At 43.3% G+C, this 488973-nt stretch overlaps 1 protein-coding gene across 1 annotated transcript; it reads right to left on the bottom strand.

Annotated features, from left to right (window-relative positions):
- Nucleotides 1-11767: 11767 nt before the first annotated feature.
- LOC126092489 (ATP-binding cassette subfamily G member 4-like) lies at nt 11768-345828 on the bottom strand. Its single transcript, XM_049908106.1, has 12 exons — nt 344925-345828; nt 129371-129488; nt 88685-88874; nt 55758-55903; nt 44097-44335; nt 39962-40081; nt 34817-34965; nt 32155-32323; nt 31836-31936; nt 22485-22640; nt 20588-20794; nt 11768-13930 (listed from the first exon to the last, which is right to left on the bottom strand). Exons 1-12 carry the CDS (start codon nt 345064-345066, stop codon nt 13745-13747), a joined length of 1923 nt encoding a protein of 640 aa, XP_049764063.1. The 5' UTR covers nt 345067-345828; the 3' UTR covers nt 11768-13744.
- Nucleotides 345829-488973: the final 143145 nt, after the last annotated feature.

The raw sequence follows: 488973 nt of genomic DNA, 5'->3' as shown, positions 1-488973 counted from the left end.
AAAGGAACTTTTATTCATTCATATAGTGCTTGAATTTTACAGTTGCCAGTGATACAAGATGGAGGACAAATAGAATATTTGTTGGAACAAGATATAATAATAAAAATAAATATGTTCATAGCTGACCACTGTGTATGTAGTGTTTTCACAACATATTTCTCTCAAGATTTTAGTTATTTGGGGGAAAGGATGAAGTTATGTGATTAATGCAGATTTTGCTTCAGATGCAGATCAACAGAATAAAAAGTATGTTTCCTTTTAATATTATTAAACACATTTATTTGAAACAGATACTGGTTGTTTGTTGAATAATAGACTGCCTATATTTCTCTCATCCCATCATGACTTCTGTTCGATTTTTGGCCCACCCATTGAATGTTTGCCTTGGTTAGTGTGCCATGTTTTGAATATAAGTGTAGTGGTTGATCACATTGATATTCTCTCATTATTTGTGTTATTCTTTGTACCATAAGGAAAATTTTCTCTTGGAAGGGGTACAGTATATTATTGTACAGGCTGTACCATACGAGGGACATTTCATAAATAATGCATGCTAATTTTTTTCACTTACACATTTATTTATTCATTATTTTTTCAGTGTCTCTTTACAGTTCTTCAATATAGAGCCCTAGCTTCTCTATGACTGATCCCAACATTTCAGAAACTATATTATTCCATCCAGGACTCCACTTCCATTCATCTGTCAAGTGGCTTGAGTAACAGTGATAGAAAGCTCTTCCAGAGAACGATAATGACATCCACATATAAGGTTTTTCATCTTTGAGAAGAAGCTGAAGTCTGGGGGACTCACGTCAGGGCTGTGGAGAGGATATGGCAACACTTCCCATCTATATTCGTGCAGTTTTTGGGCTACAACGTTGTCAATATGTGGGTCAGCATTATCGTGGAGAATGGGTGGCAACTGAGGTCGGGTATTGTGCATTTTTCGGCACTGGTTTAGCATGAAGTTACAATAATACGCTGCTGTGACACTTGTTCCGCATGGGACTCTGTCTGAATTGAAAATTTCTTGGTGATCATAAGCAAAAATTATCATTTGATTGAGCATGTAGAAATTTTTTTGGATGTGGAGAATCTGAAGGTCTCCACTCTCTGGACTGTGATTTCAATTCTGGTTAAAAGTCTGTAATCAACATTTCATCAATTGTGACAATTCGACAGAAGAATCCTTGACATTCACAGTCAAATAGCTGTTTGACCAAGGTTGCAGTGTCCAGAGATTTCTGCGTCTCTTCAAAAGTCAAACAGTGTGGGACCCATCTCACAGAAATTTTTCTCTTCTTCAAATTGGGTGTCAGAATATGGAATACTGATGCTGAGGGAACTCTTGTGGTTTCAGAGTTCCTCACAAGTAACACTGTGATCTTCTTCAACAGCTCCTGCCATAAGTGTCGCACATCATTTATCTGTTGATGTTTTTGGCCTTCTGGGTCTTAGATTATCATAGGTGCTCGTATGAGCCCACATCCCCCTCCCCCTAAAAACGCCAACATGAAATTGTACTATAGCCTTCTCTAATCTCACTACAAACTTCATTTCCACACTGTGGATTTCTGTTGTGTTTTTGCCGCATAAAGGTTCAATCTTGATGTACAACCTCTACAACCTCTGGTCTTCAACAGTCACAGTAACCAAGTTTCCTGCTGTCTCCATTTCTACCTCTAGCCAATTTTATGTTAGAGTGAACAGTGAAAAAACAAAAACATTTGCTTCTTCCTCAAGTTCCCAACTACATCTGGTGGTAATTATTGTTATAGCGTTAAACAAGCCACAGTAATATCAAATGGTTCAAACGGCTCTGAGCACTATGGGACTTAAAATCTGAGGTCATCAGTCCCCTAGAACTTAGAACTGCTTAAACCTAACTAACCTAAGGACATCACACACATCCATGCCTGAGGCAGGATTCGAACCTGCGACCGTAGCGGTCGCGCGGTTCCAGACTGAAGCACCTAGAACCGCTCGGCCACACCGGCCAGCCAGTAATATCAACCTGTGCATTATTTGTGAAATGTCCCTTGTAATTAGTTGTGAAAACTGAGAAAGAATGAAAGTATACAATAATAGAAGAAAAAACATCCCAGTAAACACAGGTCTGCAAACAAACTGTTTGCAAGATAATGGTAAATGTGTAGTTCTGCAACGCCACTGAGTGTAGTATGAAATATTCTTGTAATTAGTACAGATGTATTTTTGATCCCCATCTAACTGAGCTCAAATTTCACCTTTGGTGTTCCTTTGTAAGTAATACTGTACCACTTCAGTAATTTACATGTTACAATTTACTGTACACTCACACCTGTTAGTTGAGATGTTCCAGTATTCAGATGCAATACTGCAGTTGTCTCTGCAGTGACTTATGAATTCTTTCAACCAGTGGTAGATTATATTGTAAATCTTAATAAAACAGCTCCATTCACTACTCTACTTCTCCATCTGTATTAGAGGGAGTGCTGTACACTACACTACACTCTTGGTATCCAACAAATAAACAAACCCACTAAAGATAACACAAAAACTACTGGAACATATCTGTTTGGACATCACAAAGGTGCCTTGCGTAATGTGAAATTCCTGTCCAATTATTACATTTACAGATCAATATCACAAGTGGTTCTCAGGTACTAGGTATCGACCCATGCTGAAACAAGTATATTAGTACAGGGCGTAACCACCGTGGGCTGCAATGCAGATACTGACGGTGGCATCAAGTCTATAGTGCAGATGGTGAGTACTGTTCTGGGATACGGTGTTCCTCTCCTGCTCGACCTCTTCACGTAGTTGTGTAAGAATTGTTGGTTGATGACTCACATGAGTCACTTATCGTCCGATTGTATCCCACACGTACTCAATTTGCGACAGGTTCAGAGGTTGTACTGGCCAGAGAAGTTGGTGCACTTATTGCAGAGCACATTGAGTCTTACGGGTAGTGTGTGGGTGAGCATTATCCTTTTGGAACAATACATCACTTTCCTGCTGCAAGAATGGCAAAAGAACAGGTCTAACAATGTTGTGCATATACCAAGCACTAGTTAGTGTCCCCTGTAGGAACAGCAAAGGGGAACAAGAATTGTAGCTTATTGCTCACAGACCAATGTTGGGCCAGTATGGACTCTATGGGACAGCACTCAACAGGTCTACATTTTAGGCACAGTCAACCATCACTTGCATGTGGACAGAATGTATTTTAATCACTGTAGAATACAGTGTGCCATTCCATCTTCCAAGTGATCCTCTGCCTGCATCAGTTGGGCTGTGCACATTAATACTGTGCTGTGAGTTTAAATCAGGCTAGAGGTGTGTGTACACTTAGTCCCACTGTGTAACAATTCCTGTTGACATGTATGGGCTCACAAACATTCTGATCTGTGCTGTGGTAGCTGTATGGTCTGCTACTGCTGACAATATGATAATGCCAGCAGACAATATGACAATACCAGAGGGCATCTATGCTGTATGGATATCCAGAACCTCATCTGTGGGTGTGAGAATATGCACATGATGACTGATACCAGCATAGTTGCACAACTGATGTGGCACATCCAGCTTCTATGGCAGTTCTCCAAAAGGATCATCCTGCCACTTGTAAGGCCACAATTTGACCCCTTTCAAACTCTGCTATGAGCATTCTCTATTTAAGAGTAGACACAGATAGTGTTCTGGTAGCTATGCCATTATGCTATCTGTTCATGGACAACATTGAAACCATTATCAGTATATCTACTATCCTCCAGGGGGCATACACCATCATCAATCAAAACTGACGTCATCTTTACAGGTGTACTAAATTTTTTCTCTCCGGTAGTGTATTTACTTATGTGTGTAAACACTGAGTCCAGTTTACAGTAAATTGCTACTTGTCATGCAGCTTTATAATAAACATTGCTACTCACCATGCAGCTAACAATTTTTCATTCCTTGAATCTAGATATTAAAGTAGTTTGTAGAAAGAGTGGCTAATGAGGTATGATTTTAATTTTCATTTTAGTTTGTAGGGATATCAAATTTCTGACCTTATGTTGACTGGGAGTTTGTTGAATATCTTTCCACAGAATATGAGACCATTCTGAACCCTAGAGAAGGCAGGAAACTTTGCAAGAAAACTGTTTTTGTGCCTTTTTGTGTGACTGTGCAAATTGCATTCAGGTGAAACTTATTTTTTATGGAGTGCATTGAAGTTACAACTCCTCAGTTCTTTCTCTCATGAACTATTCATATGAAAACAGTGAAACATTTGTCGTCTCTTGACATAATCACCCTGCAACCATACACATTTTTCACAGTGTTCATACCATGATTCCATTGCCTCTGCAAATGCTTCCTTAGCTGTCTGGTTTGATCACTGGAAAGTTGCTGCTCCAATAGCAATATGGCTAGTGAATGCGCAACCACAGAGAGTGTCCGAGATTGTTGGAAACAGCCAAAAGTCAGTTTGAACCATGTCAGGTGAGTAGGGAACAGGAGAAATTACTTCAGAGTTGTTGTCACAATGAAACTGCAGTGGTACTTCGTTCGAGGATTGAAAAACGGCATCCAAGTCTCATCCATTGTCATGGTGGAAAGGAAGTCCCATGCATGCAATCATCACACGTCAACATTCCCCGGCAACATACTACACGCACAACCTTGCAGTCATCTGTCACCATTCGTGGCACCCACCTGGAGGACACTTTTAACATTTTCAGATCTTCATGCAGGATTGTGTATGTGGATCCCATGGGAATACCAACTTTGGAAGCAGTGTAATTCACACTCATAAGCCAATCCTCCAAAACCACTTTCTCCACTTGCTAGATCATATTTTCAGACTATCTGGTGCAATGCACTGTCTCAGTTTGTTATCACATGACGTTCTGCCTTCTTTGAACTGTCACACCCATGAACACATATTAGACACATCCATGACATTATCACCACATTTCTTGCTTAACTGGTGATAAATTTCAATCAGTGACATACCACACAATTGAAGAAAATGAATGATTACAGACTTTTCTTGCAGTGAAAACAACATCTTTTTAAGTATGAAAAATGGTTCTCACTCTTACCACTACCACTAGAGTTATGTGTGCCACACAGTGGTGACATCTCTGTCACACATTTATTTTGTTTTATTGCGAGTTCCGTTGATCCTGATAGCAATTCAATTACAAGAATATGGAACAAGTCAGTATTTTTACAATATAACAATACAGCGGCACACAATATGGTTAATTCATGACAAAACTCTTTGTAACAACATGGGACACTAGAAGAAATAAAAACATATTACATACATCAGAATTAACACTTATGTGTACACCTTCAGATTAACAATATGAAAGTATTTGAGCAACAATAAAACATTACAGCAACAAATAGTTTCATTTATGCTTACATTGTGTTGCTAACTCGGTTATATAACAAAAACTTGCTCCTGTGTGCTAAAACATTCACTAATTGAATAGAATTACTTTTGTATTAGGTATTCCTTCAGTTTACTCTTGAACTTTAGTGTTTCAGGAACAAGACTTTTGATGACACTGGATAGAGCATTGTAAATTTTGATGGCTGTATAATTTATCCCTTTCTGTACAAGGGTATAGTTTGACTGGTTACTATGAAAGTCCTCTTTTGACCTTGTGTTGTGACCATGATATTCATTGTCTCATTGAGCACGGAATTATTTTTTGGGGAAACCAGCCATTAGCAAGGAAAGTGTTCATTGCACAGAAGCGAGCTTTAAGAATTATATGTGGATTGCGCCCAGGAGACACTTGTAGAAATAGTTTAAAATATACACAACTACATGCCAATATATTTTTTCTCTCATGTGTTTTGTTTGTAAAAATATAGATATATTTCAACCAAACAGTAATTATCATGAGCATAACACACGGAGGAAGAATGACATACACAGTGAACTCAGAAATTTGAGCTTGGCACAAAAGGGTGTCCACTACACTGGAGCAAAACTCTTCAAAGCTCTTCCTCCCGAAATAAAGACAAAGATTCATAACAATAGTGAGTTTAAGAAAGCTCTAAAAATATTTTTGCTAGAAAAAGCTTTTTACAGTCTAGATGAATTTTTAACTAAATAAATTGTAATATTTTAATACTATATAATACAAGTTGACATAATGCCACTATGAATTTTATTTAACCTGAGCTCTGTAACTGTGTGTGCTCCATATCTGTTTTCTGTAGTGTTTTAATGATTCTAAGAAAATATGTATTTTCTTTTTCTGTATTGCTGCCCAAAGAATTTACTGTATAAATTTTTATATAATTATGTACTCAAATTTCTGTATATGCTATAAGATTATCTGATTGTACTTGTAAAAAACTGACTCGTTCCACGTCCTTGTGTATCCAACACAGTTGGACCTATGGAACACGAAATAAATCAAATCAAATCAAATCAATCACCATTGGTTTTGAAGAGAGAGTGGTTTTTATTAAAGAAACATACAAGGGAGTGTATGTACTGAGATATCATTGTAAATACCTGTAGTTTCCTAAACAGATTCCTGCATGGGTGCCTTGGTTGCACACCACTCATGATACGTATAGCTCTCTTCTGAGCAATAAAAACTTTTTTTTGCCAAGGGCTGGTTTCCCCAAAAGATGATTCTGTAAGCCAAAAGTGCATGGGAATATCCAAAATAAGCAGCTCTTATGGCTCCACATGTGTGGTTGATTAAATTATGCATAAGGCCAATGTTGCAGAATGTAGCCTTTTTTCTAGATCTAGGACAGGGGTTCCCAACAAAATTTACTCGAGGACCCCCTCATCGGTCATGATTGGTACCTTGTCATATCACAGTATCAGATACCTAAAAAGGCAAATTAAGAGTCTTTTTATATGTTTTCTATTTTTGGACTTAAAAAAAACATTACATATCCATTATTGAAAAAATATTGAGCTTAAGAGGCAGCACTTGCAGTCTAAGGGCATACAGCAAAACTGTTTTCCTCTATCTAATTCTATTTTTGCGCTCGAGTGTGCTAGTGTCAGTTGGCACTGGGAAGACACTAGACGCAGAAGTTAGCATTCACTAAATCTCTACTTATGCAGGAAGCAGCCAAAACAAAAAATCTGTTATCATTCGAAATATATTTAATATATTTTTTATTCTAATAGCATCTTGCGGGCCCCTCTGGCGTAGCTTGCAGACCACCGGTTGGGAGCCACTGATCTAGGATATGGTTGGTCCAATTTAGCTTGCAGTCTATGTGCACACCCAGGAACTTAGCTGAGCCAACTTGCTTTATTTGTTGTCCATTACATTCTATATTTATATCCCCCAGTTCTTTATGTGCCACTGACGTGGTGCTGTGTGGGATTTCATTTATAAATATGAGAAACAGTAAGGGTCCCAGTACCGAGCCTTGAGGCACTCCAGTTTTGATTGTACCCCACTTGGATAAAGCTGGGATTCCACTACTGTCAGTAATTATTACCCTTTGTTTCCTATCTGAAAGGTACGATTTAATCCATGTTCCCATTATTCCATTTAACCCATAGTAGTTTGCTTTATTTAGCAGAATTTTGTGGTTGACACAGTCAAAAACTTTGGATAGGTCACATAGGATTCCAATTTGTGCCAATTTTCTGTTAAGAGATTCGAGAATAGAAAATAGCATCATCGATTGATAGGCCTTGCCGGAAACCAAACTGACATTGACTGAGAATGTTATGGCTGTTCAGGTGATTAACAATTCTCCTGCATCAAACCAGTCTCAGGACTGAAGGCCACAACAACAACAACTAGTTTCTTGAGGACCTTTGGAAAACTTGTTTGCAGGGACATTCGCAACGAGTGCACACATATTTTAAAACAAACTGCATGTTTCAGTTTCCAGTCATAAAAAAAATCAGAGGTATTATACCTTGAATGCACATTGTATTATCAGCAAAGAAAACCATTAAGGAGTACATGTATTGTAAAGTAAGGGTAAGAATTTCAAGGTAATTAAAGCAGCTTCTGCAAGATGTACTTCACAGAAAATTCTTGGTGCTCATTTTTGCTGAGTAAACACCTTACTAATTTTAGGTGCACTGCTGTAGAAAATAATTCCATAAGACAACAGGGTGGGAAGGTATGCATCATAAGCCAACACTCTTGTCTTTGTTGATGTTAAGTCCCATAGTGCTTAGAGCCAGACATCTTGTCTTTGTTGAACACAGTGAGAGATGCTTCAAAGGATGATGAGAAGCAGTAGTGATATTAAAAGAAATTTAAAAAAGGAATTGGTGTTATTAATGGTAATCTTACAAAATACATAGAGAAAAAGAAAGATGTAACAGAAAATTCTGATTTGAAATTAGTATCTTTTGGTCATCACAGGATGTAAAATTAAACTGTAGGCTATTTGAAAACAAATGTAATAAGGGAGTGGAAGTTGTTGATTTTTGTCAGAATTATTTAACTATAGTAGTGTCAATATGTTCTTTTGAGATAGTAATGAAGTGATTTCCAATACAAAGTAGGTAAATACTGTTGATGTTGAGAATGGAGAGAGGGCTAAATAAAGAGGATGTGTGCTGGTTTTAAGTGAAAAAGTTAACGAAGTTGTTACTGATGTTGATCTGGTGATAATGCACACAGATGTAGACATAAATATTGATGCAGTTGATGATGATGATAATAATAATAATAATGAATTAATTATGGATGTAGTGCAAGTAAGCAATGTTAATATTCAGGATCTGGGGGTTGAACAGAAAATTGTTGATGTAGGCCTACATATTGATGTTCTTTATGTGGAGACAGAATGTGTACAGGTAGTAAATGAAAGTATTGAAGTTAATGATCTTGTTGTAAAAGAATGTAAAGCATCAGAAATCAGTAATGTGGTAAGTGTAGAGAAAGGTCGAGTTAAGTAATATTGTGCTGCAGTGTGAAGCAACTGAGAGGAGGAAAGTCATTAAAGTTGAGAACCCTGTTTTCAAGTTATCAATGATGGATATGTACAGAGCACTGGAGACAGATAAAGAAGTGAACAGTTTACAAAGAGTAGTATTTGATGAGAAAGTGCAAAAAGTTGCTATCCGTGTGAATTTGAAAAAGTACCAAGATTCAAAAAGTAAATTTCCATACTTATACTTTGTCTACAGTTTTCAGTGCAGGTGTACAGGAAATAATGTTTGGTAATAATAAATAGGAGAAAATTTTCAGTGCATATGCAATGAGAACCATTCTGAATGCAAATGTCAAAAAAATGAATTTCAGTGTAAATATAATGGGCTTGGGGTCAAATGTTCAAAGAATTGGCTGTGGTTTTCAGTGGCCTGGTAGATGTTATGCAAGATAGATGTTGGTCCGAAATCAGGAATGCAGAATTAGATTGAAGAGCAGGGAGTCAAATTCATTGTGAACCTCCAAGCAAGTAGGTGGATCAGTGCTCTATATGGATTAATTATGTGATGGTAATGCTTTAACTTGAATTATTTTAAATGGGGATGCAGGGTGTTGGTGAAGCAAGTGTTTCCAGGGACAGTAATGGTACAGAGGAAGCATCTTTTGTAACAAATGTTTATCCTCAGTGTGGTCAGTTCACTTTCCTTTCTGAGGAAGAGTTGTAGACAGCAATCGCAATGCACTGAGAATTGTTTCATCATTCTATAAAAGAGGCTGCTACAAGTAAACAGGATTAATTGCCTGGCTCAGTCTGCAGTTTAATAAAACACCTATAAAAACTAATTATAATTCATCATCCATCATTATAAAAGTAAGAGAGTTCATGAAAATTTGTTTTGATTCTAAAGTTCAGTTAGGTCATAATGTCAATGGTGGTGGGAGGAAGGTGTGTGGGGTGGGGGGAAGGGTGTACTAACTAATATCTGATTGCACTCATGGATAATGATTTCAAAAAGATTGGGAACCACTGTGTTGGAAGGTACAGATGAGAAGAGAGTAGAAACTTTTGAAATGTAGTGTTTCAGAAGAATATTGAAAGTTGAATGGGTAAATCAGATATCTAATGAGGGGATACTGAATTGAATTTGAAAGAAAATAGATTCGTGACACAACTTGACTAAAAGAAAATATCAGTTGACAGGGCACATCCTGAAGTGTTGAGGAATTTTCAGTTTGGCAGTGGAGGGAAGTGTGGGGGTGAACATCAAACAGGGAGATCAAAGTTTGACTACAGTAAGCAGGTTCAGATAGATTTAGTTTAGTTAATTAGTGTCATGTTCCATGGAGCATCTGCATGATAAATTCTAGTGATGTGGATCAAGTGATTTTACATACACATAGCAAATTAATTTGTAAATATGGCTACAGGCTGAAAATTTATAATATTTTTTTACAGATATGAGTAGTAATTCCTACCCACAACCTTTTACACATTACAGTAAAAGAAATTATTCTACAGAATAGAAGGATTTTTTAAGAAGAAACCTTTTTAGTTTGTTTCCAAATTTGACTTTGCTATCTGACAGATATTTTATATCACTGGGTAAGTTTTCAAAAATTCTTGTTGTAGCATTGTGCATCCCTTTTTGTGGTAAGGACAGCCATAATGTGGAGTAATGAATGTCATTTTTCATTTTGATGTTGTAATTATATATGTCATTGTTCCTTTTGAACTGCAGTGGATCATACCATGAAACAGTAGTCCTTAAACAGATGTCTACAAGAAGATCATGGGTGTGCACCTACTCTTACAGTATGTTTTTTGAAGAATGAAGATTTTATTTCTTAAAGATGAGTTACCCAGAACATTATTCCATATGAAATTATTGAATGAAAATATGCAAAATACGTCAACTTATTAATTTGTCTCTCCCAAAGATTTGCAATGATTTTAAGTGCAAATATAGCTGAACCAAGTATTTTAGAGTTCCAGAGTGTGCCTCTTCCAGTTCAAAATCTCGCTGATATGGACACCTAAGAATTCTGAAGTTTTCACCCTATTTATTACTTCCTCACCAATTGTTACACTTATCATTGGTGTAGTACCTCTAGATATACAGAACGGAACATGTTGTGCATTTTCAAGTTGAGGGTGTCATCATTCACAGAATGTAGGTATGCTTGGATTGATAACAATTCTAGTGTCATCTGCAAAAAGACCTAATTCTGGTTGTTGAATATTACACAGAAGATTGTTTACATATATGAGGAACAATAGTGGGCCTAAGGTTGCAGTAGTCATGCAAAAATAAAGAGGTTTTCACATGCTAGACTAGCATGGAGAGCTGTATCAAACCTGACTGAAAAGCACAAGAACAAAACAAGTCATAAGTTTATCATGTTTGCTTAACACTGCCCCAAAAGTTCCACAGCTATGCTTTTCTACTGCTACACAGGCACAATCCATATATTACGTTTCATGCATAATGTGACCATTTGCTAAAGTAAGTGTTTCATAAATAACTTTTTCTCCAGCATGAGCAAAATATCCTCCTCCTTACCCTCCTTCCATATCATATGTACATATTCGCAAGTACCAACATGCTTGCCTGTCCTGAAGTGTTTATTATTTTCTTTAGCTTTTCATTGATCAATAAATGATACATAATATTGTTTTGTGGTCACCTGTGTTGTAAATTAATTATGATTAAGACCTGCTAATAAGATCTGAATAACAGTGCTTTTGCTCTTCTCAATGAATTTCTTTTCCTCTGCAGTGTCTTCAGTGCTATGGGCTGAAAGGAAGGTGGAATCCTTGTTATATCTATCTATTGATTAAAAATATTTCTTCTTTCAAACTCAATGTGTTTGAGCTTCTTTATACATTGACACATAACTACCATCAAGTATGTATAATACAATCATATCACAACTGCTTGAATTACAAATCTCTTGTCTCATTAGACTGCACAACAAGAATACATTTTGACAGAAAGCAAGACATCTGAGGACAAAAGGCAGAGCAGCAGTTTTAAAACTGTTTCTCCTTCTACATAATCACTGTTGTTATTGCGAGGCCATTCTCCATGGCCACAACATACCATCAAGCCACGATGTCTAAGAATAAATGGCCCACAACAAGTGGAGATGCTAAACTTGTTATCCCATATTGCAGATGTACGGTGCCCATATAATTCATATTACCTGCACATGATAATAGACAATTTCTCCAACAATATGCTGCCCAAAACATAATTATTAATAAAAAAATTTATAACTGTAATGATCATCTTTCATATCTAAAAGGACAGAGACTGTAACACATCATTTTCCCTAAAATGATTTGTTACACCTCAGTTGTAACTTATAAATTGTATGTACATCATTGGGTTTGTAAGGAAAACAGACACACATCTTTTCAAATATTTTTTTAAATATATTAAATCATCTTATGAGAAACAATATATATTTCTATGCAACTGTTCTGATATGATACAAAAATATCTTCAGTTTCTGTCACCAAAGTGACTTCACTATGAGGTAAATTTGCTTAACAATGAGAAAGGCTACCATTATGTAGTACACTGTACACAAAAAGACTAATTGATTAGATGTTATATGAAGTAACAATTCTATGCAATTCAATAACTTACAGTTGAACTTTACATGATAAGTACATAAATCACAGATTTAAAGGAATTTAAACCATGTCACACTGTGACACACCCTTACTATTAAGTAATAAAAATCACAGATATTTGGCCTGCTATCATTATCACTATTGGAATATTAAGGTATTCACTGGAGCCAAGAAACAATGATATATTGCTATTGTACTATTGCTGACTAAACTCACACAAGATATAACATGTTCCTATAGCCGACTTCCAGTTTTCATAAAAATGATATTAAAAAAGAAAATTATTTCAAAGATTGTTAGCTACTGCTAACTGAGATACAACTTTGCGCTGCATTACATCACTTACTCCATTATTTTGTTTGACAAATGAACTGTAATTTCATTTGTACATCAGATAAAAACAACAAGTTACTTTATTTTTAAACTGTAAATTAATAGAGTGAGCTACCACACAAATAAATGAATACCACAAAAGCAAAGAAAACTATTTAGGTGCTCATAACAAAACTTTGTCAAATGTATCTTTTTTGGAATTTACTAAGATTGATAGACTAGGAGATTAATATCAAGCAGATTGGATAACTCTATGGTACAGCACACAGTATATAGACTTCCATTCACGAAATGTAACACCATTAGAATGGCACTGGGAACAAACTGGAACTGGAGTTTTACAATTTATCCAACACAATCAAAATCATTTCAACAATCATCATTTTCATATTTATGTGCAAAAAGATTATTTTCTATTTTGTTTCCAGAGCATTCACATTTAAACACTATGATTCTGTCCAACAATAGTGATAAATGAAACAGATTTTAGTCCATGTCTGTGAACTGATATATGATGAAAACATTTATCATCTTGGATGATCTGTTTTGTCCTTCCTATCTATTTGATGCATTAAGGACACAGCATTTATTGGTCTTAGTCCTTTACAGGCACCAAACACACTTGTGGTCTGTCACTAACTGCTGTTTACATGTGCACTGTGCATTTCACAAATCTTGTACAATTCCATTGGAGCAGGTGCTGTAGTGTTCTTATTTCTTGTACGTTTTTGAAATTGGGTATTTCACAGATCTTCAGGTCACTTGTAAATATCTCCTCTTTATAATACTGACAAAATGTAATGTTTGAAACATGTGCCATATTTGCCACAGTACAAATTTTAGTCACTGTTGTTGTGAAACCATACTGGACACTTGAATACTTTTTTGCCCCAAATAAAAAAAGGATTCACTTCCTCCTCAAAATCTTTGCAATATAACTGAGTAGCTTGTTTGAAAATTCTATGGTGAGCCTGTACCGGAGAGCAAAGTAAGCAATAGTACGATAAAGAAACATGAATCCCACAAGAGCAACAACTTGAAGCAGTGTTGATGCTCCATCCATTCCTACATCTCGAAGTAACCGTTTTGGGTCCTGAAAACAAAGCAATTCAAATTAACAATGCAAATGTAGTTATAATAGTGGTACAAGTGACTGCCACGTGAGATATTCTTGGCAAAATATATAAAATATTTGGTTAAAATTTTGTTAAATAGGTACTAGTTATCTAAATGCTTATTTTTGGTTATGGAATCTAGGAATGTATGTCATGATACAATAAGCTGAAGCTGTAGAGTTTGTGGAAGTTGTAGGTTAATGATGAATGAAATGTTTTGATAGTGACAGCCGAATTCTATATTGTAGATAAGGGCACAGAGCAATGCATACTAAATGGTACAGTAAATAATAGTGAAGACAATAATAATAATAATGATAATAATAAAAGCAATAATAATAATTTCAGTATGGAGGTAATACATAACATGTGTCATTATCTGTGGAATCAGTAGCAGAACATTAAAATACATTGTTTTTGAAATATTACAGTGTTAAAGATTACTAATAAATTAACTCTGTAAATAATATTCTGTGTAACAATTATACTTAAAAAAATTCAATCAGAATTGTTGCTCTTTGAAAAATATGTGATGCTTAATGTTTTATATTTTTGATGTGTCATACATTATACATACACTTCCTATATTCAGTGTAATTGTACAGGATCAATTAAAAATCAGTTATTCAATCAGTGTGCATTTTCTGTTGCAGATCACCTTTTTTTAAATCTCTTCATTGAACATCAGCATTAAAAGTTCAAGTACTATCTCTACGTTTAAGAAAGGTAAAGGTGATATGTTTTAGTACTGTTGGCTTGAATTTGATGTAAATGTCTAGTGAATATTATGTGAGAAAGTAAAATAAGCTGGTGAGCAAAAAGATACGTTAGAGAAACATATCGGCAACCATTCTTCATCTTTCAGCTTCTGTTTTTGTCACTCAGAGAAATACAGAAATGTAAATTAAATGCAGACTTGTCATAGTTATGGATTTGACATATCAAATGTTAAAGGACATATAAAACTGTATTTAGGTAGTAAAACTGCTTAGGTGTGGACTGAGAATGCTGCTGTAGTAGATTGACAGTATAAAGCATACTGTTTTAAGACATTATTCACTTCTCTACTAAAACAGTTAAGTGACAATGTTGACTTTAGCGAAGCTTACAATGAGCCTAATGGTAATTCCAAAATTGACATATACCTTGATAAATTTATTTTCCTTTTTGACTGCAGTTTAAAAATCATCAAGAAGAGTGTGGCTAACTACAGGCAATCAGAGTGTTTTTGGAAACAAATAGGGAAATCTACAAAACCTACAGAAAGAGTAATTATTAAGAAGTATTTTTTTAATCATAAGTTGTATCATTTATATTAGAGTAAGAAATGGAAAGTAAGGAAAATATGTAGTAACTTCATATATGAAACTGTTGCTTCAAAGAATGTAAATTAAATCACTAATGCATAATATCAAAAACAAGACAAAAAAGATTGGACAATATGACATTATTTATGTAAAATGGAATGGGAACATTATAAAACAGAGTACATATGTAGTAATGATATTTAATATCTACTTTTTTATTGCAGGTGAAAAAATTGATTATGATAGTTCAGTGGAAAATATGATGCTTTGTGCTGATGTTACAGTGCAGTCACTTCCTGAAGGAAAGGAATTAGCAGCTTTTTAACATAGCAGATTAAAAGATAATCAACAGGCTTAATTTAAAGTTATTTGTTCTTCTTGAACACAGAATGAGTTGGTTTGCATTCGTAGGCAGCTGGAAGTCACCCCGACTACTGTTAAATGATAGGCAGCTGCTGTGAGTCATTATGTTAGAAGAGCTCCCAAGAGTTGTGTACGTACAGTACTGATACTAAAGGTAACTAAAGTACTATCCACTCCTGTGGATCCTGTCTCTTCTGCAGAAAGTGCAGCACCTTTCATTACCTGTCCACTTGACTGCGAGTGGCATTTCAGTGGTAGAGCTAGGCATCCTGTGCAGGATGGACGGGGACCAGGGAGGATTAGATTAGATTAGTATTTGTTCCATAGATCATGAATACGACACTTTGTAATGATATGGAATGTGTCAGACATGAGTGTTGTACTATACTAATCCTACCAAACAACAATTTTCAGGTGCAGTCTTTCACTGAAACTGAAACTGAGCCAATGGCACTCACTTCACCTGCTTTGTGGAAACCTTTTTTATCCAGTGTCAAGAGGAGGAAAACGCAAAAGAGTAGGGGTCTGTTAATCAGCAGTCCAGATGTACGCCAAATGATGATACCCTTTAGGGAAATGGCAGCAATGGACGTGAAAGGGCACCAGGTGCACTCAGTGTGTATGCCTGGGAGACTCCTTCAACATGCTGAAGAGCCATTGAGGGAACAGGGTGCAACCAACTGCAGATTGTGGCATACACTGGAACAAATGAAGCCTGTCATCACAGCTCCAATATCATACTTAGGTCATTCCATCGATTGGCAGAGAAAATAGGGAAGACCAGCCGTACACATGGAGTTTCAAGGAAGCTCATAATTTGCAGCATTGTCTCTAGAACTGATTGTGGCCCCTTGGTTCTGAGTCGACTGGAAAGTCTGAAGCAGAGACTTTGAAGGTTTTGTGACAAGCTAGGCTTCAACTTCCTGGACTTGTGCCCAATACGGTTGAGAACTATAGAGTCCCCCTTAATGGGTCAGGTGTGCACTACCCATCAAATGCTGCTACTCAGTAGCTGACTGTGTGTGTATTGCACAAAGGACTTTTTAGATTAAGTGACTCAATTCAATCTAGATAGCTGCAGGAAATGCAGAAGACTCAGTGTAAGATCGACAGAAATGCCTCCTTCAGGTGAGAGTATTAAAATCCTAATGATTAACTGCAAAACCAGAGTTTGAAGCACTCCTGGAAAACAGTGAAGCTGACGTAATACACAGTACGTAAAGTCTCAAACCTGAGACTGATAGCAGTGAGATTTTTGGGGAAAATTTAAGTATATATCAAAAGGATACACAAATGGGAATTGGCTGTGATGTATTTGTCACAGTAGACAAGAAACTCACATCCACCAAGACAGAAATTGAAGCTGCATGTGAGACTGTTTGGGCAAGGCTTAGTATTGGGGTAGGCATAAAATGATAACTACCCACCAGACTCATCTCCTGATATAACTGAAAACTTTAAAGAAAACCTCAGTTAACTCATACATAAATTCCCCAATACCGTAATCATCAGTGGGGCCATTAATCATCCAACAGTTTCAATTGGGAAAATCACAGTTTTGTTAGTCTTGGGTGTGATAAGACATCCTGTGGAATATTACTGAATGCTTTCTCTGTAAACCACATAGAACAGATAGTTCAGAACCCCACTCATGATGGAAATATATTGGATCTAATGGCAAAAACTAGATGTGACCTCTCAGAGGATGTCCACATTGAAATCAGCATCAATGACAATGACATGGTTGTGACAACAATGATTAATAACATACAAAGGTCTACTAAAACAAGCAGGAAGATATTCATGTTCAGTGAACTAGATAAAAAATCAGTTATGTCATATCTCAGTGAGTAACTTGAAACTTTCAGCACAGGACAAGAGCATGTAGAAGAACTATGACTCAAGTTTAAAAGGATAGTTGACCATACACTGGACAGATATGTAGCTAGTAGAATAGTTCATAATGTGAGGGATCCCCATAGTATACAGTCACTATGAAGAAACTCCCAAAGAAACAGAGATTATTGCATAACAAGTGTAAAACAAAGCATAGGGTTATAGATAGAGAGACACTTAGTGAAAAACATTTGGCTGTCAAGAGAGCAATGCAGGAAGCCTTCAATGACTACTACAACAGATTATTGTCAAGTGATCTTTCACAATACCCAAAGAAATTCTAGTTGTATGCAAAGGCTGTTAGTGGCATCAAGCTTAGTGTCCAGCAAGCAAAAACTGAATTGCTTAACACCATTTTCAAACATTCCTTTAAAGGAAAACCCAGAAGAATTGCTCCGAATTAGTCCTTGTACTACAGAAAAGATGAATGAAATAACTATTAGTGTCAATGGTGTTGAAAATCACCTGAAATTGCTAAAACTGGACAAAGCTCCAAGGCCCAATGGAATCCCTGCCAAATTCTGTACAGAATTTTTGGCTGAGTCAGCCCCTCTTCTAACTATAATCTATTGTGGATCCCTCAAACAAAAGACCATCCCAATTATTGGAATAAAGCTCAGGTCTCACTCATCTACAAGAAGGGTAGTAGAAGCGATCCGCAAAACTACTATCCAATATCCTTGACATCAAACATAATGAAGTTTCTCAAACAGAATGACCTCCTCAACAGAGGATTCCAAAAAATCGATCATGTGTTACCAGAAACACACTCGTCCCTCATGACATATTGAAAGCCTTGGGTCAAGGCAGTCAGGTAAACACAGTAGTTCTAGATTTCCAAAAAGCATTTGACTCAGTTCCACACTAATGCTTATTGTTTAAAGTATGATCATGTGGGATAGCAAGTGAAATTTGTGACTGGACTGAGGACTTTTTGGTAGGGAGGACACAGCATGTTAGATGGAGAGTTGTGATCAGGTGTAGAAATAACTTTGGATGTGTCCAGGGAAGTGTACTGGGGCACATGCTGTTCATGTTGTATGTTAATTACTTGCAGATAATATTAACAGTTACCTCAGACTCATTGCAGAAGATGCAGTTATATATAATGAAATACTGTCTGAAAGACATGTCTAAATATTCAGTCAGATCTTGATAAGATTTCAAAGTGGTGCAAAGATTGGAAACTTACTTTAAATGTTCAGAAATGTAAAATTGTGTACTTCACAAAGAAAGAAAATGTAGAATCCTATGAGTATAATATCAGTGAGCCACTACTGGAATCAGTCAACTTGTACAAGTACCTGTGTGTAACAATTTGTAAGGGTGCGAAATGGAATGATCACATAGGTTCAGTCATGGATAAAGTAGGTGATGGACTTTTGTTTATTGGTAGAATACTGGGGAAGTGCAACCAGTCTACAAAGAAGATTTCTTACATATAACTCATGTGACCAGTTCTAAAATATTGCTCAAGTCTGTGGGATCCACACCAAACAGGACCAACAGGGGATATTGAATGTATACAGAAGGGCAGGATGAATGGTCACAAGTTTGCTTGACATGTGGGAGTGTGTCACAGAGATACTGAAGGAACTGAACTGGGAGACTCTTGAAGATAGATGTAAACTATCCCAATAAAGTCTACTAACAAAGTTTCGAGAACCGGCTTTAAATGATGATTCTAAGAATATACTGTAACCCCTTGCATATCAGTGATGACGAGGATAAGATTAGAATAATTACTGCATGCACAGAGGCATTCAAACAATCATTCTTCCCATGCTCCATATGTGAATGGAAATGGAAGAAATCTTAATAGCTTGTACAGTGGAATGTATCCTCTATCATGCACTTCATAGTGAGTCAATGTAGAAGGGAAGAAGAAGTGTCATTAGAATATAGTTTTGTGTGAGATTTATATTTTGAATGAGACTATGGAGACTGCAAGTCTGTGGTATGTAATTTTGTTAGCCACATGTGTAATAAATAAGGAATTATCACAGCAGATTAAAACTTGCACATTTAATTTTCTATTACAAAAATGATTGAATATATGTCAGTAGCTGTTAAATAGGTGTTTCAGCCTATGACGTACTTCGTATACAAGAAGAGAGATGTGTGTAGTTTTGCTAGACAGTTAAAGTAATGCTCGGAGGGGTGCCATATCAATTGGATAAGAAAACATCTCAGAGGACTCACTGTCCAAAATGTTTGAGAGTGGAATTCACATATACACACCATGTAGGTATGTTTTAAGCATCTAGGGAATGCTAAAAATAGCTTCATACTACAATCATTTTCTGACAAAATTTGCTGTCAACAATCCATTCTGACTTGAATTTAGTAGTGATGAGTAATAATGAAATATTACAATGATTTTTAAAGTTTGACCAGTGAAACAATTATATAATAAAAGAACGTCATACTGTTACTGATATGCTGGAAAGATGAACAACCTTTATTCAATGCCACAGGAATTTGAAGATGACAGAATGCACACAAATCTGTAGGTGCATATGCACTCCCCCCCTCCCCTTTCCCCAACCCACCACCACACATACAAGACAAACAGTAAATTGGGCCCATGTAAAACAAAAGCACAACAAAAGAGTCATCTGTCACATTTTAGGAAAACCACTGAAAATGTAAATTATTCCAGATGCTGAAAATAATTTAAGAAGGGACATGATACATAGATGAAAATAAAAATTCCATTGTGGACAAAATCACACACATTATAATTATGAACAAGGGAAGTCTCAATTTTCTCATCCTACTTCAGCTGCCACAATGTTTACAATTGTTATTAAATGGAGAAAATGCTAATATGAAAAAAGTTTAGTGGTACCAGTAATATGTTTTTATGTACAATATGTGCCATACTCTTATGAGGACAACAGACATCGTGTAGAATTAGTTCAAAACACTACAAATATATCCTTAAAATAAAACTACTGAAGTCATGTCTTAAAGAGTTCAACAAATAACAGCCTACTCTGAACTGACAAATGTATTTTGTGTTTATGCGACAGTATTTTTAAAGAGAAGGCTTAACCAAAATCCTACCTTATAAAGACAAAAAACGTCATCACAGTACAGTGGGGCTCTTCCATGACTGTACAATGCCGATGTGAGCCCTACTAAACCATAGCGCAGGTAACTGAAGCCACTGAGGACAGTCATGACAGGCTCCATTGCTGTTCCGTGGCCAAATCCATATGCTGACAATACTAACATTGGTGCGACTGTTGCAGGAGCCATTATTGAACCATTCTGCAATGAAATATATTTGAAACATCAGTTCTCATTCATCTGCCTTAACTAACTTGCTTAAAATTTTCAGCTACCTATGGTGTGTGGAAGAAGTACATGAAGTCCAGAAAACTTAAGTTATCATCTCTATATCTAAACCAGGAAAGAAGTACCAGTATCAAAAACCAACAGTTATTCCCTTACTGCACTCACACACACACATGACTACAGTCTCAGGCATCAGAGGCCACAGACACCTGAGTGTGAGTTGCATTTGCGTGAGTGTTTATGTGTGTGTTTGTCGTCTAATGTTGGTGAAGGCCTTACTGGCCAAAAGCTATATTTGTGACAGTCTTATTGTTGTGCCTATCTGCGACTCAGCAACTTTCCTTTTCACAATATTGTTAATTCAGTTACAAATATATTATGCCTTAATAAGTCTGTTTCTTACATTCTTGAAAAGGTCTTTCAGAAAACACAACAATGAATTCTCCACTATTATTTTAAAATATTTTCAGGCATTCTCCAATGTAATGTCAATGTTAATTTTAATTTTTTGTCTATAAACATTTTTATAGGGTCACAAAACAGGAGACACAAAGGTGCACAGCAATAATTCCACTTGCTTTTGAAACACCTCTATTCCTATATTCAGACAACATAAAATCTTTTGTTTATGGTGGCAACCATCAGTTGTCACCTGTAAATGGCCTGAGCAGTTGAAAACTGATTCATAATGAAATGAAGCTTTGCAGAACATTAAGAACATAATCATCTTAAGGTTGAAGCTCATCTATCTGTGTTTGCTTACAAATAAATTTGTTTATGGAGGGGGTCCGCCTGGAGAAAAACATAAATTTCATCTTTTCCTTTATTTACTAGACATTTTTCACTGAAGTTTTGGTATCATCAGTGGGCTTTTATTATCTTTCTGTTTTACTTTTACAGGCAAATAGTGTAAAGATCATTTCAAATATTATCTGTAGGAAAGGAATTATAAAAGGTTTGTTTAAATCACCATTTGAGTGAAAATAATAATAATAATAATAATAATAATAATAGTAGTAGTAGTAGTAGTAGTAGTAATATACACTTATTTACATGTTTGAATTCTCTTGCAATATTCCACAGACAGTGCATTATTATTACACCTCATATTTATATGTTTGAATCCTCTTGCAATATTTCCACAGACAGTGCATTCATGCATTATTATTGCACCTTATATTTATATGTTTGAATTCTCTTGCAATATTTCCACAGACAGTGGATTCATGCATTATTATTGCACCTCAGTTGTTCAATACATGTTAAACTACTGCAACAAACAACAGCACATGCACCTTTCTGTTTTATAGACAGATAATAAAAGCCCATTGATGATGGCTGAAACTTCAGCACAACATATCTGTGAAATGAAAGAAAAGATAAAAACTGTGTTTTTCTCAAGGTGGACCGTCTCCAAAAACAAATCTATTTTAAGGATGTAATGTGCAGTTATTAATGAAACCATCATTCTTCTGCCTCTGACCTGCCAACTTGTGATTTTTACTTTTACAGATAGTTCTCATCACATTCAAATGCAAATAAATTTTAATCATTTAGACTTCATGCTTTATGAGACAGAACTAATGTTTTCAGATATTTTTATTTGTTCTGCATGTCTTATGTAACTTAAAGAGCTGAGTTATATGTAGAGTATTATACTTACCACAACATTGAATATGGATCCCATAATCAGACCAAGACCTTCAGAAACCATTCCAACTAGGATGCCAAACAATGAGAAAAGTAGAAATCTGCTAATTTCAACAGGGTGTCCACACAGCAGATAGGCAAACAGAGTAAAGATCATTCCAAATATTATCTGCAGCAAAGGAATTATATAAGTGTTGTTTAAATGATAAATTAAACATAAAAAATAGAATAATATACACTCCACATGGGAAAAATATATCTAAAAACAAAGATGATGAGACTTACCAAACAAAAGCGCTGGCAGGTCGATAGACACACAAACAAACACAAACATACACACAAAATTCAAGCTTTCGCAACAAACCGTTGCTTCATCAGGAAAGAGGGAAGGAGAGGGAAAGACGAAAGGATGTGGGTTTTAAGGGAGAGGGTAAGGAGTCATTCCAATCCCGGGAGCGGAAAGACTTACCTTAGGGGAAAAAAACGACAAGTATACACTCGCACACGCACACATATCCATCTGGGATGGATAAGTGTGTGCGTGCGAGTGTTCACTTTTACAATCAGCCCTCCTGCATGCTGATTTCCACAAGTTCCAGCCATCCTCGTATATTAGACATTCCTGCATCACATCCTAGACCAGACCTCAGCTAGTTAATGGCATTCCTTATGCTACCCTTGCACCAACCAGGAAGACAATACTAACCTACTACATTCGTTATGCTGATGGCAATGACCTTCGGATATTCTGATTGCTAATAATTTAATAAGGTGAATCTACACAGCTGTCAGAAATTTGAAGAAATGCATGTCAGCCATCAGCTGTAATCAGCTGTAAAAATTATTTTCTATGGGTTTTGGTCTTACAAATGATCTTAGATGGGTATGCAGTTAAACTTTCCCTTGGAAAAACAGACCACCACCAGAGTTATGAAATGTTTACAGAACCACATATAACAGATCGTGATTTTGATATCAGCACAAATTTACTTCAGTATGATTAAACAGAATGATCATTAGGGTAATAACACAAAGATCAAAACTGCTAGAAAATAAAGAATAAATTTGTACAGCTAATGGCAAACATGTGTGGCGTCTCTGGTGCAGAGTGCCCTATCTTTGACTCTGACCTCTTTGAACTGCTTTGTTCTATGTCTCTCAGCACGCAACTTATGTACTGCCATGTTTGTTCTTCTCGCCTCGGCAACAATTAATGCATTTACAATATTTAAAGAGTGTTATTACCGACCAGCCTTATGTGGCTACTCGCAGTGGTGGACCCGACATCATCGTATGTGATTGTGAGTGATTTTGTGCTTCTCTTCATCATTAACAGACTTCGTGTGCAAGCCCACATCGTTTTTGGAACAATGGATCTACCAGTGTCTTTCGGTGCTATTGCCATGCATGCTATTAACTGTGCTTGCGACCACGAGTGGTCAGGTGTACCTAATGCACATTTGGTTAAAAGTGAGCAATTATCTACGCCCGACCACACCGACGGCCACTTAACCTTAACTGGCTCAACATGTCACTGTCAAGTGCAACAGCTCAACAACACCCACTACATGGACAGTGCACTCCACCTAAGAACATTGTGGATGTTCATCCAGTTAAGGATGTTGTGGTTTATCCCTCAGCTACGCAGTCTCCTTTGGTTTGGTTTGACATGCTGATGAAGTTCCAGAACTGTGATTCGGACATTTCTATGCATGGGGTTGCACATTCTTATATGCCTTGTGTTGCAGCACCCCTCGGCACATCATCCCGGTGATACTGGTTGCCTCGATGATGCCAGTTTCCGTGACTGTCGCTCCATGGTTACACCATGACCGCCTTCCACCTGTTTTCATAATGGCACCAGCCGTTCTGCCCACGCCAATTAGCAGGTCAGCCCCCCTTGGCTGCACCGTGACTGACTTCTGCCCACTGTTGCAATGGCACTGGCCATTACACCCGCGCCAAGTTCGGTGTCAGGCCTGCAGTTCGTATACACCATGCCGACTTTTGCACCCACACATTCCACAGCATGTGCTACATGTGGCCACCCCCCCTACCCCAACCCCTCCCCATGCAGACCTTGGGTGACGCACCATCCTCGGCGTCAGTGGCATCCTGCTCTGCTCACATGGATCTCCGCCTGCCGGTGCCATGTCAACATGTGTTACCCAGTATATTTCCTAAGCTGCCTGCTTAGCAAAACGATAACCCAAAGACTTGGTTCTCTTAAGTGGATCACCTACTGGATATCCACAGTATTTCTGATGATGGCGCACATTTTGTCTCCAAGCTCATCCAGACCTCATCGGACTTCATCAACGATCTGCTTCTCTCACTGCCCACCTCGCACAAGTATTCAAAGGCACAAGCACTGCTCATTGAGCGGCTTTCTCACCGCCTGGCAGAGGCTACCCACCACATTATTCACGTCAAGCATCTCGATGACCGCACCCCTTTGTAGCTTTGGTGGCGCCTCCATGCATCAATTGATGATCAAGCATTACCTCATGCCACGCTTTGGACATTGTGTATGGTCAAAATGCTTTCAGATCTATAACTTCATCTGCTGTCTCACATTGCCAACCCACTCGAGGTTCATTTATGCATGGCTGATTGAGCTTATGCTATCATTCGTCACCGACACCACCTGTCACGGATGACTTCTCCATCACCATCTGTTGGCACGCATGCACCTTTGGTTCCGTGCCCTGCCGGCAGAGGCCAGCATGCTCACCTTGGCACCTCAGCTGCCAGCCAGGAGCTGCCACCTAGCGGCCTACAGGAGCTACTGCCTGCGACCTCCTGACAGCTGCTGACCTCGTCTGAGCAGCAGCCCGAGTGGCTACCAGCCCTGATGCAGCCAGCTGGGGCCCCCTCCCTCTCCACACCAGCTTGCCTCCCAACCCACCCGCTGAGATGGTACCATGCTACTTATGGGGATGCTGCGGGCACTTTTAGGCACCACCTCCTGCCACATTCCTTCGTGACGCTTACCGTCTGACGCCACACCACTCACTTCAGTGGCTCGATGCCTCTACACCATTGACTTGTCATTCGGCACTCGCTTTCTTGTCAATACTGGTGCCGACATCAGTGTTATGCTGGCCAAGCATGCCGGTAACATACTTTCACCTGCTAACCTCACTTTTATTGCCACCATTCATTGTCCTATTGCGGTCCTCGGCTCCATGAAGATGTGGCTTCACCTATCACCAGTCCACTACTTCCCTTGGACTTTCCACATTGTTGACATGGATGAACCTGTGATCGGGTTGGACTTTCTACACCATCACAAACTTTCACCAGACCTGCAGGCCTCCGTGGGTTGGACTTTCTACACCATTACGAACTTTCACCAGACCTGCAGGCTGCCGCACTCCGCCACGCATCTGGTTCTACTGTTCCGTGCTCAAACGATTTCAGCCTCCTCGGCTAAGACATGTGCTTCTCTGCTTGAGCATATTACCTACACGGCTCTCTGTTTGTTGGACGTGCGTACACAAATTGACGAACTCTGCACCCAGAATGATGTGTCATGCACCTCCATTGCCTCTGCCTCTGCTGAATTGTCACATGCGTGGCTTACAATATGTCGCCTACCTGCAGAACCACAATGAGGCGAACTAACACACTCATCTACTGTGTCTTCTCACCAATTTGCTCCTGTGTTCAGCATTCCACCGCCTGCTGCCGTTATCGCATCACCACAGATGAATCTCCAGGATGCACCTGCTTGCACTATTCCGGATTCCTTGCACCATGTGGTTACTGCATGATGCTTTCCATCTTTGACTACAACCGATGCCCCACCTACGCTGCCCCGATCCAGCAAGGTCAGTGAACCGACGTTGCCTCTGGACCCCCTCTTGACCCCTCTTGCCACCCTCCCTTCGCGAGTATTGGCCATCAGTGATGGCACTTGTAATAGGATTTGCACCACTGGTGGCCCACCCGTATGTTATAAGGCCAGGCGCCTTAATGCTACCAAACTTCTGCGTGCAAAAGAAATTGTTCAGGATTTGTTGGCTTTGGGTGTGCTCCGCCCCTCTGATAGCAATTGGTCTTCACCTATCCACCTTGTTCCTAAAAAGGACGTCTCCTTACACATGTGCGGGGACTACAGGTCTCTTAATGCTCTCACAATTATCGATAACTACCCCATCCCTCATATCCAGGATTTCAGGCAGTCATTTAATGGTTGTAGGTTTTTTCTCTGTGTTAGATTGTTCCTATGCATCCACCGAATATTACGAAGATAGCCATAATCACGCCCTTTGGCCTATTTGAATATTTTTACATGCCTTACAGATTGAAAAATGCTGTGCAGATGTGGCTGCAGTTCATTGATTCCATTTTGCTACCTCTGCCATTTGCTTATGCTTACTTAGATGATATACTGATTTTTCCTCCTCTGCTGAGGAGCATCAAGTTAACCTCATTGTTGTCCATTTGGCCCTTGATGCCCACAGTGTAGTGATCAACTGTGATAAATCTCAACTCTGTTCCACATCTGTTACCTTGGCCATTCTGTCTCTGTCGACGGCCTCCATCCAATAAGTTCTCGTGTCGAAACCATACTCGATCTTCCTCTCCCTGAGGAATATGCTCAGCTCCATCGTTCTCTGGGTATGGCAAACTTTTACCACCACCATAGTCCTCAACCTGCCTCCATCCAAATGGCCCTCACTGACGCCATCTCTGGCAAAAACACTGCTGGGAAACTGAAGTTGGAGTGGACCAAACCTATGCTCAATGCATTTGGTAACCTTAAAACTGGCCTTGCAAAAGCCATTACAGTCGCCCACCCTGATACTGAGGCCCATTTCAATCATGACTGACGCCAGTGACTCTGCTGTGGGTGCTGTTTTACAACAGCATACCATGAACTCAACCCAACTGTTCCGCTTCTTTCTAAAGAAACTGACTAAGGGTGTAAGTGGCTGGCTTTCGGCCGTGAGCTCCTCACTGTGTATGAGGTGATTAAACACTTCCATAGTGACCTGGAGGGGTGAGCCTTCATGATCTTCTCAGATCACAAGCCTCTTGTGGATGCTATTCGTAACCCGGCTAAGGACTTTCTGGCGAGGCGTTTCCGCCATATGGAATATAGTTGTCAGTACTCTTCTGATGCATGCTATATCCATGGTGCGGAGAATGTTGTGGCAGACTACCTATCCCACACTGTTGAATCTGGAAGAGCTCGCCTGACTTCAGGCTGAAGATGATGATATACAGCAATTAATTTCAGAAAAAGTGTCATCGCTCTCTGACCAACCACATATCCTACACGGGTCGACGACTCCGGTCCTTTGCAACATCTCTAAGGGCACTCCATGCCCCTTGGTCTCTACCACCCTTCATCACAAGGTCTTTACTGCTTTGCACAGCTTCGCTCACCCTGGAATGCAAGCCACGACAAGGCTGATTCCTGAGCGCTTTGTCTGGCCTGGTGCAAAGCATGACTGCCATACTAGGACCCATGCGTGCGTACCATGCCAGCATAGCAAGGTCGGCAGGTACACTCAACCTCCATTAGGAAAGTTTGACGTTCCAAGAGGGCGCCTTCGGCACATCCACATCAATGTCACTGGTCCCCTCCCACCCTTCCGAGGGGTACAGTTACACGTTATCATCGACCACATAACCCACTGGGTCAAGGCAGTCCCTCTCATTGACATCACGGCGGAGACCATCGCTCGTTCTTTCGTGTCAGTGTGGGTTGCTCGTTTTGGCTGTCCCCCGTCTCTCATGACTCACCAGGGATGCCAGTTTGAGTCTGTCCTCTTTGCATGACTGTGCAAACTCTGTGGTGTTGTTAAATTCCACACGACAGCTTACCATCCACAGGCGAAAAGCCTGGTTGAACGGTGGCATCACACTCTCAAGGCCGTGCTTATGTGCCATGGTGGCTTATGGTACAAGGCGATCCCTTGGGTCCTGCTGGGCATTTGCTCAGCCCATAAAGAAGACTTGAATGCATGACTCACTGAGATTCTATACAGAAAACGCCTCCTCCTTGCAGCAGAGTTTGTGGAGGATTCACCGTCGGCCGATACTATGGATCTTCTGGCTTCGTTGAACGGGTTCATGCGTATGTCACATGCCTCCGCACCTCCCCTGCTATGCCCTCACTCCACCCCACCTGTGTTCATCTACAAGGACCTTGCATCATGTGAATTTGTGATGTTGCGTGATGACCCCATGCAAGCAGCCTTCAGCCACCTTATTCAGGCCCTCACCGTGTGTTATGTTGGGGTGTGAACACATTCATATTTCATCTACATGGACGACAACAGACTGTGTCTGTTAATCACTTGAAACCGGTGTGGTCACTCTCCGACCAGCCTACCGACGCTCCCAACCTGCCTCCCATCGCTGCCATTCTGCCTCCCAATGCCACCGACCTGCCTTTGACCGAAATCTCTCTGCCTACACAGCAGTTGGCCACACGGGGCCCTTGCAGTGCAATTTCTGAGGTGCCTATTTCTTGCACCGCTGCCATCTACAACCGCCGTGCTGGCACGACGATTACAAATTCGAGTGATGAAGCTTCCCTCCGCTGTGCTCTGCACTACCAGGGGGTGGGGGTGGGGGTGGGGGGGGGGGGTGGGGGCTCTGTGGCATCTCTAGTACCCTATCTTTGGCTCTGACCTCTTTGAACTGATTTTTTTCTATGTCTCTTGATGTGCAACTTGTGTACTGCCATGTCTGTTCTTCTTGCCTGTGCATCTAGTTAATGCATTTACGATATTTAAAGTATATTATTACCAACCAGTCTTAACGTGATAACCCATACATGTAATTCTTCATAGTCTACTTCTGCCTTCTGTTGTATGGGGGCACCGCACCACGGAATCCTGTTACGATTTTCCATGAACTTTTGTTACCCAGTGAAGATCTGCTTTATTTGTGTTTTTGTAGATGCCAACAGGGACCAGAGTTCTTCTTAGCCCATTTGTAATTTTTTGTTTGAATAATTCTGAGGGATATAAATGACTGAACAACAATCTTGTAATCACCATTAGTAAGTGGATATATGCAGAATAAAATAGTTCCTTTTTCATTACTTTTATCAAAGCTTATAAATACAGTAAAAGTAGTTAAAAGAAGACACACAATTAAATCTAGAGAGAACAGTTTCCATGTCAGGTTTGCAGTCCACAAAGGTGAATGATTTTTGTTTACAGTTCACAAAGGTGAATTATTTTTGAACTTTTGATGTAATTGTTTGTGTAGATTAAAGTGATGGCTTCTGTGAAAAATACTGTTTTATAGTTCTTAATTCTTTTAAAAATTTAATGCTATAATATTTGCTTAGCACCATCTTTTGATGTTTCCATATTTTTCATTTGCTGTCCTGTTTAAAGAATGCTAATATTATGTTTTATATTTATAATTTTATAATGTGCAACATTGGGAGAATTTACATTCTGTGACATTATATGTGGAAGATTATTAATGAATATTAGAAACAACAAAGCAACCCTTCCACTGAAAAAATTCAAACTTAATGTAGCTTGTGGAACAATCACGAAAATGATCTCTGTCTTTTCACACACCCTTGAAGGTCTATCATCATCTGGAGATATGTATAATGTGCATGAATGTGCAAATAAATTATGTTTAGCGACATCTTCACACCTACCACAGTCTATAAAGCCAGCCAATAAGAAGAATCTCCGGAGATAGGGAATAAGTGAAGAAAATAAACACAGATTGAAATTTATATTTTTCCACCATGTTTTGTATCACATTTCTTAATAACATTCAGTCGTATGATTGGCTATTCTTTTCCCCACAGCTTTGGTGATGTTTGTCCACCTTATTACCCCACTTCTATCTGTCTATCTCCTCCTCTACACTCTCTGATTCTGTTTACATCCTCCTCCCTCTGTCTTTGTCCATTTCCTTCACCCCTCTCTCTCTGGCCATATGTTCCCCTCCCTTGAACCATATCTTCCTTGTCTCTCTTTCCATATGTGCCTCCCCTCTTCCTTTCTACCTGTCCACTACTACTCTACACCTGTCGCCTGCCTCAAGCATCTGCCCCTCATCCCCTCTCCTTCTCCATTTCCTCCTCTTCCTCACTCTGTCCATCATCCTCTGTCTATCTTAACCTGTCTCCAGTCATGCTCACCATGCTCATTGACACATGTAGCCCCTGCAATAAGTTTTAATAAAGCAAGTCGATATTACTACACCAAGGGCTGATACTACTACAATATGCCTGTCATGCAAAGCTGCTAAACATCAGGAGCACTCCGTCTTCAGGCCACGAGTGGCCTACCGGGACCATCCAACTGCCATGTCATCCTCGGTGGAGGATACGGATAGGAGGGGCGTGGGGTCAGCAGACCGCTCTCCCGGTTGTAAGATGGAGATGGTATTCTTGACCGAAGCCGCTACTATTCGGTCGAGTAGCTCCTCAATTGGCATTACGAGGCTGAGTGCACCCCGAAAAATGGCAACAGTGCATGTTGGTTCGGATGGTCACCCATCCAAGTGCCGACCACGCCCGACAGCACCTAACTTCGGTGATCTCACGGGAACCAATGTATCCACTGCGGCAAGGCCATTGCCGCTAAACATCAGGGGCTTGAAAGTAATTTCTTTGCTCCTGATGTACAGGCTGCATGCAAAGCAGATTGGTAAACCACGCTACTACTCCAACACAATACACCTGTCATGAAGGACAGCTTACATGTTGGGGTACAGAAAACTGTTTCTTGTCCCTGACATTCAGGCTGCGCTGCAAAGCAAATTGATTTAGCAGGCTGATAGTGTACCCACACAACATGCTTGTCATACAGGGCAGCCTATATGCCAGGTGCTCGAAAAACATGTTTTTGCCTGTATGTCCACTCCTATTGGAGCTAGGAGGTTAGAAGCCTACAGTACCGATAATCGCGAGGACTGCTGTTTCTGTGCAAAGTTAGGAGGTTATAAAGCCTAAAGTGCTGATACTTGTGAGGACTGCTGTTTCTGTGCCGAATTTGGTAGAAACCAATGGGTTGTGGATAATGAAAAGGAAAGTTGCTACTCATCGTATAGTGGAGATACTGAGTCACAGATAGACAGCGACTCGGCGAGCAGCAACTTTCCTTAAGCAGAAGATATATGTATTGTTCCAAAGAAAAAGGTGCTGCTACAATAGCTAAGGTCATGTTGCTGTTTAACTATTATGTGTACAAGTACATGGGCAGAATGTTCTGATTATGCTACACTGTACACTAGAAACACCAACATAGACTAAATTTACAAAACCAGTTTGCTTTGAATGTCATTACAAACCATGTTTCTCACAAGTTTCAGACAACTCGTACAGTTAGCAACGAAACAATATATATTAAGTATGAGTTCTTACCATAAATGGTGCTGTTGAACAGGTAAGTGCCATGAAGTATGATTTCAGACCATACCATCTGTTAAAATATTCTCGTTTGAGAATCTTAACCTCTGTTGGAACTGAAAACAGTGATGAAAGAATATAATGCAGATTTAAACATTTAGTAATATTTTTAAGTGTCTATTAAAGTCCTCATGCTACTAAGAAGAAAAAGAATTAATATAAAAGTATTGGTTTACTAATAGAAATGTTATAATGATAATTGGTGTGTATTAGTTTACAGGAAATTCTTTATGGTTTTTGGATCTATAAACTGAATAAATTAACATATACTCACAGAGAAGTGCAGGTGTCATTACATGAGTGTACATGAAGAAAACTAGGCAGCAGAGTGGAAATTTAAAGTTGACAAATGGCTTTGTTGCATCATTTCCAACACCAAAGTACAATGACCCTAGAATAATGCCTAGTCCTAAGTGATGAAGAAACTGTAGCCATAGTGCCACCTGTAAGAGAGATAGCTGGAAATCATTATGTTCTAATATTCAGGTTGTGTTCAGTAAAATATATTGAATGTATTAAATTACTGGTTACAAAGGAAATGTAAATGAGAAATTCAGGTGCTTGATTAATTTCCATGAAACAAGGAATAAAGATAGTTACTGTGAAATGAAAAAAACAAGAGACAAAAGCTGTAGACTGTATCAGATGTAGGAAGATGCAAAGCTCACAATTTTGATTTATTTTGCAGTGATGCAGAAATATTATTGGTTTTCAATATTTGTGCATTTTCTGTGTGCATCATGTTTTGCAGTGAAAATAAGCTTGGCATTTAACTACTAATTTTTTCTGCCCCACACATAAAAGTGAAGCATTATCTGCCATGTATTCATACACAGTAATTATTAATAACTATATGTACTACAGGAACAGAATATAGCAGCTGCAGAAGTTTTCAATGATAATTAGCCTTTCTTTACAGGTTATAAGCTTACTTGTCCTTCTCAGCTTACTTTCATTATTTTCTATAATACAACAATGGAACAGAATAAAATGCAGTACATACACTCAAACAGGGAACTTACTTGCATGAGCAAAATTTAGGAGAGATTTGCATACTTGCTTGAGGAAGTGATGTCTTCATGGCCATATGTAATGACTGAAGACAGCCAATTAGACTGTGAATAGTTTCCCTAGCTTGTTTAATTTTTTGACAAAATGCTTTATTATACCTAGTCACTATTTTTAAAGTGGCTCTTGCCAGTTGCAACTGCTCCATCATGTAACCAAAGTCTATTACATGTGTCAGCTTGAAATGTATGGGGGGAACAAGTGACAAATTGAAACTCACTGTTTGAGGTGTGGATGTTTAGTGCAACTGGTAGGGCATTTACCGAGAAAGGTAGAGTTCCAGGTTTGAATACGAACTGGGAACACAATTTTAATTTGTCACAAACATTCAAGGACTGTTATAATTTGTTTTATACTGAAGAAATGCTTTAGAGATCCCTGTTATATACACATCCTGTTTGACTTACATGAATATGTACTGTATATTTATCAGACTGTAAGTGGTTGTTCAGTCATCTTCTCCATCTACATCTACATCTACATACATACTGCGCAAGCACCTCTACGGGGTGTGCAGTGGGATAGCTTCTACCACTATTAGTCCATTCCCTTTCCTATTCCACTTACAAATGCAGCGAGGGAAAACAAATGTCTATAAGCCTCTGTATGAGCTATAACTTCTTTTATCTTGTCCTTGTGGTCCTTACGTGAAATGTATATTGGCAGCAATAGAGTCAGTGTGCACTGAACCACAAATGTCAGTTCTCTACATTTTCTCAGTAGTGTTTCATGAAATGAATGTCATCATTCCTCCAGGGATGAGCAATACTTTCTTTAAATTCTCACAATAAATTAGCCTTCTCTACTACCAACCTTTCTTGCTCATTCCATTTCATATCGCTTTGCTACATTACCCCTAAATATTTAATCGACAAGACTGTGTCAAGTGGCACACTACTAATACTGTATTTGAAAATTACAAGATTGCTTTTCCTATTGATTTGCATTAACTTAATTTTTTCTACATTTAGAGCAAGCTATCATACACTGCACCAAGCAGAAATTCTGTCTAAGTCGTCCTGTATCCTCCTACAGTGACTCAGTCATTATTTTTTCCCCTACACTAAAGCGTTATTAGCAAACAGTTGCAGTTTGCTACTCATCTGTTAGAGCAGTTATGTATAAATAAAACAATAGTGGTCCTATAATTCTTCCCTGGGACACTCCTGGTGTCTCTAATGAACACTTGCCAACCAGTGCAATATACTGAACACTATTACTTAAGAAGTTTTTGAGCCACTCGCATTCCTGGGAACCTAATCCATATGCTCATTCAGTGGGATGTTAGACTCTAATCTTGATTCCTTCCATATTCTTGGACCTTTGTTAACAACCTGCAGAGGGGAACTGTGTCAGACAGTTTTTAGAAATCTATGAATGTGGAATCTGCATGTTGCCCTCCGTCCATGGCTCACAGGATATTGTGTGAGAAAAGGGCAAGCTGAGTTTTGCATGAGCAATGCTTTCTAATCTGCAGTAGTTTGTGGACAGAAGCTTTTCTGTCTCAAGGGAATTTATTATATTCAGACTTTGAATATGCTCAAGAATACTACAGCAAAACAATGTTAAGGATATCTTCTTGTGACAGTGGTTCATTATATTAATTGTGTCACAACTTAGCAATCTGTGACAGTTATTTAAGCATGCTATGGTGGATGAAATACAGCCAGATGTTGTAACCAGCAAACTAACAGAATTTTCTTCTTAAAGTAGTGAATTTCCTATTTATACAAGGAACTATTTTGCAAGCCTTATATGTGGAGTAGCATATGATTAGCTGTTATCAAGTAACATAAAACACCTGTATTTAATTGTTAATCTTTAATTTTAATCACTTCTGTGTTGTGAATTGCTACTTTTTAACATACCGTATTTCTGCTTTTCTGTAGAAGCATTCTCCTTAGTATTATAACGAACTGCATAAAGAATGATGTAGGAAAATCGCTGCTCCAGTGGCTATCTTTCTTAAACATCAGAGCATAATCATACTGAGGCATTTGGGTGTCATCTGTGAACACTGAAAAAAGTATACCCACATTAAAATACCAAAATATAAAGAGGGAGGCAATATAGCAACATTTCCACCATAATACGAGGGTGGTCTGATAAGTTCTCGGAATCACCATGAGAGGTCAGCTCTAGTGCAATGAGTTGTTCACTTGATATACATTGGACTGTTGCCTGTAAATGCGTGCCACATCATTGCTCTTGGAAGAGAGCTGTGGTGGTGATGTGGCTCTGTTGCTGTTCCAGTGTAGTGATGTGCAAAGATGGAAAAAAAAATCAAGATTTGAGCAGTGATTAAGTTCTTCATAAAGAAAGGTATGAAAGCAAAGGACATTCATACCAATTTCCAGAATACACTGGGGCACTGTGCTCCTTTGTATTCAACTGTTGCCAAATGGAAAAATAATTTAAATTTGGTTGCAGAGCTTAGATGATGATCCATGCAGTGGTTGGCCAAGATGTGTCACTATTCCAGAAATCATTGCAAAAGTGCACAAAATGGTCATGGAGGATCACCAATTGAAAGTGCATGAAATTGCTCATGCTTGCCAGATGTCACCTGAACAGGTATTTCACATATTAACTGAAGAATTAAAAATGAAAAAATTATTAGCAAGATGGGTGCTGCGACTCTTGACGCTGGATCAAAAACACATGAGAATGGACATATCAAAATTACATGAACTAAGGCATCAGTTGTTGCCAGACCCACTTTAGTCACCTGATATGGCTCTGTCAGACTTCCATCTCTTCTCAAAACTGATAATTTTTCCTGGTGGATGATGATACACTTCAAATGAAGAATTGATAGCTGGAGTTGACAACTATTTTGCAGGACTGGAGGAAACTCTTTTTTGATATGGGATCAAGGCACGGGAACATCACTGGACCAAGTGCATTAATCTACAAGGAGACTACATTGAAAAATAAAAACAGTTTCAATGATGTAAGTACTTTCTTCTATTCTGTTTGGAGAACATTTCAAACCACCCTCGTATTTGCAGCATTACTGCTATCGGTGTCTGATGCTGTTGCATGGTAGTCTTAATATTTTTCTGTTGTTACTTTAATACTATACATATTTTTTAAGAGTATGCTGTGTCCTATAGAATAATTGGGAACATTGCATTGTGTTTCAACACTGGATACAGATTTCTGCACCCATTCATTCTGACACACAGATTTATAGTATTCATGACAATAATAAATGCTGGAGCTAGATGCCAGGTCAATTGAAAGATGTTTAACAGACGAAGAACCTGTAAATGCTTGACGCATACTGTATAACAGTTTACTGCAATGTATAAAGATTGTTAGCAGTCTTCTTTATAGACTGACTACATTTTTCCAATATCCTGCCAATGGAAAAAAAAAGTTGACCGTAGGGCATTTTTTCCCAGGATATCCCATCTGGGATATTTAGTTGCCTGGTGCTTAGATGACTTGCTTGCGCAACAACAAAGCACCCAGTCCTCAAGGACATTAAACCTCCAACCTGCCCAGGAATCGAACCCGGGTTCCATGCACAGCAGTCAGCTGTACTGACCACACAGCTGCCAGTGAACTGATGCATTCCAACTGCCTTACTTATGAAGAACCTATGTGATCCTCCCTTTTTACGCCCTTACAAATTGTTACACACAAATAGCTGATTGGTTTCATTTATAATTCACTGACTGACTGTAGTTACAGGATACTAATTCTCTGCATTTTGCAAAATATATAGTTTTGTATTTCTGAACATTTAAGAAATTTACCAAACTGTGCAATGCTTTGAAATCTTATTGATATCTAACTGGCTATTTGTGCTGCTTTTTTCAGATAGTACTTCAGTATAGATAACTGTATCACCTGCAAAAAATCTGAAACTACTATTAATAATGTCTGATTGACCATAGCATACAACATGAACAACAACAGTCCCATCAGACTTCCCTGGGGCATGCCTGATGTTACTTTCACTTCAACCAATGACTATCCATTCAGGGCAGTAAGTTGCATTTTCCCTACAAATTGTACCCACATAATCATACTATTGTTGATAAATGCTGGTGAAGTACTGAGTCACTTGCTTCTCAGAAATAAAAAAAATACTACTGCATTCACTTGATTCCCTTGGTCATTTTGATGTAAGAAAAGTGAAATTTTTAACTGGATTGAAGACTTTTTGACAGGGAGGATGCAGCATTTTATCTTGGGTGGAGAGTCATTGTCAGATGTGGAACTAACTTCAGGTGTGCCCCAGGGAAGTGTATTGGGATCCTTGATGTTCATGTTATATATTAATGATCATGCAGGCAATATTAATAGCAACCTCAGACTTTTTGCAGATGGTGCAGTTATCTATAATGAAAGAAGTTGCATAAATATTCAGATTATGCAAGGATCGACAGCCTGCTTTAAATTTTCAGCAATGTAAAATTATGTACTTCACAAAATGAAAAAGAAAATAGTATCCTCTTTCTATAAAGTCAATGAGTCACTCTTGGAATTGGTAACTCATACAAATGCCTGTATGTAAATCTACGAAGGGATGTGGAATGGAGTGATCACATAGGCTCAGTTTTAAGTAAAGCAGGTGGTCGAGTTTGCTTTATTGGTAGAATATTGGAGGAGTGCAGTCAGTATACAAAGGAGATTGCTCACAAATCGCTCATGTGACCAGTTCTAGAATATTACCTCAGTGTGTGGGACTCATATCAAATAGGACTACAGCAGATACTGAACATGTACAGAGAAGGGCAGTATAAATGGTCACAGGTTTGTTTGATCCAGGGCAGAGTGTTACAGAGACACTGAAGGAACTGAACTGGGAGACTCTTGAAGACAGATGTAAACTATTCTGAGAAAGTATACTGACAAAGTTTCAGAAACCGGCTTTAAATGATGACTCAAGAAATATATAACAATCTCCTAAATGCCACTCACATAGGGATCATGAGGATCAGTTTAGAATAATTACTGCACGCATAGAGGCATTCAAACACTCATTCCTACCACACTTCATAGTGGCCTCGTTACCAAGCAACCATCTCTAGCTTCTTGCTCACCCACTCGCACATTGTTGACTGCACTGCAGTCTTTGCTTTAGTTTATGATCGCTGCATAGAGAGTATGATCGATACTATTTAAGGGTACTGTACCCTTACATGCGGTTGATAATTTCTTTAGATTGGGCATGCACTAAGGACAGAATATAAAATATGGACAAAGTAGAAAATTATTTGAGGCATAGAAAGAGTTAATTTTGTGCAAAGCAAGGGCCACAAACCATTATCCTTCTCAACATATTGCCAATTTACAGTTGCCAGTAACTACCAGATATGTATGACAAATTTTGTGCCTTGACAAACATCTCAAATTCAAGAAAATATTGTAGAAACCCACACTCAGTGCTGTTTTTCTGGGGGAACGCTGGGGGATGTGTACCCCTAAACTTTTTCGTCGACAAACTAATTTTTTTATGATGTTGAGAACTTGGAAGAGTGCCAAAGATTTATTTTGCGGATGTAAATTTTTTATTTCATTTTTCCGTGTTGGTAATTGCAATACGAACGATCCCAGTGCAGTTTTTGGTGGGAAAAGTGGTGTCATTGACTGTTTAAAGCATTTCGAAGCTGCAACAATTTTTCTCGACAACTGAATTGCTGGCAGCCAGTTCGACAAGCATGTAGTGCCTTCGCCCACTAATAGTGGGCGACGGTAGTGCTAAACGGATATGCTTATGCTCAAATGCTGAGCTACCGATAGATGTCTCTACAGTCCCACTACCATGATGATGTTGATGACGCCATGGCTAAAAGCAGACGGGTGGTACCCATGCTTCAGTTATAAGTAATTTTTGCTGCATTATATCCAGTGTCAGAGTACACTAAAAGTTTTTTTTAGAAAAAAAGCACTGCCCACACTAATACCCAAACATAAACAGGCTAGATTGGAGTTTGGTAGAACACATGTCATGGATTTCAGAATGGTATAAAGTGATCTTCAGTGATGAGAGGAAGTTTAATGTAGATGGGCAAGATGGATTTCAGTACTATGATCTGAGAATAGAACAGCAGGTTAGAATGAACAGAAATTTTGATGGTGGAAGTGTTATGACATGGACAGCCTTCTGCACTAAAGATAAGCCAGGGATTGCTTGGCTGAACACTAGAATTAACTCTAACATGTATGCTGAGAAGCTAGAAACAGAACTGATTAGCATTACTTGATGTAGAAATACTTCCATGGTAGAGGCAGTCTGATGATGAAATTTTGAAACACGTATTTTAATAAAGAACTGTATGATCAAGATCTGTCTATATTACAAAGTTGTGCCAGAAACGATTAGAATGTATGAGGACTTAGGGTAAAAAAGTCTTGTTTCAACAAAATAATGCATCTGTGTATGTTTTTGCTACAAACAAAAAGGGTTTGTGGATAAAGATTTTGATGTCTTGCCCTGACCTGCACATAACATGGATTTGAACTTCATGGAAAACCTTAGGGGAATACTTGAAATACATGTTTATTGCAATGGAAGGCAATTTGAGGCTATATGTAAGCTGAAAAGAGCAACACAAGAGGAATGGGTGACAGTTCCACTGCAAGAACAACTAACACTAACGAAATCAATATTGAATAGAATTTTTGAGGTAATTAGGAAGAACAGAGGTTGGACAAAGCCCTAACAATGCAAAAACACAACAGAACAGTGAATGCCTTTATACCAGTTTCCATTCACAAAATGCAAACGCCTTATTTTGTTACTCATCTGATGAAAGAAACTATGTTATTCAGTCCTGATTATTTATATCTTATATTGCTTTGATTGTAAATTTGATTCATGTATGATTCAGACATTGTACAATTACTTTCCTGGATCACTGCCTTTATGTTAGTTTCCACTACTGTGTATGTATCTTGATAACAACTTTCTTATTTTAACATACAAGTGTAAACTATATGAGATGGCAGTGACTGTTAATGATTTTAAGGTAATCTGTGTCGTTTAGAACACTTACCACTTGCAAGATTTACAGTATTTGTTTCTGTGTCCAGTTTTGCTGTCACCCTTCCATTCATCATTTCGGCTGACAACATTGTAACATTGCCAGCATTTTCTCCTTGGACCATTTCAAGAACTGTAAAAAATTACAGATAGCAATGAAACAAAACATGGTATACTTAAAAAAAATAAAATATGAATTTTCAAGTCTCTATGCTGAGTATTTTGAGAAAAGGACCCAGTAGTTGCAAATGAATATTTCAGGTGATGAAAAAATACTGCATGGGCATTGTATGTTGGGGAACAGAAAGAGCTTTTTTTCTTTTCCAGTCCAAATCTTTTTTGGCATGTGCTGCTTTTACATCTAAACTACAAGATAATTGACAAGAAGAACTCCTTTGCATCCAAGGAAACACTAGCCATATTTTTCCAGAAGATGAAATTGAGTTCTCATTTTTTGGTTCAGGAACATTGGCATTCATCCTCTGCTCTGATGTTTTTTTTTTTTTCCATTTCTAGCATGAATCAGTGAATGCGAGTTTCATACACAGTATCAAATCAGTACACAAGATCAGTTGGTTAGTTTAAACTTGTTCAAACATTTTGGTCTTGAATTGGTTTTGGACATCATACTACATACACAAATCTTATCTTGCACAAGCTGTTCTCACTAGTAATTCTTTGTATGAAATGTACGATATTCTATCCTCTTATATGCCTATGAAAACTATGTCTTTCTACCAGACCCTGAACACCTTGCAACACTGACCACCTGCCATGTTGTTTTCTGCTAACAGTGGCACTGGATGCCCTATGGAGGGTCATACACTTAGCAAACAACTCTCACAGGTGTTGTCAGCTTTCCGAAACTTATAGCTGCAGCTACTGATTCACATACTTCATAAATTGGTTTCACTAGGCTGAGTGCACTCTGTTTCAGTTCATTCCACCAAATAATCCCTGACAATACTGGGAATCAAACCCAGGTACTTCAAATGGCAGTCAGATATGATGAGTGTTCAGCTATGGAAGTGGACCTAAATATCTATGAGCTTATTTATTGTATGCACCTTGCACAAACTACAAATAACATACTGTGCACTTTTTGGGTGTTCTTGTCTGTGGTTGCAGTTTTGGGACATAAGTTGTGAGGGTCAGTACTGTGAGCTGTACACCATATTTGAATTTAGTCACATAATTATTAACTGTTGAAAGAGACAAAGTAATGCCTTACAAAATCCTCACCAACTTTTGATGAATTTTCTTCCTGATTGAAGCATTTTATGGTGATATATCCCAGTTCATCCATTTGAATGAAACACGCACCAAAAAACTACTTTTAAATGCTTTATAGCGAGAACGATTCCACTGATATACTTGATAGGTGACTAATTTTATTGAGTGACATCTACCATGAAAAATCTTGTTGACAACATAGTTGCCCAAGCTCCTTATTGGTTTAGAGTAAATAAACGTAACTTATGACAACAAAACACAGCAGATAGTTCCCTCTGAGGAGACCAGTCCCACTAACTTCTTCGGTGCATATACTCATGATAAATAATATAATTTGTTCATATCTCATACAGACATACTCTCACAGTTAAGTACTTTATAGGTTCCTGTTATAAAGTGGTAGCATTGGTATGTTTGATCATTAACATATATATTTTTGTGTTTATTTAGGAATAAGCTGCACTTAGTTTATGTCATTCCTCCCACTTCCATGCTAATATGAGATATGAGCTAGCTCCACTCTCCTCCCCAGTTAGATGACAGGTACACTCTTGCTCAAATGGTCCACAGGTGTACTGCCTGTCCATAGTGTCCAACGGGCACTATGGACACTATGGACTGGCAGTACACCCGTGGCCTGTTTGAGCAAGAAATATGCCAGGAGAAACTGAAGAATCACAGGTACACTCTTGTTCTACTAGTTGTAGAAGGTATTTCTGAACATACATTTAGAAAAAAGTGACTAGTTGGTTTTACAGCCATTGTACAACATAAAGGAATTCATTTCTGATAACATAGGAGGAGTGATCATCAAGTTTTTACTATCTCATAGAAAAAACAGGCTTTAACAGTGAAACTTGATGATAATGATAGTCTGTCTTTACATAAGTGGTGTATTTTTTCCAAAGATGGGTCATTTAGTGGAGAACTTGGTTGTAGAAACCTGCATTTCAGCTTTTCAGAAAACATTCCATCTCAAAAATTACTTTTTTATCATTCTGTAAATGTCTGCTACTAATGGTTTCTTCATCTGTAGAAGGAGGAAGAAGCCTCTGTATGCCACACGAGGGAAATATGGGGATGAGGCAAAAATTAGTAGCTCAAAGAAGCAACATTGTGTTCCTATATCTTCTGCAGAATGAGCTGGGGTGTTGTGGACCAACAATAACACCTTTAACAGCTTCTCACAACATTTTGTCTTGACAGCCTTCTGCAGTCTCATCAGGAGATTTGTAGTATGCTCCTGTAACAGTTTGTCCCTGTAGAGAATTCTCTATTAGCACCATACCACACAATGGGAGCCCGAGAGAACACACAGCATCACCTTGCTAAATGATGGTCGGATCTTTGCCTTTTTGTGCAGCAATGACTTTTTGTGTTTCCATTTCAGACTTTCGTCCTTTTATTCAGGATCAAACTGATACACTCAGCACTCACTCACGGTAATCAAGCAATGAAAGCAGTCATTTGGACTGGCTCGACACAGTGTCTCCATTTCCACTGCTGCCTTAGTTTGGCAGCCATTTTTGAATGGTCACACAACCCAGCAGATGGTGACGAAGTTCAGAATCTTCTTAACACTGAGCTCTCTTGAACAACCATTCTGTTGTTAGTGATTCTCTATAATAATAATAATAATAATAATAATAATAATAATTTTATCATCATTTGGCCATTACAGCAATAGACAATGTCATATACATACTAAAATACAATTAATAGTTTGAAAGAAACAACAGGTTTGTTGTTAACATTATAGTATTATATTACAGTTGATAAATTCTCTTATATCATAGAATGGGTGGAGGCTAGCCGGTCATGAATTGTTTATTTGAATAACTGTTCAGGTAATTCTTGAACAGATTGAGGAAGATTATTAAATAATTTGTACCCCATGATTTCATAGCTGTTGAGTGACTTTGACAATCTATGGTAAGGAATATAGAGGCACCTATTCCTTCTTGTATTGTGGCTGTGTACATTTTCTCTGGTTTTTGTTTCTGGTAATTTCTTCTTCATATAAATTAGAACATAGTATATGTACAAGTTCATAACAGTCATAATTTTTTGTTCACAGAACAATGATTTACAGTGTGCCTTATACGCAGAACCAGTAATTATCCTAATAGCTTTTTTTTGCAGTATTAATATGTCATGTACACAGCTAGAGTTCCCCCACAAAATAATTACATATGTTATTATACTTTGAGAGAATGAAAAATAGGATGTTCTAACATATTTCTCAGGAACACAATCCATAAGTTGCCTTAACAGGAAAATAACTCTTGACATCTTACCACTAATATATTGTACATGTTGACCCCAAGAGAATTTATCATCTATCTATACCCCCAAAAATTTGACATAACTTGGATCATCTGACAGAAGCTTATCTCTAAGACTACAAACCATCTGCTGTGTTTTGTTTTCATTCAGCAGGAATCCATTTGCCTTGAACCAATAGGATGCTTGGTGAATTGTCTTTGCTGCACAAGTTTTAAGGCTATTGAAATCATCACTAGCACGAAGAAATGTTGTACTACACAGTGGTGGACTTGATAAATGATGGCAGATCATTTATCATTATTAGAAACAAAAAGGGGCCCAGTACAGATCCCTGCGGAACACCTACCTTGACTTGTTCTTACCCAACATTTCTTTCCCTACACAAACAACTTGCTTACAATTCTGAAGATATAGTTTTTTTAATTTAAGGCTGCTATGTCTAATGCCACAGAAGTCTAGTTTTTCTAGGAGTGGCTTATGCTTTGCACGGACAACACAATGCTCCCCGCCTCCGCTTTATACAGGTAGGTCTGCCTCCTGTGACACCTGGTGGTCTATTCTGTACTACATAGGGATGCCCGGATACTTTTGACAGATTGTATGCAATAACTTTTAGGTTAGGCACTCACTGAAGTCCGCAGGGTTGTGGTTGATGGGGCACTCGAGCCCCTGCTCGGCCAGGAAGGGCACGAGCGCCCGCGGCTGCCCCTGGAAGACGCACTGGCCCCGAGACAGCAGGTATACGTGGTCAAAGGCGTTGAAGAGCATGGCGCTGGGCTGGTGGACAGTGCACACCACCGTGTGGCCCTGGCTGGCCAGCAGCTTGAGCAGCTGCACGCAGTGCTGGATCGCCACCACGTCCAGGCCCCTGCCGGAAAGTTCACGTCACTCACTGCCGAATATTCGAGAAGAATTGATACTCTTTGCAGATAATACTAGGGTCAGAATAAATGCCATAAGAGAGAAAGCACAAAAATTGTCAAGTGTGAAGCCTGACATTATCAGTAAGGAGACAGCAGTCTTGTTGTTGTTGTTGTGGTCTTCAGTCCTGAGACTGGTTTGATGCAGCTCTCCGTGCTACTCTATCCTGTGCAAGCTTCTTCATCTCCCAGTACCTACTGCAACCTACATCCTTCTGAATCTGTTTAGTGTATTCATTTCTTGGTCTCCCTCTACAATTTTTAGCCTCCACGCTGCCCTCCAATACTAAATTGGTGATCCCTTGATGCCTCAGAACATGTCCTACCAACCGATCCCTTCTTATAGTCAATTTGTGCCACAAACTCCTTTTCTCCCCGATTGTTTACAATACCTCCTCATTAGTTATATGATCTACCCATCTAATCTTCAGCATTCTTCTGTAACACCACATTTGGAAAGCTTCTATTCTCTACTTGTCCAAACTATTTATCATCCATGTTTCACTTCCATATATGGCTACACTCCATACAAATACTTTCAGAAACGACTTCCTGACACTTAAATCTATACTCGAAGTTAACAAATTTCTCTTCTTCAGAAACGCTTTCCTTGCCATTGCCAGTCTACATTTTACATCCTCTCTACTTCGACCATCATCAGTTATTTTGCTCCCCAAATAGCAAAACTCCTTTACTATTTTGTGTGTCTCATTTCTTAATCTAATTTCCTCAGCATCACCCGACTTAATTCGACTACATTCCATTATCCTCGTTTTGTTTTTGTTGATGTTCATCTTATACCCTCCTTTCAAGACACTGTCCATTCTGTTCAACTGCTCTTCCAAGTCCTTCGCTGTCTCTGACAGAATTAAAACTGTCACGTGTGAAGCCCGACATTATCAGTAAGGAGACAGCAGTCTGAACGTAATTTATTAAAAAAAAATTTTTTTTAATGTAAAAAACTTTTAATGCTTAGATCGTAATTTTGATAATACAATTAAATCAGAATGACTGGTTTCGGTTGATTCCTACACGCATCTTCAGACTGATCGAGTGTAAAAAAGAGTTGAACATGCATTGGAAAACATACTTAGTAAAGCGGCCGTCACAAAATTAGACCACTCAAGGTCACACTTGCTCACCGCAGTCTTCCGGCACTAACAAGGGAAACTCCCCATCGCCCCCCCCCCTCCCCCACCCTTCAGATTTAGAAGTAAGTCATCCCATTGGATAGCCCGTCAAAAACTGAAAACAGATCAAACTTGAAAATAGGAAGAAGGTGTACTAAACGTCGGAAAAAGAAGCAGGAGAGGGTTTGATGTCCTGGAGGACCACTTCGGGGAACAGTATTCTGGCTCTGGGGTAACCAGAGGCCACTGGCATGCGTGTCGATTGACCGCCATATTCTCCGGGTCTGGACAGATGTGATTCCTTTCCGTGGAGCTGTATTAAAGACAATGTGTACAACAATAACCCCAAAACCATTGTTGAGCTGAAAACAGCCAATCAGGAGGTCATCGACAGCCAGATCAAACTTGAAAATAGGAAGAAGGTGTACTAAACGTCGGAAAAAGAATCAGGAGAGGGTTTGATGTCCTGGAGGACCACTTTGGGGAACAGTATTCTGGCTCTGGGGTAACCAGAGGCCACTGGCATGCGCGTCGATTGACCGCCATATTCTCCGGGTCTGGACAGATGTGATTCCTTTCCGTGGAGCTGTATTAAAGACAATGTGTACAACAATAACCCCAAAACCATTGTTGAGCTGAAAACAGCCAATCAGGAGGTCATCGACAGCCAGATCAAACTTGAAAATAGGAAGAAGGTGTACTAAACGTCGGAAAAAGAATCAGGAGAGGGTTTGATGTCCTGGAGGACCACTTTGGGGAACAGTATTCTGGCTCTGGGGTAACCAGAGGCCACTGGCATGCGCGTCGATTGACCGCCATATTCTCCGGGTCTGGACAGATGTGATTCCTTTCCGTGGAGCTGTATTAAAGACAATGTGTACAACAATAACCCCAAAACCATTGTTGAGCTGAAAACAGCCAATCAGGAGGTCATCGACAGTCATTAACAGTCAGACATTAACAGTCAGAAACAGTAGTCCAAACTTAATGTACGCAATATCGAGCAACGTTAATGACTGTTGTGTCGAGGGTGTGTGGGGCGCTGATAACCACGCAGTTGAGCGCCCCACAAACCAAACATCAACATCAGAGGGTGTGTGGTCATGGTGTTTGATTGGGAAGGGGGAAATCTGGGTTCTAATTTCACTCGGTCCCATTTTTTCCCCACAAATTACGACTTCCCGTCCGGTCATTGATGTGTCTGTTCATTGTATTCAAATTTGTGTATGTGTCGTGGCATAACGTCTATTTGCAACAGCAACGTGTAACGAAGGGACTTTCAGACGTACTGGTACGTACCTCCTATGTGTTCTACACAGGTACCACATGTCATGCCTCTTGATTCCGTTTTGGAAGTTTTGACTCTTGAATTCCTTCATTGTACCATAGTTCATACCCGTTTATTTGTCGTTTTCGTTTCTGTGAGGGGTCTATGCCGCACCTCGCATGCTCTCACTATTCATCACAGAATATGAGTCATGTGATAAGAATATGTTAACGTCGCAAGTAAACAACGCAGAGATTCAAGAGTCAAAACTGTTGGTACCTGTGTAGAACAAATAGGAGATGCGTACGTCTGGAGAACCTTTCGTTAAACGTCGCTGCTGCAAACGAACATTACGACATGACACATACACAAATTTGAATACAGTGAACAGACACGTCAATGACCGGACGAGAAGTTCGTAATTTTGTGGAAAAAAAGAAAAAGTGACCGAGTGAGATCTGAATCCGGATATCCCCCTTCGCAATCAAACACCATGAGCACACAACCCCGACACGACAGTCGTTAACGTCGCTCGATGTGGACACGTTAAATGTGAACCATTCCTGTTTGTATTTTTACACAGTTCAGTACATCTTCTTCCTGTTTTCATGCTTGCTCTGTGTTCAGTTTTTAACGGTCTATCCAACGGGCCGCCGGCCGCTGTGGTCGAGCGGTTCTAGGCGCTTCAGTCCGGAACCGCGCAGCTGCTACGGTCGCAGGTTCGAATCTTGCCTCGGGTATGGATGTGTGTGATGTCCTTAGGTTAGTTAGGTTTAAGTAGTTCTAGGTCTAGGGGACTGATGACCTCAGATGTTAAGTCCCTTAGTGCTTGGAGCCATTTGAACCATTTTTCCAACGGGCCAACTTACCATTAAATGTGAGAGGGGTGCGATGGGGACTTTACTTTGTAACCGCTGTGGTTCGCCCGCCTCATGACTTTGTTGCCGCATGTACATTGCTAAAAGTGCAGTAGGTCAGCGCCAGTTGAATGTTCTGTTGTGGCATGAAACAACAAGTTTACTGTTACCAGTCACTATTTATTTATTTCCACGACGCGTTTCGAAGATTTAAACCTCCATCAAAACAAAATATGACAACTGACATTTGATGTGTTACGACAGTGAAAGAAACCTGCGACCACTGGAGACAGTATCAGAAGTTACCCCAAAATCGTAACACAACATACACGTATGCCATACTAACAAATGTAGATCCGCCGGATGATGAACGTTTAAACCTTCGAAACGCGTCGTGGAGATAAATAAACAGTGACTGGTAACAGTAAACTTGCTGTTTCATTCGATGTCAATAACAGTCACGGTAAAGCCTAACCTAAATGTCCCCTTTTAAAGTGAATGTTCTGTGTTTCCATGCGATATTGTGTGTTCACTTGTGGTTTGTCTTCCGTGGGACGGTGCATTGACGTGTGTTTGGTAGTGAGCAAAATGCAGGAGCGAGGGCCCACATATACTGCCACTCCGGCCGGTGTGCGTTAAGGCCGAAAAGACATTCGCAAACGTTCTAAAATTGCCTTATCGACCGTACTGGAGATTTATTTTACTAGTCTGGCCAACAGTGAAGAAGCCAGGAACAATACAAATTTCGCCCAAGTTCATAAAATGGCAACAAAACGTTGTGGAATTTCCGAATCCACGGTATTCCGTATTAGCCGTGCGGTAAATGTGAGCACCTGCTTTGATTCACGAGGAACGGCATATAAACAGAAACAGAAATTACAGAATTTGACGCTTCTGACAAAAAAATAATGCGTAGAACTGTACTTCGATACTACGAAAGAGGAGATATCCGACTGCTAGAAAAATACACAGTGATCTCCGCGAAAAAATTAATCATTGTGCGTCAGATACCTACATTCTTTGTCTTCTGCGCTCACCTGGATTTTGATTCAGAAAGTATATGGATGGACAAAGAATTTTAATGGAATGCATAGACATTGCAGCAAGAACGAAGTTTTGAGTAAAATGCACGTACTGCATCTGTTGGTAGGGAATGATCTAGGTCGTATTAAGGCGAGCCTTCGGACTAAGTATCTGCGGCTGCTTACAAGTATTCGCGCATGAGGTCGCTCGTAAATAAAATGCGAACATACGTGACAATATACAATAATGGTATGTCAGATGTTACCAAAAGTAATGTAATGATTTTGTTAACAACTTTTTCGATGGATACAACAGATCGCAAATTCATCAGCGACGACGTTTTTCGTTACACAAGCGGTACATTTTCACATCTCTAACCGTATTTTTTTTTTTATCTCAGAATATTGATACGTTTTCACGATAAAACATACAGCACGCTCATCAGTGAACTTTGAGAATGTTCGTATATTATTTTCAGTCCAAACATAACATTAGTTCAGTTTCTTACACGGGTTAAAGTAAAAAAAAATTCAAAACATAAGTTTTTATTTATTTAGTTATTTTCGTAGCAGTTGGCAAGAATTTTCTTTTGGGAAGTACTGCCTCCAGTTCTAGAATAAAAATGGAGATCTCTAATATTTTTACTAACAACTGAAATTATCACTAAAAAAATAACTGGCAATGCTGTAGGACTGCGAGAAGATCCGTGCTTGTTTCCTTGACGGGCGCTATTGTTAGTCATGCAATGGAATAAATTCTTATTATGGGCCAACAAGACTGCGGCACTATGTAGGTAAAAGCTTCTCTGTAAGTGAGCCAGGTTGTAAACCATAGTCTCGCAAGATGCAAATAATACAGAGGCATTAGTAAAAATGGAATCTAATGCCCGTTACTTGAAACTGTACAGTAGATATTATAGTGAGAAAACTACAGAGGGGTCCAAAAATACATCCACTGTTTAAAAGTCCATAACCTGCAAACTAATTGACGGAGTTGTTTCATTTTTTTGTGAAAGTGTAGCTTAAAGTCCAACTTAAAGATATCACTGTTGTTGTTGTTGTTGTGGTCTTCAGTCCTGAGACTGGTTTGATGCAGCTCTCCATGCTACTCTATCCTGTGCAAGCTTCTTCATCTCCCAGTACCTACTGCAACCTACATCCTTCTGAATCTGCTTAGTGTATTCATCTCTTGGTCTCCCTCTACGACTTTTACCCTCCACGCTGCCCTCCAATACTAAATTGGTGATCCCTTAATGCCTCAGAACATGTTCTACCAACCGATCCCTTCTTCTGGTCAAGTTGTGCCACAAACTTCTTTTCTCCCCAATCCTATTCAATACTTCCTCATTAGTTATGTGATCTACTCATTTCCTAACCTAATTCCCTCAGCATCACCCGATTTAATTCGACTACATTCCATTATCCCCGTTTTGCTTTTGTTGATGTTCACCTTATATCCTCCTTTCAAGACACTGTCCATGCCGTTCAACTGCTCCTCCAAGTCCTTTGCTGTCTCTGACAGAATTACAATGTCATCGGCGAACCTCAAAGTTTTTATTTCTTCTCCATGGATTTTAATACCTACTCCGAATTTTTCTTTTGTATCCTTTACTGCTTGCTCAATATACAGATTGAATAACATCGGGGAGAGGCTACAACCCTGTCTTACTCCCTTCCCAACAACTGCTTCCCTTTCATGTCCCTCGACTCTTATAACTGCCATCTGGTTTCTGTACAAACTGTAAATAGCCTTTCGCTCCCTGTATTTTACCCCTGCCACCTTTAGAATTTGAAAGAGAGTATTCCAATCAACATTGTCAAAAGCTTTCTCTAAGTCTACAAATGCTAGAAATGTAGGTTTGCCTTTCCTTAATCTTTCTTCTAAGATAAGTCGTAGGTTCAGTATTGCCTCACGTGTTCCAACATTTCTACGGAATCCAAACTGATCTTCCCCGAGGTCGGCTTCTACTAGTTTTTCCATTCGTCTGTAAAGAATTCGTGTTAGTATTTTGCAGCTGTGGCTTATTAAACTGACTGTTCGGTAATTTTCTCATCTGCCAACACCTAATTTCTTTGGGATTGGAATTATTATATTCTTCTTGAAGTCTGAGGGTATTTCGCCTGTTTCATACATCTTGCTCACCAGATGGTAGAGTTTTGTCAGGACTGGCTCTCCCAAGGCCGTCAGTAGTTCCAATGGAATGTTGTCTACTCCGGGGGCCTTGTTTCGACTCAGGTCTTTCAGTGCTCTGTCAAACTCTTCACGCAGTACCGTATCTCCCATTTCATCTTCATCATCCTCTTCCATTTCCATAATATTGTCCTCAAGTACATCGCCCTTGTATAGACCCTCTATATACTCCTTCCACCTTTCTGCTTTCCCTTCTTTGCTTAGAACTGGGTTTCCATCTGAGCTCTTGATGTTCATACAAGTGGTTCTCTTATCTCCAAAGGTCTCGTTAATTTTCCTGTAGGCAGTATCTATCTTACCCCTAGTGAGATAAGCCTCTACATCCTTACATTTGTCCTCTAGCCATCCCTGCTAAGCCATTTTGCACTTCCTGTCGATCTCAATTTTGAGACGTTTGTATTCCTTTTTGCCTGCTTCATTTACTGCATTTTTATATTTTCTCCTTTCATCAATTAAAGTCAATATTTCTTCTGTTACCCAAGGGTTTCTACTTGCCCTCGTCTTTTTACCTACTTGATCCTCTGCTGCCTTCACTACTTCATCCCTCAAAGCTACCCATTCTTCTTCTACTGTATTTCTTTCCCCCATTCCTGTCAATTGTTCCCTTATGCTCTCCCTGAAACTCTGTACAACCTCTGGTTCTTTCAGTTTATCCAGGTCCTATCTCCTTAAGTTCCCACCTTTTTGCAGTTTCTTCAGTTTTAATCTACAAGTCATAACCAATAGATTGTGGTCAGAGTTCACATGTGCCCCTGGAAATGTCTTATAATTTAAAACCTGGTTCCTAAATCTCTGTCTTACCATTATATAAACTATCTGATACCTTTTAGTATCTCCAGGGTTCTTCCATGTACACAGCCTTCTTTCATGATTCTTAAACCAAGTGTTAGCTATGTTTAAGTTATGCTCTGTGCAAAATTCTACCAGACGGCTTCCTCTTTCATTTCTCTCCCCCAATCCATATTCACCTACTATGTTTCCTTCTTTCCCTTTTCGTACTCTCGAATTCCAGTCACCCATGACTATTAAATTTTCGTCACCATTCACTATCTGAATAATTTCTTTTATCTCATCATACATTTCTTCAATTTCTTCGTCATCTGCAGAGCTAGTTGGCATATAAACTTGTACTACTGTAGTGGGTGTGGGCTTCGTATCTATCTTGGCCATAATAATGCATTCACTATGCTGTTTGTAGTAGCTTACCCGCATTCCTATTTTCCTATTCATTATTAAACCTACTCCTGCATTACCCCTACTTGATTTTGTGTTTATAACCCTGTAGTCACCTGACCAGAAGTCTTGTTCCTCCTGCCACCGAACTTCACTAATTCCCACTATATCTAACTTTAACCTACCCATTTCCCTTTTTAAATTTTCTAACCTACCTGCCAGATTAAGTGATCTGACATTCCACGCTCCGATCCGTAGAACGCCAGTTTTCTTTCTCCTGATAACATCCTCTTGAGTAGTCCCCGCCCGGAGATCCGAATGGGGGACTATTTTACCTCCGGAATATTTTACCCAGGAGGACGCCATCATCATTTAATTGTACAGTAAAGCTGCATGCCCTCGGGAAAAATTACGGCCGTAGTTTCCCCTTGCTTTCAGCCGTTCGCAGTACCAGCACAGCAAGGCCGATTTGATTATTGTTACAAGGCCAGATCAGTCAATCATCCAGACTGTTGCCCTTGCAACTACTGAAAAGGCTGCTGCCCCTCTTCAGGAACCACACGTTTGTCTGGCCTCTCAACAGATACCCCTCTGTTGTGGTTGCACCTACGGTACGGCATCTGTATCGCTGAGGCACGCAAGCCTCCCCATCAACGGCAAGGTTCATGGTTCATGGGGGGGAGGGATATCACTGTAGGTGTTATCAGATATCACTGTAGGTGTTCGAAATGGTCACCATTAATATCCACACACAAACAATGCCGCCGACCTGCAGCAGTTGGATATTTTCACATGAAAGTACGATGGCCTCTCGAAGTTCATCTAATGTGCTTGGCTTTTGTCGATAAACGACGTCCTTTAGTGTTCTCCGCAGGTAAAAGTCTCCTCTGGTTCGGTCTGGGGAACGTGGTGGATACTCCACAGCACCTCTACGACCTGTCCATCTTCCTGGTAGATTTTCGTCGAGATACGCCCTAACACGATTTTGGTAGTGGGTTGGGGCACCACCTTGTTGAAAGTAAACTCTTCCGTCTCCATACAAATCTCGGATGGCACGTAAAATGGATGTCTGAAGCTTCTGAAGGTACACCTCACCGGTAACTGTGCTGTCAAAGAAGAATGGCCCAGTCAAGCCCCGGTAAGACAATCCACACCACACATTTACTCCTGGCAAATTCACGGCTTTGTCTACATGGACGTTCGAATTTTCGGCGGACCAGTAGATGCAATTTTGGCGATTTACTGTACCATTAAGTTTGAACTGTGCCTCTTCAGACCACACAATCATCTCTGCAAACTCTTCATCGTTGCGCACCATGTTAGTAAACCACTCGCAGTACTCCATTCTACGATCTGGGTCGTCCTCGTTCATTGTGTGTAGCAATCGTGGGATGTAGCACTTCCACTTTGCTGTCTTCAAAATTCGCCGAACACTTGAGCGACTCACTCCAGTTTCACGGACACACTGTCTCACAGACTTCTGTGGTGAGCGAGTGAATTGTTGTAACAAACGACGGAAGTTAGCTGGACTTGTTACTGTTACAGGTCGTCCAGATAGTTGTTTGTGTACATCTTTAACACAGCCTTCGGCTTCAAATTTGTCTCGAATGCTACGAATCGTTAAACATGTTGGTGGAGCTGTTTGATACTCATTTCACCATTGCCGTTGAACCTCATTAATGTTTTCGTACTTAAGATACCACTTCAAAACTAACTTCCTTTCATCGAATGTAAGCCTTGCGCCAGCCATGTTTACTTGAGTAATTAGGTACAACTAAGAACAAAACACTGACTATCTGGCGACTTTCATCTGACGAAACAAAACAACGCAATAAAACGTTACTGTGGCGATTTCCGGAACTGCAATCTATTACACTACCAAAGATGAGACAACTCCGTCAATTAGTTTGCCAGTTATGGACTTTTAAACAGTGGATAAATTTTTTTGTACCCCTCTGTATATGCAACGCTAACAAGAATTGTCAGGTGTTACACAGCCTGGCTTACAGAGGAGTGTTCCATCAAAGCGTATAAAATAGCTAACCTTCTAAAACGCGCACAAGTTGAAGATTAAAAGTAAAATGACACAAGATCAACTAGCCTGCCAAGACACGTCAAAACTAACCACCTCTCACTTACATCGAACCACTACTTACACTATATACTTACACTATATGATCAAAAATGTCTGGGCATCTTTTACTGATCTTTAATATGGGTGTTCCCACAGTTCGCCTTTGTCATGAGTTATGTATGCTCTGCTAAGGACTCTTTCAGTAAGGTGTCTGAATGTCTGTGGAGGAATGACAGCTCATTCTTCATCAAGAGGCGAAACCAGAGAAGATAGTAATGTTTTACTCTGGGGTCTAGAGTGAATTCGACGTTCTAACCCATGCCAGAGATGTTCGATTTGGTTCACGTCGAGACTCTGGGCTGGCCAGTCCATTTCAGGAATGCTGTTGTGCAAACAACCATTTCCTCACAGATACTGCTTTATGATAGGGTGCATCATCATGCTGATATAACCGTCTCTGAACTGTTCCTCCACTACACACAGTACACAGTACTCTAAAATGTGTTCATATCCTTCAACATGTAGCGTTTTCTTAAGCACAATGAAGTCACGATGTATTAACCACAATAAACACACCCATACCCTAACACCACCTCCTCTGTACTTCACTGTTGGCACACTACACATGAAGGCAGGTAACATTCTCTATGCATTAGTCACACCCAAACCCTTCCAAAGCATTGCGTCAGCGTATATCATGATCCCTCACTGCAAATCATTCGTTTCCAGTCACCCACTGTCCAGTGCCTGCCCCGATAGCTGAATGGTCAGTGTGAAGGATTGCTGTCCTACAGGCCCAGGTTCGATTCCCGGCTGGGTCGGGGATTTCTCCGCTCAGGGACTGGGTGTTTTGCTGTCTACATAATCATTTCATCCCCATCCGGCGCGCAGGTCGCCCAATGTGGCGTCAAATGTAATAAGACCTGCACCAAGGCGGCCGGACCTGCCCCGCAAGGGGCCTCCAGGCCAATGTCGGCAAATGCTCATTTCCATTTTCCGTCTACTGTCCAGTAGCCTAATTCTTTAGATCACCTCAAATGTCGCTTAGCATTGACTGCAGAAATGTGTAGCTTATGACAAGTTACTCAAACACTAAAGCCCATTCTTTTTAACTCCCTTTGCACAGCCATTGTGCTAGCTTCTGGGAGCCCTTTGGCACTAACAAGTGATTTCTCCCGCTGATTTCATGGGAGTTTTTACAACCACACTCCGCAATGCTCGACGATTCCTATCCGTCAGTTCATGATATCTGCCCTGTCTTGGTTCAGCTATGGTCGTTCCTTCGTGTTTCCATTGTACAATAAAATCACCAACAGTCAACTTGGGCAGCGTTGGGGTAGAAATGCCCCTGATTCATTTGTTACTCAGTTTCCCTCTAATGACTAGCCCACGTTCCAAGTCACTGAGCTTGACCCATTCTACTGTTCCTACTCCTTGACTTACAACTCAATACTTCCTACCTTCTATTATACTGACGGGCCCACCTGTCATGACATATAGAGGTCAATGCCGCATTACGGAGGGGTTTCCAGGTACTTCTGATCACATAGTGTACAACAGATCTACAGGTGTAGCCCTGCCTCTGACGTACTTGAGACTTGGCTTCTCTGGTGCAGCGTAAATGGTGCCACGAGATGAAGCGGAGCGAGTACTCACGTGGTGGGTTCGTCGAGGAAGATGACGGGCGGGTTGTTGACGAGTTCCAGAGCCACAGAGAGTCGCTTGCGCTGCCCTCCAGATAAGCCGTCTGTCAGCGTGGTCCGGCACTCCAACAGGCCCAGCGTCTCCAGGATCTCCTCCACCTGCGCCAGAACATGTACCGGGCGGTGTGGTCACCCCACTCTAAACGAGAATCGAGAAAACGCAACTCCTAGCCTTAAGCCTAGTTTACACGACGACATTGGGTTGCGCCACTCATTGCATGGATTTGAGTTGCACGTAAGTGGTTTCATATACACTCCTGGAAATGGAAAAAAGAACACATTGACACCGGTGTGTCAGACCCACCATACTTGCTCCGGACACTGCGAGAGGGCTGTACAAGCAATGATCACACGCACGGCACAGCGGACACACCAGGAACCGCGGTGTTGGCCGTCGAATGGCGCTAGCTGCGCAGCATTTGTGCACCGCCGCCGTCAGTGTCAGCCAGTTTGCCGTGGCATACGGAGCTCCATCGCAGTCTTTAACATTGGTAGCATGCCGCGACAGCGTGGACGTGAACCGTATGTGCAGTTGATGGACTTTGAGCGAGGGCGTATAGTGGGCATGCGGGAGGCCGGGTGGACGTACCGCCGAATTGCTCAACACGTGGGGCGTGAAGTCTCCACAGTACATCGATGTTGTCGCCAGTGGTCGGCGGAAGGTGCACGTGCCCGTTGACCTGGGACCGGACCGCAGCGACGCACGGATGCACGCCAAGACCGTAGGATCCTACGCAGTGCCGTAGGGGACCGCACCGCCACTTCCCAGCAAATTAGGGACACTGTTGCTCCTGGGGTATCGGCGAGGACCATTCGCAACCGTCTCCATGAAGCTGGGCTACGGTCCCGCACACCGTTAGGCCGTCTTCCGCTCACGCCCCAACATCGTGCAGCCCGCCTCCAGTGGTGTCGCGACAGGCGTGAATGGAGGGACGAATGGAGACGTGTCGTCTTCAGCGATGAGAGTCGCTTCTGCCTTGGTGCCAATGATGGTCGTATGCGTGTTTGGCGCCGTGCAGGTGAGCGCCACAATCAGGACTGCATACGACCGAGGCACACAGGGCCAACACCCGGTATCATGGTGTGGGGAGCGATCTCCTACACTGGCCGTACACCACTGGTGATCGTCAAGGGGACACTGAATAGTGCACGGTACATCCAAACCGTCATCGAACCCATCGTTCTACCATTCCTAGACCGGCAAGGGAACTTGCTGTTCCAACAGGACAATGCACGTCCGCATGTATCCCGTGCCACCCAACGTGCTCTAGAAGGTGTAAGTCAACTACCCTGGCCAGCAAGATCTCCGGATCTGTCCCCCATTGAGCATGTTTGGGACTGGATGAAGCGTCGTCTCACGCGGTCTGCACGTCCAGCACGAACGCTGGTCCAACTGAGGCGCCAGGTGGAAATGGCATGGCAAGCCGTTCCACAGGACTACATCCAGCATCTCTACGATCGTCTCCATGGGAGAATAGCAGCCTGCATTGCTGCGAAAGGTGGATATACACTGTACTAGTGCCGACATTGTGCATGCTCTGTTGCCTGTGTCTATGTGCCTGTGGTTCTGTCAGTGTGATCATGTGATGTATATGACCCCAGGAATGTGTCAATAAAGTTTCCCCTTCCTGGGACAATGAATTCACGGTGTTCTTATTTCAATTTCCAGGAGTGTATGACACGGCGACACCAGTATACACTTCAGTTTCGTCATTTTGTGGGTCCCTGAGTCGTGTCTGAAATGAAACTTTTGGCAGCTGCACGTCGCATGAGTTGTGACGGAGTTAAAGCTTGTTGCGTGGAATCGCTGCATAAGAAAAAATTAGAAACGTATTTTGATTCGCGACTGGATGAAGAAAAGACGTCAGTCGTTTTCTCAGCATCCTTGCTGAAATAATTTGTAATGGAAGATCCAATAAGTTCTTTTAATTATCTTAGAATGTCACCAGAACTGTTCATGTTTTTTTCTAAATGGAGTTAGTTATGTGTTAAGGAATAAAGGTACTGTAATGCATGAACCACTGTTGCCAGAACTGAAATTACATATCATATTGCGTGCATTACAATCGAGAACACTCGGCATGCTATAAGATACGGTTTTAGTTGGTGATGACGCTTTTTTATTACCACCAATAATTATCAACATTAACAGTTGTAAATATTAATGTTGGCAACAATAATTATTCTAAGCAGGCCGCATTAAGAAGAGAATGGTTCTGCAAACTACTCTCTTGAAGATAGATCTGTACAGTGGCAATATTTCAAAATTCTAACATATGTAAATGGGGAGCACTGCAACGACGTTTTAAATAGATGAATATTGAATAAATAATGCAGCTTCTTGAATTTGTATAGTCTTCTCTCCTGTCAACAATATTCCTTAACAAAGAGTTGCCCGCATCTCGTGGTCGTGCGGTAGCGTTCTCGCTTCCCACGCCCGGGTTCCCGGGTTCGATTCCTGGCGGGGTCAGGGATTTTCTCTGCCTCGTGATGGCTGGGTGTTGTGTGCTGTCCTTAGGTTAGTTAGGTTTAAGTAGTTCTAAGTTCTAGGGGACTTATGACCACAGCATTTGAATCCCATAGTGCTCAGAGCCATTTGAACCATTTTTGAACAAAGAGTTGGCCAACTCGAATGATGGGATTTTAGTCTTGTAGACGAGGGCATTGCCACAGCTAGAATTACACTTGCTTGTATCTCTATTAATTCAGTTGTATATGTGCTCCTAACTCAATAAATTTTGCCCTGCAGCTGAGATACTGTCAAACCATCTATGTTATGATCGCACACGATGGTCCCAGTGGCAGCAATATGTTGCTTATTTTTATAATCATCATTACTGAAATCCCACAAACACATATGCAAAGCATATATATCCGAAAAGTGAACATTATTCTCCATTCCCCACTTCATATTTCAGTTTGTCTACACTCTACGAACACACATAACCTCAAAACTCACGCAACTAGTGACGCCAAAGTTAGAACACGTCGAAAGTGTTTAGTTTCGTCAAAGAGTTGCGCAAACGCGTGGCGCGCATGCGCAGTGGCTGGTAACGCAGTTGCTTGCAACCCAGTGTCGTCGTGTAAACTAGGCTTTACATCTCATACTGTGTGTGCTTGTGTGTGTGTGTGTGTGTGTGTGTGTGTGTGTGTGTGTGTTTGGAGCTTACGGTCGCTCAATGGAGATGTTATCAGCGCCCTTACGAACATTAAAAGAAACAAATGTGGATAAAGAAACAAATGTGGATAAACTTACGAAAGTAATTGTCCTACAGTGAGAACCTATAAAATGACACTCATGCACTCACTCCCACCTCACTCGCTTTGACCTCACTCTGCCTCAGACGCCTGAAGACAACAGAGAAAGGGTGAAAGCTGCTACACCTTCTATTAAAACAGAAGTAAAACGACAGTGGAACTAAAAGAAAGACACAGGGAAATGTGACAGGCTGACCACTTACAAAACAACATAGAGGAGCCGCTTACCCTGTTACATATTAAAATCTTCTCTCCGAATGAAAACTTTCACCACATTCCTTTGAACGTTAGTTAAAATAGATTTCAGATATGCCAGTAAAACTGCTGCTACCTGATGTATGGAAAATAAAACACAGTCTGCTTTCAACTGCTTTCATTAAATCCACCATTCACACAGTAGCTAGTTACTGGGCTATTACAACCAAGTATTGTCAAAAATTAAAGTAAATTATTCATTTCAATGATCCTCAGTTAAGATGTAAAATTAAACTTCCGCTATTTACAGACTTAAGACTTACATCTGCTTTCCATACATCCATCATTCGCACAGTAGGTAGTTACTTGGCTGTTACAACCAAGTATTGTCACAAATTAAAGTATAATAAATTGTCATTAAAATGGTCTATTGCACTTGTTGAGAAATTCGTGAATGGAATAGAAGGAGTCGGCCATCAAAAATTCTTTTAAATTATGTTTAAATTGTGCCTTGTCCGAAATTAAACTCTTAATGGTTGCTGGTAACTTACTGAAAATATGTGTTGCTGAATACTGGACTTCTATATGGGAAAGAGTAAGTGATTTTAAATGTTTATTTATATTGTTCTTCTTCCCATTATTGATAGTGTGTACTAAGCAGTTAGTTGGAAAAAGAGATGTATTATTTACAACAAACTTCATTAAGGAATAAATATACTGAGAAGCTGTGGTTAGCATGCCCAATTCTTTGAATAGGTTTCGACATGGTGTTTTTGGATTTACACTACACGTCACTCTTATTTACGCTTCTGTACTCTAAAAATTTTTTCTCGGTTTGTGGAGTTACCCCAAAATATGAAACCATATGACATAATGGGGTGAAAATAAGCAAAACATGCCAGTTTTTTAAATTTATAACTCCTATGTCTGACATCATTCGCATTACAAACACAGACTTGTTCAGGCGCTTTAGCAGTTCGTTAGTACGTCGCTCCCAACTGAATTTATTATCAAGTTCTAATCCCAAGGATATTACACTTTCAACTTCTCCTATTTCCATGTCATCATATTTTATACACACACTAGAAGGAAATCTCTTGAAGTTCTGAACTGCATGTAGTGGGTCTTTTCAAAGTATAATGACAGTGAATTGGATATGAACCACTTATTAATGTCATTAAAAATTCGATTAGCTGCCCTTTCTACATTTATATTTGATTTACTATTTATTGCAATGTTTGTATCATCTGCAAATAAGACAGACTCGGCATCTGGTAATGTAACAGATGACAGGTCATTAATATACACAAGAAAAAGTAGAGGACCTAGTATGGAACCTTGGGGAACACCACACGTAATTTCTTACCAGTCAGATGATGTGTGATTACCTACTGCTGAAGTATTACGTAATGGCACCATTTGTTTTCTATTAGTAGGAGACACTATTGTTTTAGGAATTTCGACATGATCACTTCGCGCTCTGAGCTGAAAAGAGCGACGTGAAGCGATCGACAGGCACAACCATAGACACTGCCCAACACATCTGTGCCAACTTCCATCGGATTTACACAGTGGTTTCCATTTCGCGCCAAATCGGAGCTTACTTTCCGAATACGCCTCATACGTGACGGAAGGTAACGTTCTGCAGGCAGTCTTCAAACCCAAACTCTCCCATCGCATTGCCACAGGCAAAGCGTAAATAATCACTCTAAATCACACGTTTCCAATCACTCTCCAGTAGCGTTGCTCTTAACACCAACTCAAGTGCCGCTTCGCACTGACTACAGAAATGTGTCGTTTATGAGGAGCTGCTCGACAGTAGTATCTCGTTCTTTTTAACTACACAGTAATTGTGACAGCTGAGCTGCTGCTATGACTGTGGAAGTCAGGAGTGATTCATTACGGTGGTTTCGTGCGATTTTTTAAAACCACCCCTACAATACTCGACGGTCCCATTCCGTCACGGTTTCTGTGCCTCAGTAGAGAGGCTACCCGATCTTGACTTAGCTGTGGTAGTTTCTTCGCGTTTCCACTTCACAATCAGACTGCCAACAATCGATCTTCAAAGCTTCAGAAGCTTTGAAAAGTCCGTGATATATCTGCTACACAGGTGACGTCCAATCGCTAATCCATTCGACTCACCGACCCGTTCTGCTGTTAGTGACAACACAGTAGTCTCCGTCTCCTTTTATAATGGCGAATCCACCTTTCGTCACATTTTAGTGATCAACTTCGTATTTTATAGCGGTGTCCGGATTCTTTTGACCACATAATTCACACTCACGCTCATAAATTAAGCATAATGCTGATTCATGGTGAAACAACGCTCTGGTGGGCGGTTTGCGGGTTTAAATCACCTCGGGGTATGATCATGCGGTGCATTTGACCTGCGGTCGCCGCACGGTGGAGCTAGCAGCAGTCCACATACGCAGAGGTGTGTTGGTGCATGTCAAAGTACGGTGCAGCGAGTAAGTGTGCAGACGTTTTCAGACGTGCTAATCGTGACTGTGTGTTGAAAATGGCTCAAAGAACACATATTGATGACGTTATGAGGGGTAGAATACTAGGGCGACTGGAGTCTCAAACACAGCAGGTCGTAGCACGGGCCCTCCGTGTGCCACGAAATGTGATCTCAAGATTATGGCAGCTATTCCAGCAGACAGGAAACGTGTCCAGGCACTACAGTACGGGACGTCCACAGTGTACAACACCACAAGAAGACCGATATCTCACCATCAGTGCCCGCAGACGGCCACGGAGTACTGCAGGCAGCCTTGCTCGGGACCTTACCACAGCCACTGGAACAGTTGTCTCCAGACATACAGTCTACAGACGACCCAACAGACATGGTTTATTCGCCAGGAGACCTACAAAGTGCTTTCCACTGACCCCTGGTCACAGGAGAGCTCGTAAAGCTTGGTGTCAAGAACACAGTACATGCTCATTGGAACAGTGGTCCCAGGTTATGTTCACGGACGCGTCCAGGTATGGTCTGAACAGTGATTCTCGCCGGGTTTTCATCTGGCGTGAACCAGGAACCAGATACCCACCCATTAATGTCCTTGGAGGGACCTGTATGGAGGTCGTGGTTTGATGGTTTGGGGTGGGATTATGATTGGTGCACGTACACCCCTGCATGTCTTTGACAGAGGAACTGTAACAGGTCAGGTGTATCGGGACGTCATTTTGCACCAGTATGTCCGCCTTTTCAGGGGTGCAGTGGGTCCAACCTTCCTCCTGATGGATGATAACGCACGGCCCCACCGAGCTGCCATCGTGGAGGAGTACCTTGAAACAGAAGATATCAGGCGATGGAGTGGCCTGGCTGTTCTCCAGAGCTAAACCCCATCGAGCACGTCTTGGATGCTCTTGGTCGACGTATCGCTGCACGTCTTCAAACCCCTTGGACACTTCAGAAGCTCCGACAGGCAATGGTGTAAGAATGGGTGGCTATACCCCAGCAGCCGCTCGACCATCTGATGCAGAGTATACCAACCCGTTGTGCGGCCTGTGTATGTGTGCGAGGTGATCATATCCCATACGGATGTCGGTGTACATGCGCAGGAAACAGTGGAGTTTTGTAGCACATGTGTTTCGAGACGGTTTTCTCAACTTACACCAATACTGTGGACTTACAGATCTGTGTCATGTGTGTTTCCTATGTGCCTATGCTATTAGCGCCAGTTTTATGTAGTGCTACATTGTGTGGCACCACATTCTGCAATTATCCTTAACTTATGAGTATGAGCGTAGTAGTCGCTCAGCACGTTGCTTTCCTACTGAAATACTCAGTATTATCCTCGGGATGGGCAACTGAATGTGGACGCGCCTTGTCATATACACCTTGCACAGGCAAACAGTGGTGCGTTCAGTATGAGCAAATTCATCAGCACCAATCTTTGACCAGATCGCACAGTTTTTTTCCACTTCTCTCACGATAGCATCGATAATAGAACTTCACCTGCAATTCCCATATCTGTATGGGTGCTTCTAAGGACTCGGCACCATTGCCAACCTTTTCGTCGCTAATTACTGCACGCCCCTAAGCTGGGCATAACTCCTGATGAATTTGAACAGCTGCAGATCCTTTTGTAGGAAAAAATCCAATTACAGAACCCACTTCGCAACTGGCGGGAACAACGCTTTTTGAAGTCTTTGTTGTTTGATTTCACCAACATTCAAACGACTATTTGAATCAAAACAATGATTTTTGTTCCGTTGGTATATTTTTGCACTGTACCGCCAACATTTAAATATAAGCACATGGGCCGTACTTTCAGAATCCTGTCGCACAAGTACGGTTATCTGTCTACGAGAACGGCGAAGACAGTGGGTAAACTGCACACAGGACTCGTTAATCCTTTCTCTACCACTGGGACATGCATTGAAATGCCAAAGAAACTGGTATAGGTATGCAGTCCAAATACAGAGATATGCAAACAAGCAGAATACGGCACTGCGGTCAGAAACGCATATGTAAGACAACAAGCGTCTGGCGCAGTTGTTATTTCGGTTACAGCTGTTACAATGGCACTCTATCAAGTAAGTTTGAACGTGGTGTTATAGTTGGAGCATGAGCGATGGGACACAGCATCTCCGAGGTAGCGATGAAGTGGGGATTTTCCCTGCGACCATTTCACGAGTGTACCGTGAATATCAGGAATCCGGTAAAACGTCAAATGTGCGACATCGCTGCAACCGGAAAATGATCCTGCAAGAACGGGACCATCGACGACTGCAGAGAGTCGTTCAACGTTCCAGAAGTGTAACCCTTCCGCAAATTGCTGCAGATTTCAATGCTGGGCCATCAGCAAGTCACAGCGTACGAACCATTCAACGAAACATCATCGATATGGGCTTTCGAAGGCGAAGGCCCACTCCTGTATCCGTGATAACTGCACGAAACAAAGCTTTACGCCTCGCGTGGGCCCGTAAACACCGATACTGGACTGCTGATGACTAGAGACATGTTGTCTGGTCGGACGAATCTCATTTCAAATTGAATCGACCGGATGGACGTGTACAAATATGGAGACCACCACATGAATCCATGGAGCCTGTATGTCAGCAGGGGACTGTTCAAGCTGGTAGGGGCTCTGTAATGGTGTGGGGCGTGTGTAGTTGGAGTGATATGGATACCCTGATACGTCTAGATACGACTCTGACAAGTGACGCGTACGTAAGCATCCTGTCTGATCAGCTGCATCCGTTCATGTCCAATGTGCATTCAGACGGACTTGGGCAATTCCAGCAGGACAATACGACACCCCACACGTCCATAATTGCTACGGAGTGGCTACAGGAAAACTCTTCTGAGTTTAAATACTTCCGCTGGCCACCAAACTCCCCAGACATGAACATTATTGAGCATATCTGGGATGCCTTGGAACGTGCTGTTCAGAAAAGTTCTCCACCGCCTCCTACTCTTACGGATTTATGGACAGCCCTGCAGGAGTCATCGTTTCAGTTCCCTCCAGTACTACTTCAGACATGGGTCGAGCTGTTGCCACGTCGTGTTGCGGCACTTCTTCGTGCTCACGGGGGCCCTATAAGATATTAGTCAAGTTTACCAGTTTCTTCGGCTCTTTACTGTATAATGGCAGGTCCATCTTTCGTCACATCTAGTGGTCAATTTCGTATTATATAGCGGTGTCCGGCTGCTTTTGGCCAGATAGTGTAGCAGTCGCTGAGCAGATTGCGTTCCTGTGAAAATTCTGTGTCTTATCCTCGGGATGGGCAACTGTGTGTAGACGCACCTTGTCATATCCACCTTGCACACAATTAAGATATGTGAGATTTTCCGTGACAACAGGCAAGTAGTGGTGCATTCAGAAAGAGGAAATTCGTCAGAGCCAATGCTTGACTAGATTGCACAGTTTTTGTTCCACTTTTCGCACGATAGCATCGATCATAGAACTGGACCTGCAATTCCACTCTTCACGATACATGTCTGAACGGATGCTTCTAAGGTCTCGTCACCATTGTCAACCTTTTTGTCACTCTTTAATGTACGCCCTTAAGCTGGGCATAACTCCTGATGAATTTTAATAGCTGCAGATCCTTTTGTAGAAAAAAAAAACACTTACAGCATGCACTTCGCAACCGCCGGGAACAACGCTTTTCGAAGCCTTTGTTATTTGATTTCACCAACATTCAAACGACTATTTGAATCAAAACAAAGTCTTTTGCTCCGTTCGTATACTTTTGCACTGTACCGCCACCATTTAAATGTAAGCACATGAGCCGTACTTTACGGATACGTGTCGCACAAGTACGGCTATCTGTCTACAAAAACAACGAAGACAGTGGGAAAACTGCACTCAGAACTGGTTAATCTTTTCACTATCATCCGGACGTATGTGTCCCACGATATATTATCGTGGCCTGCTACTAGTTTTCAGATTTTTTAAAATTATAGCTCGCACCTGTAAGTTCTTCTTGTGCGGTCTTCATGTTCTGTTGATACCCCTTTCGTCCGCTCCGCTCCGTACTGTGTCATTGAACTAATAGGCACCTTTAAGTAGGCAACCGGATGAACAGATGTGCAGAGTGGGTTGCTGTAGCGCCTTCCCGGGCTGTTCGTGTCAGTGAACACCACGCACCTACCGATTTTTGCCGAATCACAAACGGCGCCCATACTGAGCACCTGTAATGTGCGTTAAGGACTTAGGAGAGATGCACTGTCCACAGACATGCGTCTGTTTTCCGTACGTCTTGTAGTTTTTGCGCAGTCCTCTTGGAAACCGTAGAGTTTCCTAGGAATAAAGCTGCACGTTTCATTCCTCCCCACACTGCAATACGAAAGTCGGGAAATCTCTTTTTTTTTGTATTGTTACTTCCGACTATGACACCGCCAGTGAAAAGGTTAAGGAAGACGTAAGTTTAATTAGCCATTGTTTCAATAACATTATCCTCCACTCACGTTAGATAGTCAAGCATACAAGAATGATAGAAAGAGAATAGATGGATGCCTGGGACGAAGGCAGCCCACATTACTTTCATACGTGTGTTAAGCGATATCCTGTTATTTGCTCCATTAACAAGAGAAGTACCTCAGCTCGAACGGTTAAAAACGAATAAAATTTTTTGAAAAGTATGGAGAGATATCTATTTTAACACTCATCAAGCTCATTTATCTTTGAAAATCAACATTTGTGTACAGTCGATGTTCGAATGTTAACGAATCTAAAGACAACGGAAGCTCCGGAGAAACAATGACGTCTAACAGGCAATGAAGATCTTCAGGGTCACAAGAGGCATATTATTTCTCAAAAAGATAAATATTTGCTTGAAACAATATCTGTTGACACAAGCAGTACTAACAGAGCTACGTTGTTGTGGTCTTTAGTCCGAAGACTGTTTCAGTGCATCTCTCGAAACTGGTTTCTCCTGTGCAGACATCTTCATTTCGAATAAATGCAACAACCTACATCCAATTGAAGCTGGTTATCGTATTCACCTCATGGTCTTTCTCTACCATTTTTACCACACACACTTCGAAATTAAACTGGTGGTCCCTTGATGCCTCAGAATGTGTCCTATGAATCAATTCCTTCCTTTAGACAAGTTGTGCAACAAATTTGTTTTCTCCCTAATCCTAATCAGTATCTCCGCGTTAGTTACTCTGTTTACGTAATATTTGCCATTTTTCTGTAGCTTCACATTTCAAAAACTTCTGTTCTCTTCTTGTCTGAACTGTTTATCGTCCATGTTAAACATCCATATAAGCCTACACTCCACACAAATACTCTCATAAAAGACTCCCCAAAATTTAAATTTATTTTAGGCGCTAACAAATTACTCTTCTTCAGAAAAGGTTTCTTGGCTATAGACATGTATTTTGTAAGGTGTCAGTTTCGACCATCATCAGTTATTTTGCTGCTCAAATAGCAAACCACGTCTACTACTTTTAGTGTCTCATTTTCTAATCTAATTCCCTCTGCATCGCCCGATTTATAGAATGAACTTTCACTCTGCAGCAGGGTGTGCGCTGATATGAAACTTCCTCCTACATTAAAACTATGTGCCGGACTGTGACTCGAAACTGGGACCGTGTCATCTGGCGAGCAATTGTTCTACCGACTAAACTATCCAAAGGTTACTTACGATCCACCCTCACAGCTTTACTTCCATCAGTGCGTCACCTCATATCATCCAAACTTCACAGAAGTTCGCCTGCGTACCTTGTGGGACTAGCACCCTGGAAGAAAGGATACTGCGGAGGTAAGACTTAGCCACAGCCTGGAGGATTGTTTCCACCGGTTGAATTTTCACTCTGCAGCGGAATGTGCGCTGATTTGAAATTATCTCGCAGATTAAAACTGCGTGCCGGACCGGGGTTTGAACGCGGCACGTTTGCACTTTTCATCTTCTGATTTAATTCGGCTACATCCCATTACCCTTGTTTTCTTCTTGTTGATATTCGCCTTATATCCTCTTTTGAAGACACTGTCCATTACGTTCAACTGTTCTTCCAAGTGCTTGGCTGTCTGTAACAGAATTACAATTTCATCTGCAAGCCTAAAAATTTTTATTCCTTCTCCCTGAACTTTGAATCCTTCTCCAAATTTTCTTCTTGCTCAGTGTACAGATTGTATTACGTCGGGGATAAGCTACTGCCCTGTCTTACCCTCTTCCCAACCACTGCTTCCCTTTCACGCACATCGACTCTTGCAGCTGCCGTCTGATTCCTATACAGTTTGTGAATAACGTTTCGCTCAATAAATTTTCTCCCCGCTACCTCCAGAATTTTAAAGAATGTATTCAAAAAGCTTTCTCTAAGTCTATAAATGCTACAGACGTAAGTTTGCCATCTTGTAAGATAAGTTGTGGGGTTAGTATAGCCTTGCGTGTTCCTGTATTTCGGTGAAACCAAACTAATCTTCTGCGAAGTCGACTTGTGCCATTTCTCTATTTTTCTGTAAATAATTTGTGCCAGTATTTCGTAGCCATGACTCATTAAACTGATAGTTTGGTAATATCCACACCCGTCAGCACCTGATTTCTTCGGAATTGAAATTATTACTTTTCTCTTGTAGTCTCAGGGTATTTCGCCTGCCTCATACATCTTGCACACGAGGCACAATAGTTTTCACACAAATGGCTCACCCAAAGATATCAATATTTCTGACGGAATGCCGTCTATTCCAAGGGTAAAATTTTTCGAAACAGTAGTTTCTGCATTGTTGTAACATCAGTTTCAGTGAGGTGGTTAGAAGAAAGCGGAACGGAAAAGTATGTACACCTGACAAGGACAGTCTGTGGACATGCTACACTATTTTCTGTGTATCAACGCTGCAGGAGTCAAATACAAAAAGGCACAGTGATCTCTGTCATGAAGTGTTCCATTCCGCTGTGTTTTAATCACTTTATTGAAACTCCTCCAAATTTACACTCCGATGCGAATGAGAGTACAGATATGACAACATAGCAACTTCGGTTTCGGAATTAAGACTCTTTAAGTAGTACGTGCATGTGTACATATGTTGTTTCACGCAAATACATAGCTTTTTGCAAAATAATACCTCTGTTTGGTGGTCTTAATTGCCTGTTACACACTATTGTTTCTTCAGTGCCATGTGCTCTGGTATTTAACCTTCAAACTTCGATTGTTCACAAACGCAGTTTCACAGATAAATAACTTTGGTGGGTAGAACGTCAGCCACATTTCCGTACTTTTAAAGTCATTATTATTCTGTTCAGGCGTCTGGCCTCGTTTACTACCTTAGTGAGTGTACTAAAGACGCAATTTCCGTGCAACTATTTACTCGCTATCCACCTAACTAATTATGAGTCCTATGCTCACTGGGTGGGTTATTACTTACTACAAAGGAGACTTTTTTATTGATTTTTGCACGCTGCTCCCTACCACGCAGAGAAAATTTTATTAAACTCCAAGGTTACAAGGTTCTATTCAGTTTCAAGGTGCAAACGCCTGCTTAATACATAAAGATCTCTGTAGTCCCTGTAGCGGTGCACTGTGTGGTACCGTGATGTGCGAACGTCTGCCTGTACATGAATTTCGTGATTTACCACAAGCTGTTTACAATTTACCGTTGAAAAATATACACTGAAGTGCCAAAGAAACTGGTATAGTCACGCGTATTCAGATACAGAGATATGTAAACCAGCAGAATAAGGCGCTGCAGTCGGCAAAGCCTAATAAGACAAGTGTCTGGCGCAGTTGTTAGACCGGTTACTGCTGCTACGATGGCAGGTTATCAAGATTTAAGTGAGTTTAAGCGTGATGTTATAGTCGGCGTTCGGGCGGTAGGATACAGCATCTCCGAGGTACAGATGAAATGGGGATTTTCCCGTAAAACCATTTCACGAGTGTACCGTGAATCTCAGGAATCCGATAAAACATCAAATCTTCGACATCGCTGCTGCCAGAAAAACAGCCTGCAAGAATGGGAGTAACGACGACTAAAGAGAACCGTTCAACGCGACAGAACTGCAACCCTTCCGCAAATTGCTGCAGATTTTAATGCTGGGCCATCAAAAGGTGTCAGGGTGCGAACAATTCAATGAAACATCATCGATATGGGCTTTCAGAACCGAAGGCCCACTCGTGTGTCCTTGATGACTGTATTACACGAAGCTTTACGTCTCGGCTAGACCCGTCGACACCGATATTGGATTGTTGATGACTGGAAACGTGTTGCCTGGTCGGACGAGTCTCGTTTCAGATTGTATCGAGTGAATGGACGTGTACGGGTATGGAGACAACCTCATGAATCCATGGACCCTGCGTATCAGCAGGGGACTGTTCAAGCTGGTGGAGCCTCTGTAATGGAGTGGGGCGTGTGCAGTTGGAGTGATATGGGATCCCTGATACGTCTAGATACGACCGTCACAAGTGACACGTACGTAAGAACCGGTCTGATCAGCTGCATTCGTTCATGCACATTGTGCATTCCGATGGACTAGGGCAATTCCAGCAGGACAATGCGACACCCCACACGTCCAGAATTGCTACAGAGTGGCTCCAGGAACACTCTTCTGAGTTTAAACACTTCCGCTGCCCACCAAACTCCTCAGATATGAAAATTATTGAGCATAACTGGGATGCTTTGCAACGTGCTGTACAGATGAGATCTCCACTTCCTCGTACTTTAATGGATTTATGGGCAGCACTGCAGAATTCACGGTGTCAGTTCCCTCCAGCACTGCTTCAGACATTAGTGGAATCCATACCAGGTCGTGTTGCGGCACTTGTGCGTGCTCGCGGATGCCCTACACGATTGTAGACAGCAGTACCAGTTTCTGTGACACTTCAGTGTATAATGTAAGCTCATTTCTGAGAGCTTAATTCAGCCAAAAATGACTTTGTACTGTATATTATATTAATGTTTCCCGTCTTTATTGGTACCAATGAATCTCCCCGCGGCGGGTTTGTTAGGCCACCATCGTTGCATCTACTCGTGTATCGATACGAGAACAAACACAACATTTGGGAGGTGCAACAACGCGCGTTTAACTATCTCTGATCTCACTATTGAGCTTTACGGTCTTAGTTTTGAGCGCGCGTCAGCGCTGCAATTGTTAATGTGGAGTCTTCAGATGTGGTCGGTCGCGAACTACCGGTCGGAGAAAGCCATGCAGTGTACTGAAGTTTACGGTCGCACGTCAGAAGAATATTGTACACCAATTCACACGTAGGAAATGTCGTCCATGACTGAAGTTTTATTTGGACGTCATGGTATGATTTTATTACTATGATTAAATAATAAATTTCGACAAAAGGATATAACAAACCGATAGAAGGATAATCCATTGTGCTTAATAATATTCACCGAGCCGGTCATTAAATAATACTAGAGATGAAACAAAACATCATCAACAAACAGATGGGTAATTATCCACGAAGTGAGGCAACTCAGCAGGAGTTCTACAGATTTTAAAAATGTAGTGAAACTCCCTGTATAAAGATTACCATTCCAAACTACTTCCTTTACGTCAACAGCGGCCAAAAGTTGCTCAGAGCAGTAGACTTCCGCTTTTCTGTCGAATAAACAGAGACATTTTCATTCTTGACAACAGTGGAAACATGTAGTTACTAGGCATGGAAAAATTCGTTCATCTTTGGCATCTAGTTCACTTGCGACCGGTCCTTTTAGGGACTCGTTCGTTTTTAATAGTTCGTTGTTCATTCTTGTATTCTTGACTGTGCAAACCTGTATGAAATTAAAAAAAGTGTCAACGGAGACGAGAAGTACTGTATCCAATAAGAAGAGCGTACCAAAGAGCTGGACTAGGGGGGGGGGGGGAGGCAGGTCATATTATTTTCGCAGTGATTAGTGAAACTGCGTGCCTACGGAGTATAGCCTCAGTTGTGTGACTGGATTCGTGACTTCCTGTCAGGAAGGTCACAGTTCGTAGTAATAGACGGAAAGTCATCGAGTAAAACAGAAATAATATCCCGCGTTCCCCAAGGAAGTGTTATAGGCCCTCTATTGTTCCTGATCTATATTAACGACATAGGAGACAATCTGAGTAGCCGTCTTAGATTGTTTGCAGATGATGCTGTCATTTACCGTTTTGTAAAGTCATCACATGAACAAAACGACTTGCAAAATGATTTAGATAAGATATCTGTGTGGTGCGAAAAGTGGCAATTGACCCTGAATAAGGAAAAGTGTGAAGTTATTCACATGAGTACCAAAATAAATTAGCTAAATTTCGATTACGCGATAAGTCACACAAATCTGAAGGCTGTAAATTCAACTAAATACTTAGGCATTACAATTACAAATAACCGAAATTGGAACGATCACATAGATAATATTGTGGGTAGAGCAAATCAAAGACTGCGATTCATTGCCAGAACACTTAGAAAGTGCAACAGGTCTACTAAAGAAACTGCTTACACCACGCTTGTCCGCCCTGTTCTGGAGTATTGCTGTGCGGTGTGCGATCCGCATCAGGTGGGACTGACGGATGACATCGAAAAAGTGCAAAGAAGGGCAGCTCGTTTTGTATTATCGCGAAATAGGGGAGATAGTGTCACAGACATGATACGTGAGTTGGAGTGGCAATCATTAAAACAAGGGCGTTTTTCGTTGCGACGGGATCTTCTAATGAAATTTCAGTCACCTGTTTTATCCTCCGATTGCGATAAACATTCTGTTGGCACCCATCTACATAGGGAGAAATGATCATCACGATAAAATAAGAGAAATCAGGGCTCGCACAGAAAAATTTAAGTGCTCGTTTTTCCCGCGTGCCGTTCGAGAGCGGAACAGTAGAGAGACAGCTTGAAGGTGGTTCATTGAACCCTCTACCAGGCACTTTATTGTGAATAGCAGAGTAATCACGTAGATGTAGATGTAGAAGCTGTTTTGAGACTTCACGACAATTGCTGTGAGTATCCATTACATGTTCTGTCTTACTACAAATTAATTCATGCACCGGTATGCCTGTCGTTATACAACATTCCAATTACGGCGGCGCGCGCACACACACACACAGACACACACACAAACACACACACACACACACACACACACACACACACAAATATACACTCCTGGAAATTGAAATAAGAACACCGTGAATTCATTGTCCCAGGAAGGGGAAACTTTATTGACACATTCCTGGGGTCAGATACATCACATGATCACACTGACAGAACCACAGGCACATAGACACAGGCAACAGAGCATGCACAATGTCGGCACTAGTACAGTGTATATCCACCTTTCGCAGCAATGCAGGCTGCTATTCTCCCATGGAGACGATCGTAGAGATGCTGGATGTAGTCCTGTGGAACGGCTTGCCATGCCATTTCCACCTGGCGCCTCAGTTGGACCAGCGTTCGTGCTGGACGTGCAGACCGCGTGAGACGACGCTTCATCCAGTCCCAAACATGCTCAATGGGGGACAGATCCGGAGATCTTGCTGGCCAGGGTAGTTGACTTACACCTTCTAGAGCACGTTGGGTGGCACGGGATACATGCGGACGTGCATTGTCCTGTTGGAACAGCAAGTTCCCTTGCCGGTCTAGGAATGGTAGAACGATGGGTTCGATGACGGTTTGGATGTACCGTGCACTATTCAGTGTCCCCTCGACGATCACCAGTGGTGTACGGCCAGTGTAGGAGATCGCTCCCCACACCATGATGCCGGGTGTCGGCCCTGTGTGCCTCGGTCGTATGCAGTCCTGATTGTGGCGCTCACCTGCACGGCGCCAAACACGCATACGACCATCATTGGCACCAAGGCAGAAGCGACTCTCATCGCTGAAGACGACACGTCTCCATTCGTCCCTCCATTCACGCCTGTCGCGACACCACTGGAGGCGGGCTGCACGATGTTGGGGCGTGAGCGGAAGACGGCCTAACGGTGTGCGGGACCGTAGCCCAGCTTCATGGAGACGGTTGCGAATGGTCCTCGCCGATACCCCAGGAGCAACAGTGTCCCTAATTTGCTGGGAAGTGGCGGTGCGGTCCCCTACGGCACTGCGTAGGATCCTACGGTCTTGGCGTGCATCCGTGCGTCGCTGTGGTCCGGTCCCAGGTCGACGGGCACGTGCACCTTCCGCCGACCACTGGCGACAACATCGATGTACTGCGGAGACCTCACGCCCCACGTGTTGAGCAATTCGGCGGTACGTCCACCCGGCCTCCCGCATGCCGACTATACGCCCTCGCTCAAAGTCCGTCAACTGCACATACGGTTCACGTCCACGCTGTCGCGGCATGCTACCAGTGTTAAAGACTGCGATGGAGCTCCGTATGCCACGGCAAACTGGCTGACACTGACGGCGGCGGTGCACAAATGCTGGGCAGCTAGCGCCATTCGACGGCCAACACCGCGGTTCCTGGTGTGTCCGCTGTGCCGTGCGTGTGATCATTGCTTGTACAGCCCTCTCGCAGTGTGGCTTGGCTCTGAGCACTATGGGACTCAACTGCTGTGGTCATAAGTCCCCTAGAACTTAGAACTACTTAAACCTAACTAACCTAAGGACATCACGCACATCCATGCCCGAGGCAGGATTCGAACCTGCGACCGTAGCGGTCGTGCTGTTCCAGACTGTAGCGCCTTTAACCGCTCGGCCACTCCGGCCGGCCTCTCGCAGTGTCCGGAGCAAGTATGGTGGGTCTGACACACCGGTGTCAATGTGTTCTTTTTTCCATTTCCAGGAGTATATATATATATATATATATATATATATATATATATATATATATATATATATATATATATAGACAGAGACACACCATTTACACAAGGACACGGCATTAGCGTGTTAAACCAAGTCTCAGTGAGACAAACAACTCGGTGACGCCTGCTCTCCTTAGAGAAGACCTAGTTCGCTCGTGGCGTTCTGCAAACGCTCCTAAGCGGTTTACTGTCACGCTAGCCCTCGATCAGGGCCTTGTAGCCCGCAGCTATGGGACGAGACTAGAGAAAGCAGGGCACACTACAATCTCCGGTCAAGTCGCTAGGAAATAGGATGCTAACTGCTTCGGGAGACAACGCGGCTGTTCTAAACCTAGATTACACCAGGAATATAGTCAACGCAGTTTCACATCGCGCAATCAGGAAGGAGAGTCATCGTTTCGCGGCTTCACCGTCATTGTGAGCTGGAGGGATATTCATTCCGACTGCGAGCCTGAGACGCTACATATTGATACACTACTGGCCATTAAAATTGCTAAAACACGAAGATGACGTGCTACAGACGCGAAATTTAACCGACAGGAAGAAGATGCTGAGATATGCAAATGATTAGCTTTCCAGAGCACTCACACAAGGTTGGCGCCGGTGGCGACACCTACAACGTGCTGACATGAGGAAATTTTCCAACCGATTTCTCATACACAAACAGCAGTTGACCGGCGTTGCCTGGTGAAACGTTGTTGTGATGCTTCTTGTAAGGAGGAGAAATGCGTACCATCACGTTTCGACTTTGATAAAGGTCGGATTGTAGCCTATCGCGATTGCGGTTTATCGTATCGCGACATTGCTGCTCGCGTTGGTCGAGATCTAATGACTGTTAGCAGAATATGGAATCGGTGGGTTCAGGAGGGTAATACGGAACGCCGTGCTGGATTCCAACGGCCTCGTATCACTAGCAGTCGAGATAACAGACATCTTATCCGCATGGCTGTAACGGATCTTGCAACCACATCTCGATCCCTGCGTCAACAGATGGGGACGTTTGCAAGACAACAACCATCTGCACGAACAGGTTGACGACATTTGCAGTAGCATGAATTATCAGCTCGGAGACCCTTGACGCTGCATCACAGACAGGAGCGTCTGCGATGGTGTATTCAACGACGAACCTGGGTGCACGAATGGCAAAAAGTCATCTTTTCGGATGGATCCAAGTTCTGTTTACAGCATCATGATGTTCGCATCCGCGTTTGGCGACATCGCAGTGAACGCACATTGGAAGCGTGTATTCGTCATCACCATACTGGCGTATCACCCAGCGTGATGGTATGGGGTGCCATTGGTTACACGTCTCGGCCACCTCTTGTTCGCACTGTCGGCACTTTGAACAGTGGACGTTATATTTCAGATGTGTTACGACCCGTGGCTCTACCCTTCATTCGATCCCTGCGAAACTCTACATTTCAGCAGGATAATGCATGACCGCATGTTGCAGGTCCCGTACGGGCCTTTCTGGATACAGAAAATGTTCGACTGCTGCCCTGGCCAGCACATTCTCCAGATCTCAGACCAATTGAAACGTCTGGTCAATGGTGGCCGAGCAACTGGCTCGTCACAATACGCCAGTCACTACTCTTGATCAACTGTGGTATCGTGTTGAAGCTGCATGGGGAGCTGTACCTGTGCACGCCATCCAAGCTCTATTTGGCTCAATGCCCAGGCATATCAAGGCCGTTATTACGGCTAGAGGTGATTGTTCTGGGTACTGATTTCTCAGGATCTATGCACCCAAACTGCGTGAAAATGTAATCACATGTCAGTTCTAGTATAATATATTTGTCCAATGAATACCCGTTTATCATCTGCATTTCTTCTTGGTGTAGCAATTTTAATGACCAGTAGTGTATTTTCATTCATTCAACCACCAACGGGTTGTTAGCAATATAAATTCCCGCTCTTGGAAGAAAGCACACGGCACACACGTCTGAAAAAAGGGTAGCAGGAATGGGCGAAAAAACTACCATCCAGTATCCTTGACAACCATTTGTTGTAGAATCTTAGATCATATTCTGAGCTCAAACATAAGGAAGTATCTAGAACATAATGGCCACATCTATGCTAACCATTATGTATTCGGAAAACATCGATCATCTGAAACCACCTCGTACTTTCTCACATGACATCTTGAAAGCCGTGGTTCAAGGCAGCATCTCCAGATTTCCGAAAAACATTTCACTTAGAACAACTTGTATGTTTACTGTCAAAAGTACGGTCGTATGTGATATCTAGCTACATTTGAGGTTAGGTTGAGAATTCTTTAGTAGGGAGGACACTAACTTGTTATCTTGGATGGAGAGTCATCGACAGATGTAGTTGTAAATTCAGGTGTGCTCCAGAGAAGTGTGTTGGGACACTTACTGTTCATGGTGTGCTTTAGTGACCTTGGTAACAATATCAATTGTAGCCTGAGATTTTTTGCAAATGATTCCCTTATCTGTAATGAAATAAGGTATGAAAAAAGCTGGACAAATATTCAGTAAGCTCTTGGTAAGATTTCAAAGTGGCGAAAGGATTAGCAGTTCGCTTTAAATGTTCAAATATACAAAATTGTGGACTTCACAAGATGAAAACCATAGTACCTCATGACTACACTATCAACGAGTCACAGTTGGAATGGATCAACTCATACAAATACTTTTTAGGGGTATGAAATGGAACTGTCACACAGGCTCAATCTTAGGTAAAGCAAGCGGCAGACTTCGATTTGTTGGTAGAAAAGTGCGGAAATGCAATCGGTCTACGATGGTGATCACTGCTTGCAAATTACTCATCCGAAACCTCCTAGAATATTGCTCAAGTGTGTAGAACATTACCGAATAGAACCGGCAGAGAATGTTGAAAGTACAGGGGCATCACGAATGATCACAAGTTGGTTTGATATGTGGGAGAGTGTCACAGAGATGCCGAATAAACAGACTATTTTTAAACTACCTCTTGATGTTGCAGAGGAGGCTAGGAGGGAGGCATGCCGTGGGCTGAGTGGGCCTGAGACGCCTACTTTACGATCACTTAGAGTTATTATTTTACCTCCTGACGAGAGCATGGTACCGTTGTTTTGGACAGGCAGGACTGCGTTCAAAAGATACAGTGTCTACTGTCTGATTCAGCATATCGCAGGATCGGTGCTTCAGCACAAAAAGTGTTGAGAGAAATCCTATCAGCCTCTTGAAGAAAAGTTTCTTATCGCAGGAGACTGTCAAGAGCATTAATTCTTGATGTGCTGTTCCCCCTACGTAATATGGCCTCTCTACGGTCCACTAGGAAGGTCTTCCTCTTCGTCGGAGTTACTGGTGCTCCTACATATCGTGTAGCAAAACATCTTGCTACTATGCTGATCCCTGCGGTAGGTCGCTGTGAACACCACATTAATAATTCGGCGGATTTCTGTGTCGATTAGAGGGAATGCGTTTGTCTTGTGACAGCCAGAGCGAGAGCACCAGCAGCAGCGAGTAGTGTTTGTATAAAGCGTTTATTTTGCATTTTGTTTACGACCTTCCACTAAGGAAGGGATTCTATTTGTGTTTATCTGCTCTGCATAGTAACTAACAGTTCTTGATAAAACTTTACGTAGTTTTCGTGTTAGATTTCTTAGTGTTTTCTTGATCGTTTAGAACAGAAAGCGCCCTAAAACCGTCTTTTGTTTGTTTCGCGGCCGTTAGCCACTAGTCACTTGAATCAGCAGTTGTCTTGTGACAGCCAGAGCGAGAGCACCAGCAGCAGCGAGTAGTGTTTGTATAAAGCGTTTATTTTGCATTTTGTTTACGACCTTCCACTAAGGAAGGGATTCTGTTTGTGTGTATCTGCTCTGCATAGTAACTAACAGTTCTTGATAAAACTTTACGTAGTTTTCGTGTTAGATTTCTTAGTGTTTTCTTGATCGTTTAGAACAGAAAGCGCCCTAAAACCGTCATTTGTTTGTTTCGCGGCCGTTAGCCACTAGTCACTTGAATCAGCAGTTGTCTTGTGACAGCCAGAGCGAGAGCACCAGCAGCAGCGAGTAGTGTTTGTATAAAGCGTTTATTTTGCATTTTGTTTACGACCTTCCACTAAGGAAGGGATTCTATTTGTGTTTATCTGCTCTGCATAGTAACTAACAGTTCTTGATAAAACTTTACGTAGTTTTTGTGTTAGATTTCTTAGTGTTTTCTTGATCGTTTAGAACAGAAAGCGCCCTAAAACCGTCTTTTGTTTGTTTCGCGGCCGTTAGCCACTAGTCACTTGAATCAGCAGTTGTCTTGTGACAGCCAGAGCGAGAGCACCAGCAGCAGCGAGTAGTGTTTGTATAAAGCGTTTTTGTACTTATTTGCTGCGCTTAGCTTTTAAATAGTTTTTCTGGGAAAACCTAGCGTAGTTTTCGCGTCTCGTATTTCAGAGAGTGTTTCTTGATTATCAGAGTAGCTCATCAGAAGATTATCTTGGGAATTTGTCACCATATAGGGTAGGGTAAACATAGTCATGTGTAGGGACTGTGGTTGTTGTGAGCGGACGCAAGGAGAATTGGCCACTCTTCGGGGGCAGGTGGAGGCTTTGTCTGTTAGGCTCATCGAGCTCGAGGCGCAGGCGTCGGCTCGTAGTGGCGTTGGGGCAACTGTGGTGAGACCTATGCCTACTTCGGTGGCCTTGGAATCACATGGAACCCCTGATGTCGCTGCGTCTTCCGGCAGTGAGCATCTTACCGGTCAGCCATCACTCCAGGGTGAATGGCGGACAGTGGTGGGCTCGCGCGTGCCTGGCCGAAAGGCGAAGGTGGGATCTGGCCGCGTGGCAGCTGCCTTACCCCTTTCCAACAGGTACGGGGTGCTTCCTAGTGGTGATGACATCGTTTCCGAGCCACCACAGGATGCCTCGCCTGTTGGGCCAGTGGCCGATTCTCCGGCAAGGTCCCGACAGTCACAGAGGGCGGGCCTATTAGTTATAGGGAGCTCCAACGTTAGGCGGGTTATGGAGCCCCTCAGGAAAATAGCGGGTAGGTCGGGGAAGAATGCACGTGCACTCGGTGTGCTTGCCGGGGGGTCTCGTCCGTAATGTGGAGGAGGCCCTTCCGGCAGCTATTGAACGCACTGGGTGTGACCGGCTGCAGATAGTAGCACATGTCGGAACGAATGACGCCTGCCGCTTGGGTTCTGAGGCCATCCTTGGTTCCTTCCGGCGGCTGGCTGATTTGGTGAAGACAACCAGCATCGCACGCGGAGTGCAAGCTGAGCTTAATATCTGCAGCATAGTGCCCAGAGTCGATCGCGGTCCTCTGGTTTGGAGCCGTGTGGAGGGTCTAAACCAGAGGCTCAGACGACTCTGCGACTATAATGGTTGCAAATTCATCGACCTCCGTTATTGGGTGGAGAACTGTAGGGCCCCTCTAGACAGGTCAGGCGTGCACTACACACCGGAAGCAGCTACTAGGGTAGCAGAGTACGTGTGGCGTGCACACGGGGGTTTTTTAGGTTAGAGGGACCCCCCCTTGGGCGAAACGATAAAATACCTGACGGCTTACCAGAGAGGACATTATCATCGTTGATAAAGAACGTCCGTCCTCAGAGACCAAAAACAGGAAAAGTTAACGTAATATTGGTAAACTGCAGGAGTATCCAGGGCAAGGTTCCTGAATTAGTATCTCTTATTGAAGGAAATAGTGCGCATATAGTATTAGGAACGGAAAGTTGGTTAAAACCGGAAGTGAACAGTAACGAAATCCTAGACACAGAATGGAATATATACCGCAAGGATAGGATAAACGCCAATGGTGGAGGAGTATTTATAGCAGTAAAGAATTCAATAATATCCAGTGAAGTTATTAGCGAATGCGAATGTGAAATAATCTGGGTTAAGCTAAGTATCAAAGGTGGGTCAGATATGATAGTCGGATGCTTCTATAGACCACCTGCATCAGCAACCGTAGTAGTTGAGCGCCTCAGAGAGAACCTGCAGAACGTCTTGAAGAAGTTTCGTGATCATACTATTGTAATAGGGGGAGACTTCAATCTACCAGGTATAGAATGGGATAGTCACACAATCAGAACTGGAGCCAGGGACAGAGACTCTTGTGACATTATCCTGACTGCCTTGTCCGAGAATTACTTCGAGCAGATAGTTAGAGAACCAACTCGTGAAGCTAACGTTTCAGACCTCATAGCAACAAATAGACCGGAACTTTTCGACTCCGTGAATGTAGAAGAGGGTATCAGTGATCATAAGTCAGTGGTTGCATCAATGACTACAAGTGTAATAAGAAATGCCAAGAAAGGAAGGAAAATATATTTGCTTAACAAGAGTGATAGGGCACAAATCGCAGAATATCTGAGTGACCACCATCAAACGTTCATTTCTGAGGAAGAGGATGTGGAACAAAAATGGAAAAAATTCAGAAACATCGTCCAGTACGCCTTAGATAAGTTCGTACCGACTAAGGTCCAAAGCGAGGGGAAAGATCCACCGTGGTATAACAATCATGTACGAAAGGTACTACGGAAACAAAGAAAGCTTCATCATAGGTTTAAGAGTAGTCGAATCATAGCTGATAAGGAAAAGCTGAACGAAGCGAAAAAGAGCGTAAAGAGAGCAATGAGAGAAGCATTCAACGAATTCGAACATAAAACATTGGCAAACAATCTAAACAAGAACCCTAAAAAGTTTTGGTCATATGTAAAATCGGTAAGCGGATCTAAATCCCCTATTCAGTCACTCGTTGACCACGATGGCACCGAAACAGAGGACGACCGAAGAAAGGCAGAAATACTGAATTCAGTGTTCCGAAACTGTTTCACTGCGGAAAATCGTAACACGGTCCCTGACTTCAGCCGTCGCACGGACGCCAAAATGGAAAATATTGAAATAAACGATATCGGAATTGAAAAACAACTGCTATCACTTAGTAGCGGAAAAGCATCCGGACCAGACGAGATACCCTTAAGATTCTACAGTGATTATGCTAAAGAACTTGCCCCCTTTCTATCAGCAATTTATCGTAGATCGCTGGAAGAACGTAAAGTACCTAGCGACTGGAAGAAAACGCAGGTCGTTCCCATTTTCAAGAAGGGTCATAAATCAGATGCGAATAATTATAGGCCTATTTCGCTTACGTCAATCTGTTGTAGAATAATGGAACATGTTTTGTGTTCTCGTATTATGACGTTCTTAGATAATACAAATCTCCTTCATCATAACCAACATGGATTCCGCAAACAGAGATCATGTGAAACTCAGCTCGCCCTATTTGCCCAAGAAATTCACAGTGCCGTAGACACTGGCGAGCAGATTGATGCCGTATTCCTGGACTTCAGGAAGGCATTTGATACGGTTCCGCACTTACGTTTAGTGAAAAAAATACGAGCTTACGGAATATCGGACCAGGTTTGTGATTGGATTCAGGATTTCCTAGAAGAAAGAACACAACATGTCATTCTTAACGGTTCAAAATCTGCAGATGTAGAGGTAATTTCGGGAGTACGGCAAGGAAGCGTGATAGGACCTTTATTGTTTACAATATACATAAATGACTTAGTTGACAACATCGGTAGCTCCGTGAGGCTATTTGCAGATGACACGGTTGTCTACAAGAAAGTAGCAACATCAGAAGACTCGTACGTACTCCAGGAAGACCTGCAGAGGATTAATGCATGGTGCGACAGCTGGCAGCTTTCCATAAACGTAGATAAATGTAATATAATGCGCATACATAGGGGCAGAAATCCATTCCAGTACGATTATGCCATAGGTGGTAAATCATTGGAAGCGGTAACGACCGTAAAATACTTAGGAGTTACTATCCGGAGCGATCTGAAGTGGAATGATCACATAAAACAAATAGTGGGAAAAGCAGGCGCCAGGTTGAGATTCATAGGAAGAATTCTAAGAAAATGTGACTCATCGACGAAAGAAGTAGCTTACAAAACGCTTGTTCGTCCGATTCTTGAGTATTGCTCATCAGTATGGGACCCTTACCAGGTTGGATTAATAGAAGAGATAGACATGATCCAGCGAAAAGCAGCGCGATTCGTCATGGGGACATTTAGTCAGCGCGAGAGCGTTACGGAGATGCTGAACAAGCTCCAGTGGCGGACACTTCAAGAAAGGCGTTACGCAATACGGAGAGGTTTATTATCGAAATTACGAGAGAGCACATTCCGGGAAGAGATGGGCAACATATTACTACCGCCCACATATATCTCGCGTAATGATCACAACGAAAAGATCCGAGAAATTAGAGCAAATACGGAGACTTACAAGCAGTCGTTCTTCCCACGCACAATTCGTGAATGGAACAGGGAAGGGGGGATCAGATAGTGATACAATAAGTACCCTCCGCCACACACCGTAAGGTGGCTCGCGGAGTATAGATGTAGATGTAGATGTAGATGATATTGTAATAGGTATGTTATTCTAGTACGTCAGGATCAGTAATGGGACTGAACAGCGTCAGATCCTGACTGTGAAGGACGTGTAGATGCCACGTACTCGTGTGAGACAGCGTAATCCTCATCTGATAGAGCCTGAAAGCCGGCCGCTGTGGCAGAGCGGTTCTAGGCGCTTCAGTTCGGAACCACGCGGCTGCTACGGTCGCAGGTTGGAATTCTGCCTCTGGCTTGGATGTGTGTGATGTCATTAGGTTAGTTAGGTTTACGTAGTTCTAAGTCTAGGGCACTGATGACCTCAGATGTTAAGTTCCAAAGTGCTTAGAGCCATTTGAGAATTTGATAGTCTGAAAGGGGCCTCATTGTTGGTTTCCATTTGTCCGGATGGTCGAATCGTGCAAATCGAGACTTGGAGGGGTATTCGGACGTGACAGTGGTCCGATGTGGTACCGCATAGGAACGTGAGGGCAGGTATACTCGTCTTCGAGGTTCCAGTCGACCACGCAGAACCACCAGGAGGGAGGATCTCCGTACTGTGCACCAAAGACTTCTCATCTGTGCCTGCCATCGGAGAACAAGTACTGGACCTCTTCAATATTCATTTTCACCCCGCTCCAGAAGGAGCCGGGCTAGGGAATTACCATCCCATGTGTACGTCAGTTTTAACATCATAACACAAATGTCTGCGTTTGGAGTGCTGCCGCGATCAGAAAGCGTGGAGTTCTGATGAATGGCGTGGTACCGTGTTCAGTGACGGAACATGGCTCTGAGCTACCCCGGATGACCATCGTCGGCAAGCATGGTGTCGACCTGATGAGAGGTCCTATTCATCCAATATGTTGGACAGGCACGGCAGTGTTACTCCTGGCATCATGGTGTGGGGACTAATAGGGTAGGATACGGGATCACTGCTGATGCTGATAGAGAGAACTATGATGGCACAACGGTACGTCCAAAGACATCGTGCGTCCTCATGTGTTACCTCTCGTGCAACTGTAACGTGGTACCACTTTTCAATTGGACAACACTCGCCCACACTCGGCACGTATCTCTGTGTGATGCTGAGTTATTCGTGTGTCCAGCAAGCGCTTCAGACCTGTCCACGATAGAAGTTGTGTGAGGCCGGTTCGGACGTTCTCTTCGTGCCAGTGTTAGTACCCAGTATATCAAGTATCACTTACAACAGTTGTGGGGGCCGAGCTGTTCTGGGCGCTTCAGTCCGGAACCGAGCGACCGCTACGGTCGGAGGTTCGAATTCTGCCTCGGGCATGGATGTGTGTGATGTTCTTAGGTTAGTTAGTGTAACACCCCAAGAAACCCGAAAACCCAAATAAGAATGTCATGATAATTTAAAGAAGGGAACAGTGTTATCCTGACAGGTACGACAACTTTGACAATAATGTAACACCTTAAAGTTTTGATGAACATCAATTTAAATAATTACTATGTCATGATATAAAGCCAGAAAGAAAGGCTATTTTAAGTAGCTATCAAACATCTTAGTAATAACAGCCAATCAGTACGACGAAAGTTGAGTCAAAGTAAAATATCGGTCAGAGATAACTTTTGTTGTGAAAGAGAGTTGTAAACACGGCGAAAAGGAAATTCAATGCGTCTACAATGCTCGATCATGGAAAAGTCAGTCGCTTGCTAGCTTGCTTGCTATCAAGTCGAGAGAGAGCACCGTTTGTTATAGTACTACATACGGAACGCTTCGAGATTGTTTCTTTTTTTTTAAAAAAAGTAATATTGTGTGATAGAGATGCGCGGACTTTGTTCTCAGTTATTCTGACTTAAGAACTTGAACTGAAGTGATATTCCGATAGTGTACGACGAGTTAATGAACTTTAATTATTGGAGATATTATTGTTGTATTCAACCTTCATCAAAGTGGACAGTTACAACGGAGAATGGACATAGTATCGAAGACTGCAATACCTGATTAGCCTGGAGTAGGAAACATTAATACGACCACACGAAGATAATACAAATACGCCGATTGTAAAAGTTGTCGTAATTGTCACGATCACCGAATTGAAAAGAATTGTAATTGATCTGATCCATCGGTGTGCGTGTGGTGTGATGATTATAAACTAATTACTAAGAAGGAACAATAAAATTGTTCGTCAATGATGGAAATCTGCCTGCCGGAGTGGCCGTGCGGTTCTAGGCGCTACAGTCTGGAGCCGAGAGACTGCTACGGTCGCAGGTTCAAATCCTGCCTCGGGCATGGATGTGTCTGATGTCCTTAGGTTAGTTAGGTTTAATTAGTTCTAAGTTCTAGGCGAGTGATGACCTCAGAAGTTAAGTCGCATAGTGCTCAGAGCCATTTTTTTATGGAAATCTCACGTGTTGGCTCCATCATTAATAGAACTGTGTGACATTTGACAATCAAAATTAATTAACTGTGAACATTTTAATTGAAAGAGTGACTTGATGAACATTGAGCATTGAAAGGAGTGTTTTGACGGAATAATATCACGAGGCACGAAAGCAAGATAGCATTATAGATTATCTCTGGATTTGCTACGTGCTGTAGTGAACAATTCTGCCTAGCAACGTAACAACAACTACTGATACTGAACAGCAAATGAATTTTTCCTCGCTTCAGTGGTGTGACGCCGGTGATGAATGATTCACTCAATACTGCAATAACTAACTAACCGGACATAGCAAATCATCATAAAACCATAACAGTAATTCGCATCGCTGGGAAGACTGTGCGGACTCGCAAACGGACTTTCATACATTACGCGAGGAACAATTTTCTTTAGAGATTTTCAGGTGCTGTTCCACGTTTTCCGCCGGGGACAACCGTCAGTGCGCGTCGCTTCTCCATTCCACCGACCGAGCTGCAGCAGTAGCGGCTCAACATCAACAGCGACAACAAAAAGGGGAGAGGGGACGTCACATTAGGTTTAAGTAGTTCTAAGTCCTAGGGGACTGATGACCTCAGATTTAAGTCCCATAGTGCTCAGAGCCATTTGCACCGTTTGAACATTTGTGGGCAAGCTTGCCTCATAAGAGGACGCAACAGCTTTTTGAGACCATTCCCAACCGAATCAATGCATGCGTTCAGGCCAGAGCGCGTGCAACGTTATACTAATTTCTTTGTAATTTCAATTCCATTTTTTAATCACTACAACAACATCACGTAACCTCTCAACCCTTGAAATTTCATCTCGTTTCATCCTCCCCTACTGGCTACCTCACTTTTTTTTATCAAGTTGTGTGTTTATCATAAAATCACTCCTTTCATTCAGCTGAACCCGCAAATCCAAATAAACCAAATTTTCAGTTTTTTTTTTATTTTGTGATCAATGAGGGCTAGATTTCCTTGCGATATCAAACTGAAGTCAGGTTCGGTAGTTAGCTACAACTTAACTAAATTCCAGCTCTATCTGTTTATTACTTTCAGAGAAACTTATAATTTGGCTACAAAAAAAAATTGCAGGGTTTTACTCCACAAAATGGAGTAAGTCCCGCCGTGCGGGTCTCTGTGCCAATTGAGATAAACTTGGATAAAAACTGATGACTGAGTGATAAAAACATTAGCGACATTCTTGTATTGTAGCCAAGTTACCCAGCACAATATTGAAGTGAAATATCTCGCAAATTGGAACATAATGTTTAAAAATACTTGTTACACAATAATACTTTCTTCTCTTCGAAAGGGGGATTAATACGGTAACTTCGGAGAGTTCAGGTGCTGAAGCTGAGCTATCTAGCTACCTAATAAATAGCGTGCTTTGTTAGGTCCTCTGATTCTTCCTTGAAGTCCCAGGCTTTTGTTCTTCTTCTTCTTCAGATACTTCTTCTCAAAATAGTAAGTCCACATCTATATCTGTGCAACTGTCATGATGTGAGAAGTCTGAATCCGACGCTGAAGAATAACCGACTGGCTGTTTGATTTGTTTTTTCCCTTTTTTGGCACTGATGTAATGAAGTCTAGCGTATGTCGTTGTGTTTGTATAGCACGCTCCTTTCCTTCTTTGACACGTCTTTCCTTCTCAGTAGCAAGCTTTTCTTTTCCAGTATATTCTTCTTCCACTCTTTCTTTTTTTTAAGTGATGACGTTAGAAGCACAGACTTCAATGTTCAGTCAAAGTTTTCCCTAAATATTTATTTTAGACAGCAGAATTATATCTTACGCAATGTGTGCTGAATGTCATATTTTGTGGGGCTTATCACTGAAGAATTGTGTCACATTGTTGGAGCTGCAGGGATTTACCGCAAAACACCTACGGGTATTTACTCTATTTCGGCGTTTTCTGACAGATGCGTCATTGTTGGTTTTGGGGTCCGCTGGAACAATTATTTCCACTCGAAAGTGAAGCTTTTTGCAGTACCGTCAAAGAGTAATTCGTTGATTCTTCTTTTCGAACCCTACATTATACAGAGAGGTGACGAAAGTCATTGGTTAGCGATATGCACAAATACAGATGGTGCTAGTATCGCGTACACCGTGTATAAAAGGGCAGTGCATTGGTGGAGCTGCCATTTGCACTCAGGTGATTCATGTGAAAAGCTGTCCGACGTGATGGGAATTAACAGACTTTGAACGTGGAATGGTAGATGGAACTAAACTACGGGACATTCCATTTCGGAAATCGTTAGGGAATTCAATATGCCGACATTCACAGTGTTAAGGGCGTGCTGAGAATACCAAATTTCAGGCGTTACCTCTCGCCACGGACAACACGGTGTCTGACTGCTGTCACTCAACGACCGAGAGCAGCGGCGTTTACGTAAAGTTTTCACTGCTAACCCCTAAGCAAAACTGCGTGAAATAACCTCCTGAATCAATTTGGGACGAACGTCGAACATATCCGTAAAGACAGTGTGGCGAAATTTGGCGTTAATGGGCTACGGCAGCAGGCGCCGACTCCGGTACCTTTGCTACAGCACAACATCGCCTGCAGAACCTCTCGTGGGCTCGTGACCTTAACCGTTGCATCATACACGACTGGAAGGCCATGGACCGCCAGATGAATTGCGGTTTCGATTGGTAAGAGCTGGTGGTACGGTTCGAGTGTGGCGCAGACGCCGAGAAGCCACAAATACAAGTTGTCAACAAGGCACAGCGCAAGCCGCTGGTTGCTTCCTAGTGGTATGGGCTGTGTTTATACGGAATGTACTGGGTCCTCTAGGTGGTCAGCTGCTAGGAGACCAATTGCAGCCATTCATGTATGTCATGTTCCCAAACAACGATGGGATTTTTATGGATGACAATGCGCCATGTCACGGGGCCGCAAATGTACGCAATTGGTTTGAAGAACATTCTGCACGTTTCGCGGTTTTCCATCTGCCTCGGCGAATGCGGGCTGCTTCCCCTTATTCCGCCTCAGCTACACTATGTCGGCGATTGCTGCGCAAACAAGTTCTCCACGTACGCGTACACCACCATTACTCTACCACGCAAACATAGGGGTTACACTCGTCTGGTGTGAGACGGTCCCCCCCGGTGGGGGGCACCGGGGGACGAATTGCACAGTAACCCTGAAAGTGGCTCGGTGTGGGGCGGCGGAGGGGTGAAATGGACTGTAGTCGTCGTGGAGTTGTGGACCATTGCGGCTGCAGCGAGGACGGAGCCTCTCCGTCGTTTCTAGGCCCCCGGTTAACATACAACACAATACAATCAATTTCACGTGCAAAAGATGACTAATTTTTTAGCAAAAATCCACACCAAAATAAGGGAGATCATGGTTTACAATACAGTACAAGACAAACCTGCCATCTGGTGGTCAACCCCCGAATCGATGGCAGTCAGTTAAGAAGCTGGTTCGGGGTTTACCCCCACTTACCCTGGAGTTGTTGTTAATTTTTATAACAGCGGTGTTCCCAGCGTGAGACAGTAGTACCTGACTCTGGAGGAATGGAATGGTGAGGTACTTACGGCGGCGAGCTGCTCGTCGTGCGACATCTCGCGGCCCACTTTGAGCGAGGCGGCCATCTCCATGTTCTCCTGGACGGTCATGTGCGGCTGCAGCAGGTCCTCCTGCATGATGTACGTGCTCAGCTTGTGGAACAGCTTCAACTGCCTAGGCTGGCCGTTCGTGTTGATCGTGCCCGTCACGCCCGCCGTCCTGAAAAGCGACACATTGTGCTGATACCGAGCCTCGTCACTTTAAACACTAAAATGTTATAAGGATGTGCCTACATACTCCTAAATCTACACTCCTGGAAATGGAAAAAAGAACACATTGACACCGGTGTGTCAGACCCACCATACTTGGTCCGGACACTGCGAGAGGGCTGTACAAGCAATGATCACACGCACGGCACAGCGGACACACCAGGAACCGCGGTGTTGGCCGTCGAATGGCGCTAGCTGCGCAGCATTTGTGCACCGCCGCCGTCAGTGTCAGCCAGTTTGCCGTGGCATACGGAGCTCCATCGCAGTCTTTAACACTGGTAGCATGCCGCGACAGCGTGGACGTGAACCGTATGTGCAGTTGACGGACTTTGAGCGAGGGCGTATAGTGGGCATGCGGGAGGCCGGGTGGACGTACCGCCGAATTGCTCAACACGTGGGGCGTGAGGTCTCCACAGTACATCGATGTTGTCGCCAGTGGTCGGCAGAAGGTGCACGTGCCCGTCGACCTGGGACCGGACCGCAGCGACGCACGGATGCACGCCAAGACCGTAGGATCCTACGCAGTGCCGTAGGGGACCGCACCGCCACTTCCCAGCAAATTAGGGACACTGTTGCTCCTGGGGTATCGGCGAGGACCATTCGCAACCGTCTCCATGAAGCTGGGCTACGGTCCCGCACACCGTTAGGCCGTCTTCCGCTCACGCCCCAACATCGTGCAGCCCGCCTCCAGTGGTGTCGCGACAGGCGTGAATGGAGGGACGAATGGAGACGTGTCGTCTTCAGCGATGAGAGTCCCTTCTGCCTTGGTGCCAATGATGGTCGTATGCGTGTTTAGCGCCGTGCAGGTGAGCGCCACAATCAGGACTGCATACGACCGAGGCACACAGGGCCAACACCCGGCATCATGGTGTGGGGAGCGATCTCCTACACTGGCCGTACACCACTAGTGATCGTCGAGGGGACACTGAATAGTGCACGGTACATCCAAACCGTCATCGAACCCATCGTTCTACCATTCCTAGACCGGCAAGGGGACTTGCTGTTCCAACAGGACAATGCACGTCCGCATGTATCCCGTGCCACCCAACGTGCTCTAGAAGGTGTAAGTCAACTACCCTGGCCAGCAAGATCTCCGGATCTGTCCCCCATTGAGCATGTTTGGGACTGGATGAAGCGTCGTCTCACGCGGTCTGCCCGTCCAGCACGAACGCTGGTCCAACTGAGGCGCCAGGTGGAAATGGCATGGCAAGCCGTTCCACAGGACTACATCCAGCATCTCTACGATCGTCTCCATGGGAGAATAGCAGCCTGCATTGCTGCGAAAGGTGGATATACACTGTACTAGTGCCGACATTGTGCATGCTCTGTTGCCTGTGTCTATGTGCCTGTGGTTCTGTCAGTGTGATCATGTGATGTATTTGACCCCAGGAATGTGTCAATAAAGTTTCCCCTTCCTGGCACAATGAATTCACGGTGTTCTTATTTCAATTTCCAGGAGTGTATGTAGTCTTCTGCCGTCCTACCGGGTGGTTATAACTAAACTTCCCTACTTAACACGTTACAACACGGAAACAAATTACCGTACGGGTACCAAACTTGGTAGCATTAATGTCTAGAGTGTGGGGTGCATGATTTCCACGCATCACAGCCAACGTCCAATTATAACTACGGCCACCAGGTGCTGTGATCAGTCATCGTGATTCGTAGTCTCACACACCTGAACGGTCGTAGTGCACTTGACGTGTTGACTTGAGCTTGGACAAATGGAGCAGGGCGTCATTGGTGAATCCCTTTTACGGAAACAACAGTAATGCTGCAGCCGCACTTCGAGAATATCGCCGACTGAAAGTATTACGGAAAGGTCCTCTTTCTCCACCTGCTGTGCGGAGCATGATGAAGAAGTTCGAATCAACTGGACAACTGGGCGACGCTCCGGGAAGAGGCCGACGACCGGTTGCACCACAGGTGGTTCATGAAATCACCATTGATATGGCAGACAACGCTGCGCGCAATTCCCAATAGTCACGCAGTGCGCGTGCTGTGTCACGACAGTTGAATATCCGTGGTCTACTGTACGGAAGGTGTTTCGAATCATTCTCAGATGGATCCATATCATACACCAGCTTGCACCACAGAACACACAACGACATGTCGACTTCGCTCTCCACTTTCTCGCAAGGATTGAAGTTGTCGAGGGCTCGCGCGGGACCATCCTATGGACAGACGGAGTTCATTTTTGTCTGACGGGTAAGGTGAACACACAGAATTGCTGAGTGTGGGGATCTTCATCTCCAGATAGTGTGCTTGAAATTCCTCTGTATGGTGAATGTGTCACCGTATGGTGTGGCTTCACGGCTACGTTCATCATTGGCCCATTATTTTTTGAACAGGCTGGCGCTCAAGGACCAGAGACGTACAGTGTGACTGGCCAACGCTACTGCGATATGCTTTGCTAGCATATCATACCCGCCTCACAGGAGAGAGACGCATTGAACTGAACAGTTTTCATGCAGAATGGGGCCCCCACGCACATCGCTCGTGAAGTTCACCTGCTTCTCCGAAACACATTTGGAAGCGATCGAATTATCAGTCGATCGTTTCCAAATGCTTGGCCGGCACGGTCACCTGATCTCACTCCCTGTCATTTATGGCTGTGGGGCTACCTGAAGGACAGGGATTACCAGAGGAACATTCACACATGTAATGATCTGAAGCGCAGTATATCAAGAGGGGTAGCCAGTATACCTACGGACATGCCTCGTTCTGCTGCGCAAAATGCAATCCTGCGGTTTCAGACTCTTCTCCACACTGATGGGCGCCATATTGAGCCCCTTCTGTAGTAGTAATGGTACCAGTAATGGTATGATATACATTAGCAGCACATTAAAAGTGTTGCAATTGAATTGATTCCGCATTATTTCTCTTCCCCATGTCCTTGACATTAATGCTACTAAGTTTGGTACCCGTAAGGTAATTAATTTCCAGGTTATAGCGTGTTAAATCGGGAAAGTTTGATTATATCCACCCGGTATTTGGATCCACATCCCACTACACGAGAAATGGGCAGAAGCACTTCCCAGGGAATCTTCACAAATGTTGGGCACTAGATCTACATCAACATCCATACTCCGCAAGCTACATTGCTGTATGCGGTGGAGGTTACTCTACGATTCCAGTCCACGTCTCGATAGACAGTCGTGGGTGATTTTGTGTGATGAACATAACGAACGCAGCAGCTGATACCTCCAAAGGGGTTGAAAGAGGCCTCATCCGTGAACAATACAAACAATAAGAATTTCTTAAAAAGTGTGATGTTTCAAGCTCTCATGGGCTATTAACAAAATATTTTTTGTTTACTACTTGTTTCGATCTTCAGATCATCATCGCCCATCATAAAATTATTCCAAGGGGGTATCGAGAAGTTTTCGTTTCAGTGCAGCATATATACAATCCGGCGCGACCCCGTTACGGGTATATAAACACCGACATGCAGACAAGGGGTTAGTGTGGCCATCGAACAGAAACTTTTTGATCACCCCATATACAACATTCCACATAGCAGCGCTCTTACTATATGAACGCTGTTCTCGGAATTCTGGAAAAACCAAATCTCCAACAGAGCCATGTACATAATTCATGTAATAGTATTTTCGCAAAAAAGAGTAAACCTCCCCTAAATCTTCTCTTGATAACTGTGCAATAGACATAAGCTTTGAGCAGTAACCGTCGTGGTCACCTACGGAACGTGGCTCTTGTGTTTCCCATATTCTTACGTTGTATCGGTTCATTTTCTCACTTAAAGGGAACGTAACCTCATCATTAAGCACTAAACCAGTAAGGAAATTATCTTCCATTCCGATGCCCAAAATGAATTCAGAAAGCTCTACATGTCATTGGCCGGCCGTTGTGGCCGAGCGGTTCTAGGCGCTTCAGTCTGGAACCGCGCGACCGCTACGGTGGCAGGTTCGAATCCTGCCTCGGGCATGGATGTGTGTGATGTCCTTAGGTTAGTTAGGTTTAAATAGTTCTAAGTTCTAGGGGACTGATGATCTCAGAAGTTAAGTCCCATGTAGGATCGCGTACAACGGGTATAAAAGAGCAGTGTGTCGGCGGAGTTATTATTTGTACTCAGGAGATTCGTGTGAAAATGTGTCCGACGTGATTATGGGCGCACAACTGGAATTAATATATTCTGAAAGTGGAATAGTAGTTGGAGCTAGACGATTTGAACATTCCACTTCATAAATCGCTAGAGAAGTCGACATTGCGAGACACACGTTATAAAGAGTGTGCGGAGAACAACAAATTTCAGGCATTACCTCTCACTAGAAACAATACAGGGGCCGAAGGCCTTCTCTTAACGACAGACAGCAACTCCGTTGGCGTAGAGTTCTCAGTACTAACAGACGAGAAGCTTTGAGTGAGATAAACTCGTAAGTCAATCTGGGATGTACGACAAACGTACCCGTTAGGACAATGCGGTGAAATTTGGCAGCAGGCGACCGATGCGAGGTCCTTTGCTAACAGCACGACATCGCGCTTGGACCTTAGACGACTGGAAAACCGTGGACTGGTCAGATGAGTCCCGATTTCAATTGGGAAAAGCTGATGGTAGGGTTCGAGTGTGCGGCAGACCCCACGAAGCCATGGACCCCAGTTATCAACAAGGCACTTCGCAAGTAGTTGGTGGATCCATAACGATGCGGGATGTGTTTAGTTGGAACTGCAATGATCATTGACTCCAAATGGTGATGTACTTCGATACCATTCGCAGACTTCGTATTCTCAAACAACGATGGAATTTTTATGGAAGACAATGCGCCATGTCGCCGGACCACAATTGTTTGCGATTGGATTCAAGGATATTCTGGACAATTCGAGCGAATGATTAGACTTCCCAAATCGCCCTACATGAATCCCATCGAAAACGTATGGAAGATAATCGAGAGGTCAGTTCGTGCGAAAAATACCGGTAGCACTTTCACAATTATAGACGACTATAGAGGCAACATGGCTCAATATTTATGCAAGAGACTTCCAACGACTTGATGAGACGATGCCACGTCGTGTTGCCGCGTTACGCCGGACAAAAGGAGGTCCGACACGATGTTAGGAGGTATACCATGACTTTTGTCACCTCAGTGTATCTTTTAAGACCAGTATCCATGCCGTTCAACTACTCTTCCGAGTTCTTTGCCATCCCTGACTGAATTACTATGTTACTGGAAAAACAGTAAAGTTTGTATTACCTCTACTTGAATTTTAATTTCCTTTCCAAATATCTCTTTAATTTCCCCTACTGCTTGTTCTATGTGGAGGAATAGACTACAATCCTGTCTCATTCCCTTCTCAACTACCGTATCCCTTCCATACCCTTCGACTCGTATAGTTACAATCTTGTCACTGCAGCGTACAAATTGTAGAAAATTCTTCGCTCCCTTATTTTGCCTCTGTTACCTCCAGAATTTCAGTGTAATCCAGTCAATGTTGTCGAACTTTTTGTCTAAATATACAAATGCTATAACCGTACGCTTGCCTTTCTTCAATCTACACTCCTGGAAATGGAAAAAAGAACACATTGACACCGGTGTGTCAGACCCACCATACTTGCTCCGGACACTGCGAGAGGGCTGTACAAGCAATGATCACACGCACGGTACAGCGGACACACCAGGAACCGCGGTGTTGGCCGTCGAATGGCGCTAGCTGCGCAGCATTTGTGCACCGCCGCCGTCAGTGTCAGCCAGTTTGCCGTGGCATACGGAGCTCCATCGCAGTCTTTAACACTGGTAGCATGCCGCGACAGCGTGGACGTGAACCGTATGTGCGGTTGACGGACTTTGAGCGAGGGCGTATAGTGGGCATGCGGGAGGCCGGGTGGACGTACCGCCGAATTGCTCAACACGTGGGGCGTGAGGTCTCCACAGTACATCGATGTTGTCGCCAGTGGTCGGTGGAAGGTGCACGTGCCCGTCGACCTGGGACCGGACCGCAGCGACGCACGGATGCACGCCAAGACCGTAGGATCCTACGCAGTGCCGTAGGGGACCGCACCGCCACTTCCCAGCAAATTAGGGACACTGTTGCTCCTGGGGTATCGGCGAGGACCATTCGCAACCGTCTCCATGAAGCTGGGCTACGGTCCCGCACACCGTTAGGCCGTCTTCCGCTCACGCCCCAACGTCGTGCAGCCCGCCTCCAGTGGTGTCGCGACAGGTGTGAATGGAGGGACGAATGGAGACGTGTCGTCTTCAGCGATGAGAGTCGCTTCTGCCTTGGTGCCAATGATGGTCGTATGCGTGTTTGGCGCCGTGCAGGTGAGCGCCACAATCAGGACTGCATACGACCGAGGCACACAGGCCCAACACCCGGCATCATGGTGTGGGGAGCGATCTCCTACACTGGCCGTACACCACTGGTGATCGTGGAGGGGCCACTGAATAGTGCACGGTACATCCAAACCGTCATCGAACCCATCGTTCTACCATTCTTAGACCGGCAAGGGAACTTGCTGTTCCAACAAGACAATGCACGTCCGCATGTATCCCGTGCCACCCAACGTGCTCTAGAAGGTGTAAGTCAACTACCCTGGCCAGCAAGATCTCCGGATCTGTCCCCCATTGAGCATGTTTGGGACTGGATGAAGCGTCGTCTCACGCGGTCTGCACGTCCAGCACGAACGCTGGTCCAACTGAGGCGCCAGGTGGAAATGGCATGGCAAGCCGTTCCACAGGACTACATCCAGCATCTCTACGATCGTCTCCATGGGAGAATAGCAGCCTGCATTGCTGCGAAAGGTGGATATACACTGTACTAGTGCCGACATTGTGCATGCTCTGTTGCCTGTGTCTATGTGCCTGTGGTTCTGTCAGTGTGATCATGTGATGTATCTGACCCAGGAATGTGTCAATAATGTTTCCCCTTCCTGGGACAATGAATTCACGGTGTTCTTATTTCAATTTCCAGGAGTGTATTTTCTAAGATAGGTCGTGGAGTCAGTATAGCCTCAAGTTTACCAACATTTTTTTCGGAACCCAAACTGATCTTCCCATAAAGTCGATTTCTATCACTATCCACTCTTCCGTAAAAACAGAAGGGATTTCTGGCGTTCCCCAAGATAGTGTTATAGGCCCTATGCTGTTCCTTATCTATATAAACGATTTGGGAGACGATCTGAGCAGCCGTCTTCGGATGTTTGCAGATGACGCTGTCGTTTATCGACTAATAAAATCATCAGAAGATCAAAACAAACTCCAAAACGATTTAGAAAAGATATCTGAATGGTGCGAAAAGTGGCAGTTGACCCTAAATAACGAAACGTTTGAGGTCATCCACATGAGTGCTAAAAGGAACTCGTTAAACTTCGGTTACACGATAAATCAGTCTAATCTAAAAGCCGTAAATTCCACTAAATACCTAGGAATTACAATTACGAACAACTTAAATTGGAAGGAATACATAGAAAATGTTGTGGGGGAAGGCTAACCAAAGACTGCGTTTTATTGGCAGGATACTCAGAAAATGTAACAGATCTACTAAGGAGACTGCTTACACTACGCTTGTCCGTCCTCTTTTAGAATACTGATGCGTGGTGTGGGATTCTTAACAGATAGGACTGACGGAGTACGTCGAAAAATTCAAAGAAGGGCAGCACGTTTTGTATTATCGTGAAATATGGGAGAGAGTGTCACTGAAATGATACAGGATTTGGGATGGACATCATTTAAAGAAAGGCGTGTATCGTTAGGACGGAATCTTCTCACGAAATTCCAATCACCAACTTTCTCCTCCGAATGCAAAAATATTTTGTTGACACCGACCTACATAGGGAGGAACGAACACCACGATAAAATAAGGGAAATCAGAGCTCGTACGGAAAGATATAGGAGTTCGTTCTTTCCGCGCGCTATACGAGATTGGAATAACAGAGAATTGATTAGATGGTTCGATGAACCCTCTGCCAGGCACTTAAATGTGATTTGCAGACTATCCATGTAGATGTAGGTGTAGATGTAAATAATTCGTCAGTATCTTTCAACCACGACTTATTAAACTGATGGTTCTAATCACATCTGCTAGCACCTGCTTTCGTTGAAATACCAATTATTAAATTATTATTGAAGTATGAGGGTATTTCATGTACCTGATATATTTTGCATACAAGCTGGAAGAGATTTTTTAGGCCGACTCTCCTAAGAATCGTAATAATTCTGCGACAATGTCATTTGCTCCAGGGGACTTGTTTCGGCTTAGGTCTTTCCGAGAACTGTCAGATTCTTCTCACAGGCGTTCTCTATCTACTGTATAATTTCGAACCTGACATGCTGTCCATTGTTCTGAAAAGTACGGATGAAGACGTAGACCTAGCCGAGGGAGTCCGTTCGAAGCTAATAGCCGCGTCTGCAGACGGCGGTGGGGAGAGAAACATGCGGCGCTCAATGGGCTCCACGTCCTTGGCGAGAGGTTCTGCGAGGTCGGTGCATGCATCCATTGCCAAGGACACGCTGCGCCGCGTTACACCCCCCAGAGCCTGTTGCCGAAGAGCACACGAGTAGATCTAATCCGCAGTCACCAGATTAGATTCAGTTTTCGTTCCATAAACCCAAAAAACGAGATGATTCTCGTGGGTGTGGAACATGTCAGAAAGTATAACATAAAACATTTCAATATAATACTTACTACCCTGATCGTTTGTCAGGTGACTGTCAAGATAGGCGAGTACAATACAGTAAACTGGAACAGCTATTATTTACAGAATTAATATATTGTCAGAATGAAACATTCTTATGCACTATTAATAAATTTATCATACACAAAGTTCATAATATTGATTGTTGTGACAAAGTGCTGTCAAATCTGAAATCTAACAGACATTTAGCTTAAGCCGGCCTAACAGTCTCTGCTAAGATATTCATCTGTAGAGCAGAAGGAGTTGCCTATCAAAAAGTTTTTCAAACTCAGTTTAAACCGTGCTTTATTTGAAACCAAGTTTTTAATGGTTGCTGGCAATTTATTGAAAATGTGTCTGCCTGAATATTGGACCCCTTTTTGGAGCAAGGTAAGTGGCTTTAGGTCTTTACGTAGGTTGTTCTTATTCCTAGTATTGATACTATATATTGAACTATTGGCTGGAAATAGAAATATATTACATGCAACAAATTTCTTTAAGGAATAAATATACTAAGAAGCAGTGGTTAGAATACAAAGTTACTTGAAAAGATTTTTACACGATGTTTTAGAATTTACACCAAAAATGATTCTTATTACATGCTTTTGCACAATAAAAACTTTTGCTCGGTTTGATGAGTTATCGCAGAATACGATCCCGTATGAAATAATAGAATGAAAATAAGTAAAGTACGCAAGTTTTTTTATATTTATATCTTCTACATCTGACATCATTCTCACTGCAAATACAGACTTGTTTAACCGCTTAAGCCGTTCTGTGGTATGCTCTCCCCAACTGAATTTATTATCGAGTTGTAATCCCAGAAATTTAACAATCTCAACCTCTTCGATCTGCACATGCTGGAAGGAAACCTCTTACGGGTTCTGGACTGCAAATAGTGGATCTTTTCAAAGTTTGATGACAGTGAATTAGCTTTAAACCATTTATTAATGTCAGTGAAAATTTGATTAGCAGCTATTTCTAAACCTGTACTTGACTTGCTACTTATTGCAATGTTTGTATCATCTGGAAACAAAACAAACTTAACATCTGACAATGAAACAGACGAGAGGTCAATAATTTACACAAGAAAAAGCAATGGACCCAAGATGGAACCTTGAGGAATACCAAATGTAATTAATTCCCAGTCCGATGAAGACTGACCAGTTCAGGTGGAACGAGTTTCTTCACTCGTAACTTCTGGAGAATGTCACTGATCGCAATGAAAATCAAACTTACAAAAAAAGAAAGAAAACAAAGTAGAGGCAGCACTTTATTTCTGTAAATTAAATACACTGCCTGACGAAAAAAGTTAAATATCCAGAAGACGTGGTCGAATGCTAGTGTAACTTGTACATGTAGTACCATAGGCGTATGTAAATGACAAGCGTTGCAATTTTCTGTTACTGGTGGAACGGTCACCAGAATGCACAAGCGATGTTCGTGTTGTTACCAGGCGCGGTAGGATAGGTGAGGGTCTTGAACATAGAAGTTGAGTGATCACTGTGAAGGAGACGGAGATGCCGAATACTCACGTGAGACACCGTTATGAGTACCTGACCGTTTGGAAGAGGCATCATTATGGGTTTCCATTCTGCTGACTAGTCGAAGAGTGCAACATACGTATTTGTGGAGCATGTGAGAGTGGCCCGATGTAAGACTGCATGGAAAGTGAATGCAGGAATACTGATCGCAAAGGTTTCGATCGATCAAGTCTGGACAGTACAACGGAGGATCGCTGCATTCTGCACCGAGCACATCGTAACCCCGACATATCTGAGCGTGCCATCCGGTAACAAGCAGTGAAGTCTATGGAAAATTTTGCAGCAACCTGCACCATTGGTTGGAGACTAACAGTAGACGGACTAGGGAATTACCGTCCCTTGCACAGGAAGCCTCAACGCAAACGGCTGAGTTTGGAGCGGTGCCGTGATCGGGAAACATGGAAAGCTGATGAGTGGCATCACACTGTGTTCAACGATGAGTCACTGTTCTGCGCTCTCCCGGATAACAACCGTCGGTGAGTATGGCGGCGACCTTAGGAGAAGTCCCATTCTTACAATGTTTTGCAGAGACACAGAGGCGTCACTCCTGGCATCTTGGCGTGGGAAGATTTTGGTTACGACTTCAGAGCATGGCTGGTGGCGACTGAAGGAACTCTGATGACTTCTTCCCGACAGAGCACTCGTTGTGGCTACTCGGACGTCAACCTCGTCTCAGTGCCAGAATCCAGACTATCAAGGACCAATCACGACAGTTGTGGGGAAGGGGGGGGGGGGAGATTGTCGTTTTTGACATGATTCACATCATTGAGCGATAAAGGCTAGGTTAAAAGCAGACTGAAATATTGCATGAGTCGACCAGGATTCGATCTCGTGACCTTTCGTTGTCCAGGCATGCTTTTCGTCACTAGACTCCAGGCCCCAAAATTACTAATTAAATTGATATACACTGTCCACTCACATTATTCATTCTTCATTACTAGATGTGCATTCTGTTAGTAAAAGGTTGAATGGCCTTTCAGACCATGATGCACAAATTTCAATACTAAAAGGCTTTTGTACTCAAACAAATGTCACATATAATTGCAAACCATGTAGGAAAGTTAATCCAACGGCAACGGAGTGTTTTTTAAAACTTGTCAAGGAAGAAGAGAGGCAGGATGTTTATAATGCCGATAAGATAGATGACAAATATAATGCTTTGATCTTAGAATGAAGGCTTTCACGGCAGGAGTTGTCATCACTTAACATTTCCGGGCTGAGATGCCGTGGTCCATACATAAGACTCTCCCCTGACGTTTCGCCTTCGACTGCGGAAGGCATCCTCTGAGGACAATCGGCGAGATAGACCACGGCATCTCAGCCCGGAAATGTTAAGTGATGAATATAATGCTTTGCTTAATACATTTCTCATGCTCTTTGAGAGCTGCTTTCCATTAGAACGTCCTAAGCGGGGTGCTAGCATTAAAAGTCAGCCTGGGTGGATGACTAGTGGGATAAGGATATCATGTAGAACAGAGCGGGAATTACATCAAAATGTTAGAAGTAGTCACAATCAAGCTGTAGTTTCCCGTTACAAACAGTACTGTAAAGGGCTTGGAAATGTTATTAGGTAGGCAGAGAGTATGTGGTGCGCAGATAGAATAACTAATTCACAGAATAAAATTAAAACCATACGGTCAGTTGTGAAGGAAGTGTCTGGTCAGCAGCACAAGGTCGACGATATAAAGGCAGTTCGTAGGAAAAATATTTCGTTACTGATAAATCAGATGTATGTACAGTATTTGAGAATCATTTTCTGACCATTGCTGGTGAATTAAATAAAAATTTAGTTTCTACAGGGAAACGTATAACTCCCTTGGCAAATGCCTTTCCGAGACTGATGTCTGAAATACTCCTCTGTGATACAGACGAGGGGGAGATTGAGTCAATAATTAAATCACTGAAGACTAAGGACTCTGATGGATATGATGGAGTGCATAGCAGAATATTAAAGTACTGTGCTGCACATGTTAGCCCCGTACTTGGCCATATTTGTAATTTTTCCTTTAGGAATGGTCAGTTTCCTGAACGGTTTAAGTACTCAGTAGTAAAGCTGCTTTATAAAAAGGGAGAAAGGGACAATGTAGACAATTTTAGATCTATTTCCATGCCATCAGTGTTTGCTGAAGTTATTGAAAAGGCTGTGCATGTAAGGATAATTTATAATTTTGTATCAGATAATTTGCTATTAAATGTACAGTTCGGCTTTAGAAGTCGTTCAACAACTGGAAATACTATATTCTCTTTTGTCTGTGAGGTACTGGATGGGTTAAACAAAAGGTTTTGAACGCTAGGTATATTTTTTCATCTAAGGCGTTTGATTTTGTTGATCACGAAATATTGCTCCGGAAGTTGGACCATTATGGAATACAGGAAGTAGCTCGCAATTGGTTCACCTCTTACTTTAACAACAGACAGCAAAAGGTCATTATTCACAATGCTGAGAATGGCTGTGATGTGGGGTCTGCGTGGGGTATGATCACGTGTCATGTGAGGGGGGGGGGGTACCCCAAGGATCAGTGTTGGGGCCACTACTGTTTCTTATTTATGTAAATTAGATGCCCTCTAGTATTACGCGTTACTCTAAAATATTTCTATTTGCTGATGACACTAGCTTGGTAGTAAAGGATGTTGTGTGCAACAGTGGCTCGGTTTGAAATAGTGTAGCTCATTACATAAGATCATGGCTTGTAGAAAATAAACTAACGGTAAATCACAGCAAGACTCAATTTTTACAGTTTCTAACACACAATTCAACGAAACCCGACGTTTTAATTTCACAGAATGGACACATGATTAGTGAAACTGAACAGTTCAAATTTCTAGGTGTTCAGATAGATAGTAAACTGTCGTGGAATGCCCACGTTCAGGAACTTGTTCCAAGGCTTAATGCTGCCATGTTTACTATTCTAACGGTATCTGAAGTAAGTGATCGTTCGACACGAAAATTAGTCTACTTCGTTTATTTTCATTCGCTTATGTCGTATGGTATTATATTTCGGGGTAAGTCTTTCCATTCTAAAAGGATATTTTTGGCTCAGAAACGGGCGGTTCGAGCAATAAGTGGTGTAAGTTCGCGAACCACTTATCGACCCCAGTTCACTGGCCTGGGTATTTTGACATCGGCATCTCAATATATATGTTCTTTACTGTCATTTATTGTTAACAATATCTCAGCTTATTCCCAAGAATAAGCAGCTTTCATTCAGTTAATATTCGGCAGAAATCCAACCTGCACTTGGATCGGACTTTCTTAACTCTTGTGCAGGAAGGAGTGCAGTATTCTGCTGCATCCATTTTCAATTAGCTACCACAAGAATTCAAAAATCTTAGCAGTAATCCACGCGCTTTCAAATCGAAACTGAAGAGTTTCCTCATAGTTCACGCCTTTTATTCTGTTGAGGAATACCTTGAAAAATTAAGATGATTCTTATGTTACATTGTTGACTGCGTTTACTTAAACATATGGCTAGACTTTTTTTGATTCATAAATATTTTATTTTTATCTGTTATTACTTTTATGTTGTAATTTCATATACTGACTCTTTGCATGACCTTGGAGGTTTTCTCCTCAATTTGGTCCTACGGAACTTGACGTGTAAACAAATAAATAAAAATTAAAGTGACGACCTATCAAAAGCCTGAATAACCATTTTTTGCAGTGTGTGTGTTGCGAGACGTGCAGCAAGAGATTAAGTGAGGTGGTGGAAGACAGGTGGTTCGGAATTCATGTAAACTGAAAGCCTCCTTTCCCCAAAAGGATTATTGGGGTACGGTTGTTGTTGTTGTTGTTGTTGTTATCTTCAGTCCAGAGACAGGTTTGATGCAGCTCTCCATGCTACTCTATCCTGTGCAAGCTTCTTCATCCCCCAGTACCTACTGCAACCTACATCCTTCTGAATCTGTTTAGTGTATTCATCTCTTGATCTCCCTCTGCGATTTTTACCCTCCACGCTGTCCTCCAATACTAAATTGGTGATCCCTTGACGCCTCAGAATATGCCCTACCAACCGATCGCTTCTTCTAGTGAAGTTGTACCACAAATTTCTCTTCTCTCCAGTTCTATTCAGTACCTCCTCATTAGTTATGTGATCTACCCATCTAATCTTCAGAATTCTCCTGAAGCACCACATTTCGAAAGCTTCTATTCTTTTCTTGTCTAAACTATTTATCGTCCACGTTTCAATTCCATACATGGCTACACTCCATACCAATACTTTCAGAAACTAAAATTAAAATATGGCATTTCAGTCTTTTTATCGCTATTTTTTATTTTCAGTGACCGGTTTGAGGCTAGCTGCCCATCTTCATATGACAGAGAACCGATAGTTCTGTAGTGAGAAGTTACTCTGTAACTGCAATATATGATCTGAAGATGGGCAGCTAGCCTGAAACCGGTCATTGAAAATAAAAAATAGCGATCAAAAGACTGAAGTGCCATATTTTTATTTAGTGAACGATCGCGGAAATCCCATTAAGACAATCATGTCTAGTTTTGATAAACTTTCAGAAACGGCTTCCTGACATTTAAATCTATTCTCTTCTTCAGAAATGCTTTCCTTGCCATTGCCAATCTACATTTTATGTCCTCTCAACTTCGAGCATCAGCAGTTGTTTTGCTCCCCAAATAGCAAAACACATTTACTACTTTAACCGTTCATTTCCTAATCTAATTCCCTCAGCATCACCCGACTTAATTCGACTACATTCCGTTATGCTCGTAGGGTAGAGACACACAAGTCGTGAAAGTGGTGGCCAACTGAAAGACTAGCACCAAGAGGTTTGAGCCACACGAAATTATTACTGTTTTTAACTAACTGTGTTTCTAGTCCGATTCTGTAGCCGGGTGATCATGGCGACAGGCCCTCATGCGGGGGACCCGCGTTCGATTGCAATGCTGCCAGGGATTTTTCCGTGGTGGAGGGGCTGGACTGAGGTGCACTCAGCCACGTGATGCTAACTGAGGAACTACCTGACTGAGAGGTAGCGACTCTCCAGGGTCTAATCGTCGACAGCGGCAGGGAGTACCGTGTGCTGAGCTCATGGCCCTCCATACCGCATACGCTGATAAATGGCTAAGGCTGACTCGACTGTAGGTCTTACGTGCCTGATCGTGGGGTTTCGTTTCGTTTTTTGTGTCCCATACTCCAACCGGAAAGATGGAACACTTATAGGATCACCTTGTTGTCCTACTGTTAAAAACCCTGTTTCTCGGAAATAGGTAGGCATATCAGGTTGACATTTATGCCACGTTATAAGGTCTACAGCCCTTTGTCGATGCAAAAAAATTATCTTTTACGTCAAAGATACAGTCATTTATGCTGCATATTTTTACACTCGCAAACTCACTGATCAAAACTTATAGGGTGCTTCCCTTTGGCGCAGAACAATGAAATTTGGTGGAAAGCAAGGTTATACGATACAACTATAGAAGATAAATCCGAAAATAATTAATCAAACTAAGTAAAGTTTTGTTGTCATTTGTAATGCAACTGTCTGTCTGTCGTCCGACTCTTAAGTTTACTTTTTCTCAGGAACGGATGGACGTATTAAGCTGAAATTTATGTCATATACTAAGACCTATAGTCCCTTGGCAATGTAGTAAATGCCGGCCGGTGTGGCCGAGGGGTTCTAGGCGCTACAGTTTGGAGCCGCGCGACCGCTATGGGCGCAGGTTCGAATCCTGCCTCGGGCAAGGATGTGTGTGATGTCCTTAGGTTAGTTAGGTTTAAGTCGTTCTAAGTTCTAGGGGACTGATGATCTCAGAAGTTAAGTCCCATAGTGCGCAGAGCCATTTGAACCATTTTCGAATGTAGTAAATGTAAGCTGTTATGTCGTGTGTGTGTGTGTGTGTGTGTGTGTGTGTGTGTGTGTGTGTGTGCGTGGGACCAAACTGCTGAGGTCATCGGTCCCTAGAGTTACACACTACTTAAACTAACTTATGCTAAGAACAATACACTCAACCATGCCCGAGGGAAGCGGTTCAGGCGCTAAGTCCGGAACCGCGCGACTGCTACGGTCGCAGGTTCGAATCCTGCCTCGGGCATGGATGTGTGTGATGTCCTTAGGTTAGTTAGGTTTAAGTAGTTCTAAGTTATAGGGGACTGATGACCACAGATGTTAAGTCCCGTAGTGCTCAGAACCATTTGAACCATTTGAACCATGCCCGAGGGAGGACTTGAACCTCCTGCGGGAGCGGCCACGCAATCTCTGACATGGCGCCTCAAACTGCGCAGCCACTCCGCGTGGCTTTATGTCAGTGCAATCAAAAGATACGACTATGTGTGTGACATATTTTGATACTCGTAAACTTATTCATCAAAACCTGTAGGGTACTTACCGTTGCAGAGGATCATGAAACCTGGCAAGGAGCAAGGTTTCACAGTTAACGTAAAGGAATAAACTCTAACATTGTTACTTTGCTATTGTCGGCCCGCGGTAGCTGAATGGAGCCGGTACGGTAGCTCTGCGTGTTCGGTCAGAGGGTTAGCCGTCCTCTGTAATAAAAAAAACTGAGTTAATGGATCAGCGATGAACTTGAACTAGCGTCATGGGACGTCCACCCCGAAGAAATACAACGAACATTAACGAACAAAATGAGATCAACCAAAATAAATAAATGGTCAGCGTGACGGATTGTCAATCCTCTGGGCCCGGGTTCGATTACCGGCTGGGTTGGGGTATTTTCTCCGCCCAGAGACTGGGTGTTGTGCTGTCCTCATCATCCTCCTATCATCGTCATCGACTGCAGGTCGCCGAGGCGGCGTCAAATTGAAAGACCGGCACCCGGCGAACAGCCTGGTCGACGGGGGGCCCTAGCCTTACAATCAAATAAATAAATTTTCCTATTATATCACACAAAAAATATTTATTTTATCATTTCTTACGCGGCTTCAAAATCTGAAACATTCTCGAAAGGCTTAGAATTTCCAGGACAGGCGTTTTGCCAGTATCAATATCGATAACAGGCAAAAGTTGTCTAAATTCTCGACTACCTGGATGGTCGAACTGTCTACACGCATAATTAAGTTTGTACGTAACCTTCAGAGCGCGAGTCCCATTTGCACGTGGACAGTGTATTCGTTTTGTCTGTCCATCGTCGGCCGCCTGTTGGTCCCCCACTGCTTGGTGCTGCTCAGCTGACTCAGCCACGAGAGCGGCCGCAGCTCCCCAGCCGGCTGTCGCGCCTGCCGCAACGCTTTCCCCTCGCAGTCTCGTGACCGGTCACGAGTCGACTGCACCCACCTGTTTGCTTCACCGGACAGGTTCTTACAGCTAGCCGTCCGTGCAGCTCTGTTATACACAGAAAAAAAGAAAAGAGCGAGAGCGGAGCAACAAGTCTCACACTTCGCGTGTCGCTAATCAGACACTGCTGAAACTCTGGAAATTTGTTTGAAACACAGGGTCGAAGAAGGTCACGCTGTCGTAACTTTCGACACAGAAACGTCTTATGTCATGAGTTGCCTTTGGTAATATTAAAGATACCACCCTATGCGTCTACAAATTTATAGTTATTTTGGACATGTTATAACTAATTTATTGTCTGTATTACTCATAGTTCACTAAACCCTCAGTATGTTCACTACTGGTCATTAAAATTGCTACACCAACAAGAAAAGCAGATGATAAACGGGTATTCATTGGACAAATACATTATAATAGAACTGAGACGTGATTACATTTCCACGCAATTTGGGTGCATAGATCCTGAGAAATCAGTACCCAGAACAATCACCTCTGGCCTGTGACTGGCGTATTGTGACGAGGCAGTTGCTCGGCCACCATTGACCAGACGTTTTCAATTGATGAGAGCTCTGGAGAATGTGCTAGCCAGGGCAGCAGTCGTACATTTTATATATCCAGAAAGGCCCGTACAGGAACTGCAATATGCGCTTGTGCATTATTCTGCTGAAATGTACGGTTTCGCAGGGATCGAATGAAGGGTAGAGCCACGGGTCGTAACACATCTGAATGTAACTTCCACTGTTCAAAGTACCGTCAATGCGAACAAGAGGTGACCGAGACGTGTAACCAATGGCACCCCATACCATCATGCCGGCTGATGACGAATACACGCTTCCAATGTGCGTTCACCGCGATGTCGTCAAACACAGATGCGACCATCATGATGCTGTAAACAGAACTTGGATCCATCCGAAAAAATGACATTTTGCCATTCGTGCACCCAGGTTCGTCGTCGAGTACACCATCGCAGGCGCTCCTGTCTGTGATGAAGCGTCAAGGGTAACCGCAGCCATGGTCTCCGAGCTGATAGTCCATGCTGCTGCAAACATCGTCGAAATGTTCGTGCAGATGGTTTTTGTCGAGCAAACGTCCCCATCTGTTGACTCAGGGATCGAGACGTGGCTGCACGATCTGTTACAGCCATACGGATAACGTGCCTGTCATCTCGACTGCTAGTGATGCAAGGCCGTTGGGATCCAGCACGGCATTCCGTATTACCCTCCTGAACCCACCGGTAACAGTCATTGGATCTCGACCAACGCAAGCAGCAATGTCGCGATACGATAAACCGCAATCGCAACAGGCTACAATCCGACCTTTATCAAAGTCGAAACGTGATGGTACGCATTTCTCCTCCTTACACGAGGCATCACAACAACGTTTCACCAGGCAACGCCGGTCAATTGCTGTTTGTGTATGAGAAATCGGTTGGAAACTTTCTTCATGTCAGCACGTTGTAGGTGTCACCAGCGGCGCCAACCTTGTGTGAATGCTCTGAAAAGCTAATCATTTGCATATTACAGCATCTTCTTCCTGTCGGTTAAATTTCGCGTCTGTAGCACGTCATCTTCGTGGTGTAGCAATTTTATTGGCCAGTAGTCTATGTTGATACATTCGCAAAGATATACCATGTCCGCAGCTCGTTGTCGTGCGGTAGCATTCTCGCTTCCAGCGCCGGGGTTCGATTCCCGGCGGTGTCAGGGATTTTCTCTGCCTCGTGATGACTGGTGTTGTGTGATGTCCTTAGGTTGGTTAGGTTTAAGTAGTTATAAGTTCTAGGGGGCTGATGACCATAGATGTTAAGTCCCATAGTGCTCAGAGCCATTTTGAACCAGAAATGCCATGTGTGGACAAAGAAAATACTTCTGTATGTACCCAAGATTTCAGTCAACAGTGTTTTTCAATCTACCTAAACGTAAAGGGTGTCCTGGACAGAGGTAAACGCAGACAAATCCCAACAATGAAAGAACTCGACATTTTACTTTGTTGGGTAAATACGCGTTAGATGGAGTCAGTCTCTAAGATGTTATCTTCACAATATCATGAACTGCGCTGGGTCACATGGTGCATGCACACCAGTAACAGGGCACACTTGTCTCGACATGTTGGCGAACTATGCAGTTCCATAGATGCATACCGACGTCATTTTTCACAACGATAAGACCGCCCCCTGTCCTCTAGTATCATGGGGACGTTACCACATTTCTCCATGACACTTTCCCTGAGCTTTGGATCGGAAATGGGAGGTGGGGTTCCATTGCCTGGCCTTATAGGTCTCCTCATCTGACTCCGCTGGATTTCAGAGCATCGGTGTTTATAAAAAAAAATGGTTCAAATGGCTCTGAGCACTATGGGACTCAACATCTTAGGTCATAAGTCCCCTATAACTTAGAACTACTTAAACCTAACTAACCTAAGGACATCACACACACCCAAGCCCGAGGCAGGATTCGAACCTGCGACCGTAGCAGTCCCGCGGTTCCGGACTGCAGCGCCAGAACCGCTAGACCACCGCGGCCGGCTGTTTATCACAGAAATAGGGTTTGAGATATGGTAGATATCAGAAAATGGGTCTGCGCGGCAGTAGATACCATAACACGTGTCACGCTTATGAACATGTTGCGAGAAGTGCAGTACTGTTTCGATATCTGTCGAGCTACTAACGGTGCCCACACTGATCTGTACCAACATGCATAAAAATGTTTGTTCTCCTCTGTATAATTTTGGCAAGCCTTAATAGGTACTGAAATATAAACAAATCTTCTATTATACGTCTAGCTCGGACACCCTGTATTATAAATATAAGTCCCCCGTCACGGGTCTCGTCTGTATGTGAAAGCTAATCTTAGCAACTGCTGTATGGGTTTCGATACGGTTTTCATTAATAGATAGACTGATTCACTAGGATGAATTGTGTATTTCATTTGTATATATCACTATAAACGGTGTCCCAGGAGAAATGCTCAATCTTCAGAGATACGAAAAGACCGATGATTCAAAGCAAAACCATCTAATAAACGAGAGCTCTAAAATGCATTCCTGTCGTCAAGTATAACCTCTATCCAGACTAACTAACGGGGACTAACTACTTCAGTTACTCTACAAGATAGACTACTCCTAACAGTAAAAAACATGCCATCACCAACTGTATTTAATCTATCCTTTATGAACACTGTCAGGTCTTCGTAAAAACTTCGGCTCAACTTATTTCCGACTGTAATCAGCTTTACGTACCTTTAACGTTTCGTGGTTCAGTGCTTGCTATTGGCACCTGGTACTCTGGTTCTGTCCCAACACAGCTGCATTAATCTACTAAAGTAATACACCGATGGTTTCCTAAGTCAGTGTTTCTCCTGTACTTGATCTGTAGCCTTTGAGACTCACATCATTTTTGTTCTTTCCCGAGACACTCTAACCTACACACACACACAAACACACACACACACACACACACAACAAAACTAAAAACAAAAAACACGCGGTACATTCTTCACAGCCACTGTTAGCCGTGTGTAGCGCTCCCCTGACCTTCTAAGCGGGACCTACTAGTTATGGCCATACACTCCTGAAAATTGAAATAAGAACACCGTGAATTCATTGTCCCAGGAAGGGGAAACTTTATTGACACATTCCTGGGGTCAGATATATCACATGATCACACTGACAGAACCACAGGCACATAGACACAGGCAACAGAGCATGCACAATGTCGGCACTAGTACACTGTATATCCACCTTTCGCAGCAATGCAGGCTGCTATTCTCCCATGGAGACGATCGTAGAGATGCTGGATGTAGTCCTGTGGAACGGCTTGCCATGCCATTTCCACCTGGCGCCTCAGTTGGACCAGCGTTCGTGCTGGACGTGCAGACCGCGTGAGACGACGCTTCATCCAGTCCCAAACATGCTCAATTGGGGACAGATCCGGAGATCTTGCTGGCCAGGGTAGTTGACTTACATCTTCTAGAGCACGTTGGGTGGCACGGGATACATGCGGACGTGCATTGTCCTGTTGGAACAGCAAGTTCCCTTGCCGGTCTAGGAATGGTAGAACGATGGGTTCGATGACGGTTTGGATGTACTGTGCACTATTCAGTGTCCCCTCGACGATCACCAGTGGTGTACGGCCAGTGTAGGAGATCGCTCCCCACACCATGATGCCGGATGTTGGCCCTGTGTGCCTCGGTCGTATGCAGTCCTGATTGTGGCGCTCACCTGCACGGCGCCAAACACGCATACGACCATCATTGGCACCAAGGCAGAAGCGACTCTCATCGCTGAAGACGACACGTCTCCATTCGTCCCTCCATTCACGCCTGTCGCGACACCACTGGAGGCGGGCTGCACGATGTTGGGGCGTGAGCGGAAGACGGCCTAACGGTGTGCGGGACCGTAGCCCAGCTTCATGGAGACGGTTGCGAATGGTCCTCGCCGATACCCCAGGAGCAACAGTGTCCCTAATTTGCTGGGAAGTGGCGGTGCGGTCCCCTACGGCACTTCGTAGGATCCTACGGTCTTGGCGTGCATCCGTGCGTCGCTGCGGTCCGGTCCCAGGTCGACGGGCACGTGCACCTTCCGCCGACCACTGGCGACAACATCGATGTACTGTGGAGACCTCACGCCCCACGTGTTGAGCAATTCGGCGGTACGTCCACCCGGCCTCCCGCATGCCCACTATACGCCCTCGCTCAAAGTCCGTCAACTGCACATACGGTTCACGTCCACGCTGTCGCGGCGTGCTACCAGTGTTAAAGACTGCGATGGAGCTCCGTATGCCACGGCAAACTGGCTGACACTGACGGCGGCGGTGCACAAATGCTGCGCAGCTAGCGCCATTCGACGGCCAACACCGCGGTTCCTGGTGTGTCCGCTGTGCCGTGCGTGTGATCATTGCTTGTACAGCCCTCTCGCAGTGTCCGGAGCAAGTATGGTGGGTCTGACACACCGGTGTCAATGTGTTCTTTTTTCCATTTCCAGGAGTGTAGATATTCATTTAGAGGGTATGATGAGTGAGTTTGCGAGAATCAAAATAAGTGACATAAATGACCGCTTCTTCTGACTGCATTGCCTTAGAAGCTTAAATTTTTACACCACAAAGAGACTGCAGATCTTAGTATTTGACATAAATTTCAACAGGATACCTGTATCCGTCTTAACAGACGGACAACAGATTGGTCTAATAAGGGTTCCGTTTTTACGTATTCAGATAAGGAACCCTAAAAACGAGCAAGAAAACTGCTTCAGTTGCTGCCTCTGCTCTCGAATGATTTCATACAGCCATCGTATTGATCAAACGAATAGGCCAATGAGTTTCACTCGCATTTCTGTAAACAGGAATTGTAGTTAAAACCTAGTTACCAATGAAATTCAAATGCAATGACTGCAAACTGAACACTATAAAATTGAGAGCAATAGGTATTAATTTGGCGTCCAATCTGTCCAGTATCTATCGTACTTATTTTTAATATATTTTTTATAAATGGCAGCTTCGGTAGTAAAGACTGAAATTTTTTATTTTACAGATAGAAACTTGTAGCTCCCGATCATAATAGTTTGTTCTGAAGATTGTTACACAGTGACCGAAATCGATCTGTAAAATAAAGCATTTCAAGCTTTTCGACCGATGCTGCCATTTGTCCAAAATATATTGACAATAATACGGTCGTGGTGCACAGGGTTCCCAATGAAATTAGACATCAAGTAGTTATTTTTGTTTTTCTGTCTTAAGCGTATTGCAGACTGAAAAGTTCATTGGGGGGGGGGGGGGGGAATTCAACAGCGGCCGTTGACCCCAGTACATTTCGCAACGCTTGAAACATCGCGTCTGGAATGATGAACCAGCCCGCTACGCACTGGAGCAGAGGTCAACAAGCAACACGTGTCGAAGAGCGGAGACACCGAATATCGTGAGCTCGGCATAGGATGAGAATCTTCTCTCACTCGTCCTGTCGTCTCAAGTTTCAAATTTCTGTAAGCTAATTCTGTTATCACTAATGCGTTGAAGTACACTACTGGCCATTAAAATTGTTACACCACGAAGATGACGTGCTACAGACGCGAAATTTAACTGGCGGGAAGAAGATGCTGTGATATGCAAATGATGAGCTTTGTAGAGCATTCACACAAGGCTGGCGCCGGTGGCGACACCTACAACGTGTTGACATAAGGAAAGTTTCCAACCGATTCCTCATACACAAACAGCAGTTGACCGGCGTTGCCTGGTGACACGTTGTTGTGATGCTTCCTGTAAGGAGGAGAAATGCGTACCATCACGTTTCCTACTTTGATAAAGGTCGGATTGTAGCCTATCGCGATTGAGGTTTATCGTATCGCGACACTGCTGCCCCCCCCCTTGGTCGAGATCCAATGACTGTTAGTAGAATATGGAATCAGTGGGTTCAGGAGGGTAATACGGAACGCCATGCTGGATCCCAACGGCTTCGTATCATTAGCAGTCGAGATAACAGGCATCTTATCCGTATGGCTGTAACGGATCGTGCTGCCGCGTCTCGATACCTGAGCCAACCGATGGGGACGTTTGCAAGACAACAACCTTCTGCACGAACAGTTCGACAACGTTTACAGCAGCATGGACTATCAGCTCGGAGACCGTGGCTGCGGTTACCCTTGACGCTCCATCACACATAGGAGCGCTGCGATGGTGTACTCAACAACGAACTGAGTGCACGAATGGCAAAACGTCAGTTTTTCGGATGAATCCAGCCCCTGTTTACAGCATCATGATGGTCGCATCCGTGTTTGGCGACATCGCGGTGAACGTACATTGGAAGCGTGTATTCGTCATCGCCATACTGGCGTATCACCCGGCGTGATGGTATGGGGTGCCATTGGTTACACGTCTCGGTCACCTGTTGTTCGCATTGACCACTTTGAACAGTGGACGTTACATTTCAGATGTGTTACGACCTGTGGCTCTACCCTTCATTCGATCCCTGCGAAACCCTACATTTCAGCAGGATAATGCACGACCGTATGTTGCTGTCCTGTACGGGCGTTTCTGGATACAGAAAATGTTCGACTGCCACCCTGGCCAGCACATTCTCCAAAGCTCTCACCTATTGAAGACGTCTGGTCAATGGTGGCCGAGCAACTGGCTCGTCACAATACGCCAGTCACTACTCTTGATGAACTGTGGTATCGTGTTGAAGCTGCATGGGCAGCTGTACCTGTACATGCCATCCAAGCTCTGTTTGACTCAATGCCCAGGCGTATCAAGGCCGTTATTAGGGCCAATGGTGGTTGTTCTGGGTACTGATTTCTCAGGATCAATGCACCCACATTGCGTGAAAACATAATCACATGTCAGTTCTAGTAAAATATATTTGTCCGTTTATCATCTGCATTTCTTCTTGGTGTAGCAATTTTAATGGCCAGTAGTGTTGGTTCTGCGGGAAAGGTTATAATGTCTTTCGTCTTATACTAAGGGTCATTAACATCTAGGTGACAGAAGTCCTGGTGTACCTCCTAATATCGTGTCAGAGCTCTTTTGCCCGGAGTATTGCAGCAGCTCGACGTGCCATGGACTCATCAAGCCGTTGGAAGTCCCTTATTGTCTCTAAAGCCTTCCATTATTGCGTAAGTGTAGCCAGTGAAGGATTTTGTGAACGAACTGACCTCTCGATTATGTCTCACAATTGTGCGATGAGATTCATGTTGGGTGATAAAGCATTTGTTCGAAATTTTCAAAATGTTCTTCGAATCAATCGCGAACAATTGTGGGCCAGTGACATGGCGCATTGTCAGACATAAAAATTCCATCGTTGTTCAAGAAAATGAAGCCCATGAATGGCTCCAAATGGCTCCACGTAGCCGAAAGTAATCATTTCCAGTCAATGATCCATGTAAACACAGCCCACACCATTTTGGAGCCACCACCAGTTTTCACAGTGCCTTGTTGACAACTTGGGTCCACGGCTTCGTAAGATTAGCACCACACTTGACCTCTACTGTCAGCTCTTACAAACTGGAATCGGGACTCATCTGACCACGCTACGATTTTTCACTCGTCTAGGGTCCAACCGATACGGTCATGAGCCCAGGAGCTGCGCAGCAGCCGGCCGCGGTGGTCTCGCGGTTAAGGTGCTCAGTCCGGAACCGTGCAACTGCTACGGTCGCAGGTTCGAATCCTGCCTCGGGCATGAATATGTGTGATGTCCTTAGGTTAGTTAGGTTTAAGTAGTTCTAAGTTCTAGGGGACTGATGACCACAGATGTTAAGTCCCATAGTGCTCAGAGCCTTTTGAACAATTTGGAGCTGCGCAGCAGACGATGGCGTGCTGTTAACAAAGGTATTCGCGCTGTTCGTTTACTGTCATAGGGCATAGCCAGTTCACGCCAAATTTCGCCGCACTGTACTGACGAACACGTTCTTCTTAAGTTCCACATTGATTTCTGCGGTTATATCACGCAGTATTGCTTGTCTGTTAGCACTGACAACTCTACGCAAACGCCGCTCTGTCGGTCGTTAAGTGAAGGCCGTCGACCACTGCGTTGACAGTGGTGGGAGGTAATGCCCGAAATTTGGTATTCTCTGCAGACTCTTGACACTGTGGATCTCGGATCCCAAACGATTTCCGAAATGGAATGTCCAATGCGTCTAGCCAACTACCATTCCGCTTTCAAAGTCTGTTAATTCCCGTCGTGCGCCCACGATCAAGTCGGAAACCATATCACATCAATCACCTGAGTACAAATGACAGCTCCGCCAATGCACTGCCCTTTTGCACCCTGTGTAGGCGATACTAACCTCGTGTATGTGCATATCTGTATCACATGACTTTTGTCATCTCAGTGTTGGTCACTGAAATACGACCATCGTCCATGAACTACTCTACCTGATCAAATGTATCCGTACGTCTTTACGCGGTATTTACTACTAGCTACGGCGAGAGGCCCAGGCGCCAGTAGAAAAAGAGGTGGTGAGAATTGTGTTGTCAGTAGGGAAGCAGTATCTGTGTTGTCAACAGAGAACCAGTAACAGTTAGTTAGTTAGTTGTTTGCGTGTTCCATTGATCAATCGCACGGTACGGTAGCCGTTATTATGTGGAACTTGTCAAGTGCACCAGAAATTCACACATGAAACAAAATTTTTTAATATAAATATATATATTACAATACAGAGTTAAAGGTTAATATTTCTATTATTTACCCCATTCCCTTAAATGGCACAAAATGCATATACTATATTTATAGATTTATTTATTCCTATTCAAGAATTCATCTATGCCCTATGGTATAGAAGGAGTTGTCAAGGAGATATGATTTCAATTTATTTTTGAAGCTATAACTGCTGTCTGTCAGACACCTTATTTCATCTGGTAATTTGTCGAAAATTTTTGTAGCAGCCAAAGATAGGTTGAGCAAAGGATAGTAAGCCTTTCTTTTTTCTGATATTATAATCAAGAATATCACTGTTGTTTTTAAACTGGTCCATGTTGTTGAGAACAAATTTCATTAGCGAGTAGATGTATCGTGAGGCTGTTGTAAGAATTACCTATCTTTTAAAAAGATGCCTACAAGATGTGAGACTATGAACCCCACACATTATTCTAACCACTTTCTTTTGAGCAGTGAATACTTTTTTAATAGAAAATGTTGAGTTACCCCAAAATATTATTCCGTATGACATCAGAGAGTGAAAGTATGCAAAGTATGTTAGTTTACTAATTTCTATATCCTCAAAATTGGCAATTATTCAGATCGCAAAAGTTGCTGAACCTATTCGCTTTAGGAGACCCAAAATATGAATTTTCCAATTAAGATTCTCATCTATATGTGCACCAAAAAATGGGTCGACCAGGAGAGCTGACTTTGAACGTGAACTAGTCATTGGATGTAAACTGAGTAATAAGTTCGTCTTGAAGATTTCAACCATTCTAAAGCTGCCCACGTCGAGTGTAGGTGATGTGATAGTGAAGTGGAAACCCGAAGAACAGCCGCAGCTAAACCGCTAGGAGGCAGACCGCATCTACTAACGCACAGGGACCGTCGAGCACTGAGGAGCGTGCACGCGAAAAAAGGAGCAAGTCAGCAGCAACTATCATTCGTTCGTTCTAAGGTGCTATCAGCAGTCCAGCTATCTCAATGGCTCTGCGTAATGAACTGAAAACAATGGAATACAATGGTCGAGCGGTTGTCCATGAGACAAATATTTCTGTAGTCACTTGTAAGTGAGACTTGATGTCATGTAAAGGGCGACGCCACAGGAAAGTTCAGACAACAAGTAATTCAGCCTTCAGTTGCAAGGTAAATTTTTGTTTAGTTTACCTAGGTTTCGATGTCAATAATTGTATCTTCTTCAGAACCCATAAATTAACCCATGCAAACATATATTAAATATTGAAATAAATCATCAATCTGATGATGGCCCGGCTTAGCTCCGACTACGGTTTTCTTATTGTTTTTAGTATTGAAAGACATAATCTTATGATTATGCATCTTTATTCTGTATTAGTTATATCCTGTGACATGGCCAACGTTTGGCCCTCAAAATAATTTAATTTTTGTAACTATCACGATTTTCCTTATTATGAAATCATTAGATGATGACGTATTTCAATGTTTAATATATGTTCGTATGGGTTAATTTATAGGTTCTGAAGAAGATACCATTATTGGTATCTAAACCTAGGTAAACTAAAAAAAAATTACCTTGCAACTGTTTGCTGAATTTCTTATTGTCTGAACAATTCACGGTTGCTGAAGCGCTGCATTACGTTAAAGATTTCCCACTGGAAAGTGGATGATCGGAAACGAATGATTTTGGTGATGAATGAGGCTATACGTTGTGACAATCCGATGGAATAGTCTGTGTTTGACGAATGGTCTGAGAATGTTACCTGCCATCTTGTGTAGTGCCAACAGTGAAGTCGGGAATAGGTGGATTTGCGGTTGGGGGTGCTTCTAGTGGTTAGTGTGGTTCCGATACTGTGATTGAGAAAACATTTTACAGCATTGTGTATTGTGTACACCAGAGGAACAGTTCGGCGACGATTACTGTATCAGCATGACAATACTCCCTGTCATAAAGCAGCAACTGTCGGCCAATGGTTTGTGAACAACAACATTCCTGAAATGAACTGGCCTGCCCAGAGCCCCAACCTGAACGCAATGGAACACCTTTGTTGTGAGTTAGAACGTCGACCCCAGCGTCGTACATCACTACCGTCTCTGGTTTCGGCTCTTGGGGAGAATGGACTGCCATTCTTCCACAGACATTCAGTCTCATTGAAGGTGTCCCCATCAGAGTTCAAGTCATCATAAAGGCGAAGGGTGGGCACTCGTCATATTAATGTTCGCTAACAGATGTCTGGATACGGAAGAAAGGAAGGAAGACTGGGTTTAACGTCCCGCCGACATCGAGGTCGTTAGAGACGGAGCAGAAGCTCGGATTACGTCAGCGGTGGGGAAGGAAATTAGCTGTCCCCTTTCAAAGTAACCAGCTCGGCATTTGCCTGCTGGCGGAAATCCTAAATCTGGTTAACTGGACGTTGGTTTGAACCGTCGTCCTCCCGAATCCGGAAGCGTTTGATCAGATAGTGTAATTTCTTATCGTGTACGCCTAAAGAACACGAGAGATCGTCTGGTCATTGACGACTGTTTCCAGGAAACTGTCATACTTTAAGGTGACCAGCTGGGTGGGGATGATGCAAACTGCGTTGCATGACGGCGGTGAGGGGCAGGTCAGCGGCTACCCGCGCCTGCGAGGCAGCCTAGCGGGGCCCGTGACGTAGCAGTCCGCGTTTCGACAGCGCTGTGACGTAACAGGCATCCACCCGCCGGGCCAACAGCCGCACAGAGCGCTGTTATCTCCCAGCCGTTAGGTAACTACCGGTTACTCAGGAAAGACCAGGGGCCTCGCCACTCGCTCGGTGCGAAAAAATCGCAGCTGCAATACTGCAAGCACTTCTTCTCGCACCACAAAATGCGCCAGCTTTTGTAGCATTTAGGGGCCCTGCGCGTAAATACGACTGCCAAGGACGAGCAGAACGTATAACACGAACACGTTAATGTCGTATTGTGGAATATGGTGACACCATTTTCAGTTGGAACAACTCATTTAGGTTTCACTGTGTTGCTCTATAACTCTCAAGGCGAATGACGGGAGAACTATAAGACAAGCTGCAGCGAAGCCCATTCGACACCAAGTCCGTACTTATGTCGTTCCTTGATAGCGCACTTATTCACTTCGCTAGTGAACACTTACAACTTATTCTTACCAGTGATGTACGAAGTTTTTAGATAATTAAACCGGGAAAATAAAGAAATACGCGTTAATGCTACATATCAGAACCAACTGTGTTTTGCTGATGACATCGCACCGTTTGCATCTACCATAATTTCACAGAGCAAATTTGAAAGAAGGCTTGAAAATAAGGCTAAAATAGAATGCAACCAAACGCCACGGAGAACATAATATGATCTAATTCTATTGAACTCGCCGCCCTTCTCATAAATACGAGATCCATTGCTACCTCTCGATCTACTGCAATCGATTTCTTAAGATAAAAACTTCGTTTTAAATTAACAGTTAAAATGCTACGTAATTAAAGTTTACTGTGATGTAACAACCTTAACGGCCACTACGTAAAAGTACTTGCAATTACCTGTTCCTTTCCATATCGATCTTTTTACTTTTACACTACTGGCCATTAAAATTGCTAAACCAATAAGCAACGCAGATGATAAACGGATATCCATTGGCCAAATATATTATACTAGAACTGACATGCGATTACATTTTCACGCAAATTGGGTGCATAGATCCTGAGAAATCAGTACCCAGAACTACCACCTTTGGCCGTAATAACGGCCTTGATACGCCTGGGCATTGAGTCAAACAGAGCTTGGATGGCGTGTACAGGTACAGCTGCCCATGCAGCTTCAACACGATACCACAATCCATCAAGAGTAGTGACTGCCGTTTTGTGACTAGCCACTTGCTCGGCCACCATTGACCAGACGTTTTCAATTGGTGAGAGATCTGGAGAATGTGCTGGCCAGGGCAGCTGTCGAACATTTTCTGTATCCAGAAAGGCCCGTACAGGACCTCCAACATGCGGTTGTGTATTAACCTGCTGAAATGTAGGGTTTCGCAGGGATCGAATGAAGGGTAGAGCCACGGGTCGTAACACATCTGAAATGTAACGTCCACTGTTCAAAGTGGTCAATGCGAACAAGAGGTGACCGAGACGTGTAACCAATGGCACCCTATACCATCACGCCGGGTTGATACGCCAGTATGGCGATGAGAATACACGCTTTCAATGTCGTTCACCGCGATGTCGCCAAACACGGATGCGACCATCATGATGCTATAAACAGAACGTGGATTCATCCGAAAAACTGACGTTTTGCCATTCGTGCACTCAATTCGTCGTTGAGTACACCATCGCAGGCGCTCCTGTCTGTGATGCAGCGTCAACGGTAACAGCAGCCATGGTCTCCGAGCTGATAGTCCATGCTGCTGGAAACGTCGTCGAACTGTTCGTGCAGATGGTTATTGTCTTGCAAACGTCCCCATCGGTTGACTCAGGGATCGAGACGTGGCTGCACGATCTGTTACAGCCATGCGGATAAGATGCCTGTCATCTCCACTGCTAGTGATACGAGGCCGTTGGGATCCAGCACGGCGTTCCATATTACCCTCCTGAACCCACCGATTCCATATTCTGCTAACAGTCATTGGATCTCGACCAACGCGAGCAGCAATGTCGCGATACGATAAACCGCAATCGCGTTAGGCTACAGTCCGACCTTTACCAAAGTCGGAAACGTGATGGTACGTATTTCTTCTCCTTACACGAGGCATCACATCAACGTTTCACTAGGCAACGCCGGTCAACTGCTGTTTGTGTATGAGAAATCGGTTGGAATATTTTCTCATGTCAGCACGTTGTAGGTGTCGCCACCGGCGCCAACCTTGTGTGAATGCTCTGGAAAGCCAATCATTTGCATATAACAGCATCTTCTTCCTGCCGGTTAAATTTCGCTTCTGTAGCACGTCATCTTCGTGGTGTAGGAATTTTAATTGCCAGTAGTGTAATTCTATTGAACTCGCCGCCATTCTCATAAATACCAGATCTATTGCTTCCTCTCGATCTACTGCAAATCGATTTCTTAAGATAAAAACTAATTTTTTAAATTAATAGTTAAAATGCTACGTAATTAAAGTTTACTGTGATGTAACAGCCTTAAGGGCCACTACGGAAAAGCACTTGCAATTACTCGTCCCTTTCCATATCGATCTTTTTACTTTTACATGAGGTACCTGATTTCCAGCTACGGTTTATGTTTTAGCATTTGGTTTCTCTTCTACAATTTACCCCCAGCTTTAGAACCACTTCTTGTGTAGCTCCTGTAAACTAATTATGCGAAGCTTGATTTGTGAACATTCCTCATCATACTTTTCTTTGAAGAGACTTGTGAAACAAAGCTCAAAATATCTCGATCTGATAATGAGTTTTAATTAATTAAGATACATAAAGATATATCGGTAACTCACTTAATACTTTGCCCAGACAGAATTTAATTATATTTTCGGATTGCTCTGATCAAACCGAATCGTTTGGTGTGTCTCAAAGTAACACTAAATTTTATTTTATTTTGGCATTTCGCTAGTGATTTTTGTATTTGTATGTTTCTAACTCTTCCACCCCTTTCAGTGCGGCTCAATTTATCCACACTAAAATATAATTGCGAAAGGAAATCTGTCTGTTACGCTTTCTACGCTTTGACTAATAAAGTTCTGAACCGATTTTTGGGCTACTTTATAAAGTGTGTAGTACATGATATGTATTGATTTTAAGAAAATAATATGAAATATGGACAAATAGTATTACTTTTTGTAAAAGCTGTTCACCCTTTGCATTTGGATCTTTATCACATTTATGAAATGCTTTTCTTGTTTATAGGTTCTACATAATAAGATTCAACGTAATGAAACCAATGCTTACAAAATTGTCAACGGGTTTAATCCATACTTCCATACTATTATCAGTCACAAGCCCGTCGCATTTTAGCTGCTAATCGTCACACATCTCGTATAGCATCAATGCTTGATGACTCACAAAGATGGCGTCATTTAAATGCTGTGCAACATACAGAGAGACGTCGTGCCTTTGCACGTAGAACGTGGGAGGTTTTTAGTGAGGCTGCATTTGATTATGATATGCGAGCACGCCCACGAGAAAGAGGCAGACACGTGAGGGCTGCTGGCGTTATTCCACCTACAAATGTCATAAAATTTCCGATGCACTGAACTAGAAATAATTTATTTTCTTTCTTGTCAGTTTAACGCTATATAATTATTTTAGAAAGTCTATATTTTATTTTAGTACTGCCGCCATCACTCATTATAAGAAAACTACTACAATGCAAATGGTTCAAATGGCTCTGAGCACTATGGGACTTAACATCTGAGGTCATCAGTTCCCTAGACTCAGAACTACTGAAACCTAACTAACCTAAGGACATCACACATATCCATGCCCGAGGCAGGATTCGAACCTGCGACCGTAGCAGCAGCGCGGTTCCCGACTGAAGAGCCTAGAACCGCTGGGCCACAGCATAATCGCATAACACAGACCCAGTACCCAATTTACCACTCAATAATAACCAACCCAGGTACTCTGCTGGGCCACTAAATCCAAATTCTACATTCCATGAAATTTCACTCTTTATCCATCGTCTCCCGCCGGAATTTTAACCAGCTCGCACTCTCCAACAATGTAATCCGTCCCGAGATATACCCTTCTTTCCAACCGTAATCACAACGCTCGCTCTCACACCATCCTCCCATTCTCTCCTTCCTCATCCACCTTGCTGACTTCTAGTCGCTACCTGCGGTTCTACAGGACCCATTAGTCGTACTAATTACCGCACCTTTATCATGACAGTTTTTTCGTGTATCGTCTACCATCATCGTTAAACCATGGCATCATTCGCAGTCATCAGAGACCATATTGTAACTATAATATGAAATCGACAAATGAGTTTTAAAAACCATCGGTATTTTCCATCTATGTAATTTACAAAACGCTCGTTTGTTGTCATTCGTTTTTATGCAAAAATCGTAAATGTCGTCCACCAACGTGTTTTTTATGAAATTGTCTGTTACTGCCATCTTTTTATACACTCCTGGAAATGGAAAAAAGAACACAATGACACCGGTGTGTCAGACCCACCATACTTGCTCCGGACACTGCGAGAGGGCTGTACAAGCCATGATCACACGCACGGCACAGCGGACACGCCAGGAACCGCGGTGTTGGCCGTCGAATGGTGCTAGCTGCGCAGCATTTGTGCACCGCCGCCGTCAGTGTCAGCCAGTTTGCCGTGGCATACGGAGCTCCATCGCAGTCTTTAACACTGGTAGCATGCCGCGACAGAGTGGACGTGAACCGTATGTGCAGTTGACGGACTTTGAGCTAGGGCGTATAGTGGGCATGCGGGAGGCCGGGTGGACGTACCGCCGAATTGCTCAACACGTGGGGCGTGAGGTCTCCACAGTACATCGATGTTGTCGCCAGTGGTCGGCGGAAGGTGCACGTGCCCGTCGACCTGGGACCGGACCGCAGCGACGCACGGATGCACGCCAAGACCGTAGGATCCTACGCAGTGCCATAGGGGACCGCACCGCCACTTCCCAGCAAATTAGGGACACTGTTGCTCCTGGGGTATCGGCGAGGACCATTCGCAACCGTCTCCATGAAGCTGGGCTACGGTCCCGCACACCGTTAGGCCGTCTTCCGCTCACGCCCCAACATCGTGCAGCCCGCCTCCAGTGGTGTCGCGACAGGCGTGAATGGAGGGACGAATGGAGACGTGTCGTCTTCAGCGATGAGAGTCGCTTCTGCCTTGGTGCCAATGATGGTCGTATGCGTGTTTGGCGCCGTGCAGGTGAGCGCCACAATCAGGACTGCATACGACCGAGGCACACAGGGCCAACACCCGGCATCATGGTGTGGGGAGCGATCTCCTACACTGGCCGTACACCACTGGTGATCGTCGAGGGGACACTGAATAGTGCACGGTACATCCAAACCGTCATCGAACCCATCGTTCTACCATTCTTAGACCGGCAAGGGAACTTGCTGTTCCAACAGGACAATGCACGTCCGCATGTATCCCGTGCCACCCAACGTGCTCTAGAAGGTGTAAAAGTCAACTACCCTGGCCAGCAAGATCTCCGGATCTGTCCCCCATTGAGCATGTTTGGGACTGGATGAAGCGTCGTCTCACGCGGTCTGCACGTCCAGCACGAACGCTGGTCCAACTGAGGCGCCAGGTGGAAATGGCATGGCAAGCCGTTCCACAGGACTACATCCAGCATCTCTACGATCGTCTCCATGGGAGAATAGCAGCCTGCATTGCTGCGAAAGGTGGATATACACTGTACTAGTGCCGACATTGTGCATGCTCTGTTGCCTGTGTCTATGTGCCTGTGGTTCTGTCAGTGTGATCATGTGATGTATCTGACCCCCGGAATGTGTCAATAAAGTTTCCCCTTCCAGGGACAATGAATTCACGGTGTTCTTATTTCAATTTCCAGGAGTGTATTTTAACCATGTGTTAAATGCAGTTTATCCGCTGACAGCTCGCCCCCTTTGTGGGGAATTGTTTCTCTGCCTCGTGATGACTAGGTGTTGTGTGATGTCCTTAGGTTAGTTAGGTTTAAGTAGTTCTAAGTTCTAGGGGACTGATGACCATAGATGTTAAGTCCCATAGTGCTCAGAGCCATTTTGCGGGGAATTGAAATAACAATAAAGAATAAAACAGCGACGGCAGTCAGCGAGTTTTCTCCTGACAACGATGGCGGAGATAGCCATCGAAAGATCGAGTATTTTACTCGAACTGACGAAGCGAGCAAGGTGGCGCAATAGTAGCACACTGGCCTCGCATTCGGGAGGACGACGGTTCAAACCCGCGTCCGGCCATCCAGATTTAGGTTTTCCGTGATTTCCCTAAATCGCTTCAGGCAAATTCCGGGATGGTTCCTTTCTAAGGGCACGGCCGACTTCCTTCTCCATCCTTCCCAAGCCCGAGCTTGTGCTCCGTCTCTAATAACCTAGTTGTCGACGGGACGTTAAGCACTAATCGCCTCCTCGAACTGACGCAGCTTGAAAACCAAGATGACTTTATTCTGTTGCAAGTGCTTAGATCATTTATTTGCATTAATTAAATGTATGTTTTAAACATTGAGCAAGTTAATACGAAGACTCATTGGTTTAGAGATCTTTTTGTTATAGCCAAGTTTACAAGAATGAATGTTTCACTCGGCAGCACGAGAGTCGCTAATTTTAAAATTTCTGGTAGATTAGTACTGTTTGCTGGCTCAGGACTCCATTCCGGAAATTTGCCTTTGGAGGGTAAGGTTCTTACTGGCTTGGATTTCGAGTCGCGACAGCTTCAAGCTTAAGTTCAGGGTTTGAGCAGTTTAGCAGCTGACCTTAAACTAGAAGGAAGGTATGATTGCCCAAGAGAACATTCGTACTTCTTATTCGAAGGTCCATTAGTAGCTTAAAAATACTTCATTATTGCGGTTGCGAATATTGCGGAGAAGTCGCTATTTGAAGGCGAATGTGCTATTGCTTACATGAGTTCGAGGGTAAACGTGAAAGGGGAATATACGACAAAACGGAAATTGAGATAAATCGTACGGTAGTGTTCATATCGTCATGTTGTCCACGGACAGCCCGAGAGTGAAAGTCGCCCTCGTCGATGCGCTGCTGTTAGTTTACTTAGAGAAGCACCACGGAATTTGCTCCGATCGTACACTGCAGCGAAATTGTGTATTTATCTTCGTCGGACGATGTTATGTAACTGGCGACGCTATTGGAGCTTTCCCCGTCTTATTTCCCAATAAGGCTACGAGAGGTCACACCACGGTGGGCGGGACCGGGAAGTCTTCAAACAGCCACAAGAGGAACGTCGTATGTTACGCAACTGCAGCTGGGCTCTCACGTGCAAAAATCTTGCGCTGCGTTCCGTCTTCATCTTTGTGGTCAGTGTTCCAAGTACGGAGACAGAGGCGTTTTCCCTAAGAGTATGAGTTACACATCGAGTCAGTAACGAGTCTCGTTTGCAACGGCCACTTTTTCTCAGCGGCCCTCGTACGTCACGCCGCAAAGACGTAAAAATTCAAAAACGGGTGTTGCGTCTTCTAATCAAATTACCTGCCTGAGGAGTATCGCCTCAGTTTTGTGACTGGATTAGTGATTTCCCGTCACAAAGGTCACAATTCGTATGAAGTGACGAAAAGTCATCGAGTAAAACATATGTAATATCTGATGTTCCACAAGGAAGTATTATAGGCCCTCTGCTGTTCCTGGTCTACATAGACAATGTAGGAGACAACGTGAGCAACCGTCTCTAAGATTGTTTGCAGATGATGCAGTCATTTAACGTATTCTAAGGCTTCAGATTATCAAAACCAACTGAAAACTGATTTAGACAGATTTTTTAGGGTGTGAAAAATGGCAATTGACTCCAATGTAAAGTGCGAAGTCGTCGCCATGAGTACTAAAAAGTCCGCGAAATTTCGGTTAGACAAATCTAAAGGCTGTCAGTTCAGCTAAATATTTCGGGATTGCAACTATGAGTAACTTAATTTGGAACGATTACTTGGGTATGTTTTGGGTAAAGCAAAGCAAAGACTGAAATCTACTGGTGGAACAGTTAGAAAGTGCAACTGGTCTACTAAAAAGATCGTTTACACCACGTTTGTTCGCCCTCTTCTGGAGTACTGCTGTGCGGTGTGGGATCTGCATCAGGTAGGACTGATGGAGTACATCGGAAAAGTTCAGAGAAGGGCAGCTCGTTTTGTAGTATCCTGAAATATGAGAGAGAGGTCACTGACATGATACGTGAATTGGGTTGGAAATCATTAAAACAAAAGCGTTTTTCGTTGCTGCAGGATTTTTTCGTAAAATTTTAATCATCAACTTTCTCAACAGACTGTGAATATATTCTGTTGGAACTCACCTAAACAGGGAGAAATGATCATCACGATAAAATAAGAAAAATCAGAGCTCAAAGTGCTCGTTTTTCCCACGCGCCTTTCAAGAGTGCAACGGTGGAGAAATAACTTGAAGGTGGTTCGAGGAACCCCCTGCCAGGCACCTAATTGTGAACTGCAGAGTAATCATATACATGTAGATGTAGCTGAAATGCGAGGTGTAATTACAACTTCCTCCCAATAACAAATGATAGTAATGAGGCATCTGAGTCCCTAAAGATGATTGAAATTTGGAGGATACAAACTTCCGAATGTACCTGTCGAGGAACAGGCATGTCCGCTTCTAAGCATAATGCAATATCGGCGCCCGCCCCGCCACAATATTGATAGCTGTGTCTCTCGAGAGCACGGAGCATGACGTAATCGTTAGCTAGAGGGTGTCGTGCGTGAGCTTTATCATACGTGTAGTGCAGCACATGTGGCCTGCAAAGACGCAAACTGCCGAATTTTTATGAAAAATCGGTTAAAGCATTCACCGTGAAAGTTTTGTCGTTTACAGCAGTTTCAACAATGTCAGTATCAGTGATTTAATCATCTTGCTGGAATTAGAAGCCTGCTAATGTTTTTATCCTGTGTTGCGATTTTATTCTGGACTGGATTTTCTCGTGTTGAGAAATGAGAAGGAGCGATCAGTTGTACTGGGTACAAAGTCTTTCTAAAGCCAAGAACGCACAAATATTTCTTTATTTTCAACAACCGTGTTCGACAGGTCTTGCTGTCAGGAAGAAGACCTGAGGACGACAGCGAAGTCTGACGAAACCGGTTGTTGAAAATAAGGAAATACTTGTGCGATCCTGGCTTTAGAAAGTTTTTTTTACTAAAATTGGGTTTTTAAAATCCATCTTCTCAAAACAATGCATTCCTTTGTCTGTTTACACAAACATTTTTGACACCAATTTATCTTCTTCTGTGGGTATCGATTTATTTCTGAAAGCACATCACTTTTGAAATTGGATTTCTACATGTTCGTTGCTTTTAATGCCTCTTACTGTTTGACAGAATTTCATGTTTTACGCCGAGCTGTCCATCTTTGATGTCTGTTCTTTTTTCATTCTAATTATACACACTATTTTCCAAACCTTTTTAAATTTCACGTTCACCTGTTTTCACACGATTTTTACACAAAAACTAGATTTGGGAAAACGTGTCACCATACTCATATGGAGACGCTATTTTATTGTCAATATAATGTTACTGGCAATGACATAGTGTCACATCCCATTTCGTTCACCATTCGACATAATTCCTGTTCACTTTCGGTGAGCACTGCTATGCTGGCGGCGAACCGATCACGCCGGTTTTATCTCCGCGATAAACAACTCCCGCGTCGAAGTAGTCATTTACTTCTCTCATTTCCTCTTCAGTACGCAAATAAAATATCAGTGTTGACAATGAGAAACCGCCCATTACGAATTTCCTGATTCTGGATTCTCGTGTCATTACATCAGTGCTAACTGCCTCAGCCTGCTTCACATAAGGCGAATGGATTTAAAATACATGAAGACACGTTACTCCATTCCATTCCACATATTCAAAAGCCTTCTGCGAGTGTACTAAAGGATAAAAGTCTAAAGCAGGGCCATCGGCTTACTTAGGTGTTTCGTGCAGCAAGGCGTTAACGCTCACTGTGAGGTCGACTTCCGGTTCTTACTAGCCAATGAGAGAGCAGCGGTCAAACGACCAGCTTCAAAAGAGTAATATCACATTGTCACGTCAAGTGATTGAAGCAATTTCACAGATTTGGTGTACTTATATTATTTGATATATTGTCTCATGACTTTGCACACATATAGAAAAACTCAAAGTTTTTTTGACATATCACAAATACTCCATATGTTCCCTAACCCTGCTGATTTTGCAGATATAAAGTCGATAATCAACATGTTCCCACGTTCGGCGCAGCATGTCCTTATTAATCTGTTGAAAAGCACTGTTGATGAGAGTCCACAGTTCTGGTAGCTTTGTTGGTAGAGAGAGAAAAAACAAAGAAAAAGGACGCTTGGCCTTAGGTTGGGAGAGCGTGGAGGCCATGTCGTGAATTGCTGATCATCAACCCCATCACGACCGATTCATCGGTTTCTCAATTTTCTGTTTAAGAATTCACGAACATCATGATGGGAATGGGTTAGAGCGCTGTTGTGTTGGTAGATGAAGTCCGCAATGTTGTTCTCTAGTTATGGCATGAGCCAGTTTTCCCGAATGTCCAGATACACGTATCCTGTAACGGTCTTCTCGCAGAAGAAGGACCGTAAACTTTAAACCGTGGGACTGCACAAAACACATTAACTTTGGTGGATCTCGAATGTGCTGCACGATAGCGTGGGGATTCTCTGTCCCCCAGATTCGCACATCGTGGCTGTTCACCGTGCCATTCACAAACAGTGATGCTTCATCACTAAAAATGAGTTTCTCACAAAACCTATCCTCTTCCATAAGCTGTTGGAACTGCGCTGAAAATTTAAAGCGTCTGACTTTGTCTTAAGTTTCTATGGGACCAAACTACTGAGGTCATCAGTCCCTAGGCTTACACACTACTTAATCTAACTTAAACTAACTCACGCTTTGGACAACACACACACACACACACACACACACACACACACACACACACACACACACACACACACACACACACACACACACAAACACACACACATGCCCGAGGGAGGACTAGAACCTTCGACGGGGGCAGCCGCGCGAACCGTGGCAAGGCGCCTGGGACCATGCGGCTACCCCGCGCAGCTCAGGGCTTATTTCAATTGCAGGCCGTAAGTACTAAGATGTAACTATCCGTATTATGAAACATTTAAGACATTAAAGCATTTCTAAAGAAAAGAGACTTGTCTATTTTATACATGGGAGATGGATTCTTTAAAGAATCAGGAAAGGATGTTACTGGTTCTCACGTATTCAGGGAGGCGCCGATACCAGTCTCTACAGTCAGTTTCACCTTTTTAACACAATACTACAAAATAGAGGCAGGTCACTTACACGAGTCCCGCCAGCACGTTCATGAGGCTGCTCTTGCCGGCGCCGGACGGCCCCATGATCACGGAGAGCAGTCCCGGCCGGAACTTGCCGCACACGCCCTTCAGAATGCTGCGCCGGCCTGTAACACGCGTGACACACACCTTAGAAGCGAATTTAACGCTCACTTTCATTTACACAGGAATATACGAGGGCTGCTCGAGTAGCAAGGGCCGATCGGTAGCGAAATGGAAACTACAGTGAAAATAAAAAATGTTTTATTTGCAACAGTTTGCTACACTTTCAGCTGCTTATCACCATAGTCGCCGCTCCGACTTGAACATTTGTCCTAGCGTTGTATCAACTTTCCAGTATCCTCGTCGTAGAAGGCCGCCACCTGTGCTTGCCGCTACTTCTCTTCGCTGGTCTGCCGTTCGTTGTCTGCGACAGCATATTGTCTTTATGGCCAGTGGATCATGTATGCAAGTTCAACAACCAAGGGACCTAAGTCCGGGCTGTATAGTGGGTCATCAGACACTTCCCATCGGAAGTGCTGCAGAGGCGTCCTCATTGTCCCTGCAGATGAAGGAAAGGCATGACAGGTTCTTTCAAATGGTTCAAATGGCTCTGAGCACTATGGGACTTAACATCTATGGTCTTCAGTCCCCTAGAACTTAGAACTACTTAAACCTAACTAACCTAAGGACATCACACAACTCCCAGTCATCACGAGGCAGAGAAAATCCCTGACCCCGCCGGGAATCGAACCTGGGAACCCGGGCGTGGGAAGCGATAACGCTACCGCACGACCACGAGCTGCGGACGACACGTTCTTTGTGCGGGGTTGCATGAAATCAGGCGAAACCTCCCAGCGGGCACATGTATTTTGCGGGAGGCACTGTTATTCTAAGCATCCTAACGTGCTCACTTTGTGCTGAGAACTGAAAAGAGCGACGTGACGCGATCGACAGGCATACTAGAGACACTGCCCAACACATCTGAGCAAAGCTTCGTCGGGTTTTCATTCTCATTTCTATTTCGCAACCAGCCGGATCTTACTTTTAGCATAGCCCTCATAGATTATCGTATTAAATGAAGAAACTTTGCTTTCATCTGCAAAACTGCGGACATATGCCATTGCTGAAACTGTGTTGTCTCCTCCGCCCACGTGACGACTCGTTTAGTCTTGCTGCTTTTAAAACTAAATTCCGCAGACAGAACAGTTACTCTAACAGTTTTTTTTTTGTTGCTAGCCTCGAAGTCCAGGTCTTTGAGACAAAAGCGGCCAAGTTTTCGTAAAAAATTGGTGTTTCTTCGTAGTTTAGCGTTGCTGGCCCCGGCTTATACGTTGGCTTAAACCTCGACTGTTACTCTGAGTTTGGTTTCCCACGTTTATTGCGGTTATGCCGTGCTTCTTCCTTTTTCTATGTGTGGCAGCAGAGGTGTTTATCGATATTCGCACCTTGTACTATCTTTGGTATGGTTCGCTTAGGGGAGACAGGTAGTCGGCCTAACTATATCCGATCCGCCCGCAACCCAACCAAGAGACAGTCAACGGACCCACCGATAAGACGACTCGCATTCCACCCGACCAGTACACAAGGAACTCCAATGCCCAAACGTAAAAGGCATAGCCGCCCGCAACCAAGTATGCATAAGCTGTCAAAACTACGCACACGTGTTGGACAGTGACAACACGGTGAGGAAAGGACACTACCTGAATTTTACGTCACCAGCCAGGGTAGGTAACCGGAACCCTACGGCCACAAGGCAAAAAATTCCGCTGGTGCACTTGGACTTCAAATAACCAAAATACAGTTCAACTCCACTGGATGGTGGCCAAACTTTCGCCAACTCGAACACTCGCTGTTGCTCACGGGAATACCCCCAACAGTCAACCATGAAACCAGTGGTACAATGTGAACGGACTGGCTTCGGTAATTAAATCACCATTCAACTTTGATGTCCTGGGTCGGTGAGCCACGAACCTCGTAGCAACAGCTCCCACACACACTCTGACACTGCGTAGAGACCGCCAGCGGGCCCGGCCCACTGCTCCGCGCCGAGATTTCCTGACTGATCCACACCGACCGACCGACTGCCGCACACCGGCTAGCCGGAAACTATAAGCACCAGACCAAAGATAGTACAAGGTGCGAATATCGATACACACTGCTGCTGCCACACTTAGAAAGAGAAAGAACCACGGCATAACCGCAATAACCGCGGGAAACGAAACGCAGGGTAACAGTCAAGGCTTAAACCAACGCATAAGCCGGGGCCAGCACAACTCAGTAGTGCCCAGAACTTCTGACTAAAAACACGTGTAACAATATCGCGAAAGGGGTACATATCCTGTGCAAGTTGCTTCTTCTCCACTCAGCATTCTGTTCCACCTGCCATGATGCCACGGCTCCTACAGCATCGACTTTAACACTACGCTTGAACTGTCCCTCCCGTCTTTTTCACGGTTAACAAACTTAATGACGTTGACAGCAAACCGCTGTGAGTACCCGCGAAGGTAGTTTCCACCATCGCTTTTTATGCTCGCACTGCGAAGTTACACCGCACACTACATTTAAGCTGAAATGTGGGTGCACCTCCATTGTATTCAAACTCACGAGGGCGTCCTGAAACGTAATGCTTCCGAATTTTTTATTCTGTTCCCAATATCGGTTGAGGTATTACACGTCACGCATATTACTCATTCGACTTTCCCGCTTTGCTGACGCAGGCTGCAGTTCCCTGTCGCTAGGGGGCTTCGAACTGTTGCGTGTAACATGGCGGTGTGCATGGTAACTTCGTCGGTGAATGAGATACAGCCTGCTGTAATGGAATTTCGAATTCCTTGAGCATGACGATGCCAGACCACACGTAAGCGCTGCCACATGTTCAACAATTCGACGCCTTGTGTTCACTATCATAGATCGTTCTCCATACTGTCTCGCCTTCACCGAATCTGGTTTTCATGTTTCAGAACTTAAAGAAAACCTTCGAGGACTTCGCTTAGACAGTGATGAAGCGGTCCAAGCAAAGGTGAAGTTGTCGCACCTTCAAAAAAGTAAAACACTCTACAGTGACGATATCGACAAAATGGCCTCTCGTTGGGAGCAATGTGTTCGACGCCAGGCTGACAATGTTTAGAAAGAAATATGTACACACGAAGAAAATTTTTTGGAGACAATACTCTTCAGCAAGCGCTCGTACACCAGGACTGACCCTACGACAAGGAGCAAATTTAAGCACAGAACGTAACCGGCAGCTTACATTTCATCCAACTCGCTAAAATTCGCGAACTATTCAAATGTACAGAGCTGGAACTGGCATCAGAGTATTCTATAGGAGCCATTTTTTTCATTTTAGTTTTAGTTTACATCATCACTTTTTTTTAGGAAGACGGGCGAGAAGTTTACAAAATGCATATCCTGATGACGGTAGCAAATTTTGTACAAGCGGGTACCATTTTTGCTATTGAAACTGGTTGTGCATATTATGAGAACGAAATCTTAAGAATAAATTATATTTCCATCTGCTCCGAGTAGGAACTCTGTCACAGGCACCCTACATGAGATGCACTCTAAGGTAAAAAGAAACAACGACGCATCAAGAAAAAATTATTCGAGTGGGTCGGAAATCGGTAGATATGGTGTACATCTACAGACAAACAAATGATTAAAATTTCATAAAAAAATGAATGATTTATTCAAGTAGCGTGTCCAGACACGTTTTCGGCCTGCAGTCTCACTGACAGCTATACAACTGTCTTCAGTGACAAGTGCTGCCTCGAACTGAGCTCTGATGACAAGCAAAGACATGTCTAGAGACACTCAGGAGAGCGTTAGGAAACTAACCTGGCTGTTCCCGTCATACGGCCCGACAACCAGGAGTCATGGTTTGGAGTGCCATTCCCCTTCACACTTGGACCCTTTTGGTTGCCATATGCGGCACCCTTACAGTAAAACGGTGGATCGACGATTTTCTACGCCCCGTTTTGTTGCAGTCCATGGCAAGCCATCCTGGGCTTACATTTCAACAAAATAACGCTCGCCCGTACACGGCGAGGGTTTCTATTGCTTGCCTTTGTACTAACTAAACCCTACCATGGCTAGACCAGCATTATGGGCAAGATCCTCCAACCAGCTAGGGATTTTGATGATTCAATTGGACAACATTTAGCACAGCATTCCTCACGAGGACTTGCAAAAACTCTGTCAATCAGTGCCACGTCGAATACCTGCTTGCATAAGGACCAGAGTTGGACCAACACGTTATTTAGTTGCTCAGTTTGTGAATCTCTTTCTCTTGAATAAATCATCCGATTTTTTCTGAAATTGTAACCATCTGTTTTTCTGCACAGATACATCACAACTATACATTTCCGTCCCATTCGGATAATTCCTTCGTGGTGCGTCCTTTTTTGTCTTGGAGCATATTTAGAATTAAAAGCGACGCATGTTGTCCTCTCACGAGTCAGGAGCTAAGCGGTCGTACGTTGGATTTAATTACGAGAGCTGCGCGGGGTAGCCACGTGGTTGCCCCCGTCGGAAGCCGAGTCCTCCCTCGCGCATGGGTGTGTGTGTGTTGTCCATAGCGTTAAGTTACATTAAATAGTGTGTAAGCTTAGGGACCGATGACCCAAGCAGTTTGGTCCCATAAGATCTTGCCACAAATTTACAATTTAATTACGAGAAACAGATCGCTATGTTTCTAATTAACATGTTATTACGTTTCCTGATCAACCAGGGTTATGTGATCTCTCTCAGTTAGCAGTGACATTAACCATGGACATGATGACGTATCGAATTCTCGGCAGATGTACATAATTTGGTAATCCGGTTATCCACGTAATGTTTTTCCTAAGAATTTCGCCGGCCGCGGTGGTCTAGCGGTTCTGGCGCTGCAGTCCGGAACCGCGGGACTGCTACGGTCGCAGGTTCGAATCCTGCCTCGGGCATGGGTGTGTGTGATGTCCTTAGGTTAGTTAGGTTTAAGTAGTTCTAAGTTCTAGGGGACTTATGACCTAAGATGTTGAGTCCCATAGTGCTCAGAGCCATTTGAACCATTTTGAACTAAGAATTTCCAGCTTTGATGATTTTCCAGCTTCCTCTTGTTTCTCAAATCCCACCCTACCAAGTTTCACCACTATGTTCTAGTTTATATTCACAGATGCAGCATTTCTTTCAATGACCTTATTAACAGAGAGCAGCGGGCCACCAGGAAGTTTTTCTTTCGTGAAGTGCGCACTTGACGCGCAAACCAATTTATCTCGATTGACCTTGTCGATGCACGGCAGTTCCCTGACCGAGAGAGCGACTTCGATCTTTTTCATTCATAAGATATGTATCGCACAACAAACAACAACTACTACTACTCTATGTTACTAAGTGGCTACGGTCACTCGATCGCAGTCGCTTGTTGCCTAACTAACGGTTTTCAGGGACAACAAAAATTTGATTTTCACTATTTCATAATTACTGACGGAGATTAATCTACTCATTAGGAGATACAATCTTACGAGGGTTGACTGAAAAGTAATGCCTCCACCTTTGTAATCTTTGTTGGCAGCATTGGTATGCGGCAGGTACTGGCTTGATCTGTAGCCTCTTTTTTACAGCTCCAGTTGGCATTGAACGGTTGTGTTGCTACAGTGTAAAGTATGGAACCCTGTGTAGACGGTCGGTCAATACGGTTTAAGCAACGTGCAGTCATTGAATTCTTGACAGCAGAAGGTGTCACCGCAAAGGAGACTCATCAGAGAATGAAAGCAGATTATGGTGACTGTGTTGATGTGAGTACTGTGCGTCGTTCGACGAGTAAGTTTAAAGATGTCGAGGCAACATCTGACATGCGTGACAAAGAATTTGACGTCCTGTGACAGCAACCACCGAGTTTCACAAGCAAAATGTTGACAGATTGATTCAGGATGATCGTCGTATCACTCAGAGAGAAATTGCAAGCACAATCGGCATTTTTACAGCTGAGGGCTGCGTGTTGGATTTATTTTTCTGGGGCGAGTCTTTGTGTCGATGTTCCATAGACTGACGTTTCGTCTCCGGGTCGTAATGGTGTACCCACGTTTCATCTCCTGTCACAATTGAATCGAGAAAGGCGTCACCTTCATTCTCGTAACGCGAGAGGAGTTCCTGGCAAATTTCAAGTCTGTGCGCTTTCATTTCAGGAGTCAGCAACCGGGGCACCCACCGTTCTTGACGATTGTGCATGCAATGAAAGAGCAGTGGAGCAGTGGAGTGGCAGCGTTGTCGTTTGTACTCAGGTAATTAACATGAAAAGGTGTTCGACGCGATAATTATGGCTGCACGAAGGAGATTAACAGACTTGGAACGCGGAATGGTTGTTGGAGCTAGACGCGTTCTGACATTCCATGAGGGAAATCAATATTCCGAGATCAACAGTGTCAAGGGCCAGTCGAGAATACCAAATTTTTGGCATTACCTCTCACCGTGGCCAACGCAGCGGCCGATGGCCTTCACTTAACGACCGAGAGAAGCGGCGTTGGCATGGAGTTGTCGTTCTAACAGACAAGCAACACTGCATGAAATAATCACAGGAATCAATATGGGACGTACGACGAACATATCCGTTAGGACAGTGCGGCTCGATTTGGCGTTAATGTGCTATGCCAACAGACTCCGATGCGAGGGCCGCTGCTAAGGGTACGACATCGCCTACAGCGCCTCTTCTGGACTCGTGAACATATCGATTGGATCCTAGACTGGAAAACCGTGGCGTGGTCAGAGGTGTCCCGATGTCATGTGGTAAGACTTGATAGTAGGATTCTAGTGCAGCGCAGACCCCACGAAGTCATGGACCAAAGTCATCAAAACGACACTGTGCAAGCTGGTGCTGGCTCCATAATGGTGTATGCCGTGTTTACATGGAATGGCCTGGGTCTTCTGGTCCAACTGAACGGATCATTCACGGAAAATAGTCATGTTCGGTTACTTGGAGACCATTTTCAGTCATTTTATTTATTTATTTATTTATCGTTCCGTGGGACCAAATTAAGGAGAAGTCTCCATGGTCATGGAACGAGTCAATACATGAAATTATAACAAGATATTAGAAACAGATAAAATGAAATATAAAAAAACATATTCAGGTGACAAGTCGTAAGTTTAAATGAAGAAAATCAACAATGTAACACTGGAATTTGCTTAATTTTTTAGCTCTTCCAGGAGCTCCTCGACAGAATAGGAGTGAGCCATGAGGAAACTCTTCAGTGTAGACTTAAAAGAGTTTGGGCTACTGCTAAGATTTTTGAGTTCTTGTGGTAGCTTATTGAAAATGGATGCAGCAGAATACTGCACTCCTTTCTGCACAAGAGTCAAGGAAGTGCATTCTACATGCAGATTTGATTTCTGCCTAGTATTAACTGAGTGAAAGCTGCTAACTCTTGGGAATAGGCTAATATTGCTAACAACAAACGACATTTAAGAAAATATATACTGTGAGGGCAATGTCAGAATTCCCAGATTTTTGAATAGGGGTCGACAAGAGGTTCTCGAACTTACACCACATATAGCTCGAACAGCCCGTTTTTGAGCCAAAAATACCCTTTTTGAATCCGAAGAATTACCGCAAAAAATAATACCATACGACATAAGCTTAAGGAAATATGTGAAGTAGACTACTTTTCGTGTTGAAGTGTCACTTATTTCAGATACTGTTCTAATGGTAAATAAAGCAGCATTTAGCTTCTGAACAAGATCCTGGACATGGGCTTTCCACAACAGCTTACTATCTATCCGAACGCCTAGGAACTTGAACTGTTCCGTCTCGCTTATAATATGCCTATTGTGTCTGATCAAAATATCGGTTCTTGTTGAATTGTGAGTTAGAAACTGTAAAAACTGAGTCTTACTGTGATTTAGCACCAAATTATTTTCCACAAGCCACGAACTTATTTCATGAACTACATTATTAGTTACTGTTTCAATATTACACACAAGATCCTTCACTATCAAGCTGGTGTCATCAGCAAACAGAAATATTTTTGAATCACCTGTAATACTAGAAGGCATATCATTTATATAAATAAGAAACAGCAGTGGCCCCAGCACCGACCCTTAACAGTGCCCCATTGGGATTGAACATCACTACCACTCTCAATATTGCGGAGAATTACCCTTTGCTTTCTGTTCTTAAAGTAAGAGGCGAACCAATTGTAAGCTAATCCCCTTACTCCATAATGGTCCAACTTCTGCAGTAATATTTTGTGGTCAACACAGTCAAAAGCCTTCGTTAAATCAAAGAAAACACCTAGCGTTCGGAACCTTCTATTTAATCCGTCCAAAACCTCACAGAGAAAAGAGAATATAGCATTTTCAGTTGTTAAACCATTTCTAAAACCAAACTGGACATTTGACAGCAAATTATGTGAATTTAAATGCTCCAGTAACCTTGTATATACAACCTTCTCGATAACTTTAGCAAACACCGATGGCATAGAAATAGGTCTAAAATTGTCAACATTATCAATGTCTCCATTTTTATAAAGTGGCTTCACTATCGAGTGCTTTAATCGGTCAGGAAACCGACCATCCTAAAGGAAAAGTTACAGATATGGCTGAGAACTGGGCTAACATACATAGAACAATACTTCAGTATTCTGCTAGATACCCCGTCATATCCATGAGAGTTCTTGGTCTTTAGTGATCTAATTATTAACTCAATCTCCCTCTTGTGAGTATCATGGAGGAGCATTTCAGGTAACAGTCTCGGAAAACTTTTTTCTAAGAGCGCTATATGATTCCCTGTTGGGACTAGGTTTCTATTTAGTTCACCTGCTATATTCAGAAAGTGATTATTAAATACTGTACATATATGCGACTTATCAGTAACACGGACATTCCCACTACGCACTGATTCTATATCCTCGACCTGTCTCTGCAGACCAGCAACTTCCTTTACGACTGACCATATGGTTTTAATTTTATCCTGAGACTTAGCTATTCTATCTGCATACCACATACTTTTTGCCTTCATTTATAGACTTCATGTTCCCAAACAACGAAGGAATTTTATGGATGACGATGCACCATGTCACCAGGCCACAATTGTTCGCGATTGGTTTGAAGAACATTTTTGACATTTCGAGCGAATGATTTGGCCACCCAGATCACCCGACATGAATCCCATTGTACATTTATGAGACATGAGCGAGAGGTCAGTCCGTGCACAAAATCTTTCATTCCCAACACTTTTGCAATTATGGACAGCTATAGAGGCAGCGTGGCTAAATATTTCTGTAGGGTACTTCCAACAACTTGTTCAGTCCTTGCCACGTCGAGTTGCTGCACAACGCCGAAAAAAAAGTAGGTCCGGCACGATATTAGGAGATATCTCATGACTTTTGTCACTTCCGTGTCTGTCATTGTACCACACACAATTCAGGGGATTTGACGTCGTAAATATTGATATGCGTAAAAAACTAGCTTATGTTAAAACAGAACTGCTGAAACTGTTTTACACAAGGGAGTTCGGTTCTCTGACGAATCGGGGGTGTGGGGGAGGGTTACTGGTAAATTAATAAGTCCCCTAATCTGGAGAAACAGAAACAAATAAATTTACAGAGCGCAACGAACGGCCAAAGAGGACTGCAAATTGATTGAATGTGAAGGTAGGAATTGCACTTGTGGGGTGAAGTTTTGGTAACTGCGGATAGGTATTGCAGCTACAGGTCTCGTGAAATCGGTTGAATCCATGACGCGTCTTCACGCGTGAGCTTCACCCTACTACATCCTTTACAGCTGAGTCAGGTGACCTAGTTAGTTCCCCCTAGGGCCGGATATGCAGTTGGCTTTACCGAGGAATGCAAACGCAGGTGCATCTACCACAGAGTTAGCGGGAGAGGCGGAAATCTGGTACTCATTGCGTAATGCCACAGCCTGCAGGGTGATTTCAGCAACGCGTGCCGGCTCGGAGCGGCTCAGTCGGCCCCAGGTGGAATGACTGTCGGGTCGCAGGGTCGGTGACTGGCGGAACCACGCAAGTGTGCCGCGTCCTACTGCGGTGGACCGCTCCTGTTACGTCACCGCACCCGGGAGCAGCGCAAAAAGGAAGAAAAACCCACGCGCTCGTCGGCGAGTGGCTTTCTCCTTCGCGGCCTCAAGTGCTCCGGCCACACGATGGATGAACACTGTCGGGACGCACATACTGGGAGGGGGAATGAGTACCCCGGAAGTGTCCTGTTTGGTATTACGAGGCGGTATTCCGAGGATGGCTTTTGGACGCAGATGGTTACACCGAAATACTGCTAAGTATCTCACCACTAGAGTTGTAAAACTACCGCAGCCTACGGTAGTTTTCCTACTAGACTTGGGCAGTTACGATCGAAACTGCGTTACGTGTGCATTAGGTGTGTTGCATGCCTATCGGGCGTTACTTCATTTCGATTGCTTTGCTTGTGTATGCGATCAGTGTCTTACTAGATTGCCCTAGAAACTGGAAGCGGTGAACTGTATAGAAGCTGAGGGTTCATGAGGCACTACCCGAAATTTATATGACCCACACTTGTTGGAAGGATGGTGTGAGGTGGAAGGTTGTGACTAGGGCTGGAAAGAGGGATATTTCTCAGGATGGATTTCTTAGTTGGAAAGTTGGAGTTGGGTACAACTGAGTCGAGAGAGAGTGGATAAGACGTGAGGGTGTTTTGAAGGTGAAACATGGATGTAGTTGTGTACCAGGGTACCTGGTTTGGTGATTGGTGGGTGGGATATTGGGTGCTGGGACTGGGTTGGATCCAAAGGTGCTCTAGGAAGAGAAGTAGGTGTGGGAAATAGAAGAGATGGTACTGGATGCAACTTGGGGAAGGTAGATAGATGACCCTTCAATTTAAAATCACCATAAATGTTTATACACTGAAGCGCCAAGGAAACTGGTATAGGCATGCGTATTCAAATACAGAGATATGTAAACAGGCATAATACGGCGCTGCGGTCGGAAACGCCTATACAGGGCTATTACAAATGATTGAAGCGATTTCATAAATTCACTGTAGCTCCATTCATTGACGTATGGTCACGACACACTACAGATACGTAGAAAAACTCATCAAGTTTTGTTCGGCTGAAGCCGCACTTTAGGTTTCTGCCGCCAGAGCGCTCGAGAGCGCAGTGAGACAAAATGGCGACAGGAGCCGAGAAAGCGTATGTCGTGCTTGAAATGCATTCACATCAGTCAGTCATAACAGTGCAACGATACTTCAGGACGAAGTTCAACAAAGATCCACCAACTGCTAACTCCATTCGGCGATGGTATGCGCAGTTTAAAGCTTCTGGATGCCTCTGTAAGGGGAAATCAACGGGTCGGCCTGCAGTGAGCAAAGAAACGGTTGAACGCGTGCGGGCAAGTTTCACGCGTAGCCCGCGGAAGTCGACGAATAAAGCAAGCAGGGAGCTAAACGTACCACAGCCGACGGTTTGGAAAATCTTATTGAAAAGGCTAAAGCAGAAGGCTTATCGTTTACAATTGCTACAAGCCCTGACACCCGATGACAAAGTCAAACGCTTTGAATTTTCGGCGCGATTGCAACAGCTCATGGAAGAGGACGCGTTCAGTGCGAAACTTGTTTTCAGTGATGAAGCAACATTTTTTCTTAATGGTGAAGTGAACAGACGCAGTGTGCGAATCTGGGCGGTAGAGAATCCTCACGCATTCGTGCAGCAAATTCGCAATTCACCAAAAGTTAACGTGTTTTGTGCAATCTCACGGTTTAAAGTTTACGGCCCTTTTTTCTTCTGCGAAAAAAACGTTATGGGACACGTGTATCTGGACATGCTGGAAAATTGGCTCATGCCACAACTGGAGACCGACAGTGCCGACTTCATCTTTCAACAGGATGGTGCTCCACCGCACTTCCATCATGATGTTCGGCATTTCTTAAACAGGAGATTGGAAAACCGATGGATCGGTCATGGTGGAGATCATGATCAGCAATTCATGTCATGGCCTTCACGCTCTCCCGACTTAACCCCATGCGGTTTCTTTCTGTGGGGTTATGTGAAAGATTCAGTGTTTAAACCTCCTCTACCAAGAAACGTGCCAGAACTGCGAGCTCGCATCAACGATGCTTCCGAACTCATTGATGGGGACATGCTGCGCCGAGTGTGGGAGGAACTTGATTATCGGCTTGATGTCTGCCGAATCACTAAAGGGGCACATTTGTGAATGCCTAAAAAAACTTTTTGAGTTTTTGTATGTGTGTGCAAAGCATTGTGAAAATATCTCAAATAATAAAGTTATTGTAGAGCTGTGAAATCGCTTCAATCATTTGTAATAACCCTGTATAAGACAACAAGCGTCTGGTGCAGTTGTTACATTGGTTACTCCTGATAAAGTGGCAGGTATGACCATTTCACTAGTTTACCGTGACTATCAGGAAACCGGTAAAACATCAAAACTTCGACATCGCTAGGACCGGAAAAAGATCCTACAAGAACGGGACCAATGACGACGACTGAAGTGAATCGTTCAATGTGACAGAAGTGCAACCCTTCCGCACACTGCTGCAGATTTCACTTCTAGGCCATCAACAAGTGTCAGCGTGCGAACCATTCAACGAAATATTATCGATATGGGCTTTCGGAGGCGAAGGCCTACACGTGAGCCCTTGATGACTGCACGACACAAAGCTTTACGCCTCGTCTGCGCCCGCCAACACAACACATTGGACTGTTGATGACTGGAAACTTGTTGCCTGGTCAGATGAGTCTCGTTTCAAATTCTATGACGTGTACGTACGGGTATGGAGACAACCTCATGAATCCATGGAACCTGCATGTCAGCAGGGGACTGTTCAAACTGGTGGAGGCTCTGTAATGGTGTGGGTGGTGTACAGTTGGACTGATATGGGACCCCTGATAGTCTAGATACGACCGTCACAAGTGACACTTACGTAAGCATCCTGTCTGATCACCTGCACCCATTCATGTCCCTTGTGCATTTCGACGGACTCGGGCAATTCTAGCAGGACAATGCGACACTCCACACGTCCAGAAATGCTACAGAGTGGCTGCAGGAACACTCGTCTGAGTTTAAACACTTATGCTGTCCACCAAACTCCCCAGACATGAACATTATTAAGCATATTTGAAACGCCTTGCAACATGTTCTTTGGAAGAGATCTCCACCTCCTCGTACTTTTAGCGATTTATGGACAGCCTTGCAGGATTCATGGTGTCAGTTCCCTCCAGCATTACTTCAGACATTAGTCGAGTCCATGCCACGTCGTGTTGCGGCACTTCTGCGTGCTCGTTGGGGCCGCACGTGATATTAGCCAGGTGTACCAGTTTCTCTGACTCTTCAGTGTAGATTCTCTAGAAACCAGAAGCGTTGGACCATCTAGAAACTGAGTGAAGATATACGAGGTGCTGCTTACAAGTCCCAGAAATTTGTATGACCCGCATTTAGTAGGAGGATGGTGTGAGATGGATGGTTGCGACTAGGGACTAAAAGAGGGATACATCTGAGGACGAATTTCAATAGTTGGATAGCCGGTGTTGGTTGAAACTGCGTCGGGAGAAGATGGATGAGACATGAAGGAACACGGAAGGTGAAATGTGAATGTATTGGCGCAGCAGTGTACCTGGGTTGATGATTGCTTAGTGGAATACTAAGTGCTGCGAATGGGTTTTGCGATTAACGTATTGGATCCTAAGGTGCTCTAGGAAGAAGAGTAGGTGTGTGAAACGGCTGAGACGGTATTAGATGCGACTTAGGGAAGGTAGGCAGATGAGCCTTTAATTTAAAATCACCTTAAATGTTTATATATCCATAGGTTCTGTATGAGAACTCCTATCGTAATTTTGTTCAAAAATAACAGTTTTTCAATGATATTTCTTCATGTGTCTCAATGAATTGCCAAATATTAAGCAGAGTTACAACTTCTTGTTTCGGATCATAATTTCTCATACATAGCTGTCAATCTTGTGGCCCGATCTCTGCGATGTTTGCAGAAATCGGCAACCTATTAGAGCGAGCCTGTAGTGCGAGCTAAGAGGTTTGCTTAGTTGTTGGTGAGCATACCTCCACTGTCGTTTGCAGTTTTGCGATGGCTGACTTGAAAGAGCTGTGTGTCTGTGTAACATTATGTTTAAAACTTGACAAAACCGCTGCAGAAACGCAACCAGGTGTTGAAGCAAGCTTTTGGAAACAACGCACTAGGTCAGACCAAGACTGACTTATATCAGGGTTAAAAAAGGGGGTTAACTTAGACTGATGATGGCGACTGTTCGGCCTTCGATTGGTATCACAACAGAGAATATTCAGAAAGTGGGGATCGAATTTCACAGGATCGTAGACTACTCATCGGAGACTTCTGCGTACCTTGGGAATAATGTATTATACGTATCAACGTTTTCAGTCGAAACAAATCAGGGAAGGATTCCGGCGCAATTTCTGCAGCCAATCTTTCAACACAATCAGAAGCTGTTTCACATGGAAGTCTGTAGGGACATTGAACATCTCCAAGACGTTCGAGACTTGGTTTCAAGGTTAATTCTGGCGGTGAATGGGGGGTTGATGCTTACGACCCTCAAACTAAACTGTAATCGTCGCAGTAGAGCAGTGCTTGATCAACTCGGTCGGTAAAAGCTCGGTAAGTCAAGAGTAACAGTAAGTCCTTGCTTATTTACTTTTTTTGTACTGACGGGATTGTTCATAAAGAGTTCATCCTTGTTGGTCTGACGATCAGTAAACAACTTTATCGCGATGTTACAAGGCCTTTGAGAGAGAAGTTGAGGAGAAAAGTCCACGGAAGTGGCTTACGGACGACTAGCTATTAATCACATGTAAATGCCATGTACTCGTGTGAGACTGCGTGATCAGCACCTCACAGAGTTTGAAAGGGCTCTCACTGTAGGTCTCCAATTAGCCGCTGGTCGAATCGTGGAATATTCAGATTTAACGTGACAGTTGTCAGACGTAAGACTGCACTTTAAAGTGACGGCAAACATACATGTCGTCAAGGTTGCGGTCGCACATACCTGACGACTGCTATGTTGTGCACGAAGCACGTCGTAGCGACTTCACAAATGCGCCTACCCCTCCAATAACCAGTAATGGATCCCCTGCAAGGTTCTGTGTCATCCCGCACTGTTGGTCGGAGATTAACAGCAGCTGGACTAGGGATTACCGCCCCAGGCTTAGGCTGCAGTTAACACCTCATCAGAAATGGATGCGTTTGGATCGGTGCCGTAGCATGGGCTGGTAGCATGGGCTGCTGATAAATGGTGTACATTACATTCAGCGACAAATCGCGATTCTGCACTACACTCACGGGATGACCATCGTCGGTGTCTATGGCGGCCACAGGGGAGAGGTTCTATTCTTACAGTGTGTTGGAGAAGAACAACAGTGTTACTCCTGGCTGCTGTGGGGAGTTACAGGGTACGACTTCAGGTCAATGCTCGTTGTGACTGTGGGAACAATGACGGCACACTGGTACTTCACATGCATAATCTGTGCTCATGCGATAGTATCGTAGCGTCATTTTTGAGCAGAACAATACTCATCTACAGATGGGACGTGTATCTATGAACTGTCCGTGTGATATCTACGTGCTCCTGAGGCCTATCCATGATAGAACATGTTATGGAACCATTTCGGCCGTCACTTCGTCTCAGTGGCAGTACAGCCGTTCTGGGCCATCTTGCCTCAGGAGAAGATACAATGGCCTTCGACATCCTTCCCAACCGAATCAGTGCATGTATCTAGACCAAAGTAGGAGCATCGTCATTATGACGAATGGTCTGATACTGCAGAGTTATCGCCCGCATCTCGTGGTCGTGCGGTAGCGTTCTCCCTTCCCACGCCCGGGTTTCCGGGTTCGATTCCCGGCGGGGTCAGGGATTTTCTCTGCCTCGTGGTGGCTGGGTGTTGTGTGCTGTCCTTAGGTTAGTTAGGTTTACGTAGTTCTAAGTTCTAGGGGACTGATGACCATAGATGTTAAGTCCCATAGTGCTCAGAGCCATTTGAACCATTTTTTGCAGAGTTATCCATAAAATTCATTCTATTTTGTAATCACTGAACAGGAGTCGATTTAGAAGAGATAGGGGATCAAGTATTAGTATTAGAATTTAAGAGAGTTTTGCAGAACTTAAGATCAAATAAGGCACAAGGTATCGATAACATTTAAAAATTATTAAAAATCATTGAGAGAAGTGGCAACAAAACGGCTATTCACGTTGGTGTGTAGAATGTATGAGTCTGGCGACATACCATCTGACTTTCGGAAAAATATCATTCACACAATTGCGAAGACTACAAGAGTTGACAAGTACGAGAATTATCGCACAATCAGCTTAACATCTCATGCATCCAAGTTGCTGACAAGAATAAGATACAGAAGTGTGGAAAGGAGAACTGAGGATGTGTTACATGACGATCAGTTGGGCTTCAGGAAAGTTAAAGGCACCAGAGAGGCAATTCTAACGTTGGGGTTGATAATGGAAGCAAGACTAAAGAAAAATAGAGATACGTTCATAGCATTTTTCGACCTGGTAAAAGCGTTCGACAATGTAAAATGGTGCAAGATATTTGAATTTCTGAGAAAAATAGGGATAAGCTATAGGGAGAACGGGGTAATATACAATATGTACAAGAGCCAAGAGGGAATAATTAGAGTGGACGACAAAGAACGAAGTGCTCGGATTAAAAGGCGTGTAAGACAGGAATGTAAAATTTCGCCCCTACTGTTCAGTCTGTATATCGAAGAAGCAATGATGGATATAAAAGAAAGGTTTAGGAGTGGAATTAAAATTCAAGGTAAAAGGATACCAATGATTCGATTCTCTGATGACGTTGCTATCCTCAGTGAAAGTGAAGAAGAATTACATGATCTGCTGAATGCAATGAACAGTCTACTCAGTACAGAATGCGGGTTGCCACCTAGACAGAAAATAACGAGTGACGGACGGAGCAAGGAGGACATCAGAAGCAGACTAGCACTGGCAGAAAGGGCGTTCCTGGCCAAGAGAAGTCTACTAGTCTCAAACATAGGCCTTAATTTGAGGAGGAGCGCAGCATTGTATGGTAGTGAAACGTGGACTGTGGGAAAATCGGAACAGAAGAGAATCTAAGCATTCGAGATGTGATGCTACAGACGAATGTTGGAAATTAGGTGGGCTGATAAGTTAAGGAATTAGGATGTTCCGCGCAGAATCGGAGAGGAAAGGAACCTGTGGAAAACACTGACAAGGAGAAGGGACAGGATGACAGGACATGTGTTAACCCTCTATTGCATGACTTTGTTTTAGGAAACCAATTTCAATGTAAACATATCGGGGGGGGGGGGGGGGGTCTGACACACAAAATACTGTATAATAGGTTAAACATAGAAATTTTTATTTATTCAATATGTTAGGTTTGTTGCCATATGGAAACACCATGCTTATGTCACCACACTTCTCAGAAGACTCACAAAACTTTTATTTACATACACGTATAAAATTACATAGGAAAGATACACAAATGTGCTTCTACATACATTTATGAATAGTTTTAGTTGAAAAACTGTTACTTTTCTGTTATCAAAAAATATTTTGTCATATTATTCAACAATTCGATACCCCATTTCATCATTCAGTGTGAAATTTCAAAAAACACTTTTTATTTGCAGTGAAATATAAATTCACCTTACATTTCAAACATTTCACTCTCACAATTCCATTGCATGATGGAACTTTGCAACTTCCTTTGATATCCATAATAGGCAAATGTCCTGTGCCATCTAGCCGCATATCTTTTTCAGGCAGTGCAGCTATTGGTCCTTTATTCTTCTTCGCCGTGTAGGCTCTCTCAATGGAATTAATTCTAGGTCTTCCTTGCTTTCTTGCTTCACTTTTCCCCTGGGACAACAAACCTCTACCTATGGCCCTCTTGAACTCTGCTAAAGCGAACGTGTTTTTCCAATGCATTCCACTTGATAGTGCATCTTTTCTGGAAAGGAACCAAGCGTTCACTACCATCAGGTCTAGAATATGAGAAAATATTCTGTGATACCATTTCTTGAACGTATCTGGATCGTATACAATGCTAGAACTGAATCCACAAGATATACACCTTCCATGAACTGATTACACTCTACTACTGCGCTGAGGCAAGACACCTTGACTGACTTCTTCAAATTCTTGTCAAATCTTTCTACTTCAGTCATTGTATTTGCTACCACAAAATTGCTGAGTAATGTCACGAATCTGTTGTCATGCCACTTTACAGCAGAATATTGCATAATTCCCATGGAACACTGTCTTTCATCTGTTGTACCTCAGTTGGTCAGTCTAATTTGTTTTGACGAAACTTATACAAAAGTCGGTTTTCTTGCATTACCCTAACAGGCACGTTTAAATTATTAATGGTAACGAAGTAGCCGACTATGCTGGTGGCGTAATAGCTCAATCAATAGAAACCAAAAGACTTCGAATATCAGTAATAGTTCGTGTACTTGAAAATGTTTGTGCAATCGTAGGAGGGAGCGCCAGAACAACACACTAGAAATTCTGACCTGTGAGGGATGAGTGTGGGGTGGACGGGCGTTTGAAGGTCGCTTTTGTACTTTTTTTTTTAATAACTCGAAAACCGTGACCACCACTGAACACGCATTCCAGTTCAGAATTTAACCACACTATATTTCCTGCAAGAAAGTACTGGTCATTTTTTCTGTTAGAGTGATAGTTTGTGCGCAGCGAGCGTGACAATATCAAAATCTCGCGCGTGGATTATTAAGGTCAGCGACATCGGTAGGGACTATTGAATCACCTTGTACTTGAACGTAAGTATTTGGGTACATATGTAGACGCAATGTGATAAAATAAATAAAATGTAAGGACAGCTGACGTCAGTAAGACATAATCCTAAGGTGAACATACTGCGCATCGATTCACTGCATATGTAGCATCTACATCTGACGATCATAGTACAGTAAAATGAACAGCACTTAATTGCGATCTTAGGCAATTTCTTTTTTCTATAGATCATAAGACGGTGCTTTCCTGAGGGCCAAAGGTTCCTAACCCGGGGGTAATTACCTACTGAGGGATAAAATGAGATTTTCTGAGGGATAAAATAGAAAAGGGTTCCACTGTGTTTCGGTCATGCAAATAATTTATTTTTAAAAGATTATCACTATTTCGTATTAGTAAGACTGTAATACCGATAGCGTAAGTCACCAATTATTACATGCTTTTCTCAAATAGCCCGCAGCTCGTGGTCTCGCGACAGCGTTCTCACTTCCCGAGCACAGGGTCCCGGGTTCGATTTCCGGCGGGGTCAGGGATTTTCACCTGCTTCGAGTTGACTGGGTGTTGTTGTGTCGTCTTCATCATCATAATTCATCCTCATAACGGTCGGAGGAAAGCAATGGCAAACCACCTCCGCTAGGACCTTCCCTAGTACAGCGGTGCTGGTCTCACGCATCGTCCCCTTCCCTCTGTTTAGGAGTATGGGACTTCATCATCATCATTTTTCAAATACTAGCAGTAACGCTTTACAGAATGAGGTTAGGGTTACAGCTTGTGCAACGAAGATATGAACATCACAGTCCTCCCACAGTCTACACACTACACACATACGTTTTATTCTGTTCCACACTCCTGTAACATTAAAAGTGAGACATACGTTTTATCACATATGTTTAAATATTTCAGAGGTGCCTTCTTCTAGCTAGAGGTTCATCCCGCGGTGAAGCAGAAATTACTTCATTATTCACTTAGCAACAGGTAATCGAACTAATTGACAGGACAACGCAACAATAACTGTATAATGGCTACTACACTGCTGTATGGCCTACATAGTATTATTGTTACTGTTATTATTATTATTCAAATGGTTCAAATGGCTCTGAGCACTATGGGACTTATCATCTGAAGTCATCAGTCCTCTAGAACTTAGAACTACTTAAACCTAACTAACCTAAGGACATCACACACATCCATGCCCGAGGCAGGATTCGAACCTGCGACCGTAGCGGTCGCGCGGTTCCAGACTGAAACGCCTAGAATCGCTCGGCCACAACGGCCGGCTATTATTATTGTTATTATTATTATTATTTCTTTACTTTCTCAGACGTTAAGTCTGGTTAAAAATGGAAAGTGACGCGGACCTTGATCAAGCGTCACTTCCTTTTAACTGTACGGTATATGTTATGTTGCATTTAGGAACTTTCGGGTAATTGAACATGTATCAATAATTACGGATTTCTGTAGTTGTATATATAAGTTTGAATGTAGCTGTATTGCATTGATGTACTGGTGGATATTGTGTGGTATGACTCCTGCAGTTGATAGTATAATTGGTATAATGTCAACTTTATCCTGATGCCACATGTCCTTGACTTCCTCAGCCAGTTGGATGTATTTTTCAATTTTTTCTCCTGTTTTATTTTGTATATTTGTTGTATTGGGTATGGATATTTCGATTAGTTGTGTTAATTTCTTCTTTTTATTGGTGAGTATGATGTCAGGTTTGTTATGTGGTGTTGTTTTATCTGTTATAATGGTTCTGTTCCAGTATAATTTGTATTCATCATTCTCCAGTACATTTTGTGGTGCATACTTGTAGGTGGGAACGTGTTGTTTTATAAGTTTATGTTGTAAGGCAAGCTGTTGATGTATTATTTTTGCTACATTGTCATGTCTTCTGGGGTATTCTGTATTTGCTTGTGATGTGATCTACTGTTTCTTTTGTTGTTTGCAAAGTCTGCATTTATCTGTTGTGGTGATGGGATCTTTAATAATATGCTTGCTGTAATATCTGGTGTTTATTGTTTGATCCTGTATTGCAATCATGAATCCTTCCATCTCACTGTATATATTGCCTTTTCTTAGCCATGTGTTGGATGCATCTTGATCGATGTGTGGCTGTGTTAGATGATGCTTGCCATGTAGTGTTTTCTTTTTCCAATTTACTTTCTTCGTATCTGTTGATGTTATGTGATCTAAAGGGTTGTAGAAGTGGTTATAAAATTGCAGTGGTGTAGCCGACGTATTTATATAAGTGATTGCTTTGTGTATTTTGCTAGATTCTGCTCGTTCTAGAAAGAATTTTCTTAAATTGTCTACCTGTCCATAATGTAGGTTTTTTATGTCGATGAATCCCCTTCCTCCATCCTTTCTGCTTAATGTGAATCTTTCTGTTGCTGAATGTATGTGATGTATTCTATATTTGTGGCATTGTGATCGTGTAAGTGTATTGAGTGCTTCTAGGTCTGTGTTACTCCATTTCACTACTCCAAATGCGTAGGTCAATATTGGTATAGCAGTATTTATAACTTTTGTCTTGTTTCTTGCTGTCAATTCTGTTTTCAGTATTTTTGTTAGTCTTTGTCTATATTTTTCTTTTAGTTCTTCTTTAATATTTGTATTATCTATTCCTATTTTTTGTCTGTATCCTAGATATTTATAGGCATCTGTTTTTTCCATCGCTTCTATGCAGTCGCTGTGGTTATCCAATATGTAATCTTCTTGTTTAGTGTGTTTTCCTTTGACTATGCTATTTTTCTTACATTTGTCTGTTCCAAAAGCCATATTTATAACATTGCTGAATACTTCTGTTATCTTTAGTAATTGGTTGAGTTGTTGATTTGTTGCTGCCAGTAGTTTTAGATCATCTATGTATAGGAAATGTGTGATTTTGTGTGGGTATGTTCCAGTAATATTGTACCCATAATTTGTATTATTTAGCATGTTGGATAGTGGGTTCAGAGCAAGGCAGAACCAGAAAGGACTTAATGAGTCTCCTTGGTATATTCCACGCTTAATCTGTATTGGCTGTGATGTGATATTATTTGAAGTTGTTTGGATATTAAGTGTGGTTTTCCAATTTTTCATTACTATGTTTAGGAACTGTATCAATTTAGGATCTACTTTGTATATTTCCAATATTTGTAGTAACCATGAGTGGGGTACACTATCAAAAGCTTTTTGGTAATCAATGTATGCGTAGTGTAGCGACCTTTGTTTAGTTTTAGCTTGATATGTCACCTCTGCATCTATTATCAGTTGCTCTTTACATCCTCGTGCTCCTTTGCAGCAGCCATTTTGTTCTTCATTTATAATTTTGTTCTGTGTTGTATTTGTCATTAATTTCTGTGTAATGACTGAAGTTAATATTTTGTATATTGTTGGTAGGCATGTTATGAGGCGATATTTAGCTGGGTTTGCTGTGTCTGCTTGATCTTTAGGTTTCAGTTAAGTTATTCCATGTGTATCAGGGAATGTGTACGGGTCTGCAATGTAACTGTTAAATAATTTAGTTAGATCTGAATGTGTTGAGGTGAACTTCTTTAGCCGGAAATTTGCTATTTTATCTTTTCCAGGGGCTTTCCAATTGTGAGTAGAATTAATTGCTTGGGTCACTTCATGTTGCAAAATTATCACTTCAGGCATTTGTGGTATCATCTTGTATGCGTCTGTTTCTGCTTGTATCCACCATGCATGTCTGTAATGTTGTACCGGGTTTGACCATATGTTGCTCCAGAAGTGTTCCATGTCTGTTATGTTTGGTGGATTGTCTATTTTAATGTGTGTGTCATCTATTGTCTGATAAAATTTCTTTTGGTTTGTGTTGAATGTTTGGTTTTGTTTCCTTCTATTTTCACTTTTTTTGTATCTTCTAAGTCGTTTGGCCAATGCTTGTAATTTCTGCTTCTTTTCATCTAATTGCTCTATCGCTTATTGTTGTGAGATTTTACCTAACCTTTTTCGTTTTTTTTCTGACATTTCGTTTCTTATAAATTGTGTTAGCTGTCCGATGTCTTTTCTCAGTTTTTCTATTCTGATCTGTAGCCTGTGTTGCAATGCTAGTTTTGTGGGTTTCTTCTGTGTGTTGGTTGGTTCTGATCTCTGCCTAGTGTGTATATTTAGTGTAGTGAGTGCTTCTATATAAACCAGTAGTTGTAACTCTTCCATAGTTGTGTTTTCATTTATTTTGTTGTGTATGATTGTGTTGATAGTTTTTATTGTTGTTTCGACTTGTGGGTTATTTGGCGGTCTATGCAAGAATGGTCTAATGTCTGTACTTGTATCTTTGTATTCTATATATGTCAGCTGAAATTTTTCTTCTATATCTAACATGTGTGTCACTTCGTGTTATATTTGTGCTTGTTCTGGTGACTGTCTTAAGATTTCGTTTTCCTCTGATTGTTTAATTGATGCGTGTTGTTCTTTGTTTGTTTGCTCTGGGATGTTTGAGTCCATTAATGTATTTTCTTCTTCTGATTGCACATTATTTTGTTCCAGTATTTGTTGTACTTGTTGTTTAATGTTTTCTAATTCTGACTGGGGCATCCTGTTATTTTTTATTATTACACGGAACTGATCAGCTAGTCGTTGTTCTGTTAAAAATTTTAATTCTGGGTATCTGGTAATACATGTTGTGTATACTTGTGATCTGTATCCAGTTGTGTTGGTTCCTAGGTTTGTTGCTTGGTAATAACAGAACATGAGGTGTTGATTAACTTCATATGACCATCTCATCCTCTGTCTTTGTTTTCCTTCTAGGGTGGTTGCAGGAAGCATATCCTGCAAAACACCTCTATTTGGATTTAAATCATTTTCCAGTTGGCTAGCAGTGTCGTTACCATTGTGGGCGGGCATAGGGTTCAAGCGTCGTCCCCGACCATGACGGCGCTTGTCCGAGGCTTCTTTAGTTCTGTCCTGAACCAACTAATCACACTAAAAGGGGGGTTAGCCCTATTAGTGGTTTGTTCTTTTCGTCGTATTTTACGACTGGCAGAACATACATATTATTATTATTATTATTATTATTATTATTATTATTTTCGATTATTCCCATTTAAAGAGATCGTTTGAACTTGAATTCCTTTATGATGATTGTTTATGTTTTTTCTGAGCCCAAATTTTCTTCATGTGCTCACTGTGTTGTTTCTTTTGCTCCGCTGTCCATTTGCATCCTGGTCTCTTCTGTGTTTTGGTGCCAAATTTATGTTTTTTGATGATGTTCCTGAATTCAGTTCTATTTTCTGCATCGTTTACTGTCTGAGGTCCTCTTCAACTTCTTTTATTTATTTTGTTTTTCCCCTGCCTGAGTTGATGACTTTAAGAATTCGCTCAGAAATTCTGTTTTCATTCATCCTGTGGATATGTCCGTAGAACTGCATTCTTCTTTTCCTTATTGTATCCGTAATCATGTCTGTGTATTTATATAATTTTGATGTTCCGTTTTCCTTGCTCTCGTATCGGGTCAAAAATTTTACTGAGAATTTTCCTTTCTTGTTTCTCTATTTCTTTGATTTTAGTTTGCCCACCTATTTGTGTTGTTTCAAATGCATACAGTGCCTCCGGAAGTACGACAGTGTTGTAGTGCCTCAATTTTGCGTAATGGATATGGACTTTTTGTTATAATACTTCCACGTAAGTTTATATGCTTTCTGTAATTTTTTTATTCTTTCCTCATTGGCCTTTAGGTTGATCCCTGATGGCTGGATGATTTCTCCCAGGTACTTAAAATGTGGTACTTGTACGATTTTCCCATGGGTTGTCACAATAGGCAATTTGTCTTGTTGCACTATTTCTATGTACTGGGTCTATTATTATTATTATTAAGCGTTAAAAAGGAAAGACAAGGCGTGGGAAGAAATACATGAATAAGACTATACTCGAAGGTAATGAAATATCTGGTAAAGGAAGAAACTTCGCAAGCAGCAAGAAGAGCAAACAGGATTATGAGCTGGAAGATCGGCAATGGACAACATCTTCACAATGAAACTAATATGTGAAAAACGCACAAATCTTGGACTGGGGACATTTGTTACATTGATTGACCTAGATAAAGCGTACGATAACGTGCCCGCAACAAATTGTGGGAAAAGTTGAAAGAAATAGAATTAGTTAAATGATTGCTTAAAGATTATGGAGTTACATGAATAAGGACTGGGAATAGATGGACAGAAAAATTCGATGTTAAGAAGCGTCTGGATCAGGGATGTGAACTGTCATGGACCCTCTTTAAGCTGTATCTAGCAGTAATTCTGCAGATCTGACATAGGAAAGGCCAGGTTATAGGAGTCACAGCAAAGGACAGCAAGATATTTAGCCTGTATTTTTCAGGTGATCAGACTGTACTGTAGAAGATGCAGCTGATCTGAGCTATGTGATAACAATGCTTAATGAGGAATACAGTAAAACTAGTCTGAAGATGAAGAAGTGCGAGTACTTGGCTGTTGGAACGGTAAAAAGTAAATAATTTGGCGCCAGAGGGAGAAGTGATTGTAGGTGTGGAAAAGGGAAACTTTCTTGCGGTACTGTTTAATAAACATTTCAGAAGTAACGATGAAATCACCAGTAGGATTAATACAGTACGATCTGTAGGAATGGCAATGAACTCTGTTCTGTAGAACAAAAAGATAAGAAGAACAACGAAGAAGAGAATGTCTAAGACTACAGTTCAGAGCGTATATTTGTACAGAACTGAAAAATGGTTCAAATGGTTCATATGGCTCTGAGCACTATGGGACTTAATATCTGATGCCAGCAGTCCCCTAGAACTTAGAACTACTTAAACCTAACTAACCTAAGGACATCACACACATCCATGCCCGAGGCAGGATTCGAACCTGCGACCGTAGCGGTCACGCGGTTCCAGACCGAAGCGCCTAGAACCGCACGGCCACACAGGCCGGCCCAGAACTGAATCCTGGGACGTTAGCAAAAGAATAAAAATACAGAAAAATAATAGTGTGGGTATCTGTGACGATATCCAACAAAAACAGCTGATGTGGTCTAGCCATGTGAATAGGATGACTGAAGATAAGATACCAAATAGGATACTACAATGGATACCATCCCAGCGGAAGAAACGGGGTCGCCCACGACGCAACTGGTAAAAAGATGTGGAGAAGGCAATGCAAGCAAGGAATATGAATGCTGAGGAAAGTCAAAACAGAAGATGGCGATTGAGGGAGGAGAAGCGGCGTCAGCCGTAGATAATTCGTTAGAAGAAGAAGATGATGATTATTATTATTATAGTTAGTGGCAATGGCCAGCACAGAGCATTATCAGCCTGAATTCTTCCTGTTCCCGCCAGTTCAGAAGTGAAGAAGCCCAGCAGTCAAGTGATTTACAAACAGCCGACCTAAGAAAAGTGCTCACTTTTTAACTAGGTTGATTTTTAATGGGGGTGCGGAGTATTGGTGAATCAAGTGTTGCTAGGGAGAGGAGTGGTGGAGAGTTCAAATGGTTCAAATGGCTCTGAGCACTATGGGACTTAACTTCTCAGGTCATCAGTCCCCTAGAACTTAGAACTACTTAAACCTAACTAACCTAAGGACAACACACACATCCATGCCCGAGGCAGGATTCGAACCTGCGACCGTAGCGGTCGCGCGGTTCCAGACTGCAGCGCCTAGAATCGCACGGCCACTCCGGCCGGCTGTGGTGGAGAGAGCATGTTTTTTAGCAAGTGTCTGTCCTTAGTGTGGGTAGTTAGCTTCTTTCCCTGAGAAAAGGTTGTAGGTAGCACTCACGATGCGTAGAGAAGTCCATCATTTCATAAACAAAACGCTGTTATAAATAAGCAGAATCAGCTGCCTCATTACCTCATTAGTTTGTGGTTTAGTAATAAACCTGCAAACACTAAATCAAATTTATCTTTAAACATTTTAAAAATAAAAGTTTCGAGAAAAATTGTTTTTCTTTCTAAAGTTTAGTTAGGCTTTAAGAATTTTCATGATTTTGGGGGCTGGGGAGGAGGGGGTTAGTAGCTACTCATCTTATTACACTAAGGGGGCAATGGTCTCAGAAAGATTGGGAACCATTGCCTTAGTCCCAACGACCTTAGAAGGTGCAGGTAGTAAAATGTGCGATGACCTAGAGGAGTTTTCTTGAGTAGACGCAAGGGGTGGTTGTGTGGCTGAGGTATTGTAGTACGGCAGCTGTGACTGGCAGACGTGCCGGTCAAGAGAGGCCGAGCACGACCTAGGACACGCGAAGGCGCGCTGCGTCGGGCGCGGCCTTCATTTGGAGGGCTCTGGCTGGCGCAGCTTCGTCCCGAGGTCGAACGCCGGCTGGTCTCACCGGTGGTTAGACGCGGCGCGGTCGTTGGCCGTGCGAATCCTCCGACTCGCTTTCACCCGGGCTAGCTCGTCTTCCGCTGCACCTGAACCGCTACACCCGCTTTCACCTCGCGAATCTCAGAGTTCCATCAGTGCCATTTTGTTTTGGGCAGACGCCATGGAAATCTTATTTTTTGTGTATTAGAATTCTCTGCCGAAACCTGTTACCACGTAAGCTGTTAAAGGATAGTTCTCTGGTCTTCAAAACACTGTAGATACGTTGATAGAATAAGGCGTGCCAAACTTAAAAAGAAAGCAAAATCTCCAGTATGGCTGTGTTTCGTAAACCGGTGTATTTTGACCGAGGTCGTTACTTTGAGCCCTCATGCTCCAAAAGTTTTACAATTCTATGTTGGATATCAGTTGAGTGTTTGATCGAACCTTACTACCGCACAGTATATGCCAATCTACGCTAGACGGCAGATGAAACTTCCTGTCAGATTAAAACTATGTGCCAGACCGAGAGTCGAATTCGGAATCTTTGCCTTTCGGGGGGAAAGCGCTCTACCATCTTTTTTCCCCCTTTTTTTCTTCTTGCATTTTATTCGATATCGTTTGTTGTATTTGGTCGTAGCGGACGTCACATGACATCCGCTGAAGTTCGTTGTTCACCGCTTCACTCATTTTTTTTATAACAGAGAGCAGACAGATCTCTGATCGAACACGCTGAGCTACCGTGCGGGCGTCTGAGCTATCCCCCCCCCCCCCCCCCCAGACTTACGACCCTCCTCACAGCTTTACTTCCGACAGTACCTCGTCTCCTACCCTCCAAACTTCACAGAAGCTCTCCTGCGAAACTTGCAGAATTAGCACTCCTGGAGGAAAGAATATTGCGAAGACATGGCTTTGTCACAGCCTAGGGGACATTTCCAGAAGGAAATTTTCACTCTGCAGTGCAGTGTGCGCTGATATGAGACTTCCAGGCAGATTAAAACTGTGTGCCGGACCGTGACTGTAGCTCGGGACCTTTGCCTTTGGCGGGAAAGTGCTCTACCATCTGAGCATGTCTCCGCAATATCCTTTCTTCTACGAGTGCTAGTTCTGTATGTTTCGAAGGAAAGCCTCTGGAAGGTAGGAGACGAGGTACTGGCCGAAGTAAAGCTGTGAGGACTGGTCCTGACTTGAGCTTGGGTGGCTCAGATGGTAGAACAATAGTCCGCGAAAGGCAAGGTTCCAGAGTTCGAGTCTCGGTCTGGCACACAGTTTTAATCTGCCAGAAAGATTCCTATCAGTGCGCACACTCCGCTGCAGAGTGAAAATATCATTCTGTAGACGCCAGCATGTGGTGCTGATTTTCTTGCGCAACAGTCGGCGAAGCTGTTGCGACTTACAGTTATATACGAAAAAGTATGTTAAAATCTGGTTGTGAAAATTTATGTATGTTACTCAATTAATTCTAGAAACAGATCAGGCCGGCCGCGGTGGTCTAGCGGTTCTGGCGCTGCAGTCCTGATCCGCGGGACTGCTACGGTCGCAGGTTCGAATCCTGCCTCGGGCATGGGTGTGTGTGATGTCCTTAGGTTAGTTAGGTTTAAGTAGTTCTAAGTTCTAGGGGACTTATGATCTAAGATGTTGAGTCCCATAGTGCTCAGAGCCATTTGAACCATTTGAAACAGATCACTGATTAGATTTTTGTTCACATGTATATATACGGTGACAATTATTGAACTACATGAAAAAAAACGTAAATTAGTTACAAACTACGGCTGCACACACTTTATTCAAGATGCAAACGTCACTACAGATATTCGGATATGTGTTATGAAATATTCGATATGCCTGCCATCATTGGCGATGATGTGGCGCAGGCGAATAGCGAAATTCTGCATGACCCGCTGAAGTGTCGCTACATCGATGCTATCGATGACCTTCTGAATGGTTGTTTTCAGCTTAGCAATGGTTTAGGGGTTATTGCTCTACACCTTGCCATTAACATAGCCCCACAAAAAGGAGTTGCATTTTTTGATATCCGGAGAATATGGCCTCCAAGAGAGGCCCATTCCAGTGGCCTCTGGGTAATCCAGATCCAGAATCCGGTTCCCAAAGTGCTCCTGCAGGATATCAAACACTCTCCTGCTTCGATGGGGTCGAGCTCCATCTTGCATGAACCACATCTTGTCGGAATCAGGGTCACTTTGGATAATGGGGAAGAAATCATCTTCCAAAACCTTCACGTACCGTTCGGTAGTTACCGTGCCATCAAGGAATATCGCACCGATTATTCCGTGACTGGACATTGCACACCACACAGACCCGTTGAATGTGAAGAGACATCTCGTTCGCGAAATATGGATTCTCACTCCCCCAATTGTGCCAATTTTGCTTATCGACGAACCCATCCAAATGAAAGTGGGTTTCGCAGCTAAGCCAACTCAACAGTCGCATACTAATTCTCATCATGTCCCGCGGCCAACCATGCAGTTTGAACGTCCTAACCCAAACCGTTCAGAAGTTATGACGATTTTCTTTCATAAAGTTCAATAATTGTCTGCTTGTATGTGCCAGTATATTAAGATTTATGACGTCACGTGCATATTTTTTTTGTTTCGAGGTTACTTTGACCACTATTCATTGTTACCCTAGGATTACAGATACATTTATTAAATAGTATTGATGCCAACTATCGGTAACTAGGCAAAGGATCATTTGTAATTGTTAATTCGCCTACAACTAAGAAAAATAAATGTCAGTCATGTATTGCTCAAATTTTCAGCTGTTGTGGTTCAGGCAGTGATTCAGATATAACATATAAGGTCAAATATTTTCGGAAAAAAGGAAGGAAGTCTGTTTGGTCACGAGTGCCAAATATTGTTCGATAAATGAAGAACAGGTAACCTTAGTTCGAACTGCACTGGATTTTTTGAAGCGAGGATTCAGGTTTACGACGGACGAAATTGAAGGTGTTATGCTCAACTAAATTTGGAGCTATGTGTGTGGTACTTCATCCTAGGCGCATTCATTATAATTTTGATGACTTTTGACACCGTTTCTCAGAAGCGACTTCTAATCAAATTTCTTGCGTACGAAGTATCGCCTCGGCTGAGCGACTGGATTCGTTATTTCGTGTAAGAAAGATCACACTATCTCGGCATTCCCAGAGGAAGCGTCATAGGCCTCTGCTGTTCCTAATCTATTTAAACAATTTAAGGAGACAATCTGACAAGTGCTGTTAGATTGTTTGCAGATGATGCTGTCATTTACTGCCTCATAAAGTCGCCACAAGATCAAAACCAATTGCAAAAGTAATTTGGATAAGATACCAGCGTCACCTGATTTAATTCGCCTACATTCCATTACCCTTATTTTGCCTTTGTTGTTGTTCATCTTATATCCTCCTTTTAAGAGACTGTCCCTTACGTTTAACTGCTCTACGAAGTCCTTTGCTGCCTTTGACAGAATTACAACGTCATCGGCAAACCTCAAAGCTTATATTTCTTCTCCAAGAAATTTAATTCCTACTCCCAATTTTTCTGTGGGTTCCTTAACTGCTTGCTCAGTATAGAGATTCAATAACATCGGGAATAAATTACAACATTGTCTCAGCCCCTCCACAACCAGTGCTTCCCTATTATGCCAGTCGACTCTTATAACTGCCATCTGGTTTCTGCACAAGTTGAAAGTAGCCATTTTCTCACTGGATTTCACCCTTGATACTTCCAGAATTTCAAAGAGAGCTGACGTAAGTAACAAATTTAATAATAATGTTTTGTAATTAATATTTACCTATAATATTAAGAATATTTTACCAAATTATGTGCCATTTACTTACGGATGACCTGACGATGTCTATTTTACCGTAACAGGCCTATTGTAGCCAATTAAACCATCTGACTCAGCAGTGTTTTTGGAATTGTAATTACATAATGTCCTTAAAAGACATACTATGCAGCGGACTCAAAAGACTACTAAAATGTATTTATTGTTACGATATACGTTATGCAAAATACGGAAACGAAGCCATTCATGACGATACTTATGGGCCCTGACAGGCTAATGGGGACCGACCGACCGCCGCGTCATCTTCTGGCAATACCTTCACTGGGTGCGATATGGTGTCAGCAGACTGTGCTCCCGGTCGTTTCCGGCTGTCTTGACATTGGAGCCGCTACTTCTCAATCGGTTAGCTCCACAATTAGCTCCACAAGGCAGAGTGGACCCTGTCTTGATCCTCTGACCAAGGAAAAATCCCTGTAAGCACCAGCAATCGAACCCTGATCCTTTGTACAGCAGCCACACCCTCTGACCACTGATCTACGGAGGCGGACATGGCGGTTCTTGACATCTGGTACGATTCCAAAACCAATCAGAAAAGTTCAACTTATATTTAATCTCGTCTCGGATTTTATATTTGCTGATAAAAGATGTCATCTGCTTACGAACTACCTCAAGGTGAAGTATTGCTTCCTGCGTGATTCCTGCTGAAGTTAAGCCGCCAATGTGTTTCTATTCTCCAAAGCCTACGTACGGATTTCTTTCTCATATTAGCTCCTCAACAGGAACCGTGTTTTTCTGGCTGGCTCAAATGGCTCTGAGCACTATGGGACTTAACTTCTGAGGTCACCAGTCCCCTAGAACTTAGAACTACTTAAACCTAACTAACCTAAGGACATCAGACACATCCATGCCCGAAGCAGGATTCGAACCAGTGACCGTAGCGGTCGCGCGGTTCCAGACTGTAGCACCTAGAACCGCTCGGCCACCCCGGCCGGCGTTTTTCTGGTGTTGACTTTGTTTTTCGCCATAAGTCGACTACATGGTGTGGTACGTATTGAAGGACCACATTAGTTGTACCGTGACGCGAACACTAAAGATCATACGACCAATGACGATGAACTTCACTAGCAAAAAATTTTTAAACGATAACCACCAACAAATAAGTGGAGTACTTTGTACAGATCTTAGGATTACAGCACTATTTTGCTGACAATGAGGTGGCAAAAGCCATGGGATATCTCCTAATATCACGTCGGACCTTCTTTTTCTTGCCGTAGAGAAGCAGCCCGACGGTGGTATGGATTCAACAAATTGTTAGAAATTCCCTGCATAAATACTGAACCATGATGCCTCCATAGCCGTCCTTAATTGTGAATGTGTTTCCGGTGTACGATTTTCTTCTCGATTATGTACCATGGGATTCATGTCGGGTGATCTGGGTTGCGAGATCATTCGCTCCATCTGTCCAGAATATTCTTCAAACCATTCGCGAATAATTGTGGCCCGATGACATGGCGGCTTGTCATCCTTAAAAATTCCATCGTTGTTTGGGAACATGAAGTCTTTGAATGGCTGAAATGGTCTCCAAGCAGCTGAACATAATCAGGACTCAGTTCATTCCAAGTAAACAAAGCCCACATCGTTATGGAGCCACCACCAGCTTGCACAGTGCCTTGTTGACAACTTGGCTAGTTTCGTGAGTCTGAGTCGCATCAGAACTCTATCGTTATCTCTTATCAACTGAAATTGGGACTCAACTGACCAGGCCACGACTTTCCAGTCGTCTAGGATCCAACCAATATGATCATAAGCCCAGGAGAAGCGCTGCAGGCGATGTCGTGGTGTTAGCAAAGGCACTCGCAACGATCATCTGCTGCCATAGCCCATTGAAGCCAAATTACGCGGCACTGTCCTAACGGGTACGTTCGACGTACGTCCCACACTGATTTCTGACGTTATATCACGCAGTGTTGGTTGTTTATTAGCACTGACAAAAAATGGTTCAAATGGTTCTGAGCACTGTGGGACTTACCTTCTGAGGTCATCAGTCCCCTAGAACTTAAAACTACTTAAACCCAACTAACCTAAAGACATCCCACACATCCATGCCCGAGGCAGGATTCGAACCTGCGACCGTAGCGGTCGCGCGGTTCCAGACTGTAGCGCCTAGAACCGCTCGGCCATACGTCCGGCTAGCACTGACAACTATGTGCAAGCGCCACTGCTCTTGGTTGTTAAGTGACGGCGGTCGACCACTGCATTGTCTATGGTGAGAGGCAATGATTGAAATTTGGTATTCTCAGCACATTCTTAACACTGTGAAACTCGGAATGTTGACCTCCGTAACGATTTCCGAAATGGAATGTCCCATGCATCTGGCTCCAACTACCATTCCGCGTTCAAAGCCTGTTAATTTCCGTAAGAAGGCCATAATACGTCAGAAACCTTTTCACACGAACCACTGAGTACAAACGATAGCACTGCCAATGCACTGCCCTTTTATACCTTGGGTATTCGATACTGCCGCCATCTCTATACGTGCACATCGTTATCCCATGACTTTAGTCACGTCAGTGTATAATTTAAGGGAACAGAATGAGATTTCGACTCTGCAGCGGAGTGTGCGCTGATATGAAACTTCCTGGCAGTTTAAAACTGTGTGCCGGGCCGAGACTCGAACTCGGGACCTTACCTTTCGCGGGCAAGTGTTCTACCAACTGAGCACTTGCCCCGAAAGGCAGGTCCCGAGTTCGAGTCTCGGCCCGGCGCACAGTTTTAATCTGCCAGGAAGTTTCAATTTAAGGGAAGATGGTAAGAAAGCGTGGACTTTGTCAGAGAAGAGTTTCACAGTCATAGAATCCCAGAGAGCACCTCTAATACCAAACAGATGACAACAGCTGAGAATAATATGAATCTTCCATGTTAGTCGTCAACCATCTGTAAGGAGATTGCACTCGAAGAGAAACAAGTTGCATGATACGTTCTAACCAAGACTATTTACAAATGTTAATTTTCAGCTTACTTCATCTGTTTGGTACATTTTAGCTTTAAAAAGTCTTTGCCGTTCTTTAAAAGGAGTAATGTCAACACTCTGTCTTTGGTTTCTATGTTACGTTGTTCTATAACAATCATGCGACGTCAGGAGTTAAATCTTATAGGAAAGAGCAGTAATGCTGATTGGGTATATCGAATGTTTTCACAGTTTATTTTGGCTTTTATAAATTTTTTTCCAGATAAATTACTAACATTATGTGCTTCAAATAAGCCCAGTACGAGCGTTGCCCATGGACGATTAGTACGTGGCCACTAAACCCTCCACTCCCCATTGTTTAAAGAATCGAACTCCCATGTACAAAAAAGCTTCAGACGTCTGATTACTTTAAAAGTGAGTTAATGTATTAAATATTTGGCGTTAAGAATGCAAGGGAGAAAAAGTTTAGAGACGGCCGCGATGGCCGAGCGGTTCTAGGCGCTTCAGTCCGGAACCACGTGGCTGCTACGGTCGCAGGTTCGAATCCTGCCTCCATCATGGATGTGTGTGATGTCTTTAGGTTAGTTAGGTTTAAGTAGTTCTAAGTCTAGGGGACTGATGACTTCAGATGTGAAGTCCCATAGGGCTTAGAGACATTTGAACCAGTTTTTGAAAAGGTTTGAACTACGTTCATAGTTTTTTGGAAGTCTCTGAGTGCCGTCATTATCAAACACTGGATGGGTGTAGTCTGCGTAATTTGAAGCGAAAGCTAGTTTTACCCTCATGTCAATGTTTATGACGTCATATATCCTAGCTATGTGTCATACAATGACATAATTTTACCGGTAGATTCAGCAGTATAATTCTACAGATACTATCTGCAAAACGTGTTACGTATAGAATTATTAGTAAAGAAGTAACAAAATTAAAATGAGATGCCCAAGCTGACGTTTTACTGCGTAAACAGCGAAAATGTGGTAAGCGGTGAACTTTTTTTTCATCATTTTGTGGAGCGTGTCAGCAACAAAAAGTTTCGTTAAGATTTGAAATTGTGTGCATAGTATGTTGCAAGTCACTAAGTGCTTTCATTCTCAAATATTTGATGAGTATAGCACGGTAAATTGCACTCCTTGAGTAATGCTGCTTCACGATATATATACAGTTTCTAACCGTAATATCTGTCTTACTATGTTAAAACGTTAACTTGAGATGATATCTCTTAAGGAGTAGATTACGACAGCATTATAAATATTTAAATTCGGTCAATAACTGAATCGATTATTGCAGCAAATTCATGACTTAATTTTTTTTTTACGAAAATGAGTTCTATGTTGTAACTAGGAGATGAAGGGTAGCCAGATTATTACATTCAAGAAGTGAAGTAGTCAGTCTTCAAACGGTGTCACTATAGGAGCTCGAAATCTTCACTCCTGTCCCAAGCGACTGTAAAACAGTGCAGGTGACTCCTGTATATAAGAAGGGCAAGAAAACGGACCCACATAATTACAGGTCAATATTCCTAACTTCGGTTTTCTGCAGAATCCTTGACCATATTGTCAGCCGGAATACAAACTTTCTTGAGACTGTGAAACTTATGTCGTCGAATCAGCTTCGCTTTAGAAAGCATCGCTCGGGTGAAACTCAGCTTGCCCTTTACTCACGTGATATACAGCGAACTGTAGATGAAGGGCAACGGGCTGATTAAATTTTTCCAGATTTCCGTAAATCATTTGATACGGTGCCTCGCTGCAGGATCTTAACGTAGGTACGACCATATGGAATAAGTTCACAAATACGTGAGTGGCTCGAAGACTTCTTGAGTAATAGAATCCAGTATACTGTCCTCGACGGCAAGTGTTCGAGACAAGGGTAGGAGTGCCCCATGGAAGTGTGATAGGACCGCTATGATTCTCTATATACATAAATGATACGGCAGGAAGGGTGGGCAGCTGATGATGCTATTGTGTCCGGTAAGGCGTCGAAGGTGAGTGATTGTAGGAGGATACAAGATGACTTAGATAAAATTTCTAGTTGGTGTGAGCAATGGCAGCTAGCTCTAAATGTCGAGAAATGTAAGTTAATGCCGACGGTAAGAAAAACAAACTCGAAATGTGGGATACAGCATTAGTAGAATCCTGCTTGACACAGTCACGTCTTTTAAATATCTGGGCGTAACGCTGCAAAAAGATATGGAAGGGAACGAACATGCGAGGAGTATGGTAGAGAAAATTTTAGGAAACAGTGGTTCACCCGTAAAAGAGACCGCATATAGGGCGCTGGTGCGACCTATTCTTGAATACTGCTGGAGTGTTTGGGATCCGTACCAGGTCGGATTGAAGGAGGACATCGAAGCAATTCAAAGGCAGGCTGCTAGATTTGTTACCGGTAGGTTCGAACAAGACCCAAGTGTTATGGAGATGTTTCGGGAACTCAAATGGGAATCCCTGGAGCAGAGGTGGCGTTATTTTCGAAGAATACTATTGACAAAATTTAGGGAACCGGCATTTGAAGCTGACTGCCGAATGATTCTGCTGTCACCAACATACATTCCGCGTAAGGACCACCAAGATAAGACACGATAAATTAGGGCTCATAAGGAGGCATATAGACAGTCGTTTTCCCTCGCTCTATTTGCAAGTGGAAAAGGATGATGATTATTAGTGTTTTAGGGCGCACAAGTGGAAAAGGAAAGGAAATGGCTAGAAGCGGTTCAGGGTACCCTCCGCCACGCACCATATGATGGCTTGCGGAGTATCTATGAAGATGTAGGTGTAGAAAGTTCATGAGTCATGGACTTGTGCCCTTTTGACATCGACTGCATGGAGATGTGTTTAAATTAAAGCAAAAGACATTGGTAGCCTGTTGTTACCTTCACGCATACTTCTTGTTAAATGCGACAACTGTAACTATCCGGGTAGGGACTCACTGCAGAAGTTTCAAAACAATTTAAATTAAATATGAAATGGAAAATGATGTATGTGGGCTGATGTTTGAGTACACGTGAAATTTACCGTTACCAAATATTCCTGTACAGGATATCTTTCATTTGAAACAGCTACAGGTCAATGTTTTTGCCATACATAATATGAAAAATAAGCACTCTCACTTTTACAGGTTTCATGCAGGCTAAGCGAAGAACAAGGAAATGAAGTTTGTTTATTTGTATACCCAGCGAGCGAGGTGGCGCAGTGTTTAGCACACTGGACTCTCATTGGAGCGGACGATGCTTCAAACCCACATCTGGTCATCCAGATTTAGATTTTACATGAGTTCCTTAAATCACTTCAGGTAAATGTCGGGATGGTTGCTTTGAAAGGGCACGGCCGATTTCATTCCCCATCCTTGAAACAATCTGAGCTTGTACTCCGTCTCTAATGACCTCGATGTCGACAGGACGATAAACACAATCTTCCTTCCTTCAAATCTACACCCTTATGTTCAGAAACATATCACAGAAGACGCGAGTAGTCTTCGTCTGTTCTCCAATGGGTGTGCCGGTCAGAATAAGACTAACACAATGATACATTTTGTTTAATACTCTTGTCAACTGAGAGATTTGGGAAGATGAAACATTACTTCCTGTGTGCAAGGGCATAGTTTTCTCCCAACCGATAGAGATGGAACTATAAAGAAGTTGATAAGACATCATGACAGCGCCTATATACTTGAAGAGTATGTCATAATCATCACTAAGACATAAAGTAAGCCGGCCGGGGTGGCCGAGCGGTTCTAGGCGCTACAGTCTGGAACCGCGCGACCACTACGGCCGCAGGTTCGAATCCTGCCTCGGGCATGGCTGTGTGTGATGTCCTTAGGTTAGTTAGGTTTAAGTAGTTCTAAGTTCTAGGGGACTGATGACCTCAGAAGTTAAGTCCCATAGTGCTCAGAGCCATTTGAACATCAAGTAAATTCTCAGTGGAAACTGTTGACGCTATTGCTATATTAGTATTTAAAAACTGGTGGCCTGTCTATTTTAATTTCCTAACGAACATAAAATTTCTTTTTCCCCTTCTAAACGGATGAGTTTTAAGTATGATTCGCACTACCCTGGTGAAATGGAAACAGAGCAGTTCATTGATGGTGGAGTAACAAAGATATTTCAGCTCCTTTACAGGTTCACTAAGGATCCTGTGATCCCCACAGATTTATCATATTCTGAAAAACGAGTGCTCATCAATGTCAAGAAAATACAAGACATGCTGAAGGTGAAAAGGCATATTCTACCTGAGTATTTGGAAATTTATGAGCAATTGCAAGAATGGCCAATAGCAGGGTTAACAAAGAATGACGATGATAATCAAGAAGATTAACTTGTTTAATTGTGTTTTGTTTCATCATTGTTATAAGAAGTGCAGCTGCAGCTCAATACGTGAATAAAATAGTAATAGTCTCATTTGAGTTTGCTATTCACAATATTCACTTATTTTGTAATAGCATTAACTATAGCTTTCGTTTATTGTAACGAAATAGATGTTCAATGCAGAAAAGTCAAGAGTCAGTAATTTTTAAATTTACTTTTATGTTGAACTATAAATTACGAAACAAATATACGTAATGCTACATAGTCCTTTGAAGAGGTCAATAATCACTAACATCGAAATGACAACAAATACGCAAATGGTTTATGCTGTAGGAAGTTTTTGCTTTCTTCTGTAAAATTTTATTTTTGTAACTCGTGACTTTTTTGAAACGACCGATTCAATTATATGAAATATTGTAAATCTATTTTTTGTTCTTCCAGGATGACTGTAGATAGGCATCCTTCAGCTGAAAGTGGATGACCGTCAATAGTTCAGTAATGTATAAAATAACCTTCACGAAAGCGGTTTTTGTTTGAATATACCTTTCCATACGAAACCTGCTGTTCTTATTGGGGATCTATGTCTTTGAACGGATTAGTAGACTGACCTTCAATTCTGAAATATATCATTCCACATTAGAAACGCATTAACTAGTAATAGAATGCGGTAGTTTCTTGACTTGTTTCATATGTTATTGGCCAGCAGCCAATGTGATTGCTGAATTTATCACACGTAATTATTTGATGAATTTTGCAGCCACTAAATTTCTGTGTAAGAGAGGTTTTGATCGCCATTGTTACTTGTCTGTTATATAAGCTCTCATAGTGTGTGCGTAAAAAACGTTTGTTTCACTGTGGTTTTCACATCTACATACTTGCTCTGCAAGCCACGGTACGGCGAATGGGGAAGGGGTACTACGTATCACTACTAATCATTTTCTTTGCTGTTCCACTAGCAAACAGAGCGAGGGAAAAACGAGCGTCAATAAACCACCGTGCGAGCTCTAATTTCTCTCATATTATCTTCATGGTCCTTACGCGAAATGTTCGTTGGCGGCAGTAGAATCGTTCTGAAGTCAGCATTAAATGTCGGTTCTCTAAATTGTCTCAATATTGCTCCCCTCTAGGGGTCTCAATTTGGGTTCACGAGGCATCTCCGTAATACTTGCGTGCTGAGCGAACCTACCGGTTAAAAATCTAGCAAGATGCCTCTGAACTGCTTCGATATCTTCCTTTAATCAGAGCTGGTGGGAATAAAAAACACTCCATCAGGACTGAAGAATTGGTCGCACTATTATGGTTATCTGTACGCCGTCTCATTTAAAGATGAGCTACACTTTCCCAAAATTCTTCCAATAAAACGAAGTTGACCATTCGCCTTCCCTGCTACCAACCTGCTGCGCTTGTTTCAATTTGCATCGCTTTTGCAACGTTACGCCTGGATATTTAATCGCTGTGACTGTGTCAAGCAGCACACTGCTAATGCTGTATTCGAACGTTGCAGAATTGTTTTTTCTAATCATCCGCACTAATTTCCATTTTTGTACATTTAGCGTAAGCTGCCACACATCACACCAACTAAAAATTCTATCCAAGTCGTCCTGTATCCTCCCACAGTACGTAATAAATAAAAAATAATAATTTTGCAAATTAATTGTTCTTTTCAGTTAGTACAGTAAGAGACGCAGCTAAGGAAAAATGTTCATACATATTAAGGTAGTGCGTAGAGTTGATACCTGTGATATGTACGATTATTATTTTTTATGATCTTTAGCCTAACGTATGAAAATGTATTAAAAATGACTTCGAATCATTTGGGCATCAAAGAGTTCCAACCATCTGTAGGAACAGCTAAATTTTGTAAAGTGCTATATTTTTATTTTAAAAATTACCTTGCATATATAATTTTCTGCTCCAGACAAAAAAGCAGAACAAAACAAAAAAATACTAGAGGCATCGACTAGCGCCTCCGATTACGTAGTGGACGATGTCGGCCAAGGCGAACTCGATTACATGTTAGAAACGTGTGCCATTTTCCTTCTTCCGCTCTTACATAATCAGACTAAAAGTAGTTCTGTGTTTATTATTTGGAGACTTCTTAACTATAGCAGATGTACCGGTCTGTCCACCTTGGCTTCGTGCGTGTATTGCATCACTTCTGCCTCAGAAGTGGACCACACACCAAACAGATTTTTTAACTTTTTTATGGTTACGGTGCGTAAAAGTCGGAACACAAATGTACCTCTCCCAAAGCAGTTCGATTCTCGAGAAAATCGACTTTGATGTTTCCCGAATACGTTGAAAAAGCCTAAATCTTCTGTACATTTTTCCGGTTCGCTCGGTTCACCATCCGTCGGAGGTTCGAGTCCTCCCTCAAGGATGTTTGTGTGTGTGTGTGTGTGTGTGTGTGTGTGTGTGTGTGTGTGTGTTGTGATTAGGATAAGTTAGTTTAAATTAGATTAAGTAGTGCGCAAGCCTAGGAACCGATGACCTTAGCTGTTTGGTCCCATAGTCCTTACCACAAAAGTAAAAGTAAGTAAGAAAGTATACATTTTTCGATAAGCAGTGCTCATTCTCTCCGAGGGGGGCTTTGGTTCGACTCCTGGAGAAATCAAACTTTAAAACAAAGTTGCGTGTTCTCAGTGCATTTACGTGAAGCGCAAAATACAGAAAGAAAAAAAAATTAATTTGTATTTTTTTAACATTTTGCGATCTTGGTTAACAATCTATACAGAAATGATAATTACGAATTTTTGTTTGTAATGAAACCTGGATGATTTTGTGCAATATGTAATTAGAAATAAGAAGATATATAATTTTCTACTACGAGATCTGTTAATTAGGATATAGTTGATTAATTTTATGTTTAAATGATGTAGGTATTCGAACTGAATGGAAAAAGCGGAAAAAATAAAGACCGAAACGAGAGTCGACCTAGAAATTATCACTCTCGTGCGCCTTATCTATTCTACGCTTCATGGAAATCAACGTCAAATATGCACCTTTCTTTAAAAATTTGATTCCACTTGGAATTGAATCCATATTCCCACGCAGCACTCTATCACAGAATCACACATTTTGTCGAAAAGTATCTACCTTATTTAAGCACACTAAACTTGGTTGGAAAACTTCGAAGTCAGTTTTCTCGAGAAGTTTTTTGAGAGTTGCGTCAAACTGCTTTGGGAGAGGTATATTTGAGATATGAAATTCATGCAACGTAAATACTAAATATTACAATAACCCGATTGCCACATGAGCCCTTTGTCAGTCGTATCCATGAACAGCACGCACACAGCTGTACCATACGTAGAGCGCGAAGCTCAACTGGAAGTATAAACGGTGTATTGTAAACAACATAATTAAACCTCGAATTGCACACATGTTTCACATTACAGGTTATGTACGAATGACAGACTAGTGTGAAAAAAACCTTTGATTTTCGTCATATAGTACAAATTGTTGTCATCGCATGAAAGAGTTAAGTCTTGTCACAATGTATTGAAACAAGCGCTGACCTAATAAGTATCATTTTAGAATAAAGTAGTTATCTGACCACTCTGCTGCAGTGAATACTGGAAAGTATATTTTAATAATAACGAATTATGAAATTTGCTTTGAAATATTACTCATAACAGTCGGCAGAAAAAAGCAGATGTGTGTCTCTATAAAAATAAATTAGGCTTTTGAATAATCTATATATAAATCATACACTTGGTTTAGTTGATAAGAGTTAGTAAAAAGTTGGAATAAAATTAACGGAATTGTAAAGCAAAACGAGGACAGGACAGAAAGACTGTCGACAATAAAAATTAGATGGTCTATTCTAGGAGGAAAATAACGTTTTTAATTTAGTGGAACGATCAATCTTCACAAAGCAGATTATGTATCAAAAATAGTTCTACGAACTTTGTAGACGGTTTCCTCACATTAACACCAGGAATTTGGGCGATTTAACCATACACGGTGATAACGTAAAACTTCCAACCATCAACTTTCGTGAGCCGCTCAAGATATCGAAATGAAGCTTTCGGCAGTTAACAAAACAAGAAAGGCACGTAATTTTTCCTTAGGGTAAATACTCTTCAACTGAAGAAAGTGCGGTTTTTTAAAGGAGGCGATATTTTTAAAATAGAATTCGAAGGTTTCTGAAAAGACGATTGATATAACACTAGTTGATGTCGAGGTTGAAGCTTTCCCAAAATTTCCCGAGAGATGTTGAAAGACGTGTTGTCAAGTGCCAACACAGGTCCTACCACCAGCTTGGGAGAAGGTCTACGCCTTCTAAGCGCAATCAGGACGTTGACGACAGTAATTTTGATCTTGGATTGAGATCTACTAAGTCGCCTTTAAAGGAGTGAGAGGGAGACAGTCTCCTATATTGCTTAGCACAGGTGATTCTGAAACGGAGAGGAGAAGATAAGATTCGCAGAAAGGGAATAAGTGTGCAAACATTCAAGGATTCCATAAAAAAATTATTTTTCAAAAAGTTCAACCTCATTGACAGAGGTGTTTTATAGAGGTCGTATATCTTTGGAAAAGACTACGCACCGCCCTCTATATATGTGGCCTTTCCAGGAACTTCTGCTTTCTGAGTTGCACATTGCTGTATCAGAAATGTAAGCTCTGCTTCCAATTCGTTCCAACAACACACAATCAGATTGCTCAACCACAGTTGGGGACAAGTGCAGGACAGCTCTTGGTCATTTTAATATGCTGACACACAGAAAATAACAAATATTACTCTTTGCGACTATACATAACAACATACCTTGTTCATAATGAGAGATGAGTACGTGACTGTGCTTGTTCCTCCTTATATGCTGATACACAGAAAATGACAACTATGACTCGTTGCGACTACACACAATAATTCACAACTGGAGACAAGTGTGAGGCAGCACTGTTTCCTCCTTATATTGACAGACAGAAAATGTCAAATACGACTCGTTGCCACTGGGGTCACCTCCAAATTTATGGTGGACTTAGAAATACACAATAAATTCCACAGTTTTGTTGATTACTATTCCCAAAGTGCACATACTTACAAGCATTTCATTGTTATATTGGATAGCCCATTTGGACACTAGGGTCAGGTACATGTCACGAAGTTTCGACAAATGTGTATATACACCGGGTGTCTCTCCTAAGAGTCGTTAGTATTTCAGCAGTTATTTGTAATAGATTATTGCGATTTCTGTATGTTTCTGCATAAGTTTTGGGAACAGGATTTTAGGAACACTGTGTTTCACTTATCGCTCCAAAAAGATTGTAAGATTACTAGCTTGTTTTGGTATTCAATGAAAGTCATGTGAGCTCTTATTTTATTCGATGTACGTACACTGGAGATTTTTGAAAACAGAAGTAATCTATAATCGATATGTTACTCCATAGAGGTTCTAAGTACAAGCGATGTGATCTTTGGTTGTCAGTAGCATTGTCGTTGCCAGTGTAGCGTTCTGTGAGAAGAAAGTGAGTGAGTGAGTTGGATGCTGGTCACACTGCTGAGTGGTTTGGAAGTAACTAGCAGAACATAGACATGCAAACGTAGAGGACGTTGATTTTTTGGAAATATGATTTTGTAAAGACTTATTTGAGAAGTGTGAAGATATTCAGGTAATGCCGCTGCATTGTTTGCTCGTACGTAGTTTATCATGAGTTTGTGAAAGGAAAATATTTAGCACGAATTTTTCTTTGGTGATTCGGGTCAGTTAGTTTGATTGACAAGAAGTTATTTAAACAAAGTTATCTGCTCACGTAGCTTGGTTCCAGAGTTACAGATTCACTACTCCTTTACCGTTTCAGTAACGTATTATATAGTAGAGTAATATTTTTGTTTTACAGGAGGTGAATTTTATGAAGATTGTTGTACGTATGAAGGAGTCAGAGTTTAACAACGCAGTTTTTGAATGATAATGTCTTTCCAGTCATTTAATAAGTTTAGATTCTTTCACCATCTTCTCACGAAAATTTTGTGTTGTAATTACGTGTCGCCACATTGCACTAAGCGGAAGACAGTCACTTAAGGTAAAGCATGATGTTAGCATAACTATCTTTCCTTGCGCTGCACGTGGCAAAGGCTTTTCTTTAGCTGGTTTGCTGCGGCACTGTATTTTAATATCCTTTACTTTCGAGCGGTACCGAGTTTCCGTTGCCGCAAAATAATTCATGAAAATTTGTGATGACATGGTTACTTTAGTCAGGAGAAAATGTCATTTACAGTTAAGCTTTGCGTTTCAAAATTATCAATTGAGCCAGTTATGGTTAAGTTCAGATTTCATTACTTTGTCGGACAGTCGTATTTGTACAGTACAGTTTTACACGTTCGCATGTGCATCATTTAATGGTTGAAATTTTATTTAGTCAGTTTGCATACGTAAAATTACCAGGCACTTAAATAAAAGTATTTTGGACATTTAATCTTTGAAAATTAGATTTATAATTTTCTGTAGAATATTTATTCTGTTAGTTTTGTTTGTTAGAACTGTAAGACAAGTACTGTGACGTCATGCATTGTAGTCTTGTTCACTGTACTACACAATTCAGAATTTCACGGGGTAACTTATTTAGTATACTTTTAACTTTTTGTAATTATTTTTTTGTAAAAGTTAAATGCAATACAATTATACAGTTTCAGATGGATCTGATGACTCATTGCTTTATCAGATAGCATTTACGTAAACAGTGCAGTGTTCAGGTGAACGTTACAATATAGACACGCGCGAAAGTTCAAGAAAAGGAAACCAGTTTAGATACACAGCAACAAACTCAAAAATAATAAAACAAAACTTACCGCCTTTCGTCATTTTGCCGGCCGCTGTGGCCGAGCGGTTCTAGGCACTTCAGTCCGGTACCGCGCTGCTGCTACGGTCGCAGGTTCAAATCTTGCCTTGGGCATAGATGTGTGTGATGTCCTTAGATTAATTAGGTTTAAGTAGTTCTAAGTCTAGGGGACTGATGACCTCAAATGTTACGTCCCATAGTGCTTAGAGCCATTTGAATTATTTTTTTCGTAATTTTGCATATTAGTGATTATTCGGACGCTCTCAATAGTTTCGTAAAACAGGGCGTTAAACTCTACATGCCTTCTTTGTGTTCCTATTGCAACGAAATATCCTAGCCTGTGTATTTCACCAACTGTTGCTATTTTTTGACAGCGTGCAGTAGTTATTATAATTCATTAGGTTGCCAATCCTGTGAATTCTGGAAGAATTTCTTCATCCTTCTGACTGGGGGAGATATCGGATGGGGCTACCAAACGCTAGTCGTTGAATGTAATTTTACCGTTCAGTAGAGTTCATTGTTAGGTGAACCTATAGCCACGTTCACACGGGGCGTGGCATTTAACTTGCGACTAGCGACGCTGGTCCATCACGCTGCTAAACGCTCAGAAACGATCCGGCTTATACAAACGGTACATGTATAATTGCAGCTACGCGTGACGTGCGCCTACTACAGACAACATGCAAGTTGTCAGAGACACGAGATAGTCTCCGCATATCAATGTTTCTTCCTATTCTTCTTCCATCTGTTCCTACAAATATTGTACCTCAAAGTACGAAACTGAAGGCTTGTTCTGATAGCCTCAAAACTGGTATTCTTTGTAGATGTGCTAGCCAGCTTTGTCGATTACATTTGATCTTCTCATTTATAGCGTACATTCCAAGTTCTGGGCTTTATTTCTTCGTTTCTTAATCTGTCCAATCTCGTGCAGCCCTGCTTGGATTTTACTATCTTGCTTTGTAGTAGCTGTCCAAATTTCACTCAAAAATAGCAATGTAGGGGGGGGGGGCATTCTCACATAAAACTCGATATTCATGTCTCTCCTAACTTTATTTATCCATGTTCCGCATCGCATTTGACATTTTTTCAGTTCGTTGTCAATGTCGAGTTCATTTTGGCAGCTTATCATATTTCCCAGGTAACTGAACTAACTTGTTCAGTTATTTTGTTTCCTATTAAGATCTTAGCCCTCAACGGCTTTGCCTCTTTGAAAGCCATCACATTTGTTTCTGAAATGTCCGCCTGCTTAGCTGACTGGCTACGTGCTTGCCTACCATGCAGCGGGTCTGGGTTCGATTCCAGCTGCGTTGGAGATTTTCTCCGCTCGTGGACTGGGTGTTGTGTTGTCCTCATCATCATTTCATCCTCATCCCCAGCACGCGAGTCGCCCAGTGTGGTGTCGACTGTAATAAGACACGCAATCGGCAGCCGAACTTCCCCTGATGGCGCCTCCCTGCCGACAATGCCACATGATTATTTCATGTTTTTGAAGTGAATATTCACGTATTATTTTCTTTAGAAATTTAGATACGTCTAACGGTAGTTTTTTGTACTTACGTTTCGCTATGCTGTCAGATTGCAAGGTTGCCTGCACATGATAATCTCCAGGCTAGATCAATTTGTTTTTTCTAAGTCTCCATTATATTGACAATGTATGTATAAAAATGTTTATTACGGTATTTTGTAATATTGAACTTATACAGGCACTGCTGTTCTTTAAATGCATTTATCAAAATAATAATCCTTCTCGTGCCCAGTCAACCATAATGCTCTTCCGTATTCAAACAAGCGACCTGCATCTAACGCATGTGGCGTTCTTCCATGTCACTCGCCCACGTTGGAATGCGCATTTAGAATATCTGATCGTGACATGTTCGATAACCACCCTGCACGTTCGGAAAGACAACGCATCGTGCATTTTCCATGTTACGACGCCAGAAACTCACGACGTAGCACGTTGACATTCGAATTCATGGCCTGTGTGAGGACATAACACTGCAGATTGCAACTGTAGGAATACTTTGGGCTTCGGAAGAGTAGAAGAAGGAAAGCGGAAAACAGAGGCAGAACCGGGTGATGGAAGGTTCTTGTATATGTGTCTGCAACAAAACGGTAATTAGAGACAGTATTGATCAATGTTTGCCACTTCGTCCAGCGCTCTCTTTTTATTTTTCGGCTTAAGTAAACTATAGAATAATTGACAATCGATTTGGAAAATACACTACTGGCCATTAAAATTGCTACACCAAGAAGAAATGCAGATGATAAATGGGTATTCATTGGATAAATATATTATACTAGAACTGACATGTGATTACATTTTCACGCAATTTGGGTGCATAGATCCTGAGAAATCAGTACCCAGAACAACCGCCTCTCACCTTAATAACGGTCTTGATACGCCTAGGCATTGAGTCAAACAGAGCTTGGATGGCGTGTACAGGTACAGCTGCCCATGCAGCTTCAACACGATACCACAGTTCATCAAGAGTAGTGACTGGCGTATTGTGACGAGGCAGTTGCTCGGCCACCATTGACCAGACGTTCTCACTTGGTGATAGATCTGGAGAATGTGCTGGCCAGGGCAGCAGTCGAACATTTTCTGTATCCAGAAAGGTCCGTACAGGACCTGCAACATGCGGTCGTGCATTACCCTGCTGAAACTTTGGGTTTCGCAGGGGTCGAATGAAGGGTAGAGCCACGGGTCGTAACACATCTGAAATGTAACGTCCACTGTTCAAAGTGACGTCAATGCGAACAAGAGGTGACCAAGACGTGTAACCAATGGCACCCCGTACCATCACGCCGGGTGATACGCCAGTATGGCGATGACGAATACACGCTTCCAATGTGCGTTCACAGCGATGTCGCCAAACACGGATGCGATCATCATGATGTTGTAAACAGAACCTGGATTCATCCGAAAAAATAACGTTTTGCCATTCGTGCACCCAGGTTCGTCGTTGAGTACACCATCGCAGGCGCTCCTGTCTGTGATGGAGCGTCAAGGGTAACCGCAGCCATGGTCTCCGAGCTCATAGTCCATGCTGCTGCAAACGTCGTCTAACTATTCGTGCAGGTGGTTGTTGTCTTGCAAACGTCCCCATCTATTGACTCAGGGATCGAGAGGTGGCTGCACGATCCGTTACATCAATGCGGATAAGATGCCTGTCATCTCGACTGCTAATGATACGAGGCCGTTGGGATCGAGCACGGCGTTCCGTATTACCCTCCTGAACCCACCGATTCAATATTCTGCTAACAGCCATTGGATCGCGACCATCGCTAGCAGCAATGTCGCGATACGATAAACCGCAATCGCGATAGGCAATAATCCGACCTTTATCAAAGTCGGAAACGTGATGATACGCATTTCTCCTCCTTACACGAGGCATCACAACAACGTTTCACCAGGCAACGCCGGTCAACTACTGTTTGTGTATGAGAAATCGGTTGGAAACTTTCCTCATGTCAGCACGCTGTAAGTGTCGCTACCGGCGCCAACCTTGTGTGAATGCTCTGAAGAGGTAATCATTTGCATATCACAGCGTCTTCTTCCTGTCGGTTAAATTTCACGTCTGTAGCACGTCATCTTCGTCGTGTAGCAATTTTAATGGCCAATAGTGTAAACTCTGTCCTACAGACTCTTTCCCTAAAGTGTTTCACTTAAACTAAATCGCCACACTCTAGAATTCACTATAAAAAACGACGCACCACGGAGGAATTATCCGATGAGACAGAAATCGGTAGATGTGATGTCCATGTACAGCCAAACAAGTGATTACAATTTCAGAAAAAATTGGATTGTTTATCCAAAAGAAAGAGTTCAAAAATTGAGCAAATGAATAATACGTTGGTTCAGCTCTGACCCACATTCGACCAGTTATTCGAATAAGCATGATTGATAAAGTTGTTTGATGTCTTCCTGAAGGATATCGTGCCAAATTCTGTCTAATTGGCGCATTAGGTCGTCATAACCCATAGCTGATTGGAGAGCCCTGCCCATAATGCTCCAAACGTTCTCAGTTGGGGACAGATCCGGCGACCTTGCTGGCCAATGTAGGGTTTAGTAAGCACAAAGACAAGTAGCAGAATCTCTCGCCGTGTATAGATGACCACTACATTGCTGAAATGAAAGCCCAGGAAGACTTTCCATGAAGGGTAACTAAACGAGACGTAGAATAACGTCGACGCACCGCTGTTCTGTAAAGGTGTTGTGGATGACGACAAAAAGGCTCCTGCTATGAAAAGAAATGACACCCTAGACCATCACTCCCGTTTGTTGGGCCTTATTGAGGGCGATAGTCAGGCTGGTATACCACTGCTGTTCGAGTTATCTCCAGGAACGTCGTCGGCCTGGAAACTCATTGTCTCGGGTAGAATTGTCTTCAGTGATGAGTCCCGCCTCAAACTAAGCCCCAATGACCAGTTTGTCTTCTTGCTTGCCAAACTCTACCTTGGACAGCAAGGTCGCCGTATCTCTTCCCAGTTGAGAACGCATGGAGGATTATGGGCAGGGCCCTCCAACTACTTCGCGATTTTGACGATCTAACGCTCACGATATCTCTGTTGGCATCAGTGCCAAGCCGAATAAATACTTGCATAAGGGCCAGAGATGGACTGACGCGTTATTTACTTGTTCAATCTGTCAAGCTCTTTCTCATGAATGAATCGTACAACTTCTCTGAATTTGTAATAATTTGTTTGTCTGCTCCTGTACTGCAAATCTACCGATTCCCGTCCCATTGGGCTAATTCCTCGGTGCTGCGCCTTTGTTTTCGACCCCATTTTTGATCTCCACCTGAAAGTCACTTAGAAAACTAAAATACCGATTGCCCTGTCGCTATCACTACGGTTCTCACAGCAGAAAATAGAACAACATATCTGCATACTTGAACCAAACGACATCCTGGTCAGCTTTGACATTGTTTCTTTGTTTACGAAACTGCCACTCAGTGACGCTCTGGAGCACATCGGTTCCATTTTCCCGCAAGACATCACAAAGCTCTTCCATGCATGTTTCACCACGAGCTATTTCACGTGGAATGGCAATTTCTACGAAAAGTTGGAAGGCGTTGCCATGGGTAGTCCTCTTAGTCCAGTGGTGGCCAACTTCTTCATGGAACATTTCGAAGCACAGGCACTGGACTCGGCGACTTGTAAACCTAAGGTGTGATACAGGTGCGTCGATGATACTTTCGTGGTGTGGAGCCATGGTGAAGAACAGCTCGCTGACTTCCTAAGACACTTAAACAGCCTCCACACCAACATAAAATTTACAATGGAAGTATAAAAGGACAAAAAACTACCATTTCTAGACGTGCTGCTCACAAGGGACGGCGAAAACCTAGGACATAGCGTGTACCGAAAACCGACATACACGGACCGATACCTGCACAAACTTTCAAACTACCACCCGGGCCAGAAAAGAGGCATGATTCATACGCTCGTAACGCGAGCAGGACGAATATGTGAGCCGCAGCACCTCGAACGCGAAATGCAACATCTGGAAAGTGTTCTGAGGAGCAACTCCACAAATTATATTAGAAACTTAACAGAGACAAATACTCGGCGAAGTAAGAGATCAGGAAAAGAAATGTCGGGTACGACCTTTCTGCCATACATTCCCAGAGTGACTGATAGAATCGGACGTATATTGCACAAACACGGCGTAAAGACAATTTTCAAACAGACAAGGAAGATCAAAGAATGTCTTAGATCGGCAAAGGATAAAAGGGACCCACTTGCAATGTCGAGAATATACCACTTACCATGCACATGAGGAAAAGTTTGTCGGAATGACTGGACGATCAATCAACACCAGGATCAATGAACATAAGAGACATTGCAGGTTGGGGCAGGTGGAGAAATCGGCCGTGGCAGAGCACGCGCTGAGTGAGACCGACCATGTAATAAAATTCACCGACACGGAAGTTCTGGCTGTAGAGTGGCACTACTACACCCGCTTGTTTAGAAAAGCTGTAGAAATACACAAACACGGGAACAGCTTCAATAAGAAAGAGGAAAGCCTTAAGGTAAACGGATCCTGGCTTCCCGTATTGCAGCGAACGACCGACGCTGGTAAAAGAGGAGAACCGCACCGGAAATGACCGCGGAGAAGCCCTCGGACGTTGACGCGCCAGGTACATATAGTCTGCGGCCGCGAGCTCGGCTCCAGTTCACCACCGGCGATGGAGGGTGAAGCTTTGACAATGCTAGCCACACGTGCTGGCGAAACGTCAGTAAAATCATCAGACGGACGTCGGCCCAAGAACCCGAGACATAAGCAAATAGGCAGTTTGTCAGTTTTATGTCTGTTTTCACATTGCTGGCTTCACGTGATGCACATTAAACCCAATTAAAAACACGTGTAAGGATTGTATGTCGCCCTGTGACAACTCCAGAAGGAAGAACTTAGAAGAATGGCTGCCAGTCTTTGGACCCGTTTCCTGAGAGTAAGAGGCTCTGTTTCCAGAAAACAGAGATGAATGAGTCGCATTGAAAAGGACCACCGACCTTTACCTTCTGCGTGACGCCACGATACCGCTACGGTCAGAATCACGTTTCTCCCTCCACTCCCAAACCACTTTTCACGTCATAGCGAGAACTAGTTTCAAGGTTGTGTGATCACGTGAAACCAGCTATAGCTATTATGTCACCTCGTTCAGATTCTTAGGCGGGAGGTCGAAGATTTAGGGCATATCCGCGACGATAGTAGCCTGACATTTTGTTTGTGTGTGGAGGTTGTGACGAAGCAAGCTGGGATATTTTTACTTCCCCCTCTTGTTTTTCCATCTGCCTCATTAAAATTAATTTTTTAACTTTTAACTGATTACCATTAACATACGTGAGTATAATCTGCATTAGAGAAAGGTTGGTCCTCATTTTTAAAAGACTATACCACCAGAACTAATTTTGTGCTTAGTTTCATGTATGTAATTGATTTTGTGATTCATTTCTACTACGAGGTGCATTGAAGTTCTAAGGCCTCCGATTTTTTTTTCTAATTAACTACTCACCCGAAATCGATGAAACTGGCGTTACTTCTCGACGTAATCGCCCTGCAGACGTACACATTTTTCACAACGCTGACGCCATGATTCCATGGCAGCGGCGAAGGCTTCTTTAGGAGTCTGATTTGACCACTGGAAAATCGCTGAGGCAATAGCAGCACGGCTGGTGAATGTGCGGCCACGTAGTGTGTCTTTCATTGTTGGAAAAAGCCAAAAGTCACTAGGAGCCAGGTCAGGTGAGTAGGGAGAATGAGGAATCACTTCAAAGTTGTTATCATGAAGAAACTGTTGCGTAACGTTAGCTCGATGTGCGGGTGCGTTGTCTTGGTGAAACAGCACACGCGCAGCCCTTCCCGGACGTTTTTGTTGCAGTGGAGGAAGGAATTTGTTCTTAAAAACATTTTCGTAGGATGCACCTGTTACCGTAGTGCCCTTTGGAACGCAATGGGTAAGGATTACGCCCTCGCTGTCCCAGAACATGGACACCATCATTTTTTCAGCACTGGCGGTTACCCGAAATTTTTTTGGTGGCGGTGAATCTGTGTGCTTCTATTGAGCTTACTGGCGCTTTGTTTCTGGATTGAAAAATGGCATCCACGTCTCATCCACTGTCACAACCGACGAAAAGAAAGTCCCATTCATGCTGTCGTTGCGCGTCAACATTGCTTGGCAACATGCCACACGGGCAGCCGTGTGGTCGTCCGTCAGCATTCGTGGCACCCACCTGGATGACACTTTTTGCATTTTCAGGTCGTCATGCAGGATTGTGTGCACAGAACCCACAGAAATGCCAACTCTGGAGGCGATCTGTTCAACAGTCATTCGGCGATCCCCCAAAACAATTCTCTCCACTTTCTCGATCATGTCGTCAGACCGGCTTGTGCAAGCCCGAGGTTGTTTCGGTTTGTTGTCACACGATGTTCTGCCTTCATTAAACTGTCGCACCCACGAACGCACTTTCGACACATCCATAACTCCATCACCACAGGTCTTCTTCAACTGTCGATGAATTTCAATTGGTTTCACACCACGCTGTTCAAGTAAGGAAAACGTCGCCATTTTAAGTATTTAAAACAGTTCTCATTCTCGCCGCTGGCGGTAAAATTCCATCTGTCGTACAGTGCTGCCATCTCTGGGACGTATTGACAATGAACGAGGCCTCATTTTAAAACAATGCGCATGTTTCTATCTCTTTCCAGTCCGGAGAAAAAAAAATCGGAGGCCTTAGAACTTGAATGCACCTCGTATTCCGAATTAGCATCGTTTATTATCGGGTCAAATCAGTAAATGTTTCGTAACTTAAATTCTATTGTTGACTTATAAACAAATATAAATTCTGTACTAATTACAAACATATGGAGGACCAACTAGTAGTATTCTTAAAGGATCTTTTCCTCTATTTGAAAACAAAAGCAGCCCTTAATTCCAAAGTAATTAAGTTTTGTCAAAAGTATTGTTTGCATAACGATATCTGTTAATTTCATCACTTAAACAAATAATTCGGCCTAACTCTTGTAGTAGGCTGGTGGTAGGTTGTGTTCCAAAAATGAACAGCTTAGAGACAGAAGTAATGACACTATCTGCAGGACCTGACCATCATTTTGGAGGACAATGCTCAAGCATGTACAGTGAAAGCTGTTACTGATTTGTTTGACTGATGCGAGTGCTAAGTGCTATACCACCTATTGCACTCCCCTGGCTTAAGCCCTCGTGAGTTCAACTCGATTTCTAAACTGAAGGAAATACTTCACGGCATTCGCTTCAGAACTGCTACAAATTCGTCGGGCAATAGACCGCGTCGCTCGAACTGTCAACACAACTGGCGCTGCTAAGAGTATCCTATGATTTCCACATCGCTGGCAACCGGTTATACACAATGCTGGTGACTACTTTGAAGGTCAGTAATACTTTGAAATGCGTATCTATTTTGTACGAGCTGTAAATAAATAGTTGCCACTATTGAAGTTCCAACCCTCGTAATTTGTTTGCATGTACATGTACATAATATGTTCCGATTTCAGACCCATTCGATAATTCTTTATTGGTCCGTCGTTTTTCTTCTTCTTCTCTTGTTAGAGTGTGTATCATCGAAGGCTTAAGGTTGAACGTCGATAGTGACTAGACCAGATTCTAGATACAGTGCCAAAAATTATTTCTTATACTGACATAATGATAATCAGGAATGCAGAATTAAGTAAATAAATAATTTCAAGCAAGAACAATTATTACCTTTGTTAGCCCAGTATTCGTCTGCTTGTTTTTGTCTATTTTGGTTTATTCAATTCTTCAAATAGCGTAAACGCGTTACTTTACTGTAGTACAGTAATGCGTTGCACCGTTGAAGAAATCGGTTCCCGTTGGATGCGGCCTACGCTAACATGGGCAACCGCCTGGCTGCACTGCGTCGCGTCGGCAGTATCCATTTGCCTTTCCGGCAAAGCGGAGGAGGGGTTGTGGCGTAAGGTCCCCGATCACCAGGTTTTGCGCCAGTGTCCTGGATTAAATTCAGACCTCTCCGCAATGTCTCAAAGAGTGAGGGTGTGTGATACTGTATACTGTTAATGGCGAGCCGTCCGCAGGATGTGGGGACGTTAACCTTGGCGGACGACATCACTTACACCATACTCCACAAGCCACCTAATGGTGTATGGCGGAGGGCACTTCGGTACCACTATCTGTTCCACTCGCGAATAGTGCATGAGAAGAATGAGTGTCGGTAAGCATCTGTATTGGCTCTAATTTCTCGAATTTTCTCCTCGTGATCAATACACGAGATGTATGTGGGGGGAAGTAATATGTTATCTGACTCCTCCTGAAAAGTGCTGTCCCGAAATTTCAATAGCAAATCTCGCCGTGATGCACAACGCCTCTCTTGTAACGTCTGCCAGTGGAGTTTGTTTAGCAATGGTGTTACTAGGGAGGAGGCGGCTACGTGCTGACACTGAATTTGACTCTCTCCCTCCTCTCATCATTATAAAAACACGAACATGACACCACACACACACACACACACACACACACACACACAAACACACAAGGATCAGATACAACAAAACACATGTGCGCGAAGGCCTGCTGACCTTGACCTTTGGAGTCTCCAAGGCAACCACGCCATGCGGCTTTACTTTTTAGTGCACTTATTCGAAACTATTTTTTAATCGTTCCACAACCTGGTGTTTCCATTGACGTCTGTGAAAATACTCATGAATCTTTTTCTGAGTGAAAGCAAACTTGCGGGGATAGCCTCGAGATTACAAACACTGGAAAACATTCCTGCGTTACGAAAGAATTTGCGGGATAGTTTCCCGTCTGTAGCAAACCTGGACTTCGAACAATAACATTGAAGCTAAAAAAATCGAAAAAGGCGACTTGCCGCTACTATCCGGACACATACTACGAGCAGTTCCTACCCGTCACATGTGACTTCTCCATAGGTGAGCACAGTGTTGCAGATCATCGGTGTTGTCACACAAAAGTGCCTTGGCGACTCCAGACAACGAAGTGCCCAGTCTTTGGTGAGACCGTAGTACTCTGTAAGAATAGTACCCATTTTTTGCTTTAAGTTTGTTTGTAAATAACTCATCTGCTACCAGTCACGATTTTCTTTATTTTATTTTTCGCACGACGCGTTTCGGGAAATGAATCCCATTTTCAAATGCGTAGAATCTCACACACACACACTAAACATCACACACAACTTATTCTACACTTTTAAACATCGAAAACATTTTATGTAAAATGTTTTCGATGTTTAAAAGTGTACAGAAAGTTATGTGTGATGGAAATTGGAAATTTGTGGTAAGGTCTTATGGGACCAAACTACTTAGGTCATCGGTCCCTAAGCCTACACACTACTTAAGCTAGCTTAAACTAACTTACGCTATGGACAGCACACACGCCCATGCCCGAGGGAGGACTCGAACCTCCGACAGGGGGAGCCGCACGTATGTGTGATGTTTAGTGCGCGTGAGACTCTACACAAATGGACCATAATGAAACTTAAAATCAACGAAATGAAGCAGACTCTCACACATCGACAACATCACATAGAAATGGCATAACAAACACAAAAAAAACCACTTGAAAATTGGAATCATTTCCCGAAACGCGTCGTGCGAAAAATAAGATAAAGAAAATCGTGACTGGTAGCAGATGAGTTATTTATAAACAAACCTACTGTTTTCACAGTGACAGGCTTTAAGAACCATTTATAATGGATCAAATCAGTTTTTTTACTACTAAAAGTAAAGCAATCATCAGTACGAAGATTGTTTTGTACACCTCAGTGCTTTACTTTGCATGGTCCTCTTGAAGGTGGCCGCATGCCGTTGCCTTTTTCTGCCTTTAACTAACTTACCTAGACATTTGTTGGGGGACCCAAAGCGTCTATTCCGAACGGTACTACCCAAGCAGTTTTCACGTCAACAGATATTGCCGGAGGTGAAACAAGTGATAAATGACAGACAAAAATCCTAGGATTCACTGGGGACAGAACCAAGACCTTTAAATTTGTAGACTCGCATTTTACCATTTTTTTGGACATCTCAAAACAAACATATTTTAATAAGTCGCTGAAACAATGTTTTCGAGTTTTAATAATGGGTATTAAATATTTTTTGAATGGGGACTCCATCAGGATTTTGCGTGCACCACGACCGCCACGCCAGGAGGATCAGCATTGGTTGTTGAAGGAGAAATCTTTATTTCTGTTACAAATCGATTTCAGTCACTGCGTGACCATCAGTGCTAGTATGAAATACCTATGGACTTTTGAATACAAGAATTGTTGCATCTGTACCTTCGGTCTGACAAGCCCCATTCATCGATATGAACAGAAATTGCAATTTTACTGGGTGTATTCAAAAGTCCATAGGTCTTCAATACTACCACTGATGGTCACGCAGTAACTGAAATCGATTTGCAATAAAAATAAAGATTTCTACTTCAACGACCAATGCTTTTCTTATGGTTATCAAATATTTAACTTTTACCAGAAACTGCAAATTGTTTATTTACATTGCGCGTATTATACATCGATAAACCAAAACATTATGACCACTTCCCACAGCGACATTGGCTGCCGCCTGCTGACGTTGCGGTCTCGTGACGCGGTAACAAAACTATATAAACGGTGCAGACAAGAACGGGGGATCAACCTAGCGAAGATATGGATTGCAAATGGGGAAATCCATTGAGATAAGCGACTCTGACGAAGGGCGGATTATTATTACGCAGGGTCTGTGAAAGAGTATTTCGGAAACGGCGAAGTTGGTCGAATGTTCACGTGCTACTGTCTTTCGAAAGAGGTAAGACAGTGAAGCTACCACTAGGCGCTAAATGAATGGAAGTCCACGACTCTCCACAAAATGTGGGGTTCGGACAGCTCCGTAAAGTAGGATAGATGGTGATCTAAGGCGTCTCTGCATAAAGAGCACATTGCTGCTGCACGCACAAGTGTTCCGGAGCAGACCGTTCATCGCACGTTGTTGAACATGGAGCTCCGCAGCAGACTACCTCCACGTGTCCAGATGTTAACCTAACGAGATCGTCAGTTACGACTGCAGTGGGCACGGGACCGTCGATCAATGGAAACATGTCGGCTCATTGAGTGAATCACATCTTTGCTATACTAGATCGATAGCCGTCTCCTCAAACCCTGTCAACGAGGGGATCGGGGCCTCGAAAAGTGCAGCGGCCAAGGACGCTGGCTGATGGGAGCCTCTGAAAAAATGCTATCAAAACTACCGTATTGTTTTCTGTGTCACTATTGCCAAGAGTTCGCAAAATGAGCACTGAAACATATAAAATAGCTGTAGTTAACCAGTTTTATTGTATTAGGTTAGCGAGTTACAAGCTCCGTCGTGAGGTGGGCGGTTTTCGTAATCATCGATAGTGAATTGCGTAAGTTGTTTTGCGCACGATTCTAGGGGCAACTTCGTATTAGCCGGCGGGAACTGGAAACAATGGATCCATTAGAATAAGTATCTATTGAAAAGTTCTAAAATACGGTGGGAAAATACATCTTGCGCACGTTCACGATTTTTTGTACATATTGTGATAGCCAAATGTATGTAAAAAGATATAAATAAGAGCGCTGAACAGAGGCGTAAGATCTGTCACCACCGAGAAAAAGAAATGTGGTTGAAGGTGGTTTTAGGATAGATGCAAAAGGAATATTTTGTTATGTAATGGGTTTCGCATAAATTACTCCGAGAGTCACTGCGGAGTACAAGACACGAAGTATCTCGTGAGATGCTGTCGACGGAGGCTACTATAGACGACAAATCTCTGTATTAACAGCTCCTTTTTGTTCTGTACGATTATTACTGATTCTTATTTATCAGTGTAAATGTGTGTTACCGTTCGAGGAACAGACGTTTAGTACCTGTTACGAACTTTTTTTTTTTTTTGAGTCATCAATCCTCCGATGGTTTGATGCGACCCGACACGTATTCCTCTCCTCTGCCAACCTCTCCATCTCAGAGTAGCACTTGCAATCTGCGTCCTCAGTTATTTGTGGGATGTATTCAAATCTGTCTTACTCTATAGTTTTTACCTTCTATAGCTCGCTCTAGTTCAAATGGCTCAAATGGCTCTGAGCACTATGTGGCTTAACGAGGTCATCAGTCGCCTAGAACGTAGAACTAATTAAACCTAACTAACCTAAGGACATCACACACATCCATGCCCGAGGCGGGATTCGAACCTGCGACCGTAACCGTCACGCGGTCCCAGACTGAAGCGCCTAGAACCGCACGGCCACACCGGCCGGCTCGCTCTAGTAACACGGATGTTATTCCCTGATGTTTTTAAAGATGTTCTACCATCCTGCCCTTTCCTCTTGTCAATATTTTCCGTATATTACTTTCTTCGCCGATTCCGCGGTGAACCTCCTTATTCCTTACATTATCAATCCACCTAACTTTCAATGTACTTCTGTAGCACATCATCTAAAATTCTTCGATTGTTTTCTTTTCCGGTTTTCCCACAGTCCATGTTTCACTACCAGACATTCTCATAAATTTATTCCTCAAATTAAGGTCTGTGTTTGATATTAGAAGACTTTTCTTGACCAGGAATTCCCTTTTTGCCTGTGCTACTCTACTTTAGATGTCCTCCTTGGTCCGTCCGTCATGGGTTATTTTGCTGCCTAAGCAGCAGAAACCTTAACTTCATCTACTTCGTGACCAGCAATCCTGATGTAAAATTTCTTACTTTTCTCATTTATGCTACTTGTCATTACTTTCGTCTTTCTTTGATTTATTCTCAGTCCATACTCTGTACCCATTACCCTGCTCATTTCATTCAACAGATCCGGTAATACTTCTCCACTTTCACTGAGGATAGCAATGTCAGCATCGAATCTTGTCTTTGATATCCTTTCACCCTGAATTTTAATTCCACTCTTGAACCTTTCTTTTATTTCGACCTTGCTTCTTCTGCGTACAGATTGAACAATAGGGGCGAAAGACTACATTCTTGTCCTACACCATTTTTTCAAAAATGTGTTTGAAATCTTATGGGACTTAACTGCTAAGGTCATCAGTCCCTAAGCTTACACACAACTTAACCTAAATTATCCTAAGGACAAACACACACACCCATGCCCGAGGGAGGACTCGAACCTCCGCCGGGACCAGCCGCCCAGTCCATGAATGCAGCGCCCTGACCGCTCGGCTAATCCCGCGCTACACCATTTTTAATCCGAGAGCTTTGTTCTTGGAGTTTCACTCCTGATGTTCCCTCTTGATTCGTATACATATTGTGTATTACCCGCCTTTGAGTACAGCTTACCCCTATTCTTCCTAGAATTTCGAATATCTTGCACTATTTGGTTTTTGGTAGGTTCGTTGATTTGGGGGAGGGGAGCAAACAGCGATGTTATATATGTCCCTTCGGATTAGGGAACGAAGTCGGCCGTGCACTTTTAAAGGAACCATCGTGGAATTTGCGCGAAGCGATTTAGAGAATCCTCGAAAAACCAAATTCAGTATGGGCGGACGCGGGTTTGAACCGTCGTCCTCCCGAATGCAAGTCCAGTGTACTAACCACTGCGCCACCGCGCTCGGTATTTGACATTGCCGAGCGATTTTTCCAGGTCGACAAATCCTATGAACGTTCTTGCTTTTGTGTTAGGAACTGTGAACTCTTGTGTATAATACGCTGTAAAATGAAATCCACAATGAATTATGACGCTCTGAAAACACACACATGTAAAACTGGCTATTGTAAATGGCAGTTGGATTGCGAATGATAGCAAGCATAAATAAATAAATAGATACAACGAAGCTCCATGCACATTTTGCTTGAAGTGCAGTTATTTGAAATTATCTACATTACGTTGCCACTACAGCTGCTCCAAAATGTCTTAAAGTTTTTTTTTCGTCCGTATCAGCGAAACCGCCACAAAGACTCTGCTTCCTCGAACACTGGGCACATAAGGGGATATCCGTACAAGGTAGTAGACCTGTGTGATTAAATCGCCACGGGGACTAACTGCTAACGTAGCGACTCTCTTCTCTATTTACGACTGTGGAGGCCATAAAAAAGTTACCTCGGCTGGTGTGGGACCTCGTTCTCTTACAGGCCATCAACCTGCCAACGCAGCACCGTTAAGAACATACTAGACGACTCAGTCAGAGCTAGGCACCACTCCGTTCTGAAAGCACGTACTTTCATGAATTATACCATTCGTGTTTCCAACGAGAACTGCAGCTCTGACCTTCAGCTTAGGCTTAGTTCAAACTCCCCATTAAAAAAAAAGAATTAAGATTCCATTAATTCTTCATACTTCCGTATCACCATGTGAGCCGTACAGAGGCGAACGCAGGACGGTAACAGTTCATTAAAGCAATAAAAATCTGAAGAGAAATAATAAGGAGAAAACTGAATAAAAAAACGTAGAAATGATAACATGCACGTTTATCAATCATACACCTCTATTAGAAAGTAAAGTTCGAGTACATAGTTTATAAATGCCTGGTTTTCATCATGATTTGAGACAGGATGCAGAAAGATACGCTAGGCTCTTACAGTAACTCAGAGGCGATGGTCATGTTATCCGCCAGGAGTTATTGCAATAGGCATCCACAAGGGTCTAGCATGGATTAACTAATGCTTTTGTTCTATTTTTTTTGTTTCATTTATGCCAGGGCACAAGAAACTCAGATCAACTGAGATAGAAATTGAAACTGCATGTGATATAGTCTGGGCAAGGCTCAGTACCCAGGATAGGCATAAACTTACAATTGCATCCACCTATCTACCGCCAGACTCACCTCCAGACGTAGCCGAAAACTTAGAGAACCCAAGTTCACTTGTATGGTAAGTACTGCCATCATCCAACAATCAACTGGGAGCATTACATTTTTGTGAGTTGTAGGCGTGACAAAACGAGCGGCAAGACATTACTAAATGTCTTCTCTGATAATTATCTAAAGGAGTTGCCGACTCACGATCAAAATATATTGGATATAATGGTAACGAACAGACGTGATATCTTAGGATATCCACACTAAAATTGGTATCAGTGACCATGAGGCAGTGGTAGTAGCGATGATTACCAAAATACAAAGAGCAACAAAACACTGCAATTTAAATGCTTCAGTTACTGCGTTCATTTGATAACTCAATGCGTAGGGGGCTAGAATAATGATTAAAGTACAGATTAATTGTTAGTGAATAACTGCGTTCAAATGTTCTTTTGCTTATTATAGTTCAGATTTAAGACGGTTTCGTTATTATTTCAGGCGAACGAAGAAGCGATTGGCCCAGGACCCCTTCTTTCCTGCACGTATAATACTTACTCTCTCTAACAAACAATATGACGATGAGACGTTGAAACCTCCAAGTGCAATTTTGAAGACGTGGTGGCTTACATCGAACCACCAGCGATGAATACAAATAAACATGTTCTAAACCTTTGAAGCCTAAAGACGAGAAGCAACCTGCACCCACATATGAAATAAACCTTTTGGCAGGAAATGGCGCCGGCCGTGGTGGCCAAGCGGTTAAAGGCGCTACAGTCTGGAACCGCGCGGCCGCTACGGTCGCAGGTTCGAATCCTGCCTCGGGCATGGATGTGTGTGATGTCCTTAGGTTAGTTAGGTTTAAGTAGTTCTAAGTTCTAGGGGACTGATGACCTTAGAAGTTAAGTACCATAGTGCTCAGAGCCATTTGAACCAGGAAATGGCAGGAAGGAAATGAAGGAAATCTTAACAGGGAAGTACCGTAGCATACAGTTCTTCAAACCATCACTTACACGTAATTATCATGCAGAAATACACAGAGATGACTATTTCTAATGACAATTCAGATCTTCATTTAATGTCTTTAACGTCACGTCTTAGTAAATAGCAGTAAGCCGCCGATCTTGTAAAGAATCGAACTCCCATGTATAAAACAGTTCAAAAACAGGTGAGTTAATATGTTCGGCATTAACATATAAGCGAGAAAAATTTAGAAGAGGTTTGAAATTATGTTTAAAATTATTTGGAAGGCGCTAACTGCTCTCACTATCAAACACTGGGTGAGTGTAGTCTGGGTAATTTGCACTTTATTTTAAGCAAAAGCTAGTTTTTCATGCATCTCAGTGTTTATGACATCATATCTCCTGTCCTACATTGGCGGAAAAAAATCGCAACACCGAGAAGGAGTTGTGTGACATAAACGAAAGCTGGTAAGTGTGTTTCCACGCCTGAAAGATGTCTATTCAAATTTCGCGCCAGTCCTATAAGAGTGGCGCTAGTGGCGCCATTATGAGCGTGCAAGTCAGGCTTGCTTTAAATACACGATGTAACGATCGTGAGCGTTTGTTTCCTTTGAAATTGGACGTGTTTAGTTGATATTAGTCACAATTTCCTTAAGGCGACAGACGCTATTATCAACCTCCAACTGAATTTGAACGAGGTCGTGTAATAGGGCTACGACAAGCTGGATGTTCAAATGTGTGTGAATTCCTAAGAGACCAACCTGTTGAGGTCATCGGTCCCTAGGTTTACACCCTACTTAAACTAACTTATGCTAATAACAACACACACACCCATGCCCGAGGGAGGACTCGAAGCTCCGGCGGAAGGGGCAGCGCAATTCGTGACATGGCGCCTCAAACCACTCGGCGCTGGATGTTCCTTCTGCAATATTGCAGAAAGGCTTGGCAGGAATGTAGCCACTGTTCATTACTGCTGGCAGCAATGGTCACGAGAACGTACTGTCTCAAGAAGACTGCGCTCCAAACGGCCACCTGGCACTGCCGAGACGGAAGACCATTGTGTTCGGCGTATGGCACTGGCGCGTCGTACTGCATCCGCGTCAGAAATATGAGCAGCTGTTGGCACCACAGTGACACAACGAACTGCTACAAATTGGTTGCTTTAAGGACAGCTCCGAGGAAGGCACATTGCAGCATGCATTCCACTGGCCCGTGAATTCAGTGGTGTCAAGCGAGAGCTCATGGGAAGGCAGGGTCGAGGTCTGTTGTGGTTTCTGATGAAAGCTGGCTCTGCCTCGGTGCCAGTGATGGCTGTGTGTTGATAGGAGATGGCCAGTTGAGGGCGTGCAACTAACATGTCTGTGTGCTACGCACATTGGACCTGCACTGGAATTATGGTCTGGGTGTGATTTTGCATGACAGAAGTGGTTATCCTACGCTTCCTGACTGCAAACTTGAACGTCAGTTAGGTGATACAAGCTGTTGCGCTGCCACTCACGAACGCCATCCCGGGGCGTGTTTTCCAACAGAATAACGCTCGTCCACATACCACTTTTGTAACCAGACATGCTCCACAGAGTGTCGACATGTTGCCTTGGCCTGCTTGACCACCACATTTGTCTCCAGTCAAGCATATATATCATTGGAAGACAGCCCGCATCTCGTGGTCGTGCGGTAGCGTTCTCGCTTCCCACGCCCGGGTTCCCGGGTTCGATTCCCGGCGGGGTCAGGGATTTTCTCTGCCTCGTGATGGCTGGGTGTTGTGTGCTGTCCTTCGGTTAGCTAGGTTTAAGTAGTTCTAAGTTCTAGGGGACTGATGACCATAGATGTTAAGTCCCGTAGTGCTCAGAGCCATTTGAACCATTGGAAGACAACACCAGCATTATCCACAAACAGCATTAACAGCCCCTGTACAGTGTGTTAACTGTAAGATGGCAGAGTTGTGTTGGGAGTGCGGGGAGAGGAGGAAGCAGCATTGGCTGGCGAGGGGTGAGGAGCCGCTGGTGGGAGGCTGGAGGGGCGGGGGGGACAAGGCACGCCTACCAGTTGCAACGCTGGCACTACAAATTGCGCGTCATGCTTACACGAAAGCAGACGAATGGCTTGGAAGTAAACCTCGCTTTAAATGTTGTTCGCAAACGAAACTGAAATCGTCATGTACCTTAATATATATGTTCGTCTACTATGCGCTCACAAACCATTCATCCGATTGCAAAGTACTGTAAAATGAATGTGTTTCGAAATAATACAGTAACCAGTGGTGTTTCCATACAAAGCAATACAGTAGCAAGGAAAAATGAAATATAAGGTAATTCGGACGAAATAGGGAGCTCCTTCAAAGTGATCGCGAACAAAATGTCTGAAATGGAAACTCACCTTTTCTTGCCAGGCGTTTGTGGTGATACGCCAGGATGATTCTTGGAAAACTGTTTGAATCTTCCAATGCTACGCATGCTTGGTCCTGTGTATGTAGCAGCTCTTACTGAAGATTTGTAAATGGGGTGAAGCAATTTTTTCTGCTGCCTTTCCCTTTCGCAACATTCAATCACACGCAATGTAATTTTGCGAGCATCGCTACGTAATACTGGTTTCCTTCTAACCGTAAGCCTACCGGTAGGGGTTGTTGGCGACTCCCGAGATGGGCCAGCAACTGCCTCTTCACTCATTTTGATAATGTTTAGCACAACTGCACAATAAAAACACGCAGAAGAGTACAGCGTAAAACAATAACGAAGCAGACGACAATGGCTACCTTGTACAACACATTCAGCTACGTAATGTTGGCAGCAGTCGAAACTGCGTGCCTACCGAAGCCCCCGACGTTTACCGACTTCTACCGATTCAGGACTAGGGAGAGGTCTGCCATCTAAAAGTTTACACACTGTACTGACGGACCAAGTGCAACAGAAGTGGAACTCCAGCCAACAATCTGACACCCGGCTCCCGTACAACACAAGGCTTGCACGTTTGCATGCTTGCATTCAACATTCTGGCGGTTACGCCTGTTATTAATGTGGCAGCGTTTCTAATTTGCAATGACTTACCTCGTGCTTACAGTAACCTGTGATCTTACAGTGTTAATCAGTTAAATATGTTACTTAGACAACTGAATTCCTGCAATTTCTGTACCATACGTTAGTTAATTTTTGGTGTTGCATTTTTTTTTTCGTCAGTGTATGCATGTTACAATGATATAATTCTGCAGATACATTCAGTGGTATACGTGGATAGTGTCTGCAAAATCTGTTGCGAATAGATTTAGTAGTAAAGAAGTAACAAAATTAAAATGTAGTGACTTATGCTGAACTTTTACTGCATTAACAACGAGAATGTAATAAGAGATAAACCTTTTTACTTTCCTCATTTTTTGTGGTTTGGCAGCGATAAAAGATTTCGTTAAGATTTGAAATTAGGTGTAAAGTCTTTTGCGTCACTAAATGCTGTCATTATCAAATACTGGATAAATACGGCCGATGAAATCTATACACTGTAAGCTATACTGCCTCAGGACATTTACATCACTTCTAAATACTGGGCTTATCGTGTTAAACCTTTAACATAAGGTTATATCTCTTAGTGAGTAGATTACAACAGCATTTAAAATTTTTAAATTTGGTCAAAATGAAATCAGTTTTTGTTCGTCGCCGGAAATCGTTAGACAGGCAACCTACTTGTGGGACTAGGTGCCATTCACCATGAACAGAGTTAGCCATTTAGTAATATAGATGTTAATTAACTAAATTGGTAATCGCATTAGTCTAGGAACTATACTACGAAATGGAAATGTACCTGTGCAACGTGGAACGCAGAAGCTGATTTTAAAGCTGTAGTGAGGAGAATACCAGAGGAACAGGGTCAGTTTTCTGGTACCTAACACTGATATTATTTTGCCGGGATATTGAACTGAACTTGGTATTTACGGTGTTTAGCAACAAATTGTTTTTCTGTGTTTTCGTGAAGAACAACGGCCATTGAAATAGGGTATATGAATGACACAAGCCTTCGCATCCAACACCGTCAGGAAACAGTAGAAGGAAGGACAATTTTATAACAGCGTTATAACAGCGTACAGCGATAATATTTTTGTTAAATCGCGCGGCCTTACGCCCGTACTGTGAATGAGATGTCCAAGTGTTGTTCGAGTCCGGTATTTTAGTAACTGTTAGCCCTCACCACCGTTTGGAAACAGCCGCCTGGGCCAACAATTACAGAATGTCTCAGCCCGAGGCAGCTAATAAAGACTACCTCATCTAGCAGGCGCAGCTGAGGGATCGCTCCGAACAGATGGTGGTAAATTCCGACACTGCACTTTTCACTCACAGCCCTGTCCCTTTTCACTATACAGAAAGAACCGTCATTATACATAATGATTGTGGATAACAGTGTTACCAGTACAGAAGGTCGTAAACGAGAAGTAAATTGATAAAATTAGTTCTCGAAAAATAATACACATACACACACAAATTTAGCTGATCGTTAAAGTGTCTATTTGTTCCTATGTTGTAGTTCTTGCTGAGATTAACCAAACTTTTATAAAGTTATGATAATGATGTACAACAAGAGTTCCTGTTGCGATAAATATGGATTTAGATAATGGTGCAGCGTGAGAAGAACAACATTCAGAAATTGTGTGGATAGACCATCTCTGTTAATGGACAAGAGAGAAATTATTTACTTTACAATCCGTGACATTTTATACACGTCAGTAACTGCTGGGGATGCATGTTAATGCTAGCGTTCACACCAGAGAGCATTAAACACTGTTACTGTGTGAAGCTTAGGCCATAGATAGCATCGACTGTGCACAATACTATTTTACTGAAATCAACATCTAAGTCACGTGACTCGGGGTACGAAGCCGAGCATGTCATTACGCATTCGTAGTGCACAGGCATTTTTGTTACAGATCAAATGTTGTGCTTTTAACTAGATGCAGAAGTAAAGATAATTCCATACGTTGAAATTTAGGACGGATGTTGGTCCTCGGATGTAAAACTTGGTGAATGACTAATATTTTGAGACGACATATCGTTCATATCTAGCTCACTACACCAGCATAATCAACGTTTTGTAATATATTGCGCTTCCTATCTCGATATCGTATCTGTATCTGTAGTGGATTAAGAATTCACAGTGCAAAAAAAGCAAGTATTCACTAAAGAACAGTCTGTCGCTTGTTAAAAGAACTGTTAATACATTTCAACGTGACCACAAGTAAAAACGATAACCACTGTTTTATTATCAGGAATTTCGGAGAAACTAGTATAACTGCACTACTACATATATAAGAGCCGTACTACAGTTCGTTGAATTGTCGAAATCAATGCTTGATTTCAGCTATAAATGAGAGAAACTGTAACTGTCAGCTCCGTTTCACACAGCGCTTAATGAAAGGAACTCTTCTTTCTGCCCAGAGTCGCGTGACTTAGATGTTGGTTTCAAGCGAAACACGGCAGAGATAGGGACACGCGTGGTCTGTGTTATATATGGTCTATGGTGTCAAGTCTATTTGAAGTACCCCGGCGGATAAAACAGACGAAGACAGACGGAGAAAGGTTCCGTTTATTGGAAGGGAGAGACACGGTGTATTAGTTCTTACTTTATCACGCTCTTTTTTACGCTATTCGCTTATTTCTAAAAATGTTGCTCGTGTTAAGAAAATGAGAGTAATATGCGATCTAGATTTCGTTGGCTGGGGCAACGATGCATACTACAAGAGAGTTGAATTTGTAATACGATGGTAAGAAATACATCCTACATTTGAGTTATGGATACGGTATGAATCTGCTGGCTGTTGGCTACTCCATAAAGCTTTAATTGACATCGAAACTATTAATGAAGAGTTATACTATCCCGAATATTCTCATTATGTGCCACTTGTGAATTAAAAGAACTGCGTCACTTGAAACTCACAGTATGTCAGCGTTTAAATATACTACACTTAACGCAGTGGCGGATACAGAAAACCCTTAAGGATGGGGCTCTAAATATATAGATACCTTAATTTTTACCGTAATAAAAAACTGACTAACCTTCTCACTTGCACTTGCTACAACTACGACATTTTACTTATTCATTCTTTAGTCTTAATATTTCTGCTTCTGAATGTAAACAAGCTTCCTATTCGGCGAATAGTTCGTATTTGTAACGCTACGAATCGAAGGTTCTCTGTATAAGAAAACAGTAGAATATTCGTAACTTTTCTCGAACAAATGCCAGACGGAATAACGTACCGAGATCAGTAGAATGGCCGCGACTTTTCTCATAGGCATGTCAGCTATCTCTGTGCCAGACAGAAACGTATAAAATACGATGACGCGGACGCGCGTGCTACATAGAAAAGTACAACTGCTCGATAACTCGATTCAGTCGAGTCGACCGACGAAAGAAACAAACGAATAGCGTGCGGGCTGACTGGCGTAGGCGGCGCGGGTGGCAATGCTGGCGACCCTGCAAGGTAGGGGGGGGGGGGGGGGGAGCGCTTGCACATGTATCCGCCACTGCACTTAAGCAAATAGTTCTTCACTATTTAATGGACAGCTTGCCTGTTATCATAACCAGCTCACAGACAAATAATGTGGAATTGCTAGTGTGGAAAACTTGCGAATGATATTCAGAAGGAAACAATTTAATTGATTTATGAGTAGAGTAAATGAAACGACCGAGAAAATTACTGTAAAGTTACAAAAAAAGCATTGAAGAGTCACAGAGAATGACTTGTTCAGCAGTTAACAACGATCTCTGTGTCAGGTAGTCAACACTTCTTCTTTTGCTGCTGCTTATCCATTAATGGATGTTGGCGACCACATGTTGCATCTTTCTTCTGTGAACGGCAGTATGTAATAGTTGGTCTACACTTCGTAGTCCTGTCCACTGCTTTATATAGTCCAACCAGGATGTCCTTCTTCCGCCGTGTCTTCTTTTTCCTTCAATATTCCCTTCTATTATTAACTACAGATGCATATATTTGATGTTCCGTACTATATGTCCTAAGTATGCAGTTCCTCTTCTTTCAAGCACTGTCAACATTTGTCGCTGCTTGTTCATTCGTTCCAGTACTTCGGGTTGATTATTCTTGCAGTCCATGGTATTTTAAGCGTTCTGCGATAAATACACATTTCAAGTGTCGCCATATTTAGTGTCCATCCTTCAGAGCCATATAGAAGCACGAACCAGATGTAGCATTTTACAAATCGGACTCTTAAGGTTTAGGTCTAGGTCTGTGCTTGTAAGAATTTTCTTAAATTTTATGAAGGCGTTTCGGGCGTTCTCTAAGCGACATTTTATTTCCAAGTATGTTCGCCAGTCATCACAAAGCCAGGTTCCGAGGTATTTAAACTTGTTGATTCTTTGTATTACAGACCGTTCAAATCGTAGATTTGAGTCTTTGCCGGCCGGGGTGGCCGAGCGGTTCTAGGCGCTACAGTCTGGAACCGCTTCGGGCATGGATGTGTGTGTGATGTCCTTAGGTTAGATAGGTTTAAGTAGTTCTAAGTTCCAGGGGACCGATGACCTCAGAAGTTAAGTCCCATAGTCCTCAGAGCCATTTGCGTCTTTAAATGAGACGGACTCTCGTGTGCCAATCATAAAATTAGTCTTTTTGATGTTAATATTCAGACCTAGAGTATTTCTGTATTCTCCTACTATGTTGACGAGTTGTTGAAGGTCATCTAACTTATCAGCTATCAATACCGTGTCATCAGCATAGGAATGTTGTTGATATACACTCCGTTAACCTTTATACCTTTTTCTACAGCAAGTGCCTCCTGAAAAATACTCTGAGTCAAAACAAAACAAAAGAAATACGTACACTTTAGGCAGTTGTGAATAGACTGCTTGAAGCTAGGAAGCTCTCTAATATGGCGTCGTGAGAATAGGTAGAATGCGATTCGAAATGCTTTTTCTGGTAGCTGTTGAAATATACACTCCTGGAAATTGAAATAAGAACACCGTGAATTCATTGTCCCAGGAAGGGGAAACTTTATTGACACATTCCTGGGGTCAGATACATCACATGATCACACTGACAGAACCACAGGCACATAGACACAGGCAACAGAGCATGCACAATGTCGGCACTAGTACAGTGTATATCCACCTTTCGCAGCAATGCAGGCTGCTATTCTCCCATGGAGACGATCGTAGAGATGCTGGATGTAGTCCTGTGGAACGGCTTGCCATGCCATTTCCACCTGGCGCCTCAGTTGGACCAGCGTTCGTGCTGGACGTGCAGACCGCGTGAGACGACGCTTCATCCAGTCCCAAACATGCTCAATGGGGGACAGATCCGGAGATCTTGCTGGCCAGGGTAGTTGACTTACACCTTCTAGAGCACGTTGGGTGGCACGGGATACATACGGACGTGCATTGTCCTGTTGGAACAGCAAGTTCCCTTGTCGGTGTAGGAATGGTAGAACGATGGGTTCGATGACGGTTTGGATGTACCGTGCACTATTCAGTGTCCCCTCGACGATCACCAGTGGTGTACGGCCAGTGTAGGAGATCGCTCCCCACACCATGATGCCGGGTGTTGGCCCTGTGTGCCTCGGTCGTATGCAGTCCTGATTGTGGCGCTCACCTGCACGGCGCCAAACACGCATACGACCATCATTGGCACCAAGGCAGAAGCGACTCTCATCGCTGAAGACGACACGTCTCCATTCGTCCCTCCATTCACGCCTGTCGCGACACCACTGGAGGCGGGCTGCACGATGCTGGGGCGTGAGCGGAAGACGGCCTAACGGCGTGCGGGACCGTAGCCCAGCTTCATGGAGACGGTTGCGAATGGTCCTCGCCGATACCCCAGGAGCAACAGTGTCCCTAATTTGCTGGGAAGTGGCGGTGCGGTCCCCTACGGCACTGCGTAGGATCCTACGGTCTTGGCGTGCATCCGTGCGTCGCTGCGGTCCGGTCCCAGGTCGACGGGCACGTGCACCTTCCGCCGACCACTGGCGACAACATCGATGTACTGTGGAGACCTCACGCCCCACGTGTTGAGCAATTCGGCGGTACGTCCACCCGGCCTCCCGCATGCCCACTATACGCCCTCGCTCAAAGTCCGTCAACTGCACATACGGTTCACGTCCACGCTGTCGCGGCATGCTACCAGTGTTAAAGACTGCGATGGAGCTCCGTATGCCACGGCAAACTGGCTGACACTGACGGCGGCGGTGCACAAATGCTGCGCAGCTAGCGCCATTCGACGGCCAACACCGCGGTTCCTGGTGTGTCCGCTGTGCCGTGCGTGTGATCATTGCTTGTACAGCCCTCTCGCAGTGTCCGGAGCAAGTATGGTGGGTCTGACACACCGGTGTCAATGTGTTCTTTTTTCCATTTCCAGGAGTGTATTCCTTCACCTACAGTAGGCTACTTACTAGTGTAACGAACTGTTCATTATAGGTCAATGGAAGGACATACACTTTCATTTTGGAAAATCGTATCATTTCACACTGCAGTAAAAGAAGGATAAAAACCAAGACCTTGTTTGTGAGGGATACGAGGCGACCACAGGTATTTGAGATGCCCTACTGACGCCAAATTCCCTATATAAGTAGTAAAACGAATGTAGAGATATTGCGAAATGTAATGAAACTAATATTGAAGAGGGACGCAATAGTTGCAGCGGATATTAACTGCACCACTTATCTTGTTGCAATGACGTAATAGTTGGGAAAGTAAAAGGAAGGACAATAAGCGGAAGGCCAAGGGCAGAATTTTTAAGGCCACTGTGAATGGTTAAACTTGTCAAATTTGGTATGTGCTTTCCAATAGTTTGTCAAATAAGACGCAAAAACCGAGGTTGTAGAACATAGCTTGTGGAGTAGCTCTAGCATTGTGTACTTATCGCGTCGCGAAGTATTTTCACACGTATTGGAAAAGCTGCCAGCGGAGGCAAAGAAGTTTTTACATTGAGCTAAACACTGTATGCAAAAGAAACTGAAACCAAGACAAAGGCTGAGGGAATTATTGAAACTGAAACAGAAATATAGCCATGAAAGTCTACTAAAGTAAATATTAAACACGGAAATGATTGCATCAACCTCCTCCGAACTGATAGTCAGAATTCTAATAACTTGTAAGAATTACTTCGCCCTCCTATTGAAAAAGCCACAGTTATGCGAAAATCCAGTTGCTCAACGATTATCTATGTATGAATATCTAGTACCAAAGATTTAAAATTTGTGTCTAGAATTGTACCTCGTACACTGAATGACATTATTATGGAAACAGGCGAAACAGTAAATAACGTATTAAAAGATTTCAGCTTATGTACGTCGTGCGTAGGATTATTTTCTTTATGTCTGTTTATGTAATGGGAACGTCGTAACACCTTCACCATTTTTGTAATGGACTGTGGTCTGTTCATTCTTGTCCATATAGACCTCCGATCTTAGTTTCCACTATAATGGGAACTCAAGACATAACGAGAAGAGCTGCAACGTTTATTCTTTTTCTCTCAAAGTGCGCAGCAAAACACTTGTGTACGGTTTGCCGTTTAGGAAGTCTGGAAAGAAACCGGTTTTTTCTTTCACAAACATAAGCGTAAACAGACACGTTCGCCAAATCCGTCAATATACGAAGAATTTTTGTATGTATAATTTCAAAATACATCTTGCAAGTTGGCTGACTGAACTACGATGAATTAAAGTTCCCCGCCGCGTTTTCCTGACTGTACTTGAAAGCTAGTCTCAGGAACTGCTGCAGGGATTCTGATGCGGTTTTCATTAATAGACAGACTTATTCGCGGGGAAAATTCGCGTGTATAGCTTACTATCACTATTTCAGACAATTCGTTCAGAGATAGTGAAGCCGTGGTAGTCGCCATTTCGTAATAATTACTCCCTTTTATAATTTCTTCTGCGCCTTGCAAATGGTCTATTGTGCTGAATTTACTCGTTCACGCATCAGATCAACTAAGCTGAGAACTGACTAAAGGGGAACATTTGTGACAAATGAGACTGAAAAATGCTCCTACCATAGCACAAAAAAGGCGACTATGTTCTGGGCAGACATAAGATTTTAAAAGACTTATCTGGCATCTTCAAAGACATTCAAATCAAAACATCTTGACATACCGGTATTCTCACTTTCCTATGAAATGTAATTCATCGTGTCAAGTAAAGTAACGTGATACATGATGACATCTGCAGAAATTTTCTTCCCAGAAAACCTTTTTAGCTGTTACTTGTAGATCTTCAACCATATGATATTATACATTGTTTACTATGCTTGGCGGATCATCTGGCATTAAAGAACATGGTCAGGGACATTAGCCTATAAATTGCAAGATGGAGCTAAGAGGTCACTGTGGCTAAGAAGAAGGGTTAACTCCTTCTGGTTCCCAACTTTTACTCTACCATAATTTTTATATTGGACGGCCATAGTTTGGCCAACCGATGTAGATTTTTGTTGAATCGGCGACAATTCATCCGGAATGGGTTCTTTTATTGTCTTTCGAACCATGTTTCTTATATCGTGCCAACGGATAAAGCTTTCACAAAACAGAACGATAATTAATTACATACATTTGTCTAACCAATTCGCACAAGTTTAAAACATAGAAGTGGAGCGCATAAAAAACCTCACAAAAACATGCTTTTTGCACTAAAATCCGCATGAAGCTAGATGTTTGAAAGCGAGTTTTCAATTTTATCATGAGAATGCATTACGTTATTTATTTGATCCACTTAAAACCTTTTCCGCGCATTCATTTCACGTAAGAATGAACTTTACATGCTATATTTAGCTCGACTTCAAACCATGGTGTCTCGACATGATTATTGGATAAAACTATCCATTTATCTACCTTCGTGCAAAGTCCAAAACAATTCGTACAGTTTTGAAGTATAGAAGTGAAACGATTCAAAAACCTCCCAGAAAAAAGCGTTCCTTGCAAGTACAATGTCAACAAGCAAATTTTTTTCAACAGATTAAAATGTATCTTAGACCAAGTTTCGAAATAACCGTGCACCAAACTTTAACCGCCAGTCTTGTTCCAGTCCAAAAGTTATTTAATGGCGAGAGTATTTGCATGTAAAATCCGAACGGTGCACAGACAAATGGTGCCATTAGATGAGCAATAATTTCAGACGAATTAAAATCTTTTGAGAAAGGAATTAATAGATTCACGCAATTTGCCTGCCCACCAGCTCCGTTTCGTCGTTCAAGCCTTGCTTAAAGTACAGCAACATAGCTACTCTGAGACAGATGTTGGAAAGGGTGTACAAATGGCCACTAGTTTGGACTGAATGACAAACTTCTTACCCCATGTTCCTAGCTCAACTAGGAACCGAGCGCCAAGATTCCATCCCGCCACCCTGCCCCCCCCCCACCCCCCTCACAATCCGCGATTCTGCATGCGGCGTTTCCATATGTATCTGTTGCAGTTATTGAGCTGGAAAGCACAACTAATTTATGATGTGGATGGTGGAACTCCTCTTTCAAAACGATTATGACAAATATAGCTGTAAATGCGACTGAGAGGTCCAGAGTGCGACTGCTGGGTGGGGCGGACAGCTACCCCTGGAGGCAGCTTGACGTCAGTTGTTTGCTGTGTGGCCTTCCCCTGTGCCAGCCCTAACGACCGGCGCATTACCGCGACGCGAAAACAACTGAATAACATAATGCCTGCTGTTGACGTTGCTTCCCACATGGCTGAAGGGTGCGCCCGAGGTGGTCTCACGGCTATTGTTCCACTGACACGTCAGGCAGCGTGGCCTGCACTTCAGCCTCGTGTCCCTGCTACGTACGAGGACTTTGACAGCCTATCATTGTAATGCGCGGATCAGAGTAGATATGTTTCCACCACTAGCGGCAGTTCTTGGTAGTAGTCTTGACAAATGAGAGATGCGTGACGGGAAGCACAGGCACGGAACTAAGGATCGCTTTTGGGGGGGATACAACTTGTTACTGGTCTCACCCCGCCGTACCAAATATAACTTGCAGCAGCCCTCATCTTTAACGAGGTACAAATGCCTAAGATTCTTTAAAATAACAGTATACACTGCCTGACAAAAATAGTGGATTACCCAAAAAGGGAGAAGGAAACCAAATGAAACTTCAGGGGTTGGTGCTCTTTCAGTGATTACAATATCGCGTCAAATTTAGAAAGAACTTGGCCGTGAGAGTCCACCATTTAGTATGTCGTTGCACCACCCTCCTTGCCCGGATGCATGCACTAATTAGATTGGGAAAGGTATGATGAAGGCGAGTATCCTGGGACAGACTGGCCCAGTACTGATTTCCTGGATACTGGAGTGGGGACCTGGTCCCACACATACTCTATTGGCTTCAAATCTGGGGATCTTGGTGGCCATCGAAGAACTTCAGTATCACATGTACCATTCATAGAGACACAGGTCATGCTTGAACGAGCACTGTCCTGTTGATTAGTGGCACCACGGTACTATCACATGAGGTGAACTCATGAGGACGCAAGATGTCCACGATGTACTGCTGTGAACTCGGAATTCCCTCAGTCACTACTAGCCGTGACATGAAGTCATACCAGATGGATCCCCACACCATTACACCAGGAGTAAAATCCGCTGAGGGATCTCCAGAACATTGGAAGGATGGGACCTTTCCCCAGGTCGCAGCCATACTCGCCTCGTCGGTCATACGGGTTAGTACAGAACTAGAACCACGATTCATTGCTGAACAGTGTGACGTCATTGATCAGCTGTCCATACTTCCCTATTACGACAAACTCCAAACTTAGCATTCTGTTTTGAGGTGTTAACTGCAACCTATGCACAGGATGGTAATTACTCTGTCTGGCTGCTCAGATCAACGGTGCGAGGTGACTCGGAGTCGCGCAGGGAGTCCATTATCTGTTTTTGGATACCAGGTGCAGATGTGCAATGTGCTCGGTGCACATTGGAGACCCTCCATTGTGGTGGTCAGGGGTCGGCGACCGGAACTTGATGACGAGTATACCTACCAACATATTCCTATACAGTCCAACGTCGGGCTACTATAACATCCGATATTGCACGATTCTATCAGCCGTCGAAATTTAGAGCTACGATGACGCACCTTTCAGTCCCTGTCAGGTGATGATTATGCTGCCGCACTCGCACGCAGCGTCTCCGTGTTGTTCACAGTGGTCGCTCAACATCTGACTTTGTTCGTGCCCCTTATACACACCCTACCAGGTCTGGTAACAACACTAAACACGAACAACACTAATGCACTCTCGTGGCCGCTCTTCCAATGACACAGAATTGCAACTCCAATTATTTAGATACCCGCTGATGGCGAGTACGTGTACGAAGTTACATAGACATCCGACCAATGTTTTCGGGGTGCTTAACTTTTTTGTCAGGCAATGTATTGTCATGATTGTGTTAAAACATTTTATTTAATTTGTTTGCATCAGTGCTTAGTACTTCCCTTCAGCATGACTTCAATGAATTGCTGCTGAGATACATACATCATGTCAAAAGCTTTTGTCCAAAATTTGAGAAGTATCTGTGTCATGCAGTTTGTGTAAGAACTATAGCAGCAACAAAATTTCACAAATTTGACAACTCCATAATTTCTACGGTCTAAGGTCGAAGTGGCCACTCATCATTACCTACAAGACTGTGGACACAGGTCTGCACGCTGCGGCTCTGTCGGCCTATAAATGAGGGAGCGCTGAATCTTTCTGTCGTTTCGTCCTACGCTCGGCCTTTCAGTTACTTATTCTGTTCTTTTTCCTTACTGGAGCATCTTTTCCCTTCTGTCTTGGTTTCCCTCATCCTCCTGTGGTTCTCCGCTTCCTTACGTAGACTCAGGAACTGCGAGCAGGGGTATTGTTGCCAGCAGGTACGCTTGCCCTGTGAATGAACGCCTTTTTCCGAAATGGAATGTTTTCTACAGCCAGGGAGGGCGCAAAGCATTCAAGACAGGAAGGCCAGTGAAAAGTATCCTGTATTAAACGAAGCTTGTAATTTTTTTTAATTCTTGTCATTGTCGAGGCTCTTAGTTCTCACGATAATGCATTCTTCGAAAGTTAGCTGAAAGTTTGGGAATTAACGTATGTACGTTTTAGAGGCGGATCTTGACCCCTATGACCCTCACTCTAACTCCCCCCTGGATAAGCGCCTCGGGGAGTACTCCGTACAAAAACTGCCAACATTGGTAAGAAGTACTCTCTGCTATCCGCTGTATACTGGCTTTCGGAGCGCAAATGCCGATGTAGATCAGCCTCCTCTGAAATATTTCCTTCCACATTTATATTTGCCATAGGAAACGTAAACCACAGAGATTTGAGGTTTTTGTATAGAAACTTTATTACCTATCAGAGTCGTGTTTGATTTTTACAACCTTAACTGGTTTTGACATCTGAATTGTCACTAAACAGTCTTTATATGTTTTTAGGCATCAGTCTCCTGTCTGGTTTGATTTAGTCTGCCACGAATTCATCTCCTGTGCCAATCTTTTCCTCTCAGAGTAGCACTTGCTACCTACGTTCTCAGTTATTTGCCGGATGTACCCTATCTGTCTTCCTCTACAGTTTTATCCTTTATAGCTCCCTCTACTACCATTGAAGTTTTTCCCTGATGTCTTGACAGATGTCCTATCATGTCGTCCCTTCTTCTTGTCAGTGTTTTCCATATATTCCTTTCCTCTCCGATTCTGCGCAGAACCTCCTCACTCCTATCTTATCAGTACATCTAATTTTCAACGTTCGTCTGTAGCACCACATCTGAAATGCTTAGATTCTCTTCTGTTTCGGTTTTCCCATAGTTCATGTCTCACTATCATACAAAGCTGTGCTCCAAACGTACATTCTGAGAAATTTCTTCTTCAAACTAAGGCCTGTGTTTGATACTAGTAGCCTTGTCTTAGCAAGGAATGTCATTTTTCCAATGCTAGTATGCTTTTGATGTCCTCCTTTCTCTGTCCGTCATGGGTTATTTTTCTGCCTAGGTGACAGAATTCCTTAACTTCATCTACTTGTTGATCAACGATTATGATGTTTCTCGCTGTTCTCGTTCCTGCTACTTCTCATTGCTTTTGTGTTTCTTCGTTTTATTCTCAATCCATATTCTGTATTCATTACACTGTTAATTCCATTAAGCCGATCCTGTAGTTCTTCTTGACTTTCACTGAGTATAGCAATGTCGACAGCTGATCTTAACAATGATATCCTTTTACTTTGAATTTTAATCCCACTTTTGAACCTTTGTGTTATTTTTGTCATTGCTTCTTCGACGTATACATTGAAGAATATTGGCGAAAGACTGCATCCCTGTTTTTCATCCTTTTTAATCCGAGCACTTCGTTCTTGGTCTTCCACTGTTATTGTTCCCTCTTGCATCTTGTTTATATTGTATAGTACCCATCTTTCCCTATAGCTTACTCCTATTGTTCCAGGAATTTCGAACATCTTGCTCCATTTTGCATTGTCGAATTCTCTTTCTAGGTCGACAAATCCTATGAACGTGTCATGATTTTTCTTTAGTCTTGCTTCCATTATCAACAGCAATGTCAGAATTGCTTCATTGGTGCTTTTACCTTTACCAAAGCCAAACTGATCGTCAGCTAACACATCCTCAGTTCTCTTCTCCACTCTTCTGTACATTAATCTTGTCAGCAACTTGGATGCATGAGTTATTAAGCTGATTGTGCGACAATTATTCACTTCTCGGCTGTTGGTATCTTCGGAATTGTGTAGACGATGTTTTTCCGAAAGTCTGATGGTATGTCGCCAGACTCATACATTCTACGCCGAAACGTAAATAATCGTTTTGTTGCCACTTCCGCCCCCCCCCCTCAGCCATTTTACTATTTCCGATGCAATGTTAACTATCCCCTCAGCCTTATTTGATTGTATATCTTCCAAAGCTCTTCGAAATTCTGATTCTGGTACTGCATCCCTTATGTCTTCCCTATCTACTCCTGTTTCTTCTTCTATCACGCCATTAGTTAAGTCCTATTCCTCATAAAGCGACAGAATTTTCCAGTTATCCGCTCTCTCCTCTACATTTAATATTCCCATTGCACTCGTAATGTTACAGCCTTTGCTTTTAATATCACCGTAGGTTGTTTTGACTTTTCTGTATGATGATGCAGTCCTTCTGACAATCATTCCTTTTTCGACTTCTTCATTTTTCATGTGGCCATTTCGCCTTAGTTTCTTTGCATTTCCTGTTTATTCCGATCGTATGTGAATTGTATTTCTGTATTCCTAAATTTCCCTGAACATTTTGTACTTCCCTCTTTCATCGATCAACTGAAGTATTTCTTCTGTTACCCATGGTTTCTTCGCAGTTGACTTCCTTGACCTACGTTTTTCTTTCTTGCTTTTGTAGCTGCAATCTGGCACTGTAACTGGTGATTGAATTTTCTTGCTGGAAAAGCAGTTAGACAAGCTGGAAATGACGATGTTGAGTGTTGCTAGATATCCGGACGTAGTTGATGTTCCATGCATTTAGGGCCGAAAGTTTAGTGATGATAGAGGAACCAAAACTGAGTACTTCGTCACGAGAAACTCTTGGACAGATATCGATACCTCGTTTCCGGTGATGTAAACAACATTCATATTGTGGCGACAACTGAAAGTCGTGGAAAAATTTCATAGTGACACGTGCAGTTCGTAACTGCAGTATTTCGTTGGATAAACCATTGCCAGGACTGAAGTCTCATTTCAGAATCATTTGACCCACTGCTTGCATTTGTATACTCTAGGCATTGTCGTAATCTGTGACAACAGCCACCAATGTTAAACTGGGAGAAACTGAGAGGTGAAACCAAAAACATGTATGGATAAGCAGTAGAAACACAAATGCTCTTTCTGTAGATCCCAGCGAATACAATTTCATCTCGGGAGCTGCCGGTGCGAGCTTCTGAAGGTAGCTGTTACCTGAAACGATAGATCTCTTTGGTCACGTTGAGGTCTCCAGTGACACAAGTACCATCAGAACCGCTGTAAGAAAGTGAATGCTAGCTTCTAATCGAGCGAACTTTTAACCCAGCAGTCTTCTGTGCTTGGGAACACCGAGAAAAGGCATTTAGAAAGAAGGTCCCCTCTTCGGCAAAGAGAAAGTGACAATAGTCAGTCCCATCCCCACCAAATCCGTACAGGTCACAAGTGTTAATAGTATTTATACTGGCGACAACACACGAAGGGAGGCAGCACACTTCGGATAGTTCCGCTAGGCTGTCGGAAATATGTCACGCGGGGTTGATCGCCTGTCACCACCTCAGGAGAAGGTGGAGAAGAGAGTTCGTAGCCTATAAAACTCTACGGTTATTTGAGGAGACAGTTCCCTTACCATCAATCACAGGTGCGTGACGATCATTGACGTAAAAATTTGCATTTTGTGTGTCTCCCCTCTCCGCAGTTAGCACTGCAAAAGATATGAATCATTTGTGCAGTCCGTCTGCACCAGATGCCTTAAACTTGTATAGTCGCTTATGCTTAAAGCAAAAAATACGTAACTACTGTTTTTCGGTGTTCGTTCCTTGTGATATTCCCATTTACAAAGACTTTCTCAATTAGCCGAGTCCAGTATGGGTGTTCCAACCACAGGATACATGGCAATCTCTGTTTTCAACGTTAATCTTACGTCTGATAGGTTTGACAATGAACTCAATACTAAAGTTTAGAGGCTAATCAAGCCGCGACGCAATATATCACAGTGGCCAGTGTAGGTCGGGACAAGCTGACAAATCGTTCTGCTGAACAGGAGAAATGAAATTATTGTTTAACTGATACTTAGTGATTCAGTCTAGGCTTAGTTTGTAGCTCAAAGGAGGTAAGTAACAAGCACAAATAGTATTAACAGTCCCGCATGCCGCTTGCCAATCAGGCGTATCCTCCAAACATAGTCACAGTTTGCTACGCAAAGACGACTTTGAATAGTCACTCTAGTTTAGTACTGAATCCGCTAGGTGTTCAGCGCTGGCATCAACAGAATTTAACTACCTTTCCAGCAGTATTTCGACACTGTCTTCTTCGAAGTGAGTATTTCTTTGCCGGCCGAGCGGTTCTAGGCGCTACAGTCTGGAACCGCGCGACCGCTACGGTCGCAGGTTCGAATCCTGCCTGGGGCATGGATGTGTGTGATGTCTTTAGGTTAGTTAGGTTCTAGGAGACTGATGACCTCAGAAGTTAAGTCCCATAGTGCTCAGAGCCATTTTTGAGTATTTCATTGACTATGTTGGCGCGTGCTTATTAAGTTGTTCCCACTCGATTCCAAACCATCATCTCAAGTTTACTGTGTAAATAGTTCTTTGTCTAGAACATTACACAGCTCTATGTGACTTGAACAGCGTTTATTGTTAAGTTCCTACATTTTTCCATATATCTGCTCGTTACTGCAAGGAGTAATTTTCCCTCTTCGACACTAATTAGTAATAAGCTGCAAACAGTGGTAAACTCCACAGTGGACGTAGGAACGAAGATTGCGTGTTGTTTTTCAAGAAAGTGTCAGCAACATCGACGTTTCCTGCAGTTGCTTGTTTACAAATATCTACCTTTCATTCCTCGCTAGAGTCCTCGTCGATCCTGGAATACCCGTTCCCGACCGTTAGCCCCTAATCTCACAGTAGTTAGTTTAGGATTCTCTACAGTTTACTGTATCTATGGTTTTGATCCTGAAGGTTTAACAGAGCTTATTATGTCACGCTGAGTGCAGTGCTTCTGTTTCGCGCATGCTCGTTGTGGACGATTAGTACAGCGACACGACGATCGAGATATACTACAGACGTTGTGCTGGGGAATTAGGGAGCCAAAGAAATTCTTTGAGGATTTGATAGATAAACAATATTAATAAAGAAGTTTATAATGGTCTTGCAGCTATTCGCGGTCACTTCTTGCTGTGCGCCAAGGACTAACAGTCCCACAGATCGTTGCGAAAGTTTTTTCTACATCACACTTGTACACTGCTACCCGCTTCTCATTTTTTGTTTCTGGTTGCCGCCTATAGGTTTTATCCTGACAAGGGAAATTCCCTATCGCACCACCCTCAGATTTAGTGGTAAAATGGCATTGTGGATAGCCCGCCAAAAACTAAACGCAGATAAAGAGTGAAAGCAAGAATAAGGTGTACTGAACTGTGAAAAAAGAAGCAAAATAGAAGCAGTGAACGGTCGAAGCTTAAGATGTGCAACATCGAGCGAATTACAAGAATTACAGCGTCGTGCTTGGGCGGTCACGATGTTGAACTACTAAGCGGGAGATCTGTGATCAAACCTCCCTCGTGTCTCTTTTTTTTCACATATTTATGAACTGGCCGTCCGGTCACTGACGTGTCTGTTCTCATTCTGTAGTGTTGGAAATTGTCATAATATACACTGGTTATGGGACATGAGTCATGTGGTAAGAATATATTACCGTCCCAAGAAAATATGATGAATAGTGAGAGCAGGCGGGATGCCGTGTAGACCTGTCACAGAAATGGAAACAACAAATAAACGGGTGTGAAATGTTACAACAAAGGAATTCAAGAGTCAAAAATTCCAAAACGGAACGCAAGAGTCATAACACGTGGTACTTCAGTAGAACAAATAGGAGGTACGTATATCTAGAGGTCCCTTCGTTACACCTCGCTGTTGCAAACGACATTACACTACGACACAGACACAAATTTGAATACAGCGAACAGTTCCCCGTCAGTGACTGAATGGACAGTTCATAGTTCTGTGTAAAAGAAAAAAAGGCACGAGGGAGGTTTTAACATGGATCTCCCCTTTCACAATCCAACACCGTAACAACACACCCACGACGCCGTGGCTAATCAGATTTCGCTCGATCTTGCACATGTTAAGCTTGGTCCGTTCACAGATTCTATTTTGCCTCTTTTTTCGTAGTTCAGTATATCTTCTTCCTGTTTTAGTGCTTGATCTGTGTTCAGTTTTTCTCGGGTTTTCCTCTGGGTCATCTTACCACTAAATGTGAAGGGGGTGCTTTGGGAACTATCCCTTGTAAGTAGGAGGCTTTATCCACGAGGCCATTTTCTAGGTTGGCCTGTCTGAGGATGACGTTTGAGGTTTCGTTTTGCAGAGGTCCTAATACACATCCCACATACTTCTCTCCCATAATTAACCTCCATCTACATGTCTTCCCACGCCTAACTGTAGTAACGCGTGGACGCCTACGGAAACTCCATTTCCTCCTCATGAGATGAGTCTTCACCCTCCTCATCCGAGGAAACCTCGCATACCGTGATCTCTTCTTTGGGACTCTCCTCCTAAACATGCAAACAATGTACTATGTGACTATCAGCATGTAGTTTATTGACACGCGACAATAATGCTTCGTACCCAATATCCATTTCATTGGTTACAAAATAACCATTTTCCATGCACGATTGTAAGGCGAGATTTGTTTTTGAGATTTACAGTAACTGGATTTCCTTCAACAATGCGCTTAAGAATGTACGAATATTGCCTCTAACGAGCCCATTACAACTCTTCAAAAACAATAACATAATGAATAAGACTATTGTACCCACGAAAGCCAAACTGGGAACAAAAGGGCATTGATCCATCCTGTCGTTTTCAATCTACATACTCTTTTCAACATTAGTATCCTAAAAAGATACAATTGCTGTTTACGTATTTTCCTACACTGAAAGGATGCATTGTATCAATCATAGACTTTCTTCGCCCAATAGGTATATAATAGATCACACTTCTCCTTCTTCTTCAGTAGCGCTACAGCCCTTGGTCAGCCTTGGCTTCTTCAACAATCTTCCTCCACACTTATCGGTTATTTGCTGCTCTTTTCAACCCCGGGACTCCCATATTAGTGATATCCATTATTACCTCGTCGATCCATCTTCTTCTTGGTCTCCCTTTTCACCTAACTGAATGGATCATACCTTTCATAATTTTCTTTGGAATTCTATCCTCTGCCATTCTCTCAAAGTGTCCTAGCCATCGTATTCGCTGTGATTTCACAAATTTTACTGTGTCCCTGCCTTGTATTAAGTATTGTAGCGTATTCTCCAGCCTTCTTCCTCCCTTCTTGGCCCATAGATTTTGCGTAGTACTTCTTAGTGCATTTTTATCGTGTTCTGTCAGCGTCCATACCTCTGAGCCGTATGTGATAACTGGGCGGACTAGGGAATTATATATTAGCAGTTTAGTTTTTCTTGTAACAAGGCTATTTTTGAAAAGCTGCATATTTGCAAAGTAAGCTCTGTTTCCTGCTTGTATTCTTTCCCTTAGAGCCTTTCAAATACTGTTATCATTTGTTATTAGGGCTCCCAAGTAGTTAAAAGAGGACACTCCATTGAAGCATTTCCCATTGATGTTTAGGTTTTTAGGGGTTCTTCTGGCCTAAGATTGTGAAATTGCCATATATTTTGTTTTCATTTACTACGAGGCCACCTCCGCTTTGGCGGAGTTTATATATATATATATATATATATATATATATATATATATATAAACTCCGCCAAAGCCCGGTTAAAAAGGGGGAGGAGTAACGCCTCGTTAAAAAACCTTGGTTCACCTTGCCCGGATTATAGTACCTCGTGAGGGTCCCTTGCCAGGGAAACGGTGAAGACCTCAACGGCAGTGAAGGCGGCGATGGAGATCATCAGAACGGCGGAACTGGCGGAAGAGGCAGGCTTTTGTATAAAAGCACCAGACTGTAGCGTCTGTTCCCACAGTGGGCGGCTACAAAAGGCGTCTATCCCACATGTTAGTGGCGGCCTCACTTATAATTCTAAGCTAAATGCTTGAATTTTTGTCATGTAAAGGTTCAACTACTTTTCAAAAGGAAAACTACTCCAGCAAGTAACCAATCTTCCATCGCTATTTGGCCGGCCGCGGTGGTTTAGCGGTTCTGGCGCTGCAGTCCGGAACCGCGGGACTGCTACGGTCGCAGGTTCGAATCCTGCCTCGGGCATGGGTGTGTGTGATGTCCTTAGGTTAGTTAGGTTTAAGTAGTTCTAAGTTCTAGGGGACTTATGACCTAAGATGTTGAGTCCCATAGTGCTCAGAGCCATTTGAACCATTTGAACCATCGCTATTCATGGCGGTGCAACTAGGCCTTTGGATTCTGGAGAGCCTAGAACATCATGTAAGGAAGAGTCGGAGCTTCCTAGTACTTTTTCAAAGATAAGACCCAAGAGAAAACACCTACTGGGGACTCTGAGCATCAACACACTTATGAAAATTGGAAAACTGATACACCTAACACACTCTCAATCAACGCAACATAATTATATTAGCACCTCAAGAAACAAGGTATCTGGATGAAAATGCATTTGGGTCAGGTGGATACAGGATCTACAAAGGAAAACCAGCCATTAAAAATTCGAATAATACGACTGTATTAGGGACAGCATTTATGGTCAAACAGCAACTTACGGAATCAATAACTAATTTTAGCTCTCCATCAGAACGAATTTCATTTCTGACGTTCAAGTCAGGCAATAAACGTTACACTATTATAAATGCACATGCACCTATCAACCAACATAACAGAACAAATGTTGACAAAGTGGAAGATTTCTGGGAAATGCTAGAACACGAAACATTCATATTACCAAAAGAATATATAAAAATTTTAGTGGGCGACTTTAATGCACAATTTGGCAAAGAAATAAAATTTAAATCAGTAGTTGGAGATTATCCAGCAAATGCAAGAATCAACAGAAATGGGGAAAGACTCATAGATTTTTGTAAACAATTTAATCTAAAACTAATGTCGACCTTTTTCAGGAAACTTGCAAGAAAGAAAAAAAAAACCGTGGGTATCACCTAATCCAAATCAAGGTGAATATCAATTGGACCATGTGGCAATAACGACTCGCAACTACAAGGAAATCTTGGATGTCAGAGTTAGGAAGGGCCTAAACATAGACTCTGTCATTTTCTGACTGAAATAAAGACCATGTTCCAACCGAACAAACCTAAACCAAAACGAAGAAGATTTCCAACAGTAAACACTAAATTTCTCATTCAAAATCAGGACAAATTCTGAGACATACTAAACGCAAGAAAAATGGATGATTGGGAAGAAGTTAAAGAAACAATGCTAGTGTCAGTTAAAGAAATGGGACAAACACAAAAAATTCCAAGACACATATGGTGGAACGAGCTGTGTGATGAAGCAGCTGACAATCGACTAAAGGCATGGAAAAAATGGAACAGTAATAAGAAACATGAATACTGGGAAGAGTTTAAAGAAGAAAGGAAAAAGACGGCAAAAATCATCAGATCAGTGAAAAGAAAATATGAAAAATACAGATTAGAAGAAATGGATTCAGACTTTAAAAGGAACAAGACTATAGACTTCTATAAGACTTTCAGAGAAGTTTTAACAAGATTCCAGTCACCAAGTTTACATTTTAAAGATAAAAATGAAAAAATGGTTTTAAGCAATAAAGAGAACTGCCAAATTTTAGCTGAATACGTTGAAAATCTATTAAACTGTGAAGAGCCTAATGACAGAATACAATTTCAAAAACCACAACATGAAAATCCACCATCGGAACCACCTACGGTAGAAGAAATAGAGAAGATTATCAAAGCATTGAAGAATAACAAAGCACCAGGAGAGGATGGGACAGTAGCAGATATGTGGGAACTAGGGGGCTTATGCGCATGGCAGAAAATTCACAAAGTAATTAAAGACATTTGGACAAAAGGAATCATACCCAGTAACTGGAAACAAGCATTGATCCATCCTCTCCACAAAAAAGGAGATAAAACAGACACCAACTACTACAGGGGCGTATTCTTGTTACCAGTGATGTACAAAATACTTTCTAAAGCACTTTTAAATAGAATAGAGGAACAAGCAGGAACTAATATAGATTATTAAGCAGGATTTAGAAAAGGTAGATCATATGCAGAACACATTCTTAATTTAAAAACAATTTTGAGAGTGAGAGCTATACAAAATAAAAATACAGTAGTTACTTTCGTAGACTTCAAGAAGGCCTACGACTCAGTTGACAGACTCACTATTCCAGACTTGTTAGGCAAACGCTCACAGACACAACATCTAGAATTAAGTTTCAGGCGAAATTCCTGAACCATTCAAAATCAAAACAGGAGTTCGACAAGGAGATGGACTGTCCCCAATTTTCTTTAACTTGGTTTTAGACAAAATAGTAAGACATGGGAAAGCACATTAAACAACAGAGGCACAAAGGGTATAAGCATGGGTCAAGGAAAGAACAAATTTTATGTGAAATGTTTAGCCTTTGCGGATATATGGCATTGATAACTGAAAACCGAACAGACGCAACAGTTATGCTTGATCTGTTACACGAGATTGCTGAAAAGACTGGGATAAAAATATCTTGTGAAAAAACAGAGTATATAGAACACATAATACAGAAAAATTTATGAAAACAAAGCATGGAAAAATTAAGAGTTGATCGATTCAAATACCTGGGGGAGTGGATCCAAGCCATTGGACTGGATAACACAACAAATAAAGAAAGAATAAAAAAGTTAGAATTTGCATATAAATTAACACAAAACTACTACAATAAGAAATCAATATCCATACAAGCGAAGATTAGACCTTATAATTCAGTTATTAGGACACAAGCAACGTTTGGACCAGAGTGCCTAACCCTGAATAAGAAAGGCGAATTAAGAGAACTGGAAAAAAGAGAGAAAAATACTAAGAAAAATTCTAGGTCCCGAGAAAACAAGGAAAATAGGTGGATTAAAGGAGAACTGAAGAAAAATACAGAAAAGATCACAGATACAATGAGGAAGAGACGGCTAAAATTTTATGGACATTTAAAAAGAATGGAAGAAACGCGGATTACAAAGAAAATTTTTTATTACAATAGTAAGTTGAAAAAAACTCTAGGATCGATAGAAACAGTAAAGAAAGATGCCAACAAAGTAGGTGTTACAGAAGAAATAATACGTGACAGGAATCACTTCAGGCTACTGACAGAAAACGCAAACTATGAAGAGGATGAGCCAAAACCTCGACCCAAGAGACTGTGGACAGATGAGCTGAGACGAGCAGTTGGCAAGAAAATGAAGTACTGGGAAGAACGGAAGAAAAAGAAACACCATAAGTATGCGGTCCATAGCCGGGCAGAGAGAGAGAGAGAGAGAGAGAGAGAGAGAGAGAGAGAGAGAGAGAGAGAGAGGGAGAGAGAAGCGAAAGAAACTGGTACAACTGCCTAGGGTGAGTCAGGAGGAAAGATACGTACTTTGAGGGGTGATAGTGATTCTGAACAAAAAACTTCGTATGGACGTATGCCCTATTCCGAATGGTTTCCGAGATAGAGCACATTTAATATCACGGTTGTACGTTTTTCTTGAATAACTCGAAAACCGCACCCTCCAGCGAAAACGTGTCGCAGTACAAAATGAAACTATATTAAATTTCCTACAAAAAAGGTTCTATTCATTTTTTCCTCTAGAACTAATTGTTTGTGCGAAGAAAGCGCGAGAATGTTGAAAAACTCGCTCGACGTGCATGGGCTGTAGCTTTCGTAGTTTTTGTAGGCCAATTAAAGGTAATTTCCTGACTTGATAGACCACAAGTGTCCCGTATCAAACTGTACGTCTCAACAAGCTACCTCAATATGCTACCTCTAATTCGCCTACAAAAACCACGTAAGCTACAGCGCATGCGGGTCGAGCGAGTTTTTAAACATTCTCACGCTTTCTTCGCACAAACAATTTGTTCTATAGGATTTGTGGCTTACAATATTCCATCTCGCTCGACAACCCTGTGTCCACTAACCCATATATCCGTTTTGATGCTCGTTATTAACTCAGGATTATTTGCTGCTAAGAGGTCAAGTGTATTTTCACAACCGTTTACTACTCGCGTGGGCTCATGAAATAACTGCTCGAACAGCATGTGCAAGGCATCCTAGATATGCTTAATACTGTTCATGTCTGAGAACTTTGTTGGTCAGCGGAAGTGTTTTAAACTCAGAAGAGTGTTCTTGGAGCCACTCTGTACAATTCTGGACGTGTGGTGTGTCGCGTTGTCCTGCTGGAATTGTCCAAGTGCGTCGGAATGCACAATGGACATGACTGGATGGCAGGTGATCAGACAGGATGCTTACGTATGTCTCACGTGTCAGAGTCGTATTTAGACGTATCAGGGGGCCCGTATCACTCCAACTGCACACGCCCCACACCATTACAGAGCCTCCACCAGCTTGAACAGACCCCTGCTGAGGGATTCATAAGGCTGCCGCCATACCCGTACACGTCCAGCCGCTCGATACAATTTGAAACGAGTCGTCCGACCAGACATCATGTTTCCAGTCATCACTATTACAATGAACCCTGTCATAAAGTAGCATCTATAAGGCAAAGGTTCGTGGACAACAACATTCCTGAAATGGACTGACCTGCCCAGAGTCCCGATCTGAGCCCAATGAAACACCTCTGGGATGAGTTAGAACGGCGACTTTTCTCCAGATCCCACTGCCCATCACTACATATTCTGCTTTCGGCCCTTGAGGAAGAATGAGCTGCCACTCCTCCTCAGACGTTGAGACACCTCATTGAAAGTGTCCCCAGTGGAGTAGAAGCCGTCGTGAAGATGGTTAGAGACACCCCTTATTAATGTCCATTGACAGGTGTACGGACACTTTTGATCAGATGCTGTATATGGAATGATTAGTGTTCATTTGAGAGATTCGTGGGAGCAGCTTCTCTGCTGGTCCATCGATGGTTGTCGAAGGAGGCTGGTCTGCTACGAGATTCGCTGTTGCCAGAGAAGCCAAACTCGCTATTTTCCAGAGAGGCTGTGCTGCAGCCCAGCTGAAACTCAGACAGCTGATCCGCTGCGGATTATCGCATCGCGCGACCATGCTAGAAAGCTGGCGGCGTGGAGCGCTGTTTGGTGAAACTGCGTTCGGAGGCTTTCGGCCGACTGCAGGGTCGTGGGTCGCAGCGAGATGTGCTTTCTCCGCTGGACCACCGCCGGCTTTCTCCAGCCTGTCGCGGAAATGGCCCGTCTCTTTGCATACCGTAGCTGACGAGCATCAACAACGCCACCTGCTGCATTCCTACCTCTGCGACTGACCGAACTGAAAACTTAATACTGAACGGTGAAGCGAGTCTGGCACAAAAATAAGTTATGGTGCTTATGCCAGTTTGCTGGATATTATTTATTATACAGTGTAGAACTGCATACTCTACCGTACCGATAGAAGCCAATAGAAAAGACATCTTACTCACTCCACAAGTGACAGATGGTCATGCCATATGAATCAGAATTTTGGAAAAGCAACGAAAGGGGCTAAGTTGTCATTGAGCGAATAGACAACTTAGGAAATCCCGTATCAGATTTGGAGCCAAGATGCATAACGTCCAGTATTAACAAAAAATGGTTCAAATGGCTCTGAGCACTATAGGAGTTAACAGCTGAGGTCATCAGTCCCCTAGAACTTAGAACTACTTAAACCTAACTAACCTAAGGACATCACATACATCCATGCCCGAGGCAGGATTCGAACCTGCGGCCGTAGCGGTCGCGTGGTTTCAGACTGAAGCGCCTAGAAACGCTCGGCTGCACTAGCCGGCCAGTATTAACATTTAATGCTTAATTGATTAAGAAAACAATCTGATGGCACTGAATCCTTTACCCATATATATATATATATATATATATATATATATATATATATATATATATGGTGGGCGTATGCAGTTGAAGTGATACGGGATCCCTGATACATCTGGATACAACTCCGACAGGTGATACGTTCGTAAGCATCCTGTCTGGTCACCTGCATCCATTCATGTCCACTGCGCATTCCAACGGACTTAGGCAATTCCAGCAGGACAATGCGAACCCCACATGTTCAGAATTGCTATAGAGTAGCTCCAGGAACGCTGTTCTGAGTTTAAACACTTCCGCTGGCCACCAAACTCCCCAGGAATGAATATTATTGAGCATCTCTGGGATGCCTTGGCAACGTGCTTTTCTGAACAGATCTCCACACCCTCGTACTCTTAGGAATTTATGGACAGCCCTATAGGATTCATGGCCTCAGTTCCCTCCAGCATTACTTCAGACATTAGTCGTGTCATGCCACGTCGTGTTGTGGCACTTGTGCATGCTCGCCGGGGCTCTACACGATATTAGGAAGGTGTACCAGTTTCTTTTGCTCGTTAGTGTATGTACCTACATACTTACAATTCATTTATTAAAAACTGACCTGCAGCAGTGAACGAAATAATTAATATAATATGTTTGTTTGCCTGGCTATCTTCCGTTGCAGCTGATAAAATCAGTTACTACTGTTTTCTGCAGAAAGCTGAAGACGGAGAAACCATTAATAATTGAATTAATTTAATGCTACGAACGCTGACTGACATTGCCATCCTATCAAGCTGGAAGCTGCACGACACTGTTCAAGCTAGTCTAGCTATGCCGCCCATGATGTGAACGTCTTAATCACAAGCGCTTTCTTAAGAAAATGATTTAAAGTATAGTGTGACTATAGACGCGGTAGCCCATATTGAATAAACAGGGGAACAGATACTGCGTATTATATTGTGAGCATTGTGGTGCTCTAAGTGGTATAATCAGATTCCGCGAACATTACTGTTATTAATCGTTTTAGACTGCCTCTCATATATGATTGACTGTGATAAAGAAGTTTTTTCCTCATTTTGGTTTGGATTAATAAATGAGGTGGCACTTACTCAGACATTATCGTAGCGTAGTAGCATCAGGGGCGGTCAAAAAGTTTCCGTTTGAGAACGTTGCTGCAGCGTATATGTAACTCAGCGCGACTTCGATGCGGGTTTATAAGTACCGACATACAGCAAGGGATTAGTGGGGCATTCATATCTTTCTTATGTGCGCGCGGTAAACTCGGAAAGGTGAACGATGGCAGTGTTTATTACCACTTGCGTCCAAACAGGACCAATGTCCTGTAACGCTTTTCTTACCAAATAGTCCAAACAGGATCAATCTGCTGTTATTCTTTTCTTGGATGCCCATGATCAAGCGTCGGTAGTTGTCCATTACAGAATGAAGATTGTGTATGGGGCAGCATCTCTGTCCGAAAACCGACATTGCGGAATGGTAGGCCATGGGGTACTGCTGTTGCTTCATGATAACACACGTCCCCATATCGCAAATTCGCACCGCGGAAGTCACGCCAACTCAAATTGGAGAAACTCTAGCAACCGCTCTATAGTCCTGATCTCTCCCACGCGATCACGGTACGGTTTCTTAAAGAAGGCCGTGAAGTGTCAGAGATTGCTGTCGGATGAGGATGTACAGCAGGCAGTTACGGACCTCTTCATGTAGCAAGAAACGGTGTTTTACCAAACGGGTGCGATGTCCGAGTACACACCGTCAGCTTCGCTATAGGTTACTGTTGTTGGTAAAGTAAATGTATCATTCCTACTCACCATAGACTCTCGCATTTAGTATTTTTCTGGCGATTGATATTAGCTTTGGTGGTAGGTTATCTTTCGAACCTAGTGAACCCTGATGCATTGCTACTAATATCCAGATATCGGTAATTTCCAAGAATGAATGCCTCTCGAAGTCGCGGGGTCCAGACGATACATATCGAACGTGCGATCCTAAATCGATCATGCGACTCTGGTGGCGGGCGTTATGAGTATGTTTACGGTGGTCACTAAAACAACGACAAAAGTAGAGCGTTACATAAATATTTGTAATTAATTACAAAGGAGACGACTTTCCTTACTCGTTGTCGGTGTTGCCGTCATGTGAAAAGTCCATGTGTTGTGTGCGCTACGGGAACAATTCCCTTTTCGCCATTAATTCGCGGAGGAGTGTAACTTATAGCAACTAAGGGAACGACGGAAAACAGATAAAAATGACGATGACAAATAAGTGGTCATAAAGCCCGCCACCAGTCACGTGATCGATTTAGGATCGCACGTTAGATATTTATCGATTGGACCCCTTGTCTTCGAGAGGCAATCATTCTTGGAAATTACCCAGATAGCTACTACTGACACCATTGTACCACGAAAAGTGTTACTGTGCCCTCCCTTTTGTATAAGTACATAGTGACGTAGCGAGCTGTGGTGTGATTCATAGCATGAGGAACTGAATGTCAGAGCTTAGGTGACGTCTTTGTGTTAGTACAGACGATTATTTCAAGCCACAAAGATTACGTAGTTGAGTGTAGGAAAGGTGTGTCACCGCTAGACACCACACTTGCTAGGTGGTAGCCTTTAAATCGACCGCGGTCCGTTAGTATACGTCGGACCCGCGTGTCGCCACTATCAGTGATTCCAGACCGAGCGCCGCCACACGACAGGTCTAGTCTAGAGAGACTCCCTAGCACTCGCCCCAGTTGTACAGCCGACTTTGCTAGCGATGGTTCACTGTATACATACGCTCTCATTTGCAGAGAGGACAGTTTAGCATAGCCTTCAGCTACGTCATTTGCTACGACCTAGCAAGGCGCCATTTTCAGTTACTATTGATATTGTGAATCATGTAACTTCAAGAGCGACGTTCATCATTAATGGATTAAAGTTAAGTATCAAACTAATTACGTCCGCTTTCTGAATTCTAATTCCTTGTCATGTTCCAGACCTCACGTCAGTATAGTCCTTCCCTCTTCACGCCAGCCTGCGTGAGCTAAAACGCGTGCATTTCGGCCTCCTCTAGTAACACGGTGTTGGCTCTTCAGCCAACACAACACAAGGTCTTGTCAGTACAGCTTATGGTAGTATTGCGAGAGTGAGCTGCATTGTCCGATGTTGCTTTTCACCTACGTGTTGCAGTGCTGCTGTTAGAGCCTGTTCACACAGTATATCTTCTATGAGTCAGTGGTATCTAAAGGGTGGCACAGTACACAGTTCAACGTAGTCTTCCACAAGCAGCCATTCTGACACAACAACTTGCGTGATTAGTGTGTCAGACACAGTAAGACATCACAGCAGTAACGTCTTCTGTCCTTTAACACAACCATTTTAAAGACGAAAAATGCTACAAGGTGAGGTGATTCGAACGTGTCTTCTACGAAGGCAAGTGTCAATTCCGGATCTGTGCAACGTGTCTTAGTAGAACATTAACGCGGTCGACTGTTTACCATTGTTCCTGATGTCTGCTATTTCTGATTATGCAGATGTCTTCTCGTCTACGGAACAGAAACCAACCATCACTAGCAGTCTCCACGTGGGCCACGTCGATAATTCCTCCGCACTAATCATTTGATTTCTGGCGTCATTACACAGGAAGTCAGTTTCTAGTGCAGCAGACGTCTTTATACAATGTGTCAAACATTGGGCCAAAGTAATATTAAACTGATTGCTTTGAGAAAAGGAACCAATAAAATTTCGTTTTTTATTAGGTATGAAAGTCCACCTTTGTTCAATACCTTAATTATCACAGAACATTGATCTTAAATTAAACCGTAAGAAATTACAGATCATTCTCATATCACAATGAATTTTGAACGGCGATATTTTCGTGCCATACTTCCTCCAGTACTCCTTGACGGTATCCAATTACCTAATCAAAATACAGTATAAGTTCTAAGCAAAATCTTGGATGGACATAGAAACTGGAAAGAACAACCGTCACAGCATGCACGAAATTTCTCTCCTTCCTACTTGCAATCTGAAAATTTAGAGAAATATTTCGACTCCAAATAAAATAAAAATTAGTCGCCGGCCGCTGTGACCGAGCGGTTCTAGGCGCTTCAGTCCGGAACCGCGCTGCTGCTGCGGTGGCAGGTTCGAATCCTGTCTCCGGCATGGATGTGTGTGACGTCCTTAGGTTAGTTAGGTTTTAGTAGTTCTAAGTCTAGGGCACTGATGACCTCAGATGTTAAGTACCATAGTGCTTAGAGCAATTTGAACCATTTCTTAAAAAAATTAGTCCAGAGCTATATAGAATAAATCGAAACAAATCCTCTGACATTTCCTCAGAACTGCCGAGATCGTTGAGAGGGCCAGTAATGACAGAAGTTTTCCACCTTGTATCCAAGATATATTAAAGAGGCGCAATGCCTCCAGAGTTGTATACACTGAGGTGGCTAAAGTGATAGGATACCTTGTGATATCATGTCGGGCATCATTTTGCCCGGTGCAATGCAGCAACTCGATGGGCAAGGACTCAACAAGTCTTTGGAAGTTCCCTGCTGAAATATTGGCCCATGCTGCGTTGTAGCCGTCATAATAGCGAAACTGTTGCCGGTGCAGTATTTTGTGCACGAACTGACCGCTCGATTATGTCACATAAATAATCGATGGTATTCATATCGGGCGATCTGGGTGGCCAAATCATTCGCTCGAACTGTCTAGAATGTTCTTCAAACTAGTCGCGAACAATCGTGGCTCGGTGACATGGCTCAGCGCCAGCTATAAAAATTCCATCGTTATTTGGGAACATGGAGTCCATGAGTGGCAGCAAATGGTCTCCAAGTAGCTGAATATAACCATTTCCAGTTGACGATTGGTTTAGCTGGACCAGAGGACCCAGTCCATTCTCTGTAAACACAGCCCACGCCACTATGGAGCCACCACCAGCTTGCACAGTGCCTTGTTGACAACTTGGGCCCGTGGGTTTGTGGGGCCTGCGCCACACTCGAATCATACCATCAAATCCTACCAACTGAAATAGACTCATCCGACAGGTTTTCCGGTCGTTCTAGAGTCCAACCGACATGGCCACGAGTGCAGGGGAGCCGCTGCAGGCGATAGGCGATGTCGTGGTGTTAGCAAAGACACTCGCGTCGATCATATGCTACCACAGCCGATTAACGTCAAATTTTGCGGCACTGCCCTAGCGGATACGTTCGTCGTACGTCCCACACTGATTTCTGCGGTTATTTCACATAGTGTTGATTGTCTGTTGGCACTGATAATTCTACACAAACGGCGCTTTTGTCGGTCGTTCAGTGAAGGCTCTCTCAATATTGGATTTCCTAATACTTTCAGAAATGGAATGTCCCATGCTGCTGGCAGCTGCGGCCGAGCGGTTCTAGGCGCTTCAGTCTGGAACCGCGCCACTGCTACGGTCGCAGGTTCGAATCCTGCCTCGGGCATGGATTTGTGTCATGTTCTTAGGTAAGTTAGGGGACTGATGACCTCAGATGTTAAGTCCCATAGTGTTCAGAGCCATTTGAACCATTTTTTTGTCCCATGCTTCTTGCCACAACTACCAACCATTCTGCGTTCAAAGTCTGTTATTTCCCGTAGTGCGGCCATAATCACATCTAAACCTTTTTACATGAATCACCTGATTACAAATAACAGCTCCACCAATGCACTGAATTTTTATACCTCGTGTACCCGATACTTTGGCCATGTGTATATTTGCATATCACTATTCCGTCACTTCTGCCACCTCCGTATGAAATAGTTCCTATTCTAAAGAAACCAAATGCTAACAGGTGTGAATATTGCCGCTCCATCAGTTCATAAGTCATGGTTGCTAAATATGACGCGAGTATTTACAAATGAATGGAAAAACCGTTAGAAGCCGACCTCGGGGAGTATCAGTTTCTGTTCCGTAGAAATGTGGACACACGCAAGACCTTGTTGATCTTAAGTCTGATCTTAGAAGATAGGTTAAAGAAATACAAACCTACGTTTATAACACTTGTAGATTTAGATAAATCTTTTGAGAAGTTTCTCTGGAATACACTCTTTGAAAATCTGAAACTAGCAGGGATATAATACAGGAAGTGGAAGGTTATTTACAGCTTGTACAGAAACCAGTCTGAATTTCTAAGAGTCGAAGGGCATGAAAGGGGAGCAGCGGCTGACAAGGAAGTGAGACAAAGCTGTAACCTATCCTCAAATTGGATTAACACGAAAACTTGATACTGTGTTGTTTATCAAACGTGTAGTTGACATGGAAATGGTTACAAAATGCTGGAAAGCCATTTCAGTAACATTAGGCGAAGCGTCTATGGAATTTGTTATCAAAAACTAACCTTGAAACTGCCAGGAATCCTTTTTATTTTTCCCGTGAGCAGTTGCGGTATAAAGTTTCAGATCAAAATATCCAAGGCGATGTGGCAATGTTGGCAAAATTGATAAAATAGTACCTACTGAGCTGTGTAAAGTAAACATTGTGTAATATAAATAACTTATTTACTTTACACAGCACACTGGCACCTGGTATAATGCATTAATACATCCATATAACCAACGCTGTCACCTCCCCACGGACATTTTGGTCTGAAAATGCTTTAACCGAAATCGGTGAGCAAGTGTAAATAAAAAGCTACTCGACCATCTCAAGAATGAGCCATTTTCATATATAGCTCGATGTTGCTGTTTTTTTGTTCGAAGATTGGTTTGCTGCAGCTCTCCAATCTACTCTATCCTGTGCGAGTCCCTTCATCTCCGAATAACTACTGCAACGTACATGCATTTGAAACAGTTTACAGTATTCATCTCTTGATCTCCCTCTACACTTTTTACCTTCCGCACCTCCCTCAAATACAAAAATGATGATTCCTTGATGTCCGAGAATGTGTCCTTTCAACCGGTCCGTTCTTTTAGTGAAATTGTGTCACAGACTTCTTTTCTCTAAAACTCTATTTAGTACCTCCTCATTAGTTAGGTGATCTATCTAATCTTCAGCATTCTTCTGTAGCATCACATTTCAAAAGCTTTAGTCTCTTCTTGTCTGAAACGCTTATCAGCCACCTATCACTTCTGCACAAGGCTACAATCAAAACAAATACCTTCACAAAAGACTTCCCAACACTTAAATTTATGTTAGATGTTTACAAAATTTTCAGGAATATTTTCTTTGCTATAGGTATATAGCTACTGCAGATTTATCACAAGAATTCATATACACTCCTGGAAATTGAAATAAGAACACCGTGAATTCATTGTCCCAGGAAGGGGAAACTTTATTGACACATTCCTGGGGTCAGATACATCACATGATCACACTGACAGAACCACAGGCACATAGACACAGGCAACAGAGCATGCACAATGTCGGCACTAGTACAGTGTATATCCACCTTTCGCAGCAATGCAGGCTGCTATTCGCCCATGGAGACGATCGTAGAGATGCTGGATGTAGTCCTGTGGAACGGCTTGCCATGCCATTTCCACCTGGCGCCTCAGTTGGACCAGCGTTCGTGCTGCACGTGCAGACCGCGTGAGACGACGCTTCATCCAGTCCCAAACATGCTCAATGGGGGACAGATCCGGAGATCTTGCTGGCCAGGGTAGTTGACTTACACCTTCTAGAGCACGTTGGGTGGCACGGGATACATGCGGACGTGCATTGTCCTGTTGGAACAGCAAGTTCCCTTGCCGGTCTAGGAATGGTAGAACGATGGGTTCGATGACGGTTTGGATGTACCGTGCACTATTCAGTGTCCCCTCCACGATCACCAGTGGTGTACGGCCAGAGTAGGAGATCGCTCCCCACACCATGATGCCGGGTGTTGGCCCTGTGCGCCTCGGTCGTATGCAGTCCTGATTGTGGCGCTCACCTGCACGGCGCCAAACACGCATACGACCATCATTGGCACCAAGGCAGAAGCGACTCTCATCGCTGAAGACGACACGTCTCCATTCGTCCCTCCATTCACGCCTGTCGCGACACCACTGGAGGCGGGCTGCACGATGTTGGGGCGTGAGCGGAAGACGGCCTAACGGTGTGCGGGACCGTAGCCCAGCTTCATGGAGACGGTTGCTAATGGTCCTCGCCGATACCCCAGGAGCAACAGTGTCCCTAATTTTCTGGGAAGTGGCGGTGCGGTCCCCTACGGCACTGCGTAGGATCCTACGGTCTTGGAGTGCATCCGTGTACTGTGGAGACCTCACGCCCCACGTGTTGAGCAATTCGGCGGTACGTCCACCCGGCCTCCCGCATGCCCACTATACGCCCTCGCTCAAAGTCCGTCAACTGCACATACGGTTCACGTCCACGCTGTCGCGGCATGCTACCAGTGTTAAAGACTGCGATGGAGCTCCGTATGCCACGGCAAACTGGCTGACACTGACGGCGGCGGTGCACAAATGCTGCGCAGCTAGCGCCATTCGACGGCCAACACCGCGGTTCCTGGTGTGTCCGCTGTGCCGTGCGTGTGATCATTGCTTGTACAGCCCTCTCGCAGTGTCCGGAGCAAGTATGGTGGGTCTGACACACCGGTGTCAATGTGTTCTTTTTTCCATTTCCAGGAGTGTATTTGAATAGCCTGTTCTTTTAATTTGAAACAAACACCGCATTTCTTTATTAGCAATTAGCTAATTTTGCCCCAGTTGGATTACACCAACCAACGTCACAACAAACACAAACTATGCGCACAGCATGTTATAATTCACACAGAATTGTGGGAAATACCAACGTGTGGTAACTTCCCTAATAAGAGTTCCGCACAATGATAGTAGCTATGGGTACATCTATCACTGATGTGAAGTCGATATGTAAAACGAGAAACTGCAACCCTTATGCGGATTTTGTCATCGTACCAGCATACATAATACAATAAAATACTTAAGCGTAGCTACTGAACCGGAAACAAACGATCTGTGGTAGCTGTGACGATACCTACTACCTTTGTTGCTTTTTTGTATACTGCCTAGTCGAGCATAAAATAATGTTAAGTGTAACCTTTTTTGCTGTGATGTGCTTTTGTAATGTTCAAGGGGACGAAATAAACTAATTGCTAATAATTAAATAAAATGTTTGTTTCAGAATAAAATAACAGCCTAGGCAAGAAAACGAATTCTTTTAATATTTCTAAACATTAATTAAATGCATTTCTATAGTGCAGCGTTGTTACTTATACTCAAAGCAGGAAAAAAAATACTACCTTTACAGCAATGTCTCGGTTGTTAGTTACGCTCAAAACAGTAATGTCTAGGTGGTACTTCAGGTGAGAAACATACGTCGTGCAAAGTCTGCTCTCTATAGATACGCCAGAGTGGCAAGACTTGCTTTACTCGTGACTGTGCGTTCTCAACAAGCGCGCAAGAACTAAACAAGCAACCATTTCGAGCACCTGCGACACCTCCAATCAATTCAGTCACCATGCTGTTGAAACAGGACTTTCCACTTCAATTTTAACCTAATTTCCCTTGATTGATGTGCTGTTTGCTCGCATATGGTATCGAAAGATAGTTCTATTTTTCAAACAAGTCCAAAATATTACGCAGGTGTGCAGTTTTGTGCACACTGAATTCAAATATGAAAGTACAGCTTCAAAACAAACCATAATACTATATCGTACGGGGACTCTTCTGTTGGTGCAAAGAACACCCCCACACACAGTCCACAGCCGCTTCCTCCTTGCACCTTAAGAACAAGAATGAGCGTATCGCTCCCTGGAATCAAACACACGAACGGCACAACTAAAAATAACTTTAAAAAACCGTGCAACGGCTATACGTACACAACAAGCAGAAAAAATTGTTTCTAGCATGCTACATTATTCTTTTTCCAATATTTACACTTCTCTTAAACGTTTTTGAAGTATTATTTTCATGTATTTTTACGTGGCACTTATTAAACGGATGTAAAGGATGGAAAAATTTACAGGGTCGATGTAGTAAGAAAATACTTTGCATAAGTGGGACCTATCTGACCGCGTATTTATCTGATCGAGGGTGATACCAGCTCCTTACTTCAAGCTTATATAAGAACTACGCCTGTATAAAGTACAAAAAGAACACGAAATTCCGAACTACGCACGAAGCAGATTATATCAGGCGAAAATATGGCGAGCGAGCAGGTTTTACTCTTGTGGAGCTCCTAATTACATGCAGCTCTGACGCACGTTTCCCATCGTCGTTAATTCACGCACGGCTCGGTATCCCACTTCTTTCAGTCACTTTGACCCTTTTGTCGTGTCGATAATAAGGTTATTGCTTTAATTTGCAGCCCTGTGTGTGCCTGCTCGCACTCTTTAAGTGTGAAGATTCAGAAATCAAATGGCTCTAAGCAATATGGGACTTAATATCTGAGGTCATCAGTCCCCTAGACTTAGAACTACTTAAACCAAACTAACCTAAGGACAACACACACATCCATTCCCGAGGCAGGATTCGAACCTGCGACCGTAGCAGCAGCAGCAGCAGCAGCGGACTGAAGCGCCTAGGACTGCTCGGCCACAGCGGCCAGCCAAGTGTGAAGACAAGAAGAGGTGTAAGCTCTGATATTACGCTGGTAACAGCCCGCTTCACACGAGTTAATGGAATATTTTAACTCTGTTTGTGCCACTCCGGAACATTGACATAATTTATTACCGTTATGTGACTGTGAATGTCTTGATAATGGAGCCCAGTCAGCCGGCCGCGGTGGTCAAGCGGTTCTAGGCGCTTCAGTCAGGAACCGCGCGGCTGCTACGGTCGCAGGTTCGAATCCTGCCTAGGGCATGGATGTGTGTTAGTTAGGTTTAAGTAGTTCTAAGTTCTAGGGGACTGATGACCTCAGATGTTAAGTCCCATAGTGATCAGAGCCATGGAGCCCAGTCGGAGAGCAGTTTGTTACTCTGTTAGGGGGAATCATTCAGGCCATAATCTCAAAAACTGCCCAAAGTTTTGGGGCTGTTACTGGTCGAACGTAAACTCGGTCAGTCAAGCAGAAGCCTTACAACAGCTCAAGAAAAGGTGTGGGCAAATACAACGACAATCTCAGTAAGTGAGCACCATCAAAAGAAAAGATTAAATGTGTCCGTGGAGCAAAAAAAAAAAAAAAAAAAAAAAAAACGAGGATGAAGCATTTGTGCCAGTGTTCTTCTTCCGTGCGGGGACGGGGGAAACGAACCTCGGTTCAGCATGTACTCTTTCAGCATGTACTCTCTGGTGGTTTGCGGAGTACAGTTCATATTCCATATAGTTGACTCAGTAGTTTCTAGAGGTTTACTGTGGCTAGTTAAAAGCTAGGGGGAACTGCCGGCTCTGCAAATATATGTAAAATGTGTAAGAACTCGTGGGAGAGGTGCCCCGGACGTTGTTTAGTAATTACCTCACAGTGGAAGGTTTTCAGGATACCTGGGGCCGTTTTTTTTTGCCAGCGACCGTGACCGCCACGTCTCCCCTCCAGTGTGGCGTCATTTGTGGGGAGGAGGTCTCTTTCCATTTCCGTTTAGACCTTCGGAAGAATCATCGAGAATAAATTTAGAGTAATCGTGTCAACACCGCGCAAATCCGACGCCTTATTATGGATCAACGAAGCAACTGTAGAGTTTGTTTCTAAGTACAGAATATCCGTTCAATGGTGATACTGAGAAAAACTCATACAAGAAATGAATTTCATCTAGTATAAGTTACATACAGATTAAAGGAATGCAGGTAAGTTAATTCCCATTTCGGCGACTCCATGGTTATGATCAGCCCTAGGATTTCTGTCAGTCATCACTCTTACACCTCTTCCATTGTCTGAGAACGTAAAAATTAGATGCGCTGTGGTCTCGAACCGACGCTAAAGTATAGCTCTCGCTTTCACTGGCATAATAAGTCATTACGAAGGACGAGGGCCAATAGCGCCACAGCTAGTTAAGCACTGTGGTGTTCAAACCTTCGGGTTGATGACATTTTTATTCTTTTTCAAATTAATGTCATACGATGCCTCCAAACACCAGCTGTATCACAAAGATTTTATTGAGGTATAGCAGATGGGCATACTTTTGACAGAAAGTGTAAACACAACGTATCTGGTGTTTGTAGTGGATTGGGACTCCTAGACAATTGTTCGGGAACACTAGGAGAATAACACAGAACATTTAGTGGTTATATCATCTGACTGGAAAGTACGTATACGAGTCACATTTCTCAAACAGTATGAGAAACACTGTGAAAACATCCTCAATTCCATGCTATGTACACTACTGGCCATTAAAATTGCTACACCAAGAAGAAATGCAGATGATAAACGAGTATTCATTGGACAAGTATATTATACTAGAAACGCAATTTGGGTGCATAGATCCTGAGAAATCAGTACCCAGATACCACCTCTGGCCGTAATAACGGCCTTGATACGCCTGGGCATTGAGTCAAACAGAGCTTGGATGGCGTGAACAGGTGCAGCTGCCCATGCAGCTTCAACACGATACCACACTTCATCAAGAATAGTGACTGGCGTATTGTGACGAGCCAGTTGCTCGGCCACTATTGACCAGACGTTTTCATTTGGTGAGAGATCTGGAGAATGTGCTGGCCAGGGCAGCAGTCCAACGTGTTCTGTATCCAGAAAAGCCCGTACAGGACCTGCAACATGCGGTCGTGCATTATCCTGCTGAAATGTAGGGTTTCGCAGAGATCGAATGAAGGGTAGTGCCACGGGTGGTAACACATCTGAAATGTAATGTCCACTGTTCAATGTGCCGTCAATGCGAACAAGAGGTGACCGAGACGTGTAACCAATGGCACCCCATACCATCACGCCAGGTGATACGCCAGTAAAGCTATGACGAATACAGGCTTCCAATGTGCGTTCACCGCGATGTCGCCAAACACGGATGCGACCATCATGATGCTGTAAACAGAACCTGGATTCATCCGAAAAAATGACGTTTTGCCATTCGTGCAGACACCATCGCAGGCGCTCCTGTCTGTGATGCAGCGTCAAGGGTAACCGCAACCATGGTCTCCGAGCTGATAGTCCATGCTGCTGAAAACGTCGTCGAACTGTTCGTGCAGATAGTTGTTGTCTTGCAAACGCCCCCATCTGTTGACTCAGGGATCGAGACGTGGCTGCACGATCCGTTACAGCCATGCGGATAAGATGCCTCTCATCTCGACTGCTAGTGATAAGTGGCCGTTGGGATCCAGCACGGCGTTCCGTATTACCATCCTGAACCCAACAATTCCATATTCTGCTAACATTCATTGGATGTCGACCAACGCGAGCAGCAATGCCGCGATACTATAAACCGGAATCGCGATAGGCTACAATCCGACCTTTATCAAAGTCGTAAACGTGATGGTACGCATTTCTCCTCCTTACACGAGGCATCACAACAACGTTTCACCAGGCAACGCCGGTCAACTGCTGTTTGTGTATGAGAAATCGGTTGGAAACTTTCCTCATGTCAGCACGTTGTAGGTGTCGCCACCATCGCCAACCTTGTGTGAATGCTCTGAAAAGCTAATCATTTGCATATCACAGCATCTTCTTCCTGTCGGTTAAATTTCGCGTCTGTAGCACGTAATCATCGTGGTGTAGCAATTTTAATGGCCAGTAGTATAGTTTTAAAAAATATAGAGAATAATAAATCCATCATGTAGCACTACCATGTTCTACATTTCGCTTACAACGAAACACTCACCAACTATTGGCACGGACTAGAAAGGTGTACATATGGTGGACAAAAATATGGAACACAGCGAGATATGCATCCTTGAACATAAGTGGAAATGCTTGCCAAGTCTGCAGGGACGCTGTTATACTGGACCACGAACGGCACTTGCGCAATGTCCTAAATATGCTGCAAGGGTCAGTCGTGATCGGATCGGTGTTCTGTGCAGTTATGAATACATTATGTCGGAGCTAGTGAAGTCGAACGTGGGTAAATTTTTGATGCTCGTATAGTGGATACTTCCACAACCATACTGGCCGAAGTGTTCGGTGTTTCAAGAGTCACCGTATCTGATTTATACGGAATACAGGGAAAGCGGGAAAACACCATCCACTAAGTCACATCGCGGACGAAAGTGTGTTTTGAGTGACAGCGACGTACGGTAATTGAAGAGGTTTGTGACGAAAAATGAGAACATTTGCAGAACTGAAAGTCGTATCGCGAACCCTGTCAGCACCAAACCAATCGAAGGGACTTCCATACGTAGGGAACTGCAGGGGGCGCTAATATTCCAAAACTACTCATCATTCATGCAAATGCCCGTAACAGGAAAATGTGATGCCGAGGCCGTAAAACCTTCATTAGGGAGCAATGGCTGTAAACCATTTCGTCGAATGAGTCTTGTTGCACCCTGTTCCCAGCTTCTGGCCTAGTGTACGACCCAAGAGTGAAATATGGCGGGGGTTCGGTGATTACTTGAGCACCCGTATGGTGATATTCCGTGGATTTCATTGTCACTCGACAAGGTGGCCAGGGATTATGTGGCCATTTTGGCTGATCAGGTCCATCACATGGTACGCGTTTGTTCCCCAATGGTTATGTTGAGTTCAAAGACGACAGTAGCTGGCGTTGTCCAGGACTGCTCTTGTGAATACGAAGATGAACTGACGCATCTACCCTGGCCAACACAATCACCAGATCTCAATATTATCGAGACTTTATGGCCTACTTTGGAGAGAAGGGCGCATGATCACTATCGACCTCCATCATTGTTATCTAAACTTGCCAGTATTTTGTAGCAAGAATGGTATAAGATTCCCTTGCAAACAATATAGGAACTCTATTTGTGCATTCAGAGACGTCTGGAGGTCAATGGTTCTTCTACACTGTATTAGGCATGGCCGTGGTTTGTCTTTGGTAGCCGGCCTCCGTGACCGAGCGGTTATAGGCACTACAATCTGGAACCGCGCGACCGCTACGGTCGCAGGTTCGAATCCTGCCTCGGGCATGGATGTGTGTAATGTCCTTAGGTTAGTTAGGTTTTAGTACTTCTAAGTTCTAGGGGACTGATGACCTTAGAAATTAGGTCCCATAGTGCTCAGAGCCATTTGAACCATTTTTTGTGTCTTTGGTGTTTCCATATTTTTTGTACCCCTAATCCATCATTGGGACGAGTTGTTACACCCCAGATATTCGTATAAACTATACCTTAGCGGCGACATTGCTTTAATAAAGTTTTAATTGACGATTTCCTATTGCTTGAAAGAAGCAGAAAAAAACACATTGGCGTAAATGGTAAGTTTTACTGCAGAGACAGCATGACAAAGCGCTACCAAACTGGAACTCCAGAATTTTCAATCCCCTGGGGTACATAAGTTGAAATTTTATCCTCGTGCGAGCTTATTTTCAGTGCACAAAGCGGCCAATCCTACAAATGGCACATGACGGATATTGAGTATGTCTCACGTTACCGGAACATTTCACGGGGGGATTGTAACACAACATTCAAGAGGACGTGTACGTGCACGTGTAGCTTGTTACCATCTTTCGGACTTTAAGAAAGGTCGAATCATTGGCTTATGGGACATGGGAACATCGTACCGACAATTCGCATAGCTAGTTGGCTGGACTACAAAACGCGTGGGAATGAAGGTTAGAGTTTAACGTCTTGTCGACACTGAGATCCTTAAAGACTGAGCACAAACTCGGACTGTGTCAACGAGGGGGAAGGAACTCGGTCGTGTCCTTCCAAAGAAATCATCCGGCCATTTGCCTGGAGCAATTTTGGGAAATCATAGAAAACCTACATCTGAATTGTCGGACGCAGATGTGAAGCGTCGTCCTCCCGAATACTAGTCCAGTGTGTTAACCACTGCGCCACCTCGCTCGGTGAGTGGTGACGAGCTAGCCTCAGGATAAGAGTGTGACAAGAATAGTACGCACGAGTCTTCCCAAAACGTCTGCAACACCAGAATATCGTAGGATTGTCGCACAGACTCTGACGAATAGCTGGGCAGGAACAGCTGAATTTCGGATAGGAGTTCCAGGTAGAGTAGTACCGTCAAAGGTCGGAACAGATTAAGAGGAAGCTGGGTTGAATCTCGAGATGCCATGAGTCGTTTACCGCTGACACTACGACTCAGGCTACACACACTAACGTGATGTACAGCAAGGGTCACGCTGAGTTGCATTCTGTGGTGTTCAGCGCTCAGTCTCCCTTCTGTTTATGACGACCATGTCTACGCCGAACCATCCATAGACAACCCAATGAAAGGTCATAGGAAGCAGCGATTTCGAGACTCATGCATCTCCATCTCCTTCAGTCGGGGAGCTACTAGATGCGACAACGAGAGTGATTTGTTAATTGTTGAAGCGAAACTGAATGATCACCAATATGGGGCAATGATGGTAAACCCTGTTGTCATATCCTTCATAATATGCCGTCTTACAGCCGAATAATGCGAGACCCTACATTATGATTCACACCACAATAGCGTGAGACAGGTACAGATGCTTGACTATCCTACCAGATTCCCTCATTTTGCACCCTTACAGCATATCTGGGACCCAATGGAAAGTCGTGTACTTTCTTGCCAGCCTCCAACCAGAATTCTTCAGGAACTGACGCAGCACGTATTTCAGCCACGTCAAAGAATTTCTGAAGATGACATTGGGGGCTGTGTTTTTCCATGCCAGAAGGAATTACCTTATTTCTAGATTTCCATAAAGCATTTGACGCGGTGGCCGACTGGTGATTGTTAATAAATGTCCAAACATACGGAATAGGTTTCCGGACATGTGAGTGACCCGAAGACTTCTTAAGGAATATAACCCACTAGGTTGTCCTCGACAGCGAGTGTTCATCAGAGACAATAGTATCTTCAGGAGTGTCCCAAAGATGTGTGACAGAACGATTCTTTTGCGTGTATACAGAAATGATCTGACGGATAGTATGAAAAGCAGTCTACGGGTGTTTGTTGATGATGCTATGGTACACGCTAAAGTACCGACTATGATTTCATGTAAGAGAATAGACTTTCAATTTGATGTAATGAATGGCAGCTTACTATAAATGTAGAAGAATGTACATTAATGCAGATGATGAGAAGAAGCAATCCTGTAATATAATGCTTGAAAAAGTCACGTCGATACATATCTGTGTTTAACATAACGTTGCAAAGCGATATGAAATGGAACGAGCGGGTGAAGACGGTGACAGAGAAGGTGAATGGCAGAGTTCGGAGTACTGGGAGAGTTTTAGGAAAATGTACCTCATCTTTAGAGGAAACCGCGTATAGAAAAATTGTGCAACCTATTCCTGAGTACTGCTCGATTCTTTGGGATCCACACCATGTCTGTTTAAGTAACGACATTGAAGCAACTCAGAAGCGTGCTGCAAGATTTGTTACCAGTAGAGTGGAACAACACGCAAGTACTGCGGAGATGCTTCGCGAATTCAAATGGAAATCCATGAAGGAAAGACGACGTTCTTTTCGTGAAATACAGTTGAGGAGGTTTAGGGAACAGGCATTTGCAGCTGCCTGCAGAACGATTCTACTGCCCGCAGCGTACATTTCGCATAAGAACCGGGAGCAGAAGATAAGAGATTAGGGCTCAGACGGAGGGGTGTAAATAGCTGTTTTACCCTCGACGCATTTGCGACTGGAATAGGAAAGGAAATGACTTGTGGTGGTGCAGGGTACTCTCCAGTAGACAGCACACTGTGACATGCGAAGTATGTACACCGAGGTGACAAGAGTCACGTGATACCTTCTAATATCGTTTGAGACCTCCTTTTTCCCGGCGTCGTACAGGAACTCGAAGTGGCATGGACTCAAGAAATAGTTGGAAGTCCTCTGCAGAGATATCGAGCCTTCCTGCCTCTTTAGGCGTCCATAATTGCGAAAGTATTGCCGGTGCAGGATTTTGTGCACCAACTGATCTCTCGTTTATGCCCCATACATGTTAGATGGGATTCATGTCGGGCGATCTGAGTGGCGAAATAATTCGCTCGAATGACCCACAATATTCTTCAAACCACTCGTGAACAGTTGTGCCCCGCTGACATGGCACATTATCGTCCATAAAAATTCCATCGTTATTTAGGTATATGAAGTCCATGAATGACTGTAAATGGTCTCCAAGTAGACGAACATAACCATTTCCAGTCAATGATAGATGTAAACATAGCCCACACAATTATGGAACCACCAGCAACATGTACACTACCTTGTTGACAACATCGATCCTGGCTTCGTGGGGTCGACGCCACACTCCAACCTTCTAATCATCTCTTAACAACTGAAATCTGGACTCATCTGACCAGGCCACGGTTTTTAGTCGTATAGGGTGCAACTAATATGGTCATGAGCGCGGCAGAGCCACTGCAGACGATGTCGTGCTCTTCGCTAAGACACTCAATTCTGTCGTCTTCTGCCTTAGCGCATTAACGTCAAATTTTGCCGGGCTGACCTAACTGGTACGTTCGTCGTAGTCCCATATTGATTTCTGCGGTCATTTACCGCAGTGTTGCTCGTCTGTGAGCACTGACAACTCTACGCAAATGCCGCTGCTCTGATAATTAAGTGAAGACAGCCAGCTACTTTGAATGAGTCTGTTTGTGCTTGTCACACCTCATACTGACACTGATGATGGTCATCAGTTGCTGATGAAAAGGAAGTCTAACTACTTAACAGCCTTTGGTGATCCATGGTGTAACATCCCCATTTCAATAAGTGCACTTCAAAAACATTTAAGTTCATCCAACGACCTGTCTAAAAATCACGGCAATTTGCCTTAGGCGAATCAAGACGGATGATCAACGCTCATAAACGAGGGATTATTGACGCACGTTCGTATGGCGTTTCTAAGCAAACAATGCTCAGGGCGCGAAGCAGGTCGAGGGCGAACGAATTTAAGGAGCACTCCCGCCATTCCCAGACATAGGTGCCAGTGATATCGAAGGAAGAGCCCCACGATGGATGCGAGTTGCTAGTGGCGGTGGACCGATTTGGGTCATGCGTCGAAGGCGCCAGTTGCGCCAGCTACCCTGCCAGCCGGGTTTCCAGGCGGCCCACCCAAAGCGAGCAGAGCTGTTTTACATAAAGCGCTTTGCTGCAGGAGATGCTGGCCCACATTTTGCGCCGTAAGGACGCCCGGTTGCTGGAACGCCGACGAACTGTGTGCGATGCTGTTTTCTTGCTACTGCAGCCAATATTCAAGACCCACGGCAATCGCACTTGTTATCCCAGGCGTTGCAGGGCTTTTTGAGCAAAAAATTCGAACGGAGCATAATGCAGCGCTGCTCTGGGTAGAATGCTGTGGTCGTAAGTGGAAGAACCAATTCGTGGGCGGTTCGTATTAGACTTCCGTTAAAAGGACTGCATTTTTTAAATTTGACAGACAGCGCTGTAATCGACAGATATCGAGTGTGCCTGTTTTTGCAGTTAAGAACCGACGCATTTGATTCTACATTTCCTATTTCAAAATACGATGATGACCCCGTCCAAACAGGAGGGGTGTTTAGGAGATAGCCAGCTGTAGTACAGACAGATGTCCCCTTTACTAATATTAATTTTCATGTAGCTCATTTTTTTCGTACGATGTGTCGTTTTCGAGATATTTAGTTGTCTCAAGTTAAAACGAACACGTCGTTTATTATTCGATAAGTAGAACGTACACTTTATCCCAAATTAGTTAATTTTTGTTTCCAAATGATAATTTTCAAGTTATCATAAAACCGTATGTGATACTAGGTACTCTTTTGGCGTAGTGAAATGTGCATTGACATAAACATGCTTACCAATGAAGTTTTCTTGCTGGTCACAATACTGAAATTGTATGTGATATTTGTTTAGACCTACATGTTCGACATAATTATTGCGTTTGCAGTTGCTACACTTAGATTATATCCATTGTTTTTATGTATACAATTAAGAAATTTATGTCTGTTTACCACGCAGTTTTTGCTATTTTATGCTGATACTTAGACGAGATGATAGTTCAGTACACATACGTCAATTTTACTGTGCGTACACAGTGCCGTGTGTGTGTGTGTGTGTGTGTGTGTGTGTGTGTGTGTGTGTGTGTGTGTGTAAAGATTCTTTTGGAAACAATTTAACCATCCATTCATGCCGTTACTCAGTTAACACTATCTGTAATTACTACTACAGTGCCTACGAAACCGAGAACACAAACACTGGCGTCTATAACCATACAGCGCTCATCATGCTGCAGCAACACAGCCAACAAGGAAAACTCGAATGAAATGGAAGTATGTAAATATAAATTCAAAGAAGTATCCATTCGATGAATCCCCCTCAGGTCTAAAAGCTTAGGTAAATGCAACTGATATATGTATATGTTCCTTTAGACTTTTTGTAAATACAGTAATTGCTGGAAAGATGCGGAAATGAAGTAGGAAACATTACATTTGAAATTCAGTTAGAGAAACTTTCGAAATCTTTCACGCTCAGGAAAAGGAAGCAGGTGGCTGGAAATCTCCGGACTGGCCTACGGACTTGAAGCCCACATCAGTGGGAAAAGTATAATACCTGCCTAGTCTGTGAGAATTTGGTGTTCACAAACCAAGCAGTGTTGTAAAGAATGCAGTGTAACTCCTTGTGCTTTACGTTGCTTTAAAATTATTGCAAACGACTTTAGCGGTAAATAATCTTGCTCGGACTTATTTTGAGAGAATGTACGAATATGTCACACTTGTAGACCTATTTTTGTGTGTATGCAATAAAAATACTCCAGAAGTGAATGTAAATGGGGTAATTATCATAAATAAATAGTCCTAATTCTACCAGTGCCTGTCGAAAGCCCAGAGCAAAAAAAATAAAAAAAATTAAAATAAATAAATAAATAAATTGCATGTGCGTCGGGAAGTATTCAGCCGAGGCACGACTGCTGATCCTCGCACGGATAGAGAGACGGTAAGGAACGAAAAATATCTATACTTTACACTTGAGCAGAAAAATATAGTACTCAAAGTATTGATACCTTGAAGTATCGGTTCGTATCTTTGATAAAAAGATTAGAGCAGATACTCTCTATCTGCTCAACCTCTTTTTAAAATCCATTTATAGCTGAGAGATATAACAGATTTTAGTATGTTTTAAATACAATAACACAACAAAAAAAACGAAGTAATGTTTTTATTTTCATAACAGATTACAGTTCGGAATTTGAAATTACGGGACAGATTATTTGAAAACAGCTCAATAATGGCCAAAAATAAATTTACCAAGCCTTTTCTACGAGTAAACTTCCCATTGTTTCTCCGTACAGTCACTCAAAAATATTTCATCCGAAGTAAACAGCAGTACACCTTCAGCCGCAAAATTTGAACATTTTATTAAACTACCGGTTTCGATGTTACGTTACATTGTCTTCAAGCCCCTTGACAAAATGGAACATGCAAACCGGCTGCTTAATAAAGAGTTGAAAATTTACAGCTGAAGGTTACTGCTGTATACGTAAAATTGAGTAGCCAACGTCCCAGCCACCATCTTCTACAAAGATGGACGCACAAAGTATATTTCATCTAGTCGTTTCGCTGACGGACAGTTTAGTTACTTTGACAGTGAGTTGCTTGCCTTTGGGGGAAAAAAGAAGAAACTCTCAGTCGGCACTGATGTCGCTGGCATTTCCAGGTGTTCGGCGGCTAGCTTACGCAACTGAAGGAACTTTGCATCGTAATCAGAATAACACAGGCACTGCAATGTCGTATATATCTGCCGATACCGGGCAAGCTACTTTTAAGTACTACTTCTGACCTGTACGGGAATATACATAATGGATGTACGAGTACAGGTCGTAGACGCGTGGTTGATGACATACGGAAATATGGGTCTGGCCGTGAGTCGCGCACGGATAGCAAATGATAAGGTGACCGCTCGCAATAAGCTAAAATCTGGTTTCGAGTCGCGGTCCAGCACAAATTTTCATTGTCGTCATTCCATTCTACAGCTGATTGCACCCCTTATTCGCATTTACGAATACATTTTATATGTAAAAATTTCATGTGTTCCCATTGCTCTAAAGCGGTGGTTGTCAAACTGTGACCCGCGGGCCGAATGTATAATGACATGCATCGAGCGACCAATAGCCGAATCCAAAAACGTCAACTGACGTTAAGAGCTTCTTAAGAGTGTGATTGTCCTGCTTAGTAACAAACAAAAATACTTAAGAGACAGTAATATTGTAAGATTTCCAGAATTTTTATTGAGTTTGATGAATTTGGCTGCGAGCTAATATAAGTTGCCCGCTTATCTAAGGGGCAGAGCGGTAAATAACGCTACAGCGCCGAGAGCGATGTGTGACACTAGTCCTCGGCTTTGGCCAGTGACGTAGTATTAATGGCTGTTGTCACATCACCTTTTGATGCATGTATTCACAGTTTTCAGTTTTGTTGTTAGTTGGAAAAGCCGACGAATGCGAAAGCAAAAAAGAACTGGTTGTGGTGACAGACTGATCTCAACCTTAGCCCGAGGTATAAGTTACATTGATTGAGTTGGCGAAGCCAACGAATGTGAAACTAATAAAAAACCTGCCTGTGGTGGTAAACTGATTTGTAGCTTAGGCCGTTAGAAAAATCGCCATATTAATTACGCCGTTTGAAGCATATTTTCTATGTCACTTTGTAAAGCACTTTCAGTAGCTAAGATTTTGGCTATTGAAAGTTTTTTTACCAAGTAAAACAGATCGTCACTTCTAATTTCTCAACCTGAGAAATTGAATACTGTGTCACTGGTCAACAACTCGTATCGAACATTCCCCTTTATCCGCGGGACCACCGCAGAGTTTCAGGATGTGCGAGGGAAAACGTTTTATTGTTTGTCTCCCAGTACTGACATCTGACGAGCGTGGGCGACTCGTACTGACCAGCTACTGTGATATAAATTCTAGACGCGGGAGTACCGGGTATCAGTGAACAGGATTTACAGAGATTATCATCTTCAAACGCGGTACTTGTTTGTAGCAACGAACATTACATTAATTGAGGCAAACACAATGAGTAGAAGAAAACTGTAAGAATCTTTTGTGATAGTGTATCATACCCAATAGTGAATTTAAATATCAGATACTATTAGTAATCCGTCATTCGCACACATAGAACAGCTGAAAACACTTCTCCATGCTACACTCATGCTCATAAATTACTCTCTAGGAATCAGCATGGGTTTCGAAAAAGACGATCGTGTGAAACCCAGCTCGCGCTATTCGTCCAAGAGACTCAGAGGGACATAGACACGGGTTCACAGGTAGATGCCGTGTTTCTTGACTTCCGCAAGGCGTTCGATACAGTTCCCCACAGTCGTTTAATGAACAAAGTAAGAGCATATGGACTATCAGACCAATTGTGTGATTGGATTGGAGAGTTCCTAGATAACAGAACGCAGCATGTCATTCTCAATGGAGAGAAGTCTTCCGAAGTAAGAGTGATTTCAGGTGTGCCGCAGGGAAATGTCGTAGGACCGTTGCTATTCACAATATACGTAAATGACCTTGTGGATAACATCTGTAGTTTACTGAGGCTTTTTGCGGGTGATGCTGTAGTATATCGAGAGGTTGTAAGAATGGAAAATTGTACTGAAATGCAGGAGGATCTGCAGCGAATTGACGCTTGGTGAAGGGAATGGCAATTGAATCTCAATGTAGACAAGTGTAATGTGCTGCGAATACATAGAAAGAAAGATCCCTTATCATTTAGCTACAATATAGCAGGTCAGCAACTGGGAGCAGTTAATTCCTTAAATTATCTGGGAGTAGGCATTAGGAGTGATTTAAAATGGAATGACCATATAAAATTAATCGTCGGTGAAGCAATTGCCAGACTGAGATTCATTGGAAGAATCCTAAGGAAATGCAATCCGAAAACAAAGGAAGTAGGTTACAGTACACTTGTTCGCCCACTGCTTGAATACTGCTCACCGGTGGGGGATCCGTACCGGGTAGGGTTGATAGGAGAGATAGAGAAGATCCAACGGAGAGCAGTGCGCTTCGTTACAGGATCATTTAGTAATCGCGAAAGCGTTACGGAGATGATAGATAGACTCCAGTGGAAGACTCTGCAAGAGAGACGCTCAGTAGCTCGGTATGGGCTTTAGTTGAAGTTTCCAGAACATACCTTGACCGAGGAGTCAAGCAGTATATTGCTCCCTCCTACGTATATCTCGCGGAGAGGCCATGAGGATAAAACCAGAGAGATTAGAGCCCAAACAGAGGCATACCGACAATCTTTATTTCCACGAATAATACGAGACTGGAATAGAAGGGAGAACCGATAGAGGTATTCAAGGTACCCTCCGCCACATCCCGTCAGGTGGTTTGCGGAGTATGGATGTAGATGTAGTGCATCACGTGCCCGCAACATCCGGAGACTGCATCCAACCTCGCGGTGGGTAGTGGTCGTAATACTTTGGGCTTACTAATGTATACAGCGCGAGGTGTCGCACCACAATTTCAGTATTGGCTCTCGAGCAAAAATGTTTGACGACCACTGCTCTAAAGGATTAATTCACAGTGGTAACCCAGATGTTGCCAAATAGAGGCTCATTCTATCTTTTCGATCATCCATGACATCTATAGTTTTGGATAAATAAAAATGTAATAAATAGTAAACTAGGATCATTCGACACGGTACCTGCTATGAAGTACTGATATGAGTAAAAGTTGCGAGTAAAAGATTACCATAACGAGATAAATGTATTCGGTGTCAAAAATTATCAGTACATTTTCTGTGTCTGTATGCACCTAACAGTCAAATGGTTCATCTTGGGTTTGCGGACCGCTTTCCTCACTTTCTTAGGTATTGTACCAGTTGGACACAGCTATTAACTGTTGGCGGGCGTCGTTTTCTTCCGGCGGCGGCGCCGTTAGTGCTGGGGAGTTCCTGCCGTCAGGAGCAGCGGTATCTACGGAGAGCTTCGTGACTGGATAATTCGGGACGCGACCTGGATGCTGAGTCAGCCGCTGCGGCCCAGAAAGGCGCATTGTTTGCTGCAGCAGTGGTTAGCTATAGCGGGCGGCTTTTTACGTTCGCGTGTAGCGGAGCGCACCTCTTCCAGCGCCGTCCGCTCGCTGCTGGCCTTCCACCAGGCCGCCTCTGACGACTTCAGGGTTTGCAGTCACATCTCCCGGCCTTTTCCTTCTGCTGCAGGGGGTATAGAATCTGCGAGGCGAGGCTTCAGGTGACAACAGGTTCTGCAGGTCTCCGGCTGTGGTTCTCCACATACCGAGCTCATGCGCAGATGCTCTTCCACTTGTGTATTCTAATTGAATGTACGGCGGGAGTAATCTGTTGTACAACCCCAGTTGTTTTTTTCGTTTCACCTTAAGATATGAAGCTCAGGTCTCAGCTATTGTAGCCAGCTATACGTGCCGTTACACTGATCGCTGAATTGTTGCACGGAAGTCCAACAATAGTACAGAACCAGTACTAAGACGTACCATAGCTCGATATCTACATCTACATTTATACTCCGCAAGCCACCCAACGGTGTGTGGCGGAGGCCACTTTACGTGCCACTGTCATTACCCCCATTTTCTGTTCCAGTCGCGTATGGTTCGCAGGAAGAACCACTGCTGGAAGGCCTCCGTGCGCGCTCGAATCTCTCTAATTTTACATTGCGCGCACACGCACACACACACACACACACACACACACACACACACACACACACACACACACTTTTCAAGGATGCTTTCTTGTGTTTCAGCTCCATTCCAAGGCAGACGGCTTAAGCTAAAAGTACGATCGTAAGGGGTATACGAAATTTGTGACTTAGTTTAGATTTTTTTTTATTTGGAGGACGCAGCATCTTACTTGTATGGAGTATAATCGACAGAGTGCTCCAGCTAAGTATGCTGGGGCTCTTGTAGTTCACGTTCTACGGGGTGTTCAAAAAGTCTCTCCTCAGTGCCGCATGACTGTTAGCCGCGCGTGCCGTATGCCGCAGTGAATATACCGAAGTGAAACTCAGTGAAATAAAAGTTATTTATTGATTATTCATTTTTACTTACAAATTTTCACATTGAATGTTCTTAGTGTCCCCCCTGTTGTTTAATACACAATTCAATTCGTCTAATCAAGTTTCCAAACACAAGCTGTGACATTTCTTCTGTAACAGAGGCAGCGAAAGTGGATATTGCAGTTTTCAATTCATCGATGGATTTTGGACGGTTTTTACAGACAGGTGCTTTCGCTGCATCCCAGAAGAAAAAGTCATGCGGTGTTAGGTCAGGTGATCGTGGAGGCCAAAGTCCCTGTGAAATTATGCGATCACCAAAAACGTCAGCAAGCAGTGACATTGAAACGCAAGCTGTATGCCCGGTTGCACTATCTTGTTGAAAACAACCGTTCAGTATTTCACTTAATAAAAGTTCTCCTATGAATGGGTACAGAATATCACTGCAGTATCGTTGTGCGTTTATTGTTTCGTTGAAAAATATGGGACCCACAATCCGACGTCTAGAAATTGCAATCCATACTCTATTTTCACAGAATGATGTGGTTCCTCATGAATACACAGTTGATTTGCAGTACTCCACATACGACAATTTTGCGAATTCATGTACCCGGATAAATTAAACCACGCCTCATCAGCGAAAAACGTTTCATTAAGAATATCCCTTCCATTTTGTTGAACGAAATTTTTGAACCATTGACAATAAAGCAGTCTCTTGCCATGATCAGTATTTTTCAGTTCTTGCACGACTGTCACTTTGTATGGGAAAAGGTTTAATTTTTTCCTTATAGCTGTGTGGGCCGTTCCGACACTGACATCGATTTCCTAGGCGAGTTTTCTTACTGACATGTTCGGACTCATGGACATTTTATCCGAAATATCGAGTAGTTTATCCTCAGACAAAACGCTAGGACGACCACTTCTCGGTGCATCTCTCACTGAACCCGTAGGTACTTCGAAATTTTTTAATCAAATCTTGCACAGTATCGCGTGTTGTCTCCGGGAAAACCGAATTAAATGTTTGATGAACTGAAACAGTGTATATACTGCCAGCTTCGAACATTTGTTCGACTAAAAACACGCGTTCTTCAATGGTAGGCATTTTAATAGTGACAAAAACGAAACAAACGAACAAAGGAATTAAACTTAAACGTTCACGTCAACACGTAACGACACACACCAACGATACTACTGACGCTGGCTGAGATAAACGAAACAGTGGAATGTTGGGAGAGTCCACTTGAAGGTAAGTAACCCAGGCAGGCGAACAATCATACGGCACGCGCGGCTATCATATGGCACTGATGAGAGACTTTTTGAACTCCCCGTATATTAACGGTAACCTCTGACTTTTTCGCAGATGACGCAGTTATCTATAATTCATTACTTTCATGTAAACTTTGCCTTCTTACCTAGGGCATAGAGCGGAGTTTTAAGTATTCTTGTTCCAAGATATTCACAAGCTCCTATCGAAAGCAAGAAATTAGGACTCTCTACAAGTTCAAAATACAAACATGTCTCATACGTCACGCATTGTACAATTTATCTGATTATTTAAATTCAAAAACAGAAAATTGATTTTACCTACCTTTGGGGTATCAGTTTCATTGTAACACGTCGTGGTACAACCCGTAGTGGTGGTATGTGAACAGCGATCTGTTTCTGCAGAGGTATTTGAAAATGCCGAAGTTATAAAGTAAATATTAATTGAAAATAGCTAAGGAAATTATAGTTTTTACCAAAGTGACGTCTTCCCTACTAATTTTGCGAGTAACAGGTAGATGGAGTAACCATAAAACGTACTGAGCAACAAGGTAGATTATTGTTGATACGATGAGTAGCGAAAGTTTATCATCTAGAAAAAAATGAAGTTACGTAAATGAATTTTTGTTTGTTTTCTGGGAAATATCTTAATTCCTGGTACACTTCGAAATCCTCACGTTACAGTAGTGAATCACACCAACCCGAGGAGCCAAAACAAAAGGACTCAGTCCGTTGGTACAATGAAGTATCGAGCGGCTATTCGCATTCGAAGAGGGTCAATGTCGCAGAAAACCATGTTGTGTAGGTGAAGTGTACGCAAACAATGCACCGTCATGTAACACAGTGCTGCCATTGTGGTCAAAGACGTCTGAATGACGAAGAACGAAGTAAGGGGCGAACAGTCACAAGAAAATACAGTCGCAATCTTGTGAGGCATTTAGGGGAGACGTTTTTGTTCCACGAGAATGCCCCAACTCATTCTGCACGGGACACAGTCAAACATACCGTTTCTTTTAGCTATCAGATTTTACCGCAACCTGTTGCCTCTCACCCCCCCCCCCCCCCTCTCGTGTTCTGATATAACAGCAGTGATTTCTTACACTTTCGTCAGGTGAAGAAGCCGTTGTGTGAGAAGCATTTCCAGAACGGCGACGAAGTGACTTCCGAGGAGGAACGAATCCTGAACGGCGAAAGAGACTTCCACAACTAAGCCCAACAAGTCATCCATTATTAGGAAAAAAATGTATCGCATTGAGGGGTGAATATCTAAAGAAGGACGAACAACAAGAACTTCCGTGGTCGCAGCTTCATTTTTTCTGAATGATAATTAAAAATTTATGATTGCACCCTGCACAGTTTGTATGAGTTGCTTATCTTTTGTCATCGGTATCTTCACACGTTCCACATCCTTCTTGATGGCATCTGTAGAACTTGACGAAGTGATGGGTCAATGAATAAATTTTAGTACGCTAAAATGTCGCCTGCCACGTTACATACACTGTGAAGAGTAAGTGCAGAAGTGGGGTAGGATTTGCTATCGGGTTCTCTCATTTAAGGAACTACACTTAACGTACGCCGCTACAGTCATCCCGATCTTGCGATGTCACACACGCTTCGTCTGTCTCCTCCGCTGAGTCACGCCCAGCTAGAGTGCCATTACCGTATTTATTTTATCGTCGTCAGGAGCACGCACGCTCCTGCCTGTAAAATGTTACACGCAACAATTCAGAGCCCTCTAGCGTCAGAGGTTTGTAACTTGCGTCAGCGAAACGGGGAAGTCGATCGAGTAAAATTCCATGACATGTAATATCTCAACCAACATTGAGAACAGAATAAAAAATTCGGATGCATTACTTTTCAGCAACCCTGGTAAACAGCCCCTCATGCCTTACACCAAGCAGTAAGAGTGCGTGGGCGTAGTACCCCAACAACCGAGGTTAATGTTGTGACATCTAAAGAAATTGATCCTACCAGGTGTAAAATAGTCATTGACAATAATTCAAAAGAAAAGGATATTTAATTTAGTTTTCAGAAATGTCGCCTTTGTCTCGAAGACGATATACACATTAGTAATGAAATAGATTTAAGTAGGGTCAACGGTACATCAAGCAGAAACTTCAAACAATTCAACAGGAAGAGTTGCTATAATGAAGTTCTATAAGCCATTATAATTCGTAAATTGCTGTATGGCAGTGAAGTAGGACACTAACAAAGGAAAGAGAACGCAGGTTGAAGACGTTAGAGAATTTTCTTTTTTTTTCTTTTGAAGAAAGGCAGAAAAGATAGAAATAAAGATGGAGCTCTATATACAAACGCCTGCAGGACAATGGAACAAAATTGATAGATCGCTTAGATAGGCTGAACCATACCCGCATTCCGTAAATTATATATTTGTGCACCGGTCAAAGGGTCGAAGGGTCGAAGGCCACTAGCATGGTCGAAGGAAACAGGAGGAAGACCAGTATTGTCAATTGAACAGAAATACTCCTCAGTCTACGCAGCCAAATGCTTGAAGGAAGGAGACTTATGACTGACCGGTTAGGCCACATAGTTGTGCCACTGTGTTCTGTTTCTCAGGCCAAACTCCAGGTGGCATTGCGAGGTGATGGGGCGATAAGAGGGCACACCATGCCGTGAACGAGGCGCCGGTCACGTCCACGTGGGGAGACCATTAGGCATACAGCGAAGGACGGCCGTAAGTTCAAAAACACTTTGTTTCTTGTGTGAGTCTGCCGCCTCAGCTGCAACTACAGGCTGGAATGTGTGGGAACATTATACACACCTTTCAAGGAAGTACTAGAACGGCAGTTACGAAACAACATAAATCACATCCAGCAGAGGGATCGTTTGAAGTGAAAGCAATGTCGTTTACAAGAAGTGAAAATAATTATTTGTGACAAACCCATACGGAATATCATACCAGCTGTGTGGCTGGATTGAAGAGTTTTTAGCAAACAGAACACAGCATGTTGTTCTCAATGGAGAGACGTCTACAGACGTTAAAGTAACCTCTGGCGTGCCACAGGGGAGTGTTATGGGACCATTGCTTTTCACAATATATATAAATGACCTAGTAGATAGTGTCGGAAGTTCCATGCGGCTTTTCGCGGATGATGCTGTAGTATACAGAGAAGTTGCAGCATTAGAAAGCTGCAGCGAAATTATCTGCAGCGGATAGGCACTTGGTGCAGGGAGTGGCAACTGACCCTTAACATAGACAAATGTAACGTATTGCGAATACATAGAAAGAAGGATCCTTTATTGTATGATTATATGATAGCGGAACAAACACTGGTAGCAGTTACTTCTGTAAAATATCTGGGAGTATGCGTGGGGAACGATTTGAAGTGGAATGATCATATGAAATTAATTGTTGGTAAAGCGGGTACCGGGTTGAGATTCATTGGGGGAGTCCTTAGAAAATGTAGTCCATCAACAAAGGAGGTGGCTTACAAAACACTCGTTCGACCTATACGTGAGTATTGCTCATCAGTGTGGGATCAGTACCAGATCGGGTTGACGGAGGAGATAGAGAAGATCCAAAGAAGAGCGGCGCGTTTCGTCAAAGGGTTATTTGGTAAGCGTGATAGCGTTACGGAGATATTTAGCAAACTCAAGTGGCAGACTCTGCAAGAGAGGCGCTCTGCATCGCGGTGTAGCTTGCTGTCGAGGTTTCGAGAGGGTGCGTTTCTGGATGAGGTATCGAATATATTGCTTCCCCCTACTTATACCTCCCGAGGAGATCACGAATGTAAAATTAGGGAGATTAGAGCACACACGGAGGCTTTCCGGCAGTCGTTCTTCCCGCGAACCATACGCGACTGGAAGAGGAAAGGGAGGTAATGACAGTGGCACGTAAAGTGCCCTCCGCCACACACCGTTGGGTGTCTCGCGGAGTATAAATGTAGATGTAGATGTTTTACATGGTGGTATTGTTACCACTTTAATATGACATAAAGATGAAGTATTCGCTGTCTATCACAGTAGTGATGCTAATAGACATAACGTTTTTACATTGGCACATTTTGCACAGTAAAATAAGTACCAACTTGATACGGGCAATAGTGTTCGTTATAATGGATAACACGTAACACGGTAAAATTCTTTTTATAGGACGATTAATTCCGAAAGAAAATTTATCCACACTCGGATTAGTTAAGGCTTATAAGAAATTTGATTTATTTTCGACAGCTGAACAGTTGACGCCTGAATTCAAATGCGCTGTATTTTTCTTAAAGGAGATGCTCAGTGAGGCCGTACGAAACTTGAAAAGGACAGATGTGAACAATGTGAAAGTGAGTATTAAGACTGGCGAGTTAATGGTACGAAATTGGTGAAGCTGTAAACGTACCAGAAGAAAGATTTTAAACATTTTACCTCAAGAATGAACCACGAGAATGAGATAAATCTTTCTCGAAGATGGGACAGGAACTGTTTGCATTCTGACCAAGAAGAAATTCGAAACAATTTTTTTTGGGAAACTCTGTGTCGTTATAAATAGGAAGTGGAATAATTTGTACGCCAATTTGTTTTTGCCGAGGTGTTTGTTCGCCACTGCGAAACAGAAACGAAAAAGCAGTAAAAAGCAGAGGGTGGAATCCGATTTCACTACTCCAGTAAAAGCCAAGGTGACTTCATCTGCCAGAAAGATTATGGTTGGCGGTTTCCGGGGTATAAAAGGGATTATTGCTACTGATTGACTGCTGACCAAGAAGAAATTCGAAACAATTTTTTTTTGGGGGGCCTCTGTGTCGTTATAAATAGAAAGTGGAATAATTTGTACGCCAATTTGTTTTTGCTGAGATGTTTGTTCGCCACTGCGAAACAGAAACGAAAAAGCAGTAAAAAGCAGAGGGTGGAATCCGATTTCACTACTCCAGTAAAAGCCAAGGTGATTTCATCTGCCAGAAAGATTATGGTTGGCGGTTTCCGAGATATAAAAGGGATTATTGCTACTGATTAACTGGTGAAGAATATAGCAACATCGAAAAAAAAAACAGGAAAATGACCACCTATATGAAGAAAACCCCAAGAGGGCCTGATTGGAAAAAAAGTCTTCAATCGGAATTATATTCCTCCTCAGAAATTTGTTGTATAAATGGAAGTAACAGAGATTTAAAGTACGAACTGCTGGAAAATCTACTCTATTACCAGGTGTGGCACCCTCTGCCTTTCAACTATTCCCATATCTAAAGTAATTAGTGGTCGGAAAACTACTCGAATTGAATGAGAAGGTTAGGACAGCCGTTAAAGGACAATTTTCAGAAGTTCCTTAATTATAATCAGAGCTGGATCTGTTCACTTCAAAAAATGAAACTACGTCGGAAAATAAGAGCATTTGTGATATATGAGCAGTCTTCGTTGCGGGGTCAAGAGATTTTCATCTTGCCCTTGTATTATTTGTAGGCGATATAATCGTTCTTAGGAATGTGTCACTCAGAGGAAATCTTGCCTAATCTGTAAGGAAACAGAGACCAAGAACATATGGGCACACGTAAGCTACGCAGACCGCTTCGGTAGACAACAACAGTCAAAATTCACTTTACAAATGACACAAAGTCCCAAAGGGCAGACATATGCTATGAGGAAGATGCTGGATTAATCAATTTCGTGCTAAATATGAACCCAGTCTGTAGAAAAAAAATGGTTCAAATGGCTCTGAGCACTATGGGACTTAACATCTGAGGTCATCAGTCCCTTAGACTTAGAACTACTTAAACCTAACTAACCTAAGGACATCACACACATCCATGCCCGAGGCAGGAGTTGAACCTGCGACCGCAGCAGCAGCGCGGTTGCGGACTAAAGCGCCTAGAACCACTCGGCCACAGCGGCCAGCTGTCTGTAGGAAGAAAACTTGCCATGGCTATATTTGGATCTCGTCACGTGTTTTTCAATTTTATAGGAACTAACTACAGATTTCTAGAGGTTCAGAGAACAGAAACATAAAGCTGTAGTTACTTTATTCATCTAACTCGAGAGAGCTTTGAGAGTTGCAGTAGTCAGAAAGGGCGAATGTTTCACTGAGTATTTGTTCATTTATTTACTTATTACTCATCAATTTCATCAAATTATTGATATAGAATATGGCTTATTTTATACATAGTGTTGGCATTGTCAAAAGCCTTGCTGCACTTAGTTACTATAATGAAGAATAAAAGAAATTAAAAGCGTTGTAACTGAACTGTGTATTTACGCAATTCAAATGTCCCTTTCAGTTTTGTATGTGACTGACATCGGACATTGTTAATTAGAACGGGAAGAACCGAATATAATCAGATGTCGACCGGACGTTAAGCCCTAATCTTCGTTCGTTAATTCAGAATATAATGTGTGTTCGTATACGGTCAGACAGCATTCGACATATGTCTCTTACATAAAATAAATTGTAATGGAAGGCGATGTATGGGGAAAAATTTACAGAATTCAATGTTTTTTTTATTTCAAGTACAAATATTTATTGGCAAATCTGAGCTCGAAAGTTATTAGAAATTCGTCAAAGTGAAAACTTCCTAAAATACCAATTGCAGTAATCCAGCGATAATAATTCAAATTTTTTATCGATTGATACTAATGTGTTGCTCACAGGTCAGTAATTACAAACTTCCATATGGTGAAACTAATTAATCTTGAAATAATTTCCAGTTTCCTATAATGAATAGCTTCAAGAACCTGTACAAACCTAAAAAAATAATTCGAAACGGAAACCAATATTACTTCGACCTATGAATATTGTTGCTAGGGAAGGCAACAATGTATTGAGAATTTTGGCGTTTTCTGGTATTATTTGGAAGTTCTGTACAATTAATGATGTACATTTATTTAAAGAAACACTCTCAGTTGGAAACTTATTTTTATTAATAAAGTGTGTCTCCTGGTTAGGGCTTTATCAGATTTTACCTAAAAAGAAAAGAAAAGCAAGGGCATAGTCGTACAAAAGTGTAATCCTAGGGCATGGTTCTAAGCTATGTGTCACTATGCCCTTGTTCTTCTTTTCTTTTTAAATAAAATCGGATGAAGCCTTAACCAGGCGAAACGCTTTATTTGTAATAAAAATAACTTTGCAACTGAAACTGTTTCTTTATATAATCACGGGAAGCGGTAACTGTAATAATCAGCCCATCATGCAGTGGAATAACCTTTATAACGATTTACAGTCTGAATTAATCAGCATACACTAAAACTACGAAGAGCAGCGCAAGTTACAAAAGACCTCTTCGGCAATGAGCGTTAGAGGGACTATTTATTCAGCGGGCACACCGCACGGTGATTAAGTACAGAATTGCGGTCACGTAGAGAGGTGTGAGGCAACGGTTTGCGGCGTGCGCAGATAATGAACACAACTGAGGGGTCTTCGGTACTTAGCACTCGATTCCTTGCGTTGTCCAGTATCTCGTTAAGTGCGTGTGCTGTTTTGGAAAGTATATAAAGAACTCTAAGAGAGTGGAATATTATTTTCAGTGTGCGGGAGCATTATTATTACGGAATTACAGTACAAGATCTCATACATGTAGTAACAGATGCCTTGGTGTAATTGTAGGAGATATCTCCACATACAAGGTATCAATGTAACTACATGAGGGCTACAATTCGTCTTGTTGCCATACTGAAACTCTTTAGAACTTCTGACGCGATCTCGTTCTTACGTGAATGATCCTTAATCGTCTTCCACCTTCCATCGAGACTGTTTCAATTCCAACCAGGTCGGCCTTAAACCAGGCGTGACTACTTGTTACTGACACTAAATCTCACTCAGCACACTGATGATGGTGCCCAGTTCTGCACCGCAGGAGTGTCATTCGTGGACCTGTCCTGTTCCTGAGATACTGACAATATCAAATTCTGCTTTGTGATCTTTGAAGTTTAACTAGGAGCTTTAAACTGATGCCGCCCTTTTACGGAACAGGGGATTCTACGGCGACTACCAGGATCACGACGGCGCACAGCAAGGCAGTCTTTTTATCTTCCTCCTCTTCAACAGGCGTTTATACACCAATGTCCAGCCACTGTCATTCGCTGTAAAATATGCCTGTACTGCGACGTCGTAGCACTTACAACTCGGAGTAGTCTTGTTGCAAAAACGTTACGAAAACGACAAAGAAACCGGCAGCTGACGAATACAGCAATAGACATACACTTCTCGATGATTCTGCGAGCACTAAATTATATATAAGAATTTTTTTTTTTTGTATGCCCATCCTGCCCGCCCGGTTACCGTGCGGTCTAACGCACGGCTTTCCGGGTTGGGAAGGAGCGCCTAGTCCCCGGCACGAATCCGCCCGGCGGACTTGTGTCGAAGTCCGGTGAGCCCGCCAGTCTGTGGATGGTTTTTAGGCGGTTTTCCATCCACTTCGGCGAATGCGGGCTGGTTCCCTTTATTCCGCCTCAGCTACACTATGTCGGCGATTGCAGCGCGCCGGCCGCGGTGGTCTCGCGGTTCTGGCGCTGCAGTCCACGTACGCGTACACCACCATTACTGTACCACGCAAACCTAGGGGTTATAATCGTCTGGTGTGAGACATTCCCTGGGAGGGGTCCACCGGGGGCCGAACCGCGCAATAACCCTGAAAGAGTGCTTCGGTGTGGGGCGGCGGAAGGTTGAAGTGGACTGCAGTAGTCGTGCGGTTGTGGACCACTGCGGCTGCGGCGCGGACGGAGCCTCTCCGCCCCCGGTTAACATGCAATACGATATCATACAATGCCCATCCTTGTGATTGGAGCCGGCCGAAGTGGCCGTGCGGTTCTAGGCGCTGCAGTCTGGAACCGCGAGACCGCTACGGTCGCAGGTTCGAATCCTGCCTCGGGCATGGATGTGTGTGATGTCCTTAGGTTAGTTAGGTTTAACTAGTTCGAAGTTCTAGGGGACTAATGACCTCAGCAGTTGAGTCCCATAGTGCTCAGAGCCATTTGAACCATTTGTGATTGGAGATCTGGTGGTCTTCGACCGTCCACTTATGTAAAAAAAATGAAACACGTGCAGCCGTTCTTATGATGTCATGTATTGTATGGCTATCAGTTTCGGTGCTTCAGAGAACCATCTTCAGGCCTTAGCTGATGCCGAGAGGGTTAACACCACCCATATACACGATGTATCAGAGGCCAACACCTGTAACTGGTTTTCGCAGATCACCTATAACCATAAAGTTGTCTACAACCATCAACTATCAATTCAGAGATTGGAGCGAGAACATTAGGGTAAAATGGAAATGCCGTGTGGCTAGGGCCTCCCATCGGGTAGACCATTCTGCTGGTGCAAGTCTTTCGAGTTGGCGCCACTTTGGCGACTTCATGTCGATGGGGATGAAATGATGATGGTAAGGACAACACAACACCCAGTCCCTGAGCGGAAAAAATCTCCGACCTAGCCGCGAATCGAACCCGGGCCTTTAGGTATGTTATTCCGTTGCGCTGTCGACTCAGCTATCAGAGGCGGATAATATTGAGGTTACAGGTAATATGCGAAAACCAGATATAGGAGTTGGCTATTGATACATCGTTATAAGGATGTTGTGAAACCCTCTCGGCATCAGCTAAAGCTTGAAGATGATGCACTCAAACACCGAAACTGTTAGCCATACAATAAATGACTTCATAAGGACGGACGACTGTAGGTGCTTCTTTTTCTTACATTATAAGAATTGGCGAGTGTGCAAAAAATCCGATCTTGGTTTGCTGTACTACAAATAAGTAAGTTGGCAAACCCGGAAAGTACACTACAGCCAACACATCAAAAACTATGATGTATATATGCAGACTGAAGTACCCTAGCACGCCCACTTCCTCCTGGCCTTGGTAAAAATTTTCGTTCGTTGCTTCAGTTCGCATAGATGTTTGAGACTTGGAAAGATATTTGGAACCAAATATTTTATTTTGCACCAAGGACTACCACGAAAACCTGAACTAGTTCATACGATGTCGAGGTAGTTTACTCTTGTATATTCGATTAGCCATTATTGAAATACTGTTTGTAAATGTGATACGTGAGTGCTAGGGGACATCAAGAAGGATATACAACTGTTTGTTAGTTTGTTCACTCAGTTTATTCAGTTACCTTGTTTTTCTATCGTCCGACTATTGCACTGTCTCTCACGGTTTATTCGATTTGGTATGCACCTATAATTCTGACAAATACTGTGCACACATGGCATAGGATACGTCAGATGTGTTGCAGCCTCGGTAGTATTTTATCCCTGAAATCATGCCTACCACTTCACTTCCGTATTACTGCTCCTAAAGCAGCATTACCTCACGCCCCGACTGTAAGCGAGTGGCCTGCATCGCTATCAGTCAGAGTGGGTGTGTTAATTACCGCAGTTTGGCTGCAAATTAATAGTCGTTAAAGGGTGGCCCTCTGATGGGAGATGGGCTCGCTCTGTACCAAACAGAGTTACGTCATTTCGAGAAAATTTCGCGCACCTGGGACGAAGCAATTCGTTTTCGCCGGCGGAGAAAGTTCAGACACGTAGCTAGCAGCTGCGGGACTGGTACGCAAAAACTGGTTTTGCCAAGTGGTGAGAGTAGCGTGAACACTCCGTGTTTCGCGTCGCCCGCCGCGAAAGTACGGGCCAACAGCGTCGATACGACTCTGCATCCCTGAACAAAAGCCGGCTGCGTAATCAGATCAGTAGCGGTGGCGGCTGCTCGCCCAGAGGTCACTTGTTCCGTTCCCAGAGGCCAGCTGTGATTTTATCCGTGTAGGTCTCGAACGGGTACGCTCACCCTCGGGAGGCCAGTCGAGAAGGTGGCTTATGTGTAGTGCAGCTGGAGTTACAGCCCCCATGACGTAGCTCCATATCGAGTGGCTCGATCAGGCCGGAATCGACAGGCGATTCATTTATCTCTGGATGGATGGTATTCCTCATCTCAAAGCCACCACCACTGTAAAGGTGACTTCGGATTGCAAGCGGCGCCTGGACAACAAACGTAATCAAAGATATATTACAGCCCTCGACCGAGCGTGATGACTGAGGTAGTGGAATCAACTTCGGGAAGAATGGAGTTCTTATAGCAAACGCGGTTCAGGTGACTCTGATTTCTTATAATTTCCTCGCAGGAAATAAATCTATAATGTCTTCATCAAGGGCACAGTAGAACATTTACCATTTCTTATAGAGCAAGCTCCGTCTCTATATATATTGATTCCGTCGGGGATTTCACCTAAGGCTTTGAGGATCACTGTGGTCTGAGGGAGCGTAGCTGCATCTAAAAGTGTGTTTCACTCAGGTTCGAGTCTGTACAGGAAATAAGGGTGGATTTTAAAAATGCAGTTTATAATGTGTGAGTGTGTGTGTGAGTGAGTGAGTGAGTGAGTGAGTGAGAGAGCGAGAGAGAGAGAGAGAGAGAGAGAGAGAGAGAAAAGTAGACACAAACTGACGGAAAGATACAGAGAAAGTGAGGAAAATGTAGAGAGAAAGTGAGGAAAAGGTAGAGGCCAAGTGGGGAAAAGGTAGAGGCCAAGTGGGGAAAAGGTAGAGGCCAAGTGGGGAAAAGGTAGAGGCCAAGTGGGGAAAAGGTAGAGGCCAAGTGGGGAAAAGGTAGAGGCCAAGTGGGGAAAAGGTAGAGGCCAAGTGGGGAAAAGGTAGAGGCCAAGTGGGGAGAAGGTAGAGGCCAAGTGGGGAGAAGGTAGAGGCCAAGTGGGGAGAAGGTAGAGGCCAAGTGGGGAGAAGGTAGAGGCCAAGTGGGGAGAAGGTAGAGGCCAAGTGGGGAGAAGGTAGAGGCCAAGTGGGGAAAAGGTAGAGGCCAAGTGGGGAAAAGGTAGAGGCCAAGTGGGGAAAAGGTAGAGGCCAAGTGGGGAAAATGTAGAGGCCAAGTGGGGAAAATGTAGAGGCCAAGTGGGGAAAAGGTAGAGGCCAAGTGGGGAAAAGGTAGAGGCCAAGTGGGGAAAAGGTAGAGGCCAAGTGGGGAAAAGGTAGAGGCCAAGTGGGGAAAAGGTAGAGGCCAAGTGGGGAAAAGGTAGAGGCCAAGTGGGGAAAAGGTAGAGGCCAAGTGGGGAAAAAGGAGACAGGAAGTGAAGAAATGGAGGAAAAGTAAAAGTGAGGAAGGGGTACAGAAATATAAAGAGAAAAAGAGAGCAAGGAAGAAAGAGAGATCAGGAATACAAACAGTGAAAGAGAAGAAGTGACAGACTGATACCAAACTCCCCTAACACCTGGCACTATACACTTCACACAAAATATGTTTGAAATTTCCTGGCAGATTAAAAGTGTGTGCCAGACCGAGACTCAAATCAGGACCTTTGCCATTCGCAGGATAGTGCTCAACACAGTTTTAATGTGCCAGGAAATTTCGTATCAGCGCACAGTCACTGGAGAGTGAAAATTTCACTCTGTAAACATCCCCCAGGATATGGTTAAGCCTTGGCTCCACAGTATCCTTTCTTTCAGGAGTGCTAGTTTTGCAAGGTTCACAGGAGAGCTTCTGTGAAGTTTGGAAGGAAGGAGATGAGGTACTGTCGGAAGTAAATCTGTGAGGACGGGGTCGTGAGTCGTGATTGGATAGTTCAGTCGCGCTGGCACGGTAGCTCAGCGTGTTCGGTCAGAGGGTTAGCTGCCCTCTGAAACAAAATGACTGCGTGAATCGATCAACGATGAACTTGTACGGCTGTCATGGAACGTCCTCCCCGAACAAATGCAACTAACAATAACGAACAAAATGAAAAAAGATTTTAAAAAAGTTATTAGAGCACTTGTTCACGAGCGGCAAAGGTCCCGAGGTCGAGTCTCGGTCTGGCATACAGCTTTCATCTGCCACTAAGTTTCATATCAGAGCACACTCCGCTGCAGAACGAAAATTTCATTCTCAAAATGTGTTTGACATTGCATCAGCTTGGGGGATATCTGAGACTTATATTACTCTTGAAGAATCAAGTTTCCAAGATCGTTAGCAATTCTTTTTATTACTGACATCGGTTTCGACAGATCTACACTATCCTCATCGAATCTTGTAACATTATTACACTACTGGCTATTAAAATTGCTACACCACGAAGATGACGTGCTACACACGCGAAATTAAACCGACAGGAACAAGATACTGTGATATGCAAATGATTAGCTTTTCAGAGCATTCACACAAGGCTGGCGCCGATGGCGACACCTACAACGTGCTGACATGAGGAATGTTTCCAACCGATTTCCCATACACAAACAGCAGTTGACCAGCGTTGCCTGGTGAAACGTTGTTGTGATGCCTCGTGTAAGGAGGAGGAATGCGTACCATCACGTCTCCGACTTTGATAAAGGTCGGACTGCAGCCTATCGCGATTGCGGTTTATCGTATAGCGACATTGCTGCTCGCGTTGGTCGAGATCCAATGACTGTTAGCAGAATATGGAATCGGTGGGTTCAGGAGGGTAATACGGAACGCCGTGCTGGATCCAAACGGCCTCGTTTCACTAGCAGTCGAGATGACTCTACGAGCAGTTCGACGACGTTTGCAGCAGCATGGACTATCAGCTCGGAGACCATTGCTGCGGTTACCCTTGACGCTGCATCACAGACAGGAGCGCCTGCGATGGTGTACTCAACGACGAACCTGGATGCATGAATGGCAAAACGTCATTTTTTTCGGATGAATCCAGGTTCTGTTTACAGCATCGTGATGGTCGCATCAGTGTTTGGCGACACCGCAGTGAACGCACATTGGAAGCGTGTATTCGTCATCGTCATACTGGCGTATCACTCGGCGTGATGGTATGGGGTGCCACTGGTTACACGTCTGTCACCTCTTGTTCGCATTGACGGCACTTTGAACAGTGGGCGTTACATTTCAGATGTGTTACGACCCGTGTCTCTACCCTTCAAAAATGGTTCAAATGGCTCTGAGCACTATGGGACTTAACTTCTGTGGTCATCAGTCCCCTAGAACTTAGAACTACTTAAACCTAACCAGCCTAAGGACATCATACACATCCATGCCCGAAGCAGGATTCGAACCTGCGACCGTAGCGGTCACGCGGTTCCAGACTGAAGCGCCTTTAACCAAACGGCCGGCCGGCCGGCCTATACCCTTCATTCCATCCCTGCGAAACCCTACATTTCAGCAGGATAATGCACGATCGCATGTTGCAGGTTCTGTACGGCCTTTCTGGATACAGAAAATGTTCGACTGCTACCCTGGCCAGCACATTCTCCTGATCTCTCACCAACTGAAAACGTCTGGTCAATGGTGGCCGAGCAACTGGCTCGTCGCAACACGCCTGTCGCTACTCTTTATGAACTGTGGAGTCGTGTTGAAGCTGCATGGGCAGCTGTACCTGTACACGCCATCCAAGCTCTGTTCGACTCAATGCCCAGGCGTATCAAGGCCGTTATTACGGCCAGAGGTGATTGTTCTGGGTACTGATTTCTCAGGATCTATGCACCCAAATTGCGTGAAAATGTAATCACAAGTCAGTTCTAGTATAACATATTTGTCCAATGAATACCCGTTCATCATCTGCATTTCTTCTTGGTGTAGCAATTTTAATGGCCAGTAGTGTAGTTGCACATGCTTGTTACAATACCGAAAGTCACCCAGCGATGTTGCGTCAAATGAAACGTGGCAGGGAACATCATCATGTCAAAAATAAAATAACACATAAAACATACAACATGTTGTGCTGATGTCCCAGCATACACTACTTGCTTTACACGACAGCATCACTATTTTTCTTTCAGTATTGTAACAAGCATGTAGAACTAATAATGCTACAAGATCCGATGACGACAGCGTAGATCCGTCGCAACCGGTCATAGTAATGAAAAGAATTGCTAGCGATCTTGGCAAATTTGATTCTTCAAAAATAATCAAACAAAATACTATAAAATTTAGTGGTAGTGATAGTAATATAATGTAAATAAATAATGACCGGTTTCGGCTGGCTAGCAACTACCCACAAATCATGCTTACACTGTAACTGATATCTATGTACGGGTTACCACAAACATAATTTCTCGAACAAAACGTTGAGTCACCAAAGTGACTGCTTAACTAAAAGCGACATTAACATAAATAAAAAATCTTGTTTCTCTTATCGCTATGATCACTATCCACTAAAGAACTGTATAGGTCCCTATCCTGTGAATACAGATGTGTTTTGGTCTATCGACGTGGTATAGTTATTTTTTGGAACGTTAAGAACATGATAGCGCCGTTGAGACTGGTACTTTCGTAGCTTATATGCGGTAACATAGCTTTTATCTACCATATGCTTTCTTATAAGCTCACTGTTCACTCCATTCCTTGACTTATTCAACTCTAGATAATAAACAATTCATTTCTGAGATATTTACTTCTTACACATTAATTTGGTCAAGAGTCAAAAATATTTCAAATGGCTCTAAGCACTAAGGGACTTAACATCTGAGGTCGTCAGTCCCCTAGACTTAGAACTATTTAAACCTAACTAACCTAAGGACATCACACACATCCATGCCTGAGACAGGACTCGAACCTGCGACCGTAGCAGCAGCGCGGTTCCAGACTGAAGCGCCTAGAACCGCTCGGCCACAGCGGCCGGCGCCAAGAGTCAAATTTCGCTGCCCCACGGAGGAGTATTTCTCTTCTGCTTGTATCATTTTAAGTCTCCATCTGTTTTATTGTATTATTATGATACAATACGCAAATTTAGAAATGTGGTACTCCTTGTAAACAAATGTGTTGGTTCTTTAGTTTCTTTATTATTTGTTGATGTATTACTCTGAAAGTATTTCTTTCAAACTTATTTTACGCCACACATTCAGAACACTCACAAAGAGGGTTATTATCGCAAATTTCCACAAACATCACAGCTTCTTCACCCGCTCCGCTTCCTACTAAATTGACTAGAAGAAGCTGTGAAATACGCCACAGATATCATAGCTGGCATACGGACGTTCTCCTTCACATTGCTCCCCATTGTTGGTCTGTAAGCATTAACGTGTTCGAACTGATTTAGGAATGTATCGTACTGCTTCAGCAAATCAACTGTTTTCCAGTTTTAAGCCAAAGAGGAATAAATATATGTAGACAACATACAGGTGAAATTAAAATAATTATTCGCTACGGCATATGAGCAATTTTTCTGTGTTTGATACGTTTACTGAACGGTTATGAGGTTTAACAGGCTACACAACTTCAATTAAAAAATAAATTAACATTTTAATTCGGTTTTCAGATTGTGGTTCTTGTCGTTTTGAAAGTTAGTTCAGTAATGAAGTAAGTCGGCCGACACCTTATTGACAGAATATATCCGGAATTTGACTGAGTTCAGAGAATCTACGAGACATCTAGTGGTCGATTCCACACGTCATAGGGGTGACCAGATACTGTCGATCAGTGCCTTATCATTTTTTTCCTTCACTCAATAGGGAAATGGAACAGGACAGCAGATTAATGTTGCTGGTAAGACATACCCCCCACCAGGCGCAGAACAGTATATATGTAGATGTGGAAGCAAAAGTAATATCGTGACAAAGGATGACAGAGACCAGTATTGCATAGGGCAGTGAAATCACCACGAGCAGCGAAAGCAGATTTGAAAGACGTGAGCAGCACAGCTGATCACAACGTCTACACAGCTATTATCAAGTTAGACACACTTGTTTACAGTCGTCCGTCATATTTAATGAGAACTTTCTTTCCGGAGTGTTGCTGACACAGCGCAGAGTTGTGGCGCCTCGTCTGCTGCTGTGTCTGACGTTTGAGGAACACGTGGTGAGGACCACGCCCTGCAGCCATTAACCCCGCCCCACCACACCGCATTCCCTCTGCTTGTTGAGCTCGAGCGTAAAGTGACTCAACTCGCCGCTTCAAGCTGAAGAACTCCTTCGTTGTGGCCGGCAGAGGGGCGCAGTAAATATGGCAAATGGGCAGGATTGGTGTTGAGGTAGGACACTAGTCCCGGATCTACGATATTTCCGAACCGGTGCAAAAACTTGATAGTGGCCCATCACCCGATTTAATTCGACTACATTTCATTATCTTCGTTTTGCTTTTGTTGATGTTCATCTTATATCTTCCTTTCAACACACTTTCCATTACGTTCCGCTGCTCTTCCAGGTCCTTTGCTGTCTCTGATAGAATTACAATGTCATCGGCGAACCTCAAAGTTTTTTATTTCTTCTCCATGGATTTTAATTCCAACTCCGAATTTTTCTTTTGTTTCCTTTACTGCTTGCTCAGTATACAGATTGAGTAACATCGGGGATGGGCTACAACCTTGTCTCACTCCCTTCCCAACCACTGCTTCTCTTACATGCCCCTGGACTCTTATAACTGCCATCTGATTTCTGTACAATTTGTAAATAACCTTTCGCTCCCTATATTTTACTCCTGCCACCTTCAGAATTTGAAAGAGAGTATTCCAGTCAACATTGTCAAAAACTTTCTCTAGGTCTACAAATGCTAGAAATGTAGGTTTGCCTTTCCTTAATCTATTTTCTAAGATAAGTCGTAAGGTCAGTATTGCCTCACGTGTTCCAACATTTCTACGAAATCCAAAGCGATCTTCCCCGATGTTGGCTTCTACCAGTTTTCCATTCGTCTGTAAAGAATCTGTGTTAGTATTTTGCGGCTGTGACTTATTCAACTGACACCTCGATAAATTTCACATCTGTCAAACCTGCTTTCTTTGGGATTGGAATTATTATATTCTTCTTGAAGTCTGAGGATATTTCGCCTGTCTCATACATCTTGCTCACCAGATGGCAGAGTTTTGGTAGGCCTAGCTCTCCCAAGCCTGTCAGTAGTTCTAATGGAATGTTGTCTACTCCCGAGGCCTTGTTTCGACTTAGGTCTTTCAGTGTTCTGTCAAACTCTTCACGCAGTATCATATCTCCTATTTCAGCTTCATCTACATTCTCTTCCATTTCTATAATATTGTCCTCAAGAACATCGCTCTTGTACAGACCCTCTATATACACCTTCCGCCTTTCTGCTTTCCCTTCTTTGCTGAGAACTGGGTTTCCATCTGAGCTCTTGATATTCATGCAAGTGGTTCTCTTTTCTCCAAAGGTCTCTTTAATTTTCCTGTAGGCAGTATCTATCTTACCTCTAGTGATATGTGCCTCTACATCCTTACATTTGTCCTCTAGCCCTCCCTGCTTAGCCATTTTGTACTTCCTGTCGATCTCATTTTTAAGACGATTGTATTCCTTTTTGCCTGCTTGATTTACTGCATTTTTATATTTTCTCCTTTCATAAATTAAATTCAATATCTCTTCTGTTACCCAAGGATTTCTATTAGCCCTTGTCTTTTTACCTACTTGATCCTCTGCTACCTTCACTATTTCTTCTCTCAAAGCTACCCATTCTTCTTCTAGTGTATTTCTTTCCCTCATTCTTGTCATTCGTTCCCTAATGCTCTCCCCGAAGCTCTCTACAACCTATGGTTCTTTCATTTTATCCAGGTCCCATCTCCTTAAATTCCCACCTTTTTGCAGTGTCTTCAGTTTTAAACTACAGTTCTGTTTGAGATAGGACTTCAAAAACTAAAAAAATTGAAAAATGTTCATTTTATAGCGCACATCTTTCTGAAGACTTTGATATATAAAGCACCGGGAAATGAAAGGCATGTTATTTGGTCTTAGGTTTCACACAGCATTCTTCTATCGTACGTCATTGTATTTCGCTCTGTGAAGTTCAAGCATGTATGCTTTGTAATGGAAGCCAACGGGTCTATTTTCAGGGCAGTGGGAAGTGACTTTTTTGTGGTGCCTCCCCTGCTCCCAGTGGCCGGTTTGACATCCTACGCCCCTTAAAGAAACTCACAATTAATACTGGGTGGGATTATTTGTGACTGGGAGAATAAGAACTCTTCAGAAAAATGCACACTTTATTGCCTATTAGCTAATAATTTTCTCTTCCGTGTGCCATAAAATTAAATATAGGAAACATAAGACCAGAAAGACAAGAGTCTAACAAGATAGTACATATTTCTCCAATCCTTAGGTCCTTGCATTTCTTTCCTCTCTAATATTGCTACAGCTTTACATGGCGTCTTTCCTTTCTGCGAAAGACTCTTATCTCATCAAAGTTTGACAAACGTTTTGCTACATGGAGAACCAAAATGTTGTTCCCTAATACCGAAAAACCTGTTAATACGAATAGTACTCAAGACTGGCGTCGTTTCTTGATTTCATTGCGTCTATTTTCCTCTGTCTGCTTGATAAACAGAAATAGACCTTTCTAATACTGCAGCAATTGTAACACAAGCCATATAAGCGAGGCTTTTTTTGCACAAGTGGTCATTTTTATCTACTACATTTAAATATATCACACTTCAGAACATAAATCACAAAGTACCAATACCAAATGCCTATTAGGCCTACTACAAGCAAAAACAATTGCAATTTAAAAAGTTTTATGTTAGGAAATAGTTTCGAATTTCATTCATACGCTCCAGTTTCTCAATCACAGATTTTTATAAAATTTGGAATCGTCATATTTTTCCATATAATTTGTGTGATGTCCCCATTTCTTCTCCTTCCTCATTCTAACAAGCAATCTTGTCCTCAGTAATTCTGTAACATTCCTACCATTGTCAAAACTTATTTTGCGGTTAACTTCACTAACCCTGCCAGTATCACCAGTTTAGTTATCCCGCCTTTATTCTCCGGTTACACGTTATTATGTGTTCGTACAACGCGTTTTCCGCGCTATTCCGAGAGTAGACCTTAAGCGGCTGCTAACCGGGAATTGTACAATTGGCCTTCAGTAGTGCAGACATCTGGCAAAAATTTTCTGTCAAAATTTCATTTTCTTGTATACACCGAGAAGATACGTAATCTTTATAGCTTGTTATTCCTGTTAGTCATTTATTTCCACTCTGCTAGTGTGAATCTATGGATTTCGCTAATCATTATAACAACGCTGATCATATCGCACACCCAATCAACAACATAAACAAACAGCAATTGGGGTCACCTGTTCGGGTTTATTCGGCTCAGCTCGTGTAACCCCTTCCCCTTTTGTCTGCGGTAAAGGTTTTATCTCTAGATGCATGGGGATTCTTCTGGCAGAGACATCAAGTGGACTATGCACGCATTCAAAAATCTGCTTATGATTCGTTCAGAAATCGACTTAGAATGTGTTCAGAAATTTTCAAAAACTAACATAGATACGTTTCAAAGTCATATGAATAATCGATAGACAAAAGTGCGCTGGATACTAGGTGCTTTGTGAAACAAGGTTTTTTTTCTTCTTCTTCAAGAATATGAATTTGGTGCTTCCTGAAATTGCTGCCCAAGACAGATACCCCGGTTTGCCCTCCCCTAGATCCTGGCCTGTGGGACACCGGGCTATTAGTCGGAAAAATAGCGGTTCCAATCTCATCCGCAAGTCCAGCTTTGGTTTTTCCGTGGCTTCCCCTAAATCGCTTATGCAGGCTTCGTTTCAAAGAAATGTGGCTCATTTCTTTTCCCAATCTGACTTTGTGCACCATCTACAATGACCTACTTTCGACGGGACGTCACACCCAGATATTCCGTCAGTTGGAAGAGAGGGGTCATTTTTCGAAAATCATAGCTTTGTAAGAGAGGAAACAATAAACGTGTATGATAAACGTGTATGATATTTCATTGGAAACCACAAAACCTGGTTTATCTCATCTTAAAAATCTTATGAAATCTTGAAATTACCAAACAATTCAAATATTTCACTGAATCGTGTTTTTATTTCGAAGAAGAATTTTTACACACCGTTCTTACACATAATTTGCCTGACTGTGGTAAGTTTTGAAGCATTGCGGCGTAAAAAAGATACATCAAACTTCGGACGCCACCAGGATGTTCCTTTTCTGCAGTTTTCTCCCTTCTGGCTCTGACAACGGAACACGCTTTGCATGTGTTGGGTGCGGTTATTTATTATTCTTTTAAGTATCAAATTTGTTTTACGAATGTTCATTTAGACGATACAATGGTTCAAATGGCTCTGAGCACTATGGGACTCAACATCTGTGGTCATCAGTCCCCTAGAACTTAGAACTACTTAAACCTAACTAACCTAAGGACATCACACACATCCATGCCCGAGGCAGGATTCGAACCTGCGACCGTAGCGGCCGCGCGGTTCCAGACTGTAGCGCCTTTAACCGCTTGGCCACCACGGCCGGCGGATAGATAATCATTTCCCTGTATATTGATAGTGATAAATCACGGCTTGTCTTCTGGCAGAACTTGCAATCCGTCCACAATGAAATCGAGCACCGAGCGCGCAAATGTACCTTCTTTGCCGATTACCTTCGCCCGATCTTTGTCACACCCGCTCAGCTGGATGGAGTCACTGGCGGTCGTTAAGAGCTCGCGGAACATTCATAGGATCAAAATGAGACAATGAAAATATTCAACGGAATATCTGGTAGTAAATTGAAAATTATGAAATAAAGAAAGATGTCTTACATAATTCGTAAATACACTCAAAATCATAGAAAACGCAAGACAAGGGAAATATCGCGTGGAAAGGAGTCCCAATGGCTTAAAAAGTGCAGCTCCGAGCACATGCTATAGGTATGGCAACGTCGACAGGAAAATGAAAATTCGGCGCAAATCGACTACGTAGTTGGCCTGTCGAGCATACAGCGCCCAGCGACGGTCCGAACGTCTACGGATTATGTGCAGGCGTCATTAAAAGGCAATACTCCGTATAAACCATTGTATAAAAGAGATTGATAATTAAATTACATATTGATTCGAAACAGTTTTTATGATTTTATCTTGACGTCATTACGAAAAGTCTGCGGCAACGACCCAAGCTGCGTAAATAGAAATGTTTTCTTTGACTTTTCTGTATCTTTCCCGTCAATACAACTCATTGACAGTACCAGTCCATGGAAAAATACTCAATATTTGGTATGAAGTGTGTTTTTGTGATAATATATTTTTTGAGTGAATTGACATGATTGACTGGTCTTACGTAAACGCGAGAGCCTATTCCCTGGTCCCATTCTTGTCCAAGAAGATTTGTGCTCCATCTCTAGAGACATCTTCGTCAAATTCTGCTCTAGTGTATGAAATCCGTATCAGGTCGCGCTACCGGAGGGCACCGAATTAATATGAAGCTTGGCGGTGCGAATGGTCACAGGTGTATTTTACTGAGGATTGCATTAGTATCGAAGTAAACAGATACTTCGTCCTTCAACTCGCTTGTCCGCCACCCTAGTTGTAGTTTCTGTCCAGGTAATGTACACGAACACTTATGGCCACATAGTCGATGCGACATTAAATCTAGTACGTACCGGGTGGTCATAACTAAAAGTCAAACTACTCAAAGAGGTCCAGTGTGCTCTGTAAATATCGCACGGCAGCGAAACTTGTTAGACATTCTAATCCGTTAATACGGAACCGATTTACGCTGGAAAAAAATTAATTCCAAATTTTGCCGCCAGGTGCAAAGCTATCGCTCTGAATGCGAAAAAGACGTATGCAAATGTTTCGATATGTAATGGGTAAGGAGCGGGACATGGGCAGAAAATATCAAACAAGTGAGAAAGGAATAATATTGATTTCATTACTGATCGCCTCTTCCATAACTTGTACAACATGAACACCTGAGACCTCGACGACATGTTGTACAGCGCCAGATTTGCACCAGATGGCCAAAATTGCAACTAATTTTTTTCAGCGTAAACCGGTTCCGGAGTAACGCATTAGCAAATCTACCGAGTTTCGCTGTCATACGATAATTACACCCCACACTGGGCCTCCGTGAGCTGCTGCACTGTAATTGTGACCACCCGGTACAAGAAACTATCGCTCGTATGGCTGAAGTAGTCAACTTCGGCCTTATGAAAAAATATAATGTTGTAATAACTTGTTCTATGCGACATGCGTACTAGTACTTCTCTGAAACAGAAAGTTACGTAGTCTCGGTGAATGAGCTGATTTACAAGGCAAATAATTATTTACCGTGAATTATTCATGAATGCGTCCGATTTTTTCCTAGAAATTTTATTACTGATAGAAACGAAAAGCAATGAGCGACAAGAATGAGACATGTACACTGCAAGACACTTTTGGAGGGAACAGTGACAAAAGTAAGATGTAAGATGTAGTGGGGAAAGGTTCGAAGAAGAGATTACTTTTAAAAGAAAGAAAGCAACTCGAAAACAGGTCAGGCAATCAGGTGGTCGAATATAATGCAACCAAACGAGTATTTCCAGTGCCGCAAACTGAATGAGCCCAGACTGGAAGCACAAATGCTTTGAATAGAAATGCAGCAAATTTGAAAGTACTTCAACCGCACCTTATCGGGAGTCCTGAAAGGCCTTGGCTGATACATTTCTCATTTTCCTTGTTTCATAACGAAGTCTGTGACTAATCTTTACAGTCTAAGCACATGTAGCCGTTTAGTATTTTAATGCGTTTGTTCAGCATACTGTCGCTAGTTAATGACATTTTATTTTACTTTAATAATTTACTCATTAGCGTTGTTTCCTACTGCGGAGATTTTAAACCACTGTTTGAAATGCTTTACAACAACGTTACCAATTCTTCTCTAAGGATTCTATTCACGTTACTTTTTTGTCCTGTCATGCTGTTAAATGTGTGTTACCCTATTACATATATTTTAGGAGATATAATTTTTGTGATTAATAGGGCCCACCTTGTATAAAATGCAATCACCCTGAAATGGCAGAAGTCACGGAATAGCAGTACGCACATATACATATGATGGTACTTCACGTACACAACATGTAAAAGGACCGTTCATTGGCGGCGCTGTCATTTGTAATCGGGTGATTCATGTGAAAAGGATCCTGATGTGATTGTGGCCGCACGAAGGGAATCAACAGATTTTAAAGACGGAATGGTAGTTGGAGCTAGACGCATGGGATATTCCATTTCGGAAATCGTTAGGGAATTCAATATTCCGCAACCCACAGTGTCATGAAAGTGCCGAGAGCACCAAATCTGAGGCATTACTACTCACCACGGACAACGCAATGACCGCGAGACTTCACTTAGCGATCGAGAGCAGCGGCATTTCTGTAGAGTTATCAGCGCTAACAGACAAGCAGCACTGCATGAAATAACCACAGAAATCAAAGCAGGATGTACCATGAACGTACCCGTTAGGAAAGTGTGCTGAAATTTGGCGTTAATGGGCTATGGCAGCAGACGACCAACACGGGTGTCTTGCTAACCGCAAGACGCTGCCTGCAGTGCCTCTCCTGGGCTTGTGACGATATGTGTTGGGCCCTAGACTTGATCAGATGAATCCCGATTTCAGTTGGTAAGAGCTGATGGTAGGAATCAATTGCGGCGCAGACCTCTCGAAGCCACGCACCCAAGTTGTTCAAATGATTCAAATGGCTCCGAGCACTATGGGACGTAACATCTGAGGTCATCAGTCCCCTAGAATTTAGAACTACTTAAACCTAACTAACCTAAGGACATCACATACATCCATGCCCGAGGCAGGATTCGAACCTGCGACCGTAGCGGTCGCGGGGTTCCAACCTGAAGCGCCTAGAACCGTTCGGCCACTGCGGCCGGCACCCAAGTTGTCAACCAGGCGCTATGCAAGCTGCTGGTGGCTCCATAATGGTATGGACCGTGTTTACGTGGAATGGGCTGGGTCCTCAGGTCCAACTGAAACAATAATTGACTGGAAATTGTTATGTTCGGCTACTTGGGGACTGTCTGCAGGCATTCATGGACTTCATGTTCCCAAACAACAATGTCCTGCCACAGGGCCACAGTTGTTCGCGATTGGTATGAAGAACATTCTGGACAATTCGGGTGAGTAATTTGGTCACCAAGATCGCCCGACATGACTCCCATTGTACGAGGGCTGTTCAGAAAGTAAGCTCCGATTGATCGCGAAATGGAAACGACTATGATAATCCGATAAAGTTTTGCACAGATGTGTTGGGCAGTGTCTCTAGTATGACCCTAGATAGCATCACGACACTCCTCTCATTTCTGAGCTCACAGTGATCGCGTAAAGTTGTCTAGAGAATAGTGTCTCCCGCCAAGTACGAGGACCTGGTGAGAAATTTCGCCTGAAGCTATACAGCCAACATTACATAACTGTCGTGCAGTTTCTTCTACAAGGCAATATTCTCAGCCGCATTCTGAAGGGGCAATGAAGATGCTCCTGCATCGTTTTCAATTGGAAATGTTTGATTATCCACAATACAGCCCGTAATTAACTCCCCCTGCGTTTCATTTCTGCTCACGTGAACCGCTGGCTATGAATACAACATTTTGGCACAGAAAACGAGCTGTAGGCCAGCGTAGAGAATTGGCGGAAAGCACTGGCGGCTATCTTTTATGATGAGGGTATTGGAAAGTTGGTACAACGCTACGACAAATGTCTTAGTCAGAACGGCAACTACGTAGAGAAGTAGCTGGATGGTGTAGCTAACTGTTAAAAATAAAACATTTCTAATTTTCACTGTGGTTCCCATTTCGCGATCAATCGGAGCTTACTTTCTGAACAGCCCTCGTATATTTATGGGACATAATCGAGAGGTCAGCTCGTGCACAAAATCCCTCACCGGCAACACTTTTGAAATTATGGATAGCTACAGAAGCAGCATTGCTCAACATTCTGCAGGGGACTTCCAACGACTTGTTGAATCCATGCCACGTCGACTTGTTGTAGTACGCCGGGCAAAATGAGTTCCGGCACGATATTAGGACGTATCCCATGACTTTTGTCTCTGTATTTAAACAAAAAAGAAAAGTTTAGGGTTGAAGGTCCCGTCGACAACGAGGTAATTAGAGACGGAACACGAGCTCTGATTGCGGGAGGGTGAGGAAGGAAACCAGCCGCGCGCTTTCAAAGGAACTATTCCGTATTCACCTTAAGCGATTTAGGAAAATCACGGAAAAACAAAATTTAGACGGCCCAACGAGTATCTAAACCCCTATCCTTCCGAATAGTATTGGTTCAAATGGCTCTCAGCACTATGGGACTTAACTTCTGAGGTCATCAGTCCCCTAGAACTTAGAACTACTTAAACCTAACTAACCTAAGGACATCGCACACATCCGTGCCAGAGGCAGGATTCCACCTGCAACCGTAGCAGTCGCGCGTTTCCAGACTCTAGCGCCTAGAACTCCTCTGCCACTCCGGCCGGCCCCGAATAGTATTCTTGTGACTTACCACTGATACATCATGCGCTGTTTTTATGCAGACATGTTTACCTGCAGTTGAGGCATCCTCAGTGGGGGTTTATTTGCTTTATCTTTAGATTGCATTTCTTTTTTCTTTGATGGTTTAACAATTTCAGCCACTGGTCTATGTCGAATGCAGCATGTAACTTCTTTAGTGGGCCCGTTTTGAGCCTTGTGAGGTAATTATTACTGCACCCTTTTTATTTTGGAGTTATGTAAGTGTCGGCCATTTGCTTTTTTAGCTCAATTCGAAAAACAGTTTAGTGTAATATGTAATTTGTTTGTCTTCTGTAGCTGTAAAAGAGTTCTTTTACGTATCCTCGTGTTCGTCCAGTTTTTCGCTGCTATTCGTCTCAACGAGCATAAAGCAAGTTTTATGTCCAGTTTATATCGTAAAAAAACTGTGGAACATACACACTATCCCTCTCGCCCTTTCGCGCAATCATTTGTTTCTGTGCGAGCATTGTTTGTGATGGTTGCTCTGAGTGCTTAATCGGCGCTTCTGCTTATATTCACAAAGCTAGTTGTTAGTGGTCCAAAGAGAATTTCTTTCTATTTACTGATTCCTGAGTACCACAGTGAGTCCGATTAATATAAATTTAATTAATTAATAAGAAGCTTTTTGTACTACTCATGTTAGTAGTCAAATATACTTCAAACTAAAGGCGAAAGTGAGCATTTTTGTCGTCTATGCTGTAATTTTTTAATTAAAAGTACGTAAAACGAATTGCACTTCCGATGCAGCCCACACATACTTTTAAGTCACTCCGCTGTAGTTATGACTATAGACAACACAGGGGGCAACCAAAGGGGTATGAGTAGAAACAATTATGTGCTTCTATCTGAATTAGCCGTAATAATAATGTGTTTTTGCTTACATTAGTTTACTTGTTAAGTGTTTGTAGCAAGAAGTGCTCTTCACCAGGCATCAGAGGCATTCAGGACTCTTAAATGTTACTAAAATGAAGAAAATGTTATCTACTAAGTACCTCTCTAGGTGATTCCTCAGTTGCGAGGAATGCAGGAACAGCTTCGCTTGTATGTTTTTAAAAGGGAGTGGTTAGCACTACTTATGGTCTACTGTGGCAAAGAATAACTTAAACTGAACAGGTAGCAAGTGACAGTGATAGCAGGGAGTCTGCAGCTCGAGACATGAAAGCAAATCAGCCGTCTATTGCAGAAAACTGAGATGGATGCATTCGGACTGATGTTCTAGGTATTGTTTATCTGGAGGAGACCGAGACATGTTCAAAGCTTACGCCACCATTCATTGAATAACTACGAATTCTTTCAGTAAAAATGCATCACAAGTTTTTCTCAGGACATATTTATTCTTAAGAGTTAGATTTTTGTGACAATAAAAAAATCAAAATTTCTTTCATGTGTAATATTTTTCAATACACGTCTTCATCACGTTCTATGGCCTTACGCCGGTGTTGTGCAAGAGCACACATTCCTGCTGATAAAAGGTCGTTTTAGCCTTGTTTTCACAGCGTGATTTATGCTCTCTCATCTTAGAAGTATGTCCCAAGTAGTGAATTCTTAAGTGGCGCAAACTGATGGAAGTGCGAAGGCGCCAAGTCTGTGCTATACGGTGGATCAGCCAGTAATGTCCAGTCCAGTTTGGCAATGTGTTCCCAAGTTCTGATACTTGCGTGTGGGCATGTAGATTATTGTGCTGGAGCAAAATTTCATTCGGATAGTTTTCAGACGAAACACATCGGAAACAGTTCTTGAGGTGGTTCAGCGTCTTCACATACGCCTCTGAATTAATGGTTGACCCTTTTCGCCTCAAATCTACGTGAATGGCACCATCTCAGTCCCAACAGACTATCATCATGACGTTATCAGCAGAAGTGGCTGTTTTGAATTTCTTCTTTTTGGGTGACTGCTGTTGGTGCCTTTTAGTATCCCGCTCAAAGTGCTGCACCTAGGTTTCGTCGCCTGTAATGATCCCTAATAGAAAGACTTCTCGATTGACTTTCAAACTGCTCCAACAGTTTAGATCAAATGCCTTTTCTTTGAATCTTGTGGTTTGTTGTGAGCATTCGTGGAACACCTCTTGTCACAATCAGTGCAAACGCACTTCCAATGCCCAACAATGGATCTAGAAGCAATTGTCAAGTTGTGAAGCGGTGGTCTGCATGAATTATGGCATCCACACGATTCACCATGCCCGAAGGAGTTTCTGTGGCACAACAGTCCAAACGTGGACGATCATAGAGCTTAGGTTCCTGGACTTCCTGAAGCCTTAACTCTCTTTATCTATCGCCCGCCAATACTGTTGTCAATGTCACACGTTATCATACGTTACACACAAACATTTGTGCGTGTCACCGAGCCGGCCGTTGTGGCCGAGAGGTTCTAGGCGCTTCAGTCTGGAACCGCATGACCGCTACGGTCGCAGGTTCGAATCCTGCCTCAGGCGTGGATGTGTGTGATGTCCTTAGGTTAGTTAGGTTTAAGTAGTTCTAAGTTCTAGGGGACTGATGAAGTTCTAGGGGACTGATGACATTAGAAGTTAAGTCCCATAGTGCTCAGAGCCATATGAATCATTTGATGTCACCGATGTTTCTTTTTCCACAACCAAGAATTGTGCTACAGCACGTTACTTGCAACGAGAGTCATGCTTATAAGCCATTTCCATTGTTCACTACAGCTCTGCGCCCGGTCCCCGTCACACACACACACACACACACACACACACACACACACACACACAGAGACACACACACACACATACACATACACATACACATACACATACACATACACACACACACACACACACACACACACACACAGCGCGCGCTCGCTTGTCATTGCCCTACGGCCTCGACGGCTGCAGAAAGCGCTTCGGGCTCGGCCTTTCCCTGACCCAGAACTTCTGGCAGTGGGCGGAACTGCACCATTCACTCCCACTCACCCTGCAGCCTCCGGCAGCGACATTTATGGAGGGATATTCAGCAGAAGGAGCACTGCACTCCTATCAAATGATACGAAGTAAAATACCGGTTACCCTGACCACTGCTTTCCATGGGCAGCGGGATACCAATTTCACTATCCTTCCACGCCTGTTGCACTGCCTAAAAGCTTTAATTTTGTACGGGTTTCTCTCCATATCTCCCAACTCCATGGACTGCCTAACAGTATACTGTTATGCCAGTAACTCAGATTTGTTTTCTGAATATTGATCTCTACTGCCTCGAGTTTAGCACTCTTGCTGGTAAAATACTCTACTGTGCCAACCAGTGAAGTGGGTTAAGAATTTCTGTTTCGAATAGTCGTAGAGTATCATTACTTCAATTCAAAAGTTTTATAAATCATTTCAGTCTGTTTCTGGTATGGTCCACATTCCGTCTGGCTCTGTTCAGTTAAAATAAAGCAGACCTCTCAAGTGACACCTCTACCGAAGGGGAGTTAGCACACAACCATTAAACATTCGTGACACAGGGTGGCCATACTCACGCTAGAGGTATTTGAATCTTGGTGAGAAACCACGTGGAAACAATGTCAGAGCGACGATCACCAGTACTACTAGACTACGATATTACTGTAATTGGCCTCACGTGGCCGTTATCAGAAACACACGCTGTCTTTACAGTAAACAAGTACAATGGTGACTAAGGGAAGCGCAATGCACTGTGAAGGATTTCGAGACGGTTGTGCTTATACAGGATAACAATTATTGAACTAAATGAAACAAAATCGTCATAACCTCTCAACGGTTTGCGTTAGGACGTTCAAACGGCACGGCTGGCCGCGGGGCATGATGGAATTAGTATGTTAGTGCATGGTTTAGTTTAGCGACGAAGCCCACTTTCGTTTGGATGAGTTCGTCAATAAGCAAAATTGACGCATTTGCGATACTGAGAATCTACATTTCGCGATCGAGAAGTCTTTTCACACTCAACGGGTCACTGCGTGGTGTGCAGTGTCCAGTCACGGAATAATCGGTGCGATATTCCTTGATGGCACGGTGACTACCGAACGATACGTAAAAGTTTTGGAAGATGATCTTATCCCCGTTATCCACTGTGACCCTGAATTCGACAATATGTGGTTCATGCAAGATGGAGCTCGACCCCATAGAAGCAGGAGAGTGTTTGGTGTCCTGGATGAGCACTTGGGACTCGCATTCTGGCTTTGACGTACGCAGAGGCCACTGGCATGGGCCTCGATTGGCCGCCATATTTTCCGGATCTGAGCACATGCGACTCCTTTCTGTGGGACTTTATTAAAGATAAGATGTCCAGCAGTAACCCCAAAACCATTTCTGAGCTGAAAACAACCATTCAGGAGGTCACCGACAGCATCGATGTTCCGACACTTCTGCGGGCCATTCAGAATTTCTCTATTCGTCTACGCCACATCATTGCCAATGATGGCAGGCACATCGAACATGTCACAACCTAAATCCGAATACCTGTAGTGACGTTTACATGTTGAATAAAGTGTGTGAACGCCATAGTTTGTAACTAATTTACGTTTTTTTTTCATATAGTTCGATAATTGACACTCTGTACTGTCAAGTGTCCTCGTGAAATATCACGATAAAGACTCATTATAAGCCAGCCGAAGAGCCGCCAGTGTTAGGTGCGTTAATATTTTGGTCGGCTAATACAAGCCGTGAACTACATTGTTGCTGTGGTTGTGGTCTTCAGTCCGCAGACTGGTTTAAAGCAGCTCTCCACGAAAGTCTGCGCTGTGCATACCTGTTCACCTCGGCATAACTACCGCAACCTACATCCATTTGAATCTGCTTGCTGCATTTATGCCTATGTGTCCCTCTACAAATCCCCACATTTGTTACAAATTCACCAAAATGACGATTCCATCATGGCTCAGGATGTGCTCTATCAATCGATCTCTTCTTGTAGTCAAGTTGTGGCACAAAATTTCTTTTTTCCCTGTCCGATTCAGTGCGTGCCTCATTAGTTATTTATCTACTGAATTTATTTTCAACATTCTGCTGTAGCAACATATTTCACAAGCTTCACTTCCTGTCTTGAGCGCTTTTCTTCCACTGTACAAGTGTACATTCCACACAAATACCTCCAGAAAAGAAATTTGTAATAGATATTAACAAATTCTTCATCTGTAGAAGCGCTTCCCGTGCTATTCCCAGGCTACATATTATATCCTCTCTACTTCGTCCGTCGAATGTTATTTTGCTTCCATAATAGCAAAACTCATCGACTTTGCGCCCTGTCACACAACATCTGTGAGACAGTGGTTTATGGACAGAACAGTCCAGCCCTGAAATGAACTGACCTGACCAGAGTTCCGACCCGAACGCAATGAAACACCTCGAATGCGCCCCAGACCCAGCGTCCGACATAACCACCTTTCGGCTCTTGAGAAAAATAGGCTGCCATTTCTGCACAGTATTCAGACACCTCAGTAAAAGTGTCCCAGCAGACTTCAGGTATCATTAAACCGAAGGTTGGACACACACACAATAATCCTGTCCTCCAATAGGTATCTTTGTTTTGCTTTTGTTGATATTCATCTTATATCCTTCTTTCAATACACTTTCCACTCCTTTCGAATGCTCTTCCAAGTCCTTAGCTGTCTCTGACAGAATTCCAGTGTCATAGGCCTGAATTTTAATCCTTCTCCAAATTTTTCTTAGGTTTCCTTTACTGCTTGCTCAATGTACAGATTGAATAACATCGGGGATAGGCTACAACCCTATCACACGCCCTTCTCAATCACTGCTTTCTTTTTGATGCTCCTCGACACTTTTAACTGCCGTCTGATTTCTATACAAGTTGAAAATAGCCTTCAGCTCCCTATATTGTACAACTGATATCTCCATAACTTCAAGAAGAGTGCTCCAATCTACATAGTCAAAAGCTTTCTCTAAGTCTACAAATGCTATAAACCTAGGTTTGCCTTTCCTTAACCTGTCTTTTAAGATAAGTCGTAGGGGCAGTACTGCCTCAGGTGTTCCTACATTTCTCCAGAATCCAAATTAATCTTTCTCGAGGTCGGCTTCTATAACTTTTTCCATTATTCTGTAAAGAATTCGTATTAATATTTTGCAGCACGACTTACTAAACAGATAGTTCGGTAATATTCACGCCTGTCAGTACCTGCTCTCTTTGAAATCGGACTTGTAGTCTGAGGGTATTTCGCCTGTCTCATACATCTTTCACACCAGATAGAAGAGCTTTGTCATGACTGACTCTCTCAAGGCTGTCAGTCATTCTGACGGGATACCATCTATGGTATGCGCAGGGCCTTGTTTCGACTTAGGTCTTTCATTGTTCTATCAAATTCTTCTCGCAGTACTTTTCTTAAAGTATTTGTATGGAGTGTAGCCGCGTATGGAAGTGAAACGCGTTCGATAAACAGTTTAGACAAGGAGAGGAAAGATACTTTTGAAATGTGGTGCTACAGAAGATTGTTGGGGATTAAATGGGTAGAACACGGAACTAATGAGGAGCTACTGAGTATAATTAGGGAGGAAAGAAATTTGCTGCGCAACCTAACGAGGTGAAAGGATCGGTCGGTATGACACATTCTGAGACATCAGAGGACCACATATTCAGTACTGGAAGGAAAATAGGGAGGGAGCGAGGGCGAGGGTGTAAAAATCGTAGAGGAGGATCAAGAGATAAAATACAGTAAGAAGATTGAGAAGGATGTACGTTGCAGTAGTTATTCGGAGATTAAGAGGCTTGTACAGGATAGAGTAGCATGAAGAGCTGTATCAAACCAGCCTTGGGACTGAAGACCACAATGGCAACAATAGGTGTCTAGATACTGGATATTTCTGATCATATAGGGTAGATTGAATGGGCATCACACCTGACCTTTGGAAGTGATGATGATGATGATGATGATGATGATACCGGATACTTCTGATGAGATACTGCAGATGAAACAGCGTCGCACCTAACCTCTGGAAGTGAAGATGATGGTGGTGATGGCCGTGGTGGTGGTGGTGGTGATGAGGGATGTGCCTGCCAGCTGTTAGGCGCACACTTTGGTGACTTTCTGGGTAGGAAAGCGGGTGGCGGCTGCCAGGCGCTGGTCCGTGTGTTTTGGTCGTCCGCGGCTGTTGTGTTCCAGAGCCGCCGTCCTTCGCTAAGTGGGTCGACGGCCGACACCGGCAGACGCTCGGCTGGCGCGGGCCGCTTTTCCCGGCGCCTCCGCTCACCTCCGGGTTCCTCTCCGCCTCTCCCGCCTTCTCCCTCACCCGCCCCCGCCCCCTCCCCCGCTGCTTTCTAAATATCTCTTTCGTGGCTGTCTTCCATCATCCTCAAGACCTCGAACTGCCTGTCGCGTGCTGCCGTTCCAGTTGCGTCCGAGATCGTCTTGCACGGTTATCTAAGCAACTTTGTAACACCGCACCCATCACATCTGGTTTTGGCGTGTGTTCACCCCAGCTAATTGACTAACAGATCAACAGAGAGTGCAAAACTGCCGCAATATCGGATAATGCAAAGAAAGTAATAAGGCCCTGTGACTCCTGATGGAACTGCGGTGGCAGTGTTGACATTAATTGATTCAGAATTGATCGCTTTTAATTGAAAAGGGGTGCACATTGATGTTATATTCAGCTGTTGAACACCAGATGCAAATGTTGAACATAAAATTAATTAAGAAAATGACTTGGGATTTCAACTACTTGATTGAAAACAGATGCAGTCGATTAGCACAAATTTATTTTAACTCCCGACCTTCCATCATCACATTACATGAATCTCCTAACAGGCAGTGGTAATAAATTGCGTTTGCGTGGAGTAAAGCGCGATAAATCAAAATTAATTCCTATCGACTGACCCAGGCGTAATGCGAAGTGCGAGAAGAATTCCCCAATACACGGCCCATGAAATCTTCGTGGAAACTTTGCCGACGTGATTCAACAAATTAATGTGGCCTAATTCAAACCGGAGCGGGTGCAATATCACCGAATTCAGCGTGGCGGGGAGGCGTCGTTGTGAGGACGTCGGCCGGCCTCGTTAGCTATCTTGCTCAGTACATAGCTGAACCAAAACTTTCTATCTCCAAGCTCAATCGTTCCATCTGCTAAGTCCTAAACTGCAGAGATGCTCACTCTCTCTCAGGCAAGCTGAGTAAAGAACGCACGTCCGCACTCTAGGCAAGCTGGGAACAGAATACCTATACGGTGTTTTCTCCCAGTCTGCTCTTCACCTCGGTTTCCCCTCCAGCAAAATCACTTACGCCAATTGCAGCGCAAGTCGCGTTAATTATGCGTCGCTTCCCAGTACTGACCAATACCTGCTCTGGGAAGTGTACAAATTTCCACAAAATTTCCCTTCCTCTCAACTTCTGCTATTTAGCTCCTCCCAGGCCACCCATCAAGGTTAGCGTCTGCACAAAACACCAATTTTTCCGGAATTCTGACTCCCAGGAGAGTACTTCAAATTCCTCGGTCCTATGTTCCCATCGGAGGCCGGCGTATTTAATTCTGTCACTCTTCACCTGATTTACTTCAGACTCTGCGCACCATGAATTCAGCGTGAAGTTGCTATAGTCACGAACACGCATATTTTGGTCTGTGTTGACCACTCCACTGTAGCTTTCTGCGGCTTACTCGCATGTTTCACTGAAAACGGGACGACGGACATTTATCAACAGTCGTACAAGTTCTCCGTCTGCTTCCCGTTACACCAGCATGGGGTCAACCACCCACTCACTGTCACTCATCTTAAGGCAGCTGGAGGCCGCTCCCCATTACCGCTTTCTCAGAGCTTGAGCCGCCCTAAGCTGCCTATTGTCACTTCCCTTCGCCGCTACCCAGCCGACCAGTCAACTCGAATACTTCCTTGGGATGAACTAGCCTCCAGTAAATCGACGCGTTTGCACAAAGTTTTCATGTCATGTGAATTACTTTAAAACCATCACCCGACATTAATTATTCCAATACGTCCATACTATACCCTCTACAAGATGCATTGTGCCTTGTCAGTCATTTTTGTTCAGCCCTACAGTTCGAACAACGTGAGTTAGGTGATCTTTAATGACTTCATGTAAGTGGTATAGTTCTTGCCATCTTACAACTTTATCCCAAGATGCTAAAACTATCTAGGTTCCTGTGCACATATGGGGTGCAACCGAGCACTGTTATGTAGAACCTACCTACAGTTCCGAGAAAACGGACTGAGCCGTGGAAAAAATTGCTGTTTTGAATAGCGCGCCGCACTGCTTTGTGTGAAGCAGTCGCCCTCCGTTTCTGGCGGTGGAGCCGCTGTGGCAGTCGCAGCTTTGGTGTCTCCTTCTGGTGGAAAAGTGGAAAGGTTGCCTGCTCACGTGCATTTAAGGGGCGCGATGAGCTCGCCAGTAGCGATTAGAGACTTCAGAACCGGATTCTGCGTCTGGCATTGCACTTCCCTCGGGACTTCCCGTCGGACGACCTTCACCGAGTCTCCAACATCCCAACTGTTCGAGACAGGTTTCGTCAGGCTGCACGGCTCTTTTACGAGAAGAACGCGCGGTCCGAAAACACCGCTCCTTCGAGCACTGGGCTACCGGGTACAGCGTCTTAACGCCACCAGATGGCCCCACCTGCTTCGCGACCAATAAGTTGCCAGCACGTCCAGACCACCGTCCCAGCGGACTGACAGGACATAAAACAAGAAGTAAGGCCACCTCATACGCACCGTCAGTTTGGAGGAATAGCCTTCCGGCTTAGACTCCAGGGACCCACAGGGGTTCATCTGTCCCTGACAGGCAGCAGCAGCAGCAGCCAGTGGCGAGTCTGGTCAGTTGGTCAGCCGGGTCAGTGTGGGGCAGTCAGTCTGTCTGTCGTCCGGAGTGCTAGTATGTGTTAGGCCGCCAGTCTGCTCGAGTTTCTTCAGGCAATGGTCATTGGCGGTAGGATCGAGCGGTTGGTCGGTCGCGCACTGGGACACAAGATGACTTGTCCGTCTTGAGCGTCGGCGCATTTGAGGTCGCCACGTCAGTCCAGTGGGCCGCGCCGTATAGCGAGGGGTAGTGGCTTCGCGGCCGACACGAGAGCAACAGGAGTGAACCCACGACATCGGTCTGGCCGGCGTGAGCTGCGACGCCGTGAGACGGGAGATGGCGCGCCTTCCTGTGTCCGTTGAAGCGGCTGGCAGCGGACGGTTCGGGAGAGCGTTTTAGGGGTGCTGCGCCAGGTCTTCGCCAGACATCGCAGTTTATTACAGGTTAAGTGATTCGTGATGTTGTTTCATTTACTTGTTAAATTCTACTTGCTTTCTTGGTCAGTCTCTCATCCGCATTTGTTAGGCAGTTAGTGTCTGCCTGCCTGTCTGTCTGCCGTACGTTAATAGCTGCCTCTGTCATGTTTGTCTGATTCGGTGTTAACGAATTTATTGCTTGCAGGCCGAATTCCTGAAATATGTTTTTATCTTGCCTATCATCTTGAGAGGCGGTATATGTGTAATGTAGAGCATGTTTGTATATTTTATGTAAGACTGCATTTCATGGGTTATATTTAAATGGTCATTTTAGTATATAAAGTTGCCAGCCTTCCAGCGTAAGAGTTTTTTTAAATCAAGTTGCACTTTCGGTGGCAAGTTAATTTTTTAAATGTTAGTGTTTCGTACCATTTCTATCCCTCCTACGGGGTGCATAGTTTATGTGCTTGTGTGAGTTGTTAAAATTTTTGGTTTAAAGAATCTGGTGTGTTGCAGATTTGCACCAGTGTAGTCTTTCAGAGGTTGTTGTGAGCGGTCGTGACTACGGCCGTGTCAAAAGGGTTTTCAGCCCGAAAGCTCATACTGTCAAAATTTGTTCCTTCTGCCTCTGAAAAAATTGTAATTTGATATTTAGAGGGTGCTTTCTGATTATAATTTCAAATCTGTTTAAAAAAGGGGGCTTTTAGGAATAAAATTTCCATTTGTTGAAAGAAATTTGTTTTCATCAGTTACCCACTGGCAACTACTTCCACGCGCACATAGTGTGATTAAATGTGTTAATGTTCTTGATGAATCGCTAGTAAATAAAGTAAATTCTTAAGAAAAGGTTTTGACAGTAAATTCACGGTTCGCGGACCAACATCACATTATGTGTACCAAGCATTATATTACAGTTTATTGCAGTTTGACATCCGTCGACAGCATGAAAGACATGTCACAAGGGAAGGGTATCGGCCATGTCATTTTCAAAGGAACTCCTGTACCTCGGTCCAACGGGGACTCTGGCTTCGATTCAGATACTGATATCAACACACCTAATGGCTGACATTCACTACCCAATGAAACGTATCTGGGCACCTATTAGTCGACACTGCTTTGAGGTACGTCCACCGTTCGCCTTCATAACGGCTTAAATTCTGCTGGGAACACTTTCAGTGAGATGTCTGAATGAACAGAGCAATGGTAGCCCATTCTTTCTCAAGAGAGGAAACCAGAGAAGGTACTGATATTGGGTACTGGAGTCTGTAACGAGGTCGACCTAACTCGTCCAGTTGTTACATTGGGTTCAGGTCAGGACTCTGGGCACGCCAGTCCATTTTAGGGTTGTTCTGCCCAAACCACTGCGTCAGAGATGTTTTTTTTAGGGCAGGATGCATTGTCAGACTGATACAAATAATCATCGTGTCCAGAGTTTGCTCTACAGTACGCAGGACACTATGGTATACAATGTATTCATACACTTTCGGGGGTGTTCGACAAGGTTGTGGCGTATCACTCACTTCATTAAACTTATACAGGGTGACAGTTATTGAAATATAAGAAATAAAATCGTCATAACTTCCGAACGGTTTGCGTTAGGACGTTCAAACTGCACGGTTGCCCGCGGAGCATGATGGGAATTAGTAGGCGCTATATGGTTCGGTTTGACGACGACGGTCACTTTAATTTGGATGGGTTCGTCAATAACCAAAACTGGTGCATTTCGGGGACTAAGAATACGCATTTAGCGATCGAGAAGTCACTTCATTCTAAACGGGTGACTGTGTAGTGTGCAATGTCCACTCACGGAGTAATTGTTGCGATATTCCTTGATGGCACGGTGACTACCGAACGGTACGTGAAGGTTTAGGAAGATGATTTCATCCTCATTACCCAAAGTGATCCTGATTTCGACAAAATGTGGTTCATGCAAGACGGAGCTCGACTCCATCGAAGCAGGAGACGTAGGGACTGCTTTCTAGTTTTAGTTCTAGCATAGGCCTCGATTGGCCGCCATATTTTCGCGATCTGAACACATGCGACTCCTTTTTATGGGCTATATTAAAGACATGGTGTTCAGCAATAACCACAAAACCATTGCTGAGATGAAAACAGCCATTCAGGAGGTCATCGACAGCATCGATGTTCCGACACTTTAGCCGGTCATGCAGAATTCTGCTATTCGTCAGCGCCACGTCATCGCCAATGATGGCAGGTATATCGAACATCTCACAACCTAAATCTGAATATCTGTAGTGACGTTTACTTGTTGAATAACATGTATACACGCCGTAGTTTGTAACTAATTTACGTTTTTTTCTCATGTAGTTCAATAATTGTCACCTTGTCTATTGACGAACTAGTTGGGAACTGGAAAGATGAAATACAGTTAGGAATTAAATTAGGATCTCGCATACCATTAAATACTCTATTGTATGGTGATGACCAGATAATTATACCCAACAGGAAAAAGAAGACAGTTTACAAAGATAAGTTTATACAGGGTGTGTCTCTTAAGAGCCCTCAGGCGCATTTTCTCTGGTGTTTCAGCAGATGTGAGCAACATCGTTTTTGCAATGTGTAGCTGGAGACAGTCCAAAGAAATACTGGTCATCACATATTTATGCGACGTCCAATGTCAATGGAAAGCATCGATTTCTTTTCCATTACGAACAAAAGGATTTTTAAAGCGGAATTTTACAGACTGGTAAGAGCTACTGAATTGCTGCTAGATTTGTTTATTCTTCGTGTTTTACTGTCCCTGTTAATTTATATATCGATAAAACGAATATAGCTCTAGAAGAATTTTGCAAGCGCTCTCTCGAATGTGCATGTAAAATTCCCATTTAAAAATCGTTTTGTGTGGAATGGAAAAGTAATGGATGCTTTCCATCGACGCTGGGCGTCGCATGAAAGATGTAATGAGCCGTATTTGCCTGGGCTCAGTCCAGCTACACATTGCAAAAACTTCATTGTAAATATCTGTTGCAACCAACGCATTCTGCTGACACTAGGCATCCGATGAAAGACGTGACCAGTAGAAATTGTCTGGGCTGACGCAGCAAATATCTGCCGAAACAGCAGAGAAAATGCGGCTGATGACTCCGAGGAGAGACACCCTGTAGATAGAGCCAGAAAGTAATGTGTTACAATTTAACTGTATTTGAAAATAAGACAAAGGTTATGGATTTCAAAGAGAAGAATCCAGTCAGATGTAAATTAACAGTAAACGAAAAACTTTTAGAACAAGTATCCCACTTAAATTATCTAGAAGATTTTAACTACGGCACTGCGAAGAAGGTTAATAAATTTTCAAGCTATCTGCGGAAAAATTGGAAGAACTCTTCGAATAAAAACAAGAAATGAAACACAAATGCAATTCTATGAACTTCTGTCGGTATCTACTTTCGTATATGGCACAGAATCATTGAAAATATGTGAGAGGCTGTAATGAAATTGTTAAAGTAAGGAATGAGGCAATAAGATCAGAGTTAAAAAATTTTCAGCTACAAGATAGGAGAGATGAAAATGAAATGGAAGGATCATGTTGATAGAATGACAGGAAAATGATTGAAAAAAAAGAAAAAGATGGGTTATCGGCCGAATGGAAAGAGAAAACTAGGCAGACCTCGTTAAAGGGGAATGGGTTATAGAGACCGTAGCTGGTGACTGTAATACCAAATCCTTGGAAGGAGATGATGGTGAAGATCAGGCGTTTTCTTTTCTTGGGCAGTGAGGAGCCCACACCCTAACCTGTGAAAACACTCCCATACTGATACACCACCTCCCCCATACATCATTATTGGCACTACACATGATGGTGGGTAACGTACTTCAGGCATTTGCCAAATCCACATCCTTTTATTGGATTAGCACAGGGTGTATCGTGATAAGGCACTCGGAATTACTCATTTTCCAGCCAACCACAGTCCAGTCACATAGATCTTTACACCATCTCGATTGTCGCTTAACACTGACTACGGATATGTGTGGATTATGATGAACTGCTCGATCATTGCCCGCGAGCGATGGGACACAGCAAATGGTTCAAATGGGTCTGAGCACTATGGGACTTAACATCTGTGGTCATCAGTCCCCAAGAACTTAAAACTACTTAAACCTAACTAACCTAACGCCATCACACACATCCATGCCCGAGGCAGGATTCGAACCTGCGACCGTAGCGGTCACGCAGATCCAGACTGAAGCGCCTCGAACCGCTCGGCCACAGCGGCCGGTGGGGACCCAGCATCTCCGAGGTAGCGATGAAGTGGGAATTTTCCCGTACAACAATTTAACGAATGTACCGTGAATATCAGGATTCCGGAAAACATCAAATCTACGACATCGCTGCGGCCGGAAAAAGATCCTGCAAGAACGGGACCGATAACGACTGAAGAGAATCGTTCAACATGACAAGTGCAACCCTTCCGCAAATTACTGCAGATTTCAGTGCTGGGCGATCAACAAGTGTCAGCGTGCGAACCATTCAAAGGAACATCATTGGTATGGCATTTCGGAGCCGAAGGCCCACTCGTATACCCTTGACGACTGCACGACACAAAGCTCTACGTCTCGCCTGGGCCCGTAACACCGACAATGCACCGTTCATTACTGCAAACACGATGCCTGGTCGGACGAGTCTCGTTTAAAATTTTGTCGAGTGGATGGACATATACCGGTATGGAGACAACCTCATGGCTACATGGAGCTTGCATGTCAGCAGGGGCGGCTCTGTAATGGTGTGGGACGTGTGCAGTTGGAGTGATATGAGACCCCTGAGACTCTGACACGTGACACGTACGTAAGCATCCTGTCTGATCACTTGCATCCATTCATGTCCGTTGTGCATTCCGACAAAATTGGTAAATTCCAACAGAACAATGCGATACCCCACACGTCCTGAATTGCTACAGAGTGGCTCTAGGAACACTCCGAGTTTAAACACTTCCGCCGGCCACCAAACTCCTCAGACATGAACGTTAATGAGCCCATCTGGGATGCCTTGCATCGTGCTGTTCCGATAAGATCTCCAACCCCTCGTACTCTTACGGATTTATGGACTGCCTTATAGGATTCATGGTATTAATTTCCTCAAGTACCACTTCATACATTAGTCGAGTCCATGCCACGTCGCGTTTGCGGCACTTCTGCGTGCTCGCGGGGGCCCTACACGATATTAGGCAGGTGTACCAGTTTCTTTGGCTCTTCAGTGTAGCCTGACTGCTAGTAGCACTTTGGAACTCACGAGTATTTCCTTCCTGTTGATTTCATACGATTTTTTACCGCCACCGTCCACAATGCTTGATGGCCTCTATCCGTCAGTACATGAGTCCGATTGGTCTTAGTTTAACTATGGTTGTTACTTCGCATTTCCACTTTACAATCACACCACCAACACCCGGCGGGGTCAAGGATTTTCACCTGCCTCGAGATGACTGGGTGTTTGTGTTGTCCTCATCATTTCATCATCATCCAGGAAAGTGGCGAAATTGGACTGAGCAAAGATTGGATAATTGTACGGGCGCTGATAACCACGCAGTTGAGCGCCCCACAAACCAAACATCATCATCATCACCACACCACCAACAGTCGACTTGAGCAGATCTGGACGCGTTTATTACTCAGATGACATCCAGCGACCACGATGAAAGTCATCGACGTCTCTTGAGCGAACCATTCTCCTGTTACTCTTTCCCTACTGACAATCCAATACTTCTTCTACGCCGGCGCGTCCGCCCCTTGTGACATCTAGTCGTCAATTCCGCATTATATGAGAGTGCGCGGACACTTTTGATCACATGTTACACACCGCTACCCACGCTAGGAGGCGCTCGCAAGTCATCAAGAACTGCCCTCAAATACGACGCGTAGCTTGTGACCTGAATTGGTCGTGCAAGACGACTTCCGATCATCAGGCAGCTGATGTCACCACCTGAACTGATTGAGAAAACCTGACGTTGCCTGTGTACTTGCCTACGCACCGGAGTACCACACTGGAGAACTTTGCTACTGCGTACCATGGCTTAGCTTTGGATCCGTGGACTCCAGTAGGCTTTGATTAAGCATGGTCATGTTACAAGCTAATTTACCTATGGTACTGTGACTCTTATTTCAACATCGATATCGAAAATCTTAGGAACCATTCAGGTATACGTTTTAAGCGATTCAGGGCAACTACGGAAAGTGAACACTGGCGTTCTGAATGTGTATCAGTTGTCTATACCACTACGCTATCTCGCTGGAGCCGGTAAATACCTTCACGATCTCGCGCGACAAATGTCTCACTATGTGTTTTCAGGGTACAGTTTATAGTCAGTATCTTGCTTTGTCTGAAAATTTTTAACTGACATGCTGTAAAACATGTTTGTTTCTATTTCTGTCTTATTGCTACCTTATAAGGACACATTAAGAACAGCGAAGTTATAATATTGTACATCATCTTCCTCGTGTCAGACTTTCTACAGGAAGTAGGCTTGGCTGTGAAAAAATACGCTCATCGTGTGTCCGGAAAGGGTTGGCAGGCGACTGAGCACAATTTAGGGAGAGAGGCGTGTACATGTGAGTATGTGTGTGTTTGTGTGCATGTGTTCCCTACAAGCTTGATAAAGGAATTGCATTCTGAGAGTTAGCAAAGCTCTGTACCTTTTATTTGTGTCCCTATTGACGACGCAGCCCTTCTACCTTTCGGTGAGTCGTGTCTTTTATTCCTAAATAATTCATAATTCTCAACTAGAACTTTCCGTGCATTATTAAAAGATTATATTTACACCGTAAATGAAATGTAGAATCAAATGCGTCGGTTCTTAATTGCAAAAACAGGCACAGTTAATGTCTTTGGATTACAGAGCCATCTACCACGAACGGAAAACAGTGGTTTACAAAAGATATCGGAATGGTGCGAAACGTGGCAATTGACCCTAAATAACGAAAAGTGTGATGTCATCCACATGAGTGCTAAAAGGAATTCGTTAAGCTTCGGTTACACGATAAATGAGTCTAATCCAAAAGCCGTAAATTCAACTAAATACCTAGATATTACAATTACGAACAACTTAAATTGGAAGGAACACATAGAAAATGTTATGGGGAAGGCTAACCAAAGACTGCGTTTTATTGGCAGGACACTTAGAAAATGTAACAAACCTACTAAGGAGACTGCCTACACTGCGCTTGTCCGTCCTCTTTTAGAATACTGCTGCACGGTGTGGGATCCTTACCAGATAGGACTGACGGAGTACATCGAAAAAGTTCAAAGAAAGACAGCACGTTTTGTATTATCGCGAACTATTGGAGAAAGTGTCACAGGATTTGGGCTGGAAATCATTAAAAGAAAAGCGTTTTTTGTTGCTACGGAACCTTCTCACGAAATTCCAATGACCAACTTTCTCCTCCGAATGCGAAAATATTTTGTTGACACCGACCTACATAGGGAGGAACGACCACCACGATAAAATAAGGGAAATCAGAGCTCCGTACGTAAAGATATAGATGTTCACTTTTTCCGCGCGCTATGCGAGATTGGAACAATAGAGAATTGTGAAGGTAGTTCGATGAACCCTCTGCCAGCCACTTGAATGTGATTTGCAGAGTATCGATGTAGATGTATGTAATCGGAAAGTGCAATAAAAAAAATAGAGGTTCCCGTTTGAAAATTCAATGTTGACTCCGACTACGCAGGGGTGTGTGTGTGTGGGGAGGGGGGGGGGGGTAGTTGGGAGGTATCCAGTTCTAGCAAAGACAGATTTTCCCTTTGCTAACATTAACTTTTCACCTAGAAATTTTTCGTACGATGCATGCGTCGTTTTCGAGACGTTGTCTCAAGTTAAAACAGACACCCTGTATATTAACCGCCACAGCGAATCTGTAAAGTGTTACCATGAGGGCAATGAAGCTCTGAAGATCTTCGTATCTGATGAGTCAAACTAACCAATAACTCAATTGACATATGTCCTGTGGCAGCTTGTCTGTACATTAATTTCCTGCTGGCGATGAGTGCGTTTGCTAAATTTGGTATTAGTATATATTCATTCTAATCTCATAGTGCAGTTGGAGGGGATGAAAGGGCCCTCTTTCTCACAGAAACACTACGGTTCGCGAGTATACGCAAACAGGTAAGGAGGGATGGGTAACTATTACGTTTTTGCCTATGTGACCCCTGACGGGTTCACAGCGTGCGAGTGTGCGACGGACGTCTCTGATGCCTGTTAGTGTTTCCTGCGAACTCTTACGTCACAGAGTACACCAAAATAAATCTCTATCAGCTCCTAGCTGGTGTAACGGATGCAAGCAAATATTCTCCGTCTCACACCAGCTGAAATACTACGTCGTGCCTCGGGTATTTTCGTCTACACTCTGGGATCAACGAGGACGACAGCTGCTTGGCTTCTAGAGATGAACTACACGTGGCCTTAGCAGTTCTTACATCCGTAGTGGAGGCCACTAAGGCACGCTTATATGGTGGGCTATGACTCTGACTTAGCCAGATTGAATAATGATGGTGTCAAATACTTCCTCCAGTAGTATTCGACCGACATCGGGAGGAGAAGCCGCGGTGTAAATTCCTTGTCACCAGACTTGATCCAAATGTGCTGTATTCGATGTGTGATCTCTCTTACGACGTGAATCACTGTTTACAGTGAGTCGTTTGTCGGACAGAGATGGTAAGCTCTCCTCCTTGATCCTATTGTACAGGTAGTTCTTACACGGTAGTATTCCGTCCCTATCATCATCATCATCATCATCATCATCATCATCACCATCATCGTCAACAACACACACACAACACTGTACTATACACTGAGGTGACAAGTCATACATACATATATAGATGGCGTTAGCATCGTGTGCTTTAACGGAGCTTTCATTTGTATTCAGGTGGTTCACGTTTTAAGGTTTCCAACGTGATTATGACCGCACTATGAGAATTAAGACCTTGAACGGGGAATGACAGTTGGAGCTAGATGCATGGGACATTCCATTTCGGAATCGTTAGGAAATGCAATATTCCGACATCCACAGTCTCAAGAGAATACCAGGTATCAGGCATTACCTCTTACCACCGGCAACGCAGTGGCCGACGTCCTTCACTTAGAGACCGAGAACAGTGGTATTTGCGTAGAGTCGTCATTGCTAACAGACAAGCAACACTGACTGAAAAGACTGCAGAAATCAATATGGGACGTACGACGAACGTATCTGTTAGGACAGTGAGGCTAAATGTGGCGTTAGTGGAATATGGCAGCAGACGACCGACGCGAGTGCCTTTGTCAACGACACGACATCGCCTGTAGCGCCTCTCCTGGGCTCGTGACATTATCCGTTGGATCCTAGACGACTGGAAAACCTTGGCCTGGTCAGATGAGTTGCGATTTCAGTTGCTAAGAGCTGATGGTAGGGATCGAGTGTGGCGCAGACCTCATGAAGCCATGGTCCCGAGTTGTGAACAAGGCACTGTGCAAACTAGCGGTGGCTCCTTAATGGTGTGGGCTGTGTTTACATGGAATGGAAGAGCTCCTCTGGATGTTCGGCTACTTGAAGACCGTTTGCAGCCATTCATGTTCACGAACAACGACGGAATTTTTTATGAATGACAATGCACCGTGTCTCCAGGCCACAGTTGTTTGCGACTGCTTTGAAGAACATTCTGGACAATTCGAGCGTATGATTTGGCCACTATGATCGCCCGACAGGAACCCCATCGAAAATTTATAGAATATAATGAAGATGTTAGTTCGTGTTCAAAATCCTGCATCGGTAACACTTCCGCAATTATGGACGGCTATAGAGGCAGGATGCGTCAGTATTTCTGCAGGGGACTTTTTACGGCTTTTTGAGTCAACTTCACGTCGAGCTGTTTCACTACACCAGGAAAAGGAGGTTCGACATGATACTAGGAGGTAGCCCGTGCCTTTTGCACCTCATTGTACACGTTTTCATCACAATCACCTACAGCACTACAAGAAGCAGTTATAGGTAAGACACCTGAGAAGCAAGTAGCACGTACGTGGAAGACATTATCTGTATGTACTGCTAACAATGAAAAAGCAATCACAGTTTTGGAGAAATCAGTAATACAATTTCTTAATTCGTTTACAGTGTATCAGGCAGTTTCGTTAATTATTGTGGCTGACATTCAGGTGTGACTTTTGTTACAGTGATTATAGATTGCTTAGACAGGTATAGTGACTGACTACTAATTGTTTTCCCATTACCCATATTAGTCCGATCGGAAATCAGCTTGCTAACGGGGACCACTACCAAGACGCTAAGGGCTGTCAATTCGACTAAATACCTAGGAATTACAATTACGAGCAACTTAAACTGGATGGATCACATAAATAATATTGTGGGGAAGGCGAAACAAAGACTGCGCTTTATTGGCAGAACACTTATAAGATACGACAAACCCACTAAAGAGACAGCCTACATTACACTTGTCCGTCCTCTGCTGGAATATTGCTGCGCGGTGTGGGATACTTACCCGGTAAGATTGACCTAGGACATCGGTAAAGTGCAAAGAAGGGCAGCTCGTTTCGTGTTGTCGCCCAATAGGGGACGGCGGAGAGTGTTTCTGGTATGATACGCGAATTGGGGTGGCAGTCACTGAAAGAAAGGCAGTTTTTTTTCCGGGGAGATCTATTTACGAAATTTCAATCACCAACTTTCTCTTCCGAATGCGAAAATATTTTGTTGACACCCACCTACGTTGGGAGAAATGATCATCATAATAAAATAAGAGAAATCAGAGGTCGAACGGAAAGGTTTAGGTGTTCCTTTTCCCCACGCGCCATTCGAGAGTGGAATGGTAGAGAAGTAGTATGAAAATGGTTCGATGAATCCTCTGCCCGGCGCTTAAGTGTGAATTGCAGAGTAACCATGTAGATGTAGAGTAGATGTAGACACGATCCACTATCGCATTTCTCTGCACATTACGGAGTCCATCTAGTACAAATAAATCGGTTCATAGCACGCCAAAAAAATTACGATGCATTTACAAAATGCGTGTTTACTATTGACGACAGTGAGGGAGGACGCCACAATAAGAACGTTGCCATACAGTTTGTTGTAAATAATTTTATGATAGTTACTGATGATGATGATGATGATGATGATGATGATGATGACAGGATGCTCTAAAACAGTAGTTAATACATATTAATTTCGTCAGCAGCTCTGGCGTTTCTGAAATGACATTTTTCAAGGATCAGTCCGTGATGGTATCAGAGAATGGTAGCGGGGTACCTCCGATGCTGCCACACATGCTGACCGATACAAGAGCCGCAATTTGAAGGATTTTGAAGTCATGAGGGTACCGTCTGGCATCTTATACACCGAAATAGAACAGCTAAAATTACTGTCTGGCCACCCTGTTTAAAATTTATTGTTTTTAAAATTTCTCTTAAATAATCTTAGGCGAATGATTCCTTTAGCAAGATCACAGTGGAAGTCTGTCCGCTCCGTACCTCCCTCCCCCCTCCCCCCCCCCCCATTCCCTCCTCCCCTCTACCATAAAATTTTCAAGATTTGAGCTAATATTGTGCCTCTATTGCCTTCGACATTAAAATGTAACTTCGCCGTTTTGTCTTCTCTAATGTGAAGAATAAGAAACGTTAATTGATTTCATTAATTTAAAATGTTCGTATCTTACAAGCAGTCTACGCCGCGTCCATGTCAGAATAGCGGCTCTACACCAACCTGTCTTTTAACTTTTGCCCGCTCACGCCGAAGGGCGTAACTTTACGCTTGGCGTAGAAACAGTGTCCACTTCTAGTATTTTTGAATTTCATTAATTGTAAACTACCACCTTTAGCTTTTCACTGGAAAAGCATGCAATTTAACCTTTCCACCATGCCAAAATGTAATTCCTTTTAATATCAAGTTGTGTCAATACTTTTAATGCTGAAAGCTGTTGTCATACTTGTAGCTCATCATCAATCCGAAATTCGGTTTTTCAAAGAGTACTCTGCAGCATTGGCCCCTTACCTAGCTTGCATTTATTGCGAATCTCTTGCCCAGCGCAAAGTCCCAAGCGACTGGAAAAAAGCGGAGGCGACTCCTGTATATAAGAAGGCAAAAGAACGGACCTGCAGAATTACCGACAACTACGCTAACATCGGGTTGCTGCAGAACCCTTGAACACATTCTCATTGCGAATATACACTCCTGGAAATGGAAAAAAGAACACATTGACACCGGTGTGTCAGACCCACCATACTTGCTCCGGACACTGCGAGAGGGCTGTACAAGCAATGATCACACGCACGGCACAGCGGACACACCAGGAACCGCGGTGTTGGCCGTCGAATGGCGCTAGCTGCGCAGCATTTGTGCACCGCCGCCGTCAGTGTCAGCCAGTTTGCCGTGGCATACGGAGCTCCATCGCAGTCTTTAACACTGGTAGCATGCCGCGACAGCGTGGACGTGAACCGTATGTGCAGTTCACGAACTTTGAGCGAGGGCGTATAGTGGGCATGCGGGAGGCCGGGTGGACGTACCGCCGAATTGCTCAACACGTGGGGCGTGAGGTCTCCACAGTACATCGATGTTGTCGCCAGTGGTCCGCGGAAGGTCCACGTGCCCGTCGACCTGGGACCGGACCGCAGCGACGCACGGATGCACGCCAAGACCGTAGGATCCTACGCAGTGCCGTAGGGGACCGCACCGCCACTTCCCAGCAAATTAGGGACACTGTTGCTCCTGGGGTATCGGCGAGGACCATTCGCAACCGTCTCCATGAAGCTGGGCTACGGTCCCGCACACCGTTAGGCCGTCTTCCGCTCACGCCCCAACATCGTGCAGCCCGCCTCCAGTGGTGTCGCGACAGGCGTGAATGGAGGGACGAATGGAGACGTGTCGTCTTCAGCGATGAGAGTCGCTTCTGCCTTGGTGCCAATGATGGTCGTATGCGTGTTTGGCGCCGTGCAGGTGAGCGCCACAATCAGGACTGCATACGACCGAGGCACACAGGGCCAACACCCGGCATCATGGTGTGGGGAGCGATCTCCTACACTGGCCGTACACCACTGGTGATCGTCGAGGGGACACTGAATAGTGCACGGTACATCCAAACCGTCATCGAACCCATCGTTCTACCATTCCTAGACCGGCAAGGGAACTTGCTGTTCCAACAGGACAATGCACGTCCGCATGTATCCCGTGCCACCCAACGTGCTCTAGAAGGTGTAAGTCAACTACCCTGGCCAGCAAGATCTCCGGATCTGTCCCCCATTGAGCATGTTTGGGACTGGATGAAGCGTCGTCTCACGCGGTCTGCACGTCCAGCACGAACGCTGGTCCAACTGAGGCGCCAGGTGGAAATGGCATGGCAAGCCGTTCCACAGGACTACATCCAGCATCTCTACGATCGTCTCCATGGGAGAATAGCAGCCTGCATTGCTGCGAAAGGTGGATATACACTGTACTAGTGCCGACATTGTGCATGCTCTGTTGCCTGTGTCTATGTGCCTGTGGTTCTGTCAGTGTGATCATGTGATGTATCTGACCCCAGGAATGTGTCAATAAAGTTTCCCCTTCCTGGGACAATGAATTCACGGTGTTCTTATTTCAATTTCCAGGAGTGTATTTTCTTGAGACCGAGAATCCTGTGTCCACGAATCAGCATGATTTTAGAAAGAATTGTACTTACGAAACTCTGCTTGTGCTTTTCTCACATGATATACTGCGAATTAAGGATGAACAACAACAGGCAGATTTCATATTTCTAAATTTTCGGAAATCGTTTGACATGGTGCTCCATTGCAGGCTGTTAAAGGAAGGTACGCCCATATGGAATAGCTTCATATATATGTGAGTGGCTCTAAGTTTTCTTATGTTATAGAACCTAGTATGCTGTCCGCGATGGTAAGTGTTCACCATAGACAAGGGTACCTCAGGGCTCCATGGAAGTATGATAGGGCCACTGTTATTCCCCACATACATAAATGATTTGGCGGTCGGAGTGGCAGCAATCTGCAGATGATACTGTGGTGTAAGATAAGGTGTTGAAGCTGAGTAACTGTAGGGGGATACAAGATGACTTAGACAAAATTTCTAGTTGGTGTAATCAATATCAGCAAGTACTAAATGTAGAAAAATGTAAACTAATGCGAATGAGTAGGAAAAACAAACCCGTAATGTTCGGATACGGCATTAGTAGTACTTGACACAGTCACGTCGTTCAAACATCTGGGCGTAACGTTGCAAATCGATATGAAATGGAACGAACATGAGAGGATTGTGGCAGGGGCTGTGAATGGTCAACTTTGGTCTAATGGCAGAATTCTAGGAAAGTGTGGCCTATCTGTAAAGGAGATAGCGTATAGGACGCTAGTGCGACCGTCTCTTGAGTGCTGCTAGAGTGTTTGGGATTCGTACGAGGATAGATTTAAGGACGACATCGAAGCAATTCAGAGGCGAGCTGCTAGCTTTGTTACTGGTAGTTTAGAATAACACACAGGTGTTACGGAGATAGTTCTGGCACTCCAATGGGAATCCCTGGATAGGAGACATTCTTTTTCGAGGAATCTACTGAGAAAATTTAGAGAAACGGCATTTGAAACTGACTGAAGAACGATTTTGTTGCCTCCAGCATACATTGCGCTTAAGGACCAGGAAGATAAGCCTAGAAATTAGGGCTCATACGGAGGCATTTACGCTCGTTCTATTCGCGAGTGGTACAGGAAAGGAAAGGAAAGGACTAGTGGAGGTACGAAGTACCCTCCGTCATGTGCCGTAAGGTGGATTGCGGTGTATCGATGTGGATGTAGATGTATAATGTGAAGCAACAGCGCTCTCTAAACACTGAGGAGCAGAGAAATGAAGCGTAGCTATTTTCACCTGTTATTTTGGAAACAGTACTTGCCCATCAGGAATTCTATTGATTAGAGTAACCAAATCGTAAAAAAAATGTCGTTAATGTTTGCTGTCCTGAATTTTTGCACTCGGCCTTGACGGCACCGACTGAAGCGCCAGTGCGTTGATCATGCGAGACGGTGCGTGGCTTTTATTGTGATGCTGGTGGCGGCGCCTCGCGCCAAGGCTCGGCACGAGAAGGCCGGGATCCGATTTTGGAAGGGGGGCGCCGGGCGGTCACCGGCTCGCAGCCCGGAGTCCGCAGGAAGCGAGGCTGCTGGACGCTGTCTGTGCTGGACAACGTCGAATGTTGCGCGAGGCCGTTCGCAGATGATGCTTTTATGTGTATGAAACTCATAGCGCCATAAAAGTGTAGCAAAATACACAGAAACTTTCAGAGGGTATAAACCCGGCGCTGAGTCTGTAGTAATTAGATGTAATTTACACTGAAGCGCCAAAGAAACTGGTATAGGCATGGGTATTCAAGTACAGAGATATGTAAACCGGCAGAATACGGTGCTGAGGTCGGCATCGCCTATGTAAGACAACAAGTGTTTTTTATTCTAGTCTATGATCACAATATCAATTCTTTTGACGATGACCGTTTCAGTCCGTAATGACCATCCTCAGATCTACAATACACAAATATATACACATAGTGAGCAGTGTGTCTTTCAACACAATACAGCGTTACGTATCACAATATACTATCATACAACCAGGGAAATGTACAGATAAAATACGGTAAAACGTACATCATGTCCTAAAGTGATAAGGCCAGAATGGCATCGTCAAAAGATATAAATATAATCAGCACAGCATCGTCACATAGATCTAAAAGTGTAGAATAGGGCACATCGTCCACGCAGTCATTATTGCAACTGACTACTGAAGTACAGTAGCCACCAGAAATCTGCTTGCCTACATCCTACCTAGACGTCGCCACTGTGGGCTTAGATGTAGTCATCCTTTACGCAAAAAACATAATCTTATAAAAACACATTAGGTAAAATACATGTAGCAGACTTTTAAATATTGATAACTACCATAGAAACCAATTGCGATACATTAAAAGACGATTTTTTTTCCTTTATTGAGTTTCGATTCCCCCTAAAGGGGGCGGGCTGGCAGCAGCTTATTACGCCGCTCTTCAGCCTACAGAATTTGTTTTAAAAAGATGAAGATAATAAAAAATAATAACAGTTGGCGATAAAATCGGTGACTTAGAGGTAAAATGGCAGAAAATACTGGAGCTTAAAACATAAAACACAGGGTGGATGATGCTAATAAAATACACAGGAAGCAGAAAAATAATAGACCGACAATTAAAAAACACGGCGACAGTCTGGTTTCTGTTCGCAAGAGATATAAAAAGCACACCCAGCGACAGCATGATTTCTGTTCGCAATACTGTGGAAAGACGCACAACACTGAACACTCACTTAAACACTGCACTAAAAAATTGGCACGAATATGACATACCACACCCGAGAGCAAAACAGGATGGAAGGGGGGGAGGAAGAGGGAGCCCAGGGAAAGGACGGAGGAAAGGAGGGGGGTGAGGATCATAGTTGATAGGAAGGATAAATGGAGGGAGAGAGGGCATCATCCGGGAGGGGGAGTTGATGGAAGCCACCTTGGGAACGGAGATGTAGGGTGTAGAGATGGAGAGTAGGGGGGACACAACGGTGAAGACGCGGCAGGGGGCGGGGATGGGAGAGGAGAGGAGCAACCAGGGGGTGAGGGGGTTCAAGACGGCGGGAGGTGTAGAGGATGCGGATATGTTCGAGGAATAGGAGCAAATGGGGCAAAGGAATGAGATCATAGAGGATCCGCGTGGGGGACGGGAGGCGTATACGTAAGGCGAGGCGGAGTGCATAACGCTCAAGGATCTGGAGGGACTTATAGAATTTGGGGGGGGGGGGGGCGGGGGCAGATATCCAGGCAGGACTGGCATAACAGAGGATGGGACGGATTAAGGATCTGTAGGTGTGGAGGATGGTAGAGGGGTGCAACTCCCATGTCCAGCCAGAGAGGAGTTTGACGAGTCGGAGGCAGTTGTGGGCTTTGGATTGGATGGAGTGGAGATGAGGGATCCAAGTGAGGTGATGGTCAATGGTGAGGCCAAGGTAGGTGAGGGTGGGGTGAGGCGGATAGGACGGGCGCAGACAGTAAGGGAGAAAGCCAGGAGCCGGAAGGAGACCTACGATGATGGCCTGGGTCTTGGAAGGGTTGAGTTTCAGGAGCCACTGGTTACACCATGCAGCAAAAAGGTCAAGGTGATTCTGGAGAAGGCGTTGGGACCGGTGGAGGGTAGGAGCGAGGGCGAGGAATGCGGTGTCATTAAAAGACGAATACAGCTACCCATATAAAATTATTAAATGGAAATATATGAAGAGAATAGGTCCGACCCTTTCATCGTGAATTTACGGTCAAAAATTAATATACGTGATACATTGCCTGTAGCAACCTATAAATTGCCTATGAAAGATAAAATGTCTACATGACAGCTGAAAAAAAAGACAGATCAATGATCAGAGCCCTCTGTTGGGTCGGCCGCCAGGATGTTATTAGGCGCGCACCGATCGTAAGCACTTAACCACTAGAGGGCTTTACATACATCGTGATATGTCTCCCACAGAAAACGTTTAAACAACATATTAACGGTCAATAAATAAAATTATATAGTCTGGCTATACATTCCATGAATAGGTAGGACATAATCAGTTACAGGATTAGAGCGACTAATGTATGGAAGGAGTGCGAATGCCTACTGTACTCGATATAAATCATCAAGCAAGGGTAGTTATAAATACACAAGGCATTATTTGTTTATCGTAGTAGGTTACCAAACAAAGCAAAGTAGGTGTTGGGCACCCTAGTGGGCTCATGCTTTTTGACTTTGCAGATTTCCGCTTGTTGGAGGATTATAAAGCCCAAAAAGCATGATCACACTAGGGAACTCCTTGGACAAAGCGATTTTGTGCCCAACGCCTACTTTGCTTGGATGACTGTTCGTATACGCTACTATGTCGCAGATGGTGAAGACAACAAGTGTCTAGCACAGTTGTTAGATCGGTTACGCCTGCTACAATGGCAGGTTACCAAGATTTAAGTAAGTTAGAACGTGGTAGTATAGTGGACATACGAGTGATGGGACACAGCATCTCCGATGTAGCGACGAAGCGGGATTGTACCGTGAATATCAGGAATCCGGTAAAACATCGAAACTCCTACATCGCTGAGGACGGAAAAAGATCCTGCAAGAACGGGACCAACAATGACTGAAGAGAATCGTTCAACGTGACAGAAGTGCAACCCTTCCGGAAATTGCTGCAGATTTCAATGCTGGGCCATCAAGTGTCAGCGTGCGAATCATTCAACGAAACATCATCGATATGGGCTTTAAGAGCCGAAAGCCCACTCATGTACCCTTCCTGACTGTACGACACAAAGCTTTACGCCTCGCCTGGGCACGTCAACACCAACATTGGACTGTTGATGATTGGAAACATGTTGCCTGGTCGGACGAGTCTCGTTTCAAATTGTGCAGAGTGGCCCCAGGAACACTCTTCCGAGTTTAAATACTTCCGCTCGCCCCAAAACTCCCAGACCTGAACATTATTGAGGATATCTGGGATGTCTTGCAACGTGCTGTTCCCAAGAGATCTCCTCCCCTCCTACTCTTACGGATTTGTGGACAGGCCTGCATGATTCATGGTGTAAATGCCCTCGAGCATTACTTCAGACATTAGTGGAGTCCATGCCACGTCGTATTGAGGAACTTCTGTGTGCTCGCAGGGGCCCTACACGATATTAGGCAGGTGTACCAGTTTCTTTGGCCCTTCAGTACATTACACAAAAATTGGTGGAAGGGCTAATACGCTACTAGTGTTAAATGAATCAAAACAGTGTTCACTCTTTGTGAACGAACCTGTCACGAAACCTGCAGCTCTTCTCTGGGCGTTTCTCTCTTTTCTATTAATTCCAACTAGTAAAAAAGAAGAAAGGAAGGAAGATTAGAGACGGAGCACAAGCTCGGATTGCTAAAAGATGGGGAAAGATATCGACCGGGCCTTTTCAAGCGAACCATCCCAGTATTTGCCTTAAACAATTTAGGGAGATCATGGAATACCTAAATCTGGACCGGCGGAGGGATTTGAACCGTCGTCCCCCCGAATGCGAGTCCAGCGTGCTAACTGCTGAGCCACCTTCTTTGATTTTTACCTAATAAGTGCCGCAAGCAAACAATATCAAAGAATCGAACAAATTTTTTGTAAGCCAGTTGCTTTGTGGATGAAGCACATTATCCTGGCATCTGCGATTTCTGCAACCATGTGTGTGGCCGTTCCATTTGAGGTCGCTCCGAACTGATGCCCCTAGATATTTAAAGGTTGTTACAGTCTTGTATAACGGGGGAGATGTTGAATTTATTGAAAAAATGATCAAAATGCAGCAAATGAAACAGGCGAAGGAGAACGTAGACGTCTGAAAATGAGATTGGCAGAAGTGTGAAATGGCTAATCAGGAATTCTAGATGACAAAAGCAAGACTGTACAATCGTGTATAACTAGAGGTAAGATAGATATCGCTATACGAAGATTAGACACATTTGGAGAAAGGAGATGTGAATGAAATAGTCTAAAGACTGATACCTTCTCGATGCAACTACTCTCTTCTGTCATTTGCTGTCCGTTTCAGACCGAAAAGTGCTTTCATGCAGCTCTCAACGCACTATCTTGCGCAAACCTCTTCGTCTTCAAATAACTACTGAAATCTACTACCATTTGAATCTGCTTACTGAGTTTATCTCTTGATCTCCTTCTACAATTTTTACGCCTCAACACTTCACTTCAGTACCGTATTGACAGTTCCTTGATGCCTCAGAAACTGTCCAGTCAACCGATCCTTTCATTTAATAAAGTTGTACAATACATTACTTTTCTCCCCAATTCGATTCAGTACCTCATGAGTTATTCATTTTCACAAGCTGCGACATCGTCGCGAAAAAACAGTGACCCGTATATGTAATAAGTTTCCTTTAATTTACGTCTATGGTCACAAACTTTTTGTTAACAGTTTACCGGTTTCGGTCTTTAATGACCGTCATCAGATCTGTTGCATAAAAACAATGTCCTAATGTACTGCAGCCATAGTGCCATCGTCAAATGTTAAACGCTGGTGCTGATTCCGCATTTAACATTTGACGATGCCAACACATCCCAAACATCCTATTCTTTTCTTGTCTGCACTGTTTGTCGCCAAACTTTCACTTCCGTGCAAGGCCACAGGCCTGACAAATACCCTCATAAAAGACTTACTAACACTTAAATTAATTTAATAAATTACTTTTTCTGAAATACTTTTCTCCCTGTCGCCAGTCGGCATTTTGTACCCTCTCCATTTCGGCCATCGTCACTTATTTTTCTGCCCAAATAACGAAACTCGTCTACTACTTTTAGGGTCTCATTTCCCAATGGAATTTCTTCATCAGCATCTGATTTATTCTGATTATATTCCATTAGTGTTGCTTTACTTTTGTTGATGCTCACCTTATGAGCCCTTTTCAAGGCACCACCTATTCCGTTCAAATACTCTTCGTAATCCTTTGCCGTCTCTGACAGAATTACAATATAATCGAAAAAACCTCAAAGATTTTATTTCATTTCTCTGAACTTTAATTTCCTTTCCAAATTTCTCTTTCATTGCTTTTACCGCTGGTTAATTGCGCAGATTGAATTCCATCAGACATATGCTGCAAGCCTGTCCCCACTCTCTTCTCGACCACTACTTCCATTATATGTCCCCGACTCTTATAACTACCATCTAGTTTCTGTACAAGTTATAAATAGCTTTAAGATCTCTGACTTTTAAGCTCAGAATTTCAAAGAGTGTATTCCAGTTATCACTGTCAAAAGCAGTTATTCCAGCGTCGAGAGTCGGCGCAACTTACTCAACGGAGTCCTCCAAAAAAAAAAAAAAAAAAATGGTTCAAATGGCTCTGAGCACTATGGGACTTAACATCTGTGGTCATCAGTCCCCTAGAACTTAGAACTATTTAAACCTAACTAACCTAAGGACATCACACACATCCATGCCCGAGGCAGGATTCGAACCTGCGAGCGTAGCAGTCGCTCGGGTCCAGACTGCAGTGCCTAGAACCGCTCGGCCACACCAGCTGGCCCGCAGTTCTGGTGTTAAGTTTAATTACCGTTTATGCATCTTCTATTGGACAACAGCACACTGCACGAACTAAATCGGAGTTTTGGTTCATACGCTATTGACACACAACGTTTGGTAACGATCTGAATGACTGTCAGGCATCACAAACAGGTAACACACTGTTTAATGAGTTCGTTATAAAGAGTAGCCTCATGTAAGCTAGGCTCTACGTCACAGCTGCAGAAAGAAATGTCAGTATTAGTACTGGTTACCGTGTCACTCGATTAGCGACCCGGTTCCGTGAGGGAACGGATTTTTTTGTAGGAAGACTGGTTTACCGGTCCTGTTGTGTAGTGGTTACGCGAGCAGCCGGTCGTCAGCTGCTCTTTCTCGGACCTACTCGAGGCCGTTGCCCAGCAAAAAGCTTCCGGCCGGCGACTTGTAGGTGATCGCTACGATACGTCCTCATTCTAGTCGGCTACTGTTGCTGCGGGGACAGCTGGTGCCGGAGCGATGCACTACGGCAAAAGACAGTGTATTACATTACGCTCAAGCCAATGGCTGCATTCTGTTGCCTGTGACTGTAGCGTGCATTTCGGAGAAGCTGAATAGGACCCAATGTAGCGTTTATCCGGGGCCCTCGGGAAATACGCGCCCCACAACGAACGTGTGACGTCACACTAGTCGCCTTCAGAGCCATACCTTGCGGACGCTTTGCTCCGTGCAGGGTCCACGGGAAATCAAAATGCCAATGAAAAGGTACTCACCAAAGGTCTTAATATTGCCGTGTGCTATCGAGAGTTTGCATGCATTCGCACACGCAGTTAAGAATTATTAAACTCGTCTGAAATACTTACTGGTAGGGATGGCGGTTATTGCTGAAACAAGCGGTTTTTGATTAAATCGACTTTTTCAGCATAACCTGACAGTTATTACCGCTCAAAACAACTGGCTTCTCAAATAACCGCCCCAGTGATACACGTAGAAACAAAACAAAGATTGAAACATTTTGACTCCCTGAGTTTCACGATACATAAAATCAGAATACCAAATTGAATAGACAAATAAAAGGAAACTTAGTCCGTCCACTGTTCGGTGGTTTTCACAAAAACCCATTAAGTAGTTGAATACTACTGAAAAATAACCAGAATTCTTCTATTGATTGTAATTTTTTGAAACTCTTCTCAAAAACCGTCTTGTAATCAATGACCATCCCACCATTTGGGCATTAGGTATAGAGAATGGTAATGGCTGAAAACTGAGGCTGAAGTACTCTATTATTCTTGTTAATTTGTCCTTTTTCAACAGCTACATGCTGATAAAGGCATATTAAGTAGACAAAAGCACTAAATCGGCTACTTTCAATTTTTATTGTAAACCATGAATGAATTGTTAAGTTATATGTTGCCTCCTTATATGATGTCTCAAGTTGGTTTGGTCTCCTCTCGTTCTTGTTTTAATAGAAATGAAGCATTGTACTTCATTGGTATGCATATCATAAAATACTTCCATACTTGGGATGGTACCATACTGTAATACATAAGCTCCAGTGGCGGACACTTCAAGAAAGGCGTTACGCAATACGGAGACGTTTATTATCGAAATTACGAGAGAGCACATTCCGGGAAGAGATGGGCAACATATTACTACCGCCCACATATATCTCGCGTAATGATCACAACGAAAAGATCCGAGAAATTAGAGCAAATACGGAGACTTACAAGCAGTCGTTCTTCCCACGCACAATTCGTGAATGGAACAGGGAAGGGGGGATCAGATAATGGTACAATAAGTACCCTCCGCCACACACCGTAAGGTGGCTCGCGGAGTATAGATGTAGATAGATGTAGATGACTAATGTCAAACGTCGACAGCATGAAATTACCATATAGACTAGATGAGCAAGTCTCACACACATACTGTCCAACGGTCCATGCTAAGTATGACAGGTTCGCTATTGTCTCAGCAATGCTGTACCAATTATTGTGATATGTGTTTGTTGTTCGTTTCTGTCGGCTTTTCCGTCTTCTATAATAAAGCAATATTTCAAAGGAATGGAAATTTTACGAATAAAAATTACTCATTTTTTTAAAAAAAAGTTTATTTAAAATCAAAAAGTTTTAGCTCTGCTGCTATGGCTATCTGAAATTTCGTTTTTTTTTACCCGGTTATTGGTAAAAAATAAAGAACCCCTGTTATAACCGAAGCCAAAGAAATGCCGAAAAATAACGATTATTGAGAACTAAAATACCGGTATCGGTTTTGTCCAGTCGGTTTTTCCCATCCCAACTTACTCGTTGTCCGCAGCTCGTGGTCTTGCGGTAGCGTTCTCGCTTCCCGCTCACAGGGTCCCGGGTTCGATTCCCTGCGGGGTCAGGGATTTTTCCTGCCTCGAGATGACTCGGTGTTGTGTCGTCTTCATCATCATCAATCATCCCCATTACGGTCGGAGGAAGGCAATGGCAAACCACCTCCGCTAGGACCTTGCCTAGTACGGCGGTGCGGGTCTCCCACATCGTCCCTTATGCTCCTCGGAGTGTGGGACATCATCGTCACTTACTCGTTGCCTGGAAGAGACGGCGGCTGGCGTACACACCGCGGACTGTGTTTCTCACGGGCCTCGGCGCATACCCTACCGCTGCTAACGTAGGTAAACTGCATAGATCACACTGGCGACTTGCAAAATATTCTGCCCCTCTCTCTCTCTGTGCAGAACGCATCGCGCACGTTTCTTCTTACTAACGCGCCACTTGCAGAAATCGTTTAAAAAATTGTTTCAAAACACATTAAATTCCCTAGTTACCTCCAGAGGATATGAATCCAACATACTGTCCGTGCCACACGGCAGAAGGTGATTTAAATCGTCGCCATTCTTGTGTGAAGGTATTTCTTGCAGAAAGTCAGTTTGCGCAGCAGGCTAAGAAAATTGTAAAACCATTTGCAATTTCACAGTTCCTTTATTTGGGTAATGTCACGTACACTACCCGGGTTTCAGGATACTAATCCCATGTTAATAGGGATTAGTGTCCTGAGTCTCGAGTAATATACACGTCTTTCTCCAATTAAAAGACATTTTAAATTATAACTGCAGAGGATTTTATTCAATCAAAATCTGGGTGCACGAATGGCAAAACGTCTGTTTACAGCATCACGATGGTCGCATCCGTGAACGCACATTGGAAGCGTGTATTCGTCATCGCTATACTGGCGTATCACCCGGCGTGATGGTATGGGGTGTCACCGGTTACACGTCTCGGTCGCCTCTTGTTCGCATTGACGGCACTTTGAACAGTGGACGTTACATTTCAGATGTGTTACGACCCGTGGCTCTACCCTTCATTCGATCCCTGCGAAACCCTACATTTCAGCAGGATAATGCACGACCGCATGATGCAGGTCCTGTACGGGCCTTTCTGGATACAGAAAATGTTTGACTGCTGCCGTGGCCAGCACATTCTCCAGATCTCTCACTAATTGAAAACGTCTGGTCAATGGTCGCCGAGCAACTGGCTCGTCACAATACGCCAGTCACTTCTCTTGATCAACTGTGGTATCGTGTTGAATCTGCATGGGGAGATGTACCAGTACACGCCATTCAAGCTCTGTTTGACTCAATGCCCAGGCGTATCAAGGTCGTTATTACGGCGAGAGGTGGTTGTTCTGGGTACTGATTTCTCAGGATCTATGCACCCAAATTGCGTGAAAATGTAATCACATGTCAGTTCTAGTATAATATATTTGTCCAATGAATACCCGTTTATCATCTGCATTTCTTCTTGGTGTAGAAATTTTAATGGCCAGTGGTGTATCTCTTCACTCCCTAACTATATCATGTTAACCTATTCTGCTCGTAGCGGTCAACAAATCGTGCCTAATTGGCGAGCAGTCTGTACTCGTGGTCGGTTTTTCGTGTGCCACCTATTATTATTTCACTGCGAACAGCCACATAACTCTACAGTTGGCTGAGCGAGATGTTTTGCACAATCACGAAAATTAAGTGTGTGAGAATTCTGTTATGAATAAAAACTCTATACTCCAGAGGGGAGGCAAGTGCCCCCTCTTGGCGCCTTCCACCTTCAGTCACCTATGCTACTAATTTTCAATTTTTCGTAAGAACCATATATCAAGCACAATGAACGGTGAACGAGTAAAAATGAACGGTTCCCAAAAAAGAGGGATCACCACTAAACCAGTTCCGGATAAACGACTTTTCCCATCTCTACTTCCTACATTGCACTGGGTTAATTTAGAAAAGCCAAGAACCGAAATAAGTACTGGTGTACCCGCCAGCGCCTCCGACAGATGATTCGATGACAACATGCGCCATTCGACCGGCTGCACTTCGCTACGCATGCTTGCACTGGAAGCGGATGCACCGTTGGCTCCATCTAGGTCACGTGACCCCAACCGGCATCCGGGTCGCCATAACTAGCCGAAGCTCTAGCCGCCTACCTAGATACTCATCACACCTTCCGACTCTCCCACACGCCTGCCTCCAAGGCCACTCGAATCTGCTGGTCTAGTGGTGTAACACGTAGAAACTTCTAGTGATGTGATGTGCTATCACTCGCTGACGAGTATGATTGTATTTTTCGAAACTCAGTTTCTACCACATCTTAAGTGACTGTAGAGGCCAATCCTGGAGCTGCAGATTTTTCCAGACTGCTGTCACACGTTTGTTCGGGTGTGGTCTGGCTGCGTAGCGTTGTTTATCTTCAGGAGTTGCTATTGTTTCCTAATATTGCGCTTGTCAGTTTCAGTTTTCCGCCTCCGTTGTTCGAAGCGCTAAATACCTTCCCAAATATTTTAATCTTTCCTTGTTGTCCTTTAGTAAATCATTGTATCGTTTCTATGGTTCAAAATGGTTCGAATGGCTCTGAGCACTATGGGACTTAACTTCTGAGGTCATCAGTCCCCTAGACCTTAGAACTACTTAAACCTAACTAACCTAAGGACATCAAACACATCCATGCCCGAGGCAGGATTCGAACCTGCGACCGTAGCGATCGCGCGGATCCAGACTGTAGCGCCTAGAACCGCTTGGCCACAACGGCCGCTTATCGTTTCTGTGGTCTTCTTAGTTTTCTTTGACCATCCTTTAGCTGGGAATGCATAATTTTTTTTCGTAGACGGGACTCGGGCATACGAACAATGTGGGCGGTCCAGCGGAGTTGATGTTTGATGATCGTGGCTTCAATGCTAGTGGACTTTGCTTCTTCCGGAACATTGATGCTATTGCATTGCCATTTCACCTTTAGGATCCTTCCCAGGCAGCGCTGATGGTACTTCTCCAGATGTCTTATGTGTCTTCTGTAAGTAGACTATGCTTCACATCAACGAACTGGTCTCTCGGTGGGAGAAATGTGTTCGTTGCCATAGTGACTGTACTGAGAAATGAACGTGTAGACATGAAGAGTAAAGATGCAGAATGTTAATAATGCTTGTTTTATTTAAAGAGCTTTAAGAGTTTTCACATAACATATTCTTTGGCATTACTTTTCAGCACGATTTCGTATTTATGTTCTTTCCTTTGTATTTATCCAAACATACATAGTGTGGGGCTTAAATCCGAAAAAAATTTCGGTTTTAATTTCCCGCCTTATCGTAGTTCCGTGGGAGGTCCCAATTGGCTTTCTTGAAAGCCATAGGCGTCTAGTAAACAGAACCACAAAATGGCAGAGATGTTACGGACAAGTGCGGAGTACAACCGAAGAGCTCTCGACGTTCGGCTACTGAAATAGTTCGGTTCTTCGGGTACCCGAGATCAACCGTTTGCGATATTGTGGCCAAGTATAACGCTTCAGAGAAGTCGGGGAAAGGTTCCGCTAACCCGGCGAGGAAACCTCATTCGAGGGAACGCTTGCCACTAACTGCGGCAGTCATCGAAAAGGCTCAGGCGCTGATTTCAGAGGACCCGGGGCAGTCGCAGAGGAAACTGGCGTCAGTGTTGAATATCAATGAGCGAACAATGCTACGGATGCAGAGGAGAGCCTCATACGAGCTATTTAGTCCAAAACTGGCTCTCGGATGACGTTGACATGTTCTGGTCAAAGGAGTTCTGGCCCACGAACAGCCCGGATTTGAAACTAGACTACCACATTGAAGAGCCAGTGAAACTGGTACAACTGCCTATTATCGCGTAGGGCGCCCGCGATCACGCAGAAGTTCCGCAGCACAACGTGACATGCCCGACTAATGTCTGAAGTAGTGCTGGAGGGAATTAACGCCATGAATCCTGCAGAGCTGTCCATAAATCCGAAAGAGTAACCAGCGGAAGTGCTTAAACTCAGAAGAGTGTTCCTGGAGCCACTCTGTAGCAATTCAGGACGTGTGGGGTGTCGCATTGTCCTGCTGGAATTGTCCAAGTCCGTCGGAATGCACAATGGACATGAATGGATTCAGGTGATCAGACTGGATGCTTACGTACATGTCAGAATCATATCTAGACGTATCAGGGGTCCAATATCACTCCAACTGCACACGCCCCACACCATTACAGAGCCTCCATCAGCTTCAACAGTCCCCTGCTGTCGAGAAGCGGCCATGGTTCCATGAGGTTGTCTCCGTACCTATACATGTCCACCGGTCGATACAATTTGAAACGAGACTCGTCCGACCAGGCAACATATTTCCAGTCATCAACAGTACAATGCCGGTTTCGATGCGCCCAGGCGAGGCGTGAAGCTTTGTGTCTTGCAATGTACACGAGTGGACCTTCGTCTCCGAAAGCCCATATCGATGATGTGACGTTGAATGGTTCAGAAGCTGACACTTGTTGATGACCCAGCATTGAAATCTGCAACGATTTGCGGAATGGTTGCACTTCTGTCATCTTGAACGATTCTCTTCAGTCGTCGTTGGTCCCATTCTTACAGAATATTTTTCGGCCGCGGTGATGTCGGAAATCTGATGTTTTAGCAGATTCCTGATATTCACGGTACACTCGTGAAATGGTCGTACGGGAAAATCCGCACTTCATCGCTACCTCGGAGATGTTTGCCATCGCTCGTGCGCCGATTATAACACCACGGTTCTAGACGCTTCAGTCTGGAACCGCGCGAACGCTACGGTCGCAGGTTCGAATCCTGCCTCGGGCATGGATGTGAGTGATGTCCTTAGGTTAGTTAGGTTTAAGTAGTTCTAAGTTCTAGGGGACTGATGACCCCAGATGTTAAGTACCATAGTGCTCAGAGCCATTTGAACCATTTTATAACACCACGTTAAAACTCTTTTAAATGTTGATAACCTGCCATTGAAGCAGCAGTAATCGATCTAACAACTGCGCCAGACACTTGTTGCATTATATAGGCGTTGCTGACACAGCGCCGTATTCTGTCTGTTTACATATCCCTGTATTTAAATACACAGATCCTATACCAGTTTCTTTACGCTTCAGTGTATGTTTGGACCGTAGTCGAAAGTGTTACCAATGAGACGAAACACCCTAATGTCGCATCTCTGCGCACCGCTATCGAAGGAGCGTTCGCGAATTTGGACAGCGCTGCTTTAAAGATTGCGTGCGATGGCTTCAGGACAAGGCTGGAAGCGGTCACTGCGGATGAAGAGGATTACATTGAGTAATGTTACTCTTGAAAGATACCATTACTTATATTTATTTCTGTTGTTATAATAAATTTTCTTTTTAAAAAAGTTTCATTTGTCTGGATTTAAGCTCCGCACGCTGCATAAGGCCCCGGGAGTAGACAACATTCCATTGGAACTACTGACGGCCTTGGGAGAGCCAGTTCTGACAAAACTCTACCATATGGTGAGCAAGATGTATGAGACAGGCGAAATACCTTCAGACTTCAAGAAGAATATAATAATTCCAATCCCAAAGAAAGCAGGTGTTGACAGATGTGAAAATTACCGAACTATCAGTTTAATAAGCCACAGCTGCAAAATACTAACACGAATTATTTACAGACGAATGGAAAAACTGGTAGAAGCAGACCTAGGGGAAGATCAGTTTGGATTCCGTAGAAATGTTGGAACACGTGAGGCAATACTGACCTTACGACTTATCTTAGAAGAAAGAATAATGAAAGGCAAACCTACGTTTCTAGCATTTGTAGACTTAGAGAAAGCTTTTGACAATGTTGACTGGTATACTCTCTTTCACATTCTACAGGTGGCAGGGGTAAAATACAGGGAGCGAAAGGCTATTTACAATTTGTACAGAAACCGGATGGCAGTTATAAGAGTCGAGGGACATGAAAGGGAAGCAGTGCTTGGGAAGGGAGTGAGACAGGGTTGTAGCCTCTCTCCGATGTTATTCAATCTGTATACTGAGCAAGCAGTAAAGGAAACAAAAGAAAAATTTGGAGTAGGTATTAAAATCCAGGGAGAAGAAATAAAAACTTTGAGGTTCGCCGATGACATTGTAATTCTGTCAGAGACAGCAAAGGACTTGGAATAGCAGTTGAACGGAATGGACAGTGTCTTGAAAGGAGGATATAAGATGAACATCAACAAAAGTAAAATGAGGATAATGGAATGTAGTCGAATTAAGTTGGGTGATGCTAAGGGAATTAGATTAGGAAATGAGACACTCAAAGTAGTAAAGGAGTTTTGCTATTTGGGAAGCAAAATAACTGACGATGGTCGAAGCAGAGAGGATATAAAATGTAGACTGGCAATGGCAAGGAAAGCGTTTCTGAGAAGAAAAATTTGTTAACATCGAGTATAGATTTAAGTGTCAGGAAGTCGTTTCTGAAAGCATTTGTATGGAGTGTAGCCATGTATGGAAGTGAAACATGGACAATAAATAGTTTGGACAAGAAGAGAATAGAAGCTTTCGAAATGGGGTGCTACAGAAGAATGTTGAAGATTAGATGGGTAGATCACGTAACTAATGAGGAGGTGTTGTATAGGATTGGGGAGAAGAGAAGTTTGTGGCACAACTTGACTAGAAGAAGGGATCGGTTGGTAGGACATGTCCTGAGGCATCAAGGGATCACAAATTTAGCATTGGAGGGCAGCGTGGAGGGTAAAAGTCGTAGAGGGAGACCAAGAGATGAATACACTAAACAGATTCAGAAGGATGTAGGTTGCAGTAGGTACTGGGAGATGAAGAAGCTTGCACAGGATAGAGTAGCATGGACAGCTGCAGCAAACCAGTCTCACGACTGAAGACCACAACAACAACAACAACAACAACGCTGCATAACACCCCACAATTCAAAATCAGCTCTTGTGGGTTAGCACACCGACCCCTTGAATTTTTAGTTGGTAGCTCTACTTGTGAGTTCATTAAATGGGACGGTACCACGCCTCATGATGTATCACTGCAGTGGCACGGATGAGTAGAAAAAAATGGTCCAAATGGCTCTGAGCACTATGGGACTCAACTGCTGTGGTCATAAGTCTCCTAGAACTTAGAACTACTTAAACCTAACTAACCTAAGGACATCACACACATCCATGCCCGAGGCAGGATTGGATGAGTAGAGAAGAGTCACGGTTCCTAGCAGGTGACTAAACAAAATGGCCAGCGTCGTCAAAGGAAACAGCTCTGCATAATGCGGGCGTGTAGCGCTTGACAAACTCGGCTGTGGCTTCCTGAGGTCGCCGGCGAGACAATAGCCGTGCACGAGGGCGCGGTCGCAGGCGGCAGCCGCTGCTGTTTGGTTCCCGAGAGCGCCACGTCACCGTTAAACGCACGTCTGCGGACCAGCGCAGCATGCGTAATGCCGGCGAGCTATATAGCCGACCACTGTCTGGTGCGGACACATCGGAGGCACCGGCATAAGGCACTGCTGGATGCACCCGACAGTCCACCTCTTGGGGCCACTGGGAACAGGGGCAAGATCCTCGGTGTCTCAGGACCCTACCAATACCCACTTACCGGATTTTTAATGTTCCGTATCTCAATTGGTAAGAACGGAACCCCTATAGGATCACTTTGTTCGTTACTGTCTGTCTGTCATTCCGTCCGCCCGCTGTCCTCATTTTCCCAGGAACGTGTGGGAGATATAGAGTTGAAATTAGTGTCGCATATTAAGGTACACGGTTGTTTGGCGGCGTGGAAAACTTTAAGCTTCCCATTAATATGACCACCATCTATGATCGACGCCAACGTGCAATAACCACTCAGCGACAGCAGGTGAGAGCACTAGCAGCGGGGATATACAGGGTAGTCCGCCCCCGGTAGCTGAGTGATCTGCGCGACACTGTTAGTCCTAAGGGCCCGGGTTCGGTTCCCGGCTGGGTCGGAGATTTTCTCCGCTCGCGGGCTGGGTGTTGGGTTGTCCTAATCATCATCATCATTTTATCTCCATCGACGCGCAAGTCGCCGAAGTGGCGTCAAATCGAAAGACTTGCACCAGGCGAGCGGTCTACCCGACGGGAGGCCCTCGTCACACGCCATTATAATATTATATACAGGGTGTAAATTTTAAGTTGACAAACCAGAATAACTCGAAAAATAAGCTTCAAACGAAAAAATGTGTATAATCCAAAGATGATTATTTTCGAGGGGGACATCTGGGGGTGGGGCGTGAGGCAATTTTAAAATTTCAAATGGGTATCCACATTTTTTATTGCAGATTCAGATTCGACATAAAAAACTACATACATTGTGTCTTAAACACTTGTATTGATTCTTGGTGGTCGGCGCTGTAATTCAAGAAAATCCATGTTCTCATTTTTGCTTGGAAAATGGTTACGGATAAATAAAAAATACTTATTTACTTCGTAAATTTTGATTCGCTAAAATTAAAACTCTTCCTCTCTCCACATAGCGTGGGGTCTGAGAGAGAGTAATTGGAGTTTTACAAATGTTGACCACGAAACAAACAAAACTTATCCGAAACTGCGAAAAAAATTAATATTTTGTCAACATTTGTAAAACTCTAATTCCTCTCTCTCAAACCCCACCCTGTGTGTGTTGTTAACTGTTGAGGGCTACTCCACACGTGCAAATTTCTTTAATAGTTGGAATAATCGCGCCACAATCCACATGCGATCTTTATTTACAACTCACCAACAAAAGTTTACACGGAAATTGGGCCTACAGCGGTTTTTTTACCGTATATTGGACCTTTACTTCTGCCAACACCCTTAATAGAAGCAGTTTCTCCAAACCACACTCATGGAAGTGCTGGATAGAGTACCGGCGGCTTTCTGCGGAAACCTCTGGCTTGTAACATGATGGAGCCTACCGACATTTGAGTGCTGATGTTCGAGCAAAGTCGAATCGCGTTACGAGAACACTGGACAGGCCGAGTAGTACCTGATTGCAGGCTCGTTATTTCTTTCGGGACACATCAAGAATGTTGTGTATATTAACTCCAAATACAACGAAAGCTCATGTCAGTTATGCATTTGAATACAAATGCTATGCTCAACAGACTTGTAAAGTCATTGGTGCAAAAGACCTGGTTACCCGGTATCATTGAATATGGGAAAGAGACGAAGTATAATATACTTGCACATAATACACCGGACTTTCACACGTCCCATAGAAAACGACCTTTGACTGCACTTATAGTGAGAAAGGCGCGGATACATAGAAGGGGCCAATAGGATAATTACGTTATTTTAGAGCGTGAAACGTATTTCAGACGTATTGCTTTCAGCAGGATGACTGCAAGACTACGTAGGAACTTCAGAGTTAAATGACAGATTTCAGTCATATCAGTTTTACTCATTTTTTAATGTGTCGCAATTAAAATTTCAGATTCGTGAACACTATATTCTTTTTCCAGCAATCCCGACGAGCCTGTTCTTTATTTCCATTGTTTAAAGATTGAACTTATTATCAGATTCCAACTAACACAAATAATTAAGATACATAAAAAATAATTGAATTTACTACCTTAGTAATTAACTTACGAATCCGACTATTTGCAGCCAATTCGTTTGTATTTTCAGCATTTTTTTTTTACTAAATAGACAGGAGCTCCATCGCCGGCATGACTTATTACCTGCACTCGATATATTTTTCAAATAACGGCTATAAATTAGTGAACCACTTAGTGCATGGAAGTGTTATAGATGAACGTTCTTATTTAAAAATGATACGAAAAGGGAGTGACTTGACCAAAACCGTTAACAGTTATGACGCTAGCAGTTGGTAGCTTGGTCGATTTGCAGGAAATCACTTGACTTTTCAACCTTAAGTTCGAGGCTCGATCCTAGAAGGACTAATTTTTTTTAAATCTCTGCGAATACTTCGCGTGTGGAACATGCCAAACAACATAGAGATTCAAGCTACAAGCTAAAGTGTATTAGGTCTCTATAATTGGTAGAGTGAGCAGGTTTCAGTTTCGCAAGAACATGAGATCACACCAGCTCTCTAGTATAGCATTCAATTGTTCAAGTCAGTCTTCATTTTGCTGAGTGCTTTAGGTAGACAATTCCTGTTGGATTTGATAGCTTTCCCGGAATTGGATAATTAATTTCAGGACAGTTTTATTCAACGAGACATTATGCACAACTCGAAAACACACCACTGGAAACGAATATGAGTGTATTAACTATCGTAGAAGTACACAGATTTAAATGATGAAATGCTGCATGTACTGTACAGATTTCCTATATGGTCACTGAGGAGAGAAGTTTGAAGAGTATTTCGAACATTGGGTATTGCTTCGAGAAGAATATAAAGAAAAAACGAACCTTCAAGATTGTGGTAATGTGTGAGGACAGTTGAAACAAGAAAAATGTTGGAATCAACATACATTAAGACAAAGAGAAAAAAGTGCTATAACGCACAGGAAAGAGAGACAAATGATAATGGAAAATTGAAAGTTCTCTGTAAAAATATGAAATAAAAAAGATATATGCATGTAACAGCCATATACACTCCTGGAAATTGAAATAAGAACACCGTGAATTCATTGTCCCAGGAAGGGGAAACTTTATTGACACATTCCTGGGGTCAGATACATCACATGATCACACTGACAGAACCACAGGCACATAGACACAGGCAACAGAGCATGCACAATGTCGGCACTAGTACAGTGTATATCCACCTTTCGCAGCAATGCAGGCTGCTATTCTCCCATGGAGACGATCGTAGAGATGCTGGATGTAGTCCTGTGGAACGGCTTGCCATGCCATTTCCACCTGGCGCCTCAGTTGGACCAGCGTTCGTGCTGGACGTGCAGACCGCGTGAGACGACGCTTCATCCAGTCCCAAACATGCTCAATGGGGGACAGATCCGATCTTGCTGGCCAGGGTAGTTGACTTACACCTTCTAGAGCACGTTGGGTGGCACGGGATACATGCGGACGTGCATTGTCCTGTTGGAACAGCAAGTTCCCTTGCCGGTCTAGGAATGGTAGAACGATGGGTTCGATGACGGTTTGGATGTACCGTGCACTATTCAGTGTCCCCTCGACGATCACCAGTGGTGTACGGCCAGTGTAGGAGATCGCTCCCCACACCATGATGCCGGGTGTTGGCCCTGTGTGCCTCGGTCGTATGCAGTCCTGATTGTGGCGCTCACCTGCACGGCGCCAAACACGCATACGACCATCATTGGCACCAAGGCAGAAGCGACTCTCATCGCTGAAGACGACACGTCTCCATTCGTCCCTCCATTCACGCCTGTCGCGACACCACTGGAGGCGGGCTGCATGATGTTGGGGCGTGAGCGGAAGACGGCCTAACGTTGTGCGGGACCGTAGCCCAGCTTCATGGAGACGGTTGCGAATGGTCCTCGCCGATACCCCAGGAGCAACAGTGTCCCTAATTTGCTGGGAAGTGGCGGTGCGGTCCCCTGCGGCACTGCGTAGGATCCTACGGTCTTGGCGTGCATCCGTGCGTCGCTGCGGTCCGGTCCCAGGTCGACGGGCACGTGCACCTTCCGCCGACCACTGGCGACAACATCGATGTACTGTGGAGACCTCACGCCCCACGTGTTGAGCAATTCGGCGGTACGTCCACCCGGCCTCCCGCATGCCCACTATACGCCCTCGCTCAAAGTCCGTCAACTGCACATACGGTTCACGTCCACGCTGTCGCGGCATGCTACCAGTGTTAAAGACTGCGATGGAGCTCCGTATGCCACGGCAAACTGGCTGACACTGACGGCGGCGGTGCACAAATGCTGCGCAGCTAGCGCCATTCGACGGCCAACACCGCGGTTCCTGGTGTGTCCGCTGTGCCGTGCGTGTGATCATTGCTTGTACAGCCCTCTCGCAGTGTCCGGAGCAAGTATGGTGGGTCTGACACACCGGTGTCAATGTGTTCTTTTTTCCATTTCCAGGAGTGTATAATTAGCAGGTAGCAAATACGGGGAAAAAAAGCGAACAGTTTGAGTGAGTGTGGTGTCGCAATAGCTTTTACGAAACTTAACAGTCAGTAGGAATGTGCCCTGCAGCATCAGTTGACGCGTTACGTAGTACTCGTGTACCTGGAATGAACAGTACGGAGCGCTTTGACGTAATGCCTGCTTCAGAAACGCCTTGAGTTTTCAGGTTCGTAGCCTACTTCCACACTGGTATTAGCTGAAATCGAAAGCTTTATGCAGATGAAGCAGTTCTCTATGAAGCAGCTCTATCCGACTGAAAATGTCCGTTAGGCAAAATATCAGCGTGGTGGGTTGCCTGGCTACTAGCTGTTTACGTAGAGAACGCAAAATTTTACAGCTGACGAATAGTAAAATTGTGGTATCCTATGACTATAGGTTAAATGAAACACTGCGAGAATCAATCGTGTCATCTATGTATTTAGAAGGAACAATATGTAGAGATATAATGTGGAACGAGGACATGGGTACTTGTATGCGAAGCAAACGGTAGGCTACACTTCATTAGTAGAATACTGAGGAAACTGCAGACTGCCTACAAAAGAAATTGCATAGAAAACATTTGTACGACCCATGCTTGAATACTGCTCCAGTGTACGGGTTCGGTATCTGGTCGTCTAACAGGGGACATGGCGCGTAGAGCGGTGCGAATATTCACAAGCTTATTTAACTGGCGAGAGAGTGTAACAAAAGTGTTGAATAATCTTAAGTGACGAATGGAAATGCCATGTGGCTAGGGCCTTCCGTCGGGTAGACCGTTCGCCTGGTGCAAGGCTTTCGAGTTGACACCACTTCGGCGACTTGCATGTCGATGAGGATGAAATGATGATGATAAGGACAACACAACACCCAGTTCCTGACTGGAATCGAACCCGGGCAGTTAGGCATGACATACCGTCGCGCTGACCACTCAGCTACCAGGGGCGGATGTCCGAAATGACAGACACTCCAGAAAAGATGCCGACCATTTCGTAAGAATCTCTTTAGAAAACAGCGGGAATTGTCTTCAAACGCAAGAAATGGGAATATTATCAAGCACCGATGTCGTTGAGATCGTGCAGAAAACATTAGGTAATTTTAGACCTTACATTGTCACTCATAGGCGCTCCATCAGTGAATGTGCGGGTAAGAACCAACATATGGCAATGAGAATCACCCTCTGTCACGTACATCAGCGATTCGCAGAATACAGATTTGCTGCTGCAGCCCTTCCAATATCTTGTTCAGGGAACATGATATCACCTCTCCTCGAATATCCACAGTAATAAACACTCTGCTGATGGAAAGCTGCGCCAATAGAATATCCGAAATTATATGTGTGTATATTCGCAATAACAATGAAAGTTAGAGGACAATACAAGTAGTACGATGATTGCCTATTTGCGTTACATGCGATGGATAATAATAATAATAATTATTATTATTATTGTTTTAAATCGCTGTTGTTACCTAAAGTGTCCAGGAAAATATGATACAAATATACTCGGTATAAAATCGGTGAATCTGTAAAAGTGCCTCTGAAATATGCATATAAACACACAGTGCGACACATATTATGCTGAGAGATGTAGTAAGGCAATATGATTCACTATCTGGAGAATTGGCGTACACTTGATAAATTGTTAACGTTACTGCAGAAGCTTTCGCAGAATCCGTTACGACAGACAACTACAACAATCGGAACACACAAAGAATATGACTGAATGTGGTGGAGTAAAATGTGGAGACGATTGACCTCCACATTCTTAGTCAATGAAATTTAAATTTTGGGGCCTGACTTCATCAGGGGAAAATTTAGAGCAGGAGCAATATAATTGCCAGAGTCCCGGCCTACAGAACGGGCAAATCTTGGTAACATACCCTTGAGGTGCGATCTGCACTTGTCGCCTGATTTAGCCCCAACTGTTTTTATGGGGCTATCTAAAATCACTTCTCTACAACGATCGTCCTTGGACCCTGACTCAACCTGGAAAATAACATTCATCAAGGTGTCGTCAGCATACCTACAGATATGCTGGAAAGTGTTAACGAAACTTCCGAGTTCAGATAAGGAATTTCGAGGAAAAATATATGCCGAAGCGGTAAACGTAATTACGAATGCGGACCTTACTTCTCTTACCCGCGCAGACCTCTTAGCTGTTACAGAGCAGCTGAAGAGGAACCGCTTAACATGTTTTCTTTTATTTTTCCGAACTGGAAGAAAAGTGCAATTAACCATCTCCTTTGTATAACATCTGTCTTATTGGAAATGTGTTCTTATCAACTGTAATTGGTGTTTTGTTTTTCTATGCAAAAACCTAAAAATTTTTTGGTTATCCAAAATGCAAACACACTACGTATAGTTGTCAATACGAGTAACTCAGTTCGCCGGCCGGGGTGGCCGAGCGGTTCTAGGCGCTACAGTCTGGAACCGCGCGACCGCTCCGGTCGCAGGTTCGAATCCTGCCTCGGCCATGGATGTCTGTGATGTCCTTAGGTTAGGTAGGTTTAATTAGTTCTAAGTTCTAGGCGACTGATGACCTCAGAAGTTAAGTCCCATAGTGCTCAGAGCCATATGAACCATTTTTTAACTCAGTTCTTTTACATTCAGTCCGCAACACTGGAATGTTTGACCCGGTGTTTTGTTAATAGTGATGCTGTACCCTTATCTTACCGGAAATTGGAGTACTTCAGAGGTGAATGGTAAGTTAATTGAAACGAATGGAATTCACGGTATGAATACTATCTTCCCTTTTTCGTCTCCAGTTAATATTTCAGCTCCTATAATGTTGCTTAGAAGCTTTTTTTTGTGAGGATATACAACGAACACGATTTAGTTTACGAATTTTCTTGGAAAGATAATGATTACGTCTTGCTTTATTATTGTATCAATGGATTTCCATATTTTCCCCCTCTGGTATTATATTCTGTATTCGCTGCTTTTTTTGCTTATTTTACGCTATTTTTTGTCGCTAAAATTCTCCTCTCGACTTTTTTTTTGTTTACGTAGTTTCTCTCTATAAGCGGACACTTTTTCGATGAGTCGTTCGTGCCATTACTATATTGCACAACTCATCAATTAAGACGATTTTACCTGAGTGGGGATGATCCATGTTGCCCTCTAGAGCAGGGGTACCCAACAAAATTTTCTCGAGGACCCCCTCATCATATCACAGTATCAAGTACCTAAAAAAGCAAAATTAAGAGTCGTGTGTGTGTGTGGGGGGGGGGGGGGGTTTGAGGTTTTTGGGCGCTAAACAGCGCGGTCATCAGGGCCCAAACGCATAGAAACAGGAACACATGCGGTGAAGGGACGAAGACGGACAGCGAACAAGGAGAACGGCTAAAAGACACAGACCTGACACAGTTCCAATTAAGAGTCTCTTTATACGTTGTCTATTTTTGGCACTTAGAAAAAACATTGACATATTCATTATTGAAAAATCAGGTGCAAAGGGGCAGCGCGCGTAGTCTAACGGCATACAGCAGAACTATTTGCCTAATCTAATTCTGGTTTTGCGCTAGTGTGCTAGTGTCAGTTGGCTCTAGGAAGACGCCAGACGCAGAAGTTACCGTTCGCTAAAGCTCTGCTCATGCAGGAAGCGGCCAAAAAAATCTGTTATCATACGAAATATATTTAAAATATTTTTTATTCTAATAGCATTTTGCGGACCCCTCTGGCATAGCTCGCGGGCCCCCGGGGGTTCGCGGACCACCTGTTGGGAACCACTGCTCTAGAGCATTCAAGAATATTCTTGAACAGTCGAGAATAAAAGTACGAAAATACGGGGTTGGTCTCAGCAAGTTGCTTATTTGAATTTGGCTCCCTGAAGCGATGGTTGCTCCGAGGAGGCTGGGGCAGGCACCCTCGAGGGGGCGGGCATAGAGTTGTAGCTCCGGTTAGTTTAGTTAGCATCGTGGAGTGGACAACGAGGGAGCGACCTTTCGCTGTCGAGGCATATTTTTCTAACGGTCGCTCAATCATCGGCGCACATCGTACATTCCGTCCCATTGCAACACTGCGTCCCGTGATGTGTTCCTAGCCGGCAGTCGATTGTTTCACTGGTAAACGACTTCAGGGAAACTGATGTGAAGAAAAGAACCTGGGCTTCCACGAACAGCAAGGTCACCCCACAACACTGACACGGCAAGGCTTTCTGTTTTGCGATCGCCCCTCCCCCCCCCCCCCCCCCCCCCAGCTCTCTACCCGCAAACATGTAGCTGCTGTTCTGATGTTTGCTCATTCTGTGACGTGAGTCCTTCATGAAACACTAAAATTTCATCCCTACAAATTGGGGATGGTGCAAGAACATCCACACGATTTTGTTGCTCGAGGAAAAGCATGTGAGGCACTTCTTGGAATGCCTGAAGACACACTTGTTTCCTTCAGTCATGAGGCTCATTTCTATATTTAAGGATCTGCAAATAAGTATAACACGCGCTATTGGTGCCTTGACAATCCCAGACAACTTCAAAGATGTATGTAAGTGTACGCTTCAGCGGCCTTTGTTACCGTCGATAAAATTCTTGTGCGCTGTGTACAACATTGTTAATAGATAAAATTGCCCGACATTTCGGCCAGTGATGCAAATGGCCTTCCTCAAGGGTTTGTGCTAAGCTGACTATCGACTCACAATGCCCTGAGGGAAGAATTAAACTGACAGTGACAACTTCAACAACGTCCCCTGCATTCACAACGTGTACCTGTTTCATGAGCACTATCACGATTTGGAATAATCGGGATTTTTTTTTTTCGACATTCAACGAGATGGATGTGGGAGATGTATGGTTCCTGTAAGACTGTGCCATGATTACTGTATTGGAGCAAAACTTCCCAGGACACCTCATACCCTTGAGGTGCGATGTGCACTTGCCATTATGGTCGCTTGATTTAGCAATGACTGTTTTTTAGTGTTGTATCTAAAATCACTTGTCTACAACGATCGTCCTAGGATTCTGAATCAATTGAGAAACAACATTCATCAAGATGTCAACATACCCATCGATATGCTGGAAAGAGGTTAACGAAACTTCAGAGTTCTATTAACGCAGTTTATCGAGGAAATGGACGTCATCTGCCTGTGTAACCATAAAATTTAAACGTTGTACCTGATTCTTTCAAAGAATCAAATATATATCTGCTTTACTTTATTTCGACTGAATGTCTACATAAGCCAACAGTGAGTGGGTACTTTGAGCGCGCTTGGCATATTTTTAATGCACAACCTTTTTACGAATTAATTATATCACGTTATATTCACATTAACAAAGATTTTCGCTTGAAGATTTTCTATAAGAGAAAAAAATGGAAGGTTTTTTTACTTTATAAAAAATCTTTGTACCGAATATCTTCATAAATATAATTACTTTAAGTAATTCATAAAAATCGGTTGTATACTAAAGCATGCCAAGTGCGCTCTGTTCTGTTCCATATTGCATTATAAAACAATCTCTAATTTTTTTCTTCGAAAAATAATTTAATGGCGAAGAGACAGAAGATGTCCTGGTGGCTGCAACGTTGGCGTGGTGGCGATTTCTCTCATATCTCTACAACCATAACAGCTTCTATCGCGCAGACACTACAGTACGCAGCGGGGAAACCAAGAGTAGTACCAGACACAAAAACCAGTGACTGGCAGTGTGTGGTTTTGGCGTCAATTTCACCCACAACCAATTTAATTTTTACACGAGCACATAGTTATATTGATTGATTAGCTTGCAGAGGAGGACACAGGAGATTGTAATCTCAGAATACGCACGAGACCCAAATGAAGCGCCTGTGGAGGGACAACACGTCTGCAGCGAGAAGGGTCGTGGTCAAGGTTTGCTCGCTGCGGGACGCGACAATTTCCAGATGGCCACGGCGGTAGGTTACGTGCTCGGTGTATGTGTATGTGTGTGACGCAGTCTCGGTGTGTGGACTTCCTGCAGGCGGGCAGAGAAAGCCGTCGCGGCGGTTCCCAGCTCGAACCGGTCCTCGCGACGGAAGCCACACCGGCCAATGGAAACATTCGCAGGGCGACGCGGGAACTCGCCAAGGGTGAGCTCGAATGTCGGAGGCACGGCGTATGTAAATGCCGGATTCGTGCTCTCGGGCAGCACCGCTTATCCTCTTTAAAGACAGAAGGATACTCTGTGCATCAAGTTACTTGCATAGATTGTGTGTTTGTCTGACCTTGTTGTGAGGTGACTCGGTAGTTAGGGGATCAGATTAGCATTCTGCAGGACGGACTTTCTGAACCCCACTAGGCCAAACTGATTTTGGTTCTCGTGGTTATCCCAAATCATTTACAAACAGATTTTTGAGACCAATACTGTTCACAGTTCTTTGTCACCTTGCTTAAATTATTTAATATTGCAACTTGTTTAAAGATATGATCTCTTCATATGATAGTATAAAAACATACAGTATAGCCACTTAGATCTCAATGAAATACTCGTAGTTTTCTGTCTTGGCAAGTCCTGTGGCCCACATAAGCAGAACTGTGTCGTATCTGAGGAACGTTTACACCATTTGTTGCTCTGTTGCTAGCACAAAAAAGATACAGGCAATTTATCTCACACTTTTTTCATCACAAATGACTGTCTTCTTCTGGAGTATTCTCCTTTTTCCATCACTGTAGTTATCTGGATTTTTGTTGTCCACTGTATAAAAGCCCACGAGCATTATAGTCAGTACGCCGTTTTCGTCAATTTTTGGTTGCTAATAGCAACAGCCCACTTGTTGTTATATCAGATAAGAGAATTAATACAGAGTATCGTGTCACGTGATTTAAATCTTAACATGAGTGCTTTGGCTCGCAATTTACACACGAAAAATAATTACAATACGTTGTTTGTTACTAACAATACCAATGTGCACTAGTCAAGACGGAGGTCAAAACAAAGCTTGTTTCGATTACGCTGTCGATATATCAGTCCCCACAAAACTAGGTTCCGTTTTGCTGTCGATGTGTCGATCATTGCAGCCAGAAAAGTTCGAAATTGTTCTTTAAATCACTTAAGAAAAAAGTTGGGGTGGTTCCTGTGGGAACGACATGGACAATTTCCTCATTCCTAATCCGATCTTCGGTCTTAAATGGTTTCGTCATCAAAGCGAACTTAAACCACGACCTCCCTTATTTTGGTGTGGATTTTTGCTAGCCATCGTTTGCACATAAAATTGATTGTATTGTATGTTAACCGGGAGCCTAGAAACGACGAAGAGGCTCCCCCACCCCCCCACAGCCTCAGTGGTCCACAACCCTACGATGCCTACCCCGCAGCCCACTTCACCCCTCCTCCGCCATCCCACACCGAGCCGCTCTTTCAGGGTTATTGTGTGGTTTCCCCCCCCCCCTCCCCCCCAGGGAACTTCTCCCACCAGACGAGTGTAACCCCTATGTTTGCGTGGTAGAGTAATGGTGGTGTACGCATACGTGTAGAACTTGTTTGCGCAGCAATCGCCGACATATTGTAGCTGAGACGGAATGAGGGGAACCAGCCCGCATTCGCCGAGGCAGATGGAAGACCGCCTAAACACCATCCACGACTGGCCGGCTCACTGGACCTCGACACCAATCCACCGGGCGGATTCGTGCCGGGGACCAGGCGCTCCTTCCCAGTGCGGAAAGCCGTGCGTTAGACCGCTCGGCTAACCGGGCGGGCTTAGAATTGATTACTGCTGTTATCATTATTTCCCAAACGTGTTTGTCCTGAATAGGTCAGATATACTGTATTTTTTTTTTAGTCAATTGACAGCTGTTTTCATTCGCGGGCCTTTCCGTAGTGCATTCCAGCAAATATAGAAACGGATGACTCGTCTCACGATCATACTGCGGTGGAATGCAGCTCTTTCACTCACAGATCTGACCGGGGACGAAAAGATTACACTCCGGGCAAATACCTTCAGAAAAAACTTCCTAACACTTAAATTTATGTTATATGTTAACAAATTTCTTTTTTCCCTATGTACTTACCTTGATATTGCCAATCCTAGTGTTATATCCAATCTGCTTCAGTCGTTGTCAGCTATTTTCTTGTCAAAACAGAAAAACTTATCTTCTACTTTTTGTATCACATTTTATATTCGAATTGCCTCAGAAACTCTCTATTTAATTCCGCTATATTCCATTATCCTTGTCATATATTTGTTAATATTCGCCGGCCGTTGTGGCCGAGCGGTTCTAGGCACTTCAGTCTGGAACCGCGCGACCGCTACAGTCGCATGTACGAATCTTGCCTCGGGCATGGATGTGTGTGATGTCCTTATGTTACTTAGGTTTAAGTAGTTCTAACTTCTAGCGGACTCATGACCTCAGATGTTAAGTCCCATAGTGCTCAGAGCCATTTGAACCATTTGTTAATATTCATCTTACAAAACACTCTCCATTCCGTTCAACTGTTCAAGTCCTTTGCTATCCCAGAAGAATTATAAGGGGCGATCAAAAATTTTCCGTTCGAGGGCCGTACAGTCCAGAATGTCAGTGATGCAATCGTCCCACCGACGCCGAGGCAGCAGGTTGAAGATACCCGTCTGGTAAACCATCGTGGCCTGCTGCGTGAAGAAGTCCTTAACTGCCGCGTGCACATCCTCGTCCGACAGGAATTATCGATCTTTCAAAGCCTTCCTTACGTAACTGAGGGAGTGATAATCGCATGGGGAGGTATGAGGAGTGTACCCCAGTAGAGGCTGGTCTCCCAGACGGACCGGAGTCTTGTGTCCGATCGCTACCAGCGCGGAACTTGGCGCAGCGTTCCACAACGATGGTTTTGGACAGACACGCTGCCCCATACACAGTCTCCATTCTCCGGTGAACGTCTGTCCTTCGACAGCCAAGAAAAGATTAATAGCACGTTCGTTCTGTTTGGAGGCATTTGGTGTTGAGGGGAGACGGAAGGCAAGTGAGCTTCAAAACTTCGATTTTTTAGATTTTAGCATATTTGAAATGCCTTGTCTTCCCTGTGTGAAACAGGTTTTGTTTCATATAAATACGACAATTTTTCGTGAGATATGATGGTTTTCCTGACACTCTGTGCAATCTGGCATTCAAATGCCACGCCTTACTTTTTGCGCCATGCAGAGATAATGCACAACATTTAATTAAATGAAATTAAGTTAAACCCATATTTAGAGACATCTGGAAAGATACCTTGTTGAACAAATCTCTTCATGGGAAAACCCAAAATTTAAATGAATATGTGAATTCTGTCATTTGGAACGGATTACCGAAACTGTATTTGTTTAGCTTACAACCCTAAAATTTGGTGTTTAAGGTGCTATTTTATGCTTCAGTGATGGTGTAATTAGAAAATTGGATGTTTTGGAATTATTGAACATAAAATCTAGTGGAAATACTGCAAAATCGTTGGTGCAAATAGGTAAAGAGAGAATCCGCAAAGCAGATATTGCTAATTTAAAATGCACAAAAGTGCCAGACAGAAAAGAAGAGGGACCAAGAGAAGAAAAGATCAGTATGATTCAGATGATGCTCACCATGGTGCAGGAAAATATTAGTGGTAAGTAATTCTCATCATTTACTATGCTAGAATTGCAATATTAAACTTTAAATGGATTTTTCTCAAAACTAAATTTTTTTTACTTTCAGGTGCCATTATTTGATAAACTAACGTGGTTAGAAACATGAAATTTGCTCAATTTGTGCTGCAGATGGTAATAGGTTATTACAAGTAAATTGAGAACCAACAAAGAATCAGAAACTGTTTTATAATAATTAATGTACAAAAAAGTTAAATTTTACTAGTGAAAGAATAATTTTTTTTCTTCAAAACCATTAGAGGTATTATGTTCATTTTACTTGTAAGTTGAGGTATATATGTCATATATATGCAGTAAAAATTTCATTGTTTTATCACTTATAGTTCTTTTGAAAAGTGTACCTATTCAAAGTGTAAAATAGCATTGGCAGAATAGGGATAAAAGTTGCCTTCCGTCTCGCCTTAACGTCGCCGTAGACCACGTTTCCGCATTTATCGCACGGACGTCGGAAAGAGACGAATGCCACACTTCTACCTTGCCTATATGTCGATGCTTGTATACCTGCATCATAGTCCCGCTACGTTCTACATACATTGCATCAACGCCCTCCAACGAAAATATTTTTTTATCGCCCTTTATACAATGTGATCGACAAACCTCAAAGGCTTTTTTCCTATCACTGGTCATTCCTTTCCGAATTTCACCTTCGCTTCCTTTACTGCTTGTCAGTCGTACAGACTGAAAACATCGGATACATACTACAAACATGGCTCACTCCCTTCGGAATCACTGCTTCCCTGTCCTGTCCTTCGACTCTTACGAATGCAGGTCGGAAAACTGGAAATTTGTGGTAAGGTCTTATGGGACCAAACTGCTGAGGTCATCGGTCCCTAAGCTTACGCGGTACTTAACCTAACTTAAACTAACTTACACTAACGAAAACACACACACCCATACCCGAGGGAGGACTCGAACCTCCGACGGAGGGAGCCGCGCGGACCGTGGCAATGCGCCTCAGACCACGTGGCGAATGCAGTTTGGTTTCTGTAGAAGTTGCAAATAATTTTTCGCTCTCTGTCTCTTACCTCTGATAACCTGCCAGTGCGATAGAAAATAATGCGAAAACGAGCAAACAAAACTGTTTTGACACTTTGTCGTGAAAGCTCATATATAACATTTTGAGGTAAAGATTCTAGGTACAAACCGATGATACAGACATGGGCAACTAGTACAATCTGCGATTAATAGAATGAAACATCGTTATCGCAGTCAATTGACGGAAAAAGTAGGAGACAGAGAAGAACCAGCAAGACGAAACTTTTAGACGATGATCAATCGTGGAACTGTAATCATGTGTTAAGGTTGAAGAAAGTGGCTGCAGCGCGGGGCGTGTGCAGAGAGAGGCGGAACGCCGTTAGGTTCCGGTGGTGACCTTAGGAAGGGAAGGTCGAAAACATGCTTACTGTATTCCCGGCGGGCGACGCGGAACTCTTTGCCAGTCATATCGTCCGTTCGTGCGGGGAGGTCAAAACACTGGCCGCTCATAACGTCCATGCTGTTTGCGCGCATCGCAGTTTCCTGGTTTACTTAATGAACAACTGGTAGTCGTCTTGCAGCCGTTTAGAATTAATAACAACGGAAAACTACCCCTAAAGACTGAACAAAAACAACTCGCGGATAAAGAATTCGGTATCGTTCTAATGTGGGAGGTGTTACCGCACAGTATATTTGCGCATTCCATCTCAGCAGTCTGCTCGCGTTTTTTGGATAGCAGTTTTATTCCACATTTCCCTGCCTTCCTCATCTAAAAAGTGAAATAAAACAAAAATTAAAATAGAAAAGGTCGAAGAAAGGGGTGTCCAATAGACGCGGAAAACTGTAGCTTTCTGCAGGAATCCATGTCAGTTCCGAAAACAATGATTGTGTGAAACCCAGCTCGCTCTGTTCGTCCACGAGACACAGAAGGCAGTAGGTACAGGCACCCAGGTATATACCTCGTCCCCTGACTTGCCAAAGGCATTCGGCACAGTTTCGCACTATCGCCTAATGAATAAAATACCAGCGTATGGAATATCATAATAACTGTATGACAGAATTGAAGAGTTTCTAACAAACAGAACACAGCACGTCTTTCTGGACGGGGAGGTGTCTTCAGACGAAAAAGTAACTTCGGGCGTAGCCCAAGGGGTGTGTTATAGGACCGTTATTCTTCAGTGGATAATCTCGAAAACTTAATGAGACTTTTCGCGAATGTTGTATACAGAGAAGTCGCAAAGCTAGGACATTGCAGCGAAATGCAGGAAGATCTGCGCAGCTCTGAGGTTTGGTACAGGGAGTTGTAATTGCTATTCAATATAAACAAATGTAACGTATTGTAAATACATAGACGAAAGGCGCTTTATTGTACGGTTACAAAGTTGCAGAACAGTCACTGGAAACAATTACTTCCATAAAATACGTGTACGGAGAGATTTGCAGTGGAACGATCACATAAAATTATTCGCGAGTGAGGCAGATGCTACACTGAGATTCATCAGAAGAATCTTCAGGAAATATAGTCCATCAACAAAGAATGTGTCTTACAAAACACTCGTTCGACCAATACTTGAATACTGCTCTTCATTATGGGAATCGCACCAGATAGGACTGACAGAGGAAATAGAGAAGATACAAAAAAGAGCAGAGCGTTTCGTTACAGGTTGATTTAGTAAGCGCGAAAGCATCACGGAGATGCTCGGCCAATTCCATCGGGAGATGGTGCAAGAGAGGCGTTCTGCGTCACGTTAAATTTCAGAAGAGTCAACCAATATATTGCTTCCTCCTATGTGTAGCTCGCAAAAAGACCATGAAGATAAAATTCTAGTGCACACGGAGGCTTACCGGCAATTATTCTTCCCGCGACTCACACGCGACTGGAACATGAAAAGTGAGAAGTGATATTGGTACACAAACTACCCTCCACTACACATCGTAAGGTGGCCTGCGGACTATAGACGTTGCGTAGATGTAGAAGTTAAATAAACTGCAGAATTCACGGTCCTGGTCACAATTTATTGCAACCGGTTCCGTTGTACAGCCGTCATAAAATCTTAGAAAGGCAAACACACCGAGTGCGCGTAGCCGTTACAATCCTCAATTTCTAGGTATCTGCCCGACAGTACCTCTAAGTTTACATTTGTTACGTCCTCTGTGTCTGCAGTTACGTGCTACTCATAGAGAACAGTCTTCATTTGATTTCCTAAAAATAACTGGAGGACACATTTCCCTTTCTACGTGAAGTAACGCCTTTTACATATGTGTTCAGTGATTAGAAAGTCCAACGAAGCACCAAGAATGGATTAATTTCCCTCGAACAGCAAACCGAGTGAGATGGCGTATTGGTTAGTACACTGGACTCGTGTACGGGTGGTCGGAGGTTCAAATCACTGACTGGCCATACAGTTTAAGTTTTACATGAATCTTCTCACTCGCTTAAACGAGAATGCCGGGATGGTTCCTTTAAAAGGCACGGCCGGTTTCCTGTCAGAGTCCGGCACCAATGAGTTCGTCGTCGAAGAGACGTTAAACGCTAATCTTCCCTCCTTCCTTCGTTTGAATAACAATTAACCACATAAGTCAATAAAGTGTATGTATCCAGTTTGACGCACCGCGCTGTGTTATCGCGGTAATTCAGTTATGGTTGCTCTGTGGATGCTGGTTGAAATCCTGCACGCGTAGAGGAAATTTATTGTAGAAATTTTAAAACCGTAGGATACTGTACCAAAATGAGACGCTATTGTGTGTTGAATCTGTGCTAAGGAATGGGAGAACAGATGTTGAGTTAAGCGCAGCCGTAACAGTATTAAAAGCTAAATGATGCAACAGAGGTGTGAACAATTTCCTCAAGTGTTCTCCATAAATAATACAGACGTTGCACCAAACTACAGGCACATTCGTCTGCTCTAAATCGCTGCAATAAAGCATGCTGCTGCCACAAAAATTTTCCAGTGTAGTACAAAATCTTTCCTGTGGGAGTTCCAGTCATTATTACTGTAACAGCTATGCTTTCAGTGAAATTCGGAGAATTCCTAACTTTGTAATGACGAAACCATGTTTACTTTTGGGAATTCCGAACAAAAAGAAGGTATTTATCTGAAGACCACAAAAATATTCTGAGAGACAGTATCTACTGTACTGAAAGAGCCATTTGGAGTGTTTCCCGTGGGCTAAAGACAACTCGTATTTACATCTATATGGATACTCTGCAAATCACACTTAAGTACCTGGCAGAGGGTTCGTCGAAGCACCTTCAAAATAATTCTCGATTATTTCACTCTCGAACAGCACGCGGAAAATCTAACACCCATATCTTTCCGTGCGAGCTCTGATTTCCCTTATTTTATTATGATGATCTTTTCTCCTATGTAGGTTGGCGTCAACAAAATAATTTCGCATTCGGAAGAGGAAGTTGGTGACTGAAATTTCGTGAGAAGATTCCGCCGTAACGAAAAACGCCTTCGTTTTAATGGTGTCCACCCCAAACTCTGTATAAAGTCCGTGACACTCTCTTCCCTATTTCGCGATAATACAAAACGTGCTGCTCTTCTTTGGACTTTCTCGATGTACTCTGTTAATCCTATCTGATAAGCATCGCAGATTGCGCAGCATTACTCCATAAGAGGACGGCCAAGCGTAATGTAGGCAGTCTCTTTAGTAGATCTGTTACATTTTCTAAGTGTTCTGCCAATAAAACGCAGTCTTTGGTTTGTCTTCCCCACAACATTTCTGTGTGTTCTTTCCAATTTAAATTGTTCCTAATTGTAATTCCTAGATATTTAGTTGAATTTACGGCCTTTAGATTACACTGATTTACCGTGCAGCCGACGTTTAACGGATTCCTTTTCCCACTCATGTGGATGACCTCACACTTTTCATTATTTAGTGTCAATTGTCAGGTATTATACTCAATGAGCAATAAGGTAAACGTATTTCTCGGTCAAGTTTTTCTTTTATTCTTTATAAATGACAGCAATTTTATATACTGGAATTCATTCTCAGATTGGAAGACGAAATAATTTATAGCATAACGAGATATGTATTTTGTTTCCCCTCTTTCCCTGGAAGTTTTGCAGCTGTGCAAACGTGTTACGCAGTTTATCTGAAATAGTCAAAGATAAAGTTAGCATGTTAAGAGCATCGACTGTTCAGTGTTGTCTGGAACAGAATGCAGAGACAGTCGTAGTTTTGTCATATTCATGTCAGGCACTAATTTGGTTTGCTGGCATTGTCGGAAAGAGACCACGCTACCTGCTTTAAAAAAATATTGAGTACCAACTGTTACCTGCGACTGCGCTCCCATATCAGTACTTTTGTTATGATGAGGGATGGTGAGTAAGTAAGCTAGTTATTTATAAATAGATGTGTGTATAGTGATGTGGATGTGAATGTTTGTACTATAAACGCATGTAATGCCTTTATATAGGTACGTAATGAATGTGTCTCTTTTTGGCGTACGTCGAATCTTAGTTTAAAAAATATTAAAAACTACACGTTTTCTTTCTTAAAGACCATTGCATAATCTTGCCACAATTCTGTACACAACATTTTTGGTGTTGCTTTCTTTTGCAAGTACCCAAAGATTTTGTGAATTCGATACACAGGAGCACACAACATAGGATTATCCATGAGAAACACATCGTTTTTCTAATTGCACACTCGCAACTTTGAGTGTTTGCCATTGAGTTTTATACCAAAAGCAATTTTTAGGGGGTACTGCAATCTTTTTAAATTGAAAGTCAAACCCTTCGGTATAATTTGAACCAAAAATCTTTTCCCTTTACCTATGCCACAATTATAAAAGCCCTAATAATATATCAGCCAAAGCATGTAATTTGGAGGTGCGAACAGTTACACAATCTGGTAGCGTCAAGATTTCGCATGAAGAGGACCGGAACACCAACCTTCAACCTGTTTATGAGATGGCACTCATGAGAATTTCAAAGTGTTAAGAAAGTCTATAGGGTATGAAGTGACTTGTTCAGCGTCATTAATTCTATCTACAGGCAATATTCTACAATATAGACTTTTCAAAATTATTAAATATCTTTTAAACTGACGAAGAAAGAAAATAAATAATTTCTGGTTCGGTACAGCGCAAATTTTATAATATTTGTACATTAAATAACGTCAGCTGCCTACATGTGTCCGTCTGTTACTTCTATGCTCTGTACGCACAAGCAGCGTCACTGATAATCATAATACAAATAATTTAATAATTTTGTGATTCTGTGTCTCGTTTGGTAAAAACGGAGCCCTTAAAGGATCAATTTGTTGTCTTAAAATTGTTAATTTGTAATTATATCACACGAGAAAAATGTTTTGTCATTTGTTACAGATTGTCTGTCCGTCTCTTAAGACTTCTTTTTCTCAGGATCAGGTAAACATATCAAGTTCGTATTTATATCATACACTAAGGTCAACAACTCATTAGCGGTGTAATTAACAATTTTCGGATTTTTCGTTCACTTATACAGTGGAACATTGCGTCTTGCCAAATTTCATGATTCCAGGTGGATAGCAAGTACCCTGTGGGTTGTAATGTGTGAATTTGCGAGCATCAAAATATGCGACTTAATTGCAGTTGCTAGTTATCACATCATATTAATATAACCCCATAATTAATCAAATAAATGAAAAATTACAATAGCAAATGCGAAATTATACAAAATGCACACTTAGAACTTAAAATTAAAGCATTTTCGAAAGTCTTGGAATTCCCAGGTCCTTTAACTAGCCAGTATCGATATAAATAACCGGCAAAAGTCGTCGACATTCTTGATTTCCGGGATGGATGACCTGTCTGTATACAAAATGAAGACCGAGCGAGGTTGCGCAGTGGTTAGCACACTGGACCCGCATTCAGGAGGACGACTGTTCAATCTCGCGTCCGGCCATCCTGATTTAGGTTTTTCGTGATTTCCGTAAATTGCTTCAGGCAAATGCCGGATGGTTCCTCTGACAAGGTACGGCCGACTTCCTTCTCGATCCTTCCCTAATCCGATGAGACCGATGTTCTCGTTGTTTGGTTTCTTCCCCCAAATCAACCCAACCCCATAACGAAGATTGTACGAAACCCAAAGTGCGCAAGTCCTATTAGTACTTATCCGAATTTTTTAAACATGGTTTACGTCCACTGATGTAAAAATAATGGTTCCATTCTCTACTTCGCCGTCTTACGGGCCTATTTATTTATTTATTTAGTTTCTAAAGTAGTCCATGTTCTTCGTCAGATTTCAATCTATTCCCGTATCAAATTTCGTCAAATCACTTCATACGTTTGGTCACGAAAACGTATCAGATAGGGTTACTTTCGCGTTTATAATATTAGCATGGATTGCTCATAAGTCTGTGATCCTAAGCAGGATGGGTTAGTAGCACAGAAAGAGATCAAGCGAAGAACGGCGAGTTTCCTCACGGAATCGTTTAGGCGGCGCGAGTAGAACAAAGTCCAGTGGCAGAGCCTTCAACAGAGGCGATGTACATCCCGCAAAGGTTCCCTGTTCGCATTCAGAGAGCTTGCGCTCCGGGAACAGACGGGCGACACATTACGTCCTTCTGTGTAAGTCTCGTAAAGCGACCACGTGGAGGAAATCAGAGACATTGAAGGTCATACGAAAATTTATCGAGAATCGGTCTTTCCACGAACATTCGCGTATGGAGAGGGAAAGGACGTACCGATGGTAGTAAAAGTACCTTCTGCCACTCACCGTTAGGTGGTTTGCAGAGTACAAAAAGGAGAGGGGCTGAATACCGGATCACGTACGCATTACGCATAAAAGGCAATGAACGCGCTGGCCAGGTTGCCAAGCAGGTGCAACAACTCGCACCTACCGTAATACCTGTCTCACTACCAACGGCTTGCTTTTAAGGTACAAGAAGAATGATCATCATGTAACAAAGACACTAAAATCGAATGAATATGGGACTGTGCTAGCCAACAGCGCTTACCTCATACCCAACTGTTTCTTAATTCTGGTGTTAAACGGCAAGAAATTGTCCCCATCAGAAGCTTAATGGAAGTCCACACGGTTGCCAACAAAGTGAAACATCTGTTGGTGATAATTATCTCTTCAAATTACTTTACTGTTGAAGATGACATCCAGCATTATTTTTTGGAGCATGTGAAACATAAGAAACGTAATGAGAGAGCACTATATGAAGGATTCAAAATTGTGGATTCAAATGGTTCAAATGGCTCTGAGCACTATGGGACTCAACTGCTGAGGTCATTAGTCCCCTAGAACTTAGAACTAGTTAAACCTAACTAACCTAAGGACATCACAAACAGCCATGCCCGAGGCAGGATTCGAACCTGCGACCGTAGCGGTCTTGCGGTTCCAGACTGCAGCGCCTTTAACCGCACGGCCACTTCGGCCGGCAATTGTGGATTGTACCTCGCTCCGATTCCTTGAACTAACAAGCAAAATGACGCAAGTAAATACAGTCGTAATTCATTAGACTTTGTTCAAAGGATCTTGAATGATAATTTATTAATTTTAAAGAATTCAGTCTGGGATCACACGAATATTATAACTGCAAGTTTCGACTTATTACATAGTCACCACGAGATGATGTGTTTAAAAAGAAGGAAAAGGGAGACAGTAATCCAGTAGAAAACTAAATAACAAATCAAACTAACTTCTACACACAACTATACGTTCGTAGTGCGGCTTGGGGGTCTAGTGGTGAAGAGTGAGTCTTGAGACCGCGAGGTCGGGGGATCGAATTTATAAGTCTGTCTTTACGCTGGCCATCATCTTCCAATGATGTGAAGATATGCCGGGAACACTACGTGGCTCGTATTGCGCGTTAAACTATTTCCCTGGTACTGTAGATTAGATTATGGGCACGTAATTCGTCGAAGAGGCGTCCAGTTGAAAGAATTCGCAAATGGGCGGCTCAATAACTCTCTTGAAGGGCGCAGTCATGCCATATGAATCTGCTTTCCTATAATCTTGAATACATTACATAGCACCTCGTCGTTTGAACAGGCTCAGAGAGCCAACCGCAGTGCAAGCATAATTACGCTCTGATCGTTTGAACTGAGCCGTAGTAGCATCAAGTTGCTGATTCATAGATCGCAGATGTAACATTAAAATATTGACAGTATAAAACTAATTGTGACAGAAAGTTTTCTAGAATCGAAAACCAGTGAAAAGGCTTAGTTACCGCTGTAGATACGCCAGACGTGCCATAGAAGATTTAGGGCCCGATGAGAGCCCTATCAGATTCTAAACAGAATTTGAAAAAGGAAAAAAAGAAAACGTGTAGACACAGGAGAAGGCCGCTGCAACGGTGGCCGAAACGTTGGTTTTCCTCCAGCAGCAGTAGTTTTGTACATTATGATGCGGTACCATACCCAGAAAACTTTTATGTCGACTGACTCTGGCCGCGGAAGCAAAACAATGGTTCAAATGGCTCTGAGCGCTATGGGACTTAACTTCTGAGGCCATCAGTTCCCTAGAACTTAGAACTACTTAAACCTAACTAACCTAAGGACATCACACACATCCATGCCCGATGCAGGATTCGAACCTGCGATCGTAGCGGACGGGCGGTTGCAGACTGTAGCGCCTAGAACCGCTCGGCCACCCCGGCCGGTTCTGGCCGCGGAAGCCTACGCAGTTATAAAAGTCCGGGTTGTCTTCATCCAGGACAAATGATGCGAATAAAACTATATGTAGAAAGAGAATTTTGCGACAATAAATCACTGCGTTTTGAAGACTTAGTATTATACAGTGAGTCAAAAAATTTTCTCAAATATTTCATCGTGTTTAAATAATTTGTCTTTTCTTAAGCGCCAATCGTTTGTTATATTAACTACGCTGTCTTATTCTTTCTGTTGGTGCCCGACTGTTCACATGTAAGTTAATAGTAATGGCATCTGATTCTCAGTTTGAAAACGTCTATTAAAAAAAAAGAATTTCGTTTATCGACCGTTTTAAAAATTGGGACCGGGTTGCTTAGTGGCTATATACTTTTGTGTACCAGTCGTGCGCTATCGTTAAACTTTTTCTTATTTATCACAAAGAACGTGCATTCTTACGAAACGAACTGCGATTGTGCCGTATTTTAATTAGGCGTATCACTTTATCATATGAGAATTTCAGTAATTTAAGCGGCCAGTTGCCACTATACAATGACGGGAGTCAACATTGCACATTGCTCTGATTGAAGTAACAGCTCGAAAAGGAACCTTTATTCTTTAAAATCATTTTGAAGTAACTTTTGTTCATAGTTTCCTTTTTTTAAATTCTCAGTTGCATCGTTTTTGAAGTGTGACTTCTCTAGGCTTCGACTTGTAAATACACAACTTCACATAACTTTTTTTCATTCTTAACAGTCGTAAATATGAGAGATCAATTTTCAAGTCAAAATAAAATATAGAGGAGAAAGTACTCTTCAGCAACAACGCTAATTATCGATATTTGCTCAATATCAGCGGTCTCAGCTGTTGCACAACACCACTGACAGTAATGTCTATCTCATTCATCCTTGCACAAGATAAACCACAATAAGCCTCACCTTCCCGGTCCAAGTCGTGAAGGGCACTGCACGAAGCCACTCAAAACGGAATAAATGACATAGAATGCAGCTATCGTTTCTACAACGGCATATTTTCATTATCGCTAGTTATAAGGCTCTTCTGTTTGGCGTTATCTCTTCCAGTCCTACTCGTCACGGAACCACACCTCAAAATAGCTAGCGATGTTATTAGTACTTATTGTGTAAAATATGAGAATTAATGCGACTTTAATTAGCCTAACATTGTTGAAGAATAGATTTACGTCTTTATTCTCTATCTTATTTAATATAATTACGTACGAATTTAGTTTCTACATCTACATGCATACTCCGCAATCCACCATACGGTGCGTGGCGGAGGCTACCTCGTACCGCAACTAGCATCTTCTCTCCCTGTTCCATTCCCGAACAGAACGAGGGAAAAATGACTGCCCGTATGCCTCTGTACGAGCCCTAACCTCTCTTATCTTTGTAGTCTTTCCGTGAAATATAAGTTGGCGGCAGTAAAATTGTACTGCAGTCAGCCACAAATGCTGGTTCTCTAAATTTCCTCAGTAGCGATTCACGAAAAGAACGCCTCCTTTCCTCCGGAGACTCCCACCCGAGTTCCTGAAGCATTTCCGTAATACTCGCGTGATGATCAAACCTACCAGTAACAAATCTAGCAGCCCGCCTCTGAATTGCTTCTATGTCCTCCCTCAATCCGACCTGATAGGGATCCCAAACGCTCGAGCAGTACTCAAGAATAGGTCGTATTAGTGTTTTATAAGCGATCTCCTTTACAGATGAACCACATCTTCCAAAAATTCTACCAATGAACCGAAGACTACTATCTGCCCTCCCCACAACTGCCATTACATGCTTGTCCCACTTCATATCGCTCTGCAATGTTACACCCAATCGACGTGACTGTGTCAAGCGCTACACTACTAACGGAGTATTCAAACATTACAGGATTCTTTTTCCTATTCATCTGCATTATTTACATTTATCTATATTTAGAGTTAGCTGCCATTCTTTACACCAATCACAAATCCTGTCCAAGTCACCTTGTATCCTCCTACAGTGACTCAATGACGACACCTTCCCGCACACCACAACATCGTCAGCAAACAGCCGCACATTGCTATCCACCCTATCCAAAAGATCATTTATGTAGATAGAAAACAACAGCGGACCTACCACACTTCCCTGGGGCACTCCAGATGATATCCTCACCTCCGATGAACACTCACCATCGAGGACAACGTACTGGGTTCTATTACTTAAGAAGACTTCGATCCACTCACATACTTGGGAACCAATCCCATATGCTCGTACCTTAGTTAGGAGTCTGCAGTGGGGCACCGAGTCAAACGCTTTCCGGAAGTCAAGGAATAAGGCATCATTCGGATTCCCTTCATCCATGGTTCGTAAGATATCATGTGAAAAAAGGGCGTTTCATACATTAATCTACCTTACGATCCTGCGTCCTGCAGTGATCTGATGATAGCTTCGTTAAAACGTGAGTGCGAGTCGCGGGGTGCGCTGTGTTCGGTGCGCGGGGCGTGAGGTGACCCGAGTGTGGCGACCCGAACGGGCAACCGCCTGAGGCAGGGCGTCGTTGATGGTTGCGTCTGCATTGCGAATTTTTCGTAGCAAATTAATTATGACTTAGACTCAACGATTTGATATTGTTGTTGCGATATTCACCCACGTTACCTGTGTATCTTACTTGTGTTTAAATTTCATACTTTATCATTTTGAGATACATTATGTTTTTATTTCATTTACTTAGCGGTCCCTTGACGCGACGACGCTTGAATCAAAATATCACTAATTATATTAAACTGAAAGGGGCAATACATATCCTTTTTTAAATTTTTAGATGTTTCTTGTGTCGGGGTTTTCTTCAATTTTTAATTTAAGTTTTATTTCATGCTTTTTAAACTTTATATTTTACTTGTAGACACGGTACGATCGACACACTGTGCTCATACACAAATACTTTCGGGGGCGAAACACGACATTGTGACGTCCGTTCTTTCTCACTTACGCGATTTACGTGTTTCTTTCTTTAATTCACACACATATTAATTGACTATGTTTCGGTATATATTTAGATAATTTAGGTAACAAAATGGTTCAAATGGCTCTGAGCACTATGGGACTTAACATCTGAGGTCATCAGTCCCCTAGAACTTAGAACTACTTAAACCTAAGTAACCTAAGAACAGCACACACATCCATTCCCGAGGCAGGATTAGAACCTGCGACCGTAGCAGTCGCATGGTTCCCGACTGAAGCGCCTAGAATCGCTCGGCCGCCGCGGCCGGCAAGTTAGGTAACAAGCAATAAGCAGTGGCGATAATTCTAAATAAAGTCGGAAGAAAGTAGGCTGCCATTGCGTTCTCCTGTAATAGGTTACCTAAACATCAGGGCAAAATAAGTACTGAATTGTAGACCTCAAAAAGAACTACAAAGAAGTCTGCCAGAGCATATGTTGATCTTGGAGTCACAACGTCCTTTTTTCTCTTTTGTACGAGCTGAAACGGGCGACTTCAAAAAATATATATCAATGTTGCTCAAGCGTAAAAAATAAACATATGTTCTCGCGGACTTACATTTGGATTTTAGATGTTTTTAAGCTCTACTACGTCACTTGATGTAGGTCTTCCATATTACGTAGGGTATAACAAGAGAGAACGCTGGCGGAAAACTTTTTTACTTAATTTCGCTGATGAAATTTAAAAGGTGGAACAGACATTTTTGGAGCATAGCTAAGAACCATCCCGATTAAACCAGTTTTCAAACTTAAAAAAAATAAACCTGGATTAACAAAGAACCTTTCGTTTGGGGCTGCGATGCCGCAGACAGATACGCAGATACACATGTTTACGAGGGACATATCATAAATAATACACAGGTTGGTACTACTGTGAATTGTTTGACGCAACAACAATGAAAATTACGTCAGATGCAGTTGCGAGATTGAGGAAGAAGCGCGTGTTTCTTTGTTTTTTCGTTTTGTTCTATAACATAAAGTTGAAGAGTAGGTCTCGGGTACTGTGACTGTTGAAGATCAGAGGTCGTACAAGATCAAAATCTTACGCATCAAAAACCCGACAGAAATTCACAATGCATTAAGCGAAGTTTGTGGTGAGTTTACAGTGGACCATAGTGCAGTTTCACGTTGGGTTAATTGTTTTCGTGGTGGTCAAACGAGCATAGCCGATAAGCCAATTCCTGCAAGGCCAAAAACATCAACAGATGATGTGTGATGGCTGATGCTCTTGGAGATGTACGCTGTGCGACTTATCACGGGAATTCCTCCAACGTCAGTATTCCGTATTCTGACAAATGATTTAAGGAAGAGATGGTTCCAACATTCTTTGAGTGCCGAAGGAAAGCGGAAACGTCTGCACACTGCAACGTTACTCAACGATTCGACACTGCAGGTCAAGGTTTGTAGTGTCGAATTGTCACTACTGATGAAACGTGGATTAGAGACTTTCATTCGGCTTTGAGATCACAGTCCAATGAGTGGAGATGCGCTCAATCAAAGCTCAAGCAAATGATGGTGCTTATGATCACCAAGGGATCATCATTACAAATAGAGTCCCGTGTGGAACTAGTGTCGCAGCAGCGTATTATCGTAACTTCATGCAAAATTTAAGCAGAAAAGTACACAAAACGCGACCTCAGTTGCTCGAGGCTGCGGTATTCTCCATGATAATGATTGGCCGCATCTCAGCAATGTCGTAGCCCAGAAACTGCGCGAATAAGAATGGGAAGTGTTGCCGCATCCTTCCTACAGCACAGAAAAGAGCACACTAGACTTCGATTTCTTCCCGAAGTTGAAAAACCTATGTGTGGACGTCGTATCTGGAAGAGCTTTGTACCACATTTAACCGAGCCATTCAACAGAATTCAGAATTTTGGAACACGTATTATGTTAGAGTATAATGACTTTTCTGGAGACTAGAAATCTACTTTGTAGGAATCAACATGGGTTTCGAAAAAGACGATCGTGTGAAACACAGCTCGCGCTATTCGTCCACGAGACTCAGAGGGGCCATAGACACGGGTTGCCAGGTAGATGCCGTGTTTCTTGACTTCCGCAAGGCGTTCGATACAGTTCTCCACAGTCGTTTAATGAACAAAGTAAGAGCATATGGACTATCAGACCAATTGTGTGATTGGATTGAAGAGTTCCTAGATAACAGAACGCAGCATGTCATTCTCAATGGAGAGGAGTCTTCCGAAGTAAGAGTGATTTCAGGTGTGCCGCAGGGGAGTGTCATAGGACCGTTGCTATTCACAATATACATAAATGACCTGGTGGATGACATCGGAAGTTCACTGAGGCTTTTTGCAGATGATGCTGTGGTATATCGAGAGGTTGTAAGAATGGAAAATTGTACTGAAATGCAGGAGGATCTGCAACGAATTGACGCATTGTGCAGGGAATGGCAATTGAATCTAAATGTAGACAAGTGTAATGTGCTGCGAATACATAGAAAGAAAGATCCTTTATCATTTAGCTACAATATAGCAGGTCAGAAACTGGAAACAGTTAATTCCATAAATTATCTGGGAGTAGGCATTAGGAGTGATTTAAAATGGAATGATCATCTACAGTTGATAGTCGGTAAAGCAGATGCCAGACTGAAATTCATTGGAAGAATCGTAAGGAAATGCAATCCGAAAACAAAGGAAGTAAGTTACAATACACCTGTTCGCCCACGCTTGAATATTGCTCACCAGTGTGGGATCCGTACCAGACTGGGTTGATAGAAGAGATAGAGAAGATCCAACGGAGAACAGCGTGCTTCGTTACATGATCATTTAGTAATCGTGAAAGCGTTGCGGAGATGATAGATAAACTGCAGTGTAAAACTTTGCAGGAGAGACGCTCAGTAGCTCGGTACGGGCTTTTGTTGAAGTTTCGAGAACATACCTTCACCGAGGAGTCAAGCAGTATATTGCTCCCTCCTACATATATCTCGTGAAGAGACCACGAGGACAAACCAGAGAGATTTTAGTTCCCTTAGGTTGTTCGCAGATGATGCTGTAATTCACCGTCTAGTAAGGTCATCCGAAGACCCGTATCAGTTGCAAAGCGATTTAGAAAAGATTGCTGTATGGTGTGGCAGGTGGCAGTGGACGCTAAATAACGAAAAGTGTGAGGTGATCCACATGAGTTCCAAAAAAAAAAAAAAAAAAAAAAAAAAAAAAAAAAAAAAAAAAAAAAAAAAAACCGTTGGAATTCGATTACTCGATAAATAGTACAATTCTCAAGGCTGGCAATTGAACTAAGTACCTGGGTGTTAAAATTGCGAACAACTTCAGTTGGAAAGACCACACAGATAATATTGTGGGGAAGGCGAGCCAAAGGTTGCGTTTCATTGGCAGGACACTTAAAAGATGCAACAAGTCCACTAAAGAGACAGCTTACACTACACTCGTTCGTCCTCTGTTGGAATATTGCTGCGCGGTGTGGGATCCTTACCAGGTGGGATTGACGGAGGACATCGAAAGGGTGCAAAAAAGGGCAGCTCGTTTTGTATTGTCACGTAATAGGGGAGAGAGTGTGGCAGATATGATACGCGAGTTGGGATGGAAGTCATTAAAGCAAAGACGTTTTTCGTCGCGGCGAGATCTATTTACGAAATTTCAGTCACCAACTTTCTCTTCCGAATGCGAAGATATTTTGTTGAGCGCAACTTACATAGGTAGGAATGATCATCAAAATAAAATAAGAGAAATCAGTGCTCGAACAGAAAGGTTTAGGTGTTCGTTTTTCGCGCGTGCTGTTCGGGAGTGGAATGGTAGAGAGATAGTATGATTGTGGTTCGATGAACCCTCTGCCAAGCACTTAAATGTGAATTGCAGAGTAATCATGTAGATTTAGATGTGGAGGAAGATGTAGATTAGAGCCCACACAGAGGCGTACCGACAATCTTTCTTTCCACGAACAATATGAGACTGGAATAGAAGGGAGAACCGAGAGAGGTGCTTTGAGTACCTCCGCCGTACACCGTCAGGTGGCTTTCGGAGTATGGATGTAGATGTAGATCTGGATGGAATTATAGAGATTTCGAGACATTGGGAATCATAGAGAAGCAGAGACTATATTGAAGGACTGTAGAGAGACATTATAAGAAAGTATATGAAAAAATTAGTGGGCGTTATGTTACGGGATGTCCCTCGTGACTTATAACAGCCCTCTGTTTGCGTCGGGAGTTTTAAACAGAAAGCTGTGCTGCGTGGGCGTAGCTGCTGTGCTACGCGCCGGAAGCGGCGCCGCGTGACAGAGCCGGCCGCGTGACAGAGCCGGCCGCTACTCGCTACTCGCTACTCACCGGAGCGGACGCCCGCGCTGCGCACGGAGAAGCACAGGTCGTGGAACTCGATGTCGACGCGCGGCCGCTTCGCCATGCGCGTGAAGCGGCTCTCCTTGCGCACCAGAAGCGGCGGCAGCTTCCCGTCCTCCGTCACCACCATGCTGGCAGTCCGCGATCAACTCCTGCAAGTCCCAACCCCTCTTCTTCCTCCCGCGCCTCTGACTGGCACACGCGCAACTCGCACACACGCAGCTACTGCATGCCTCGCTCGCAGCAGCGGGCGAATTCGGCAGGAGGTTGCGAAGCAGTGTGCTGAGCCTACGGAGCTTCGCAGTGGGAGCCAAGCGCAAGAAGTGAACCGGAGGGCGCTGCCCGTTACGGTAGGCGGGGTCTGAACTGCACGCTCTGTGGACAACGGTGCCGTTCCTCCTGTCTGCCGCTGTCTCTAAGAAACACCGTCGAAGGTCTAACAGTTAGGGCTGCAAAGTAGCTACGTCAAAATTCCATTTACTACTGTAGAGGGTAATTTGTTCGGCACAGTGAGTCGTACTTTATCGGACAAAGCCTTCATACGCAAGGGGCGAAGGTCTTCAAAGGAAATTTACAATTTCTTTATCTCGTTTCACACGAAGGTTGACAAGCCGATATAGTTTGCTGTGGGATGTACAGGGGAAACAGCTACACACTGAACTGAAATAGTTGCTTTAGTCTCTGTTATACTACGTCGCGTGTGTGTACTACTTCCTGTCAGTTCCTCAATACTGCTACAACCAAGTTTGCTACAGTTTAGTGATCCTGCAAAAGGTCCAATTTTCGATAGCTTGCAGTTGTGGGTACGGGAAATCGCCGACTGCGGCGTGCGGGTCCCGGGTTCGTGGTGGCGCCGGTGCGGCTGGCAGCTGTGTTGGACGGGCGGCCGCGATGCGCTCCACACGCCGACTGGAGGGCGCAGCCTGGCGGCCGCTGCAGCCGCAGACCCTCTGGAGGAGGAGGGGAAGGGGTGGAGGAGGGGGGGGAGTGGGTGCACGCGCGTGCCGCTCTTCTGCGGCGCCTCACCTGGCGGCTACTCGCGGACCCGGGCCAACTCTGGTGACGCACGGCCATCAACGTGCTGGCCGGGTCCGCGTGCGTGCGGTCACAAATACCGAGGTACGATTCGAGGCGCGTCTCACACGTCCACCTATTACACTCTCCAGTCAGGTGTCAAAAGCTTGAATAACCACCGATATTTTGAGGTTTGCTTGGGTGAATGTACACTGAAGCGCCGAAGAAACTGCTATAGGCATGCGTATTCAAATACAGAGATACGTAAACAGGCAAAATAGGGTGCTGCGGTCGGCTACGCCTATGTAACACAACAAGCGCCTGGCGCAGTTGTTAGATCGGTTACTGCTGCTACAGTGGTAGGTTATCAAAGTGTGTCTGAACGTGTTGGTATAGTCGGCACACCAGTGATGGGACACAGCATCTCCGAGGTAGCGTTGAACTGGGGATTTTCCCGTACGACCATTTCACTAGTCTACCGTAGGTATCAGGAATCCGGTAAAACATCAAATCTCTGATGTCGCTGCGCCCGGAAAAAGATCCTGCAAGAACGGCACCAACGACGGTTGAACAGAATCGTTCAACGTGAGAGAAGTGCAACCCTTCTGTGGTGTCACCGCCAGACAGAACACTTGCTAGGTGGTAGCCTTTAAATCGGCCGCGGTCCGTTAGTTTACGTCGGACCCGCGTGTAGCTACTATCAGTGATTGCAGACCGAGCGCCGCCACACAGCAGGTCTAGTCTAGAGAGACGCCCTAGCACTCGCCCCAGTTGTACAGCCGACTTTGCTAGCAATGGTTCACTGCCTACATACGCTCTCATTTGCCGAGACGACAGTTTAACGTAGCCTTCAGCTACATCGTTTGCTACGACCTAGCAAGGCGCCATATTCAATTACTATGAATGTATTCTGAACAGATAATATTGCGAATCATGTACCGTCAAGAGCGACGTTCATAATTAATGGATTAATGTTAAGTATCAAACTAATTATGTCCGCTTTCTGAATTCTAATTCCTTGTCATGTTCCAGAACTCACGTGAGTATAGTTCTTCCATCCTCACGCCAGCCTGCGTGAGCTAAAACGCGTGCATTTCGGTCTCCCCTCGTAAAACGGTGTTGGTTCTTCAGCCAACACAACACCTTCCGCAAATCGCTGCAGATTTTAATGCTGGGCCACCAACTGTCAGCGTGCGAACCATTCAACGGAACATCATCGACACCAGCTTTGACAGGCAAAGGCCCGCTCGTGTACCCTTGATGACTGCACGAGACATAGCTTTACGTCTCTCCTTGGACCGTCAACGCCGACATTGAACTGTTGATGACTGGAACCATGTTGCCTGATCGGACGAGTCTCTTTTCAAATTGTATCGAGTGGACGGACGTTTACGGGTATGGAGACGACCTCACGAATCCATGGACCCTACATGTCAGCAGGGGCTGTTCAAGCTGGTGGAGGCTCTGTAATGGTGTGGGGCGTGTATAGGTGGAGATCTCTTCTGAACAGCACGTTGCAAGGCATGCGAGATATGCTCAATAATGTTCACGTCTGGGGAGTTTGGCGGCCAGCGGTAGTGCTTAAACTCACAAGAGTATTCCTGGAACCACTATGCAGCAACTATGTGGCCAGCATCTTCTCCAGACATGAACCCCATCGAACATGCCTGGGATAGAGTGAAAAGGGCTGTTTATGGACGACGTGACCCACCAACCACTCTGAGGAATCTACGCCGAATAGCTGTGGAGGAGTGGGACAATCTGGACCAACAGTGCCTTGATGAACTTGAGGATAGTATGCCACGACGAATACAGGCATGCATCAATGCAAGAGGACGTGCTACTGGGTATTAGAGGTACCGGTACGTACAGTAGTCTGGACCACCATCTCTGAAGGTGTCTAGATACGACTCTAACAAGTGACCTGCATGTAAGCATCCTGTCTGATCTCTTCAAATGGTTCAAATGGCTCTGAGCACTATGGGACTTAACATCTGAGATCATCAGTCCCCTAGAACTTAGAACTAATGAAACATAACTAACCTAAGGACATCACACACATCCATGCCCGAGGCAGGATTCGAACCTGCGACCGTAGCAGTCGTGCGGTCCCGGATTGAAGCGCCTAGAACCGCTCGGCCACACCGGCCGGCTGTCTGATCTCTGCATCCATTTGCGTCCATTGTGCATTCCGACGGACTTGGGCAATTCCATCAGTACAATGCGACAGTACACAAGTCCAATATTGCTCGTACTCCTACGGGTTTATGGACAGCCCTGCAAAATTCATGGTGGCAATTCGATTCAGCACTATTTCAGACATTAGTCTAGTCCATGCTAGGTCGTGTTGCGGCAGATCTGCTTGCTCGAGCGGGCCGTACACGATGTAAGTAGGCTGTTTATGTTTTCTTTATGTAAGTAGGCTGTTTATGTTTTCTTATTGGCAACGTTACGTAGCGCTCTATATGAAAATCACTGGCTGTGCTGTGTGCAGTCTGTGGCTAGTTCGCATTGTTGTCTGCCATTGTAGTGTTGGGCAGCTGGATGTGAACAGCGCGTAGCGTTGCGCAGTTGGAGGTGAGCCGCCAGCAGTGGTGGATGTGGGGAGAGAGATGGCGGAGTTTTGTAATTTGTCCTAAACTGATATATATATATATATATATATATATATATATATATATATATATATATATATATAATGACTATTAAGGTAAATACATTGTTTGTTCTCTATTAATATCTTTCATTTGCTAACTATCCCTATCAGTAGTTAGTGCCTTCCGTAGTTTGAATCTTATTTAGCTGGCAGTAGTGGCGCTCGCTGTATTGCAGTAGTTCGAGTAACGAAGATTTTTGTGAGGTAAGTGATTTCTGAAAGGTATAGTTTAATGTTACTCAGGGCCATTCTTTTGCAGGGATCTTTGATAGTCAGATTGCGTTGCGCTAAAAACATTGTGTGTCAGGTTAAGCACAGTCGTGTATAGTTGTTCTAAGGGGACGTTTCATATAATTTTTTCAAAACATTATTGGCCACTGCCCAAAAATATTTTGTAAAATTTTTTGTGGGGAGCATGGGGGCTATGTAAGTAGGCTGTTTATGTTTTCTTTATGTAAGTAGGCTGTTTATGTTTTCTTATTGGCAACGTTACGTAGAGCTCTATATGAAAATCACTGGCTGTGCTGTGTGCAGTCTGTGGCTAGTTCGCATTGTTGTCTGCCATTGTAGTGTTGGGCAGCTGGATGTGAACAGCGCGTAGCGTTGCGCAGTTGGAGGTGAACCGCCAGCAGTGGTGGATGTGGGGAGAGAGATGGCGGAGTTTTGTAATTTGTCCTAAACTGATATATATATTATGACTATTAAGGTAAATACATAGCAATAGAGAGCCTGTATAAAAAGTGACGCAACTACGAATCTGTGCAAAATGTAAAACGACAAAGAATGCCTTCAGTTCGCGCAGCGGAAGTTAGTGTAGATATTCGCCGAATAAGTCTACATGTAAACTGGCCAAACAGGCGCATGTAAGTAGAAGGCGTTGCCAGCTGATATTGAAAAGTTTAATTTGAAGCCATATCGAATGACAGTTGTACAGCAATTACCGGAGGATGACAGTCAGAGACATGTAGATTACTGCATGTGGCTTTTGAATAACATCATCGATGGCTTGTTAGACCCTTTCCATTAAATCATGAGTGATGAAGCATGGTTTCATCCTTCCGAACATGTGAATTCACAGAAAACGAGGTCCTGATTAATGGAGAACCCTAACACTGTGTGTCAACAAACACTCCATAACGAAAATAATCAGCGTTTGGTGTGGTATAACAGGAACGCGCATCATTGGGCCCATATTTTTTAGCACAATCCACAGCATGGTTGCATATATGGAAAATTCTGACGCATTTTCTGTTCAACTTACTGAATATGAAAGACAATACTGCTTCTTCTAGCAAGACGGGGCAACATGTCAAATGTCTAACGTATTCCTGGAACGAGTCCACGATTTCACTGAACAACCAGCTGTCAGCAAACATTCATAGCCATACGCAATATAGGAACTGAAAGATAATATCAGCCGTGAAGTTGCCGCCATTCATATCCGAACACTATGCTTGATGTATCTGAATATGCTTAGAGGTGCAGAGCTGTCTGTTGATGTTATAGAGGGTCAATTTTAATATCTTCTGCATTCTTGATCTGTGTTTTTCACTGTAACTAATTGGTAAGTCCATTTCAGCTCTTCGTTTCTGTAATTTCACTGCTTTTCCTTTACCCTTACATGGGCTACTGTCTGCGCCACCCTATATTTCTGACCTTCCAAAAACATTTTCAAGGAAATTCCGCTATGCAGACGATATCTCTCTGGCTTATCAATTAAAAAATCTTCGTCAGTCAGACGGAACACAGAGGACTTAGCCGCCCTTAGCTCATATTTTTAAAAACTGGACACTGAAGCCCAGTATTAGTTAGAGAGCCCGCCCGGTTGGCCGTGCGGTCTAACGCACGGCTTTCCGGGCGGGAAGGAGCGCCTGGTCCCCGGCACGAATCCGCCCGCCGGATTTGTGTCGAGGTCCGGTGAGCCGGCCACTCTGTGGATGGATTTTAGTCGGTTTTCCATCTGCCTCGGCAAATGCGGGCTGGTTCCCCTTATTCCGCCTCAGCTACACTATGTCGGCGATTACTGCGCTAACAAGTTCTCCTCGTACGCGTACATCACCATTACTCCACCATGCAAACAAAGGGTTTACACTCGTCTGGTGTGAGAAGTTCCCTGGGGGGGGGGGGGGGGGCCGATCCGCACAATAACCCTGGGTTCGGTGTGGGGCGGCGGAGGGGTGAAGTGGACTGCGGTAGTCGTCGTGGGGTTGCGGATCACTGCGGCTGCGTCGGGGACGGAGCCTCTCCGTCGTTTCTAGGTCCCCGGTTAACATAACATAACTGAGAGGTTAGTGGGTTTCATATTAACAACAAACAAGCTAACACTGAGCTCAAGGTGCAATTTGATGACAATTTTCTCCGTCGCGACAAGTACCCAAGTATATTGGGGCACTCCACCGTACTCTATCTTATAAAGAACACCTGGAAAACACATCAGCCAGGACAAAAACTCGCAACAACATTATTCAGAGGCTGTGTGGCATAACCTGGAAGGCTTCAATGGAGACTTCGCGTACATTGGCTCTCGCACTGGGTTTTTCGGTCACAGAATACTGTGCTTCAGTGCAGTGTAATAACTGTAATACCATCCTCATCAAAGCGCAGCTCTACAACACTACGCGCATGATTACTGGTACAATCAGACCAGCTCCTAGCTTCCCCTGTCAAGAAATATCTGCCCACCACAGACTCGCAGATCTGAGACCCTGCATAGAAACTACAATAACATACAAGAGAGTAAGGAACTACCCATTCACCATGGCATATACCTGTCTTACGAATAAAGAGGCTTTGCTCGAGACGCCTGCCGCTGCTGAACGCTGAACAGCTGCAAGTAACAACCCCGACTGGAACAAGAACAGCCAACACATCGGAAATTACCAAGAACGGGAACTGTTCGAGAAATGTAACTGTCATACTGTGGACATCCAGCTTCACAGGAAACTGTGGGTCCAATTAAATAGAATCCGCACTGGATGTGGTCTGTGTTCTGACTCTCTCTGTCAATGTGATATTCTGGAGTCTCCAAGTAGTGACTGTGGTGCACTGAAACAATCTATCAGCTATATAAGAGAGGACAGAGTCCTTCCATGCTATGAGGGCCCGTATAGTGATTTTATGAATGCCAACTCCACAGCGGTGGAATGCATTATAAATCTAGGTATCAATATTTAGTCGACTTTTTTTTTTCAGGCAATGACGTTCACTTCATTCTATATATGTGCTGCATGCGTCTGTCATGCGAGCAATAATAATAAACTACACTACTGGCCATTAAAATTGCTACACCAACAAGAAATTCAGATGATAAACGGGTATTCATTAGACAGATATACACTCCTGGAAATGGAAAAAAGAACACATTGACACCGGTGTGTCAGACCCACCATACATGCTCCGGACACTGCGAGAGGGCTGTACAAGCAATGATCACACGCACGGCACAGCGGACACACCAGGAACCGCGGTGTTGGCCGTCGAATGGCGCTAGCTGCGCAGAATTTGTGCACCGCCGCCGTCAGCGTCAGCCAGTTTGCCGTGGCATACGGAGCTCCATCGCAGTCTTTAACACTGGTAGCATGCCGCGACAGCGTGGACGTGAACCGTATGTGCAGTTGACGGACTTTGAGCGAGGGCGTATAATGGGCATGCGGGAGGCCGGGTGGACGTACTGCCGAATTGCTCAACACGTGGGGCGTGAGGTCTCCACAGTACATCGATGTTGTCGCCAGTGGTCGGCGGAAGGTGCACGTGCCCGTCGACCTGAGACCGGACCGCAGCGACGCACGGATGCACGCCAAGACCGTAGGATCCTACGCAGTGCCGTAGTGGACCGCACCGCCACTTCCCAGCAAATTAGGGACACGGTTGCGAATGGTCCTCGCCGATACCCCAGGAGCAACAGTCTCCATGAAGCTGGGCTACGGTCCCGCACACCGTTAGGCCGTCTTCCGCTCACGTCCCAACATCGTGCAGCCCGCCTCCAGTGGTGTCGCGACAGGCGTGAATGGAGGGACGAATGGAGACGTGTCGTCTTCAGTGATGAGAGTCGCTTCTGCCTTGGTGCCAATGATGGTCGTATGCGTGTTTGGCGCCGTGCAGGTGAGCGCCACAATCAGGACTGCATACGACCGAGGCACACAGGGCCAACACCCGGCATCATGGTGTGGGGAGCGATCTCCTACACTGGCCGTACACCACTGGTGATCGTCGAGGGGACACTGAATAGTGCACGGTACATCCAAACCGTCATCGAACCCATCGTTCTACCATTCCTAGACCGGCAAGGGAACTTGCTGTTCCAACAGGACAATGCACGTCCGCATGTATCCCGTGCCACCCAACGTGCTCTAGAAGGTGTAAGTCAACTACCCTGGCCAGCAAGATCTCCGGATCTGTCCCCCATTGAGCATGTTTGGGACTGGATGAAGCGTCGTCTCACGCGGTCTGCACGTCCAGCACGAACGCTGGTCCAACTGAGGCGCCAGGTGGAAATGGCATGGCAAGCCGTTCCACAGGACTACATCCAGCATCTCTACGATCGTCTCCATGGGAGAATAGCAGCCTGCATTGCTGCGAAAGGTGTATATACACTGTACTAGTGCCGACATTGTGCATGCTCTGTTGCCTGTGTCTATGTGCCTGTGGTTCTGTCAGTGTGATCATGTGATGTATCTGACCCCAGGAATGTGTCAATAAAGTTTCCCCTTCCTGGGACAATGAATTCACGGTGTTCTTATTTCAATTTCCAGGAGTGTATTATACTAGAACTGACATGTGGTTACATTTTTACGCAATGTGGGTGCATACATCCTGAGAAATCAGTACCCAGAACAACCACCTCTGGCCCTAATAACGGCCTTGATACGCCCGGGCATTGAGTCAAACAGAGCTTGGATGGCGTGTACAGGTACAGCTGCCCATGCAGCTTCAACACGATACCACAGTTCACCAAGAGTCGTGACTGGCGTATTGTGACGAGCCAGTTGCTCGGTCACCATTGACCAGACGTTTTCAATTGGTGAGAGATCTGGAGAATGTGGTGGCCAGGGCAGCAGTCGAATTTTTTCTGTATCCAGAAAGGCCGTACAGGACCTGCAACATGCGGTCGTGCATTATCCTGCTGAAATGTAGAGTTTCGCAGGGATCGAATGAAGGCTAGAAAGTGAAATAATGCCGTCAATGCGACCAAGAGGTGACCGAGACGTGTAACCAATGGCACCCCATACCATCACGTTGGGTGATACGCCAGTATGGCGATAACTAATACACGCTTCCCGCTTCCAATGTGCGTTCCACGCGATGTCGCCAAACACGGATGCGACCATCATGATGCTGTAAACAGAGCCTGGATTCATCCGAAAAAATGACGTTTTGGCATTCGTGCACCCAGATTCGTCGTTGAGTACAGCATCGCAGGCGCTCCAGTCTGTGATGCAGCGTCAAGGGTAACTACAGCCATGGTCTCCGAGCTGATAGTCCATGCTGCTGCAAACGCCGCCCAACTGTTCGTGCAGATGGTTGTTGTCTTGCAACTGTCCCCATCGGTTGACTCAGTGATAGAGACGTGGCTGCACGATCCGTTACAGTCATGCGGATAAGATACCAGTCATCTCGACTGCTAGTCATACGAGGCCGTTGGGATCCAGCACGGCGTTCCGTATTACCCTCCTGAACCCACCGATTCGTTATTCTGCTAACAGTCATTGGATCTCGACCAACGCGAGCAGCAATGTCGCGATACGATAAACCGCAATCGCGATAGGCTTCAATCCAACCTTTATCAAAGTCCTCATGTCAGCACGTTGTAGGTGTCGCCACCTGCGCCAACCTTGTGTGAATGCTCTGAAAAGCTTATCATTTGCATATCACAGCATCTTCTTCCTGTCGGTTAAATTTCGCGTCTGTAGCACGTCATCTTCGTGGTGTAGCAATTTTAATGGCCAGTAGTGTACCTTTAGCAGTGCGGAAAGTAGCGAGGCATGTAAGAATAGAATGAGTGAGGTTCTGGAAGGTACCGACAGGGAAATGTGGAACCATGCCGACTCCACTGCTGTGACCAGCTGCACTAGGTTTCTCGGTTGAGAACCATGGCGCGTACAGCCCAATAGATGTGGTCCCACAGATTTTCGATTGGGTTTAAATCCGGAGTGATTGGTGTCCATGCGAGTACGGTAATCTCCTCCTGGGCTCTTCGAACCACACACATGCACTACGAGTTTTCTGACACGTTGCATTGTCCTGCTGGTAGAGTCCGGCGTGCCGAAGAAAAACAAACAGCGTGTGGGGGTGATCTTCAAGATCAGATGCACACTTGTGTTAATCCTTCGTGTCGTCTAGAACGACGAAATCACCCAGGGAATACCACGGAAACATTCGCCAGACCATAACGTCCCTCCTCCAACCTGGACCCTTCAGACAATTGTTGCAGGGCTTTACTCGGCAAAGGTCGTATGTCCGATGGTGGTGATTCGTCTGAAGAGGCTACCTGTCCCCACTCTTTGCATGTCCAGTAGTTTGCGTGTATGAATCAGGCGTGTGTTGCAGAGGCCTATATGCAGCAAGCCTTGCTTAACAATCGTTGAGGAGACGCTTTTGGTAGCCCCTTGGATCATCTGGGTGGACGGTTGCTCAAAAGTTGCACGTCTATCCGACAGTACACGTCTCCACAGCCGCCGCTATGATCTATGACCAGCGGTGTACCATTGTTGCTTGTGGATAGCGACGTTTTGCTTTGCATGGCTTGCTTTTAACCCCGTTGACACGTGAACAGTTTACAAACTTAGCCGTTTCAGAAATGCTTCCTGCGTTTCCCCAGAAGCCAGAGATCATGCGCTTTTGTCGTCAGATAAATCGCTGCGTATCCGCAATACGACAACAACTGCACTGTTTTCCGCGTCCTCCAGACAGCCTTTATATATCCTCCGCTGCAAGTGCCGCCACCTGTCGTGTGTGGGTGGTTATTGCACGTTGAAGTCGAACATAGGGGTTGGTCACAGTAATGTGACTGGACCGTGTAATAAGATCACCAGACACGATATTAAAAACATAATCTCCGTCCACTGGCCCTGGTGGGCCCATTATCACCGACCGACCGCCGCGTCTTCCTCCGCCCGTTGCGTCATTGGACGCGGTATGGAAGGGCGTGGTGTAAGCACAACGCTCCACCGGCCGTTGTCAGTTTTCGTAACCTGAAGTCACTACCACTAGGTCAGGCAGATTCTCAATTGGCATCAAGAGGCTGGGTACACCTTGTTCCAATCCTCCCGCAAGGAAAAATCTTAAGAGTACCGGGAATCGAACCGCATCCCAATCAACAGCCCTGACCACTGAACCACGGAGTCGAAATGCCATGGTATTACCCATCCCACTAAACGACCACACTCGCCTCTCTGAAGCGCAGTAAATGACGTAAAACTGAAAACATTCGAAGTGATATTTCTTTCAAAGAACGATGTTCAGAGCTGTTGTTTTCTCGGTACTCTGCTATATGTTCCTAGACTAAGTCCAAGTGCCGAACAATGGAAAAGACTTTCAAAAATACATTAGTAGCTGGCACAATGTGCTTCTCCCAAGCCGTGCTTCCCTCTTGAGAGATGAGTTTTGTTGACTACGGTTCTACTATTTAAAAACTTACTGTTACACATTGAGCTGACAAAAATCACGGGATATCTCCTAATATCGTGTTGGACTTCCTTTTTCCCGGCGAAATGCAGCAACCCGACGTGGCATGGTCTAAACAAGTCATTCATACTCCACTGCAGAAATATTGAGCCATATTGCCTCTATAGCCGCCCATAATTGAGGAAGTGTTGCTGGTGCAGGTTTCCTGCACGAACTTACGTCTCGATTATATCTCATAAATATTCAGTGGGATTCATGTCGGGTGATACGGGTGGCCAAATCATTCGTTCGAATTGTCAGGAATGTTTTCAAACCAATCGCAAACAATTGTTGATCTGTGACATGGCGCCTTCTCATCCTTAAAAATCCCATTGTTGTTTAGGAACGTGAAGTCTATAAATGGCTGCAAATGGTCTGCAAGTACCATTTCCGGTCAATGATCGGTTCAGTTGGACCAGAGGACCCAGTCAATTCAATGTAAAGACAGCTCACACTATTATGGAGCCACCACCCGCTAGCACAGTACCTTGTACACAACATGGGTCCATGGATCCGTGTGTCAGCGCCACATTCGAACAGCACCATCACTTCTTACCAACTGAAATCGGGACTCACCTGACCAGGCCACGGTTTTCGAGTCGTATAGGGTCCAAACGATATTGTCACGATCACAGGAGAGATGCTGCAGGCGATGTCGTGCTGTTAGCAAAGACGCTCGCATCGATTGTCTGCTGCCACAGCCCATTATCGCCAAATTTCACAGCAATATTCTAACAGATACTTTGGTAGTACGTCCCACATGGATTTCTGCGGTTATTTCACGCTGTGTCGCTTGTCTGTTAGCACTGACAACTCTATGTAAACGCCGCTGCTCTCGGTTGTTAAGTGAAGGCCATTGACCACTGCGTTATTCCTGGTGGGAGGTGATACCTGAAATGTGGTATTCTCGGCACACTTTTGACACTGTGGGTCTCGGAGTATTGAATTCCCTAACACTTTCAGGAAAGGAATGTCCCAGATGTCTAGCTCCCGTTCCAAGTCCAAAGCTTGTCATTTCCCGTTCTGTGTCCAAACGTGTGTGAATACCTAACGGACTTAACTGCTGAGGTCATCGGTCCCTAGACTTGCACACTACTTAAACTAAATTATGCTAAGAACAAAACACACCCATACCGGAAGGGGGACTCGAACCTCCGGCGGGAGGGGCTGCGCAAGCTGTGACAGCGCCCCAAACCACGAGGCCAGTCCGCGCTCTGTTGCTTGAGCTGACACTGAGCTGACAACTGTGCGCAAACAACGCTGCTCTCGGTCGTTATGTGAAAGCCTTAGGCAACTGCGTTGTCCGTGGTGAGAGGCAAGGCCTGAAATGTGTTATTCTCGACACACTCGTGATGCAGTGGATCTCAGAATATTGAATTCCTCAGCGATTTCCGAAATTGAATGTCCCAAGCGTCTAGTTCTTACTATCCTTCCGCGTTCAAAGTATGCTAATTCCCTTCGTGCGGCTATAATCAAGTCTTTCAGGAATGAAATGTCCCACGCGTCTACCTTCACCTACCACTCCGCGTTCAAAGTCCGTTAATTTCCGTCGTGCACCTATACTCACGACGGAAATATTTTCGCACGAATTACCTGAACACCAATGACAGCTCCTCCAATGCACTGCCTTTTCATACCTTCTGTATGCGATACTACTGCCATGTGCATATCGCTATCCCATGCCATTTGCCATCTCAGTGTATTTCAGCATTTCGATTGTCACAAATAAAATGCAGTGTCTCAGTATTATTGGCACTTGGAACGAAAACTTTCTTCCTGCTACTTTGTCAAAAACTAACATTTTTCAGACCGTGGCTGTGACTAAATGTAGGGCGGGGCAAATAAAAGTACCTGAAGAACCGAGTTCCTGGGTACAAAGAAACACAGCAGAGGTAAGGAAATGCAGTACTAACCTGATTATAGCAGATTTTGAATGAGACCACCATTCATCTCTTGGCACTTTTGGGCCCTGGTCAGCAAGTTGCTGAAGGCAGATTGAAGCTCGACCACTGGAATTGCTGCAGTCTCATCCGAAATGTTCTGCTGCAGTTCTTCGAACACTATGAGGGTTGTTGCGATACACCGTAGACTTGAAAGCGCCCCCTACAAAGTAATGGCATACTGACAGATCAGATGACCTAGGTGACAAGCTAGGGCCGCGAACAGACTGACCTCTGCTAACAGTTCTGTCAGGCATGAAGACTGTGTCAATATGCTTCATAGTATGGGCAGATGGTCCATCCTCTTACAAGCAACTATAGGTCTTTTCATCCTCCGTTAAAGCTACTACAAATGGTTTCAAAATGTTGGCGATGTAACGAAACGATGTCAGTTTGATGAAAGAAGACAGGACCAATATTGCAGTGCAGACACTACATATCAAACCTCAAATGGCTCAAATGACTCTGAGCACTATGGGACTTAACATCTGAGGTCAACAGTCCCCTAGAACTTAGAACTACCTAAAACCTAACTAACCTAAGGACATCACACACATCCATGCCCGAGGCAGGATTCGTACCTGCGACCGTAGTAGTACGCGGTTCAGGACTGAAGCGCCTAGAACCGCTGGGCCACTCCGGCTGGCAGTGCTAGTTGTGTTTCACAAGAACGATATGCAATGGTGTTTCGTGGAAGTTATGCGGGTTCTCCGCTGCTCAGAATTGTGATTCTGTGAGTTGACATAACCACACAGACGAAACCAGGCTTCATCAGACATAAAGAACAGATCCATGTCCAAGCCATTTATTGTTATCTCAGTGAACAGTCACTCACAAAATTGGAGGCGCTGAGGAGCATATCCTGGTTTTCGTGTATGAACAACAGCCACTCGGTAGGGACGCATGTGCAAATCCAGGTGGAGTATTCGCCAACATGATCGACGTAATATGGCTGTCTTTTGTGCCAGGCGTCGGGTTGGTTTGGTAGTACTCTGAAGCATTTTCTGGTGAACTGCAGCCACATACTCTGGTTTGGCAGCACGTTTCGGAATATTTTTTGACTTGTTGAAAATAGATCCTGTCTGACGCCGGTTTCGGACTAAGCGTTGCAGGGCACACTTTGCTGGCACTTTCGCGCCGTTAAAACTTCTCAGCAAACAATTGACCACATCGTTTTCCACGACTTTGTTATCAAGTTGGAGCTCCAACGTCAGGCGCGTAATGGGGCCCCTTAGGGATATGGCAGCAAGAGAGGGGAAGAAAACCAATGTGCACTCCGTGTGCATACCGGGGGGAGTCATTCCAGATGTGGAAAGGGTCCTTCCGGATGCCATGAAGGGTACAGGGTGAACCCATCTGCAGGTGGTCGCTCATGTCGGCACCAATGATGTGTGTCGCTATGGATCGGAGGAAATCCTCTCTGGCTTCCGGCGGCTATCTGATTTGGTGAAGACTGCCACTCTCGCTAGCGGGATGAAAGCAGAGCTCACCATCTGCAGCATCGTCGACAGGACTGACTGCGGACCTTTGGTACAGAGCCGAGTGGAGGGTCTGAATCAGAGGCTGAGACGGTTCTGCGACCGTGTGGGCTGCAGATTCCTCGACTTGCGCCATAGGGTAGTGGGGTTTCGGGTTCCGCTGGATAGATCAGGAGTCCACTACACGCAACAAGCGGCTACACGGGTAGCAGGGATTGTGTGGCGTGGGCTGGGCGGTTTTTTAGGTTAGATGGCCTTGGGCAAGTACAGAAAGGGCAACAGCTTCAACGGGTGCGGGGCAAAGTCAGGACATGCGGGGACCAAGCAGCAATCGGTATTGTAATTGTAAAGTGTCGAAGCTGCGTTGGTAAAGTACCGGAACTTTAAGCGCTGATAGAAAGCACCGAAGCTGAAATCGTTATAGGTACAGAAAGCTGGCTGAAGCCAGAGATAAATTCTGCCGAAATTTTTACAAAGGTACAGACGGTGTTTAGAAAGGATAGATTGCATGCAACCGGTGGTGGAGTGTTCGTCGCTGTTAGTAGTAGTTTATCCTGTTGTGAAGTAGAAGTGGATAGTTCCTATGAATTATTATGGGTGGGGGTTACACTCAACAACCGAACTAGGTTAATAATTGGCTCCTTTTACCGACCTCCCGACTCAGCAGCATTAGTGGCAGAACAACTGAGAGAAAGTTTGGAATACATTTCACATAAATTTTCTCAGCATGTTATAGTCTTAGGTGGAGATTTCAATTTACCAGATATAGGCTGGGACACTCAGATGTTTAGGACGGGTGGTAGGGACAGAGCATCGAGTGACATTATACTGAGTGCACTATCCGAAAATTACCTCGAGCAATTAAACAGAGAACCGACTCGTGGAGATAACATCTTGGACCTACTGATAACAAACAGACCCGAACTTTTCGACTCTGTATGTGCAGAACAGGGAATCAGTGATCATAAGGCCGTTGCAGCATCCCTGAATATGGAAGTTAATAGGAATATAAAAAAAGGGAGAAAGGTTTATCTGTTTAGCAAGAGTAATAGAAGGCAGATTCCAGACTACCTAACAGATCAAAACGAAAATTTCTGTTCCGACACTGACAATGTTGAGTGTTTATGGAAAAAGTTAAAGGCAATCGTAAAATGCGTTTTAGACAGGTACGTGCCGAGTAAAACTGTGAGGGACGGGAAAAACCCACCGTGGTACAACAACAAAGTTAGGAAACTACTGCGAAAGCAAAGAGAGCTTCACTGCAAGTTTAAACGCAGCCAAAACCTCTCAGACAAACAGAAGCTAAACGATGTCAAAGTTAGCGTAAGGAGGGCTATGCGAGAAGCGTTCAGTGAATTCGAAAGTAAAATTCTATGTACCGACTTGACAGAAAATCCTAGGAAGTTCTGGTCTTACGTTAAATCAGTAAGTGGCTCGAAACAGCATACCAGACACTCCGGGATGATGATGGCATTGAAACAGAGGATGACACGCGTAAAGCTGAAATACTAAACACCTTTTTCCAAAGCTGTTTCACAGAGGAAGACCGCACTGCAGTTCCTTCTCTAAATCCTCGCACAAACGAAAAAATGGCTGACATCGAAATAAGTGTCCAAGGAATAGAAAAGCAACTGGAATCACTCAACAGAGGAAAGTCCACTGGACCTGACGGGATACCAATTCGATTCTACACAGAGTACGCGAAAGAACTTGCCCCCCTTCTAACAGCCGTGTACCGCAAGTCTCTAGAGGAACGGAAGGTTACAAATGATTGGAAAAGAGCACACGTAGTCCCAGTCTTCAAGAAGGGTCGTCGAGCAGATGCGCAAAACTATAGACCTATATCTCTGACGTCGATCTGTTGTAGAATTTTAGAACATGTTTTTTGCTCGAGTATCATGTCGTTTTTGGAAACCCAGAATCTACTATGTAGGAATCAACATGGATTCCGGAAACAGCGATCGTGTGAGACCCAACTCGCTTTATTTGTTCATGAGACCCAGAAAATATTAGATACAGGCTCCCATGTAGATGCTGTTTTCCTTGACTTCCGGAAGGCGTTCGATACAGTTCCGCACTGTCGCCTGATAAACAAAGTAAGAGCCTACGGAATATCAGACCAGCTGTGTGACTGGATTGAAGAGTTTTTAGCAAACAGAACACAGCATGTTGTTATCAATGGAGAGACGTCTACAGACGTTAAAGTAACCTCTGGCGTGCCACAGGGGAGTGTTATGGGACCATTGCTTTTCACAATATATATAAATGACCTAGTAGATAGTGTCGGAAGTCCCATGCGGTTTTTCGCGGATGATGCTGTAGTATACAGAGAAGTTGCAGCATTAGAAAATTGTAGCGAAATGCAGGAAGATCTGCAGCGGATAGGCACTTGGTGCAGGGAGTGGCAACTGACCCTTAATATAGACAAATGTAATGTATTGCGAATACATAGAAAGAAGGATCCTTTATTGTATAACTATATGATAGCGGAACAGACATTGGTAGCAGTTACTTCTGTAAAATATCTGGGAGTATGGGTGCGGAACGCCGGCCGAAGTGGCCGTGCGGTTAAAGGCGCTGCAGTCTGGAACCGCAAGACCGCTACGGTCGCAGGTTCGAATCCTGCCTCGGGTATGGATGTTTGTGATGTCCTTAGGTTAGTTAGGTTTAACTAGTTCTAAGTTCTAGGGGACTAATGACCTCAGCAGTTGAGTCCCATAGTGCTCAGAGCCATTTGAACCATTTGAACCATTTGAACCATGGGTGCGGAACGATTTGAAGTGAAATGATCATATAAAATTAATTGTTGGTAAGGCGGGTACCAGGTTGAGATTCATTGGGAGAGTCCTTAGAAAATGTAGTCCATCAACAAAGGAGGTGGCTTACAAAACACTCGTTTAACCTATACTTGAGTATTGCTCATCAGTGTGGGATCCGTACCAGATCGGGTTGACGGAGGAGATAGAGAAGAGCGGCGCGTTTCGTCACAGGGTTATTTGGTAACCGTGATAGCGTTACGGAGATGTTTAACAAACTCAAGTGGCAGACTCTGCAAGAGAGGCGCTCTGCATCGCGGTGTAGCTTGCTGTCCAGAGGGTGCTTTTTTGGATGAGGTATCGAATATATTGCTTCCCCCTACTTATACCTCCCGAGCAGATCACGAATGTAAAATTAGAGAGATTAGAGCGCGCACGGAGGCTTTCAGACAGTCGTTCTTCCCGCGAACCATACGCGACTGGAACAGGAAAGGGAGGTAATGACAGTGACACGTTAAGTGCCCTCCGTCACACACCGTTGGGTGGCTTACGGAGTATAAATGTAGATGTAGATGTAACATTCCACAATGAACACCCGCTGCCCCACTGTGGGTACCATCGTCCCCTTTGCGCTGTTCCACTAACACTGATGCAACCTGCACTGCTCTCTGAACCGGTATGGATCACGTGGCGAGAGAACACGTTGTGTGTGCGTCACAGTGTGTGGTTATATGAAAACATTTACGTCCAATTGTATCCACTAGTTCGCGCCGCTTTTGTATGCCCCACCCTTCACAAGCTGAATATTGCAGAGTAGAAAACAGAAACCAGCCGCTATTAATACTGGTATTTATTTACACAAATAGCGTCGTTACTGGTTTCGAATCGACAGGGCATCGTTAGACGGCTCTCGTTTGCATTACCTTTATTGTTGTTTACATAAGTTGTTCAACAAGATAACAACCAATGTAAATAACAATGAATAAACGTGAACAGCGGTCTGAAGATGAAACTGTTGGTTAGAAAGCGGTAACGCCTCTAGTTTTGTAAATAAAGAGCACTGTTGACAGTGGCTGGTTGCTGTTTTCTTCTGTGGAAGAATCAGCTTATAAAAACTTTCATTTTGGGAGTTAGAACCAGTCAGCTTCTAGAAATGGCACTTAGAACGTTCTTAGCAAAGTATTTATTTTCTAATTTGTATCACTAATTTTTGCTATGATGTATTGTGAGCCGTGTGCGGCTCGCGTTGATGCCGTTCATAGCTTGGAATCTTGTAATAGCGATATTGGCGTCTCGTTTTTTTAGTGTGTTCACTGGCGCCACTACGTTTGTCCTTGTCTGTCCATGAGTGGCAGCAGCAGCGCTTATCGATAGCGCGTACTGTGGTACCATCCTTGGAGCGGCCTCTAATATTTCCGGTTCCTCGTGTGTCGAGCTAGTTGATTTGGGACGGAGCCGCAGTGAGGTTCGGCAACCAGTACTCGCCCGACCCCTGGCTACACACACGCACTGTCCGACGGAAGGATGTGGTCGCGAGAGTGCACGACCACGTCAAGGGCCGGATTCAGCGACTTTTAGTTGAACGGACCGAGATATTCGAGTAGTCCAACTTTCACTTGTGTGCGTGCGTCCGCCCGGCGAAGTGACCTCATGGCAATAAGTTGTCGGTCGACGATTTATACTGGGATCTTTCCTGTGCCTGACTTGAATGGGGACGACCGTTGGTTGGTTGGTCGTTCGGTCGGTCGACCTCTTCTGGCTTCTCTGTGTTTGCACCGACTTATAATTCGTCCGTGTTGTTTCACAGTGACTGGTTTCAGTATTGTGTGTTGTTGGAATTGTTTTCCCGGATCCGTGTGTATCTTGTGGTTTTGAATGAGCAGTAATTTTAATGCTGTCTGGATTTGGTGAGGAGTTGTGAACGGACATCAGTTTGGCTTCGGATGGAGCAGCGAGGAGGTCCGCAGCGAGAGGACAGGCCGGGACCGCTGTCAGACCGTGGGGCTGTAGCTGACGACCGAACCCAGGACGTTTCAAGTTGAGTGAACTGTGTCCAGTACTGAAACCTCCACTGTTTGAGATATCGCTGTTGTCTGCGTGTTGCTGCTCCCAGGGTCGGTGAGACCAACTGCAACAAGGGGGAGTCTATCAGGTTGTTGGAAGCTATTAGCCGCCTTCTGCTCCTTGATGTTAGTTTGGATTTAGTATTATTCTTATTAGTGAAGTGCAACGAGCGGCCGGCCGGAGTGGCCGAGCGGTTAAAGGCGCTACAGTCTGGAACCGCACGACCGCTACGGTCGCAGGTTCGAATCTGCCTCGGGCATGGATGTGTGTGATGTCCTTAGGTTAGTTAGGTTTAAGTAGTTCTAAGTTCTAGGGGACTTATGACCACAGCAGTTGAGTCCCATAGTGCTCAGAGCCATTTGAACCATTTTTTTTGCAACGAGCGGTATTTTCTGTCTTTTGGCCGCTAACGCCCCAGTTACCCGCTCTGGAGGTTAGCGTACTTTTCCGGCAGTGTTCCTTTCCTCGTTGTGTTGATGCTGCCCGACAGGGCGTGTAGTTCGACAGCCTTGTGAACTGTACTGTGCATTTGTTTCTGGGAGGTCTACCTTGGTTCTAGCGTTTCCTTCGGCCTTAGGTGTGTTTCTGAAGACGTGTTGTCCGCCTCTTCGCCCTCGCCTAAAAATATTCCATCGTTGTACCGGTCGGTCGGCGCTTAAGCTACCCCAATTGTGAGTTGCCGTCCTGTTACGTGAGTACAATTCCTGGCTGCCCGTCTCACCACTTACACAGCTGTAGCCACCATCCTCAGGTCGAACCAGGGAGAACTGTCTGTGGATCACTCCGTCTTATTTGGACAAGTTGTAATTGTTTAAAATTTGCCCTAATGTTTTAACATGTTATTGCCTTCCCCACTTGTAATTCCGGCCTTCAGCCGTTTAATTGTTTGTAACACTACTTGTGGCCTTCTGCTGACAAATTATTTTCAATTTTCTCTTAATAAGAACTGCAGCCGTCACTATAGCCCGTTACATTTCATTAAGATTGTTTTAGAAAGGTTTTAGTATTTTAACATGCAACCACCTTACTTACTCGTAATTCAGGCCTTCAGCCATTGAGTAATCTGAAAATTGTTTGTGGCCTTCAGCTCCCAATAATTTTGAATCCTATCTTAATCGGGCCTTCAGCCGTTAATTGTTTGTAACATTGCTTGTGGCCTTCAGCCGACAAATAATTTTCAGTCCTGTTTCAGTGAGGTCTTCAGCCCTCACTATAGCTTGTTACAAGTTATTAAGAGTATTAGAAAGTTTTTTTGTATTTTTAAAGTGTAATTGTCCACCTTATTGGTAATTCAAGCCTTCAGCCGTTGTGTATTTTTTTAAATTGCTTCTGGCCTTCAGCCGACGAATAATTTTGAAGCTTCTTAATCAGGCCTTCAGCCGTTGATTGTATGTAACGTTAATTGTGGGCCTTCAGCCGACAATAACTTGCACTTCTTCTAATAAGACTTTCAGCCGCCAGTGTAATAAAATCTTCTAAAAATGATTGTTGAGAGTTTCGTGTATGTGTTTTCTGTGCAACCAACGGTAACTGATTAGGCCCCGTCCACACATTTTCTGCTTTCCCTAAGTCCGTCCGCAGCTCGTGGTCGTGCCGTAGCGTTCACGCTTCCCGCGCTCGGGTTCCTGGGTTCGATTCCCGGCGGGGTCAGGGATTTTCTCTGCCTCGTGATGACTGGGTGTTGTGTGCTGTACTTAGGTTAGTTAAGTTTAAGTATTTCTAAGTTCTAGGGGACTGATGACCATAGATGTTAAGTCCCATAGTGCTCAGAGCCATTTGAACCATCCCTAAGTCCCACGTTTCAGCGAGCAGCGTAAATCTGTGGCATCAGAATACTTCCTCAATTTTTTGAATACAAATCAGTTCTGTAAGGAGAGATATGCGTTGTTTGTTTCATTCTACTGACCAATGTCAGATTTGGCGCTTATAGCGTTCTCCGTTTCTACTGCTCATGTGACTCTCTACCATAGCAGTGAAGTGGTGTGTACCATTTTCTTCTGGACAGGCACCGACCTCGTATGTTGCAGTCGTTTACGCTGAGGTGACAAAAGTTATGATGTACCGCCTAATATCGTATCGGACCTCCTTTTGCCCAACGTAGAGCAGAAACTCGACTTGGCATGGACTCAGCAAGTCGCTGGAAGTCCCCTGTAGAAATACTGGGCCAAGATGCCTCTCTAGCAGTCCATAATTTCAAAAGTGTTGCTGGTGCAAGATTTTGCGCACTAAATGATCCCTCGATTATGTCTCATAAATTTTTGATGGAACTAAGTTTGAGAGATCTGGGTGGCCACATCATTCGCTTGAATTGTCTAGAATGTTCTTCAACCAAATCACGAACAGTTGTCGTCTGATAAAATGGCACAGTGTCGTCCATAAAAATTACATTCCCTGAAAGGCTGAAATGGTCTCCAAGTAGCCGAGTATCACCCTTTCCAGACAATGATCGGTACAGTTGGACCAGAGGGTCCAGTCCATACCAAAGTGCGTTGTTGACAACATGGGTTCATGGCTTAGGGGGGTCTGAGTCACTCTCGAAACTTACCATTAACTCTTACCAATTGAAATCGGGACTCATCTGACTAGGCCACGGTTTTCCATTCATACGGGTCCAACCGGTATGGTCATGACTGGGAGAGGCGCTACAGGCGATTTCGTGCTGTTAGCAAAGGCACAGGTGTCGGTCGTCTGCTGCCACAGCCAGTCGACGACAAATTTCGTCGCACTTTCCTAATGGATACGTTCGTCGCACGTTCCACATTTATCTCTGCGATTATTTCACGCTGTGTTGCCTGTCTGTTAGCACTGACAAATCTACGCAAACGAGGCTGCTCTCGGTCGTTAAGTGGAGGCTTTCGGCAACTGCGTTGTCCGTGGTGAGAAGTGATGCCTGAAATTTGGTGCCGGCCAGAGAGGCCGAGCGGTTCTAGGCGCTTCAGTCTGGAACCGCGCAACCGCTACGGTCGTAAGATCGAATCCTGCCTCGGGCATGGATGTGTGTGATGTACTTATGTTAGTTAGGTTAAGTGGTTCTAAGTTCTTGGGGACTGATGACCTCAGATGTTAAATCCCATAGTGCTCGGACCCATTTGAACCATTTTGAAATTTGGTATTCTCGGCATTCTTAGCACTGTGGATCTCGGAATACTGAATTCCGTAACGATTTCGAAAACGGAATGTCCCATGCGTCTTTCTCTCTATCAACGCACTCTGCCACTTCAGTGTATACGGTATCGGGGCAGTAACATGAGTCGAAGTGCAAACATGACTAATGGCAGTGAGGAGCAATCGTGTTTTCTCGTACCCATGAAAACACCGTGAGTGTAGCTGTTCTGTTTGTTAGTGTATAAACGTGACTACAGTCAACAATGCTGGTTTCTTTCTGAACAATCGTATACAACTTCTTGCTCGACAGGAGAGAGATACCTAATGACTGTAAAGTTTCACAGGGCACACAAATCTACGAAAATGGAGCTACAGAGCTATGTCACCGACATCGAATTGCGGCGGGATTTTGGAACACATTCATGTGTTCCAGCGCTACAAAATACTTCGAAGAAAACTCTTTATTGACAAATAGCACGGGTTCAGAAAATATCGTTCTTGTGAAACACAACTGGCCCTGCCAGCCGGAGTGGCCCAGCGGCTCTAGGCGCTACAGTCTGGAACCGCGCGACCGCTACGGTCGCAGGTTCGAATCCTGCCTCGGGCATGGATGTGTGTGATGTCCTTAGGTTAGTTAGGTTTAAGTAGTTCTAAGTTCTAGCGACTGATGACCTCAGAAGTTAAGTCCCATAGTGCTCAGAGCCATTTTGGAACAACTGGCACTTTATTCACACGAAATACTGAGTGCTGGCGACAGTGGATCTCAAATTGATTTCGTATTTCTAAATTTCCAGGAGGATTTTGACACAGTTCCTCGCAAGCGTCTCAGTTGTGCAATTATATTCGTGATTTCTTGTCGGAAAAGCCACAGTTCCTAGTAATAGACGGTAAGTAATCGAGTGAAACTCAAAATATATCTGGTGCTCATCAAGAAACTGTTGTAGGCCCTACGCTGTTTTTAATTTATAGAAACGATTTAGGAAACTATCTAATCTCTCTTGAATTGTTTGTAGATGATTCTGTCGATTACCGCCTAGTAAGATCGGCAGAATATCAATACAAACTATAAATGATTTACACTGCATTGTGCGGTAAGTGACAATCGACCCTCAACAACAGAAAGTGTGACGTCCTCCAAAAGAATACAAAAAATCGTTTAAATTTCGGTTACACTATAATCATACATATTTCATTTCTGAAGTCAACATTCGTTTCGAGAGAGATGGCGCATTCTGGAGGACGACGGTTCAAACCCGCGTCCGGCCATCCTCATTCACGCTTTCCGTGATTTCTCTAAATCGCTTCAGGCAAACGCCGGGGTGGTTCCCTTGAAACGGGCCTGCCGCCTCTCTTCTCCATCCTTCCCTAATCCGATGGGACCGATGACCTTGCTGTTTGGTCCCCCCAAATCAACCATCCAACATTCCTCTTTCTCAAAACATGCTGATCGTACAGGCATGAATGAGGTATCTTTAGAAAAGTTTCCTAATCAGTTTCTAACATTTCATAGCGATTTTACGCTAGAACTTGTGGACAATTTTTAGATAAAGAAGGGTTTTAACTACTACAGGAAAAGGGCCACATGGCTGCCCAGTTTCAAACCCCCATTTTACGAAGCCAACTTATTAATCACTAATAAAAGACTCCATTTTCATATTATCTTGTTAGAAATGCCATTTTACTTATGTTAAAGCACTTATTTACTGGATAATTTACATACGGCATTGTGATCGATAATAAATGTAACCACTGCAGTAGTCCTGATATGTCCAATCAAAATGTAATAACAGTTTTAGAAACAAGACCAAGGGAACGTGGAACGGTTAGGCAAGGTTCAGGGAAAACGTTTTTCACCCTGTAGTTTAAACACTTAAATTTTTATAATAAGAAAACATTTCCAGTCTTTTGATAAAGCCGGCCGCGGTGGTCTAGCGGTTCTGGCGCTGCAGTCCGGAACCGCGGGAATGCTGCGGTCGCAGGTTCGAATCCTGCCTCGGGCATGGATGTGTGTTATGTCCTTAGGTTAGTTAGGTTTAAGTAGTTCTAAGTTCTAGGGGACTTATGACCTAAGATGTTGAGTCCCATAGTGCTCAGAGCCATTTGAACCATTTTTTCTTTTGATAAATATAATAACAGTGCTTAAAGAATTTTAATAAAAGACACGTAGCCTAACTTAAGATATTCCCGAAAATTGTGTTTTCAAATCCTTTAAGACTTCGAATGAGTCCAGAATGTTTAGCGATAAACAAGCAATAGGAATTTTTTAAAGGTATTAACCATTTAAGAAAAACAACCATTTAAGGGACAACTCCAATGTGTTTACAAGTCAAGTTTCTAATTATGTTAAATTACTTTAAAATATTAAAATCTGAGTGATTCCACCATAGTTATTAAAAGCTGCAGTCAGTTCAGTAACTAGGATCAAGATTCGTGTCCGGGATCACAGCACTACAGCAACTCCAGCGAATACCAGAAGTTGAAGGTGATCAATTAGTAATGCGATGATTCCTTTCAATCGAACGCAAATACCCGTGCGCTTCTCGTTCCGAAAACCGATGGGGTCTCCTCCTGTTGGTTCGGGCGATCGCGTGCTAAATCCCGCTGCCCCTTCAGTCCAGCCAGGGCCGCTCCTCCCGACAGCCTTGCATCCGTCACCCTGTCCGTCGCACTGCAGATAGCGACCTCTCGCGGCCACCGTCGCTGAAATCGAGCTGCCGCCGCGAGGCCAGCGCCGCCACCAGAACAACATCTCGGAAGAAAACAAGCAAAGGACAGACAGACCCAGGAATTGGAAGTAAGCTGAGCCACACGGCTCAAGCCCATTATCTCTGCCCGTCCTACAAGTTAAGTTTTTCTAAAGAATATGCATTCACGAAACTTCAAACATATTTGTCATAGGCGCCTTGAACCGTGGTTTATCTATTGGTACTACAGCCTAACGTGCTTACTGTAACTGAAAGACTTTGTCGAGTTAAAGTTTTAGTTACGTGGTCCTACTGACAGTCCCTGACCGCTGTCTGTTGTACAAGGCAGGACAAACATTTCAAATGCAAAACACATTTTTGAACGTACGGAAATGTATATACAGGGATGAATCATAAATTCATGTTTGTTATTTCTCGTCGTTCGGTTCATTTTTAAAGATGTTTTCTCTTCATTCACACAACTACCCTTATCCCAACGACTACAATTAACCCAAATACTGTCATGTCACCTGGTCATATAAATTTAAAGGTTGTCAGTTCAACTATGACAACATAATATATAATACAGAGAATAAATGCAAAGCGGTCTGGGTGTTATGAAAAAGGAAAGAGGGAGAGGCAAACAAACGCAGAATAACATACTGCTAAGAGGGGGATAAGGTAATAAATGATCCATAACTGATGATTTTCACGGGTTTGCAGCTGGGTTCTATTAATAATATCATCTATTAATAATATCATCAGACAGACGTACACTCCTGGAAATTGAAATAAGAACACCGTGAATTCATTGTCCCAGGAAGGAGAAACTTTATTGACACATTCCTGGGGTCAGATACATCACATGATCACACTGACAGAACCACAGGCACATAGACACAGGCAACAGAGCATGCACAATGTCGGCACTAGTACAGTGTATATCCACCTTTCGCAGCAATGCAGGCTGCAATTCTTCCATGGAGACGATCGTAGAGATGCTGGATGTAGTCCTGTGGAACGGCTTGCCATGCCATTTCCACCTGGCGCCTCAGTTGGACCAGCGTTCGTGCTGGACGTGCAGACCGCGTGAGACGACGCTTCATCCAGTCCCAAACATGCTCAATGGGGGACAGATCCGGAGATCTTGCTGGCCAGGGTAGTTGACTTACACCTTCTAGAGCACGTTGGGTGGCACGGGATACATGCGGACGTGCATTGTCCTGTTGGAACAGCAAGTTCCCTTGTCGGTCTAGGAATGGTAGAACGATGGGTTCGATGACGGTTTGGATGTACCGTGCACTATTCAGTGTCCCCTCGACGATCACCAGTGGTGTACGGCCAGTGTAGGAGATCGCTCCCCACACCATGATGCCGGGTTTTGGCCCTGTGAGCCTCGGTCGCATGCAGTCCTGATTGTGGCGCTCACCTGCACGGCGCCAAACACGCATACGACCATCATTAGCACCAAGGCAGAAGCGACTCTCATTGCTGAAGACGACACGTCTCCATTCGTCCCTCCATTCACGCCTGTCGCGACACCACTGGAGGCGGGCTGCACGATGTTGGGGCGTGAGCGGAAGACGGCCTAACGGTGTGCGGGACCGTAGCCCAGCTTCATGGAGACGGTTGCGAATGGTCCTCGCCGATACCCCAGGAGCAACAGTGTCCCTAATTTGCTGGGAAGTGGCGGTGCGGTCCCCTACGGCACTACGTAGGATCCTACGGTCTTGGCGTGCATCCGTGCGTCGCTGCGGTCCGGTCCCAGGTCGACGGGCACATGCACCTTCCGCCGACCACTGGCGACAACATCGATGTACTGTGGAGACCTCACGCCCCACGTGTTGAGCAATTCGGCGGTACGTCCACCCGGCCTCCCGCATGCCCACTATACGCCCTCGCTCAAAGTCCGTCAACTGCACATACGGTTCACGTCCACGCTGTCGTGGCATGCTACCAGTGTTAAAGACTGCGATGGAGCTCCGTATGCCACGGCAAACTGGCTGACACTGACGGCGGCGGTGCACAAATGCTGCGCAGCTAGCGCCATTCGACGGCCAACACCGCGGTTCCTGGTGTGTCCGCTGTGCCGTGCGTGTGATCATTACTTGTACAGCCCTCTCGCAGTGTCCGGAGCAAGTATGGTGGGTCTGACACACCGGTGTCAATGTGTTCTTTTTTCCATTTCCAGAAGTGTATTTCAATTGATTCTTTCAATACACAATCCCAGTAACGGGAAGCCGAGGCAACAATCCCCGTTACTGGGATTGTGTATTGAAACAAGAAACTGAAATACGTCTGTCTGAGGATATTATTAATAGAGACAAAGGTTTCCCTTTAAGCAAGACGTGGAATCCTATTTTATCACAGATAAAACAACAACAGTCTGGTTTCCGACCGGCTGCATTTTAATTTTGCGATTCCTCGCTTTTGAAAGTTTTCACCGCTGGCACCGCTACAATTCTTCGCCTCACTGGGGGCAGCTCTTCCATTGCTCGCGCACGTGCAACGGCCAGTACCCGCGGTATAAAGGAGCCGCCGAAACTGAGGTCTCTTCTCTTGCAATATGCTGATGGACACCGCATTCCTCGCCCTTGCTCCTACCCTCCAACGGTCCCAACGCCTTCTCCAGAATCACCTTGACCTTTTTGCTGCATGGTGTAACCAGTGGCTCCTGAAACTCAACCCTTCCAAGACCCAGGCAATCATCGTAGGTCGTACCACTCGCTCCTTCCGGCTCCTGGATTTCTCCCTTACTGTCTGCGCCCGTCCTGTCCGCCTCACCCCCACCCTCACCTACCTTGGCCTCACCATTGACCGTCACCTCAACTGGCTCCCTCATCTCCGCTCCATTCAATCCAAAGCCCACAACCCCCTCCGACTCCTCAAACTCCTCTCTGGCCGGACATGGGGGTTGCACCCCTCTACCATCCTCCACACCTACAAATCCTTAATTCGTCCCATCCTCTACTATGCCAGTCCTGCCTGGATATCTGCCCCCCCCCCCCCAAATTCTATAAGTCCCTCCAGATCCTTGAGCGTCGTGTACTCCGCCTTGCCTTCCGTATACGCCTCCCGTCCCCCATGCGGATCCTCTATGATCTCATTCCTTTCCCCCATCAGCTCCTATTTCTCGAACATATCCGCATCCTCTACACCTCCCGCCGTCTTGAACCCCCTCACCCCCTGGTTGCTCCTCTCCTCTCCCATCCCCGCCCCCTGCCACATCTTCACCGTTGTGTCCCCCCTACCCTCCATCTCTACACCCCACATCTCCTTTCCCAAGGTGGCTTCCATCAACTCCCCCTCCCGGATGATGCCTCTCTCCCTCCATTTATCCCTCCTATCAACTCTGAACCTCATTCCCCCTCCTTTCCTCTGTCCTTTCCCTGGGCTCCCTCTTCCCCCCTTCCGTCCTGTTTTCTCCCCACTAAACCTCTCCCTACCTCCCTTCTCCCCCCCAAGTCCTTTTGTATTCCCCTCCTCTGCCTACCCCACTCCCTGTCGCGTCTGGACCTTGTCGTTGGTGGGGAGGCTTGCGTGCCTCAGCGAAGCAGATGGCCGTACCGTAGGTGCAACCACAACGGAGGGGTATCTGTTGAGAGGCCAGACAAACGTGTGGTTCCTGAAGAGGGGCAGCAGCCTTTTCAGTAGTTTCAGGGGCAACAGTCTGGATGATTGACTGATCTGGCCTTGTAACGCTAACCAAAACGGTCTTGCTGTGCTGGTACTGCGAACGGTTGAAAGCAAGGGGAAACTACAGCCATAATTTTTCCCGAGGGCATGCAGCTTTACTGTATGGTTAATGATGATGGCGTCCTCTTGGGTAAAATATTCCGGAGGTAAAATAGTCCCCCATTCGGATCTCCAGGTGGGGACTACTCAAGAGGACGTCGTCATCAGGAGAAAGAAAACTGGCGTTCTACGGATCGGAGCGTGGAATGTCAGATCCCTTAATCGGGCAGGTAGGTTAGAAAATTTAAAAAGGGAAATGGATAGGTTAAAGTTAGATATAGTGGGAATTAGTGAAGTTCGATGGCAGGAGGAACAAACCTTTTGGTCAGGTGAATACAGGGTTATAAATACAAAATCAAATAGGGGTAATGCAGGAGTAGGTTTAATAATGAATAGGAAAATAGAAATGCGGGTAAGCTACTACAAACAGCATAGTGAACGCATTATTGTGGCCAAGGTAGATACGAAGCCCACACCTACTACAGTAGTACAAGTTTATATGCCAACTAGCTCTGCAGATGACGAAGAAATTGAAGAAATGTATGATGAAATAAAAGAAATTATTCAGATAGTGAAGGGAGACGAAAATTTCATAGTCATGGGTGACTGGAATTCGAGTGTAGGAAAAGGGAGAGAAGGAAACATAGTAGGTGAATATGGATTGGGGCTAAGAAATGAAAGAGGAAACCGCCTGATAGAATTTTGCACAGAGCACAACTTAATCATAGCTAACACTTGGTTTAAGAATCATGATAGAAGGATGTGTACTCTGACCACAATCTATTGGTTATGAACTGTAGATTAAAACTGAAGAAACTGCAAAAAGGTGGGAATTTAAGGAGATGGGATCTGGATAAACTGGCTAAACCAGAGGTTGTACAGAGTTTCAGGGAGAGCATAAGGGAACAATTGACAGAAATGGGGGAAAGAAATACAATAGAAGAAGAATGAGTAGCTCTGAGTGATAAAGTAGTGAAGGCAGCAGAGGATCAAGTAGGTAAAAAGACGAGGGCTAGTAGAAATCCTTGGGTAACAGAAGAAATATTGAATTTAATTGATGAAAGGAGAAAATATAAAAATGCAGTAAATGAAGCAGGCAAAAAGGAATACCAACGTCTCAAAAATGAGATCGACAGGAAGTGCAAAATTGCTAAGCAGGGATGGCTAGAGGACAAATTTAGAGGCTTATCTCACTAGGGGTAAGATAGATACTGCCTACAGGCAAATTAAAGAGACCTTTGGAGGTAAGAGAACCAGTTGTATGAATATCAAGAGCTCAGATGGAAACCCAGTTCTAAGCAAAGAAGGGAAAGCAGAAAGGTGGAAGGAGTATATAGAGGGGCTATACAAGGGCAATGTACTTGAGGACAATATTATGGAAATGGAAGAGTATGTAGATGAAGATGAAATGGGAAATATGATACTGCGTGAAGAGTTTGACAGAGCACTGAAAGACCTGAGTCGAAACAAGGCCCCGGGAGTAGACAACATTCCATTAGAACTATTGACGGCCTTGGGAGAGCCGGTTATGACTAAACTCTACCATATGGTGAGCAAGATGTATGAGACAGGGGAAATACCCTCAGACTTCAAGAAGAATATAATAATTCCAATCGCAAAGCAAGCAGGTGTTGACAGATGTGAAAATTACCGAACTATCAGTTTAATAAGTCACAGCTGCAATATACTAACGCGAATTCTTTACAGACGAATGGAAAAACTGGTAGAAGCTGACCTCGGGGAAGATCAGTTTGGATTCCGTAGAAATGTTGGAACACGTGAGGCAATACTCACCTTACGACTTATAAAAAAAAAGATTAAGGAAAGGCAAACCTACTTTTGTAGCATTTGTAGACTTAGAGAAAGCCTTTGACAATGTTGACTGGAATACTCTCTTTCAAATTCTAAAAGTGGCAGGGGTAAAATACACGGATCGAAAGGCTATTTACAATTTGTACAGAAATCAGATGGCAGTTATAAGAGTCGAGGGGTATGAAAGGCAAGCAGTGGTTGGGAAGGGAGTGAGACAGGGTTGTAGCCTCTCCCCGACGTCATTCAATCTGTATATAGAGCAAGCAGTAAAGGAAAGAAAAGAAAATTCGGAGTAGGTATTAAAATCCATGGAGAAGAAATAAAAACTTTGAGGTTCGCCGATGACATTGTAATTCTGTCAGAGATAGCAAAGGACATGGAAGAGCAGTTGAACGGAATGGACAGTGTCTTGAAAGGAGGATATAAGATGCACATCAACAAAAGCAAAACGAGGATTATGGAATGTAGTCGAATTAAGTCGGGTGAAGCTGCGGGAATTAGATTAGTAAATGAGACACTTAATGTAGTAAAGGAATTTCGCTATTTGGGGAGCAAAATAACTGATGATGGTCGAAGTAGAGAGGATATAAAATGGAGACTGGCAATGGCAAGGAAAGCGTTTCTGAAGAAGAGAAATTTGTTAACATCGAGTATAGATTAAAGTGTCAGGAAGTCTTTTCTGAAAGTTTTTATGGAGTGTAGCCTTGTATGGAAGTGAAACATGGAAAGAGAATAGAAGCTTTAGAAATGTGGTGCTACAGAAGTATGCTGAAGATTAGATGGGTAGATCATATAACTCAACTTGACTAGAAGAAGGGATCGGTTGGTAGGACATGTTCTGAGGCATCAAGGATCACCAATTTGGTATTGGTGTGCAGCGTGGAGGGTAAAAATCGTAGAGGGAGACCAAGAGATGAATACGCTAAGCAGATTCAGAAGGATGTAGGTTGCAGTAGGTACAGGGAGATGAAGAAGCTTGCGCAGGATAGGGTAGCATGGAGAGCTGCATCAAACCAGTCTCAGGACTGAAGGCTACAACAACAACAATTAGTTCAAAGTTTAGTATCCGACTGTAAATTATACAAGTAACACCCAGCAACGAATTTCCAAAATTTAAACGGTTCATCCAATTTCGTCGACCAACGTGTCTTTAGAAACCTGTTAGTGTAAACCTAAATTGGTGTAAATTACAGGCATGTAACTTGAAAAGTACATGAGTTATTGGAGGTCAAATGGCCGATTACTATCGATCGCGTCAGGCCATAATTACTCAACAGTTACACGAAAAAACAGTAGCATCATGCTTATAAATATGTTTATTCGTCTATGTCTTTGTTTAAATCCGATGTGTACTATTCATGAAGAAATTGGTCAAATATTTACTGTGTTTTAGAAAGCACAGAGACATTAGGCTACTGGCCTACTTTTGCTTGCTATTCCTCTGATACATGTTTATTTGATTTGTTTATGTATTTAATACTGTGTGTTAGAGCGTGTTTATGGTCGAGCCGTAGGAATATTCGTTTAATGTCAAGTTATTTAAATGTAAATCCAGTATTTAGAAAGTGTTTCATTATGTCTGTGAACGTGCTTTGGCTTGAAGACATGGCGGGAGCGCTCTAGCCAATCACAGCGCTCGTGAATGGGGAGATTGGATGGAAGTGGGAGAAGAGCATCGTTTCGAGAGAGGACAAGGGGTTCGGGAGAGTACGGCAGAGGACACGTGAAGTGCTGGACGCGACGGCGCGGCGGACGCACGGTCGCGAGAGAGACTTGGAGAGTGCGGAGCCGTTTGCGCGTGGTCGTGGCAGATAGAAATACTTTGGAGTGCCGATTTGTGCACTTGCGAGATTTCCGTGGCTTCTACAGTGAAGAAGTAGTGTGCCTTTAGAAGTGAATATCTCGCGAGCTATGTTGCTGTTCATAGCTAATTACGTGACAGTAGGAATCCATTGTTTCCCTGTTATTCAATTTATATTTTATTTAATTGTTGGATCATCGACACTAATAAGTGTTTTGCAGAAATATACTGCATTCTCAAAAGTATTTCTACTATCGTACTCATCATTTAAGTCGTTAAGATAGTACCTGCAGATTTTATTTAATTGCAATCTTTCATTTATAAACTGCTATGTTGCATTAAAAATTCGCAATTGCCGAGTGATAGAAACTTTCGACCATTCGATTCATGTGTATACTCATATTGTATTCTGGATACTCAGTAGTATTTGGCTTGTAATGCAGGAACTATGTATCCCAGCCCCTAGACAATGAAACAAGCCAAAAGTTTCAATATTTCAACTTTGAGTCGGAGGGTACGTAGTTGAGGGCCACCACACCATCACATTTATATTTTGAAAGCCCACAAGAGGAAAAATGAGAATGTTAAATTAAATGTAGATGGCACCTGTATAGACTGTGTAACAAATGCAAAATTTCTAGGAATGAATATTGATTCTCAGTTGAAGTGGTGTTAACACACAAAGGTACTTGCAAACAGAATGTCATCAGAAATTTATTCCCTTAGACTCCCAGCGTCAGTGTGTTACATGCAGTGTCTTTTAATTGAATACTATTATACGTACACTCAGTTCTTAGCTGTGGCATTGTTTTTTGGGGAACAAACGCACATAATATGAACACAATTTTCAAACTCCAGAAAAGAGCCATAAGAATAATAACCAAAAATAGTAGTCGAGCTCATTGTAAAGATATGTTCAGAACACTGGGGATTTTAACTGCTCCATGCGAATACATTTACCAGTCAGTTGTACGCATTAAAATAACATTACTGCACAAACAGCTCTGTCCATGACAGTGGAGCAAGAGCTAGACTCAACTTTCATTTACGAAGAAAAAACAAACATAAAACTCGAAACACCATTTTCTACCAAGGAATAAAACTGTACACCAAATTATCAAAAGAATTAAAAGAAATTGCAAAAATACACTTATTTAAAAAGGCAGCTAAAAAATACCTGTTAGGCAATACATTTTATACATTGAAGGATTACTTAGCTAAAACAGAGTAGGGATTTGGTAAAAAAAATGTTATACAAAAAATGATAATAATGATTATGAAACATCCAACATTCCACATAACCCCTTCGCACTATGTCTTTTTTCTTTCTTTTTTCCTTTTCTAGAAATACTTACCCCGAAGCTATGCTTAGCACAATACTAACACCTCTTCCTCTTTCTGAGCTCAACATCTCACTCATTATACAGGGACGCTGACTCAGTTTTTCAGAATAGCAAATGGGAAGTTGCGGTACAGAAAATGGCCCAGGGATCATCAGTGTGTGCGTGTGGGTGTGTGTAGTGAGTGAAGTGTTATGAAACCATGTGTTTATAGTGTGAGCAGTGACTGATAGTGAGACATGTGTGAACAGTGTGGTATTACATTATTTAATAAATTATTTGTAAAAGAAAGTAGTATACCAGGAGTAAATCTAACGATTGTCTCTAACTAGAAGTCTGTAAATGTATGTGTATACGAATTAGCTTATTTTAAATTGGTCTAAACTTGTAAATACTTTGACATGTCCTGTATCCTTGTAAAAAGAGATCTACGGATGAATACAACTACTACTACTACTACTACTACTACTACTACTACTACGTTCAAATTCATAGGAATTACAGTTAAGAACAACGTAAATGGGAACGATCATATAGAAAATGCTGTGGGGTAGACGAACGAAAGACTGCATTTTGTTGGCAGAACACTTAGAAGAATCGACTTATCCTCTAGACAGACAGCATACGCTACACTTGTCCGTCCTCTTGTGAACTATTGCTGCACGGTATGGGATCCTTACCAGTTAGGACAGACGGATGACTTCGAAAAGGTTCAAATAAGGGCAGCACGTTTTGTACTACCGCGAAGTAAGGGAGAGAGTGCCACAGATAACATACGCGAGTTGGGGTGGCAATTATTAAAACAAAAGCGCTTTTAGTTGGGGCGTGATCTTTCCATTGAATTCCATTCACCAACTTTCTCCTCCGAATGCGAATATATTTTGTTGGCTCCCTCCTACATTTGAAGAAACGACTATTGTGATAAAATAAGAGAAGTCAGAGTTCGCACGAAACGATTTAGGTGTTCATTTTTCCCACGCCCTATTCAAGAGTGGAACGGTTAAGAAATAGTGTGAAAGTGGTCACTCGGAGTCACGTGTCACGGCGTTGGAGCAGTGGGCGTAAAGACATCCAAACAGACAGCGACTGGAAACGAGTGTCACACATTGTCAATGAAAATCGGTTTCAAATCGAACGGTACTTACTGCTGTCAGTGAACTTCGATGCATTGCAACTAGTTTCCAACCGAACCTTGCAAAAAGGTCCGCCCTATCGATTTGTACTAAGCGATATTGTTGGTATCGGACTCAGGAACGTAGATTCTGTGGAGCTCTAAACCAATGAAACAGCACGCCGCATTCGTAGAGACGGCAATCTGTTGTTGTCGAGGAGGCCGCGAGAAGAAGCAGAACTAGAGAGCCTGTTTAGGGAGAGAGTGGACAACCAGACGATAAGGAGGCTCTTTTTCTGCCAAACTGCGAGCGGGACTTTTGAATGGCCAGTAGTGGAGTACACACTCGCCGAATGAAAAGCCCAAGACGATATGGCGAAATCATTCGTTAAATGCCTTTCTTTACAGCTATAATATACTCATAGTAGCCTACTACGTACAGCACAGGAAAATTTGATACAGTGGCTGTAAAAATTATTCGTTAGTTGCATTTACCTCCTTTAAAGTTCGTTTACTAGACACATTGCAATAGAAGTAACGTAAATAAAAAAAATAATGTATGGCATTTGTTTTGTATCGGAAGTGCATAACGCTAAAGCTTTAACGTACCTGTATTACGTCAGATGAATGAAAGTCGTAAGCATTTGTTTACAAGCGAATGCAGCACAACGTGGCATCGTTTACGAACGTCTGCAGAACGAATTACAGATGTCAAAAACAATACTGTACAATTACTAACGTGTTTACTTCAAACATGTAGGCCAACCGACTTCATCACAAAACGCTTCATTATTTCAACTCGTATTTGAGATCGCAAACACTAATTACGCACTAAAAACGATATACTCTCCTGGAAATGGAAAAAAGAACACATTGACACCGGTGTGTCAGACCCACCATACTTGCTCCGGACACTGCGAGAGGGCTGTACAAGCAATGATCACACGAACGGCACAGTGGACACACCAGGAACCGCGGTGTTGGCCGTCGAATGGCGCTAGCTGCGCAGCATTTGTGCACCGCCGCCGTCAGTGTCAGCCAGTTTGCCGTGGCATACGGAGCTCCATCGCAGTCTTTAACACTGGTAGCATGCCGCGACAGCGTGGACGTGAACCGTATGTGCAGTTGACGGACTTTGAGCGAGGGCGTATAGTGGGCATGCGGGAGGCCGGGTGGACGTACCGCCGAATTGCTCAACACGTGGGGCGTGAGGTCTCCACAGTACATCGATGTTGTCGCCAGTGGCCGGCGGAAGGTGCACGTGCCCGTCGACCTGGGACCGGACCGCAGAGACGCACGGATGCACGCCAAGACCGTAGGATCCTACGCAGTGCCGTAGGGGACCGCACCGCCACTTCCCAGCAAATTAGGGACACTGTTGCTCCTGGGGTATCGGCGAGGACCATTCGCAACCATCTCCATGAAGCTGGGCTACGGTCCCGCACACCGTTAGGCCGTCTTCCGCTCACGCCCCAACATCGTGCAGCCCGCCTCCAGTGGTGTCGCGACAGGCGTGAATGGAGGGACGAATGGAGACGTGTCGTCTTCAGCGATGAGAGTCGCTTCTGCCTTGGTGCCAATGATGGTCGTATGCGTGTTTGGCGCCGTGCAGGTGAGCGCCACAATCAGGACTGCATACGACCGAGGCACACAGGGCCAACACCCGGCATCATGGTGTGGGGAGCGATCTCCTACACTGGCCGTACACCACTGGTGATCGTCGAGGGGACACTGAATAGTTCACGGTACATCCAAACCGTCATCGAACCCATCGTTCTACCATTCCTAGACCGGCAAGGGAACTTGCTGTTCCAACAGGACAATGCACGTCCGCATGTATCCCGTGCCACCCAACGTGCTCTAGAAGGTGTAAGTCAACTACCCTGGCCAGCAAGATCTCCGGATCTGTCCGCCATTGAGCATGTTTGGGACTGGATGAAGCGTCGTCTCACGCGGTCTGCACGTCCAGCACGAACGCTGGTCCAACTGAGGCGCCAGGTGGAAATGGCATGGTAAGCCGTTCCACAGGACTACATCCAGCATCTCTACGATCGTCTCCATGGGAGAAGAGCAGCCTGCATTGCTGCGAAAGGTGGATATACACTGTACTAGTGCCGACATTGTGCATGCTCTGTTGCCTGTGTCTATGTGCCTGTGGTTCTGTCAGTGTGATCATGTGATGTATCTGACCCCAGGAATGTGTCAATAAAGTTTCCCCTTCCTGGGACAATGAATTCACGGTGTTCTTATTTCAATTTCCAGGAGTGTACAACTAAATCGAACATGCTTGCATACGCATAACAAGTATCTCAATAATTCAAATACCTTTTAATCGTTTTCAAAAGTCCTCTGAACTTCAATTCAACTCAAAAGCACGGCGAACATAGGAAGCGCGAGAGACGTTTGGCAGAAAAATGGCGCCAAAGCTAATCAACCAATCACGGGCAACTTCACCCATGGCCACTCTCTCTGTATACAGGCTCTCTAAGCAGGACGTGCTGGTGCTGCCAACTGCCCTGGGCGGCGGCGAGCAGAAGTAGCAATATACGGCTGCGAAGCGGGCATTGGGTTCAGTGTTGGAATACTTGGATTTAGGCCGGGAGGCGAGGGTGTGTGCGTCCTTGGCATTCAGAAGGGCGTCATTGCAGCATAACTCTGTGAGCTGCATGTGGGAACTGTGCGAAGTTGTGGCGACACGCTAACTTTGTTAAACATATTCAGGGTGTTGGTTGCAGCAGCTGAAACTGCAGTAACTTCAAATTGTAACTGTGTGGTGTGCTGACGGGTGAGGAAAGTTTCGCTTAACCGTTAAGTATTTGAGTTCTTCAGGGGAGAAGCTGTTATTATGATACTGTGGCCTCAGTACCTTTCTCAAGGACTGTTTTCCTGAATTATCCCATTGCACGAGAGTGCGTGCTTGTGTGAAGTCTATTGGAAAAGGGCGCACACAAAACAAGCCTGTATTGGTTGTAAAAAAGAAAAACCACTTACTGTTTGTAAGCTGGATATGGACTTTTATAATTTTTTTTTCTCTCCTAGTAGAGTAACATTGGTAACATAGTTCAAAATGGGTCAAATGGCTCTGAGCACTATGGGACTCAATTTCTGAGGTCATTAGTCCTCTAGAACTTAGAACTAGTTAAATCTAACTAACCTAAGGACATCACACACATCCATGCCCGAGGCAGGATTCGAACCTGCGACCGTAGCGGTCTCGCGGTTCCAGACTGCAGCGCCTAGAACCGCACGGCCACTTCGGCCGGTGGTGACATTAGCGTTGGCTAAGGTTCAGTGCATGTTTGTGGCCTTAAAGTGCCTAGCTGGAATTCTATGATAACTGATCAGTTTTATTTTGTCAAGGCTTGTGACTTGTTATTGGCAATTCTGAGAATCTCCCGATAAGTTCTAGTTAATGAGGTCTACAGGCAACCAGTGTTGGTTAAGCTATCTTCGTTCAGGAGTAACTTATTTTGAACATCCTTTTATGATGACAGTTGTTCCCTTGAAATTTAGCCCAGTGCCAGATTTTATTGAGGAATAATTCAAAACCCAAGATCGCTTAAATACTGTTTACTGGATAACCGGTTTCAACACACTAAAGGTGCCATCATCGGATCTGAATGTAGCTTAACATTTATTCAGATTAACATTTATTCACGTCCTATGTGTTGAAACCGGTTATCCAGTAAACAGTATTTAAGCGATCTTGGCTTTTGAATTACTTCTACAACAGAGCGATGCCCCACTACGCACTATGTGTTCACTGGTAAAAACATTTTATTGATTTATTTTATTTGTCAAAGTGAATGCCTGGTTTTTTATATACGAGGGTCGTTCAATAAGTAATGCCCCACTCAGAACATACTTATTGTTAAGAGTCAGAATTTGGTGACAATATACATCAACATGTCTTATCCTTCTCCTGTTTTTCTACGTAGTCTCCATCACGTTCTATGGCCATACGCCAATGATGTAGAAGAGCATGTATTCCTTGCTTGTAAAAGCTCTTGTCCTGTAGTTGTAGCCATGATTTCACTGCATGGCTGACACTCTCGTAATCTTCAAAATGTGTTCCTCGTAGTTAATCTTTAAGAGGCCCAAAGTGATGGAAGTCCGAGGGTCTGCACTGTAGGGTGGATGAGGCGTGGAACACATCGTGAGTACCTCTTCGAATATCCGAGAGTCTCGATCATTGAAGACGCACTTCCAATGCTGACCAACAACTGCAGAGCCAATTGTTGAGTTGTGATGCGGTGACCGGCACAATAATGACACCCACGCGATTCAGCACGTGTGGGGCAGTGGCTGTGACAGGACGTCCTGAGCGTGGCTGATCCTGCAGCTCTGTTTCTGTACTTCCTGAAGCTGTAACTTTCTTTACCCATCGCCCAACTGTACTCCTGTCAACTGCACCATTGTCATACACTGCACACAAACGTTTATGGATGTTCACCTCGGTTTCTTTCTCTGCACACAAGAATTCAAAACAGCACGCTGCTTGTAACGTGAGTCGTATGTAGACGCCACTTTGACGCTGTACTACGGCTCTGTCATTTGCCAGAACGGTTCGAAATTTCACCGACGCACAGAAAAAACATCAAATGTGAAGCACCAAAAAGGACGTTTGTCTATGTCTATTAATGCCTTTTTTTAATAAAAAGGGGTTCTTAATTATTGAACGACCCTTGTATTTGCTTAAAGCGAATTCATTTTTTTTTTTCAAATAATTCAAAATGAATCTTTCTTAGTTATTGGAATGATGAACTTCTTTAGAATGATTGAAGCTGTTGTAAAATTCTAGTAGAAATTAGGTACTTTTGTGTCTGTAGCGAGTAAGTACCAGGGGATTTTGTGATAAATTTTATTTTTGATAAATTTGGTCCTGCTCCTTTCTTCAGTGGAACCAAGTTTCTTGACCTTTATAAACGGAGTAGCCGTTTCAGCTCCATCTCTTCAAAGGGCAAAACAATCCATAAAGTGAAGCGTGTAGTGTGGTCCGCGTCGTGAAGTTTCCACTTTTCGAACAGTGCAAGTTGTTGAGTACACCGACGGCTCAATGACGTGATTATCCATTAGTGTGTGGAGGGGTGAGTTCATGCTGGAGTTGCTTCTGTGACTTTTTGCGAGGGTTTTTCGTGTTCTGACTTGGGCCCAGTCATACACGTTATCGTGAACATGAACCGGGATGTTTATTTCACTTTTCTCGGTGACCAGAAGATGACCATCAACCTCTTGAAGCTGTAGGACACTATCGTTTTCGAAGATGATGGCAGATTACCAAAAATTACTAGAAAATATAAATCTGTATACTAAATAAGCTGTCCCGTGAAATTCTGTATCGTGCAGTGTAGTAAACATTGCTACAATGCGTGACGTCACAGTACTTGAGTGACAGTTCCAACACACAAAACGAACTGAATAAAAATTCTAAAAAAATTACAAATCGAATTTTTAAACAATAAATGTGAAAAATGCTGCTGTGAAAATGTCCTACAAATTTATGTACTCAAACTGAATAAATGAAATTTCAGACACTAAATGAGGCACAGGAGAACATGTAACATTGCACTGTAACAATAAGACTATCTGACAAAGAAATAAAGCCTGAACTGAGCTTTACCTACCGGCAAGTATGGAAAGGGAAGTGTGTCTTCTCTCATACCCGCGTCATTCCTGCTAGCTTTACCATGTATTAGTGTCTATTTAGGTGTGCCTGTCTGAGTAACTAACAGTGTTACAAATTACGTGAGTCAAGAAGTCACTGCCAAAAGCTATGTCCAAGTAGAGATAGCGCGCCTGTCACATACGTTCGTAACTTCGAACACGTACAGCTTTTCTTAATGAGTTGTTGATTACAAGCTTCGTAACACTGTCGGTCTGTCTGACAGGCACATGCGTCTTGACAACAATTAAAACATTCCTTCCGTCTTGTCTTCGGAGTTTCTGTTGCGTCACGCAAACTCCACTGCCGCGGGCACAATCCAACAATTCTTAGCCACGTGTGGCGAGCGAGGGGACTTACATTATGTGATCAAAAGTATCCGGACACCTGGCTGAAAATGAGTTAAAAGTTTGTGGCGCCCTCCATCGGTAATGCTAGAATTCAAGTTGCTGTTGGCCCACCCTTAGGCTTGATGACAGCTTTCACTCTCGCAGGCATACGTTCAATCAGGTGCTGAAAGGTTTCTTGGGGAATGGCAGCCCATTCTTCACGGAATGCTGCACTGAGGAGAGGTATCGATGTCGGTCGGCGATGCCTGACACGAAGTCGGCGTTCCAAAATATCGCAAAGGTGTTCTATAGGATTCAGGAGTCTGTGCAGCCCAGTCCATTACAGGGATGTTATTGTCGGGTAACCACTCCCCTAAGGGCCGTTCGTTACGAACAGGTAGTTGCTCTATCGTACTGAGAGATGAAATCGCCATCCCCGAAGTGCTCTTCAACAGTGGGAAGCAAGAAGGTGCTTAAAACGTCAGTGTAGGCCTGCGCTGTGATAGTGCCATGCAAAACAACAAGGTGTGCAAGCCTCCACCATTAAAAAGACAACACCAGAACACCACCGCCTCCGAATTTTTCTGTTGGCAACACACACGCTGTCAGATGACGTTCACCGGGCATTCGCCATACCCACACCCTGCCATCGGATCGCCACATTGTGTACCGTGATTCGTCACTCCACACAACGTTTTTCCACTGTTCAATAGTCCAATGTTTACGCTTCTTACACCAAGCGACGCATCGTTTGGCATTTACCGGCGTGACGTGTGACTTATGAGCAGCCTCTGGACCATGAAATCCAAGTTTTCTCACCTCCCGCCTAACTGTCATAGTACTTGCAGTGGATCGTGATGCAGTTTGGAATTCCTGTGTGATGGTCTGGATAGATGTCTGCCTGTTACACATTACGAGCCTCTTCAACTATCGGCGGTCTGTGTCAGGCAACAGACGAGGTCGGCCTGTACGCTTTCGTGCTGCACGTGTCCCTTCACGTTTCCACTTCACTGTCACGTCGGAAAGAGTGGACCTAGGGATGTTTAGGAGTGTGGAAATCTCGCGTACAGACGTACGGCACACGTTACAGCCAATCACCTGACCACGTTCGAAGTCCGTGAGTTCTGCAGAGCGCCCCATTCAGCTCCCTCACGATGTATAATGACTACTGAGGTCGCTGATATGGAGTACCTGGCAGTAGGTGACAGCAAAATGCACCAAATATGAAAAACATATGTTCTTGGGGGTGTCAGGATACTTTTTATTACATAGTGTACGTGGTGTATATCTCCGCAGAAGTGCTAGAAAGCGTGTATCGGCCATCCTGATTTAATACTCAGCACTTACACACCTTTTTTTTTTAATCATTAGTCTTCTGAGTGGTTTGATGCGGCCCGCCACGAATTCCTCTCATGCGCCAACCTCTTCATCTCAGAGTAGCACTTGCAGCCTACGTCCTCAGTTATTTGCTGGATGTATTCCAGGCTCAGTTTTGCCCTCTACAGCTCCCTCTTGTACCATGGAAGTCGTTCCCTGCCTTAACAGATATCCTATCATCCTGTCCCTCCTCCTTATGAGTGTTTTCCACATATTCCTTTCGTCTCCGATTCTGCGCAGAACCTCCTCCCTCATTCCTTACCTGACCAGTCCACCCAATTTTCCAAATTCGTCTACAGCACCGCATCTCAAATGCTTCGAATCTCTTCTGCTCCGGTTTCCCCATAGTTCACGTTTCACTACCATACAATGCTGAGCTCCAAACGTACATTCTCAGAAATTTGTTCCTCAAATCAAGATGTATGTTTGATACTAGTAGACTTCAAATGGTTCAAATGGCTCTGAGCACTATGGGACTCAACATCTTAGGTCATAAGTCCCCTAGAACTTAGAACTACTTAAACCGAACTAACCTAAGGACATCACACACACCCAGGCCCGAGGCAGGATTCGAACCTGCGACCGTAGCGGTTCCAGACTAAAGCGCCTAGAACCGCACATCCACACCGGCCGGCAATGCACTTATGCAGTGCTTTCGTATTAGAGTCGTGTATACAAGGATTACGTTCGGATCGCTGAATTTTTCTTCTCGTTTCGATACCGGTAAAAAGGTTAATGGGGTCGGGTTGCTGTACCGACGTCCAACACTCGTCTTTTCTAATTCGGGCTTGGGAGCGGCTTTGATGTTTTCAGAAAGCCCTGTCTAGAAACGAGTCGGTTTATAAGAACGGAATATGGGAATATTCCGTTCTTTAGCATTGTGACAGATATCAGACAATGGTGCGTTTTCCCATCATTCCTTTTTTATGTTATTCACTGAGACGTGCCGTGGCCTATCGATAAATTGTAGCACGTCTTTGAGCCAAAGTTTCTGATACACGGAGCAGGTCAGCGAGAGGGCGCGCGTGTGTTGGAAAAGGGCGATTTAGACAAGACGGCGCGAGGAGAGGCGGAGGGGGCTGAGTGGCCGTTGCTGACGAAAGCGGTGCGTGTTAGCCGGTGGCCCTCTGGCTTCCAAGGCTCCTGGAGCCGATAGAAGACGTCACGGCCACACGAGATGCAAGGCATGGAGAGTGTAGCGCTGGTTGGGATGTCTGGTTGGAACGCAGCAGAACGGTCCGAACGGTACGATTTGTCGGCAGCAGGCCGCCACCCAGATCAGCTATCTTCAACGACGACTAAGAATCCCATGAGGATATACGTAGTGTACAATTATTCGAACTACGGTTGCGTTTTTCTGCTCCATGTAAGTGGTGGTCGATGCAGGTGAATTCGACGGCTAGTTCATGACTTCGCAGTAACAGTTCCCGCTAGAACCGTAACGGTCGCTAGTTGTACAGGGTTATTACAAATGATTGAAGCGATTTCACAGCTCTACAATAACTTTATTATTTGAGATATTTTTAGAATGCTTTGCACACACATCACACACATACAAAAACTCAAAAAGTTTTTTTAGGTATTCACAAATGTTCGATATGTGCCCCTGTAGTGATTCGGCAGACATCAAGCCGATAATCAAGTTCCACCCACACTCGGCGCAGCATGTCCCCATCAATGAATTCGAAAGCATCGTTGATGCGAGCTCGCAGTTCTGGCACGTTTCTAGGTAGAGGAGGTTTAAACACTGAATCTTTCACATAACCCCACAGAAAGAAATCGCATGGGGTTAAGTCGGGAGAGCGTGGAGGACCCGACATGAATTGCTCATCATGATCTCCACCACGACCGATCCATCGGTTTTCCAATCTCCTGTTTAAGAAATGCCGAACATCATGATGGAAGTGCGGTGGAGCACCATCCTGTTGAAAGATGAAGTCGGCGCTGTCGGTCTCCAGTTCTGGCATGAGCCAATTTTCCGCGGGCTACGCGTGAAACTTGCCCGCACGCGTTCAACCGTTTCTTCGCTCACTGCAGGCCGACCCGTTGATTTCCCCTTACAGAGGCATCCAGAAGCTTTAAACTGCGCATACCATCGCCGAATGGAGTTAGCAGTTGGTGGATCTTTGTTGAACTTCGTCCTGAAATGTCGTTGCACTGTTATGACTGACTGATGTGAGTGCATTTCAAGCACGACATACGCTTTCTCGGCTCCTGTCGCCATTTTGTCTCACTGCGCTCTCGAGCGCTCTGACAGCAGAAACCTGAAGTGCGGCTTCAGCCGAACAAAACTTTATGAGTTTTTCTACGTATCTGTAGTGTGTCGTGACCATATGTCAATGAATGGAGCTACAGTGAATTTATGAAATCGCTTCAATCATTTGTAATAGCCCTGTGTTGCCAGTAGCCGACATTTGACCAGTGTCTATAGAGAGGTTCCGCTCAGCCTCCCTGTAATGTAGGTGTTCGCGAATTAGCAGTGCTTCTGTCCACTCGGGAGTATTCTATTACGATACGTTATAATGTCTGTACCTACCTGGCCGCTAATCTGCCGGTCCCGGTCGTATTAATGGTGTTGATTATTTTCTGTGTAAGACGTTAGTGCTGTTGTATTTCCGCATCTTAAACTGTGAAACCGAGCAGCCCTACTTGCTTAGGGCTGCTCCATTGTGTAACTTGCTTCCCTTTCGCTGGAAGTTTAAAGTGCAAGCTAGCCGGTTGAATGGCAACACATTCATCCTAGGGTGCACTTGTTCAATTTTAAAAGCAGTGTGAGCGAGACTACTTAAATTTTCTGGCAGTTTCTGCTACCTTTGTGCGCTCTCTTCTCCCATGTTAATTTTTTTATTGGTCTAAATCTGGCCTTTTCCTGGAGTTGCTCGCGAATCGCTTACTATTCCGTGAGAAGGCGACGCAGATAACATCTCGAAACTACACTCAAGAACCAAAGAAACTGGTAAACCTAATATCGTCTAGAGCCCCGCGAGCACGCAGAAGTGCCGCAACATGGCCTGGCATGGACTCGACTAATCTACATCTACATTTATACTCCGCAAGCCACCCAACGGTGTGTGGCGGAGGGCACTTTACGTGCCACTGTCATTACCTCCCTTTCCTGTTCCAGTCGCGTATGGTTCGCGGGAAGAACGACTGTCTGAAAGCCTCCGTGCGCGCTCTAATCTCTCTAATTTTACATTCGTGATCTGCTCGGGAGGTATAAGTAGGGGGAAGCAATATGTTCGATACCTCATCCAGAAACGCACCCTCTCGAAACCTGGCGAGCAAGCTACACCGCGATGCAGAGCGCCTCTCTTGCAGAGTCTGCCACTTGAGTTTGCTAAATATCTCCGTAACGCTATCACGCTTACCAAATAACCCTTTGACGAAACGCGCCGCTCTTCTTTGGATCTTCTCTATCTCCTCCGTCAACCCGATCTGGTACGGATCCCACACCGATGAGCAATACTCAAGTATAGGTCGAACGAGTGTTTTGTAAGCCACCTCCTTTGTTGATGGGCTACATTTTCTAAGGACTGTCCCAATGAATCTCAACCTGGTACCCGCCTTATCAACAATTAATTTTATATGATCATTCCACTTCAAATCGTTCCGCACGCATACTCCCAGATATTTTACAGAAGTAAGTGCTACCAGTGTTTGTTCCGCTATCATATAATCATACAATAAAGGATCCTTCTTTCTATGTATTCGCAATACATTACATTTGTCTATATTAAGGGTCAGTTGCCACTCCCTGCACCATGTGCCTATCCGCTGCAGATCTTCCTGCATTTCGCTACAATTTTCTAATGCTGCAACTTCTCTGTATACTACAGCATCATCCGCGAAAAGCCGCATGGAACTTCCGACACTATCTACTAGGTCATTTATATATATTGTGAAAAGCAATGGTCCCATAACACTCCCCTGTGGCACGCCAGAGGTTACTTTAACGTCTGTAGACGTCTCTCCATTGAGAACAACATGCTGTGTTCTGTTTGCTAAAAACTCTTCAATCCAGTCACACAGCTGGTCTGATATTCCGTAGGCTCTTACTTTGTTTATCAGGCGACAGTGCGGAACTGTATCGTACGCCTTCCGGAAGTAAAGAAAAATAGCATCTACTTGGGAGCCTGTATCTAATATTTTCTGGGTCTCATGAACAAATAAAGCGAGTTGGGTCTCACACGATCGCTGTTTCCGGAATCCATGTTGATTCCTACATAGTAGATTCTGGGTTTCCAAGAACGACATGATACTCGAGCAAAAAACATGTTCTAAAATTCTACAACATATCGACGTCAGAGATATAGGTCTATAGTTTTGCGCATCTGCTCGACGACCCTTCTTGAAGACTGGGACTACCTGTGCTCTTTTCCAATCATTTGGAACCTTCCGTTCCTCTAGAGACTTGCGGTACACGGCTGTTAGAAGGGGGGCAAGTTCTTTCGCTGACTAATGGTCTGAGGCAGTGCTGGACGGAATTGACACCATGAATCCTGCAGGGCTGTCCATAAATTCGCAAGAGTACTATAAAGTGGAAACCTCTTCTGAACAGCACGTTGCAAGGCATCCCAGATATGCTCAATAATGTTCATGTCTGGTGAGTTTGGTGGCCAGCAGAAGTGTTTAAACTCGGAAGAGTGCTTCTGGAGCCACTCTGAAGCAATTCTGGACATATGGGGTGTCGCACTGTCCTGGAAATGCCCAAGTCCCGAGGAATGCACAACGGACGTGAATGGATACAGGTCACCTGTCTCCCATCCCACTCCAACTGCACACGCCCCACACCATTAGAGAGCCTCCACCAGGTTGAACAGTCCCCTGCTGACATGCAGTGTCCAACGATTTATGAGGTTGTCTCCATGCCCGTACGCGTCCATCCACTGGACACAATTTGAAACGAGACTCGTCCGACCAGGCAACATCTTTCCAGTCTGAACAGTCCAATGTTGGTGTTGACGAGATCGGGAGAGGAGTAAAGCTTTATGTCGCGTAGTCATCAGGGGTACATGAGTGGACCTTCGGCTCCGAAAGCCCATGTTGAATGGTTCGCACTCTGACACTTGTTGATAGCCCAGCATTAAAATCTGCAGCAATTTGCAGAATGGGTGCACTTCTGTCACGTTGAACTATTCTCTTCAATAGTCGTTGGTCCCGTTCTTGCAGGATCAAACTCACTTAAATCTTGATAACCTGCCATAATAGCAGGAGTAACCGGTCTAACAACTGCACCAGATACTTGTTGTCTTATATAGGCGTTGCCGACCGCAGCGCCGAATTCTGCCTCCATGGCGCTTCAGTGTAATTGTTCATTGCGTTCTTAGCTCACTCACCTGAAGAATATATTTAATCGATATGTCCTAAGCTGAAGTCACAGCCGATACAACGCTTCGAACCTTGAATTGATGTTCAATTATTACGTGCATTTCCTAAGACATGTTCTGCTTCTGTGCTTAGCCTAAAGGTCAGTGCGGCGAGTCGGTTGCCCAGTCGGCGTCGGACGAGATAGTATACTCCCACCTGGATGCCTAACGCGGTTTGCATTAATTCTGACGTTGCTATATTTCTTAAGTGCTCTAAGAACGCTTATCTTTTCCCCTTTCGGGTTTCCGATTAGTAAAATTAATTATTATTCCTGTAAAGTCTAAAAATTGCTTCATAATCTTCATTGAATTACATTCAACTTGCGCGATGGTTTGCCATTAGCACTTCAGAACAATTGTTCAATTATTATTTCAAGCTCTAACGAAACCTAAAAGCTCTTGTTGTATGTTAATCGAAGTTCTGTTACCAGTACTAAAATTGTTTTAAGTATTCTCTGAAGACTGCATAAAAATCTTGTTATGTAGTTTTAAATTAATTGCCTTATGTATTTTACGAATGACGCTTAATCTTCATTTGGGTCCAACCCCTCCAACCGATCCAAACTTTGAACAATCTATAAATCGCAGGAAGCGTACCAGTCATACATTTCGCAGTGAGAAAAACTGTAGATAATTCCCATATGGACATTCGGTGGAATGAGGAGTCTACACCTGTGGATAAGGATTTTGCTGATGACATCGTTCTTTTGGCAGAAACGCCACATGGTTTACAACTAATCACAACCATGTTGGATGGTTTGGCCATTTCTGCCGTGCAAAAAATGAGTGGTGATCATACAAATTGTAAGTGTATAAAAAGTGAAAACGTATCTGCTCAAATTACAGGGTGATTTTTTCCACCGTGTACAAATTCTATCGACTGATCGATGAGAGGATACGGAACAAAAAAGGTCTAATGACTTTATGTCCGTGAATGCATGATTTCCATGCTAGAGACCATTTACTCAATCATACATTGTTAAGAGACTGGGGTCTAATACATGCTGTACCACGCAGCCATAGTTACAGTATGACTGATGACCAGAGATGTTAAGTCCCATAGTGCTCAGTTTCAGTACGTGTTGAAAATGGTTTCCATGTGCCTCAACGCATGCGTGTACGCTCCGTAGCATGTTCTGTCTCACACGTTCAGATCGGCCAGGCTGCATCCGAAAAGTGTCAAAGGCAGCATGAATACACTGCTCCAGCGTCTTCACATCTAGAATGACCTCTGAATACACGATACTTTTGAGATGGCCCTAAAACTGGAGATCGCACGGGTTGAGATCCAGTGAACGAACAGGCCATGCAACTGGAGCCCCTCGCCCAATCCAACAAACAGGGAAGACATGATTAATACGTGTCCAGACGTTAACGGTGAAGTGGACTGGAGCACATCATGTAGCAGCCAAAAAACCCTTCGAATTATCAATAGCACTTATTCTAGCAGGGGAGACAAAGTCACATGCAAGAAGCGCAGGTAGTTCTGGTATGTTAGGCGACGTGGAACTAGGACTGGCCCCAAAATACTGTCGCCAGTTATCCTTGCCCAAACATTCAGGCTGCACCGATGCTGATGGCTCGCTGTCACCATACCATGGCGGTTCTGCACGCTATCCCACAGATGTCTGCTATGAAAGTTGAAGATACCACTCCGCGTAAATGTAGCCTCATCTGTGAATAGGATAGATGACACGAACCTTACGAGGTGCATTCAAGTTCTAAGGACTCCGATTTTTTTTTCTAATTAACTAATCACCCGAAATCGATGAAACTGGCGTTACTTCTCGACGTAATCGCCTTGCAGACGTACACATTTTTCACAACGCTGGCGCCATGATTCCATGGCAGCGGCGAAGGCTTCTTTACGAGTCTGTTTTGACCACTCGAAAATCGCTGAGGCAATAGCAGCACGGCTGGTGAATGTGCGGCCACGGAGAGTGTCTTTCATTGTTGGAAACAGCCAAAAGTCACTAGGAGCCAGGTCAGGTGAGTAGAGAGCATGAGGAATCGCTTCAAAGTTGTCATCACGAAGAAACTGTTGCGTAATGTTAGCTCGATGTGCGGGTGCGTTGTCTTGGTGAAACAGCACACGCGCAGCCCTTCCCGGACGTTTTTGTTGCAGTGCAGGAAGGAATTTGTTCTTCAAAACATTTTCGTAGGATGCACCTGTTACCGTAGTGCCCTTTGGAACGCAATGGGTAAGGATTACGCCCTCGCTGTCCCAGAACATGGACACCATCATTTTTTCAGCACTGGCGGTTACCCGAAATTTTTTTGGTGGCGGTGAATCTGTGTGCTTCCATTGAGCTGACTGGCGCTTTGTTTCTGGATTGAAAAACGGCATCCACGTCTCATCCATTGTCACAACCGACGAAAAGAAAGTCCCATTCATGCTGTCGTTGCGCGTCAAAATTGCTTGGCAACATGCCACACGGGCAGCCATGTGGTCGTCCGCCAGCATTCGTGGCACCCACCTGGATGACACTTTTCGCATTTTCAGGTCGTCATGCAGGATTGTGTGCACAGAACCCACAGAAATGCCAACTCTGGAGGCGATCTGTTCAACAGTCATTCGGCGATCCCCCAAAACAATTCTCTCCACATTCTCGATCATGTCGTCAGACCGGCTTGTGCGAGCCCGAGGTTGTTTCCGTTTGTTGTCACACGATGTTCTGCCTTCATTAAACTATCGCACCCACGAACGCACTTTCGACACATCCGTAACTCCATCACCACATGTCTCCTTCAACTGTCGATCAATTTCAATTGGTTTCACACCACGCAAATTCAGAAAACGAATGATTGCACGCTGTTCAAGTAAGGAAAACGTCGCCATTTTAAGTATTTAAAACAGTTCTCATTCTCGTCGCTGGTGGTAAAATTCCATCTGCCGTACGGTGCTGCCATCTCTGGGACGTATTGACAATGAACGCGGCCTCATTTTAAAACAATGCGCATGTTTCTATCTCTTTCCAGTCCGGAGAAACAAAATCGGAGGCCTTAGAACTTGAATGCACCTCGTAGAATCGTGGTCGCGCGGTGAAGAACCCAGTGACAAAACTGCTGCCGATGTGGAAAGCGTGTCGCTAGTAAGACCTGCACACTCTATAAGTGATAAGGGTAATAAGTACTATTATAAAGGAAGTTCCACACGGTCGTCTGGCTTAGCCTGTATTGGCGGGCGAACTGCCTGTTACTGAGACGGCGGTCGCCCTCCGCTGTGTTAATCACATTTTCTTCCAAGTCTGGTGTCCGAAAATTTCGGGTACGTTCTTCATGATTCCCTTCTTCCTGAAACGACCCTGTCTCAGACAAACGGCGAAACATTGTTGCGGACATTGAATGCTGTCGATGTTGTCGGCGGGGATAGGTCTCTTGATACAACCTTGCTGCCCACTGCCCCTCGCCATTTACCTTTCCGTAAGTAAACACCACGTCGGCAAGCTCTCGATCCGAATACGGAACCATTGTGTACAACGCTGTATCACATCCACTACAAGGTGAGTCAACAAGAGAAGTGAATCTGACACATTATTACCAATTGCTATGGCAGGAGAGGGCGCAAGGGCATGACGTATGAGGAACAGCACCGCTCTCTAGGAGGAAATCATGCATACCGTAACAGTGCCTGCAAGGTACAGTGCGTATTAGACCGCAGTCTCTGTAAGGAAGTATGACTATATAAATGGTCTCTAGTATGGAAACCATGCATTTCCGGACATAAGTTCAATATACCTCTTTTGTTCCGTATCCTCTCATCGATCATTTCCTGCAGTTCGGACACGGTGGAAACAAAAACGCGATTGCTACGGTCGCAGGTTCGAATCCTGCATCGGACATAGATATGTGTGATGTCCTTAGGTTAGTTAGGTTTAAGTAGTTCTAAGTTCTAGAAGACTGATGACCACAGAACTTAAGTTCCATAGTGCTCAGAGCCATTTGAACCATTTTGAAAAAAATCACCCCGTATAGCCTAACAAAAGGTACGATAAAATATTGATCGATTTATTTATCTCACTAGTCTTATCTGTAATAGCCCGCGCGCGTGGTCTAGTGTTCAGCGTTGCTGCCTCTGGATCACGGGATCCCAGGTTCGATTCCCCGCTGGGCCAATACTGACGTTTTGGTTGATAATGGAAGGAGAACTAAAGAAACATCAAGACGCGCTCATAGGAGTTGTCGACCTGGAAAAGTCGTTTGACAATGTAAAATGGTGCAAGATGTTCGAAATTCAAAAAATATAGGGATAGGCTACATACAATATGTACAAGAACCGAGAGGATACAATAAGAGTGGTTGTCGAAGACCCAGGTGCTCGGATTAAAAAGGATGTACGACAGGGATGTAGTCTTTCGCCCCTACCTTTCAACCCATACGTCGAAGAAATGAAAGAATGTTTCAAGAGTAGAATTAAAATTCAAGATGGAAGGATATCAATGATAAGATTAGCTGATGACATTGCTGGCCTCAGTAAAGCGAACAAGAATTACAGGACCTGCTGAATGGAATGAACAACCTAATGAGTACAGAATATGGACGGAAAGTAATTAATGAGAAGTAGTAGAAATGACAACAGCGAGAAACTTAACATCAGGTTTGGTAATCATGATGTAGATGAAGTTAAAGAATTCTGCTAACTAGACAGCAAAATAACCCATGACGGACTGAGCAACGAGGACATCAGAAGCAGATTGGCACTGGCGAAAAGGGCATTCCTGGCCAACAGAAGTCTAGTTGTATCAAACATAGACCTTAATTTGAGGAAGAAATTTCTGAGAACGTACGTTTGAAGCACAGCATATTATGGCAGTGAAACATGGACTGGGGAGAAACCGGAAGAGACTCGAAGCATTAGTGATGATGGACTGATAAGCCACTAAATGAGATGGTTCTCCGCAGAATCGCCTAGCAAAGGAATGTATGGAAAACACTGACAAGAAGAAGGGACAGGCTGATACGACGTCTGTCAAGACAACAGGGGATAACTTCCACGATACTAAAGGCAGCTGGAGAGAAAGACGGAGATTGGAATGTGGTGTCACCGCCAGACACCACACTTGCTAGGTGGTAGCTTTAAATCGGCCGCGGTCCATTAGTACATGTCGGACCCGCGTGTCGCCACTGTCAGTAATTGCAGACCGAGCGCCACCACACGGCAGGTCTAGAGAGACGTAATTGCACTCGCCCCAGTTGTACGACGACTTTGCTAGCGACTACACTGACGAAGCCTTTCTCTCATTTGCTGAGAGATAGTTAGAATAGCCTTCAGCTAAGTCCATGGCTACGACCTAGCAAGGCGCCGTTAACCATTTCTAGAGAGAGTCTCACTTGTATCATCAAGAATGCTGTATACAAATGATGGATTAAAGTTAAGTATTCCAGCAGCTACGTACTTTTCTTTATAGCATTCATTACGTATCCTGTTTCAGACCCAACGCAAGCCTGCGTGAGTTGACGCGTGCATTTCGGCCTCCTCCTCTAAATTAATGTGCGTTGTGTTGGCTAATCTGCCGACACAACATGGAATACATCCAGAAAATAGTTGAGGACGTAGGTTGCAAGTGTTACTGGGAGATGAAAATATTGGCACAGGAGAGGAATCCGTGGTGGGCCGATTCAAACCAGACAGAAAACTAGCGACGAAAAAAAAAAGAATAAAAAATAAAAAAAATTGCGTGTGTTGTAGTACGAGGTCGACCTCTACCACAAGTAAATCTAGGTTTGCTATGACACACTACAATACTGATAAGGATGACTCAAGTGTTTTTTCCGTACGCCACTACAACAGAATTACTAGACATAAGACATTTAGTGGCAAGAATGTGACGACAAAATGTGACATTGTGGCGAACGAAGGTACTAGTTCGTTATGTGAAAATTTGTTATGGAATGCATATGTAAGTTATTAAACCACGAAACTTCCTAAAAGAATTCACTGAACGATTAGAAAGTCTTATAAAACACATCACTGAACACGTTGAGCTGCTCCAGTCACTCATTCAAAAAACTGTTAATAACACTGAACGTTCAGAAGTTTCAAGCAACATTTCATCTGTGATTATTCAATAAATGTATGAGTAATTTACTGACAGTTATTAGATTTTCATTAATTTTCTGATTCGCAACTTCTATTTTCTATTTTGGTTTCATTTTGCTTCGAAGATGTGGCAATAGCGCCTTGCCTCAAGTGTCAAAATAGTTATGTGGGAAGTATTATAGTACCTATTGTACTTCTGTTGGAACAGCAGGTGTGTAAACAGTAATACTCCCGAACATCTTTTTACTCTTTCCTAGCACTGAAATGAGTTGGAAGAGGAGAAGGCGACGAGAGAAGAGCAGACGAGAGTTTAGGCACACGAACGCCAAACAGGTGTTCAACGAGGGTGAAGATCCCAGGAAGCCATGTATGAGTGTTTGAAACGAAAACAGAAAAAAGTAGCTTAACCCAAACGGTATGATAAATTTAAAGTGCCTGGAGGCATGGAGTCACGTACTCTGAGTGTGCAAACAAAATGAAAAGTACTCGACAAAAAAGCAACTTGACTGATAAATGGGCGCTTTATAACATTCTAGTAAAAAGAAATGTTTAAACAAAGCTTAAAACTCTGTCAATGAAATTTCTTTGCTGTTTTCTGTTCATTAGCGACGGCTAAAAATATAGCATTTAGAAAAGTCAAAACAACCTACGGTGAAATTGAAAACAAGAATGGTAACATTAAGGGTGCAATGGGAATTCTACTGTTAAACGCAACGGAGAGAGCGGTTAGGTGAATTGAGTACATTGAAGGTCTCTATGACCTGATAGAAGAAACAGGAGTCGATATAGAAGAGATAAAGGATCCAGTATTTATTACAATCAGAATTTTAAAAAAGTTTTAAGGACGCACGATCGAATAAGGCAAAAGGGGTAGATAACATTCCATTGGAATTGCTAAAGTCACTGGGGGAAGTGGCAACAAAACGAGTATTCACGTTGGTGTGTAGAATATACAAATCTGACGATATACCAGCTGAAACTTCCTGGCAGATTAAAACTGTGTGTCGGACCGAGACTCGAACTCGGGACCTTTGCCTTTCGCGGGCAAGTGCTCTACCAGCTGAGAGCACTTGGCCGCGAAAGGCAAAGATCCCGAGTTCGAGTCTCAGTCGACACACAGTTTTAATCTGCCAGGAAGTTTCATATCAGCGCATACTCCAATGCAGAGTCAAAATCTAATTCTGGATATACCACCTTACTTTCGGGAAAACATCATTCACAAGTTTACGAAGACTGCAAGAACTGACAAGTGCGAGAGTTATCGTACAATCAGCTTAACAGCACATGCATCCAATTTGCTGACAAGAATAATATACAGAAGAATGGAAAAGAAAATTGAGGATCTGTTAGATGACGATCAGCTTGCCTTTGGGAATGGTAAAGGCACGAGAAAGACAAATCTGACGTTGCAGATGATAATGGAAGCAAGGCTAAAGAAACATCAAGACACTCTCATAGGACCTGTTGATTGTAAAAAGCGATCGACATTGTAAAATGGTGCAAGATGTTCGAAATTCTAAGAAAAGATGGGGTAAACTATAAAATCAGGCAATATACGATATGTACAAGAACCGGAGCGAACAATAAGACTGGAAGGTCAAGAACGAAATGCTCGGATTAAAAAAGGTGCAAGATATTGATTTAGTCATTTGCCTCTACTGTTCAATTTATACGTCGAAGAAGCAATGAGGAAAATAAAGGAAAGGTTCAAGAGTGTGATTAAAATTAAAAGTGAAAGGATATCGATGATAATATTCGCTAATTACTTTGCTATCCTGAGTGAACGCGAAGTAGAATTTAAGAAGGCTTTGAGTGGAATGAACAGTATAATGAGTACAGAATATGGACTGAGACTAAATCGAATAAAGGCGGAAGTAATGAGAAGTAACCGAAATTGGAACAGTGAGAAACTTATCAGGACTGGTGAACCAAGTAGACAAAGTTAAGGAATTCTACTACCTAGGCAGCAAAATAACCCATGACGGTCGGAGCAAGGAGGACATAAAAAGCAGACTAGCACTGTAAAAAAAGGTAGTCCCCGGACAAGAGGAGTCTGTACGTTTGGAGCACAGCATAGTATTGTCGTGACACATGGACAGTGGGAAAACGGGAACAGAGAAGAATGGAAGCATTTGAGATGCGGTGCAACAGAAGAATGTTGAAAATTAGCTAGACAGATAAGGTAAGGAATGAGGAGGTTCTCTGGAGAACCGGCGGGGAAAGACATGTGTAGGAAGTGCCAGACACTATGGTAGGACATCTGTAAAGACATCAGGGAATAACTTCCATGGTGCTAGAGCAAGCTGTAGAGGGTATAAAGTGTAGAGAAAAACAGAGATTGGACTACAACCAGCAAATAATTGAGGATGTAGGTTGCAAGAGCTACTCTTAGATGAAGAGGTTGGCACAGGAGATGAATTCGTGACGGGCCGCATTAACCAGAAGACTTATGACTAAAAAAATTTATTTCCGATGAAGTGACGCAAATTTTCAGAATTACTTTTCCGTATAATACACATGAGACCATTCGGATATATCTACCTGTTACTATTTTTCAGGATCCAATTTTTTAACATATTCCTTCCATGAGAAATTCTTCTAGTCCAAAAGCCAGACATTCAACGTGGGTTTAAAAAATAAGATAAACGAAATATGACAAGAACAAGTTGAAAATGCGGAAAGACAAAAAAAGCTAGAAAGGTGCTGACGCTTAAGATGGATGCAAAATGTGTTTTGATGCCTAAAAAAGTGCAAAAAGGTGCAACAAAACCACAGTCAGGAGACCGAGCGATGTGGCGCAGTGGTTAGCACACTGGACTCGCATTCGGGAGGACGACGGTTCAATCCCGCGTCCGGCCATCCTGATTTAGGTTTTCCGTGATTTCCCTAAGTCGCTCCAGACAAATGCCGGGATGGTTCCCTTGAAAGGTCATGGCCGACTTCCTTCCCCGTCCTTCTGTAATCCGATGAGACCGATGACCTCGCAGTTTGGTCTCTTCCCCCAAACAACCCACCCCACAGTCACGAGAATTGATTTCATGTTTCATTTGCACAACAAATCATTTAGAACCATTAAGATATGTTAAAGGGAGTAAGATGCAACATTATAACACCTAGGTCGATCAATTATCTTCCTGTATCACAATCGATGTATGTAAGCAATGGTCTCAAATTATTTTAAACGCTGAGTTCAATTCTGTCAATGGATTGGCCATCAAAAAATAATTAGCTCATAACTACTCTAAAATTGCACCCTATTCGTCTTGACAGTATTTCAATACTTTACGTTAAAACAATGAAGAACATGGGTATAAGTATATATCTCAACTGAGCAGAATATAATGTCTTCAGACATGTATACAGCAAGACTTCCGCTTGCTTCTGTGCCATTAAAAAGTTTCGGGATCTATTTTTACAGTTTGTCAAACGTAAATTGGTGCAGTCTCCACTATTCGGATGTTATGGAATGCATAGCAAGAACACTAGACAGTTAGAGCTAATAGTGAATGATTGTGTGCATTACATCTGCAACATCTGTCTGATTATTTAACTGCTTCATATGCCCAATTAGGTTGAGTGTGGTCAGACAAGTTAGACGGCTATCATAGTGTACGTCTACTTCATCGGCTCTTCAGTGTGTATGCATGGCAGTACGTCGCATCACAGATAAAGTACTTGTCAATTCATGATAGTCGAATACAAGGTCTCACTATTCTGGCACCCTAGCTGTGTCACATATACAAGAAACTTATTTGCAACCTCCAACTCTGTTGCTACCGTCCGCTTGAGGAACAGGGTTCTCTGCATTCTGTATGCAGTTCAACGCTCATTTTTATTTAGAAAGCAGCTGACGCTTTTCCCTCTGTGGGGCGGCGGGTGGAATAATAGAATAAATGTTTTGTATTTATGCTGTTTGCCGTTCTCAACACTGGCTCTCTAACTACAATATTGGCAACCAGAAAGTGATTAACAATACGTGAAGCCTATAATTAGAATTCCTAGTGCCCACTTCACCTGAGAAATACATTTGTAGCTACAGCTAATAGCTCTGAGGAATTAGGGGACTGTCTGGGATTCATAATCGAAAACCATTCTCTCTAAAATGTTCACTATATTCTGAAAGTCACAGACCAAAAAGAATCCACACAATCCAACTACCAGAGCAGTTCAGAGTCTAATGCGCTGATGCCACTATAACTGTTCAAATTAAATGGTTAAGTGAATGCTTGCCATAATTTGATGATAATGTTCATCAAACGCCACGCTAATAATGGTAGAATGTCTGTCCTGCAGCGGCATGTGAAAATACGACATACGCAAACTAAAGATAGATCATTAACGTCATCCCAAAATTAACACTTCACTCGAAAACGATTTCATGGTTACGCGTATCCCGAGGGCTGTTTATATCAACGATACTGACGTGACTCCCGGCACAGGTGGTGCACTACACAGCGTCTGGAGAGAACTGGGGCGTTCCTCTTCTCGCGCAGCGTTCTTATATATAAAGCCGCGGCGCGGACGGCTAAGGGAACGCCTGATCAAATCTGCTCTCCCGACTAGCCGCTGGGCTAGTAATGCACCACTTTAAGTTATCGAATAAATCATTGCTTCCTTTGCTGATGGCCGATGAAGCTCTCAATTTAAATGTGCAATCAGCACCCAGGTCAGTAATCATAATAAAAGTCTGACGTGGCTAAGTCAAATATTTTGGGTGAGAGAATTAATTTAATTACACTACACGCAGTAGACGAGCTCTGAACTTGCTCTTTGGAGATACGCTATCGCTATAGTCTTATAGTTATTCTGTCGAAAGTTCTCACATTTTTATGATTATAGCGGATCTCCCTTCTACTTAAATTTAAACATCCTAGCTTTATTTATTCGCCTACTTAATCTATCTTGCTTCCTTAATTTCTAAGACAAAAACCAGAAAATCATGAATTTCAACTAAAATTTTAATTTGTGAGATCCAGAATACTGTTTCTACTAAATTATTATGCAAAAGGAATCTAAATATAAAATTTTAAGTTTCTAGCTCTTTTCTGTTGCGCCAATGATTTTTACAGAAAAACATCCAAATTCCGAAAATGGTTAAAGTTATTGAACTGATATTCAACACATATTGATTTAGTATTACTCCTGACATGCTAGAAACGTTTCAGGTAATTTACTTGATTTTTAAAGTATTGCGCAACATTTATGACGTCAGAGCTAGTTACAGCAGACTGGCTGGCACACAATGGAAAGAGTGATGTGAATTTTATAAGGCGTGAGTAGGCTGCTTCCCTACGTCTCTGTCAGCTTCATAACGTTTCCCAAAAAATTAGCATTATATGGCCCAGTTTTTCTTTGTCCGACAGTGAAGTAAATACTCCCATCCTCTCCCATTTACGCTCTTTTCATTTCTCAATAACTCACGTCACTTTTTCTTCCTGTCTCCATTAATTATGTTTTTTCATGTTCCTCTTTCACTGACCCTTCCATCCATTTCTTCATGTCCATTACAGCTAGCGTTCGTACTTTAAATCAGGGGTGCTCAACATTTTTAGGATTAAGATTTACCACATGTCGTTTAATCCATTTAGAAATCTACTGGTTTAAAAATTCATAAATGTTGAAGCGCAAAACAAGACCATAGCCCAAGTTAACCATTTTATTTACACAAAATACATATAGGAGGCTTTCTCTCTATCAAAAGCTGTAGACCTATTGCTCAATTTTCCCGATATTGCACATGTGAATAAATTAATACCCGTACACCATTATAACCGGTGAAAAAAGTTTAGTAAGTCTTGGCATTGGATTTCATTTGTAAGTTTATTATAATCTGGGGAATAATTTGTCAGAGCCTATCTTACACAGTCTGAAACATGAGGATCAGTTAGTTTATTTCTGCACTTAGATTTAGCTGTGTTCATCGTTGAAAACGACGCATCACATAGATAAGTAGAACCACGAAACGATAAAACTTACGACGCCACTTATGGAAGGTTTTTACACTCAGTAATTTGGAAAAATTATCATAACTGTATACTGAATTCAAGGAAATTTCATTTTGAAATCGAATTATTTCCTCTTGAGTTTTAGTCTCACTATAAGAGAAAAAGTACTCATTGTACTTGAGATTTCTTCCACATCCCCTTTTTGGAAAGGTTGAATTATGGAGGCTCGAACAGGTTCCATTACCTTGAAATCTGGAACTCCGTTTTCAAACTCTCTTCAGTGCTGTTAACTTGCCCGTATACTTCTTTGCAGCTTCTTGATGAAATGATGTTTGTCGATCCGACGGTTGTGACTATATTTGAGGAAAGTGTCTCACCTTTAATTACATTTCACGAGTAGTAACCTCACCAAGCAGGGGTAAAGACTGTTGCTTGGTACGCGCATTAAGAGTGGTGAAATGCAGTTGGAGATGAATGAGAAGGGGACATTGTTGTCAGGCTCACTGCTTACAAATACCGTGAAAACGCTCAGTGTCAACAAACTAATATTTTTCAAAGACAGCACATTAAAACAGATTTCGAAGAACAGTTCTCAGAGGTCGACCATAAAGCCATGGGGATCGTGATGGGCGGGTTCAGTTCTCCTGGTTTAAATCTATCGTTCTGTAACTCATCTAATGAACGGATGTAGATGTGTGTAATTTTCTCTCTATCTGTACTACAGTAACTACTGAACTTGTTATAATATTTTGTAGTATATGTAAAGGATAACATGCATAACGTAATGAATGTAGTGCAAAATTTTTCGGTTGTCTGGTTGGACATAATAGGGTCCTGATCTCGCAAGGTTAAATAAATATACAAATAAATACACAGTTATTCATAAATACATCCACGGTTTCAAAAGACAAATACGAGAAAGCTACAACACACAGAGAAAAAGACACACGTCAGTGGATAGAGTATCTCTCCATGTTTCAATTCGTAATGTGTGTGGTGGGATAATTGTAGAGTGGTGAGGCGTATCAGAACACACAGATAAATAATCCGCTTCATATTGTTACTTCAAATAATTAATTCACTCATCCAGATAGAAAATCAAATTAATAAATTTCCAAAATAGATTGCCGCTGTAGTGACTTCAATAAATTGCAGACATGTGCTCTTCCACTTGTTCTGACGTTTACCATGTCACAAATGGTGCCCAATTGAGAACCTGTAGTATGAGTTAAAACTTGTAGACATGCTCTGTACATTGATATATGTCTTTTTTCTATATGTCTTGCAGTTTTCGTATGGTCATTTTCTGAAACTCAGGAGGTAAATATGAATATTGTATCGCTTCCATCGAAAGGCATGCACACCACTTTCTACATCTACATCTATACTCCGCGAGCCACCTTACGGTGTGTGGCGGAGGGTACTTATTGTACCACTATCTGATCTCCCCTTCCCTGTTCCATTCACGAATTGTGCGTGGGAAGAACGACTGCTTGTAAGTCTCCGTATTTGCTCTAATTTCTCGGATCTTTTCGTTGTGATCATTACGCGAGATATATGTGGGCGGTAGTAATATGTTGCCCATCTCTTCCCGGAATGTGCTCTCTCGTAATTTCGATAATAAACCTCTCCGTATTGCGTAACGCCTTTCTTGAAGTGTCCGCCACTGGAGCTTGTTCAGCATCTCCGTAACGCTCTCGCGCTGACTAAATGTCCCCATGACGAATCGCGCTGCTTTTCGCTGGATCATGTCTATCTCTTCTATTAATCCAACCTGGTAAGGGTCCCATACTGATGAGCAATACTCAAGAATCGGACGAACAAGCGTTTTGTAAGCTACTTCTTTCGTCGATGAGTCACATTTTCTTAGAATTCTTCCTATGAATCTCAACCTGGCGCCTGCTTTTCCCACTATTTGTTTTATGTGATCATTCCACTTCAGATCGCTCCGGATAGTAACTCCTAAGTATTTTACGGTCGTTACCGCTTCCAATGATTTACCACCTATGGCATAATCGTACTGGAATGGATTTCTGCCCCTATGTATGCGCATTATATTACATTTATCTACGTTTAGGGAAAGCTGCCAGCTGTCGCACCATGCATTAATCCTCTGCAGGTCTTCCTGGAGTACGTACGAGTCTTCTGATGTTGCTACTTTCTTGTAGACAACCGTGTCATCTGCAAATAGCCTCACGGAGCTACCGATGTTGTCAACTAAGTCATTTATGTATATTGTAAACAATAAAGGTCCTATCACGCTTCCTTGCGGTACTCCCGAAATTACCTCTACATCTGCAGATTTTGAACCGTTAAGAATGACATGTTGTGTTCTTTCTTCTAGGAAATCCTGAATCCAATCACAAACCTGGTCCGATATTCCGTAAGCTCGTATTTTTTTCACTAAACGTAAGTGCGGAACCGTATCAAATGCCTTCCTGAAGTCCAGGAATACGGCATCAATCTGCTCGCCAGTGTCTACGGCACTGTGAATTTCTTGGGCAAATAGGGCGAGCTGAGTTTCACATGATCTCTGTTTGCGGAATCCATGTTGGTTATGATGAAGGAGATTTGTATTATCTAAGAACGTCATAATACGAGAACACAAAACATGTTCCATTATTCTACAACAGATTGACGTAAGCGAAATAGGCCTATAATTATTCGCATCTGATTTATGACCCTTCTTGAAAATGGGAACGACCTGCGCTTTCTTCCAGTCGCTAGGTACTTTACGTTCTTCCAGCGATCTACGATAAATTGCTGATAGAAAGGGGGCAAGTTCTTTAGCATAATCACTGTAGAATCTTAAGGGTATCTCGTCTGGTCCGGATGCTTTTCCGCTACTAAGTGATAGCAGTTGTTTTTCAATTCCGATATCGTTTATTTCAATATTTTCCATTTTGGCGTCCGTGCGACGGCTGAAGTCAGGGACCGTGTTACGATTTTCCGCAGTGAAACAGTTTCGGAACACTGAATTCAGTATTTCTGCCTTTCTTCGGTCGTCCTCTGTTTCGGTGCCATCGTGGTCAACGAGTGACTGAATAGGGGATTTAGATCCGCTTACCGATTTTACATATGACCAAAACTTTTTAGGGTTCTTGTTTAGATTGTTTGCCAATGTTTTATGTTCGAATTCGTTGAATGCTTCTCTCATTGCTCTCTTTACGCTCTTTTTCGCTTCGTTCAGCTTTTCCTTATCAGCTATGATTCGACTACTCTTAAACCTATGATGAAGCTTTCTTTGTTTCCGTAGTACCTTTCGTACATGATTGTTATACCACGGTGGATCTTTCCCCTCGCTTTGGACCTTAGTCGGTACGAACTTATCTAAGGCGTACTGGACGATGTTTCTGAATTTTTTCCATTTTTGTTCCACATCCTCTTCCTCAGAAATGAACGTTTGATGGTGGTCACTCAGATATTCTGCGATTTGTGCCCTATCACTCTTGTTAAGCAAATATATTTTCCTTCCTTTCTTGGCATTTCTTATTACACTTGTAGTCATTGATGCAACCACTGACTTATGATCACTGATACCCTCTTCTACATTCACGGAGTCGAAAAGTTCCGGTCTATTTGTTGCTATGAGGTCTAAAACGTTAGCTTCACGAGTTGGTTCTCTAACTATCTGCTCGAAGTAATTCTCGGATAAGGCAGTCAGGATAATGTCACAAGAGTCTCTGTCCCTGGCTCCAGTTCTGATTGTGTGACTATCCCATTCTATACCTGGTAGATTGAAGTCTCCCCCTATTACAATAGTATGATCACGAAACTTCTTCACGACGTTCTGCAGGTTCTCTCTGAGGCGCTCAACTACTACGGTTGCTGATGCAGGTGGTCTATAGAAGCATCCGACTATCATATCTGACCCACCCTTGATACTTAGCTTAACCCAGATTATTTCACATTCGCATTCGCTAATAACTTCACTGGATATTATTGAATTCTTTACTGCTATAAATACTCCTCCACCATTGGCGTTTATCCTATCCTTGCGGTATATATTCCATTCTGTGTCTAGGATTTCGTTACTGTTCACTTCCGGTTTTAACCAACTTTCCGTTCCTAATACTATATGCGCACTATTTCCTTCAATAAGAGATACTAATTCAGGAACCTTGCCCTGGATACTTTCAACAGGTTTTTGCCAATAAGACTCTAAATATTAATTTACGACCTCTTGTTTCATATATCAAAGTACTCATCTATAATCCCGCACCATCTGCATAATTATGACATTACAACTACATGTGAAGCAGTACAGATGTTGCTTCAGAAAGCTACTGTGTTTCTGTTTCACTAATGGCATATACGCTGAGGTTGCAAAAGCCACGGGATACCTCTTAATATCGTGTCGGACCTCCTATTGCCCAGTGTAGTGCAGCAACTCGACCTGACATGGACTCAACAAGTCGTTCGAAGTCCCTTCCAGAAATATTGAGCCACGCTGCCTCTATAGCCGTCCATAATTGCGAAAGTGTTACTGCTGTAAGATTTTGTGCACCAATTCACCTCTCGATTATGTCCCGTAAATATTTAATGGGATTCATATTGGGTGATCTTGGTGACCAAAACATTCGCTCGAACTGTCCAGAATGCAAACCAGTCGCGAATAGTTGTGGCCTCATGACATGGCGCACTGATGTCCATAGAAATTCCGTCGTTGTTCGGCAACATGAACTCCATAAATGGCTTAAAATGCTCTCCAAGTAGTCGAACATAATCATTTCCTGTCAATTAGTGGTTCATTTGGACTGTAGGACCCAGTCCATTCCATGTAAACACAGCCGACACCACTGTGGAGCCACCTTGTTGATAGCTCGGGTCCATGACTTCATGGCGTCTGGACCATACTCGAACGCAACCTTCAGCTGTTACCAACTGAAATCGGGACTCATTCGACCAGAACACTGTTTTCCAGTCATGCAGGGTCCAACTGAAATAGATAAGAGCCTAGGAGAGGCTATGAAGGTTATGTCGTGCTGTTAGTAACGGTGCTCGAGTCGTTTGTCCTCACTGCGACAGCCCATTAACGCCAAATATCGCCACACTGTCCTAACGGATACGTTCGTCGTACGTCCCACATTGATTTCTGCGCCTATTTCACGCAGTGTTGTTTGTCTGTTAACACGGACAACTCTACGCAATCACCGCTGCTTTCGGTTGTTAAATTAAGTCCGTCGGCCACTGCGTTGTACGTGGTACGAGGTAATACAGGGTGATTCACAAAGAATACCACAACTTTAGGAATTTAAAACTCTGCAACGACAAAAGGCAGAGCTAAGCACTATCTGTCGGCGAATTAAGGGAGCTATAAAGTTTCATTTAGTTGTACATTTGTTCGCTTGAGGCGCTGTTGACTAGGCGTCAGCGTCAGTTGATGCTAAGATGGCGACCGCTCAACAGAAAGCTTTTTGTGTTATCGAGTACGGCAAAAGTGAATCGACGACAGTTGTTCAGCGTGCATTTCGAACGAAGTATGGTGTTAAACCTCCTCATAGGTGGTGTATTAAACGTTGGTATAAACAGTTTACAGAGAATGGGTGTTTGTGCAAAGGGAAAAGTTCTGGACGGCCGAGAACGAGTATCTGGAGATGTTAGAGAATTGGCTGTTCCCTCAGCTCGAACAAGAAGCACAACAATTCATATTTCAGCAGGATGGAGCGCCACAACATTGGCACTTATCTGTCCGTAACTACCTGAACGTCAACTACCCGAGGCGATGGATCGGCCGCCAGGCAGCCCGTGACAGAGCACTTCATCACTGGCCTCCAAGAAGCCCTGATCTTACCCCCTGCGATTTTTTCTTATGGGGGTATGTTAAGGATATGGTGTTTCGGCCACCTCTCCCAGCCACCATTGATGATTTGAAACGATAATTAACAGCAGCTATCCAAACTGTTACGCCTGATATGCTACAGAGAGTGTGGAACGAGTTAGAGTATCGGGTTGATATTGCTCGACTGTCTGGAGGGGGCCATATTGAACATCTCTGAACTTGTTTTTGAGTGAAAAAAACCTTTTTAAATACTCTTTGTAATGATGTATAACAGAAGGTTATATTATGTTTCTTTCATTAAATACACATTTTTAAAGTTGTGGTATTCTTTTTGAATCACCCTGTACCTGAAATTTCGTTTTCTTGGCGAATTCTTAGCACTGTGGTTCTCGGAACACTGAATTTCCAAACGATTTCCGATGTGAAATGTCCCATGCGCCTAACTCCAATTATCATTCCGCATTCAAAGTGCTGTGTCGTCCGAACAAGATACAGCCAGGGCAAAAGCACTACAGGCGCAAAGATGCGAACTGGTGCCAGTGCCGTAGAGACTCGACACTTGCGCGAGTTCCAGCAGCGCCACGGGCGGTGCTGAGGATGAAGACATTGACTTCCCCTCGGCCAGTTGCCAGTCGAGTACAATCCGCCAACGATCGGAAGACGATGGACAGATGCCTAGCCGGTCGCCCACTTGGTCATAGATCATCGTCCGGGGGTGACTTAGACAGGGAACGTCGTTTAGTGAACTATTAGAAGTGAATGTACTATGATGCTTATCTACGATTATTTGAACTTAGCCCTTGAGGGCCCTTTTGTGTTATATTACAAGCAGTGTTGGAGGCTTCATAATTCAACAGGTCACAAAGATAAGTAAACCTTTTAACTCATTTGTGCGACTTTGTTATTAATTTGTTGGAGTGTTGTAGATCCTTCGTTCTCCTATCTTGCTACCTGGCCCTAGGGTGTAGCTGTATAACAGACAGGGAGAATCAGTCTTTGCGGTGTACTGCACCAGAAACCGTTTAACGAACCCACGAGCTCGGCCAACCGTAACAACAGTAGCAAAAATGTTCAAATGTGTGTGAAATCTTATGGGACTTAACTCCTGAGGTCATCGGTCCCTAAGCTTACACACTACTGAACCTAAATTGTCCTAAGGGCAAACACACACACCCATGCCCGAGGGAGGACTCGAACCTCCGCCGGGCCCAGCCACTCAGTCCATGACTGCAGCGCCTAAGACCGCTCGGCTAATCCCGCGCAACAGTAGCAACTCGGCCCTCGAACTCCACAGCAAAAGCGACGAGGCCTTTACAAAACTAACGACTAGGGTTTACAACAAATACTGTTAATTCCCGTCTTGCGACCATAATCACTTCGAAAACCTTTTCACATGAATCATCCGAGTACAAATGACAGCCGGCCGTGGTGGCCGAGCGGTTCTAGGTGCTACAGTCTGGAACCACTCGACCGCTACGGTCGCAGGTTCGATTCCTGCCTCGGGCATGGATGTGGGTGATGTCCTTAGTTAGGTTTAGGTAGTTCTAAGTTCTAGGGGACTGATGACCTCAGAAGTTAAGTCCCATAGTGCTCAGAGCCATTTGAACCATTTGACCAAATGACAGCTCCGCCTATGCACTGCCCTTTTATAACTTGTGTGCGCGATACTACCGCCATATGTATATGCGCATATCGCTGTCCTACGACTGTGGCCTCAGTGTATTCACAATTTGGCTGCACATTTTGGCTCGCGTCCTTTTGCTGGATACGTTCTGCCAATGCAAGAAAGGGCATTCTATCAGTGTGTCTCGTTCAGGCGCAGAAGCTAGTTACGTGGATTTTCATTCCTGACGGAGTGCGTTACAGAGAACGACGGGAAACTGGTTCCGCGAGTTCTAGAGAAGCGGGGATCCCTTGAAAATCCAACACTCATGCAATTCGTGCCCCAGCTGCAAGGAAAAGACAAGCTGTTGCCGTCACAGCAAACCATTAGATATGTAAATGAGCTACGCCACAAAACCGCAGCGGGTCTTGTCTTTACTGTAGACGCTTTTTGCATCAAGCATTATGGTTGTGTCGCAAATTTTGACGATAGGTGACTGTAAGTAATCGTATGGTACTGTGAAGCAACAATTATATAGCAGGTTTTGACTATATACCCCAATTTACTCGATATCCAAACATGTAATTTAGCGTACCGGAGCTGGTTTTTCTTAGCAGCACGAACGGCCGCCAGTGTCACGTGGTGTCTGTAGCGAGGCAATGCCGGTTATAATTGTGAAGCGAGATATTGGAAACATCGCTGCGCTTCTGGTGGTACACAGCAGAACCAGGTGAACAAAGAGGAACTTAAATTCATATAGTCTGATATGAAAAAGGGGGAGGGGGGTGGGGAAACCTATAAGGATACGATACCAACGCGGCGGTTGAGCCGTGCCACGTCGTATCGACTGCGGTCCGTAGATCATATCTCTGGTTCGTTTTATCTCTGGTCTCCGGGCGGCGGTCTTGCGTCGCGTCCTCCGGTTTGAATGTTAGCGAGGCGGGCGAGTGAAGGAACAATCAGTCACGCGGAAGTCTGTTGAAGGAAACGTGTTTGTAACGCGCCGGTGACCGGTATCTTGACCAATTCGCTCCCAGGGAACTGTTTCAACTTAAACGGCTTTATGATTGCTCGAACAGTCCACGGGTGTACTGACGGTCCATAGTGTCCAACGGGCACTACATTTCGGCGATCAGACATGTCGCCATCGTCAGGTGCGCTGACGAACTGAGCTCCTCCTCCTAAATCCCCTTCCCCCGCGAGGAGTTCTCTCCGCGGTCGCTGAGACGATGGCGTCGGCGTCTGTGGTGGCGTCGGTGTTACTGCCTCGTCCGCCCTGGTCGCTCGTTCGTTTTCTTTGCTGAGCCTCTTTTTAATCAGACTCAGTGCTGATTCCCATGCCTTGCTGAGGTTAAAACCGCAATCTCTGTTGATGATTCCGTCCCTGGTACGAATTTCAATAGCCACTCTAACGACGCTGTCCCAGTATTTAGATGTCTGTGCCAAGACCCTGGTATGTTGGTAGTCCATTTCGTGATTTTCGGACAAACAGTGCTCTGCGACTGCCGACTTGTTGGGGTACATAAGTCGAGTGTGCCTCTCATGTTCTCGGCGCACTGTCTGTCCAATGTAAGTCTTCCCACGCTCACTGGCAATCTGGTATATGCCGGCCTTCCGCAAACCGAGATCGTCTTTGACACTTCCCAATAATGCTCGTGTATTATTGGTCGGGCAAAAGACAGCTCCTACTCGGTGTTTCCTCAATGATTAACTTTATGATTAGCTGATTCCGGTGCGCTGAAAGGGTTGTCTGTGTAAGCGGTGGGAATGTGACGGCGGTGGCAGCTGCTACTGGTCCTGTCACGAACATTTATGATCAATGTGCTCTTTTAATTACACTGAAGTGCCAAAGAAACTGATATAGGCATGCGTATTCAAATACAGAGATGGGCAAACGCAGAATACGGCGCTGCGGTCGCCAACGCCTGTATAAGACAACAAGTGTCTTTACACACATCACGAATGCCATACTGAAACACCAACACTTCCCCGCATTTTGGAAGACGGCCAAGGTCCTGATAGTCAAGAAGCCGGGGAAAGATCACTCCCTCCCACAAAATTACCCACCCACCAGTCTGATGAGCGCGCTCAGCAAGATCGTTGAGAAGGTAATACTAAAGCGACTCACTAGGCACTGTATTACAAACGAATCCCTGAGGCCGGAGCAATTCGGCTTCAGGAATCACCACTCGACAACACAACTACTCCTCCGCGTCGTTGAATACATGACACACGGATACAACACAAATAAAGCAACTGGAGCAGTGTACCTGGACATTGAAAAGGCCTTCGACCGTCTGTGACACAACGACCTCATACGCAAACTCAGCGACGCAGGGTTCCCCGACGGGCTCGTACGTCTCATACACTCACATCTCACGGACAGGAGTTTCAACACCGACGTGCTGGGAAAACAATCAACACGACATGGTATTCAGGCTGGAGTACCCCAAGGAAACTTCCTAGGGCCCATACTGTTTAACCTCTACATTAATGACCTTCCAGGTACACGTAACACGATGGTGGCAATCTACGTGGATGACACTGCCATCCTCGCGCGAGACTGGAAGCCGTCTAACATTAACTCACGACTACAGACTGCACTCAGAGCGGCAGAGCCTTGGCTGGTGAAATGGCGTGTTAGAGTAAACATCGACAAGTGCGAAGCCGTTCTGTTCACAAGAAGACCGAAACTACTGCGCAAACATCAGCACTGCAACCCAATAACACTACATGCACGCCCAGTACGTTTCCGTAAAAAGGTCAGATATCTCGGTGTCTGTCTAGACCGGAAACTACTCTGGGGGGACCACATTCAACACATGACCAACAAAGCAAACGCGAGGCTCAAACAACTCAATCCTATACTTAAGTGGCGTAGCACACTAAATAGGATGGTGTCCAGGTCCATGTAAGCGATGCTCCGCGTTACACACGCACCACGGATCTTCACCGGGAATATCGGCTAGATACCCCCTTGCAGGTATTCCAAAAACTCTCCACACGACTGTACAGAAACACGAGACACTCGCATAACTCGTTTATTCTTTCTCTGGGGAACTACGACCATAACCATAGACCAAAGACGCTATTAGCAAGGAACTAAACATCTATGGTCCGTAGCACGCTAACAACAGTACTGGTGAGCCCCTGCAACACAGCTACTGGCAACCCCAGATGCTCGACCCGCCGAAAAACAGGCAACCGCAGGGAAGCCGTACTGTACACAACACGCAAACCAGCCACACACACCCCTTACACTGTGAGCTGATCTACGGCCGATCGCCCACTAATGTTTAACGACCTCGGACTGTTACAGGGACGAAGCTGCCGCGGCAGGCCCAGGAGAATTCATAGGAGCCCAGCTGCAGCGCCCGGACTGACCCATTTACAACGAGCACCCGCAGCAACAAAGGAAACGATGTACGATACCTCGCACTAACATAACCTCACCTTGCATGCACTGTCGCAGTTAGCAAGCCGCTACTGTCCTTACTACCCGTCCTTCTCTCGCAGAGGTTTTTTCCCTTGGCGCTTGCCTTGGCACGTTTTTCCCTCTGCCCTTACAAACCGCTACCCCTCGACCGCTTTCGTCCACTCTCTGTCTCCTGATGGACCATGTCAATGAGTAATCCTACTCAGACGCATGGACAACATCACGGCCAGCATCCTGTGACTCCCGATTCGAAAATTAAATGTTATACGGACATGACAGTAGAACTTCTGGTTTGGTCACCACGTCGGTGTGGTCATGGAGGGGCCCCATCCTATATTTTTAAAAAAATTAAAGGTGCAGTTGTTAGATCGGTTATTGCTGCTACAATGACAGGTTATCGAGATTTAAGTGAGTTTGAACACAGTGTTATACTCGGCGCACGAGCGATGGAACACAGCATCCCCGAGGTAGCGATGAATTGGGGATTTTCCCTTACGACCATTTCACGAGTGTACCGTGAATATCAGGAATCCGGTAAAACATCACATCTCCGACATCACTGCGTTCGGAAAAAGATCCTCCAAGTTAGGACCATGGCGACTGAAGAGAATCGTTCAACGTGACACAAGTTCAACCCTTCCGCAAATTGCTGCAGATTTCCATACCCTTCCGCAAATTGCTGCAGATTTCAATGCTGGGCCATCAACAAGTGTCAGCTTGCGAACCATTCGACGACACATCATCGATATGGGTTTCAGAGCCGAAAGGCCCACTCGAGTTCCCTTGACAATTGCACGACACAAAGCTTTACGCCTCGACTGGGCCCGTCAGCACCGACATTACACTGTTGATGACTGGAAATATCTTGCCTGATCGGACGAGTCTCGTTTCAAATTGTATAGAGCGAACGGACGTGTACGGGTATGGAGAAAACCTCATGAGTCCAGGAACCCTGCATGTCAGCAGGGGACTGCCCAAGCTGGTGGACGCTCTGTAATGGTGTGGGGCGTGTGGAGCTGGAGTGATATGGGATCCCAGATACGTCTAGATATGACTGTGACAGGTGAAACGTACTTAAGCTTCTTGTCTGATCACCTGCATCCATTCGTGTCCATTGTGCATACCGACGGACTTGGGCAATTCCAGCAGGACAATGCCACTCCCCATACGTCCAGAATTGCTACACAGTGACTCCAGGAACACTCTTCTGATTTCAAACACTTCCGCTGGCCACCAAACTTCCCAGATATGAACATTATTGAGCATATTTGGGAATCCTTGCAACGTGCTATTCAGAAGAGATCTTCATCCCCTCGTACTATTACGGATTTACGGACAACTCTGCAGATCTGGTGGTGGCAATTCCCTCCAGCATTACTTCAGACATTAGTCGAATCCATACAACGTAGTTTTGCGGCACGTCTGCGTTCTCGCGGTGGCCCTGCACGATATTAGGCAGGTGTACCAGTTTCTCTGGCTCTTCAGTGTATGTTTTAGATCCTAATCTTGTCGGATCTATTAGCATTCGGAGTGCACTGCCGGAAATCTGTGAAATTTTCTGTGTTGATTCCCTTGGGTGTTGCAACCTGATTCTTGGAGTCTGATCTGGGCTGCGGGCTGTATCGTACTGGTATCTGACCGTTATATTATTAATAGAATCAGCGTTTCAACCCGGAAGGAAGTGCAGATCGTTGTTTAAAAACTACTTAAACTACGTTTGTCGTTTGGTTATGTTAATACGTGAAACCTGATATTCAAGGGAAAGCAGGATTCGGTTACAACTGTGGACGGAGCCGTAATCAGTAACTATTGGTTGCCTTTTACAGTTACACACAATTTATTTTAAACCAGTAATTCCAGACTCAACAATAAATAAATATACCACACGTTATTAATGAAGGAATAAACAACTGTGTAAATAATAGTGTTTTCAGTAAGTTACAATTTATCTAATCACCATGAAATACAGATACAGCAGATAATTTTTTAAAAGGAAGCCACTGTGATCTGGCCAGAAGACCTTACACGCCAGGACTGGCAATAAATTAAAAATTGTTTAATAAATCGCTGCAATTTGCAACTTACAGGTATTGAAATATTAAAGGTAAGTCACCATAAATACAGCATGAAATAAGATGATGGTAAAATTTGTAGCACAACCCTTTACATCCACTGAACACTACACTGCTAGATATATTTCAGAAGGCGACCAGGACTATTAACTAGACATGTATAACCTTTAATGTAGGCATTACAAGGTATTGTAATAAATAATACAATAATAAAACACAAGGACCAGTACATAAGTTCCTTAACGGGTGCTGAGGCAGATTATATGTGTTTACAATACGTCAAATTGGATACTTAAATAAATGCTGTGAAGGTGAAGTTGTCCATAAACTAGCTTGTGACGTTTATGACCAAGTGGTATGTGGAGCCAATTCCTTGCAATTAAAATCTTAAAAGAAACACCCAGCCAACTCACCATTAATTGCTGCTACAGTAGTGAGATCTCAGGCAATGAACATCCAAGACAGAACCACGTAAGAAAATATGGGAACAGGCCCTAATCTGCTGGTGCTGCGGACATACATTATCAAGCTGTCTTCTTAACTGAAACGACACGATCTGGCGAACCGGAAGCGATGGCTGGTTGCTTCAACGTCACGTCTTGGTGATGATTATGTCGCGAGTATAGCCCGAAACAAATTATCCTGGTCTGTTTGTTCCAGACTAAAGACTTCCTATCAATACAAATGCGCCTCTGAGGGAGACGAAGAAGGCTCGCCACACAATCACTGATGGTACAGTGATTGGTTTTAACAAGCGAAGTCACACAGTAACTCCGATACAGTCAACTTTAGCCAAAACTGCTCAATACGGACAACATAGGCCACTTGTACGCCGAACGCTCAATTGCCAACTGTACTCAGAAAGTTCAGTTGAAGTCGAAACTTCAGCAACTTCGTCAAACAGTTACAATTAAATGAAAGTATATTCGACAGCCAACGGAAGGCAGGCTGTCCAGAGCAGCGAGAGCTCAGTCTTGTAACCTACCCCGACCGAAAGGCGAGAGCCGACTCTCTTAAAGAGCACCCGTACAAGCCGAACCCAGAACATTCCCGCCCCCACGACAGTGGTCATGGTTAAACGTTCCAATCAGCAACTCGAAAACCGGCGGAAAATTCCCCCCTATTGCCGACACAGTACTATTCCACCAATGGAGATACTTGGCGCCAATTTCTGCGCCGATTTTGCTACGTCACGGAGCTATTCCCTGAGCAAGCCAATCATGAGTTATGATTTTGCAGAAAACGCGGGAATTTGCCCGCCAAGACTGCTTGGGAACACAAGTCTTTCCCACGCCTCGCTTGTAGCCAGCCAGAAACGGTTTTCACTGAGTTTCTGCGAAGTAACGGAATCTCTAGCCCAGCCGCTCCTTCTGGCCCCTCTGGGCGTGTTCCGCCGCTCTTATGACAATGTCGGCGTCTGGAAAGCATCCACTCGACTGCCTCACACCCGTGGGCTTAACCCTTTCAAGAAACAGCAGAACCCGCCTGTCACCAGACCACCCAGGTGGCGAGAGACACTTCGTGGGAAGTACGCGTGTGAAGGAATAGCGACTTTTCACCGCATGCAATTAGAGAGGAAAATCGAATTACTCAGAGTAAGATAGAAATATGAGAGGGGGCTCATGCCACCTCTCACCCCTTTCTGTATCAAGTTTTCCCTAGTCTGCCAGGTCATATACTGGCTCTTGTGTCACTTAAATTTGTCATCTCTCTCAAAAGACGGTGTTAAATTATGATTTGTGCTATAAAACCATTCTATTAGCTTGAGACTTTTAAATTTTTTAAACATTTTACTTGTTGCTAAATTTTTACTAATCGTTGTTACATTTGACCTTCAAAGATGTTGATCAGTAATTAAAACTATTCTGTTAGCTTGAGACATTTAAAGTGTTTAAACATTTTACTTGTTACTAAATTAATCGTTGTTACATTTGAGCTTCAAAGATTTTGGTCAGTAATTAAAGTCATTCTGTTAGCTTAAGACAATTAAATTTGTTTAAATATTTTACCTATTACTGAATTAGTGTTAGTCGTTGTTACACTTGACCTTATGGACCTGCAATTAGCCTGGTATCATTTTGCTATTTCTAAAACATTACTTCACTGTGTTTTTCTACTATTTCATTTTTTAGAAGAAGAAAAATTCTTTAGTAAATGTGAATCACTTGGCAAATAATGAATGATGTCATAACCTGGAGCCTAGGCCTTACACGGATTCCTTTTAACTCGTTTGTAGCAGCACTGCTGTTATTTTCGAAGTCGCCGTCTTGGGTGTAAGACATCATTCTGAAATAGAAATGAGGTCATGTTGCAAATCAGATAGAGAATAACACGAGTAAACCAATGACGCCTTTTTATTCATTCTCGGATTATTTTCCTTTCAACCCTCAATACTGGTATAGAGCTGACCCCACTTTCGTCCGCAGCTCGTGGTCGTGCAGTAGCGTTCTCGCTTCCCACGCCCGAGTTCCCGGGTTCAATTCCCGGCGAGGTCAGGGATTTTCTCTGCCTCGTGATGACTGGGTGTTGTGTGCTTTCCTTGGGTTAGTTTGGTTTAAGTAGTTCTAAGTTCTAGGGGACTGATGACCATAGATGTTAAGTCCTATAGTGCTCAGAGCCATTTGAACCATTTTTTTGACCCCACTTACTTGTGAGATGCGCAAAATACAGCACGATGACAGTTCGGCGTTTGATATAGCTTCATCCGTAGCCGCTTTCGACCGACCAGCGTTCGGTCTGCCTGCAACGGAGGCGTTGGCTGAAATCCTCTCCCCTGACATCAGGACGACCTGAATGCGTCGGTCAGAGTCAGCATCATCTTTCACGTCACCCATAAGGAAGAAAAATCAGGCCTAGCTCGAGAATGGACAAAGCTATACTCCAATGAAAAGAACTATTTTTTTCCTCGTGTAATACTCTGTCTGATATGTCACAGGGCCAACTTTCCATCTGAAAATGTTGGCTTCCAACGTTGCCATCGTGTTGTCAACGTAGCCTCACGGGTTTTCCCCCTCATCCACCTCATAACAGTTGAATTTAATTTTTTGTTTATCCAGGTATTTTTGTTTTAGAAATTTGATTCCACATCTCCAAATCAGCTGGTCTTTTGAGGTTTTTTGCTACTTGAATTACTATGAGGAATCGTGTGTAAGTTGTTTATAGTCGTATGTTATTTCAGTAACACAGGGTGTTCACACGAAACCTCCCTGATTTCCAAATGCAGTTAAGACAAAAGTAATTCCAGATTGGGCGCCATACAAAGCAAATCTAAAAGTTTTATGTAGATTTTTTCCAAACGATTCCTTTTTTTTCAGTTGCTAAATAATTACCAAAACTGACTACACGTTATGAGATGTGGTATGCGGAAATGAAGTTACCCATTGCTGTTAAAAGAAATTTCCGACGAAAATTTCAAATGAACCACTAGACGTTAAGACGATTCGGGCTCGAATGACAAATTTCTACTCATTGGCAGTATAGGCAGACATGCAGTTTCTGGCACAAGACGCACTTCTGATGAAATGATAGAGATCAGGAAGACCTTCCAAAGAAGCCTATCAGTTAGTTCTCTGAACATCACGAGAGCTAAACATCCTTCACTCAACAGTTCACTAGGTGCTACTTAAAGTACTTTGTTTGCACGCTCACGAAATTCAGATTGCCCAAGAAGTTAATTCATACGACTCGCAGTTTCGCCAGGAATTTCTGTCAATATGTTGAGCTGGATCGAGCAAAATTCCAACTATCTAGCAAATGTTGTTTTCCCCGACGAAGCAACGTTCCACACATTTGCGGAGATTAATTCGCATTTGCGGTTCGGAAAACCCCAACAATTGCCGAGAACATGTCAGAGAGCAGGAAAATGATAATGCGTGGTGCGCACTGATGAGATACAGCATAGTTAAGCGAGCTTACTTCGTCGAGCAAACGGTTAAGGGATTCTTTATCTGGACACGCTTGAGCAATTTTCTATCCCTCAGCATAGAACAGAGAACTTTTTTCAACATTTTCGGATTTCTATCTCATTATAAAATTTGCAATTTTCTGAATAAAATGATGTATCACTTATAAACTCACATAGGAAGAATTTTATTTTTTAAAATATAGTCTACACTAGTTGAAAATGTTAAAATTTTTACGTGCATTACTTTAAGGTCTAATAAAATCGGTAATATTTTATATGGAAGACTGTGGATTGCTATATTATAAAGGTTACATTACGTGTTTGCATTGGTAGCACTGTCAAAAACAGTATAGTATCGTTTCATAGTATAAACACGCATTGTATGTCGAAGTGATAACGTTTCTCCGAGGAAAAATGATGACTAGATTGATAAATCTCTAAAAAAGTAAAGTATATCACCAAAACGAAATGTTTATAAGAAACGTGGGTTTCATGGTAATAGATTTTCGAATAAAGGGAAACATTGTGTTCAACATGTGGTGAAGTTATAGACAATGAAACACAGGCAAACTCGTCAGTATCTAGAGAAACACCCATTAATGCTTCGAAGATTAAAATAACACGTTGTGATGTACAGTTTTCTCAAAACGAAAGTGGTGTAAGTGGTACGTTAGGTTTTATTCTGATAGATTTACACATCCTAAAATGTGTTGTCAAATATGTGGAGGGCCAGTTAGTTTACATGAAGACAGTGTGGTTTCAGATGGACTATCCAGGAAACTTATCAATAACTGTGCCTGTTGTAAATATACTCATTCATTTTGGAATTTTGATAAGTATGAATATAATTATTTGGATGTAAATGTTAGGTGGTTTTATGAATTGAGAGGTATTGGCAAAGGACACACTGCAGCAGAAACAATGTGTGCCATGATGAATATGCCACGCCCACCGTGTAAAATCGACAAGTACGCAAGATTTATTGGAGCTGCTGTGGAATCTGTTGCATGTGAGTCAGTGAAAGATGCTGCAAACGAAGCTGTTGAAATAAATGATGGTATGACTGACATACCAGTAGCTTTTGATGGTACTTGACAGAAGCGCGGCTACAGTTCCAATCTGTTGCTACGGTGAGCAGCGTGGATGCTGGAAAGGTAACATATTTCCTGATATTTACCAAACATTGTTAAGTGTAAGTCACGGAATGAAGAAGGGCATACTGTGACAGAAATTATGAAGGAACAAGTGGTGGTATGGAGGCCTCTGCAGCTATTGAAATTTTTAGTCCATCTGTGAATGCAAGTGGAGTGTGTTACACTAAGTTCTTAACGTGATGGAGACTCAAAAGCATATAACAGCGTAGTAGCCGCTCAGCCTTATGGTGAGAATATTATCACAAAACTGGAATGTGTTGGTCATGCCCAGAAGAGTATGGGCACCAGGCTGAGGAAGTTGAAACAAAATTTGAGAGACAAGAAAGGCTGACAGACAAAATAATCGATGAACTACAGAAGTATTATGGGATGGCCACTAGAAATAATACTGAGGATTTGTTGAACATGAAACAGGCAGTATGGGCTACTTTCTTCCACAGACTGTCAACTGATGAAAAACCAGTACACCACCTTTGCCCTCCTGGACCTGATTCATGGTGCAATTACCGCAATACCTAGTACTCAAACAGTTCATACAGCCATAAACATTCCATCCCAATAAGCAGTCGTGGATATCAAAAAACGTATTTACAGAGACCAGGAAAATCCTGATTTATTGACGAAGTGTCAGCATGGTAAGCCCGACTAACTGCGGATGACAATGGAGTGTAGATGGTACAAACAGAAAAAGTAAAGGCAGAAAGAGTAATACGGACAGCTATTGCTTGGAGTGGAGTGGTCAATGGAAGGGGATGGTAATAGACATCGTCCCGAACGAGCAACATGACACCACCGTGAGCTGGAATACCGTCCACAGGGGGGAGGTCAGACTGCTCCGAGGTATAGTGGGTAAAAGCAATACGGTCAGTTGGGCGCAACTTGGTTTCCTGGAGACCAAGGACGAGCGGACAGTGCAGGCGGAGGAGCAGTTGTAATTCCTCCCGATTAGATCGAATACCTCTTATGTTCCAATGTAACAAAGCCATCGCTAGTCAGAGAAGAGGGGGAACGAAACAGGTGAAGAGATGGTCACCTCGACGGCCGTGGAGGGCCAGGTGTCGAGGGAACAACGCTACAACCGGCGGGAGGCGGATCCTGTTCCATCGAGTCGTCGCCAGCGGCGGTCGCTTTTCCGGGTTGCGTAGGAGGGGCAGCATCATTCGCCGACGAGAGGCCAGCTGAGCGCCTGGCAGCAGAGCGTCCCGGCGAAACTGAGGACGGCCGGGAGCAGCGACTCACGGATGGAGCGTCAGACGAAACGCGCCGGGGTGGAGAGGGGGATAAAGATTTCTTCTTGGAGGCCTTCTTGGAAGGCCGATGAGGCACGGGGATGGTGGGCTGGACCCGAAGAAGGTCCTTATGCGTGGGGTCTGTTTTGGAACACCGGACCTCGGAAGCCGGGGTTCGGAACGTTTCCCCAATGGACGCCTGAGAAGAGGATCGCTTCTCAGGCAGCGGAGGGGGAGGAGGAGGAAGGGTGGCCCCCGGGGCAGAGGGGGCAGGGGCCGCGAGGGAGGAGGATTTGGAAGGGAGGGATTTGGGAGGCGGAGGCATAGACCTCAGATGGGGTGAGGAGGTGGAGGGGGGACAGGATAGGGGTGAGGATACTGTGGAAGGAGTGGACACGACTGAGGCAAACGAAGTTGTCAACGTCACGGGATGGAGGTGGTCATACTTCTTCCTGGCCTCAGAATAAGAGAGACGATCCAAAGTTTTTAATTCTTGAATCTTCTTCTCCTTCTGATACGCAGGGCAGTCTAAAGATCTAGGCGAGTGGATGCCAGGACAATTGACGAACTGAGGTGGTGGGGTGCATGTATGTTCCTCACGAAGAGGACGTCTGCAATTGCCACTGAGGGGCTCAGCCTCACACCGTGACGACAAGTGCCCAAAGCGCAAACACCGAAAGCAGCGCATAGGAGGTGGGACGTAAGGTCGCACGTCGCACCGGTAGCACATCACCTTTGCCTTCTTCGGGAGAACGTCCCCCTCGAAGGCGAGGATAAAGGCTCCGGTGTCGACGCGATGGTCTTTGGGGCCGCACTGAACTCGCCGGACGAAATGCTCGCCTCGGCGCTCCAGGTTGGCCCTGAGCTCCTCATCAGATTGCAGCAGGAGGTCCCATGAAAAATAACCCCCTGCGTCCTATTCAGTGCTAGATGCGGGACAATAGACACTGGGATGTCCCCTAGTCAGTCGCACGCCTGGAGGGCCGCCGACTGTGTGGCAGAGGCGTTCTTTATAAGAACGGACCCCGAACGCATTTTACTGAGAGCCTCGATTTCCCCGAAGATGTCTTCGATGTGCTGGACAAAGAACATGGGCTTGGAGGTGGCGAACGTCCCCCCATAAGTCCGAGAACAGACTAAATAGCGGGGGAAGTACTTCGCCCCAAGCCAGCGGGCCTGTCCTTCCTCCCAGGGAGTGGCCAAGGGGGTAAGGGCAGGAGAACCAGAACCAGAACCAGAGACAGTACCTTTCTTTTTAAAAGACTCGGCCGCAGAACGACCTGATACATGTTGACGCTTCATCTGCAAAACGTCCGCTCCAATACCACCCACTCCGACCAGGGGCTCTCCCCACGGGCGCCACCCAGCCTCAGCAAGGGCCACCTGGCAGGATGACCATTGCCGGGAGTCCCGATGCCCCAAGGAGATGGGCATCTACTCCTTGACCAACGTGGGGAGGGTGCAGCTCAGGTATCAGCAGTATGATCCCTGTGTTGTCAGGGGGCTACAACCTAGAGGGTACATGACGACCCCACCACAATGGGCTGGCTACCGTGCTGGATTTCTGGTGTCATGGAAAGTCCATCATGATCGTAGGTGCAGATGGGGACGCACTATGGGTGTAACTTGTGCAACCCATCAGGCGTTTAGGCCCAATTTAAGGAATAATGGGTGTGGTTACAACGCCGTTACAATGCTGAGTGCCAAGGTCTTAGTGCACTGAGGACCAGTGATACACCACGTAAGGCGTCCTTCCCCAAAAGGCTCGTACTTCTGTAGAATTTTGAAAAAAGGTCAAACCCCAAGGGGGACCATCACATGGAAGGCCGAAACGGTTGAAACTCCTTTTAGTCGCCTCTTACGACAGGCAGGAATACCACGGGCCTTTTCTTACCACCGAACCCGCAGGGGGGTCTAGCATGTCAGGAGTAATACTAAATCAATATGTATTGAATATCAGTTCAATAACTTTAACCATTTTCGAAATTTGGATGTTTTTCTGTAAAAATCATTGGCGCAACAGAAAAGAGCTAGAAACTTAAAAATTTATATTTAGATTCCTTTTGCATAATAATTTAGTAGAAACAGTATTCTGGATCTCACAAATAATAATTTTAGTTGAAATTCATGATTTTCTGGTTTTTGTCTTAAAAATTAAGGAAGCAAGATAGATTAAGTAGGCGAATAAATAAGGCTAGGATGTTTAAATTTAAGTAGATGGGAGATTCGCTATAATCATAAAGATCTGAGAAGTTTCAACACAACAACTATAAAACTATAGCTATAGCGTATCTCCAAAGAGCAAGTTCAGAGCTTGTCTACTGCGTGTAGTGTAATTAAATTAATTCTCTCGCCCAAAATATTTGACTTAGCTACGTCAGACTTTTATTATGATTACTTACCCGTGTGCTGATTGCACATTTAAATTGAGAGCTTCATCGGTCATCAGCAAAGGAAGCAATGATTTATTCGATAACTTAAAGTGGTGCATTACTAGCCCAGCGGCTAGTCTGGGGAGCGGATTTGATCAGGCGTTCCTTTAGCCGTCCGCAACGCAGCTTTATATATAAGAACGCTGCTCGAGAAAAAAAAAAGGTCCCAGTTCTCTCCAGACGCTGATTAGCGCACCACCTGTGCCGGGAGTCGCGTCGCATCGGTATCATTGCTGTACATGAAATCGTTTTCGAGTGGTGTTAATTCTGGGATGACTTTAATCATCTATCTTCAGTTTGTGTATGTCGTATTTTCACGTGTCGCCATGGAACAGACATTCTGCCATTATTTAGCGTGGCGTTTGATGAACATTATCATCAAATTATGGCGAGCATTCACTTAAACATTTAGTTTGAACAGTTATAGTTGCATCAGCGCATTAGACTCTGAACTGCTCTGGTAGTTGGATTGTGTGGATTCTTTTTGGTCTGTGACTTTCAGAATATAGTGAACATTTTAGAGAGAATAGTTTTTTTTATTATGAATCCCAATCTCCTAATTCCTCAGAGCTATAAGCTGTAGCTATAAATGTATTTCTCAGATGAAGTGGGCACTAGGAATTCTAATTACAGGCTTCAAGTTTTGTTAATCACTTTCTGGTTGCCAATATTGTAGTTAGAGAGCCAGTGTTGAGAACGGCAAACAACAGCATTAAATAAATAATAGGAACATTTATATAACAATTATACCACCCGCCGCCCCACAAGAACTTGAACGAATGGACAAGGTTTGCATTGATGAAACAGAGTATGCAGCACAGTTGGCCACTAAGGCGACCAGAAAGAAGAAATGAAGAAAAAAACTTGGAAAAAGATCGAGAGGATGATATATGGTATGGTGCAGGGTGCCTCTGAGTGACTAAAAATAAAAAAAAATTAAGCATATATTAAGTGAATTACAGTCTTTTGAAACTTTAGAAGGCGTTCCTGAAAATTTACATTTTCTGTTGCATTTTCCCTAAAACTCAGAAACCACTTCGACTAGAGTATTCAAATTTTCAGGGAGTAATAACATACACATCCTGAGTCTACTGAACTAGAAGAAGAACATAATGTTATGTATAATTAAAATTATTTAGGATAACGTACAAAAAAATACAATTTTTTAATTACACGGTTAAAATTTTGTGTATTTCCGAAAGTAGTGGTTGAAATGCAATTATTGTAGTTCAGTAGACTCAGAACATACAGTTTAACGTCCTGTTAAGTTTCATGTTAATGGCTAGAGTGGTTCCTGAAATACAGGGAAGCCAAGTCACTAAATTTGACATTGTCGGGATAGGGGGTTTCAACTCCCCTTAAGCCAAATATGGTCTTCCGACAGAACGGTGCCCCAGCGCACTACAATTTACATGTCCGTGATTTTCTGCTCAGAACGTTTACACAGCGATGGACAGGACATGATGGAGTAACCAAGTGGCCAGCTTGATCTCCAGATGTAACCTCTCTGGATTTCTTCCTGTAAGCTTATGCGTAAGACACTGAGTATGCTTCGCCTGTGCCGTGACCTTGGATGCAGTAGCCTCCATCACCCAAGACATGCTTGTGTGCATTTGAGTTGGAACAGGATATCGTCTAGACCTTATACCAGTTATGAAAATATGGGACTGTATTAATGTTTAGCACTAAAAAATTGAATTATTTAAATGATCCCTCAAACCGCTAGTATCTCAAGGCGACAATTATTGAACTATGTGAAATAAAATCTTCATAAGTTCTAAATGGTTTGCGTTAGGACGTTCAAACTACACATTTGGCCACGGAGCATGATGGGAATTGTTGTTGTTGTGGTCTTCAGTCCTGAGACTGGTTTGATGCAGCTCTCCATGCTACTCTATCCTGTGCAAGCTTCTTCATCTCCCAGTACCTACTGCAACCTACATCCTTCTGAATCTGCTTAGTGTATTCATCTCTTGGTCTCCCCCTACGATTTTTACCCTCCACACTGCCCTCCAATACTAAATTGGTGATCCCTTGATGCCTCAGAACATGTCCTACCAACCGATCCCTTCTTCTGGTCAAGTTGTGCCACAAACTTCTCTTCTCCCCAATCCTATTCAATACTTCCTCATTAGTTACGTGATCTACCCATCTAATCTTCAGCATTCTTCTGTAGCACCACATTTCAAAAGCTTCTATTCTCTTCTTGTCCAAACTATTTACCGTCCATGTTTCACTTCCATACATGGCTACACTCCATACAAATACTTTCAGAAATGACTTCCTGACACTTAAATCTATACTCGATGTTAACAAATTTCTCTTCTTCAGAAACGCTTTCCTTGCCATTGCCAGTCTACATTTTATATCCTCTCTACTTCGACCATCATCAGTTATTTTGCTCCCCAAATAGCAAAACTCCTTTCCTACTTTAAGTGTCTCATTTTCTAATCTAATTCCCTCAGCATCACCCGACTTAATTCGACTACATTCCATTATCCTCGTTTTGCTTTTGTTGATGTTCATCTTATATCCTCCCTTCAAGACACCATCCATTCCATTCAACTGTTTTTCCAAGTCCTTTGCTGTCCCTGACAGAATTACAATGTCATCGGCGAACCTCAAGGTTTTTATTTCTTCTCCATGGATTTTAATACCTACTCCAAATTTTTCTTTTGTTTCCTTTACTGCTTGCTCAATATACAGATTGAATAACATCGGGGAGAGGCTACAACCCTGTCTTACTCCCTTCCCAACCACTGCTTCCCTTTCATGTCCCTCGACTCTTATAACTGCCATCTGGTTTCTGTACAAATTGTATATAGCCTTTCGCTCCCTGTATTTTACCCCTGCCATCTTTAGAATGGGAATTAGTATGTGCATTATGATTTGGTTTAGCGACGAAGCCCACTTTCGTTAGGATGGGATCGTCAATAAGCAAAATTGGCGCATTTGGCGGACTGAGAACCCGCATTTCGCGATCGAGATGTCTCTCCACACTCAACGGGTTATGTGTGGCGTGCAGTGTCCACTCACGGAATAATCGGTGCGATATTCCTTGATGGCACGGTGACCATCGAATGGTACATAAAGGTTTTGGAAGATGATTGCATCCCCATTACCCAAAGTGACACTAATTTCGACAAGATGTGGTTCATGCAAGACGGAGCTCGACCCCATCAAAGCACGAGAGTGATGTCCTGGAGGAGAACTTTGGGGACCGCATTTTGGCTCTGGGGTACCCAGAGTACACTGGCATTGGACTCAATTGGCCGCCATATCCTCCGCATCTGAACATATGCGACTACTTTTTGTGGGGCTATATTAAAGACAAGGTGTACAGCAACAACCCCAAAATCATTGCTGAACTGAAAATAGCCATTCAGGAGGTCATCGCCAACATCGATGTTCCGATACGTCAGCCGATCATGCAGAATTTCGCTATTCGTCTGTGCCGCATCATCGCCAAAGACGGGAGGCATATCTCACATGTCTTAATGTAAACCCAAATATTTATAGTGACGCACTTTGTAAGTAATCTACGGTTTTTTTCATATAGTTCAATAATTTTCATCCTGTATTTTAGTTTTTTAATCGCACTTGGAACACAGGGAGGTTACATGTGGACACACTGTACGTGGAAATTACTGTCGCCTGCAATAATAATGAGTACGTGATCTTGATCTGAACCCTGTGACGGTACTATTAATAAATCTCAGTAATATTACAGCGAGCTGAGGTCCGTGCAGTGCAGTGTAGTAGTAAGCGTCGCTGTCTGGCCTCCATCAGGTCGCCAATTCATTACATCACATTAATACTTGTTCGATTGGTCATAAATACAACATTTCGTAATGATGTGAACCGTGTCAGTTTAACATAAGTTTTCATTACACAACTTTTTTTTTTGTTTTTTTTGCAGTTACTACTTCGTATCTAAAAATTCATCTATTGAGTAGAAGGCGTTGTCATTCAGAAATTCTTTTAATTTGATTTTAAATGTTGGTTAGCTATCTGTCAGATTTTTAATGCTATTTGGCAAATGACAAAAAATTTTTGTGGCAGCATAATTCACCCCCTTCCTCTGCCAAAGTCAGATTTAACCCAGAATAGTGAAGGTATTGCTTTCTTCTAGTGTTGTAGAACACCAGATCCCTAGCGGTTATTTTGTGCTTATAACGCCTGGTTGTTCTTGAAATCCATACATATAAAAATTCCTGAACGTATATATGTATGTACGTTCCACATCTCCCCCCAAGGGAACTTGGTACACATATCACTTAATGTCTGGAAACAATTGCTGTCGGTGTAAGGACCACCTACAATTCAAAATGGTGGGGATGTGGGTGAAAAAGCTGCGTACGTGCGAGGCGCGAATACCTATATTTTAATCATCCAGCATTTGAGAATGAATGACTTGCAGCATAGTTTCCACATAATTTCAAACCTTTTTCTCGCTGACAATCCCGACAAAATGATGAAAAGGAAAAAAGATTATCGCTTACTACATTTTAGCTGTTCCTCCAGCAAACTGCCTTATGAAGCATGGGGTTTTAATTTATTACTTTATTTCTCACTGTACTTGTGACGGATGTTGCAGGCAGTATTAACATACACCAGTCGATGTCACTGCAAAATTTTATCACTGCACAGCACATAGTTCAGGAGATACGTCATAAGCATTGAACTGCAGAAAAATAGAAACTGCAGGGCGAAATTTGCAATAATTACAGGTGAAATGTGTGTGCACATACGTGTGATATATGTTAAATATATGTGAAATAAATTTGACATGTGCGTATGCGGGAAAAGCCATATGTAAAAAGCTAATCCTACACTTCTGGGACGATTTCAACGAAACTTGGTGCACATATCACTTAGTGTCTAGGAAGAAATACTGTAGGGGTAAGAATATTGGGATGGCGCTATAACGTGGAAGGAGAAAGAGGAGGAGGAGATGAACAGAGACTGGGGAGAGGAGATGGACAAAGAGAGGGGGAAGAAAGAGATGAAATTAGATGGTAGAGGAGGAGACGGACAATGGGGAAGGACCAGATGGACAGAACGGAGAGGATCAGATGGACAGAGAGGGGACAGAAGGAAATTGACGGAGAGCGGGAGACAGGAGATGGTCAGTGAGTGGGGTGTGGAGGGAGGGGGGGGGGCGGGCAAGGTGGACAGAGAGACGGTGCGGACGAGATGTACCAGTAAAAATTTGAATAAATACATAGCCGGACAACGCCTGATATTCAGCTACTTGTATACTCCGGTTTAATCGATGTTTGTATAAATGCTGGCATTCTGGAATATTCGATGTTCTGTAGAAATAATTCCCCTCTCCACGCAGATCAGTTCTATTCTGGCTGTACATTGGTGTCAGAAATAAGCATGTTCCCAGTTCTAAGTGTTGTATTTCATTCACGACTTTACCTTCGGATTTGGACTTCATTGTGGTTTCGACATGACAATATTAACGAACTGAACTGTGCCTCTGATGTAGCAACAGATTAACTGACAGAACGTGTTTGGATGTTTGCCGTGCGTTCGGTAGCAACCACGTTGGCCATCTGGAAAAGGTAAATGAAATTTTTTATTCTAACGTAATTATAAAAAGTAAACCAAAGTAGTATGTCTATGCATGTAAAAGATACGCCTTTGCAAAATCGGTTGGTTCTTTCGAAAATATCTTCGTAGTGCTAAGCGTAATTTAAAATACATCCAAAGGTTTTGTCATCATGCGTGTAGTAGGTACAGTGTTGCGGAATTGGATGAAGCTTTTTGAATGATCCTGTACAGAAGAAATACTGCTGGCTTTGTCTTCTGCCGCTTAATCGCGAGTCGTTCTTCGCTAACAGTGCCTTGAAAGATTCACAATATCTTCCATAATTCCGAAAAATCCATTTTCAATTTTTTTCAAACTCAGCTGCGTTATTTCATACGGGATGGAGTAACGAGGGAATTAATTCGTGGAATGTAAAGTAATAAAGTAGGGCAGATATATTTTTTGCTTTACAGCATTGTCTGCCATCACAGGAGGAAGAAATAACAGAAAATAAACTGCGTAGCTGACATTTGGAACAATCGCCCTCTCCCAAATGTCAACGCCCTCCCCCTCTCCCCCACCTCCGTGTGACAACATCAGTCAGGGCGGACCATGTTGTTTTCGTTCTAGTACATAGTAGCCGTCTGTCCTTGACTGAAGTTGCAATATGTGATTCCACCGTTACCAAGAAATGAACAATAATGTATCCATCCAGCAAGCTCTGAGTCTGACCTGTCTCCAAAAATGCCAGTTGCCCTCCTTCAGGTAAATGATGCCATGACACCATTCACCTGATTTGTTCTTTCCACTTTTCTTTCACTCACACAGTATCAGCCGCCATCTTGCTCTCAAAGATGCAGTTGTCTGCTATGTACCGATGATGCATGTGAATAGCAGAGTCGCAGGTTTGTGTAGCCAAGGTGGTAACAAGTTACTCAACTTTTGAATCAAATGTTTCATATTCTTCTGAGATATCGGTCAGAGGTTTCATAATGTTATACATGTGAGGAATTGCATAAAAATTACGAAAACGGTACTAATAATTAATGAAATTAACTGCCCGAAAAATAAACGTATGCATTACAGCAGACAAAATTAAATTTTCCTCTGTATAATTTAGATTACATCCTCTTCCAAGCGCAAAACTCTCTGATGAATTGATGTCCAGCGACCTTGGTAGCCAATGAATGTGACCGGCGCCGTCGACCCAGCGTTGTGGGAACGGCGAGCAGAACGTGAGAACGTGCGGAAACTCCTCAATGTATTCATAACGTGGTCAGTTCAACGACCAAAGGAACCTCCTGTTTTTATTTTGTAGAAAGTCTCTGTACGTGTGAACGTTTAAGACAACATACCTGCTTAACTAACTACGGCTCATGATATAGAAGATGTCTATACACATTGGTTTGTGATATTTTATGCCGTAGCGATAAGCTTCTCTTGTTATTGAATCCATTACGAGCGGAGACAGCATCAACAATAAACAATGTGAAAGTACTTAAGCTGTAATCCTCGTGGTCGTGCGGTAGCGTTCTCGCTTCCCGCGCCCGGGTTCCCGGCTTCGATTCCCGGCGGGGTCAGGGATTTTCTCTGCCTCGTGATGACTAGGTGTTGTGTGCTGTCCTTAGGTTAGTTAGGTTTAAGTAGTTCTAAGTTCTAGGGGACTGATGACCATAGATGTTAAGTCCCATAGTGCTCAGAGCCATTTGAGCCATTTTTGAGCCAAGCTGTAATCGCAAATTAGCCATCAACGCATTTCTAATTGTAGATATTTATCAACTGCGTCAAGGTGTTGGACTTGATGTTAAAAACGATATAAATCATTTGGACGAACGGTTGTCTTTATATTGATAAACGATTCATTCACAGATGTTCAAATTATTCCCGTAGTTGCTGGAAAATTATGCTATGCAACTGGAGTACTAGACTACATCAGCTACAGCTACGTTCTGTTCAAGAATATTTGTAAGAGAAATTTGATTAAAGCAAAAGTAAATACTCTCAAATTAGGTAATCTGCTGTTTCGAAACTGTTACTATTCACAGACCGTACGATAATTAGAAGGTTCATGAACAAAAGCAATTGCTTGTTGTTTGATTATTGTGCCTTTACTTAGTAGAATAACGCCAGTTAATGAACGAAAACACAAACGTGTGCATCTTCGATATTTATTCATCGTTTCAACCAACTTACAGGATAGGGGACCATCGCCAGTCAGTAACTGATTATCGTCGTCAAAGATACAACTGTAGTCCGACTTAATCCTAGTCTAGTAATTCACGACCGTACTGTCGAAGATGCCTTTTATTCTGTGACTTTCATGTGTGACATCTTCCGAAATTAATCATTAATCTTGGACGTTAGTTTTGGGTGAAGATGGTCTAGAACGCTGCAAACCGCTTGTTAAATTAATATTGTAGAGCATCAATATTTTATGTTTTCGTTGACAAAAATCAACTCGAAGTATTAAATTTTTATGTAGAGATATGCTGCAGCCTTTCACATACTTTTGCTAGTAGAGTCAGTCACCTTGAAAGACTGTCTTGTCTGACTCACTGAGTGGTCATCATCATCTCCTTGAAATATGAGGGGGGCATTTAAAATCGTTGTATTCGACTCAGGTACCTAACGACGGTGTTCTGAAGAACCTTGTCCAGAATGGATTTGACCAAATACAGAACACACCACACAATAAAACGCGGTAAAGTATGGAACGCAGGTTCAGGGTATGAAGATATCGAAGCAGGAGGTGGTCACTTGAAACAAGTTTTCTAAGTAAATGAGTATGTGCTTGGTAAATGTATCATTTTTATATTATGAGAAGTCAGGGCCTCCGCCAACAGTCATTGAAGTAAATTGATGGTGAAAGTTGAAAATTTGTACGACTCGAACCCTGAGGCTCCGCTTTTTAGAACGATTGCCTTAACTGCCTTGGCCTCCCAAACATGCTTCCCGTCCAACCCAGATTCTCAACCTGTCACGCGCAATTATTATCTCTATCAATCAGCCCCACTGCTCCTAGCAATCGCTAAGTCCCCCAGGGAGTCTTAAGATGTGGTGCATCCGCACTGAAAATACCTGGAGCCGTCCTCTTTTATATATGTTTATATAGGTATGTATCATATTTGTATCTTAACAATAAATCCTTTTACTCATGTAAAAGTGTTTGGTAAATGTATAATTTTTGCGCCATGAAGAATAAATCCTTTCACTCCTCAATAACGAAGAATTATCAGGCTAATAATGATATGAAGCTCTTGTAATGTTTTGGTGTCAAGAACAGATTCCTGAAGTTTGGCACACGTTTTTATACACCCTGTATTTACCTTTACCTGTGACTTTGTAACTCTTTACGTTTACAGGTAATAAATACTACAATTCTAAACAATAATCAGTTTTTTATAGTAACACATTTAGATATACTCTGTTATAATACTGTTTTGTAATTGAAAGTGGATCTGCAAGGTACAAGGTGTAATCGCGCATAAATTAAACTGGAACGTATTTTACTAGTGACTGTGGGTTCATCTGAGTTGGCGCAATCTCGATTATACCAGACAGTTTGGATGAGAGAAGGTCAAACTGAAGAACATAGAATTTTCGCCAGCCATACTTCTGCGTTTTTGAGATTTCCTGGATTAAAACTTGAATGGATTCAGATGTAAAATAATATTCCACTTAGACTTATTTTGGCTATGTTATCGAGGTCTGTTCACTTACTATCACGACATGATACTGACCAATTCGTGTGCTGATTATCCAAAAGTATGTTATCAATTTGTTCATTTATATTTTGTAAAGGTAAGACACTGCATGATTTATAAATTTGTGCCATTCAGACGCACCCAAATTAATTTTCTTTTTATGTTTTATTTAAACATCAAAAGTAGACTGAGTCACTTGTCCGAAGTTTTGAAATATCTGAAATAATTATATTAAAATTCAAAATCTATTTTTTAAAACTGATCGTGTTGAAGAAATCATTAATAATCTGTACATAATATCTCCGTTCTGCGCGCTGTCTTCGTCGAAGACGCATATCTGCACAACAGTAGTCATAATATGGATTTCGTGCCAATGAAATGAATCCGAGAGTTCTTGGCAAGTGACTGGAAGAAATGTATGCATACCGTCATTACAATATTTAGGTTTGAAAATTGCCAAACAACGATGAAATCATCAATTAATTCTGATCTACCAAACCAGATCATACTATTTCACTTGTAAATAAAACATGTGGAATTAAAAATGGGTCAAATGGCTCTGAGCACTATGGGATTTAACTTCTGAGGTCATCAGTCCCCTAGAACTTAGAACTACTTAAACCTAACTAACCTAAGGACATCACACACATACATGCCCGAAGCAGGATTCGAACCTGCGACCGTAGCGGTCGCGTTGTTCCAGACCGTAGCGCCTAGAACCGCTCGGCCACTCCGGCCGGTTGTGGAATTGGAGACTATCGGATAGCATTGATAAGAAAAACTTAAAATTTGTTGTAATGCTTGCTCCCGAATATTATATAGGAAGAGTCAATCTGATTCAGTATTATTTGAATCGAATGCACAAACGAATTTTACCTTTCTTGGTCTGAGCACTGGTTGGTCTGAGCACTGCCCAACATGTTTTTACATTGCACCCAGTGACGCGGCTGTTTCTGAGTACTTTTTTTTTCTTCGCTATCTAAGGACTATTTACTTGCGTGTCCCTAATCTACGCCATTTATCCAACAAGGGAAAGTTGACCTACAGTTTAACGAGAAATCCGCACCACGTGTCGTTTCTGGCGACTGCTCGCATTTTTGAGAGGCGAAAACTAGATTAGAGGAAGATTGAATATTTTCGTGGTCCAACCGGGATTCGATTTCGGTTTCCAGACACGCTGTTTACGACTAGACCACCAGGCCCGACAGTGCTATACTGCTGCCGCTGAAACGACGAGGTCGCCCAGTCGTTTGACGTCACCAGCGCGATTCTGAGCATTCGCTATTCCGCTGCATTCCATTATTCTCCCGATGCCGGCGTCGATTATTCTGAGAACTTCCCATGCGCCAGTACCAAAGCCAGTTCGCCGAAATATTAATTTTTCTTTTTTGTCGTCCTTGAAATCTCCCGTGGGCTCGGAAAACTTGGCAGACACGCATGCTGCTTACTTTATTCTGGGCCGTCGCAGCGATACGTTGATACGTTCCCACTGCGTTACTGGGTATTTTCCAATCCTTGTCGCTACCTGTTTTGTAGGTCGGCCGATGCCTCCGGTCGACCTCGATGCTGTGACGCAAGCAATGGCCTGAAGTGCTTTTTTGGCTGTAGGTTTAGCAGTTCTTTTTCGAACCTGAATTTGTGTACTTCACTCTGCTCTTGTATCGACAGGAATTCAGTAACGACTTACTACTTTTCACATGCAGGAATCGAAAAATTGCGCGTTCTTGAGAAGAGGGGGGGGGGGAGGGGGGTGAAGGGAGGAAGGGTTTCATGCGGACCGACAGACGGTCAGATAAATGACAAAAATCTTTTTTTCGTGTGACTTAATTACAAATTCACAATTGCTGCAACGTAAGGCGTGTGGTACATCAGGTTCATTTCTCTTTAACAGCATGGCAAAGAGAATCGTTTCTATTTCCGAATAAAAATTGTCCAACTTCGACTAGGACTCCGTAAAAACTTAATAACATATATAGACAGTTCTAACAAAGAAATAGATGGTCAAAAGCTAAAATTTTCTCACAGTCCATAAAGACAGTCCTGATCATTCATCACAGTAAAACTGCCGTTTCTTTTCTCAAAGTCTGAGCAGTAAAAGACAATGCACACGGAAGTAGTGGATTTCCATGCAGTCTTGAAGAAGTAGTGTTGTCCTTCCAACGGAAAGACAGGGCTGACTCTTGACATGCTGACAGGTAATGGGCCACAACAGAGCAAATCCACAGCAGAGTCATTCGACGTTTTGAAGAAGATTGGTAGGTAGGTCATCACAGAGCAGACCCACTGTAGTCCTAGTAGAGATTGTGGTAGTGGTGGGCCACCAGAGGAGCAGACCCTCTGCAGTCCTTGTAGAAATAATGGTACTGGTGGGTCATCAAAGATGCAGACCCACTGTAGTCCTTGTAGAGATTATAGTATTGGTGGGCTACCAGAGGGGCAGTCCTTGTAGAAATAATGGTATTGGTGGACATCAAAGATGCAGACCCACTGTAGTCCTTGTAGAGACAGCCAGCAACCATCTGTTGCGACTGTGCAGGTGCACAATCACCATCGAAGAGTCTTGCGGACAATATAGCAAGTCCATAAACCACCACTTGTGCACTCACAAATTTTCATTTTTATTTTTTATTTTTAGAGAACAAACAATGTATTTACCTTAATAGTGTTGAAAAATCATAATATACATAGCAGTTCATAATATCCAGTATTACAAATTTCAAAACTCCGCCATCTCTCTCCCCACATCCACCACTGCTGGCGGCTCACCTCCAACTGCGCAACGCTACGCGCTGTTCACGTCCAGCTGCCCAACACTACAATGGCAGACAACAATGCAAACTAGCCACAGACTGCACACAGCACAACCAGTGATTTTCATACAGAGAGCTACGTAACGTTGCCAATAAGAAAACATAAACAGCCTACTTACACCGAATAAAAATTGGCCAACTTCGACTAGGACTCCGTAAAAACTTAACAACATATATAGACAGTTCTAACAAAGAAATAGAGGGGCTGGCCAGTACTTACCTCAGCTCAGTACAGCCGATAGATAACACAAAACAGAACAGAAAATTTGCATTCTTAGCTTTCGGAACTTTGTTCCTTCATCAAGGAGGAGAGAGGGGAAAAAAGGGAAGAAGGGAAAGTGGATTCAGTTACTCACAGCCCAGGTTATGAAGCAACAGGGAAAGGTAAACAGGGAGGGTAGCAAGGATGGAGGCATGGTTGTCAGAGGGAAGCCAAAGATATTTTACTGTTAAGTACTGTGCCAGCTTCAAACCAAAGAGGATGCATACAGAAGTAAAGAGGTATATAGTATAAAGGTAAACACAACTATGTAGGATGAAAAGATACGTGAATGGCTGAAGAGGAGAGGGAAAAAGAAGAAGACTGAAGGGTAAATGGGAGTTAGGTTGAACTGTCCGCCTAGGAGATGTCCAATAACCAGTAGCGGAGCATGCCGTCCTGCATAATTCTAGGGACCTAGGAACCTGCTACAATGTACGTGCCATTTGGCTTCTCCCAGTCAACACCAGTCCCTCGGAACTGCGGAGATGGGAACTTGCACTCCAACACATCCTTTCATCCCGCCATCCCCCTGGACTGAACCTACGTTACCCAACCTCACTCCCATTTACCCTTCAGTCTTCTTCTTTTTCCCTCTCCTCTTCAGCCATTCACGCATCTTTTCATCCTACATAGTTGTGTTTATCTTTATACTGTATACCTCTTTACTTCTGTATGCATCCTCTTTGGTTTGAAGCTGGCACAGTACTTAACAGTAAAATATCTTTGGCTTCCCTCTGACAACCATGCCTCCATCCTTGCTACCCTCCCTGTTTACCTTTCCCTGTTGCTTCATAACCTGGGCTGTGAGTAACTGAATCCACTTTCCCTTCTTTCCTTTTTTCCCCTCTCTCCTCCTTGATGAAGGAACAAAGTTCCGAAAGCTAAGAATGTAAATTTTCTGTTTTGTGTTATCTATCGGCTGTACTGACCTGAGATAAGTACTGGCCAGCCCCTCTATCTCTTTGTTAGTATTTGTTTCACATCTTTATATGAGATTTTCCATTAATCATTTATATAAACAGTTCATCCATTCCGGGAACCTCGAAGATTTTGCCTTGTTATCGACATACTGGCAAGATATCGGTCCCAGGGATTCCGAGACTTTCGAGAAACTTTTAATTTTTAAGTTTTAATTTGGGTAAACAATGACAAAACTAATATTTTTCGATCGATATAATTACAAATTAAGAATTTTCGGATTTTTTTCTTTTGGTTGTACAGTGAAACCTTGCTTCTTGCCAAATTTTATGACTGTAGGTCAACGGGAATTATTCTATACATTTTCATGAATGAGTTTGTGAGGGTCAAAACATGTGTCACAAATAGCCATATCTTTTGGTTGCATTGGCTTAGAAGCTTATATTTATTACACTGCCGAGGGCCATAAATTTCAGCTTCAGCCTGAAAAATCTACCCGTTCTTGAGAAGAAAGGGGAGGGGGGGGGGGGGAAGGGAGGAAGGGTTTCACGCGGACCGACAGACGGTCAGATAACAAATGACAAAAATCGTTTTTCGTGTGACTTAATTACAGATTCACAATTGTCGGATTTTCTTGCTTTACTTGCGCATTGAAGCCTTGCTTCTTGCCAAATTTCATTATTCTAGACCAATGAGAATAACCCTACAGATTTCGATGAGTGAGTTTGCGAATTTTAAAATACGTGCCGTAAACAGCCGAATCTTTTACGTTTATTGATTAAGAAGCTATCTTTCATTATGCCGCAAAGGGAACATAGACCTTAGTATGTGACATAAATTTCAACTTCATACGTCTCCCCGTTCCTGGGTAAAACGAGGCCTTAACAGACGAGTGGATATACAGTCAGTCTGATAACGAATGACGAAAAAAAATTTTTCTTGTGATATAAGTTAACCGTTTCCCGATTTTTTTTCCTGTACCTGTACTGTAAAATCTTTCTGCTTGTGAAATTTCATGATTCCATGGCAAGGAGGAGTCCCCTATAAGTTTTAATGAGTGAGTTTTCGAGTATCAAAGTATGTGACATAAATGGTGGTATCTGATGATTGCATTGACTTAGAAGCTTCAAATTTTTACACGGCCAAGGAATTATAGATTTTAGTATGGGATAAATTTGAACTTGATACGTCTACCCGTTCCTGAGAAAAAGTGCCTTTAACAGTAGGACAGACAGACAGACGGACGGACAAGAAGGTGATCCGTTTTTACCTATTAAGGTATGGAATCGTAACAATGTGGAATGAAAGTACAAGAAGGTCTTATTACACAGTTACTTTTCCAAGCAACTAGCTGCCACGCATCTCTCTTACTACTATATAGTATTTTCACCTATTAATTAGCTGTCTCTCTTCAGCGAAACGTATACTGAATATTGAATTAAAGCCGACTATGAACCATTCCGGAGCGAATGAGTGCACGAACTTCTATCTTCTTAGTAACAAAGCAAAACGGATTCCAGAGAACTTTGAAGATTGATAAAAATAAAATTTTGTCTTCATAAAAGCTCAACACTGAGACAAAAACAACGATAATTAATGCAATAAGGGTTTTCGGTATTGGCATTTCTAACCAGTCGCTGCAGAAACCCACAAACCCGCGACGCAATTTATATATATAAACAAATAACTTACCAAATCATATTTTTCTAAGTTGGAAATGGCGGAAATAATGTCGCACATGATTTTATTCACAAAATCTCACCTAACATCCTTTACACTTAAAAGCTTTTTATTTGAGCCTGCCACTGTGGCCGAGATGTTCTAGGCGCTTCAGTCCGGAACCGCGCTGCTACTATGGTCGCAGGTGCGAATACTGCTTCGGGCATGGATGTGTCTGATGTCCTTAGGTTAGTTAGGTTTAATTAGTTCTAAGTCTAGGGGACTGATGACCTCAGATGTTAAGTCCCATAGTGCTTAGAGCCATTTGAACCATTTTTTATTTGAGCTCTTTGAGTTTAAAAAGAGAAGGCGGACTAATGGTATACATTCTGAAACTTCCTGGCAGATTAAAACTGTGTACCGGACCGAGACTCGAACTCGGGACCTTTGCCTTTCGCGGGCAAGTGCTTGTGGAAGTAAAGCTGTGATGAGGGGGCGTGAGTCGTGCTTGGGTAGCTCAGTTGGTAGAGCGCTTGCTCGCGAAAAGCAAAGGTCCCGAGTTCGAGACTCAATCCGGCACACAGTTTTAATCTGCCAGGAAGTTTCATATCAGCGCACACTCCGCTGCAGAGTGAAAATCTGATTCTGGCATACATTCTGTTAGATGAAAATTACAGAGTATGAGAAGCTTCAAGGTTGTTACGAGGTGTATGTCACTAGCGATTTGGCAACACGGAAGACAGTACTCGCTGCAAATCAAAAGGAACGTGTGAGAATGCTTTTTTTAAAAGTGTTGTTGCTTGTCATTAAAGCGATAAAATTTGCTTCATTCTCTATAATCAGTTTTAAAAGAAAATATTAATCCCAACAGTTAATGCGGAAGTTGATAAAATGACAAATACAGTCCTCACATATAAAGTTGCAGATGACCATGTTGTTCACGTCCAGTAAGTTAACTGATTCACAGAAACAGACATTACACATGGATATAACAGATGAAGGGAGACAACCACACCAATAGTGACGCTTAACCATCTGTTACATTGAATGCAATTATTTTATTTCTGTCTAGTTTACAAAAGATTGGAAGAAACAGGGCGATTGCTACCTCTTACATCGACACCATAGGTAATTTAGAAAGTTACGGAGAAGGCATATTTAACCGTTATACGCGTTGCAGTAGACATCAATACTAAATAGTGATAAATTATGGAGAAATGAATACGTATGCTGAGCAATTTAATCAAGTGTGCCGGTCGGTGTGGCAGAGCGGTTCTAGGTGTTTCAGTTTGGAACCGCGCGACCGCTACGGTCGCAGGTTCGAATCCTGCCTCGGGCATGGATGTGTGGTATGTCCTTAGGTTAGTTAGGATTAAGTGGTTCTAAGTCTAGGGGACTGATGACCTCAGATGTTAAGTCCCATAGTGCTCAGAGCCATTTGAACCATTTTTTTTAATCAGGAAAAAGCACCGACTACCCACAAGGTTATGATAGCGTAAAGCTTCCACAGTCATAGGAGGGAAAGGCCAAGCTAGGTATCTTACAAGTGCTGATATCAACAGTCGTGTCAATGCCGTTAGCGTTGCTTTTGTTTTACGGGGCAAACTGTAACGGCTAGCGCCTACAGAGATGGCTGGTTCGACCGTCGGACCCATGGAGCGAATTGTCGCGGTAATTGTACAAACGTACGTGCTGATGAGTGTTTATGCACCTAAGTTGTGAAATAGTGCCAACGGCTCGTGGAACATAAAAAGTCAAATCGATTCGTGCATAGGACGTTCACATCCGCGAATATCTGCCCCGCCGAGTGGTCGTAATCTGTGAGACAATTATTACTCTTACGAATAGTCAGTCCGTGGACCGGAATAATTGGCTGCGAAGGTAATCTAAATCGATAGGTGAAAAGCAGCGTGTGATCAATGTAGTCCTGTAAAGGAATTATTTGGGATATACTGAAAGTTTCATTAGAATTGCGTCACATTACTTTGTAATTTAGCATCCAAATGAACCTCATGTTATGCGAACATCTCAGTTAAGCTGAGGTTAAGGTGTTGCGAAGGCAGAAAGGGTCATGTGTTGGACTTGGCAGGTAGGTGAAGAAGACACACTGTTGTAAAGCACAAACTCTCTCCCTTTTAACATCATTTGCCAGCCTGGCAGTTAGAAAAAGAGAACCGCTAACTCATAATTAGGGACAGGAAAATTTTCAAAAACAATAACGATATAAATAATGTGAAAATATCTATTTTTATCGACATAAAGCGAAGTCGGTGATTTTTACGGATACCGTGAAATTTGTAATTTTCCTGATAAAAATTGTATGAAGATGCCAGTTTTTTAAATATTCATAACTAATACGGTAGTTATTGAATGTTAAAACTGCATTTTGGCTTTTAATCTCCTCGAGACTGAGGTTCGCGCATAACTTTAAAATGATGGTACATTGCAACAAACTTTGATGTGATGACAAAAATAGCAACGAAATTGGCAAAAACTAAGAAACAAATTGACAAAAAATAACGTGTTTGACGAAAAGCACCGAACGGTACCGAATTTTGTAAAAAACTGATTTGGCAAAAAATGTCACAGAATTTAGCAAAAAAGACACAGATATTGTCAAACAAAGGACACCAAATACGGTACGTCAAAAAAATAACAAATGTGGCAAAAAGGCACGGAATTCGCCAAAAAATTGCACCTCATTTAGCAAAAAAAATATAACACCAACACTGGCAAAAAATGACAGACTTCAGCAAAAACTTAGACTGAATGTGGCAAAAAATAACAAATTTAGCAACAATACAACTAATTTGGAAAAATACACACCGAATTCGGCAAAAATAAATATTTAATGTGACAAGATACACACGAAATGTGGTAACAGTACACAAAGAATCTGAGTAAAATAAACACTGAATCTGGAAAAAACACACAGAATCTGCCAAAAGAATCTCTCCCTACTGATAACATTAGCTCATGGCTTGCGTCCTCAGGAGCAACGTCCAGCGGAAACCCTTACCATTTCGGTACGCCAAGGGCTAGGTTCCCATTCTGTGTCAAAATGAACTCATGTGGGTGAGACAGCCCTAACATGAGCTGGATGAATTAAATGACCTAATAATGAGGCTGTAACATATCAAATCTGCTCTTTTATTACCTCGATCCAGGGAGAGTGAGGTAAGCAATCTTCCACTACACTGGGTCCCGATGCCAATATAACTCCTTTACTGAAAAAAATGACATCATCGTTTCTTTCTGTCTGAGCAGGTGGGATGAGTCTTCTTTCTAAAGAAGGTAGACACAAAAAAAATACATCGAATGGCCGCGGAGGCGTTTTCGTAAAGACATCTCACACCATTTCTCTTTGACGCAGATCCTCTCAGCATAGTTTCAAGGTGTTACGGAGTGCCGAAGAAAGACACAGCTTCTGAAATGGACTGCCACCGTCTTAGGTAATCTCTTAAATACTAGAAAGCGACAAGATAGCTGTATGGATCCTGTAGTATGTCTCCCCAGTTCTTCATCTCCGTACTGATATGTCTTGTCGAATCATAATCATTTCAATTGCCATGAAATCAGACTATCAATTTATATGAATTGTTAAATAACAGAAAATCAGTTTGGATTCACAGAAGAAAAGGGAACTACATACGTTATATGTCATTCGTACAGTGAAACTGGTAACTGAAAATCTCGAGAGAACAAACAAAATAGATATGGACAACGGTTTTGAGCGAGTACCGAGAACGACAATGTGACTAACTACGTATGCATAACATGTCATAGCCTCCATATTTAGTTTATCATGGACGTGTGTCACAAGCGTTTTCAACATAAATTTCGCTTGCTCTCTCCTGATTTTTCCAGTCTTACTGTACGAATAACATAACATACTCGTGTGTAGTTCTCTTTTCTTCTGTAAAGCCAAACTGATTTTCTATTAGTTAATGATTCATAGAAATTGATAGGCTAATTTCACGGCAATTGAAAGGGTTATAATTCGACCAGACATCTGTGCCCTCCTGAGAAACTGGACAGTCATATTACAGATTTTTTACAGTTATCTTCTCGCTTTCTAGTTTTTAAGAGATTAACTAAGATGGTGGCAGTCCATTTCAAAAGCGTTGTCTTTCTTTGGAGCTCGAGAACACCACAAAAGTGCCTTTGCACGGAGGGATCTCCTCCAAGTAGAAATGGTAACCTCCGAATTCAGGCTGAGATAGTCTAGTCAAGTAACACGAAGACCTGAATAAGTGCCTTTCCTTGTTTACAGAGAAGATAGGGAGAGGGAAAGCTCAAACCATCTGGTTGACGAATATCAAAATTAATATGAAGGAGCTAACCATAAGTGAAGGTAACACTTACCAGAAAGAAATATGGGGTCGCATGATTAAGAAAACCGACCCCGAGCAACGGGAAAAGGCGAGGAGAAAGAGAAGAGATCAATTAAACACTTAATGAAAATTATAATACAAGTGATCTTTTCACCCGCTCCTCATTCACTCCTTACGATTGTCATTAGTCAACATGTTTTGTTTTCTACATTTCCAGATAAATAAGGATTCACAAATTCACGGCCAAAGCAAGCAAGTTTAAATGTAAAATCAACATCATGAAAGAGAAAGAAGGAAGGAAGACGCGAGATCACGACAGTTTTAGGACGTCCTAGAAATATTTGTTAAGGTGTCAGAAAAAGAACTGCTCTGAAGTATCTATCAAGATGAAGTGGCAGACATCCGGAAGGCGAATTCTCGAGAAAATTCAGATTATCACTGAAAATAGATCCTCGTCACACAGTGTTTTAAGAGTAAATTAAAAGAGATGATGTAGGATGAGGTGTATATACAAAAAGATGGTAATGTCAGATTCATCTCATTCGATAGTAAATTTGTCTAAATATTTGAAAGTAGCTTTCCTATAAATTTGTCTAGAAAATACATCAAAAACCCAATTAGGCATGGATAACTAACGGAATTAAAATCTCATGTAAGAGAACGAAGGGAATTTGCATAAAGGGCAGGATAAGGAAAGATCAGACATTTCTTGCACAGCACAAAATAAACTGTAATATCTTAAGGAAAGTTATTAAAACGTCCAGAAATATGCCCGTCCAAACAGAAATTAATAATGCGTATAACAAGAACAAAACTACATATATTGTCAAACGGAACATAGTACAACCAGTCAGCGTACAAGGCGTAATAACAGTTAAACCAAATGACGGTGTTGTGACTGAAAATTCAAAAGTTGCGAGTACTTTTAACAATAAATTTCTGAATGTAACAACAAAATTAGTAAATCAGCTCTCCTGGAGAACGCCTATTTCACGGACTAATTTCTGTTTAAAAAGTGGTAGTCTGAAAAAAATAGTTTTTAAGTATAGCTGCATGGGCAGGACTAATAAATGTGTTCGCCGCGCGGGATTAGCCGAGCGGTCAGGGGCGTTACAGTCATGGACTGTACGGCTGGTCCCGGTGGAGGTTCGAGTCCTCCCTCGGGCAGGTGTGTGTGTGTTTGTCCTTAGGATAATTCAGGTTAATTAGTGCGTAAGCTTAGGGACTGATAACCTTAGCAGTTAAGTCCCATAAGATTTCACACACATTTGAACATTTTAATAAATGTGTTCATTAATGTTAGCACTAATGATGTATACATATCCCTAAACTGATTCCTTCCACATAATTTCGATAAAAGAATCGTTCAAATGACCTATAGAGCATGTAGAGAAGTAAATAACCAGCATGTCAAAGGTAGATGTATCAACAGAACCAAGTTATCGCCTCTTGGGTGTAAAAGTGCGTTGTACGTAAATTAATACTGCAGTGGCCGTTATGGATTTGGCAACCTTTGCGGTCAGTATTACTCAGATGCTAGACGATCCTAAGCTCAGAGTCTTAGACGAGGAACTAATAACTGGAAATGAAAATATAGTTTTTTTACTGGCGTAAACAACCTGCGACTTACATCAACAACTTAGACTCACAGCAACTGCTCAGAGTAACTTCAGCCAGTCACAATGCAAGCATTACAACGTAGTCTGTTCACAAATCTGAATTCTGGGTTTCAAGTCATTTGACACCATTGCAAGCAAACATTGTTTGTAATGGGGTGTAGCTGTTGCTCCCCTATAGCTCTCCACAGTATACTTAGGATAGAGCTATTCGCTAATAAATCGATCAGTGTTCGTTGACGAATGTTTTCACAAACATTTGCGAAAAATTCCTTGTTGAGAAATTTAGACAGCAGCTCCCTGACGCGAACACCGTAGACACATTGTGTATTATTCAAGGTAGCGCCTCAAGCGGCGACGCGGCTGCTGACTAAAGCAACTGGAAATGCTGTGTTTCCAGGTGTGGGCGAAATCCAAGCGCATCACGCTATTCTTCCAACTGTAACCACAACTGTGGAACATTAGGCTCAACACTTGTGGCGGGCATTAGTTTCTAGTCGTTGGCTATATAATTTCTTGTTGGGCAGGTAGCTAAGTAACACTCCACGTGTGCAGGAGATCGGGCCATTCGCTTTTACTGGAAGGGTGACCCTGTGGCCCACAGAGAGAACTTCTACATATGTGACGAGGGCGGGTTTTTCGTAGAACTGTCGCAACGAGTTCTTGAAGCGCTCCTTACCATTTCGTGAATCTTTTTAATAGGATACCGGGAAGGTACTTTCAGCGCACGTTCTAAGGTGTGATTTTGTGCAGTCTGCAGCACTGAAATCGACATCTACACTCCGCAAATCATTTTATGGCGTGTGGCGGAAGGTAGTTTGTGTTTGAACCGTGTCGTTTACCACGGTTCCTGTTTTTCCCTTGGTTTACTCCTGTTTGGAGTTTCCGCGCTTTCCTAGAGGGCGTTGCGGAGCCTCCGCGAGCGCATGGAGGTAAGAATAAGAGGAGATGGCGCTACGTATCCCAGCCGTACTACGTTTTGAAGCCATGGGGGCGTGGCTCGCTGCCGTGACACACTGACCAAAACATTGCCAGTGTGCTATAGAGCTGTGTGTATTACAGTCGCTAATTGCACCATATACGCATGTAACGTCATCAGATTGGTTGTTTCAAAGTTTTTGTTTAAAATAAAATCTCGTAAAGGCGAAATTCCGCGTTTCTTCTGATTAAAAATAGTTTTTAATGTAATATTACGAATAGCTAGCCTTCAACGTAAACGATACAATTTTGTTAATTCAGTAATAAACGTGTATCACAAACTAAATAATAGAAACTGAAAACTAAGTTAGCTATACCCTCCCTCCAAAGCCCCATAAATACATCTTGTTTGTAATACGTACTGGGACATTTCAGTTACGTTACACTACTGGGAAACACTGTTCATTACCACCAATATTTACTGAAATACGGTACATAGAATGGCAAATCTACACAGTGCCCTGTTTAGGCCTATACTTTACGCCAGTTAATGTAGTGTTAGCTTTTAATTTGGTACATGATGAAGACAAAGTGAGTTACTCAACACTTCGATTATCGACGATACGTACGTATTATACTGAAACGTGAACTTGAAAACTAAAAATTTAATTCTTTGAATTAACATACCTTTTGAAAATGTTTTGGGTGTGTAGGGAAAACTGATGGTACAGTATTTTCTCGGAGCCTTACTGTTGAAAGGGAAGTTCGGTCTATGTCCTCTTCCCGGAAATGCTGAGAACATATAGTGCTCCATTTAGACGCAAGGCAATTCTTCCTCCTCACGGCATTCTCCCACAGAGCTTTCGGACTTTCATTTTTAGGAAATCTAAAATCATACAGGAGAAAAACACGCTATAGTTCAAGTACCGATGTAGCACACGTTCATTCACAATGAAGTTGTAAAATCACACTTAACGAGACAACTTACACATGAAATGTTATTCCCTTCGATTTCGCATCACAATCAGAACGATTGGTACATCCGAACATCACACAAGTCACCATAATAGCGCAAAATCCTTCCAAAAGCGAGCGACAAGCCTATGCACACAAGCTTACAGCAGCAATGTTTTGGTCGGATTGAGATGGCTACCCTCGGCTTCACATAGCTTCACAGCTGTGACGTCACGGCTGGGAGGAAGCTCTGTGTGCCGTGCCCGGGGTGGAGGCGGCATTTGAGACGAGTGTTTGGCCCTGGACGACCGTTCTGCAGCGGGACGCTCGGTCCCTCTGTGCTAAGTCTGGATGGATCCAAAACTCCGGGCCGTAAGGACACAAGAGGCCGTAAATCTGTGGTCAACGTTTGGTTTCCGTTCACATACATCTACATCTACATGGATACTCTGCAAATCACATTTAAGTGCCTGGCAGAGGGTTCATCGAACCACTTTCACAATTCTCTATTATACCAATGTCGTAAAGCGCGGGAAGAATGAACACCTATATCTTTCCGTACGAGCTCTGATTTCCTTTATTTTATCTTGGTAATCGTTCCGCCCTATGTAAGTCGGTGTCAACAAAATATTTTCGTATTCGGAGGAGAAGGTTGGTGATTGTAATTTCGTGAGAAGATTCCGTCGGAACTAAAAACGCCTTTCTTTTAATGATGTCCATCCCAAATCCTGTATCATTTCGGAGACTCTCTCTCCCATATTTCGCGATAAATCAAAACGTGCTGCCTTTCTTTGAACTTTTTCGATGTACTCAGTCAGTCCTATCTGGTAAGGATCCCACACCGCGCAGCAGTATTCTAAAAGAGGACGGACAAGCGTAGTGTAGACAATCTCCTTAGTAGGTCTGTTACAATTTCTAAGTGTCCTGTCAATAAAACGCAGTCTTTGGTTAGCCTTCACCACAACATTTTCTGTGTGTTCCTTACAATTTAACTTGTTCGTAATTGCAATACCTAGGTATTTAGTTGAATTTACGGCTTTTAGGTTGGACTGATTTATCGTGTAACCGAAGTTTAACGCATTCCTTTTAGCACTCATGTGGATGACCTCACACTTTTCGTTATTTAAGGTCAACTGCCACTTTTCGCACCATTCTGATATTTCTTCTAAATCGTTCTGTAGTTAGTTTTGATCTTCTGATGACTTTATTAGTCCATAAACGACAGCGTCCTCTGCAAACAACCGAAGACAGCTGCTCAGATTGTGGCTGGGGAAGCTATGAAGTCCGTCTGTGGCTGCCAATAACCTCCAGAAGGTGGTGTCACTGAAAGTAAGATTTTCCATCTAGTTAGTGCAACGGTCGTCGTCTGGCGGGGCCAATCTCCCGGTGTTGTGGGAGCTATTATTAACTGTGTGGCAACGTTTCTCTGCTTTCAGTTTGTGACTGGAAATTACCTTGCGTGTGTTACTGCCCCCTTGCATGATCGTGCGTTTGAACGCCATGCTGACTTACTTAAGGCGCGCGTCATAAAGAAAAAAAGAAAAAGAAAAAAATTTTTGCTGTGGACCTTCTGCAAGCCGTTGTTTTTCCGTGGACGGCGTAGATCACTGTTTGGATAAGCACGTTGTAAAATGTTAAATAACCTTGTACTGTCTGGCGGAGAGATAGAGTGAACTGTATAACCAAGTAGTTTTATGGATGGCTGAAATGCGAGATTATGTTAATGTTCGCCAGTATCTGTTGTGTTTTAGTACATAGACATATTTAACTTGAGTCGTTGTTATTGTGTATATATATTCTTGTGTTAAGGAGTTTAATTCCCCTGGCTGGCATTTAAGTGCTCTATTTAATTAGATTTAAGGTAGTGCTAGAGTTTCTATTTGGTAATCCGCCTAGCCACGACTCATGTCGGTTGCTCGGTCTGTCTGAAATGTTGGGCCTGTTGGGTAGAGACCGTTGCTGACTTGCTCTCCTCAGCTCCGAAATCCCGTTTCGATACTACGACGCTACTTCTGCCGGAATCTCATTTGCAGAAGTTATAAATTCTTGTGAGCACAAATAAAGCTACCTTTGCCTCTGTAACTTTAGTTCGCTGGCCAGCAAGCTTTGGTTAACGATTAAAAATCACTAACTGGTCTTCGTCCAACCTTAATGGCTCGTGTTAGACGAGTTCCCTTTCCAGTTCTAGTAAATGTTTCCTCCTCCTGGTGGAGCCATCCTCTTTCCCGATCCACGCTGAGGTAAGAGTTGCTCGAGTGTCTATTGCCGGTCAATCCTCTAGGAGAATGAAATAAGAGGTTAATTATCTACTCCACCGTTATGCCCAAAAAGGCGAATTAGAGTAGTTCTGGATAATCTAAGTATTGTACACTATTAAGATAGAACTAGGCTTGGAGAAATTGCTGTTTGGAAAATTTAGCCTTCTGTGTCGGTAATCCGGCGTATTCCACGATCCAACATTGTTACAGAACTGAAAGATTTGGTTTTGATAAATTTGCTGAGACGTGACTTAATTATTTCCTATTGATGTTGCATGGGGGCTTATTTAAATATTAATGAAAATATTTTTAGTAGCTGTATGTCCGATTACGCAAGTCTCGTAAACGGCTGGCCCAGACTAGTTTTAGTACGCAATCTGACTGCTTAGAATGACAAAGAATGTAAGAAAATTTCTGTTAGCACAATTAATTAATTAAGTCCCCAGCAACTATAAAACCTACGAAACAACAAACACAAGTGTAGCTGTTCTGTATGTGGTAGTATGACTCAACGCACATCTGGCACGGTTCTTCTTCAACAAGACAAGAATTTTTAAATACCAATTATACTGACGTGATAAAAGAAAATTAGAAATACTATAATTGCGCAAGAAAACCAGAATTACACTCTAATACAAGAACACACGCCAGATGCTTTGTTGACTGAACCTGTAATGACACATTATTCAGGTCACTGAAAGAATAAAAGAATAAAAGAAAATACCTCCATATATATTGACGAAATGCACTCTGACCATTACAATATCTCCATTAGAACAACATCTGCTATCTCTCCCATCAAACCACTGCATAAAACATGGAACAACACTCTCCACTACCACATCTCACTCTGACTTCACGACAAGCAGTGTCCACCACAACTTCTCGGCAAGCACTGCCTGCCGCTACGTCTCAATAAGCACTGCCAGTGGAGGCGGCGGAACAATACTCTCTGGCGCGATCTTTGGCGCTGTGGCTCAGTGTAGCCACCTTTCATATGCCCTTCCTCCACAGGCTAGAATTTGATGGTATTTTTGCCAGCATTGGTGGTGAAAATACCACCAAATTCGTCAAAAAAAATACAGACAAAAATAAAAGATAATATTAATACGTAAATATCATATAACTAGATAAAATTTTGGCTTTGCACTGACCTTACAATAGCCTAATATATAAAATACAGTAAGGAATACAAATTCTTTCATACATATGACTTTACATAATAGTTTACACAAATATCATGTGGTTAAACAATTCAATCGATAGCGTCAGCAATGACGAATATGAGCAGGTAAGAGTCTTGTAACTGTTCACAAACAGTAATACACAAAAAATCAGTTTATGCAAATATTCACATAAAATGTTTTCACAAGTGGTTGACAGTTCCAGCAGTAGCACCCAGCAATGTTGAGTAGGTGCAGACACCATCCGGTGACATCATTTCAGTAGAAGCAGTCCATCAGTGGCACCCAGCATTGTGGAACAGGTGCAGACTCCATCAGGTGACATCATTTCAGTAGAAGCAGTCCATCAGTGGCACCCAGCAATGTTGAGTAGGTGCAGACACCATCAGGTGACATCATTTCAGTAGAAGCAGTTCATCAGTGGCACCCAGCATTGTGGAACACGTGCAGACTCCATCAGGTGACATCATTTCAGTAGAAGCAGTCCATCAGTGGCACCCAGCAATGTTGAGTTGGTGCAGACACCATCCAGTGACATCATTTCAGTAGAAGCAGTCCATCAGTGGCACCCAGCATTGTGGAACAGGTGCAGACTCCATCAGGTGACATCATTTCAGTAGAAGCAGTCCGTCAGTGGCACCCAGCAATGTTGAGTAGGTGCAGACAGCAGTCCATAATATTCACTATCACTGATCACACTGTTCATCAGCAGAAATTAAACATGTCCTAGTGGCACCAATCATGTAGAAAAAGTACAAGTAACAGTCCATAATATTCACTATCACTGATCACACTGTTCATCAGCAGAAATTAAACATGTCCTAGTGGCACCAATCATGTAGAAAAAGTACAAGTAACAGTCCATAATATTTACTATCACTGATCACACAGTTCATCAGCAGAAATTAAACATTTCTAAGTGTCACACATCATGTTGAAAAGTGCAGGTAACAGTTCATAATATTCACCATCACTACTCAGACAGTTCAAGCATGAACAATAGTTTGAATACACATACAAATGCTTTTACAATGCTCTTACACTAAACATACAAATTCTAATAAACACACAAATGATATCAGATAATTGTCATATTACTATTACAAATACTCAAATATCAGTAAACCTATAATATTTATGGGTGTCAGTGCAAGCCACTACAACAAATAAAATAATATTTAGGAGATAGGTGGGTAGGATTAGGAAAGGAAAACACACAAAACACACTCACTCATCTTTCATCCACATTAAGTACTACTGTGTAATTGAATAGTGTTAACTGTGTAATTGCAATTCTGTCAAAATTTGATGTTCATCATGTGTATCAAGTGGTAGTGGCAGCAATGTATAACAGTCAATAATAGTTAAGTCAACGTCATAGTCATCATGTCAAGACCAATGTTTGCCAAGCCAGATCAAAATGTACGGTTGCTGAACAACTGTCAGTGTGCCGAGATATGCAACTTCCTCTCTCCAAAAAAAAAAGTACATACTGCTTAGAGATTTAACAAAGTGTGTGTAGACAATCTTCCTTCCATTTTAGTGTTCTAGTCTGCTATCTTCATCCTCCTTGTTCCATATAGACCAACAAAAAAAAAAAAAAATATGCACCTCACTTACTTTACCTCTCATACACCAAAACTCCAATCAACTTCATAAAATCTCAATACCTCAATAATACCTCTTCAATACGTCGATACATATAAACCTTATTGCCAGTATCATTTCACTTCCATAACAACTCTTTCCTCTAGTCAGTTTCCTCAAATAAGTACAGATAAAATCCTAATGCAAACCTCCTCATCCCATACAATCCGAAGACACACTGTCAACACACAACCTCTGTGTAATCCATCTGACCAAAATCTTCTACTCATTATGAATTATAAACAAAGAATGCATACATGACCTCTAACAGACTTAGTTCGAATAACTCTCAGTAATTAAGTACGATTACGGAGTGTGAATGATCCTAATTTTTCACAGTGTGGACACCACTTCAAGAATTATGGCAAACAGAAGCAAACATGTGGAGTATTTCTTGTGTCAAGTGTCACTTCCTATTTCAGTTGCTCACGAAAAATGCAGTGTAATAACTGTCAATGGTCTAAACCTAGTTTTGGTATGTCATATCGTTAGCTTCCTTCCTATTAGCATAAATTTATACAGCTTCCATAAAACCTCCAGCTTATGTGACTTCTGTGATGTTTCTTGTACTAAAGTCGCTCGTCGAATTACTGCAGTTCATTTTCTTATGTTAAAATATAAAGCACTGAGCGTAAGCAAAACAAGCAATAGCGAGTAAATATACCAGTAGTGAACAGAATGTCAACAAGTGGATGCAGCACAATTCTTACAACGAGGCTCTGCCAAGCGAACAATCTGTAATTAATACAATAGTGTGACCTAAACTCTATGTTCATTCACAGTATATCAGCATTTCTATATACCAAATTAAAGAGTAGTTGTGACGACAAACAGAGATGTATAAATATGCAATCCATACGCATAGCAGCAAACATATATCTTACGTACTAAACAGGTCATTAGCATAAGCAAATAAATGTTCATATGTAATCTTAATAAGTAAACATGAAGGCGCAAGCAGATAAATGACAAAGTGTAACCTACATACATAACCACAGTCAGCACAATTAATCAGGTGACAATTATAATTTAAATAAATAAGCACAGCAGGCACATAATTAAAAAATATGACATCAGTGAAAAAGCATAGCAGCCAAGCGATGCATAATATACATAAGTTACAACTCAGTTCATTAATAATCATTGTCAAAATCAGTTAACGTACGCAAGCACGTCGCTTCACAAGTAAATTCATAGAACATGAAATTTAGCACAAAGTATGAATCACATAATCGCGAGCAGCAAATTACGTCTAAAGTACGTACCTAAGTGGAAATATGTTACCTGAAAAATGAACTCAATTAACAGTTACCTTTTTTTTTTAGTTTATTAGTTTCTTCTTGGAAATTACATTCTTCCTGAAAATTTCTCGATAGCAAGTCGTCTTAACGTCGGACACGCACAGATTTTACCTGAAGTTCTTAAATATTTTATACAACCGTATCCTGAAAAATACTGAACGTTAATAACATAATTCATCAAGTCACTATAGCTTTATACTGATTTTATTCGGAGAAATTAAACACTGTGTAATTGTTTACGGCTGTCAGTGCATTCGCACTGAGCGCTCGATCAGCTGTAGGCGCGTGACGTAGAAAGCAATTGTTTGCGGTCAACGACTGCCCTGTGCGGCGCGCAGACTTGACTGTTGCTTTGAGTATGTGCCGCCGCCAAAACACAGCGCGGTATCCTTGTATTCTCTGCATGTTTACATCTAGCTGTTAGTTTCTCACAAGTATGTCATTCCACAAAAATTTTAACGTTTGATATATGATGTATTCCCTTAGAGCGTCGAGATTTAAGAGTTTCTACTTCAACAGTGTTATCATGAATAATTTTGCGAATTCTATATGGACCGTTGCAGAAAAAATTTGCGACACAAGCCTTTTCCTTTGTGAGACAAACGATGGGACTTAATTAACACCTTCTGACCAACTGACAAGATTTTTAAACGACCAGGACGCTTAGCTGATTTCTCTCTTCTAGCAGCCGCAGATGCAATATTTTGTAGAGCCAGATTCACAACTTCAGAATGCCGCAGTTTCCGTGAAGGCGGAAAAGGAACGATTTCAGAAATGCGATTTGTCGGTGCTTTATTTTTTAATATCAGTATAGGTGGTAAAGAAGTTGAGTCATTAGGAAGTTCATTCAGAATGTTTTGAAAAATATGAAGATACTGATCCCAAGTTCTGTGATTCTGATGACAATAAAGGCGACACAATTTATTGATTTCCTTCGTCCATCTCTCTGAAGCGTTAGTTTGGGGGTGAAAAAGTGAAATGAAAATTGGTTTAATTTTACGATGCTTAGAGTACGAAGCCAAATTTCAGAACGAAACTGTGATCCATTATCTGATATAACCTTATCAACATGACCAACTTCTTTAAGAAAATGTTTGATGTTGCTTTGCGTAAAGGTGTAAAACACACATATTTTGATGTCAGTTCCACTGCTACGAAAATGTACGCAAAACCATTAGTAGAACGAACCACTAGACCGAACAAATCAACTGCAGCCATGTCCTTTAATTTCGCTGGAATGATAGGAAACAACGGTGCTCTATGAGAAACTGTTGGCGCCTTAGCCTTTTGACATAATTTGCATTTGGCCAGAACAGATCGAATACGTTTTTCCATATTACTGAAGTAACAATTTTCTCGCAATTTATGAAAGCATTTTCTGGGACCAAAGTGTGCATAACTGAAATGCGTATACCAAATCAGCTTATTAACCCACTCATCAGGAATACAAACTAACCAAACAGAGTTGTCGACCGATTTTCGTTTGAAAAGAATGTCATTGCGAACTAAATAATGCTGTCTAATCGCTACACTTTCCTTTCTCCTCCACTTCTCCTTAATGTCCTTCCAGATTGGATCCTTATTTTGCTCCTTAGCGATGTCCTGGAGCGAAGACGAAATAAAGTTCTCAAACGCAACACCTTGAATATACATCAAACAATAATTGTTTTCCTTGCAGTCCTCTTCAGAACTTTGTTTCAAACCCATAGGTGCACGTGATAAAGCATCAGCAACAATATTTGAAGAACCCTGTATGTAAACAATACTAAAATCAAATTCCTGTAGGTACAACGCCCATCGTGACAATCTACCATGAGTTAATTTTGTCGACATAAGAAATTCCAGAGCTCGATGATCGGTGTAAACCTTAGTATGTCTGCCAAACAAAAATGTGCGAAATTTTGTAAAAGCCCAAACAACAGCCAAAGCTTCAAGTTCCGTAATCGAATAATTCTTTTCTGATTTAGAGAGAACACGACTTCCAAATGCAATAGTCTTTTGTACTACAACGCCGTCTTCTTCTATATCTTGAAATAAATGTGCACCTAGGCCTTTGTATGATGATTCCGTCGCCAAACAAAAATCTTTAGATAAATCCGGGTGTGAAAGAAGTGGAGCAGCAACTAAAGCATCACGAAGTTGTTCAAATTCTGATTGAGCTTCCTCATCCCAACACCAATTAGATTTCTTTCCAGATAGTTCACATAAACGAGGTGTGGCCAAATCGTCCAATCTAACAAAGCGTCTAAGAAAATTACAGACACCAAGGAAACTACGAACATCACGTTTTGTGGTAGGAACAGCATAATTACGAATAGCGTCTACTTTTTCTGGATCAGGAAGAATACCTTCTGTAGAAATAATGTGTCCGAGAAATTTCACCCGTGAACGACCAAATTCAGACTTTTCCAAGTTCACCGTAAAGCCAACGCTTGCAAAGATACTCAATAATGATTCCAAAACTCTGTTGTGCCCACTCCAAGAATATTTATCAATAAGAATGTCGTCAACATATGAAGCAATACCGTCACGAAGATAAACAGGTAAAATTTCATTCAAACTACGAATGAATGCTGCTGAAAATACGGTAAATCCAAACGGTAATTTCCGAAGTCACTTTTGGGTAAAATAGTCATATCAGGTTGTTGTTTACTACTGTCTAGATAGATTGATAGTTGAAGAATTGTTTCGATAGATGCAAAGAAAAGTGAAAGAGTAGGCAGCGGTACAGAAAACTAAAAGGGAAATAGCACCACTACAGCTCGGGGCCCTATGCTCGCTACGGCACATATTCACTTAGAGTAGTGAATCCCCTGAGGACTTTAATAGCTGCACATAAATTCCAGTTTGTGACTTCGTGGCAAATTTGGCGGAAGTGCGTACGTAAATTGAGCTAACCATGAACATGGATGCATGTCATTCTTAGATTTGCGAAAGATCTTAAATTTCCGAACAGTTAAGAAGTGTTTATAGTCAAAGTTTTCGCCTCGTGGCGACAAAGACCTACCGCGTCTGTCCCAGTCCGAATGTCGATTATTGTCTAGTTCGCGCGCCTGGCGCTCTCTTGTTGCATCCCGTAAATGAAACAAATTATTTTCTTCAAAGCCCTCTGCTATCTGTGATTCTAGATTTCTTCTGCTGTCTTTTCCTACGATTTCGCCTTCAATTTGTTTGACTTGCTTTTTTAATGCCTCAAATTCCCTTTTCACGCGTTCATTAAATTTTCCCTGATTTTCAACATGTTTATTTACGCTCTGGTACTCTTCGGTTTCTGAAAATGGCAATGGAGCTGTGTCATCTGAATCTCTGTCCTCATTCAAACTAAGATTTGTCAATGTATCCGAAATCTCCTCAACTCTTTCCGATAAGTCACCTATTTGTTCTTTCTGTTTATTTACGTTTTCCGTAAGTGTCGCGACTCGGGTTTCGGTATTGTCACATTTAGTAGTTAACTGTTCACACTGTTGCGTTATGTTATTTATTCTGTCATTTGGTAAGGATTCCTCGGTTCTTTCAATTATTTCTTCCTTATCGTGTGCACGATGTAAATTTAACTCTGAAAAATTTTGTACTGTCACGCGATCTTTTTCTTCCCTTTCTCTGTCCTGTTCCTCTTGTCTAATTTCTGTTGAAATTAAACTATTATTGTGAGCATTCAAAATCGGTTGTACTTCTTCTCTAGTTTCTTTCTTTGATTCATCATTCATGTTTTTGAAACATGTCCCTGTTCGTGAGCCTAACTGTGTTGCCATTATTCCCATTTGTGATCCCAGTGAGTCTAACCATTTTTCCATTGTTTCCCTATTTGTTTTTAATTCAGATCGTAACTGTGATCCCAAATTTAATATTGCACTCATCAACCGCTGCATATCTTCTGTCGTTAATCTTGTATTCTGAAAATTTTTTGATTGTGAAAAGTTTTGAACTGGTTCCGGACTATTTTCCCTGCTTATTAAATTGTTTTCTACTTCATTATTCATGATACTGTTTTCCTCTGTTGGCGCGTTCGCCATGTTAACAATTTCGTCATTCTCACTATCCATCATTTTTGCCTTTTTCATTGATCGCGTAATCATTTACAAAACATACAAAACTCGTCACTGTACGAAAATTACACACAATGCCTCCTTATGTCCAACAATACCATTCACTCGAAATGTTTCCCTCAAACACGATTGACGAACAATTGAAATAATTGCACTAAATCAACAAACGCATATACAAGACAATAAAAATTAAATTTTGAAAAATACCATTAGAAGAATGCCAATTACCAGATCTACACATGCAAAATGGACTACAATTACTAAACTACAAATTACTACAACAATACTACTGTCTACTATTTTTGCAATCAGAAGAATTCCAAGGGACGATCCTGGCAGGGTCGCCACGTGCATGGGGGCTTATTTAAATATTAATGAAAATATTTTTAGTAGCTGTATGTCCGATTACGCAAGTCTCGTAAACGGCTGGCCCAGACTAGTTTTAGTACGCAATCTGACTGCTTAGAATGACAAAGAATGTAAGAAAATTTCTGTTAGCACAATTAATTAATTAAGTCCCCAGCAACTATAAAACCTACGAAACAACAAACACAAGTGTAGCTGTTCTGTATGTGGTAGTATGACTCAACGCACATCTGGCACGGTTCTTCTTCAACAAGACAAGAATTTTTAAATACCAATTATACTGACGTGATAAAAGAAAATTAGAAATACTATAATTGCGCAAGAAAACCAGAATTACACTCTAATACAAGAACACACGCCAGATGCTTTGTTGACTGAACCTGTAATGACACATTATTCAGGTCACTGAAAGAATAAAAGAATAAAAGAAAATACCTCCATATATATTGACGAAATGCACTCTGACCATTACAATATCTCCATTAGAACAACATCTGCTATCTCTCCCATCAAACCACTGCATAAAACATGGAACAACACTCTCCACTACCACATCTCACTCTGACTTCACGACAAGCAGTGTCCACCACAACTTCTCGGCAAGCACTGCTTGCCGCTACGTCTCAATAATCACTGCCAGTGGAGGCGGCGGAACAATACTCTCTGGCGCGACCTTTGGCGCTGTGGCTCAGTGTAGCCACCTTTCAATGTTAATTGCTTTAAATGAATCTTTTTTAATTTGTGGTTATAATTCTTAACGAGTGATCGTCCTTAATGGTGTAACATTTAATGTACGTCTCATTGTCCCCTACGTCACCTACTTTCTTCATTCAGAGACTGAAAAGGTGATTTTTTCTCAAGTTTATGGAACTTTATTAACCGTTGATCTTTATTGTTTATGGTCTTAAAATGTTTGTTATAAAGGACTAATTTTAGACTCCTATTGTTTATTATCTAATTCTTAAGTTATATAGCAAATATTACGAGTTCAAATATTCTCTCATTGTTACACTTGCTTGTTCTGTGGTTTACACTGAAGGGTGTGACAATAAATGCGAATTAATCCTTTACCTTATCGTTACCGTTAAAGATAACTGGTTGATTGTCGCTTGTTATTGAAACTGGCTGGGAGTATAGTTTGATTGACCCCGTAGAAAGAGTACATCAGTGTTCAAACAAATTTCGGGCTTGCAGCCGGTCGTCGTTCAATACTTAGCACGATATTTCAACTGGGCACCTGCCAGTCATCTTCAGGTGAGCCGTCGCAGACGGCTGCAAGCCCGAAATTTGTTTGAACAGTCAATTCGCCGGGAAAATTTTAAAATTCACTTGAGAGTACATCAGTGTTCCACTGTCACTTTCCCCCCTTTTCCTGTCCCAGTCACGAACGGTTTGAGGAAGGGCGATAGCTGGAAAGCGTCAGTATGGGGTAGAAGTCACAAAATTTAACTTTGCGGTCTTTTCGCGAGATGTACGTACGAGGAGGCAATATGTTGGTCCGTATGCTCTCGAAAGTTCGACAATAAAGCACAGCTAGATGCAGAACGCCCCTATTGCAACGTCTGTCATTAGATTTGCTCGAGCATCTCCATGACCCTTTCGTGCTTATTAAATGAACCTGTAACGAAACGCGCTACTCTTCTTTGGATCTTTCCTATTTCCGCTATCAGTTCTAAGCTTTGTGGTGGCCGCTATGTTCAAAAGATTGAAACAGATGAACTATATCAGATGTCTCTATGCTAACGTCTCTTTGTGTGCAGTCAACAACGATATGTGTGGGGCTCGATTCCCAGTCAGCACTGAACTCTTCGTCATATTATTTCTAGTTCAAACATGCTCACATGTCGCTGCTGGTGTAACAAACCCATTTTTAACGTTCGTTTTCTCTAGAATATAACAGCGATAGGTGCCAGGTTGGAGTCCTGGGAAAGAAAAAAATTAATGTTTCGTCTCGTCATTTCAGTTAAAACATCTAGCTACTGCCGAGAAAATCCGATATGTCACAGTTCATTGTGCTTCGATGACAATCCAATTAGGTTCTGGGTTCGAATCCCTGTCCAACACAAAGCTTTACGTCACGGCATTTCAAGTAAGTTACTTGTGAAGAAGCAATATTTAATATCTCTCGTAGTTCGTTAACAAGGACAATAAAGGCTGGGTAGGAATTCGCGTCCGTTAACAATGTTTACGTTATGTAATTTAAAGTTGATATTTGCTAACTGATACTGTATATAATCGAGGTATATCACTCTGTGTATGCCTAGTCAGAAATGACTCTTAGTTTCCGTCAGTCACGAAGTCTTTGCTTAGTGTGCATGACCTGGGTTTGAATCCATATGTAGAACGAGACGGTTCGTCGTGTCATTTGAAGTTCATACATATTCTCAACTAGCTGCTCATGAACAACTTAAATTTTTAATGTCATTTTGTGTTAAATAATAAGTACGGTATGTTATTTTGAAGAGGAAATCATGAATACGACGAACTTATTACGTGAATTGCCTATCTGACGTAATAATGAGAGTGGTAACATTTCATGTATGTCATTTATTGTAATAAATGTGAGCTTACAAGCCTGAAGAACCGTCCTATCTGTGATAAGATGTCCCCTGATATTTGTAGTACCTTGGTATTACTTTACATCTTGAGTTATTGCGATGCAGAGTAGTGTTTTCTAGTGGTGACTTGTTGGAACCATTTTTAATAGTCGAACGACTGTAGCGAGGGGCGATTAGAGGACCTGCTAGACAGCTGCGCTATGTGGATTGCATTCGAATGAGGAGAAATGCAATTCAGGTCGTTCGGATACTTTTGAGCACGGCTGTACATCTACACCTACATACATACTCCGCAATCCACCATACGGTGCGTGGCGGATGGCACCCCGTACCAAAACTAGCATCTTCTCTCCCTGTTCCACTCCCAAACAGAACGAGGGAAAAATGACTTCCTATATGACTCTGTACGAGCCCCAATATCTCTTATCTTTGTGGTCTTTGCGCGAAATATAAGTTGGCGGCAGTAAAATTGTACTGCAGTCAGCCTCAAATGCTGGTTCTCTAAATTTCCTCAGTAGCGATTCACGAAAAGAACGCCTCCTTTCCTCCGGAGACTCCCACCCGAGTTCCTGAAGCATTTCCGTAATACTCGCGTGATGATCAAACCTACCAGTAACAAATCTAGCAGCCCGCCTCTGAATTGCTTCTATGTCCTCCCTCAATCCGACCTGATAGGGATCCCAAACGCTCGAGCAGTACTCAAGAATAGGTCGTATTAATGTTTTATAAGCGGTCTCCTTAACAGATGAACCACATCTTCCCAAAATTCAACCAATGAACCGAAGATGACTATCCGCCTTCCACACAAATGCCATTACATGCTTGTCCCACTTCATATCGCTCTGCAATGTTACGCCCAAATATTTAATCGACGTGACTGTGTCAAGCGCTACACTACTAATGGAGTATTCAAACATTACGGGATTCTTTTTCCTATTCATCTGCATTAATTTACATTTATCTATATTTATAGAGTTAGCTGCCATTCTTTACACCAATCACAAATCCTGTCCAAGTCATCTTGTATCCTCCTACAGTCACTCAACGACGATACCTTCCCGTACTCCAAAGCATCATCAGCAAACAGCCGCACATTGCTATCCACCCTATCCAAAAGATCATTTATGTAGATAGAAAAGAACAGCGGACCTACCACACTTCCCTGGGGCACTCCAGATGATACCCTCACCTCCGATGAACACTCACCATCGAGGACAACGTACTGGTTTCTATTACTTAAGACCACATGACCACTGGCAGCGGTGGTCGTAAAAAGACCAGACTACGGACGGCCACATGACACTACCAAGAGGGAAGACCTTCGTGTTCGGTGCATGACTGCGTACTCCATCTACAGCATCTGCAGCAGGAGTTTGAGTAGCTTTTAGCACCACAGTGACATAACGAACTGTTAGAAATCGGTTACTTCGAGGACAGCTCCAAGACAAAAAGCCTTGTAGCGTGCAATCCACTCCCCCTAACCACCGCCATTTGCGATTTCAGTGGTGTCAAGCGAGAGCTTATTGGAGTTCAGAGAGGAGGGCTGTTGTGTTTCCTCATGAAAGCTAGTTCTGCCTCGGTGCCAGTGATGGCTGTGTGTTGTTTGGAAGGAGGCCAGTTAAGGACCTGCAACCAACCTGTCTGGGTGCTAGACGCAGTGGGTCTACACCTGGGGTGCGATTTCGTATGACAGCAGGAACAAGCTCGTGCTAGTCCCGCGCACCTTGACTGCAAATCTGTACGTAAGTCTGGTGAGTCGACCAGTTGTGCTGCCATTCATGAACAGAATTCCAGGGGGTGTTTTCCAACAGGATAACGCTCGTCCACATATCGCTATTGTAATCCATAATACTTTGCAGAGTGTCACTTGTTGCTATGGCCTGCTCGATGTCCAGATAAAAATGGTTCAAATGGCTCTGAGCACTATGGGACTTAACATCTGACTTAACATCCATGCCCGAGGCAGGATTCGAACCTGCGACCGTAGCGGTCGCGCGGCTCGAGACTGAAGCGCCTAGAACCGCTCGGCCACAACGGCCGGCTGATCACCAGATATTTCTCCATTCGAGCACATATGGGACATCAGCGGACGACAACTCCAGCGTCATCTATAAACAGCAGTAACCGTCTGTGTACTGGCCGACCAAGTGCAACAGTCATGAAACACAAAACCACAAACTGACATCCGACACTTACACAACACAATGCATTTACGTTTACACATCTTCATTCAACATTCTGACTTTTACACCGGGTACTAATGTACCAGCATTGCACATTTGAAATGGCTTATCCCGCTCTTAAATTAAGCTGAGACTTTGTGTTAATCACTTAAATATGTTACCTAGACAAATTCACTCCCGAAATTTCATTACATTTCATTAATTATTTTTTGGTGTTGCGATTTATTCCGTCAGTGTGTAAATTCTTCATTCCTGATCTTTTGTGATAGATTCTCTGTAAAGATTGTTAAAATTAAAAATAGCATCATCTTTTGTTGCTCACTCTCCACAAATGTTGTTTAAAAAATGTACTGTGGCCAGGAACTGAACCTGGACCACCACCATGGCATGTGAAAATTCTACCACAGAGCCACGCGCCCTGTTGAGAAAACCATCTTGCTTCACATTTTTATATGTCCAACCTTTGACTGGAGGCCTTGGGGACCACGGCTATTTACTACTGTAAGAAAATGAAACGCCTACAGCCGTCCTTATTTTATTTATTTTGTAGCTATCAGTTTCGGCGCTTCAATGCGCCATCTTTAGGCCATACTTGATGCTGAAGGGCCTTACACGATCCTTATATATACCGCACCAGTGGCCAGCATAAATGGTTATGCAGACTGTCTGTAAATTTTGGTGTCAGCACTCCAGCTATCAACAGACTTTGAACGCGGAATGCTAGTTGGTGCTAGACACATGGGACCCATTTCGGAAATCGTTAGGGAATTAAGAGTCACAGAGTCAGTGTCAAGAGCATGCTGACGATACCAAATGTCAGGCATTACCTGTCGCCACGACAACGCAGTGTCCGACGGCCTTCACCTAACGACCGGGAGCAGCAGAGTTTCCGCAGAGTTGCAGTGCTAAAAGACAAGCAACACTGAGTGAAATAACCATATAAATCGATGTGGGACGTACAACGAACGTGTTCATTAGGAGAATACGGGGAAATATGGTGTTAATGGGTTATGGCAGCAGACGACCGACACGAGAACCTTTGCTAATAGCACGATAGCTAATAGATCCTGGGCACGTGATCTTGGACAATACATGACTGGAAAACCGTGATCTGGTTAGATGAGTCCCGATTTCAGTTGATAAAACCTAATGGTAGGGTTGAGTGGGGCTGTGTTTACTGGTCCATGTCAACCGATTATTGACCGGAGGAAATGGTTGTGTTCGTCTTCTTGGAGATTATTTGCAGCCATTCATGGGCTTCACGTTCCAAAACATGGATGGAATTTTTATGGATGACAATCGCACCATGTCACGGGACCACAATTGTTCGTGATTGGTATGAAGAACATTGTGGAGAATTAGAGTGAATGATATGGTTACCCAGATCGCCCGACATGAATCCCGTAGGACATTTATGGGGCCTAATACAAAGGTCAGTTAGTGCCGAAAATCCTTCAGCCCAAACACTTTCGCAGTTATGGACGGCTATAGAGGCAATATGACTCAATATTTATACAGGGGATTTCAAACGACTTGTTCAGTCAATGCCACGTCGAGTTGCTGAACTTCGCCGGACAAAAGGAAGTCCGACATGATATTAAGGGTATCCCATGACCTCTGTTACCTCAGTGTAAAAGCCCACTGATGCTCAAACTCTAGCGAAACATGTATAGAAAATAGATGATGATGAATGGTTTGTGGGGCACTCAACTGCGCGGTTATCAGCGCCCGACAAATTCTCAACCTTTGCTCAGTCCAATCTCGCCACTTTCATGAATGATGATAAAATGATGACAACACAAACACCCAGTCATCTCAAGGCAGGTAAAAATCCCTAACCCCGCCCGGAATATAACCCGAGACTCCGTGTCCCGGAAGCAAGGCCGCGAGCTGCGGACATAAGAAACAGAAGGAAAGATATAATTGTGTATTGCTGAAGGTGGATACCTCCAAAAAAGAAAGGAGCAAAGACGCATATAACGAAAGAATATACAGTACTGGGCTTTAAAATTACACCAAGAAGAAATGCAGATGATAAACGGATATTCATTGGACAAATATATTATTCTAGAACTGACACGTGATTAGATTTTCACGCAATTTGGGTGCATAGATCCTGAGAAATCAGAACCCAGAAAAACCAACTGTGGTCATAATAACGGCCTTGATACGCCTGGGAATTGAGTCAAACAGAGCTTGGATGGCGTGTACTGGTACAGCTCCCCATGCAGCTTCAACACGATACCACAGTTCAACAAGAGTAGTGACTGGCGTATTGTTTTCTATCTTATTTCAGGACAATACCTATACAGGGTGTTACAAAAATGTACTGCCAAACTTTCAGGAAACATTCCTCACACACAAAGAACGAAAATATGTTACGTGGAAGTGTCCGGAAACGCTTACTTTCCATGTTAGAGCTCATTTTATTACTTCTCTTCAAATCACATTAATCATGGAATGGAAACACACAGCAACAGAACGTACCAGCGTGACTTCAAACACTTTGTTACAGGAAATGTTCAAAGTGTCCTCCGTTAGCGAGGATACATGCATCCACCCTCCGTCGCATGGAATCCCTGATGCGCTGATGCAGCCCTGGAGAATGACGTATTGTATCACAGCCGTACACAATACGAGCACGAAGAGTCTCTACATTTGGTACCGGTGTTGGGTAGACAAGAGCTTTCAAATGCCCCCATAAATGAAAGTCAAGAGGGTTGAGGTCAGGAGAACGCGGAGGCCATGGAATTGGCCCGCTTCTACCAATCCATAGGTCACCGAATCTGTTGTTGAGAAGCGTTGTTGTACAGCAGCAACGTCTCTGACGCTGACATTAGGGTTATCGTCAACTGCACGAAGAATTGCCTCGTCCATTACAGGTGTCCTCGTCGTTCTAGGTCTTCCCCAGTAGCGAGTCATAGGCCGGAATGTTCCGTGCTCCCTAAGACGCCGATCAATTGCTTCGAACATCTTCCTGTCGGGACACCTTCGTTCTGGAAATCTGTCTCGATACAAACGTACCGCGCCACGGCTATTGCCCCGTGCTAATCCATACATCAAATAGGCATCTGTCAACTCCGCATTTGTAAACATTGCACTGACTGCAAAACCACGTTCGTGATGAACACTAACCTGTTGATCCTACGTACTGATGTGCTTGATGCTAGTACTGTAGATCAATGAGTCGCATGTCAATACAAGCACCGAAGTCAGCATTACCTTCCTTCAACTGGGCCACCTGGCGGTGAATCGAGGAAGTACAGTACATTCTGATGAAACTAAAATGAGCTCTAACATGGAAATTAAGCGTTTCCGGACACATGTCCACATAACATCTTTTCGTTATTTGTGTGAGGAATGTTTCCTGATAGTTTGGCCGTACCTTTTTGTAACACCCTGTATATCGTACAGATCTTTCATGCGCTCTTTATATCTATCTTTTCTTTATTATCTATTTAAAAGATATTACCCATCTGCACCTCGTACGTTATACCACTACATTTTATTTCTCTGGGGCTACGTTCAATATTCTTGTGTAACATATCGACTTTACTGTTCTTGTGTAACGTATCGACTTCTCTACAATAATATTTTTTGTACTGTCTTTACATGTTTCTATTGTCCGTTATGATTTAGGCTGATATCATAAATATCTCTTCGTAAAATTCTACTATTTCACAAGCATGCTTGACATTCCATAACAATTCCTGTTTCAAATACAATCCGGTCGTGGGGCCTCTATACTACCCTGTCATTAACACTGTCTCACATCTGACAGAATTGCTCGACTTGTATTACTTTCTACTACGTCATGTTTTCTAATTTTCATTTTCTATAGAAGTAGACAGACTTGGCTCGTATGTAGGTTCTAACTAACCTGTACAAGGGTAATAATACCATTGACAGCTGCTAAATAGACACAGATAATGATGTTAACCAACTGAAAATAAAACTTTAGAGCTCTAAATGCATCGTGCCTGTTAACAAAAACACTGTTTTTGACTGAAGATAGATTTTTCCCTTACCCATTTTTCACAGTTCTTTTTAAATATGAGAAGTCTTTGTTATTCAAGTACACCTTTGGCTTCTGCTATTTAATAGACCCTTAATGAACAGTTCTATCTTGGTTGCAGTTCACGCAAGTCTTTCACGTGGATCGTCCCAAAGATAAAACATCTACTCCTTAACGCTAGAAAAATGAAAGGCAAATAAGAGGAAAAGGAAAAACAATAAGGAAAAGGAAAATAAAAATATCAGGAAAAATAAACAGAAGAAAACAGTGCTACCCGCTTACAAACCTTAAATTGCACACTTTCGTTTGTATTATTAGAAAAAAGTTCACATGTATGTGAAATGTTATGGGACTTAACTGCTAAGGTCATCAGTTCCTAAGCTCACACACTACTTAACTTAAATTATCCTAAGCACAAACACACACACCCATGCCCGAGGGAGAACTCGAACCTCCGCCGGGACTGCAGCGCCTCAGACCGCTCGGCTAATCCCGCGCGGCTATTATTAGACTTTCTTGGAGATTTATACAGTGTACCGGACCAGGACTCAAAGCCAGAAACTCGCCTTTGCCGGAACTGTTGTAGCGTTGTCTTCTATATCAGTGATACTGGTTTCAGTCAAAACCAGTAACTTATTTGAACACGTTCACAAACACAGAAATATAATCACAGTCGTTATTAATGCCAGACTTCTTGATTTGAATATTGCTTGTGCTAGTAAGGACTCGCTGATTTATCTACCGTCGTAGAATTATTTCTTGTTGTGTTCAGATCATTGGTTTGACGTCATCCAGTTCTTATTATTCAGCAGTCAGGGCTACAGCGAAGATCTCACGTAAGCGTGTGTTTACCATATAATATGCTAAGGCGAGAGTCTGGTTCCACCGCATGGCCTAGAAGTAAACATTCGTCAGTGCGACTGAGTTCGGTACCTTAGCATTGTTAAGGCGTAAAGGGCAGTTTAGGGCATTACTACTATAAGAAAAGCCGCAATTTTCTAACAGCACAGATTCATAATATTCTGAGAGAAATCTTCTCTAAAGGTAAGGTAACCTCATATAATTCTTCTGTTTTACGAGATTTTGCGATATTCCGTGACAGTTCCATTTCATACACAAGTTAATGGCGCAGACACAACTCCAGGAGAAGCTATCTATTTCTTAACTTTTGAAAAAAAGAAAAGCAAAAGATCCAGTACGAGATTTTCACTCTACAGCGGAGTGTGCGCTGATATGAAACTTCCTGGCAGATTAAAACTATGTTCAAAAATGGTTCAAATGGCTCTGAGCACTATGGGACTTAACAGCTGTGGTCATCAGTCCCCTAGAACTTAGAACTACTTAAACCTAACTAACCTAAGGACATCACACACATCCATGCCCGAGGCAGGATTCGAACCTGCGACCGTAGCAGTCGCGCAGCTCCGGACTGAGCGCCTAGAACCGCTAGACCACCGCGGCCGGCTTAAAACTATGTGCCAGACTGAGACTCGACTCGACAGTTCGAGTCTCGGTCAGGCTCACAGTTTTAATCTGCCAGGAAGTTTCATAGAAAAAGATAATATAACGGAAAAGAAAACAGGACAGGAAATGAACAAGGGAAAGAAGAAGGGAAAAAATGCAACCTAATTTCAAACCTTTACTGCCTGTTGTGCATTTTTCGTTGACGGTAAACCTTCCGAAACAATTTTCTCATGGCACAGTGTTTCCATTTACCCAGTAGAACGAAACGGACACAGTACTAATGCCTCAAATATCTACACAAAAAACGGAGATATATATCAAGATGACACTTTATGTCCGTTACTGCGGAACATAAACCAACACGCACAAGGCTGATGTGCCTGTTTTAGAATTCTACCTCGTCAAAAACAATCCCGGCTGTTTGCAGCCAAGCGAAATTAGTGACTCTAAGTACTTCATTTAATTCACCAAATCTGTATTTTTCAAAAGGTGTGGTTCACACCAACATTTGCAACACCAAGATGTATACCGAAAACTGAAATGAACTTTGTCACTGATTATATAATGCACGGCATATTCGAGAACTTTTTTTGTAAGACTATTACTTAATTGGAAGACCCGACTGAAAATATCGCTCCCGTGTTCAGTACGGCACTGCAAATCAACACAAGGACAAAAAGTAATGGAGCACACTGTCTTTCATCCGTTTTACTGCTGCTAGAAAAACTGTGTTGCTGACGTTGTTCTCTTATGATACAGAGTCGCCGGAAGGTTCTAATTAGCAAGAGTTTGAAAGATGCATGAAAATTCAGATGAATGCAACAAATGATGATGGTGTGACAATAGTTGTAGGTACCAATTTCGGACACGATAACAATGGACAGGATCCATGAATAATATAATGAGTCTGGATTCAAAAACAATTGTTCAAAATCTAAATGATTTGCCAAGTTGTTTCGGAAGATCGTGGTCCCGTAGATAACCGACTTGGCGATAAAAAACATGACTCCGCAAATAATGTGGTCTCAAAAGAAACAATTAGAGACCAACCTGGCCATGCTGGAGGAGCCCCTGCTGCGTCTGATAAACTTAAGCTGTCGTCACACGAGACGAGTTAGGTAACGCTGACGTGGCACTATGAGTTTTGTGACGTCACTTCCTGATATTTCACGTTGGGAGCCATTTCGTCTCGTGAAACAAAAAATAGCTTCTGCGATATTTCGGCAATGTGCCACGTAAAGTAGAACCAATAGGAAGCAAGAACGCTCCCTATATCACAAACAGAAAGCAAGACTTTATATAGTATTTGTAGTGTTCTGTAAAAGCGCATATTCGGTGGGTTTTATGTTGTACCAGCACACACTATGAATATATGCTGTTTCTGAGCATCAGCACATTGAATGTCTCGAGAAATAATCGTTATTGGTGCGATTTGTTGTAATAAAATGATGGGAAACCTCATGTTGGTGGTTAAAGAATTTTCGTATTTCGTTATTTTCCAATTGTAGCTAGCTTGTTACGAAAGGAAGTCATTTTAAGGCAATGGATCACTGAAGATTCATGAAAAACGTATCTCTCTTCTTAAAAGAAGGAATTTTCGCGAACAAACTGTATTGTTTGCGAACCAAATAACGCGGACAAATGCTTCTGGAGAGCGCCGAGAGGGCAATACCCAGATAGTCCCGTGTGCCGACGGTGAAATGTCTTGTGACGTAGGATTTCTCGTCTGTGTGCACATCAACGTTAGCTGCCTCAAGGTCTAGTATTCACATAAAATGGAGTGGCTTGTGTAAGGAGGTTAAACATCGGAAGTGTTGAGAATACGGCACTGAAAACCTAGCCCAGCTGTCGTAATTAAGAGCACAGGTGAAGAAAGATCAGAATTTAGCGAGTCAACGATGACGAGATCATTAGCACAATTTTGGACTGAGAAAGAAAATCGGCCATACCTTTTTCAAAGGAACCACGCCGTTATTTGCCTCAAGCCAATTAGGAAAACCAAAGATAACCTAAATCTGGATGTCTCAACAGGGACTTGGGCCTCCGTTCTCTCGAATGCGTGTCCAGTGTATTACTACTGTGCCACTCCACTGGGCTACTTTGAGTACGTTTAATCGCTATATACAGGACAGTGGAAAAACTATGAAATGTGCGTAGAGCACTTTTGCCGAGTGTCCCTTTCTGGGGAGCCTCACCGCCTAGTGTAAGCCTTCTTTCTTATTTGACACCACTTCGGCGACTTGCACGTCGATGTTGGTGACATTATGACAACACATGCACCCAGCCCCTAGCGGAGAAAATCCGTGACCTAGATGGGAGTCGAACTTGGGGCACCGTATTCGAGTCAGCAGTGCTACCCACAACTCCACGACCTGTTGAAAGCACAGTGCAGCGCCAGCAGATGCCAGTACACCGAATTGAGACAATGCCGTTCGCGACCAATTGGAACCATACAAAGTGGTAAACTACGAATGCTATAAATCGTTGTTTATGAATTTTAAAAACAAATAGTAATAATGATAGCAATATTACTGACTAGTAACAACTACACTATTTGTCAAGTCAACGAACGAAAATTAGGGGCAAAATTCGTGTAGTCGCTAATTTGGTACAGTGACAGGAGGATATATCATGAACTATATATTAAGTTGGTGCGTAAGTTCGTAGCGCTTTTGTTTTGCATGTTAGTATTCCGGTTGCTACGAGTTTATTTACCAACTGTCACATTTTATTTGATGTTGACTGTTGCTATTTGAGTTTACGTGTTGTCATTTTGTCACTTGGAGATAGTGAGTGGAACGGTGGACGCTAGAAGATGGACTGCCAAGTCGAGAAATCGGAACATTTCCGACATATTCATCTGTATGACTTCAATAGAAGGCTGGGAGCAGTGGAGGCAACCAAAAACATTTGTTCCGCGTGTGAGGATAATGTCTTTGGGCCGAGCACGGCAAGAAAACAGTTTTCTCTCTTTAAGAGAGGGAAGATCTTCAGGGTTTGATGAAGGCTGTTAAACGCATTAATCCACAATTATCAACGTCAGTCTACTCGAAAACTGGCAAATGTGATGACCAGTGTAGAATTAAACTCCACTAAATTTGTTACAATAAAGGCCCTGTTCATTTTTTTCTCCAGAACTAATTTAAGCACCAATACAGTAGTTTGTTGTTGTTGTTGTTGTTGTGGTCTTCAGTCCTGAGACTGGTTTGCTGCAGCTGTCCATGCTACTCTATCCTGTGCAAGCTTCTTCATCTCCCAGTACCTACTGCAGCCTATATCCTTCTTAATCTGCTTAGTGTATTCATCTCTAGGTCTCCCTCTACGATTTTTACCCTCCACGCTGCCCTCGATTACTAAATTGGTGATCCCTTGGTGCCTCAGAACATGTCCTGCCAACCGATCCCTTCTTCTAGTCAAGTTTTGACACAAACTCCTCTTCTCCCCAATTCTATTCAATACCTCCTTATTAGTTATGTGATCTACCCATCTAACCTTCAGCATTCTGCTGTAGCACCACATTTCGAAAGCTTCTATTCTCTTCTTGTGTAAACTATTTATCGTCCACGTTTCACTTCCATACATGGCTACACTCCACACAAATACTTTCAGAAACGACTTCCTGACACTTAAATCTGTACTCGATGTTAATAAATTTTTCTTCTTCAGAAACGCTTTCCTTGCTATTGCCAGTCTACATTTTACATCATCTCTACTTCGACCATCATCAGTTATTTTGCTCCCCAAATAGCAAAACTCTTTTACTACTTTAAGTGTCTCATTTCCTAATCTAATTCCCTCAGCATCACGCGAGTTAACTCGACTAAATTCCATTATCCTCGTTTTGCTTTTGTTAATGTTCATCTTACATCCTCCTTTCAAGACACTATCCATTCCGTTCAACTTCTCTTCCAGGTCCTTTGCTGTCTCTGACAGAATTACAATGTCATCGGCGAACCTCAAAGTTTTTATTTCTTCTCCATGGATTTTAATACCTACTCCAAATTTTTCTCTTGTTTACTGCTTGTTCAATATACAGATTGAATAACATTGGGGAGAGGCTACAACCCTGTCTCACTCCCTTCCCAACCACTGCTTCCCACAAATGCTAGAAACGTAGGTTTTCCTTTCCTTAATCTTTCTTCTAAGATAAGTCGTAGGGCCAGTATTGCCTCACATGTTCCAACATTTCTACGGAATCCAAACCGATCTTCCCCGAGGTCGGCTTCTACCAGTTTTTCCATTCGTCTGTAAATAATTCGTGTTAGTATTATGCAGCCGTGGCTTATTAAACTGATAGTTCGGTAATTTTCACATCTGTCAACACCTGCTTTCTTTGGGATTGGAATTATTATATTCTTCTTGAATTCTGAGGTTATTTCGCCTGTCTCATACATTTTGCTCACCAGATGGTAGAGTTTTGTCAGAACTGCCTCTCCCAAGGCTATCAGTAGTTCTAATGGAATGTTGTCTACTCCCGGAGCCTTGTTTCGACTTAGGTCTTTCAGTGCTCTGTCAAACTCTTCACACAGTATCATATCTCCCATTTCATCTTCATCTACATTCTCTCCCATTTCCATAATATTGCCCTGAAGTACATCGCCCTTGTATAGACACTCTATATACTCCTTCCACCTTTCTGCTTTCCCTTCTTTGCTTAGAACTGGGTTTCCATCTGAGCTCTTGCTATTCATACAAGTGGTTCTCTTTTCTCCAAAGGTCTCTTTAATTTTCCTGTAGGCAGTATCTATATTACCCCTAGTGAGCCTCTACATCCTTACATTTGTCCTCTAGCCATGCCTGCTTAGCCATTACAATGGTTTATGAATCCTAAAAACAAGTAATAAAAATAATAATTGGAATATTATTGAATAGTAGCAACTGTAACATAATTCCAGTCAACGAAGGAAAATTAGGGGAAAGGGGTAAATTTTTGCCCTTAATTAAAGGCAAAATGACTATATGTAATCTCAAATAGTAACAATGAACTACAAATAGAAAAGACAATCGATAAATAAATCCATAGCAAAGAGAATACCAACATGCAAAATAAAAACTCTATGAATTTATGCAGCAACTTAATGTGTAATTCATGTAATAAATAAGGACTAACTTTTGTGCAGTGATGGGAGAAGATGCCATGAACTACATACACTGGGGTGTGAGCATGGGGATGGGGGCAAGGGGACGGAGGGCGGGGAGGTCACTTATGGTGGCTTGTGGCGAAACAGTTTCTCAGTATAGAATTATACTCCACTAAATTTGCTACAATAAAGGCCCTGTTCATTATTTTTCTCTAGGACTGTTTGCATGTTGCAGGGGCTGCAAGCATTACAGTTTATTAAAATAGTGTTGTAATGGCATAACATCAATGTTTATTTTTTAAATTAAGTGGGATAACACTTAACATTAAATGTGTCTCCCACATCTAAGTGCATTATAACTGTGTTAAGGGATAAATTGTGTTCTGGGGATGAAACAGGGTGGATGGAGCGGGGATGAAGGGCAGAAGCGAGCGGTTCAAATGGCTCTGCTGTGGTCACAAGTCCCCTAGAACTTAGAACTACTTAAACCTAACTAACCTAAGGACATCACACACATCCATGCCCGAGGCAGGATTCGAACCTGCGACCGTAGCGGTCGTGCGGTTCCAGACTGTAGCGCCATTAACCGCTCGGCCACTCCGGCCGGCGCAGAAGCGAGCGGGGGAGGTACGTAAACCAGATTGTGGTCGTGTACTTCGGTTCTTCACAGGTCTGCTAACTGAAGAGCGAGCAGGTAATTCCCCACTCTGTCTACCCAACTGCGTCACAAGAAGCAACTAAAGGGTCTTTTAAAAACTTATACCAGCCGTCCACAGCGCACCGTATTAATTACTGGCGATGCAGTGCTCCGACAAGCAGGAAGTGTTGGGGTTGATCATTTTCCACAAAGTGTATTAAAACTACTTCGAATATACCGGGTGACAGTTATTGAACTATATGAACTAAGATCGTTATAACTTCTGAACAGTTTGCGTTATTGCGTTCAGATTGCACGGTTGGCTGTGGAGCACAATGGAAATTTTGATATGAGTATGGTTGGCTTAGCGACGGAGCCCACTTTCATTTGGATGGATTCGTCAATAAGCAAAATTCGCGCATTTGGGGGACTGAGAATCCGCATTTCGCGATCGAGAAGTCTGTTCATCCTCAATGGGTGACTGTGTGGAGAGCAATGTCCAGTCACGAAATAATCTGTACGTATTCCTTGATGGCACGGTGACTATCAAACGGTACGTGAAGGTGTTGGAAGATGATTCCATCCCCATTATCCAAAGTGACCCTGATTTCGACAATATGTAGTTCATATAACACGGACCTCTACTCCATCGAAGCAGGAGGGTGTTTGATGTCCTGGAGGAATACTTTGGGGACCGCATTCTGGCTCCAGGGCACCCAGAGGCCACTGGCATGGGCCTAAAGTGGCTCCCATATTCTCTGGATCTGAACAAATGCGACTCCTTTTTGTGGGGCTGCTGTACATCAATAACTCCAAAGCCATTGCTGAGCTGAAAACAGGCATTCACGAGGTCATCTATAGCATCGACGTTCCGACACTTCGGCGGGTCATGCAGAGTTTCGCTATTCGTCTCAAAATGTTCAAATGCGTGTGAAATCTTATGGGACAACTGCTAAGGTCATCAGTCCCTAAGCTTACACACTACTTAACCTAAATTATCCTAAGGACAAACACGCACACCCATGCCCGAGGGAGGACTCGAACCTCCGCCGGGACCAGACGCACAGTCCATAACTGCAGTGCCTGAGACCGCTCGTCTAATCCCGCGCGGCGCTATTCGTCTGCGTCATATCATCGCCAATGATGTCAAGCATATCGAACATGCCATAACCTAAATCCGAATATCTGTAGTGACTTTTACATGTTGAATAAAATGTGCGCATCGTAGTTTGTAACTAGCTTACGTTTCTTTTCTCACACATAGTTACCACTAATAGGAGGGTAATCCCAAAAGTAAGGTCTCCTACAGAACTCTGTGTGGCAGTTGGTCACACTGTCATGAAGTGTTTCATGTGCTTGTAAACATGCGCACGCCGCGCTGAGGCGCTCAGTCTTGGCTTGACAGCCGTTGAGAATGGAGCTCCCGTTGGATGTTACCGTCAAGTGCAAATTGCGAACAGTTATTCGGTTTTTGAACGCAAAGAGCACTGCACCGATTGAAATCCATCGCCAATTGACGGAAGTGTATGGTGAGTCGTTCATGGATGTCAAAAATGTTCGTAAGTGGTATAGAGAGTATGCGGCTGGTCGGACCGAAATTCACGACGAACAAAGGAGCGGGAGACCGTCAATTTCTGAGAAGACAGTGTTGAAGGTTGAGCAAAGCATGCGTGAAGATCGACAGATCGCCTTGGACGAATGTTGAGCAAGGGCGTACACATTCTCCATGACAACGCTCGCCCACACATCGCTCGGCAAACCGTTGCTCTCCTGCAGTAGTTCCAGTGGAACATAATCACCCACCCACCCTATAGTCCAGACTTGGTGCCCAGTGACTATCATCTGTTCCCTAAGTTAAAAGAACATTTGGCGGGAAAGCGATTCAGCTCCGACGACGAGGTGAAAGAAGAGGTTCATAACCTTCTGAACAGCAGGTAACTAAAACAGATGTCGAGCCATTTACGAGTAGTTCATCATTCTTGTCGGTCAGGGAGCCACAAATCGCGAAACAGTGCTCATTCCATAGTTGTAATTCTCTTAAGCCCACTTTCCCACTACTGCTTGCTGTGACGTAAATATTCCCTATTGTCCTTGTAAGATCACCACACGAGAGAGAATCGTAGTGGGCAGAGTACTTCCAAATTCTCGCAGCACAACAAATAACTTTCCAGCCAATTTTCCATCCAGATGACCATTCGGCATAATTTATACGAATGCGTTAAGGCGGCGTTGATGTTAGTTGATCTTGATACAACTCTCTCGGTATCTCTAATTTCCAGGGTTCCTTTCATATTAATTTCCTCTTCAAATCTCTGTTGGTCGGAGTTGAAAACATTCCTTACTGAAGAAAATGGTTCAAATGGCTCTGAGCACTATGGGACTTAACTTCTGAGGTCATCAGTCCCCTAGATCTTAGAAGCCTTCGCAATCACTGAGGCACGCCATTTTTCATTTGGTATTGACGGTGCAAGTTAATGGTTTGTTTTAAACGTTTCTAAAATGTCGACAATGTCCATTTTGTGAAGTGTAATACACACATCCCAAAGAAGGTTGATCTCTGCACCTCCCAGCCGAGCGGCTCTAGGCGCTACAGTCTGGAACCACGCGACCGCTACGGTCGCAGGTTCGAATCCTGCCTCGGGCATGGATGTGTGTGATGTCCTTAGGTTAGTTGGGTTTATGTAGTTCTAAGTTCTAGGGGACTGATGACCTCAGAAGTTAAGTCCCATAGTACTCAGAGCCATTTGAACCATTTTTTTTGCACCTCCCAGACAGTCATTTTCTGTCGCCCTCCTGATGCACACGGTAAGTCATTACCAGCTGATATTCTTGCTGTCATAATTCTTAACACAACGCTTTCAAATGAGCCGTACTAAAGATTGAACTTGCGACCTCTCGCTCAAGGGGTTCCTTGTCAGTGGTTATGTCAAAAAACAAAACTGCCGCTTCTGGTGAGAGGATAATCGTCACGAATTCCATCAACGCGTCTTAAAAAAACCACAAAGTCACCTTGTGGTGTGCCATCTCTTCAGTGGGCAGAATGGGCCCTTTTATTTCTGAGGATGAACATGGACGAGCAACCACAGTCACATCTCAGTGGTGTGCTGTCGTGGTTGACACATTCCGCGCACCTGAACTTGAACAGTTTCCTGCAAATAAGCACTGGTTTTAGCAAGATCGTGCTACATGTCGTTGTCCGACAGAACAAATACCTCCAGGCATTTATATTTCTGCAAGAGCGCGACGGCTCCTTGACGTTTTTTTCAACGCGGATTCACTAATATTGTCCAAACTCCTTGGGGAATCAATAATTTGCAACGGGCGATAAATTGAGAATTTGGGTTGAGCGGAGCGCATCTCTGGATGGCCGAGATCACTCACTCTAACTCTTCACATAAAAAGAAGTAACGTTCAAAAACAAGGGTTAAAGCAACCCTTTTAGAGAAACGGAGCATCCGGATTCGAGTCCCAGTCTGGCACAAATTTTTAACTTCCGCCTTTCCTTAATCACGACGCCCTGTGCATTATCACAATGCCCTGTGCGACTGTAAGTAACAATTTTCTACCAGTCCTTTTCCTTTAGTTCCCCAACGTCTGTTTCGTATAAATAAGTGCGCAGAGGGTTTGGTAACAACATAATTTCAAGGAATGATGGCATTTCGTGGCCTCCCAGGGCTGCCAACTTACGCGTAATTGATTACTTCCTTTGGTGGTTCCTGAAACAGAGTGTGTATACCAGACGTCTATAAACAATTGCGGAACTGAAAGACACAATTCGTGCAGAAATCAAAACATTACTACACGTATACTTAACTTTGCCGTGACCTATATACATTGCGGATTGTCTGAGTACCAACGTACCCATGGTGGCCACCTACATCATTTTCATAACATGAACAGAGCGTAAAATGGCAATAGGCAAGGTTACGTTGTTGTGATTCAAAAGATTGTACAATGAAACCCTCGGCCTGTTTCTCTGTATCCAAATCGGTGACAAGTCAAGGGATTGCGATATGCACGTACACAGATGGCGGTAGCAGCGTTTGCGTAGAGTTATCAGTGCTAACAGACAAGCAACACTGCGAGAAATAAAGGCAGAAATAAATGAGCGACGTACGACGAACGTATCACAGTGCGGCGAAATTTGGCGTTAATGGGCTATGGCAATATACGACCGATGAAGCTGATCACAGAACGATTCTACTGCCGTAAACGTACATTTCGCGTAAGGGCTATGAAGATAAGATGAGAGAAACTGGGGTTCGTACGGAGGCGTATGGACAGTCGATTCTCCTTCGCTCTATTTGGGAGCGGAACAGGAAAGGAAAGGACTGGTAGCGGTACAGGGTACCCTCCGCCACGCACCTACAGTGGCTTGCGGAGTATGAATACGGATGTGGATGTTAATTTCAGGTAGTGACTCTTTCCATGACCATGGATATTTGCTCCTCAATTTCGTCATACGGAACTAGTTGTTTAAAACAAAATAAATAAATAAAACCTACTTCTACAAACCTTCCTTTATTGTAGATGTGATACAAGCTGTCGCCTAAGGAGTCGCGTAACAGAAAGTGCCCCCCCCCCAGCTCAGAGCGCAGGAGCCGCGGAGTTACGTAGTCTGCGGGAGCCACAGACCGCAGCGTCTGGAGGCCGGTCACCGGAGACGCCAGCAGATGGCGGACTATTTTGTTGACTTGGACGCAGCCGGACGCACCCGGAATGTGTCTCCCGGACGCCCCTAGGGTCTTCGGGAACTTCCGCACAGGGGGGTGTTTGGGGCCGCCTCTTCTCCAGTTCCCTCTAGAGGCCGCACCATCTTGTTTGTTCTCTTTCTCCATGTTGCATAAGTGTTACCGCATCGTTACAGAAGCCGCTGTTGAAATCTGATGACGTATGGGTCTGTCCTTAAAAACAAACATGCAAATTACTTCTGAAGATGGTTCAAAATGGCTCTGAGCACTATGGGACTTAACATCTGTGGTCATCAGTCCCCTAGAACTTAGAACTACTTAAACCTAACTAACCTAAGGACATCACACACATCCATGCCCGAAGCAGGATTCGAACCTGCGACCGTAGCAGTCGCGCGGTTCCGGACTGAGCGCCTAGAACCGCTAGACCACCGCGGCCGGCACTTCTGAAGATGTCTCGGTATGTTTGTTACATTATTTTTATTAGCTGCGACTGGAGCCTGTTGGATCACGCTGGGCTTTATAATACACCTAGCTGAGAACAGGGCAATACCCATGCATGTATTCATTCCAGCTTGTTATTACTCCATATCCTCCTTCCCTCTTTCTCTCTGTTACCTCATCCTTCACCCTCTGTCTGTCCATCTCCTTCTCTCCCTCTCCCTGTTCATCTCCTCCTTTTCCCTTTCTCTTTTCATCTCCTTATCTCCCCTCTCTCTGTCCAACCACTTCTCTTTCCTTTGTCCATTTCTTCCACCTCATCATCACTCTGTTCAACTCCTCTCCTCCCTCCGTGTTATCACGCAGACCAACAGGACGCTGCTGTTTCTTACTCCCACAGTATTTCTTTTCAGATCTAACTAATGTGTACCAAATTTAACTGAAATCGTCCCAGGGGTCGAGAATGAGCTTTTCAACAGTGTGTTTGCCCACTTACGCATATCTCAAACACACTGACGCAAACCATTGCAACAACTGGAAATAATTAATGTCGAGTAATGAAATTTCTGGAATACATTTGTCTAGGCAACATATTTAAGTGATTAAAATTGCAAGATTACAGCTTAAGGGGAGGTTTACTATCTTTTGGTTCAAAAAATCGTTTTTTTTAATTGCATTTTTGGATCCGTAAAAGTGTTTAGAATCCACCCCTGAAACGGTTTTTCCGAATACGGAACGGAAATGTTTGTTATTGGCGGTTGAACAAAAAAATGCACCTGTCTGAAATCGGCCTTTTTCACGCATCACTTTTTTTCTTTCGGAGGACGAGTTATCGCACCGGTACTTGGGAGGAAACACACAAAATTCAAATGAAAGTTTGAACGCGTGTGTTCGGAAGTTAGCCGCCAAGCATTTGAATTCTGGTGCGAAGACTGTGGAGATTGCGACTTTCCTGACAGTGAGCAGCTACAACGTTCTGCTCGATCTGGGCCATCCTGCGCTGCTCCAGAGCCGCTCGTACGGCCGGTGGCAAGCGGTTTTCGGCCGCTTGAATCCGGTGGTCGTCCGAATGCTTGGCGAACTGCGTCGAATAAAGTCCCAGAGTAACGTCCACCGTTGTCATGGTCTTCAGGATTGCTGAATGAAGACCATGACAACGGTGGACGTTACCCTGGGACTTTATTCGACGCAGTTCGCCAAGCATTTGGACGACCACCGGATTCAAGAGGCCGAAAACCGCTTGTCACCGGCCGTACGAGCGGCTCTGGAGCAGCGCAGGATGGCCCAGATCGAGCAGAACGCCCTCTATGAGGAAGAGGAAGGACTAGTTTATGGACTCGGAATAGCAGACTGAACGTACATTGAATAATATTGCATTTATATGTAGTCAAAACTTCCATCGCGTTTTTCTCGAAATGACATTTTTTTGTCGCGTGATGTGGTAACTTCAGATCTACTGAACCGATTGGCATGATTCTTTGTTTTCGACGAAGCTAACTAAATTGTCTAGGAGTTGTACCACTTTTATTCCGATCCATCAACTATAAATATTTTTACTTGGCCGACAAATTCAAAAAATCGATGAAAAAATCCTGTTTTTTTTTTTCAAATAGCCGCCATTTTGTTTCTTATGGTCCAAATAACTTAAGCGTGGTACAACTCCTAAAGAATCTTATATAAGTCACTAACGTCAACTCAATTTTGATTTCAGACGTGCCAGCTGACCTGTGACATACCGCGCGTGGAGGTCTACTTCGAAATTTTGTTTCGTTCCGACGGCACTTCCGCCTTTGCTCGTCGACATTTCCAGTCGAAAAAATTCCAGTTTGTAGAGGAAATATTAATAAACATTTTGACCAAATTTGACATTGATATCTACAACATGTTCCGAGAAAAAAATTCTCAAAGAACATTCTTTTTTCGGGCCAAAGATAGTAAACCTCCCCTTAATGAAAGCGCAAGATAAACTAATGCAACTGTGAAATGCTGGTACACGAGTAACCGGTGTAACCGTCAGGATGTTGAATGCAAGCATTCAAATGTGCATGCATTGTGTTGTGCAGGTGCCTGATATCAGTTTGTGGGATGGAGTTCCGTGTCTGATGTATTTGATCGGGTGCGGTAGCGTTCTCGCTTCCCACGCCCGGGTTCCCGGGTTCGATTCCAGGCGGGGTCAGGGATTTTCTCTGCCTCGTGATGACTGGGTGTTGTGTGATGTCCTTATGTTAGTTAGGTTTAAGTAGGTCTAAGTTCTAGGGGACTGATGACCATGGATGTTAAGTCCCATAGTGCTCAGAGCCATTTGAATCATTTTTTGTATTTGATCGGTCAGTACGGGGACAGATAATGCTGTTTGCGTGTGACGCTGGAGCTGCCGTCCGATGATGTGCTCGATTGGAGACAGATCTGGGATTCGCGCAGGTCGAGGCAACATTTCAACGATCTGTAGAGATTCTTGGGTTACAACAGCGGCATGTGGGCGAGCGTTATCCTTTGGAAAACTGTTCATGAACAGGAATACTGTTCATTAACAGCAGAGCAATAGATCGAATTTGCAGTCAGGGTGTATGACATTACCACAAGAGTGCTCCTGCTGTCATATGAAATTCCACACCGGGCCAATAACTCTGTGTGTAGGTCCAGGATGTCTAGCAAGCATGAACCGTGATTTATTTTCAAAGAATATTCTTAAGAATTTATTTTATTTACTAGCGATTCATCAAGAACATTAACACATTTACTCACACTATGTAAGCGTGGAAGTAGTTGCCAGGGAGTAACTGATGATATCATAACCAAATTCCTTTTAACAAATGGGAATTTTATTCACTTTAATAGTGCCTAAAAGCATTTTTTTTAAAAGAAACAGATTTAAAATTATAATCAGAAATCAGCCTCTAAATATCAAAGTCACAATTTATTCAGAGGCTGAAACAAACAAGTTTTGACTGTATGAGCTTTCGGGCAGAGAATCTTGCCGCTCCCTTTTGACACGGCCGTAGTTAGGACCGCTCACAACAGCCTCTGAAAGACTACACTGGTGCAAATCTGCAACACACCAGATAACTTTAAACCAAGAGTTTTAACAATTTACACAGGCCTACAATCTATGCCCGAAGTAGGGATGGAAATGGTACAGAACACTAACAATTAAAATATTAACCTTGCCTCCGAAGGTGCAACTTGATTTCAGCTTCTAAGAAAAGTCTTACGGTGAAAGGGTGGCAACTTTATATACTTAAATGGTCATTTAAATAAAAGCCCATGAAATGCTATCTTATATAAAAAATACTAGGTTGGCCAAACAATAGTTAAGATGCTCTACAGTACACAGATACCGCCTCTCAAGATCATAGGCAATAATATCAAAGTTTCCAAAGATCAAAACATATTTCAGGTATTAGGCGGTTACACTCCAAGCAATAAATTCGTTAACACACCAAAACCGACAAACACGACATAGGCAGCTACTAACGTACGGTAGATTGATAGGGAGATTACCGAACAACCCGAACCGCAGGTTGCTCTAACCCGCCCCTACTCCACAAGGGAAAAAAGGGCCACCCAATTTATAAACAACCACCTTCCCGCGGGTGGGAAAACGGAGAAGAATGGTGGGACGACCCCAAAGCAAAACGGCTGATGACCTCACAAAGAAAACAAGTAGATTTTAACAAGAGTAAATCAAACAACATATCACCAATCACTTCTAATAAACAGCGATTTCTCGAGAAGACCTGGCGCAGCACCCCCAAATCGCTCTCCCGAACCGTCCGCTGCCAGCCGCTTCAATGGACGCAGGAAGGCGTGCCGATCTCCCGCCTCACGGCGTCGCAGCTCGCACCGGCCAGACTGATGTCGTGGGTTGACTCCTGTTGCTCTCGTGCCGACCGCGAAGTCACTACCCCTCGCTATACTCCGCGGCCCACTGGACTCACGTGGCGACCTCACATGCGGCGACGCTGAAGACGGACAAGTCATCTTGTGTCTCAGTACGCGACCGACCAACCGATCGGTCCAACCGACAATGACCATTGCCTGAGCAAACTCGAGCAGACTGGCGGCCTAACGCGCAGACTCAGATGCAGGAACTAAGCACCGACCGGGCGACCACTCCCTGAGTTCTCTCGCTGGTGGAGTGGAAAGACTCTCATTTTGCCGGCTTTAAAGGTTGATCCGAACGACAGACATACTAGCACTCCGAACGACAGACAGACACTAACTGCCTAACAAATGCGGACGACAGACAGACTAGCAAGCGGGGGACGAGAGACTGACCCAGACTGACCGCCCGGCGAGCTCATAGTGCCCCTTAAATGCACGTGAACAGGCAACCTTTCCCCTTTCCCACCAGAGTGAGACACCAAAGCTGCGATTGCCACAGCGGCGCCACCGCCAGAAACGGAGGGCGACTGCTTCACACTACGCGCTCTTCAAAACAGCAATTTTTACCACGGCTCAAAACACACACGTTGGTTCCAGGTCATCAACCGGCCTCCTTCTAATCAACACACCGTCATCACTGACACCACGGCAGAACCAGCTTACATCCGAAAACACAACAGACCTCCCTCCTGCCCTCCAATGAGCTCACGCTTGACATCACTGAAGCCGCAAATGGTGGAGGTTTGGGGTCAATGTAATGCAAGTTACAGGGATTTTGGCGTTAAGCTTTCGTTGAAGTAACCGATCTGAGGCGTGTACGGCTCACGTTCTTGCCGTTCATAACTTGGCGTCTTGTATTAGCGGTAGGGGCGTCTCGTTTCCCTCTTTTTTTTGGTTTGGTTTTGGGGCGCAAAACTGCTATGGTCATTAGCGCCCGGTCTGTGACTTAGGAAAAGGTAAAAAACGAAAATGGAAACCAGCAGCCTTGGGAACGAAACTCAAAAAATTGGAGAAACTAAAAGCAGAAGGAAAGCTTAAAAAACCACTACAGAAAGGGGTTGGTTGTCCCCAAAAAGAGCTTCAAATGACTGACGCCATCTCGCTGGCACTAATAAACTCGAGAACGCGATCGGCTGAGCGCGTGTCATCTGCTAAAATGGACGATATATCAGGCGACAGCTGTAGACGGGCGCGTAAAGGAGTAAAATAGGGGCACTCAAGTAAAAGGTGTCTTCTCGTCCACAGCTGAGAGCAGTGGGGACAGAGTGGGGGAGGATCGCCGCTTAAAAGAAGTCGATGGCTAAAAAGACAGTGCCCTATCCGGAGTCTAGTTAAAATTACCTCCTCCCGACGACGCGTTCGGGAGGAAGAGGTCCAAGCACAGGGAAGAGCTTTCACGTCCCGAAATTTATTATGGGGAAGTGTCGACCAATGTGCGTGCCATAAAATAACAACACGACGACATAAAACACTCCGTAGATCGGCGAATGGAATCGTGCGAATAGCTGGCCGAAGAAGAGAGACTGCAGCCTTGGCCGCTTTATCGGCCGCCTCATTTCCACAGATACCAACGTGTCCTGGGATCCAGAGGAACGCCACCGAGACGCCCCCCAAGTGGAGCAAGCGCAGGCAGTCCTGAATCCGGTGGACCATAGGGTGGACAGGGTAGAGAGCTTGGAGACTGAGGAGAGAGCTGAGAGAATCTGAACAGATAACATACTGTATCCGCTGATGGCGGCGGATGTAATGGACAGCCTGGAGAACAGCGTAAAGCTCCGCAGTATAAACCGAACACTGGTCGGGAAGCCGAAATCGATTTGGGGTGTCGCCAACAATATAGGCACTCCCCTATTTCCGGGTCGTCGTGTGTGTCAGGCAGTTCGGCTCGGCTTCGGATGGAGCAGTGAGGAGGTCCACAGTGTGAGGGCGGGCCAGGACAGCTGGCGGCGTGCAGGCACTGTCGGACCGAGGGGTGTAGCCGACTACCGAACCCAGGATGCTTGAAGTTGAGTGAACCTTATCCAGTAGTGAAACCTCCACTGTTTGAGATCTCGTTGTTGTTTGTGTGTTGCTGCTCCCAATGTCAAATGGCTCTGAGCACTATGCGACTTAACTTCTAAGGTCATCAGTCGCCTAGAACTTAGAACTAATTAAACCTAACTAACCTAAGGACATCACACACAGCCATGCCCGAGGCAGGATTCGAACCTGCGACCGTAGCGGTCGCGCGGTTCCAGACTGTAGCGCCTTTAACCGCTTGGCCACCACGGCCGGCCTCCCAATGTCGGTGAGACCATCTGCAACAAGTCGAGTCTGTCAGGTTAGCAGAAGCTATTAGCCGCCTTCTACTCCTTAATATTAGTTTGAATTTGGTCTTGAAAGAGCAGTTGAACGGAATGGACAGTGTCTTGAAAGGAGGATATAAGATGATCAAAAAGCAAAACGAGGATAATGGAATGTAGTCGAATTAAGTTGGGTGATGCTGAAGGAATTAGATTAGGAAATGAGACACTTAAAGTAGTAAAGGAGTTTTGCTATTTGTGGAGCAAAATAACTGACGATGGTCGAAGTAGAGAGGATATAAAATGTAGACTGACAATGGCAAAGAAAGCGTTTCTGAAGAAAAATTTGTTAACATCGAGTATAGATTTAAGTGTCAGGAAGTCGTTTCTGAAAGTATTTGTGTGGAGTGTAGCCATGTATGGAAGTGAAACATGGACGATAAATAGTTTGGGCAAGAAGAGAATAGAAGCTTTCGAAATGTGGTGCTACAGAAGAATGCTGAAGATTAGATGGGTAGATCACATAACTAATGAGGAGGTATTGAACAGAATTGGGGAGAAGAGGAGTTTGTGGCACAACTTGGCAAGAAGAAGAGACCGGTTGGTAGGACATGTTCTGAGGCATCAGAGGATCACAAATTTAGCACTGAGGGGGGGGGGCAGCGTGTAGGGTACAGATCGTATAGGGAGACCAAGAGATGAATACACTAAGCAGATTCAGAAGGGTGTAGGTTGCAGTAAGTACTGGGAGATGAAGAAGCTTGCACAGGATAGAGTAGCATGGAGAGCTGCATCAAACCAGTCTCAGAACTGAAGACCACAACAACAACAACATTGGTGAAGTGCAACCAGCAGTATCTTAATGCCTAGTGGCCGCTAACGCCCCAGTTACCTGCCCTGGAAGTTAGCGTAATTTGCGGCAGTGTACTTTTCCTCGTCTTGCCGACGCTGTCCAGCATGGCGTGTAATTTGACAGCTTCTGATTGGGGTATGGATAATTGTTTTCCTTGTCTAGTTTTGCCTTTTGTTGTTGTAAACAACGGATTCTGGAGACGTAGTGCTACCTGTAACTTCGACCTCGCCTTAATTATTCCATCGTTGAACTGGTTATCTGGCGTTAGGTGGATTGGGTAAGAGAATTGATCGGCGTTTAAACCATCTCTAGTTTGAGTAGCCCTCCTTAGGCGGACATTACTCTTGGCTACCAGTCTCACCGCTTGCACAGCTGTAGTGACCTTCGTCACGTCGATCAGTGGAGCACTGTCTGTGGATCACTCCATCTTACTTGGTCATGTTCTCATAATTGTTTAAAATTTACCTTAATGTTTTAACGTGTAATTGCCTTCCTCACTTGTAATTCAGGCCTTCAGCCGTTAATTGTTTGTAACATTGCCTGTGGCCTTCAGCCGACACATAATTTGCAATTTTGTCTTAATAAGGCCTTCAGCTGTCACTATAGCCTGTTACAGTTTATTGAGATCGTTTTAGTATTTTTAATGTTTAACTGCCTACCTTATTTGTAATTCAGGCCTTCAGCTGTTGAGTATTTCCGAAATTGCTTGTGGCCTTCAGCCGACAAATAATTTTGAATTCTTTCGTAATCAGGCCTTCAGCCGTTCATTTTTTGTAACATTGCTTGTGGCCTTCAGCCGACAAATAATTTGCAATTTCTTTCTTAATAAGGCGTTCACCCGTTACTATATCTTGTTACAGTTTTTTGATTGTTTAAGAAGAAACTATCTTAGTATTTGTTCGTGTAACTGTTTTCCTCACTTGTAATCCAGACCTTCAGCCG

The sequence above is a fragment of the Schistocerca cancellata genome, chromosome 7 (assembly GCF_023864275.1).
Source record: "Schistocerca cancellata isolate TAMUIC-IGC-003103 chromosome 7, iqSchCanc2.1, whole genome shotgun sequence".
NCBI classification, from domain to species: domain Eukaryota; kingdom Metazoa; phylum Arthropoda; class Insecta; order Orthoptera; family Acrididae; genus Schistocerca; species Schistocerca cancellata.
The sequence above is the reverse complement of the archived record's forward strand: the minus strand, read 5'-3'. Positions and strand labels throughout refer to the sequence as shown.

Bases quoted from the DNA above. Each gene is read 5' to 3' on its own strand.
- LOC126092489 (XM_049908106.1), bottom strand. From the start codon at position 345,066: ATGGTGGTGACGGAGGACGGGAAGCTGCCGCCGCTTCTGGTGCGCAAG. The intron at 44,336-55,757 runs GTGAGTACTCGC...ACTTTCCGGCAG, and splicing joins TTCCTCGACGAACCCACCAC to GGGCCTGGACGTGGTGGCGA. The intron at 31,937-32,154 runs GTGAGTATATGT...CACTGTTTTCAG, and splicing joins AATGACACCTGCACTTCTCT to TTCCAACAGAGGTTAAGATT.